The following is a 576716-nucleotide window of genomic DNA, read 5'->3' on the forward strand; positions in this document are numbered from 1 at the left end:
TGTTTGTATTATTTGGAGAATGCTGGTAGTATCTTTCAGATAGCTTTTTTGTATCGAAACAAGTGGTTGGAGGAAGAAATCACTACTGTGTGGTGTAATGTGACTGATGGACACAACTGTGTGGTGTAATGTGACTGACGGACACTACTGTGTGATGTAATGTGACTGACAGACACTGCTGTGCGGTGTAATGTGAATCAGTACTATTATGTGGCCATGCACCTTCCATATGAAGCCACACCCCTATTTTTGTACGTTCACTTTCGGCGCGCACTAACCTTATTTTGCCTATCAAGGGAGGGGGGCGCAAAGGAAACTTTAGCCCTGGGCACCGCAAGGTCTAGAACTGGCCCTGTCCTCTAGTCACTGCTCATGAGAATGCCCGTGCTGCCTTCCCTCACCACACTATCTCGGCTCCCTGCTCTTTACAGGAAGAAGCAAGAAAGCCAAGTACCATGGAGGTGTTGTGTGTACGGGGGGGGGGGTAATATTGGGAGGGGGGCTGTGCATACCGGAATGCAATATGGAATGCTGTGCGTATAGGGGAAGGGTGCTGTGCTTACTAATGTAGAATGTAATATGGGAGTGCTATGCGTAATGGGGGTAATATGGGTGGGTGTCAGTGCATATTGGTATGTAATATGGTGGTGCTATTTATGCTGAATGGTAATATGGGGGATTGGTCTGAATATACTGGAATGCAATATGGGTGATGTGTGTACTGAGTGGTAATATGGGAGAGGGGGGCTGTATATACTGGAGTGTAATATGTGGGCGCTGTATGTACTGGGGCAGAGCTGGCGGAACCCTCTCAGCAATGGTGTGCAATGCAGAGAGGCCCGCTCTGCTACCCTGCTGCTGGGTCCACCGTTGCTGCCAGCTGCTGCTGCGCTTGTCAGACTGACGGGCAGCGGCGCTGGTAATGCAGCTCCTCCTCTTTGCTGGCAGCAGGGATCGCTCTGTCACCGGCATCTGACCTGCTGGGGGTTCCAGTGCCAGTGCCTGACTTCCACTTCCTGGGTGATTCTGCTGACAGGGAGCGGACCCTCCCTTCATGGAAGGAGCCAGGGCGGGCATGTGTTCAGCGGAGCCACAGCAGGAAGACCAGGCAGTAATTTAATTAGTTATCAGACTGCTGCCAGTGCCACTGCAGAGTTACCTGTAGTCTACAGGAGGCGGAGCCCTGAGCAGCATCAAAGGAAGCAGGAAAGGGGAAGAAACCTACAGTTCTCCGGCCGCGGAGGCGTCATGGCGGGATGTTAGTCACAGCTCTGGCCTGGACTCTGCATGTGAGTGAGGAGGCAGTGTGCTCACCCTGCAGCTAAGCAGCTCACTGCTGGCCTGGGGAGAGTGAGCTGAAGTACCTGGACTTCAGACTGATGAAAGACTCCAGGACAGCAATTGCCAGAAGGTACTGTAGTGTAAACCTAATTCTAACCCTCCCCCCACAGACTAACCTCCCCGCAGCCTAACCCTAACCCCCCTGCAGCCTAACCCTAATTCACCCCCTCGCAGCCTAACCCTAACCCCCCACAGCCTAATCGACCCCTCCCGCCATCTAACCCTCCTCCCGCAGCCTAACCCTATCCTTCCCGCACCCTAACCCTCCCTCCCCACAGCCTAACCCTAACCCCCCCCTGCCTCCCCACAGTCTAACCATAACCCTCCCATCCCACAGCCTAACCCTTACCCTCCCCAGCATACTTATGTTCAGGATTTCAGTGCCGGCATTCTGACAGATGTCGGACTTCTGGCGTCGGTCTCCTGGCGGCCAGCGTCACATACGTTGAGATGTCAACTACATCCCGCTGATATGAGGGTAGGGGGATACTGCATAGCCCCTATAAGAAAAAAAAGTTTACATTTTTAGGTTTGACCTGTGGTATAGAGAAAAAAAAGTTGAAAAAAAGTAAAAAAGAAAAATGTAAAAGAAAAAAAAGTTTCAGACAAGCATGTGTCTCTCTCTCTGGGGGGCAAGGTGGTCCGAGCGGGAGAAGCTATGGTGACAGTCTGTATACCGAAATGGTTTGATTCCAGTGTGTTTACTGACACCCGCTACAGTGGGCATTATGTGCATAAGGTGCACTACTACTGTGAGCAATGTGTATAAGGGGCACTACTGTGTAGCCTATACTGCATAAGGAGCATTACTGTGTGTCATAATGTGAATAAGGAGCACTACTGTGTGTCATAATGTGAATAAGGGACACTACTATGTGGTGTAATATGAATAAGATTGTGCTACTGTGTGGCGTAATTTGAAATGTGTGCCATGCTAAATGTGTGCCACGCCACTTCCTTGTGAGACCATATACCTTTTTTGCGGCACATTATCCCTTTGCAAAGTATGGGAGGGAGGGCGCAAATTTATAGTTTGCAGGGGGGCGCCGAACACCCTAGCACCGGCCCTGCACTGGGGGTAATATAGGGGAGGGGACTGTGTATGCTGAAGTGTAATATGGGTGTGCTCCATGTTTTGAGGGTAATATGGGGGAAGGGGGGCTGTGTACAGTATACTGCAATGCAATATTGGGCTGATGTGTGTACTGAGAGGTTCTATGGGGTAGGGGGCCATGTATACAGGAGTGTACTATGGGGGTGTGGTGTGTACTGAGGGGTAGTATGGGGGAGTTGGGTTGTATATACTGGAATGTAATAGGGGGGTGCTGAATGGGTGAGAAGTGGGCTGTATATACTGAAAGGTATTATGGGGGGTGCTGTATGTACTGAGTTGTATTATGAGAGTTTTTTTGTGTACACTGAGTGGTATTATTGGGGGGTGTTATAGATAGTGATGAGCGGGTTCGGTTTCTCGGAAACCGAACCCCCCCGAACTTCACGCTTTTTACACGGGTCCGAGGCAGACTCGGATCTTCCCGCCTTGCTCGGTTAACCCGAGCGCGCCCGAACGTCATCATCCCGCTGTCGGATTCTCGCGAGGCTCGGATTCTATCGCGAGACTCGGATTCTATATAAGGAGCCGCGCGTCGCCGCCATTTTCACACGTGCATTGAGATTGATAGGGAGAGGACGTGGCTGGCGTCCTCTCCGTTTAGAGTAGACTAGAGAGTAGTAGAGACACTTGATTTACTAATTTTGGGGAGCATATTAGGAGTACTACTTGCTGATAGTGTGACCAGTGACCACCAGTTTAATTAATCCGTTCTCTGCCTGAAAAAAAACGATACACAGTGTGACACAGTCACATACCATATCTGTGCTCAGCCTCAGTGTGCTGCATCATCTATGTAATACTGTATATCTGACTGTGCTGAGAGCTCACTGCTCACACAGCTTAATTGTGGGGGAGACTGGGGAGCAGTTATAGCAGGAGTACATATTTTAACAGTGCACACTTTTGCTGCCAGAGTGCCACTGCCAGTGTGACTGACCAGTGACCACTGACCACCAGTATATTGTGATTGTCTGCCTGAAAAAGTTAAACACTCGTCGTGTGGTGTTTTTATTCTATAAACGCATTCTGCTGACAGTGTCCAGCAGGTCCGTCATTAAATAATATATACCTGTCCGGCTGCAGTAGTGATATATATATTTTTTTATATCATTATCATCCAGTCTATATTAGCACTGCAGCAGACGCAGTACGGTAGTCCACGGCTGTAGCTACCTCTGTGTCGGCAGTCACTTGTCCATCCATAATTGTATACCACCTACACGTGGTGTTTTTTTTTTTTCTATCTTCTTGATACTAGTAGCTTACTTTAGGAGTCTGCAGTGCTGAGCTGACAGTGTCCAGCAGGTCCGTCATTATATAATATATACCTGTCCGGCTGCAGTAGTGATATATATATATATTTTATATCATTATCATCCAGTCTATATTAGCAGCAGACGCAGTACGGTAGTCCATGGCTGTAGCTACCTCTGTGTCGGCAGTCGCTCGTCCATCCATAATTGTATACCACCTACCCGTGGTGTTTTTTTTTTTCTATCTTCTTGATACTAGTAGCTTACTTTAGGAGTCTGCAGTGCTGAGCTGACAGTGTCCAGCAGGTCCGTCATTATATAATATATACCTGTCCGGCTGCAGTAGTGATATATATATATTTTATATCTCATTATCATCCAGTCTATATTAGCAGCAGACGCAGTACGGTAGTCCACGGCTGTAGCTACCTCTGTGTCGGCAGTCGCTCGTCCATCCATAATTGTATACCACCTACCCGTGGTGTTTTTTTTTTTTCTATCTTCTTGATACTAGTAGCTTACTTTAGGAGTCTGCAGTGCTGAGCTGACAGTGTCCAGCAGGTCCGTCATTATATAATATATACCTGTCCGGCTGCAGTAGTGATATATATATATATTTTTTATATCATTATCATCCAGTCTATATTAGCAGCAGACGCAGTACGGTAGTCCACGGCTGTAGCTACCTCTGTGTCGGCAGTCGCTCGTCCATCCATAAGTATACTAGTATCCATCCATCTCCATTGTTTACCTGAGGTGCCTTTTAGTTGTGCCTATTAAAATATGGAGAACAAAAATGTTGAGGTCCCAAAAATAGGGAAAGATCAAGATCGACTTCCACCTCATGCTGAAGCTGCTGCCACTAGTCATGGCCGAGACGATGAAATGCCAGCAACGTCGTCTGCCAAGGCCGATGCCCAATGTCATAGTACAGAGCATGTAAAATCCAAAACACCAAATATCAGTAAAAAAAGGACTCAAAAATCTAAAATAAAATTGTCAGAGGAGAAGCGTAAACTTGCCAATATGCCATTTACCACACGGAGTGGCAAGGAACGGCTGAGGCCCTGGCCTATGTTCATGGCTAGTGGTTCAGCTTCACATGAGGATGGAAGCACTCAGCCTCTCGCTAGAAAAATGAAAAGACTCAAGCTGGCAAAAGCACAGCAAAGAACTGTGCGTTCTTCGAAATCACAAATCCACAAGGAGAGTCCAATTGTGTCGTTTGCGATGCCTGACCTTCCCAACACTGGACTTGAAGAGCATGCGCCTTCCACCATTTGCACGCCCCCTGCAAGTGCTGGAAGGAGCACCCGCAGTCCAGTTCCTGATAGTCAGATTGAAGATGTCAGTGTTGAAGTACACCAGGATGAGGAGGATATGGGTGTTGCTGGCGCTGGGGAGGAAATTGACCAGGAAGATTCTGATGGTGAGGTGGTTTGTTTAAGTCAGGCACCCGGGGAGACACCTGTTGTCCGTTGAAGGAATAGGGCCATTGACATGCTTGGTGAAAATACCAAAAAAATCAGCTCTTCGGTGTGGAAGTATTTCAACAGAAATGCGGACAACATTTGTCAAGCCGTGTGTTGCCTTTGTCAAGCTGTAATAAGTAGGGGTAAGGACGTTAACCACCTCGGAACATCCTCCCTTATACGTCACCTGCAGCGCATTCATCATAAGTCAGTGACAAGTTCAAAAACTTTGGGCGACAGCGGAAGCAGTCCACTGACCAGTAAATCCCTTCCTCTTGTAACCAAGCTCACGCAAACCACCCCACCAACTCCCTCAGTGTCAATTTCCTCCTTCCCCAGGAATGCCAATAGTCCTGCAGGCCATGTCACTGGCAATTCTGGCGAGTCCTCTCCTGCCTGGGATTCCTCCGATGCATCCTTGCGTGTAACGCCTACTGCTGCTGGCGCTGCTGTTGTTGCTGCTGGGAGTCGATGGTCATCCAAGAGGGGAAGACGTACTCGTAAGACCACTTTTACTACTTCCACCAAGCAATTGACTGTCCAACAGTCCTTTGCGAGGAAGATGAAATATCAGAGCAGTCATCCTGCTGCAAAGCGGATAACTGAGGCCTTGGCATCCTGGGCGTGAGAAACGTGGTTCCGGTATCCATCATTACTGCAGAGCCAACTAGAGACTTGTTGGAGGTACTGTGTCCCCGGTACCAAATACCATCTAGGTTCCATTTCTCTAGGCAGGCGATACCGAAAATGTACACAGACCTCAGAAAAAGACTCACCAGTGTCCTAAAAAATGCAGTTGTACCCAATGTCCACTTAACCACGGACATGTGGACAAGTGGAGCAGGGCAGGCTCAGGACTATATGACTGTGACAGCCCACTGGGCAGATGTATGGACTCCCGCCGCAAGAACAGCAGCGGCGGCACCAGTAGCAGCATCTCGCAAACGCCAACTCTTTCCTAGGCAGGCTACGCTTTGTCTCACCGCTTTCCAGAATACGCACACAGCTAAAAACCTCTTACGGCAACTGAGGAAGATCATCGCAGAATGGCTTACCCCAATTGGACTCTCCTGTGGATTTGTGGCATCGGACAACGCCAGCAATATTGTGTGTGCATTAAATCTGGGCAAATTCCAGCACGTCCCATGTTTTGCACATACCTTGAATTTGGTGGTGCAGAATTATTTAAAAAACGAGAGGGGCGTGCAAGAGATGCTGTCGGTGGCCAGAAGAATTGCGGGACACTTTCGGCGTACAGGCACCACGTACAGAAGACTGGAGCACCACCAAAAACGCCTGAACCTGCCCTGTCATCATCTGAAGCAAGAAGTGGTAACGAGGTGGAATTCAACCCTCTATATGCTTCAGAGGTTGGAGGAGCAGCAAAAGGCCATTCAAGCCTATACAACTGAGCACGATATAGGAGGTGGAATGCACCTGTCTCAAGCGCAGTGGAGAATGATTTCAACGTTGTGCAAGGTTCTGCAACCTTTTGAACTTGCCACACGTGAAGTCAGTTCAGACACTGCCAGCCTGAGTCAGGTCATTGCCCTCATCAGGCTTTTGCAGAAGAAGCTGGAGGCATTGAAGGAGGAGCTAAAAGGGAGCGATTCCGCTAGGCATGTGGGACTTGTGGATGGAGCCCTTAATTCGCTTAACAAGGATTCACGGGTGGTCAATCTGTTGAAATCAGAGCACTACATTTTGGCCACCGTGCTCGATCCTAGATTTAAAACCTACCTTGGATCTCTCTTTCCGGCAGACACAAGTCTGCTGGGGTTCAAAGAACTGCTGGTGACAAAATTGTCAAGTCAAGCGGAACGCGACCTGTCAACATCTCCTCCTTCACATTCTCCCGCAACTGGGGGTGCGAGGAAAAGGCTCAGAATTCCGAGCCCACCCGCTGGCGGTGATGCAGGGCAGTCTGGAGCGACCGCTGATGCTGACATTTGGTCCGGACTGAAGGACCTGACAACGATTACGGACATGTCGTCTACTGTCACTGCATATGATTCTCTCCCCATTGAAAGAATGGTGGAGGATTATATGAGTGACCGCATCCAAGTAGGCACGTCAGACAGTCCGTACTTATACTGGCAGGAAAAAGAGGCAATTTGGAGGCCCTTGCACAAACTGGCTTTATTCTACCTAAGTTGCCCTCCCACAAGTGTGTACTCCGAAAGAGTGTTTAGTGCCGCCGCTCACCTTGTCAGCAATCGGCGTACGAGGTTACATCCAGAAAATGTGGAGAAGATGATGTTCATTAAAATGAATTATAATCAATTCCTCCGTGGAGACATTGACCAGCAGCAATTGCCTCCACAAAGTACACAGGGAGCTGAGATGGTGGATTCCAGTGGGGACGAATTGATAATCTGTGAGGAGGGGGATGTACACGGTGATATATCGGAGGATGATGATGAGGTGGACATCTTGCCTCTGTAGAGCCAGTTTGTGCAAGGAGAGATTAATTGCTTCTTTTTTGGTGGGGGTCCAAACCAACCCGTCATTTCAGTCAAAGTCGTGTGGCAGACCCTGTCACTGAAATGATGGGTTGGTTAAAGTGTGCATGTCCTGTTTATACAACATAAGGGTGGGTGGGAGGGCCCAAGGACAATTCCATCTTGCACCTCTTTTTTCTTTCATTTTTCTTTGCGTCATGTGCTGTTTGGGGGGTGTTTTTTGGAAGGGCCATCCTGCGTGACACTGCAGTGCCACTCCTAGATGAGCCAGGTGTTTGTGTCGGCCACTAGGGTCGCTTAGCTTACTCACACAGCTACCTCATTGCGCCTCTTTTTTTCTTTGCGTCATGTGCTGTTTGGGGAGTGTTTTTTGGAAGGGCCATCCTGCGTGACACTGCAGTGCCACTCCTAGATGGGCCAGGTGTTTGTGTCGGCCACTAGGGTCGCTTAGCTTACTCACACAGCTACCTCATTGCGCCTCTTTTCTTTGCGTCATGTGCTGTTTGGGGAGTGTTTTTTGGAAGGGCCATCCTGCGTGACACTGCAGTGACACTCCTAGATGGGCCAGGTGTTTGTGTCGGCCACTAGGGTCGCTTAGCTTACTCACACAGCTACCTCATTGCGCCTCTTTTTTTCTTTGCGCCATGTGCTGTTTGGGGAGTGTTTTTTGGAAGGGCCATCCTGCGTGACACTGCAGTGCCACTCCTAGATGGGCCAGGTGTTTGTGTCGGCCACTAGGGTCGCTTAGCTTACTCACACAGCTACCTCATTGCGCCTCTTTTTTTCTTTGCGTCATGTGCTGTTTGGGGAGTGTTTTTTGGAAGGGCCATCCTGCGTGACACTGCAGTGCCACTCCTAGATGGGCCAGGTGTTTGTGTCGGCCACTAGGGTCGCTTAGCTTACTCACACAGCTACCTCATTGCGCCTCTTTTCTTTGCGTCATGTGCTGTTTGGGGAGTGTTTTTTGGAAGGGCCATCCTGCGTGACACTGCAGTGACACTCCTAGATGGGCCAGGTGTTTGTGTCGGCCACTAGGGTCGCTTAGCTTACTCACACAGCTACCTCATTGCGCCTCTTTTTTTCTTTGCGCCATGTGCTGTTTGGGGAGTGTTTTTTGGAAGGGCCATCCTGCATGACACTGCAGTGCCACTCCTAGATGGGCCAGGTGTTTGTGTCGGCCACTAGGGTCGCTTAGCTTACTCACACAGCTACCTCATTGCGCCTCTTTTTTTCTTTGCGTCATGTGCTGTTTGGGGAGTGTTTTTTGGAAGGGCCATCCTGCGTGACACTGCAGTGCCACTCCTAGATGGGCCAGGTGTTTGTGTCGGCCACTTGCGTCGCTTAGCTTAGCCATCCAGCGACCTCGGTGCAAATTTTAGGACTAAAAATAATATTGTGAGGTGTGAGGTGTTCAGAATAGACTGAAAATGAGTGGAAATTATGGTTATTGAGGTTAATAATACTTTGAGATCAAAATGATCCCCAAATTCTATGATTTAAGCTGTTTTTTAGGGTTTTTTGAAAAAAACACCCGAATCCAAAACACACCCGAATCCGACAAAAAAAATTCGTTGAGGTTTTGCCAAAACGCGTTCGAACCCAAAACACGGCCGCGGAACCGAACCCAAAACCAAAACACAAAACCCGAAAAATTTCCGGTGCTCATCACTAGTTATAGATACTGTAGGGTATTATGGAGGGTGCTGTGTATAGTAAGGGGTGCTATGGAGGCACTTTCTACACTGCAGCATAATATGGTGGCTATAGGAGGGAAAAATTAGATAGTTTTCATACAACATGTAGCTACTTCGATCAGGTATGTATTATTCACAGTTCAGAGTTGAGTGACATGATCAGGGACGTAATTATAATCAGGCCTGGAGCTTAAGGGACATAAATTAACAGCTGCTAGGAAAAGAAAGGCCTGAATCAGGGGCTAAGGTTTGCGCAGTTGAGCATTTATTTATTTATTTAGTTTTAATTTTATTTTTTATTTTTTTTTGGGGGGGGGAGTCTGCGCATGTCCCAAGCGGTGATTAACAGACGGGGAGCATTTAGGGCAGTAACCATAGTGTCTCAGACTGCAGATTCATACTCAGCTGTAATGGCCCAAGCATCTTTCGGAGAGCGAAATGACTGCATGGGAATGGAGAGTTAAACATCCTGGGAGGGGTGGACCTAGCTGTGAGGAAAGTACAGCCCATGGGAAAAGGGGGAGGGTTAATATATATAGGGAATGCTAGGCCAGCTCGGTCTCTCTTGCTGCTGAATTGCCTATTGTCTGGGTGAGTGCTGCATAGCACTCCCATTATTTGGCCTGTGTAAGAATTTTAGCCATTTATTACAAGCACGTTCCTACATTAAACTACATTGCTTTGTCATGGCTGCATCTCGCCTTTGCCGTTCCGCCGGGACCCCAGCCCGTTACCGCTCATCAGGTGGTGGGTCTGGGCCCGAGGACGGGCTGGCTGGCCCTGTGGACGGCTTCCCGTCCTCTGGGGCCTACGCGGGCGCTAGTGTGGATGGGGCGCGGCGGACCCGGTCATCCTGGCCGCTTGGGGCCGTGCCGGTTTTGCCGGCCGGGCGCGGGCGGCGGGGAGGGCTGGGGGTGCAGGCAGGACGCCCGGAGGTAGAGCGGTGGAAGCCTCAGTGCCGGGCGCCCACGCGCCGTGGTGGGCGGCCGTCGATGGAGCCGGAATCGTCCCCAGTCTCTTCCCCCTCGTCGCGGCCGCGAAGCGGTGCCAGGCGAGGGGGGCCGAGCGGACGGGAGGCGGCGGCAGGTCGGACGAGGCCCGTCGCGGGGTATCGTCCGTCAGCTTCTCAAGACGGCACGGCCGGGGGCTTGGTGGCGGGAAGAGGCGGGCCGCGCGCACGTGGGGCGCGCACGCCCGCGCTCTCCACAGGGGGCGCCGTGCGCGCACATGTGCGCGCAGCGGCGCCGCTGGTCTCCCTGTCTCCCCTGTTCACTCCCTTGCAGCCGAAGTCCGGCGGGGAGCGGGGGAGGGGGAGAGGCAGTGTGAGGGGCAGAATAAATGATGATGCACAGGGCAGCAGGGAGTCACGCCGCGGCGCCCTCCCAGCGGGCGGAGGGAGCTCCGGCCTGCGGGGGGAGGGGGCGCGTGGGGGGTTTGGAAGAGGGGGCAGCGCTGGCACCATGTGGCAGGCACAAGGGGAGAGCAGTGACTGGTGGGGGACCGGGCCGCTGGTGGTCAGGGGCACTGCCGGATCCCCACCGGGCCAGTCCGTTGGCACCTGTCGGGGTCGGGCAGGAACCCACGCGGGACGGCGATGAGTTTTGGGGTGGTCAGGACCCCTCCGGAGAGCTGGCGTCGGCCCTGTCAACGGTGGTGGCCGCATCACCGGGGGTGGCAAGGCGTTCCGGCACGCATGCAGTAGCAAGCGGGTCCGGTACGCGGGCGGTGTCGGCGGCGCAGCGAGTTGCTCGCGCTTGCCGCGAACTGGGGGCGGCCGCAGTGCGGCTGGGTCATCATTCCGTGCGGGATGAGCAGGGGCGCGAAGCGGGGACGCCTGCGCCCCGGGGTGCTAGGCATGCGCCGCGATTGTTTTCTGGGTCCTTTGCTCCGTCTTCTTCTTCAGGTGATCGCGGAGAAGTGGAGATGGTGGGGAGCGAGGATGAGGATGTTGCATTTGCCACACCGGAGGATTCCCTGTCCGAGCAGTCGACGGCATCAGGTGAGGTAGAGCAGTCGGGGTCGGACTCCAGCACGCGCTCTAGTTCTCGCAGCTCTTCCTCTTCTTCTTCTCTGTCATCGGCGGCGTCCGATGTCAGTAGCACGACTCGGGCGAAAAAGCGCGCAACGAAATACGCCAAGAGGGCGGCGGGTCAGTAGGAGAGACGGAAGAGACGTAAGCGGCTTAGCGAGGACGCTCGCAGGGCCAAGAAGCCCCGCGATTTGCCTGTGGTAGTCCACTGCGATTACACTGCCGTGATGCGGGGACTGAGGGATAGCTGCCGTAGGAAAATCGGCAGGGGGGATTACGTTGATATGTTCATCTTGACGAAGGACGCAAAAAAGGACTATAAGTCGGCGTCAGCAAAGAAGGGCATTAGGGCCGAGGCTTTCCGTACCTTCGACAACTGGCTGGCCGGTTTTTGTGTCTTCACGGCTTGTTACCTAGAAGATAGACCGGACGAACATATGAACGTCATCAGATACCTGCATTTAATACATGATATGCAGCGCACATCATCGGACATCGAATGGCGGATGTATGACGAGAAATTCCGGGAAAAGCAGGACTGCTTGCAGGTGATAGACTTTGGTTGCAAGGACGTGGAAGTCTGGCTCCAAGTCACCCGGGCTTCTCAACAGGCTAGGGAGCCCCGGAATCCGGGGGCGGTCGGGCACTGCGCAGGGTCGTCCGCCCAAGGGACCGGCGCGGACGGCGGATCGGCCAAGACAGGTAGGTCGACCCTCCGTGGAGGGGGGCAGGCCGCCGCAAAAAGGAAGTGCTTCGCGTTTAACAATGCGTCCTGTTCCTTCGGCAAGCAGTGTCGGTTTCGACATTTGTGCTTGCAATGTGGCGGCTCCCACCCAGCCTCTACCTGCTTTAAAGGCAGTCGCCAGGGCGCCCGGGGTAAGCAAAATTACCCAAGACCTGGCGCGAGCGGGGGTGCGCCGCAGAGCTCCAACGCCAATTAATTTGGATACAATGGCCAAGTGGTTGGATTGGTATCCAAATAGGGCGAATGCGCAGTTTTTGTTTTACGGTTTTCAGTTTGGGTTTCGCTTGCCTGTTGCGAGCAAGGTTTCGGTCCAGGCCCAACGGAATCTCCAGTCTGCTCGTGCCTTGACGTCGGTTCTGCGGGAGAAAGTGGATAAGGAGATTAGGCTGGGTAGGATGGAGGGACCGTTTATCTCACCCCCGGTGGATGGCTTGGTCATCTCCCCAGTGGGGGTAGTTCCCAAGAAGACTCCAGGTGCTTTTAGGCTCATTCAGCATCTTTCTTACCCGTCGGGGTCGTCGGTCAATGACGCGATACCGCCGGCTCATTTCTCGGTGGTGTACCAGTCGTTCGACGAGGCGCTAGAATTGGTCCGTAGTTACGGCCCTAGGGCCCTGATGGCTAAGATAGATGTGGAATCCGCGTTTCGGTTGCTGCCGTTGCATCCGGACTCATTCCGTTTTATGGGTTATCGGATTGGAGCGGAGTATTTCGTCGACAAGTGTTTGCCGATGGGATGTTCCGTTTCCTGCTCGTTTTTCGAACGGTTTAGCACATTCCTACATTGGTGCGTGGAGTCTTCATCAGGGGGTCACGGAGTCGCCCATTACCTCGATGACTTCCTGTGCGTGGGTCCGGCGAATTCACCACGCTACGGCGACTTGCTGTTCAGCATCCGAGCTCTGTTTTTTCACTTCGGCGTTCCTGTGGCCGAGGATAAAACGGAGGGGCCGGTCTCCAGTTTGTCATTTTTGGGGATAGAAATTGACACGGTGGCGGGATCATGTCGACTGCCTCCGGACAAGGTTGCGAAGCTCCGCGAGGCTATCTGCCGGTTCATAAGGTCGCGCAAAGTCACGCTGCGGCAGGCGCAGTCCTTGCTGGGCATGTTGAACTTTGCTTGTCGGGTAATACCGATGGGCAGGGTTTTCTGCCGGAAGCTGGAAAGGGCGACTGCGGGGTGTGCAAGACCGCTTCATTTCGTACGCTTGTCCTCCGAGATTAAGAGGGATTTGGCCGTATGGGCCTCGTTCCTGGAGGACTTCAACCGGGTGTGTATATGGCAGGCCCCAACAGTCGACAGCGCTGGGCTGCAGCTGTTTACAGACGCGGCGGGTTCCTCTGGGTTCGGTTGCTATCTGGAGGGATCTTGGTGCGCGGCCTCGTGGCCGGCGGAATGGCATCGCGAGGGTTTCACTAAGGACCTTTTGCTGCTGGAGCTTTTCCCCATTATGGTGGCGCTGGAGGTTTGGGGCGATCATCTGGTGCATCGCAGCATCTTGTTTAGATGTGACAATCTGGGCGTGGTGCATGCGATGAATAACCAGAGGGCAAAATCGCTGGTGGTCCTGCGGGTGCTGGGGCAGTTGCTGTTGACATGCTTGCATAGGAATGTGTGGTTCCGCGCGCAGCATGTGCCTGGGCTGGAGAACAGAATTGCCGACGCGTTGTCACGAGGTCAATGGGAGAGGTTTTGTTTGTTGGCACCCGATGCCGATGGGCAAGGTTTTCAATGTCCCGGTTATGTCTGGCAGGTGATCGGGCCGGACTGGAGGGTCTAGCGATGCGGTCAGTCGCTCCGAACACGCTCAAGGCTTACGGACAAGCTTGGAGCGAGTGGGAGGAGTTTGTCCAAGGACGAAGTCAACAAGGTAAGAGCGGGCATCGGCTGATACTTTCTTTTATTTGGCAGCTGTTTGTTACGGGTAGGTCCAGAGCGGTGGTATCCCGGTACTTGGCTCTTATTTCGTTCTTTAACAAAATCAAGGGTGTCCCTGACGTGACAAAGAGCGGGATTCTGCTTAAGGCGATGAAGGGGTGGGCGCGCGTGGCGCCGACGCCGCCTGATAGGAGGCGGCCCATTGATGCGGCCTTGCTTCCGGCTGTCATCATGGCGGTTGGCAATATCGCGTCGTCCATTTTTGAGTCGCTGCTGTTCCGTTTGGCGTTCTCAATGGCTTATCACGGTGCCTTTCGGGTGTCGGAGCTGGTGGCGCCTTCTAAGCGAGCAGATTTGCGCATGCTTCTCGAGGACGTGGTGGTGGGTAAGAGGTCCTTGCTGTGCAGATTGCGTCGCTCTAAGACGGACCAAGTAGGTAGAGGGCGATGGGTCACCTTGGTTTCGGCACTGGAGGAGAGCATTTGCCCAGTGAGGTTGGCAGTTCAGTATGCGGCAGTGCGGCCCGATGGTCGGGGGTCGTGGTTGCTGCATTATGACGGTCTGCCAGTGAAGAAATATCAGTTTCGTTGGATGCTGGGTCGCTGTCTGGCGAGCTTGGGCCTTCCACCCGCTGCTTTCGGGATGCATTCCTTCCGCATCGGGGCTGCGACGTTGGCTGCGTTGGCAGAGTTTTCCGTGGCTGAAATCCAGGCGGTGGGGCGATGGAAGTTGTCAAGTTACAGACGATATATTCGCCCCGTTGCATGAGATGTTTGCTTGAATATGGTTTTGTTTATTTGTAGTTGTATAAGTCCTGTCGTAAAGTTCAGTACGTCCTTGTGTGGTATATCGGTTTGTCTCCCCTGTTTATCCTACTCAGGGATTAGCTACTCGCCGCTGCTGGCAGCGGGGGTCTGGAGTTCTTTTGCGATTTTTTGCCTGACTTGACGGACTGAATTCTAATCTACAATTCGGCTGATCAGTTCTAATCCAAGTCCCTCAGCAGGTTTTTACGCTTTCACCTCCAGCTGAGTTCTTACATGTTTTTCCCATTTTATATCCCCCCCATCCCCCGTTTATTTTCTTAATTTAATTTTGATTTTCCCATTGTGTGTTTATGTTCTGCTTCAAATTGGCTGGAAGCTTGTGCAGATCGGCTAGGCCGTTACTTCTGCGAGACACGAAAATCCATTTTTTCTTTTGGCAGATCCTTCAGGTTAATGCATTTACTAAACTCTGTTTTAGAATTTTATTAACCGAATTTTTACCCCTTTTCCTTCTCTTCAGGTTGGGTAGACGATGATTTGGCAGTCTGGGTGGTTGGCCACTCTTATGTATACTGGGTAGCCAGGTTTTTGGCCTCGGAGGGGGCACAGATGTTTCCTAGGGCTCAAGGCGTTCGTTGGCTTGGTTGGCGGGGAATGATGTGGAAAGATCTGAAGAGTACATTAGTCAGTCAGGCCAGCGAGCATGGAGTCCCTAGGGTACTGGTTGTCCATTTAGGTGGCAACGACCTGGGGAAGAGGACAACTTTGGAGCTGCGGTGGGCCATGATGAAGGATCTGGCCTGTGTGGCCGCAGCATGGACCAATTGTGTATTGGTGTTCTCAATGATGGTGCCAAGGTTGAGTTGGCGAGGTGCGGCGGACGGTCGCCTGATTGATGAGGCCAGACAGAAGGTGAATGGGGCGGTGGCGAAGTGGGTGTTGTCCCACGGAGGCAAAGTGGTTCGCCACCCTAGGATTCGGTTTCGAGACAGTCACCTTTTCCGGCCTGATGGTGTGCATCTGTCCAATGAGGGGATGATGCTTTTCCTGGAGGATCTGTTTCTTGTGTTGCAGGAGTTAGGTTGAGGTTATGGTGGCGGTGCGAAGACTCTGGGGAGGAGTCTTTCGCTGTTGGCGGAAAAGAACGGCAGGTTGTAGTTTGTCTGGTTAGCTGTAGTGATTTACAGTTTGGTGTGGTTTAGGTGCACTCACCTCCATTGACTTTTAAGGCCGCTCGACCACCCGTCCGGGGGCAGCGACATCACCCATCAGGGTGGGTAGTCACCGTGGGGGTTGAGTTGGGCACCTATTACCGATTTTATAGTTTGTATTTAAATTAGGATAGTTTTGAATTTTAACGTTTTAAGGTTAGCGTCAGTTTAATAGAGCCGTTCTTTTTTCTGCCACCATATGCCGGCTGAATTGGCATGTTAAATAAATTTTCCAATTTACAGGTTTACTAATGGTTAGTGTACAATAAATAGCTAACAATTTTCTGCCAAATTCAAGTCTCCGTGTCATTATTTCTTGGTATTAAAGGTAATGAAGGTTTTACTTTTGAATAAGGGGTCCACAAATTATCACTAGGAGGTTTAGGAGAGCGAAATGGCTGCATGGGAATGGAGAGAGTTAAACATCCTGGGAGGGGTGGACCTAGCTGTGAGGAAAGTACAGCCCATGGGAAAAGGGGGAGGGTTAATATATATAGGGAATGCTAGGCCAGCTCGGTCTCTCTTGCTGCTGAATTGCCTTCCCGCCCTCCCACCCTGTTTGGTAGAGGTTCTGGCACGGAGTGCCTTGGCTTTGAATTGTTAGTCTGGTGTTATCGTTTGCTATTTGTTGGCGGAAAAGAACGGCAGGTGGTAGTTTGTCTGGTTAGCTGTAGTGATTTACAGTTTGGTGTGGTTTAGGTGCACTCACCTCCATTGACTTTTAAGGCCGCTCGACCACCCGTCCGGGGGCAGCGACATCACCCATCAGGGTGGGTAGTCACCGTGGGGGTTGAGTTGGGCACCTATTACCAATTTTATAGTTTGTATTTAAATTAGGATAGTTTTGAATTTTAACGTTTTAAGGTTAGCGTCAGTTTAATAGAGCCGTTCTTTTTTCTGCCACCATATGCCGGCTGAATTGGCATGTTAAATACATTTTCCAATTTACAGGTTTACTAATGGTTAGTGTACAATAAATAGCTAACAATTTTCTGCCAAATTCAAGTCTCCGTGTCATTATTTCTTGGTATTAAAGGTAATGAAGGTTTTACTTTTGAATAAGGGGTCCTCAATTTATCACTAGGAGGTTTAGGAGAGCGAAATGGCTGCATGGGAATGGAGAGAGTTAAACATCCTGGGAGGGGTGGACCTAGCTGTGAGGAAAGTACAGCCCATGGGAAAAGGGGGAGGGTTAATATATATAGGGAATGCTAGGCCAGCTCGGTCTCTCTTGCTGCTGAATTGCCTTCCCGCCCTCCCACCCTGTTTGGTAGAGGTTCTGGCACGGAGTGCCTTGGCTTTGAATTGTTAGTCTGGTGTTATCGTTTGCTATTTGTTGGCGGAAAAGAACGGCAGGTGGTAGTTTGTCTGGTTAGCTGTAGTGATTTACAGTTTGGTGTGGTTTAGGTGCACTCACCTCCATTGACTTTTAAGGCCGCTCGACCACCCGTCCGGGGGCAGCGACATCACCCATCAGGGTGGGTAGTCACCGTGGGGGTTGAGTTGGGCACCTATTACCAATTTTATAGTTTGTATTTAAATTAGGATAGTTTTGAATTTTAACGTTTTAAGGTTAGCGTCAGTTTAATAGAGCCGTTCTTTTTTCTGCCACCATATGCCGGCTGAATCGGCATGTTAAATAAATTTTCCAATTTACAGGTTTACTAATGGTTAGGGTACAATAAATAGCTAACAATTTTCTGCCAAATTCAAGTCTCCGTGTCATTATTTCTTGGTATTAAAGGTAATGAAGGTTTTACTTTTGAATAAGGGGTCCACAAATTATCACTAGGAGATTTATGCCAACAGCCTTTCTTTTGTTCAGAAGTTCAATGTGCACCTGTTGCTGCATTTTGTACCCAAGCTGCAGATTATTGATACTGTCAGTGGGCATCCCAATACAAATTTACAGAGTTACACAGGCTAATATATAACGTTTCACAGATCGATATATACAAATCCACGCACACACACATATGTATACAGTTTCACAGATGTATACACAGACACATACAATATATATACAGTTATACATATATGTTAATATACATGCACCTATAGATATAGTTGCACAGGCACCTATATATAGTATACAATTACACATACACATATAGTAAGTCAGGGCCACAATCAAGGGGGGACAGTTGGGACTGCAGTCCCGGGCCCTTACAAAGGGAGGCCCGTTGCTGGCTCCTACTGCAACATGCTGCTGCTGTAAAAAGGAAATTATATTTTCCTGTTACAGCATACATGCATTCGGCAGTCGGACTGAGGCCACACCCCCTCATGCTGGGCCATGCACCTCACCCGCGGCCATGCCCCCTCTTGGCCAAGCTAACTTCAGCCTTATGTGGACCAAGCACTGTGGGAGGCTTCCCTAGCCGGATCATCCCTGCTTGTCTCAGCCAACACACCCACACAATGCAATGCCTATCAGAGTGTCTGTGCTTGTAGAAGGTACAGCACTGTATGCAGCTTAATATATATATATATATATATATATACTGTATATACATATATATATATATATATATAGAGAGAGAAAAAGAATGACCCAGAGGGCGCTAAAATATCACAGCCCATTGTCCATAAAACAAGTCCATATAAGTTGGTGAGTCCAGTACTTTTCCGTATTTCAATTGACTCGATTGGGAATTCCAATCCGGAATTAATTTCCTGATCTCTTTAGAATCCAATGCTCTGATGTACTCAACCAGGTATTTCTACTAAAAGAGGCATGTAGACACCCAAAAATAAAACCTTAGATTAATAAAATTCTGATGTTTATTGACAACATCCAACATAAAATATAATATGTTTTTTCAACATTACATACAAGGTGTAATCAAATGAACAGCCAGGTTACATAGAATAGATGTCAACATAAGTGCCACCAACCACCCCAGGATGTGAGCTCAGTGGTGGGGACTTGCCAATGTATACCCGGTGTCCAAATCACCTTGTTAGTTTAAAACCCTACGCGTTTCATCCTTTCGGACTTCCTCAGGGGTATTGATAAATCTAAATATATATATATATATATATATATATTATATTACGGTGGATAATGGTAATTACCACCTGCTAACAAAATTTTCAAAACGGCGAGGAATAGTGTTACCAGTAGTGGTGCAAAAGATGTAACACCTTTACTGGTGTAGAATATGAAGCACCTTTACTATCCCAATTAGATTTATGATATTCCCAAATTTGTAGTGATTTTTTTATAGTAGGAATAAACGTAGTTCCTTTCTAAAGACACTGATCAAACGCTTCTCAAGGGATCAGGGGGCACAAAAAGCTCAATTATCCTATCACCTCAGTGTCTGCAGTGCCCAATAACAAGTAGGGCCAAATGTAATAGAGTGAGAGTTTCAAAAAGTGAGAGATTTGGTAAGGTTTTTCATTTTTTTCTTAAAGTGGCAATCATTTACACTGCAAAACCGGGTTGAACTTGCTGTGTAAATGAGTGACACTTTAAAGAAAATTGCAAAACCTTACCAAATCTCTCACTCTATTACATTTGGCCCCTACACTCTCTGGGAGACTATTTAAGTTTTTGATGGTGGGACTCAAACGTTACATGTCTTATAGGATTTAGTATGATATCCCAGCTGACGGGATGCCGGCTGTCAGGATCCCAACAGCGGTATCCCGCCTGCCAGAATACTGGCAGCGAGTCCGGTATTTTACCGGCTGTCAGGATTACGGCATCAGGATCCTGAACATCGGGATCCCGACACCTGGTATATTAACTACATCCCGTCTTACACAGTGACAGCATACTGCTTGTTTATCTTTATTTATGTTTCATATCCTTTCTGAAGGGAAAATAAAGCTTGGAAAGCTCACCCTTATTGGTACCTGCATTCCTCATGATACAGCTGGCACTCAGATCTTATAAGGCGTCTATTCATTTATTGTGCTTGACATTAACTACACACTTTAAGCTAGCTTATCAACTAAAAATAACGACACGGACACAACTGGGTTGGATTAAATGGTCATTGAATTTATTAATTGGAATGACCTCACTCGTAGTGGGTGGCAAGGAAGACGCTACCACTAACCAGCTCTAGTCACGATCTTACAAAATGGCGGCGACTAAACGCCCCAACTGTCATGGGTGCGACTGAAACGCCCCATCTATATATATCAGCATAACCTGTGTTGCGAAGGTCTCACCACCCCTTCCTATAGCAGAGTGAGGACGCTCCCCAAGGAAGCGCCCCTCGCCCCCCCACAAGGGCAGGACACACTCGCCGTCCTTCAAAAGGGGTAAGTGCCCCACAACACCACTTATGCTACAAGTGACCGCTGGCCAGTAGCGCCTTCCCGCCACTGCCAGTTTCAGAGAAACTCAGCCCGCCAACCCAATACGCAATGAAATCCAACTAAAGGAACAAAATACCTATCAAATCAAATCCTATCCCTACCTCCAAAGATAACAAACTAATCTAGACAAGAAAACAACGCCCGCAGAAAAACTCCAATCCCAAGATGGGAGAGATGCACACCATCCTTCCTAAAATAAAAGGGTCTCTGGAGCACCAATAGCGGATGTCTAACAGCCAAACCACCAGCAGCCAACACAAACTTCGACACAGCAAAGTTAATCTTCTTCCTAGCCCTGTCCAGCGCTGTGACGTTCCGTGATCCCCTCCAGACAAACCTAGGAATAATGTCAGACCAAACCAAGCGTACACCAGGCCAAAGCAAGCTAAGCTCCCCCAAATCCGCCTGAATCCGAAGGATAAGATCTATACCTTTTAGGTGACCTACATCGTTACCGCCCAGGTGCAGCAGCAACCATTGGGGACGCCCCCAACGCTGCTCGTGCTGAAACAACAGCTCCAAAAGTCCAGACCATCTGAGACCTCTCACACCTAACCATCGCACTCTGCGACCACCTAACTCAGACGACCTATCAGCAAGGGGTTGACGCTCGGCCCAAAACACATAAGAATGGCAAACTACCCAAATCTGTTTGGTGGAATCAGTGGACGCTGTAAAAGAAAAAGTAACCTAGCTGTCAGGCCGTGCCCATAAAACGGGTAATTAGAACCGTTAGACCAAACCGAACAGTTAGTAACATAAAACCCAAGTGAAGGAGAAAACTTAAAAAAAAACTCCCGTGGACCTGGAGTGTCAGCCAATTGTAATTAGGCCCCCTCGGAGGAAAAATGTAAAAAATTCCTTCACACCTCCAATTCTGGAACGCTAATCATTCCAAAATTGGCAGGTAAACAACGTTTTTGGGTTAGCGCAAGTAGCGCAACATTAAACCTTATCCAATCTAATATAAGACTTAAACGCTGCTGACTTCCAACGTCCCACTTCCTGAATGGCTGACGGTGGAAGTCTGCGTGCCGCAGCGCAAGTTGCCGCACCGATGCGAAAGGAATGCGTCCCATATTCCGTGCTATTAAGCCCCAGGGCGACCAAACAGCGCTTCAACACAGCGGCAAACTGAAACCGAGTGAGAGGCAATGCATCCCCGTGCAGTAGTACTTGAGCACCACATTTAGGCCGTAAATGGAAATACATTTTTGCAAGCAGCACAGGGCACAATTCGTCATCCTCCTGAAACTTCAAAGTCACCCAGCGTCCTCGACCCAGCTGGTCGGTCTTGGAACGGGGCAACCTAAACATGACGACACCTTCCTTGAGCACCAGGTCCCTGAAAAGCATGCCTGTATCAGTGGACTGTTTATTAGCGGCCACCAGCTCGCCAACCCGAAAGGCCCCAAAAAACACAAATGAAAAGGCTGCACGGAAAAGGGACGCCTCAAACGCAGAATCAGTCACCGCCGGCAGAATCGCCATGAGCTCGCGCAGCAACTGTGTGTCAATAGGTCTGCGCGTATCCGGCTGGGACAGACTTAACCTCGCCCAACCCCTGAGCGCCTTGGATAAAGTAAAAGACCTGGTGGGGTCCGTCCCCTGCTGCAACCGAGCATGGAACAAAATCCCCGCCAATGCCGCGCACATGGACGCCTTTGACCTACCACTCTGGTAACACTCCCAAACAAAGGCCAACAAAAGATCCTCCTCCGACTTACCCCCGGCCCCACACCTAACCTGATGCGCCTGCCATTCACGCCAAGCCACAGCGTATGCCCGACGGGTCGAAGGGGCCAATGAGTTCAGCGCCAAGCCAGCTACGCCAGTTCTATAATCTGCCAGACAGAAGTTGGACAAGTCAATCCTAGGGCCTCCGCACCGGGGGCCAACCTGCGAAACCTGGCAAAATCGAAACGCGACAGGCATCCACGATGTCGTTCTCGACCCCAGGCACGTGCTTCGCCGTGAAATTGATGTTAAAACTGAGACATTGTAACACCAAAAATCTCAACAACCGCAAAGCCTGCGGCGATGATGCACGTTGATTGTTCACCGCATGCACCCCCCCAAATTGTCGCACCAAAAGACAATCGTCCGGTTCGCCAACTTAGGGGCCCACAACTCCACTGCCACAGCTATCGGAAACAGTACCAATAAAAGTAGGTTAGCAGTAAAACCACGAGATACCCAAGACTGGGGCCAGGCCGAAACACACCACTCGCCCTGGAAAAAAGCACCAAAACCCGTAGAACCAGCAGCATCTGTAAACAGCTCAAGGGAAGAGTTGGCGACGGGCCGGAGAGGCCACAACAATTCTGAATTAAAAGTTACCAAAAAGGTCGACCAAGTTCTAAGGTCGTCCTTAATTTCCTGAGACAGACGAATGGTGTGGTGCGGCCCAGTCACTCCCGCCGTGGCCCTCTCAAGTTTGCGGCAAAACACCCTCCCCATAGGTATGACCCGGCAAGCAAAATTAAAGGAGCCTAAAAGGGACTGCACCTGACGAAGTCTAACTCTACGCTTACTCAAGCATTACTCAATCTGTCCCAAAAGCTTGCCACCTTGTCGGCCGGGATGCGACAACAACCTGTGCTAGCGTCAACCTCGATGCCCAGGTAAGAAAGGCAACACGTGGGTCCCTCTGTCTTATCGTGGGCAACAGGCACTCCCAGAACCCTGAATAAGGCGGACGCCGAAAAAAGGAGCTCCTGGCAAATGTTGCTGCCTCCTGGGCCCACAAAAAGAAAGTCATTGAGATAGTGGGCGATGCCAACGTGCCCAGTTCCAGCAGAAATGCACCAATGCAGGAACGAGCTAAATTTCTCGAAGTAGGCGCAAGAGACAGAACAACCCATCGGCAAACATTTGTCAACATAAAAGAAACCGCCTAACCGAAAACCCATAAACTTGAAAGAGTCGGGGTGAAGGGGAAGAAGGCGAAAAGCGGATTCAACATCTAACTTGGCCAACAGGGCTGCGGGCCCAAAACCCCGGATCAATTCCAGGGCCTCGTCAAACCACTAGTACCTGACTGTGCAAAACTCCTTAGCAATGGCGTCGTTAACGGAGCCCCCATGCGGGTAGGACAAATGCTGGATCAAGCGGAATTTACCCGGCGCCTTCTTGGGAACCACCCCCAAGGGAGATACGCATAACCCAGGCAAAGGCTCACATGCAAAAGGGCCGCACATGCGACCCAATTGCACCTCCGCCTCCACCTTCTGCCTGACCACATGGGGAAACTCCGTCGCCAACCTCAAATTCCTGCGAGACACCACATGTACTGATTCCAGAATGGGCAAACGAAAACCGCAACTAAACCCGGCTAACAAAAACTCAGCATCCTCCGTCCTGGGGTAACGGTGCAACCATTTAGCCAACTCAGGTACAACTATAGGTGAGGGTGCCTTACTTAGCACTGCCGCCTGCAGCGCCCTGGTCGGCCTGCTTAACCCCGCCTCCGGATTTACAATCCTTGGCGGGGTGATTGGCTCCACAGATGCGGCAGGAGTGACGAAAACTCGCACCCCTAGTGCATTTAGAGTCGTCAAACGCAAAACACTTGCCCTTTGCCGCCGTACCAGGAACATTCTTACCCCCCGAAAACGTCCTCTTGGTCTGACCCTCAACCACACTACATTGCTTGGTTGGAAACCTCCATCCAAACCTCGACATCCTTAAAGCCCAAAGGTAACGTCGGATTGCCATCCTGATTCTTACGGAATTTTTCATCGTAATCCCTCCAGACGGAAACTTTGTACTTTAAGAACATCTCATTAATTAAAAACATGTATTTCACCACATTAAGATGTTCGGCGGGGCGAGTTTTTAGGTAAACGGCAGAAAAGACTAAGAAACCTCTCAACCAATGATGAAAGCTCCGGAAAGCATTTTCACCAATGCCCCCCGCCTTCTTCGCCTTGTCGAAGTCCTTCCTCATGTCATCCGTGAGGGTGAAAAGATCGACAAATTTCCCCTTAACTATTTTTTCCTTCATCCTCTTCCGTAAACCCCGAGTAACAGCCGTGTTGGCGCAGCGCACAATCTCCGAAAACAACGGCGGCTCATCAGGAGCCGCTGCCTTTTTCGGCACCTTATCCTTCCCTACCACCTTGGCGACCTCGCGCGCAACTAATTTCGCAAGCTTGCGCGGGCGCTTGGGGGAATCAGACCCCTCGCTGCTTGTAGAGGATTCAGATGAAGATACAACAGATGAATCAGCTGCAACGTCATGCTCACCAGAACCGGAAGGGCCAGGGACGTCAGCCATCTCAGTTGCCTGCGAGAGACCTGGAACTGAAGAACCGGCATCTGTTGGAGATGGGTCCGCATCACCGCGCCTCCCGGATCCGTCCTGCACCGGAGCGGCCTGAGGGACTGCAGAGCAGTCCGTACTAACTTCGGGAACAGAAACAAGCGGAATTAAGTTACCCGGCCCCTCAGCCAAACCAACAGATGAAACGGGGAGGGGGCGCGGCGCTTCCCCGCCCGGGGCCACGGAATGCAACGGTGTACCTGACACAGGCGGTGCCACCTGAGCCGGCGGGGCCTGGGCTGGGGGAAGGTACGGAGGCACCGCAACTGCTTGGCTAACGCTGGGAAAGTGGATACCTGGGGACCCAAAACCGCCCTGCCAAGGATACCCGTAAGGCCCTGGCTGCGCCGTGGGATAAGGCGGTTGACAGTATGGGAACTGGTGGAAGGCTGGCGCCGGAAGTGACGTGGATTGAAACCCTCCCGAAAAAGAAGAAACATTATGTGGGTGTCCGAAAGCTTGCCCCATCCCGGAGGACCAGACTGACTGGACCACCTGCGGAGTGGAAACTAGCGGAAGGAAACTTTGCGAAACTACTGGGGGAAATGGGAATTGCAAGTAAGGTAGGCCCGTACCGCTGGGGGAAGAGAATGCTGGCAAGCCAAGGGTGCTCGTAGCAAAGCCCCCCCCGCCACGGACCGAAAATCCGTAACGGAATGCTGGCCTGGCAAAGACACAGAGGCTGCTGCGGAGCCCTGTACAGAAAAGGCCCGCAGCACCTCCAAGTGTCCAGCAGATGGCTGCACCTCCCCACCCAGCATGCTACCAGCAGCATGTTTAGGGCGATGAGATGAGCAGCCAGGCACTAAAATGGCCGCCAGGGGGGGAGCCTGACCTAGGAGGGTCTCACTGAAACCCTGCGAATCCTCACACTGCCCGCTGACCCCCCGGCCACTGGGGCTCTGTGATGCCCACCAGCAGCCAGGGGTGCATCAGGGGCCCCAAAAGCACCGGGCGCGGGACCCACGGGGGGCCCACTATGCCCCAGGGTAGCCGCGCCCGCAACCTCCCCAGTGTGTGAAGCCAGCGCGGCTGGGGGTGCCGAATCCCCGCCGCGCATGCCGTTCGCAGCAGCGCCGGCGCCAGCCGCTCCATACCCGCTGATCGCGGGAGAGAAGCGGCCGGCCGGCGCTGCAGCCCCAGTTACGCTCGTTGCCGGGGGTGACGAGTCCCCGGCCCGAGACAGCGAGCGTCCCGCGCTGACGGCCGCCGTGCCCGACCCGCTAGTAGCGGGACGCACGGAGCCGCCAGGCGATGCATCGCGGGCAGAGACGGGAGGCGCTGACGGAACGGGCACCGTCGCGCCTCCCGCCCCGGAGCTGGGAGCCTGACGAGCGGGGACAGCAGCAGGGCGGCGGAGGCGCACAGCACCCGATGCGGGAGCGACGTCCGCCAGCCTTTGAGGACGGGGGGCTGCGCGCTTAGGCCTGGGCATAATAGCAGGGTGGGGAGGCACACAGGGGCAGTGTAATACAGGAGCAATATAGGTACAGAACATAGGAATAAGGCTGGGGAATGATAGAATATAAGAAAAGGAGATAAGGGGGAAAATAGAGAATAAGGCAGAAAAGAAAGAGACAGGCAGACTATAATACAGCCTTCACTTATCCTTCCAGCCGACAAGAGGAAGTAACTCTGGAAGTTTCTATCCTTAATGCACTAAACACTAGAGATGTGCACTTGAAATTTTTCGGGTTTTGTGTTTTGGTTTTGGGTTCGGTTCCGCGGCCGTGTTTTGGGTTCGACCGCGTTTTGGCAAAACCTCACCGAATTTTTTTTGTCGGATTTGGGTGTGTTTTGGATTCGGGTGTTTTTTTCAAAAAACACTAAAAAACAGCTTAAATCATAGAATTTGGGGGTCATTTTGATCCCAAAGTATTATTAACCTCAAAAACCATAATTTCCACTCATTTTCAGTCTATTCTGAACACCTCACACCTCACAATATTATTTTTAGTCCTAAAATTTGCACCGAGGTCGCTGGATGACTAAGCTAAGCGACCCTAGTGGACGACACAAACACCTGGCCCATCTAGGAGTGGCACTGCAGTGTCACGCAGGATGGCCCTTCCAAAAAACACTCCCCAAACAGCACATGACGCAAAGAAAAAAAGAGGCGCAATGAGGTAGCTGTGTGAGTAAGATAAGCGACCCTAGTGGCCGACACAAACACCTGGCCCATCTAGGAGTGGCACTGCAGTGTCACGCAGGATGGCCCTTCCAAAAAACACTCCCCAAACAGCACATGACGCAAAGAAAAAAAGAGGCGCAATGAGGTAGCTGTGTGAGTAAGATAAGCGACCCTAGTGGCCGACACAAACACCTGGCCCATCTAGGAGTGGCACTGCAGTGTGGTAAATGGCATATTGGCAAGTTTACGCTTCTCCTCCGACAATTTTATTTTAGATTTTTGAGTCCTTTTTTTACTGATATTTGGTGTTTTGGATTTTACATGCTCTGTACTATGACATTGGGCATCGGCCTTGGCAGACGACGTTGCTGGCATTTCATCGTCTCGGCCATGACTAGTGGCAGCAGCTTCAGCACGAGGTGGAAGTCGATCTTGATCTTTACCTATTTTTGGAACCTCAACATTTTTGTTCTCCATATTTTAATAGGCACAACTAAAAGGCACCTCAGGTAAACAATGGAGATGGATGGATACTAGTATACTTATGGATGACGAGCGACTGCCGACACAGAGGTAGCTACAGCCGTGGACTACCGTACTGTGTCTGCTGCTAATATAGACTGGATGATAATGAGATAAAATTAAAATATATATATATATCACACTAGTACTGCAGCCGGACAGGTATATATTATGTAATGACGGACCTGCTGGACAATGTCTGTCAGCACTGCAGACTCCTAAAGTAAGCTACTAGTATCAAGAAGATAGAAAAAAAAAAAACCACGGGTAGGTGGTATACAATTATGGATGGACGAGCGACTGCCGACACAGAGGTAGCTACAGCCGTGGACTACCGTACTGTGTCTGCTGCTAATATAGACTGGATGATAATGAGATAAAATTAAAATATATATATATATCACACTAGTACTGCAGCCGGACAGGTATATATTATGTAATGACGGACCTGCTGGACACTGTCTGTCAGCACTGCAGACTCCTAAAGTAAGCTACTAGTATCAAGAAGATAGGAAAAAAAAAAACCACGGGTAGGTGGTATACAATTATGGATGGACGAGCGACTGCTGACACAGAGGTAGCTACAGCCGTGGACTACCGTACTGTGTCTGCTGCTAATATAGACTGGATGATAATGAGATAAAATTAAAATATATGTATATATCACACTAGTACTGCAGCCGGACAGGTATATATTATGTAATGACGGACCTGCTGGACACTGTCTGTCAGCACTGCAGACTCCTAAAGTAAGCTACTAGTATCAAGAAGATAGAAAAAAAAAACCACGGGTAGGTGGTATACAATTATGGATGGACGAGCGACTGCCGACACAGAGGTAGCTACAGCCGTGGACTACCGTACTGTGTCTGCTGCTAATATAGACTGGATGATAATGAGATAAAATTAAAATATATATATATATATATATATCACACTAGTACTGCAGTCGGACAGGTATATATTATGTAATGACGGACCTGCTGGACACTGTCTGTCAGCACTGCAGACTCCTAAAGTAAGCTACTAGTATCAAGAAGATAGAAAAAAAAAAAAAACACGGGTAGGTGGTATACAATTATGGATGGACGAGCGACTGCCGACACAGAGGTAGCTACAGCCGTGGACTACCGTACTGTGTCTGCTGCTAATATAGACTGGATGATAATGAGATAAAATTAAAATATATATATATATATCACACTAGTACTGCAGCCGGACAGGTATATATTATGTAATGACGGACCTGCTGGACACTGTCTGTCAGCACTGCAGACTCCTAAAGTAAGCTACTAGTATCAAGAAGATAGAAAAAAAAAAACCACGGGTAGGTGGTATACAATTATGGATGGACGAGCGACTGCCGACACAGAGGTAGCTACAGCCGTGGACTACCGTACTGTGTCTGCTGCTAATATAGACTGGATGATAATGAGATAAAATTAAAATATATATATATATCACACTAGTACTGCAGCCGGACAGGTATATATTATGTAATGACGGACCTGCTGGACACTGTCTGCAGAATGCGTTTATAAAAACACCACACGACGAGTGTTTAACTTTTTCAGGCAGACAATCACAATTATACTGGTGGTCAGCAGACAATCACAATACTGGTGGTCAGTGGTCACTGGTCAGTCACACTGGCAGTGGCACTCTGGCAGCAAAAGTGTGCACTGTACTTAAAATATGTACTCCTGCTATAACTGCTCCCCAGTCTCCCCCACAATTAAGCTGTGTGAGCAGTGAGCACTCAGCACAGTCAGATAATGATATACAGTATTACATATGATGCAGCACACTGGGCTGAGCACAGATATGGTATGTGACTGTGTCACACTGTGTATCGTTTTTTATCAGGCAGAGAACGGATTAATTAAACTGGTGGTCAGTCACTGGTCACACTATCAGCAGCAAGTAGTACTCCTCCTAATATGCTCCCCAAAATTTGTGTCTCTCTCTAGTACTCTAAACGGAGAGGACGCCAGCCACGTCCTCTCCCTATCAATCTCAATGCACGTGTGAAAATGGCGGCGACGCGCGGCTCCTTATATAGAATCCGAGTCTCGCGATAGAATCCGAGCCTCGCGAGAATCCGACAGCGGGATGATGACGTTCGGGCGCGCTCGGGTTAACCGAGCAAGGCGGGAAGATCCGAGCCGCTCGGCCCCGTGTAAAAAAACCTGAAGTTCGGGCGGGTTCGGATTCCGAGGAACCGAACCCGCTCATCTCTACTAAACACCTCCCCTACACTCACCGATAGGCTGGCCCTAACCAATTGCCACTCACTCAAAACTCTGATCTGCCTAGCAACAATTGACCTCTTCAACCAATCACAAAATTGCAAGACTCTTATATAGATATCGTGCCCAGCCAGGCACTCTCCTTATCTTCTGGGGCTAACCAGTCACCAGTGAGAGTATGTGCTGTAGATAGCTTATAGTTTTATAGAATTTAAATATTTTGTCTTGTTAAACTAAATGTGACCTTCCCATATTTTCTACGCCGTCCAGGTCATTAGTAATCTAATTTCACGCACAGTGAGAAACACTCCCCATGATCCACTCTTTTCCAGTCACCACTCCATGCAAAATTTGCTCTCCATGCATAGAAACGTAGACAGATGCTCAGCAAGGAATACATACGTTTTACCGGCGGCCGGCATCCCGACTGTCATGATCCTGCCAGCGGGTTTCTGGTCACCAGTATGCCGGCAGCAGGGCGAGCGCTAGAGAGCCCCTTGCAGGCATGCCATGCTCAGGGCTGCCATCAGAAATTGTGGGGCCCGGGACTGACAAAATAGGTATTGCCCTCCCCCCCTGAAGAAAAAGTGAAATAAAAATAAATATATTTTCCAGAAAAAATAAAAAATTCTATGCAGACACGAAGCCACCCCCTCAAGTCTCAAGTCTGTGTATTTAAGGTAGGAATGTTTATTTATTTGTTTATTTATTTATTTATTTAAGTTTCAATTTTTTAATTCGCCATCAGACACCCATTTTTCTTTATATATATATATTAGAGATGAGCGGGTTCGATTCGTTGAGATCCGAACCCATTGCATTGTGGGGACCACCAGTATATAAGTACAGTAGTACAGTACAGTAGGCCATTGCTGTATCCTGCAGCTCTGTGTCAAGTATACTATCTCTGTGCTGCATTATTGTGAGCGGTATATAGTAGGACAGTGCAGCATTTTGGTGACCAACAGTATACATATAGTACAGTACAGTAGGCCATTGCTGTATCTTGCTGCTCTGTGTCAAGTATATTATCTCTGTGCTGCATTATTGTGAGCAGTATATAGTAGGACACTGCAGCATTTTGGTGACCAGCAGTATACATATAGGGGGTCATTCTGAGTTGTTCGCTCATTGCCGATTTTCGCTATGCTGCGATTAGTCGCTTACTGCGCATGCGCAAGGTTCGCAGATCGCATGCGCTTAGTTATTTTACACAAAAGTTATGTATTTTACTCATGGCATAACAAAGCTTTTTCATCGCTGTGCTGATCGTAGTGTGATTGACAGGAAGTGGGTGTTTCTGGGTGGAAACTGGCCGTTTTATGGGAGTGTGCGGAAAAACGCAGGCGTTCGAGTTGCAAAACGCAGGAGTGGCTGGAGAAACGGGGGAGTGGTTGGGCAAACGCTGGGTGTGTTTGTGACGTCAAACCCGGAACGAAAAGGACCGAGCTGGTCGCAATGGCTGAGTAAGTCTGGGGCTACTCAGAAACTGCGGGGTAATTGTTACGAGAAAATTAGCGAAGCTTTCGTTAGCAATTCTGCTATGCTAAGAGACACTCCCAGTAGGCGGCGGCTTAACGTGTGCAATGCTGCTAAAAGCAGCTAGCGAGCGAACAACTCGGAATCACCCCCATAGTACAGTACAGTAGGCCATTGCTGTATCTTGCAGCTCTGTGTCAAGTATACTATCCATATCTGTGCTGCATTATTGTGAGCAGTATATAGTAGGACAGTTTAGCATTTTGGTGACCAGCAGTATACATATAGTACAGTACAGTAGGCCATTGCTGTATCTTGCAGCTCTGTGTCAAGTATACTATCCATATCTGTGCTGCATTATTGTGAGCAGTATATAGTAGGACACTGCAGCATTTTGGTGACCAGCAGTATACATATAGTACAGTACAGTAGGCCATTGCTGTATCTTGCAGCTCTGTGTCAAGTATACTATCTCTGTGCTGCATTATTGTGAGCAGTATAAAGTAGGACAGTGCAGCATTTTGGTGACCAGCAGTATACATATAGTACAGTACAGTAGGCCATTGCTGTATCCTGCAGCTCTGTGTCAAGTATACTATCTCTGTGCTGCATTATTGAGAGCAGTATATAGTAGGACACTGCAGCATTTTGGTGACCAGAAGTATACATATAGTACAGTATAGTAGGCCATTGCTATTGATATATTACTGGCATATAATTCCACACATTAAAAAATGGAGAACAAAAATGTGGAGGGTAAAATAGGGAAAGATCAAGATCTACTTCCACTTCGTGCTGAAGCTGCTGCCACTAGTCATGGCCGAGATGATGAAATGCCATCAACGTCGTCTGCCAAGGCCGATGCCCAATGTCATAGTAGAGAGCATGTAAAATCCAAAAAACAAAAGTTCAGTAAAATGACCCAAAAATCTAAATTAAAAGCGTCTGAGGAGAAGCGTAAACTTGCCAATATGCCATTTACGATACGGAGTGGCAAGGAACGGCTAAGGGCCTGGCCTATGTTCATGGCTAGTGGTTCAGCTTCACATGAGGATGGAAGCACTCATCCTCCCGCTAGAAAAATGAAAAGACTTAAGCTGGCAAAAGCACAGCAAAGAACTGTGCGTTCTTCTAAATCACAAATCCCCAAGGAGAGTCCAATTGTGTCAGTTGCGATGCCAGACTTTCCCAACACTGTACGGGAAGAGGTGGCACCTTCCACCATTTGCACGCCCCCTGCAAGTGCTGGAAGGAGCACCCACAGTTCAGTTCCTGATAGTCAAATTGAAGATGTCACTGTTGAAGTACACCAGGATGAGGATATGGGTGTTGCTGGGGCTGAGGAGAAAATTGACAAGGAGGATTCTGATGGTGAGGTGATTTGTTTAAGTCAGGCACTCGGGGAGACACCTGTTGTCCGTGGGATGAATATGGCCATTGACATGCCTGGTCAAATTACAAAAAAAATCACCTCTTCGGTGTGAAATTATTTTAACAGAAATGCGGACAACAGGTGTCAAGCCCTGTGTTGCCTTTGTCAAGCTGTAATAAGTAGGGGTAAGGACATTAACCACCTAGGAACATCCTCCCTTATACGTCACCTGGAGCGCATTCATCAGAAGTCATTGACAAGTTCAAAAACTTTGGGTGACAGCGGAAGCAGTCCACTGACAACTAAATTCCTTCCTCTTGTACCCAAGCTCCTGCAAACCACACCACAAACTCCCTCAGTGTCAATTTCCTCCTTAGACAGGAACGCCAATAGTCCTGCAGGCCATGTCACTGACAAGCCTGACGAGTCCTCTCCTAACTGGGATTCCTCCGATGGATCCTTGAGTGTAACGCCTACTGCTGCTGGAGCTGCTGTTGTTGCTGCGGGGAGTCGATTGTCATCCTAGAGGGGAAGTCGGAAGACCACTTGTACTACTTCCAGTAAGCAATTGACTGTCCAACAGAACTTTGCGAGGAAGATGAAATATCACAGCAGTCATCCTGCTGCAAAGCGGATAACTCAGGCCTTGGCAGCTCTGTTGGTGATAAACGTGTGTCCGGTATCCGCCGTTAATTCACAGGGAATTAGAGAATTTCTTGAGGTAGTGTGTCCCCGGTACCAAATACCATCTGTGTTCCACTTCTCTAGGCAGGCGATACCGAGAGTGTACACAGACGTCAGAAAAAGAGTCACCAGTGTCCAAAAAAATGCAGTTGTACCCAATGTCCACTTAACCACGGACATGTGGACAAGTGGAGCAGGGCAGACTCAGGGCTATATGACTGTGACAGCCCACTGGGTAGATGTATTGCCTCCCGCAGCAAGAACAGAAGCGGCGACACCAGTAGCAGCATCTTGCAAACGCCAACTCGTTCCTAGGCAGGCTATGCTTTGTATCACCGCTTTCCATAGGAGGCACACAGCTGACAACCTCTTACGGAAACTGAGGAACATCATCGCAGAATGGCTTACCCCAATTGGACTCTCCTGGGGATTTGTGACAACGGACAATGCCACCAATATTGTGCATGCATTACATGTGGGCAAATTCCAGCACGTCCCATGTTGTGCACCTACATTGAATTTGGTGGTGCAGAATTATTTAAAAAACGACAGGGGCGTGCAAGAGATGCTGTCGGTGGCCCGAAGAATTGCGGGCCACTTTCGGCATTCAGCCACCGCGTGCCGAAGACTGGAGCGCCAGCAAACACACCTGAACCTGCCCCGCCATCATCTGAAGCAAGAGGTGGTAACGAGGTGGAATTCAACCCTCTATATGCTTCAGAGGATGCAGGGCAGTCTGGAGCGAGTGCTGACATCTGGTCCGGACTGAAGGACCTGCCAATGATTACTGACATGTCGTCTACTGTCACTGCATATGATTCTTTCACCATTGAAAGAATGGTGGAGGATTATGAGTGACAGCATCCAAGTAGGCACGTCAGATAGTCCGTACGTATACTGGCAGGAAAAAGAGGCAATTTGGAGGCCCTTGCACAAACTGGCTTTATTTTACCTAAGTTGCCCCCCCCTCCAGTGTGTACTCCGAAAGAGTGTTTAGTGCAGCCGGTCACCTTGTCAGCGATCGGCATACGAGGTTACTTCCACAAAATGTGGAGAAGATGATGTTCATCAAAATGAATTATAATCAATTCCTCTGTGGAGACATTCACCAGCAATTGCCTCCAGAAAGTACACAGGGACCTGAGATGGTGGATTCCAGTGGGGACGAATTAATATTCTATGAGGAAGGGGATGTACACAGTGAAAGGGGTGATGAATCAGACGATGAGGAGGAGGTGGACATCTTGCCTCTGTAGAGCCAGTTTGTGCAAGGAGAGATTGATTGCTTCTTTATTGGTGGGGGCCCAAACCAACCAGTCATTTCAGCCACAGTCATGTGGCAGACCCTGTGGCTGAAATGATGGGTTTGTTAAAGTGTGCATGTCCTGTTTATACAACATAAGGGTGGGTGGGAGAGTTCAAGGACAATTCCTTCTTGCACCTCTTTTTTTATTTTATTTATCTCTGCATCATGTGATGTTTGGGACTAATTTTTTTAAGTGCCATCCTGTCTGACACTGCAGTGGCACTCCTAGATGGGCCAGGTGTTTGTGCCGCCCACTTGGGTCGCTTAGCTTAGTCATCCAGCGACCTTGGTGCAAATTTTAGGACTAAAAATAATATTGTGAGGTTTGAGGTGTTCAGAATAGACTGGAAATGAGTGGAAATTATGGTTATTGAGGTTAATAATACTATGGGATCAAAATTACCCCCAAATTCTATGATTTAAGCTGTTTTTGAGGGTTTTTTAAAAAAAACACCCGAATCCAAAACACCCGAATCCGACAAAAAATTGTCAGGGAGGTTTTGCCAAAACGCGTCCGAATCCAAAACACGGTCGCGGAACCAAATCCAAAACCAAAACACAAAACCCGAAAAAAATTTACGGTGCCCATCTCTCACAGCTCTGTATGGAAAATGTCCCTCTCAAAATGGCCGCCACCTCAAAGGTGACAGTTATTAAAGATACTAGAGGGTTCCTCTAGTATCTTGAATAACTGTCTCCTCTGTGGCGGCGGCCATTTTGAGAGTGATGTTTTTCAAAACAGCTGCTGGAGGATCGGTGGACAGCGGCAGAGCAGCTGGGATGATGATAGCGGTACGGCGGGGATGGCGGCGGGTGGACAGGCGGCTGCATGAGCATCCTGGGCCCTCCTCTCTCTTCAGAGAGGCCAGGCCCGGGACAGCTGTGCCCCCAGCACCCTCCTGAGGCTGTGCTTGCCACGCTGCAGGCACAGTGGCTTGCTGCGCTTGACATTTGTTATTTTCTCCCTTTATGGGTGTCATAGAAAATTCAATGGCGCCGGTATTCCGGTAGCGGCAGTTCACCGCTTGATAGGATCCTGGCATCGCAATTGTGACCGCTTGGATCCGCTGGGATCCCAACAGGGGGTCTCGTGATTGCCTCCCCTCAACAACATGCTGTTATGATGTACAGTAATAGCAGCACTTGTCCTTTAATGGTGAGTATGAAATGACCCCAACATAGAGTTCTTTTGTAAATGTGGCAAGCAAAAGCTATCAATGGTTTTTTTTAGGGTCGAAAATATGTTTTTTGTCTTATTTAGTTTTCTTCTCATTAGTAAGAACCTGTTCTATCACTGCAGTAATTCAGAACGAAATTGTGTGTTGGGTTTATTTCCAAATTCACAGATGACCTTTTCCAGTGGATTGTTTGGCTAATTAATCACAGCTGAGTTCCATCTATAACAAATGGTGAGTCATTCAAGAACAGGAGAAAAATACACTATGCAAAAAACAATTACTCCTGTTACTGTATGTAGAGACTCAGATAGTGTCCTCTGCAAGAAAAGGGTATATACAGTCCTTGTGGACAGTGGAGCTGGATGGGCATGGACTGAAGGTGCCTGATTCTGCACATGAGTGCAAAAGCTAGATTCATCTTGTGAACTGAGATATTCTCATTTTATTCAAGAGGGGACGGCTAAACAGCCTGTAACATGGCAGTTAGGTGCTGATTGGATGGTATTATTACAACATACAAGACAGGGCCAGAGTACATTTATTTTCACAGCACCCCTGTATTTTTATAGCATACAATACAGTGCTAGTGTACCTTTATTTTAATAACAGCACCCCTGTATTTTTACTGCATACATGACAGTGCCAGTGTTCATTTGCTTTCATAGCACCTCTGTATTTTTACAGCATACAAGACAGGGCCAGTGTACATTTATTTTCACAGCGCCACTGTTTTTTTTTTACAGAATACAGGACAGGGCCAGTGTACCTTTATTTTAACAACAGCACACCTGTATCTTTACAGCATACAGGACAGGGCCAGTGTACATTTCTTTTCACAGCACCCATGTATTTTTACAGCATACAAAACAGGGCCAGTGTACATTTTTTTTCACAGCACACCTGTATTTTTACAGCATACAAGACATGGCCAGTGTACCTTTATTTTCACAGCTCCCCTGTATCTCAGAGATCTGTACCCACCCATCTCTACTCCAGTGGCACCCTCCAGTGGCACCATGCACACACAACATGTATGTATGTATGTATGTATGTATGTATGTATGTATGTATGTGAGTGTGTATGTACCTTCCAGCACCCCAATCTGGTATGTCACCTAGGAGGGCATAGAAGATCTGGGGGTGAACTGCCCCCTGCCCACACTGCTTCTGTATCACATTTTCAGCTAAAAATCCAGAGCACCTGCTGTTACTGCCCATCTCACCTTGGCAGATGTGCCCCTGTGCAGAGCCCCCTGTCCACTGCCACTACAGAGTGCAGGTGTCAATGCTGCTGCTGTAGAGGGCAAAAGAAGAGGAGAGAGTGCCGGCCACATTCCCAAGTGTGGGCTTTCAGAACCACAGATTAGCTGCAGTTACCTCTGCTCCTCCCTGGTGCCAGAACAGCAGGATGACAGAGATCACCGGGCAGCTACCGTCAGGCTCCTAGATGAGTGAGGAGGAATGAGGAGCCAGCTACTTTTCCTCCGGTGACACATTGCGAGCATGGGAGGCAAATAAGTACTGGTGAAGGGGGTGCCAGGTCACCCTGGATGGCAGGAGAGAGCGGACCGCAGATGTTCAAAATTAAGTGGAAACTGCCAGCCAGTGTCTGCGTACTTATTGTTCAGTTGCGGGGAACATTTGCCCCTACACTAGAATGATTAGTTGGTAAAATCAAACTAGTTGGACAGACGATTTTATGCCGTTTTTCGGCGTGTGGGAGCAGAGGGCTGATTATTGTTTGCTCCTACGCACTGCCAGAATATCATTCCAACCAGCCAACTAGTTAACTGGATGCAGGGCCGGTGCAAGGTCTCTGTGCACCCTAGTCAAAGCTTTAGCCTAGCGCCCCCTAACCTGCAATAATTTAACTTTCCCCTTAGCCTAACCCTAAGCCTCTCCGGCATATTCATATTCAGGATGCCGACTGTTGGCAGTCTGGAGTCACCAGCATTCCGCCCGCCGGGATACCAACTACATCACTTTAATTGTATGGGTTTATATACATATATACGCACAGACATATATATATTTGTAAGCTCCTTATTGTGTTCCATCCTCCCATCTGTAAGTTCATTACTGACCCGCATAAAGGGGCTAATTCAGACCTGATCGCTGCTGTGGGGGGAGCAGGCACTGAGGGGGCATATGTGGCACTGTGGGGGAATATCTGGCACTGGGGGCATATACCTGGCACTGTGGGGGAATATCTGGCACTTGGGGCATATGTGGCACTGGGGGGGTATATTTGGCACTGGGGGCATGTACCTGGCACTGTGGGGGAATATCTGGCACTGGGGGCATATGTGGCACTGGGAGCACGGCCCTATTAACAAGCACTACCCCCTAGCAACGAGCATGACACCCAGTGCATGAAACCCCTGGCAACGAGCATGACACCCTGAGCATGAAAATCCCTGGCACCGTGCATGGAACCAAGAGCATGAAACCCCTGGCAACGAGCAGGTAATTTAAAAGTAATTATAAGCCTTACTGTAGAACTTAATGTGTAATGGGCATTACGGTGTGTGGCATAATGTATCTCGGACATTGCGGTGTGTGTCATAATGTGTCAGGCATTACGGTGTATTGTATACTATATCACGATCATTGTGGTATGTGGTATAATGTCTCAGGGTCATTGCGGTGTGTGTCATAATGTGTCACAGACATTGTATGTGTCATAATGTGTCACAGACATTGTATGTGCTATAATGTATCAGGGGCATTGCAGTGTGTAGCATAATGTATAACGGGCATTGCGATTCCTGTCATAATGTGTCACAGGCATTACGGTGTGTGGCATAATGTGTCGGGGGCATTACAGTGTGTGCATATTGTGTCATGTGCATTATTGTGTGTGGCATAATGTCTAAGGGCCATTGCAGTATGTGGCATAATGTATACTGGGCATTACTATAAGGAGGAAAAATGACAAATAATGTAAGGGGCATGAATCAGGATTATTTTTCTTTCCTGTGGTGGCTAACGTCTGGGCGTGCAGGTTGCAAAACTGGGGTAAAAGGTAGTATTTTCCTGCAATGCCACGCCCCTTTATGCAAAGCCACGCCCATTTCAATGAAGCCACACCCCTTTTTGGCGGCATATTTGCCCCTTTACTACTGCCAATTATGGGGGGGGGGGGCGCCGAAGAATTTTTTGGCTTGGGGGAGATAAATTTCTAGTTACGCCACTGACCATGCCGCTTTCTGGGTGCACACATTTTGCGCACGCAGGAGTCCCGCTTCTCAATTCTATAATGTTGGGAGGTATGAGGCTGTAATATCTCCCTGCATGATCACTTTCACTTTCATTAGGTCTATGTAGCAGCCTCTGGTGGCCTCCGGCGCACATACAGTAACAGTGATGAGGAGCAGCACTGCTTTTATTATATAGGATTAGTAACTTTTATTAATGTATATTTCTCTTACGTCCTAGAGGATGCTGGGGTCCTCATTAGTACCATGGGGTATAGACGGGTCCACCAGGAGCCATTGGCACTTTAAGAGTTTGAGAGTGTGGGCTGGCTTCTCCCTCTATGCCCCTCCCGCTAGACTCAGTTTAGAAAATGTGCCCGAAGGAGCCGGTCATAGCTAGGGGAGCTCTCCAGAGCTTCTTTAGTAAAAGTTTATTTTAGAGTTTGTTATTTTACAGGGAGGCTGCAGGCAACAGCCTCCCTGCTTCGTGGGACTAAGGGGGGGAGTAGTGTCCGCCCTGCGGGGTCTGAGCCACCATCTCCGCTGACAGGACACTGAGCTCCTGTGGGGATTGATCGTTCCCCGCCACAGGGGATCGCTCACCCCAGCAACAGGCCGTCACCCCCTTACAGAGCCAGAAGATTGGTTGCAAGTGAGTCACCGACCCCCCTAGCAAGTGGGGGACCGGAATGAAGATGGCGGCAACAGGGTATAGAGCGCAGTACTAAATTCGCTCCGGGGCTCAGCAGTACATAGTGCGGCGCTGTGAGGGGCTCCCTGAGCCAGCGCCTACACCCTACACTGGTCACACAGCCTGTCGGGGTCCCGGGATCTCTGCCAGCATAATTCCTCAGTCCAGTATAATCCAATGAAGAGCAGGAAGACAGCGCCATTCGGGGGCGGAGCTTCTCCTCAGAGCGGACCCAGCAGCGTTCAATGCCATTTTCCTGCCTGCACATCGCTGTCGGTGAAGAGCAAGTCCCTCCAGAACAACTCCAGCTATCTCTCACGGTACCAGGGGGTTGTAGAAGGGAAGGGGGGGGGGGGGAAGCTGTATACAGGCTGTGTAACCTATTAAGGTACACAGTCAGCACAGGTTTAGGGTCTCCCTTTACCTAAAAAGCGCTGTGTGTGGGTTGGCTCCAATCTCCGTGTCTCTCTTGCCATTATTGGGGGTGAAACTCTGTCTGCCTTCCCCTGTGTGTGTGTGGAGTGTCTGTGGTCTCCATTAAGCTATGTCCAGGGACTCTGTGTCATATGCTGCGGAGGATATGTCCTCTCAGGATGATCCCATTCCATGTAATAAGGATTGCACTGTTTTAGCACAGATACCAGCAAGGGAGCCTGAGTGGTTATCCTCTATCAAATCTATGATTTCTCAGATTTGTACTAGGGTTGCACAGAATGAGTCTGCAACTAAGGTTTTACAGAACTCTATGGCAGTCTGGCCCAGTTCTGTTACCTCAGGGCCCCCCGCTGTATATTCCCAAAAACGTGCTCTTGCACAGATTATACAAGATGACACGGATACTGATTCTGACACTGAGGACGGTGATGGGGATGTGTTGAGGGGGGCAGCATCTCTTGCAAAAGGCGTGCAGTTGATGATAGAGGCCATTAGAGATGTGTTGAATATTACTGATACCACACCTGTGCAGGTTGAGGAGGCTTACTTCACTGAAAATAAAAAAGCCTTGTTAACCTTCCCTGAGTCAAAAGAATTAAATGCTATTTTTGAAAAAGCATGGGAAAACCCTGAGAAAAAATTCCAGATCCCTAAAAGGGTCCTGGTGGCATTTCCTTTCCCTGTGGAGGATAGAAAAAAATGGGAAAACCAGCCCATTGTTGACACATCTGTATCCAGACTCTCAAAAAAGGTGGTTTTACCTGTTCCAGGATCCACCGCCTTGAAAGAGCCGGCTGATCGTAAAATTGATAATACGCTCAAATCCATGTACACGGCTTCAGGGGCTATATTACGTCCCACTATTGACAGTACTTGGATTGCCAAAGCTATAGTAAAGTGGTCAGGCACATTACTTGAAGATTTGGATACTATGGATAAAGCTGATGTTGAATTGTTTTTGCGTAACATTCAGGATTCGGCAGGATTTCTGGTAGAATCCATGAAAGACCTGGGTTCCATGGCTGCAGGAATTTCTTCCATGTCTGTCTCAGCTCATCGAGGACTGTGGCTGCGACAGTGGTCTGCCGACGCGGAATCCAGGAGAACTGTGGAGACCCTACCCTACACAGGTCAGGCTCTCTTTGGGAAAGCGTTAGATACGTGGATTTCCATGGCTATGGCGGGTAAGTCACCTTTTCTTCCCTCAGCTGCACCTTTTACAAAGAAACCCTTTTCTTCAACTGCATCACAGCCCTATCAGGCTGCCAAGTCCAACACCTTCTTTAGGGGAGGCCGGCCCAAATCCAAGAAACCGGCTGCGGCGGGTTCCCAGGAACAGAAACCTGCTTCAGGTATGCCGAAGTCCTCCGCATGACGGTGGACTGCACGCCCCGGAGGTGGAGCCGGTGGGAGTGAGACTCAGGCTTTTCTGTCACGTCTGGGTGTGGTCCGGCCTGGATCCCTGGGTGCAAGATATTGCGTACCAGGGGAACAGGCTGGAATTTTAAGATCTCCCACCTCACCGATTCTTCAAATCAGGCTTGCCAGCTTTGCTGGCAGACAGGGCTGTCCTGCAGGCAGCCGTCCAGAAGTTGGTGGAGGCACAGGTTATTGTACCGGTCCCTTCTCATCTGCAAAACAAAGGTTACTATTCTAACCTTTTCGTGGTACCGAAACCAGATGGTTCGGTCAGGCCCATTCTGAACCTAAAATCGTTAAATCCATTTCTGAAGGAGTTCAAGTTCAAAATGGAGTCTCTAAGGGCGGTGATATCAAGTCTGGAAGAGGGGGAATTCCTGGAATCCCTGGATATCAAGGATTCGTACCTCCACATTCCGATTTGGCCGGCGCATCAGGCTTATCTCTGATTCGTACTGTTGGACTGTCACTATCAGTTCCAGGATCTGCCATTTGGCCTCTCCACAGCACCGAGGGTTTTCAGCAAGGTGATGGTGGAAATGATGTTTCTCCTTCGCAGACTGTGGATGAACATAATTCCATATCTGGACGATCTGCTGATAAAGGCACCGTCCAAGGAGAAACTGTTACAGTCCATCCTTCTCACGACCCACCTGCTCAGGGAACACGGTTGGATCCTGAATCTTCCAAAATCAAATTTGGAACCAACCAGGAGGTTGTCCTTTCTGGGAATGATCCGCGACACGGAAGTGCAGAGGGTGTTTCTTCCAGAGGAAAAAGCATTGGTGATACAAACAATGATCTGAGATGTCCTGAAGCCAGCCCGGGTGTCGGTTCATCAGTGCATTCGCCTTCTGGAAAGATGTTGGCCTCTTACAAGGCTCTACAGTATGGGAGGTTTCATGCTTGGTCCTTCCAACTGGATCTCCTGGACAAGTGGATACATCTGTCACCAAATGCCAGGATTTCACTCCTCTGGTGGTTGCAACTTCCTCACCTTCTGGAGGGCCGCAGGTTCGGGATTCAGGACTGGATACTTCTAACCACGGATGCAAGTCTCCAAGGCTGGGGCACAGTCACTCAAGGGGAGACCTTCCAAGGAAGGTGGTCAAGTCTGGAAGCCAGCCTGCCGATAAACATTCTAGAACTAAGAGCCGTCTACAACGGTCTTCTCCAAACGGCCCATCTTCTGAGAAATCGGCCCATTCAAGTGCAGTCAGACAATGTAACAACTGTGGCTTACATCAACCAACAGGGCGGAATGAAGAGCAGAGCTGCAATGTCAGAGGTAACAAGAATCATCCTCTGGGCAGAAAAACACGCGTTGGCGCTGTCAGCAATCTTCATTCCGGCAGTAGACAACTGGGAAGTGGACTTCCTCAGCAGAAACGGTCTCTATCCAGGAGAGTGGCAACTCCATCCGGAGGTGTACCTCAAATCGACATGATGGCCTCTTGTCTCAACAAGAAGCTTCGGCGATATTGTTCCAGGTCGAGGGACCTGCAAGCAGTGGCGGTGGACGCCCTGGTGACTCCGTGGGTTTCTAGTCAGTTAACGTGTTTCCACCACTCCCATTCATTCCAAGGAGGGCTAAAGCTCATAAGGAGAACAAGGGTTCAAGCGATCCTCATTGCTCCAGACTGGCCAAGATGGTCTTGGTACGCGGATCTTCTGGATTTACTGCTAGAAGAGCCGAGGCCTCTTCCTCTTCGGGAGGACCTGCTGCAGCAGGGGCCGTTCGCCTATCAAGACTTACCGCGGCTGCGTTTGACAGCATGGAGGTTGAACGCCACATACTAGCTCGGAAGGGCATTCTGAACAAGGTTATTCCTACCCTGATACAGGCTAGGAAAGGAGTTACGTCTAAACATTACCATCGTATTTGGAAAAAATATGTATCTTGGTGTGAGTCCAAGAAGCTGCCTACGGTGAAGTTTCAACTGGGGCGTTTTCTCCTCTTCCTGCAAGCAGATGTGGATATGGGCCTGAGGTTGGGATCCATAAAGGTCCAAATTTTGGCCCTATCCATTTTCTTCCAGAACCAGTTGGCTGCCCTCCCTGAGGTTCAGACTTTTTTGAAGGGTGTTCTGCACATCCAACCTCCCTTTGTGCCACCTACGGCGCCCTGGGATCTTAACATGGTGTTGCAGTTCCTCCAGTCAGACTGGTTTGAGCCTCTACAGGAGGTTGAGGTCAAGTTTCTCACGTGGAATGCTGTCACTTTGTTGGCCTTAGCTTCTGCTAGATGTGTGTCGGAGTTGGGGGCTTTGTCTTGTAAGAGCCCCTACTTGATGAAGATAGAGGTGAGCTCCGGACACGTCAGCAGTTCCTTCCGAAGGTTGTGTCGGCATTTCATATCAACCAATCTATTGTGGTGCCAGTTGCTACTGACTCCTCAATATCATCAAAGTCCTTGAATGTTGTAAGGGCTCTGAAAATCTTTGTGAAGAGGACTGCTCGTCACAGAAAATCGGACTCTCTGTTTGTCCTGTACGATCCCAAGAAACTTGGGTGCCCTGCTTCTAAACAGATAAACTCTTACTGGATCAGGTTCACTATCCAGCATGCGTATTCTACGGCAGGATTGCCGTGTCCTACGTCTGTTAAGGCCCACTCTACTCGTAAAGTGGGTTCTTCCTGGGCGGCTGCTCAGGGTGCCTCGGCTTTACAGCTTTGCCGAGCGGCTACTAGGTCTGGGTCAAACACATTTGCAAAGTTCTACAAGTGCGATACTTTGGCCGCTGAAGACCTGAAGTTTGGTCAATCAGTTCTGCAGGAGCCTCCGCGCTCTCCCTCCCGTTCTGGGAGCTTTGGTACATCCCCATGGTACTAATGTGGACCTCAGCATCCTCTAGGACGTAAGAGAAAATAGGATTTTGGTTACCTACCGGTAAATCCTTTTCTCATAGTCTGTAGAGAATGCTGGGCACCCACTATCGTTATTTGGTTCAATACAACTTCGTTTTAGTTGAGTACTGTTGCCATATAGGTAATTGTCCGCACTCTGTATAATATTAGGGCAATGGATATTGTCTGAATTAAGATATAATTCATTATAAATAGTTGATGTAACCATAGTGAATAGTATAGTGGATATATATAGTAAGAGATAGCCGAATTAGGTTTGTATATGTATAAGTTAAATGTTTAAGTAATTTACAAAACTACATTGTGTGTATACTGTATATATATATTTGTGTTTTACAGTAAGATCAAGAGTCATTGTAGAGAAAAGGTTTTAGGCCATAAATGATAATAGATATGTGACTGAGAGCTCTTTTGGTCACTTGGACACTGGAATTCACAGATGTGCTTACAGTAGATTGGAATCAAAGCTCAAATTGCCTTCGGCAATTATAAACTAGCTGGCCTATTGTATTTGTAAGGATACTGAAGTGTATGAAGCCAGCGGCCGTGTAAGTGAATCACTGCTTACCTCCGTCCGGACACACGCTCCTCCCGCGCAGCGTTGATTTCAGAGGACGTGTCTTCAGGACCTCCGCCCAGAACTTGCCGGCTAAAGGGAACAAGAAATACTCTCACTGCGGGCCCACTTCCCTCTTGGCCTGGGGATCAGGGGCACACCGGGGGTGGCTGCGACGTTCACCGATTAGGTGAATGTCATCATCGGCCCGTGGGCCTCAGCTACCCAATCGTCACCTATTTGGCACTTGCGCACCGAGGTGGGAGCGAGCCCGCTAGGCCTAGCGGGATCCCGCGACCGGTGCTCAACACGGACAAGGACACACACTCACAAATAATACTCACGCTGGTACTCTTGTCAACTTGCTTGATACGCCACTCCGCTCCTGGGGAAAAGAATGACAGCAGCCTCCCTACAACTAAACAACGGCTAACAACAAACTGAGCCTAACTATTATGAACTGCAACAATTTACTGGGACGGCTACTTCACCTAATCACTAACAACAGGTCAAGCAAACACAAGAGTAATGCGAGTATAATATAAATGGAGGGTACCTTACCATCCGGTCCGGCGCAGGTTCTGCCACCTCGCCCTAGTGGTGACCAACTCTCCACGGCTCTTCCCCGCCCTGGGAGTGTACGCAAGGCGTGAGGGTCAGCCGACCCTCCGTGCCCAGCCTACAATGTACCCCACCCGAGCGGCCGCACAGCTCGCTCGCGGAGGTGCACAAAAAGGCAGGGCCCCGCCTGGCTTGAGAACACCCCGATGGCCTTTCCCTCCTTAGTGGGTACCGTGGGATGACCCGAACGTAATACCCTGGGTCACCTTTGATCCTCTACCCCTGTAGTTTACTGGGTGCTCCTGTGGCCCGCAGGCCTACGGCCCGTTATGCCCCGGGCCTAATGCCCGCCTGACTGGGTGGCTGATGAGAGTGCGAGCCTAACGCCCAGCACCCCAGTTTAGAATGGCCGGGTCTGGCCTTACAGGCCGCGGGCCGGGTGGAGCCCCGACTGCACGCGGCCTCACAGGCCCAGACGCGCCGACCTTATTGCCCACGGGCCGGAAGGGCCCGACTAACTGGCCACAGGCCGAGAGGGCCTGACTATGCCCACGGGCCTAGCGCCCGATCACCCGGTGGTCTAGGAGGAGGCTGGAGACTCGGCACGAGGCCGCTTACCGGGCCGTAGGGAGAGGCCGCGGTGGGGAGCTTCGTTAGCTCTTTTGCCTCCCACACACCGCGACACTCTCCTCCGGGACTTCCGGTGGGCTCCTCTTCCGCAGTCGTCCCGACGCCTTCTTCCCGGCCGTCGACAGGCTCTCCGCGCTGGGACCTCTTCTGTCTTCTGCCTCCTGGCCGTCGCTGCCGTCGCCGCTGCCGCCGCCTCTTCTCCTGGACCACCGCCGTCTTCTTTCTTCTGTTCCTTCTTCCTCTTCTGGAGCTCTTCTCTGCTCCGTCCCCGGCGCCGACTGGCCGCTCCCGCTCCGCCGCGTCTGTTATAAGACGCTGGGAGGGGGCGGCGCTATGACGCGGCGAGCCCTGATTGGCTCGTCGCGGCATGCTCTGATTGGCTGACCGGGCGCGAGCCCTGATTGGCTCCCGCCCGGCGCCATCCTCGCCCGCGATTGGAGGGGCTTGAATCCCACCGGATGCAAGCCCCTCCGCACTGAGGACCCGCCGCAACGCCGCGCTGACCGGGGGAATGGGGGCCAGCGACTTCCCCCGTCCCCGCGTCCCGCTGCCCTCTCACATTTCCCCCCCCTGTTTCCTTTGTAGACCCTACAAAGATGCGAGCTGCAGCCCACTCGAAGTTTGGGTCCGCAAAACGGGGGGACGGCACCCCAAGGGTAGTTCGAGTTGAACGCCTGGGTAGGGTTGCTGAGGTGGGGACGGGAACCTCTGGCACAGAAGTCACCAGTTCACCACTCGCGGCTGACTCCCCCGATGGCGGAGGGTCCGAGGCCCCTTCAGGCGGCGGAATCCACCAATCATCCTCCTCCGTTCCCGGAGTAGCCCCTGGGACTGTCTCCATGGGGAGCAGGTCCTCAAATAGGCAGGGACGCAGCATGTTCCTATGTAAAGTGCGGGCACGCCCACTCCCGTCTTCCGCCTTTACTTCGTAAACGGGGTTGTCAGGAGACACTCGCCGCTGCACGATGTATGGCATCACCTCCCATCGTTCGCTCAATTTGTTTCCAGGACGTTTCTCTCGGACTAACACTCTTTGTCCCTCCGCGAATGGTCCTCCTAACGACCTCCTGGGGCTAGGGTGCAGGTTGGACCCGATGTTCCCCGCTGCCATCTCCCGGGCGAACGTCAGTCGGCGTCTCTGCTCCTCAATCCAACCACTGTGCGTCCACTCTTCCTCCTCCGCCGGTAGGGACAGATCGAGGTCCTGTAGGTCCTTCTCTGGTCGGCCGAACAGCAGGAAATAAGGCGAGAACCCCGTGGTCCGGTGTACTCTGTTGTTGTATACCCACACCAACTCCGGAACAAAGTCGGGCCAGCGCCGCTTCTTGTCAGCCTCCAAGACCCGCAGCATTTGTAGCAACGTCCGGTTGAATCGCTCGCAGGCTCCATTCCCCTGGGGGTGGTACGGGGTGGTCCTTGATTTATTCATGCCATAGGTGCGACACAGCCGCTCCATCACCCGACCTTGGAAGCATGCACCTTGATCCGAATGGAGGCGCTCCGGGCAGCCGTACCTTCGGATAAAGTGCTCCACAATGGCCTTAGCCGCCGTGTCGGCAGTCTGGTCCATGGTAGGGACAACCACTGTAAATTTGGTGAAATGGTCGGTCATCACGATGGCATACTGGTACCCACGCACCGACTCCCCTACCAAGACATAGTCCACCATGAGGAGTTCCAGGGGTCTGGTGGTCCGAATGGTCTGCACTGGTGCCCTTTGTTCGCCACTTTTGGTAACAGCACACCTCCTACATGTCTGACACACGTTCTCCACCAGGGTCTGTAAACCCGGGACGAAGTACTGCCGGCGGACCCATTGCAGGGTCTTCTCGGTGCCAAAATGGGCGCCCTCTTCGTGGGCCTCTGTCACCAGACCACGGGCCAACTCTCTGGGGAGGACAACCTGCCACACCCTCCGGAGCTCATGCTCGAGATAAGCCTGGCGGCACAATACCCCTCCTCGTACGGCCAATTGTTCCCACTGACGTACCAGCCTCTTGCCCCACGGGCTAAGCTGCAGCCTCTCCGCGGCGGACGGCCAGTGGTCCCACTCCTTCCACCCTCGCACACACTGCACCTCCTGGTCTTGCCCTTGTGCCACAGCCCAATCCGGCAAGGCCTTCTGTAGTAGGATCCCGCGTGTTGCCCTGGGCCCGGTCGGGCTGGGGGTCATCCTGGTAAGGTCAGGGATCTCCTGACCCTCTCTCTCTTCGTCCGTGGGCCCCGTAGGTAGCCCTACCGGGTAGCGGGACAGGGCGTCTGCATTGGTATTCGCCTTACCCGGCCGGTACCGGATCTTAAAGGAGAATTTGGCCAAGCGTGCTACCCAACGCTGCTCCAGGGCGCCCAACTTAGCCGTATGCAGGTGCGACAGGGGGTTGTTATCTGTGACCACTTCGAAGTCGGTGGCGGTCAGGTACTCTGCAAACTTCTCGGTGACCGCCCAGACGACTGCCAACAACTCCAGCTTGAACGAGCTGTAGTTGTCAGGGTTCCGCTCCGACTCTCGGAGACTCCGACTCCCATATGCGATAACTCGCTCCTGGCCCTCCTGCAGCTGGGAGAGTACAGCCCCCAGGCCTTGGTGGCTCCCGTCGGTGTACAATATAAATGGCTTGTCAAAGTCAGCATAGGCCAGCACGGGGGCCTGGGTGAGGGCTTGTTTAAGCCCCGTGAAGGCAACCTCCTGTGCTTGGTCCCACGCCACTGCCCGATTCCGCACATCTGTGGCAACACCTCGCAACAGTTCATGCAGGGGGCCTGCAATCTTGGCAAAGTCTCGAATGAACCGCCGATAGTAGCCTACCAGTCCCAGAAATGCCCTCAACTCCGTCACATTGCCCGGGGTCCTCCATTCCTGGACTGCGGCAATCTTATCGGGGGTGGGCCGCACCCCTTCCTCTGAGACTACATGGCCCAGGTATTCCAAGCTGGACTTCAAGAGGTGGCACTTCCGTGGTTTCAATTTGAGGCCGTATTGTTCCAATCGCTGGAGTACTTGTTCCAACCTATGCAAGTGTTCCTCCAGGGTGGGGGCGAACACTATGATGTCGTCCAAATAGATGAGGATTGCCTCGAAGTTCAAGTCCCCGAGACAGCGCTCCATTAAGCGCTGGAACGTGGCCGGTGCATTGGAGAGCCCGAAGGGCATTCGACAGAAATCAAAAAGCCCCATGGGCGTAACGAATGCCGTCTTCGCCTGATCCTTCTCCGCGACGGGCACCTGCCAGTACCCACTGGCCAGATCTAACGTGGAGAAGAAGCGCGACTTCCCTAAAGCCGCCAGCGACTCTTCAATGCGGGGTAACGGGTAAGCGTCCCGGACGGTGCAGCTGTTCAACCTCCGGTAGTCCACGCAGAATCGGATGGTCCCGTCTTTCTTCTTTACCAACACGATGGGGGCAGCCCATGGGCTCTTACTTTCCCTGATGACGCCGTTGGCTAACATTTGTTGGATCATGGTCTTGACCTCCTGGTACAGCTTCGGGGGAATCTGCCGATAGCGCTCCCGAGCGGGCAGACTGTCACCGGTGTTGATCTCGTGCTCTATTTCGGTCGTGTGACCAAAATCCTCCTCGCTGCGGGAGAACGACTTCTGTCGTGCCCACAACATTTGCTTCACCCGGTCCACCTCTGCTGTACCAAGGCCCATCCATCTGGTTCAGGATCACGTCCCCGTTCCACTCCGCGGAGGGTTCCTGTTTTTCCTCAAGGGCGACGGCCAACGTCCAAGGCTCGCATGCGTCCGGCTTCAAGGTAACCCTAGGGCCGGGTTCAATGCCACCCTCGGGGATAGCCTCTAGATGGGCCAGCACCGACCTGCCCGGGATCTTGATTGGTGAGTTTCCCAGGTTGCACACCCGCAGGGGTACGGTGCCATTCCGTACAACCGCTACGGTTCTGGCCAGCAGCAACCCGGCCTCCACTTGTCTGAACCAACAAGGTTCTATCACAACTTCCCTTCCTTCCAGCCGCTGCTGCGCACGGACGGGTACTTCCAGGACCACCTCCTGTCTCGCTGGGATCCTCACCCTTTGGTTATGTCGTGTCTTTATCAGGCCGAGGGGGCGCAAGGCTTCCATGGAGGCGGTCTCCTCGTTCCGCTGGACGACCCTCTGGAAAGCTTGCTGCACCGGCTTCTGCACACCCAGATACTTCCAGTACTGGGGGCCCTTATCGTGTACAAGTACTCGATCGAGACTCCGTAGGATGTTCATCCCCAGAATCACCGGCCCATGATGAAACTCCTCGCCACTCACCACTACGAACCCCTTCTTTCCAAGGGACTGCCCATACACCTCCACCTCAATCCACACGACCCCTGTCATGGGAATGGGAAGGTTGTTTGCGGCCACTAGGGTTACCCAATTCCCGACACTGGTGGTCGTGAGATGGGCATAATCTTCCCTAAACCGCTTCTCGGACATGGTGGACACTTGTGATCCGGTATCCAAAAGGCAACGTTGATCCCTCCCTCCTAACCTCGCCACTACCGTGGGACACTCACCGAACAAGTCCGATGAGTTGACGACGTCTACTTGGGCGCCGCCTTCCCCCGCGGTTTGTCCCGTTACCGCGAGGGACCTTAGTTTAAAGGTCTCCTACGCCCCTCCCGTCCGGAGCGGCGCTCCGGGCAATCCCGAGCGAAATGTCCAGGCTCCTCACATTCCCAACACACCAACTCGCGGGGTCCCCTCGGGCGCACCTCCCCTCCCCGACGTCCAGCGGTCTCCGTCTCCTTTTTCCTCCGAGGGTTCTTTTCTTTGGCCCGATCCTCGTTGTCCCAACCCCTCCTTTCTGGGTCGGCGTCGCGGCTTTCGGCTCGTTCCACCCTCTGCCTTAACTGGGACACTTCGTCCTGGACGAGAAGGAGCGTGGTGGTCAGCTCCTTGATGCATCCCTCCAAGGGACTAACTTCTGGCGCCCGGACCCTATCTATCGGTTGAGTGGGTGGTGTAGACACGGCGCTGGAACTGAGCTCCGCGTTCTCTTCTTTCTTCAGCGCCATCTCTAACACTTCAAAGAAGGTGAGTTCGCCATCCCCATCGACTTTATCCTGGAGGTAGTTCCGCAGGGACCTGCTCCTCAGTCCACCAATCAAAATACCTCTCAAGGTGGAATCCGGGTCCCCTGTCATCAGCTCCTCATCTTCCCTCGTCTGGATCTCACCCATGTACTCCTGGATCGCGTTCGAGAACTGAGAAATCGTCTCATCTTCCCTCTGCACCCGCGCGAACACACGCTTCTTCAGCGTGGTGGTGGTGGCCTTCTCCCCATACACGCCCCTCAGGATGGTGAAGACGTCAGCCAGGCTCTTACGAAGCCGCTCGGGGCGTACTCTCACGGTCTTCCGGGCGTCGCCAGTCAGGACTTTCAACGCCAAATTCACCTGTACCCGCCTCGGAATCTGGTAGAGGTCGATCGTGGTTTCCAACTGCTCGATCCACTCCGTCAAGGGCATATTCTGCCCGTCGAACTTGTCAAGGTGGTTGAGGGCCGCCCCGATGGGTATCCTGTCCCGAGGCGGATTGCTGGTCCCGTCCTTCACCTCCTCGGGGGACTCGTTACCGTCGTCCTCCGGCTTGTCCACTTCTCGATCCATCTTCTCTAAGGATCCTGCCGACTACGCCAAATGTAAGGATACTGAAGTGTATGAAGCCAGCGGCCGTGTAAGTGAATCACTGCTTACCTCCGTCCGGACACACGCTCCTCCCGCGCAGCGTTGATTTCAGAGGACGTGTCTTCAGGACCTCCGCCCAGAACTTGCCGGCTAAAGGGAACAAGAAATACTCTCACTGCGGGCCCACTTCCCTCTTGGCCTGGGGATCAGGGGCACACCGGGGGTGGCTGCGACGTTCACCGATTAGGTGAATGTCATCATCGGCCCGTGGGCCTCAGCTACCCAATCGTCACCTATTTGGCACTTGCGCACCGAGGTGGGAGCGAGCCCGCTAGGCCTAGCGGGATCCCGCCACCGGTGCTCAACACGGACAAGGACACACACTCACAAATAATACTCACGCTGGTACTCTTGTCAACTTGCTTGATACGCCACTCCGCTCCTGGGGAAAAGAATGACAGCAGCCTCCCTACAACTAAACAACGGCTAACAACAAACTGAGCCTAACTATTATGAACTGCAACAATTTACTGGGACGGCTACTTCACCTAATCACTAACAACAGGTCAAGCAAACACAAGAGTAATGCGAGTATAATATAAATGGAGGGTACCTTACCATCCGGTCCGGCGCAGGTTCTGCCACCTCGCCCTAGTGGTGACCAACTCTCCACGGCTCTTCCCCGCCCTGGGAGTGTACGCAAGGCGTGAGGGTCAGCCGACCCTCCGTGCCCAGCCTACAATGTACCCCACCCGAGCGGCCGCACAGCTCGCTCGCGGAGGTGCACAAAAAGGCAGGGCCCCGCCTGGCTTGAGAACACCCCGATGGCCTTTCCCTCCTTAGTGGGTACCGTGGGATGACCCGAACGTAATACCCTGGGTCACCTTTGATCCTCTACCCCCGTAGTTTACTGGGTGCTCCTGTGGCCCGCAGGCCTACGGCCCGTTATGCCCCGGGCCTAATGCCCGCCTGACTGGGTGGCTGATGAGAGTGCGAGCCTAACGCCCAGCACCCCAGTTTAGAATGGCCGGGTCTGGCCTTACAGGCCGCGGGCCGGGTGGAGCCCCGACTGCACGCGGCCTCACAGGCCCAGACGCGCCGACCTTATTGCCCACGGGCCGGAAGGGCCCGACTAACTGGCCACAGGCCGAGAGGGCCTGACTATGCCCACGGGCCTAGCGCCCGATCACCCGGTGGTCTAGGAGGAGGCTGGAGACTCGGCACGAGGCCGCTTACCGGGCCGTAGGGAGAGGCCGCGGTGGGGAGCTTCGTTAGCTCTTTTGCCTCCCACACACCGCGACACTCTCCTCCGGGACTTCCGGTGGGCTCCTCTTCCGCAGTCGTCCCGACGCCTTCTTCCCGGCCGTCGACAGGCTCTCCGCGCTGGGACCTCTTCTGTCTTCTGCCTCCTGGCCGTCGCTGCCGTCGCCGCTGCCGCCGCCTCTTCTCCTGGACCACCGCCGTCTTCTTTCTTCTGTTCCTTCTTCCTCTTCTGGAGCTCTTCTCTGCTCCGTCCCCGGCGCCGACTGGCCGCTCCCGCTCCGCCGCGTCTGTTATAAGACGCTGGGAGGGGGCGGCGCTATGACGCGGCGAGCCCTGATTGGCTCGTCGCGGCATGCTCTGATTGGCTGACCGGGCGCGAGCCCTGATTGGCTCCCGCCCGGCGCCATCCTCGCCCGCGATTGGAGGGGCTTGAATCCCACCGGATGCAAGCCCCTCCGCACTGAGGACCCGCCGCAACGCCGCGCTGACCGGGGGAATGGGGGCCAGCGACTTCCCCCGTCCCCGCGTCCCGCTGCCCTCTCACATTTCCCCCCCCTGTTTCCTTTGTAGACCCTACAAAGATGCGAGCTGCAGCCCACTCGAAGTTTGGGTCCGCAAAACGGGGGGACGGCACCCCAAGGGTAGTTCGAGTTGAACGCCTGGGTAGGGTTGCTGAGGTGGGGACGGGAACCTCTGGCACAGAAGTCACCAGTTCACCACTCGCGGCTGACTCCCCCGATGGCGGAGGGTCCGAGGCCCCTTCAGGCGGCGGAATCCACCAATCATCCTCCTCCGTTCCCGGAGTAGCCCCTGGGACTGTCTCCATGGGGAGCAGGTCCTCAAATAGGCAGGGACGCAGCATGTTCCTATGTAAAGTGCGGGCACGCCCACTCCCGTCTTCCGCCTTTACTTCGTAAACGGGGTTGTCAGGAGACACTCGCCGCTGCACGATGTATGGCATCACCTCCCATCGTTCGCTCAATTTGTTTCCAGGACGTTTCTCTCGGACTAACACTCTTTGTCCCTCCGCGAATGGTCCTCCTAACGACCTCCCGGGGCTAGGGTGCAGGTTGGACCCGATGTTCCCCGCTGCCATCTCCCGGGCGAACGTCAGTCGGCGTCTCTGCTCCTCAATCCAACCACTGTGCGTCCACTCTTCCTCCTCCGCCGGTAGGGACAGATCGAGGTCCTGTAGGTCCTTCTCTGGTCTGCCGAACAGCAGGAAATAAGGCGAGAACCCCGTGGTCCGGTGTACTCTGTTGTTGTATACCCACACCAACTCCGGAACAAAGTCGGGCCAGCGCCGCTTCTTGTCAGCCTCCAAGACCCGCAGCATTTGTAGCAACGTCCGGTTGAATCGCTCGCAGGCTCCATTCCCCTGGGGGTGGTACGGGGTGGTCCTTGATTTATTCATGCCATAGGTGCGACACAGCCGCTCCATCACCCGACCTTGGAAGCATGCACCTTGATCCGAATGGAGGCGCTCCGGGCAGCCGTACCTTCGGATAAAGTGCTCCACAATGGCCTTAGCCGCCGTGTCGGCAGTCTGGTCCATGGTAGGGACAACCACTGTAAATTTGGTGAAATGGTCGGTCATCACGATGGCATACTGGTACCCACGCACCGACTCCCCTACCAAGACATAGTCCACCATGAGGAGTTCCAGGGGTCTGGTGGTCCGAATGGTCTGCACTGGTGCCCTTTGTTCGCCACTTTTGGTAACAGCACACCTCCTACATGTCTGACACACGTTCTCCACCAGGGTCTGTAAACCCGGGACGAAGTACTGCCGGCGGACCCATTGCAGGGTCTTCTCGGTGCCAAAATGGGCGCCCTCTTCGTGGGCCTCTGTCACCAGACCACGGGCCAACTCTCTGGGGAGGACAACCTGCCACACCCTCCGGAGCTCATGCTCGAGATAAGCCTGGCGGCACAATACCCCTCCTCGTACGGCCAATTGTTCCCACTGACGTACCAGCCTCTTGCCCCACGGGCTAAGCTGCAGCCTCTCCGCGGCGGACGGCCAGTGGTCCCGCTCCTTCCACCCTCGCACACACCGCACCTCCTGGTCTTGCCCTTGTGCCACAGCCCAATCCGGCAAGGCCTTCTGTAGTAGGATCCCGCGTGTTGCCCTGGGCCCGGTCGGGCTGGGGGTCATCCTGGTAAGGTCAGGGATCTCCTGACCCTCTCTCTCTTCGTCCGTGGGCCCCGTAGGTAGCCCTACCGGGTAGCGGGACAGGGCGTCTGCATTGGTATTCGCCTTACCCGGCCGGTACCGGATCTTAAAGGAGAATTTGGCCAAGCGTGCTACCCAACGCTGCTCCAGGGCGCCCAACTTAGCCGTATGCAGGTGCGACAGGGGGTTGTTATCTGTGACCACTTCGAAGTCGGTGGCGGTCAGGTACTCTGCAAACTTCTCGGTGACCGCCCAGACGACTGCCAACAACTCCAGCTTGAACGAGCTGTAGTTGTCAGGGTTCCGCTCCGACTCTCGGAGACTCCGACTCCCATATGCGATAACTCGCTCCTGGCCCTCCTGCAGCTGGGAGAGTACAGCCCCCAGGCCTTGGTGGCTCCCGTCGGTGTACAATATAAATGGCTTGTCAAAGTCAGCATAGGCCAGCACGGGGGCCTGGGTGAGGGCTTGTTTAAGCCCCGTGAAGGCAACCTCCTGTGCTTGGTCCCACGCCACTGCCCGATTCCGCACATCTGTGGCAACACCTCGCAACAGTTCATGCAGGGGGCCTGCAATCTTGGCAAAGTCTCGAATGAACCGCCGATAGTAGCCTACCAGTCCCAGAAATGCCCTCAACTCCGTCACATTGCCCGGGGTCCTCCATTCCTGGACTGCGGCAATCTTATCGGGGGTGGGCCGCACCCCTTCCTCTGAGACTACATGGCCCAGGTATTCCAAGCTGGACTTCAAGAGGTGGCACTTCCGTGGTTTCAATTTGAGGCCGTATTGTTCCAATCGCTGGAGTACTTGTTCCAACCTATGCAAGTGTTCCTCCAGGGTGGGGGCGAACACTATGATGTCGTCCAAATAGATGAGGATTGCCTCGAAGTTCAAGTCCCCGAGACAGCGCTCCATTAAGCGCTGGAACGTGGCCGGTGCATTGGAGAGCCCGAAGGGCATTCGACAGAAATCAAAAAGCCCCATGGGCGTAACGAATGCCGTCTTCGCCTGATCCTTCTCCGCGACGGGCACCTGCCAGTACCCACTGGCCAGATCTAACGTGGAGAAGAAGCGCGACTTCCCTAAAGCCGCCAGCGACTCTTCAATGCGGGGTAACGGGTAAGCGTCCCGGACGGTGCAGCTGTTCAACCTCCGGTAGTCCACGCAGAATCGGATGGTCCCGTCTTTCTTCTTTACCAACACGATGGGGGCAGCCCATGGGCTCTTACTTTCCCTGATGACGCCGTTGGCTAACATTTGTTGGATCATGGTCTTGACCTCCTGGTACAGCTTCGGGGGAATCTGCCGATAGCGCTCCCGAGCGGGCAGACTGTCACCGGTGTTGATCTCGTGCTCTATTTCGGTCGTGTGACCAAAATCCTCCTCGCTGCGGGAGAACGACTTCTGTCGTGCCCACAACATTTGCTTCACCCGGTCCACCTCTGCTGTACCAAGGCCCATCCATCTGGTTCAGGATCACGTCCCCGTTCCACTCCGCGGAGGGTTCCTGTTTTTCCTCAAGGGCGACGGCCAACGTCCAAGGCTCGCATGCGTCCGGCTTCAAGGTAACCCTAGGGCCGGGTTCAATGCCACCCTCGGGGATAGCCTCTAGATGGGCCAGCACCGACCTGCCCGGGATCTTGATTGGTGAGTTTCCCAGGTTGCACACCCGCAGGGGTACGGTGCCATTCCGTACAACCGCTACGGTTCTGGCCAGCAGCAACCCGGCCTCCACTTGTCTGAACCAACAAGGTTCTATCACAACTTCCCTTCCTTCCAGCCGCTGCTGCGCACGGACGGGTACTTCCAGGACCACCTCCTGTCTCGCTGGGATCCTCACCCTTTGGTTATGTCGTGTCTTTATCAGGCCGAGGGGGCGCAAGGCTTCCATGGAGGCGGTCTCCTCGTTCCGCTGGACGACCCTCTGGAAAGCTTGCTGCACCGGCTTCTGCACACCCAGATACTTCCAGTACTGGGGGCCCTTATCGTGTACAAGTACTCGATCGAGACTCCGTAGGATGTTCATCCCCAGAATCACCGGCCCATGATGAAACTCCTCGCCACTCACCACTACGAACCCCTTCTTTCCAAGGGACTGCCCATACACCTCCACCTCAATCCACACGACCCCTGTCACGGGAATGGGAAGGTTGTTTGCGGCCACTAGGGTTACCCAATTCCCGACACTGGTGGTCGTGAGATGGGCATAATCTTCCCTAAACCGCTTCTCGGACATGGTGGACACTTGTGATCCGGTATCCAAAAGGCAACGTTGATCCCTCCCTCCTAACCTCGCCACTACCGTGGGACACTCACCGAACAAGTCCGATGAGTTGACGACGTCTACTTGGGCGCCGCCTTCCCCCGCGGTTTGTCCCGTTACCGCGAGGGACCTTAGTTTAAAGGTCTCCTACGCCCCTCCCGTCCGGAGCGGCGCTCCGGGCAATCCCGAGCGAAATGTCCAGGCTCCTCACATTCCCAACACACCAACTCGCGGGGTCCCCTCGGGCGCACCTCCCCTCCCCGACGTCCAGCGGTCTCCGTCTCCTTTTTCCTCCGAGGGTTCTTTTCTTTGGCCCGATCCTCGTTGTCCCAACCCCTCCTTTCTGGGTCGGCGTCGCGGCTTTCGGCTCGTTCCACCCTCTGCCTTAACTGGGACACTTCGTCCTGGACGAGAAGGAGCGTGGTGGTCAGCTCCTTGATGCATCCCTCCAAGGGACTAACTTCTGGCGCCCGGACCCTATCTATCGGTTGAGTGGGTGGTGTAGACACGGCGCTGGAACTGAGCTCCGCGTTCTCTTCTTTCTTCAGCGCCATCTCTAACACTTCAAAGAAGGTGAGTTCGCCATCCCCATCGACTTTATCCTGGAGGTAGTTCCGCAGGGACCTGCTCCTCAGTCCACCAATCAAAATACCTCTCAAGGTGGAATCCGGGTCCCCTGTCATCAGCTCCTCATCTTCCCTCGTCTGGATCTCACCCATGTACTCCTGGATCGCGTTCGAGAACTGAGAAATCGTCTCATCTTCCCTCTGCACCCGCGCGAACACACGCTTCTTCAGCGTGGTGGTGGTGGCCTTCTCCCCATACACGCCCCTCAGGATGGTGAAGACGTCAGCCAGGCTCTTACGAAGCCGCTCGGGGCGTACTCTCACGGTCTTCCGGGCGTCGCCAGTCAGGACTTTCAACGCCAAATTCACCTGTACCCGCCTCGGAATCTGGTAGAGGTCGATCGTGGTTTCCAACTGCTCGATCCACTCCGTCAAGGGCATATTCTGCCCGTCGAACTTGTCAAGGTGGTTGAGGGCCGCCCCGATGGGTATCCTGTCCCGAGGCGGATTGCTGGTCCCGTCCTTCACCTCCTCGGGGGACTCGTTACCGTCGTCCTCCGGCTTGTCCACTTCTCGATCCATCTTCTCTAAGGATCCTGCCGACTACGCCAAATGTAAGGATACTGAAGTGTATGAAGCCAGCGGCCGTGTAAGTGAATCACTGCTTACCTCCGTCCGGACACACGCTCCTCCCGCGCAGCGTTGATTTCAGAGGACGTGTCTTCAGGACCTCCGCCCAGAACTTGCCGGCTAAAGGGAACAAGAAATACTCTCACTGCGGGCCCACTTCCCTCTTGGCCTGGGGATCAGGGGCACACCGGGGGTGGCTGCGACGTTCACCGATTAGGTGAATGTCATCATCGGCCCGTGGGCCTCAGCTACCCAATCGTCACCTATTTGGCACTTGCGCACCGAGGTGGGAGCGAGCCCGCTAGGCCTAGCGGGATCCCGCGACCGGTGCTCAACACGGACAAGGACACACACTCACAAATAATACTCACGCTGGTACTCTTGTCAACTTGCTTGATACGCCACTCCGCTCCTGGGGAAAAGAATGACAGCAGCCTCCCTACAACTAAACAACGGCTAACAACAAACTGAGCCTAACTATTATGAACTGCAACAATTTACTGGGACGGCTACTTCACCTAATCACTAACAACAGGTCAAGCAAACACAAGAGTAATGCGAGTATAATATAAATGGAGGGTACCTTACCATCCGGTCCGGCGCAGGTTCTGCCACCTCGCCCTAGTGGTGACCAACTCTCCACGGCTCTTCCCCGCCCTGGGAGTGTACGCAAGGCGTGAGGGTCAGCCGACCCTCCGTGCCCAGCCTACAATGTACCCCACCCGAGCGGCCGCACAGCTCGCTCGCGGAGGTGCACAAAAAGGCAGGGCCCCGCCTGGCTTGAGAACACCCCGATGGCCTTTCCCTCCTTAGTGGGTACCGTGGGATGACCCGAACGTAATACCCTGGGTCACCTTTGATCCTCTACCCCCGTAGTTTACTGGGTGCTCCTGTGGCCCGCAGGCCTACGGCCCGTTATGCCCCGGGCCTAATGCCCGCCTGACTGGGTGGCTGATGAGAGTGCGAGCCTAACGCCCAGCACCCCAGTTTAGAATGGCCGGGTCTGGCCTTACAGGCCGCGGGCCGGGTGGAGCCCCGACTGCACGCGGCCTCACAGGCCCAGACGCGCCGACCTTATTGCCCACGGGCCGGAAGGGCCCGACTAACTGGCCACAGGCCGAGAGGGCCTGACTATGCCCACGGGCCTAGCGCCCGATCACCCGGTGGTCTAGGAGGAGGCTGGAGACTCGGCACGAGGCCGCTTACCGGGCCGTAGGGAGAGGCCGCGGTGGGGAGCTTCGTTAGCTCTTTTTCCTCCCACACACCGCGACACTCTCCTCCGGGACTTCCGGTGGGCTCCTCTTCCGCAGTCGTCCCGACGCCTTCTTCCCGGCCGTCGACAGGCTCTCCGCGCTGGGACCTCTTCTGTCTTCTGCCTCCTGGCCGTCGCTGCCGTCGCCGCTGCCGCCGCCTCTTCTCCTGGACCACCGCCGTCTTCTTTCTTCTGTTCCTTCTTCCTCTTCTGGAGCTCTTCTCTGCTCCGTCCCCGGCGCCGACTGGCCGCTCCCGCTCCGCCGCGTCTGTTATAAGACGCTGGGAGGGGGCGGCGCTATGACGCGGCGAGCCCTGATTGGCTCGTCGCGGCATGCTCTGATTGGCTGACCGGGCGCGAGCCCTGATTGGCTCCCGCCCGGCGCCATCCTCGCCCGCGATTGGAGGGGCTTGAATCCCACCGGATGCAAGCCCCTCCGCACTGAGGACCCGCCGCAACGCCGCCGCTGACCGGGGGGAACGGGGGCCAGCGACTTCCCCCGTCCCCGCGTCCCGCTGCCCTCTCACATATTGTCTAGTTATATTGCAGGCCAGTGACAATGACAACAGAAGATCTATTGAAACTGTAACCACCAAACCAAGTGATAATATTTACAGGGAAATAGTACTGTAAGATCTTTGATGATGAAGGAAGTAACATTTTATGACACCATAGAACAGGACACGACAGCTCAGATCAATGTTTGTTTTACGATACCTTGGAATCTGGGAAACTTATAATCTTTTACAATGAGAACAATATGAGAATATACCAGCAGATGGTTAACAGTATAGGCATATATACTTGAGTCAGTCAGTGGTAGAGTAGTCAGAAGGAGAGAAGGATGTCAGTCAGGAGGAGAAGAAGTAATGAAGAAGATGCAGGAGGAAAGGATCTGTAACTTGCAAGTATACACTTTATGTTAGTAATTGAATATGTTTGTAAAACTTATGTCATGTTGTTTTATGTTATATAACGAAGGAAGCATAGCTAAATATTAATATATATATATCACTACTGTGTATATCTTATTCTGTATTATTTGATCTGCCTGTAAATAAACAATCATACAAAAAGAGCAGATCAAGCTTGAACTCTCTTTAAGGAATCTTAACTTCAGCATTTCATAAGTCATATATATAAGGACTGCATATATTTATCAGCCAATTAATTTGTAAGCCTGACATAATATATTTGCAGATATATATGATAAACGCATATTAATTAAAATATATCCATATATTAATAACCATATATGAAATATTAAATATTAATATTCATAAATATGATTCCATAAATCAATAGTACTGCATTGTTACTTGGTAAGTAATGTTTTAGCGGTTGCTGCGTTTCAAGCTAGTTAGCTTGATGTGCCTTGTATGTGTGAGCTGGTGTGAATCTCGCCACTATTGATGTAAAATCCTTCTCTCGAAGATGTCCGTCTCCTCGGGCACAGTTTCTAGACTGAGTCTGGTAGGAGGGACATAGAGGGAGGAGCCAGCCCACACTCTCAAACTCTTAAAGTGCCAATGGCTCCTGGTGGACCTGTCTATACCCCATGGTACTAATGTGGACCCCAGCATCCTCTACGGACTACGAGAAAAGGATTTACCGGTAGGTAACCAAAATCCTGTTTTTTTGGTTACATGGTGAAATTGTGACATATTTATGTACAGCAGTTTCTATTGTACATCCAATACCAGGTCAAATAAAGTCAACTTGCAGGGATAAAATGCATCCATAAAACGTAACAAGTCCGTTAGTACACTAATTGGACAGAAAAGCGGACTCCATTGTCAATGAGAGTAAAAGGTCACAGATTATTTTCTGTATTTAATGTGGTTTGGTTTCTATAGAGACGCTTTAATCAATGTGTCCAATTGATTACTTACTTCCTTAGAAAAAGCATTGTACAGTTATGCTGAAATAATATAGGGCACATGTTAGATATGGTATGCTTAGCCTATGGACATCCTTCCTGTACCATTAACAATATACACAAGATAATGATGTTCCGTGTGATTTAAGTTCCTCGATTGTAAATGCTACAATTATACTAGAAGATGTAATGTCACCACAATGTTGACATTAAAATATCAAAATTGTTCAAACTGTTGAAAGGCACTTGAAATACAAAAAATGGAACCGTCCAAAGGCGCAAAAAATAAACTTATGCATCTGAAAACACACCAAGGGACCACCAAATCCCTGAAATAGACACAATAATACAAAAAATGGAGTGTAATACGGGGCTCAGTCCCGTTTCAACATAAATGTCCAATTTGGACATTTATGTTGAAACGGGACTGAGCGCCGTATTACACTCCATTTTTTATGTTGAAAGGCACTTGTCATGAACCGATCACTCACCGCTGCAGGTTCTGGGGTCCGTCCGTTGCTGGCGCGGTTACTCGAGTTGCTGTCTGGCCGTGTGGGGATGCGGCGTGATCGCTGGCAGAGGTGATGCAGGTTCTGTGAGCCGGGAGTGCGGCGACCAAATGGCCAGAGGCGCCTCTGTGTGTCTGCAGTATAGGAGGTGGCCATATTGGAGACCAAATGCAGCACCTGTGGGTAAGTGTTAGCGAATCCTGTGCTTGTGCTGCCTATAAGTAGGCTGGAATTATTTCACTCTTGGCCAGTGCTTTGTTGTAGCTACTCTGTACCCTAGCTCTGTGCTCTCCCTGTGGGTCTCTGTGTGATTCCAGTGGTCCTGATATCACCTCCTCTCCCAGAGAGGACTGCCCACAGCCTTCACCGCAAGTGATTCACCAGCTTCCTGCTGTGCTGTCAGTCAATCGCTCTCCAAGTGGCAACAAGTGGATTCCCGGAGGCCCGTGAGAGGTTACCCTGTTTGTTCAGTGACTGCCTGCTATAATCACACAGCCTGTGGAACTTTCTACTTAATCCTGGTCCTCGTTCTCTCATCACTCAGCTTAACCCATTCTTCACTGTTGTCGTCTGCTGCAGCTCTTCACAGTGTTTCAAGAATAATCTTCACAAACCTGCAAGTACTCCTTTCAGCATTGTATCTACATTTTGCATTATTCAAAGACAATTCTTCACAGTTCTTCAGTTCATCCTTTTAAGCTTCAGTGACAAGTCTTCAGTTATTCATCTATGTCTACATCAGGGTCGGACTGGCCCACAGGGGTACAGGGGAAACCACTGGTGGGCCCCAGTGCCTGAGGGCCCACTCCTTCCTCTAGGGATCAGTTTCCAGACTTTGCACTTATATTATACATGGTAGATATGTTGCATTACACTGCACAAGACAATTGTGTATTTCAATCCCCTGTGGAGGCTGGCCACACCCATTTTGTAGGCTGGCCACACCCCTAAGTATGGTCCCCTATCACTGCATTCCACCGGTGGGCCCTTCATGCCCCAGTCCGACCCTGGTCTACAATATCCTGTCCGACCCTGGTCTACAATATTAACACTTCTTTACAGTTTGGCACCAATCATTGTTTTATATTGGACAATTCTTCATTAATCTTCAGGCACGTTTTATCGTATTCATATGACCATTTCTTCAATGCATCTTTAATACTGATCCTGATTTTCTTTATGCCATTCATTGCAATACGTCAGTTTATATATGGTGACTAATGATTGTCATTTAACTCCTTATTGGAATTGTTGCCTATTAAAAAATATATGAAATGGAACTATCTTCGTCCTCCCTGTTTTCACCATACTCCAGCACCTACACCTTCGGTTGGTCCAAGGTTAACGGATTCACAAAATCATTCGGTCCTAACAGCACTGCGTTGACATCCCCAGAATGTTGACAAGTTCACAATGTCAACATCTGAACTATTGTCCTGTGAAATGTTGACATTATGAGTATGGGGAGACATTGCTGCCGAAAATCATCCTCACCTGACCGTCGGGACCCCAAATAAGACATTGGAACCGTTGAAGCAGCCAGGAGAATGTAATTCACAGCTTGACCACCAGAGATGGTTAGTTGACAGTATTTTTTGTCAAGATACTATACAAGTAGGAGAGAGTCCTACAGTATTGTTAACTTCAATAACATTAATTTCCAGTCATTTCTAATCTATTTTGACAACCTCACAGCTCATAATATTGTTTTCATCCAGTTCAGGCCAAAAGGTTGCACCGAGCTAAGCTGGCTAAGCAACAGCAGTGGGTGGCACAAACACGGGGCTGTTTAACTCCAAATATAACAGTGGAGTGGCAAACAGGATGGTGCTTGGTTTGTTTGGGACCCCACAAAACAAGCTAATAATGGGTTTAAGGCAGCTAAACTAATGGCTCTACATTGGCATGATGTCATTATCATCATTATCATCCTCAACAGTGTGTACATTATCCCCACATAATATTCATTGATCACCGCTGGAATACACCATTACAGAAGTCTCTGTACTTTGATGTAATTGCCAGTAAGGGTCTTCCTTGTGGAATTTCCAGTTAATTTAGATGAATGTCATCTTTTCCACATTTTGAGGAGCATTTTGTATCTCTTAAGACCTGGGTCCATTGGAAAGAAAGACAAAGGGGTATATTTACTAAGCTCCCAATTTTGACCGAGATGGTGTTTTTTCTTCAAAGTGTCATCTCGGGAATTTACTAAACGCAAATCTCGGCAGTGATGAGGGCATTCGCATTTTTTTTTTAGTCAAATAAAAAAAATATGAATGAATACACCATTGGTCAAATACGCCTGTTTTTTCATACAACTCGGTAATTTACTAAAATTTGTATTTCACAAACACTGCCGGCAATAGCCGTACACTGCCGTGAAAAAATACAAATCGTAAAAAAAAGCAGTTTTAAAACAGATCTGTTTTTTTTTACCGTGTTCTGATAGTCATGCACGGATCCATGATATCCGTGCATGGTTATCAGTGGGAATGGAATGATGTAAAAAAAAATAAAAAAAATGCGTGGGGTCCCCCCTCCTAAGCAAAACCAGCCTCAAGCTCTTTGAGCCGGTCCTGGTTGAAAAAATATGTGGAAAAAAATGACTGGGGTTCCCCCATATTTAATCAACCAGCACCGGGCTCTGCGCCTGGTCCTGGTGCAAAAAATACGGGGGACAAAAAGCGTAGGGGTCCCCCGTATTTTTTACACCAGCACCGGGCTCCACTAGTCAGAGAGATAATGCCACAGCCGGGGGACACTTTTATATAGGTCCCTGCGGCCCTGGCATTAAATCACTAACTAGTCACCCCTGGCTGGGGTACCCTGGAGGAGTGGGGACCCCTTAAAGCAAGGGGTCCCCCCCTTCCAGCCACCCAAGGGCCAGGGGTGAAGCCCGAGGCTGTCCCTCCCATCCATGGGCTGCGGATGGGGGGCTGATAGCCAAGTGTAAAATAAAAGAATATTGTTTTTTGCACAAGAACTACAAGTCCCTGCAAGCCTCCCCCGCAAGCTGGTACTTGGAGAACCACAAGTACCAGCATGCGGGGGTTAAACGGGCCCGCTGGTACTTATAATTCTTCTGCAAAAAAAATACCCAAATAAAAACAGGACACACACACCTTGAAAGTACAACTTTATTACATACATTCCGACGCACACATACTTACCTATGTTCAGATGCCGACTCGGCCCACGTCTCGACGTCGATTCCAGGGTACTTGAAAATAAAATTATACTCACCTAAATCCAGTGTGTCGTGTCCTTTTTTTATAATCCACGTACTTGGCAAAAAAACAAACCGCATACCCGATCCACGCACTGAAAGGGGTCCCATGTTTACACATGGGACCCCTTTCCCCGTCTGCCGGGACCCCCCCTGACTCCTGTTGAAGAGGGTCCCTTCAGCCAATCAGGGAGCGCCACGTGTGGCACCCTCCTGATTGGCTGTGACCTCCTGTAGTGTCAGTGAGGCTGTGCAGTGAAGATACAATGTAGCGCATAGGCGCACCATTGTATCCAATGATGGGAACTTTGCGGTCAGCAGTTGACCGCGAGTAACCTCAACCGCTGACCGCAAAGTTCCCATCATTGGATATAATGGAGCGCCTATGCGCTACATTGTATCTTCACTGCACAGCCTCACTGACACTACAGGAGGTCACAGCCAATCAGGAGGGTGCCACGACGTGGCGCTCCCTGATTGGGTGAAGGGACCCTCTTTGACAGGAGTCAGGGGGGGTCCCGGCAGATGGGGAAAGGGGTCCCATGTGTAAACATGGGACCCCTTTCAGTGCGTGGATCGAGTATGCGGTTTGTTTTTTTGCCAAGTACGTGGATTATAAAAAAAGGACACGACACACTGGATTTAGGTGAGTATAATTTATTTTCAGGTACCCTGGAATCGACGTCGAGACGTGGGCCGAGTCGGCATCTGAACATAGGTAAGTATGTGTGTGTCGGAATGTATGTAATAAAGTTGTACTTTCAAGGTGTGTGTGTCCTGTTTTTATTTGGGTATTTTTTTTGCAGAAGAAATATAGGTACCAGCGGGCCCGTTTAACCCCCGCATGCTGGTACTTGTGGTTCTCCAAGTACCAGCTTGCAGGGGAGGCTTGCAGGGACTTGTAGTTCTTGTGCAAAAAACAATATTCTTTTATTTTACACTTGGCTATCAGCCCCCAATCCGCAGCCCATGGATGGGGGGGACAGCCTCGGGCTTCACCCCTGGCCCTTGGGTGGCTGGAGGGGGGGGGCCTTGCTTTAAGGGGTCCCCACTCCTCCAGGGTACCCCGGCCAGGGGTGACTAGTTAGTGATTTAATGCCAGGGCCGCAGGGACCTATATAAAAGTGTCCCCCGGCTGTTGCATTATCTATCTGACTAGTGGAGCCCGGTGCTGGTGTAAAAAATACGGGGGACCCCTACGCTTTTTGTCCCCTATATTTTTTGCACCAGGACCAGGCGCAGAGCCCGGTGCTGGTTGATTAAATATGGGGGAAACCCAGTCATTTTTTTCCACATATTTTTTCAACCAGGACTGGCTCAAAGAGCCCGAGGCTGGTTTTGCTTAGGAGGGGGGACCCCATGCATTTTTTTTTCAGACTTTAAACTATTTTTAATTTTTTTAAAGATGCACAATGAAACCATGCACGGATCTCACAGATCCGGCCGAGTTTCATTGTTTTAATGTCGCCAGTGGTTTACTATTCACTCCCATAAAACACTGCCAAAAAATACGAATGACATCGACATCGGAAAACTTGAAAATGTAAAATACGACAGCTTAGTAAATGAGTCGTAATAAATTCAAAAAGTTGCAAAATTACACATTCGATGTCATTCGTGTTTGAACTTTAATCTCATTCTGAAAAATACGAATTTTGGTAAATATACCCCAAAGTATGACTTTAACCTAGGATTAATCACAGTCACCAAAATGTACTAATCCGATTTCAAGGTATTGATGACCTGTGGATTCTGGCAAAGTGAATAAAGAACTTGATCTTCAAGTTCAATATACTTAGCGGAATCGCTTTATTTCGGGAGACAATCATGAGACCACAATGCCGCAGTAAGCCACCATTCCCGCAGCATGGCGAGCGCAGTGAGCCAGCAAGGAGCTCTCTAAGTATACTGGTGGCTGGAAACCCGCTGTCGGGATCATGACAGCTAAGATCCCAGCCGCCGGTCAAACATATGCATTCCCTTTATTTCATCTCCTATGTCTCAAGCTGTTTTTCCTAAAGTCTAATTAGAGGAATCACTTGACTCAAACTGGCAGTATCTGAATTCCCTTCATTCCCTTCACAGGTGACTGCTTCGAATGGTTTCAGCACCTTACACAATGCGGAAAGTATTCTCCACTGCTCTGCAGTAAGGTGCATTCCCCCTCCTCCCCCAATGTCATGGCTTGTTGTGTAGCTTTGGATGGCTTTCTGCTGTTCCTTCATTCACTAAAGCACGTAAAGGGTGGAAATCACCTTGTTACTACCTCTTGCTTCAGTTGGTGGCAGGGCAGATTGAACTGTTCATGCATGTGCTGCAGTCTTTTGCATGCAGCTGCTAAATGCTGAAATGTCTGGAAATTTTTTGAGCCACAGACTCCTGCACGCCCCTGTAAATTAAAAAAACAAACAAACTCTGTAGCACTAAGTTGATTGTTATTTTCCAAAATGTCTTAATTAGTGTGTTGAAGCTTTAAATACTGCTTCCAGTAGTAATACAGCCAACAATCATAATGATTATTGATAGTATTTAGAAAAATAAATGACCCTATTAATTAAGAGAGTTACAGTTTATATGGTTACCTTCACTGGTATAAGCTATGCACAAGTGGTAATAGAGAAATAATTACATTCCCTTCACTCACTAAAGTACTGAACTGTTCTCTAACTTTTTGAAAGTCCACCAAAAATTAAATATCTTTGATGGTGAGGATATTCCGTTGTTGCAATATAAGTAGAAATGAAAAAAAGTAACCCTCAAAACAGTATCTCATGATCGCAATCACCTAAATTCTGGGTTAAATATAAATAGATCAAGCCCTTAATAAGCATACATTCAAATATTGTGCAGTTTATAAATGCCCAAAGCAGCATGAAAAATGTAAGATCAAAGCAATCTCTCGTACAAACTACCAAAATCTCAAAACCCATGCTTATATACTAGCTATAATGAATCACTATACTAACAAGTATATACAAATCTCAATGTTGACTTAGTTAAAAATATAATCATTTAATGTGTATACATAATTTTTAATTATAATAAGCAATTAACAAAAAAAACATATATTCATTGTGTTAGCAAATTCATTCATTAGGAGCAACTATGTGCCCAGAATTTCAAAGCAATTTTGCACCATAAATAGAATTATCTAAAAAAAATAGTGTGTACATTTTAAATAAGCCCTTTAATGCAGTTAGTATTGCACTTTGAATGATTATTATGGTAACAGTCCAGGATTATTCTAAAGTCTTGTAAATTTACGGAACCCTATAGAACTATAATCTGGAATACAAATGATTAACAGTCGCTCCAAACATAGTTTCGAAAAGCAAAATTGACAGTTACATATCTAACACAAATCACTGGGAAAAACTGTCATGCCAGAGACTAATAAGAGGTCAGAGACTAATAAGGGGCCAACCACAAGATTGACCTCAATAAACCATGTGGTCTAACGCAGACTGCCTGCTCTTCTTGATTGACAGCTCAGCAGCCTTAAGTCAATCAGGAGAATGCTACCATGTGGCGCTCCCTGATTGGCTTGGAGGTCCCCAAGGGAGAGATATCATGTTGGAGCCTGCCATTAGGGAAAGGGAATCTGTGTATTTTTAACCCCTGGGATGCCTACATGGACAGAAGAGGACCGATCTACACTGGAAATACGTGAGTATTTTTTTTTACTGGTTACTTATGGATTACTACTGGACATGGGGCCTGATATTACTACAAGGGATGGTAGGTAAGTAAGTATGTGTGTATGTATGTGAGTGTGCAAAGGTGTTTGATTAAAGTTATACTATCTAAGCACTGGTGTATCTATAATGGGTGCAGTGTGTGTGGTGCACACGGGCCCCTGGGTCCAGAGGGGGCCCACACCGCACACACTGCACCCATTTCTTCTATACTTACCTTTCCAGCGTCCATCGGCGACTGTGTGTGGGCCCCCTCCTCTCCTGTATCCGTCGCTGCCGCTGATAGCGCACTGAGCGCTAGAGACTCTGGCACAGTGCCAGAGTCTACTGCGCATGCGCAGGACTCCAGAAAAATGGCGCGGCGGTCATTTTTTGGAGTCCTGCGCATGCGCTGTAGACTCTGGCACTGTGCCGGAGTCTCAGCGCTGAGAGCACTAACAGCATCAGTGACGGCTACAGGAGAGGAGGGGGCCCACACAAGGAGTCTGCACACAGGACCCCTCCTCTCTAGAAACGCTGTTGTATCTAAGATGTTTGTTTACTGTCTTTATTGCAATATTTGTTTTACTGGTGGGACTACAGGTACCAGTGAGCCCTTTAGTGCCCCACATGCTTGTACTTGTGGTTCTCAATGTACCAGCATGTGGGGTAGGCTTGCTGGGACTTGTAGTTCCACAATATTATTGCTTATTTTTTACAAACAATTGATGGACTATCAAACAGTCCAGGGATGACAGGGAATGCCCTGTGCTTCAGCTCTTGCCCTTGGGTGCTCTGGATGGGGGGAGGGGTAACGCTATGTGCCACAGGGACCAGTATAAATGTTTCCCCCGGATGCGGCATTACCTCCTTGGCTAGTGGAGCCCATTGCTGGTTTTAAAAATATGGGGGACCCCTACATCATTTTCGGCCCATATGTTTGGAACCAGAACCGGTCCAAGAGCCCAGTGCTGGTTCTTTAAATAAAGTGGGACCTCACACAATTTTGTCCCTGTAATTTAGAACCATGACCGGTTCAAAGATCCTGGGGCTAATTATGTTTAGGAGGAGGGACCCCACACAGTTTTTTTTTCAAAATTTTAACTCTTTATTCATCATTTACACATAGAAGCACTGCACGGATCTGACTGTTCCGTGCAGACTTCATGTTCGGCGGTGTTTGGCCGAACACAAATTCATACACCATCAGAAAACACGAATCCAGCAAACACGGGAGTTTCAAAAATATATATCTGCTGTATTTTTTTTTTAAATATACCCGAGTACATTTAAACTCGGCTGGTTCCGAATGTACTCAGGTGTACTTTTTGAAAAATAGAGTTAGTAATATTAGTAAATTTACCCCTCAGTTCAAACTCAAAGCTTTTGCAATTTGATAATGATTTGTAAATACGTAGAACACAAAAAAAATATTGGTATGTTGAGTTGCGGTGAGTCGTGTTTGAAAATATCTTATTTATATGGTACCACAAGGGTTCTACAACACCTAACAAAGGGGGTCATTCCGACCCAATCATTATCTGCTCTTCTTCGCAGCCGTGCGATCGGGTGGGAAATGCGCATGTGCAGTGGCCACATTGCACAGGCGCGTTGTCGTCCGGCGATAGCCGTCACTGCCGTGAATGAAGAAAGCGGTCGCAGTGGCGACCGCAAGAAGATTGACAGGAGGAAGGCGTTCCAGGGCGTCAACTGACCATTTTCTGGGAGTGGTGCGGCGAACGCAGGCATGTCCAGGCGTTTGGAGTGCGGATGTCTGATGTCAATTCTGGGACCTGCATCCCTGGATCGATCGCACAGGGTAAGTAACTCTTACCCTGGTCTACTTCTACACAAAACTTTTTTTGCATAGCAGGGCTGCACAAGCGTTTGCAGACTTGCTATACAAAAAAGCCCTCTCCCATAGGCGGCGTCTACTTGATTGCACTGGCAGCAAAAAGTTGCTACGTGCGATGAACTCGGAATGACCCCCAAAGTACAAGGAAATAACAACTTACAGTACAAGACAATGTAGGACAAGTGTAAAAAGACAGTTCTGATCCATCCAAACAGCGCTCCACTCCTCTGCAGCTTTTCTCCTAATTGTAAAGGTTCACCCCCTTCTTATTACAAGATACAAAAAACAATCAATCAGGAGACAGCGCTGAGTTTTGTTCGTTTTTCCGATAAACCAGGAATATTTCTCCCACTGGTCAGTACCCAAATATGTTAGACCTTAGGTTTCCACATTTCTATATATTATTCACAGATTATATTCCCGATTTCAGACCCCCCACGAGGTATTATACTCACAAAAGATGTTGGGAACAGAGAATATACGTTCAATATTCCAATAAGGCTTAGGGGTCTCTTGATTATCAGGCACTCTCCTCCAAAGCACTTTCTTTCTCCTCCACTCATCACCCGAAGGAACGTTAGGAGCAGGGAGTATGTGTTAAATGCTTCCAATATACGGACACTCTCTTCTGCCACAAAATATACCTCATACGAACAGTATGAAAAAGAGAGATATATGTCACAACTAGGGCATTACCAACAATTATTTTTAATATCTTACATCAGTCTCATAAAAACATGAATAAAACAGCACAACATAAAACTAATTTTGAAAAGAGGACTCTAGTGCAAGTTCGCCTACCAAAATAGAATGCTTTTAGCGAGATGAGCATATAGTGCATTAGATGTTCCAAAGCCCCGGCATGCAGCTACACCTCCTCCCGTTTGGCAGCTACCTTAGCGGCGGACTCTGCACCACGAGGTCCGTTCTCCTCTCACCTGCAGGCCAACGTGTTTCTACCCATAGGTTCTTTGTCAAGGCGCAGGTGTTACAAACTGATTACCTGGAACTCTGGGTAGTGGGTGGCAACAGAGGAGTTCCAGTACTCATGAGTGAAGCTGCGGCCAGTTATGAATGACCGCAGCAACACCTACTCTGACTCCATTACTCCCCCCAGTGGTCGGTTGGTGCCTGCAGAGCTAGTCTTCTCCCATAGCAGCCGTGTTTAAATGAGCGAATTAGGTCTGCCAAGACTGTGATGCCCCCCAGGTCTTACAAGGTAACAAGGCACCAACTGAGACTGCGAGTGAATAAGGGGGAAGCTAACTAAGACTAGCATGACTACCAATGGGAGAGAATACAGAAAAGATAATGAACAGATTATACAGATGGAGTCTTGCTCATCTAGCCTTCCCTGGTGTGCCATGGTGCACCAAGGCTTATTAGCATAAGCATTTCATCTATTGTTATCAGCTGCAATTCAATACAGAGAGAACAATACAGCAGGGGATGAAGTCATTATAGCAGGGGATTAAATTCGACAGCACTGGCTCAGTTAATCCTATTAAAAGGATAGATGAGCAGGGCTCCATCTGTAGGTGGCATGGCCGCCGAAATCCCAACAGGAACTAAGGCACAGAGTGTTGAAAGCTAAGACACTGAATATATGAGTGATTGTGAGTGCAACAATGCATGAAGATGTTATAAGTGACTTAATAAACTGTGAAAGTAACAATGCTCAAACATGTTATAATACAGAAATACAGACAAGCAGTGTCTGTGTGGAAACTCCACAAAAACCTGAGTTCAAGGCTGGCTGGATCTGGTCAGGTTATCAATCGAGCAAGGTCTCCAGGTCACGAGTACAAAACAGATTGACAGGATCTCTCTCAAGCTGACAGGTTCAAACTGAAGCAGGAATCCACGTGATGGGTAGTGAATTCAGGATTCTGTCAGGACAGGCTACACAGGATTCCAACTAGACATCACAAGTAGTACATTAGATTCAAATGCACAGGTTCAAGATTCCACCATAGGGCAGGCCCTGGACACAGGTACACACAGGAACATGTATCTACCACCGGCGTCAGGTGAAGGGCAGGCTGGGTAATAAAGGAAGCAGGATGGCTGGAAGCAAGATACAAGGTAATGGCCTAATTAACTGACAGGTGAGACAGCACAGGCCACACATACAGAAGACAGGCTGCAGTTACACAGACTCACCACATAATGGCTTAATTATCTGACAGGTGAGGCTGCACAGGCCACACATACAGGAGACCGGCTGCAGTTACACATACTCCCCAAAGGTGGCCTGCAACAGTACTCTAAACAAGTACATGAGAAAACCTGGCATGCCAAAAACAATACAACATAAAAACAAACAGAATGCAAACAGGAATGAGGCAAAGCAGTAACTCATGACAACAGGTGAGAGGAACAGAGCAGGCTAATTTATGTGTCTGAAAATAACTTCCAGTCTTACGTTCCTTTATTACAGTGTCCTCTCCTTTTACAAATTCATTAAATAACAGTGAACCTTTACAATAAATATAATTTTTATATAACAATGTAACATAGCTTTTGCTGTCCTGCGATCAGATACTCATTGGTTACAGGGGTAGGGTATTTGAGCTGTGTAAGTGTGCGAACACATGTGTAGCAGAGCTGCACAAACTGATTTTGTGCAGTCTCTGCGCAGCCCAGTACTTACTCAGCTGTTGCGATCACAACAGGCTGTTCAGGACCGGATTTGACGCTTAGACACGCCTGCGTTTTTCCAGACACTCCCTGAAAATGGTCAGTTGCCACCCGCAAACGCCCTCTTCCTGTCAATCACCTTGCGATAGCCCGCGCGATTGCTTTTTTCGTACTATCCTGTCACTATGCATCGATGCCCGGTGCAGTCGCTGGAGGCGCCTGCGCATTCCGATGAACGCGCATTCGCAGTTCGGACCTGATCGCAGGCTGTGAGAAAACACAGCCTAAGGATCAGGTCTGAATTACCCCCTATTAACATTCTATTTTGGTAGGCGAACTTGCACTAGAGAGTCCTCTTTTTAAAATCGTTTTTATGTTGTTGTTAGGGTCTCCTGCCCTGTGCTGCCACGTCGTCATGGCAACCGGGAGACAAGTGCTAGCGGAGTAACCTGAGCGCAGCTGATACTCCGGTTCGGGTCTTTTGCTGTGCAGTGGTTACAGGCTCTGTGCACGGCAGGGGATCCGGTGCTGGTTTTTGTGCTCACAGTCTGTGAGGTCTGAGTGGGGCGTGGACAGCACCTGCTTTATAAGGCCTCTTCTCAGGTTAAGCAGATGCTGCTGAATCTTTGTTGGTTAGTCAGTTCCTGAAAGTTAGCCAGTACTGTGTAGCTTTGTATTTGTTGTTGCTTACTGCAAATAGGCCTGGGGATTTGGTACTACACTCTGCCAATCCAGACCTAGCAGTAAGACTGGAGTCAGTCGTTTAACCTGCTGGGGTTCTTTTGCTACTATGTGAACTTAGCAGGTTTGCGGCTGTATTCTCAGACTGCCTGCCTAAATCCTGTCTCACTGTGCAAGGTGTTCAGGTATTCAGTTTAGTGGCAGTAAGCTGAACCTGTGCACTGCAAGTGAGGATTAGGATTGTGGAGACTCTCCTTGTGTCTATCATTCCATCTCTGACCAAGGAGTTTACTGCCACACCCGTTGGTAACCCTTTAGGGTTTTGCTGTTGCCCTTAGCAACAGCATTTCGGGTTCTCTACGTATTAAAACACAACATCTTGCTTTTTTCATCTGAGCATTCCTAATAATAGGGAGACACCCAGTTTCTTAGCCTCTGGGCTTCTCTGTTCACTTTGTGTTTATTTTGTTACCCTATCACCTTCTGTGTACGTAATGTCATATTCCCCAGTCTGTCTGTGAGTTCATTTGTTTTGCATCCCTATCCGTTCAGACACCAGTACATTCCTGCAGGCACTGGTGTGCATAACAGTTCAGACACCAGTACATTCCTGCAGGTACTGGTGTGCATAACAGTTCAGACACCAGTACATTCCTGCAGGCACTGGTGTGCATAACATATTCAGCAGCCAAATACTCCTGTTGAAATTTTGTGGGAATATGGAGCATACCCCTCAAAATACGTTGCAACAGGTGGTCGATCAGGTGCAGGTCCTGACTCGACAATTTAATGATTTGTCCATTAAAATGCACACCTCCCAGGCCGCTGGCGGAATTCCCGCAGCAGCAGCACCTTCAGGGGTTAAGGAGCCGAAAGTAAATCTCCCGGATCGTTTTTCTGGAGATCGCTCGCAGTTCTTTTGTTTCAAGGAGAGCTGCAAGCTGTACTTCCGGCTTAGGCCTCAGTATTCAGGGTCGGAGATTCAGCGGGTGGGCATAGTGATTTCCTTGCTACAAGGAGACCCACAGGTCTGGGCATATGGGTTGCAGCCTGACTGTCCGTCGCTTAAAAGTGTTGATGCTTTTTTTATGCAGCTTTGTATTTGTTGTTGCTTACTGCAAATAGGCCTGGGGATTTGGTACTACACTCTGCCAATCCAGACCTAGCAGTAAGACTGGAGTCAGTCGTTTAACCTGCTGGGGTTCTTAGTGGGGTTCTTATGTTGTATGATGACCTGCTGGGGTTCTTAGTGGGGTTCTTATGTTGTATGATGACCCTGACAAGACGGCCTCAGCCGAGGCTCAGATTTCGATCCTTAAGCAAGGGCGAAGGCCAGTTGAGGTTTACTGTACGGAGTTTCTGAGGTTGGCCCATGATACCCAGTGGAATGACCCAGCCCTGAGACACCAGTACCGAAGAGGTCTTTCTAACCAGATAAAAGACCAACTGGTACAATATCCCTTGCCTGATAGCTTGGATCAGCTCATGCAGTTATCCATCCGGGTGGATAGACTGCTGAGAGAGCGTAGGCTTGAAAGGGAGACCGAGGTTTCCTTCTTTCCCAAGGGAACCTCAGACTCTGAGGAATTTTCCGAGGAGCCTATGCAGATTGGGGCTACCCGCTACTCCTCGCGTGAGAAGACGCGGAGGAGACAGCAGGGGTTGTGTTTGTACTGTGGGAATAAAGGTCATGTGGTAGTATCATGCCCAGAAAAGCCGGAAAACTTCAGGGCCTGAGGGTGATGGAAAATATCCTGTCAGGCCAGAAGTCAGAATTTCCCAAGAAGACTTTTATCATTCCGGTGACCTTGAAGATCCTCGGTCAAACTGTCAAGACTGAGGCCTTTGTGGACAGTGGGGCCGACAGGGTTTTTATGGACCGCCAATTCGCCCTGAAACACTCTGTTCCCTTAGTACCCTTGGCATCAGAAATTGAGATTTGTGGGTTAAACGGGGAACCATTATCCCAAGGTAAAATTACCTCTTGCACTAGCCAGATTTCTTTGTTTATTGGAGCCACACACTCTGAAAAATTGTCCTTTTATGTGACTGTCTGTACTTTTGCCCCATTGGTGTTGGGGTTACCCTGGTTAAGGGCCCACAATCCTCAATTTGACTGGGTCTCTGGGGAGATTCTTAGTTGGGGTACTGATTGTTTCAGGAGTTGCTTGAGCCTTCCAGTCAGGCTCTCGCAGCTAAGTTTGCCAGGATTGCCAGGGTGTTATGCAGATTTTGCAGACGTGTTCTCCAAAAAAGTTGCAGAGGTACTACCTCCCCATCGCCCCTATGACTGTGCCATTGATTTGTTGCCAAATGCTAAGCTTCCCAAGAGCAGGTTGTACTCCCTGTCACGCCCTGAGACTCAGGCTATGGCAGAGTACATTCAGGAGAACTTGGCTAAGGGATTTATCAGACCTTCACAGTCTCCAGTTGGGTCGGGGTTCTTCTTCGTGGGTAAAAAGGATGGTTCGTTTTGACCCTGCATCGACTTCAGGGAATTGAACCGTATCACGATTAAAAACTCATACCCACTGCCTCTCATTTCGGTCTTGTTTGACCAGCTTCGTACTGCCACCATTTTTTCTAAGATTGACCTACGCGGGGCGTACAATCTAATCCGAATAAGAGAGGGGGATGAATGGAAGACTGCCTTTAATACCCACTCAGGGCATTATGAATATTTGGTGATGCCTTTTGGGCTCTGTAATGCCCCGGCAGTCTTCCAGGATTTCATGAACGATGTACTCAGGGAATATTTGGATAGATTCTTAGTTGTATACTTAGATGACATCCTAATCTTCTCCCATTCCCTGGAGGAACATCGGAAGCATGTACGCTTAGTCCTCCAGAAACTCAGAGACCACCGGCTTGGGGCGAAGCTGGAGAAGTGCGAATTTGAAGTTCAGCAAATCGCATTTCTAGGATATATTATCTCCCCAGAAGGTTTCCAAATGGAGGGTTCCAAGGTACAGGCAGTCCTGGATTGGGTGCAGCCCACTAGTTTGAAGGCGCTTCAGCGTTTCCTGGGCTTTGCGAATTTTTATAGACGATTTATCGCTGGATTTTCGTCTATAGTGGCGCCCTTGGTGGCACTCACTAAGAAAGGGGCGGATGTTGCTCACTGGTCTTGTGAGGCTAAAGCGGCTTTTGCCCGTCTCAAAAGGGCATTTGTCTCGGCCAAGGTGCTGCGACACCCAGATCCAGAGCGTCCTTTTGTGGTGGAGGTGGATGCCTCTGAGATGGGTATTGGGGCAGTGCTCTCTCAGGTGGGAGTGTCTGATAATCGCCTTCATCCCTGTGCTTACTTTTCCCGTAAATTTTCGCCTGCCGAGATGAATTATGACGTGGGTAACCGGGAATTGTTGGCTATTAAGGATGCACTCGAGGAGTGGAGACACTGGCTTGAGGGGGCTAAGTTTGTGGTCTCAATTCTCACCGACCATAAGAATCTGGCATATTTAGAGTCAGCGAAGCGTCTCAATGCCAGGCAGGCACGATGGGCTTTGTTTTTTGCTCGCTTTAATTTTTTGATAACATATCGCCCTGGGTCAAAAAACATCAAGGCTGATGCGCTCTCGCTGAGTTTTGCTCCAATCCAGGAGACCACCGAGGAGCCGTTGCCCATTGTGTCCCCATCATGTATTAAAGTGGGCATTACCCAGGACCTCTTGTCATTAGTCCTTAGAGCACAGGAGCAGGCTCCTCCAGACCTGCCGGTAGGTCTTTTGTTTGTGCCTCCTAGGTTAAGACAGCGAGTGTTCCTGGAATTCCATGCCAAGAAGTCGGCAGGTCACCCAGGTATTGCCAGAACTCGGGAGTTGCTATCTAGGGCAGTGTGGTGGCCCTCGGTGGCTAAGGATGTGGATCAGTGGGTTCGGGCATGTGACATCTGTGCCCGAAATAAGACTCCTAGAGGGGTTCCTGTTGGCCCATTACATCCACTCTCTATCCCATCTAAGCCATGGACCCACATTTCAATGGATTTTGTGGTGGACTTGCCCAAATCCTCGGGGATGACAGCCATCTGGGTTGTCGTTGACAGGTTTTCGAAGATGGCGCACTTCGTTCCACTGGTTGGGCTGCCATCAGCCAGACGCCTGTCTGAATTATTTATGCTGCATGTTGTGCGTCTCCACGGGTTGCCACTTGATGTGGTCTCTGACCGCGGATCCCAGTTTGTGGCCAAATTCTGGAGGGCATTTTGTTCCGATCTCCAGATTTCTGTCAGCTTGTCGTCAGGCTACCATCCGCAGTCTAATGGGCAGACTGAAAGGGTGAACCAGTCCTTGGAGCAGTTCCTCAGGTGTTATGTCTCCAAGTGTCGGACTGACTGGGTTGCTCATCTGTCCATGGCGGAGTTTGCCTATAACAACGCGGCTCACTCTGCTACAGGGATCTCTCCCTTCCTTTGTGTGTATGGGCATCATCCTAAGGCCAATTATTTTGACCCCCTGGACTCCACGCCTGGTGGTTCCTCTGTGGTTTCTGTCCTTAGAGGTATTTGGAGGAAAGTGAAGAAAGCCCTTGTGTCTGTGTCATTAGTGACCAAAACGGTTTTTGATAAGCGGAAAAGACCCTGCAGCTTCAAATTAGGAGACTTCGTCTGGTTGTCTACCAAGAATTTGAAGTTGAGACAGCCATCTTATAAGTTAGGCCCCCGGTTCATCGGCCCTTATAAGATCACCAGGGTAATCAATCCGGTGGCATTTCAGTTAGACCTGCCCCGTTCTTTGGGTATCAATAAAACATTTCATTGTTCCCTTTTAAAACGGGCGATTAGTAATCCTTCTTCCAGTGGAAGACCTTCTCCTCTTCTGATACGTGGCCAGAAGGAGTTTGTTGTTGAAAGGATTCTTGACTCCAAGATGGTTCGGGGTCGGCTGTCATTTTTGGTGCACTGGAAGGGGTATGGCCCGGAGGAGCGGTCGTGGGTGCGCAGTTGTGATCTTCATGCCCCCAGACTGATACGCTCTTTCTTCTCGCAGTTCCCCGATAAACCCGGTGGTAGGGGTTCTTTGACCCCTCGTCAGAGGGGGGGTACTGTTAGGGTCTCCTGCCCTGTGCTGCCACGTCGTCATGGCAACCGGGAGACAAGTGCTAGCGGAGTAACCTGAGCGCAGCTGATACTCCGGTTCGGGTCTTTTGCTGTGCAGTGGTTACAGGCTCTGTGCACGGCAGGGGATCCGGTGCTGGTTTTTGTGCTCACAGTCTGTGAGGTCTGAGTGGGGCGTGGACAGCACCTGCTTTATAAGGCCTCTTCTCAGGTTAAGCAGATGCTGCTGAATCTTTGTTGGTTAGTCAGTTCCTGAAAGTTAGCCAGTACTGTGTAGCTTTGTATTTGTTGTTGCTTACTGCAAATAGGCCTGGGGATTTGGTACTACACTCTGCCAATCCAGACCTAGCGGTAAGACTGGAGTCAGTCGTTTAACCTGCTGGGGTTCTTTTGCTACTATGTGAACTTAGCAGGTTTGCGGCTGTATTCTCAGACTGCCTGCCTAAATCCTGTCTCACTGTGCAAGGTGTTCAGGTATTCAGTTTAGTGGCAGTAAGCTGAACCTGTGCACTGCAAGTGAGGATTAGGATTGTGGAGACTCTCCTTGTGTCTATCATTCCATCTCTGACCAAGGAGTTTACTGCCACACCCGTTGGTAACCCTTTAGGGTTTTGCTGTTGCCCTTAGCAACAGCATTTCGGGTTCCCTACGTATTAAAACACAACATCTTGCTTTTTTCATCTGAGCATTCCTAATAATAGGGAGACACCCAGTTTCTTAGCCTCTGGGCTTCTCTGTTCACTTTGTGTTTATTTTGTTACCCTATCACCTTCTGCGTACGTAATGTCATATTCCCCAGTCTGTCTGTGAGTTCATTTGTTTTGCATCCCTATCCGTTCAGACACCAGTACATTCCTGCAGGCACTGGTGTGCATAACAGTTCAGACACCAGTACATTCCTGCAGGCATTGGTGTGCATAACAGTTCAGACACCAGTACATTCCTGCAGGCACTGGTGTGCATAACAGTTGTGTTGTTTTATTCATGTTTTTATGATGTGAGATATTAAAAAGTTTTTTTTGTAATGCACCAGTTGTGACATATATCTCTCTTTTTCATACTGTTCGAATGAGGGATATTTTGTGGAGGAAGAGGGTGTCCGTATATTGGAAGCATTTAACACATACTCCCTGCTCCTAACGTTCCCTCGGGTGATGAGTGGAGGAGAAAGAAAGTGTTTTGGAGGAGAATGCCTGATAATCAAGAGACCCCCTAAGCCTTATTGGAATATTGAACGTATGTTCTCTATTCCCAACATCTTTTGTGAGTATAATACCATGTGGGGGGTCTGAAATTGGAGTATAATCTGTGAATAATATATAGAACTGTAGAAACCTAAGGTCTAACGTATTTGGGTACTGACCAGTGGGAGAAAAATTCCTGGTTTATTGGAAAAACGAACAAAACTCAGTGCTGTCTCCTGATTGATTGTTTTCTTGTATAATGTAAGACAAGTGCATTGGATATAAACATTTCTGCCACAAGGGACATGACACTGAAATATTCATCAGGGTGGCAGAAACCAAGAATTAGGTGCCGTTGTAGGGGAGTATGGAGAAAATAGTCTAGGAGAGGGAAAAGCACATGAAGGGAGAGGGTCCTGCTCATTAGAGCTTACACTCTGAAGGGAAGGAACAGACAGGGGTTACATAAATGGGGTAGACAGTAAGCATGTAACGCAACAGAGGGTTAGGATGAGAGATGGCTGGGTTTGATGAAGAAGTGGGTCTTGTGAGCCCATTTCAAGTTTTGTAGAGAGGTGGAAAGTTTGATAGAGGGAGGTAGAAAATTCCAGAGGTAGGGAGCACAATGGCCAAAATCTTGGAGGCAGGAATGGGCAGAAGTAATCAGTTGGCAGAAGAGGTGGCAAGTATTTTTGAAGGTGGTGGGTGGTAGTGTAAAGGGAGATAAGGTCAGATATATAAATGGGAGAGGAATGGGTGATAGCTTTATAAGTGAGTGTGGGTAGCTTGAACTGGATACAGAAGTGAAAAATGAGCCAGTAAATGGCTAGTAAGAGAGGGGAGGTGGACTTAGTACATTTAGAGAGGAAGATGAACCAAGCAGCAGCATTGAGGATAGATTGGAGTGGTGAGAGGCATTTGTCAGAGAGGCCAGATAGGAGGAGATTACAGTAGTCCAATCTAGAGATGACCAGTGAGTGGATGAGCGTCTCAGTAGCATCCTGAGTGAGAAAGGGTCTGATACTGGAAATACTGTATTTTTGCGATGGAAATGGCAGGACTTCGTGAGTGTGTGGTTTGAAGGAGAATAAGGATTCAAGGATAACTCCAAGAGAGCGTACTTGAGGGCTGGAGGAGATAGTTGAGCCATCAATAGATAGTGAAATTGTGGGAAGTGAGGTTATGCAGGAGGGTGGTAAGATGATCAGATCAGTCTTAAACATGTTAAGATTAAGAAAGCCCTGGGACTTCCTTCCAGAAGAGATAGCAGAGAGCCAGCTGGAGATACAAGTGAGGAGAGTGGGGGAGAGAAATGGGAAAGCTAGATTTGAGTATCATTAGCATAGAGATGATAGTGGAAGTTGAAGGCGTGAATGAGCTCAATTAAAGAGGATATATATAGAGAGAGAGAACGGAGAGATCCAAGGACAGAACATTGGGGGACATTTACTGTTAGGGGAAGTGCAAGAAAGGTGGAGCCATGAGAGGAGACAGATAAGGTGCAGTCAGAGAGGTTGGAGGACAGCCAGGAGAGGGCAGCATCATGCAGTCCAATGGAGGGAAGGAATTGCAGAAGGAGGGGGTGGTCAACAGTGTCAAAAGCCGCAGAGAGGTAAAGTAGAAAAAGCACAGAGTAGTGGCCCTTGGATTTGGCAACATGGTGGTCATTGCAGATTTTCGTGAGGGCAGTTTCAGTAGAGAGGATTGAAATGGGTCAATCAGGGAGTGGGAGTTAAGAAAGCCAGCAAGGTGGTTATAGACAATACACTCAAGGAGTTTGGAGGCAAAAGGGAGGAGAGAGATTGGTCTGTAGTTGGAGAGAGAGAGTGTTAGAATCAAAGGTAGGTTTTTAAAGAATAGGGAAGAGAAGGGCATGTTTGAAGGCAGAGGATACAGTGCCTGGTGATAGGGCGAGATTGAGTAGTTGGGCAAGATGGAAACAGGCAGAATGATAGATGTAGCGGAATAAGGAGAATGGTATAGGGTCCAGTGGGGAGGTGTGTGTGTGTGAGAGAGCTGGTTGAGGGCCATTACTTCATCTCTTGGAACACGGAAAAAGTAAGTCAGAGTTGGTGAGATGGATGGGGAGGGGGAGGGATGATCAGGGAAAGGAGGGGGTGAGTTGTTGAGGGTCTGTTGAAATGTGATGTGCTGATGTATGGAGTCAATTTTGTATGTGAAGTAGATGGCAAAGTCAATGGCAGAGAGTGAAGAAGCGAGTCAAAGTGGGAGTGGACAGAAGAGGGAGTTGACAGTGGAAAAGACAGGCCTGGGTTCGAAGATTGGGAGGCGATTAGGTTCTTGAAGTATGATTGTTTAGCACTATAGGAAGAGAACAAATTTAAAATGGAAGAAGTCCACTTTAGAGCATGATTTCACCTACTTTCGCTCGATAGTACGGGAACATTTTTGCAGATATCTGGTGAATTTGTAATGCCAGGGTTTAGGTGTTGATCTGCAAGGGTGAATAATGGTTGCTGGAGCAGCAGAGTCAAAAGCAGAGGTAAGGGAGGCATTGTATAGGGAAGTGATTCTATGAGGAAGGATAAGAAAACTGTGTCAGTGGCCTCAATGTTATGCTTAGTGTTGGTAGCCTTAGGAAATAGAAGTTAATTGTCAGGGAGGAGGAATGGTGAGTTGGAGAAGTCAGAAATATCAAAACTGAATGAAGACCAGATCAAGTGAGTTCCCATTGACATGGGAACTGGGGGGTCCAATGGGAGAAACCACTTGATGATGTGAGGTTAGGGAGTTTAGAGTCAGAGGATTCTGTGGGGATATCGATTGGGATGTTGAAATCACCTAGGATGATGGAGGGAATGTCTGAAAAGATGACGTGAGTAAGCCAGGAAGTAAGGTGACAGCTACTCAAAGCTGAACAGGATGGAAGAGATGTATAGCATGGAACCTCAAATGTAGAGAATGTAAGAGACAGTTCTGGGGTATGAGTTGGTATGAAAAACCGGAGGATAGAAGGACCCCAACACCTCCACAACGTCGACCCCCGGGCTGTGTGTGTGTGTGTGTGTGTGTGTGTGTGTGTGTGTGTGTGTGTGTGTGTAAGTGATGCCCCCAGCAGAGAGAACATTGGGCGGAGTGGTGTCAGAGGAAGAAGTCCAGATTTCTGTAATGGGTAGGAGATTCAGGGAGTTGGGGATGAAAAGGTCCTGAGTGGGGACCAATTTGATACAGACAGATCTGGCATTCCAGAGGGCACAGGAGAGAGGGGCCAAGATGTAATGAAGTCTGAGTTTTGCGACTGAGTGGGATGGTGGCCAAACTCAGACTTTTTTTTAAAGAGGCAAACATAATTGCCCATTTAAACGAACGTCAAAGTTCAGCCAGCATCCCGCATGGCCGCCGAACTCGGACTTCATTGCACCCCACCCTGGGAGAGAGTTTGTGAGAGAGATGTGGATATGATTATCAGGGTTGCTGGAGCGTTAAGGTGAGATTAATTTGTAAGGCAGGGATGATGATAGAGTAGAAGCATGAGTGCCTGAGCTAGGAAGGGAAACTGCAGCAGGTGAGAAGCTAGGGAGTTTAGTGTGATGAGGATGTAAGTGAGGTGAGGTTATAGGGAGAGGAGGGAGAAAGCAGGACTGAGTGGTGGGGTAGTAAGACCATGATGGGGCAGAGGTGAATGCAAGTGGGGTAACAGCAGAGGAGGGGAAAGGAAGCAGAGGGGTGGATGAGAAACAGGAGATGAGAAGTTCTAGGAGACTAGAGGGAGGGAGGACAAAGGTGTGAACAGGGCGGAAGATACAGGATTACTGTAGGCAGTGATGGGGGGGAGTTGATGAAAACCTAGGCATAGTGTGGAAAAGGTAAATAGTGTGAGGAAAAATGGAAATAGCAGTGGAGGCTGTAAGAGAAACAGAGCAGTAGATTTACAGAAATGCAGGTAAGCGTACAGTATAGGTAACAGTATAATGTCAACAGCAGTAAATTTATTTTGAAGTGAAATAAAAGTGTGGCTAATATAAGTGCAGAAATTAATTTTAACTGTGAAAGAAATGAGAGGATGTGTGTGAGGGCAGAAAGGCAAGGGTAAGTCAGACAGGACTTTTAAGTGTAAAAAGCAAAATTGCATTGGTATATCTGTGCAATCTAAAAACTGAAAGTACAAATAAAAGCATTTGCTGGTGAAATGGAAAGTTTTTGCAATGTCTAAAACAGAGGGGTAAATTTACTAAGAATCGTATTTTCCCGTTTGAGGTCAAAGTTCAATCACGAATTACATCGAAAGTGTAAATATACAACTTTTTGAATTGATTACGACTAATTTACTAAGCTGCCGTATTCTGCATTTTCGGTTTTTCCGATGTCGATGTCATTTGTTTTTTTAGGCAGTGTTTTACGTGAGTGACTTGTAAAACACTGCCGACTTTTATACAATGAATCTCGGCCGGATCTGAGAGATCCGTGCAGGGCTTCATTGTGCACCTTGTAAAAAAAAAAAAAAATGTTTAAACTTAAAAAAAAAATTGCGTGGGGTCCCCCCTCCTAAGCCAAACCAGCCTCCGGGCTCTTTGAGCCGGCCCTGGTTGCAAAAATATGGGAAAAAAATTGACAGGGGTTCCCCCATATTTAAGCAACCAGCACCGGGCTCTGCGCCTGGTCCTGGTTCCAAAAATACGGGGGACAAAAAGCGTAGGGGTCCCCCGTATTTTTGAAACCAGCACCGGGCTCCACTAGCTGGACAGATAATGCCACAGCCGGGGGTCACTTTTATACAGTGCCTTGCGGACGTGGCATCAAACATCCAACTAGTTACCCCTGGCCGGGGTACCCTGGGGGAGTGGGGACCCCTTCAATCAAGGGGTCCCCCCCTCAGCCACCCAAGAGCCAGGGGTGAAGCCCGAGGCTGTTTCCCCCATTCAGGTCAGCGGTGAGGTCACTTTCGGTCAACCGCTGACCTGAAAGTTCCCACCATTGGTTACAATGGAGCGCAAAGGCGCTACATTGTAACACTGCCGTGTGCCGCCTGTCATACACTACAGGAGCACACAGCCGATCAGGAGGGTGCCACAACGTGGCGCTCCCTGATTGGCTGAAGAAACCCACTTAGACATCAGTCAAAGGGGGTTTCTGGCATTCGGGGAAAGGGGTCCCATGTGAAAACATGGGTCCCCTTTCAGTTCGTGGTCGGGTGTCCCGTTTTTTTATTTTTACAAGTATGTGGATTACAAATGGATTATCCACACTGGATTTGGTGAGTAGGATTTTTTCAACAGGTACACCATGGATTCTACTGGAGAAGGGGACCGACCCTCGTGTGAACATAAGGTAAGTATGTGTATATGGTGGTGTGTATGTATGCATTAAAGTTATACTTTCAAGGTGTGTGTGTAATGTCTTTATTGGGGTATTTTTTTAGTAGTAGTACTACAGGTACCAGCGGGCCCGGTTTTTCGCCGCATGCTGGTACTTGTGGTTCTCCAAGTACCAGCTTGCGGGGGAGGCTTGCTGGGACTTGTAGTACTGCTACTAAAACAATATTCATTTTTTTTCAACAAAGGCTATCAGCCCCCCATCCGCAGCCCATTGGATGGGGGGGACAGCCTCGAGCTGCACCCCTGGCCCTTGGGTGGCTGGGGGGGACCCCTTGATTGAAGGGGTCCCCACTCCCCCAGGGTACCCCGGCCAGGAGTGACTAGTTGGATATTTGATGCCACGGCCGCAAGGCACTGTATAAAAGTGACCCCCGGCTGTGGCATTATCTGTCCAGCTAGTGGAGCCCGGTGCTGGTTTCAAAAATACGGGAGACCCCTACGCTTTTTGTCCCCCGTATTTTTGGAACCAGGACCAGGCGCAGAGCCCGGTGCTGGTTGCTTAAATATGGGGGAACCCCTGTCAATTTTTTCCCCATATTTTTGCAACCAGGGCCGGCTCAAAGAGCCCGAGGCTGGTTTGGTTTAGGAGGGGGGACCCCACACAATTTTTTTTAGGAAAATTATAACATTACCCACCCCTTCCCACTGAAAATCATGTACGGATCTCATGGATCCGTGCATGCCTATACAAACACGGGATAAAAAAGCAGGTCTGTTTTTTTTTAGCACTTTTTCACGATTTGTATTTTAGCACGGCAGTGTTTGGCTATTGTCGGCAGTGTTTGTGTTTTGCACTTTTTAGTAAATGACCGATTTCTACCAAATTGCAGGCGTATTTGACCGATGGTGTATTAATTCGTGATTTTTTCCTAGGACTTCCAAAATATTACGAATGCCCTCATCACTGCCGTGATTTTTGCTTAGTAAATTACCGAGATGACACTTTGAAGAAAAAACGGCATCTCGGTCAAAATCGGGACCTTAGTAAATATACCCCATAGAGTGCAGTGCAGGGAAGTTAAACAACCAGGAGGTCAATGATATGAAGAGTAAGTGAACTCACATTTGTTTTTTAAAAGTAGTCCTTCAGCTTTATGATTGTTTATATAAAGTATTGTTCTCTTGTTTCACTTCGGTTTAACACCATTATAACGCTGAAGTTATGCTTCAATTTTATTACACTTTGATAAAATGCACATATCAGAATGACATATTATGCAGCAAAGTTTAAATTTTGGAATACCTATAAGTTTCAAAGCTGGCCTGTAAAAATAGAAGGCAACAGTAGATATTGGGAGCTGTGGTCAATTACCTGTACATGACAAGAAGAGAAGAGGCGTCAATTCACAGTCGTAAGCTGAAGCAGAGGCGGAACTACCGGCAGTGCAAGCAGTGCGTTGCACTGGGGCCCACCTCTGTCCAGGGGCCCAAGCATGTAATGAGTCAAACTGACTCATTACATGCCGCTGTGTGCTGCAGGCAACCGCTGCCCGCAGCGCACAGCCGCCCGGCGAGGAGAGGAGCAGCGGCACGGACGGGGGAAGGAGGAGGGAGGTGAAGGAGGGAGCCGCAGCAGCGCTGTGTTATTGGTGGAGGCGCTGCTGCTGCTGCTCCTCTGCTTCACTATAGGCTGTCTTCCGAGAACAGCCTATAGGGAAGCAGAGGGGCAGCAGCAGCAGCGCCTCCACCAGTAACAAAGCGCTGCTGCGGCTCCCTCCTTCACCTCCGTCCTCCACCTCCTAGTACTGCCCGGGAATCGTCTGACGCAGCTGCACCGAGGAGCCTGAGCCAGCGGAGAGGGTAAGTATAATTCTTCTTTCTTTCTTTCTTTCTTTCTTTTTCTCTTTTTCTTTCTTTATTTCTCTTTCTTTCTTTCTTGGGCCTGCCTGCCACTATGTGTAAAAAGGGGAATCTGCCTGCCGCTATGTGTAAAAAGAGGAATCAGCCTGCCGCAATGTGTAAAAAGGGGGGACTGCCTGCCGCTATGTGTAAAAAGGGGAATCAGCCTGCCGCAATGTGTGAAAAGGGGGGACTGCCTGCCGCTATGTGTAAAAAGGGGAATCAGCCTGCCGCAATGTGTAAAAAGGGGGGACTGCCTGCCGCTATGTGTAAAAAGGGGAATCAGCCTGCCGCAATGTGTAAAAAAAGGGGACTGCCTGACGTAATGTGTAAAAAGGGGTAATCTGCCTGCCGCAATGTGTAAAAAGGGGAATCAGCCTGCCGCAATGTGTAAAAAGGGGTAATCTGCCTGCCGCAATGTGTAAAAAGGGGAATCAGCCTGCCGCAATGTGTAAAAAGGGGGGACTGCCTGACGTAATGTGTAAAAAGGGGGAATCAGCCTGCCGCAATGTGTAAAAATGGGGGACTGCCTGCCGCTATGTGTAAAAAGGGGGGACTGCCTGACGTAATGTGTATAAAGAGTGGGAATCAGCCTGCTGCAATGTGTAAAAATGGGGGACTGCCTGCCGCTATGTGTAAAAAGGGGTAATCTGCCTGCCGCTATGTGTAAAAATGGGGAATCTGCCTGCCGCAATGTGTAAAAATGGGGAATCTGCCTGCCGTAATGTGTAAAAATGGGGACGCTGTCTGCCGTAATGTGTAACAAGGGCACGCCGTCTGCCGTAATGTGTAACAAGGGCACGCTGTCTGCCGTAATGTGTAACAAGGGCACACTGTCTGCCGTAATGTGTAAAAAGTGTACGCTGTCTGCCGCTATGTGTAACAAGGGCACGCGGTCTGCCGTTATGTGTAAAAAGTGTATGCTGTCTGCCGTAATGTGTAAAAAGGGGACGCTGTCTGCCGTTATGTGTAAAAAGGGGATGCTGTCTGCCGTAATGTGTAACAAGGGCACGCTGTCTGCCGTTATGTGTAAAAAGAGGAATCTGTCCGCTGTAAGGTGTAAAAGGGTCTCTACCTTGTGTAGTGATGCTACTGTGCGGCGTAATTTGAATAATGGAGACTACTGTGCACCGTTTTCTGAATTGGTATTATTTTGTGGCCACACCCCTTCCCCACGAAGCCACGCCACTATGTATTTTTGCGCGCGCCTACGGCGCGCACTGCCCCTGTTTTGTATGCAGGGGTGGGGCTCCCATGCCGTTTCTTGCACACAGTGCTAAAATGTCTAGTTACGGCACTGTTGCTAGGTATCCATTTCTCTGGCCCTGAGCAGGTCCCCCTCACCAGATCCTCTCCAGGGGTGAGGGGGTGGACTTGGATGGGATGTGTGTGTGTGTGTGGGGGGGGGCCCAAATAATTTTGTCGCACCTGGGCCCACAGCTCGCTAGTTCCGCCACTGAGCTGAAGATAACTTAATCCAATATAACGCTGAAGTTGTGCTTCAATTTTTATCACAGATATATACTGTATGTACACTTAGATAATATGCAGCCAGTTTGAGTGGCCTCAGCATATAATATTCAAAGTCTGTTATATTTCCATCCTGATCTACTATCATATGCTATCTTGGACATAATTAGTCCACTTGCCCACTTTGCCGTTATTTCTGGGAGACTCGTGAATTTGGAAGAATTTTTGCAACCTGCCACTACTCTGTTGAAGTGGGCAGAATAGGGGGGCATAATGATATTATTCACTTTGATTTGCAGCCCTGACCAATTGGCGTATCTTTAATGGGTGCAATATGTGTGCTGCATATGGGCCCCTGGGTCTAGGGGGGCCCCACACACTTCATCCATATTGTAATACCTTTCCAGCGCCAGGCACTGCTGTCACGGTGCAATTCACAATCAAAATAGCCGCCGTGTGCGCAGTAGCCAAATTGGTCTCCGGAACATGGTGGGTGCCATATTTCCGGAGGCTACTGCACCGTGCAGAGGAAGGGGCCCACCCGGAGGTACACACAGGCCGCCTCCTCTGTTAAAGCACCCTTACCCTGACCCCATGATGTAACACCACTAGGTGGGCTTGTGATGATGTGATTCTTAGTGTCACACTCATCCTTTCCCATCTGTACCTGCCCCTCCTCTGATTTTCTAGAAAACAGAGTAGGTAAGTACTGTAGGTAAGTACATTTATTTGTGTTTGTTTAAAAGCCTTTAGAGAAAACAAATACATTTTATTTTATTGTCTTTTGCTGTGGTGTCATTAACATACTAAATCTCTCTATTCTCTTCTCAAGGTCTTTCTAAGCAAATAAAAAGAATTGTGCCCAGCGCTGTACCCTGAACTAATCTACTTACAAATCTTGTCAATTTAAAATGCGTTCTATTTATAAAAACAGTCTGCACTCTACCCCACAACCAATCTTATATGCAAGAACAGCTGTTTCTCTTAGATTAACACATCCGTCCTAGTCACTCTACAAGACCTGTCTGTATAATCTAAATATATTTCTGCATTTTTCTGACTTAACATTACTACTTACTCTCTCCTAGAAAGCAAGTAGATATGCTTTTCTTGATCTCACTCTTTATTAAACCACGTACTGTATACTTGCACTAATCTTGCAGCCATTGTCTATACAGTTTTTAAGTGAAGCGCTTGAAAAAATGTCTGCTAAAATGAGGTAAACTTAAGGAATCCATCATTTTATTTTTGAGAAAAACAGCTCATTATGTCACACAACATGTGAAGATACGTCATTTTGTTTTGTCTGTCCACAGTAACTAGATTCTGCTGTTGAAAATTCACTTATTTAATTTAAAATATCTGTATCTATTTTCAATATAGTTGTCCAAAACTGTTTATTGAGCCAAGTTTCTATTTTGTCCAGCTGTAAATGGAGATCAAATATATCTTCCTTACAGTGGCAGATTAAGGTTTAATAGGGGCCCCAAGGCCACTAAATTGTGGGGCCCCTGCCAATTCCAAATGTCGACACAGTCTGAAATTCGACATTCAGAATGTTGGCAAAAATATGTTGCCATATGACATTCCAACATGTGCCGTGTCAACATGGTTATAATGTTAAGATGGCTGTGTCAATATTGTGCATGCAGACAGTTGGCATACAGTATATAACTTCTACTGTGATAGTCCTAACCCTACCCTAACTGCAGCCTAACCCTAAACCTAACCATAAATATGTGATGTTGACATTGTGACCATGTTGACATTATATCCATGTCAACATGTTCACTGTCAACATCGAGTCTGTGTCAATATTCGAAATGTAAACATTCATACCATACTGACATTCTGGTCTCGACATTCTGAGTATGGACATTCTGACTGTCTACATTATGACTACATCTCTAGAATATGTGCACCAGGAACAAGACTTGTCTCCCAGTGCTGTACCTCTTTCCCCACATTAATGGACTGTGGGCTACATCATATGTATCCTCTGGTGTTCCTCAGTTGCCCCATGTTCAAGGAGAGGTGAGTATATAATTTTATTTTCAGGTACCCCGGACATCGACAGACGGAGACGTGGGCAGAGTCGGCGTGTCAACATAGGTAAGTATGTATGTGTCGGCATGTATGTAATAAAGTTTTACTTTCAAGGTGTGTGTGTCCTGTTTTTATTTGGGTATTTTTTTTTGCAGTAGAACTACAGGTACCAGCGGGCCCGTTTCCCCCCCCGCATGCTGGTACTTGTGGTTCTCCAAGTACCAGCTTGCGGGGGAGGCTTGCTGGGACTTGTAGTTCTTCTGCAAAAAACAATATTCTTTCATTTTTACACAAGGCTATCAGCCCCCCATCCGCAGCCCTTGGATGGGGGGACAGCCTCGGGCTTCACCCCTGGCCCTTGGGTGGCTGGGGGGGGACCCCTTAATTGAAGGGGTCCCCACTCCTCCAGGGTACCCTGGCCAGGGGTGACTAGTTGGGTATTTAATGCCACGGCCGCAGGGAGCGGTATAAAAGTGTCCCCCGGCTGTGGCATTATCTGTCCAGCTAGTGGAGCCCGGTGCTGGTACAAAAAATATGGGGGACCCCTACTCTTTTTGTCCCCCGTATTTTTTGCACCAGGACCAGGCGCAGAGCCCGGTGCTGGTTGTTAAAATACGGGGGATGCCCTGTAATTTTTTTCCCCGTATTTTGTCAACCAGGACCGGCTCGAAGAGCCCGAGGCTGGTTATGCTTAGGAGGGGGGACCCCACGCATTTTGTTTTTGTTTTTAACTCATTCCATTAAAAAAAAAAAAATTTGTAAAAATATATAAATATTACTTGTGCCTCCTAAAGAGCCAAACCAAGTACCTAATCCCTTCTAATATAATTAGATATGCTATTAGCAATAAAAAAAACACACAAAAAAACATGTTTTTAAATTTTTTTATTACATTCCGCCAGCAAAGTGAGGCGGATTGAAAATGACGAATTTACTGTCAAAAACCACTGTTGTCGAATTTACATTCTTCAATTGAATATACTTTTGTCGAAAAGCCGCATTTGTACCATTGCAGAAATGTCGAATTTGTCAAATGTCGAATTCCAAATGTCGAATTTTAAAAGCCCGTTTTTTGACGAAAAGTACTGTATTGCATTGTCGAAATTTTTTTTTTTTTGCGAAAAAGTCCAGTTTTTTGACATTTTCAGGAATTTGACCGCAATTGCATATACCCCAAAATCGTTCAAATAATACAAATATAAAACATTTTAATGTATATTGTGTTGTATTTTAAAAATATATATATTTTAATAGAATGCACATATATATGGTAGAACTCAACACTCATATTCACAATATATTTTTTTTAAACTTTTTTTTATTAAGATTTTCAAAAAGAAGAAATAGGGATACAAAAAAGAAAAAGGAGGAAGAACTTTTGGGGAGCCAGGAAAACCGTGTCAACTAAACATAATACATAGTTACATCCAGCCAAAGTCACATAAGACCATCACAGAAAAATAAACTTACTACAAATCTGACTGTGAAGAGTTTAATATACTAACATACTGCTAGAGATCGTAGACTGGTCAAACCCTTCCTGATAAGTAGTCCACACCAGCCACTTTATATGTAAGGAAGTTGACAAGGAGTAGTACTCAACATCTGCAGTTACAAATAAGTAATGCTTTTGTATTTTATTTCTAATCGTCTCAATACTTGGAACCAAGGCTGATCTCCATACTTGAGCTACAGTATAGAGGCCTTAGTGGCAATTAAAATATGACCTAAAATGTATCTTTCACCTGGGGAAAGCTGTCCCTCATAGAGATGAAATAATGCAATTGCAGGATCAGCCCTAATAGTCACTCCAATCACCCTACTAATCATGTCTCACAATATATTTTAACATATAAAATACAATACATACTGCACTTTTGTCAGTGCCTTAAGACATAAAAATAGCTTTGTGTTGAATAAAAAAAATAACAATAATATATATATATATATATATATATATGTATGAAAAGGAAAAAGGTTCTAGTGGGAGCCAATACGCCTTTAGAATAACTATGTTTAAAAGTTTTTATTCATACACAAACAGACGACATTTACAACCTAAACATTCGGCTTTGGTACAAATTACTAAAAATTCAGTAAAATGATATAACAATCTTATATAAACACATATTTCAGTTGATGTGAGGATTTTACAATCAGGTGATCACAATCAGAATTTTGAAGAGATATATCTCCAACCAGAAATTTGTGGTGAAGGCTTTATGAATCCGAAATCGCGAAACCCAACGCGTTTCGTCCGTTAGGACTTCATCAGGGGTTAACAATCAGTTCTTACAATAGATTGGATTACCACTGGTTATGACCGGCTAGGGTTCTCAATGTTATATCCAATCACAAGTATGTTTTCAATTAATTTGGTATCTAAATAGATTTCATCATAACAGAGAATGACATTTTAGGTCGAAGTTAGGTGGTGTTATATTCCCTAATCTCATCAGGGATAATGAAAATCTACAGTCCACCTCGGCTTCAATAAGTATCACCAAAAGGGTTTTAATAAATTCCCAATCCTGAACAGTACTGTGCCTTCTTACTGGGACATGCACAACCTCACAGGATCACAACCAGGGGTGTGGAATTTATTAAAACCCTTTTGGTGATACTTATTGAAGCCGAGGTGGACTGTAGAGTTTCATTATCCCTGATGAGATTAGGGAATATAACATCACCTAACTTCGACCTAAAATGTCATTCTCTGTTATGATGAAATCTATTTAGATACCAAATTAATTGAAAACATACTTGTGATTGGATATAACATTGAGAACCCTAGCCGGTCATAACCAGTGGTAATCCAATCTATTGTAAGAACTGATTGTTAACCCCTGATGAAGTCCTAACGGACGAAACGCGTTGGGTTTCGCGATTTCGGATTCATAAAGCCTTCACCACAAATTTCTGGTTGGAGATATATCTCTTCAAAATTCTGATTGTGATCACCTGATTGTAAAATCCTCACATCAACTGAAATATGTGTTTATATAAGATTGTTATATCATTTTACTGAATTTTTAGTAATTTGTACCAAAGACGAATGTTTAGGTTGTAAATGTCGTCTGTTTGTGTATGAATAAAAACTTTTAAACATAGTTATTCTAAAGGCGTATTGGCTCCCACTAGAACCATTTTCCTTTTCATAACTATTCTTTATACCTCATCTGACAGAAGGTATTTCTCAGTGGTTAGAGACTAGTAGTATAGCGCAGAAAAAAAGGTTACCTTTTATTTTAAAATATATATATGTATATATATATATAGTCTGTCAGAATGTTCAACTGGATTTTGAAAACTCTTTTATTAAGCCAACCATGCTTGATTTATAGAAAAGTGATGTCCCCTGAATGCTCTATCTGTTTACAGAAATAAACTATGTAAAACAAATACAATAAAGTGAGTACTGATCCAGAATAGCTTAAATATCCCGGTGTGCTGCTATTCAGTCATCCCTTAAATGTTACTAAACCTCCGAGGGCAGAGGCAGCCACAATAAGGAACATAAGTATAAATCATTTGTTTCTTTCTTTATGATATTTACAGAGGAACTGTAGCAAAACTAACATTGGTGGATTTTATTAGTCCTAGATGTTATATAAACAGAACCTCATGTAGAAAGTTTGATTTATCACTATTGGGGAGATACTCCATGGCCCTCATTCCGAGTCGTTCGCTCGGTAATTTTCTTCGCATCGCAGCGTTTTTCTGCTTAGTACGCATGCGCAATGTTCGCACTGCGACTGCGCCAAGTAATTTTGCTATGAAGATAGTTTTTTTACTCACAGCTTTTTCTTCGCTCCAGCGATCGTAGTGTGATTGACAGGAAATGGGTGTTACTGGGCGGAAACACGGCGTTTTATGGGCGTGTGGATAAAAACGCTACCATTTCCGGAAAAAACACGGGAGTGGCTGGAGAAACGGAGGAGTGTCTGGGCGAACGCTGGGTGTGTTTATGACATCAAACCAGGAACGACAAGCAGTGAACTGATCGCAGATGCCGAGTAAGTCTGAAGCTACTCTGAAACTGCTAAGTAGTTTGTAATCGCAATATTGCGAATACATCGTTCGCAATTTTAAGAAGCTAAGATTCACTCCCAGTAGGCGGCGGCTTAGCGTGTGTAACTCTGCTAAAATCGCCTTGCGAGCGAACAACTCGGAATGAGGGCCTATGTCTTGGAGTTAGATAAAGTGCTTGTTTCATCTCAAAGACTGTGCCATACTTGCTTACTCTTCCAGTATGGCTGGGAGGCTCCCGAAAATCAGGTGGCCCTCCCGGCACCCTGGAAGAATAGGCAAGTCTCCCAATTATTGCAGCGCCCAGGTATCCGGCCACCTACTTTGTGAGAGAAGTGGGCGTCCGGGCACCTGATGATGCAATTCTCTCTGAATCGCGTCATCGTAGCCACACCGCCTGCTGTATAATGCTGGTAATCTCTGCATTATAGGGCAGGGGTCATGGCTACGATGACATGCAGCCCTATTTACATAGGACCACCCCGCCCATTTTGATATATCATACCTCTGCCCCACCCCCCAGGTGAACCAACCTAAAGTCGGCAACCAATGACTGTGCTCGATAAATGAAAGAAACTGATTGTTTTCTTTAGGTGACTTCTCCATTTTATAGCTCTCCAAGGATTGCTACATATATAAAGTGCGGCAAAGAGTAGGGGGGAGCGGGTACTCTTTACCTGGGCCCGGGCCTGACACAGGAGCCCGGTAGGGCCCGGTCCCACTATCCCCCTTTCATCCTTGATGTAGAAAGCGGGACTTGGGGCAGGAAAAGAGAGGAGGCTGACTGTTGCTGCAGCAGCCGCTCTCCCCAGCAGAGTACACTCTGGGGAGAGAGGTAGCTGTAGAATCAGTCAGTCCTCTCTACCTGCATGATGTGCAGGGTGGAGCGATCGCAACCCTGCCATCCATCGTGAACATTACCATTGCCCCCTGTATGGCATGCGCAGCTGCTTTGTGGACAAACCTATCTTACACTTTTTGTATTTTCTATGGAGGGGTGTGGCCACACCTCTCCACTGACATTTTGGTCAGTACAAAAATATTGCTCACTTTGCTGAATTACTGCACTGGGGTTATGGGTTTCCAGTCAGGGCCCAGTCTGTTTGGCATTTGCATGATCTCCTTGTGTTTGCATGGGTTTCCTCCAGGTACTCAGGAGTTTTCTCAATACAGGGCAATGAGAAGGCAATGAAGGTTTGGCTAAATGAATGGTTACAGCAGGTATCTGAAAATAGGACCAACCAAGGGATGAGGCATTGATAAGAGATGTAGGGGGTGGAAGAGAAACTATAATGAAAAGACGGAAGAGGAGTGATAAGCAAATACTGCAAGAGCTTGAAGGGAGGGTATTGAAACTGAAGGGCGGTCATTGAAACTTTGGCTAAAGTAGTGATTCAAGCAGGCAGACTCTAAAGGGAACTAAAAAGCTCAAGGACAGAGATAGGAAGACAATGAGCCTTTGGCAATCAGGAGTGGAAGACAATGGGAATAACTTACAAAGGATCATGAAGCAGTGAAAAGAGTGGAGAAGTGAGCCAGTGGAGAAGTTGCCCATGCAACCAATCAGCTGCTCTGTACAGTTGTATGGTATGAAAATTATAAATGTAACTTCAATGCTGATTGGTTGCCATGTGCAACTTCTCCACTGGCTCACTTCTCCACCTTTTTTTACTGCTTCATGAATAGACCCCTAAGGACCATGATCTATCTAGGTTTGGGCGAGGGATTAGAAGATGGACATTCTGTATGAAATAAGTAAGGAACAGATAAAAGGAATACTGAATGTGACATGAATGTAAAGCTTTGTTTGGTAGAATCTTTTTTTTAAGTGAATGTACAATCATCTTTGAAATTTTGTAAGATAGCTGATCAGAACAGTGCTGCTAATGGACTAAACATGCAGAACAACCCCACCTTTACTTAATAATATAGACTGCGGAGGGCCATGTAATATAACAGTGCTACATGGCAGGTGGCGCAGAGATTAAGCACAGCCAATACGTGCCTCTCATTTTCCTAATAAACTGTGTTTTATCTTGGATATGTGACAAAGCCCCTATTTGGCTGTATGGCTACTACTGTAACTAGCCAAATTGCCTAACTTTAACTTTTATCTGGTCTGGGCTCTTTGGAACAGGTTGGGATTTTTTTACAAGAAGTAAAGTCCAGGCAGCTGTATTAATGGGTTCTTACGTGTTTCTCCATCAACAGTAAATATGACGGTTTAATCAAAGGAAGGTTCCAATTCACATAATACCTGGAAGCTCTGTCCGAATAATTCCTACTAAGGACTATTACAGAAAATATTTGAAATTTCGGTGACGAGCAGTGGTAATATTATATGTGTGTTAGTGTACAATGATTTTATTTATGCTTGTGTTTTAATAAATTTGATATAATTGATATATTGTATGATGGTTGATATTTACATGCACTCCCTAAGGTGGAATATTCCACTATATCTTTTCTACTATTCTTGTTCAAGTTAATCCAGTATTATCAAAAGGGTGGCAGCAGAAATATATGTATATTTATCCCCAGATCCGAAAGCAAGTGTTTCTTTATATAATTTAATAGCGCCTGAGAAATAGTTTTTATTTGGAATTTCCCTCACCCATCTATCAACCCTTCAGTTCTACCAAAATGTTGCAGCAATACTTAACTAACGCTTTACTTACTCCACCGGCGGGATGTAGTAGCACACGAGTTTGCTAGAGGTGTAGGATGCTGGCCAAACGTGGACATTTTTAAAGCGGCAGGCATTTGTTTTGTCTTGTAAATGACTGCCACTTAAAAAAAAATGTCTGAGTTCGGCCAGCATCCCGCACCGCTGGCAAACTCATATGCCATTACATCCTGCCATACCAGGGCCATAACTAGCATGTGCACATGTGCACTGTGGGCTCAGGACCGTCGGCAACACCCCACCCTGTGTGTCCACGCAAGTGACACTGACAGTAGTTACGGCAGCCGGCTATATGTAAAGCGCTACATAGAAGAGTAGCCTTATAGTGCTGCAGGTTGTGTGCCCCCTTGTCATTTAATACACACACCATAATGCCCCTGAGACATTATACTACATACTGCAATGTCCATGATACAGTATGCCACATACCGTAATGCCTGTGACAAATTATGCCACACACCGCAATGCCCGTTATACATTATGCCACACACCGGAATGTCCGTGATACATTATGCCACAAACCGCAATGCCCATTACACATTATGCCCCCCAGTAAGGCTTCTACTTACTTTTAAATTACCTCTTGCCATGGGTTTCATGCTCTTGGTTCCATGCTCATTCCAGGGGTTTTCATGATCTGGGTGACATGCTCATTGCCAGGGGTTTTATGCTCTGGGTGTCATGCTCATTGACAGGGGTGTAATGCTTATTGCCAGGTGTTTTCATGCTGTCGGTGTTATGCTTATTGCCAGGGGTGTGTAATGCTTGTTGCCAGGGGTGTAATGCTCATTGCCAGGAGTTTCATGCACTGGGTGTCATGCTTGTTGCCAGGGGGTAATGCTCATTGCCATGGGTTTCATGCTTATTGCCAGAGGGCATACGCGCACGCAGGGGGGGTTTCCGAGTACCTAGAAACCCCCCCTGGCCGCCGATCCATCAGTGCTGCTGTCCGTTTTTTTTAGCATTTATTTTTAATTAGCAGCAGCAGCTCCCTCCTCCTTACACTGTCCGAGTGACAGTGAGAACCTGGCTGCTGCTGTCTGCCTGTAGGGGGAGCTGCAGCGGAAGCGCATGGGACAGCTCCTCTCTCTGCTGTCTTCGGCTCCCACTGTGTGTGACTCTGCAGAAGCAAGGTGCGTGTCTCACATTCTGTATGTGTGTGGGATCATGGATGGAGGGGTAGTTTATAATAAATTGTACTGCAGCAGTTTGTGAGTAGCCATGTATGTGTATAAGGGGCGGGGGTGAGGAGGGGGGTGTTGTGTTTACTGTTAATGGGTGTGTACATGGCTATGTACATGGATACTATGTGAGTAACTAAGTATGTATGCTGTGTGCGTGTGTGTGTGTGAATGCTGTGTGCATTTATTCTGTGTGTGTGTTTTTATGTATGCTGTATGCTTGCCTGTGTACTGTGTGTGCATGTGTACTGTGTGTGTGTGTGTGTGTGTGTGTGTGTGTGTGTGTATGCATGCATGCTGTGTGCATCTATTTTGTGTCTGTAAGTATGCCTGTGTGCATGTATACTATGTATGTATGCATGCTGTGAGTATGTGTGCATGCATGTGTATGTGTGTGCATGCTGTGTGCATGTATACTGTGTGTGTATGTATGCTGTGTGCATGTATAGTGTGTGTGTGTACGTATGTATTCTGTGTGCATGTACACTGTGTATGTATGCTGTGTGCATGTATGCTACTGTACAGTATGTGTGTGTGTATGTACAGTATGCCTATGTACAGATGTGCGGTATGTAATATATATATATATATATATATATAATGTACACAGGTCGAGCAGTGTGCTGGCTACTCAATTACACACACACGTACGGAAACCCCCCTGTGAAAATCCTGCATTTGCCACTGGAGGGTAATGCTTGTTGCCAGGGATTTCATGTGCTGGGTGTCATGCTCATTCCCAGGGGTTTGTACTTCTTGTTGCCAGGGTTTTCATGCAGTCAGTGTCATGCTCATTGCCAAGGGTGTAAGGTTGCTGCCAGCGCTACCCAGCGCAATGCACTCCCGGGTCCAGTGTCGGACTGGGGCATGTAGGGCCCACCGGGGAAATGCAGTGGTAGGGGCCCATGTTAGGGGTGTGGCCAGTCTGCAGAGAGGGTGTGGCCTGCCACCTCATTAGTTTGACTAACCATTAGAGAGTGCAACGTCTGGGCCCCTTCATAAATATATACAGTAAATTCAGCTGCTGCATGCATGATAATGTACCAGATTAATAACAGATTTATAACAGCAATGCACTGTAGAAAATACACCATAGTCCAGTATAAAGTAACATATGTATAATGTATATTTCAAATGTACAGTCTGGAACCTGATCCTTAGAGCAGGAGTTGGGCCCCCAGGCAGTGGGGCCCACCAGCGGATTCCCCTGTACCCCTGTGGGCCAGTCCAAGCTTGCCCGGGTCCCAGCACTTCCTCGCTCTGTCAGATGCTAGAGGTCAAGTATGACCTCTAGCATCTATCTCCTCCATGGCGGCTGCCAGTTTGGGAGGGACATTTAGCAGATTGACATGCAGATGGCTAGTCTGCATGGGAATCTGCACTAAATCAGCGGTGGTGCCCCTGCAGCCCTGCGCCTCCGCAGTGGCTGTGGGGGCTGTAGTTACACAACTGTCCATCATTGATTTGATAGTGTCCACCATGTCAGAGTAAGTGATGGGGGTGTCAGGGGAGCAACACATCTGGGGTTTATCCGAGTCCTCAGGGTCTGCTGCAGGCTTCTTGGGTAGCATGAGAAGCAGGTGGTGTAACTGTGCTGGGTGCAATGTTGGAATCTGCCCTGTGCTTCTCCTAACACTGCACCTGAGGTCTGGCGGGGGTGCCCAGTGCGATAAACATTTCTCTGTTTATACTAGAGATGTGTGCTAACCCCCATGTTTTGGTTTTGTTGTCGGATTTGTATCTCCTTCATGTTTTGGATCTGAATTTGGTTTTGCCGAAACCGCCCTTCTGTGTTTTGGTTTTGGATCTGTATTTTTTCAAAAAAATCATAAAAAATTCTCAAATCACAGAATTCACGTGGCAGTTTATAGCATATCTATGAAACTTTGCCACACAGCAGTGGCAGAAAAGAAAAGTGGTGCAAGATGAATTGTCTTTGGGACTCCCCCTATGATGGATATTAAACAGCACATGCCCAATTTAACAAACCAAGCACTTCAGTGACAGGGACTGACACTTTTGTGGCTGCAGTGCTTGCTTTGTTTGGGCCACCACAAAACAATTTTTTGGAATGACTAATTCCGATCACTAACAAGGAGATTGACGATGAGGATGGTAATTACATTAAGTAATCTTTTAAAATAAATTTCATGAACTTGCTGCAAATTACTGTATATAAGATGGAGGAGGAGCCTAGATGGCTGACATCCCTACCTCTAAAAATTTTGGCCTCACAAATGGGGCAGATACCTTCACAAACATCAGGATTTGGGTAAAAACAATCCCACACCCAAGAGGTGTCATTTTTGGTCTTAGCCCAGGCATCACAATGTCTTTCTTTTTATCACGAGCAAGAACTGCAACAACTGGTGGCTGACTTACACAAACAACATCATCAACATCCTCATATTCAGTGTCAGATAGTAGCAGTACACACATATCCCCCTCATCCTGTTCCACTTCCACACAAACATCTCAATTTCTATTATGTCTTCATCACCATCTTTACTTGTACTGCTCCCCACAATTTGCAGATGGTGCAGAAATGGTGGAAGGATGCGAAAGAGGCTTCTCTATGAGGACAGTGTAAGAAATGTCAGACTCACACATATCTAATGTGGACACCCCTTAACATTCCTCAGGAATGTGTGATGGTTCTGAACGCACAGTTTATTCTACTGCTTAAGTGGTTTCATTTTTTTGACACCTGTTCTAGACCCCCAGTAAAATGTTCTTGCATCATCATGAGACACAAAAGAAGATACCTTACTAACAGTTGCAGAATCCCCACTTATAAATAAAGGCCAAGACCAGAGTCTTTCCTTGCCACTTTGTGTGTGCCACTTTGCAGGGAGATACACCATGCCCTGGGCCAGCACCAGAGTCAGGTAAAAAATGCCCCCTGACATTAACTACAGTATAGGGGGTGGCCATGGCCACCTGTACCACCACACACAGCTCCAGCCAGAAGCAGCAGGGAAGGTAACACAGGCTATGCGGAGGGGACGTCCAATACCGCCAGGATGCCCGTCGCACCTCTCCCGGCTACACAACTTCCTGGCCCCCTTACACCACACCCCATGCTCAGGACACCTCAATTATGCACCCCCCAACTCACCCCCTTCCGCATCCAGCCAGTGGGGGTTCACGCAGCACGGCAGCCGGGACGAGCAGGTACAGCGGGACGGTACACGGAGCACCACACTCACCAATCCCCAGCACAGCACATATACAGCTCCCTCCTACTGCCATCTTGCCTCGCACCACGCTCCGCTCCGGCCACACCACTATGCCGCCCCCGCCTGACAGTCATCTGCTCCAGGAACATGCGCGCCACCACCCCCATTCACATCCCCGGCACCAGGCACACACTGTGGAGTCATCCCACCCTACACAAGGGCCAGCCCAAGTGCACCCGCCCGGAGCCAGGACGGGACACTGCTCCAGCCACACTGCTCCCTCCCGCAGCAGCCAAACCACTAGGTCAATGCAGCAGGCGGGGAGTCCCCACTACCCGCATCTGCTACAGGCACACCTCCAATTTTACACACACCACCGCACCCTCTTCTACTTCACACACATGAACACTCAGTGTCGGGCTGGAGCATGAAGGGCCCTCCGGGAAAATGCAGTGGTAGGGACCCATTCTTAGAGGCTTGGTAAACAATTAGGGCATGGTCTGGGCCCCTTGATAAATAATATATATAGTAAATACTGCTAGTGCATGCATGATAATGTTCCATAATAATAACAACAGGAATGCACTGTAGAAAATACACCATAGTCCTGTGCAGTACAATGTAACATATTCATAATGTATAATTGAGAGGGTGGGCCCCCAGGCAGTGGGGCCCACCAGTGGTTTCCCCTGTATCCCTATGGGCAAGTCCGAGCCTGCGAACACTCCACCCCCTCCTACTCCACATACACACAGAATCCCTTCCCCATCCCTGCACATCCTACACTCAACCCCAGTGGTGCAAGCAGGGGTTTTTTCCGAGTACCTGGAAACCCCCCCTGCCAGGATGATCCATCACAGTGCACTGAGTAGCCGCGAGCATGGGCTGTGATCTGCGCTGCCGCGACAGCAGCTCCTCACAGCACTTAACATTTCCGAGCAGTGCAGGGGACCAGGCAGGAAGCTCCCATGAACCTTTGCTTGTGACTCACTGCACTGCACTGCACTATTCCTCGGCAGGCACTCCATCCTCCTCGGCATCAGTCTACAGCTGCGTGTGCTTCCCATTAATACACAGGTCGTCAGGTCAGATGTGTGTGAACTGCAGTCCCTGGGGAAGGAGGGAGAGGGAGGAGTGTTCGTGTAATGTATTATGCAGTCTAAGTGTTTTTGTGTGGAGTTCGGGGACAGTTTGCAATCCCAGTGTGTGTGTGTGTGTGTGTGTGTGTGTGTGTGTGTGTGTGTATGTGTGTGTGTACAGTCTGCAGTCCCAGTGTAAGTGTGGGGGAGTTGGTGTTTTCTACAGTCCCAGTGTGTATGTGTGTGGTGTGTCTGTATGTGTGTTGGGCAGTCTACAGTCCCAGTGTGCGTGTGTTTGTAACCTGCAGTCATAGTGTGGTGGGATAGTCTGCAGTCCCAGTGTGTGTGCTTAATTTGTAGTCCCAGTGTGTTTGTAATTTTCAGTCCCAGTGTGTGTTTGTATATGTGAATGTATATATATTCATAAATGACAGAGGTGGCACTCCTGGACTCGTTGCTTAGTGAATAAACTGTGCTTTGAATTCAACATTTTGGGGCACTTCCCATCGTCATCAGGTTTTTGTGTGTCCTGATGGGGGAAAGTGCCCCGAAACGTTTACGTAAAAGCACATTTTCTTCACTAAGCAATGAGTCCAGGAGTGTCACCTCTGTCATTTATGCCTATGGATGGGGTCTGCTAGCCCCTAGAAGTGCACACTGGCAAGTTAAGGTTGGTGTTAACAAGGGAGTGCCAGATAATAGGAGTACATATATAAAATATTACACACACACAGAAACCCCCCCTCCCAAATCCTGCGTTTGCCCCTGAACCCCAACACCTCATGAACCTAACCCTCACACCACTACAACAAACACAACCCACGCACACCCACAACTCCTCCAAGCAACAAACCCCTCGCCCCATGTGCAACACCCACCGCACCCCACAAGCTCATCCCACAACTGAACTAGGCCCATACCTCTCACCCAGCGGGCGGCGATCCTATTACCGAGGAGAACACATGCAATAAGCCAGATACCGCAGCGGCAGAGGTTAGTACATTCCGCCCCCTGAGTCCCCCCGCCCCCCGCATCTGCACCTCCCCCACCCGCGATGCCACCGGACATGCCAATCCCTCACCTGCATCAACTCCACTCCTCCCCCACCCGGCGCCACCCGACCCCCTACCCCACTCTCAGCACCCCCGCATCCGCCCCTTCCCCACCCGCAGCACCCATGCGATACGCCCCTCCCCCACCTACAGCCCCCCCAGCACCCGCCCCTCTCCCACACCCGCCCCTCCTCCACCATGGCGCCCCACCACCTGCATCACCACTGGACCCCACTAGTTTTCGTAGTGCATACACAGTTTTTGCTATGTCTCAGAAGTTGTATTTTTTGTCTCAGAAATGTTATTTTTTTGTCTCAGATTTTATGTATTTTCGCAATTTTTGCAGTTTTGTGTTCCTTGTTGAATTATCCCCTTAATTCACAGTTGTAGACTTTGCGAAGATAGTATAAAAAGATGTAAATCGCATTTACATCTGACTCTGAAAGCCCACCATAATCACTGTCAGCAAATAGATCAACAAGATTTTAGTCACATCAGAACTTTGTAGATCCACCACGTGCAGTGATTACTGCAGATGACCTTCTTGGCAAACTGTCCCCAAGTTCCTGGACAACAACAGGCAGTAAATTTTGCCATTACACCTTAAGTACAGTGACCAACTGTGACACTGAGGAAGGTGTGTCAGCCTAGAACGCGCCCATTGGTCCAATTCATCCCAGAGGTTCTCTGTGGGGTTAAGATCTGGACTATGAGCTGGCCAGTCCATCTGGGCAGAGGTGTAGCTAGGCGCCATGGTGCCCAGAGCAATGGTATGTTTTTGGTGCCCTCCTTCTCTGTACTGAATTGGGGGCCTCGCTAACATATAATGGCATGTTACATTTGAAAAGAAACAATATTTCTAGACCTTGTGGAGCTCAGGGTGAAAGTTTCCTTTGGGTGCCCCCATGTTTAAAATAGGGTCAGTGACCCTATAGAGGCATGGCAGTACAAATGGTGTAAAAGTTAGCATTCGATTCCCACCATGGCCCTAACTTTGTGGAATTTGCATATTCTCCCTGTGCTTGCGTGGGTTTCCTCCGGTACTCCGGTTTCCTCCCACAATACAATAATATACTGGTAGGTTAACTGGCTTCCCACAAAAACAGGCATTTTGACACATCTGAATGTTGAGTTTTTTGTCAGCAATCCAACACTAGCAGGTGTAACACACAGAAAAACCAAGTGTCTCCTAAATTGACAAAATACTGTATTATATAAAATATACTGGATGTCACTGAAACCATCCAATACACCACAGTATTAATATCTCTATGTAAGATGCCGTGCAAGAAAAAATAATAATTTTTATAGTAAAACTTTAATTCAACACAGATGTTAGATGCATTTTATCTCAACAGGAAATTGTGTATTACTTGTTATGTGGCACAGGAAACCATTTTGGTACATGCACAGTGTTCTTAAATGATGTTGATAAGAGGTATATTTACAGTGTCACAAATTCCTACTTATACATCCAGGGCTGATAGTAATGCAGTTAAATAAACATGAGGTTGACATTTTATCAAGCAGATGACGGATGTACTATATACACTATTGGAACACTGTCTTGCAGAAGAGATATTTTATTATTCTCCAATTGATTTACCCTGTTAGAATATACTACTTCTAAACAATATTATAATTGTATTAGCTTGTTATAGTCAGAGTAAAGTGGTTTCTTTAATATCTTAAAATAACCAAAATGAATATTAAAACTATACTTTCAATACTGTCTGCTTATTATTTTTTCTTTTATTTATATTTATTCATTCTGTTCTAAATTTGATTAAGAAAATACCCATAAAAAAAGACATAAACATTTTGTGGAATGAGAAAGATGAGGCCTATTGATAATGCAATGTTTGAACACGTACCTTATTCTTCTGAAAAAACAGTAGGAGTAAAAAGACAGCCAGGAGAGAAGCTTTATTGTAATTGAAAACTACTTTCAGAAATGCTAAGACTACTGCATGATTACTTTCATTTTTGTTATACAGATGGAGCCTCGCTCACCTATGCTGTCTGTGGCGTTAGTCGCTCTCCGTCTGACCATTGGTCTGTGTGTACAGTATACAGTAACATTAGTCGTCACTGAACATTTGCCAGAGCTTATAGATCAATCCGCCGCTATTCGCTCTACAGTACTGGATTAGTGGGCCATTAGCCACCCAGTGGTGGAGATGTGTATTGCATGCTGAGTATGTAGTCGTGCCTCAATCCGCCTGTCCGTGCATAAACTCAACAATCTAAGCTATCGCCTAGGTGCGACTAATCCTACGTTTAGTCGGAGAAACTGCAACGAATAGGGAGGCTCCATCTGTATGTAAATCAAGGGCAGACCAAGAGAGGAGGGGGCCCGTGTGCAGGCCCCTTGTGGGCCACTCCTCCTGCTCAGCAGCAGCATGCTGCCTTGTGCCAGAGTCTACAGCGCATGCACAGGTCTCTGGGAAAATGCCACCGCATCATTTTCCCAGTGATTTATGTCTCCAGTGTCGGCCATGGGACTCCGGAGGGGTAAATATAATATATGGCTGCAGGGTGTGCAGTGTAGACCTCCCTGGACCCAAGGGGACCGTGTGCACTGCACATTCTGCACCCATTATAGATAAGCCAATGATGTAAATGCTTTTTAACCTACCTTCCTAAAGAGGGTGTGCAGTGTTGTAGGAAAGCGGTATTGTGCCCTGTGGAAGCCACATCCCCTACAATTGTGATTTCTTTACATCACTTCTAGTGGGTGGAGGCACTGTCACCTCGGGCTCCGCTAAGCAAAGCTGATGACAGCTCTGTGCCATCTCCAGTAAGTAGAGCACTGCCCACAGCATCCTTAGGAGGCTCTACAGAAGCACTAGTGTCTTTACAGCTTAGTATATTTAAGGCTTTGGCTACATTATGTGGTGCTTTTGCCGTTGGCTATTTGCTGCAGGAAAATTTGGCAGATCACCAGTCCGGTAAGTAACTTAAGTTGTGGATGCACTAACTTCAATGTCTTATTTCTTGGCTGTACCACCCTAACAGGGGGGGCATTATCACTCTACCAGGTGGGTAGTCAAGTTAGAAGGTCAAGTGGATACTTCGGTTTGTACTTTTATCCATGTTTGTGCACCTTAAAGCAGTACCATCAACTTTGGTCTACTATTGTAAGTAGACAAACGTGTATTTGTTGGAGCGGGATTAAACACCGTTCATATTCTTCTCCCTTCATTAAGATTTTCCTCCTTAATGTCACCTCAAACCATGTAATGAACCATGTGGGAGATAACAAAGAAAACTTTCTGGTGTAATACCAATTTTATTCAAGAGCATAAAAACATATGGAGTTAAGATTGGTCTCTCACCATGACATACTGTATTGTCTACAAGCTAGGCAGACAAAAAGAGCAAAGGTCACAAATCGCACATCAGGCTTCCCCATCTGGTGGATCCCAAGCGTGCCACAAAGAAGGTCCTTTCTGCCAAACATTTTTGACACCTCAATGGTGTCTTTTTCAAGACCTTAAAGAAGTTTTCTTCTTTGTCTTCCACATGGTTCATTACATGGTTTGAGGTGACATCGAGGAGGAAAATCTTCCTGAAAGGAGACGAATCTGAACGGTGCTTGAAGCCAATCCAACAAATATGTGTTTGTCTCCATATAATAGTTGATCAAAGTTGATGGTATGGGTCCGCCCTATTTTATGTGCATACAGTATAAACTAGAATTATAAGAAAAAAAATAAGTTGTAGTACTACACTACAGTATGAGTGGTTTTGTGTTCTCTGTTTGAGTATTCACAGATGCTTCAGGTAATACATCAATACCTAATAGCGCTTGTGGATCCACTGGTGAATTCTTTTTTACATTTCATGTTGAGTGTTAGGTGACACTTTGAATAAGTGTGAACTCTCAGCAGCTTTGCATGCATGTGATTTTCGTCTTATCTTTCTTTTTTCTTCCTTTAAGTGGTATCACAGATAAAGAGTGGCGGCCGCCGTGCTAACCCCTTTGCTGCGCTGGGTCTCCGGTGTTGTCCCCCTGGTGGGCTCCGGCTCCCAGCGTGCTGCTGGCGTCTCTCCGGACCATGGGGGCCGCCACTGTGCCCGGCACCCACGTGGGCAGTATGGGCCAATGGCGATCCGGAGCTCCTTCCACCAATCAGAGGAAGGGCGGGCAGTTCAAAAGGAGGTGCTGGGCAAAGCTCCGGCGCCTGAGTATTGTCGCTGCACAAGTTACCCCCAGGCTCACGCTGCAGTTCATGGAGGAGTGTTTCCCAGCTCTCTGTGTTCCAGTGCTTCCAGCATTACAGTGTGTTTTCAAATCTCTGTGTTCCTGTGCTTCCAGCATTACAGTGTTTCTCTGCCCTCACAATTCATCACTCATTTCTTCATTCAGTGTTCTTCAGCATCATTCACAAGTCATCACTCATTTCTTCATTCAGTGTTCTTCAGCATTGTTGACAAGTCATCACTCATTTCTTCATTCAGTGTTCTTCAGCATCGTTCACAAATAATCACTATTTCTTCATTCAGTGTACTTCAGCATCGTTCACGAGTCATCACTCATTTCTTCATTCTGTGTTCTTCAGCATCGTTCACAAGTCATCACTCATTTCTTCACTCAGTGTTCTTCGGCATTGATCACAAGTCATCACTCATTTCTTCATTCAGTATTCTCCAGGATCGTTCATAAGTCATCATTTATTTCTTCATTCAGTGTTCTTTGGCATCATTCTCAAGGATTAGTTACTTATAAAGCTGCATGAGGAAGACCTACATCCGGCTGTCTCTATTTCGACCCAGCTACAGTTCCTTTTCCCGACCATCAGAAGAATCCCTGAGTACCCAACTCTCTCGTCCCAAGTCTGTGACAGAATACTCAGGCCAAATGGACTCGGAGGATTGGAATGTGGAAGCAAGCACCATACAAAGTTTGGCTTCCCGTGTACAGAGTCAGGAGGTGGCACATGGTCAGGAGATGCAGTATCTCCAGGTGTTGTCTGGTCGATTGGATCAAATACAAGCAACTTTGGCCTTGGCGGCTCCGGGCTCCGCTCCAGTTCTCGCTCAGGTAGTAGTTTCCAGTAGTGCTCAGCCTTCGTCAGCGGTTAGGTCTCGTCTCCAACTTCCTACCCCATCCCGATATAATGGAGATTAAAAACCTTGCCGCGGGTTCTTGAACCAGTGCGAGGTGCACTTTGAACTGCTCTCACATAACTTCCCTACGGATCGATCCAAGGTAGCATACATAATTTCCCTGCTCAAGGATTCAGCGTTGGATTGGGTGTCTCCATTGTGGGAATGTTCAGACCCATTAGTCTCCAATTACACCGACTTCATAGCTTCTTTCCGAATAATTTTTGAAGAGCCTGGTAGGTCCACCACAGCTTCTACCGAATTGCTCTGTGTTCGTCAAGGCTCCCGTTCCGTAGGGCAGTACATAGTCCAATTCCAGACCATCGCTTCGGAGTTGAACTGGAATAACAAAGGTCTCAGGGCTGCCTTCTGGAGTGGGCTCTCGGATCGTCTTAAGGATGAGCTGGTCACCAGGGATCTGCCTAATCAACTTGAAGAGTTAATCTCGCTCTGCGTCAAAGTGGATCTCCGCATGCGGTAGCGTGGTAGTGAGCATAGCTGGTCGGATCGGCCTCTTCTTCCCAGATAAGCTGCATGACCAAGTCTGGATGAACCCATGCAGATCAATCGGTCCCGTTTGTCTCCTGAAGAACGCCAGGGTCGTTGTGAGGGGAAACTTTGCCTCTACTGTGGAGCTGTTGATCACTTTATTAATTTATTTTTTTATTAATTTTTGCAAGTCTTATCTGGTAAACCGGCAAGCCCAGCTTGTTCTGGTGGAGTCAATTGGGTCCAAATCTTCTCCAGCAGAGGACTGTTTACTCTCTGTATCGTTGTTTTCTGAATCAGCCACTAAGTCCGTCTATGCCTTGCTGGATTCCGGGGCCGCTGGAAATGTTATCTCTGCCTGTTGCGCCCAGGAAATGGGTCTGAAGCTGAATTCCATCGACCGACTCATTATGCTGACTGCTGTTAATGGTACCCAAATTTCCAATGGACTCATTTCCAGTCACACAGAGAAAATCAAGCTGCAGGTCTGAGCTCTACATCTTGAACTTCTGGAGTTTCTAGTGATTCCGGAGATGACTCATGACCTTGTCCTCGGCTTACCCTGGCTCAAGAACCGCAAGCCCCACGTTGATTGGGAGTCCTCGCAAATCTTACCCTGGAGCTCCTACTGTCATTCAAGTTGCCTAACACCCAGGGACTAACGCCCATTTACCCGCTTCAAGTGTCCTCCAAATCAGACAAAGAACTTCTTCCGGAAGCCTATCAGGAATACGCAGATGTGTTTTCCAAGCAACCGAGCAAGCAGCCAATCAATTACCACCCCATAGACCTTGGGGCTGCCCAATAGATCTGATCCCTGGGAAGATGCCGCCCCGAGGTTGCACGTATCCCCTGTCTTTGTCAGAGACCCAAGCTATGACAGATTATATCAAGTCAAATCTCGAAAAAAGGTTTCATTCGTTCCTCTACCTCTCCAGCTGGAGCTGGTTTCTTTATCGTAAAGAAGAAGGATGGGGGTTAAGACCGTGGGGTATATTTACAAAGATTCGTGTTTTAGCCGTTTTGAAGGGTGTTTGAACTCGAATGGTATCGGGTGCATTTTACTGCAACTTTTTGAATCCTGATACGGTCATTCACTAAGCTGCCGACTTTTCACAATTCGTATTTTCCGATGTCGATGTGATTCGTAATATCAGGCAGTGTTTTATGGGAGTGATGAGTAAAACACTGCCTGACAAAACACAAGGAATCCCGGCTGGATCTGTGAGACCGAAAGTAACCTCACCGCTGACCGCAAAGTTCCCACCATTGGCTAGAATGGAGCGCATAGGCGCTACATTGTATCTCTGCCGTGTGCTGCCTCACAGACACTACAGGAGCACACAGCCAATCAGGAGAGTGCCACGACGTGGCGCTCCCTGATTGGCTGAAGGGACCCTCTTTGACAGGAGTCAGGGGGGGTCCTGGCAGTCGGGGGAAGGGGTCCCATGTGTAAACATGCGACCCCTTTCAGTGCGTGGTCGGATTTCCATTTTTTTGTTTTGCCAAGTACGTGGATTATTAAAAAAGGACACGACACACTGGATTTAGGTGAGTATAATTTTATATTCAGGTACCCTGGAATCGACGTCGAGACGTGGGCCGAGTCGGCATCTGAACATAGGTAAGTATGTGTGTGTCGGAATGTATGTAATGAAGTTGTACTTTCAAGGTGTGTGTGTCCTGTTTTTATTTGGGTATTTTTTTTGCAGAAGAACTATAGGTACCAGTGGGCCCGTTTAATCCCCGCATGCTGGTACTTGTGGTTCTCCAAGTACCAGTTTGCGGGGGAGGCTTGCAGGGACTTGTAGTTCTTGTGCAAAAAACAATATTCTTTTATTTTACACTTGGCTATCAGCCCCCCATCCGCAGCCCATGGATGGGGGGGACAGCCTCGGGCTTCACCCCTGGCCCTTGGGTGGCTGGAGGGGGGACACCCCTTGATTTAAGGGGTCCCCACTCCTCCAGGGTACCCCGGCCAGGGCTGACTAGTAAGTGATTTAATGCCAGGGCCGCAGGGACCTATATAAAAGTGTCCCCCGGCTGTGGCAATATCTCTCTGACTAGTGGAGCCCGGTGCTGATTCAAAAAATACGGGGGACCCCTACGCTTTTTTCCCCCCGTATTTTTTGCACCAGGACCAGGCGCAGAGCCCGGTGCTGGTTGATCAAATATGGGGGAACCCCAGTCAATGTTTTTCCCATATTTTTTCAACCAGGACCGGCTCAAAGAGCCCGAGGCTGGTTGTGCTTAGGAGGGGAGACCCCACGCAATTTTTTTTTCTGTTTTTACACTAAACAGACCCTTTCCCATAGATAACCATGCACAGATCTCACTGATCCGTGCATGGTTATCCAAACTCGACTGGAAAAAGCATGTCTATTTTTTTGCTGCTTTTTTTAACGAATCGAAAAAAAATAGACCCGCACTTGAGCACTCAGAGACTAACACCCAAATACGAATGAATAGTGAATGCCCGTATTGTATGAAATAACAGCCGCGTTTGACCGATGGTCTATTCATTCGTATTTCAGAACTTTGCCAATCAAACCATTACGAATAGACCAGACACTGCCGAGTTTTCTGCTTAGTGAATTCCCGGATTGGGACTTAGAAAAAAAAACACAAATCGGCCAAACTCGGATTTTTAGTAAATACTGGCCCGTGTATTGACTATAGTGGCTTGAATGATATCACCATCAAGAATAGATACTCGTTGCCATTGATCACGGAGCTGTTCGATAAGGTTCGCGGAGCCCAAGTTTTCATAAAGCTTGATTTAAGGGGAGCTTATAACCTCATACGCATCAGACAGGGGAACAAGTGGAAGAACGCTTTTAATACCAGGCATTATGAGTATTTGGTAATGCTGTTTGGTCTCAGTAATGCTCCTGCCGTCTTCCAGGGATTTGTAAATTAAATATTTTGTGACATGCTTTACCAGAGTGTAGTGGTCTATTTGGACGACATTTTAATTTTTTCTAGAAACCTCACGGAACATAGGATACAGGTCAAGGAAGTTCTTCACCGTCTCCATAAGAACCATTTGTATGGCAAAATCTCAAAGTGCAACTTCGAAGTACCGTCAATTCCTTTCCTCGGATATATCATCTCGGGCACAGAACTTCGTATGAATCTGGAAAAAGTTAAAGCCATCCGGGATTGGACTCAACCACTCTCCCTGAAAGCGGTGCAAAGATTCCTGGGCTTTGCTAATTACTACCGGAAATTCATTAAAGGTTTGTCCACCATAGTAGCACCCATTACCACCCTGACCAAGAAAGGCTCTAATCTTAGTCTGTGGCCTCCTGAAGCCATGGATGCATTTTCTCAGTTAAAATGGGCCTTCATGTCTGCTCCGGTGCTCCAGCAGCCTAATGTTGAGAAGTCTTTTTTCCTGGAAGTAGACGCATCCTCAGCTGGTCTCGGAGCTGTCCTTTTGCAGTACTCTTCAGATGCAAAATTACATCCGTGTGGCTACTACTCCTGGAAATTTTCGCCTGCAGAAAATTCACAAGTCATCACTCATTTCTTCATTCAGTGTTTTTCAGCATCATTCACAAGTCATCACTCATTTCTTCATTCAGTGTTCTTTGGCATCGTTCACAAGTCATCACTCATTTCTTCATTTAGTGTACTTCAGAATCGCTCACAAGTCATCACTCATTTCTTCATTCAGTGTTCTTCAGCATCGTTCACAAGTCATCACTCATTTCTTCATTCAGTGTTCTTCAGCATCGTTCACGAGTCATCACTCATTTCTTCATTCAGTATTCTTCAGCATCATTCATAAGTCATCATTTATTTCTTCATTCAGTGTTCTTTGGCATCGTTCTCAAGCATTAGTTACTTATAAAGCTGCATGAGGAAGACCTACATCCGGCCGTCTCTATTTCGACCCAGCTACAGTTCCCCATCCCGACCATCGGAAGAATCCCAGCGTACCCAACTCTCTCGCCCCAGGTCTGGGACAGGTGGTATCTGCCTATAGTGCATGTAGGTGTTAGTTTGTAGCGCATTGCTGGACAACTCTGATTCTCGCTGTCCTTTCTTTGCCATTACAACATTTGTGGGTAAATTTAATAAAGCTTCTAAAACAGAATTAGTGATGCTGCCCATAGCAGTCAATCACATGCTGTCTATCATTTCTCTATTGCCTTTTAGAAAATGATAGACATCATCTGATTGGTTGCTATGGGCAACATCGCCAAGTCTCTGTTTTAGAAACTTTAGTAAATTTACCCCTTAGTTTTAATATTATACATTTTAAATAAATAGCTAACAATTTTTTCCAAAGTCAAGTCTCTGTGTCATTTATAACTATTGCTTGTATATGGTATAAGTGGTACACAAAACGCCTCTGCTGATACAAAGTTTATAAACACAATTGTTGGTCAGAATCCACCAAGATGAGCCTCATTCAAACACCAAGATTCTGAACCTGTGGTACTGTATGTGTACACCAAGATCTATGTCAGATAGATTCAAGAGGTACAGAAGGGTGGCAAATATAAATGAAACTAATATTAAATGTATTCATTGAAAATATATACAGTGTATAAAGAATGGGTATCTTGAAGGCATCTAAATATAATTTGTGGGCAACCTTTAATACTTGAACACACCTTTGAATTACTTGGTATAAACATATACACTTAGGGGGACATGTACTAAGCAGTGATAAAAGTGGAGAAGTGAGCCAGTGGAGAAGTTGCCCATGGCAACCAATCAGCTGCCCTGTATACCTTTATAGTATGGAAATTATAAATGCTACGTCAATGCTGGTTGGTTGCCATGGGCAATTTCTCCAATGGCTCACTTCTCCACTTTTATCACTACTTAGTACTTTTTAAAGATTTACCAAAACTTGCTTAAGGACACCAAAGACAACAGCATTCTTGGATTACAAGTAATATATACAGTATTTACTGGGGGTGGTTTCAAAATTGGTGGCAGACAAGCTACAGTACTTGCTCAGAAGGTAAAGAAGAAAGTGAAGATTATCAGTGAAAGTGACTATTTCTATTTTCTTTGGTACACTTACATTTTTGCATATGTCTATAAATATTTCCTATCACTAGCAACAGAATCAGAGGAAGCAATACAGTAAGTAATAAAGTAACTGCCATTATGGCACTATTGTTGATGATGACAATGTTCTACATTTTTGTATTTTACTGTATCAGCAATATGACTTTGAAAATTTCTGCAAAAAGTACACAAAACTGGAGTCAATCGCAGACATGAGACAATTTGGGGAATCAGGATAATTTTTTTAATTTATTTTTTTACATTGTGAGCAAGAAATCAACACCATCAGCTAGAACACAACATATAGTACATGCACCTGCTTGTGCATGAAATGGATGAAAATCCAAAAACATATTAGGTTAAATACAGACAGTAGTATTGTGTCTTTGTTTGTAAAGAGATATTTTAACAGTTTGAAAAAAAAAAAGACAAAAATAAATAGATTTCCTATTTCATAAAAGAGGCACTTCAGGAACAGAAGAGAAAAAAACTATCAATCAAGCAAAATCTGGCTACCCATGTCCAGCCCTTGTTTGGTCTGCCACAACCACATTAACACTGAGACAGACCACCACCACACTGACTGTCAGTGATGAAGACGGTGTATTGGACATACTGGAAACAGCATTCACAGCTTCTCCACAATTTTAGATATTTCAAAATGGCATTTTGTACCATATTAAGTATAAGAATATTCAGATAAGTGAGTATCTCTGTGTAGAATAATTACTTCTTTTCTGGACAGACAATGCTTTTTGATGTTTCCCATTTAAATTGGGTTCTTTTGGTTAAATATAATACAAGTATAAAATACAATTAAACCTATGTTTTACTAATTTTTTTTTCAAACCAGTTTAAATAACAATAAAAACCATAATAAGAAGAGGAGCTGCCATTTATAAGAAAGGATTAGTAGTATGACTTTGTGGTGGAAAGAGTAAAAATGGGTCTGGAGGATTCGGAACATTGAGGTCTTGAGCGACCATGAAACTAACTCTTCTGGTCAGGCTGCTTTGTATAGGATTGGTAACTTCAGTGGAAATGAAAGAGCTAGGATTGGTAACTTGGGTGGAAATGAAAGAGGTAGATGGACGGAGTCCTGAGTAGGAAGTTGATGGCTCAGGAAGATGGACATTGTCTTGATGAGAAGCTGTAGGCAGAACGGCTGTAAATGGTGCTGCAAATGTGGATGATGTCGGCATCACTAAAAAAAAAATTTGAAAGACATTATTTTGGCGGTATTTATCTTAACTATATTTTTACTATAAACTCAAGGGTGAATTTAACAAAACAACAACTTCTAATTTTTTTTAACAACAAATTCTCGTTTTTAATTACAAATTCTAATTTTTCTAATAAAGGAAAATAAACTCTTTACTTTGTCCTTTGGTGCATCTGGGAGACCAAAAGACCATTTTTAAATTGCCACAAATGTCAGCCAACATACTTTCTGTATAAGGGGTCACTAGAGATTAATATACAGATGTGCCCTCATACACAGTGGCCGCAGTCACGCCTCTCTCAGCGCACCAGGTCCTATTCCCTGTCACGCTCGGCTTGAGTTGAGGATCTGACGACTGACAATTGACTAAAGGAGCAGCTTTTGGCAAAGGAAGGAAATGAGGTGGCTGAATATAGTTCTTACTCATGGATTGAAGAGTTGGCCCGAAGATGAAGAGGGGTAAGCAATGGGGGCAACGACTGAGAATGATACACTGAAGAAAGATTAATTCAGTTTTAATAAGATTTCAATAATACAGCACAACTAGGAGATAAGTCCGAGTGAGTTCTGAAGAACAAAATGTTTGTGACTTGTAGACAGTGCTGAAGAATACCGAATGGAGAAGTGACTTGTGATTTGTAAACAATACTGAAATACACTGAATGAAGAGATGACTAGTGATTTGTGAACGATGCTGAAGAACACTGAATGAGGAGATGAGTTGTGATTTGGAAATTATGCTGAAGAACACTGAATGAGGAGATGATGTGATTTGTAAATGATACTGAAGAACACCAAATGAGGAGATGACTTGTGATTTGTAAACAATGCTGAAAAACACCAAATGAGGAGATGACTTGTGATTTGTAAACAACGCTGAAATACACTGGATGAAGAGAAGACTTGTGATTGGTAAACGATGCTGAAGAACACTGAATGACGAGATGACTTGAAAAACGATGTTGAAGAGAGGATCACTGTGAGCACTGACAGCAAACGGAGACCCTCTATAAGATAGAGGACCCAGCAGTTAAACCACAAGGGCAGGTGGACTGGACGAAACGGACTGCAATAACAGAACTGACCACTGGGTGGCCTCCCCAGAACCAGGATACCAGGGGTTAACCTGGGAGCACAGAGTTTGAGCACCTTACAGAAGCAAGTAACTTGAAGCACTGGCACCATAGCTAAGCATCAACCCCTTTTTCTAAGGGAAAACAGCACTGGATTGGCTAGATGCGAACTGGGATACCTATTGGCTTGGCTTGGTCTCCAACATGGCGGCTCTCTGCACAGAGGACACATGTGGAACCAGCACACAGCCACTACCTCTGGCCTCAGCCTCCCAGATGCCACACTACAGTAACAGGACACTTGGAAACAGACACCTCCAGCTCCCATGCTCTGCTCTCCAGGACCTGGACCCCGGCCTCCAGACACCTGGCAGCTGCATCGGAGGACCTCGCTGCCGCAGCTCCTATCCGCCACAGCCACACCAGCCAGCTAACAGGAAGACCACAGGGAACATAACCGGAGGTAAGACTCTGAATGCTGACACTCGCCTTATTCTCTCAATTTGTGTGTCTGATTCACACAAATAAAACAACTGGAAGCAAAAAAAAATACTTTGCTAGATTACACTGATCAATTTGATGTGCGACATGTGTACACCTGTGTGCCAATGAGTCTGAATCTGTGTACAAAGTGCAGTGATGAAGCGGCGCAGCTTTTTCTCATGCCAAGTTCCATTGTGCAAGTTGCATCCCAGTGTCTCTGATACACTCTGAGATGTGTTTCACTGCATCTGCATTTTAAATAAGATGCAAAATGTAAAGAAACAGATGCTATGCTATACTGCTCCGTGCGGCTCAGTCGTGCTAGACATTTCACCCTGTGTGGCATATTGAGGCTTGGTGTACGAGGACACATCTAAACATTATATGTAGATAGCTTCGTAAAGGTACCTGTAAGGACAGAAACATAGCTATTTCTAGGAGTTAATGCTCCAGTCTTAGTAAGGAGACATCTAGATAAGCTTCAATTAATTTTTACCATTATAAGAGTTTAATTGTGTGTAATAAAGGTATGTGTTTAAACATACTGTATTACCCTATGAGTTACCTTTCTGGCTTTCTATATTACCCCCAGGAGTACACTTTGGGATACATTAGCATAAAGAAATCCTGCCTTGAGAATGCATTTACATCCAGAGATGCGCTATCATTCATTTCTAATGCATGCAAACCAGATCATTATGTACTTTAAAGCTGAAAATTTCTGGAAATTGCCATTTATATGCAGTCTTCTACGGACTGTGGGGGAAAGCACAGACTCTCTGTGTAGTTAGTGGTTGGTACTGGTTTACCTGAAGTGTAAGAATTTAAGTATTCAGTCTTTACCAGCGACCCCCACAAGGAAGTGATGGATATCATGGAAGAACATACATGTGCGAGTAAGATGCTAACGCATGAAAGTCTGGAATTTACAAACCGGGAAATAATGTAGTGGGAAGGTTAAGGTGTCCAGGACAGGAAACACAGTGGAGGTCAACGTCACACACAGGTAGTGATGATTGGCAGAAAAACTTGTCCAGATATACTGTAATGTAGCAGAACAAAGCTACAGTATACCTAAGAGAACAGACAACCAAATGTAATTTGTTGCTTAGGCGAAGTCCTGAACACTGAGCACACTTTATAGAGAGAATAGAAGCATGTGCGTCAAAGTCTTTAGCCTGAGGACTTTATGCTGGACTATGGTCCTTTGAGTGTGCCAAATTAAACTTTCTCAGGAAATTTTTGTGAAGCATGAGTGAAGTTGGGAATGCGCTATGGTCCAATGACTCCGAGAGCAACGTTGAGAAGAGTTAGCTGGTGGTGGTGGTAACACCTCTTACCTGCCAGTAATTATAAGGCAGTCTACAGCATTCACCAGCAAATGTGTTGTGAAATACAGAAGATGGTTATCAGGTGTCTCCTTTAAGAAGTCATGGAGATCAGAGATCACACTAGGCCTAATTCAGAACCGATCGCTGCAATGGCACAGCAACTCACTGCTGCGATCGCCTCTGCCTGATTGACAGGCAGAGGTGGTCTCGGGGCAGGAGGGGGCATGCCAATGGCGTTAGAACCAACGCAGGTATGTTCGCACCTTCGCTGAGGTTGGCCCGCGGTGGCTGCGTGATGTCACACAGCCGCTGTGGCCCAGAACATGGCAGGTATCAAGCAAATGTGTTGTGAAATACAGAAGATGGTTATCAGGTGTCTCCTTTAAGAAGTCATGGAGATCAGAGATCACAATCTCTGGCCACTGGCATGAACGCTTAGGGTGACTACCAGAGATAATAAAAAAGTAAGATAAAGATTCAGATTCATGAACAAGATTATTATGTGCAAACTCTACCCATGGAAGTAAATGGCCTAGTCGTCATAATGTGGCAGAGACTTGCATGAAGGCCGTCTTCAGTACACTGGGGATGTACCAAAAATTGGCATTTAGGGTCTAAATCAGAGATGGAGGCATTAGTACAGCTGCTTCATCTGTGTACCCAGTAGCTGTGCTAAAATATGTAAATGACACAAGAGACACCCCCCTCTTGGCTTCTGTGATCCAATGCTGCATACCTCGCTGCTTGCATACTATGTGCAAAGATAGACTGAGACATAGAGAGCTCCTTGATAACGGTTCTGTAAGGTAAGATGCAGACAGTAGATATCTGGGAATAAATGATTTTGCCTTTTAGAAAAATGATCAACAATGACCATGAAATGTTTTAGTAGGAGTGTACAGAGATGTCTTTTCTCAGCGTACTCACGGTGCCTACACATGTGTGCATGTATGCAACAAGTGGCTATTTGCGGGCATGCGTGTTTAGCCATTTGGGCATGCGCATCATGCATTCCCTACTGGAAGCGGGTGTGTACACTAGGCCTAATTCAGAACCGATCGCTGCAACGGCACAGCAACTCACTGCTGCGATCGCCTCTGCCTGATTGACAGGCAGAGGTGGTCTCGGGGCAGGAGGGGGCATGCCAATGGCGTTAGAACCAATGCAGATATGTTCGCACCTTTGCTGAGGTGGGCCACGGTGGCTGCGTGAAGTCACACAGCCGCTGCTGCCCAGAACATGGCAGGTATCCGCCTGAAGCGCAGCTATGGTGCGCAGGCAGTGAGCTACTTGGCAGATGTGAGAGCATCGCTGCCATGCGATACTTTTGCACCTGTGCGAGGGAGGTGGTAGGGCCCGACATGCGTGGCGGACTAGTCCTGTGCTGGGCGTTCCCCCACATGTCAGAGACTGTGATCGTAGATGTACCAAATATAGCACATCTACGATCAGGTCTGAATCACCCACACAATGCATGCGCTTATTCGGACGGGGGCACAGTTTAGTCACAGCCAAGATGACAAAGGACATATCTGTATTTGCACTATAGATGGAGGCAGTAACCACAATATGATATGGAATAAATTGGTTCTTGTGGTTCTTTCAGCAGATCAAAGGAATCAGAGACAGAGAAAGTATCAGATACAATGTATTTTGGGTCCAGGGTAAAAAGTAAGGATGATGTAAAACTATTAAAAGATATGTGCCCCTGCACGCCGAAGCTACACCTGTCCGAAAAGGGGGTATGGTCTCTATTGAATGAGGGTGTGGCCTCGGGTGGAAGAATGTGGTGTCGAGGCAACGTCCCTTTCATCACTTTGGGGCATACCCAGTGCTACCCAAGCAGGTAGGCTGCCCTCTGGCTCACCACCCTGCGCTGTTTAGAGTCGATACGGCATCTATCTAGAAGTCACCTGCTGATTTATTTTGCAGAGCAGCAGTGATGTAATGCTCACCCTACCTTTCTGGTGGGACAGTATCTGAAAAGCAGGGCTGTCCTGCTAAAATCGGGACAGGTGGGAGGTATGACATTTCCATCTACTTCTTCTGGATGCTGTAGGTAGAACCATGACTAATGGCTGTCAAAAACAAGTGACATATACCAACAGAAGCACAACTATGTTCAACGCTACATAGTTGACCCATAGGATGGCAGGCAAGCCCCATCACTGATTGTAGCTGTGAGTGCAAGGAAGGCAAAATACATTTTTTTGTTGTTGGATAGCTATTATCATTACCCAGGATGTCCTATCCAGAATGACCTATGCTCTGTGTTTCCAAGCTAAGCTTCAGGGGACATTGGCTGACAAATTGACCATTGGCGTTGGAGTGCATACACAGATGTAAGGATCATCTGTGAGTACTGGCTTGGTGTAAACATTTGTTAGGACACAGGCTGGTGTGGAGCACAGCCAGGCTATAATGTGTTGTGCAAAGGCTGGTGTAGTACGTTGTATAATTTGCTGAGAACAGGCTGAACAGGATATGCAGGCTGTGTGAACTGTACACTAGCAATCATTTTCTGGTTGTTAGATACAGTACCACGCAGTTACTTGCCAATGGGCTATAACTTTTTAATTACAAAATCTCTTAGTTGCACATTTAGAAACATAAACTAAGCCATAAATCCCTGTTATAAAAAGATTGCTTTCTAAATTAGACCAATTTTCTTAATAAACTCCTACAAGACCTTCAAAGGCTTTTTACGTGCAATCGTGTGAGAACGCTGCTATGAAAATCATTTAAAAAAAAATGCTCACAAACAAGTATAACAAACAATCTTTAAAAATCATTAAAATGTTCACTCTGTTCTTATAACTAAATTGTGAACTCTTAAGACTGCCCTCTGGCAACTATTTCATAATCTAGCATTTCAAGTTTATTCTCTTGATTTATGTGAAAGCGTAGCCTTAATTATTTTCCATTTGTGCCCTGTGGAGTAACAATCTAAATCCACTATAAAGTGTGTCCTAAAACTCTGCCAGGCCTTTACATACTAAATATTTATAATGTATCCACTTATCTACTTTTACTCTACAGAGAATATGCATCTCCATTTAAATCGTACAGAACATTGAATGTAATCCTTGCAGACTCATCCTAGGGAGAGATGCATGATTACAGCTGCCTCTGATTCTCTAGAATGTCCTTTGTAGTGTACAAATCTGAGGATCTTGCAGACAAGATATTACAAATAATGCACCTGAGCTGGCTCTGATGATGCTAAATTGTAGGTTATTTGATGTAAAGAAGAGAAATAAACCAAGACAAACTGTACATAAGCAATCCCCCTAACACCCGTAACTCATAAATAAAAGTTCTGTAGATGCACATATTTAGAGATCAGCGAAATGATGCACACAATAATTGCCTCATTACAAATTTGGACGTGAAATATTGCACATTTCTTCTCTGGAAGATTGCCTTAAATGTTTATTACCCAGGCTACACAACAAAGGAGAATGAATTGACTATTGTCATCCCAGTTTTAGGCATAGACTATAAAATCTGTGAAATGTGACAAATGCAAGGTCTGATTCATGGTCGCAGGCAGCATCGACGATCAAGCAGTTTCCCAATGTTCAGGAAACGACGCACGCACAGGACTTGTGCTTTGCATATACAGGTCGGGTCCTGTGACCTTGCATGCAGTGTGGCAACCTGCAGGGGGCGATGATAGAGGAATCGTTTCACAGAATGGAGGCATGTCACCTCTGTTTTGTGGGAGTGGCTATGCCAGGGCCCAGTCAGAAGAGTTGTGGCGGTTATTCTGAGTAACCTGAATGTTACTCAGACGACCGATGGTCACAGAGTGATCTGATGCTGCGTTCTTGTACATAGCAGTTGATCATACAGGATTAGCATAATTTAGCACAGTAGCTGGGTATAAAGACGCTGCCACTGTGCTACTGCATCTATCCATGAATGGGATTTTGCGGTACAAAAGTGGAACATTTACTGTAGGTGGTATCATCAGCCCCTGTGAACATGATTTACACTGATCTCTAATAATATACAGTAATTGTTCCCAAATAAATTGATATGAATTGATATTGATATATCAAGAGCTTGTGTAAATATTATTTCAATTTAATGATTGACATCACTTTTCAATGGTTATAAATAATCCCTTTACTGCTTGCAAGGTAAAGCTAGATGTTATAGGTTCTCCTAGGGCACAAATACTGTTCAAAGGAAAGTTTAAAAAATAAACAACTTCCCAGCCTACCCTGCACCCTATTCCATCAACTCTCCTACAATTTATCCCTACATCTGCCTGTAAAACATGACTCCGAGCTATCACTCTCCTGCATCTGGAATCTACCCACCTGCATCCACCCATCTGCTATCCTGCAATCAATCCTGCTTTCTACTCTCATAGAAAATGCTGCAGCCTCTGTTATATCATTTCCACTCTACCCTCTTGCAACCACATTTCCATCATCTGGCCCTGTTGCCAAGAATTCGGTCACATTGTTGACAGTTACCATGTCAACATTCATGTCAACACCATAATGTGAAATGCTGACATTCTCAGAATGTTGATGGTTATGGCTAGGGAGGGTTCGGGTTAGGCATTGGGAGATGGATGTTATGGTTTGGCATTAGTGGGTAGGTTAGGGATAAAATACTCACCCAAATCACAAACAGAATCTCCACCGAAAGATCACAGATTCAAGATCACAGAGCAGTTGGGACCCGAAAGATGCCGCTGGAGACACCGCTTCTGTCTGGACTGGTGAGAGACCACTTTGCCACCATTGACGTTAGGTTAACATTCTATCATGCCTACATGTAATCAATGTAGACATGATGAAAGTTGACATGGTTGCTGTCAACATGCTCAGTGTTGCATATCTAACATTTTGACCATGTCGACATTCTCATGTCAACATGATGCATGTCAATTGTCAATATGAGAACTGTCATCCTAACATACCACACCCCTGTTGCCATGGGACCCCATGACCAGTAACTGCATTATTTTCACGAGCTCTGCCGTGGTTATCCTCTCCATTGTCTACTCCAGCTATGTGTCATCCTACCATCTCTCGGCCAGGACTACATCAGATCCACCTGCCAACATACCATCACAGGCTTTACACTTCTTGCCTTAACAAGCTCTTTCACTAAAACATACCATCATTTTCTTATTGCTCTCCATGGGGTCTATTCATGTAGAAAACGAAAACATAATTGCTACTTATCACTATACATTGCATCTCTTCGATGCGATGTATAGCTGTGATAAGTAGCAATTCATGTATACTCACCCTTCCGACGATGCGCTGCGGTGTCTGGGGCTCCTGCGGTGAGGTCTTCTCCAGAGATCCCTCCCGGCGATGCGCGGAGTCCAGCAGTGGGTCCCTTTGCGCATGCGCAGGGTGTTGACCTCCCGGCCGGCCGCAGTGGTTGCTGGGAGGTCGGGGGGCGGAGCCAGCGCGAGGTGCAGAGCAGCGATCATGGAAGCATTGAGCTTCCCTGACGTCTCCGCACCACAGTTCAGGTTACGCCGTCCTCAGATGGCGAACCTGAACTCCATGGAGAAGCGGAAAGCAGAGCTTTCCGCACCTTCATGAATTGCACTCACCATACAAAGGTATGGTGATGCGATTCAGGCACAGAGCGGGGGTACCGCTGGAGAAGTCAGAGACTTCTCCACGGTAACCGGCTCTGTGAATTGCGGTAAGCAGAGAAAAGCCCTGTTTAACGCAAAACAGGGCTTTTCACTGCTGCATGAATAGACCCCCATGTCTCTTCACACTGCCTATTAGCTGGTCCACACCTCAAACTAACCTATATGTGTTTTGCTATGTGGGATGCTAAATTTCTTCTGTATGCCATGCAATTTGTTCAGTTGATTGCATCCATACATTTATTAATCTGCTTAATTGTATGTCCCTTGACATGTGTGAAGCTGAATTTTTGATGTACACTTTACATTTTGTTCTGCTAATAGTATCCATGCATTTATTATGCTGCTGTATTGTACATTATGTCTATGTATTTAGATTCTACCCAACTTTAACTATGGGCCTAATTCAGACCTGATTGCAAGCAGGCGATTTTTGCACTGCTGCGAACAGATAGTCGCCGTCTACACCGGGGAATGTATTTTAGCTGTGCAAGTGTGCGAACGCATGTGTAGCAGAGCTGTACAAACAGATTTTGTGCAATCTCTGCACAGCCCAGAGCTTACTCAGCTAATGCGATCACATCAGCCTGTCCGGGACCGGAATTGACGCCAGGAACCCTCCCTGCAAACACATGGACAGCCTGCGTTTTTCCAAACACTCCCAGAAAACGGTCAGTTGACGCCCACATACGCCTTCTTCCTGTTAGTCTCCTTACGAATGTCCTTGCAAATGGATCCTTCATACAAAACCATCGCTGAGTGGCGATCCGCTTTGTACCCGTGCGACGCGCCTGCACATTGTGGGGCATGCGCAGATTAGACCTGATCGCCCGCTGTACGGAAATGCAGCCTAGCGATCAGGTCTGAAATAGATCCAATATACCTGCATTAGGCTTACTGTCTGCATATATGTAATACCCCTTTCAGACTACCATCTTGTAACCCGGGTTACTGCACATGAGCGTGCATAACCCGAGTTGCTGTGCGGTCTGAAAGGGCCCAGCTGGAATAATCCGGGTCGAGCGTGGTATTCCATCCCTGGTAGCAACCGGGGTTGAACTTGTGTTCAACCTGAATCGTTATGCGGTGTGAACGGGTAAGCCGGGTCGATGTGACCCGTTACCCATTCTCTGTATCATCTGACCTCTAAGCGCCGCCTCTGAGACGCGTCGCCAGTGACATCACCAACCCGGCATATGCTGGGTTGGAGGTGCAGTCTGAAGGGATCTTTTGCAGGGTTGCACCCGGGAAGCACCCATGTACAGCTACCGGGTGTGACCCTGCAATGCGGTCTGCAAAGGGTATAAGTTATGTATGTTATGTCAGAGGCGGATTGGGTACGAAATCCGAGCAGTCGGAGACCAACAGTCGAATCCCTACGTGCAGAATCCTGACACAACCCGGTAAATATTTTCACTCTACCCAAATCCTACCCCCTAATCCTAACCCGCCCCACCTGCAGCCAGTAGCACCCCTACTTCCCTGTACTTTGATGTAGGGAAACCAGTGACTGCTGCAGTGGCAGCCTCTCTCCCTGGTGAGCACACACGCTGCTATGTGCTGTGCTTGGGAGAGAGGCAGCTGCAAAATCAGTCACTGCTCTCTCTCGATGCATGAAATGTGCGGGGGTGGGGGGTGAGCGATCACACCCGATCGCCACCCGCCGGTGTCAATCAGTCCTCTTGCCCCCCACCACTATACACTTTGCATCCGCAATAACTGTATTACTTTCAACATTTTCTATGTAGGGGTCCGGCCACACCTTCCTGCATTGGCTACACCCCCTTCCATTACCTAGGCCCGGCACAGCTGACGGCGACCCTGCCTACAGCCTAACCGTAACCCACCCCTCCTGCAGCTTATCCTCCCCCTCCCACAGCCTAAGCCTAACCTCCCCCATCCCCACAGCCTAACCCTAACCCTCTCCATAGTGCCTAACCTTAACCCCAACATGTTCCAGAGCTGAGTGTATGCATCAACCATCATTGCAGAGTAGAACGCATCACCACATTGGCTGAAGGGGCATTATTGGGTAGTAAGGGGAACTAGTTGAATATAAGTGAAAGCTCAATTGTACCAGGTATTGGGCTGGTACAACTGCACACTATTGATGATGATTATGGGTACTAAACCATGCATAGAATAGGGGCGATCTGACTGCAGAGATACATACAACTGTGCATACTGGTGAATATACACTTATTTCACCTTGTACACAAATGCAGAAACAATTACAGCCAACTTACAGTCAACACTGCATCAGGCCCATAGTAATAAACACATACAGTAATCATTAAATGTGGACCTTCTTTACACTGGTGGTACACTACACTAGCCTTGGTAGCTTAACCTACTTTGGTATCACTCCCTTCGCTATGCAGTATATGAACTTTACTATTGTCTCCTCAAATAATGATTCATTTGGCCTCATTTATTACTTTAAATAATGGAGAGAATGATCAGACATACTGTAGAGACTTCCTTTTGTACATGTGCCATTTTTGTGTGTTTAAAACTTAAAGTTGCACTATACACACACAGATATGTTTTACAAAGTACACCTGGAAGATGCAAAATGCAATCAAAAGTGTAGGACAGGATCTGATCACTACCGTCTTGAGGTGGAACAAAATCCTAATACTATGCAGAGTGAATATGGCTGTTTGTTCTTGAGCAGATCAGTGCTGCCCCTAAAAATGCAATTTACTGTATCTTATTTCAGTAATCCTAACCCGAACCATTTTTGCACAGCTTTGCAAAACTACAGTATGGCCCCCAGTGTACCTGCTTAATACGCTGCAAGGAGAGCACACTCCAATATTTTTCTCCTATCAACTGGTGCAAGCTTCTGCTAATGGAAACACATCACCATATTATTACGCTGACCCATGTTCATTTATGGAAATCTAATGCTGCAAGCAGGGTTTTTGCTCTTCTTGAATAATGTTGTGCTTTGTAAAAGAGGCCTAATGCATTCTGATTCCAACATATAAGACACTGATGTCTCATTTTGTGACATCCTCGAACTGAGCTCACCCATTTACTAAAGTACAGTGACCAATGATGTTCTGACTCTGCAGATTAATCTCCTTTAAGGTGTGTACACACGGTGAAATTTCTCCTTTCGATTTTGACTATATAGTCAAAATCGCAAGGAAAGTCAATGCAAATCGCAAGCTGTTAGCCACCTTGCGATCCCGATTTGATACCGATGCGCACTCCCGCAGGGTTGGTATCGCAAGGCTAGATAGACTGTGCAGGCAAGTCAATCTTGACTATATCGTGTACTATCTAGTACAAAGTATAGTCAAAACTGGCACTTAGGGGGTAATTCCAAGTTGATCGCAGCAGGAAATTCTTTAGCAGTTGGGCAAAACCATGTGCACTGCAGGGTAGTCAGATTTAACATGTGCAGAGAGAGTTAGATTTGGGTGGGGGATGTTCAATCTGCAATTTAATTTGCAGTGTAACAATAAAGCAGCCAGTATTTACCCTGCACAGAAACAAAATAACCCACCCAAATCTAACTCTCTCTGCACATGTTATATCTGCCTCCCCTGCAGTGCACATGGTTTTGCCCAACTGCTACAAAATTTCCTGCTGCGATCAACTTGGAATTACCCCCTTAGTCAAAATCATACATAGTCAAAATCGAAAGTACAGATACAGTAGTCAATATTGGTGCTTCTGTGCTCTGAGGGAAATCAAGGGAAATCGCATAGGGAAATCCTACTTGTTTCACTATACCCACTGCAACATCTCTCCATTTGTACACCAAAGCTACCATACCACACAATGACTCACAAATTACCTGGGTTTAAGAATGGGTCGGTACTACTGTATGGTCCGTATTGCAAACTTGAGAAAGGATCTGAATGCCTCCTTGTTAGTGCAGTCTCTTCAGATAATATTGTTGACAGCTCTGGAGTCAGAGAAGTTGGATCATTTCTGTGTAACTTGCCATCTTTTTGAGAGGACTGAAATGGAAAATCTGTGCTGATGGGTTTTTGGGAAATGAGAGACTTTTGTGACTCTGGCACTGATTCACTAGTAACAGAAGCAATATCTATTTGTTCAGTTTCCCGAGGATCCATTGTTGAAGTTGCTATAGTCTGTGATGGTAAAAGTGTACCAGACTGATATGTATATGGGCTACGTGCAGAAGAACTATTTTCCAGTCTTTGAAATGGGATTGACCAAGGACTGTTGAAAGCAGCGGATACTGAGTTACTCAAGGCTTGGTAAGGGAGTTTCTTTAGTTCTTCAGCCCAACTGGTCAGTTTTGTCTGACTGCTCTTGTTGCTACTCAGTTTTTTGTCATCTGCAGTAACTATGTTTTCTTGTGCTGGTTTTGGAGGCGGTAGCAAAGTATAGTGATTTTTGGATGGTCTTTTAATCTCTCTGTGTATTTCATACTCTGGCATAAAGTATTTACTTTCTGCACCTGTGAGATCAAAAGAAGACAAAATAAATACAGTATGTGACATTACTATATATCTGCACCAAATATAGGGGGTTATTCAGAACTGATCGTTGCTGTGCGTCGCACACAGCGGGCGATCAGGTCTGAACTGCGCATGTGTATGCACCGCAATGCACAGGCGTGACAGCCCGCAACAACGGGGATCACTGGTCAGTGACGGGATGGTGCGGGAATTTCGACCGCATCGGCGAACGCAAGGTGATTGACAGGAAGAGGCCATTTGTGGGTGGCAACTGACCGTTTCCAGGGATTGTCTGGAAAAACGCAGGCCGGACCCGGCGTTTTGAAGGAGGTTTTCTGACGTCAGCTCCGGCCCTGATCATCGCAGCGGCTGAGTAAGTCCTGGGCTGTGCAGAGACTGCACAAACTTATGTTTGTGCAGCTCTGCCAACAATTGCGATAACACAACTGCAAAAAGGTAATACCCTCCCCCTGTAGGCGGCGACTACCTGATCACAGGGATGCAAGAAACGCACCCTAGCGATCAGGTCTTAATTAGCCCCATAATTAGAGTGCCTTTTTACAGATAAAAAATAACATGGATCTGTTACAATGAATATGTTATGATTAAATAGAGCATTACAAATGAACATATTATATCTGCTGTTAGTTCCAAGACCAGCGGCAGGCCTGCCGGTTTACTCCATCGGACTGGGACCCAGGTACCATTGCATTTGCACATGCCAACTGCTAACACACACTTACTTAATGATTTTAAGCTATGTACATTAGTTTACGTGAATATGTATTGCCAGTTTGTAGAAGTACAGTATTTAAATAATACGCATATGCAACTGCAAGCTAAAAACATTGGACTATGGGGGTCATTCCGAGTTGATCGCTAGATAAAAATGTTCAGTGCGCAGCGATGATGCAAAAAAATGGCACTTTTGTGCATGCGTATGTGGCGCAGTGTGCACGCGCGACGTACTTTCACAACAGCCGATGTAGTTTTACACAAGGTCTAGCAAAGCTTTTCAGTTGCACTGGTGACCGCAGAGTGATTGACAGGAAGAGGGCGTTTCTGGGTGTCAACTGACCGTTTTCAGGGAGTGTTCGAAAAAACGCAGGCGTGCCAGGAAAAACGCAGGCGTGGCTGGCCGAACGCAGGGCGTGTTTGTGACGTCAAATCCGGAACTGAACAGTCTGAAATTATCTCAAGCGCTGAGTAGGTCTGGAGCTACTCTGAAACTGCACAATTTTTTTTTTAGTCGCTCTGTGATCCTTTCGTTCGCACTTCTGCCAAGCTAAAATACACTAAATTGTAGTGTAAAAATAAAGCAGCCACTATTTACCCTGCACAGAAACAATATAACCCACCCAAATCTAACTCTCTCCGAACAGGATGCGGTCAATTTACCTACAATCAAAATCCCGACTATCAAAATATCGTCAACCATTGACCGACGGTCAAAATACTGACAAGGTCAAAATACAGACATGGTCAAAATACCGACATTTAAAATACAGACAAGGTCAAAATACCGACATTTAAAATGTCAACAGGTCAAAAAGTCGACATGAGTTTTTGATGATTTTTTTCATTGACACAGACTTGTTCATACTTTACCATCCCAGTGTCCCTGGATGGGGAATATAATAGTGTGCCGAGCACAGCGAGGCACCATGCTCGGAGCATGGCGAGTGCAGAGAGCCATGCGAGGGGACACGGTACACTTATACGGTGCCCATTTCGACCTATGTCAACATACACACCAAAAAAAGTAAAAAACTTTTGTCCTGTCGACATTTTAAATGTTGCTATTTTGAGCTTGTCGGGATTTTGATCTTGTCGGGATTTTGACCGTCGGGATTTTGATTGCAGGTATTTCATACTGATCCCCTCTGAACATGTTATATCTGCCCCACCTGCAGTGCACATGGGCCCTCATTCCGAGTTGATCGGTCGCAAGGCGAATTTAGCAGAGTTACACACGCTAAGCCGCCGCCTACTGGGAGTGAATCTTAGCTTCTTAAAATTGCGACCGATGTATTCGCAATATTGCGATTACTAACTACTTAGCAGTTTCAGAGTAGCTCCAGACTTACTCTGCCTGTGCGATCATTTCAGTGCTTGTCGTTCCTGGTTGACGTCACAAACACACCCAGCGTTCGCCCAGGCACTCCCACCGTTTCTCCGGCCACTCCTGCGTTTTTTCCGGAAACGGTAGCGTTTTCAGCCACACGCCCCTGAAACGCCGTGTTTCCGCCCAGTAACACCCATTTCCTGTCAATCACATTACGATCGCCGGAGCGAAGAAAAAGCCGTGAGTAAAAATACTTTCTTCATAGTAAAGTTACTTGGCGCAGTCGCAGTGCGAACATTGCGCATGCGTACTAAGCGGATTTTCACTGCGATGCGATGAAAAATACCGAGCGAACAACTCGGAATGAGGGCCATGGTTTTGCCCATTAGAAGAAAATGTTGTTTTGCAATCCACCTTGAATTTGGTCTTATATCAGCATTATGGTATTTTGGTTGGTTTGCAGTGCTGCAAGTATGGCAGTACAGGGCAGGAAAGATTATGCTTTTGCGATCCATGCTGAATTAGGTCCAATGACAAAATAATACTGGGTAATAACTAGTGATGTGCACCGGACATTTTTCGGGTTTTGTGTTTTGGTTTTGGATTCGGTTCCGCAGCCGTGTTTTGGATTCGGACGCGTTTTGGCAAAACCTCCCTGAAATTTTTTTGTCGGATTCGGGTGTGTTTTGGATTTGGGTTTTTTTTTACAAAAACCCCTCAAAAACAGCTTAAATCATAGAATTTGGGGGTCATTTTGATCCCATAGTATTATTAACCTCAATAACCATAATTTCCACTTATTTCCAGTCTATTCTGAACACCTCACATCTCACAATATTATTTTTAGTCCTAAACTTTGCACCGAGGTCATTGGATGACTAAGCTAAGCGACCCAAGTGGCCGACACAAACACCTGGCCCATCTAGGAGTGGCACTGCAGTGTCAGACAGGATGGCACTTCAAAAAATAGTCCCCAAACAGCACACAATGCAAAGAAAAAAAGAGGTGCACCAAGGTCGCTGGATGGCTAAGCTAAGTGACCCAAGTGGCCGACACAAACACCTGGCCCATCTAGGAGTGGCACTGCAGTGTCAGACAGGATGGTACTTCAAAAAATAGTCCCCAAACAGCACATGATGCAAAGAAAAAAAGAGGTGCACCAAGATCGCTGGATGGCTAAGCTAAGCGACCCAAGTGGCTGACACAAACACCTGGCCCATCTAGGAGTGGCACTGCAGTGTCAGACAGGATGGCAGATTTAAAAAATAGTCCCCAAACAGCACATGATGCAAAGAAAAATGAAAGAAATTATATGCCAGTAATATATCAATAGCAATGGCCTACTGTACCGTACTGCTATATATTATATACTGGTGGTCAGCAAAATTATGCACTGTCCTCCTACTATATATACTGCGTACAACTTAAATGCACCACAGGTATGGATGGATAGTATACTTGACAACACAGAGGTAGGTAGAGCAGTGGACTACTGTACCGTACTGCTATATATTATATACTGGTGGTCAGCAAAATTATGCACTGTCCTCCTACTATATATGCTGCGCACAACTTAAATGCACTACAGGTATGGATGGATAGTATACTTAACGACACAGAGGTAGGCAGAGCAGTGGACTACTGTACCGTACTGCTATATATTATATACTGGTGGTCAGCACAAATATGCACTGTCCTCCTACTATATATACTGCGCACAACTTAAATTCACCACAGGTATGGATGGATAGTATACTTGACGACACAGAGGTAGGTAGAGCAGTGGCCTACTGTACCGTACTGCTATATAATATATACTGGTAGTCAGCAAAATTATGCACTGTCTTCCTACTATATATACTACGCACAACTTAAATTCACCACAGGTATGGATGGATAGTATACTTGACGACACAGAGGTAGGTAGAGCAGTGGACTACTGTACCGTACTGCTATATATTATATACTGGTGGTCAGCAAAATTATGCACTGTCCTCCTACTATATATACTGCGCACAACTTAAATGCACCACAGGTATGGATGGATAGTATACTTGACGACACAGAGGTAGGTAGAGCAGTGGACTACTGTACCGTACTGCTATATATTATATACTGGTGGTCAGCACAATTATGCACTGTCCTCCTACTATATATACTGCGCACAACTAAAATGCACCACAGGTATGGATGAGGTAGAGCAATGGACTACTGTACCGTACTGCTATATATATACTGGTGGTCACAGCAAAATTCTGCACTGTCCTCCTACTATATACTACAATGCAGCACAGATAAGGAGCGTTTTTCAGGCAGAGAACATATAATACTGGTGGTCACTGGTCAGCAAAACTCTGCACTGTCCTCCTACTATATAATACTGGTGGTCCCCAGTCCCCACAATAAAGCACACTGAGCACACATATTTGCGGCACACTGAGCACAGATATGGAGCTTTTTTCAGGCAGAGAACGTAGATATTTTCAGCACACTGAGCACAGATATTTGCAAGCACACTGAGCACAGATATTTGCAGCACACTGAGCACAGATATTTGCAGCACACTGAACACAACTGAGAGAACGCTGCACGTCCTCCCCCTATCACCTCCAATGCACGAGTGAAAATGGCGGCGACGTGCGGCTCCTTATATAGAATACGAATCTCGCAAGAATCCGACAGCGGGATGATGACGTTCGGGCGCACTCAGGTTAACCAAGCAAGGCGGGAGTCTGCCTCGGAACCGTGTAAAATGGGTGAAGTTCGGATTCCGAGGAACCGAACCCGCTCATCACTAGTAATAACAAACAGTCATAGAGGTAAGATGACAGTTCAGCCCGTCTAGCCCCACCTGTGGACGTCGGGCCCTCATACCTCCCTCATGGAGTCTGTTTCTGATCATTTGAGTAGACACATGCACATTTGTGGCTTGCTGGAGGTCATTTTGCAGGGCTCTGGCAGTGCTCCTCCTGTTCCTCCTTGCACAAAGGCGGAGGTAGCGGTCCTGCTGCTGGGTTGTTGCCCTCCTACAGCCTCCTCCATGTCTCCTGATGTACTGGCCTGTCTCCTGGTAGTGCCTCCATGCTCTGGACACTACACTGACAGACACAGCAAACCTTCTTGCCACAGCTCGCATTGATGTGCCATCCTGGATGAGCTGCACTACCTGAGCCACTTGTGTGGGTTGTAGGGAGGTCATACAGGCACGTGGAGGACACACACACTACTGAGCCTCATTTTGACTTGTTTTAAAGACATTACATCAAAGTTGGATCAGCCTGTAGTGTGTTTTTCCACTTTAATTTTGAGTGTGACTCCAAATCCAGACCTCCATGGGTTAATAAATTTGATTTCCATTGATCATTTTTGTGTGATTTTGTTGTCAGCACATTCAACTATGTAAAGAACAAAGTATTTAATAAGAATATTTCATTCATTCAGATCTAGGATGTGTTATTTTAGTGTTCCCTTTATTTTTTTTGAACAGTGTAGTAAAGATGCCATTCGGGGGTATGCAATTAGCACAGTTTTTTCGTCTAGGTGAAAAAACTGAGCTTTTTCGCTATTTTTAGTGCGAATAGAAATTCGCCCTATACAATAGCAGGGCCGTATTTTTGCCTAGGTGAAAAATGTGGCAGGGGCGGAAAACACGTGGATCGGCGAATCCACTTGTTTTCCGTCGATAATGCAGGCCAATTTTCGTCTATTTTGAGGCATTTTTCGCCAATGCCTTTCCACTTATTAAAAAAGGTGAAAAAGCATTAGCGAAAAATGCCTTCAAAACGGCAGTAAACGGCCCTAATTGAATACTCATGTGAGGCAAATTCATTAGCTCCGAAATGATTTGAACTAATTGCATACCCCCATAGCGTTTTGTACAAGTTGATCACCTTTTATTACGTTAAAAGCATAGCAAAATTTAGGGAGAGCAGCATTTATGGAAAAGGAGGCCTTCTCTCTACCCTTCTAAACATAGGATGCAGTCAAAATGACGGCTGTTGGGATCCCGACGGTCAGGATACCGACACATTAATCCCAACAGCTGGCATTTAACCGGCGCCCGGAATACCGACACCTGCCCATAACTTCCACTAGAACCTGTGGCAAGCTAACCAATGTGTGTCGAACGCAGCAAGTACGGAAGGGGACTCGCTGCCTTGCTGACGGTATTTAGGCAGATGGGAATGCCGCCGCTGGGATACTGACAGCCGGCATCCCGTTAGCCAGTATTACATACCGGATCCCATGTTAACATGTACTGGGGAAGGAGCACGAACAGTCACATCCATGTTTGGAAAATGGACCAAGCATGGCTTCCTGGCACTGATAGCCTAGGATGCTAAGAAAAACATGCAAGTCTCTAAATATCTGTCCCCATACACCAGGGGCACCGCAACCTGTTTGGATGGGGGGGAGTAAAAGACATCATTTCATTTTGGCACCCCTAAATTGCTGAATGTTGCCCCCTCATGGCAACTCAGAGAAAGTTTAGACTTGATAAATCGAATTTCTTATTGCCGCTATTCGGACAATAAGAAATTAATTTCTGCTCAGATATATTAAAAATCACATCCAGGGTCAGGCGCTTCAATAGGAGCCCATCCCAGCAATGTGCAAACTAAGGTGATCTCATCAGGGATCACTTTATGCTGGGGGCCTTCTGCTCACATTTGGTCATTAGACAGCGGATGCGCCAGTGGCTGTTACCGTAGAGAGATCCAGACAATCCCTCTCCTGGTAAATTGTGCTATATGTAGCCCATGGGCTACAATGGCTAACGCTATTGTGATGGGAAACAGGGAAAGAGAAGCAGAAATCAATGATATCTGCTGCGGAACCCGTTATATTTTCGTAGATAATTGCATTTTAAAGGTATCCCGAGCTTTCAGGTGATTTCCCACACAATGTGTATAATAAATATGCTCCAAAATATAACTGTAAGAGTCGTGGCCAGTTGCAGCAGACTGATACAAAGTCCCTGCAGCAATATTCAACAGCGACCAAGTGCGGTGAGACAGTATAGGGTTCCAGCAGCAATACTTAATCGCAGGCAGGTGCAGCAAACTTGGTCTGTGGTCTCTGTATTCAGGGTACAGTGGGTCATAAAGCAGAGAGCAGCAACATGTTTCGGCGTACCAGTTTAAAGGGATAGTATGGTAAGCCTACTTAATTATTTACTTTAAAGATAGGCCCATGCTCTTGTAAGCTAAACATAAAATATGTCCCTATAATATAATGTGTGTTTCCACTAATCACAGTGAACATGATTTATTTATTTGCTTATTCATTCATTTATTTATTTGTTTATTCATTCATTCATTCATTCATTGATATATTTATTTATTAAACCACCAAGGGAATTTAGCTGGTTTACACCAAATATGGAACGAAGTAAAAGGAGAGGATAGGTCAAAATGTGCTAGCAAACCACAGTAGGCATAGCAAATAACAAGAGACATATAGAAAAAGGAGATCACTAGAACAGGATGCAGGGGGGAGAGACAGTGTCCCCTCCATTGACCGGACAGTATATATAAGAGGGGAGAAGGTCTCCCCCACCCGCACATAATTTTCCAGATAGATCAATCTAGGAATTCCATGGCCTCATTAAGGCCTTCTGGAGACAGCATTTGTAAACTAAAAATCCATTCAGATTCAGCTTTAAATAAGCATTGAAAGCGATCCCCGCCTCTAGATGTCCGATCGATAGACTCAACCCCTAGAACAGACAGACAGGAGGGATCACTTTGATGGACCTCAGAGAAGTGTTGTGGAATGCTATGATTTCTGAGACGCTTATAAATATTATGATGTTCTCTGAATCTCTCTTTTAAAGTTCTCATGGTATGGACTACTCTTTTCATAAGCACCAGCCTACACAGACAGTGTTATGAGTGGGAACATCCAGGGGGCATTTTTTCTAAATGCTTTGTAAAACCATATGACCACCTAATAGCCTACATAGCAACTGTGGCTCTCTGGCCACCTTATGCCAAGGTCGCCAAGCATGGTCACTGTCCCCCTGGGCTTCAGTGACGTTGGGGCTAGCAGCCATGTACATAGATAAACGAGTCAATTGGAAGTTGCCACCCATCCAGCAAATCTCACGTGACTGAAGAACCAAACATGACTCACCACATCAGTGGGACCGTAACCTTGTGGTGGCCATATTACATGGTCACTACGAGTGGAGCTGCAGTGCGAGTATAACAGCAAAGAGAGATGCATTAGACAAGAAGAATTCTTGAGGCCCTGGAAGAAGCAAGTAAGAATAAGTCGCATCCCGCAAGAGCAGACAGCCCTGAATGCCTGGGCCAGCTTGGCCAGACCACTCACAGTGTTCATTTTGTCTATGAAAATTTTGAATAAAAATTATTGTTGACAACAGTTTTAATTCAGGATTAATATTAGACTAATACGAAAACTGAGATCCATTGACTAAATCTTGAATAAAACAAAGCAAAAAATATAGATTAAGGCTAAAACTAAATTTAAAATCTTTGCCAAAATTAATGTTTTACGGCCCTCATTCCGAGTTGATCGGTCGCAATGCGAATGTAGCAGAGTTACACACGCTAAGCCGCCGCCTACTGGGAGTGTATCTTAGCTTCTTAAAAGTGCGACCGAAGTAATCGCAATATTGCGATCACAAACCTCGTAGCAGTTTTGGAGTAGCTTCAGACTTACTCTGCCTGTGCGATCAGTTCAGTGCTTGTCGTTCCTGGTTGACGTCACAAACACACCCAGCGTTCGCCCAGGCACTCCCACCGTTTCTCCGGCCACTCCTGCGTTTTTTCCGGAAACGGTAGCGTTTTCAGCCACACGCCCCTGAAACGCCGTGTTTCCGTCCAGTAACACCCATTTCCTGTCAATCACATTACGATCGCCGGAGCGATGAAAAAGCCGTGAGTAAAATTACTTTCTACATAGCAAAGTTACTTGGCGCAGTCGCAGTGCGAACATTGCGCATGCGTACTAAGCGGATTTTCATTGCGATGCGATGAAAAATACCGAGCGAACAACTCGGAATGAGGGCCTACATTTTTAAAGAACAATTATGTGTTCTAGATATTTGCAGAAAATAAATATAACCTACCGTGAAGAAAATATGATTGTGTATTGCACTTTTTTGTTCTAACAATCTCAAGGCATTAATTTGTATATGATACAGTATATGAGAGCACTACAGTAAGTCAGACTCAGTATGTAACACAATTTCAGCCTACTGAGCCTAGATTACTAAACACATAGTTAAAGGTCTGCAAACTTCTCAAGGGAATTTTGAAGAAATGAACTTCAGCCAAATCCATTACAGTATCATTAAATTGTTTGCAAAAGTTATGACTAAAACATTGACAAACATTAGAATAAAATGAAAACAGATCCTCTGACTAAAATTTGACTAAAACAAAACAAAAAAAGAGACTAAAATGTGACTTTAAACAAACTACAATGTTAAGTAAGTGACTAAGACTAAAACTAAATTTAAAATCTAGTCAAAATTAACATTGGCCACTAACTAACCTTCTTCACTAACGTATCCAATCATTTACCCACAAATCATTAATTGGACAATTTCCCTACTCTATGGTCGGGCATTAGTGTAGGCATTTGTAGGATTAACATAGAGACAACTCTATGTTTTCTGTTTGATGCATCTTGAGATATTTGTGACTCAACATATACATAACGGTTCATGATTTCTGCAATTTTTGCAACATAATTTTTCATGGACGTTCGGGGCACAATATATATTATAACCTCTAAATGAACACCAACAGTGGAGGTTGGGGGTGGCAGGTATGCCCTGCTTGAGGGATGGGTTCAAGATCAGGTAGTGTAGTTTAGGAGGTATTTTGGGCCAATGACTTTTACTAAAAAAACTATTTGATGCAGCAAAAATTTTTATATTGTAAAGAATTATGCTAAAAATACATTAATATATTTGGCTAACTTTTTTAATTTATTCCTTTGATCAAGGGCAAAACAGTGAACTTTTGATTTAGGCAAAATTGTACCAAAATGTGTAAAGACATATATGATTAATGTCAGTTGCTATTTGCTCAAATATTGTTCTTTTGAATAGCATTTGCATAATTATTTCCTTTGTGCTATATGTTTATTTGCAATGGATTACTTAATGCTACTAGCAACATGCATATTTTGCTAGTGGATGTACTGTGACATGTAGTAAATAAACTACATAAATATATGTCATATTTATCAGTGAATTTTGTTGTAATCTCAATTAGCTGCATACATACAGATGTCACAGAATAAAGCAATAAACCATAAAAAAACATACATTTTTGCTTATTCTCCAAACATATTCTAAAATGACCTGGACAGATTTGATGGTGCCTCTAAAGGGGGGTACACACATAGCGATGTGTGCTTAAATTCTAAGCAATCTGACTAGATTGCTTGGAAATTAAGCACACATTGCTCCGTGTGTATAGCCCATAGCGATGGCGATATGAGGGTACAATGGTGCGTGGATTAAACAAAATAACCTAAAACAAACTGAGAATAGATAAAAATGAACGTGCTGTAAGGGCGTACGTTCTCTTCTGCCCTCTGGTGCTGTTACTTCCTGATCCTTTCCACGAGGGGAACATAGACACAACCGTAATGGATTTCATGAATGATCCATGGTTGGTGTAGAATGGTTTTCGTTTTGTACTTGTGCCATAGAGGTAAGACAAAGCTTCTGATTGGCTTTTTTAGAGATTGGCTATCTCTAAATAAACTAGCTTAACATCCTTTTTTTAAATTCACTGCCTTGCCGGGGCTCTTAGGCGCAAGTCACAATCGAGCATATCTGTCTCTTTTTATTTAGATATATTTCACAATAAAGGGGGTACATTTAATCAATAGGGGGCACTTTCTTTCTTTTTTTTGGAACAAATTTTTTTATTGCTTTATTGGCGGGGACACTTACATTTTTATTAAAACATTACTATAGTAGGGTCAAATAATCAAATTACCCTAGTACCCACAGGGAAACATGTTATTTAGTACTGTGCTGGTTATCATCCCTATGGGGCTGAACCTGATTCTGCACAGCCTGGGCCAATAGGTCCCTCAACGTACATTTTAGCCATCTTGCCAGCCAGAGAGACCTCTATTTTTCAGCGGTTTTTTTGCGTGTCTGCGGGGGCACCAAATTACTGTCCGGGTAGCTAAAATCCTAGTTAGGCTCTGCTAGAATTAATGTTAAATTACAAAAGAGCCTTCTCGCTTAGATTGCAAAATCTTAACCTTGTGTAGGAGGGTCCTGAATCCAACAAAGAAAAAATAGGATTTTAATACCTACCGGTAAATCCTTTTCTCTTAGTCCGTAGAGGATGCTGGGGACTCCAAAAGGACCATGGGGTATAGACGGGATCCGCAGGAGACATGGGCACACTATAAGACTTTGAATGGGTGTGAACTGGCTCCTCCCTCTATGCCCCTCCTCCAGACTCCAGTTATAGAACTGTGCCCAGGGAGACGGACATTTCGAGGAAAGAATTTATTGTTTGAACACGGTGAGTGTCATACCAGCTCACACCTCGAAAATGCCGCAGAACGTGGCCTTCAATAGAACACCAGCCGATGGCATGAAAAATATACAGCAATATGCTGACCGAAAATGTAACACAACCTGTGTGTAAACACGACCAATAATAGCATACCGCATACCATGGTATGAATAACTTCAGCAACAGGCTTGACTGAAAAGAAACACCACCTGAGTGTAACCACCAATAGCTGCAGATACAGTACGCACTGGGACGGGCGCCCAGCATCCTCTACGGACTAAGAGAAAAGGATTTACCGGTAGGTATTAAAATCCTATTTTCTCATATGTCCTAGAGGATGCTGGGGACTCCAAAAGGACCATGGGGTCTATACCAAAGCTCCCGACCGGGCGGGAGAGTGCTGACGACTCTGCAGCACCGATTGAGCAAACCTGAGGTCCTCATCGGCCAGGGTATCAAACTTGTAGAGTTTAGCAAAAGTGTTTGAACTTGACCAAGTAGCTGCTCGGCAAAGTTGAACCGCCGAGACTCCTCGTGCATCCGCACAAGAAGAGCCCACCTTCCTGGTAGAATGGGCCTTCACCGACTTCGGTAACGGCAATCCAGCCATAGAATGAGCATGCCGAACAGTATCACAGATCCAGCGTGTAACAGTCTGCTTAGAAACAGGAACCCCAATTTGGTTGGGAGCATACAGGATAAACAGAGCCTCTGTTCCCCCAATCTGAGTCGTTCTGGAAACACAAATATTCAGCACTCTGACTACATCGAGAAACTTCGAATCAGCCAAAGCTTCAGTAGCCACAGGCACCACAACAGGTTGGTTCATGTGAAACGTAGAAACCTCTTCCGGCAGAAAATGTTGCAGAGTTCTCAATTCCGCTCTATCCACATGGAAGATCAAATAGGGCTCTTGTGAGACAAAGCCGCTAATTCCGACACCCGCCTTGCGGACGCCAAAGCCAACAGCATGACCACTTCCCAAGTGAGAAATTTTAACTCAACCTGTCGTAAAGGTTCCAACCAGTGTGACATAAGAAACTGCAACACCATGTTAAGGTCCCATGGTGCCACTGGGGCACAAATAGAGGTTGGATGCGCAGCACCCCTTTCACGAAAAAGGGTGGCCAATTCTTTTTTAAAGAAAATTGATAAGGCCGAAATCTGCACTTTAATAGAGCCTAACTTTAGGCCTGCAGCCACACTTGCTTGCAAAAAATGGAGAAAACGTCCCAGCTGAAATTCTTCCGTAGGAGCCGTCTTGGATTCACACCCAGACACATACTCCCTCCAAATACGGTGGTAAAGCTTCGCCGTTACTCCTTTCCTAGCCTGAAGCAATGTGGGAATGACTTCCCCGGAAATACCTTTCGGGCTAGGATATGGCGTTTAACCGCCATGCCGTCAAACGCAGCAGCGGGGAGTCTTGATACACACCCGGTCCTAGCAGTAACAGGTCCTCTCGTAAAGGAAGAGGCCAGGGATCTTCTATGAGTAAGTCTTGAAGATCTGGATACCAAGCCCTCCTTGGCTAGACTGGAACAATGAAGATCGCCTGAACCTTTGTTCTTCTTATGTTTATCACCTTCGGAAAGAGTGAAAATGGAGGGAACACATAGACCGACTGAAACACCCACGGTGTCAAGCGGGCGTCCACTGCTATTGCTTGAGTGTCCCTTGACCTGGAACAATATCCCTGAAGTTTCTTGTTGAGGCGAGACGTCATCATGTCTAATTGAGGAATTCCCCAAAGACTTGTCATTTCTGTGAAAACTTCTTGATGAAGACCCCACTCTCCCGGATGGAGATCGTGTCCGCTGAGGAAGTTTATTTCTCTGTTGTCTACACCCAGAACGAAGACCGCTAATAGAGCATTTACATGCCTTTTCGCCAGCGGAAAGCTTTTGCGGCTTCTGCCATTGCCGCTTTGCTCCTCGTTCCGCCCTAGCGGCTTACTTACGCCACTGTTGTTAAGTCGTCCGACAGAATTAAGAAGGGCAGATCGCGAAGAAGATGTTCCGTTGCAAATAGCTCTTAATTCAAGAATGCTTATTACAGACAAGCTACCCGGCTTGACTTTTTCCCCTGGACAGACTGCTACCCAGCTTCGGAGACTTGTATCCATAGACACCAGGACCCAATCCTGGATCCCGAACCTTCGTCCCTCTAGGATTTGAGAACTGTGAAGCCACCACAGGAGAGAAATCCTGGTTCTGGAAAATAGGATTATATTCCGGTGCATGTGCAGGTGAGACCCGGACTACATGTCCAACTGGTCCAGCAAAAGCACTCTGGCATTCGACCTGCTCACCGACTGGCCTCGTAGGGCGCAACCATATTCTTCATCAACGGAACGTATTGATGGGTTTACACTGTTGCAAAACTGATCCAACTCTGGATCCTCAGATCTCTTTCCACAGGAAAAAACAAACTCTCAACAGTTCAGTATCTAATCTTATTCCCAACTCCGACATCTGCGTCGTCGGGATCAACAGCGATTCTCTGTGTTGAAGACCGTCAGAGAGAACTAACGATTTGTACCACTTGTTTCTAGACCTTGCTGTAGTCAGGAGAGCGTCCCGGTACAGAATAAAAATGGCTCTTACTATTGAAGGAAAACCATCATACTGCCATCACTCTGGTGAAATGGCAATGACAATCCTGAATAGCAAACCCAGGTAAGTTTAATGCGGATGAAACTGCATTTAAACCCTCTTTCTTCTTTTACAGGTTGGAGATCTCTACCCTGAGAGATTCCATCTTGTAGTTCAACTTCTTAAGTAGAATTCTTTTTGGGATTGTTCTGACCGAGCTGTCCGGGCTCAGAAGCACGAAAAAGCTTGAATAACAGCTTCTTTTTTTCTTTGTGACAGGGACAGCAGGACAATGTTCTGATCCTGACCCAACTATTGTATGGTGTCGCATACTACCTCCCCGTCCAGAGGAGAAACGGTAAAACCTATTTGAAAAATCAGTGAGGGGAATCATCTGGAAACTCCAGTATGTCCCCCTTTGGACTCTATTCTTAACTCACTGGTTCAAGTCCATTCTAGGACTGACTGAAGAGTATTAGACGAGTTCCCACCGGTGTGGGCTCCAGCAAGATAGACCCAGCGACATGCGGTGGATGTGGTAGAAACAGAGGACGATATCTGCTTCTGCGAACTTGAAAAAGCTGCAGACCTCTTACCTTTTCACCTTCCTCTACGTGCAAAGAAGGGAAAACAACGGTATCCAACCGGTCAAAATGATTGCATCCCACAAAAAATGCATCACCAACCGTCGTGAGGGAACATAGCTCAAGAGGGTAGACTTACCAGTGGTATCTGCCGAGATCAACTTAACAAAGTGACAATGTCTATAATATTTGTCCTATTAAAAACACGTTAAAGGTTAAAGAACACAGTACGCAATTGGCGTAAAAAGTACCGCAAGGGTACTCCCTTAACTATACCTTAAGGAATGTACTTATACTGTAAACCTCTGTGTAGTGGGAGAGTGTAGATGCAACACAGTATAACCTTATTACCTTTAAAGCTGTTCGAGCGTCACTGACGCTCTGAGATTACTTAATACTATAAGAAATACACAGATACCGTGCTCAGGGTCCAACGCCTAAATATATATTATGAATGATATACTTGCAAAAGAATTTAACACAATACAAGTCATACACTACAATATAACATAGACTACCTAACCAGATAACTACACGGGAAATACAATACAATACAATTACGTTTAAGGGAAAATAAGAGGGGAAGAGGAGAAGAGAGAGAGAGAAAGAAATGGCTCACAATAACAAGAAGACAAATATGATTGCAGAGAAAGCTTACACATGTGAGGAACAATCGCTGCGCAGTCAGTCAATGCTGAGAATCTTTGTTTAGAAAGTACTTGAGCTTACCCATGCTGCCTGTCCCTATATACACAACACCCAGCAACACAATTGTCCCTACAATGCCGCATGGGGCAGAAGCTAGACTCCATTTTGGGAAAACTCCACTTGATTCCAAAGACTACACCACATGGCTGAAAGGGGGAGGGGAAAATACCCGGCAGCAGCCATTTTAGATTTGCAGGTCCAAACACATGGCACTCTCTACTACACCACAATCACATAGCAGAAAACACAAGACTCCATTTTATTCCAAAATGTCCAAGCCTCAAAACAATGCATATGTTCTGATTTTACAATTCCAAACCATCTAAATCACCTTTCACAATTTCAATCCAACTTCCTAGAACCATCTTATTCACTTTCACATTCCAAACAACTTCAGTATCTCAATAACCAGAGCATATTCATCACAAGACCAGATCACAATGTAACCACACATCTCAGCCTGCCATTGCTACCAGCACATGTTCAAACGTAACTGCATGGTGGTATTTATGATTAACAAGATATATTATAACTAACCAGTACAATCTATTTTAAATCACCACAGGCAAACAAATACCACAAATGCTATGCTACAGATTGTCTACTGTTCCAATTCATCACAGACTTCACAGAGTATCAACAGAAACACCCAACAATCACACAACTGTCCAAACCTCGTTAACCTTAAGCCATTTGTATCTCCAAACTAACTAATCTATGCCAATCAGCCATGAGATATTGAAATTATGATACTTAGCCTTTCGTAAGGAGCCTGGTGATGATCCAGCCATGCTTGCTGTGTGTCAGGTAGCTGTGTGAGTGAGTGAGTGAGCCCTGTGATCTCCAGTGGGTATATCATACCCTCATTCCAGCTGTGGGGGTGTGTCAACAACAAGATGTGTGTGTGTGTCCCTCACAGCATGTGAGCCAGCTGCATCAGTGGCCTTGGTTATGCAAAACAATGGGTGATGACCGACACATTCCTGTCTTGTGGGAAGCTATTGTTTGGCGAATACTGTCCCACTGTCCACTCTCAGTTGAGACAATGACATCTCAGCAATCATTCTTCTGTATACAAATCCAGCCCCATTTCGTAAACACAGGTGTTGGCCCTCCTCATTGAGTCTCAAAGCTCAGTGTAATTAAAGGCTATTGTACTCTGTCTGCGGGAAAGATACTGATTCGGAATACAATTAATCTTCAATTACTATTCCTGTGCTTTAGCTATGCATATGAAGATGTGAAGCCCTCACAACATGCAAACTATTGTTTGGGGGATCTCTAAGGTCAAAGAGCCATTTGAGACCCACTGATACCTGTTGGACTCAGGGGAATATTAACTTATAAAATACATTATATGGTTGAATTATGTAACGATTGAGTCGCACGCTGGGCACACAGAAACTCTACCGTAAATGCGCATACAGTGCGTCTGCGGGTGCACGTAACAGCGGATATGCGCACGCACGGGAGAGCGCCCGCATGCGCAGCGCGGATATGTATGAGGTGCAAATATGGCAGTGTGCATAGTGATATTTTTCTGACTTTGACAGTCCACTCTTTGGCAGTCAACAATAACTGCCACTTCCTAAAACATTTCAAAAGGAGAAAAATATATGTCAAGTGTAAATACATTTCCATGGTTGGGTTGGGGAGGAGAAAGAGAAGGTGTGAAAAGGGTATGACCTAGTGAGATAGCAAAAGCATGTGTGTATGAATCCATGTTTGGGGGGGTCATGTATCATCGTGCCGTACGTGTTTTAAATCAAGCTTCGAGGTATTGCGAAGTATACATTTGAATTCCTTCTTATCCCGTATTAAGGGTCTGTGGATGGGCTGTCATACTCTACCGAGCTCTTTTCGGCTGTGGTTGCAACAAAATGGGGGAGCACATTTTAGTTGATGACACATGAATGGGGGAGATATGTGATTGCTGATATCTGTGCCTGTATTCCCTATCGACTATGTGTGTCATTACCTGAGGGTTGTAGAAATGAAGATAAAGAACACTTATGGTAAATGCAGTGGTATTCTATGTCAGGTTAATGTACATTTGTCGATTGAGGTCTTGTTCGGTGTCTGTTGAATGCAGTCTTCTTTGTGCTTTTGCCCATTAGGTGCGAGCAAAAGCTGTCAATGTCCATAGATTTACAAAAGTGTTGGGCTAGCGTAATTTTAAAATTTCTAGGGAAACTGGGGATCCATGGCATAGTTCATCAAAAATCTGTGTATAAGGTTGTCAGAACTTCTTCTTTAATCCATCTGTTGTCTGTATATCGGCTCATCAAATTCCTCGTCCAAGTGGGTCTTTTTACCTTGGAGGAAAACGGAAAAACAGGTGAAAGAAACAGACCGTATAATCGCATTTTCATTACATCATTGTTTCTACCGTTGGGTCATAAATCAAGTCCATTGGGATTACAGTTTCCTCACTCCTTAGACTCATTACCTCAGGTAGTACTTTTCCAATATAACACAATCCTTCAGAGTTTGGGGCAAGCCACTTATACGCCTTCCTCCCGCATATGAAATATGCATCATCGGGGAGAACATATGGGACGGAGTAGGACATAACCATGTTACACATCTTCCATGTGAAATCTCCTAATCCTAATTCTCCCATCTGCTTAGTACACGTATCAGTTTGTACGATATGTGCACAGTATCCTAGTGATACCTCTCCAACTCTCGTAATCCTATTTCCTAAGGTATACCTATATCGGAAAGATTTTCCTCTACTGGCTATGTGGCGTATAAGCTCTGTATCTGTAGGCTTTCTATCTGCTCTATGCGAAAAGGTCATGGTTTGGTTACTCCATGACACTTCCCAATTTCCCGGCTTTCGGGGATTGGAGATGTTAAAACCTAATAGGGACCTATCCACATGGTATTGGTGGAGCTTCAAACTAGGAGGGCTGGAGATATTAAACCTCCTGTCCACCGGCCTCCCACCCTTTAGCTCAAGTACCTCCCCTACCGTTAAAGGAAATGGTACTAGCCCTGATTTGCTATGACCTTGAGGTGCTTGAGAGCATACCCAACAATCTGTTTTATTTAACACATTACCCACTAAGGAGTGATAGTCACTCCATGGATGCCGGTCCGTATGGATATTAAAACTGGATTGGCATTTCTTAATGCACCCATCCTCAACTACGTTGTTACAGAGCCTACAGATACAGTTTTCTTCAGCTAATAATCCTTAAAAGAAAAATGTTTACAAATAACATGGCTGCTAGATCGTTTCCGGTACTCGCCTTTGCTTGGTGATTGGGTTGCTATTGGAAATTTACACCTCCATCTTTATCATCAGGACCTTTCTGGATCCTTTCACGACCTCACTGATACTCTCACCGAAACAGACTGCTCTGGTCAACATCATGGTCAACAGGAAAATCCATATCACAGTCTCTTGGGGCAAGTCCGTCTTACAGGAGGAGAAAAGAAGAAATTTGTAATGGGGTACAGAAAATCAGTTTGAGGGGGAAGAGAGACTTGTTACGATAATAAGTTCTCTAGTCTTGTTGTTCTTCTTGTTCTGCTGTCTTCTCAAAGGTGCTGTCTCTCAGTCTTCCAAACGAACATTCTGGTGATGCAATATTCCCTCCAAACCAGCGATCTTTCTGTAAGGAGCAAAAATCTTGCATTACCATTTGTCTAACTGATGGGTGACATACCATCTTTAAAACATGAAAACATGAGTGAGAAGAGAGAGAAAACAACAACAGCAAAAAAAACAAAAGAGAGAGAACAATTTATATGCATGTGTATATTACTTAAATCAACAATAGCCATCAATAGGAAAAGAGAAAAAAAAACATTTTTCAAACATTTTAAAACATTGTCAGATCGTCAGGCTGTCATCTCTACATGTCCAATGGTTTCTTTGCGCCGTCCCTCCCCCCAGCACCATACTCCACTTTCTGTATCTGGCCAGGATACATTGATGCGGATAGGTCATGCTGGGGTTTGGTAGACTTCTGCAAAGACCAAGCGGATATGCAATGTTTGAGTCCTTACTAATAATCGTCAGAGATGGGGAGATATAGAGAGAGAGAAAAAAAACATTTCACAGATACATTTACAATGTTTCACCTGGTCATTCCTGTGTCTTCAGGGAATGACCTCCCAATTTATTAACCGTTACCTCAGGCTTACCATCAGTTCTAATGATCACCTTTCCTGACTATATATTATGGGTGTGGCCCAAAATTCTTCCTATATGATCCCTGATTATAATTTGGTGTGTCCTGACTTTTGCTCATTTTCATGTCTAGGGGGTCTGATTTTATGTGGGCTGTTGCAGTTACTGGCATAATGCCCTTCTCTTTTGCACAGATCACAAATCCTTAAGTTCCTCCATGTGCCAATGGCCTGGGGTTTTGGTTGATTTGATGCCTCCTCAAACGCTTGGATGCTCATCACCATCAACCGCTTTCCCTGTACTTCTCTGACTCCTTGGATACCATGATTATGTCGTTGTCTAGGGGGTTCATATACCTTTTGTGAATCTTTGATCATACACTTAGATCTTTCCTAGGATCTGGGTAATCAGACATGATTGATCTCAATTCTGTCCGGGACCAGGGATGGCGCATTGCACTGTCCTTGACGGGAATGGTTCCCTGATCGTCAGTCTTCCCATTGGGGACTGTGATCACCCTGACAGGACTAAACTCAATTACATCACCTTGTTTTGGTCTTACAATATGGGGTACATTTGTTTGTGCGTGATATAAAACATTGTACGTACCTGTGGACACGACCTCACCTGACCCTCCGTTAGGGGGTTTGATTATTGCCTTTACCAATTTGGTCGCGTCCACCTGGATGTCTTGTAGGATGGCTTCTGGAAGAGGTGCCGACATCGTTCTGGGCTCACTTTCTTGTTGGTAATCCTGAGGGAAGTTTAACATGGGGTGCGACTTGCACAGGTTAACATTTGTAATTTTTACACTTTCATTTTCATAAACATTATTACATTTAACACTTTCATTCTTAATACAGTTACTAAGTGCATTTTTATTGTACAACATTGTGCCATTTCTCTGCAACCATAATCCTCTCCATTGCCATGTCTCTCCTCTCAAGATGAAAGTTAGGTAAGTCAATTAAATCTCTTTGTAATTCACCTTCCTGTTGCCATAACTGCAAATGATCATAATGCTTGATTCGTCTCTTTGCTGATTTAATGAGACCTATCCTTCTCCTTAAATTCGTTAACACTTCTAGGCTGAAGCTACCTACTCTTGGGAATTTCTCCCCGTCATGTCTAGTCATTCTCTCCCATTCATCACATAAACTTTCTGTGTGACTTCCGTATTTCTCACACATTACATACCTTGCCGACCCAATTGGTCGGTTCACTGAATCAACCCGAACCGAGGTTGATCGCCCCCTACCTGAACAAGTGGCCCCCATAGTTCGAAAGTGTTGCTTTATTCAGCCAACCCTTACGCAAACCAAAATGTTCAAAATAGGCTGACGGTGGCGGTTTACCGAGTACCCCACTCACTCGCCCACGCCGACCAATACGACCTGATCACACCGATATGGTGCTGGCGTACTCGACCTAGGGCCCCTGCGACCTGAACCTCTATTTACTGGAACCTGTGAGGGTGATCCGAAGAACACTTACTCTTTCCAGTAACTATTGGTTGCTGGATAGTTCCTGAGTGAGCAGCGAACTTCCCTTAAAATAAAATAAAATTTACACAAATCACGTTAGAATGTACAAATAGCGTTTGTGACCCCTTTACTCTAATGGTACTAGGTCAGATTACTAACTAATGTACACAATTACGTGCGGTACAATCGTTTAGTGCACAAGCAACTAATCTTATGTACTGAGCGACCAACGGAATCGAAAATTTCGGCTGCGAATTCCTTCAGCCAGAGCTTATATGGCCTATATGGGTGTTGCACCAACCCTTTCTTGGTGTTGTGCCTGTGGACTGTATAGCGGACTTCCTTGTCTGCTGTACCTGAACCTGCTGGTCTGTTATGACCTCCTGGTCTGTTACAGTATGACCTCCTGGTCTGCTACACTCTAATGCTCAAATTGTATATTTAACCAGGGATGCCTCCCTAGCCACCATGTACGTCACTTACACGCATGTACCTCACGAGTACTCGACTTTTCTTGTGGTTCAACCTTAAAAATTGTAAAAACAAACACTCACTCACCGCATATACACTTTTGTTTCTATTTCTATTTCTGCGCAGAAATTTTTCTTTAGACCAGATGTGTTACCAATTAGGAGAAGGATCTGTTAATTTAAATTTGGAATGTTAAACTAGATTTGTGCGATTTATCGCCTGGCGTTATTTACCGCGTGGCGCTACTTATCGCGTTGAGAGGAGAGGAGAAAAACTTGTGTTTTGAGTTACGTGGGCGTACCCGGACGCTCCGTTGCGTAATTTACGCTGCGTGCGTCGGCCTTTAGTTTGCGTGCACAAATCTCAGTTTTTGTTAGAGACACGTGTACGCAAAATAAAGATCCACCGTAACACAATTTATATGTTTATCAATGTAGATGATCCTTGATCATCTACCGCACACCACACTGACTTCGCCTTATCTCCCAGGCAAAAACTGTGTGTTTGTCTATACTTTAACTATGTTACCTTTACTCTTAAACTATAAAATAGCGGCAAATCTCTTTTAGCACGTTTATCAATGCAAATGGCAAACAGGAAGGTGAGATATGTGAAAGTACACAGATGAAAATGCAATTCTATATTTAATCTAATAACATACATTGATGTAAGCACAGACATATAGACATTTAGACCTTATTCAGTGCTTCTAATTTGCATATGAATTGCTTTTTAACTACAGTAACTCTGTAAAAGGCGATTTATTTCAACACTGCTAGGGAACCTAACCAGTCACACAGGTTCATCTGCATTTCAATGGCCATCCTGCACCAAGCAGAGTAGGGTGGTAAGGAAACAAAAAAAAAAAACAAAAAAAAAAAAACAACAACTTTGTTTTATCTGTGTATCGTTCTTAAATCAAATATTTAATTTATTATTAACTGTTATTAAACTGTATCTGAACTACTTATGATTGACTATGATATGGACTAAACAAATGCATTGAAAAAAAACTCATTAAATGATGATTTCTTTTTGACAGTGGATGGCTGATTATTTCTTGAAAATCAGCCATTTTAGGGGAAAATTTTTTTTGACCTTCCCAAAATGGCCGCTGCTTCTCCCCCTTCCACCTCCATGAGGGTCACACAAAATGGGGGACAGACCATGCGGCCTCTAGTCACAAAGAAAGTCATCATTCAAACTCCTAAAGTTATTCTAGGCCTGAGGTTTGTTTTGTTTTTTTTTAACTATATCAAGGCTATGCAGCAACTTTTAAATGTACTTTTAAACCTACTTAAACAGATAAACCATCCAATCTGCGTGTGTTGTTCTTACCTCCGGTTCCCGGATTCCCTCAGCACCCTTTACTAAGCGAAGCAGACGCTTAACTGGTCAGCACTGCAGTATCCCCGACCTCCAAACGGTTTAACGAGGGATGCTACTTTCTACCTTCTCCGCCCTTTGCTGACCTGATAATGTCTGCTGAAGTTACCTAGTGCAGATATGTGAATCCCGGAGGACGAGTCCCCCAATTGACAATGTCTATAATATTTGTCCTATTAAAAACACGTTAAAGGTTTAAGAACACAGTACGCAATTGGCGTAAAAAGTACCGCAAGGGTACTCCCTTAACTATACCTTAAGGAATGTACTTATACTGTAAACCTCTGTGTAGTGGGAGAGTGTAGATGCAACACAGTATAACCTTATTACCTTTAAAGCTGTTCGAGCGTCACTGACGCTCTGAGATTACTTAATACTATAAGAAATACACAGATACCGTGCTCAGGGTCCAACGCCTAAATATATATTATGAATGATATACTTGCAAAAGAATTTAACACAATACAAGTCATACACTACAATATAACATAGACTACCTAACCAGATAACTACACGGGAAATACAATACAATACAATTACGTTTAAGGGAAAATAAGAGGGGAAGAGGAGAAGAGAGAGAGAGAAAGAAATGGCTCACAATAACAAGAAGACAAATATGATTGCAGAGAAAGCTTACACATGTGAGGAACAATCGCTGCGCAGTGAGTCAATGCTGAGAATCTTTGTTTAGAAAGTACTTGAGCTTACCCATGCTGCCTGTCCCTATATACACAACACCCAGCAACACAATTGTCCCTACAATGCCGCATGGGGCAGAAGCTAGACTCCATTTTGGGAAAACTCCACTTGATTCCAAAGACTACACCACATGGCTGAAAGGGGGAGGGGAAAATACCCGGCAGCAGCCATTTTAGATTTGCAGGTCCAAACACATGGCACTCTCTACTACACCACAATCACATAGCAGAAAACACAAGACTCCATTTTATTCCAAAATGTCCAAGCCTCAAAACAATGCATATGTTCTGATTTTACAATTCCAAACCATCTAAATCACCTTTCACAATTTCAATCCAACTTCCTAGAACCATCTTATTCACTTTCACATTCCAAACAACTTCAGTATCTCAATAACCAGAGCATATTCATCACAAGACCAGATCACAATGTAACCACACATCTCAGCCTGCCATTGCTACCAGCACATGTTCAAACGTAACTGCATGGTGGTATTTATGATTAACAAGATATATTATAACTACTCAGTACAATCTATTTTAAATCACCACAGGCAAACAAATACCACAAATGCTATGCTACAGATTGTCTACTGTTCCAATTCATCACAGACTTCACAGAGTATCAACAGAAACACCCAACAATCACACAACTGTCCAAACCTCGTTAACCTTAAGCCATTTGTATCTCCAAACTAACTAATCTATGCCAATCAGCCATGAGATATTGAAATTATGATACTTAGCCTTTCGTAAGGAGCCTGGTGATGATCCAGCCATGCTTGCTGTGTGTCAGGTAGCTGTGTGAGTGAGTGAGTGAGTGAGTGAGTGAGTGAGCCCTGTGATCTCCAGTGGGTATATCATACCCTCATTCCAGCTGTGGGGGTGTGTCAACAACAAGATGTGTGTGTGTGTCCCTCACAGCATGTGAGCCAGCTGCATCAGTGGCCTTGGTTATGCAAAACAATGGGTGATGACCGACACATTCCTGTCTTGTGGGAAGCTATTGTTTGGCGAATACTGTCCCACTGTCCACTCTCAGTTGAGACAATGACATCTCAGCAATCATTCTTCTGTATACAAATCCAGCCCCATTTCGTAAACACAGGTGTTGGCCCTCCTCATTGAGTCTCAAAGCTCAGTGTAATTAAAGGCTATTGTACTCTGTCTGCGGGAAAGATACTGATTCGGAATACAATTAATCTTCAATTACTATTCCTGTGCTTTAGCTATGCATATGAGGATGTGAAGCCCTCACAACATGCAAACTATTGTTTGGGGGATCTCTAAGGTCAAAGAGCCATTTGAGACCCACTGATACCTGTTGGACTCAGGGGAATATTAACTTATAAAATACATTATATGGTTGAATTATGTAACGATTGAGTCGCACGCTGGGCACACAGAAACTCTACCGTAAATGCGCATACAGTGCGTCTGCGGGTGCACGTAACAGCGGATATGCGCACGCACGGGAGAGCACCCGCATACGCAGCGCGGACATGTATGAGGTGCAAATATGGCAGTGTGCATAGTGATATTTTTCTGACTTTGACAAAAGTCATCCCCAAACCAGGTTACACCTCCATAGGGAAGATACTCCAGTATTCCTCGGAGTCAGTCCATACCTCTTGTAGTCGCACGGCAGCATGCTGCAATGTTCTAGATAGGACCCAACTTAAGGAATATCCCATCTCTCCCCAGGGTAACTATCTCGGATAACCAGGTAACCTACCATTTCTGAATACAAGCACTCCCCCATGCTTATGTAATGCAAATATCATCAAAGCATATAATTAAAAAATCACTTAGCTTCCTGTATACGATCCTTTGTGACAGGGCCCCGTGCAGACTAGGGGTTGACTTTCACTTTATTCTATCCACGGCAGGAAAAGAATAAACACTGGTACTCCTCGTGAGGATTTAAGACCATCTCGTCATGGCTGACCTAGAGCTTTATCAACAGAGCGATCAGCACATGAAAAGGAATAACTTTATTTCAGCATTCATTAGAAATCGTAATATGAATATACATATTTAAATACACATATACACACATATTGTATATATATATATATATATATATATATATCATACGTATATGTATTTTGTCAGGAACAGCAGGGTCCCTAGTGACATTAATGTGTTCTGAATGTGTATGAACATGTACTGAATGCCAATGTTGTGGATCTAACCAGGAAACATTATGGTCGACATAAGACATAGTATTCGTCGACAACAGGGAGTAGTAACCGGGCAAAATAACATTCTTGCGACCCCGAGGGGTCTGAGGGAAATATATACATAATTATAATCACTCCCCCACAAATACCACCACGTCTGTGCTCAAGCTACAGCTCAATGGATCCGTACCATACACATATATACATATGCAGGTATAGGTATTTTACATTATCATGTTAATTTGCACCCAGTCATACCGTTTATGCCGACAGGGTCACCCACCTACGACTGTGTCTCCCATACAGTGTTTACTTTGGAAAAGCTCACAACTACCGACATGCTGACACTTCATCTACTGAATCAAGTACCATCAGGAGTCGGCAATGCCGACCGAGGTATTCCCATAGCTGTTTGCGGCAGAGCACTCACACATGTCGACAATCGCTATAATGGGTAGATTCCAGTATCGGACATGGAAAACACAGAACTTTAAACAACTCATTAACAACACGCTCATTTATATATATATATATATATATATATATATATAGAGAGAGAGAAATAGAGACCTAGGCGCTACAGTACAAACGTGCGGTAGAAGACGTAAGAAGGAAAACACTCGTTTAACTCTTTTAGGAGTAGCAGCTCGTAATACAAGATTAGTGTATGGTATACACATAGAGTAAAATTGGGTAGTGAAGAGTACAAGCGCTAATGAGTGTAGTGACAATTATACTGGAAATAATCAGGTGGATTAAAAGATTATTAAAATGGCCTTAGGCACTTATCTGATAAAAACAAAACTTCAATCCGGTATTCATCATTTTAGGAATCATGTAAAAGAAGAAACAACAAACATAGTGTGTATCGTTCACAGGTAAAAATAGAGCATTTCGCTATATAAGGTGCAAATTTAGGGAATTTTGGCTATTCCCAATAAAATTATAATCTGTAGCTTCACAACATAAAATACAGATTTTAATGAACAATACAAAACACGGCTAGACAACACACGTACAAGATTTTAAAATCTTAAAAGCTTATCTGTCCGTTCTAAGCACAAGGGAATCAGTAACCAATTGTTCCAGGGACACATGATAGCCAAAGTTTATGCGTACAGGATAAAAGTAGTTCAAATGCTTATCTGTCCATCAATAGGAGTTTCAGCAGCAAACGGTTCCAACGCGTTTCGTCCTTCAGAGTGTGGACTTCTTCAAGGGGATCAGCAGAATGAGCTCAGACTGCTCCATTTATACCATAAAGCAGGAAGTTGCAATTAACTTTTCTTAATGACATCACATCCTGTGGTGTCACTAGTGTATATTGTTTAGAATACAGGTAAATATGCTGAAAAGCATGATCAGTTAATAAAAAGGGGGGTAGAACTAGAGTGGAGTGAGTGGCCTATAAGTATTATACAATAAAAATGATTAAAAGTGGTGTTGAATGAGAAAAGACGGCGGTGGAACGCACCGCCGTCTGGTGGAACGCACCGCCATCTTATGTACGTCATATCCGCCTATTAGATAGGACAATGGAAGGAAATGGGAGGTAGCGGAGCGCCGGGTGGAACGCAAGGCCGCCCGTGTGGTGGAACGCATCGCCATCTTGTGGGATGCGAAGTGAATATACGGAAGTAATATGAAGTGGACGGCGGTGGAGCGCATAATCACAATACGGAAGTGGTGCAGGGAGGGAGGCGGTGGAACGCTTGGTCGCCATAGAGACTGTGAAACAAACTGCTTAAGTGAAAAAGCATCTTAAAGTGATCTTGCTTTGTGCCAGTAGATTGGGTGCAATTAATCAATTAATCATACAGTGATAACACTGCCGTTTGAGTGCAATTAATCAATTAATAATACAGTGATAACACTGCCGTTTTGAAAGAATTTAGAAGTGAAATGAAGTGTGCTGATAGTTTAGAACAATGCAACTATTATGCAAGGAAATTAGTAAATTAGTAAATTAGTGTACATGGACGCTCATTTTTATATGGGAACATAGATAAAAAAGTAGAGACAGCCAAAACGATATTTTCAATGTATCCATAATATCCCATTTTGGGGGGAGGTGGTTCCAGATTACATTTTTTGGGGGGTACAGGGAAGCTAAAATGAGAAAGACAAAGGTAAAAGGTATGTAAAAATATATATAAAAAATGTATAAAAATATATATTTAAATATAGAGAGTAGGCAGTTTGAGAATTTCGTGTTAATAGTAGTAAACCATCATGCAGTGCTGCACGTAAGGGATAGGTGTATAGTACAGATCATTATTGGAGAAAGGGGGCAATTTCAAAAGCTTCATTTAGTCCTTGTGGTGATAGTGTTTGGAGCTCGTATATCCAAAACATTTCACGCTTGGAAAGTTTATTTAGTATATCTCCACCTCTATCTCCGGGTTTGACCCATTCAATCGCTTTGTAGGTGATCTCTTCTGGGTTGGATCTGTGTTTATCTATGAAGTGTTTCGATACTGTGTGATTGTCAACTTTGTTTTTAATATTTCGGATATGTTCCTGTATCCGAAGTTTTAGAATTCTCTTAGTTTTGCCCACATATTTTAGTCCGCAAGTGCATTCCAGTAAGTATATGATCATTGTGGAGTTGCAATTGAGGAAATCTTTGATTGAATATTCCTTTGTATTGTTGTGGTTGAAGAATTTTTTTCTGTTGGGATGAAGATATTTACAGATATTACAGTTACCACATTTGTAACTGCCTTTGCAGGTTCCAATGGTGTTTCTTGTATTTGTGATTTTAGTTGGCAAGTGGCTGGGAGCCAGAATGTCCTTTAAATTGCTTGTTTTACAAAAGACTATATCTGGTTTGGAAGGGAGTATTTCCTTCAGGATGGGATCCAGAAGGAGGAGATCCCAGTGTCTTTTAATGGATTGCCTGATTAATTTTTCTTGATTGCAAAAAGTAGTAATGAAGGGAGTGAAATTATTGTCTTTTTCTTTGATGTTTTTGCTGAATAAATCTTGTCTGGATGTGCTGGCTGTTTTCTCTAGTGCTTTGGTGATTACTGTATCAGGATAATTTCTCTCCTTGAATCTGTTGGCGTATGTGTTTAGTTGATTCTCACAGTCTTGTTGGTCGCTGCAGTTGCGCTTGATGCGGAAAAATTGGGAGTAGGGGATGTTTGTTTTCCAGTTCTTCGCGTGACAGCTTTTGAAGTGGAGATAGCTATTGGTGTCGACACTTTTGATGTGATTGCTGGTGACGATCTGAGTTCCATTGTTTGACAAGGTTAGGTCCAGGAAGTTGATTTGTTTTTCATTAGTTTCATGTGTGAACTTTAGATTGTAATTGTTGGATTCTAGTGTACCTAGAAAGGTTTTACAGATATCAAGGTCTCCTTTCCAAACTATCAAGATGTCGTCAATGTATCTCTTGTAGACGATCAAATTAGAAAGGTATGGATTATTATTGTAAATATGTTCTTCTTCCCATGCTCCCATCAGCAGATTAGCGAAACTGGGCGCAAAGGTAGTGCCCATTGCGGTCCCGCAAATTTGTAGAAAAAAAGTTTTTTGGAAAATGAAGTAATTGTAGCTAAGAGTAAATCTCATAAAGTCACAAATTGCATTTTTATGGATAGTTGTAATCTCCACATCTCTATCCATGAATTTTCTGCAGGATTCTATACCTTTTTGCAGGATTCTATACCTTTTTCATGTTTGATGCAAGTATATAGACTTTGTACATCAACTGTAATCCAGATGTAGTCTTCTTTCCATTCGATTTCAGATAAAAATTTAATCACATTGCCTGTGTCTTTCAGATAAGATGGTAGGGACATGACATATTTTTGTAAAAATATATCAATGTATTGTGATAAATGGCTTGTAAGGGAGTCGATGCCAGAGATTATGGGTCTTCCGGGTGGATTTGTCAAAGACTTGTGAATCTTGGGTAGATAGTAAAAGGTGGGTATCACCGGTGTTGTTATCATTAAGAACTGGAATTCATTTTTGTCTAATATGTTGTTATGAAAATAATGAAGTAATATTGGTCGCAATTCCTCAATGAAGAGGTTCGTAGGATCTTGTCCGAGTTTCTTGTATGATGTGGTGTCGTTAAGTAAACGATCTGCTTCCTGTTCATATGTTGCTCTGTCCAGAAGGACTATGCCTCCTCCCTTATCTGCCTGCTTTATCACGATATTTTTGTTATCCTTTAGCTTTTTTAATGCTTCTTTTTCTTTGTTTCTCAAATTTGAGTACGGATAAGATGTCAAATCCATATCACATAAATCCTTTTTTACTAGTTCCTGAAAGGTATTGATATAATTACCTTTAGACTCCAGAGGGTAAAATTTCGATTTGCGTTTGAGGCCTGATTTCGATGGTTCTATAAGTGTCGAATCTTGTTCTTTCTTTGCGAAATGTCTCTTGAGGGTAAGTGATCTTGCGAATTTATTGATATCGATATAGGTGTCAAATTTGTTCATCTGTTTGGATGGAGCGAATTTTAGTCCCTTACTTAAAATGGCAATTTCATCATTTTTTAATACATGACTGGATAGGTTGAAGATACCCTGCTGGACGGGATCTTTTATTACAGATGGCGTCTTTTGTTCAGTCTTTCTGCGTCCGCCCCGAGTACCTCTTCTTCTTCTTGTAGGCTTCTTTTTCCCTTGAACCTCTCTCTGAAGAAGGTTTTCCTCGTGGAGAATTGATTTTCTGCTGTAGGGTCTGGAGATAAAAAATCAGAGTCGCTATTGGAATCAAATCTTTGAAGTGCCGAGAATCTGTTATTGGTGTTGACATAAATGGGATATGGAGAGTTGAATTTTTCTCTGGTTTGTTGTCTCTGTTGTTGCAATTGGTTATGGCCAGTATTCTTCTTTTGATAGTATGGGGTAGTTTTCCATTTTCGCACTCTTGGATCTTGAAAGACCGGGATTTTCTGGTATTTTTTGTCATTGAATCTGCTCCAATTTTGGATGCGATTGTTGAGGTAGTCCTGCTTATCTCTAATGAATTTCTTTTGTTTGCTTTTGATAACTTCCTCCTCTATACGTTCAATTTTCTCCTATTGATGGACAGATAAGCATTTGAACTACTTTTATCCTGTACGCATAAACTTTGGCTATCCTGTGTCCCTGGAACAATTGGTTACTGATTCCCTTGTGCTTAGAACGGACAGATAAGCTTTTAAGATTTTAAAATCTTGTACGTGTGTTGTCTAGCCGTGTTTTGTATTGTTCATTAAAATCTGTATTTTATGTTGTGAAGCTACAGATTATAATTTTATTGGGAATAGCCAAAATTCCCTAAATTTGCACCTTATATAGCGAAATGCTCTATTTTTACCTGTGAACGATACACACTATGTTTGTTGTTTCTTCTTTTACATGATTCCTAAAATGATGAATACCGGATTGAAGTTTTGTTTTTATCAGATAAGTGCCTAAGGTCATTTTAATAATCTTTTAATCCACCTGATTATTTCCAGTATAATTGTCACTACACTCATTAGCGCTTGTACTCTTCACTACCCAATATATATATATATATATATATATATATATCAAAAAATTAAAGTACCCCTTTTTTTGCGCTAATATAAATTGAAGCTCGTACCACTGAGAAATGCCTCCTGTCAGACAAGGCACAGAATTAGGGATAGAAAAAAGAGATTCTCATGGGAGCTAAACCACCTCAGATATCGCAAACAAATGTATTTATTTTTTTTAAAATTTAAACAGTAAAAACTGTAGCATTATATAAAACATCAATAAAACATGTACCATAAATGAACAATACAGACTGATAGTTATCTGACGAATTCTATATTGGTAATATCCACAATTGGATCGAATATCAATTCTTCCAATAAAGCGTTCTGATGTATGTTCAAATTCATAAATGCGTGAATACCCAACGCGTTTCGTCCATACAGGACTTCATTAGGGGTCGCAATCTGAGTGGTTATTAGAAAGAGGAAAATAAACTATATGATAATTACATTTTATCATTATCTTAATTTGAATTGTCTACTTACATACCAATATGGTCAAAGTTTGCAAGATTCAAAATCCCATCCAGCTTTTGCAGTGGGTGTGTACAATATTCTCAAAGATAGAGGATCTAAAAATGTCACCATCAGAATTGATATTAGATTAGAGTGACCATATACATGTACAACAGGAATTAGAAACAAAATCGATGAAGGAGGAACATAACAAAGTCGGGTGATGGAGGGGTGGATGTAATAGACTCTCTGCCAATGACCATAATATTCACTTAATTGATCACCGTTAGGTGCAATAATATATTGCTTATTATCCAAAACAGAGATAATAGTGACCAATGACCATAATAATCACTTAATTAATCACCGTTAGGTGCAACAATATATTGCTTATTATCCAAAACAGAGATAATAGTGAGTAAGCATATTCCATTATATCATAGGTAATCAAACAGAACTACTCACATTCCAATATTCGTGTCTATCATATAAAATTCATCAATGCATATAAAAAGAAAAATTGCTGTGACAGTGACCTATAAATAGGAGATAATAGAAAACATATATACACTGAAAATGACTACTCTTTAACAGCATTAATTATAAACAGCAAATTTTCACTTACATTACATATATTAAAGTTAAACCATATGCAATATTTATTTTAAAATTAGAATAAACCCAAATAGTACTTATATATACAGTACAGTTGCACTATTTATAAGGGACCATGTTGAACTCAATAGCTGATCAGAAATTACAACTCAATAGCTGATCAAAAATTATATTTTTGTGTAAATTCTAACACATGGTTAATATTAATCCCAATTATTATCATACCCCATTAACCAATATTTATGTTAATCCTACTTCTAATGTTGGGTAATGACCAATCAAACAGCCTTTATAGGTCAGCTTAATACCTGACATGCCTTATTGTAAAATTAAGCTCTAATTAAGATCTATTACTTATTTTTCAATGTACTGCAGGGTATAAAATATTCTAAATCCAGGATAGTTAAATTACATTCATAATTGTTTGAATTTGATCTGATTTATAGAGAACGCTGTTACATCAAATTAATAATCGGAAATCCAGCACTACAGCTGTATTAATTCAATTTATAAATAATGAGGGAACATCTCAAGCTCACCTTTTGGGTGTATATTGGCAAATCCAATTCTGAATAGGTATACTATAGTAGACTCAAACTGAGTCACTATCCTGGAAAAGAGATTAATTCATGAATATGGGTTCTTTTTCCAATGTTATCAAGGTGTCTATTAGAGGTGGTACTTACCCTAGTACTCTCTCAGGATTCTCATTCACAGCTACAACTCTGGGTGGGGACAGGGGCTATTATTTATACCTCCAATCATATGACCTCATTTCCTGTTGGGTAATTAACTATTTATACTTATTTTCAAGCTCCCATCTAGTGTTTGGTTAGTCAGCAGCAAACAGATGTTAACTGGTGGAACTCCCACCTTAAGACTTTCAAAAAAAGTAAAAATGTATTGATATATTCTGACATTATTAGTACTGAACGCTTTTGCGTTCCATCGTCGCTGGCGGCGTGCGTTCCACGCCCGCTACTTCCGGTTCCGGCGTGCGTTCCATAGACGCTACTTCCGGTTCCGGTGTGCGTTCCACATACGCACACCGGAACCGGAAGTAGCGTCTATGGAACGCACGCCGGAACCGGAAGTAGCGGTCGTGGAACACACGCCGCCAGCGACGATGGAACGCAAAAGCGTTCAGTACTAATAATGTCAGAATATATCAATACATTTTTACTTTTTTTGAAAGTCTTAAGGTGGGAGTTCCACCAGTTAACATCTGTTTGCTGCTGACTAACCAAACACTAGATGGGAGCTTGAAAATAAGTATAAATAGTTAATTACCCAACAGGAAATGAGGTCATATGATTGGAGGTATAAATAATAGCCCCTGTCCCCACCCAGAGTTGTAGCTGTGAATGAGAATCCTGAGAGAGTACTAGGGTAAGTACCACCTCTAATAGACACCTTGATAACATTGGAAAAAGAACCCATATTCATGAATTAATCTCTTTTCCAGGATAGTGACTCAGTTTGAGTCTACTATAGTATACCTATTCAGAATTGGATTTGCCAATATACACCCAAAAGGTGAGCTTGAGATGTTCCCTCATTATTTATAAATTGAATTAATACAGCTGTAGTGCTGGATTTCCGATTATTAATTTGATGTAACAGCGTTCTCTATAAATCAGATCAAATTCAAACAATTATGAATGTAATTTAACTATCCTGGATTTAGAATATTTTATACCCTGCAGTACATTGAAAAATAAGTAATAGATCTTAATTAGAGCTTAATTTTACAATAAGGCATGTCAGGTATTAAGCTGACCTATAAAGGCTGTTTGATTGGTCATTACCCAACATTAGAAGTAGGATTAACATAAATATTGGTTAATGGGGTATGATAATAATTGGGATTAATATTAACCATGTGTTAGAATTTACACAAAAATATAATTTTTGATCAGCTATTGAGTTGTAATTTCTGATCAGCTATTGAGTTCAACATGGTCCCTTATAAATAGTGCAACTGTACTGTATATATAAGTACTATTTGGGTTTATTCTAATTTTAAAATAAATATTGCATATGGTTTACCTTTAATATATGTAATGTAAGTGAAAATTTGCTGTTTATAATTAATGCTGTTAAAGAGTAGTCATTTTCAGTGTATATATGTTTTCTATTATCTCCTATTTATAGGTCACTGTCACAGCAATTTTTCTTTTTATATGCATTGATGAATTTTATATGATAGACACGAATATTGGAATGTGAGTAGTTCTGTTTGATTACCTATGATATAATGGAATATGCTTACTCACTATTATCTCTGTTTTGGATAATAAGCAATATATTGCTGCACCTAACGGTGATTAATTAAGTGATTATTATGGTCATTGGTCACTATTATCTCTGTTTTGGATAATAAGCAATATATTATTGCACCTAACGGTGATCAATTAAGTGAATATTATGGTCATTGGCAGAGAGTCTATTACATCCACCCCTCCATCACCCGACTTTGTTATGTTCCTCCTTCATCGATTTTGTTTCTAATTCCTGTTGTACATGTATATGGTCACTCTAATCTAATATCAATTCTGATGGTGACATTTTTAGATCCTCTATCTTTGAGAATATTGTACACACCCACGGCAAAAGCTGGATGGGATTTTGAATCTTGCAAACTTTGACCATATTGGTATGTAAGTAGACAATTCAAATTAAGATAATGATAAAATGTAATTATCATATAGTTTATTTTCCTCTTTCTAATAACCACTCAGATTGCGACCCCTGATGAAGTCCTGTATGGACGAAACGCGTTGGGTATTCACGCATTTATGAATTTGAACATACATCAGAACGCTTTATTGGAAGAATTGATATTCGATCCAATTGTGGATATTACCAATATAGAATTCGTCAGATAACTATCAGTCTGTATTGTTCATTTATGGTACAAAGCCATTTGTATGTTTTATTGATGTTTTATATAATGCTACAGTTTTTACTGTTTAAATTTAAAAAAAAATTAAATACATTTGTTTGCGATATCTGAGGTGGTTTAGCTCCCATGAGAATCTCTTTTTTCTATATATATATATATATATATATAGTGCTATATGAACCCATAGTGCACTAAACAACTGTGCCCCCCTCCGTTTTACACTGTTAGTTGTTTTGGTGGGCCAGCGTCTCTGTGAGGAGAAAATGGCGCTGTATAGAGTTGTGAGGGCTAAGCCACGCCCCCTTCTAGGCGCGCTTCAGTCCCGCTGATTTTTCACCTTTTTATACTGGCGGGGGTCTGTATACAGTGCCTATGCACTGTATACTTCTTTGCCAGGTATATATGAGGTATAATTGCTGCCCAGGGTGCCCCCCCTGCGCCCTGCACCTGTGTAGTGCCTCCTGTGTGTGGGAGCAGTGGCGCGCAGCGCGACCGCTGCGCGGTACCTCAGAGACTCTGAAGTCTTCTGCCATCACTGAAGTCTTCTGTTCTTCTAATACTCACCCGGTTTCTTTCTTCTGGCTCTGTGAGGGGGGTGACGGCGCGGCTCTGGGAACGAGCAGCTAGGCGAACCAAGTGATCAGACCCTCTGGAGCTAATGGTGTCCAGTAGCCTAAGAAGCAGAGCCTTGAAACTCAAAGAAGTAGGTCTGCTTCTCTCCCCTCACTCCCACGATGCAGGGAGCCTGTAGCCAGCAGGTCTCCCTGAAAATAATAAACCTAACATAATGTCTTTTCAGAGAAACTCAGGAGAGCTCCCCTAGTGTGTATCCAGTCTCTCTGGGCACAGAGTCTAACTGGAGTCTGGAGGAGGGGCATAGAGGGAGGAGCCAGTTCACACCCATTCAAAGTCTTATAGTGTGCCCATGTCTCCTGCGGATCCCGTCTATACCCCATGGTCCTTTTGGTGTCCCCAGCATCCTCTAGGACGTATGAGAAACTCTATTGACAATTAACCACCATGTTCTTGGAGACTCCTAATGCCCTGGCATATAAGTGACTGACCTGTGTACTTGAATCACGTTGTTTGCAATTATGTAATTTATGACCCCATTCCTGTGTATATATTATATTACTATTACCGATTGGATGGCAGAGCATCTCAGAGACGCTACTGTGCTTGACTAGCCGTACATGCTGGTACTTGGTGATATTTTGTTCTGTTCACTTCTTCCCTTTGTTTTACCTGCATCTGATTATCCTTTTAAAATTTCTGTGCTTTGAGTGAGTGACCCCCTTGCATGTAAATAAATAGTTGTGCTTTGGAACCACGGTGATCGTGTCGGCAAACACATTTGCCTTTAATACCATTATTTCCGGGAGTGCTAGGCACACCTCCAGAGTGATGAAGCTGGGAGTCCATGCCCTCCCCAGGAGGCCAGTCCACACTACATTTCTGGGTTCCTATTCCATGAGCTCATACATTGGGAGTATACATGCCGGCCTTGTTGTTTATATATTGCCAACCGTTACTTTCCTGCAGCAACTATGTAATAGAAACACTTTTGTGTAAGACTACACAATATAAACATAGTTGCTTTATGCTGAGAACAAGCAGCAAGATTCATTTTGTCCCAAGGAGATACTGTTACTTTCACAGGAAGAGTAAGGCGGATTTTATGCCTTCCTAATTCTTGTACTTGTCCGATTGTTGTCTTTTCATCTGGCTGCTGTTTTATTCCTGCAGAGATTAGAAACAAGGCACTTATTGCCCTGCATGTTCAAAAGCCTCAGGGGGGAGATGCCAGAATAAGTCTAAAGGATTTGGAATTAAACCTGTATCCTATTGGTTCTGTGAGCTTGAAATCCAAAGCTACAGAAGCAGCACAAAAGAGTATATTTTTTCAAAGGTAAGAAATTAATTTGCTTTTATTATATATATATATATATATATATATATACACATATAGTGATAGAAGCACTGGAATGGTGTTTGAGGGCAGATATATATGTCCTAGGTTCCTGACCTACAGTATGTGCATACCCAGAAAAGTGGACAAGTTCCCCAGAGTCTCCCACTACTGCCTCACAACTACCCACTTACTGAGTGAAGTGGGCGGACCAGGTGGCCGATGATGCGATTTGTGTTGAATTGTATCATTGTAGCCACGCCCCCTGCTATACAATGCTGGTAATAATGGCATGACGATCACGCAGCCACATGCCCACAAAGTCTCCTTTCCAACGGCATGCCCCTGCACCACTCCCTTTGCCAAGCCACACTCCCTGCATCACCCTCCACTATGCCGACCTGGCTGTTGGCTATGATAGGGTGCAGCCAAAAAGCCTGCATCTATGCCTATGTGTTTAAAACCCCAGGAAATATGTGTTTGTAAATGGTTTGCCAAGAACTGTTGAGCTTCGGTAAACCCAGTTAATGGTTCCTGGGGTTATGGATGGAGAGTGAGAGAGGGCTCCATCCATTAAGCCCAGTCTGGGTCTTTAGGGCCTTTAGCATCAGAGAAGGCTAATCAGGGCTTACACCAGTATGGGTGTGTTAAAAGGTTGACGGTCTGGGCGTACTATAGAGTGTCTAATTACCTGGGGAGCAAGCTGCTGGCTTGTAGAGAGACACCATTACTGTTTGATGAGAGTGTTGTACTAAATTGCTGTTTTGGTGTGTTGGACAGTAGGTCCTTGTCACACATAGATAGGAAACCTTCTGTAGAGTTGGACAGGCTAGGATTTATGTTTATGTTTTATTTTTATTTTACTACGAATAAAAACAATTGGAGACTATTTGTACCAAATGCCCTGGACTGGCATATCACTATTTGGGTTAGAAAGTGCACCGATCTACCCCAGGAGACACCACCCAGACTTCTATTTATCATTTGTTTTTTCATCCTCATCCAAAATGTGCAGTGATGTGCAGTGAAATGACACCAGAATGTCAACATGGACTCTATGTCAACATTATCATAATGTCAACAGGCAGAACATTGACAGTCCAATTTAGAGTTAAGTTTAGGTTTATGTTGCAGTTAGGTTTAGACTATAATCACATCAAAATGCTATGCTGAAATGCCAACTGTCAACACTGACAATGTCAACATTCTAACAATGATGGTACTATGAATGTCGACATGTCACAAGCCGCATAACATCCATGTCAAAATTGTGAATGTTGACATTCAGAATATGTGGACATTCTGGTGTGGACATTCTACATGTCAATATTTTGTACCACTGTTTTTCCACAATTCATGTTCTGAGGCAGAAAAAAAAAACAATGTAAGATACTGCTAAATGAAATATAAATTCCCAGATGCTACTTAGGACAACCAAACACTTCCTTGTATGAACGTAATGCCCTGTAGACAAAGAATCAAAAACTTTGTATCTGCTGGATAATACAAAAACAGAGGAGAGCAGACGCACAACATAGTATACCTGAAATCATTAGTCAGAAGTTTGATAAGATATATTATAATAGTTGTGTGTTAACATTTTTTGATCATATGTAATATATTTTTATCCCTAAAACCAGCAGAAAAGATCACAACTGAGATCATTAACAAAGGATCAGAACCGTCATTTAGAAAATATTTACATAAAGCAAATTCCTTTTTTCTTTTATCGATAAAGAGAAACTTTGGTGTCAAGTATTGCATTTGATATTAGTTATCTTAAAAATGCACATAGCTTCATTATGAAACGAATGACACTGCCTATGAACTTAAAAAAGAAAAAGATTATGTAACGAATGAGAATACAAAGAATTGAATGTTAATAAATATTTAAAGTCTAATCTTAACCCCACATATCCTGTCTCCTGGTCTGGGAGTAAATGGGTGTACAAATCCTGGAAGTCAGTTTTGGGGCTGAGCATCAGATACAGTAACTTCAAGCTTTATTGTGGCTTGTTATCAAGTACAGAAGACAACTGCACACACAGACCAATAGAGGTCATCTTCCGACAACATTCCTGCCTTGAACAATAATGATTGCCTTCAATCAGATTATTATCTGGCATCCTCCACAATTTGGGGCCATGTGCTGCAATACTAGGCCAATTGCCAATTTAAATGTCATTTTTTGGATTTTGACATTTGTTTCTGTAAGTCAATTGAAGGATTGTAATAGACTGTGGAAAGCCTAAAGTGAAAGCCAAGAACATTTGCCAGTGCACTCATCTAGATAACAAGTGTAGACAAATTATGTACACTGAATGCCTTGCTGGAGAGACCCCAATTCCGATCCAATTTCAGCTACTTGTGAGTAGATTGGAAGAATACATATAAACGTTATTTGTGAACTACACAATGGCCCTCATTCCGAGTCGTTCGCTCTGTAATTTTCATCGCATCGCAGTGAAATTCCGCTTAGTACGCATGCGCAATATTCGCACTGCGACTGCGCCAAGTAATTTAACAATGAAGATAGTATTTTTACTCACGGCTTTTTCTTCGCTCCGGCGATCGTAGTGTGATTGACAGGAAATGGGTGTTACTGGGCGGAAACACGGCGTTTTATGGGCGTGTGGATAAAAACGCTACCGTTTCCGGAAAAAACGCAGGAGTGGCCGGAGAAACGGGGGAGTGTCTAGGCGAACGCTGGGTGTGATTGTGACGTCAAACCAGGAATGACAAGCACTGAACTGATCGCAGATGCCGAGTAAGTCTGAAGCTACTCTGAAACTGCTAAGTAGTTTGTAATCGCAATATTGCGATTACATCGTTCGCAATTTTAAGAAGCTAAGATTCACTCCCAGTAGGCGGCGGCTTAGCGTGTGTAACTCTGCTAAAATCGCCTTGCGAGCGATCAACTCGGAATGAGGGCCAATATGCAAACATGGAATGCACAAAGGCTAAGCTAGACTGTTCATGCTGTGCACACCCAGAGGACACTGGGCCTAATTCAGAGTTGATCGCAGCAGCAAATTTGTTAGCAGATGGACAAAACCATGGGGGTCATTCCGACCCGATCCCTTGCTGCAGTTTGTCGCAGTGCAGCAATTGGGTCGGAACTGTGCATGCGCTGGCGCCGCAGTGCGCCGGCGCATTGCTGCCGACGCTGCCTAGCGATCACCTCTGAGACTGGGGCGGTCGCTGGGCAGGCTAGGGCTGGACAGCGGAGCTAAGCCGCCGTTTAGGGGGAGCGGTCCGGCCAACGCAGGCGTGGCAGGACCGTTGGGGGGGGGGGGGGGGGGGCGGCTGCGTGACGTCACACGCAGCTGCTGCAGGCCAGGGAGTGACGAGTAACTCCCGGCCAGCATGCTAAAGCTGCGCGCTGGTCGGGAGCTACTCTTGAAGTACAAAGGCATCGCTACTGTGCGATGCCTTTCCACTTCTGCGGGGGGGTGGCACTGATACGCGGGGCGGACTAGCCCTGTGCTGGGTGTCGCCCCGCATGTCAGTGTGAATGATCGTAGCTGTGCTAAATTTAGCACAGCTACGATCAACTCGGAATGACCCACCGTATACACTGCAGGTGGGGCAGATATAACATGTGCAGAGAGAGTTAGATTTGGGTGGGGTGTGTTCAATCTGAAATCTAAATTACAGTGTTAAAATAAAGCAGCCGGTATTTACTCTGCACAGAAATAAAATAACCCACCCAAATCTAACTCTCTCTGCAAATGTTATATCCGCCCCACCTGCAGTGCACATGGTTTGCCCAACTGCTAACAAATTTGCTGCTACGATCAGGTCTGAATTAGGGCCACTGGCCCTCATTCCGAGTTGTTCGCTCGCTAGCTGCTTTTAGCAGCATTGCACACGCTAGGCCACCGCCCTCTGGGAGTGTATCTTAGTTTAGCAGAATAGCGAACGAAAGATTAGCAGAACTGCTACTAAATAATTCTTTGCAGTTTCTGAGTAGCTCCAGACCTACTCACAGATTGCGATCAGCTCAGTCCTTTTAGTTCCTGGTTTGATGTCACATACACGCCCTGCATTCGGCCAGCCACTCCCCCGTTTCTCCAGACACTCCTGCGTTTTGAATGGGAGCAGCATTTGGAAGGCATGCTGTTCCTTGTAGTGCCAATGGGAGATCCTGGGGGTGGCTCCTGGGTAAGTTAGCTCTCTGTCTGGAACTGTTTTAGTAATAGCCTTTATCATGAGGCCTACTGTGACAAATTACATTTCCCTATGTGGGCACTGCTATTATGTAGGTTAGGACTGCTGTATCGGAGAAGCCGTGACGTGGCCAGCAGCTAAACATGTGTGCGGAAGGGAATTTAAGGGTGGGGATTTGCACCCCCCTCCTCTCTGTCTGTTGTACTCCTGCGTTTTTCCCTGACACGCCTGCGTTTTTTAGCACACTCCTGGAAAAAGCTCAGTTATTACCCAGAAACGCCCCTTTCCTGTCAATCATTCACCGATCAGCAGTGCGACTGAAAAGCGCCACAGGATCCACAGCAAAACTGCAAAGTTTTTAGTTAAATAACTAAGCGCATGCACCCTGAGTGCCTTGCGGATGCGCATTTTGCAACAAATCGCAGCATAGCGAAAATCGTCAACGAGCGAACAACTCGGAATGACCCCCACTGATTCCAGTATTCCCATATTAATGTTTTACACAAATTTATGCAGGTTTGTGGATCGAGTTTGAAATTCCTGGGAAGAGTAAAAAAGATCACTTCAAGGACAAACCTAGTAACAGTTCACACCCAACCGAATCATTAATGTCATAGTTTCTGCTTTACTCCTAAAATAATGTTCAGATTAGCATTATTATTTTTTCAAAAAAGTTTTAATGTGTAAAGCACCACAAAACAAGTATCAATGACATACAATCCAGTAGGCAATAAAGATGTCACATGTCCATTACAGCAGACGTCACTGGCGTATTTTTAATGGGTGCAGTGTGTCCGGTGCACATTGGCCCTTGAGTCCTGATGGGGCCCTCACCGTACATGCTGCACCTATTTTTGGAATACTTACCCCTCCGAAGTACTGCGCCAATGTCAGCATCGCTGTTAAAACTCAGTGAAAATGGCGCAGCGGGCATTTCCACAGAGTTCTGCGTATGCGCAGTAGAGAAATCCCACCACGCCATTTTCACTGAGATTTGTGCATGCGCAGTAGAGTCTGAGCCCTCTAGTGCTCAGACTCTCCAAGCGCAGCCAGCAGAGATGCGGGTGCAGAAACGGAGGAGGCTGCACACGGGACTCCTCCTCTCTTAAAGCGCCCCTGGTAGATGTACACATAAATAGCTAAGTATTACATAAAAATATGACAGGAATTAAAAGTACTACAATTGCATATAGAGACAACTCTTAGCGCTCCTAAGAACAGAAATATGGTGACGGCCTTCAAATGACAAGGAAAGAATACCACCGTTCTTTCAGACACAGACTTCAAAGGACACAATATGACAAATGAGAGTGGCGCTCCTTTCTGTTCGTAATGTTCCTCAAAAAGAAAGAATTAAACAGATCATTGCGTAGTATGTTCTATATTTGTAATTACACCTTTAGTGATAGGGGGTTTCTTAAAAACGTGATGTGTAATATATCCCTCCACAAGACAATTTCTTAGATAAAAAACAACAAAACAGCTTCCATCCTAATTTAAAGATTACTGTAAATAGAATCTCAAAGATATCTCTTAAGGATCCTTATTTTCGGGTGGAGGGCGCCTTTTAGTAGTGTAATTACCTCCAATAAATCCCCCAAAAAAGGGGTTCGTACACACAAATACCCAGAATGGAGTAATAGATAATGGGATACTTCTTCACACCTGTGGAAATCACCTTATGGCAAATTCAGTGGTGCTCACCGATGGTCGGTCCGTTCGGTTCTCCAGAAATCCCCGCCGTCAGCTACGCGTTTCGGTTTCCCTTCCTCAGGCTTCCGGTATCTGTCTAGTCCCAAAAAGTCCATTCTTATAGGGCTAAATAATTGACAAACTGATGACGGATCCGGCTCAGGTGTCCGTGGAGCGCACGTCGCTCCCCACGAGTTTCCGGAAGCACTTTACTTCCGGTATTGTCATATCCCTTTTTGTACGTGGAACGCAGATACCGGAAGCCTGAGGAAGGGAAACCGAAACGCGTAGCTGACGGCGGGGATTTCTGGAGAACCGAACGGACCTACCATCGTTGAGCACCACTGATTTTGCCGCAAGGAGTAACCGGGACTCTGAGAGGATCTATCAGTCTATACCTTTGTGCACTGAACTTTTGTCATCTGGTAGGCAGATTTTGGCTCACTAGAATCCCCCCTTTTAAATTTTAACTGTCTGTCTAATTTATGTGGATACCTTCATTAAAACATTATTATGCTATGTCGAGTATTCTCCATTTTTTACATGCCACTTTCTGGAGGAGTTTAATAAAGAAACCTTCTTTTTAAGAAGTCTCATGTGATCTGCCTCTGCTTGGTGAAATATCTACACGCATAGACCTCATTTGTTTGAGGGGTGTATATAGGTAATTATATTACCATAAGGTGATTTCCACAGGTGTGAAGAAGTATCCCATTATCTATCACTCCATTCTGGGTATTTGTGTGTACGAACCCCTTTTTTGGGGATTTATTGGAGGTAATTACACTACCAAAAGGCGCCCTCCACACCACAGGCACTCCGAGATTTATAGGGGACAGACACACAGTAAAATCTGTCAGTGGGACACAGATGGGATTTGCCAGTTCACAACCCAGCGCCAATAACACAATGTCTGTGAACACAAAATGCCCACTGACATTCAGCGCTTTTATAATGTTAATCACACAATTATATAGCACCAAATTCACTGTGGCCCCCCTGTTTTGCACCCTGATACTTGTTCAGTAGTGGAGGAGGACCAGCGTTGTCTCTGCAGCCTGAGGAGAGAGAGAAAATGGCGCTGAGCAGTGTGCTGGCTGACTGAGGAGGAAGCTCCACTCTTCAATGGTGTGTTTCTCCTCAGCTTTTATGAGGTAATTTTTTATACTGGTGGGGGTAGGACTGTGTCTCAGCAACTTATGCCCCTTATTTATGCCAGTTTCCATAGGTTTCATGCTGCCCAGGGTGCCCCCCCCCCCGCGCCCTGCACCCTGCAGTGCCTGTGTATGTGTGGGCAACATGGCGCGCTGCGCTGCGCTCCCGCCAGCCGCGCGGTACCTTTAGCCGTTACTTTCTTGATTGAAGATCTGTCTTCTAACACTCACCTGTCTTCTGACTTCTGTGGTGCTGTGGGAGTGAGCATCTAGGCACGGCTAGCGTTCAGTTCCCTTCAGGAGCTAATGGTGTCCTATCAGCCAGAAGCAGAGCCATGAAACTCTTTAGGAAGTTGTTTCCTACTTCTGCCCCCTCAGTCCCACGAAGCAGGGAGTCTGATGCCAGCAGATCTCCCTGAAAATAAAAAACCTAGCATAAGTCTTTTCAGAGAAACTCAGTAGAGCTCCTCAGAGTGCATCCAGTCGACCTGGGCACATTTCTAAAACTGAGGTCTGGTGGAGGGGCATAGAGGGAGGAGCCAGTTCACACCCAATGAAAAGTCTTTAGAGTGCCCATGTCTCCTGCGGATCCCGTCTATACCCCATGGTCTTTATGTCGTCCCCAGCATCCTCTAGAACAGTGTTTTTCAACCACTGTGCCGTGGCACACTAGTGTGCCCTGAGCAGTCTCCAGGTGTGCCGCCATAGAAGCACAGCCAGGCCCATCAGTGTTTTGCCCTGGAACGATCAATACTGGTGGGTTTAGTGGTTGCAGAGCCAGTTCTAATTTTGGGCCCGGGCAGTGTTGGGCTCTTCTGGCTTTCTCAGATGTGGCTCAGGCGTTACCTATGGAGAAGCTGCGACATGACATCCCAGGACACGCAGCTGCACCATGCATCACCATTATATTTGAATGTGCCTTGGCAATATTTGCATTTTGTTTAGTGTGCCGCGAGTTGTAAAAGGTTGAAAATCTCTGCTCTAGAACGTATGAGAAAAATAATTAAATGAAGTAGATTGTACCTATATGTCATCCTTAGGTTGAGGTATGTAGTGGTGGACAGGTGGACAGGATTGCGTTTCTGTTTGTCCATGTATTTGATGACTGTCAGCCACCAGTTCTGATTTTGCCTATCACATGGACCATAGATAATTTGATTTGGTCCTGTACCACCAACCCGTGACAACTCTGCAAGTGCCCCTGCAAGTACCCCCAGGGTGCCACAGCACCCAGTTTGGGATCCACTGGATTATTATATGAATTCTTGTTTTGCAATCGAAAGCAATACGAGTGACCTTGTACAGTAATTCCCTTCTATCACCCTCTCAAAATTATGTAGTGAAGTAATGGCCTTTTTTTCCTATTTCTCAGCATAGCGCTTAAAAAAGGTTAATTTCTGGTCTAGATTCCATTGGATGTAAAGTTATAGCCTACTAGACTTTTTCCTTAAAAATAATTAGTGCAGAGAATGAGGCAGAGGATTTCAGCCATTCTTTATTTAGTCCCTAATTGCCACGTCTGCTGATACCTGAAGCAGTGAAATGTGATTTATATCAGCACTTAGCGTGTACCATTTCATTTCTTCATAGCTAATAAAACAACCAGTTTCCTTTAGCTAGAGACTCTCCCGGCATATATCCTTTAGAAGGGAACAAAACCATAACAGTAACTTTTCCTCAAACATCCTCCTACTTTTACTACTTTAGGTAAATTGTCACCCCTAGAAAATATGACTGCCAGTGAGGTCATTGGCCCTCATTCCGAGTTGTTCGCTCGGTAATTTTCTTCGCATCGCAGCGATTTTCCGCTAATTGCGCATGCGCAATGTTTGCACTGCGACTGCGCCAAGTAAATTTGCTAAGAAGTTTGGTATTTTACTCACGGCATTACGAGGTTTTTTCTTCGTTCTGGTGATCGTAATGTGATTGACAGGAAGTGGGTGTTTCTAGGGGGAAACTGGCCGTTTTATGGGAGTGTGTGAAAAAACGCTGCCGTTTCTGGGAAAAACGCGGGAGTGGCTGGAGAAACGGGGGAGTGCCTGGGCGAACGCTGAGTGTGTTTGTGACGTCAAACCAGGAACGAAACTGACTGAACTGATCGCAGTGGCAGAGTAAGTGTCGAGCTACTCAGAAACTGCTTAGAAATTTCTAATCGCAATTTTGAGAATCTTTTGTTCGCAATTTTGCTAAGATAAGATTCACTCCCAGACCAGTAGGCGGCGGCTTAGCGTGTGCAATGCTGCTAAAAGCAGCTTGCGAGCGAACAACTCGGAATGAGGGCCATTGTGTGCAAATAAGGGAAGGGTAAGCTGATGTTTCCTCTATCAATTTGGTGTATTTTGGCCTGTCCTCACACAGCTGGTTGTCTATATATCAGAAAGGACTGGCACTGTGCTCAGGGTTTCAGCAAAATAAGTATGTTACCTCTGTTTATAGCCCCAGATCTACAGATGCCGTTATATTTATGGTACCAGTTTAAAGTCACAAAAAGTTAATAGCAGAGAAGGATAATATGCTTCAGGAACTAATAAATATCCAAATGTTTTTATAATCTATGTTTTGGAGGATCTCTATAACAATCTATAATCAGGGGCGCCGACAGTTCTGCCGGGCCCTGGTACAAGGAGGGGGCATGGCCAATGGAGGAGGCATGGCCAGACCCTCTCGCACCGCACAGGGGAGCGCTGGTGTGCAGGGGAGCGGGGTGCGGATGTGATTCTTCCCCTAAACCAGGGAGAGAGAGGTCTTTCTGCCCCTGTAGCTGCCACTCTCCCCAGCTCAGCACGCAGCACTGAGCAGCGTGTGCCGTGCTGGGGAGAGAGGATGCTGCAGTCTTTTCTCTCTCTCCCTGTCCAGCTCTCTGCAATGGGGAAGCGGGAGGAGGCAGCGGGACCTTCCAACAGGCCCGACCCTAGGTAAAGAGTACCCACTCTCTCCCCCCCTCTCTGCACCACTGTCTATAATCAGTGAATCCGCAACAGAGTTTCATGACAAAAAAAAACACAGGTATTGTAGGACATGTCGGTTGTTATGTCCTATTTGTGTAAAACCTAGGAGGTTAACAATAGGCACTGGAATTGTGAAACTGAGTGTAGTAGACCAGACAGTGTTCCATAACCAGGTTTACAGGATTATTGTGAAACAGAAGTAAAAGTAGTATCAGTGGTAATAGCGGTAACAGATTCAGAGATGATACTGTACATCCATGTAATTGTGGTAACATCGGTAACTCATACCTAGGTAGGTGCCACACATCCATTCAGCACTGCAACACTCAACTTGGTCACAAGTTTGGGATCATACATGTGCCTACTTGAAGGAGATAGGAGACAGCGCAGGAACACGCTTCAATCCAATAATGTTGACTGAGAAAGCCATTCATAGTTAAGGCCCCCATACACAGGTCCGATTTTACCTGTTTTCATCCGATTCTGACGGATCGGGCCGATATAGCGGATGAAAAAAGGGCAAATAGGATGTGTTTGACGATCCGATCCGATGCGCGTTCCCGTGCACATCGGATCGGAGCCTGGAGATCATATGTGCAGCACATATGATCTATCAGAATTGGATGCATCAGTGACACATCGCGGGTGCTTTTTAGTACCCGCGATGTATCGCATCCGATCAGGGCTGTAGGTGTGTGCCAGCGGGCCTCGCTGCTCGCACACACCTATAGTCTGCAGAGCGGAGAAGCGCCTGGCAGGAGAGGCGCTCTCCCTGCTCTGCGCCTTCATGTGTCGGGTAGCTCACCGCTGCAACCTGGGTAGCTCGACCCCCGGCAACCTGCTGCCCGACCTCAGGAGGAGTTCTCATTTGACTCCCCTGAGCCTGTCCATCCGCCCGCGGTTCTCCTCCACCTCAAAGGAGAAAATGCTAGAGGTCGGATCACAGCGCTACATCGCTACCCGGAAGTGCCGGGAGCGCTTAGCGCGGGGAGAAGATGCAGCTTCTGCCCTGACAACCCCCTCTGACAAACAGCAAATCACCCACTGCCTGAAACCCCTATCAATGGGCATTACACCTAGAGACTGAAACCCCTATAAATGGCAATTACACTAAGAGCCTGAAACCCTTGACAATGAGCATTGCACCCAGAGCCTGAAACCCCTATCAATGGGCATTACACCCAGAGCCTTAAACCCGTGGCAATGAGCTTTGCACCCACAGCCTGAAACCCCTATCAATGGGCATTACACCCAGAGGATTAAACCCGTGGCAATGAGTATTACACCCACAGCCTGACACCCCAGTCAGCGAGCATTACACCCAGATCCTGACACCAGTGGCAACGAGCATTACATCCAGAGCCTGACACCCCAGTCAGTGAGCATTACACCCAGATCCTGACACCAGTGGCAACAAGCATTACATCCAGAGCCTGACACCCCAGTCAGTGAGCATTACACCCATATCCTGACACCAGTGGCAACAAGCATTACATCCAGAGCCTGACACCCCAGTCAGTGAGCATTACACCTAGATCCTGACACCAGTGGCAACAAGCATTACATCCAGAGCCTGACACCCCAGTCAGTGAGCATTACACCCAGATCCTGACACTAGTGGCAACAAGCATTACATCCACAGCCTGACACCCCAGTCAGTGAGCATTACACCCAGATCCTGACACCGATGGCAACGAGCATTACACCCAGAGCCTGACACCCGTAGCAACGAGTATGACACCCAGAGCATGAAACCCCTGGCAGTGAGCGCATGACACCCAGAGCATGAAACCCCTGGCAACAAGCATAGAACCCAGAGCATGAAACCCCTGACAACGAGCATGAGACCCCTGACAATGAGCAGATAATTTAAAAGCAATTAGAAGCCTTACAGCGGGGCATGATGTGTCAGGGGCATTGTGGCGTGTGGTATAATGTGTCTGGGGCATTGTGGTGTGTGGCATAATGTATCACGGGCATTACAGTGTGTAGCATAATGTACTGTATCACAAGCATAGCAAACAATATCACTGTATTAATTAAATACATAGTTGTTTTTCTGTGAAACATTTATATCACTTTTATTAAATGACCTTGAATTTTTTGGTTATTAGCCTGATTTTTTTTTGCCAAAAAGTTTAGTGCTCTTTAGGAGGTTTAATTTTTCTGGAGTAGCTCACACCCCACTTAAGGTTGGTCGACCACTGGTCTAGGTCGACCACTATTGGTTGACAGTAACTATGTAGACCACTGGTCTAGGTTGACCACTATTGATCGACAGTAACTATGTAGACACCCAAAATAAGTCGACAAAAGCACCATGCTTCGGGCAGGTTACCATTCCCAGTTATAGTGCACGTGAATCTGAAAGTATGAAAAAGTAAAAGAAATGAAAAAAATCGTTAAAAACTAATGTCGACCTTTTGTCATGTCGACCAAGAACATGTCGACCTAGTGAACATGTCAACCTAATGCATGTTGACCAACAGTGGTCGACCTAGTAATATTGTACCATTAAAGTAAAGAGCCTAATTCAGACCTGATTGCAGCAGCAAAATTGTTATCTAATGGGCAAAACCATGTGCACTGCAGGTGTGGCAGATATAACATGGGCAGAGAGAGTTAGATTTGGGTGGGGTGTGTTCAAACTGAAATCTAAATTGCAGTGCAAAAATTAAAGCAGCCAGTATTTACCCTGCACAGACACAAAATAACCCACCCAAATCGAACTCTCTCTGCACATTATATCTGCCCCCCCTCTGCAGTGCACATGGTTTTGTCCATTAGAGAACAATTTTGCTGCTGTGATCAGGTCTGAATTAGGCCCAAAGTTACTTACAGATCTAGGGGGATCATTCCGAGTTGATCGCTCGCTAGCAACTTTTTGCAGCGCTGTGATCAGATAGTCGCCGCCTATGGGGGAGTGTACTTTTGCTTTGCAAGTGTGCGAACGCTGTTGCAGCCGACGGCACAAAAAAGTTTTTTGCAGTTTCTGAGTAGCTCTGGACTTACTCAGCCGCTGCTATAACCTCAGACTTTTTGGTCCCGGAATTGATGTCAGACACCCGCCCTGCAAACGCTTGGACACGCCTGCGTTTTCCCAAACACTCCCAGAAAGCGGTCAGTTGACACCCACAAACGCCCTCTTTCTGTCAATCACCTTGTGATCGGCTGCACCAATCCTCTTTGTACCCATACGACGGGCCTGCACATCCCGTGCATACGCCCAGGCCCGGCGACAGGGGGGGTCAAAGGGGACACCCGTCCCGGGCCCCGTCATTGTGAGGGGCCCCAAGGTCCAGCGGTGGCAGCATATCATAATAAATGTACATAATTCTATAACACGCGGCACCGCACCAGCCGCGTGCGGCCCGCTGTGTGGTTGAGTTGTTGTTTTTTGCGGCAGCATCCCCCCAAGCCGTGTGGTCACCCCCTCAGTGCACAGCCCCAGCCAGGTCAGCTGTCAGCCTGAGCCAGCCAGTCCCCGGCCGTGCTGTATGCTGTGCAGTGCACTGACGTTGCACCAGTCACACACGATGACGCCCGTCCGGACCGCCCCTCCTCTTCGAGTCCTCACCGCACGCCTCCCTGTCTCTGCTGTGTGAGCTGTAAGGAGCCGGAGCGCCAAGCAGGAGTGGCCCAGGACAGTACTGCGGGATTCTGAGCCTGGTCAATTAGCGGCGCCGGCGGCTGTGTGTTGCTGCTGGTAAGGCTCTCCAACTCCAGAATGTTTAGGGATTTGGGTTTGGTTTGGGGCTTTGGGATTGGTTTGGGTTGGGCTGCGGGCAGGCAGGCACATTATGCATGCAGCATTCTGCACATATAGATGCATCTGCATGCATGCATGTCAGATGAGATCAGAGCAGAATGTCTGTGTGGTGGTGACTGGTCTTTCAGGCTCATCTGCTGCTCATCACAGACAGTACAAAATGCCTGGCCATTGTGTGTCTGGGAATCTTAATTTTGGAAAGAGATGATCCCAATATATCAGTATTGTATTAGGCAGGCGGGGTTGGGATCGGGTGACCGGCGGCCGGGATCCCGGTGGTCAGCATACTGACGCCGGGATACCCACAAGTGGGAATATGGCTGGGCCCCCTGCCGGCATTCTGGCGTCCGGGATCCCGGCGTCGGTATGCTGACCACCAGGATCCCGGCTGCCGGGATCATAACTACATCCCAGGGAGGAGCATGTGACGGTCGTGGGGAAGAACATAGTGCAGACAATGTTTTTAGGGCCGGGTGGGGGGGTCCGCAGAGATATTACTGTACCGGGCCCCAAGATTTCTGTTGCCGGCCCGGCATACGCCTGCGCAGTTTTGCCGACATTTAACCTGATCGCAGCACTGCAAAAAGTTGCTAGCGAGTGATCAACTCGGAATGACCCCCAATATACTGTAATCATTATGTATGCCTACTAACAAGCAGGTACCCTACATATCAGAAAATGGGAAACTAGAAAACGTTACCAAAACTAGGAAGCAGTATGGTGGTATATGACATAAATAAGTGTATGGAACATATCAATCACAGTTGAAAATTTGCAGGGGAATACTAATTAATGCTCATATAACTTATGCTTGAGACAGTGGCATACGTTCATCCCAGTTGCCCGGAGGCAAGATGAATATTGGTTCCCCCCCCCAATTTATTTTAAATCACACATTTATAAGCAGTTAGACCCAGGATTAGAACCCATGACCTGTTACACTGAAGGCAGACACCTTACTTTTAGAGCTATTTGCTCCTGCATAGCATGCCTGCAAATTCTAACTATATGAAGCTACTACTGTATGTAGAATTGTCAGTTCAAAACCGTTGCAACTAGGCTGATCTATGTAGTGTCCTTTCTAACTATATGAAGTTACTTGTAATTCTCAGAGAAATAACTTCATATAGTTAGAATTCTCATGCTTCCTATATAGGAGCAAATAGCTCTATCAGTAAGGTGTAGGCATCCAGTATAATAGGTTGTGGGTTATCCTGGTTATCACACTTGTAAAATGTGTATCTATAATAAAGAGGGTTTGATTTGTATGGTGCTATAACTAGTGGGGGAGTCGGCTACAGAAGGGATTGCGGCACCTGTCAATTAACTTCATTGAATAGTGTCCCTGAATACACGGAACAGGAGGAGAGGTGCCCCCCTTCAGAGCAGGAGCCTGGCGGCAGCTGACTCCATTGCCTCCCAGTTACGCCTCTGGCTTGAGACGAAACAATGTAAGCAAAATGTTTCATTAAGACCTCAGGTTGCCAGGGCATCCGTTATGTAATCTATTTGGATTTTAGCTGGAGCAGTTTATAAACCCTGTCAGAAAGGGTACATGATCTGCTAAGGAGACAGGAAAGACCTAGCCTAGAGGTAGGACCCAGCCTGTGAAGGCAACAAGTAAGCATGGAAGCGACAGGTTGGGTGGGGGGCATTAGTAGTAGGAAGAATTATCCAATGAATGAACGGTTAAGGGAAATATCTTTAAGGTGATGGTGTATGTATAAATCACAACATAAAAACAACTTTGAAACATGCGCCATCATTATTAGCATGTATACTTTTAAAATACATTTTTGGTTTAAAGATTGAAGTAATGGAATTTGAAAGGCAAAAAAAAGGACAGTTGTAAAAATTACCAGTGGATGAACACACAAGTCCAGTCAATGGATAATATGACTTACATAAATAAAACATAGTGCCTGATTCAGCACAGGACACTATTTCAAATGCCTATGCAGATTCCAGATTATTGGGAATGTATGCAGGTGCATTACCCATTCTGCATATGTGCAGAAAGGTCCTGAGTGGTCGCACGCAGTCCCCCTTCTGCCTCTGCCTGACTCATAGGCAGAGGCATTTGGGGGGCAATGCGGGTGCGTAGACAGCCGGCGTTCTGGAAACATGGGCGTCACCCCCATTTTCTGGGAGTGCAAAGGCCAGGGTCTGCGTCTCTGGAAGTATACTTCCTGGCCTCGCAAGGCGCCCTTTGATAAGGCTTACTTAGCTGGCCATCTGTGGGAAACATCGAGACCATCAGTCGCGATGTTGATCCCAGGCTGCGACCGAGCGATGGGATCGCAAGTGCAGCAAGGAGGTATCTGACACCTCCTTCCGCATTTTCAGTGGACGGATTTGAAAAGCTGTTGTATGATGCTTTGCAAATCCGTCTACTTCTGAATCAGGCCCATAGTCAACAGATTAAGTCGAAGATTTAATTAATTAATCTGAAAATGTTCATTCATTTCATGTGTTCATTCACTGGCTGATTCACTCTATATACTGTATCTTAAAAAAACAACCAATGACACAGCGACAAAGTTTTTGACATATCAGGGTCTCTTTATCTGTGCTGACACTACAAGTCCCAGCACATCCAGCTGAAATGGTATGCTGGTACTCCCATCACAGCTGGATAGGCACAGTTAATATTGTAGCTATACCTGAGACTCCAGATTTTTGGATCCTCAGCTGTCTCACCTCTGGATGGTAGCCTTTGTGGAGACCTACAGGTGATGTTATGGGTCCATAGTATCTGTCTGTGGCATGGGATTCTACTGCAGTGGCGGATTCAGTGTGATCTCCCCCGTAACACTTCTCCCCTGCCCACTGTCACTGACCTCTGTAGAGCAGCACAGTGGCACATCATGCAGGGAGAGAGATGAGACTGCTGCTGCTCAGTGGCAGTAGCCTCTAATTCCCTCTTTAGCCCAGTACACAGTAGCAGCAGTCTCCTCTCTCTCTCTGCATGATGTGCCACTGAACTGCAAAACAGCAACTAATGGTAGTGGACAGGGAATAAGTATTAAAGGAAGGCAAGATTGTTCACCAACATTCCTTGCACAGCTCCCTCCCTGCCATCTGGTTCAGGGTTAGGTGCAAACTGCACCAGGCCATTGAGGAGGAAGGAGGATGAGTGCGGATATAGCAGTAAGGTGGCTGGTTTGTGGGGAGGGGTCTACAGTCAGGATATCTCCTCTCTTGGGGAAGGCTTTAATTAGCCAGAGCTAGCCCCGATGTGCCCAAGTAGCCTCATGGTGTCAGATGAAGCATAGATAATGAGAAAAAACACAGTTCCCTGAGCTCCTAGTGAAGCCTATGGCCAATCTGCCCCTGTGTGCAGATCTATTGTGTGGAGAAATCTGAAGAATGGGAAAAAAATACTCTATATACAGATTAGTATATGGGGCCTAATTCAAAGTTGGTCACAGCAGCAAATTTGTTGGCAGTTGGGCAGAACCATGGGCCTAATTCAGACCTGGTCGCAAGCAGGCGTTTTTTACACTGCTGCGACCAGGTAGTCACCGCCTACCGGGAGAGGGGGTAATCGCTGTGCAGGGGTGTGAACAGATGTGCAGCTACATAAACCAAAGTTTGTGCAGTCTCTGCACAGCTCAGGACTTACGCAGCTGCTGCGACGATTCCGGCCTGGAGCTGACGTCAAGAACCCTACCTTAAAACGACTGGACATGCCTACGTTTCTTCGGACACTCCCTGGAAACGGTCGGTTGACACCCACAAACGACCTCTTCCTGTCAATCTTCTTACGATTGCCAGTGCGATCGCTTTCTTCGTAAAATCCGTCGCTGTCCGACGAACACTCACAACACCGATCAGGTCTGAATTAGCCCCATGGTTTTGCCCATCTGCTAACAAATTTGCTGCTACGATCAGGTCTGAATTAGGCCCATAGTCATTTTCCATATAACTTATTCACGATAATAATGCACAGTATATGAATAATAATGCACAGTATATGAATAATACTGCACAGTATATGAATATTTAGGTAAAACTATCCCATCAATGTTGCATATAAATATGTATTCAGCGGATCAAGAGATTTATTTGAACTACAGTAAATAAAAAGAGACCATACCTGGATCTTGATATGTGAAGCTTGTATGCAATAATTGCGATTTATCTTCATTAAGCAGTAACAAATCCTACAAAGCAAAAAAGTAAGTGTGGATGTAAAATAATGCAACTATATTCAGAAAAAAACTGTACAAACAACAAATTTGTTTTTTTATGAACAAAGAATTTGATGGCAGAGAATCTAAATCTTTTTGACTAGTTACAATATATATTTTTTTCTGATCCTTATAATGACCTTTTGTTTGTTTCATGCATCAATAAATTATTTTAATGTTCTCAATTGGTAGTTTGAGCTTTCACACGATCTGAAAAAAGATGGATATACAGTATATTTCTTTACTTCACTGCATCTTGAAGTATGTTAATGTATTTGATGATTTTAAATTTTTCTATCATATTAGCTCTGTTTCCCTTATTCTCATCCTATCTAAAACGCTAGTCTTGCCTCAAATGCTGCTGTCTCGGCCTTGCCTGAATGCTGACGTCTTTCTCTACAATACTGTAAATTACTCACATATGATCTTGATGAAATAGCCCCAGCTATCTCACTTCATCTCTAGTTTTCCAAACTCCAACTCTGGCAATCCTCCCTGACTCTATGTCTTCAAAAATGATCCGTCTCTGCAGAGCACCATTGGAGAAAATGCCACTCTACATACACTCTAAGTCTCTAACGTCACATAAGTGACTACATTCAGTTCAAATTCATTTTCACTTCCTATTATAGTAACTTTCCCTCAACAAACAAATCAAATTAAAATATTTCATCTTCACCTTACACAATCACCAGCGCCTTTTCACCGATGTCAAATCACATCTCTCCATCCCCCATGAAATATCCTATCACCTGATCCACTTCACCCTACCTACCACCTTCTCTGTCACCACCCAGTGAACTTCACTCAACAACAAACGATTCTTCCTTTTTCAAGAAGTGAGCAAAACCATTGTTTAGGTCTCATTATTTGCTGCCTGCACTTCTGCAACCTCTTTATCACTGGCATAGCCTCCTCCTGCCTATCCTCTCTACAATCCATCCTGACTGCTGTGGTTAAACTACTCTTCTTCTCCTGCCACTTATCATTTGTTTTACTTATTTGCATATGCATTCAGTGGTCCTCCATAGCCTTCAGAATTCAGTTCTAGCTATACACCCTACTTACATATAAAGCCCTCAACAACACTTCCACTCCATGCATCTTACACATCATCATCATGATGATGTTTACCCTAGCTCCACTACTCTCTATTCCTCTCACTCAAGTCTCAAATAATTTTTTTACCTCCCAAACCAGACTCTCCCCAAACCTAAAATACTTCAACCACTCTTTCTAACCCCTCCTCTCTCATGCTTGCTGCTAAAGCCATGTCCACAACCTCTATTTTTTCCATGATCACTTGTGTCCCCTTTGCTTCAAATGTCTCTTATTACCGCCTCCCTCTCTAATGCTAAGTATCCTTCACTGTCCATGTGTGTTAGGAGATAGGCCTCCAAAATGTACACAATACAGTGATCTTTACAGTGATCAATAGTGATCTTTACATTGTAAATATAACTTACTTCTTTCAGATATAAATACTTAATACTATACAAATAATAGATGAATTCCCACAAAAAAACCCACAAGTAACATCCAAAAAGCTACAGGCCCGCACTTCTACTCTTTTGTGAATGACCATTACAGTGTGGGTGTAGATAAGAATAATGGGGCAGATGTATTAACCTGGAGAAGGCATAAGGAAGTGATAAACCAGTGATATGTGCAAGGTGATAAAGAGACCAGCCAATCAGCTCCAATATGTAAATTAACAGTTAGGATCTGATTGGCTGCTGCCTTTATCACCTTACACATGTCACTGGTTTATCACTTCCTTATGCCTTCTCCAGGTTAATACATCTGCCCCAATATATCTACCATATACTGTACAAACCCATATCCTTAATTTATTCAAAACCCACTACATATGATCCTAATGAACATAGGCCCTCATTCCGAGTTGATCGCTCGCAAGGCGAATTTAGCAGAGTTGCTCAGGCTAAGCCTACGCCTACTGGGAGTGTATCTTAGCTTCTTAAAATTGCGACCGATGTATTCGCAATATTGCGATTACAAACTACTTAGCAGTTTCAGAGTAGCTTCAGACTTACTCGGCATCTGCGATCAGTTCAGTGCTTGTCGTTCCTGGTTTGACGTCATAAACACACCCAGCGTTCGCCCAGACACTCCCCCGTTTCTCCGGCCACTCCTGCGTTTTTTCCGGAAACGGTAGCGTTTTTATCCACACGCCCCGAAAACGCCGTGTTTCCGCCCAGTAACACCCATTTCCTGTCAATCACACTACGATCGCCGGAGCGAAGAAAAAGCCGTGAGTAAAAATACTATCTTCATTGTAAAATTACTTGGCGCAGTCGCAGTGCGATTATTGCGCATGCGTACTAAGCGGAATTTCACTGCGATGCGATGAAAATTACCGAGCGAACGACTCGGAATGAGGGCCATAGCTTAGCTGCAATACAAATAGAAAACTTTTTAAATCCTCATTAACATATTTAAAAAGTAATACAAGTTCATTAAACTATTTTCATAATTTTGTCAATTCATATGCTGATTGCTGAACTCATATAATGTAGCATATTCACATGCACATTCTTCACTCTAGGGGGTACATTTACTAAAGCTTCTAAAACAGAGAATTGGTGATTCTGCCCATTGCAACCAATCAGATCCTGTCTATCATTTTCTAAAAGGCAATATATAGACAGCATCTGATTGGTTGCTATGGGTAACATTACCAATTCTCTGTTTTAGAAGCTTTAGCAAATTTACCCCTACATGACAATAAGTATATAAGAGATACTGGGGCAGATGTATTAAGCCTGGAGAAGTGGAAGGTGATAATGCACCAGCCAGTCAGCCCCAAACTGTCATTTTAATAACCCATAATGATTGGCTGGTGCGTTATCACATTACACTTACCACTGCTTTATCACTTCTCCAGGCTTAATACATCTGCCCCCACTGTACCATCAGTGATTGAAAACTGATACGTAAGAAAGGCATATAAACGTAAAACATGCTGACTGCTCCGCCAATCCAGCGGTGGCGGGGAATTCAAAGTTTGACGCCGGACGGAGCCTCAGTGCCTGAGTATCGTCTTTCCCTGACATAGATGCCAGCGCTCTTGTTCCCGGCAAGGATCTCTGCAGTTGTACTCCAGTGTCTCCGGCATTTCCAGTCTGCCAGTTCGCTGCACCGGTTCCAGTGTACTCAGCGGCCGGTATATCTCTCTGCGGTCCAGTCACCAGTGCTCCTAGGAATCAGCGTGGCTGCGGGCCTAAATCACCGTTCTCAAGTTCTACAAATTAACAGCGTCTAAAACCCCTGCACTTCAGTTCCTCATATCATCAGCGTCTCAGTCACCGTTCTCAAGTTCTACAAAATAACAGCGTCTAAAACCCCTGCACTTCAGTTCCTCATATCATCAGCGTCTCAGTCACCGTTCTCAAGTTCTACAAAATAACAGCGTCTAAAACCCCTGCACTTTAGTTCCTCACATCATCAGCATCTCAGTCACCGTTCTCAAGTTCTACAAAATAACAGCGTCTAAAACCCCTGCACCTCAGTTCCTCATATCATCAGCGTCTCAGTCACCGTTCTCAAGTTCTACAAAATAACAGCGTCTAAAACCCCTGCACTTCAGTTCTTCACATCATCAGCGTCTCTGTCACCGCTCACAAGTTCTTTATCCATCTGTGCCTTTATCATTATTTATAAGTTATCAGTGACTTTTAAACATCACCCACGGTTTCCTCAGTTACCAGCATCTCTAATCCTGCTCATAAAACCCCTCAGTGGGTCTGGACATTTCCCACATTTATTCCTTTTGTCATTTGACTTTAAGTTGTTTTCCCTGCAATAAACTCTTCAATATTTCATCAAACTCCACTGTCAGCGTCCTGTATGAGGAAATCCTATATTAGGCCTCCCCTTTTCCGGCTCAGTTGTGGTTCCTCTTCCCAACCATCGGAAGAATCCCCGAGTTCACAACACCCTCAGTCTAGGCCAGTGAGAGTATACTCAGGCCACATGGACCCGGGGAATCGGAACCCAGAGGCAAGCGCCATGCAGGACCTGGTTTCCCGAGTACAGAGTCAGGAAGCAGCACAGAATCAGGTGATGCATTATCTCCAGGAGTTATCTGGCCGGCTGGATCAAATCCAGACTTAGCTGGCTTCAGTGGTTCCAGCTCCAGTTCCAGTATCCGCTCCAGTGGTTGTATCTGGCAATGTTCCCTCCTTGTCTGGAACCAGGTCACGCCTTCAGCTTCCCACTCCTCCTCGTTATAACGGGAATCCGAAATCCGAAAAATTGCCGTGGATTCCTCAATTAGTGTGAGGTACACTTCGAACTCCTCTCACATAACTTCCCTACTGATCGGTCTAAAGTGGCATACATTATCTCTTTGCTTGAGGGTTCAGCGTTGGAGTGTGTGTCACCGTTGTGGGAGCGATCTGATCCGTTAGTCTCTAGTTATACCAACTTCATTACGTCGTTCCGAAGGATCTTTGACGAGCCTGGCCGGACGACTGCTGCCTCAGCTGACTTGCACCGAGTTCGACAAGGCTCTCATACAGTGGGACAGTATGTAATTCACTTTCAAACTATAGCTTCTGAACTGAGCTGGAATAATGATGCCCTTCGGGCTGCTTTTTGGAACGGGCTCTCGGATCGTTTAAAAGACGAATTGATTACTAGAGATCTGCCAGATTCCTTGGAACAGTTGGTCTCACTCTGTGTAAGGGTGGATCTTCGTATGCAGGAACGAGGTGGTGAACGTAGTCGGTCAGACCGGTTGAGACTCCGATCTCTTCCTTCTAAGCAAACAGTTAATTCCAGTCCAGACGAACCCATGCAGATTAATCGGTCTCGGCTGTCCCCAGAAGAGCGTCAGCGTCGGCGTGAGGGTAGACTTTGCCTCTACTGTGGAGCCGCGGATCATTTCCTCAAGTCTTGCAAGTCTCGCCCGGGAAAACGGGCAGTCCTAGCTTGTTCTGGAGAAGTTAAGCTAGGGGTTGTTTCTCAATCTTCTACGGCAGTGGACTGTCTGCTTTCTGTATCTCTGTTTTCTGAGTCTGAATTCAAAACCGTTGAGGCACTGTTGGATTCAGGAGCTGCGGGGAATTTTATTTCCCTTTCCTGTGCCCAGAATCTGGGTTTGAAGTTACAGTCGGTCGAACGACCTATTACGATAACTGCTATTAATGGTACCCAAATTCCTAATGCTCTGATTACAAGTCATACAACGCCAATCAAGCTGCAAGTGGGAGCTTTGCACCAAGAACATCTGGAGTTCCTTGTGATTCAGGAGATGTCTCACGATCTCGTCCTTGGTCTTCCCTGGCTCAAGTTACACAACCCTCACGTCGACTGGAGGTCGACACAGATAATTTCTTGGAGTCCATTCTGTCATTTGAATTGTCTTACTCCTGTCTACCCGCTTCGTGCATCATCCAAGTCGGATGTAGAGCTTATTCCAGAGGCTTATCGGGAGTTTACAGATGTTTTCTCGGAACAGGCGGCCGATAAGTTACCACCGCATAGACCTTGGGACTGTCCTATTGAGCTCATTCCGGGGAAAATGCCACCTCGAGGTCGTACCTATCCTTTGTCAGTACCTGAGACTCAAGCCATGTCAGAATATATCAAGTCTAATCTGCAGAAGGGATTCATCCGCCCCTCTACTTCCCCAGCGGGAGCAGGCTTCTTCTTTGTGAAGAAAAAAGACGGAGGCCTGAGGCCATGTATCGATTATCGTGGTCTAAATGATGTCACCATTAAGAATAAGTATCCTCTGCCGCTCATCACGGAGCTTTTCGATAGAGTTCGCGGAGCTCGAGTCTTCACTAAGCTCGACTTAAGGGGAGCTTATAACTTGATACGTATCCGACAAGGGGACGAATGGAAGACGGCCTTCAATACTAGGGACGGGCATTATGAGTACCTGGTAATGCTGTTTGGCCTCAGCAACGCCCCCGCTGTTTTTCAGGGATTCATTAATGAAGTCTTTCGGGACATGTTATACCTAAATGTGGTGGTATATTTGGATGATATCCTGATATTTTCGAAGAATCTCACTGAGCACAGAATACAAGTTAAGGAGGTACTCCTTCGGTTGCGAGAGAACCATCTTTACGGCAAGATTTCCAAATGCACCTTTGAGGTCCCCTCTATTCAATTTCTGGGCTACATTATTTCAGGTACGGAGTTGCGTATGGATCCGGAGAAACTTTCTGCTATTCGGGACTGGACTCAGCCTCTTTCCTTGAAAGCAGTACAACGGTTTCTAGGGTTCGCAAATTACTACCGGAAATTCATAAGGGGTTTCTCTACTATTGTGGCGCCTATTACTGCCCTAACCAAGAAAGGGGCTGACCCAAGCCATTGGTCCTCTGAAGCTGTAGCAGCGCTCGCCCAGTTGAAGGCAGCCTTTATGACCGCTCCGGTGCTTCAGCAACCAGACTTTCTAAAACCATTCTTTCTGGAGGTTGATGCTTCTACGGTAGGCATAGGTGCCGTACTTTCGCAGTATGCTTCAGATGGGAAGTTACATCCATGTGGCTTCCATTCTCGCAAGTTCTCCCCTGCTGAATTAAATTACACCATTGGAGACAAAGAGCTGTTGGCAATAAAATCTGCCTTAGAAGAATGGAGATATCTTTTGGAAGGGGCTAAACACCTAATTACGATTTTCACGGATCACAAGAATTTACTGTATCTTAAGACGGCCCAGTGCTTGAATCCCCGTCAAGCAAGATGGGCGCTCTTCTTTGCTCAATTTTCGTTTGTCATTAAGTACCGGGCTGGAACTCTTAACACTAAGGCGGATGCCCTATCCCGTTCCTTAATGGCTTCGGATGAGGAGAATTCCGTTGAAAAGGCGTTGATCCTCAGCCCTGTCTCTATTTCTGCGGCTCCCACTGCGTTGGGTCCTCCTCCTGGAAGAATGTCCGTGCCAGCTAAATTTCGACCAAGATTGTTGCAGTGGGCTCACATTTCCAAGTCTTCTGGCCATCCGGGAGTTCAAAAGATGTGGGAATTTCTACGAAGATCTTACTGGTGGGACACTATGAAGAAGGACGTTCAAGAATATGTGTTATGCACACCAGTGCCTGCAGGAATGTACTGGTGTTTGAACTGTTATACACACCAGTGCCTGCAGGAATGTACTGGTGTCTGAACAGAGAGGGATGCAAAACAAATGAACTCACAGACAGACTGGGAAATATGACATAACGTACACAGAAGGTGATAGGGTAACAAAACCAACACAGAGTGAACAGAGAAGCCCAGAGGCTAAGAAACTGGGTGTCTCCCTAGTATTAGAAATGCTCAGATGGAAAAAGCAAGATGTTGTGTTTTAATACGTAGAGAACCCGAAATGCTGTTGCTAAGGGCAACAGCAAAACCCTAAAGGGTTACCAACGGGTGTGGCAGTAAACTCCTTGGTCAGAGATGGAATAATAGACACAAGGAGAGTCTCCACAATCCTAATTCTCACTTGCAGGGCCCAGGTTCAGCTTACTGCCACTAAACTGACACATGGACGCCCTGCACAGTGAGAGAGGATTATGCAGGCAGGTCTGAAAGTACAGCCACAAACCTGCTGGGTTCACAGAATAGCAAAAGAACCTCAGCAGGCTAAACGACTGACTCCAGTCTTACTGCTAGGTCTGGATTGGCAGAGTGTAGTACCAAATGCCCAGGCCTATTTGCAGTAAGCAACAACAAAATACAAAGCTACACAGTACTGGCTAACTTTCAGGAACTGACTAACCAACAAAGATTCAGCAGCATCTGCTTAACCTGAGAAGAGGCCTTATAAAGCAGGTGCTGTCCACGCCCCCCTCAGATCTCACAGACTGTGAGCACAAAAACCAGCACCAGATCCCATGCCTGTAACCACTGCACAGCAAAAGACCCGAACCGGAGTATCAGCTGCGCTCAGGTTACTCCGCTAGCACTTGTCTCCCGGTTGCCATGACGACGTGGCAGCACAGGGCAGGAGACCCTAACAGTACCCCCCCCCCTCTGACGAGGGGTCAAAGAACCCCTACCACCGGGTTTATCGGGGAACTGCGAGAAGAAAGAGCGTATCAGTCTGGGGGCATGAAGATCACAACTGCGCACCCACGACCGCTCCTCCGGGCCATACCCCTTCCAGTGCACCAAAAATGACAGCCGACCCCGAACCATCTTGGAGTCAAGAATCCTTTCAACAACAAACTCCCTCTGGCCACGTATCAGAAGAGGGGAAGGTCTTCCTCTGGAAGAAGGATTACTAATCGCCCGTTTTAAAAGGGAACAATGAAATGTTTTATTGATACCCAAAGAACGGGGCAGATCTAACTGAAATGCCACCGGATTGATAACCCTGGTGATCTTATAAGGGCCGATGAACCGGGGGCCTAACTTATGAGATGGCTGTTTCAACTTCAAATTCTTGGTAGACAACCAGACGAAGTCTCCTAATTTGAAGCTGCAGGGTCTTTTCCGCTTATCAAAAACCCTTTTGGTCACTAATGACACAGACACAAGGGCTTTCTTCACTTTCCTCCAAATACCTCTAAGGACCGAAACGACAGAGGAACCACCAGGCGTGGAGTCCAGGGGGTCAAAAGAATTGGCCTTAGGATGATGCCCATACACACAAAGGAAGGGAGAGATCCCTGTAGCAGAGTGAGCCGCGTTGTTATAGGCAAACTCCGCCATTGACAGATGAGCAACCCAGTCAGTCTGACACTTGGAGACATAACACCTGAGGAACTGCTCCAAGGTCTGGTTCACCCTTTCAGTCTGCCCATTAGACTGCGGATGGTAGCCTGACGACAAGCTGACAGAAATCTGGAGATCGGAACAAAATGCCCTCCAGAATTTGGCCACAAACTGGGATCCGCGGTCAGAGACCACATCAAGTGGCAACCCGTGGAGGCGCACAACATGCAGCATAAATAATTCAGACAGGCGTCTGGCCGATGGTAGCCCAACCAGTGGAACGAAGTGCGCCATCTTCGAAAACCTGTCAACGACAACCCAGATGGCTGTTATCCCAGAGGATTTGGGCAAGTCCACAACAAAATCCATTGAAATGTGGGTCCATGGCTTAGATGGAATAGAGAGTGGATGTAATGGGCCAACAGGAACCCCTCTAGGAGTCTTATTTCGGGCACAGATGTCACATGCCCGAACCCACTGATCCACATCCTTAGCCACCGAGGGCCACCACACCGCCCTAGATAGCAACTCCCGAGTTCTGGCAATACCCGGGTGACCTGCCGACTTCTTGGCATGGAATTCCAGGAACACTCGCTGTCTTAACCTAGGAGGCACAAACAAAAGACCTACCGGAAGGTCTGGAGGAGCCTGCTCCTGTGCTCTAAGGACTAATGACAAGAGGTCCTGGGTAATGCCCACTTTAATACATGATGGGGACACAATGGGCAACGGCTCCTCGGTGGTCTCCTGGATTGGAGCAAAACTCCGCGAGAGCGCATCAGCCTTGATGTTTTTTGACCCAGGGCGATATGTTATCAAAAAATTAAAGCGAGCAAAAAACAAAGCCCATCGTGCCTGCCTGGCATTGAGACGCTTCGCTGACTCTAAATATGCCAAATTCTTATGGTCGGTGAGAATTGAGACCACAAACTTAGCCCCCTCAAGCCAGTGTCTCCACTCCTCGAGTGCATCCTTAATAGCCAACAATTCCCGGTTACCCACGTCATAATTCATCTCGGCAGGCGAAAATTTACGGGAAAAGTAAGCACAGGGATGAAGGCGATTATCAGACACTCCCATCTGAGAGAGCACTGCCCCAATACCCATCTCAGAGGCATCCACCTCCACCACAAAAGGACGCTCTGGATCTGGGTGTCGCAGCACCTTGGCCGAGACAAATGCCCTTTTGAGACGGGCAAAAGCCGCTTTGGCCTCACGAGACCAGTGAGCAACATCCGCCCCTTTCTTAGTGAGTGCCACCAAGGGCGCCACTATAGACGAAAATCCAGCGATAAATCGTCTATAAAAATTTGCAAAGCCCAGGAAACGCTGAAGCACCTTCAAACTAGTGGGCTGCACCCAATCCAGGACTGCCTGTACCTTGGAACCCTCCATTTGGAAACCTTCTGGGGAGATAATATATCCTAGAAATGCGATTTGCTGAACTTCAAATTCGCACTTCTCCAGCTTCGCCCCAAGCCGGTGGTCTCTGAGTTTCTGGAGGACTAAGCGTACATGCTTCCGATGTTCCTCCAGGGAATGGGAGAAGATTAGGATGTCATCTAAGTATACAACTAAGAATCTATCCAAATATTCCCTGAGCACATCGTTCATGAAATCCTGGAAGACTGCCGGGGCATTACAGAGCCCAAAAGGCATCACCAAATATTCATAATGCCCTGAGTGGGTATTAAAGGCAGTCTTCCATTCATCCCCCTCTCTTATTCGGATTAGATTGTACGCACCGCGTAGGTCAATCTTAGAAAAAATGGTGGCAGTACGAAGCTGGTCAAACAAGACCGAAATGAGAGGCAGTGGGTATGAGTTTTTAATCGTGATACGGTTCAATTCCCTGAAGTCGATGCAGGGTCGCAATGAACCGTCCTTTTTACCCACGAAGAAGAACCCCGACCCAACTGGAGACTGTGAAGGTCTGATAAATCCTTTAGCCAAGTTCTCCTGAATGTACTCTGCCATAGCCTGAGTCTCAGGACGTGACAGGGAGTACAACCTGCTCTTGGGAAGCTTAGCATTCGGCAACAAATCAATGGCACAGTCATAGGGGCGATGGGGAGGTAGTACCTCTGCAACTTTTTTGGAGAACACGTCCGCAAAATCTGCATAACACCCTGGCAATCCTGGCAAATTTAGCTGCGAGAGCCTGACTGGAAGGCTCAAGCAACTCCTGAAACAATCAGTACCCCAACTAAGAATCTCCCCAGAGACCCAGTCAAATTGAGGATTGTGGGCCCTTAACCAGGGTAACCCCAACACCAATGGGGCAAAAGTACAGACAGTCACATAAAAGGACAATTTTTCAGAGTGTGTGGCTCCAATAAACAAAGAAATCTGGCTAGTGCAAGAGGTAATTTTACCCTGGGATAATGGTTCCCCGTTTAACCCACAAATCTCAATTTCCGACGCCAAGGGTACTAAGGAAACAGAGTGTTTCAGGGCGAATTGGCGGTCCATAAAAACCCCGTCGGCCTTACTGTCCACAAAGGCCTCAGTCTTGACAGTTTGACCGAGGATCTTCAAGGTCACCGGAATGATAAAAGTCTTCTTGGGAAATTCTGACTTCTGGCCTGACAGGATATTTCCCATCACCCTCAGGCCCTGAAGATTTCCGGCTTTTCTGGGCATGATACTACCACATGACCCTTATTCCCACAGTACAAACACAACCCCTGCTGTCTCCTCCGCGTCTTCTCACGCGAGGAGAGGCGGGTAGCCCCAATCTGCATAGGCTCCTCGGAAAATTCCTCAGAGTCTGAGGTTCCCTTGGGAATGAAGGAAACCTCGGTCTCCCTTTCAAGCCTACGCTCTCTCAGCCGTCTATCCACCCGGATGGATAACTGCATGAGCTGATCCAAGCTATCAGGCAAGGGATATTGTACCAGTTGGTCTTTTATCTGGTTAGAAAGACCTCTTCGGTACTGGTGTCTCAGGGCTGGGTCATTCCACTGGGTATCATGGGCCAACCTCCGAAACTCCGTACAATAAACCACAACTGGCCTTCGCCCTTGCTTAAGGATCGAAATCTGAGCCTCGGCTGAGGCCGTCTTGTCAGGGTCATCATACAACATGCCCAGTGCCGTAAAAAAAGCATCAACACTTTTAAGCGACGGACAGTCAGGCTGCAACCCATATGCCCAGACCTGTGGGTCTCCTTGTAGCAAGGAAATCACTATGCCCACCCGCTGAATCTCTGACCCAGAAGACTGAGGCCTAAGCTGGAAATATAACTTGCAGCTCTCCTTGAAACAAAAGAACTGCGAGCGATCTCCAGAAAAACGATCCGGAAGATTTACTTTCGGCTCCTTAACCCCTGAAGGTGCTGCTGCTGCGGGAGCTCCGCCAGCGGCCTGGGAGGTGTGCATTTTAATGGACAAATCATTAAATTGACGAGTCAGGACCTGCACCTGATCGACCACCTGTTGCAACGTATTTTGAGGGGTATGCTCCATATTCCCACAAAATATCAACAGGAGTATTGGGCTGCTGAATATGTTATGCACACCAGTGCCTGCAGGAATGTACTGGTGTTTGAACTGTTATACACACCAGTGCCTGTAGGAATGTACTGGTGTCTGAACAGAGAGGGATGCAAAACAAATGAACTCACAGACAGACTGGGAAATATGACATAACGTACACAGAAGGTGATAGGGTAACAAAACCAACACAGAGTGAACAGAGAAGCCCAGAGGCTAAGAAACTGGGTGTCTCCCTAGTATTAGAAATGCTCAGATGGAAAAAGCAAGATGTTGTGTTTTAATACGTAGAGAACCCGAAATGCTGTTGCTAAGGGCAACAGCAAAACCCTAAAGGGTTACCAACGGGTGTGGCAGTAAACTCCTTGGTCAGAGATGGAATAATAGACACAAGGAGAGTCTCCACAATCCTAATTCTCACTTGCAGGGCCCAGGTTCAGCTTACTGCCACTAAACTGACACATGGACGCCCTGCACAGTGAGAGAGGATTATGCAGGCAGGTCTGAAAGTACAGCCACAAACCTGCTGGGTTCACAGAATAGCAAAAGAACCTCAGCAGGCTAAACGACTGACTCCAGTCTTACTGCTAGGTCTGGATTGGCAGAGTGTAGTACCAAATGCCCAGGCCTATTTGCAGTAAGCAACAACAAAATACAAAGCCACACAGTACTGGCTAACTTTCAGGAACTGACTAACCAACAAAGATTCAGCAGCATCTGCTTAACCTGAGAAGAGGCCTTATAAAGCAGGTGCTGTCCACGCCTCCCTCAGACCTCACAGACTGTGAGCACAAAAACCAGCACCGGATCCCATGCCTGTAACCACTGCACAGCAAAAGACCCGAACCGGAGTATCAGCTGCGCTCAGGTTACTCCGCTAGCACTTGTCTCCCGGTTGCCATGACGACGTGGCAGCACAGGGCAGGAGACCCTAACAATATGTCAACTCGTGTCCTCAATGTGCTCAGCACAAAATTCTTCGTCTGCCTCCTGCGGGGTTGTTGCACCCATTGTCCATTCCTAAGAGGCCTTGGACTCATATCTCTATGGATTTTGTTACTGAACTGCCTCTCTCTAAGGGTCATAACACCGTCTGGGTGATTATCGACCGATTCTCTAAGATGGCACATTTTGTTCCGTTGACCGGATTACCATCAGCTTCTAAGTTGGCTTTGTTATTCATTCGGGAACACTTCCGCCTGCACGGGTTACCTCTGGAAATAGTCTCGGATCGAGGGGTACAGTTTACGGCAAGATTCTGGAGAGCCCTCTGCACGGCCCTACAAATAAAACTCAAGTTTTCATCTGCTTACCATCCACAGACCAATGGGCAAACTGAACGCGTCAATCAAGATCTAGAGTCTTTTCTCCGTGTTTACCTCTCACCCTCACAAGATAATTGGGTGGAGTTGTTGCCTTGGGCCGAGTTTGCCCATAATCATTTATATCACTCCTCGACTGGTGAGTCTCCATTTTTCATTAATTACGGATTTCATCCCCAAGTTCCAGAATTACCCATTTGTCCTCCAGAAGAAGTTCCTGCTGCAGCCTCTACTCTCCGGCATTTTAGTCAAATCTGGACTCGAGTCCATGACAATCTCAAGAGAGTTTCCAGTCGCTACAAGTTCTTTGCGGATAGGAAGCGACGGGCAGCTCCTCAATACAAGGTTGGTGACAGGGTATGGCTCTCTACCCGCAATCTTCGTTTAAAGGTGCCCACTATGAAGTTCGCTCCAAGGTTCATTGGTCCTTATCCCGTGTTACAAGTTTTGAATCCGGTTGCCTGCAAATTGGGATTGCCTTCCCATCTCCGGATACCAAATTCCTTCTATGTCTCTCTTCTTCGCCCTCTTGTTTTCAACCGGTTTCATTCCAAGTCCCCAAGGCCAATCTCTGCAGAGGCTGAAGAGGGTACGGACTTTGAGATCAAAGCTATTCTTGATTCTCGCTATCTTCACAAGAATCTACAGTATTTGGTGGAATGGAAAGGTTTTGGCCCCGAGGAAAGGAGCTGGGTCAAAGCTACTGAAGTTACGGCTCCCCGACTGGTGCGGATGTTCCATTCCAGACATCCAACAAAACCTGGAAAGTGTCCAGGGGCCACTCCTGGAGGAGGGGGTACTGTCACACACCAGAGGCGGCGTTCGCCGCGCTTACCCCTGCGTGTCTGCTGGTCGGTGTTGCGGCCTCTGCCTTCGGTGGGCCACGGGCTCCGGCGTCTGGCTGGCGCGGCTCCCGGCGGTTCTCCGGGGCATGGGCGCCGCCATGACACCCGGCTTCACGTGGACGGGGGGGCGGGTGACGTCATCTGACTGCTCCGCCAATCCAGCGGTGGCGGGGAATTCAAAGTCTGATGCCGGACGGAGCCTCAGTGCCTGAGTATCGTCTTTCCCTGACGTAGATGCCAGCGCTCTTGTTCCCGGCAAGGATCTCTGCAGTTGTACTCCAGTGTCTCCGGCATTTCCAGTCTGCCAGTTCGCTGCACCGGTTCCAGTGTACTCAGCGGCCAGTATATCTCTCTGCGGTCCAGTCACCAGTGCTCCTAGGAATCAGTGTGGCTGCCGGCCTAAATCACCGTTCTCAAGTTCTACAAATTAACAGCGTCTAAAACCCCTGCTCTTCAGTTCCTCATATCATCAGCGTCTCAGTCACCGTTCTCAAGTTCTACAAAATAACAGCGTCTAAAACCCCTGCACTTCAGTTCCTCATATCATCAGCGTCTCATTCACCGTTCTCAAGTTCTACAAAATGACAGCGTCTAAAACCCCTGCACTTTAGTTCCTCACATCATCAGCGTCTCAGTCACCGTTCTCAAGTTCTACAAAATAACAGCGTCTAAAACCCCTGCACCTCAGTTCCTCATATCATCAGCGTCTCAGTCACCGTTCTCAAGTTCTACAAAATAACAGCGTCTAAAACCCCTGCACTTCAGTTCTTCACATCATCAGCGTCTCTGTCACCGCTCACAAGTTCTTTATCCATCTGTGCCTTTATCATTATTTATAAGTTATCAGTGACTTTAAACATCACCCACGGTTTCCTCAGTTACCAGCATCTCTAATCCTGCTCATAAAACCCCTCAGTGGGTCTGGACATTTCCCACATTTATTCCTTTTGTCATTTGACTTTAAGTTGTTTTCCCTGCAATAAAACTCTTCAATATTTCATCAAACTCCACTGTCAGCGTCCTGTATGAGGAAATCCTATATTAGGCCTCCCCTTTTCCAGCTCAGTTGTGGTTCCTCTTCCCAACCATCTGAAGAATCCCCGAGTTCACAACACCCTCAGTCTAGGCCAGTGACACTTTCAACTTGTGCCTGTATTGTTTCTACATTACATATTTGTTATGGTTATGTAAAAGGTACTTTTCTCAGATGGCTTCAATAAAAACATTTATGGAAAAAAACATGCTGCAGAGGAATTGCTGCTGTAAATTGCTAAACACCTGTGCAACACACATTTCATACATATCTAGTTTAATTAAAGATACAACATACAGAATTTTACAATCGGACACATATTTAAACTTGGATTTACAAGTGTATGCAAGTAGATAGATCGAGAATAGATCATTTGCAATGAACCATCATTGTTGCTATAGAAACCTGCAATTTGCTCTATAAAGGTATCTTTAAAAAAATGAAGAGAGAAGACACTGCTTTGCTTTTTCAAGGTGTTATTGACACAATATTTCATGGGCTAATAGTTATAGAAAATACAGTATATTGGGTAAGATTCTGTGGTATACCTAAAAAATATATGTATATCTACCCCGTATGATAAGGAAGTTCAAAGCTGCAATTTCTGGAAAGGCGCTTTCTCTTAAGAAATGATTATAACCAGTGATGAGAGACATCATATAAACACAATACATACCCTAGTTTGTCATTAAAACACTTGATAGACTTGGCTATGATGTGGGCAATACCACAGTTTGGTGGTCTGTGTCGCCCAAATCAGGCATTGTGTACTAGCAGTGAATATTTTGGGCACTTAATTGTGAACAGGAACATAACATGTTAGCCAACGAACAATGAACTCAAAGGCACATTGCAGTTACTTCTTAACTCTAACACAATGGTTTAGGACGTGCCTGTGCACTCCACCTCCTGAACTACCCATACATCCTCCTCTTCTGTGCATCTTCCTACAGAGTTCCAGATCCTGGTAAAAGGCAGACTTTAATGTAAGTAAAATGACCTCTTGTCCCTTGCCCACTCCTGACTCCACCAACTCCCCATGTTTGTCCCATCCTCTGTGTCTCTGCTCCCCCTCTGTGTATCTTTCACCATTTTACTATTAATCTCTCTGTCTACAACCTGTATGTGTCCCTTTGCCTCTTTGTCCCCATCCCATCTGGTCGCCATCCTTTTTCTCCAATTTGCTCCCACAACGCTTGGTTCTCCTCGGCTTCTACTACACCATGCTTTTATTTTATTTTCTCCTCTTCTGCTACATGACAGGCAAAACCAGGGCTGATGGATGCTAATCAAAAGCAACGTGGACTAAAGCACAGCCATGACCACACCACAAAACTGAACCTAGGGATGGCAGGAAAGCACAATTTTCTTAGTGTAATACATTTTCATAAGTATCTAAATATTGAAATGCTTGACCTACAGTAGGACTCTTGTGATCAGTTCACAGAGACAGTTTAGGAACCACTGTTCTGACAGACAAACTACCTTAATAATAACAAGATCACTAATCCTGTTTTCATACCACAACCCCAGGGTCCAGCCCGGAGCACTGAACACAACAAATTTCAAGCTGGCATCACAGAGACTTGAAACACATTTAAATTGCAGGCTGGACCCAGGTTATTGCCAGACCTTCTCTTCTGCCTGAGCTTTGAAATGACATCATCTCCAAGCGCCACCTCTCCATAGGGTCTTAACTAGAGATGAGCGGGTTCGGTTTCTTTGAATCCGAACCCGCACGAACTTCACTTTTTTTTTCACGGGTCCGAGCGACTCGGATCTTCCCGCCTTGCTCGGTTAACCCGAGCGCGCCCGAACGTCATCATGACGCTGTCGGATTCTCGCGAGACTCGGATTCTATATAAGGAGCCGCGCGTCGCCGCCATTTTCACACGTGCATTGAGATTGATAGGGAGAGGACGTGGCTGGCGTCCTCTCCATTAGAATAGATTAGAAGAGAGAGAGAGAGAGAGAGATTGTGCAGACAGAGTTTACCACAGTGACCAGTGCAGTTGTTGTTAAGTTAACTTTTATTTAATATATCCGTTCTCTGCTATATCCGTTCTCTGCCTGAAAAAAACGATACACAGCAGTCACACAGTGTGACTCAGTCTGTGTGCACTCAGCTCAGCCCAGTGTGCTGCACATCAATGTATAAAAGCTTATAATAATTGTGGGGGAGACTGGGGAGCACTGCAGGTTGTTATAGCAGGAGCCAGGAGTACATAATATTATATTAATTTAAAATTAAACAGTGCACACTTTTGCTGCAGGAGTGCCACTGCCAGTGTGACTAGTGGTGACCAGTGCCTGACCACCAGTATAGTAGTATATTGTTGTATACTATCTCTTTATCAACCAGTCTATATTAGCAGCAGACACAGTACAGTGCGGTAGTTCACGGCTGTGGCTACCTCTGTGTCGGCAGTCGGCACTCGGCAGGCAGTCCGTCCATCCATAATTGTATAATTATATACCACCTAACCGTGGTATTTTTTTTTCTTTCTTTATACCGTCGTCATAGTCATACTAGTTGTTACGAGTATACTACTATCTCTTTATCAACCAGTGTACAGTGCGGTAGTTCACGGCTGTGGCTACCTCTGTGTCGGCAGTCGGCAGGCAGTCCGTCCATCCATAATTGTATTATTATAATATATACCACCTAACCGTGGTTTTTTTTTCATTCTTTATACCGTCATAGTGTCATACTAGTTGTTACGAGTATACTACTATCTCTTTATCAACCAGTGTACAGTGCGGTAGTTCACGGCTGTGGCTACCTCTGTGTCGGCAGTCGGCAGGCAGTCCGTCCATCCATAATTGTATTATAATATATACCACCTAACCGTGGTTTTTTTTTCATTCTTTATACCGTCATAGTGTCATACTCGTTGTTACGAGTATACTACTATCTCTTTATCAACCAGTGTACAGTGCGGTAGTTCACGGCTGTGGCTACCTCTGTGTCGGCAGTCGGCAGGCAGTCCGTCCATCCATAATTGTATTATAATATATACCACCTAACCGTGGTTTTTTTTTCATTCTTTATACCGTCATAGTCAGTCATACTAGTTGTTACGAGTATACTACTATCTCTTTATCAACCAGTGTACAGTGCGGTAGTTCACGGCTGTGGCTACCTCTGTGTCGGCACTCGGCAGGCAGTCCGTCCATCCATAATTGTATTATAATATATACCACCTAACCGTGGTTTTTTTTTCATTCTTTATACCGTCATAGTGTCATACTAGTTGTTACGAGTATACTACTATCTCTTTATCAACCAGTGTACAGTGCGGTAGTTCACGGCTGTGGCTACCTCTGTGTCGGCAGTCGGCAGGCAGTCCGTCCATCCATAATTGTATTATAATATATACCACCTAACCGTGGTTTTTTTTTCATTCTTTATACCGTCATAGTGTCATACTAGTTGTTACGAGTATACTACTATCTCTTTATCAACCAGTGTACAGTGCGGTAGTTCACGGCTGTGGCTACCTCTGTGTCGGCAGTCGGCAGGCAGTCCGTCCATCCATAATTGTATTATAATATATACCACCTAACCGTGGTTTTTTTTTCATTCTTTATACCGTCATAGTCAGTCATACTAGTTGTTACGAGTATACTACTATCTCTTTATCAACCAGTGTACAGTGCGGTAGTTCACGGCTGTGGCTACCTCTGTGTCGGAACTCGGCAGGCAGTCCGTCCATCCATAATTGTATTACAATATATACCACCTAACCGTGGTTTTTTTTTCATTCTTTATACCGTCATAGTCAGTCATACTAGTTGTTACGAGTATACTACTATCTCTTTATCAACCAGTGTACAGTGCGGTAGTTCACGGCTGTGGCTACCTCTGTGTCGGAACTCGGCAGGCAGTCCGTCCATCCATAATTGTATTACAATATATACCACCTAACCGTGGTTTTTTTTTCATTCTTTATACCGTCATAGTCAGTCATACTAGTTGTTACGAGTATACTACTATCTCTTTATCAACCAGTGTACAGTGCGGTAGTTCACGGCTGTGGCTACCTCTGTGTCGGAACTCGGCAGGCAGTCCGTCCATCCATAATTGTATTATTATAATATATACCACCTAACCGTGGTTTTTTTTTCATTCTTTATACCGTCATAGTGTCATACTAGTTGTTACGAGTATACTACTATCTCTTTATCAACCAGTGTACAGTGCGGTAGTTCACGGCTGTGGCTACCTCTGTGTCGGCAGTCGGCAGGCAGTCCGTCCATCCATAATTGTATTATAATATATACCACCTAACCGTGGTTTTTTTTTCATTCTTTATACGTCATAGTCAGTCATACTAGTTGTTACGAGTATACTACTATCTCTTTATCAACCAGTGTACAGTGCGGTAGTTCACGGCTGTGGCTACCTCTGTGTCGGCAGTCGGCAGGCAGTCCGTCCATCCATAATTGTATTATAATATATACCACCTAACCGTGGTTTTTTTTTCATTCTTTATACCGTCATAGTCAGTCATACTAGTTGTTACGAGTATACTACTATCTCTTTATCAACCAGTGTACAGTGCGGTAGTTCACGGCTGTGGCTACCTCTGTGTCGGAACTCGGCAGGCAGTCCGTCCATCCATAATTGTATTACAATATATACCACCTAACCGTGGTTTTTTTTTCATTCTTTATACCGTCATAGTCAGTCATACTAGTTGTTACGAGTATACTACTATCTCTTTATCAACCAGTGTACAGTGCGGTAGTTCACGGCTGTGGCTACCTCTGTGTCGGCAGTCGGCAGGCAGTCCGTCCATCCATAATTGTATTATAATATATACCACCTAACCGTGGTTTTTTTTTCATTCTTTATACCGTCATAGTCAGTCATACTAGTTGTTACGAGTATACTACTATCTCTTTATCAACCAGTGTACAGTGCGGTAGTTCACGGCTGTGGCTACCTCTGTGTCGGAACTCGGCAGGCAGTCCGTCCATCCATAATTGTATTACAATATATACCACCTAACCGTGGTTTTTTTTTCATTCTTTATACCGTCATAGTCAGTCATACTAGTTGTTACGAGTATACTACTATCTCTTTATCAACCAGTGTACAGTGCGGTAGTTCACGGCTGTGGCTACCTCTGTGTCGGCACTCGGCAGGCAGTCCGTCCATCCATAATTGTATTACAATATATACCACCTAACCGTGGTTTTTTTATACCACCTAACCGTGGCAGTCCGTCCATAATTGTATACTAGTATCCAATCCATCCATCTCCATTGTTTACCTGAGGTGCCTTTTAGTTCTGCCTATAAAATATGGAGAACAAAAAAGTTGAGGTTCCAAAATTAGGGAAAGATCAAGATCCACTTCCACCTCGTGCTGAAGCTGCTGCCACTAGTCATGGCCGAGACGATGAAATGCCAGCAACGTCGTCTGCCAAGGCCGATGCCCAATGTCATAGTACAGAGCATGTCAAATCCAAAACACCAAATATCAGAAAAAAAAGGACTCCAAAACCTAAAATAAAATTGTCGGAGGAGAAGCGTAAACTTGCCAATATGCCATTTACCACACGGAGTGGCAAGGAACGGCTGAGGCCCTGGCCTATGTTCATGGCTAGTGGTTCAGCTTCACATGAGGATGGAAGCACTCAGCCTCTCGCTAGAAAACTGAAAAGACTCAAGCTGGCAAAAGCACCGCAAAGAACTGTGCGTTCTTTGAAATCCCAAATCCACAAGGAGAGTCCAATTGTGTCGGTTGCGATGCCTGACCTTCCCAACACTGGACGTGAAGAGCATGCGCCTTCCACTATTTGCATGCCCCCTGCAAGTGCTGGAAGGAGCACCCGCAGTCCAGTTCCTGATAGTCAGATTGAAGATGTCAGTGTTGAAGTACACCAGGATGAGGAGGATATGGGTGTTGCTGGCGCTGGGGAGGAAATTGACCAGAAGGATTCTGATGGTGAGGTGGTTTGTTTAAGTCAGGCACCCGGGGAGACACCTGTTGTCCGTGGGAGGAATATGGCCGTTGACATGCCAGGTGAAAATACCAAAAAAATCAGCTCTTCGGTGTGGAGGTATTTCACCAGAAATGCGGACAACAGGTGTCAAGCCGTGTGTTCCCTTTGTCAAGCTGTAATAAGTAGGGGTAAGGACGTTAACCACCTCGGAACATCCTCCCTTATACGTCACCTGCAGCGCATTCATAATAAGTCAGTGACAAGTTCAAAAACTTTGGGTGACAGCGGAAGCAGTCCACTGACCAGTAAATCCCTTCCTCTTGTAACCAAGCTCACGCAAACCACCCCACCAACTCCCTCAGTGTCAATTTCCTCCTTCCCCAGGAATGCCAATAGTCCTGCAGGCCATGTCACTGGCAAGTCTGACGAGTCCTCTCCTGCCTGGGATTCCTCCGATGCATCCTTGCGTGTAACGCCTACTGCTGCTGGCGCTGCTGTTGTTGCCGCTGGGAGTCGATGGTCATCCCAGAGGGGAAGTCGTAAGCCCACTTGTACTACTTCCAGTAAGCAATTGACTGTTCAACAGTCCTTTGCCAAGGAAGATGAAATATCACAGCAGTCATCCTACTGCAAAGCGGATAACTGAGTCCTTGACAACTATGTTGGTGTTAGACGTGCGTCCGGTATCCGCCGTTAGTTCACAGGGAACTAGACAATTTATTGAGGCAGTGTGCCCCCGTTACCAAATACCATCTAGGTTCCACTTCTCTAGGCAGGCGATACCGAGAATGTACACGGACGTCAGAAAAAGACTCACCAGTGTCCTAAAAAATGCAGTTGTACCCAATGTCCACTTAACCACGGACATGTGGACAAGTGGAGCAGGGCAGGGTCAGGACTATATGACTGTGACAGCCCACTGGGTAGATGTATGGACTCCCGCCGCAAGAACAGCAGCGGCGGCACCAGTAGCAGCATCTCGCAAACGCCAACTCTTTCCTAGGCAGGCTACGCTTTGTATCACCGCTTTCCAGAATACGCACACAGCTGAAAACCTCTTACGGCAACTGAGGAAGATCATCGCGGAATGGCTTACCCCAATTGGACTCTCCTGTGGATTTGTGGCATCGGACAACGCCAGCAATATTGTGTGTGCATTAAATATGGGCAAATTCCAGCACGTCCCATGTTTTGCACATACCTTGAATTTGGTGGTGCAGAATTTTTTAAAAAACGACAGGGGCGTGCAAGAGATGCTGTCGGTGGCCAGAAAAATTGCGGGACACTTTCGGCGTACAGGCACCACGTACAGAAGACTGGAGCACCACCAAAAACTACTGAACCTGCCCTGCCATCATCTGAAGCAAGAAGTGGTAACGAGGTGGAATTCAACCCTCTATATGCTTCAGAGGTTGGAGGAGCAGCAAAAGGCCATTCAAGCCTATACAATTGAGCACGATATAGGAGATGGAATGCACCTGTCTCAAGTGCAGTGGAGAATGATTTCAACGTTGTGCAAGGTTCTGATGCCCTTTGAACTTGCCACACGTGAAGTCAGTTCAGACACTGCCAGCCTGAGTCAGGTCATTCCCCTCATCAGGCTTTTGCAGAAGAAGCTGGAGGCATTGAAGAAGGAGCTAACACGGAGCGATTCCGCTAGGCATGTGGGACTTGTGGATGCAGCCCTTAATTCGCTTAACAAGGATTCACGGGTGGTCAATCTGTTGAAATCAGAGCACTACATTTTGGCCACCGTGCTCGATCCTAGATTTAAAGCCTACCTTGGATCTCTCTTTCCGGCAGACACAGGTCTGCTGGGGTTGAAAGACCTGCTGGTGACAAAATTGTCAAGTCAAGCGGAACGCGACCTGTCAACATCTCCTCCTTCACATTCTCCCGCAACTGGGGGTGCGAGGAAAAGGCTCAGAATTCCGAGCCCACCCGCTGGCGGTGATGCAGGGCAGTCTGGAGCGACTGCTGATGCTGACATCTGGTCCGGACTGAAGGACCTGACAACGATTACGGACATGTCGTCTACTGTCACTGCATATGATTCTCTCAACATTGATAGAATGGTGGAGGATTATATGAGTGACCGCATCCAAGTAGGCACGTCACACAGTCCGTACTTATACTGGCAGGAAAAAGAGGCAATTTGGAGGCCCTTGCACAAACTGGCTTTATTCTACCTAAGTTGCCCTCCCACAAGTGTGTACTCCGAAAGAGTGTTTAGTGCCGCCGCTCACCTTGTCAGCAATCGGCGTACGAGGTTACATCCAGAAAATGTGGAGAAGATGATGTTCATTAAAATGAATTATAATCAATTCCTCCGCGGAGACATTGACCAGCAGCAATTGCCTCCACAAAGTACACAGGGAGCTGAGATGGTGGATTCCAGTGGGGACGAATTGATAATCTGTGAGGAGGGGGATGTACACGGTGATATATCGGAGGGTGAAGATGAGGTGGACATCTTGCCTCTGTAGAGCCAGTTTGTGCAAGGAGAGATTAATTGCTTCTTTTTTGGGGGGGGTCCAAACCAACCCGTCATATCAGTCACAGTCGTGTGGCAGACCCTGTCACTGAAATGATGGGTTGGTTAAAGTGTGCATGTCCTGTTTTGTTTATACAACATAAGGGTGGGTGGGAGGGCCCAAGGATAATTCCATCTTGCACCTCTTTTTTCTTTTCTTTTTCTTTGCATCATGTGCTGATTGGGGAGGGTTTTTTGGAAGGGACATCCTGCGTGACACTGCAGTGCCACTCCTAGATGGGCCCGGTGTTTGTGTCGGCCACTAGGGTCGCTAATCTTACTCACACAGCTACCTCATTGCGCCTCTTTTTTTCTTTGCGTCATGTGCTGTTTGGGGAGGGTTTTTTGGAAGGGACATCCTGCGTGACACTGCAGTGCCACTCCTAGATGTGCCCGGTGTTTGTGTCGGCCACTAGGGTCGCTAATCTTACTCACACAGTCAGCTACCTCATTGCGCCTCTTTTTTTCTTTGCGTCATGTGCTGTTTGGGGAGGGTTTTTTGGAAGGACCATCCTGCGTGACACTGCAGTGCCACTCCTAGATGGGCCCGGTGTTTGTGTCGGCCACTAGGGTCGCTAATCTTACTCACACAGCTACCTCATTGCGCCTCTTTTTTTCTTTGCGTCATGTGCTGTTTGGGGAGGTTTTTTTGGAAGGGACATCCTGCGTGACACTGCAGTGCCACTCCTAGATGGGCCCGGTGTTTGTGTCGGCCACTAGGGTCGCTTATCTTACTCACACAGCGACCTCGGTGCAAATTTTAGGACTAAAAATAATATTGTGAGGTGTGAGGTATTCAGAATAGACTGAAAATGAGTGTAAATTATGGTTTTTGAGGTTAATAATACTTTGGGATCAAAATGACCCCCAAATTCTATGATTTAAGCTGTTTTTTAGTGTTTTTGGAAAAAAACACCCGAATCCAAAACACACCCGAATCCGACAAAAATAATTCGGTGAGGTTTTGCCAAAACGCGTTCGAACCCAAAACACGGCCGCGGAACCGAACCCAAAACCAAAACACAAAACCCGAAAAATTTCAGGCGCTCATCTCTAGTCTTAACAATGCCCCTTAACCCGGGTCATTCCTGGGACTAACCCTTCCCAATAGCTGGTTAATCAGGGATCCTTTCACACCGAGCCACGACCCAGGTTAACCTGGCAATATCCCGGGTTGAAACAGCGGTGTGAAAGGGGTATAATGATGCACACATTGTCTTGTGCTCCATTTTCTTGCCCGTCTCCAAACAAAGTATTTGTCTTACCTACCGTACCTTATCTCCTCTGAAATACTTTACAAGTAGCACAGAGATTCTCTGTTTCATCATCTCAGTTACCTAACCTCATGTTTATATTACTAGACAATCTGCCAGACATGTAGAGACACAAGATGTCATTCAGTAATGCAAACACTGGTGTTGTCAGCATTGATACCAAAGTTGATACACTCCTTTCACTATTAAGTATGGGAGGATAATCCATGTGGTGCATCCACAACAACCTTGAGCTCAACCCCCTCAAAACTGTCGAGATGATAGTGGACTTCAGGAAGAAGTCATCTAGTGCACCTCCGCTAACGATTGCTGACAGTGTAGTATCGCTAGTGGACTCCTTCAAGTTTCTAGGGACCACAATCTCCTGAGACCTTAAATGGGGGTCCCACGCTGACGCCACTGTTGGGAAAGCGCAGCAGAGGCTGTTCTTCCTCAGGCAACTAAGGAATTTCAACATCCCACAGAAGCTTCTGCTCCTCTTCTACTCCGCGATTGTGGAGTCGGTACTGTGCTCCTAGATACTGGTATGGTACAGCTCTGCCAGCGCGAGGGACAGATGCAGGCTCCAAAAGGTGGTCAGAACTGCAGAGAAGATCATCGGGGCCGACCTTCCCTCAGTCCAGGACCTGTACCTGTCCAGAGCTAAAAAGCGGGCAATGAAGATAGTAAAAAATAAGAATTTACTTACCGATAATTCTATTTCTCGGAGTCCGTAGTGGATGCTGGGGTTCCTGAAAGGACCATGGGGAATAGCGGCTCCTCAGGAGACTGGGCACAAAAGTAAAGCTTTAGGACTACCTGGTGTGCACTGGCTCCTCCCCCTATGACCCTCCTCCAAGCCTCAGTTAGGATACTGTGCCCGGACGAGCGTACACAATAAGGAAGGATTTATGAATCCTGGGTAAGACTCATACCAGCCACACCAATCACACCGTACAACTTGTGATCTGAACCCAGTTAACAGCATGATAACAGAGGAGCCTCTGGATAGATGGCTCACAACAATAACCCGATTTAGTTAACAATAACTATGTACAAGTATTGCAGACAATCCGCACTTGGGATGGGCGCCCAGCATCCACTACGGACTACGAGAAATAGAATTATCGGTAAGTAAAATCTTATTTTCTCTGACGTCCTAGTGGATGCTGGGAACTCCGTAAGGACCATGGGGATTATACCAAAGCTCCCAAACGGGCGGGAGAGTGCGGATGACTCTGCAGCACCGAATGAGAGAATTCCAGGTCCTCCTCAGTCAGGGTATCAAATTTGTAGAATTTAGCAAACGTGTTTTCCCCTGACCAAGTAGCTGCTCGGCAAAGTTGTAAAGCCGAGACCCCTCGGGCAGCCGCCCAAGATGAGCCCACCTTCCTTGTGGAATGGGCTTTTACAGATTTTGGCTGTGGCAGGCCTGCCACAGAATGTGCAAGCTGAATTGTATTACAAATCCAACGAGCAATAGTCTGCTTAGAAGCAGGAGCACCCAGCTTGTTGGGTGCATACAGGATAAACAGCGAGTCAGATTTTCTGACTCCAGCCGTCCTGGAAACATATATTTTCAAGGCCCTGACTACGTCCAACAACTTGGAGTCCTCCAAGTCACTAGTAGCCGCAGGTACCACAATAGGTTGGTTCAGATGAAACACTGAAACCACCTTAGGGAGAAAATGAGGACGAGTCCTCAATTCCGCCCTGTCTGAATGGAAGATCAGATAAGGGCTTTTACAGGATAAAGCCCGCCAATTCTGACACGCGCCTGGCCGAGGCCAGGGCCAACAACATGACCACTTTCCATGTGAGATATTTTAACTCCACAGATTCAAGTGGTTCAAACCAATGTGACTTTAGGAACCCCAAAACTACATTGAGATCCCAAGGTGCCACTGGAGGCACAAAAGGAGGCTGTATATGCAGTACCCCTTTTACAAACGTCTGAACTTCAGGAACTGAAGCTAGTTCTTTCTGGAAGAAAATTGACAGGGCCGAAATTTGAACCTTAATGGACCCCAATTTTAGGCCCATAGACACTCCTGTTTACAGGAAATGCAGGAATCGACCTAGTTGAAATTCCTCCATCGGGGCCTTACTGGCCTTGCACCACGCAACATATTTTCGCCAAATGCAGTGATAATGCTTTGCGGTTACATCCTTCCTGGCTTGATCAGGGTAGGGATGACTTCATCCGGAATGCCTTTTTCCTTCAGGATCCGGCGTTCAACCGCCCTGCCGTCAAACGCAGCCGCGGTAAGTCTTGGAATAGACAGGGTCCTTGCTGGAGCAGGTCCCTTCTTAGAGGTAGAGGCCACGGGTCCTCCGTGAGCATCTCTTGAAGTTCCGGGTACCAAGTCCTTCTTGGCCAATCCGGAGCCACGAGTATAGTTCTTACTCCCCTCCGTCTTATAATTCTCAGTACTTTTGGTATGAGAGGAAGAGGAGGGAACACATACACTGACTGGTACACCCACGGTGTTACCAGAGCGTCCACAGCTATTGCCTGAGGGTCCCTTGACCTGGCGCAATACCTGTCCAATTTTTTGTTTAGGCGGGACGCCATCATGTCCACCTTTGGTTTTTCCCAACGGTTTACAATCATGTGGAAGACTTCTGGGTGAAGTCCCCACTCTCCCGGGTGGAGGTCGTGCCTGCTGAGGAAGTCTGCTTCCCAGTTGTCCACTCCCGGAATGAACACTACTGACAATGCTATCACATGATTTTCCGCCCAGCGAAAAATCCTTGCAGCTTCTGCCATTGCCCTCCTGCTTCTTGTGCCGCCCTGTCTGTTTACGTGGGCGACTGCCGTGATGTTGTCCGACTGGATCAGCACCGGCTGACCTTGAAGCAGAGGTCTTGCTTGGCTTAGGGCATTGTAAATGGCCCTTAGCTCCAAAATATTTATGTGAAGTGATGTCTCCAGGCTTGACCACAAGCCCTGGAAATTTCTTCCCTGTGTGACTGCTCCCCATCCTCGCAGGCTGGCATCCGTGGTCACCAGGACCCAGTCCTGAATGCCGAATCTGCGGCCCTCTAGAAGATGAGCACTCTGCAACCACCACAGGAAAGACACCCTTGTCTTTGGTGACAGGGTTATCCGCTGATGCATCTGAAGATGCGATCCGGACCATTTGTCCAGCAGGTCCCACTGGAAAGTTCTTGCGTGGAATCTGCCGAATGGAATTGCTTCGTAGGAAGCCACCATTTTTCCCAGGACCCTTGTGCACTGATGCACTGACACTTGGCCTGGTTTTAGGAGGTTTCTGACTAGTTCGGATAACTCCCTGGCTTTCTCCTCCGGGAGAAACACCTTTTTCTGGACTGTGTCCAGGATCATCCCTAGGAATCGAAGACGTGTCGTCGGGATCAGCTGCGATTTTGGAATATTGAGAATCCAACCCTGCTGCCGCAACACTACTTGAGATAGTGCTACCCCGACTACCAACTGTTCCCTGGATCTTGCCCTTATCAGGAGATCGTCCAAGTAAGGGATAACTAAAACTCCCTTCCTTCGAAGGAGTATCATCATTTCGGCCATTACTTTGGTAAAGACCCGGGGTGCCGTGGACAAACCAAACGGCAGCGTCTGAAACTGATAGTGACAGTTCTGTACCACAAACCTGAGGTACCCTTGGTGAGAAGGGTAAATTGGGACATGGAGATAAGCATCCTTGATGTCCAGAGACACCATATAATCCCCTTCTTCCAGGTTCGTAATCACCGCTCTGAGTGACTCCATCTTGAATTTGAACCTTTGTATGTAAGTGTTCAAGGATTTCAGATTTAAAATAAGTCTCACCGAGCCATCCGGCTTCGGTACCACAAACAGCGTGGAATAATACCCCTTTCCCTGTTGTAGGAGGGGTACCTTGATTATCACCTGCTGGGAATACAGCTTGTGAATGGCTTCTGCTGCAGCCTTTTTCCTCTCCCTCTGCCACGGGGCAGAAATGAGGAGTCTTTTGCCCGCTTGCCCTTATGGGGCCTAAAGGACTGCGCCTGATAATACGGCGTCTTCTTATGTTGAGAGGCTACCTGGGGTAAAAATGTGGATTTCCCAGCCGTTGCCGTGGCCACCAGGTCTGTTAGACCTACCCCAAATAACTCCTCCCTTTTATAAGGCGATACTTCCATATGCCTTTTGGAATCAGCATCACCTGACCACTGTCTTGTCCATAACCCTCTTCTGGCAGAAATGGACAGCGCACTTACTCTTGATGCCAGTCGGCAAATATCCCTCTGTGCATCACGCATATATAGAAATACATCTTTTAAATGCTCTATAGTCAGTAATATACTGTCCCTATCTAGGGTATCAATATTGTCAGTCAGGGAATCCGACCAAGCCACCCCAGCACTGCACATCCAGGCTGAGGCGATTGCTGGTCGCAGTATCACACCCGTGTGAGTGTATATACATTTTTAGGATATTTTCCTGCTTTCTGTCAGCAGGTTCCTTAAGGGCGGCCGTATCCGGGGACGGTAGTGCCACCTGTTTAGACAAGCGTGTGAGCGCTTTATCCACCCTAGGGGTTTTTTCCCAACGTGCCCTATCCTCTGGCGGGAAGGGGTATGATGCTAATAACTTTTTAGGAATTAACAGTTTTTATCGGGGGAAACCCACGCATCATCACACACTTCATTTAATTCCTCAGATGCAGAAAAACTACAGGCAGTTTTTTTTCACCCAACATAATACCCTTTTTAGTGGTACTGGTATTATCAGAAATATGTAAAACATTTTCCATAGCCTCAATCATGTAACGTGTGGCCCTACTGGAAGTCACATTCGTCTCTTAATCGTCGACACTGGAGTTAGTATCCGTGTCGGCGTCTGTATCTGCCATCTGAGGTAACGGGCGTTTTAGAGCCCCTGATGGCTTTTGAGACACCTGGACAGGCACAGGCTGAGTAGCCGGCTGTCTTATGTCATCAATCTTTTGTAAAGAGCTGACACTGTCACGTAATTCCTTCCATAAGCTCAGCCACTCAGGTGTCGACTCCCTAGGGGGTGACATCTCCATTACAGGCAATTGCTCCGCCTCCACACCATTTTCCTCCTCATACATGTCGACACAATCGTACCGACACACAGCACACACACAGGGAATGCTCTGATAGAGGACAGGACCCCACTAGCCCTTTGGGGAGACAGAGGGAGAGTATGCCAGCACATACCAGAGCGCTATATATATACAGGGATAACCTTATAGAAGTGTTTTTCCCCTTATAGCTGCTGTTTTATTAATACTGCGCCTAATTAGTGCCCCCCTCTCTTTTTTAACCCCTTTCTGTAGTGTAGTAATTGCAGGGGAGAGCCAGGGAGCTTCCCTCCAACGGAGCTGTGAGAGAAAATGGCGCCAGTGTGCTGAGGAGATAGGCTCCGCCGCTTTTTCGCGGACTTTTCTCCCGCATTTTTATGGATTCTGGCAGGGGTTAAAATACATTCATATAGCCCTGGGGGTTATATGTGATGCATGTTTGCCAGCCAAGGTGTTTTTATTGCTGCTCAGGGCGCCCCCCCCCCCCAGCGCCCTGCACCCTCAGTGACTGCAATGTGAGGTGTGTATGAGGAGCAATGGCGCACAGCTGCAGTGCTGTGCGCTACCTTGGTGAAGACTGATGTCTTCTGCCGCCGATTTTCCGGACCTCTTCTTGCTTCTGGCTCTGTAAGGGGGCCGGCGGCGCGGCTCTGGGACCGGACTCCGAGGCTGGGCCTGTGTTCGGTCCCTCTGGAGCTAATGGTGTCCAGTAGCCAAGAAGCCCAAGCTGGCTGCAAGCAGGCCGGTTCGCTTCTTCTCCCCTTAGTCCCTCGATGCAGTGAGCCTGTTGCCAGCAGGTCTCACTGAAAATAAAAAACCTAAAACTAAACTTTCACTAAGAAGCTCAGGAGAGCCCCTAGTGTGCACCCTTCTCGGCCGGGCACAAAAATCTAACTGAGGCTTGGAGGAGGGTCATAGGGGGAGGAGCCAGTGCACACCAGGTAGTCCTAAAGCTTTACTTTTGTGCCCAGTCTCCTGCGGAGCCGCTATTCCCCATGGTCCTTACGGAGTTCCCAGCATCCACTAGGACATCAGAGAAAGACCAGCTACACCCCGGCCACAGCATGTTTAACTTGCTTCCTTCAGGCAGGCGTTACAGGGCTGCCCCCGCCAGGTCCACCAGAAGCCTCAAATGTTTCTTTCCCCAAGCGGTCCGCCTGCTGAACTCCTGAACATTGACTGACTAGACGTACATGTAACTAACTTGGGTCCCTACAGTATACCTATCTGTGTGACTTTACTTGCCCCCCACCTACTTATCTGTTACCTACTTGGCTGTTGTATAGCAAACCGAAGACAAATTCCTAGTATACACAAGTATACCTAGACAATAAAGCTGATTCTGATTCTGAAGAGGGAGAGAGAGTATTTTCCATTGCTGGGAGTCCTGAGAGCTTCTGGTGAGTGTCCTTTCCAGCTGTAGTGTGCTAATAGGTCTCAATTTGTGTAACGTTTTCAAGTGGTTTTTCCTGTTCTGTTTTGGTTACAAATTACAATGGGTCAATAAAGAAGATTTATAGTGGTGCCAGGTAGGCTGGGAGGAAGTGTGGGTCCCCATTGTTTGTGGGTGCTTAAGGAGGAGTGTAGCGGTAGTAGGGTGGGGTGTGGGTTGAAAGACAGTGCCTAGTTAGACAGTCAATAGATAGACACCATATGTTAAACAGACTTTAGGTCGACAGGGTCAAAATGTCGACATGAAAAAGGTAGGCAGTCCAAAAGGTCGACAGGGTCAAAGGGTCGACATGAAAATGGTCGACACAAAAAAAGGTAGACACCGTGTTTTTTGCATTTTTGTGGTTTGTGCAGATAGTCTTGTCATCTGGGACCCCCAATTGTAGAAAGGCATCCCCTTGCGGGGCTCGCTTCGCTCGCCACAAGGTTTATAACAAACTCTATACCAACATGGATAGAGAAGGTATGAAATAGTCCAAAAACATGTTAAAAATAAATAAATAAATAAATTGTCTATATTTTTATGTCGACCATTTTCATGTCGACCTTTTGACGCGGTCGACATTTAGTACTGTCTACATTTTTCTAGTGATGTGCACCAGAAATTTTTCGGGTTTTGTGTTTTGGTTTTGGATTCGGTTCCGCGGCCGTGTTTTGGATTCGGACGCGTTTTGGCAAAACCTCCCTGAAATTTTTTTGTCGGATTCGGGTGTGTTTTGGATTCGGGTGTTTTTTTTACAAAAAACCCTCAAAAACAGCTTAAATCATAGAATTTGGGGGTCATTTTGATCCCATAGTATTATTAACCTCAATAACCATAATTTCCACTCATTTTCAGTCTATTCTGAACACCTCACACCTCACAATATTATTTTACTCCTAAAATTTGCACCGAGGTCGCTGGATAACTAAGCTAAGCGACCCAAGTGGCCCACACAAACACCTGGCCCATCTAGGAGTGGCACTGCAGTGTCAGACAGGATGGCACTTCAAAAAAAATAGTTCCCAAACAGCACATGATGCAAAGAAAAAAAGAGGCACAATGAGGTAGCTGTGTGACTAAGCTAAGTGACCCAAGTGGCCGACACAAACGGGTGGTCTTCAGTATGCCGGCTGTCGGGATCCCGGCGCCCAGTATACCGGCACCGGAATCCCGACAGCCGGCATACCGACACTTATTTTCCCTCGTAGGGGTCCACGACCCCCCTGGAGGGAGACTAAAATAGCGTGGCGTGCGTAGCGCGCCACCGTGCCCGCAGCGTGGCGAGCGCAGCGAGTCCGCAAGGGGCTCATTTGCACTAGCCACACTGTCGGTATGCCGGCAGACGGGCTCCAGGCGCCGGAATGCTGGTCGCCGGAAGCCCGACCGCCGGCATACCATACTACACCCACACAAACACCTGGCCCATCTAGGAGTGGCACTGCAGTGTCAGACAGGATGGCACTTCAAAAAAATAGTCCCCAAACAGCACATGATGCAAAGAAAAAAAGAGGCGCAATGAGGTAGCTATGTGACTTAGCTAAGCGACCCAAGTGGCCGACACAAACACCTGGCCCATCTAGGAGTGGCACTGCAGTGTCAGACAGGATGGCAGATTTAAAAAATAGTCCCCAAACAGCACATAATGCAAAGAAAAAAGAGGTGCACCAAGGTCGCTGGATGCTAAGCTAAGCGACCCACGTGGCCAACACAAACACCTGGCCCATCTAGGAGTGGCACTGCAGTGTCAGACAGGATGGCAGATTAAAAAAATAGTCCCCAAACAGCACATGATGCAAAGAAAAAAAGAGGTGCAAGATGGAAGCTGTGTGACTAAGCTAAGCGACCCAAGTGGCCGACACAAACACCTGGCCCATCTAGGAGTGGCACTGCAGTGTCAGACAGGATGGCACTTCAAAAAAATAGTCCCCAAACAGCACATGATGCAAAGAAAAAAAGAGGCGCAATGAGATAGCTGTGTGACTAAGCTAAGCGACCCAAGTGGCCGACACAAACACCTGGCCCATCTAGGAGTGGCACTGCAGTGTCAGACAGGATGGCAGATTTAAAAAATAGTCCCCAAACAGCACATAATGCAAAGAAAAAAGAGGTGCACCAAGGTCGCTGGATGGCTAAGCTAAGCGAACCAAGTTGCCGACACAAACACCTGGCCCATCTAGGAGTGGCACTGCAGTGTCAGACAGGATTGCAGATTTAAAAAATAGTCCCCAAACAGCACATGATGCAAAGAAAAAAAGAGGCGCAATGAGGTAGCTGTGTGACTAAGCTAAGCGACCCAAGTGGCCGACACAAACACCTGGCCCATATAGGTGTGGCACTGCAGTGTCAGACAGGATGGCAGATTTAAAAAATAGTCCCCAAACAGCACATGATGCAAATAAAAGAAGAGGTGCACCAAGGTCGCTGGATGGCTAAGCTAAGCGACCCAAGTGGCCGATACAAACACCTGGCCCATCTAGGAGTGGCACTGCAGTGTCAGACAGGATGGCAGATTTAAAAAATAGTCCCCAAACAGCACATGATGCAAAGAAAAAAAGAGGTGCACCAAGGTCGCTGGATGGCTAAGCTAAGCGACCCACGTGGCCGACACAAACACCTGGACCATCTAGGAGTGACACTGCAGTGTCAGACAGGATGGCACTTCAAAAAATAGTCCCCAAACAGCACATGATGCAAAGAAAAAAAGAGGCGCAATGAGGTAGCTGTGTGACTAAGCTAAGCGACCCAAGTGGCCGACACAAACACCTGGCCCATCTAGGAGTGGCACTGCAGTGTCAGACAGGATGGCACTTCAAAAAAATAGTCCCCAAACAGCACATGATGCAAAGAAAAAAAGAGGCGCAATGAGGTAGCTGTGTGACTAAGCTAAGCGACCCAAGTGGCCGACACAAACACCTGGCCCATCTAGGAGTGGCACTGCAGTGTCAGACAGGATGGCAGATTTAAAAAATAGTCCCCAAACAGCACATGATGCAAAGAAAAAAAGAGGCGCAATGAGGTAGCTGTGTGACTAAGCTAAGCGACCCAAGTGGCCGACACAAACACCTGGCCCATCTAGGAGTGGCACTGCAGTGTCAGACAGGATGGCAGATTTAAAAAATAGTCCCCAAACAGCACATGATGCAAAGAAAAAAAGAGGTGCACCAAGGTCACTGGATGGCTAAGCTAAGCGACCCAAGTGGCCGACACAAACACCTTGCCCATCTAGGAGTGGCACTGCATTGTCAGACAGGATGGCAGATTTAAAAAATAGTCCCCAAACAGCACATGATGCAAAGAATAAAAGAGGCGCAATGAGGTAGCTGTGTGACTAATCTAAGCGACCCAAGTGGCCGACACAAACACCTGGCCCATCTAGGAGTGGCACTGCAGTGTCAGACAGGATGGCACTTCAAAAAAATAGTCCCCAAACAGCACATGATGCAAAGAAAAAAAGAGGCGCAATGAGGTAGCTGTGTGACTAAGCTAAGCGACACAAGTGGCTGACACAAACACCTGGCCCATCTAGGAGTGGCACTGCAGTGTCAGACAGGATAGCACTTCAAAAAAATAGTCCCCAAACAGCACATGATGCAAAGAAAAAAAGAGGCGCAATGAGGTAGCTGTGTGACTAAGCTAAGCGACCCAAGTGGCCGACACAAACACCTGGCCCATCTAGGAGTGGCACTGCAGTGTCAGACAGGATGGCAGATTTAAAAAATAGTCCCCAAACAGCACATGATGCAAAGAAAAAAAAGAGGCGCAATGAGGTAGCTGTGTGACTAAGCTAAGCGACCCAAGTGGCCGACACAAACACCTTGCCCATCTAGGAGTGGCACTGCAGTGTCAGACAGGATGGCACTTCAAAAAAATAGTCCCCAAACAGCACATGATGCAAAGAAAAAAAGAGGCGCAATGAGGTAGCTGTGTGACTAAGCTAAGCGACACAAGTGGCTGACACAAACACCTGGCCCATCTAGGAGTGGCACTGCAGTGTCAGACAGGATAGCACTTCAAAAAAATAGTCCCCAAACAGCACATGATGCAAAGAAAAAAAGAGGCGCAATGAGGTAGCTGTGTGACTAAGCTAAGCGACCCATGTGGCCGACACAAACACCTGGCCCATCTAGGAGTGGCACTGCAGTGTCAGACAGGATGGCACTTCCAAAAATAGTCCCCAAACAGCACATGATGCAAAGAAAAATGAAAGAAAAAAGAGGTGCAGGCATCGCAACCGACACAATTGGACTCTCCTTAGGGATTTGTGATTTAGAAAAACGCATAGTTCTTTGCTGTGCTTTTGCCATCTTAACTCTTTTAAGTTTTCTAGCAGGAGGATGAGTGCTTCCATCCTCATGTGAAGCTGAACCACTAGCATTGAACATAGGCCAGGCCCTCAGCCGTTCCTTGCCACTCCGTGTCGTAAATGGCACATTGGCAAGTTTACGCTTCTCCTGAGACGATTTTGATTTAGATTTTTGGGTCATTTTACTGAGCTTTATTTTTTTGGATTTTACATGCTCTCTACTATGACATTGGGCATCGGCCTTGGCAGACGACGTTGATGGCATTTCATCGTCTCGGCCATGACTAGTGGCAGCAGCTTCAGCACGAGGTGGAAGTGGATCTTGATCTTTCCCTATTTTACCCTCCACATTTTTGTTCTCCATTTTTTAATGTGTGGAATTATATGCCAGTAATATATCAATAGCAATGGCCTACTACTATATATACTGTGCACAACTGAAATGCACCACAGGTATGGATGGATAGTATACTTGACGACACAAAGGTAGGTAGAGCAGTGGCCTACTATACCGTACTGCTATACATTATATACTGGTGGTCAGCAAACTGTGCAAAACTGAAATGCACCACAGGTATGGATGGATAGTATACTTGACGACACAGAGGTAGGTAGAGCAGTGGCCTACTGTACCGTACTGCTATATAGTATATACTGGTGGTCAGCAAAGTGTGCAAAACTGAAATGCACCACAAATTTGGATGGATAGTATACTTGACGACACAGAGGTAGGTAGAGCAGTGGCCTACTGTACCGTACTGCTATATAGTATATACTAGAGATGAGCGGGTTCGGTTTCTCTGAATCCGAACCCGCCAGAACTTCATGTTTTTTTTCACGGGTCCGAGCGACTCGGATCTTCCCGCCTTGCTCGGTTAACCCGAGCGCGCCCGAACGTCATCATGACGCTGTCGGATTCTCGCGAGGCTCGGATTCTATCGCGAGACTCGGATTCTATATAAGGAGCCGCGCGTCGCCGCCATTTTCACACGTGCATTGAGATTGATAGGGAGAGGACGTGGCTGGCGTCCTCTCCATTTAGATTATAAGAGACTGAGAGAGATTTACTGGAGCTGACTAGGAGGAGTACTGTTACTGTAGAAGTGTAGAGACTGAGTGGAGAGAGTTTACTAGTGAGGACAGTGCAGTTTACTTTATAATCCGTTCTCTGCCTGAAAAAAGCGATACACAGCACACAGTGACTCAGTCACATACCATATCTGTGTGCACTGCTCAGGCTCAGGCCAGTGTGCTGCATCATCTATTATCTATATATAATATTATATATATATCTGTCTGACTGCTCAGCTCACACAGCTTATAATTGTGGGGGAGACTGGGGAGCACTACTGCAGTGCCAATTATAGGTTATAGCAGGAGCCAGGAGTACATAATATATTATATAGTGAGTGACCACCAGACACACAGTGCAGTTTATTTAATATATCCGTTCTCTGCCTGAAAAAAGCGATACACACAGTGACTCAGTCAGTCACATACCATATCTGTGTGCACTGCTCAGGCTCAGGCCAGTGTGCTGCATCATCTATATATATTATATATCTGTCTGACTGCTCAGCTCACACAGCTTATAATTGTGGGGGAGACTGGGGAGCACTACTGCAGTGCCAGTTATAGGTTATAGCAGGAGCCAGGAGTACATAATATTATATTAAAATTAAACAGTGCACACTTTTGCTGCAGGAGTGCCACTGCCAGTGTGACTAGTGACCAGTGACCTGACCACCAGTATATATAATATTAGTAGTATACTATCTCTTTATCAACCAGTCTATATTAGCAGCAGACACAGTACAGTGCGGTAGTTCACGGCTGTGGCTACCTCTGTGTCGGCACTCGGCAGCCCGTCCATAATTGTATATACCACCTAACCGTGGTTTTTTTTTCTTTCTTTATACATACATACTAGTTACGAGTATACTATCTCTTTATCAACCAGTCTATATATTAGCAGCAGACACAGTACAGTGCGGTAGTTCACGGCTGTGGCTACCTCTGTGTCGGCACTCGGCAGCCCGTCCATAATTGTATATACCACCTAACCGTGTTTTTTTTTTCTTTCTTTATAGTCATACTAGTTACGAGTATACTATCTCTTTATCAACCAGTCTATATTAGCAGCAGACACAGTACAGTGCGGTAGTTCACGGCTGTGGCTACCTCTGTGTCGGCACTCGGCAGCCCGTCCATAATTGTATATACCACCTAACCGTGGTTTTTTTTTCTTTCTTTATACATACATACTAGTTACGAGTATACTATCTCTTTATCAACCAGTCTATATTAGCAGCAGACACAGTACAGTGCGGTAGTTCACGGCTGTGGCTACCTCTGTGTCGGCACTCGGCAGCCCGTCCATAATTGTATATACCACCTAACCGTGGTTTTTTTTTCTTTCTTTATACATACATACTAGTTACGAGTATACTATCTCTTTATCAACCAGTCTATATTAGCAGCAGACACAGTACAGTGCGGTAGTTCACGGCTGTGGCTACCTCTGTGTCGGCACTCGGCAGCCCGTCCATAATTGTATATACCACCTAACCGTGGTTTTTTTTTCTTTCTTTATACATACATACTAGTTACGAGTATACTATCTCTTTATCAACCAGTCTATATATTAGCAGCAGACACAGTACAGTGCGGTAGTTCACGGCTGTGGCTACCTCTGTGTCGGCACTCGGCAGCCCGTCCATAATTGTATATACCACCTAACCGTGGTTTTTTTTTCTTTCTTTATAGTCATACTAGTTACGAGTATACTATCTCTTTATCAACCAGTCTATATTAGCAGCAGACACAGTACAGTGCGGTAGTTCACGGCTGTGGCTACCTCTGTGTCGGCACTCGGCAGCCCGTCCATAATTGTATATACCACCTAACCGTGGTTTTTTTTTCTTTCTTTATACATACATACTAGTTACGAGTATACTATCTCTTTATCAACCAGTCTATATATTAGCAGCAGACACAGTACAGTGCGGTAGTTCACGGCTGTGGCTACCTCTGTGTCGGCACTCGGCAGCCCGTCCATAATTGTATATACCACCTAACCGTGGTTTTTTTTTCTTTCTTTATACATACATACTAGTTACGAGTATACTATCTCTTTATCAACCAGTCTATATATTAGCAGCAGACACAGTACAGTGCGGTAGTTCACGGCTGTGGCTACCTCTGTGTCGGCACTCGGCAGCCCGTCCATAATTGTATATACCACCTAACCGTGGTTTTTTTTTTCTTTCTTTATACATACATACTAGTTACGAGTATACTATCTCTTTATCAACCAGTCTATATATTAGCAGCAGACACAGTACAGTGCGGTAGTTCACGGCTGTGGCTACCTCTGTGTCGGCACTCGGCAGCCCGTCCATAATTGTATACTAGTATCCAATCCATCCATCTCCATTGTTTACCTGAGGTGCCTTTTAGTTGTGCCTATTAAAATATGGAGAACAAAAATGTTGAGGTTCCAAAATTAGGGAAAGATCAAGATCCACTTCCACCTCGTGCTGAAGCTGCTGCCACTAGTCATGGCCGAGACGATGAAATGCCAGCAACGTCGTCTGCCAAGGCCGATGCCCAATGTCATAGTACAGAGCATGTCAAATCCAAAACACCAAATATCAGTAAAAAAAGGACTCCAAAACCTAAAATAAAATTGTCGGAGGAGAAGCGTAAACTTGCCAATATGCCATTTACCACACGGAGTGGCAAGGAACGGCTGAGGCCCTGGCCTATGTTCATGGCTAGTGGTTCAGCTTCACATGAGGATGGAAGCACTCAGCCTCTCGCTAGAAAAATGAAAAGACTCAAGCTGGCAAAAGCAGCACAGCAAAGAACTGTGCATTCTTCGAAATCCCAAATCCACAAGGAGAGTCCAATTGTGTCGGTTGCGATGCCTGACCTTCCCAACACTGGACGTGAAGAGCATGCGCCTTCCACCATTTGCACGCCCCCTGCAAGTGCTGGAAGGAGCACCCGCAGTCCAGTTCCTGATAGTCAGATTGAAGATGTCAGTGTTGAAGTACACCAGGATGAGGAGGATATGGGTGTTGCTGGCGCTGGGGAGGAAATTGACCAGGAGGATTCTGATGGTGAGGTGGTTTGTTTAAGTCAGGCACCCGGGGAGACACCTGTTGTCCGTGGGAGGAATATGGCCGTTGACATGCCAGGTGAAAATACCAAAAAAATCAGCTCTTCGGTGTGGAGGTATTTCACCAGAAATGCGGACAACAGGTGTCAAGCCGTGTGTTCCCTTTGTCAAGCTGTAATAAGTAGGGGTAAGGACGTTAACCACCTCGGAACATCCTCCCTTATACGTCATCTGCAGCGCATTCATAATAAGTCAGTGACAAGTTCAAAAACTTTGGGTGACAGCGGAAGCAGTCCACTGACCAGTAAATCCCTTCCTCTTGTAACCAAGCTCACGCAAACCACCCCACCAACTCCCTCAGTGTCAATTTCCTCCTTCCCCAGGAATGCCAATAGTCCTGCAGGCCATGTCACTGGCAATTCTGACGAGTCCTCTCCTGCCTGGGATTCCTCCGATGCATCCTTGCATGTAACGCCTACTGCTGCTGGCGCTGCTGTTGTTGCCGCTGGGAGTCGATGGTCATCCCAGAGGGGAAGTCGTAAGCCCACTTGTACTACTTCCAGTAAGCAATTGACTGTTCAACAGTCCTTTGCGAGGAAGATGAAATATCACAGCAGTCATCCTACTGCAAAGCGGATAACTGAGGCCTTGACAACTATGTTGGTGTTAGACGTGCGTCCGGTATCCGCCGTTAGTTCACAGGGAACTAGACAATTTATTGAGGCAGTGTGCCCCCGTTACCAAATACCATCTAGGTTCCACTTCTCTAGGCAGGCGATACCGAGAATGTACACGGACGTCAGAAAAAGACTCACGAGTGTCCTAAAAAATGCAGTTGTACCCAATGTCCACTTAACCACGGACATGTGGACAAGTGGAGCAGGGCAGGGTCAGGACTATATGACTGTGACAGCCCACTGGGTAGATGTATGGACTCCCGCCGCAAGAACAGCAGCGGCGGCACCAGTAGCAGCATCTCGCAAATGCCAACTCTTTCCTAGGCAGGCTACGCTTTGTATCACCGCTTTCCAGAATACGCACACAGCTGAAAACCTCTTACGGCAACTGAGGAAGATCATCGCGGAATGGCTTACCCCAATTGGACTCTCCTGTGGATTTGTGGCATCGGACAACGCCATCAATATTGTGTGTGCATTAAATATGGGCAAATTCCAGCACGTCCCATGTTTTGCACATACCTTGAATTTGGTGGTGCAGAATTTTTTAAAAAACGACAGGGGCGTGCAAGAGATGCTGTCGGTGGCCAGAAAAATTGCGGGACACTTTCGGCGTACAGGCACCACGTACAGAAGACTGGAGCACCACCAAAAACTACTGAACCTGCCCTGCCATCATCTGAAGCAAGAAGTGGTAACGAGGTGGAATTCAACCCTCTATATGCTTCAGAGGTTGGAGGAGCAGCAAAAGGCCATTCAAGCCTATACAATTGAGCACGATATAGGAGGTGGAATGCACCTGTCTCAAGTGCAGTGGAGAATGATTTCAATGTTGTGCAAGGTTCTGATGCCCTTTGAACTTGCCACACGTGAAGTCAGTTCAGACACTGCCAGCCTGAGTCAGGTCATTCCCCTCATCAGGCTTTTGCAGAAGAAGCTGGAGGCATTGAAGAAGGAGCTAAAAGGGAGCGATTCCGCTAGGCATGTGGGACTTGTGGATGCAGCCCTTAATTCGCTTAACAAGGATTCACGGGTGGTCAATCTGTTGAAATCAGAGCACTACATTTTGGCCACCGTGCTCGATCCTAGATTTAAAGCCTACCTTGGATCTCTCTTTCCGGCAGACACAAGTCTGCTGGGGTTGAAAGACCTGCTGGTGACAAAATTGTCAAGTCAAGCGGAACGCGACCTGTCAACATCTCCTCCTTCACATTCTCCCGCAACTGGGGGTGCGAGGAAAAGGCTCAGAATTCCGAGCCCACCCGCTGGCGGTGATGCAGGGCAGTCTGGAGCGACTGCTGATGCTGACATCTGGTCCGGACTGAAGGACCTGACAACGATTACGGACATGTCGTCTACTGTCACTGCATATGATTCTCTCAACATTGATAGAATGGTGGAGGATTATATGAGTGACCGCATCCAAGTAGGCACGTCACACAGTCCGTACTTATACTGGCAGGAAAAAGAGGCAATTTGGAGGCCCTTGCACAAACTGGCTTTATTCTACCTAAGTTGCCCTCCCACAAGTGTGTACTCCGAAAGAGTGTTTAGTGCCGCCGCTCACCTTGTCAGCAATCGGCGTACGAGGTTACATCCAGAAAATGTGGAGAAGATGATGTTCATTAAAATGAATTATAATCAATTCCTCCGCGGAGACATTGACCAGCAGCAATTGCCTCCACAAAGTACACAGGGAGCTGAGATGGTGGATTCCAGTGGGGACGAATTGATAATCTGTGAGGAGGGGGATGTACACGGTGATATATCGGAGGGTGAAGATGAGGTGGACATCTTGCCTCTGTAGAGCCAGTTTGTGCAAGGAGAGATTAATTGCTTCTTTTTTGGGGGGGGGTCCAAACCAACCCGTCATATCAGTCACAGTCGTGTGGCAGACCCTGTCACTGAAATGATGGGTTGGTTAAAGTGTGCATGTCCTGTTTTGTTTATACAACATAAGGGTGGGTGGGAGGGCCCAAGGACAATTCCATCTTGCACCTCTTTTTTCTTTTCTTTTTCTTTGCATCATGTGCTGATTGGGGAGGGTTTTTTGGAAGGGACATCCTGCGTGACACTGCAGTGCCACTCCTAGATGGGCCCGGTGTTTGTGTCGGCCACTAGGGTCGCTAATCTTACTCACACAGTCAGCTACCTCATTGCGCCTCTTTTTTTCTTTGCGTCATGTGCTGTTTGGGGAGGGTTTTTTGGAAGGGACATCCTGCGTGACACTGCAGTGCCACTCCTAGATGGGCCCGGTGTTTGTGTCGGCCACTAGGGTCGCTAATCTTACTCACACAGCTACCTCATTGCGCCTCTTTTTTTCTTTGCGTCATGTGCTGTTTGGGGAGGGTTTTTTGGAAGGGACATCCTGCGTGACACTGCAGTGCCACTCCTAGATGGGCCCGGTGTTTGTGTCGGCCACTAGGGTCGCTAATCTTACTCACACAGCTACCTCATTGCGCCTCTTTTTTTCTTTGCGTCATGTGCTGTTTGGGGAGGGTTTTTTGGAAGGGCCATCCTGCGTGACACTGCAGTGCCACTCCTAGATGGGCCCGGTGTTTGTGTCGGCCACTAGGGTCGCTAATCTTACTCACACAGCTACCTCATTGCGCCTCTTTTTTTCTTTGCGTCATGTGCTGTTTGGGGAGGGTTTTTTGGAAGGGACATCCTGCGTGACACTGCAGTGCCACTCCTAGATGGGCCCGGTGTTTGTGTCGGCCACTAGGGTCGCTTATCTTACTCACACAGCGACCTCGGTGCAAATTTTAGGACTAAAAATAATATTGTGAGGTGTGAGGTATTCAGAATAGACTGAAAATGAGTGTAAATTATGGTTTTTGAGGTTAATAATACTTTGGGATCAAAATGACCCCCAAATTCTATGATTTAAGCTGTTTTTTAGTGTTTTTTGAAAAAAACACCCGAATCCAAAACACACCCGAATCCGACAAAAAAAATTCGGTGAGGTTTTGCCAAAACGCGTTCGAACCCAAAACACGGCCGCGGAACCGAACCCAAAACCAAAACACAAAACCCGAAAAATTTCAGGCGCTCATCTCTAGTATATACTGGTGGTCAGCAAACTGTGCAAAACTGAAATGCACCACAGGTATGGATGGATAGTATACTTGACGACACAGAGGTAGGTAGAGCAGTGGACTACTGTACCGTACTGCTATATATATAGTTATACTGGTGGTCAGCAAAATTCTGCACTGTCCTCCTACTATATACTACAATGCAGCACAGATATGGAGCGTTTTTCAAGCAGAGAACGTATAATACTGGTGGTCACTGGTCAGCAAAACTCTGCACTGTCCTCCTACTATATAATACTGCTGGTCCCCTGTCCCCACAATAAAGCAATTAGCACACTGAGCACAGATATTTGCAGCACACTGAGCACAGATATGGAGCGTTTTTCAGGCAGAGAACGTAGATATTTGCACTTGCAGCACACTGAGCACAGATATTTGCAGCACACTGAGCACAGATATTTGCAGCCCACTGAACATAGAAACTGAGAGGACGCCAGCCACGTCCTCTCACGATCATCTCCAATGCACGAGTGAAAAATGGCGGCGACGCGCAGCTCCTTATATAGAATACGAATCTCGCGAGAATCCGACCGCGGGATGATGACGTTCGGGCGCGCTCGGGTTAACCGAGCAAGGCGGGAGGATCCGAGTCTGCCTCTGACCCGTGTAAAATGGGTGAAGTTCGGGGGGTTTCGGATCCCGAGGATCCGAACCCGCTCATCACTACATTTTTCATGTTGACCTTTTAACCCTGTCGACCTAATGTCTGTCTAACATATGGTGTCTTTCTATTGACTGTCTAACTAGACACTGTCTATCTATCAACCGGATACCGTAGGGTGGAAGTGTGAGTGAGTGCTTATGGATGAGTGTAGCGATAGTAGGGTGGGAGGTGCGAGCGGGTGCCAGTGGAAATTCCTGATGGCAGCAGCATTGGTGTTGGTAGCAGGGCCGGCAACAAAAATCTTTGGGCCCGGTACACTGACATCTCTGCGGCCCCCCCCTTCCCCCCTGGCCCAACCCCCCTTGCCCCCAGCATACTGACACCGATATGCCTGGGCCGCCTGCCGGCATTCTGGCGGCCGGGATCCCGGCGTCGGTATGCTGACCGCCAGGATTCCGGCCGCTGGGATCATATCTACGTCCACCAGTCACCACCACAGCACAGACAGTCTGCTCTCATCTGACATGCAGATGCATCCATATGTGCAGAATGCAGATGCATGCATAATGTGCAGAATGCTAAAGCCCTATACATGATGCATGAAGTGATAAATGCCTTACCAGCAGGCTGCAGCAGCAACACACTGACAGTGACACAGCCGCCGGCTCCGCGGCACTCATTGACCAGGCTCGCCTCCCCAAGTCCCGCTGCAGTACTGTGTTCCGGGCCACTCCTGCTTGGCGCTCCGTCCGGCTCCTCACTCACACAGCAGAGACAGGGAGGCCGCGTGCGGTGAGACACTGGAGGGACGGTCCGAATGAGCTTCCTGCTGTGTGACTGGTGTGCGGTGCAATGTCAGCACACTGCACAGCACACGGCACGGCCGGGGACTGGCTGAACGGATGACAGGTGACCTGGGGGGAGGGGCTGGGGGGAGGGGCTGGGGGCACTGAGGGGTGAGCACAGGACTCGGGAGGGGGTGGGAGGGCGCGCATGCTGAATAATAAAAAAAAACTCAACTACACAGCGGGCGGCCAACAGCTGCCGCGATGCCGGAAGCAATATATAATTATTTACACTTATGATGAAATGCAGCCGCCGCTGCCCGCTGCCTGGACCTTAGGGCCCCTCACAATGACGGTGTCCCCTTTGACCCCCCCTGTCGCCGGGCCTGGTTGTTAGTTGGGTACAGCTCCATACCGTTCCTCTCCTGAATCCCAGGAGAAGAAAAAATAAGATTTTACTTACCGATAAATCTATTTCTCATAGTCCGTAGTGGATGCTGGGGACTCCGTCAGGACCATGGGGAATAGCGGCTCCGCAGGAGACAGGGCACAAAAGCAAGCTTTTAGGATCACATGGTGTGTACTGGCTCCTCCCCCCATGACCCTCCTCCAAGCCTCAGTTAGGTACTGTGCCCGGACGAGCGTACACAATAAGGAAGGATCTTGAATCCCGGGTAAGACTCATACCAGCCACACCAATCACACCGTACAACTTGTGATCTGAACCCAGTTAACAGTATGATAACAAAGAAGTAGCCTCTAAAAAAAGATGGCTCACAACAATAATAACCCGATTTTTGTAACAATAACTATGTACAAGTAATGCAGACAATCCGCACTTGGGATGGGCGCCCAGCATCCACTACGGACTATGAGAAATAGATTTATCGGTAAGTAAAATCTTATTTTCTCTAACGTCCTAGTGGATGCTGGGGACTCCGTCAGGACCATGGGGATTATACCAAAGCTCCCAAACGGGCGGGAGAGTGCGGATGACTCTGCAGCACCGAATGAGAGAACTCCAGGTCCTCCTCAGCCAGGGTATCAAATTTGTAGAATTTTACAAACGTGTTCCCCCCTGACCACGTAGCTGCTCGGCAAAGTTGTAAAGCCGAGACCCCTCGGGCAGCCGCCCAAGATGAGCCCACCTTCCTTGTGGAATGGGCATTTTCAGATTTTGGCTGTGGCAGGCCTGCCACAGAATGTGCAAGCTGAATTGTACTACAAATCCAACGAGCAATAGTCTGCTTAGAAGCAGGAGCACCCAGCTTTTTGGGTGCATACAATATAAACAGCAAGTCAGACTTTCTGACTCCAGCCGTCCTGGAATTATATATATATATATATATATATATATTTTCAGGGCCCTGACAACGTCTAGCAACTTGGAGTCCTCCAAGTCCCTAGTAGCCGCAGGCACCACAATAGGTTGTTTCAGGTGAAACGCTGACACCACCTTAGGAAGAAACTGGGGACGAGTCCGCAGTTCTGCCCTGTCCGAATGGAAAATCAAATATGGGCTTTTGTAAGACAAAGCCGCCAATTCTAACACTCGCCTGGCCGAGGCCAGGGCCAACAGCATGGTCACTTTCCATGTGAGATATTTCAAATCCACAGATTTGAGCGGTTAAAACCAATATGATTTGAGGAATCCCAACACTACGTTGAGATCCCACGGTGCCACTGGAGGCACAAAAGGGGCTGTATATGCAATACTCCCTTGACAAATGTCTGGACTTCAGGAACTGAAGCCAATTCTTTCTGGAAGAAAATCTACAAGGCCGAAACTTGAACCTTAATGGACCCCAATTTGAGGCTCATAGACACTCCTGTTTGCAGGAAGTGCAGAAATCGACCTAGTTGAAATTTCTTCGTGGGGCCTTCCTGGCCTCACCCACGCAACATATTTTCACCACATGTGGTGATAACGTTGTGCGGTCACCTCCTTCCTGGCTTTGACCAGGGTAGGTATGACCTCTTCCGGAATGCCTTTTCCCTTAGGATCCGGCGTTCAACCGCCATGCCGTCAAACGCAGCCGCGGTAAGTCTTGGAACAGACATGGTACTTGCTGAAGCAAGTCCCTTCTTAGCTCCCGAGGCCATTAGTCCTCTGTGAGCATCTCTTGAAATTCCGGGTACCAAGTCCCTCTTGGCCAATCCGGAGCCACGAGTATAGTTCTTACTCCTCTACGTCTTATAATTCTCAATACCTTGGTTATGAGAAGCAGAGGAGGGAACACATACACCGACTGTTACACCCGCGGTGTTACCAGGACATCCACAGCTATCGCCTGAAGGTCTCGTGACCTGGCGCAATACCTGTCCCGTTTTTTGTTCGAGCGGGATGCCATCATGTCCACCTTTGGTCTTTCCCAACGGTTCACAATCATGCGGAAAACTTTCCGATGAAGTTCCCACTCTCCCGGGTGGAGGTCGTGCCTGCTGAGGAAGTCTGCTTCCCAGTCGTCCACTCCCGGAATGAACACTGCTGACAGTGCTATCACATGATTTTCCTCCTAGCGAAAAATCCTTGCAGTTTTGCCACTGCCCTCCTGCTTCTTGTGCCGCCCTTTCTGTTTACGTGGGCGACTGCCGTGATGTTATCCCACTGGATCAATACCGGCTGACCTTGAAGCAGAGGTCTTGCTAAGTTTAGAGCATTATAAATTTGCTCTTAGCTCCAGTATATTTATGTGGAGAGAATTCTCCAGACTTGATCACACTCCCTGGAAATTTTTTCCCTGTGTGACTGCTCTCCAGCCTCTCAGGCTGGCCTCCGTGGTCACCAGCACCCAATCCTGAATGCCGAATCTGCGGCCCTCTAGAAGATGAGCACTCTGTAATCACCACAGGAGAGACACCCTTGTCCTTGGATATAGGGTTATCCGCTGATGCATCTGAAGATGCGATCCGGACCATTTGTCCAGCAGATCCCACTGAAGAGTTCTTGCGTGAAATCTGCCTAATGGAATCGCTTCGTAATAAGCCACCATTTTTACCAGGACTCTTGTGCAATGATGCACTGACACTTTTCCTGGTTTTAGGAGGATCCTGATTAGCTCGGATAACTCCCTGGCTTTCTCCTCTGGGAGAAACACCTTTTTCTGGACTGTGTCCAGAATCATCCCTAGGACCAGCAGACGTGTCGTCGGAACAACTGCGGTTTTGGAATATTTAGAATCCACCCGTGTTGTCGTAGAACTACTTGAGATAGTGCTACTCCGACCTCCAACTGTTCTCTGGACCTTGTTCTTATCAGGAAGTCGTCCATTTTCTTTGAAGACGAATCCTCATTTCGGTCATTACCTTGGTAAAGACCCGGGGTGCCTTGGACAATCCAACGGCATCGTCTGAAACTGATAGCGACAGTTCTGTACCACGAACCTGAGGTACCCTCGGTGAGAAAGGCAAATTTTTGGGACATGGAGGTAAGCATCCCTGATGTCCCGGCACACCATATAGTCCCCTTCTTCCCGGTTCGCTATCACTGCTCTGAGTGACTCCATCTGGATTTGAACTTTTGTAAGTGTTCAAATATTTCAGATTTAGAATAGGTCTCACCTAGCCTTCTGGCTTCAGTACCACCATATAGTGTGGAATAATACCCCTTTCCTTGTTGTAGGAGGGGTACTTTGATTATCACCTGCTGGGAATACAGCTTGTGAATTGTTTTCAATACTGCCTCCCTGTCGGAGGGAGACATTGGTACAGCAGACTACAGGAACCTGCGAGGGGGAAACGTCTCGACATTCCAATCTGTACCCCTTGGATACTACTTGTAGGATCCAGGGGTCCTGTACGGTCCCAGCGTCATGCTGAGAACTTGGTAGAAGCGTTGGAGGGCTTCTGTTCCTGGGAATGGGCTGCCTGCTGCAGTCTTCTTCCCTTTCCTCTATCCCTGGGCAGATATGACTCTTATAGGGACGAAAGGACTGAGGCTGAAAAGACGGTGTCTTTTTCTGCAGAGATGTGACTTAGGGTAAAAAACTGTGGATTTTCCAGCAGTTGCCGACCCCAAATAACTCCTCCCCTTTATACGGCAATACATCTTTGTGCCGTTTGGAATCTGCATCACCTGACCACTGTCGTGTCCATAAACATCTTCTTGCAGATATGGACATCGCATTTACTCTTGATGCCAGAGTGCAAATATCCCTCTGCGCATCTCGCATATATAGAAATGCATCCTTTAAATGCTCTATAGTCAATAAAATAATGTCCCTGTCAAGGGTATCAATATTTTTAGTCAGGGAATCCGACCAAGCCACCTCAGCTCTGCACATCCAGGCTGAGGCGATCGCTGGTCGCAGTATAACACCAGCATGTGTGTGTATACTTTTTAGGATATTTTCCAGCCTCCTATCAGCTGGCTCCTTAAGTACGGCCCTATCTGTAGATGGTACCGCCACTTGTTCTGATAAGCATGTGAGCGCCTTATCCACCCTAAGGGGTGTTTCCCAACGCGCCCTAACTTCTGGCGGGAAAGGGTATACCGCCAATAATTTTCTATCGGGGGAAACCCACGCATCATCACACACTTCATTTAATTTATCTGATTCAGGAAAAACTACAGGTAGTTTTTTCACATCCCACATAATACCCTTTTTTGTGGTACTTGTAGTATCAGAAATATGTAACACCTCCTTCATTGCCCTTAACGTGTGGCCCTAAAGGAAAATACGTTTGTTTCTTCACCGTCGACACTGAAATCAGTGTCCGTGTCTGTGTCTGTGTCGACCGACTGAGGTAAATGGGCGCTTTACAGCCCCTGACAGTGTTTGAGACGCCTGGGCAGGTACTAATTTGTTCGCCGGCCGTCTCATGTCGTCAACCGGCTTGCAGCGTGTTGACATTATCACGTAATTCCATAAATAAGCCATCCATTCCGGTGTCGACTCCCTAGAGAGTGACATCACCATTACAGGCAATTTGCTCCGCCTCCTCACCAACATTTTCCTCATACATGTCGACACACACGTACCGACATACAGCACACACATAGGGAATGCTCTGATAGAGGACAGGACCCACTAGCCCTTTGGGGAGACAGAGGGAGAGTTTGCCAGCACACACCAAAACGCTATAATTATATAGGGACAACCTTTATATAAGTGTTCCTCCCTTATAGCATTTAATATATATATTCATATCGCCAAATCAGTGTCCCCCCTCTCTGTTTTAACCCTGTTTCTGTAGTGCAGTGCAGGGGAGAGCATGGGAGCCTTCCCACCAGCATTTCTGTGAGGGAAAATGGCGCTGTGTGCTGAGGAGAATAGGCCCCGCCCCCTTTTCGGCGGGCTTCTTCTCCGGAGTTTGTGATATCTGGCAGGGGTTAAATACATCCATATAGCCTCAAGGGCTATATGTGATGTATTTTTCGCCATACAGGTATTATACATTGCTGCCCAGGGCGCCCCCCCCCGCGCCCTGCACCCTCCGTGACCGCTGTGTGAAGTGTGCTGACAACAATGGCGCACAGCTGCAGTGCTGTGCGCTACCTGATGAAGACTGAAAGTCTTCTGCCGCCTGGTTCCGGACCTCTTCAATCTTCAGCATCTGCAAGGGGGGTCGGCGGCGCGGCTCCGGGACGAACCCCAGGGCGAGACCTGTGTTCCGACTCCCTCTGGAGCTAATGGTGTCCAGTAGCCTAAGAAGCCAATCCATCCTGCACGCAGGTGAGTTCACTTCTCTCCCCTAAGTCCCTCGATGCAGTGAGCCTGTTGCCAGCAGGACTCACTGAAAATAAAGAACCTAAAAACTTTTTCTAAGCAACTCTTTAAGAGAGCCACCTAGATTGCACCCTGCTCGGACGGGCACAAAAACCTAACTGAGGCTTGGAGGAGGGTCATGGGGGGAGGAGCCAGTACACACCATGTGATCCTAAAAGCTTGCTTTTGTGCCCTGTCTCCTGCGGAGCCGCTATTCCCCATGGTCCTGACGGAGTCCCCAGCATCCACTAGGACGTTAGAGAAATCGTGATTGGCTGTTCTGCCTATTTAAAAAATGGGCAGCACAGCCAAAGCCGTCATTGGTTCACAAACAACGCCAATTTTAAAATTCAAGATGATCGCTGTGAGCCAACTGCGGCTCACTGCGTATCGCAAAGCCTCCCTGGGCTGGCTATATTAACCAGCGCGAGGCAGATGGTAGACAGTCCAATGTCAGATGAGGAGGTGAGAAGAGCTCCTGAACACTCCGGAGTCATGGGGGGAGGGGCGGCGGCCATTGCAAAAGAGCTCACATAGTCTTCGCCCCCAGCTGGAGATCATAGAAGAAGACACCAGAGAAAACCCTGGGGAGGCAGCGGCCATGCAAAAGAGCTGTAAAGGACGCCACACCCAGGTGAAGGCAAAGATAAATAAATTATTTATACTGTCGGTGTTGCATGTTTATTATAATATTTCCTTTACAGGGTGACTATAGGTACCAGCGGGGCCTGCGTGATGGTACTTGTAGTTTTCCAAGTACAGACATGCAGGGCAGGCTTCTTGGAACCTGTAGTCTCCCTGGAAAGGATAATATTTTTTACAGTATCCCAAGCTATCGACCCTGTACCCACAGCCCAGGAGTGCATGGGATAGCCCCAAGCTTTAGCCCAGGCTTTGGGAGCCCTGGAGAGTTGGGACCCCTTTATTGGGGGAGTCCCCACATCCACAGGAATCCCTGCCCTGGGCTGACTAGTTTGGGGGGTGAATGCTTTGGCCGGGGTGACCCCATGAAGTGTGTCCCCTGCTTGTGGCATTACCCCCTGCTGGTGGAGCCTGGTGCTGGTTTAAAAAGTATAGGGGACCCCCTACTCCTTTTGTTTCCTATATTTTTATAACCAGGGCCAGCTCCAAGAGTTTTTTAAGTTTTTTCCCAAAATGTTTTTACAGGCTAACCAATTAGATCCAAACACAGCAAACAGGCTAATGGGGCCTATTTAGACATGATCGCAGCAGAAAAATTGTTCTCTAATGGGCAAAACCATGGGGGTCATTCCGAGTTGATCGCACGTAGCAACTTTTTGCTGCCCGTGTGATCAACTAGACGCCGCCTATGGGGGAGTGTATATCTGCATAGCACGGCTGCGAATGCTTGTGCAGCCCTGCTATGCAAAAAAAGTTTCCAGTAAAACAAGACCAGTGTAAAAATTACTTGCCCTGTGTGATCATTCCAGCGATGCAGGTCCCGGAATTGACGTCAGACATCTGACCTCCAAACGCCTGGACACGCCTGCGTTCGCTGAACCACGCCCCGGAATGCCTTCCTCCTGTCAATCTTCTTGCGGTCGCCGCAGCTACCACTTTTGTCGTTAGCGGCATTGCTGCCATGCGCCTGCGCAATGCAGCCGCCGCGCATGCGCAGAACCGACCTGTTCGCACTGCTGCGACAAACAGCAGCATGCGAACGGGTCGGAATGACACCCCATGTGCAGCGCAGGTGGAGCAAATATAACATGTGCAGAGTGAGTTAGATTTGGGTGGGTTATACTGTTTCTGTGCAGTGTAAATACTGGCGGCTTTATTTTTACACTGCAATTTAGATTTCAGTTTGAACACACCCCAAACAAATCTTACTCTCTCTGCATGGGTTTTGCCCATTAGGCAACAGTTTTGCATCTGCGATCAGGTCTGAAGTAGGCCCATAGACGCTTGTGTAAATGGGAGATCACGAAAATAAAAACACCAGCAGCCACCTGGGAAAGAGGTACGGTATGCCAGACATCTATGTAATTAAGAAGCATTAAAAAAACTGTGGCATTGTATTACCTGTCCTCACTGGGCTCACTTCCAGCAGAGATATAATTATGTAAATGATTATAACCTGTTAGGCAGGTATATATTTACTGGGCTCACACAAAATGGCCTCTTGACAAAGCTTCCCTGCTGTGCAGAGAAACGCGTTGAGGATACAAAGGCTTTGGATATTGGCCATTTGAGTGACCTTTCCATTGTCTATATGTGTGTACTCACTGGCTTATTCAGCTTTTTTACCGGCTATTATTGTGGAGCAAATACCAACATCACCCCCATGTGCACCTGCCAACAACCAAGTGACCCACATCGCTTCCTAACACCTGCGCTTAATGGGGTGCGGCTCCGGGGACGTACAGACCGCATTACAGCTGCCGCATCCAGAGAGACCCACATCGGTCACTTGGGTCTGTTAGCGGCTATGCAGAAACCCATTGCCCCAAACAACACCGCTGATCCCGGTGGGCCACTGGAGGGACACAGTACGTCAGGCTGCTCACTTAAGGATAACAATATCCAACAGCAGTATATCCGGCTCTGCTTCAATGTTTTTACTAAGTGCGGTGAGACTGACTGTCATGAACTGACAGTCTCATCAGTTACAACTTGCCTAGTAATTATACTTGCCTTTATGCAATGTTACACACATTTGAGCCAGTAATATGAGTTTAGTCACCAACTGCCTCTTTGATACAAGTTAATCATTTAATTGGCCGGATGTAACAGAGTGCGAGACGGCCAGAGCTCCGAGACTCTGGCCGTACTCGTACGTTTTTTTAAAGCAGCAAACATTAATAAGGCAAAACCAACCTGGTTTTGACTTGTAAATGTTTGCTGCTTTAAAAAAAAGTACGAGTTTGACCAAGTCTCGGATATCCGGCCGTCTCGCACTCTATTACATCCGGCCCCATATATGTGACAACTTTTTATTAATTTGTTATTAATATCAAAGTTGTGTTTTTTATGTCATTTTAAGTGTACATATTCTTAAAACAGCTCCCGGGAGGTGTATGAACACTGATATTCTTAAACACAATAAATATATTTTTGTTTATGAAATGGTTATATGCATTACTAAGTGCCATTTGGGTAATTGTTTATTCATTTAGATCACCTGTAAAGAAAAATGCCTTTTCTCCCGAAAACACACAGGTTCAGTGAAACTTGAGTGTTTTCGGGAGAAACAGCACTCTTTTAGTTTGAAAACGGGGCTAATTCCGGGCATCTGGTCTTGCAGGTGAAACAAAATCCTAGATATGTTGCGCCTCACGCCGGCTTATCAGGGCTAATAGGATAGCCACTGGTGAGACCTTTACACGTGGTAATTTACTGTGGCTAAAAGGATACCGCCTAATGGGTATATTCAATTAGTGCCGAATTTTCCGACAGTTGGAAAATTGGCACTAATTCGACAGTGTATTTAACAGCTGGCATTTTCGCCTGTTTTTTAATCCATTTTAGCCCATGCCTTTTCGTTTTTTTTTTTTTTTTTGTTGAATTGGCAATTTGGCATGGGCGAAAACTGACCCAAAAACTGTCGAAAACGCCTGCAAATTCGACAAAACACATGGATCGGTGGCAAATTTGCTGATCCACATGGTTTGTAAAAATGGCACGGCACTGAACAGGTTCAGTGTAATTTCGACCTAAAAATGGGCAAAAGTGCAGTTTTTTCGAAAGGTCGACAAACGACACTAATTGAATATCACCCCAAAGTGTCCCATGCTGTATTTAATCCTGTTGTCAAAATAAACCTCATTTCAAGTTTTTCATATTCTACTGTCTCTGAGTGATCTGCAGACCCTATATCCTCACAATAAGGATAAGCAGAGATTTAGGAGAAAAACTGAAATGTTTATTTAATTAACATGATAATGCCAATAAATGTATTAGCTAAACTGAGCTTTTAAGGATCTCTTAAATATGTTCCATTCAACTGCAGCCTATTCTCTAATTATTTCAAAGAACTGTGACATCGCTAATAAGAAGGTCTGTGAATATTTATGAGGATCACATGTTTTTGAGAAACACAACTCATATGAATACTGATGTTAGATTATAATAAGTTATTGTGACATGCAGGGCCGGCTCCACGGTTTTCAGCGCCCCGGGCGGGCAATAGGGGCGTAGCTGAAATTATGTGCGGTGCGCGATGATGTCATCGCGCACCACACAGCAAAGGTCCTCTCCACGAAGGGAAACTAGACGCCACGCGTCTAGTTCCCTTCATGGAGAGGATCTTTGCTGTGCGGTGCGCGATGACGTCATCGCGCACCTCACAGTAAAGGTCCTCTCCACGAAGGGAAACTAGACGCAACGCATCTAGTTCCCTTCACGGCAGGGGGCAGCGGCAGTGGTAGCGGGCAGCGGGGGCCACAGCACTGACAGCAGCAGCAGATCTTGCCATGGTGCGGCGACCTCCGGATGGCGCCGGCGCCCTCCGGAAGGCGACGCCCCGGGCAAAAGTCCTGCTTGCCCGTGGCAAGATCCGCTACTGGTGACATGTAAAACTTAGTCAAGTTCATGGTTCATTGCAGAATATTACGCTGAGTTTTTGTAATAATCTGTATGTGTTGGGTAAGGGTTACCTGTACAGGTTCTTTCATATTCATTTGCACAGGAATATGTTGTGAAGAGGATTTAGTAGCTGCAGCATTCACCTCAACTTTCGGTACTTGTTTTGCCTCTATAAGTGATACAACCGCATTAACTGCTGAAAAAAAAGCACATAAGTGTCTGCTTATTGTCAGTTTAGATAATTGCTTGGCCTACTTTATCTTAACTATGCTTAGGTTTGAAACATAACATTATGGGACAAAGAATTTTTTTTTTTTATTTCATGCATTTTCATTCTGTTTCAATCAAAAATATCTCTGTGGAAAAATATATATTTTTTCTTTTACTGACACATTGAGGGCGTTTTAATTGTTTTCCCCCATGACCACCACTATTCGGGGCACCCGACAGAGCAATTCAATTGTTGCTTCGTACGGGAGCGAGTGCCGCAGGGGAAGACATTACTGCTTCAGCTTCCTGAGGTGAAATGTGCAAAAAGTACGTGTTTAATGTGCTTAAGCGCCCATTTGGGCATACTATCAGGACTTTGGACAGACTTAGCTGCTACATGCGGCATTACGTGTATGATTATTACACTGCTGTCTGACTAGATATAGATATATATATATTAGAGATGTGCAGCGGGCACTTTTCTTGTTTTGTGTTTTGGATCAGGATCCTCGCACGTGTTTTGGATCTGGATTCGTTTTGCCAAAACCACTCTTTCGGGTTTTGTTTTTGTTTTTGGATCTGGATGATTATTTTTAAAAACACAAAAAGAGCTAAAATCACAGAATTTGGGGGTAATTTTGATCTTACGGTATTATTAACCTCAATAACATTCATTTTCACTCATTTCTAGTCTATTCTGAACACCTCACACCTCACAATATTGTTTTTAGGCCAAAAGGTTGCACCAAGGTAGCTGGATGACTTTGCTAAGCAACACAAGTGTGCAGCACAAACACCTGGCCCATCTAGGAGTGGCACTGCAGTGGCAGACAGGATGGCATTTTTAAAAATTAGGCCCCAAACAGCTCATCCTGCAAAGAAGAAAAAGAGGTGCAATGAGGTAGCTGGATGACTTTGCTAAGCGACACAAGTGTGCAGCACAAACACCTAGCCCATCTAGGAGTGCCCCTGTCATTTAAAAAAAAAATTATGTACCACCAAATTAATTGTATGTGCAAAACATGGGATGTGCTGGAATATGCCCAGATGTAATGCATGCACAATAAGGGTGGACTTATATGGCAGTACCCCTGAACTTATGCGGCAGTACCCCTAGACTTACTGTATATGGCTGCATCACTGGACTTATATGGCAGAACCACTGGACTTATATGGTAGTTCCACTGGACTTATACGGCAGTACCACTGCACTTATACGGCAGTACCCCATGACTTATACGGCAGTACCACTGGACTTATACGGCATTTCCACTGGACTTATAATAAGAATTTACTTACCGATAATTCTATTTCTCATAGTCCGTAGTGGATGCTGGGGACTCCGAAAGGACCATGGGGAATAGCGGCTCCGCAGGAGACTGGGCACAAAGTAAAAGCTTTAGGACTAGCTGGTGTGCACTGGCTCCTCCCCCTATGACCCTCCTCCAAGCCTCAGTTAGGATACTGTGCCCGGACGAGCGTACACAATAAGGAAGGATTTTGAATCCCGGGTAAGACTCATACCAGCCACACCAATCACACCGTAGAACTTGTGATCTGAACCCAGTTAACAGCATGATAACAGAAGGAGCCTCTGAAAAGATGGCTCACAACAACAATAACCCGATTTTTGTAACAATAACCATGTACAAGTAATGCAGACAATCCGCACTTGGGATGGGCGCCCAGCATCCACTACGGACTATGAGAAATAGAATTATCGGTAAGTAAATTCTTATTTTCTCTAACGTCCTAGTGGATGCTGGGGACTCCGAAAGGACCATGGGGATTATACCAAAGCTCCCAAACGGGCGGGAGAGTGCGGATGACTCTGCAGCACCGAATGAGAGAACTCCAGGTCCTCCTCAGCCAGGGTATCAAATTTGTAGAATTTAGCAAACATGTTTGCCCCTGACCAAGTAGCTGCTCGGCAAAGTTGTAAAGCCGAGACCCCTCGGGCAGCCGCCCAAGATGAGCCCACTTTCCGTGTGGAATGGGCTTTTACAGATTTTGGCTGTGGCAGGCCTGCCACAGAATGTGCAAGCTGAATTGTACTACAAATCCAACGAGCAATCGTCTGCTTAGAAGCAGGAGCACCCAGCTTGCTGGGTGCATACAGGATAAACAGCGAATCAGATTTTCTGACTCCAGCCGTCCTGGAAACATATATTTTCAGGGCCCTGACTACGTCCAGCAACTTGGAATCCTCCAAGTCCCTAGTAGCCGCAGGCACCACATATGAAAAATTAGGTAAGGGCTTTTATAGGATAAAGCCGCCAATTCTGAGACACGCCTGGCTGAAGCCAGGGCTAACAGCATTACCACTTTCCATGTGAGATATTTTAAGTCCACAGTGGTGAGTGGTTCAAACCAATGTGATTTTAGGAATCCCAAAACTACATTGAGATCCCAAGGTGCCACTGGAGACACAAAAGGAGGCTGTATATGCAGTACTCCCTTGACAAACGTCTGAACTTCAGGAACAGAAGCCAGTTCTTTTTGGAAGAATATTGACAGGGCCGAAATTTTAACCTTAATGGACCCTAATTTGAGGCCCATAGACAGTCCTGTTTGCAGGAAATGCAGGAAACGACCCAGTTGAAATTCATCTGTAGGGGCCTTCCTGGCCTCGCACCACGCAACATATTTACGCCAAATACGGTGATAATGTTGTATGGTTACATCTTTCCTGGCTTTGATCAGGGTAGGGATGACTTCATCCGGAATGCCTTTTTCCTTCAGGATCCGGCGTTCAACCGCCATGCCGTCAAACGCAGCCGCGGTAAGTCTTGGAACAGACATGGTCCCTGCTGGAGCAGGTCCTTTCTTAGAGGTAGAGGCCACGGGTCTTCCGTGAGCATCTCTTGAATTTCCGGGTACCAAGTCCTTCTTGGCCAATCCGGAGCCACGAGTATAGTCTTTACTCCTCTCCTTCTTATGATTCTCAGTACTTTTGGTATGAGAGGAAGAGGAGGGAACACATACACTGACTGGTACACCCACGGTGTTACCAGAGCGTCCACAGCTATTGCCTGAGGGTCCCTTGACCTGGCGCAATATCTGTCCAGTTTTTTGTTGAGGCGGGACGCCATCATGTCCACCTTTGGTTTTTCCCAACGGTTCACAATCATGTGGAAGACTTCTGGGTGAAGTCCCCACTCCCCCGGGTGAAGATCGTGTCTGCTGAGGAAGTCTGCTTCCCAGTTGTCCACTCCCGGAATGAACACTGCTGACAGTGCTATCACATGATTCTCCGCCCAGCGAAGAATCCTTGCCACTTCCATCATTGCCCTCCTGCTTCTTGTGCCGCCCTGTCTGTTTACGTGGGCGACTGCCGTGATGTTGTCCGACTGGATCAACACCGGCTGACCCTGAAGCAGAGGTCTTGCCTGACTTAGGGCATTGTAAATGGCCCTTAGTTCCAGGATATTTATGTGAAGTGACGTTTCCATGCTTGACCACAAGCCCTGGAAATTTCTTCCCTGTGTGACTGCTCCCCAGCCTCTCAGGCTGGCATCCGTGGTCACCAGGACCCAATCCTGAATGCCGAATCTGCGGCCCTCTAGGAGATGAGCACTCTGTAACCACCACAGGAGAGACACCCTTGTCCTTGGAGACAGGGTTATCCGCTGATGCATTTGAAGATGCGATCCGGACCATTTGTCCAGCAGATCCCACTGAAAAGTTCTTGCGTGGAATCTGCCGAATGGAATCGCTTCGTAAGAAGCCACCATCTTTCCCAGGACCCTTGTGCATTGATGTACTGACACTTGGCCTGGTCTTAGGAGGTTCCTGACTAGGTCGGATAACTCCTTGGCTTTCTCCTCCGGGAGAAACACCTTTTTCTGTACTGTGTCCAGAATCATCCCTAGGAACAGCAGACGTGTCGTCGGAATCAGCTGCGATTTTGGAATATTTAGAATCCATCCGTGCTGTCGTAGTACTACTTGAGATAGTGCTACTCCGACCTCTAACTGTTCTCTGGACCTTGCCCTTATCAGGAGATCGTCCAAGTAAGGGATAATTAAGACGCCTTTTCTTCGAAGAAGAATCATCATTTCGGCCATTACCTTGGTAAAGACCCGGGGTGCCGTGGACAATCCAAACGGCAGCGTCTGAAACTGATAGTGACAGTTCTGTACCACAAACCTGAGGTACCCTTGGTGAGAAGGGCAAATTGGGACATGGAGGTAAGCATCCTTGATGTCCAGAGACACCATATAGTCCCCTTCTTCCAGGTTCGCTATCACTGCTCTGAGTGACTCCATCTTGAACTTGAACCTTTTTATGTAAGTGTTCAAGGATTTCAGATTTAAAATGGGTCTCACCGAGCCGTCCGGCTTCGGTACCACAAACAGCGTGGAATAATACCCCTTTCCCTGTTGTAGGAGGGGTACCTTGATTATCACCTGCTGGGAATACAGCTTGTGAATGGCTTCCAATACCGCCTCCCTGTCTGGGGGAGACGTTGGTAAAGCAGACTTCAGGAACCGACGAGGGGGAGACATCTCGAATTCCAATTTGTACCCCTGAGATACTACCTGCAGGATCCAGGGGTCCACTTGCGAGTGTGCCCACTGCGAGCTGAAATTCTTGAGACGGGCCCCCACCGTGCCTGAGTCCGCTTGTAAGGCCCCAGCGTCATGCTGAGGACTTGGCAGAAGCGGGGGAGGGCTTCTGTTCGTGGGAAGAGGCTGTTTGCTGCAGTCTTTTTCCCCTTCCTCTGCCCCGGGGCAGATATGAGTGGCCTTTTGCCCGCTTGCCCTTATGGGGACGAAAGGACTGAGCCTGAAAAGACGGTATCTTTTTCTGCTGCGAGGTGACTTAGGGTAAAAAGGTGGATTTTCCAGCCGTTGCCGTGGCCACCAGGTCCGATAGACTGACCCCAAATAACTCCTCCCCTTTATACGGCAATACTTCTATATGCCGTTTAGAATCCGCATCCCCTGACCACTGTCGCGTCCATAATCCTCTTCTGGCAGAAATGGACATCGCACTTACTCTTGATGCCAGAGTGCAAATATCCCTCTGTGCATCTCGCATAGAAATGCATCCTTTAAATGCTCTATAGTCAATAATATATTGTCCCTGTCCAGGGTATCAATATTTTCAGTCAGGGAATCCGACCAAGCCACCCCAGCACTGCACATCCAGGCTGAGGCGATTGCTGGTCGCAGTATAATACCAGTATGTGTGTATATACTTTTAAGGATATTTTCCAGCTTCCTATCAGCTGGTTCCTTGAGGGCGGCCGTATCAGGGGACGGTAACGCCACTTGTTTTGATAAGCGTGTGAGCTATCTACGCTAGGGGGTGTTTCCCAACGCGCCCTAACCTTTGGCGGGAAAGGGTATAATGGCAATAATTTTTTTAGAAATTAGCAGTTTTTTATCGGGGGAAACCCACGCTTCATCACACACCTCATTTAATTCATCTGATTCAGGAAAAACTACGGGTAGTTTTTTCACACCCCACATAATACCCTTTTTTGTGGTACTTGTAGTATCAGAAATGTTCAAAACCTCCTTCATTGCCGTGATCATGTAACGTGTGGCCCTACTGGAAAATACGTTTGTTTCCTCACCGTCGACACTGGAGTCAGTGTCCGTGTCAGTGTCTGTATCGACCTGAGGTAACGGGCGTTTTATAGCCCCTGACGGTGTTTGAGACGCCTGTACAGGTATTAACTGATTTGCCGGCTGTCTCATGTCGTCAACAGTCTTTTGTAAAGTGCCGACACTATCACGTAATTCTTTCCATAAGACCATCCAGTCAGGTGTCGACTCCCTAGGGGGTGACATCACTAACACAGGCAATTGCTCCGCCTCCACACCATTTTCCTCCTCATACATGTCGACACAGCGTACCGACACACAGCACACACACAGGGAATGCTCTGATAGAGGACAGGACCCCACTAGCCCTTTGGGGAGACAGAGGGAGAGTTTGCCAGCACACACCAGAGCGCTATATATATACAGGGATAACCTTATATAAGTGTTTTTCCCTAATATAGCTGCTGTATATATTAATATGCCAATTTAGTGCCCCCCCTCTCTTGTTTTACCCTGTTTCTGTTGTGCAGGACTGCAGGGGAGAGTCAGGGAGCCTTCCTCCAACGGAGCTGTGAGGAAAAAATGGCGCTTGTGTGCTGAGGAGATAGGCTCCGCCCCTTTTTCGGCGGCCTTTCTCCCGCTTTTTTGTGGAAAACTGGCAGGGGTTAAATACATCCATATAGCCCAGGAGCTATATGTGATGTATTTTTAGCCATTTAAGGTATTTTCATTGCGTCCCAGGGCGCCCCCCCCCCAGCGCCCTGCACCCTCAGTGACCGGAGTGTGAAGTGTGCTGAGAGCAATGGCGCACAGCTGCGGTGCTGTGCGCTACCTTATTGAAGACAGGACGTCTTCTGCCGCCGATTTTCCGGACCTCTTCACTCTTCTGGCTCTGTAAGGGGGCCGGCGGCGCGGCACCGGGACCCATCCATGGCTGGGCCTGTGATCGTCCCTCTGGAGCTAATGTCCAGTAGCCTAAGAAGCCCAATCCACTCTGCACGCAGGTGAGTTCGCTTCTTCTCCCCTTAGTCCCTCGATGCAGTGAGCCTGTTGCCAGCAGGTCTCACTGAAAATAAAAAAACCTATTTAAACTTTTACTCTAAGCAGCTCAGGAGAGCCACCTAGATTGCACCCTTCTCGTTCGGGCACAAAATCTTAACTGAGGCTTGGAGGAGGGTCATAGGGGGAGGAGCCAGTGCACACCAGCTAGTCCTAAAGCTTTTACTTTGTGCCCAGTCTCCTGCGGAGCTGCTATTCCCCATGGTCCTTTCGGAGTCCCCAGCATCCACTAGGACGTTAGAGAAAAGGCAGTACCACTGGACTTATACGGCAGTACCCCATGACTTATACAGCAGTACCCCTGGACTTATACGGCTGCACCACTGGACTTATACGGCTGCACCACTGGACGCATACGGCAGTACCACTGGACGCATACGGCAGTACCACTGGACGCATACGGCAGTTCCAGTGTACTTATACTGCAGTTCCAGTGGACTTGCACGGCAGTATCATTGGACTTATACGGCAGTACCCCTGAACTTATATGGCTGCACCACTGAACTGGACTTATACAGCAGTACCTCTGGACTTATGCAGCAGTACCCCTGATCTTATACGGCTGCACCAGTGGACTGGACTTATACGGCAGTACCCACGGACTTATACGGCAGTACCCCTGGACTGGACTTATACGGTAGTACCCCTGGACTTATATGGCAGTACCACTGGACTTATACAGCAGTACCCATGGACTTATACGGCAGTACCCCTGAACTTATATGGCTGCATAACTGGACTGGATTTATATGGCAGTATCCCTGGACTTATACGGCAGTACCCCTGGACTTATACGGCAGCACCACTGGACTTATGGCAGCACAGGACACCACCACTGGACTTATGGCACCACAGGACACCACCACTGGACTTATGGCAGCACAGGACACCACCACTGGACCGATGCAGCTCAACACAGCACCACTGCACTGGACTTATACCGCAGCAGCACTGGACTTATGGCAGCACAGGACACCACCACTGGACTTATGGCAGCACAGGACACCACCACTGGACTGATGCAGCACAACACAGCACCACTGCACTGGACTTATACTGCAGCAGCAGTGCCAGATAAAGGTCCACATGGGCCTGGAGCTGAAATTTATGAAGGGCCTATTGTGTGCCACCTTCAGGGAGTGTGATTAGCATCATGCGGATGTGATTAGTGATGTTGGAGGTGTGACCATTGTTGTGGGGGTGTGGTCTGCACAAAGGGTATATTAATAGTGTAATGTGAGAGTCTTTGAACAAAGGGAAACACCTATTGTTAACATGACCATAATATGCAGTGCAGCGCTGTCATTGCTATAGCAACCCCAAATGCCCGCAACTGCCTCTCATATTTGAAAAATAGAAAAACAATGACGTGCCAAGCTGCGAAGTAAGAATGGTTAAGAATAAATAACAAATTATAACTAAAGATACTGTAAAAACATATAAACATGAATCCAAACCCCAGAAAGGGAATCAAAAAACACACGCTACCTGTGAAAGAGTATCCGTATATTTAGGCTGACAGCTTTCATGCCTAACTTTTTGACCACACTGACATCTGTGGCTGATGAGTATCTGATGATCTATGGTTATACAGTATATCTGCTGTCATCCTTGTGATCATTGTTGAGCACTGAAGTTTTGTAGTACTCAATGCCTTTTGTCTTTAAAACACAACACAATGTGCTGACACTTTGCTGCATAGATAGATAGAGCAGCAGCACCCTGCAGCACAACACATGAACGGCAGCAGTCAGCAAGACAGACACTTAAAGATCAGACACCTGGCAGGGCCACCTTCATAAAGTTAAGCTCAGGCTCGGCTTCTTTGAGTGCGGTGGTGTGGCAGCACTGGTGTGACGTCACGCAGCACGGAGGAGGCAGGGATCTAGCCTGGAGACACGGCACCCCGACCAAGCAAGCACATGATGTGGTGCCTCTCCCCTCCCTTTAAACAATTTCACAAATAGAAGTACGGCCAACACGTGAGGGTAAGTTAAAGTGAACCTCATGAGTGGACTAATGTTATCTTAACAAGGTGTTACACAGTGAAATTAAATGGCAGCCTTATCAGTCCTGGCATACATTACCCACCCCCACCCCCAAAAAAATACACACACAAAAAAAACCCTGTAATAAACATACCCAAATAACAGCTATAGGGAGATATGTGTCAACCATTGCAAATAAAACTCCAATACATCGCCCCCTATTTGCACGTATGCTAGCAATTTTGATCCCTGTATACACGAATACTTATCCACTGGGACAGCTCTTCCAATATAGAGCTGTTCTGGCGATGCAGTTACTTCTGGGTTTATAACCCAAAAGTGCAAAGGCTCTGCAATCTGATGTTTCTCTGGGATTTTTGCAATAAGCCGCCTATAGACTTCTATAGGCAATGCCATCTATTGATGGTGTTACCTAGCAAATACAAGCCCAGGAAAGTCACGCTTTCTGGAGTTGGTAGATGGGAGGAATAGGGGAGAGAATAAAAGGGAGAAAGGAGGAATACGGGGAAGATTAAGAGGAGACAGGAGGAATAAAGGAGATTGGGGAAATATGGGGTAGAACAAGAGAAGACAGGAAGAATAGGGGAAGAATAATAGGAGGCGGGGGGAATAGGGGAAATAGGAGGAATACGAGGAAACGGGAGAAATAGGGGAGATGGGAGGAATACGGGGAAGAGTAGGTGGTGATGGGAGGAATGGGGGGGAGATGAGAGGAATACAGGGAAGAATAGGAGGAGACAGGAGAAATAGGGGAAGAATAATAGGAGGCGGGGGGAATAGGGGAAATGGGAGGAATACGAGGAAACGGGAGGAATAGGGGAGATGGGAGGAATACGTGGAAGAGTAGGTGGTGATGGGAGGAATGGGGGGGAGATGAGAGGAATACGGGGAAGAATAGGAGGAGACAGGAGGAATAGGGGAAGAATAATAGGAGGTGGGGGGAATAGGGGAAATGGGAGGAATACGAGGAAACGGGAGGAATAGGGGAGATGGGAGGTATACGGGGTAGAGTAGGTGGTGATGGGAGGAATGGGGGGGGGGATGAGAGGAATACGGGGAAGAATAGGAGGAGACAGGAGGAATAGGGGAAGAACAGGTGGTGATAGGAGGAATAGGGGGAGATGAGAGGAATACGGGGAAGAATAGGAGGAGACGGGAGGAATAGGGGAAGAACAGGTGGTGATGGGAGGAATAGGGGGAGATGAGAGGAATACGGGGAAGAATAGGAGGAGACGGGAGGAATAGGGGAATAACAGGTGGTGATGGGAGGAATAGGGGGAGATGAGAGGAATACGGGGAAGAATAGGAGGAGACGGGAGGAATAGGGGAAGAAAAGGTGGTGATGGGAGGAATAGGGGGAGATGAGAGGAATACGGGGAAGAATAGGAGGAGACAGGAGGAATAGGGGAAGAAAAGGTGGTGATGGGAGGAATGGGGGGGAGATGCGAGGAATACGGGGAAGAATAGGAGGAGACAGGAGGAATAGGGGAAGAACAGGTGGTGATGGGAGGAATGGGGGGGAGATGAGAGGAATACGGGGAAGAATAGGAGAAGACAGGAGGAATAGGAGAAGAACAGGTGGTGATGGGAGGAATGGGGGGGAGATGAGAGGAATACGGGGAAGAATAGGAGGAGACAGGAGGAATAGGGGAAGAACAGGTGGTGATGGGAGGAATAGGGGGAGATAAGAGGAATACGGGGAAGAATAGGAGGAGACGGGAGGAATAGGGGAAGAACAGGTGGTGATGGGAGGAATAGGGGGAGATGAGAGGAATACGGGGTAGAATAGGAGGAGACGGGAGGAATAGGGGAAGAACAGGTGGTGATGGGAGGAATAGAGGGAGATGAGAGGAATACGGGGAAGAATAGGAGGAGACGGGAGGAATAGGGGAAGAACAGGTGCTGATGGGAGGAATAGGAGGAGATGAGAGGAATATGGGGAAGAATAGGAGGAGAAGGGAGGAATAGGGGAAGAACAGGTGGTGATGGGAGGAATAGGGGAAGAACAGGTGGTGATGGGAGGAATAGGGGGAGATGAGAGGAATACAGGGAAGAATAGGAGACGGGAGGAATAGGGGAAAAACAGGTGGTTATGGGAGGAATAGGGGGAGATGGGAGGAATATGGGGAAGAATAGGAGGAGACGGGAGGAATAGGGGGAGATGGGAGGAATAGGGGAAGAACAGGTGGTGATGGGAGGAATAGGGGGAGATGAGAGGAATACGAGGAAGAATAGGAGACGGGAGGAATAGGGGAAGAACAGGTGGTGATGGGAGGAATAGGGGGAGATGAGAGGAATACGGGGAAGAATAGGAGACGGGAGGAATAGGGGAAGAACAGGTGGTAATGGGAGGAATAGGGGGAGATGGGAGGAATATGGGGAAGAATAGGAGGAGACGGGAGGAATAGGGGGAGATGGGAGGAATACGGGGAAGAATAGGAGTAGACGGGAGGAATAGGGGAAGAACAGGTGGTGATGGGAGGAATAGGGGGAGATGGGAGGAATACGGGGAAGAATAGGAGGAGACGGGAGGAATAGGGGGAGATGAGAGGAATACGGGGAAGAATAGGAGTAGACAGGAGGAATAGGGGAAGAACAGGTGGTGATGGGAGGAATAGGGGAAGATGAGAGGAATACGGGGAAGAATAGGAGACGGGAGGAATAGGGGAAGAACAGGTGGTGATGGGAGGAATAGGGGGAGATGGGAGGAATATGGGGAAGAATAGGAGGAGACGGGAGGAATAGGGGGAGATGGGAGGAATAGGGGAAGAACAGGTGGTGATGGGAGGAATAGGGGGAGATGAGAGGAATACGGGGAAGAATAGGAGACGGGAGGAATAGGGGAAGAACAGGTGGTGATGGGAGGAATAGGGGGAGATGGGAGGAATATGGGGAAGAATAGGAGGAGACGGGAGGAATAGGGGGAGATGGGAGGAATACGGGGAAGAATAGGAGTAGACAGGAGGAATAGGGGAAGAACAGGTGGTGATGGGAGGAATAGGGGGAGATCGGAGGAATACGGGGAAGAATAGGAGTAGACAGGAGGAATAGAGGTAATATAGGGGGAGATGGGAGGAATAGGGGGAGATGAGAGGAATACGGGGAAGAATAGGAGGAGACGGGAGGAATAGGGGAAGAACAGGTGGTGATAGGAGGAATAGGGGGAGATGAGAGGAATACGGGGAAGAATAGGAGGAGACGGGAGGAATAGGGGAAGAACAGGTGGTGATAGGAGGAATGGGGGAGATGAGAGGAATACGGGGAAGAATAGGAGGAGACGGGAGGAATAGGGGAAGAACAGGCGGTGATGGGAGGAATAGGGGGAGATGAGAGGAATACGGGGAAGAATAGGAGGAGACAGGAGGAATAGGGGAAGAACAGGTGGTGATGGGAGGAATAGGGGGAGATGAGAGGAATATGGGGAAGAATAGGAGGAGACAGGAGGAATAGGGGAAGAACAGGTGGTGATGGGAGGAATAGGGGGAGATGAGAGGAATACGGGGAAGAATAGGAGGAGACAGGAGGAATAGGGGAAGAACAGGTGGTGATGGGAGGAATGGGGGGGAGATGAGAGGAATACGGGGAAGAATAGGAGGAGACGGGAGGAATAGGGGTAGAACAGGTGGTGATGGGAGGAATAGGGGGAGATGAGAGGAATACGGGGAAGAATAGGAGGAGACAGGAGGAATAGGGGAAGAACAGGTGGTGATGGGAGGAATAGGGGGAGATGAGAGGAATATGGGGAAGAATAGGAGACGGGAGGAATAGGGAAAGAACAGGTGGTGATGGGAGGATTAGGGGGAGATGGGAGGAATATGGGGAAGAATAGGAGGAGATGGGAGGAATAGGGGAAGAATAGGAGGAGACGGGAGGAATAGGGGGAGATGGGAGGAATACGGGGAAGAATAGGAGGAGACAGGAGGAATAGGGGAAGAACAGGTGGTGATGGGAGGAATAGGGGGAGATGAGAGGAATACGGGGAAGAATAGGTGGAGACGGGAGGAATAGGGGAAGAACAGGTGGTGATGGGAGGAATAGGGGGAGATGAGAGGAATACGGGGAAGAATAGGTGGAGACGGGAGGAATAGGGGAAGAACAGGTTATGATGGGAGGAATGGGGAGGAGATTAGAGGAATACGGGGAAGAATAGGAGGAGACAGGAGGAATAGGGGAAGAACAGGTGGTGATGGGAGGAATAGGGGAAGAACAGGTGGTGATGGGAGGAATATGGGGAGATGAGAGGAATACGGGGAAGAATAGGAGGAGACAGGAGGAATAGGGGAAGAACAGGTGGTGATGGGAGGAATGGGGGGAGATGAGAGGAATACGGGGAAGAATAGGAGGAGATGGGAGGAATAGGGGAAGAACAGGTGGTGATGGGAGGAATAGGGGGAGATGAGAGGAATACGGAGAAGAATAGGAGGAGACAGGAGGAATAGGGGAAGAACAGGTGGTGATGGGAGGAATAGGGGGAGATGAGAGGAATATGGGGAAGAATAGGAGACGGGAGGAATAGGGGAAGAACAGGTGGTGATGGGAGGAATAGGGGGAGATGGGAGGAATATGGGGAAGAATAGGAGGAGATGGGAGGAATAGGGGAAGAATAGGAGGAGACGGGAGGAATAGGGGGAGATGGGAGGAATACGGGGAAGAATAGGAGGAGACAGGAGGAATAGGGGAAGAACAGGTGGTTATGGGAGGAATAGGGGGAGATGAGAGGAATACGGGGAAGAATAGGTGGAGACGGGAGGAATAGGGGAAGAACAGGTGGTGATGGGAGGAATAGGGGGAGATGAGAGGAATACGGGGAAGAATAGGAGGAGACAGGAGGAATAGGGGAAGAACAGGTTATGATGGGAGGAATGGGGGGAAATGAGAGGAATATGGGGAAGAATAGGAGGAGACAGGAGGAATAGGGGAAGAACAGGTGGTGATGGGAGGAATGGGGGGGGGGGGGGAGATGAGAGGAATACGGGGAAGAATAGGAGGAGACGGGAGGAATAGGGGAAGAACAGGTGGTGATGGGAGGAATAGGGGGAGATGAGAGGAATACGGGGAAGAATAGGACGAGACAGGAGGAATAGGGGAAGAACAGGTGGTGATGGGAGGAATATGGGGAGATGAGAGGAATATGGGGAAGAATAGGAGACGGGAGGAATAGGGGAAGAACAGGTGGTGATGGGAGGAATAGGGGGAGATGGGAGGAATATGGGGAAGAATAGGAGGAGATGGGAGGAATAGGGGAAGACTAGGAGGAGACGGGAGGAATAGGGGGAGATGGGAGGAATACGGGGAAGAATAGGAGGAGACAGGAGGAATAGGGGAAGAACAGGTGGTGATGGGAGGAATAGGGGGAGATGGGAGGAATACGGAGAAGAATAGGAGGAGACGGGAGGAATAGGGGAAGAACAGGTGGTGATGGGAGGAATAGGGGGAGATGAGAGGAATACAGGGAAGAATAGGAGGAGACAGGAGGAATAGGGGAAGAACAGGTGGTGATGGGAGGAATAGGGGGAGATGGGAGGAATACGGGGAAGAATAGGAGGAGACGGGAGGAATAGGGGGAGATGGGAGGAATACGGGGAAGAATAGGAGGAGACAGGAGGAATAGAGGTAAAATAGGGGGAGATGGGAGGAAGAATAAGAGCAGAAACAGATGGGAGGGTAGGTCTAGAAAGTAAAAATATCTGCACAATAACTAGTTATATTATAAATCACAGAACAAACCTCACCATTTGGTAGATATATACAGATATATAAAGAAGTCTTTATGTTTTCTGTCATTAATGTAAAATATCCCCACTGATGATCTTTTTCCTGCCTCATTAATGGTGAAATTCAGGCAGCTACTGTACATTAGAATCATCCCTTCTGCACTCCCCAGTGCCTAATTATTCTACTTCCGCCTCCTGATATAGATCTGGCATGAGGATAGCACACCCCATGCGCAGCTGCAGGAAGGTGAGCAGTTGTCACTCACATCACACATGGAAGATGCAGGGAGGTGCTTCAGCCTGTAATACCCCTGCTTTCACGAGCCGTTCTTCCCCTGCCACTCACATCAGGCTCTTCTCCTGATATCAGCAGTGTCCCTCTGTGTGCAGCAATAACAGCTGCCACCCACCCAGAGCCGGCCTTAGGCATAGGCAAACTAGGCAAATGCCTAGGGCATTTGGTATGCTTAGGGGCACCAGCAGCTTCTGCTGATTAAAATTATATGCGGCATGCCTATATTCTGTGTGTGACTGCGGCTGTATCTGCATACTAAATGCTACGTTGCGTGTATTCCTGGAAATCACTGTAATGTAGCATTTTGTATATGCAGATACAGACGCAGTCGCACACAGAATATAGGCATGCTGCATATCATTTTAATCAGCAGAAGCTGCTTGTGCATCCTAGCCACATAGTAATGCAAATAAGATGCATTTTCATAAACAAAATGCGCCCGACGTTAGCAGAGCTGCCAGCTGACTCATGCCAGGCATGTCCTGCAGAACTAGCGGCGGTGCTAGGGGGCACCAGCCAAAATCATGCCTAGGGCATCATATTGGTTAGGGCCGGCTCTGCACCCACCGTGCAGTGCTGAGCAGCGATGCCTGCATTGGTCACACTCCAACTTTCTGACTGTGCCTGGTGCCTGGATCTCTTGCTTCGGTAGCTCCGCCCCCTGGGAGGAGGGGCCAGCCTGAAACACTGCGCCGACATGCAGAGCTAGTGAAGCCTCCCACTGTACCACGGCCATGTGTGAGTCCATGTGTGAGAGTGCCTGGTGCTTTATTTGCTGGCGGGCAGCCAGGGGAGGTGGTTTACCAGGGTTTCAGCAGCCTGTAATAGGAGAAACATTTTTCATAGAGATGCTGTGGGCCTATTTTGATGGGGAGGCCTGGAGCTGCAGCTCCATCCGCCCCATTGTTAATCCGGCCTTGTGCAGCAGCACTAGACTTCTGGCAGCATAGGACACCACCACTGGATTTATGGCAGCACAGGGCACCGCCACTGGACTGATGCAGCACAACACAGCACCACTGCACTGGACTGGACTTATACAGAAGCACTGGACATATGGCAGCACAGGTCACCAAAACTGTGACTGGACTGATGCAGCACAAGACACCACCACTGGATTGATGCAGCACAAGACATCACTGGAATAACTCAAAAGAGCAGGTTGCCACCCCACATGCCACACCACTTTCCCGCACAGACACTGAGGAGTCACGTCCTCTCGCTACACTCTCCAGGAGTGAAAATGGCGGCGATGCGCGGATCCTTATATGGAATCCAAAACCTGTGAGAATCCGACAGCGGGATGATGGCGTTTTGCCTCATTCTGGTTTCCGAGTCTGGTGGGAAAACCTGCGCCGGACTCGGATCCGGGCTCGGGACGCGATGTTCGGTAGGGTTTGGAAACCGAACCCACTCATCCCTAATTTACAGGGTTTGTACAGTATATATATATATATATATATATATATATATACACAGTATACAGTATATATATATATATATATAGTAAATACTGCTAGTGCATGCATAATAATGTACCAGATTGATAACAGCAATGCACTGTGTTTTGGTTTTGGGATCTCCGTTCGTGTTTTGGATCTGCATTGGTTTTGCCAAAACCACCCTTTCGGGTTTTGGATCTGGATGTTTTTTTAAAAAACGAAACAAAAATAAAAACAGCTAAAATCACAGAATTTGTGTGTAATTTTGATCCTACTGTATTGTTAAAACCTCAAAAAATAAGAATTTACTTACCGGTAATTCTATTTCTCGTAGTCCGTAGTGGATGCTGGGGACTCCGTAAGGACCATGGGGAATAGCGGCTCCGCAGGAGACTGGGCACAAAAGTAAAGCTTTAGAACTACCTGGTGTGCACTGGCTCCTCCCCCCATGACCCTCCTCCAAGCCTCAGTTAGGACACTGTGCCCGGACGAGCGTACACAATAAGGAAGGATTTTGAATCCCGGGTAAGACTCATACCAGCCACACCAATCACACCGTATAACTCGTGATCTAAACCCAGTTAACAGCATGATAACAGAGGAGCCTCTAGAAAAGATGGCTCACTACAGCAATAACCCGATTTTTTGGTAACAATAACTATGTACCAGTATTGCAGACAATCCGCACTTGGGATGGGCGCCCAGCATCCACTACGGACTACGAGAAATAGAATTATCGGTAAGTAAATTCTTATTTTCTCTAACGTCCTAAGTGGATGCTGGGGACTCCGTAAGGACCATGGGGATTATACCAAAGCTCCCAAACGGGCGGGAGAGTGCGGATGACTCTGCAGCACCAAATGAGAGAACTCCAGGTCCTCCTCAGCCAGGGTATCAATTTTGTAGAATTTTACAAACGTATTTGCTCCTGACCAAGTAGCTGCTCGGCAAAGTTGTAAAGCCGAGACCCCTCGGGCAGCCGCCCAAGATGAGCCCACCTTCCTTGTGGAGTGGGCATTTACAGATTTTTGGCTGTGGCAGGCCTGCCACAGAATGTGCAAGCTGAATTGTACTACAAATCCAACGAGCAATAGTCTGCTTAGAAGCAGGAGCACCCAGCTTGTTGGGTGCATACAGGATAAACAGCGAGTCAGATTTTCTGACTCCAGCCGTCCTGGAAACATATATTTTCAGGGCCCTGACAACGTCTAGCAACTTGGAGTCCTCCAAGTCCCTAGTAGCCGCAGGCACCACAATAGGTTGGTTCAGGTGAAACGCTGAAACCACCTTAGGGAGAAACTGAGGATGAGTCCTCAATTCCGCCCTGTCCGAATGGAAAATCAGATAAGGGCTTTTACAGGATAAAGCCGCCAATTCTGACACGCGCCTGGCCCAGGCCAGGGCCAACAGCATGACCACTTTCCATGTGAGATATTTTAACTCCACAGATTTAAGTGGTTCAAACCAATGTGACTTTTGGAACCCAAAAACTACATTGAGATCCCAAAGTGCCACTGGAGGCACAAAAGGAGGCTGTATATTAGAGATGAGCGGGTTCGGTTTCTCTGAATCCGAACCCGCCAGAACTTCATGTTTTTTTTCACGGGTCCGAGCGACTCGGATCTTCCCGCCTTGCTCGGTTAACCCGAGCGCGCCCGAACGTCATCATGACGCTGTCGGATTCTCGCGAGGCTCGGATTCTATCGCGAGACTCGGATTCTATATAAGGAGCCGCGCGTCGCCGCCATTTTCACACGTGCATTGAGATTGATAGGGAGAGGACGTGGCTGGCGTCCTCTCCATTTAGATTATAAGAGACTGAGAGAGATTTACTGGAGCTGACTAGGAGGAGTACTGTTACTGTAGAAGTGTAGAGACTGAGTGGAGAGAGTTTACTAGTGAGGACAGTGCAGTTTACTTTATAATCCGTTCTCTGCCTGAAAAAAGCGATACACAGCACACAGTGACTCAGTCACATACCATATCTGTGTGCACTGCTCAGGCTCAGGCCAGTGTGCTGCATCATCTATTATCTATATATAATATTATATATCTGTCTGACTGCTCAGCTCACACAGCTTATAATTGTGGGGGAGACTGGGGAGCACTACTGCAGTGCCAGTTATAGGTTATAGCAGGAGCCAGGAGTACATAATATATTATATAGTGAGTGACCACCAGACACACAGTGCAGTTTATTTAATATATCCGTTCTCTGCCTGAAAAAAGCGATACACACAGTGACTCAGTCAGTCACATACCATATCTGTGTGCAGTGCACTGCTCAGGCTCAGGCCAGTGTGCTGCATCATCTATTATCTATATATAATATTATATATATCTGTCTGACTGCTCAGCTCACACAGCTTATAATTGTGGGGGAGACTGGGGAGCACTACTGCAGTGCCAGTTATAGGTTATAGCAGGAGCCAGGAGTACATAATATATTATATAGTGAGTGACCACCAGACACACAGTGCAGTTTATTTAATATATCCGTTCTCTGCCTGAAAAAAGCGATACACACAGTGACTCAGTCAGTCACATACCATATCTGTGTGCACTGCTCAGGCTCAGGCCAGTGTGCTGCATCATCTATTATCTATATATAATATTATATATATCTGTCTGACTGCTCAGCTCACACAGCTTATAATTGTGGGGGAGACTGGGGAGCACTACTGCAGTGCCAGTTATAGGTTATAGCAGGAGCCAGGAGTACATAATATATTATATAGTGAGTGACCACCAGACACACAGTGCAGTTTATTTAATATATCCGTTCTCTGCCTGAAAAAAGCGATACACACAGTGACTCAGTCAGTCACATACCATATCTGTGTGCACTGCTCAGGCTCAGGCCAGTGTGCTGCATCATCTATTATCTATATATAATATTATATATATCTGTCTGACTGCTCAGCTCACACAGCTTATAATTGTGGGGGAGACTGGGGAGCACTACTGCAGTGCCAGTTATAGGTTATAGCAGGAGCCAGGAGTACATAATATATTATATAGTGAGTGACCACCAGACACACAGTGCAGTTTATTTAATATATCCGTTCTCTGCCTGAAAAAAGCGATACACACAGTGACTCAGTCAGTCACATACCATATCTGTGTGCACTGCTCAGGCTCAGGCCAGTGTGCTGCATCATCTATTATCTATATATAATATTATATATATCTGTCTGACTGCTCAGCTCACACAGCTTATAATTGTGGGGGAGACTGGGGAGCACTACTGCAGTGCCAGTTATAGGTTATAGCAGGAGCCAGGAGTACATAATATATTATATAGTGAGTGACCACCAGACACACAGTGCAGTTTATTTAATATATCCGTTCTCTGCCTGAAAAAAGCGATACACACAGTGACTCAGTCAGTCACATACCATATCTGTGTGCACTGCTCAGGCTCAGGCCAGTGTGCTGCATCATCTATTATCTATATATAATATTATATATATCTGTCTGACTGCTCAGCTCACACAGCTTATAATTGTGGGGGAGACTGGGGAGCACTACTGCAGTGCCAGTTATAGGTTATAGCAGGAGCCAGGAGTACATAATATATTATATAGTGAGTGACCACCAGACACACAGTGCAGTTTATTTAATATATCCGTTCTCTGCCTGAAAAAAGCGATACACACAGTGACTCAGTCAGTCACATACCATATCTGTGTGCACTGCTCAGGCTCAGGCCAGTGTGCTGCATCATCTATTATCTATATATAATATTATATATATCTGTCTGACTGCTCAGCTCACACAGCTTATAATTGTGGGGGAGACTGGGGAGCACTACTGCAGTGCCAGTTATAGGTTATAGCAGGAGCCAGGAGTACATATTATATTAAAATTAAACAGTGCACACTTTTGCTGCAGGAGTGCCACTGCCAGTGTGACTGACCAGTGACCTGACCACACTGACCACCAGTATAGTTAGTAGTATACTTATATTGTGATTGCCTGAAAAAGTTAAACACTCGTCGTGTGACTTCACTTGTGTGTTTTTTTTTTTTTATTCTATAAAAATAAAACTCATTCTGCTGACAGACAGTGTCCAGCAGGTCCGTCATTATATAATATATAATATATACCTGTCCGGCTGCAGTAGTGATATATATATATTTTTTATATCATTTATCATCCAGTCGCAGCAGACACAGTACGGTAGTTCACGGCTGTGGCTACCTCTGTGTCTCTGCACTCGGCAGGCAGTCCGTCCATAATTGTAATACCACCTAACCGTGGATTTTTTTCATTCTTCTTTATACATACATAGTTACATAGACATCTTCTCTTTATCAACCAGTCTATATTAGCTGCAGACACAGTACAGTACGGTAGTTCACGGCTGTGGCTACCTCTGTGTCTGCACTCGGCAGGCAGTCCGTCCATAATTGTATACCACCTAACCGTGTTTTTTTTTCATTCTTCTTTATACATACATAGTTACATAGACATCTTCTCTTTATCAACCAGTCTATATTAGCTGCAGACACAGTACAGTACGGTAGTTCACGGCTGTGGCTACCTCTGTGTCTGCACTCGGCAGGCAGTCCGTCCATAATTGTATACCACCTAACCGTGGATTTTTTTCAGTCTTCTTTATACATACATAGTTACATAGACATCTTCTCTTTATCAACCAGTCTATATTAGCTGCAGACACAGTACAGTACGGTAGTTCACGGCTGTGGCTACCTCTGTGTCTGCAGTCGGCAGGCAGTCCATAATTGTATACTAGTATCCATCTCCATTGTTTACCTGAGGTGCCTTTTAGTTGTGCCTATTAAAATATGGAGAACAAAAATGTTGAGGTTCCAAAATTAGGGAAAGATCAAGATCCACTTCCACCTCGTGCTGAAGCTGCTGCCACTAGTCATGGCCGAGACGATGAAATGCCAGCAACGTCGTCTGCCAAGGCCGATGCCCAATGTCATAGTACAGAGCATGTCAAATCCAAAACACCAAATATCAGAAAAAAAAGGACTCCAAAACCTAAAATAAAATTGTCGGAGGAGAAGCGTAAACTTGCCAATATGCCATTTACCACACGGAGTGGCAAGGAACGGCTGAGGCCCTGGCCTATGTTCATGGCTAGTGGTTCAGCTTCACATGAGGATGGAAGCACTCAGCCTCTCGCTAGAAAAATGAAAAGACTCAAGCTGGCAAAAGCAGCACAGCAAAGAACTGTGCATTCTTCGAAATACCAAATCCACAAGGAGAGTCCAATTGTGTCGGTTGCGATGCCTGACCTTCCCAACACTGGACGTGAAGAGCATGCGCCTTCCACCATTTGCACGCCCCCTGCAAGTGCTGGAAGGAGCACCCGCAGTCCAGTTCCTGATAGTCAGATTGAAGATGTCAGTGTTGAAGTACACCAGGATGAGGAGGATATGGGTGTTGCTGGCGCTGGGGAGGAAATTGACCAGGAGGATTCTGATGGTGAGGTGGTTTGTTTAAGTCAGGCACCCGGGGAGACACCTGTTGTCCGTGGGAGGAATATGGCCGTTGACATGCCAGGTGAAAATACCAAAAAAATCAGCTCTTCGGTGTGGAGGTATTTCACCAGAAATGCGGACAACAGGTGTCAAGCCGTGTGTTCCCTTTGTCAAGCTGTAATAAGTAGGGGTAAGGACGTTAACCACCTCGGAACATCCTCCCTTATACGTCACCTGCAGCGCATTCATAATAAGTCAGTGACAAGTTCAAAAACTTTGGGTGACAGCGGAAGCAGTCCACTGACCAGTAAATCCCTTCCTCTTGTAACCAAGCTCACGCAAACCACCCCACCAACTCCCTCAGTGTCAATTTCCTCCTTCCCCAGGAATGCCAATAGTCCTGCAGGCCATGTCACTGGCAATTCTGACGAGTCCTCTCCTGCCTGGGATTCCTCCGATGCATCCTTGCGTGTAACGCCTACTGCTGCTGGCGCTGCTGTTGTTGCCGCTGGGAGTCGATGGTCATCCCAGAGGGGAAGTCGTAAGCCCACTTGTACTACTTCCAGTAAGCAATTGACTGTTCAACAGTCCTTTGCGAGGAAGATGAAATATCACAGCAGTCATCCTACTGCAAAGCGGATAACTGAGGCCTTGACAACTATGTTGGTGTTAGACGTGCGTCCGGTATCCGCCGTTAGTTCACAGGGAACTAGACAATTTATTGAGGCAGTGTGCCCCCGTTACCAAATACCATCTAGGTTCCACTTCTCTAGGCAGGCGATACCGAGAATGTACACGGACGTCAGAAAAAGACTCACCAGTGTCCTAAAAAATGCAGTTGTACCCAATGTCCACTTAACCACGGACATGTGGACAAGTGGAGCAGGGCAGGGTCAGGACTATATGACTGTGACAGCCCACTGGGTAGATGTATGGACTCCCGCCGCAAGAACAGCAGCGGCGGCACCAGTAGCAGCATCTCGCAAACGCCAACTCTTTCCTAGGCAGGCTACGCTTTGTATCACCGCTTTCCAGAATACGCACACAGCTGAAAACCTCTTACGGCAACTGAGGAAGATCATCGCGGAATGGCTTACCCCAATTGGACTCTCCTGTGGATTTGTGGCATCGGACAACGCCAGCAATATTGTGTGTGCATTAAATATGGGCAAATTCCAGCACGTCCCATGTTTTGCACATACCTTGAATTTGGTGGTGCAGAATTTTTTAAAAAACGACAGGGGCGTGCAAGAGATGCTGTCGGTGGCCAGAAAAATTGCGGGACACTTTCGGCGTACAGGCACCACGTACAGAAGACTGGAGCACCACCAAAAACTACTGAACCTGCCCTGCCATCATCTGAAGCAAGAAGTGGTAACGAGGTGGAATTCAACCCTCTATATGCTTCAGAGGTTGGAGGAGCAGCAAAAGGCCATTCAAGCCTATACAATTGAGCACGATATAGGAGGTGGAATGCACCTGTCTCAAGTGCAGTGGAGAATGATTTCAACGTTGTGCAAGGTTCTGATGCCCTTTGAACTTGCCACACGTGAAGTCAGTTCAGACACTGCCAGCCTGAGTCAGGTCATTCCCCTCATCAGGCTTTTGCAGAAGAAGCTGGAGGCATTGAAGAAGGAGCTAAAAGGGAGCGATTCCGCTAGGCATGTGGGACTTGTGGATGCAGCCCTTAATTCGCTTAACAAGGATTCACGGGTGGTCAATCTGTTGAAATCAGAGCACTACATTTTGGCCACCGTGCTCGATCCTAGATTTAAAGCCTACCTTGGATCTCTCTTTCCGGCAGACACAAGTCTGCTGGGGTGCAAAGACCTGCTGGTGACAAAATTGTCAAGTCAAGCGGAACGCGACCTGTCAACATCTCCTCCTTCACATTCTCCCGCAACTGGGGGTGCGAGGAAAAGGCTCAGAATTCCGAGCCCACCCGCTGGCGGTGATGCAGGGCAGTCTGGAGCGACTGCTGATGCTGACATCTGGTCCGGACTGAAGGACCTGACAACGATTACGGACATGTCGTCTACTGTCACTGCATATGATTCTCTCAACATTGATAGAATGGTGGAGGATTATATGAGTGACCGCATCCAAGTAGGCACGTCACACAGTCCGTACTTATACTGGCAGGAAAAAGAGGCAATTTGGAGGCCCTTGCACAAACTGGCTTTATTCTACCTAAGTTGCCCTCCCACAAGTGTGTACTCCGAAAGAGTGTTTAGTGCCGCCGCTCACCTTGTCAGCAATCGGCGTACGAGGTTACATCCAGAAAATGTGGAGAAGATGATGTTCATTAAAATGAATTATAATCAATTCCTCCGCGGAGACATTGACCAGCAGCAATTGCCTCCACAAAGTACACAGGGAGCTGAGATGGTGGATTCCAGTGGGGACGAATTGATAATCTGTGAGGAGGGGGATGTACACGGTGATATATCGGAGGGTGAAGATGAGGTGGACATCTTGCCTCTGTAGAGCCAGTTTGTGCAAGGAGAGATTAATTGCTTCTTTTTTGGGGGGGGTCCAAACCAACCCGTCATATCAGTCACAGTCGTGTGGCAGACCCTGTCACTGAAATGATGGGTTGGTTAAAGTGTGCATGTCCTGTTTTGTTTATACAACATAAGGGTGGGTGGGAGGGCCCAAGGACAATTCCATCTTGCACCTCTTTTTTCTTTTCTTTTTCTTTGCATCATGTGCTGATTGGGGAGGGTTTTTTGGAAGGGACATCCTGCGTGACACTGCAGTGCCACTCCTAGATGGGCCCGGTGTTTGTGTCGGCCACTAGGGTCGCTAATCTTACTCACACAGTCAGCTACCTCATTGCGCCTCTTTTTTTCTTTGCGTCATGTGCTGTTTGGGGAGGGTTTTTTGGAAGGGACATCCTGCGTGACACTGCAGTGCCACTCCTAGATGGGCCCGGTGTTTGTGTCGGCCACTAGGGTCGCTAATCTTACTCACACAGCTACCTCATTGCGCCTCTTTTTTTCTTTGCGTCATGTGCTGTTTGGGGAGGGTTTTTTGGAAGGGCCATCCTGCGTGACACTGCAGTGCCACTCCTAGATGGGCCCGGTGTTTGTGTCGGCCACTAGGGTCGCTAATCTTACTCACACAGCTACCTCATTGCGCCTCTTTTTTTCTTTGCGTCATGTGCTGTTTGGGGAGGGTTTTTTGGAAGGGACATCCTGCGTGACACTGCAGTGCCACTCCTAGATGGGCCCGGTGTTTGTGTCGGCCACTAGGGTCGCTTATCTTACTCACACAGCGACCTCGGTGCAAATTTTAGGACTAAAAATAATATTGTGAGGTGTGAGGTATTCAGAATAGACTGAAAATGAGTGTAAATTATGGTTTTTGAGGTTAATAATACTTTGGGATCAAAATGACCCCCAAATTCTATGATTTAAGCTGTTTTTTAGTGTTTTTTGAAAAAAACACCCGAATCCAAAACACACCCGAATCCGACAAAAAAAATTCGGTGAGGTTTTGCCAAAACGCGTTCGAACCCAAAACACGGCCGCGGAACCGAACCCAAAACCAAAACACAAAACCCGAAAAATTTCAGGCGCTCATCTCTACTGTATATGCAGTACCCCTTTTACAAACGTCTGAACTTCAGGGACTGAAGCTAGTTCTTTTTGGAAGAAAATTGACAGGGCCGAAATTTGAACCTTAATGGACCCCAATTTCAGGCCCATAGACACTCCTGTTTGCAGGAAATGTAGGAATCGACCCAGTTGAATTTCCTCCGTCGGGCCTTACTGGCCTCGCACCACGCAACATATTTTCGCCAAATGCGGTGATAATGTTTTGCGGTTACATCCTTCCTGGCTTTGATCAGGATAGGGATGACTTCATCCGGAATGCCTTTTTTCCTTCAGGATCCGGCGTTCAACCGCCATGCCGTCAAACGCAGCCGCGGTAAGTCTTGGAACAGACAGGGTCCTTGCTGGAGCAGGTCCCTTCTTAGAGGTAGAGGCCACGGATCCTCCGTGAGCATCTCTTGAAGTTCCGGTTACCAAGTCCTTCTTGACCAATCCGGAGCCACGAATATAGTGCTTACTCCTCTCCATCTTATCAATCTCAGTACCTTGGGTATGAGAGGCAGAGGAGGGAACACATACACTGACTGGTACACCCATGGTGTTACCAGAGCGTCTACAGCTATTGCCTGAGGGTCCCTTGACCTGGCGCAATACCTGTCGAGTTTTTCCCAACGGTTTATAATCATGTGGAAGACTTCTGGGTGAAGTCTCCACTCTCCCGGGTGGAGGTCGTGTCTGCTGAGGAAGTCTGCTTCCCAGTTGTCCACTCCCGGAATGAATACTGCTGACAGTGCTATCACATGATTTTCCGCCCAGCGAAGAATCCTTGCAGCTTCTGCCATTGCCCTCCTGCTTCTTGTGCCACCCTGTCTGTTTACGTGGGTGACTGCCGTGATGTTGTCCGACTGGATCATCACCGGCTGACCTTGAAGCAGAGGTCTTGCTAAGCTTAGAGCATTGTAAATGGCCCTTAGCTTCAGGATATTTATGTGAAGTGATGTCTCCAGGCTTGACCATAAGCCCTGGAAATTCCTTCCCTGTGTGACTGCTCCCCAGCCTCGCAGGCTGGCATCCGTGGTCACCAGGACCCAGTCCTGAATGCAGAATCTGCGGCCCTCTAGAAGATGAGCACTCTGCAACCACCACAGGAGGGACACCCTTGTCCTTGGTGACAGGGTTATCCGCTGATGCATCTGAAGATGCGACCCGGACCATTTGTCCAGCAGGTCCCACTGGAAAGTTCTTGCGTGGAATCTGCCGAATGGGATTGCTTCGTAGGAAGCCACCATTTTACCCAGAACCCTTGTGAATTGATGCACTGAGAGTTGGCTCGGTTTTAGGAGGTTCGTGACTAGCTTGGATAACTCCCTGGATTTCTCCTCCGGGAGAAACACCTTTTTCTGGACTGTGTCCAGGATCATCCCTAGGAACAGAAGACAAGTCGTCGGAACCAGCTGCGATTTTGGAATATAGAGAATCCAATCGTGCTGCCGCAACACTACCTGAGATAGTGCTACACCGACCTCCAACTGTTCCCTGGATCTTACCCTTATCAGGGAATCGTCCAAGTAAGGGATAACTAAAATTCCCTTCCTTCGAAGGAATATCATCATTTCGGCCATTACCTTGGTAAAGACCCGGGGTGCCGTGGACCATCCATACGGCAGCGTCTGAACTGATAGTGACAGTTATGTACCATAAACCTGAGGTACCCTTGGTGAGAAGGGTAAATTGGGACATGAAGGTAAGCATCCTTGATGTCCCGAGACATCATGTAGTCCCCTTCTTCCAGGTTTGCAATCACTGCTCTGAGTGACTAAATCTTGAATTTGAACCTCTGTATGTAAGTGTTCAAAGATTTTAGATTTAGAATCGGTCTCACCGAGCCGTCCGGCTTCGGTACCACAACAGTGTGGAATAATACCCCGTTCCCTGTTGCAGGAGGGGTACCTTGATTATCACCTGCTGGGAATACAGCTTGTGAATGGCTTCCAAAACTGTCTCCCTGTCAGAAGGAGACATCGGCAAAGCCGACTTTAGGAAACGGCGAGGGGGAGACGTCTCGAATTCCAATTTGTACCCCTGAGATATCACCTGAAGGATCCAGGGGTCTACTTGCGAGTGAGCCCACTGCGCGCTGAAATTCATTGAGACGGGCCCCCCACTGTGCCTGATTCTGCTTGTAAAGCCCCAGCGTCATACTGAGGGCTTGGCAGAGGCGGGAGAGGGTTTCTGTTCCTGGGAACTGGCTGATTTCTGCAGCCTTTTTCCTCTCCCTCTGTCACGGGGCAGAAATGAGGAACCTTTTGCCCGCTTGTCCACGAAAAGACTGGGCCTGATAATACGGCGTCTTCTCATGTTGAGAGGCGACCTGGGGTACACACGTGGATTTCCCAGCTGTTGCCGTGGCCACCAGGTCTGAAAGACCGACCCCAAATAACTCCTCCCCTTAATAAGGCAATACTTCCAAATGCCGTTTGGAATCCGCATCACCTGACCACTGTCGTGTCCATAACCCTCTACTGGTAGAAATGGACAATGCACTTAGACTTGATGCCAGTCGGCAAATATTCCGCTGTGCATCACGCATATATAGAAATGCATCTTTCAAATGCTCTATAGGCAATAATATACTGTCCCTATCTAGGGTATCAATATTTTCAGTCAGGGAATCCGACCACGCCAACCCAGCACTGCACATCCAGGCTGAGGCGATTGCTGGTCGCAGTATAACACCAGTATGTGTGTAAATACATTTTAGGATACCCTCCTGCTTTCTATCAGCAGGATCCTTAAGGGCGGCCATCTCAGGAGAGGGTAGAGCCCTTGTTCTTACAAGCGTGTGAGCGCTTTATCCAGGGGTTAAAGTGGGCCGGAACGGGGCGGAACTGCGTTCCGTCACTTGTGTATGGAGGCGGAACGCGTTCCGCCTCCGCCAGCCCACCTTGCCCGATCTCCGCAGCTAACTGTACAGGCAGCTCTGCGGCTGCCTGGTGTAGTTTGCAATCCCAGTGTGTGCAGCCCGGCCCGCCCCATAGCAATAGATGTTGCTTGGGTAGGCAGGCGCACTACAGGAACATGGCCCACCTCCCCCTTTCAGTGGCATGATGGGAATAAGACGCGATAACGTCACGGAGCGACATCTCGTCTTATTCCCGTGGCGCGCAGCTGTGCAGAGGAGCGGGGCAGACAGACATGAGGACCGCGCTGTGCTGCATGCAGTTTAAGAGCGGGCATGCAGACAGCAGTGCCTGCACAGCCTCTACCTCTTCATTCGGTTCCTCCTCCGTGACGGGACCCTCTCCCTCTGCTCTGGCTGTGGAGCATACATCAGCAAGCAAGTGAGTGGGCAAGTTTATGAGTTTATGAGTGATATTCTGAGGTTGGGGAGTTGTTAGTGAATGAAGGGTGGGGAATGGGTGTAGCTGGGATCCTATTAGTTAATGTGGGGTGTCTGTGCTACTAGGGGTGTTATTAATAAATAAGGAGTGTGGGTGTTAGTGCTGCTGGGGATGTTATTAGTGAATGAGGGGTGCGGGTGTTAATGCTGCTGGGGTGTTATTAGTGAAAATAGGGTGTGGGCAGAGGTTAAATCGGGCCAGAGCGAGGTAGAACTGTGTTCCGGCACTTCTAATTGGAGGCAGAACACTATTCACTTAAACTAGTCACACTGGCAGCACGGAGAGGACTATAGGAAAATAGAAGGCTCAGGCTGAGGCGGCTTCAAGTCCCGGGTTAGGGACAGCCGGAAAGAATCAATAGGAAGCTGAGGCTGGCTTCAAGTACCGGGCCTCCCCATGCGCTGCCCAGCAGCACCGTGGCCACCGAGATCAATGATGTGGTGGTGGGTGGCGCTAAAGAAGGAATGATTGATTTAGCGTGACCTGCCTCCTCCAGACCCTCTGCCGGTGGCGGAAATAATGACATTGCACGTCTGCAGCTAAAGGGAGCAGAGGAGCTGCCCTGACTCTAAGTACCCAGCCACGCTGACGTTAAGGGGATGGGACAGTCGGAGACGGATTCAATTACACTGCTGCTGCACATCACATGTAATAAAAAAAAACAACCCAAGAAATTGCATATTATATATTTATTTGTAAGTTTATAACTCATCTCAACTGCCTATGTTAATATTCTGTATATTTCATATATTTGGACACAACACGACTGAGAAACTCTGTTGGTGATTCTGCTACATTGCTCTCTTCCACCCATTATTTTTCTCTTTAGCCAGCCCAGCAGACACATTTAATGGCAGATGCTCACAGTGTGAGATTATATAAATACACACACATATATACGAAGGATTAAACCTTCGAAACGTTGAAGCTTACACCTGTACATGAATGTCTTTATTTCCTGAGCGCCGCCGACACAGTGTTATATATAAAGTCATATATAGCTGGCACTCAATGTAAATATGAACATCCACTGGGGTGCCATCCAGGATGTATAGTAGAGAAAGATGGGTTCCCTGGGTCAGGTCTGCTTACCCCCCTATATATGTGACACATGCACACACAGGAACGAGGCGGCACTCTCCGGATTTCAAATAGAAAGTAGTGTATTCAAAATGTAATCTCAAAGTGCAAAGTGCATAACAGGTACAGACATTTCAAGTTTTCAACACCGCGCAGGGAGTTTTTTTCAAGGTACAAATGCTGCAAATAACAAAATTTGCAGCATTTGTATCTTGAAAAAAATATTGGGTGGAAGAGAGCAATGTAGCAGCATCACTCGCTCTGCAATTATATCATAAACTGTGATTATTATACAATGGCAGGGTGAGTGATGCTGTTACATTGCTCTCTTGAGGGGAGGGGCTAGGGGTGTGACAACAGGTGGGAGGGGCATCTTCAAGGTGGGAGGGGCTAGGGTGTGGCCCTGGCACCTAAGAGGGTGGGGGGGGGGGAGTTCCCCCACCTCTCTCGGACCACTTTAAGCACTGGCTTTATCCACCCTAGGGGGTGTTTCCCAACGCACCCTAACCTCTGGCGGGAAAGGATATAATGCCAATAACATTTTAGAAATTATCAGTTGTTATCGGGGGAAACCCACGCATCATCACACACCTCATTTAATTTCTCAGATTCAGGAAAACTACAGGTAGTTTTTCCTCACCGAACATAATACCCCTTTTTGGTGGTACTCGTATTATCAGAAATGTGTAAAACATTTTTCATTGCCTCAATCATGTAACGTGTGGCCCTACTGGAAGTCACATTTGTCTCTTCACCGTCGACACTGGAGTCAGTATCCGTGTCGGCGTCTATATCTGCCATCTGAGGTAACGGGCGCTTTAGAGCCCCTGACGGCCTATGAGACGTCTGGACAGGCACAAGCTGAGTAGCCGGCTGTCTCATGTCAACCACTGTCTTTTATACAGAGCTGACACTGTCACGTAATTCCTTCCAACAGTTCATCCACTCAGGTGTCGACCCCCTAGGGGGTGACATCACTATTACAGGCAATCTGCTCCGTCTCCACATAATTTTTCTCCTCATACATGTCGACACAAATGTACCGACACACAGCACACACACAGGGAATGCTCTGATAGAGGACAGGACCCCACTAGCCCTTTGGGGAGACAGAGGGAGAGTTTGCCAGCACACACCAGAGCGCTATATATATACAGGGATAACCTTATATAAGTGTTTTTCCCCTTATAGCTGCTGTATTGTTAATACTGCGCCTAATTAGTGCCCCCCTCTCTTTTTTAACCCTTTCTGTAGTGTAGTGACTGCAGGGGAGAGCCAGGGGAGCTTCCCTCCAACTGAGCTGTGAGGGAAAATGGCGCCAGTGTGCTGAGGAGATAGGCTCCGCCCCTTTTTCGCGGACTTTTCTCCTGCTTTTTTATGGATTCTGGCAGGGGTTAAAATTCATCCATATAGCCCTGGGGGCTATATGTGATGTATTTTCGCCAGCCAAGGTGTTTTTATTGCTGCTCAGGGCGCCCCCCCCTAGCGCCCTGCACCCTCAGTGACCGAAGTGTGAAGTGTGCTGAGGAGCAATGGCGCACAGCTGCAGTGCTGTGCGCTACCTTGGTGAAGACAGGACGTCTTCTGCCGCCGATTTTCCGGACCTCTTCTGTCTTCTGGCTCTGTAAGGGGGCCGGCGGCGCGGCTTTGGGACCCATCCATGGCTGGGCCTGTGATCGTCCCTCTGGAGCTAATGTCCAGTAGCCTAAGAAGCCCAATCCACTCTGCACGCAGGTGAGTTCGCTTCTTCTCCCCTTAGTCCCTCGATGCAGTGAGCCTGTTGCCAGCAGGTCTCACTGAAAATAAAAAACCTAAAACTAAACTTTTCACTAAGCAGCTCAGGAGAGCCACCTAGTGTGCACCCTTCTCGTTCGGGCACAAAAATCTAACTGAGGCTTGGAGGAGGGTCATGGGGGGAGGAGCCAGTGCACACCAGGTAGTTCTAAAGCTTTACTTTTGTGCCCAGTCTCCTGCGGAGCCGCTATTCCCCATGGTCCTTACGGAGTCCCCAGCATCCACTTAGGACGTTAGAGAAACATTAATTTCCACTCATTTCCAGTCTATCCTGAACACCTCACTCACACCTCACAATATTGATTTTAGGCCAAAAGGTTGCACCGAGGTCACTGGATGACTAAGCTAAACGACACAAGTGGATGGCACAAACACCTGGCCCATCTAGGAATGGCACTGCAGTGGCAGACAGAATGGCAGAATGTCCCCAAACAGCACATAATGCAAAGGAAAAAAAGAGGTGCAAGATGGAATTGTCTTGAGCCCCCCCACACACACACCCTTAGATAAGGAGAGTGCCTGGCTAGGCACGATATCTATATAAGAGTCTTGCAATTTTGTGATTGGTTGAAGAGGTCAATTGTTGCTAGGCAGATCAGAGTTTTGAGTGAGTGGTAATTGGTTAGGGCCAGCCTATCGGTGAGTGTAGGGGAGGTGTTTAGTGCATTAAGGGTAGAAACTTCCAGAGTTGCTTCCTCTTATCGGCTGGAAGCCCACCCACCCAACCTATTGGCTCTCTAATTTGGCCCTCTTCAATTTGGCTTACTATTATCTTTCTTTCAGACTTAGTGGGCGGGAAGGCACTACTGGCCAGCGGTCACTTGTAGCATAAGTGGTGTTGTGGGGCACTTACCCCTTTTGAAGGACGGCGAGTGTGTCCTGCCCTTGTGGGGGGGGGGGCGAGGGGCGCTTCCTTGGGGAGCGTCCTCACTCTGCTATAGGAAGGGGTGGTGAGACCTTCGCAACACAGGTTATGCTGATATATATAGATGGGGCGTTTCAGTCGCACCCATGACAGTTGGGGCGTTTAGTCGCCGCCATTTTGTAAGATCGTGACTAGAGCTGGTTAGTGGTAGCGTCTTCCTGGCCACCCATTACGAGTGAGGTCATTCCAATTAATAAATTCAATGACCTTTTAATCCAACGCAGTTTTGTCCGTGTCGTTATTTTTAGTTGATAAAGCTAGCTTAAAGTGTATAGTTAATGTCAAGCACAATAAATGAATAGACGCCTTATGTTGTTTAAACAGGACATGCACAGTTTAATAAATCTATCATTTCAGCAACAGGTGGTCCCCCTGGAAAAGCTTGCCAAGTTCTCCGAATAATAGCTAGCTGCAAACATACCACCTCCTTCTTTGATGACTTTTCACATTATGAGAAGAGGCAAAAGGAAGAGGACAGTGTCAAGAAGGTGATTAAAAATTAGAGAGGCACACACATTCAGGAACAACACACAGGCATTCACCTCCACTCCTATATTGGTGTAGAACGGAAAGACCTTCAACCAAGCAAATATACTGTATAATTACCAAATTACTGGACAAACTGAAAAAATATGCACTGTGTTTTGGTTTTGGTACTGGAACTCCGTGTACCCCCTTCTCCATTTTCATGGATTAAGATAACCTTGGATTTAATGCTGGGGTGAATATACACTGTAAACTGCTGTATACCACAGGATCAAGATTGGATATTTTCCCCTCAGCAGAGTCCGGAGACTTATTTTGTTAAAATCTTGTGAGTTTCTTTTTTTTTTCACTTTTTTATTGCATTTTTATTTACATATTTTGTGGCAGATTGCTTATTTTGGTTTTTCACATCACCCAGTTACACGCATGTGAGCATACAGTCCTGTGTGTCCCAGTTACACGCATGTGAGAATACTTGTGTCTTTTTTATTTTATTCATATTTAATTTTTAAATAAAGCAGCCCTTTAGATATTTTAGCAGCTCCTCCTGAGCCCCCACAGCAGCCCCAGATGGGGCAAGTTGAATTTGTGTGGGTTCGGTACAGTACTAAGCAGGACTGTGCAGTGATTTTTTTTGTTATTAAGCCCCTGCTCTAGTGCAGCTTACCACTCTACAGTCAAAAATACAGTAATTTCATAGTATAAATAGGATTGTGGGAGGAAGCAATGCTAACCTCTGTGCCCACAGCATGTCTCAGCCTGGTAAGCCAGACATCTTCCTGGCTGTAAGCCACCATAAGACTCCATACTGGGCCTTATTCAGTAACTTTTTGTGCCTCACAGGGGCTCCTGGCCCATCTAGTGCTGCACTGCAATGGAAAGCTGATGCAATGCAAGATCACTGAAACTCTGTTCTTCTAACACTGTGAGGAAAAGAACCCTGTACAACAAATGTGCATCTTGTAAATAAATAATCCCAAAATGTGGAACATTAATAATAAATCAAAATTAAGGTTGACTAATTGGAGCAATTCATTTGAGTGAGTCCCTAACATGAAATAATTGAGAAGAACATCTCTCTAATGCTCCGGCAGAAAATCTCTCTTTTACCTCTGGCAGTTGCGATGGATTATGATTCTGTCTCTTCTGAGTCAGACTGACTTTAGCCACAAATGTGATCTCATTGGAAAACAGTTCGTCAAAATTGCAATTTCCATTTCCACCTTCACGGCTATGTTTTCACAAATCTGTTTGTGATGTTGAAGCTTGTTTTATATTCTGCTCTAGGCTTTAATTTAAACCTAAGATCAAGTACAGCAGCACCCCTGGAATTATACGGCCGCATCCCTGGATTTATACAGCATAGGTAGCACCCCTGGAGTATTACACAGCACAGCAGACAGGCAACAGCACCCCTGAATTTAAACGGCAGTGGGGCAGCACCCCTGGACTGATAGGGCAGAGGGGTAGCACCCCTGGAATGATGTAGCAAAGAAAAGACATGCAAGTTGAAATTGTCCTTGGGCCCTCCCATCCACCTTTATGTTGTATAAACAGGACATGCACACGTTAACAAACCAATAATTTCAGCGACAGGGTCTGCCACATGACTGTGGCTGAAATGATTGCTTTGTTTGGGCCCCCACCAAAAAAAAAAATAATAATCTCTCCTTGCACAAACTGGCTCTACAGAAGCAAGATGCCGTCCTCATCCTCAGATTCCACCCATCCCTTCACTCCTTCAGTGTTTACATTTTCATCCTCACAGAGAAAACGAGTTTTATGGTAAGAACTTACCTTTGTTAAAACTCTTTCTGCGAGGTACACTGGGCTCCACAAGGAAAGACATAGGGGTGTAGAGTAGGATCTTGATCCGAGGCACCAACAGGCTGAAAAGCTTTGACTGTTCCCAGAATGCATAGCGCCGCCTCCTCTATAACCCCGCCTCCCTGCACAGGAGCTCAGTTTTTAGTTAACCAGCCCAATGCAGTAGCAGGAAAAGAGACGACAACGGTTAGTAGCCACATACACCACACTCTCACGACAGGAGAAGTGTCAGCGGCTAATGCCATACCAACCCAAAGAAGCTAAGTGCGTCAGGGTGGGTGCCTTGTGGAGCCCAGTGTACCTCGTAGAAAGAGTTTTAACAAAGGTAAGGTCTTACCATAAAACTCGTTTTCTGCTGCGGGGTACACTGGGCTCCACAAGGAAAGACATGGGGGATGTCCTAAAGCAGTTCCTTATGGGAGGGGACGCACTGTAGCAGGCACAAGAACCCGGCGTCCAAAGGAAGCATCCTGGGAAGCGGCAGTATCGAACGCATAGAACCTTATGAACGTGTTGACTGAGGACCATGTAGCCACCTTGCACAATTGTTCAAGGGTCGAACCACGGCGGGCCGCCCAAGAAGGTCCAACAGACCAAGTAGAATGGGCCGTAATGTGAGCCGGAGCTGATAGACCAGCCCTCACATAAGCATGTGCAATCACCATTCTAATCCATCTGGCCAAAGTTTGCTTGTGAGCAGGCCAGCCCCGTTTGTGAAATCCAAACAGTACAAAGAGAGAATCAGATTTCCTAATAGAAGCAGTTCTCTTCACATAGATACGGAGAGTCCGTAGCACATCCAAAGACCGCTCTTTGGGAGACAGATCAGGAGAAACAAGTGCCGAAACCACAATCTCCTGGTTAAGGTGGAACGAAGAAACCACCTTAGGCAAATAACCGGGACGAGTCCTAAGAACCGCCCGGTCATGGTGAAATATCAGATATGGGGAACTACAAGACAAGGCACCCAAATCCGACACTCTTCTAGCTGAAGCAATAGCCAGCAGAAACACCACCTTAAGGGAAAGCCACTTAAGATCAGCTGAACCAAGAATATCAAACAGAGACTCTTGTAGCGCCTCCAAAACCACCGACAAGTCCCAAGGAGCCACAGGCGGGACATAGGGAGGTTGGATACGCAACACACCCTTAGTAAAGGTATGCACATCAGGTAAGGTCGCAATTTTTCTCTGAAACCACACCGACAAGGCAGATATTTGAACCTTGAGGGAGGCCAGATGCAGGCCTAAGTCCAGGCCCTGCTGAAGAAAAGCCAACAACTTGGCTATACTAAACTTGGAAGCGTCATAATCGTTAGATGCGCACCAAACAAAGTAAGAATGCCAGACCCTATAGTAAATCCTAGCCGAAGCCGGTTTCCGGGCCCGCAACATAGTTTGAATGACCGTCTCAGAAAACCCTTTAGCCCTTAAGACGGAAGCTTCAAGAGCCACGCCGTCAAAGACAGCCGGGCTAGGTCCTGGTAGACACAGGGGCCCTGAACGAGGAGGTCTGGGCATTGTGAAAGTAGAATTGGACGCTCTGATGATAGGCCCTGCAGGTCTGAGAACCAGTGCCGTCTGGGCCATGCTGGAGCTATGAGAAGCAGATTTCCTTTTTCTTGCTTGAACTTCCAAATGACCCTGGGCAGGAGTGACACCGGAGGGAACACCAGTGGCGTAACTACTGCCCCCGCAGTCCTCGCGGTGGCTTGGGGGCGAGGGGCTGCGGGGGCGCCACTGATTTACAGCAGACTGACATGCGGACGAGCGTCCGCATGTCAGTCTGCAGACTCCTTCCCTCCGCCGCTTTTTGGAGGGACACAGAGGGCACAGCGCGCCTCCCTGTGTCCCTCCTGCTGCATCATCTCCGGCGGCCGCGGGTCTAATAGGGGAAAGTGCCGTCCGTGAGCTCTAATTGGCTCACGAACCGTCACTTCCCCCTATTAGACCCGCGGCCGCCGGAGATGATGCAGCAGGAGGGACACAGGAGAGGTGAGCTGTGCCCTCCGTGTCCCTCCAAAAAGCGGGGGGGGGGATATCTGGCACTGGGGGGAATATCTGGCACTGGGGCATATATGGCACTGGGGGGAATATCTGGCACTGGGGCATATATGGTACTGGGGGGGAATATCTGGCACTGGGGGCATATATGGCACTGGGGGGGGGGGATATCTGGCACTGGGGGGAATATCTGGCACTGGGGCATATATGGCACTGGGGGGAATATCTGGCACTGGGGCATATATGGCACTGGGGGGGAATATCTGGCACTGGGGGCATATATGGCACTGGGGGCATATATGGCACTTGGGGGGAATATCTGGCACTGGGGGCATATATGGCACGGGGGGAATATCTGGCACTGGGGGCATATATGGCACTGGGGGGGAATATCTGGCACTGGGGGCATATGTGGCACTGGGGGCATATTTGGCACTGGGGGGAATATATGGCACTGTGGGCATATGTGGCACTGGGGGGCATATGTGGCACTGGGGGGGAATATCTGGCACTGGGGGCATATATGGCACTGGGGGGGAATATCTGGCACTGGGGGCATATATGGCACGGGGGGAATATCTGGCACTGGGGGCATATATGGCACTGGGGGCATATATGGCACTGGGGGCATATCTGGCACTGGGGGCATATGTGGCACTGGGGGGGAATATCTGGCACTGGGGGCATATGTGGCACTGGGGGGGAATATGTGTACCTGGCACATGGGGGGGGCTATATTTGGCACTGGGGCATGTGAGTACCTGGCACCGTGGGGGAATATCTGGCACTGGGGACATATGTGGCACTGGGAGCACAGCCCTAGCAACAAGGACTACCTCCTAGCAACGAGCATGACACCCAGTGCATGAAACACCTGGCAACGAGCATGACACCCAGTGCATGAAACACCTGGCAACGAGCATGACACCCAGTGCATGAAACCCCTGGCAACGAGCATGACACCCTGAGCATGAAAACCCCTGGCACCGTGCATGGAACCAAGAGCATGAAACCCCTGGCAACGAGCATGACACCCAGTGCATGAAACCCCTGACAACGTGCAGGTAATTGAAAAGTAATTAGAAGCCTTACTGTAGGACTTAATGTGTAATGGGCATTACGGTGTGTGGCATAACGTATCACGGACATTGCGGTGTGTGTCATAATGTGTCACAGGCATTACGGTGTATGGTATACTATATCGCGGGCATTGTGATATGTGGTATAATGTCTCAGGGTCATTGCAGTGTGTGGCATAATGTATCACGGACATTGCGGTGTGTGTCATAATGTGTCACAGACATTGTATGTGCTATAATGTATCAGGGGCATTGCAGTGTGTAGCATAATGTATAACGGGCATTGCGATTCCTGTCATAATGTGTCACAGGCATTACGGTGTGTGGCATAATGTGTCACAGGCATTACGTTGTGTGGCATAATGTGTCGGGGGCATTACAGTGTGTGCATATTGTGTCATGTGCATTATTGTGTGCGGCATAATGTCTAAGAGCCATTGCAGTATGTGGCATAATGTATACTGGGCATTACTATAAGGAGGAAAAATGACAAATAATGTAAGGGGCATGAATCAGGATTATTTTTCTTTCCTGTGGTGGCCAACGTATGGGCGTGCAGGTTGCAAAACTGGGGTATAAGGTAGTCTTTTCCTGCAATGCCACGCCCCTTTATGCAAAACCACGCCCATTCCAACGAAACCACGCCCCTTTTTTGGCGCGCGCATATTTATCCCTTTTTTGCTCCCAATTATGGAGCATGAAGAGGGGGGGGGCGCCGAAGAATTTTTTGGCTTGGGGGAGAAAAATTTCTAGTTACGCCACTGGGGAACACTTATGGCATCCGAAACCTCCACGGCACCGCCAGCGCATCCACAAATGCTGCTTGAGGATCCCTTGTCCTTGCTCCGAAGACCGGAACCTTGTGATTGTGTCGAGACGCCATCAGATCCACGTCTGGAAGGCCCCACTTTTCCACTAGTAGTTGAAACACTTCTGGATGGAGGCCCCACTCACCGGCATGTACGTCCTGACGACTGAGAAAGTCCGCTTCCCAATTCAGGACTCTCGGAATGAATATTGCCAATATTGCCGGTAGATGGCGTTCCGCCCAATGTAGAATCCGTGAGACTTCCTTCATTGCCAAGCGGCTTCGAGTGCCGCCTTGATGATTTATGTAAGCCACTGTGGTGGTGTTGTCCGACTGTACTTGAATATAGTGATGTGCACTGGAAATTTTTCGGGTTTTGTGTTTTGGTTTTGGATTCGGTTCCGCGGCCGTGTTTTGGATTCGGATGCGTTTTGGCAAAACCTGCCTGAAAATTTTTTGTCGGATTCTGGTGTGTTTTGGATTCGTTTTTTTTTTACAGAAAAACTCAAAAACAGCTTAAATCATAGAATTTGGGGGTCATTTGGATCCCATAGTATTATTAACCTCAATAACCATAATTTCCACTCATTTCCAGTCTATTCTGAACACCTCACACCTCACAATATTATTTTTAGTCCTAAAATTTGCACCGAGGTCGCTGGATGACTAAGCTAATCGCCCCAAGTGGCCGACACAAACACTTGGCCCATCTAGGAGTGGCACTGCAGTGTCAGACAGGATGGCCGATTTAAAAAATAGTCCCCAAACAGCACATGATGCAAAGAAAAAAAGAGGTGCACCAAGGTCGCTGGATGGCTAAGCTAAGCGACCCAAGTGGCCGACACAAACACCTGGCCTATCTAGGAGTGGCAATGCAGTGTCAGACAGGATGGCACTTCAAAAAATTGTCCCCAAACAGCACATGATGCAAAGAAAAAAAGAGGTGCACCAAGGTCGCTGGATGGCTACACAGAGGTAGGTAGAGCAGTGGACTACTGTACCGTACTGCTATATATATACTGGTGGTCAGCAAAATTCAGCACTGTCCTCCTATATATACTGCGCACAACTAAAATGCAGCACAGGTATGGATGGATAGAATACTTGACGACACAGAGGTAGGTAGAGCAGTGGACTACTGTACCGTACTGCTATATATATATACTGGTGGTCAGCAAATTCTGCACTGTCCTCCTACTATATATACTGCGCACAACTAAAATGCACCACAGGTATGGATGGATAATATACTTGATGACACAGAGGTAGGTAGAGCAGTGGCCTACTGTACCGTACTGCTATATATTATATACTGGTGGTCAGCAAAATTCTGCACTGTCCTCCTACTATATATACTGTGCACAACTAAAATGCACCACAGGTATGGATGGATAGTAAACTTGACGACACAGAGGTAGGTAGAGCAGTGGACTACTGTACCGTACTGCTATATATTATATACTGGTGGTCAGCAAAATTCTGCACTGTCCTCCTACTATATATACTGCGCACAACTAAAATGCAGCACAGGTATGGATGGATAGTATACTTGACGACACAGAGGTAGGTAGAGCAGTGGCCTACTGTACCGTACTGCTATATATTATATACTGGTGGTCAGCAAAATTCTGCACTGTCCTCCTACTATATATACTGCGCACAACTAAAATGCAGCACAGGTATGGATGGATAGTATACTTGACGACACAGAGGTAGGTAGAGCAGTGGCCTACTGTACCGTACTGCTATATATTATATACTGGTGGTCAGCAAAATTCTGCACTGTCCTCCTACTATATATACTGCGCACATGCGCACAACTAAAATGCACCACAGGTATGGATGGATAGTATACTTGACGACACAGAGGTAGGTAGAGCAGTGGACTACTGTACCGTACTGCTATATAATACTGGTGGTCAGCAAAATTCTGCACTGTCCTCCTAATATATACTACAATGCAGCACAGATATGGAGCATTTTTCAGGCAGAGAACGTAGATATTTTCAGCACACTGAGCACAGATATTTGCAAGCACACTGAGCACAGATATTTGCAGCACACTGAGCACAGATATTTGCAGCACACTGAACACAGAAACTGAGAGAACGCTGCACGTCCTCTCCCTATCATCTCCAATGCACGAGTTAAAATGGCGGCGACGCGCGGCTCCTTATATAGAATACGAATCTCGCGAGAATCCGACAGCGGGATGATGACGTTCTGGCGCGCTCGGGTTAACCGAGCAAGGCGGGAGGATCCGAGTCTGCCTCGGAACCGTGTAAAATGGGTGAAGTTCGGGGGGGTTCGGATTTCGAGGAACCGAACCTGCTCATCACTACTTGAATAGGACGGTTCTGAATTAAATGCTGGGCCAGTTTCAACGCATTGAAGACCGCCCGCAATTCCAGAATGTTGATCGAAAGGAGAGATTCCTCCTTGGTCCACCGACCCTGAAGGGAGTGTTGCTCCAGCACTGCGCCCCAACCTCTTAGACTGGCATCTGTCGTCAACAGGACCCAGTTGGATATCCAGAATGGATGGCCCCTGCACAATTGTCGGTCCTGGAGCCACCATAGCAGCGACAGACGGACCTCCTGTGTCAATGAGATCATGTGAGACCTGATCCGGTGAGGCAGGCCGTCCCACTTGGCTAGAATCAGCTTCTGGAGGGGGCGAGAATGGAATTGAGCATACTTCACCATGTCGAATGCTGACACCATGAGGCCCAGCACCTGCATCGCCGAATGTATCGACACTTGCGGACAAGTAAGGAAGCAACGAATCCTGTCCTGAAGCTTCAGGACTTTCTCCTGAGACAAGAACAACCTCTGGTTGTGAGTGTCCAATAGCGCTCCCAGGTGCACCATGCTCTGAGCAGGGACCAGGGAGGATTTCTTCCAGTTGATGAGCCACCCGTGGGCTTGTAGAAACTGGACAGCCATATCCAGATGACGTAGGAGAAGTTCTGGGGAATTTGCCAGGATTAACAAGTCGTCCAGTTACGGCAGTATCCTGACCCTTTGACGGCGGAGTACCACCGTCATTACCGCAATAACTTTTGGTGAAGACTCGCGGAGCCGTAGTTAAACCAAAAGATAACGCCCGAAACTGGTAATGGAGGTTGCCAATCGCACACCTCAGTTATTGCTGATGTGACGCTGCTATAGGAATATGCAGGTAAGCATCCTGTATGTCCAGGGAGACCATATAGTCCCCAGGTTCCAAGGCCAGAACTATAGAGCGAAGGGTTTCCATACGGAACTTGGAAACCTTCACAAACCTGTTCAATGCCTTGAGGTTGAGAATGGGCTGGGAGGACCCATTCGGTTTTGGGACTAGAAACAGCGGAGAATAGTACCCCCGGCCCCTCTGCGCAAGAGGCACCTGTACTAGGACTCCTGTATCCAGGAGGGTCTGTACCACCGAATGTAGAGTGTTTGCCTTTGTCTGGTCCAACGGGACGTCTGTCCGGCAAAATCCATGAGGGGGTCGGTTTTTGAAGGCTATGGCGTAACCTTGAGTGACAACTTCCCATACCCAGGCATCTGAAGTGGTCTTCAACCATTCCTGGGTATACCCTAGAAGCCTGCCCCCCACCCTGGGATCCCGCCTGTCATGCGGCAGGCTTATCGGTCTTGGAAGCTGGCTGACGGGCCGCTCAGGCTCTTTTGGACTTTGGCTTACCAGGTTTGGAAGTGCAGGCCTGCTTGTTGTACGCCTGACCTTTTGCTTTACCTGAAGGACGAAAGGGGCAAAAGGAAGTACCTTTAGCCTTCGAGACAGAAGGAACGGTACTTGGCAGACAGGCGGTTTTGGCCGTAGCCAAATCAGCCACAATCTTATTTAAGTCCTCCCCAAACAGAATCTCTCCAGTACCTCCAGGGTTTTTCTAGAGTCCAGATCCACAGACCAGGATCTCAGCCACAAAATCCGGCGAGCCAGGACTGATGTAGTAGAGGCCTTGGCTGCTAGGATACCGGCATCAGAAGCCACCTCTTTAACATAGCGAGAAGCTGTGACAATATATGACAAGCATTGTCTAGCATGGTCAGAAGAGATTTCAGCTTCTAACTCCAAGGCCCATGCTTCAATAGCCTCTGCAGCCCATGTTGCTGCAATACTGGGCCTTTGTGCAGCACCCATGAGGGAGTAAATCGATTTTAGACAACCCTCCACACGTTTATCCATAGGCTCTTTTAGAGACGTGACGGTAGTGACAGGTAGAGCTGAGGAAACCACCATCCTAGCCACATGTGAGTCTACTGGAGGAGTTTCCCAATTTTTAGACAGCTCTGGCGTGAGGGGATAGCGAGCCAGCTTCTTCTTTTGAGGCACAAACTTCTTACCCGGGTTTTCCCAGGGTTCCTGACGTATATCCACTAGCTGGTCAGAGTGAGGTAAAACTTGTTTAACCACCTTCTGACGCTTGAACCTATCTGGTTTCTCAGGAGGGACGGATGGCTCGGGATCATCCGTAATCTGTAAAATCAACTTAATAGCCTCCAAAAGATCAGGAACATCCACATGTGAACCACCCTCCCCATCAGCAGTATCTGAGTCAGAATCAGTGTAAGTGCCATCTTCATCAGACGAGGTGTCAGTGACAGCAGTGGATTGTGAGGAGATAAGAGCTCGCTTAGAGGACCCCTTAGATTTAGGCGAGCGAGGGTCAGACTTTTTAGTAGTCAGGGACTGGTTCAACTTCTTCAACTGAGCAGATAAATTGTCCGCTCATGGCGGATTAGCTGCAGGGACCACATACGGTTGTACCGGCATAGGGGGTCCCATAGGGGATGTTAATTTATTAACTAGCGTATGCAGAAGCGTGGAAAAAGCAGCCCACGGTGGGTCATTATGGACCTCCGTTACCACAGTTCCACTGGGGGGCAAGAAGCCCCCAGAACCAGAACCCACAGCTGCTATATTCTCCTCATATGGACCTGAGGCTTCAGCAACACCAGCAGTGTGTTCCGCCCCAGAACCGTTACCGTCAGAAGCAGACATGATATAACTTGCAGTATCAGGTAACAGTACAATTGGCAACAGCAGAATACCTCTTACCCAAACCCCTGCGCAGTGTAGTCAGCACAAGCAGGGACACAGGAGAGATACGGTGACTAAAATCACAGAGAAAAATACGTATTAGAGTATATCTTGTGAATATCCTATATTATTATAAGACCTGACGCACCAAGCCCCGTCAGGTTATAGAATATAGGGATAGCAAGTTGAGTGAGAGACACGAAATGGAAACCACTCAGCAAGCTAATGCACACACATATAGTCACAGTTATACAATGCAGAGGTTATTACCAACAATAATTCTGCACTGGACCAGCCGATATAGCTATGTAGTCAATAGATATAACACTGCACAGTAAGAACTGGATGTATATCACAGGGTAATTGTACTAGAAAACCCTGACTAAATGCACTCTTTCTTAACTAACACTGTCTAATAGGCAGGTAGAATACTTAAGTGTCATGTAAAGTCACAGCGCTGACAACCAGGCGGCTTTACACAGGAGGATTTGCCCAAGCAGTCCCAGGAACAGTGTAGCTGAGAGAAATGGCGCCCAGACACTGACAGGGAGTGAGGAAAAGACAAATATGCAGCTCCAGGGCGGGAACATTTGCGGGAAATGGCGCCCTGGGGCTGGGGTAGGGGATCCAGGTCTAAGCCTTATCCCCCTGCTGGCAAAACCACCAGGTACTGTGGGCTACTATTAAAATGGCTTTAAGAGAAAACCAGACCTGCACCCATGCCCTGGTGATCTAGTGGGATCGCCTGTACTGCCACAGTGTCCACCGCCAGCGCACGCGGCCCGCCTCCCACTGACCGCGCCGGATTGCGATAAAGTACGGGTCTTACTCACCACCTCCCGAAGCGCGGCCCCTCTGTTATGTGCCTGCTATCTGCGGCACCAACTACAAAACTCCTGTGCAGGGAGGCGGGGTTATAGAGGAGGCGGCGCTATGCATTCTGGGAACAGTCAAAGCTTTTCAGCCTGTTGTTGCCTCGGATCAAGATCCTACTCTAAACCCCTATGTCTTTCTTTGTGGAGCCCAGTGTACCCCGCAGCAGAAATAATATTCAAACAAACCACATCATTTAGGTGTCAGCGGACTGCTTATGCTATTACCCAAAGTTTCTGAACTTGATAATGACTTATGATGAATGCGCTGGAGGTGACATATAAGGGAGGATGTTCCTAGGTGGTTAACGTCCTTACCCTTACTTATTATGGATTGACAAAGGCAATACATGGCTTGACACCTGTTGCCGGATTTGCGGAGAAATAATTCCACACCGAAGAGGTGGCTTTTTTGGTATTTTGCCCAGGCATGACAATGGGCTTTTTAATCCCATGGATAACAACTGTCTCCATTGGTGCCTTATTCAAACAAACCACATCACCATCAGAATCCTCATCGTCAACTTCCTCCTCAGCGCCAGCTACACCAATATCCTCCTCATCCTGGTGTACTTCTACAGTGACATCCTCAATCTCAATATCAGCAACTGGACTGGTGGGGCTCCTCCCTGCACTTGTAGAGGGTGTGCAAATGGTGGTAGGAGCCTCCTCTTCCCATACAGTGTTGTGAAGATCAGGACACACTTGGACTCTACTTGGGTATTTGTGATATTTTTACAGCGTACAGGACAGTGCCAGCACTGCTGTATTTTCACAACACCCCTGTAATTTTACAGCATACAAGACAGGGCCAGCACCCCTTTATATTCACAGCACCCCTGTATTTTTACAGCATACGGGACAGGGCCAGTGTACATTTATTTTCACTGCACCCCTGTATTTTTAGAGCATACAGGACCAGCATACTTTTATTTTAACAACAGCACCCCTGTATTTGTACAACATACAGGGCAAGTGTACTTTATTTTAACAACAGCACCCCAGTATTTTTACAGCATACAGGACCAGTGTACTTTTATTTTAACAACAGCCCCCTGTATTTTTACAGTATATAAGACAGGGCCAATGTGCATTTATTTTCACTGCACCCCTGAATTTTTATAGCATACAAGACAGGGCCAGTGTACATTTATTTTCACTGTGCCCCTGAATTTTTACAGCATACAAGACAGGGCCAGTGTACATTACTTTTCACTGCACCCCGGAATTTTTACAGCATACAAGACAGGGCCAGTGTACATTTATTTTCACTGCACACGCCTGAATTTTTACAGCATACAAGACAGGGCCAGCACCCCTGTATTTTCACTGCATACAGGAGGACAGTGCCCCTGCCCAGTGCCAGATTAAGGTTCACATGGGCCTGGAGCTGAAATTTGTGAAGGGCCTATTGTGTGGCATCGCAGATGTGACCAGCGCTGTATGTGTATGACTTGACTAGTGATGTGAAGGCATGACGAGTGCTGTGGGGGTGTCACCTACACATGGGTTGTGGGCATAGCCTGTGCCGTGAGGTGTGGCTACAGGGCCGGTGCTAGGGTGTTCGGCGCCCCCCTGCAAACTATAAATTTGCGCCCTCCCATATTCCTTTGGCGCGCGCTGGGAAAAGGGGTGTGGTCTCACAAGTAAGGGGCATGGCCACACAGTAGTACCCCCATTTAAAATTACGCCACAATGTAGCACAATCTTATTAATCTTATACGTAATGCCCCACCCGTAGTAGTAGCGTCCTTATACGTAATGCCCCACCCGTAGTAGTAGCGTCCTTATACGTAATGCACCCCAGTAGTAGTAGCATCCTTATACATAATGACCCCCCAGTAGTAGTAGCATCCTTATACATAATGCCCCCCGAGTAGTAGTAGCATTCTTATACATAATGCACCCACAGTAGTAGTAGCGTCCTTATACGTAGTGCACCCCCAGTAGTAGACGCGTCCTTATACGTAATACCCCCCAGTAGTAGTAGCGTCCTTATACGTAATGCCCTTCCGGTAATAGTAGCGTCCTTGTACATAATGCCCCCTCAGTAGTAGTAGTGTTCTTATACGTAGTGCACCCCAGTAGTAGTATCGTCCTTATACGTAATGCCCCCAGCCCCAGTAGTAGTAGCGACCTTACACGTAATGGCCCCCCCAGTAGTAGCATTGTTACACGTAATGCCCCCCTGTAGTAGTAGCGTCCTTATACGTAATGCCCCCCCAGTAGTGGCGTTTGGGGATTCCCAGGAAGCTGAAGCAGCCTCGCTGGGTCTCCATCCAACTTTTGCTGTGAAGCAGACACTTAGAAATTCCACACAAACACACACACACACACACACACACACACACACACACACACACACTTCACACATATATACACACACATACACACCCACCATACACACAATTCACACATATATACACACATACACACCCACCACACACACTTCTCTCTCACCCTCCACTTACCTAATCCAGTCTCCCTCTGTACAGCAGCCAGGTCCGTGTAGCTCCGCCCCCTTAGGGACGTTTAGCCACGCCCCCTACCGTTTCGTGTAGCTCCGCCCCCTTCTGTCCCGTACGCGGCGGCGCACACAGATGAGATGAGGGGAGGGGAGGGGAGGGGGCGTATCATGCTGCAGGTGCCCGCTGCCAGTGACTGTCATACAGTGACAGACACAGCAGTGGCAGCAGCAGCAGCAGGGGGGACAGGACGGCGCAGCAGGGAAGGGATGCAGAGTAGGGGAAGTGCCTATCCGTCCCAGCGCCTCCCTGCACTGCATCCCTTCGCTGAGCGGGTAGCGCCGGGCCTGTGTGGCTAGCACCATGGAGGGCATAGCTAACACCTACCTTAAAAACTAACTCAATCTCCCTCTCCTCTACGCTTTATATGAAGCAAGCACTCCCTGTCATTTAATTGACCACTAAATAAAAAAAGAATAAAAAAAGCACAAGCTATGGTTGCTCCCCCCATCTATATATTAATGTGTGATCACCCTCCCATATATATATTCATTCATGTGCTCTCCTCATGTCAATTCATGCACCAGCCCACTTCCTGCTGCCCCCAATGTGTTAATCCTCTCCCAGATGGAGAGGATGCACTGACATTGAGAGGGGCATTGACCATGATACCATACGATGGAGGAGGCAGTAGATCAGATGTGTGCTGTGTTAGTTGCACTTTCCACCAATCACCTGCTTTGTGACTTTGCTTGCCTTGAGCAGCTCACAGTACAGAAAGAAATGCCCCCACTTCCTGTCCCTCCATCCCAGCATCCTCTGCAAGACCAGCCTAAGCTGCACCGCAGAATGGTTGCCTGTCCTTGACTGACCGGTGTGATTCTGTGAGCGGCAGCTTAGTGTGTAACGCAAGAGTGCAGACAATGGACACCGGCGCATGATGTTTAGTAGTGTGTGAGCCGTAACAATACATTTTAGGGCCCTGGACCAAAAAGAGCACCAGAGACACAGACACTGTCATTGCACGCTCAGGTGTATTTATTGCCGCTGTACAACACTACCTCATCCATCGCACATACCCCTCACCAAATACACCACCCACCCACTCACTGCTATACATCTCGCCTATCTATCAGTGCTATATACAGCAATCCCTTCCCACTACAACCTTCAAATAACATTCTTCAAACACTGAAAAACCTCTCACTATTAACCCCCAACCCCACACATCCTCCAATAAACTAATCCTCACTAACAACCCTTCCTCAAACCAGGGGTTCTCAATTCCAGTTCTCAGTACCACCAACATGGCATGTTTGTGGATATTTTTCAATCTATTTTGCTAGATCAGTAATTATCTCACCTGTTCTACAGACAGAAATTCTCAAAACATGACCTGTTTGGAAAACCTGAGGTTTGAGGTTGAGAACCATTGCTCTAAAACTTTGAAATACTTTACAGCTCTACTCCCTGACCACATAATGCAACTGACCCAATATCATACTCCTCACTCACCAGGATGTCCTGATCCATAACTAACACACAAATACTAGAGATGAGCGCCTGAAATTTTTCGGGTTTTGTGTTTTGGTTTTGGGTTCGGTTCCGCGGCCGTGTTTTGGGTTCGAACGCGTTTTGGCAAAACCTCACCGAATTTTTTTTGTCGGATTCGGGTGTTTTTTTCAAAAAACACTAAAAAACAGCTTAAATCATAGAATTTGGGGGTCATTTTGATCCCAAAGTATTATTAACCTCAAAAACCATAATTTACACTCATTTTCAGTCTATTCTGAATACCTCACACCTCACAATATTATTTTTAGTCCTAAAATTTGCACCGAGGTCGCTGTGTGAGTAAGATAAGCGACCCTAGTGGCCGACACAAACACCGGGCCCATCTAGGAGTGGCACTGCAGTGTCACGCAGGATGTCCCTTCCAAAAAACCCTCCCCAAACAGCACATGACGCAAAGAAAAAAAGAGGCGCAATGAGGTAGCTGTGTGAGTAAGATTAGCGACCCTAGTGGCCGACACAAACACCGGGCCCATCTAGGAGTGGCACTGCAGTGTCACGCAGGATGTCCCTTCCAAAAAACCCTCCCCAAACAGCACATGACGCAAAGAAAAAAAGAGGCGCAATGAGGTAGCTGTGTGAGTAAGATTAGCGACCCTAGTGGCCGACACAAACACCGGGCCCATCTAGGAGTGGCACTGCAGTGTCACGCAGGATGTCCCTTCCAAAAAACCCTCCCCAAACAGCACATGACGCAAAGAAAAAAAGAGGCGCAATGAGGTAGCTGACTGTGTGAGTAAGATTAGCGACCCTAGTGGCCGACACAAACACCGGGCCCATTTAGGAGTGGCACTGCAGTGTCACGCAGGATGTCCCTTCCAAAAAACCCTCCCCAATCAGCACATGATGCAAAGAAAAAGAAAAGAAAAAAGAGGTGCAAGATGGAATTGTCCTTGGGCCCTCCCACCCACCCTTATGTTGTATAAACAAAACAGGACATGCACACTTTAACCAACCCATCATTTCAGTGACAGGGTCTGCCACACGACTGTGACTGATATGACGGGTTGGTTTGGACCCCCCCAAAAAAAGAAGCAATTAATCTCTCCTTGCACAAACTGGCTCTACAGAGGCAAGATGTCCACCTCATCATCACCCTCCGATATATCACCGTGTACATCCCCCTCCTCACAGATTATCAATTCGTCCCCACTGGAATCCACCATCTCAGCTCCCTGTGTACTTTGTGGAGGCAATTGCTGCTGGTCAATGTCTCCGCGGAGGAATTGATTATAATTCATTTTAATGAACATCATCTTCTCCACATTTTCTGGATGTAACCTCGTACGCCGATTACTGACAAGGTGAGCGGCGGCACTAAACACTCTTTCGGAGTACACACTTGTGGGAGGGCAACTTAGGTAGAATAAAGCCAGTTTGTGCAAGGGCCTCCAAATTGCCTCTTTTTCCTGCCAGTATAAGTACGGACTGTGTGACGTGCCTACTTGGATGCGGTCACTCATATAATCCTCCACCATTCTATCAATGTTGAGAGAATCATATGCAGTGACAGTAGACGACATGTCCGTAATCGTTGTCAGGTCCTTCAGTCCGGACCAGATGTCAGCATCAGCAGTCGCTCCAGACTGCCCTGCATCACCGCCAGCGGGTGGGCTCGGAATTCTGAGCCTTTTCCTCGCACCCCCAGTTGCGGGAGAATGTGAAGGAGGAGATGTTGACAGGTCGCGTTCCGCTTGACTTGACAATTTTGTCACCAGCAGGTCTTTCAACCCCAGCAGACTTGTGTCTGCCGGAAAGAGAGATCCAAGGTAGGCTTTAAATCTAGGATCGAGCACGGTGGCCAAAATGTAGTGCTCTGATTTCAACAGATTGACCACCCGTGAATCCTTGTTAAGCGAATTAAGGGCTCCATCCACAAGTCCCACATGCCTAGCGGAATCGCTCCGTGTTAGCTCCTCCTTCAATGTCTCCAGCTTCTTCTGCAAAAGCCTGATGAGGGGAATGACCTGACTCAGGCTGGCAGTGTCTGAACTGACTTCACGTGTGGCAAGTTCAAAGGGCATCAGAACCTTGCACAACGTTGAAATCATTCTCCACTGCGCTTGAGACAGGTGCATTCCACCTACTATATCGTGCTCAATTGTATAGGCTTGAATGGCCTTTTGCTGCTCCTCCAACCTCTGAAGCATATAGAGGGTTGAATTCCACCTCGTTACCACTTCTTGCTTCAGATGATGGCAGGGCAGGTTCAGTAGTTTTTGGTGGTGCTCCAGTCTTCTGTACGTGGTGCCTGTACGCCGAAAGTGTCCCGCAATTCTTCTGGCCACGACAGCATCTCTTGCACGCCCCTGTCGTTTTTTAAAAAATTCTGCACCACCAAATTCAAGGTATGTGCAAAACATGGGACGTGCTGGAATTTGCCCATATTTAATGCACACACAATATTGCTGGCGTTGTCCGATGCCACAAATCCACAGGAGAGTCCAATTGGGGTAAGCCACTCCGCGATGATCTTCCTCAGTTGCCGTAAGAGGTTTTCAGCTGTGTGCGTATTCTGGAAAGCGGTGATACAAAGCGTAGCCTGCCTAGGAAAGAGTTGGCATTTGCGAGATGCTGCTACTGGTGCCGCCGCTGCTGTTCTTGCGGCGGGAGTCCATACATCTACCCAGTGGGCTGTCACAGTCATATAGTCCTGACCCTGCCCTGCTCCACTTGTCCACATGTCCGTGGTTAAGTGGACATTGGGTACAACTGCATTTTTTAGAACACTGGTGAGTCTTTTTCTGACGTCCGTGTACATTCTCGGTATCGCCTGCCTAGAGAAGTGGAACCTAGATGGTATTTGGTAACGGGGGCACACTGCCTCAATAAATTGTCTAGTTCCCTGTGAACTAACGGCGGATACCGGACGCACGTCTAACACCAACATAGTTGTCAAGGCCTCAGTTATCCGCTTTGCAGCAGGATGACTGCTGTGATATTTCATCTTCCTCGCAAAGGACTGTTGGACAGTCAATTGCTTACTGGAAGTAGTACAAGTGGGCTTACGACTTCCCCTCTGGGATGACCATCGACTCCCAGCAGCAACAACAGCAGCGCCAGCAGCAGTAGGCGTTACACGCAAGGATGCATCGGAGGAATCCCAGGCAGGAGAGGACTCGTCAGAATTGCCAGTGGAAATTGACACTGAGGGAGTTGGTGGGGTGGTTTGCGTGAGCTTGGTTACAAGAGGAAGGGATTTACTGGTCAGTGGACTGCTTCCGCTGTCGCCCAAAGTTTTTGAACTTGTCACTGACTTATTATGAATGCGCTGCAGGTGACGTATAAGGGAGGATGTTCCGAGGTGGTTAACGTCCTTACCCCTACTTATTACAGCTTGACAAAGGCAACACACGGCTTGACACCTGTTGTCCGCTTTTCTGTTGAAATACCTCCACACTGAAGAGCTGATTTTTTTGGTATTTTCACCAGGCATGTCAACGGCCATATTCCTCCCACGGACAACAGGTGTCTCCCCGAGTGCCTGACTTAAACAAACCACCTCACCATCAGAATCCTCCTGGTCAATTTCCTCCCCAGCGCCAGCAACACCCATATCCTCCTCATCCTGGTGTACTTCAACATCTTCATCTTCAATCTGACTATCAGGAACTGGACTGCGGGTGCTCCTTCCAGCACTTGCAGGGGGCGTGCAAATGGTGGAAGGCGCATGCTCTTCACGTCCAGTGTTGGGAAGGTCAGGCATCGCAACCGACACAATTGGACTCTCCTTGTGGATTTGGGATTTCGAAGAACGCACAGTTCTTTGCGGTGCTTTTGCCAGCTTGAGTCTTTTCAGTTTTCTAGCGAGAGGCTGAGTGCTTCCATCCTCATGTGAAGCTGAACCACTAGCCATGAACATAGGCCAGGGCCTCAGCCGTTCCTTGCCACTCCGTGTGGTAAATGGCATATTGGCAAGTTTACGCTTCTCCTCCGACAATTTTATTTTAGGTTTTGGAGTCCTTTTTTTACTGATATTTGGTGTTTTGGATTTGACATGCTCTGTACTATGACATTGGGCATCGGCCTTGGCAGACGACGTTGCTGGCATTTCATCGTCTCGGCCATGACTAGTGGCAGCAGCTTCAGCACGAGGTGGAAGTGGATCTTGATCTTTCCCTAATTTTGGAACCTCAACATTTTTGTTCTCCATATTTTAATAGGCACAACTAAAAGGCACCTCAGGTAAACAATGGAGATGGATACTAGTATACAATTATGGACTGCCTGCCGAGTGCAGACACAGAGGTAGCCACAGCCGTGAACTACCGTACTGTACTGTGTCTGCTGCTAATATAGACTGGTTGATAAAGAGATGTCTATGTAACTATGTATGTATAAAGAAGAAAGAAAAAAAAACCACGGTTAGGTGGTATACAATTATGGACGGACTGCCTGCCGAGTGCAGACACAGAGGTAGCCACAGCCGTGAACTACCGTACTGTACTGTGTCTGCTGCTAATAATATAGACTGGTTGATAAAGAGATGTCGTAGTAGTATGTATGTATAAAGAAGAAAGAAAAAAAAACCACGGTTAGGTGGTATACAATTATGGACGGACTGCCTGCCGAGTGCAGACACAGAGGTAGCCACAGCCGTGAACTACCGTACTGTACTGTGTCTGCTGCTAATATAGACTGGTTGATAAAGAGATGTCTATGTAACTATGTATGTATAAAGAAGAAAGAAAAAAAAACCACGGTTAGGTGGTATACAATTATGGACGGACTGCCTGCCGAGTGCAGACACAGAGGTAGCCACAGCCGTGAACTACCGTACTGTACTGTGTCTGCTGCTAATATAGACTGGTTGATAAAGAGATGTCTATGTAACTATGTATGTATAAAGAAGAAAGAAAAAAAAACCACGGTTAGGTGGTATACAATTATGGACGGACTGCCTGCCGAGTGCAGACACAGAGGTAGCCACAGCCGTGAACTACCGTACTGTACTGTGTCTGCTGCTAATATAGACTGGTTGATAAAGAGATGTCTATGTAACTATGTATGTATAAAGAAGAAAGAAAAAAAAACCACGGTTAGGTGGTATACAATTATGGACGGACTGCCTGCCGAGTGCAGACACAGAGGTAGCCACAGCCGTGAACTACCGTACTGTACTGTGTCTGCTGCTAATATAGACTGGTTGATAAAGAGATGTCTATGTAACTATGTATGTATAAAGAAGAAAGAAAAAAAAACCACGGTTAGGTGGTATACAATTATGGACGGACTGCCTGCCGAGTGCAGACACAGAGGTAGCCACAGCCGTGAACTACCGTACTGTACTGTGTCTGCTGCTAATATAGACTGGTTGATAAAGAGATGTCTATGTAACTATGTATGTATAAAGAAGAAAGAAAAAAAAACCACGGTTAGGTGGTATACAATTATGGACGGACTGCCTGCCGAGTGCAGACACAGAGGTAGCCACAGCCGTGAACTACCGTACTGTACTGTGTCTGCTGCTAATATAGACTGGTTGATAAAGAGATGTCGTAGTAGTATGTATGTATAAAGAAGAAAAAAAAACCACGGTTAGGTGGTATACAATTATGGACGGACTGCCTGCCGAGTGCAGACACAGAGGTAGCCACAGCCGTGAACTACCGTACTGTGTCTGCTGCGACTGGATGATAAATGATATAAAAAATATATATATATCACTACTGCAGCCGGACAGGTATATATTATATATTATATAATGACGGACCTGCTGGACACTGTCTGTCAGCAGAATGAGTTTTATTTTTATAGAATAAAAAAAACAACAACACACAAGTGAAGTCACACGACGAGTGTTTAACTTTTTCAGGCAATCACAATATAAGTATACTACTAACTATACTGGTGGTCAGTGTGGTCAGGTCACTGGTCAGTCACACTGGCAGTGGCACTCCTGCAGCAAAAGTGTGCACTGTTTAATTTTAATATAATATTATGTACTCCTGGCTCCTGCTATAACCTATAACTGGCACTGCAGTGCTCCCCAGTCTCCCCCACAATTATAAGCTGTGTGAGCTGAGCAGTCAGACAGATATATAATATATATAGATGATGCAGCACACTGGGCTGAGCCTGAGCAGTGCACACAGATATGGTATGTGACTGAGTCACTGTGTGTATCGCTTTTTTCAGGCAGAGAACGGATATATTAAATAAACTGCACTGTCTGGTGGTCACTCACTATATAATATTATGTACTCCTGGCTCCTGCTATAACCTATAACTGGCACTGCAGTGCTCCCCAGTCTCCCCCACAATTATAAGCTGTGTGAGCTGAGCAGTCAGACAGATATATAATATATATAGATGATGCAGCACACTGGGCTGAGCCTGAGCAGTGCACACAGATATGGTATGTGACTGAGTCACTGTGTGTATCGCTTTTTTCAGGCAGAGAACGGATATATTAAATAAACTGCACTGTCTGGTGGTCACTCACTAGTAAACTCTCTGCACTCTCTACACTTCTACAGTACTCCTCCTAGTCCTAACCTCCAGTAAATCTCTCTCTCTTATAATCTAAATGGAGAGGACGCCAGCCACGTCCTCTCCCTATCAATCTCAATGCACGTGTGAAAATGGCGGCGACGCGCGGCTCCTTATATAGAATCCGAGTCTCGCGATAGAATCCGAGCCTCGCGAGAATCCGACAGCGTCATGATGACGTTCGGGGCGCGCTCGGGTTAACCGAGCAAGGCGGGAAGATCCGAGTCGCTCGGACCCGTGAAAAAAAACATGAAGTTCGGGCGGGTTCGGATTCAGAGAAACCGAACCCGCTCATCTCTAACAAATACCCTTTCCAAAATCTGAAGAAAAAAAAACACCAGAAAACACCAGAAGAGAATAGTAAAACATTTTGGCCCAGATTTATCAAGCCTTGGAGAGTGATAAATTGCACGGGATAAAGTACCAACCAATCAGCTCCTGTCATTTTTCAAACACAGCCTGTAAAATGGCAGTTAGGAGCAGGTTGGTTGGTATTTTATCACCATGCAATTTATCACTCTCCAAGGCTTGATGAATCTGGGCCTTTATTTCTTAAATTAAGCTTTCCTATCTCTCAATGGGGTCAATTCAATTCAGTACCTATTGAACAGCGCCGGGGATAGAGCTCCCGGAGTTATTCAATTCAGAGCGATGTGATGCCCGCCAAGAGGATTTCTTCTCGTGTGAGCATAAATCTGACAAAAGTACTGTCGCGATGCTGTTTTCTGCCCTTAGCATGGTGGAAACAGCATTGCGCCGGGCACTTAGGTTGGAGAATGCCGGTTCTCTCGACTAAACATCCTGTTTAGTCCGCAAGAACTGGCCTTCTCCGACATAACAGTGTGCCGAATTTAATAGCACCGGGAGCTCCTTCCCGGAGCTATTCAATCGGCGCTAAATTGAATTAACCCCAATGAAGCTGTTGCTATGCATTCTTCCATGTGCTATCTGCATTATGCAGAAGCTTCTCATCCTGAGGCAGCTCTCCTATATTCCAACACTGGCTGGGGACACCATGGCAGATCGTACTACAAAAGGTGTTCATAAAAAAAAAAAAAAAACGGGGCAAACTAGTGATGAGCGGATTCGATTTTACTCGGTTTTACTCGGTTCTCAAAACGATAGGCACATAAATATTATATATTAGCAGTAATAATGTTAGTATTAGGGATATTTCCCTAGTCTGTATACAGTATTCATCAGTTTGCCTCCCCTCCCTATTCTGTATATGTATGTGTGCTCCCGCTTACTAGTCAGTATATGCATTAAAATGCCCCCCCAGTCAGTATATGTTGTAGTGTGCCCCCCCCCTCCCTAGTCTGTATATACATTAGTGTGCCCCCACCCTTCCTAGTCTGTATATACATTAGTGTGCCCCCACCCTTCCTAGTCTGTATATACATTAGTGTGCCTCTCTCCTCCTAACCAGTATATATATATATATATATATATATTAGTGTGCCTCCTCTCTTCCTAGTCAGTATATATATATTAGTGTGCCCCCTCCTCCCTAGTCTGTATGTACATTAGTGTGCCCCCTCTCCTCCTAGCCAGTATATATATACATATATTAGTGATGAGCGGGTTCGGTTCCTCGAAATCCGAACCCCCCGAACTTCACCCATTTTACACGGGTCCGAGGCAGACTCGGATCTTCCCGCCTTGCTCGGTTAACCCGAACGCGCCCGAACGTCATCATCCCGCTGTCGGATTCTCGCGAGATTAGTATACTATATAAGGAGCCGCGTGTCGCCGCCATTTTCACTCGTGCATTGGAAATGATAGGGAGAGGACGTGCAGCGTTCTCTCAGTTTCTGTGTTCAGTGTGCTGCAAATATCTGTGCTCAGTGTGCTGCAAATATCTGTGCTCAGTGTGCTTGCAAATATCTGTGCTCAGTGTGCTGAAAATATCTACGTTCTCTGCCTTAAAAACGCTCCATATCTGTGCTGCATTGTAGTATATAGTAGGAGGACAGTGCAGAATTTTGCTGACCACCAGTATTATATAGCAGTACAGTACAGTAGTCCACTGCTCTACCTACCTCTGTGTCGTCAAGTATACTATCCATCCATACCTGTGCTGCATTTTAGTTGTGCGCAGTATTATATAGTAGGAGGACAGTGCAGAATTTTGCTGACCACCAGTATTATATAGCAGTACGGTACAGTAGTCCACTGCTCTACCTACCTCTGTGTCGTCAAGTATACTATCCATCCATACCTGTGCTGCATGTTAGTTGTGCGCAGTAAATATAGTAGGAGGACAGTGCAGAATTTTGCTGACCACCAGTATATATATAGCAGTACGGTACAGTAGTCCACTGCTCTACCTACCTCTGTGTCGTCAAGTATACTATCCATCCATACCTGTGCTGCATTTTAGTTGTGCGCAGTATATATAGTAGGAGGACAGTGCAGAATTTTGCTGACCACCAGTATATATATAGCAGTACGGTACAGTAGGCCATTGCTATTGATATATTACTGGCATATAATTCCACACATTAAAAAATGGAGAACAAAAATGTATAGGGTAAAATAGGGAAAGATCAAGATCCACTTCCACCTCGTGCTGAAGCTGCTGCCACTAGTCATGGCCGAGACAATGAAATGCCATCAACGTCGTCTGCCAAAGCCGATGCCCAATGTCATAGTAGAGAGCATGTAAAATCCAAAAAACAAAAGTTCAGTAAAATGACCCAAAAATCTAAATTTAAAGCATCTGATGAGAAGCGTAAACTTGCCAATATGCCATTTACGACACGGAGTGGCAAGGAACGGCTGAGGCCCTGTCCTATGTTCATGGCTAGTGGTTCAGATTCACATGCATAGGTGTGCGCAGGGGGGGGTGCCTGGTGCACACAGGCACCCCCTAATGTCTGGCACCCCGATCTCACATGCCTGATGCAGCGATCGCCGAGCAGGCTGATTACTGTCCACTCTGCGCTGCACCCTGTCAGGACTGCATTACTGACCAGATGCATGGGTTAATCAAGGGTGCCACTGCAACCGGCTTTCAAACTCCCGGCTCCACCTCCATGTACAAAAACAGCGTGATGTGATGTGATTACGTCATGCTGCTCGCACGCCCACCCGCCACACCCGCCACATGCCCGCCTCTCTCCATCTATGCTATGCCAAAGCCAGCCACTGATGAGGATTAGCATGCAGCCAGTGTTCCTCTCAGGAAGACAAATTCAATACTGGCAGCAGCAGTACTAGTCTGCGACTGTCAGTTTCAGTGAGTGACTGACTTGTAAGTAAGCTGCTGCAGCTTGCAGGGGAAAGAGAGGGGGAGCCAGACCAGGCTGAGGAGGAGCAGTGTAATTGCAGTGATTGCCATCAGGGGTGTTTGTTTGGTGCACACCACAACATCTGACAATGTATCTGCTTTATTAGGATTAGTACAAGGGTGGATATTTTATATTGCGTTGACCGTCAATAGATGGTGCTAGACACGCCCAAAAGGCGGTGCTAGACACACCCCTCCGATGGTGCACCCCCTAATAAAATGTGCTGTGCATGCCTATATTCACATGAGGATGGAAGCACTCATCCTATCGCTAGAAAACTGCAGTGCCACTCCTAGGTGGGCCAGGTGTTTGTGTCGGCCACTTGGGTCGCTTAGCTTAGCCATCCAGCGACCTTGGTGCAACTCTTTTTTTCTTTGCATCATGTGCTGTTTGGGGACTATTTTTTAAATCGGCCATCCTGTCTGACACTACAGTGCCTCTCCTAGAAGGGCCAGGTGTTTGTGTCGGCCACTTGGGTCGCTTAGCTTAGTCATCCAGCGACCTGGGTGCACCTCTTTTTTTCTTTGCATCATGTGCTGTTTGGGGACCACCAGTATATAATATATAGCATTACGGTACAGTAGGCCACTGCTCTACCTACCCCTGTGTCGTCAAGTATACTATCCATCCATACCTGTGGTGCATTTCAGTTTTGCACAGTTTGCTGACCACCAGTATATAATATATAGCAGTACGGTACAGTAGGCCACTGCTCTACCTACCTCTGTGTCGTCAAGTATACTATCCATCCATACCTGTGGTGCATTTCAGTTGTACGCAGTATATATAGTAGTAGGCCATTGCTATTGATACTGGCATATAATTCCACACATTAAAAAATGGAGAACAAAAATGTGGAGGGTAAAATAGGGAAAGATCAAGATCCACTTCCACCTCGTGCTGAAGCTGCTGCCACTAGTCATGGCCGAGACGATGAAATGCCATCAACGTCGTCTGGCAAGGCCGATGCCCAATGTCATAGTAGAGAGCATGTAAAATCCAAAACACAAAAGTTCAGTAAAATGACCCAAAAATCAAAATTAAAAGCGTCTGAGGAGAAGCGTAAACTTGCCAATATGCCAGTAACGACACGGAGTGGCAAGGAACAGCTGAGGCCCTGGCCTATGTTCATGGCTAGTGGTTCAGCTTCACATGAGGATGGAAGTACTCATCCTCTCGCTAGAAAACTGCAGTGCCACTCCTAGATGGGCCAGGTGTTTCTGTCGGCCACTTGGGTCGCTTAGCTTAGTCACACAGCTACCTCATTGCGCCTCTTTTTTTCTTTGCATCATGTGCTGTTTGGGGACTATTTTTTTTAAGTGCCATCCTGTCTGACACTGCAGTGCCACTCCTAGATGGGCCAGGTGTTTGTGTCGGCCACTTGTGTCGCTTAGCTTAGCCATCCAGCGACCTTGGTGCAACTCTTTTTTTCTTTGCATCATGTGCTGTTTGGGGATTATTTTTTAAATCGGCCATCCTGTCTGACACTGCAGTGCCACTCCTAGATGGGCCAGGTGTTTCTGTCGGCCACTTGGGTCGCTTAGCTTAGTCATCCAGCGACCTTGGTGCAAATTTTAGGACTAAAAATAATATTGTGAGGTGTGAGGTGTTCAGAATAGACTGGAAATGAGTGGAAATTATGGTTATTGAGGTTAATAATACTATGGGATCAAAATGACCCCCAAATTCTATGATTTAAGCTGTTTTTGAGGGGTTTTTGTAAAAATAAAACGAATCCAAAACACACCCGAATCCGACAAAAATTTTTCAAGGAGGTTTTGCCAAAACGCATCCGAATCCAAAACACGGCCGCAGAACCGAATCCAAAACCAAAACACAAAACCTGAAAAATTTCCGGTGCACATCACTAATATATATATATATATATATATATATTAGTGATGAGCGGGTTCGGTTCCTCGGAATCCCAACCCCCGCGAACTTCACCCATTTTACACGGGTCCGAGGCAGACTCGGATCTTCCCGCCTTGCTCGGTTAACCCGAACGCGCCCGAACGTCATCATCCCGCTGTCGGATTCTCGCGAGATTCGTATACTATATAAGGAGCCGCGCGTCGCCGCCATTTTCACACGTGCATTGGAGATGATAGGGAGAGGACGTGCAGCGTTCTCTCAGTTTCTGTGTTCAGTGTGCTGCAAATATCTGTGCTCAGTGTGCTGCAAATATCTGTGCTCAGTGTGCTTGCAAATATCTGTGCTCAGTGTGCTGAAAATATCTACGTTCTCTGCCTGAAAAATGCTCCATATCTGTGCTGCATTGTAGTATATAGTTGGAGGACAGTGCTGAATTTTGCTGACCACCAGTATTATATAGCAGTACGGTACAGTAGTCCACTGCTCTACCTACCTCTGTGTCATCAAGTATACTATCCATCCATACCTGTGCTGCATTTTAGTTGTGCGCAGTATTATATAGTAGGAGGACAGTGCAGAATTTTGCTGACCACCAGTATTATATAGCAGTACGGTACAGTAGTCCACTGCTCTACCTACCTCTGTGTCGTCAAGTATACTATCCATCCATACCTGTGCTGCATTTTAGTTGTGCGCAGTATTATATAGTAGGAGGACAGTGCAGAATTTTGCTGACCACCAGTATTATATAGCAGTACGGTACAGTAGTCCACTGCTCTACCTACCTCTGTGTCGTCAAGTATACTATCCATCCATACCTGTGCTGCATTTTAGTTGTGCGCAGTATATATAGTAGGAGGACAGTGCAGAATTTTGCTGACCACCAGTATATATATAGCAGTACGGTACAGTAGGCCATTGCTATTGATATATTACTGGCATATAATTCCACACATTAAAAATGGAGAACAAAAATGTATAGGGTAAAATAGGGAAAGATCAAGATCCACTTCCACCTCGTGCTGAAGCTGCTGCCACTAGTCATGGCCGAGACAATGAAATGCCATCAACGTCGTCTGCCAAGGCCGATGCCCAATGTCATAGTAGAGAGCATGTAAAATCCAAAAAACAACAGTTCAGTAAAATGACCCAAAAATCTAAATTTAAAGCATCTGATGAGAAGCGTAAACTTGCCAATATGCCATTTACGACACGGAGTGGCAAGGAACGGCTGAGGCCCTGTCCTATGTTCATGGCTAGTGGTTCAGATTCACATGCATAGGTGTGCGCAGGGGGGGTGCCTGGTGCGCACAGGCACCCCCTAATGTCTGGCACCCCGATCTCACATGCCTGATGCAGCGATCGCCGAGCAGGCTGATTACTGTCCACTCTGCGCTGCACCCTGTCAGGACTGCATTACTGACCAGATGCATGGGTTAATCAAGGGTGCCACTGCCACCGGCTTTCAAACTCCCGGCTCCACCTCCATGTACAAAAACAGCGTGATGTGATGTGATTACGTCATGCTGCTCGCACGTCCACCCGCCACACCCGCCACATGCCCGCCTCTCTCCATCTATGCTATGCCAACGCCAGCCACTGATGAGGATTAGCATGCAGCCAGTGTTCCTCTCAGGAAGACAAATTCAATACTGGCAGCAGCAGTACTAGTCTGCGACTGTCAGTTTCAGTGAGTGACTGACTTGTAAGTAAGCTGCTGCAGCTTGCAGGGGAAAGAGGGGGGGAGCCAGACCAGGCTGAGGAGGAGCAGTGTAATTGCAGTGATTGCCATCAGGGGTGTTTGTTTGGTGCACACCACAACATCTGACAATGTATCTGCTTTATTAGGATTAGTACAAGGGTGGATATTTTATATTGCGTTGACCGTCAATAGATGGTGCTAGACACGCCCAAAAGGCGGTGCTAGACACACCCCTCCGATGGTGCACCCCCTAATAAAATGTGCTGTGCATGCCTATATTCACATGAGGATGGAAGCACTCATCCTCTCGCTAGAAAACTGCAGTGCCACTCCTAGATGGGCCAGGTGTTTGTGTCGGCCACTTGGGTCGCTTAGCTTAGCCATCCAGCGACCTTGGTGCAACTCTTTTTTTCTTTGCATCATGTGCTGTTTGGGGATTATTTTTTAAATCGGCCATCCTGTCTGACACTGCAGTGCCACTCCTAGATGGGCCAGGTGTTTCTGTCGGCCACTTGGGTCGCTTAGCTTAGTCATCCAGCGACCTTGGTGCAAATTTTAGAACTAAAAATAATATTGTGAGGTGTGAGGTGTTCAGAATAGACTGGAAATGAGTGGAAATTATGGTTATTGAGGTTAATAATACTATGGGATCAAAATGACCCCCAAATTCTATGATTTAAGCTGTTTTTGAGGGGTTTTTGTAAAAAAAAAACGAATCCAAAACACACCCGAATCCGCCAAAAAATTTTCAAGGAGGTTTTGCCAAAACGCATCCGAATCCAAAACACGGCCGCAGAACCGAATCCAAAACCAAAACACAAAACCTGAAAAATTTCCGGTGCACATCACTAATATATATATATTAGTGATGAGCGGGCTCGGTTCGTCGGAATCCGAAACCCCCCCCCCCCCACACCCCCGAACTTCACCCTTTTTACACGGTTCCGGGGCAGATTAGAATCTTCCCGCCTTGCTCGGTTAACCCGAGCGCGCCCGAACGTCATCATCCCGCTGTCGGATTCTCACGAGATTCGGATTCTATAAAAAGCCGCGCGTCGCCGCCATTTTTCACTCGTGCATTGGAAATGATAGTGAGAGGATGTGGCTGGCGTCCTCTCACTTTGTTTCAGGGGGCTGCAGTGCAAATATCTTTATTCTGGAGACCAGCAGTATTATAGGAGGAGTACAGTGCAGAGTTTTGCTGACCAGTGACCACCAGTATACGTTGTCTGCCTGAAAAACGCTCCATATCTGTGCTCAGTGTGCTGCATATATCTGTGCTCACACTGCTTTATTGTGGGGACTGGGGACCAGCAGTATTATATAGGAGTACTGTGCAGGGTTTTGCTGACCAGTGACCACCAGTATACGTTGTCTGCCTGAAAACGCTCCATATCTGTGCTCAGTGTGCTGCATATATCTGTGCTCACACTGCTTTATTGTGGGGACTGGGGACCAGCAGTATTATATAGGAGTAGTACAGTGCAGAGTTTTGCTGACCAGTGACCACCAGTATTATACTATGTCTGCCTGAAAAATGCTCCATATCTGTGCTCAGTGTGCTGCATATATCTGTGCTCACACTGCTTTATTGTGGGGACTGGGGACCAGCAGTATTATATAGGAGGAGTACAGTGCAGAGTTTTGCTGACCAGTGACCACCAGTATTATACGTTGTCTGCCTGAAAAACGCTCCATATCTGTGCTAAGTGTGCTGCATATATCTGTGCTCACACTGCTTTATTGTGGGGACTGGGGACCAGCAGTATTATATAGGAGGAGTACAGTGCAGAGTTTTGCTGACCAGTGACCACCAGTATACGTTGTCTGCCTGAAAAACGCTCCATATCTGTGCTCAGTGTGCTGCATATATCTGTGCTCACACTGCTTTATTGTGGGGACTGGGGACCAGCAGTATTATATAGGAGGAGTACAGTGCAGAATTTTGCTTACCAGTGACCACCAGTATTATACGTTCTCTGCCTGAAAAACGCTCCATATCTGTGCTCAGTGTGCTGCATATATCTGTGCTCACACTGCTTTATTGTGGGGACTGGGGACCAGCAGTATTATATAGGAGGAGTACAGTGCAGAGTTTTGCTGACCAGTGACCACCAGTATTATACGTTGTCTGCCTGAAAAACGCTCCATATCTGTGCTCAGTGTGCTGCATATATCTGTGCTCACACTGCTTTATTGTGGGGACTGGGGACCAGCAGTATTATATAGGAGGAGTACAGTGCAGAGTTTTGCTGACCAGTGACCACCAGTATTATACATTGTCTGCCTGAAAAACGCTCCATATCTGTGCTCAGTGTGCTGCATATATCTGTGCTCACACTGCTTTATTGTGGGGACTGGGGACCAGCAGTATTATATAGGAGGAGTACAGTGCAGAGTTTTGCTGACCAGAGACCACCAGTATTATACGTTGTCTGCCTGAAAAACGCTCCATATCTGTGCTCAGTGTGCTGCATATTAGAGATGAGCGGGTTCGGTTTCTCTGAATCCGAACCCGCCAGAACTTCATGTTTTTTTTCACGGGTCCGAGCGACTCGGATCTTCCCGCCTTGCTCGGTTAACCCGAGCGCGCCCGAACGTCATCATGACGCTGTCGGATTCTCGCGAGGCTCGGATTCTATCGCGAGACTCGGATTCTATATAAGGAGCCGCGCGTCGCCGCCATTTTCACACGTGCATTGAGATTGATAGGGAGAGGACGTGGCTGGCGTCCTCTCCGTTTAGAATAGATTAGAGAGACACTTGATTTACTAATTTTGGGGAGCATTAGGAGTACTCAGTACAGTGCAGAGTTTTGCTGATAGTGACCAGTGACCACCAGTTTTATTTATAATCCGTTCTCTGCCTGAAAAAAGCGATACACAGCACACAGTGACTCAGTCACATACCATATCTGTGTGCACTGCTCAGGCTCAGGCCAGTGTGCTGCATCATCTATTATCTATATATAAATAATATTATATATATCTGTCTGACTGCTCAGCTCACACAGCTTATAATTGTGGGGGAGACTGGGGAGCACTACTGCAGTGCCAGTTATAGGTTATAGCAGGAGCCAGGAGTACATAATATATTATATAGTGAGTGACCACCAGACACACAGTGCAGTTTATTTAATATATCCGTTCTCTGCCTGAAAAAAGCGATACACACAGTGACTCAGTCAGTCACATACCATATCTGTGTGCACTGCTCAGGCTCAGGCCAGTGTGCTGCATCATCTATATATATTATATATCTGTCTGACTGCTCAGCTCACACAGCTTATAATTGTGGGGGAGACTGGGGAGCACTACTGCAGTGCCAGTTATAGGTTATAGCAGGAGCCAGGAGTACATAATATTATATTAAAATTAAACAGTGCACACTTTTGCTGCAGGAGTGCCACTGCCAGTGTGACTAGTGACCAGTGACCTGACCACCAGTATATATAATATTAGTAGTATACTATCTCTTTATCAACCAGTCTATATTAGCAGCAGACACAGTACAGTGCGGTAGTTCACGGCTGTGGCTACCTCTGTGTCGGCACTCGGCAGCCCGTCCATAATTGTATATACCACCTAACCGTGGTTTTTTTTTCTTTCTTTATACATACATACTAGTTACGAGTATACTATCTCTTTATCAACCAGTCTATATATTAGCAGCAGACACAGTACAGTGCGGTAGTTCACGGCTGTGGCTACCTCTGTGTCGGCACTCGGCAGCCCGTCCATAATTGTATATACCACCTAACCGTGGTTTTTTTTTCTTTCTTTATACATACATACTAGTTACGAGTATACTATCTCTTTATCAACCAGTCTATATATTAGCAGCAGACACAGTACAGTGCGGTAGTTCACGGCTGTGGCTACCTCTGTGTCGGCACTCGGCAGCCCGTCCATAATTGTATATACCACCTAACCGTGGTTTTTTTTTCTTTCTTTATACATACATACTAGTTACGAGTATACTATCTCTTTATCAACCAGTCTATATATTAGCAGCAGACACAGTACAGTGCGGTAGTTCACGGCTGTGGCTACCTCTGTGTCGGCACTCGGCAGCCCGTCCATAATTGTATATACCACCTAACCGTGGTTTTTTTTTCTTTCTTTATACATACATACTAGTTACGAGTATACTATCTCTTTATCAACCAGTCTATATATTAGCAGCAGACACAGTACAGTGCGGTAGTTCACGGCTGTGGCTACCTCTGTGTCGGCACTCGGCAGCCCGTCCATAATTGTATATACCACCTAACCGTGGTTTTTTTTTCTTTCTTTATACATACATACTAGTTACGAGTATACTATCTCTTTATCAACCAGTCTATATATTAGCAGCAGACACAGTACAGTGCGGTAGTTCACGGCTGTGGCTACCTCTGTGTCGGCACTCGGCAGCCCGTCCATAATTGTATATACCACCTAACCGTGGTTTTTTTTCTTTCTTTATACATACATACTAGTTACGAGTATACTATCTCTTTATCAACCAGTCTATATATTAGCAGCAGACACAGTACAGTGCGGTAGTTCACGGCTGTGGCTACCTCTGTGTCGGCACTCGGCAGCCCGTCCATAATTGTATATACCACCTAACCGTGGTTTTTTTTTCTTTCTTTATACATACATACTAGTTACGAGTATACTATCTCTTTATCAACCAGTCTATATTAGCAGCAGACACAGTACAGTGCGGTAGTTCACGGCTGTGGCTACCTCTGTGTCGGCACTCGGCAGCCCGTCCATAATTGTATATACCACCTAACCGTGGTTTTTTTTTTTTTCTTTATACATACATACTAGTTACGAGTATACTATCTCTTTATCAACCAGTCTATATATTAGCAGCAGACACAGTACAGTGCGGTAGTTCACGGCTGTGGCTACCTCTGTGTCGGCACTCGGCAGCCCGTCCATAATTGTATATACCACCTAACCGTGGTTTTTTTTTCTTTCTTTATACATACATACTAGTTACGAGTATACTATCTCTTTATCAACCAGTCTATATATTAGCAGCAGACACAGTACAGTGCGGTAGTTCACGGCTGTGGCTACCTCTGTGTCGGCACTCGGCAGCCCGTCCATAATTGTATATACTACCTAACCGTGGTTTTTTTTTCTTTCTTTATACATACATACTAGTTACGAGTATACTATCTCTTTATCAACCAGTCTATATATTAGCAGCAGACACAGTACAGTGCGGTAGTTCACGGCTGTGGCTACCTCTGTGTCGGCACTCGGCAGCCCGTCCATAATTGTATATACCACCTAACCGTGTTTTTTTTTTCTTTCTTTATACATACATACTAGTTACGAGTATACTATCTCTTTATCAACCAGTCTATATTAGCAGCAGACACAGTACAGTGCGGTAGTTCACGGCTGTGGCTACCTCTGTGTCGGCACTCGGCAGCCCGTCCATAATTGTATATACCACCTAACCGTGGTTTTTTTTTCTTTCTTTATACATACATACTAGTTACGAGTATACTATCTCTTTATCAACCAGTCTATATATTAGCAGCAGACACAGTACAGTGCGGTAGTTCACGGCTGTGGCTACCTCTGTGTCGGCACTCGGCAGCCCGTCCATAATTGTATATACCACCTAACCGTGTTTTTTTTTTCTTTCTTTATACATACATACTAGTTACGAGTATACTATCTCTTTATCAAGCAGTCTATATTAGCAGCAGACACAGTACAGTGCGGTAGTTCACGGCTGTGGCTAGTGGCTACCTCTGTGTCGGCACTCGGCAGCCCGTCCATAATTGTATATACCACCTAACCGTGGTTTTTTTTTCTTTCTTTATACATACATACTAGTTACGAGTATACTATCTCTTTATCAACCAGTCTATATATTAGCAGCAGACACAGTACAGTGCGGTAGTTCACGGCTGTGGCTACCTCTGTGTCGGCACTCGGCAGCCCGTCCATAATTGTATATACCACCTAACCGTGGTTTTTTTTTCTTTCTTTATACATACATACTAGTTACGAGTATACTATCTCTTTATCAACCAGTCTATATATTAGCAGCAGACACAGTACAGTGCGGTAGTTCACGGCTGTGGCTACCTCTGTGTCGGCACTCGGCAGCCCGTCCATAATTGTATACTAGTATCCAATCCATCCATCTCCATTGTTTACCTGAGGTGCCTTTTAGTTGTGCCTATTAAAATATGGAGAACAAAAATGTTGAGGTTCCAAAATTAGGGAAAGATCAAGATCCACTTCCACCTCGTGCTGAAGCTGCTGCCACTAGTCATGGCCGAGACGATGAAATGCCAGCAACGTCGTCTGCCAAGGCCGATGCCCAATGTCATAGTACAGAGCATGTCAAATCCAAAACACCAAATATCAGTAAAAAAAGGACTCCAAAACCTAAAATAAAATTGTCGGAGGAGAAGCGTAAACTTGCCAATATGCCATTTACCACACGGAGTGGCAAGGAACGGCTGAGGCCCTGGCCTATGTTCATGGCTAGTGGTTCAGCTTCACATGAGGATGGAAGCACTCAGCCTCTCGCTAGAAAAATGAAAAGACTCAAGCTGGCAAAAGCAGCACAGCAAAGAACTGTGCATTCTTCGAAATCCCAAATCCACAAGGAGAGTCCAATTGTGTCGGTTGCGATGCCTGACCTTCCCAACACTGGACGTGAAGAGCATGCGCCTTCCACCATTTGCACGCCCCCTGCAAGTGCTGGAAGGAGCACCCGCAGTCCAGTTCCTGATAGTCAGATTGAAGATGTCAGTGTTGAAGTACACCAGGATGAGGAGGATATGGGTGTTGCTGGCGCTGGGGAGGAAATTGACCAGGAGGATTCTGATGGTGAGGTGGTTTGTTTAAGTCAGGCACCCGGGGAGACACCTGTTGTCCGTGGGAGGAATATGGCCGTTGACATGCCAGGTGAAAATACCAAAAAAATCAGCTCTTCGGTGTGGAGGTATTTCACCAGAAATGCGGACAACAGGTGTCAAGCCGTGTGTTCCCTTTGTCAAGCTGTAATAAGTAGGGGTAAGGACGTTAACCACCTCGGAACATCCTCCCTTATACGTCACCTGCAGCGCATTCATAATAAGTCAGTGACAAGTTCAAAAACTTTGGGTGACAGCGGAAGCAGTCCACTGACCAGTAAATCCCTTCCTCTTGTAACCAAGCTCACGCAAACCACCCCACCAACTCCCTCAGTGTCAATTTCCTCCTTCCCCAGGAATGCCAATAGTCCTGCAGGCCATGTCACTGGCAATTCTGACGAGTCCTCTCCTGCCTGGGATTCCTCCGATGCATCCTTGCGTGTAACGCCTACTGCTGCTGGCGCTGCTGTTGTTGCCGCTGGGAGTCGATGGTCATCCCAGAGGGGAAGTCGTAAGCCCACTTGTACTACTTCCAGTAAGCAATTGACTGTTCAACAGTCCTTTGCGAGGAAGATGAAATATCACAGCAGTCATCCTACTGCAAAGCGGATAACTGAGGCCTTGGCATCCTGGGTGGTGAGAAACGTGGTTCCGGTATCCATCATTACTGCAGAGCCAACTAGAGACTTGTTGGAGGTACTGTGTCCCCGGTACCAAATACCATCTAGGTTCCATTTCTCTAGGCAGGCGATACCGAAAATGTACACAGACCTCAGAAAAAGAGTCACCAGTGTCCTAAAAAATGCAGCTGTACCCAATGTCCACTTAACCACGGACATGTGGACAAGTGGAGCAGGGCAGGGTCAGGACTATATGACTGTGACAGCCCACTGGGTAGATGTATGGACTCCCGCCGCAAGAACAGCAGCGGCGGCACCAGTAGCAGCATCTCGCAAACGCCAACTCTTTCCTAGGCAGGCTACGCTTTGTATCACCGCTTTCCAGAATACGCACACAGCTGAAAACCTCTTACGGCAACTGAGGAAGATCATCGCGGAATGGCTTACCCCAATTGGACTCTCCTGTGGATTTGTGGCATCGGACAACGCCAGCAATATTGTGTGTGCATTAAATATGGGCAAATTCCAGCACGTCCCATGTTTTGCACATACCTTGAATTTGGTGGTGCAGAATTTTTTAAAAAACGACGGGGGCGTGCAAGAGATGCTGTCGGTGGCCAGAAAAATTGCGGGACACTTTCGGCGTACAGGCACCACGTACAGAAGACTGGAGCACCACCAAAAACTACTGAACCTGCCCTGCCATCATCTGAAGCAAGAAGTGGTAACGAGGTGGAATTCAACCCTCTATATGCTTCAGAGGTTGGAGGAGCAGCAAAAGGCCATTCAAGCCTATACAATTGAGCACAATATAGTAGGTGGAATGCACCTGTCTCAAGTGCAGAGGAGAATGATTTCAACGTTGTGCAAGGTTCTGATGCCCTTTGAACTTGCCACACGTGAAGTCAGTTCAGACACTGCCAGCCTGAGTCAGGTCATTCCCCTCATCAGGCTTTTGCAGAAGAAGCTGGAGGCATTGAAGAAGGAGCTAAAAGGGAGCGATTCCGCTAGGCATGTGGGACTTGTGGATGCAGCCCTTAATTCGCTTAACAAGGATTCACGGGTGGTCAATCTGTTGAAATCAGAGCACTACATTTTGGCCACCGTGCTCGATCCTAGATTTAAAGCCTACCTTGGATCTCTCTTTCCGGCAGACACAGGTCTGCTGGGGTTGAAAGACCTGCTGGTGACAAAATTGTCAAGTCAAGCGGAACGCGACCTGTCAACATCTCCTCCTTCACATTCTCCCGCAACTGGGGGTGCGAGGAAAAGGCTCAGAATTCCGAGCCCACCCGCTGGCGGTGATGCAGGGCAGTCTGGAGCGACTGCTGATGCTGACATCTGGTCCGGACTGAAGGACCTGACAACGATTACGGACATGTCGTCTACTGTCACTGCATATGATTCTCTCAACATTGATAGAATGGTGGAGGATTATATGAGTGACCGCATCCAAGTAGGCACGTCACACAGTCCGTACTTATACTGGCAGGAAAAAGAGGCAATTTGGAGGCCCTTGCACAAACTGGCTTTATTCTACCTAAGTTGCCCTCCCACAAGTGTGTACTCCGAAAGAGTGTTTAGTGCCGCCGCTCACCTTGTCAGCAATCGGCGTACGAGGTTACATCCAGAAAATGTGGAGAAGATGATGTTCATTAAAATGAATTATAATCAATTCCTCCGCGGAGACATTGACCAGCAGCAATTGCCTCCACAAAGTACACAGGGAGCTGAGATGGTGGATTCCAGTGGGGACGAATTGATAATCTGTGAGGAGGGGGATGTACACGGTGATATATCGGAGGGTGAAGATGAGGTGGACATCTTGCCTCTGTAGAGCCAGTTTGTGCAAGGAGAGATTAATTGCTTCTTTTTTGGGGGGGGTCCAAACCAACCCGTCATATCAGTCACAGTCGTGTGGCAGACCCTGTCACTGAAATGATGGGTTGGTTAAAGTGTGCATGTCCTGTTTTGTTTATACAACATAAGGGTGGGTGGGAGGGCCCAAGGACAATTCCATCTTGCACCTCTTTTTTCTTTTCTTTTTCTTTGCATCATGTGCTGATTGGGGAGGGTTTTTTGGAAGGGACATCCTGCGTGACACTGCAGTGCCACTCCTAGATGGGCCCGGTGTTTGTGTCGGCCACTAGGGTCGCTAATCTTACTCACACAGTCAGCTACCTCATTGCGCCTCTTTTTTTCTTTGCGTCATGTGCTGTTTGGGGAGGGTTTTTTGGAAGGGACATCCTGCGTGACACTGCAGTGCCACTCCTAGATGGGCCCGGTGTTTGTGTCGGCCACTAGGGTCGCTAATCTTACTCACACAGCTACCTCATTGCGCCTCTTTTTTTCTTTGCGTCATGTGCTGTTTGGGGAGGGTTTTTTGGAAGGGACATCCTGCGTGACACTGCAGTGCCACTCCTAGATGGGCCCGGTGTTTGTGTCGGCCACTAGGGTCGCTAATCTTACTCACACAGCTACCTCATTGCGCCTCTTTTTTTCTTTGCGTCATGTGCTGTTTGGGGAGGGTTTTTTGGAAGGGCCATCCTGCGTGACACTGCAGTGCCACTCCTAGATGGGCCCGGTGTTTGTGTCGGCCACTAGGGTCGCTAATCTTACTCACACAGCTACCTCATTGCGCCTCTTTTTTTCTTTGCGTCATGTGCTGTTTGGGGAGGGTTTTTTGGAAGGGACATCCTGCGTGACACTGCAGTGCCACTCCTAGATGGGCCCGGTGTTTGTGTCGGCCACTAGGGTCGCTTATCTTACTCACACAGCGACCTCGGTGCAAATTTTAGGACTAAAAATAATATTGTGAGGTGTGAGGTATTCAGAATAGACTGAAAATGAGTGTAAATTATGGTTTTTGAGGTTAATAATACTTTGGGATCAAAATGACCCCCAAATTCTATGATTTAAGCTGTTTTTTAGTGTTTTTTGAAAAAAACACCCGAATCCAAAACACACCCGAATCCGACAAAAAAAATTCGGTGAGGTTTTGCCAAAACGCGTTCGAACCCAAAACACGGCCGCGGAACCGAACCCAAAACCAAAACACAAAACCCGAAAAATTTCAGGCGCTCATCTCTACTGCATATATCTGTGCTCACACTGCTTTATTGTGGGGACTGGGGACCAGCAGTATTATATAGGAGGAGTACAGTGCAGAGTTTTGCTGACCAGTGACCACCAGTATTATACGTTGTCTGCCTGAAAAACGCTCCCTATCTGTGCTCAGTGTGCTGCATATATCTGTGCTCACACTGCTTTATTGTGGGGACTGGGGACCAGCAGTATTATATAGGAGGAGTACAGTGCAGAGTTTTGCTGACCAGTGACCACCAGTATTATACGTTGTCTGCCTGAAAAACGCTCCATATCTGTGCTCAGTGTGCTGCATATATCTGTGCTCACACTGCTTTATTGTGGGGACTGGGGACCAGCAGTATTATATAGGAGGAGTACTGTGCAGAGTTTTGCTGACCAGTGACCACCAGTATTATATGTTGATCTATTACTGGCATATAATTCTACACATTAAAAAAATGGAGAACAAAAATGTGGAGGTTAAAACAGGGAAAGATCAAGATCCACTTCCACCTCGTGCTGAAGCTGCTGCCACTAGTCATGGCCGAGACGATGAAATGCCATCAACGTCGTCTGCCAAAGCCGATGCACAATGTCATAGTAGAGAGTATGTAAAATCAAAAAAAATAAAGCTCAGTAAAATGACCCAAAAATCTAAATCAAAATCGTCTGAGGAGAAGCGTAAACTTGCCAATGTGCCATTTACGACACGGATTGGCAAGGAACGGTTGAGGCCCTGGCCTATGTTCAAGGCTAGTGGTTCAGCTTCACCTGAGGATGGAAGCACTCATCCTCCTGCTAGAAAACTTAAAAGAGTTAAGATGGCAAAAGCACAGCAAAGAACTTTGCGTTCTTCTAAATCACAAATCCCCAAGGAGAGTCCAATTGTGTCGGTTGCGATGCCTGACCTTCCCAACACTGGACGGGAAGAGGTTGCGCCTTCCACCATTTGCACGCCCCCTGCAAGTGCTGGAAGGAGCACCCGCAGTCCAGTTCCTGATAGTCAAATTGAAGATGTCACTGTTGAAGTACACCAGGATGAGGATATGGGTATTGCTGGCGCTGGGGAGGAAATTGACAAGGAGGATTCTGATGGTGAGGTGGTTTGTTTAAGTCAGGCACCCGGGGAGACACCTGTTGTCCGTGGGACGAATATGGCCATTGACATGCCTGGTCAAAATACAAAAAAAAATCACCTCTTCGGTGTGGAATTATTTCAACAGAAATGCGGACAACTGGTGTCAAGCCGTGTGTTGCCTTTGTCAATCTGTAATAAGTAGGGGTAAGGACGTTAACCACCTAGGAACATCCTCCCTTATACGTCACCTGAACCGCATTCATCAGAAGTCAGTGACAAGTTCAAAAACTTTGGATAACAGCGGAAGCAGTCCACTGACCACTAAATCCCTTCCTCTTCACACCACCAACTCCCTCAGTGTCAATTTCCTCCTTAGACAGGAAAGCCAATAGTCCTGCAGGCCATGTCACTGTCAAGTCTGACGAGTCCTCTCCTGCCTGGGATTCCTCCGATGCATCCTTGAGTGTAACGCCTACTGCTGCTGGCGCTGCTGTTGTTGCTGCTGGGAGTCAATCGTCATCCCAGAGGGGAAGTCGGAAGACCACTTGTACTACTTCGAGTAAGCAATTGACTGTCCAACAGTCCTTTGCGAGGAAGATGAAATATCACAGCAGTCATCCTGCTGCAAAGCGGATAACTCAAGCCTTGGCAGCCTGGGTGGTGAGAAACGTGTTTCCGGTATCCACCGTTAATTCACAGGCAACTAGAGACTTGATTGAGGTACTGTGTCCCCAGTACCAAATACCATCTAGGTTCCATTTCTCTAGGCAGGCGATACCGAAAATGTACACAGTCGTCAGAAAAAGAGTCACCAGTGTCCTAAAAAATGCAGTTGTACCCAATGTCCACTTAACCACGGACATGTGGACAAGTGGAGCAGGGCAGACTCAGGATTATATGACTGTGACAGCCCACTGGGTAGATGTATTGCCTCCCACAGCAAGAACAGCAGCGGCGGCACCAGTAGCAGCATCTCGCAAACGCCAACTCGTTCCTAGGCAGGCTACGCTTTGTATCACCGCTTTCCATAAGAGGCACACAGCTGACAACCTCTTACGGAAACTGAGGAACATCATCGCAGAATGGCTTACACCAATTGGACTCTCCTGGGGATTTGTGACATCGGACAACGCCAGCAATATTGTGCGTGCATTACATCTGGGCAAATTCCAGCACGTCCCATGTTTTGCACATACATTGAATTTGGTGGTGCAGAATTATTTAAAAAATGACAGGGGCGTGCAAGAGATGCTGTCGGTGGCCCGAAGAATTGCGGGCCACTTTCGGTATTCAGCCACCGCGTGGCGAAGACTGGAGCACCAGCAAACAGTCCTGAACCTGCCCTGCCATCAGCTGAAGCAAGAGGTGGTAACGAGGTGGAATTCAACCCTCTATATGCTTCAGAGGATGGAGAAGCAGCAAAAGGCCATTCAAGCCTATACATCTGCCTACGATATAGGCAAAGGAGGGGGAATGCACCTGACTCAAGCACAGTGGAGAATCATTTCAACGTTGTGCAAGGTTCTGCAACCCTTTGAACTTGCCACACGTGAAGTCAGTTCAGACACTGCCAGCCTGAGTCAGGTCATTCCCCTCATCAGGCTTTTGCAGAAGAAGCTGGAGACATTGAAGGAGGAGCTAAAACAGAGCAATTCCGCTAGGCATGTGGGACTTGTGGATGGAGCCCTTAATTCGCTTAACCAGGATTCACGGGTGGTCAATCTGTTGAAATCAGAGCACTACATTTTGGCCACCGTGCTCGATCCTAGATTTAAAACCTACGTTGTATCTCTCTTTCCGGCAGACACAAGTCTGCAGAGGTTCAAAGACCTGCTGGTGAGAAAATTGTCAAGTCAAGCGGAACGTGACCCATCAACAGCTCCTCCTTCACATTCTCCCGCAACTGGGGTTGCGAGGAAAAGGCTAAGAATTCCGAGCCCACCCGCTGGCGGTGATGCAGGGCAGTCTGGAGCGAGTGCTGACATCTGGTCCGGACTGAAGGACCTGCCAACGATTACTGACATGTCGTCTACTGTCACTGCATATGATTCTGTCACCATTGAAAGAATGGTGGAGGATTATATGAGTGACCGCATCCAAGTAGGCACGTGAGAAAGTCCGTACGTATACTGGCAGAAAAAAGAGGCAATTTGGAGGCCCTTGCAGAAACTGGCTTTATTTTACCTAAGGTTGCCCCCCCTCCAGTGTGTACTCCGAAAGAGTGTTTAGTGCAGCCGCTCACCTTGTCAGCAATCGGCGTACGAGGTTACTTCCAGAAAATGTGGAGAAGATGATATTCATCAAAATGAATTATAATCAATTCCTCCGTGGAGACATTCACCAGCAGCAATTGCCTCCAAAAAGTACACAGGGACCTGAGATGGTGGATTCCAGTGGGGACGAATTAATAATCTATGAGGAGGGGGATGTACACAGTGAAAGGGGTGAGGAATCGGGCGATGAGGAGGAGGTGGACATCTTGCCTCTGTAGAGCCAGTTTGTGCAAGGAGAGATTGATTGCTTCTTTTTTGGTGGGGGCCCAAACCAACCAGTCATTTCAGTCACAGTCGTGTGGCAGACCCTGTCGCTGAAATGATGGGTTTGTTAAAGTGTGCATGTCCTGTTTATACAACATAAGGGTGGGTGGGAGGGCCGAAGGACAATTCCATCTTGCACCTCTTTTTTCTTTCATTTTTCTTTGCATCATGTGCTGTTTGGGGCAGTGGCGTAAGTTCGCCCCAGTCGCCCGGAGGCATGATAAAATGTTGGTGCCCCCCTTTCTTCCCCCACACACATATATGCCCTATGTAGATATCTGGTACTCATGGTGAACAGTTGCGGCGTACTCAGATGCCTTTCACAATAGTAGTATAGACATACACACACACACACACACACACACACACACACACACACACACACACACACACATCTTTCACTTACACACATGCCTCTTTTCCTTGCACACACATGCCTTTTTCACTAACTCACAAGCCTCTTTCACTTGCACACACACTTCTTCTACTTACACACACACATGCCTTTTTCACTTACACACATGCCTTTTTCAGTTACACACACATGCCTTTTTCACTGCTTTTTCACTTACACACACCTTTTTCACTTACACACACGTGCCTGTTTCACTTACACACGCACACACACACCTTTTTTCACTTACACACACAACGCTTTCACTTACACACACACGCCTTTTTCACTTACACACAATTACACACACACACACATCACTTTCACTTACACACACAATTACACACACACACGCCACTTTCAGTTACACACACATGCCACTTTCACTTACACACAATTACACACACGTCACTTTCACTTGCACACAAACACACATGCCACTTTCACTTACACACAATTACACACAGTCACTTTCACTTACACATGCACAATTACACACACACACATCACTTTCACACACACAAATACACACACATGCCTATTTCATTTATACACACACAATTACACACACACACACGACACTTTCACTTACACACACACACGACACTTTCACTTACACACACACAATTACACACACACACACACACGCCACTTTCATATACACACAATTACACACACACGCCTCTATTACATAAACACCCAACTTTCCTTGAAAAAACACAGACTTACACACCTCACTTAAAACCATTCACACACATAAACACAGTGCTGCCAACATTTATTAAAGATACCCACGGTAATCGCCCCTCCTCCCCACACACACAGACATACCACACACACACACACACACTCACACACACACAATGCAGCAGCTGGAGGCAGGTGGTGCCAGTGCCTACCTGTTGCTATCACCAGGACGGAGGAAGAGAGAGCTTCAGACGGCCCAGCTCAATTGGAAGTCTCTGTGTGCTGGAGCTCCCCCTAGCTGCAACCAGCTGCCAGCTCGTCTCTCAGCATACATCGAGGAGGCAGCTGCTGCTGCCGTGTCATGACACTGACACGCTCCTCCATCCAGTCTGATGCGGGGATGGATTGTCGGGCAGTGGGAGGCAATGGAGAAGTGCCCCCTGCAGGTCAGGAGCCCGGTGGCAGCTGACTCCATTGCCTCCCACAGTTCCGCCTCTGCCGTCAGTATATATATTAGTGTGTCCCCTCCCCGTCAGTATATATATTAGTGTGCCCCCCCTCCCTAGTCTGTATGTACATTAGTGTGCCCCCTCTCCTCCTAGCCAGTATCTATATATATATATATATATATATATATATATATTAGTGTGTCCCCTCTCCTCCTAGCCAGTGTGTGTGTGTATATATATATATATATATATATATATGTATTAGTGTGGTCCCTTTCCTCCTAGCCAGTATATATATTAGTGTGCCCACTCCCCGTCAGTATATATATATTAGTGTGCCCCCTCCCAGTCAGTGTATATATAGTGTGCCTCCTAACCGTCAGTATATATATTAGTGTGCCCCCTCCCCGTCAGTATATATATTAGTGTGCCCCCTCCCTAGTCTGTATGTACATTAGTGTGCCCCCTCTCCTCCTAGCCAGTATATATATATATATATATATATATATATATATTAGTGTGTCCCCTCTCCTCCTAGCCAGTGTGTGTATGTATATATATATATATATATATATGTATTAGTGTGGTCCCTTTCCTCCTAGCCAGTATATATATTAGTGTGCCTACTCCCCGTCAGTATATATATATTAGTGTGCCCCCTCCCAGTCAGTGTATATATAGTGTGCCTCCTCCCCGTCAGTATATATATTAGTGTGCCCCCTCCCCGTCAGTATATATATTAGTGTGCCCCCTTCCCTAGTCTGTATATACATTAGTGTGCCCCCTCTACTCCTAGCCAGTATATATATACATATATATATATATATATATACATACACACATATATATATATATATATATATATTAGTGTGTCCCCTCTCCTCCTAGCCAGTGTATATATATATATATATATATATATTAGTGTGGTCCCTTTCCTCCTAGCCAGTATATATATTAGTGTGCCCCCTCCCCATCAGTATATATATTAGTGTGCCCCCTCCCAGTCAGTGTATATATAGTGTGCCCCCTCCCCATCAGTATATATATTAGTGTGCCCCATACTTGCCTACCTGACCCTCTCCATGAGGGAGAAAATGCTCTGTTCCTGGACTTTCCTGGTAATGTATGATTGCCATCACCTGTGGTGAAACACCTTTCTTATCAAAGTAACTAGGTCACCACAGGTGATGGCAATCATACATTACCAGGAAAGTCCAGGAACAGAGCATTTTATCCCTTATGGAGAGGGTCAGGTAGGCAAGTATGGTGTGCCCCCTCTCCGTCAGTATATATATTAGTGTGCCCTTACCCTTCTAACCAGTATATTTATTAGTTTGCCCCCTCCCTATAATGTGCAGCAGTGGCAGCCCCCTCCCCTAGTAGTTACCCGCACGTGCTGCTCCGCCAATCTCACCCTCCAGCAGCGTCACAGGTTCCTGTCCACTGAGTGACCGGTCACTTCAGCCACTGCCTCCATGGCTCTTCCCTGCCTGGCAGCCGACATACTGCATCGGCAGAGTCATGGCAGCAGCTCCGTGATGCTGCCGCTAGTGTGAGCCACGTCCAGGAATACAGGTGCGCGCGTGCGCCGCTGCCCCAGCCGAGAACACAGGAGCCGGTGGTGCACTCTTCAGGCAGGAATAGATGCTGGCTGCTCCCGGGCTATAGTGTGCTACCTGTGCGATGCCCTGAGCCCCAGGAGTCAGTCCTGTGTGTGAATTGGACGGCAGAAGGCTGCGGTGCTGGACGCTGGAGATGACAGGAGGAAAAAGTGTTCCTGTCATTGTCCCACAACTTCAAGCTGCTGTGGGCCTATTTTGAGGAGGGGCCTGGAGCTGCAGCTCCACCCGCCCCATTATTAATCCTGCTCTGCCCCTGCCCCCTGTACAACACAGTGACAGCCAGGACAGTGACAGAAACAGCACCACTACAGAGTACACACTGACCCCACCCGACACACCACCATCAACAGAGAGAGACAGAGGTCTGTCTCCCTCACTCTCCAAGTCCAGAGTGAAAATGGCGGCAACATGCAGCTGTTTATATGCAATCCAAAACCAGCGAGATTCCGACAGCGGGATGATGACGTTTTGCCTCGTTCTGGTTTCTGAGTCTGGCGGGAAGTCCCGAGCCGGACTCTGACTCTGGCTTGGAACATGAAGTTCGGGGGGGTTCAGTTCCCTGAGAACCAAACCCACTCATCTCTAGCAGAAAATACGTAATAGTCCTGTGCAGTATAATGTAACATATGTATAATGTAAAATTAAAGTGCACTAGGATAGAGTGCACTTTGGAACCTAATCCCAAGAGGAGGAGGTGGTCCCACAGGCAGAGGAGGTGGGCCCAGAGGCAGTGGGGCCTATTGGGGTTTTTCCCTGTTCCCCTGTGGGCCAGTCCGAGTATGCCTACAAGATATATTGGCATCGACTGTGCTGCACATCCAACACAATAAATCTGTGAATGACGTAGTTCACAGACATATTTCATGTACACACCTGCCGATGCTCTATGCGATATGTCAATTGTTGGCTGAACGAACGACATATCGCATAGTGTTTACAGTACCAAGCTTAACTCACTCTGGGATTCCGGCAACATTTATTTTTTTAGTTTTTTATTCAACAACCTGCAACTTTCAGTAGCCATTGTTTCAATTTGATTACATCAATCAGTGCAAATCAGTCACTACCTCAGAGATGAAATGGAAGCCTGGGTTGGAAATATAGGGGGTCATTCCGAGTTGTTCGCTCGTAATTTTTTTGTCGCAACGGAGCGATTAGTCGCTAATGCGCATGCGCAATGTCCGCAGTGCGACTGCGCAAAGTAAATTTGCTATGCAGTTAGGAATTTTACTCACGGCATTACAAGGTTTTTTCTTCGTTCTGGTGATCATAATGTGATTGACAGGAAGTGGGTGTTTCTGGGCGGAAACTGGCCGTTTTATGGGTGTGTGTGAAAAAACGCTGCCGTTTCTGGGAAAAACGCGGGAGTGGCTGGAGAAACGGAGGAGTGTCTGGGCGAACGCTGGGTGTGTTTGTGACGTCAAACCAGGAACGAAACTGACTGAACTGATCGCAGATGCCGAGTAAGTCTGGAGCTACTCAGAAACTGCTAAGAAGTGTCTATTCGCAAATCTGCTAATCTTTCGTTCGCAATTTTGATAAGCTAAGATTCACTCCCAGTAGGCGGCGGCTTAGCGTGTGCAAAGCTGCTAAAAGCAGCTTGCGAGCGAACAACTCGGAATGACCCCCATAATGCACTGAGCAGTGCAGTGACTGTCATAAAACATGGTAGAACTTAAAAACAGAAACAAAGAAGAAAAATAAGAATTTACTCACCGGTAATTCTGTTTCTCGTAGTCCGTAGTGGATGCTGGGAACTCCGTAAGGACCATGGGGAATAGCGGGCTCCGAAGGAGGCTGGGCACTCTAGAAAGATCTTAGACTACCTGGTGTGCACTGGCTCCTCCCACTATGACCCTCCTCCAAGCCTCAGTTAGGTACTGTGCCCGGACGAGCGTACACAATAAGGAAGGATTTTGAATCCCGGGTAAGACTCATACCAGCCACACCAATCACACCGTACAACTCGTGATATGAAACACAGTTAACAGTATGAAACAATAGAGCCTCTCAACAGATGGCTCAACAATAACCCGATTTAGTTAACAATAACTATGTACAAGTAATGCAGATAAACCGCACTTGGGATGGGCGCCCAGCATCCACTACGGACTACGAGAAACAGAATTACCGGTGAGTAAATTCTTATTTTCTCTAACGTCCTAGTGGATGCTGGGAACTCCGTAAGGACCATGGGGATTATACCAAAGCTCCCAAACGGGCGGGAGAGTGCGGATGACTCTGCAGCACCGAATGAGAGAACTCCAGGTCCTCCTCAGCCAGGGTATCAAATTTGTAGAATTTTGCAAACGTGTTTGCCCCTGACCAAGTAGCTGCTCGGCAAAGTTGTAAAGCCGAGACCCCTCGGGCAGCCGCCCAAGATGAGCCCACCTTCCTTGTGGAATGGGCATTGACAGATTTTGGCTGTGGCAGGCCTGCCACAGTATGTGCAAGCTGAATTGTACTACAAATCCAACGAGCAATAGTCTGCTTAGAAGCAGGAGCACCCAGCTTGTTGGGTGCATATAGGATAAACAGCGAGTCAGATTTTCTGACTCCAGCCGTCCTGGAAACATATATTTTCAGGGCCCTGACAACGTCTAGCAACTTGGAGTCCTCCAAATCCTTAGTAGCCGCAGGCACCACAATAGGCTGGTTCAGGTGAAACGCTGACACCACCTTAGGGAGAAACTGGGGACGAGTCCTCAATTCTGCCCTATCCATATGGAAAATCAAATAAGGGCTTTTACAAGACAAAGCCGCCAATTCTGATACTCGCCTGGCAGAAGCCAAGGCCAATAACATAACCACCTTCCATGTGAGATATTTCAGATCCACGGTTTTTAGTGGTTCAAACCAAAGTGATTTTAAGAAAACTCAACACCACGTTGAGATCCCAAGGTGCCACAGGAGGCACAAACGGGGGCTGACTATGCAGCACTCCTTTTATAAATGTCTGAACTTCAGGTACTGAAGCTAGTTCTTTTTTGAAAGAAAATCGACAGAGCCGAGATCTGTATCTTAATGGAACCCAATTTAAGGCCCATAGTCACTCCTGCTTGCAGGAAATGCAGAAATCGACCTAGTTGAAATTCCTCTGTTGGGGCCCTTTCGGCCTCACACCATGCAACATATTTTCGCCATATGCGGTGATAATGAGTTGCTGTAACCTCTTTCCTGGCTTTAGTAAGCGTAGGAATTACTTCCTCCGGAATACCCTTTTCCTTCAGGATCCGGCGTTCAACCGCCATGCCGTCAAACGCAGCCGCGGTAAGTCTTGGAACAGACAGGGCCCCTGCTGCCGCAGGTCCTGACTGAGTGGCAGAGGCCATTGGTCCTCTGATATAAATTCTTGAAGTTCTGGGTACCAAGCTCTTCTTGGCCATCCACGAGTATCGTTCTTACTCCTCGCCTTCTTATTATTCTCAGTACCTTTGGTATGAGAGGCAGAGGGGAGAACACCTAAACCGACTGGTACACCCACGGTGTTACCAGAGCGTCCATAGCTATCGCCTGAGGGTCCCTTGACCTGGAGCAATATCTTTTATAGCTTTTTGTTAAGGCGGGACGCCATCATGTCCACCTGTGGCCTTTTCCAATGGTGTACAATCCTATTGGAAGACTTCTGGAGGAAGTCCCCATTCTCCCGGGTGGAGGTCGTGTCTGTTGAGAAGATCTGCTTCCCAGTTGTCCACTCCGGGAATGAACACTGCTGACAGTGCTAACACATGATTTTCCGCCTATCGGAGAATCCTTGTGGCTTCTGCCATCGCCATCCTGCTTTTTGTGCCGCCCTGTTGATTACATGGGCGACTGCCGTGATGTTGTCTGATTGGATCAGTACCGGCTAGTTTTGAAGCAGAGGCCTTGCTGGCCTCAGGGCATTGTAAATGGCCCTCAGATCCAGAATATTTATGTGTAGGGAAATAACCTGACTTGACCAAAGTCCCTGGAAGTTTCTTCCCTATGCGACTGCCCCCCAGCCTCAAAGGCTGGAATCCATGGTCACTAGGACCTAGTCCTGTATGCCGAACCTGCGGCCCTCTTGAAGATGGGCACTCTGCAGCCACCACAGTAGAGATACCCTGGTCCTTGGAGACAGGGTTATCAGCCTATGCATCGGAAGATGCGATCCGGACCACTTGTCCAACAGGTCCCTCTGAAAAGTTCTTGTATGGAACCTGCCTAATGGGATTGCTTCGTAAGAAGCTACCATTTTTCCCAGGACTCGCGTGCAATGATGCACCGCTACCTATTTTGGTTTCAGGAGGTCTCTGACTAGAGATGACAACTCCTTGGCTTTCTCCTCCGGGAGAAACACTATTTCTGGTTTATGTCCAGAACCATCCCCAGGAACAGTAGACGTGTCATAGGAACCAGCTGTGACTTTGGACTGTTTAGAATCCACCTATGCTGTTGTAGCACTTTCCAAAATAGTGCTACCCCGACTACCAACTGCTCCTTGGACCTCGCCCTTATAACGAGATTGTCCAATTACGGGATAATTACAACTCCCTTTTTTTTTTTGAAGGAGTATCATCATTTCGGCCATTACCTTGATAAAACACCCTCGGTGCCATGTACAGTCCAAACGGCAGTGTCTGGACTTGGTAATGGTAATCCTGTACCACAAATCTGAGGTACTCCTGGCGAGGATGGTAAATGGGGACATGCAGGTAAGCATCCTTGATGTCCCGGGATACCATGTAATCCCCCTCGTCCAGGCTTGCAATAACCGCCCTGAGCGATTCCATCTTGAACTTGAATTTTTTTATGTTCAAGGATTTTAAATATAAAATGGGTCACACCGAACCATGCGGTTTCGGTACCCCAACCCGTGTGGAATAGTAACCCCGTCCTTGTTGAAGTAGGGGCACCTTGAGTATTACCTGCTGGGAATACCGCTTATTAATTGCCTCTAGCACAGCCTCCCTGCCTGAGGGAGTTGTCAGCAAGGCATATTTTAGGAAATGGCTGGGGGGAGACATCTCTAATTCCAGCTTGTACCCCTGAAATACTACTTGGAAGAAACAGGGATCCACCTGTGAGCGAGCCCACTAATTGCTGAAATTTTTTAAGGCGGCCCCCCACCGTACCTGGCTACACCTGTGGAGCACCCGCGTCATGGTGTGTACTCACAGGAGGCGGGGGAAGAATCTTGATTCTGGGAACAGGCTGACTGGTGCAGCTTTTTCCCTCTACCCTTGTCTCTGTACAGAAAGGAAGCGCCATTTGACCCGTTTGCTTTTCTGAAGCCGAAAGGACTGTACCTTTTTCTGTGAGGAAACCTGAGGTAAAATTATTTCTTCCCAGCAGTTGCTGTGGATACGAGGTCCCAGAGACCATCCCCAAATAATTTCTCACCCTTATAAGGCTCTCTATGCGCTTTTTAAGTCAGCATCACCTGTCCAGTGACAGGTCTCTAATACCCTCCTGACAGAATGGACATTACATTTATTTTGGATGCCAGCCGGCAAAATATCCCTCTGTGCATCCCCCATATATAAGACAACGTCTTTAATATGTTTTTATGTTTGCCAACTATTATCCCTGTTTGACAGGGTCACCAACCACGCTGCAGCAGCACTATCTGCAGGTCTCAGTCTAGTACCTGAGTGTGTAAATACAGACTTCAGGATAGCCTCCTGTTTTTTATCAACAGGTACCTATTAAAGTGGCCGTATCCTAAGACGGCAGTGCCACCTTTTTTGACAAACGTGTGAGCGCCTTATCCACCCTAGGGGATATCTCCCAGCGTAACTTATCCTCCTGGCGGGAAAGGGTACGCCATCAGTAACTTTTTTATAAATTACCAGTTTCTTAACGGGGGAACCCACGCTTTTCACACACTTAATTTATTCATCTGATGGGGGAACAAAACACTGCCTGTTTTTTCTCCCCAAACCTAAAACCCATTTATAGAGGTTAAAGTCAGAAATGTATAACACATTTTTTATTGCCGGGATCAAGTCCCGGATTGGATTGTGTATATGTCTCCACCTTGTCGACACTGGAGTCAGACTCCGTGTCGACATCTGTGTCTGCCATCTGAGAGAGCGGGCGTTTTTGAGCCCCTGATGGCCTTTGAGACGCCTGGGCAGGCGCGGGCTGCGAAGCCGGCTGTCCCACAACTGTTACGTCATCCACCCTTTTATGTAAGGAGTTGACACTGTCGGTTAATACCTTTTACCTCTCTATCCACTCTGGTGTCGGCCCCACAGGGGGCGACATCACATATATCGGCCTCTGTTCCGTCACCATATAAGCCTCCTCATTCAACATGTCGACACAGCCGTACCGACACACCGCAGACACACAGGGAATGCTCTAAACGAGGACAGGACCCACAAAAGCCCTTTGGGGGGACAGAGTGAGAGTATGCCAGCACACACCAGAGCGCTATATACTGCAGGGACTAACTGAGTTATGTCCCCTATAGCTTTATATCTATATATATAATGTATACTGCGCCTAAATTTAGTGCCCCCTCTCTCTTTTTTTAACCCTTGTAGACTGCAGGGGAGAGCCAGGGAGCTTCCCTCCAACGGAGCTGTGAGGGAAAATGGCGCCAGTGTGCTGAGGAGATAGGCTCCGCCCCTTTTTCGCGGCCTATTCTCCCGTTTTTTATGGACTTCTGGCAGGGGTATTTACCTCATATATAGCCCCTGGGGCTATATATTGAGGTATTTTTGCCAGCCAAGGTGTTTTTATTGCTGCCTCAGGGCGCCCCCCCCCAGCGCCCTGCACCCTCAGTGACCGGAGTATGAAGTGTGTGAGAGGAGCAATGGCGCACAGCTGCAGTGCTGTGCGCTACCTTGGTGAAGACTGAGTCTTCATGCCGCCGATTTTCCGGACCATCTTCTTGCTTCTGGCTCTGTAAGGGGGACGGCGGCGCGGCTCCGGGACCGAACATCAAGGCTGGGCCTGCGGTCGATCCCTCTGGAGCTAATGGTGTCCAGTAGCCTAAGAAGCCCAATCCGGCTGCAAGCAGGCGAGTTCGCTTCTTCTCCCCTTAGTCCCTCGCTGCAGTGAGCCTGTTGCCAGCAGGTCTCACTGAAAAGAACAAATTCTAAGACTATAACTTTCTAAGAGCTCAGGAGAGCCCCTAGTGTGCATCCAACCTCGGCCGGGCACGAAATCTAACTGAGGCTTGGAGGAGGGTCATAGTGGGAGGAGCCAGTGCACACCAGGTAGTCTAAGATCTTTCTAGAGTGCCCAGCCTCCTTCGGAGCCCGCTATTCCCCATGGTCCTTACGGAGTTCCCAGCATCCACTAGGACGTTAGAGAAAATGTTTTGTTTGAGAGTAAAAAATTTTTGTTTTGGACATGAGAAACATTTTTTGGGGTATATTTACAGACTAAGGGGTCTATTTACTAAGCCTTAGCTGGAGATAAAGTGCATGGAGATAAAGTACCAGCAAATCAGCATCTAACTACCATGCAGTAGCGGATCTTGCCACGGGCAAGCAGGACTTTTGCCCGGGGCACCGCCTTCCGGAGGGCGCCGCACCAGAGCAAGATCCGCTGCTGCTGTGTGCCCCCCGCTGCCGCTGGCCGCTCCCCCCCCCCCCCCCACTGCCGCTGTGAACGGAAACTAAACTAGACGCGTACGCGTCTAGTTTCCCTTCGTGGAGAGGTCCTTTACTGTGCAGTGCGCGATGACGTCATCATTTCAGTCTGTACAGGGGGCGTAAATGACCACGCCCCCTATTGCCGCCCGGGGTGCACAGAGCGCCAGAACCGGCCCTGCTACCATGTACAGACTGGGTTTGAAAAATGACAGTTAGGAGCTGGTTGGCTGGTACTTTACCTCCGTGCAATTTATCTCCATCTAAGGCTTAGTAAATAGACCCCAAGACCCGTGAAAACCATTCAGTCTCTACCAAATAGTATCTTCCCATATGAGGAGTATGCATTCCTCATCTCAATATCAGCATCAGCCTTGCTCACAGAGGGGTTTATTTACTAAGCCTAGGAAGGAGATAAAGTGTATTTATGAAGAACCAGCCAATCAGCTCCTTACTGCCATGTTTAAGGCTGTTTGAAGAATGACATTTAGGAGCTGGTTTGTTGGTACTTTTCTTTGTCTACTTTATTTCCATTCCAGGCTTAGTAAATAAATAGACCCCTAAATTATGTTTGCATATGTGAAGCCAAAAGCATATAATGGCCCTCATTCCGAGTTGTTCGCTCGTTCTTTTTCATCGCATCGCAGTGAAAATCCGCTTAGTACGCATGCGCAAAGTTCGCACTGCGACTGCGCCAAGTAACTTAACTATGAAGAAAGTATTTTTACTCACGGCTTTTTCTTCGCTCCGGCGAACGTAATGTGATTGACAGGAAATGGGTGTTACTGGGCGGAAACACGGCGTTTTAGGGGCGTGTGGCTGAAAACGCTACCGTTTCCGGAAAAAACGCAGGAGTGGCCGGAGAAACGGTGGGAGTGCCTGGGCGAACGCTGGGTGTGTTTGTGACGTCAAACAGGAACGACAAGCACTGAACTGATCGCACAGGCAGAGTAAGTCTGAAGCTACTCTGAAACTGCTAAGTAGTTAGTAATCGCAATATTGCGAATACATCGGTCGCAATTTTAAGAAGCTAAGATTCACTCCCAGTAGGCGGCGGCTTAGCGTGTGTAACTCTGCTAAATTCGCCTTGCGACCGATCAACTCGGAATGAGGGCCAATGTCACAAAAGTATAAGTAATGGAGTTTGCAAAGCACCTATTTATTATAATATGTAAAAATCGGAGCAAACTGAAAGGAACCCCAACTTAATGTTAATGTCTGGAGTATTCTTTTTGTGTTTGAACTGCATATACAGTATATATACTGGTTTCAGTATGAAATACCGGCAGCCAAGATGCCGGCTATCAGTATACCGAAAGCAGCATCCCAGCCACCAGTATGCTGGCATCGGGGCGAGCGATAGAAAGCCCCTTGCGGGCTCGCTACGCTCGCCACACTGTGGACACAGTGGCACGCTGCGCTCGCCACAGGTTATATTCTCACTCTATGGTATACTTACCTATCCTCCCGGAAAGGCCGGAAGGCTCCCGAAAATCGGGTGGCCCTCTCGGCCCCCGGAAAGGTGGGCAAGTGTTCCGCTTTTGCTGGCAGCCCCAGCACTCCCCCTCGGCCGCCCACAGCAGAGAACAAGTAGGTGGTCTGAGGGTGATATGATGACACAATTCGCGTCATCGTAGCTCCGCCTCCCGCTGTACAGTGCCTGTTTTCTCGAGGGCTACCATGACGCGACTATGGTGCCACGCCCCCGGACCGCTCACTTTCCCCATCGGACGCGCCCCCGGACCGCCCATATTGCCATCAGACATGCCCCCATTAGCTTACCACACTGCAGCCTCCCGGATGATGGTGCAGCAAAGTAGGCAACTATGCTCTATGGACGTTGTGGACACCATCAGAGGGAGAATAGGCTGTGGCGCCGGTATTCTGGCGGCGGTATTTCACCGCTAGTCAGGACTCCGGCATCGGCATTGTGACTGCCAGGATCCCAACCAGCAGTATTGTATCCACTTCATTATATATATATATATATATATATATATAAACACACTGCTCAAAAAAATAAAGGGAACACTTAAACAACACAATGTAACTCCAAGTCAATCACACTTCTGTGAAATCAAACTGTCCACTTAGGAAGCAACACTGATTGTTAATCAATTTCACATGCAGTTGTGCAAATGGAGTAGACAACAGGTGGAAATTATAGGCAATTAGCAAGACACCCCCAATAAAGGGGTTGTTCTGCAGGTCGTGACCACAGACAACTTTTCAGCTCCTATGCTTTCTGGCTGATGTTTTGGTCACTTTTGAAAGCTGGCGGTGCTTTCACTCTAGTGCTAACATGAGACGGAGTCTACAACCCACACAAGTGGCTCAGGTAGTGCAGCTCATCCAGGATGGCACATCAATGCGAGCTGTGGCAAGAAGGTTTGCTGTGTCTGTCAGTGTAGTGTCCATAACATGGAGGCGCTACCAGGAGACAGGAGGAGGCCGTAGGAGGGCAACAATCCAGCAGCAGGACCGCTACCTCTGCCTTTGTGCAAGGAGGAACAGGAGGAGCACTGCCAGAACCCTGCAAAATGACCTCCAGCAAGCCACAAATGTGCCTGTGTCTACTCAAACGATCAGAAACAGACTCCATGAGGGTGGTATGAGGGCCCGACGTCCACAGGTGGGGGTTGTGCTTACAGTCCAACACCGTGCAGGACGTTTGGCATTTGCTAGAGAACACCAAGATTGGCAAATTCGCCACTGGCGCCCTGTGCTCCTCACAGATGAAAGCAGGTTCTCACTGAGCACATGTGACAGACGTGACAGAGTCTGGAGACGCCAAGGAGAACGTTCTGCTGCCTGCAACATCCTCCAGCATGACCGGTTTGGCAGTGGGTAGGTAATGGTGTGGGGTGGCATTTCTTTGGGGGGCCGCACAGCCCTCCATGTGCTCGCCAGAGGTAGCCTGACTGCCATTAGGTACTGAGATGAGATCCTCAGACGCCTTGTGAGACCATATGCTGGTGCGGTTGGCCCTGGGTTCCTCCTAATGCAAGACAATGCTAGACCTCATGTGGCTGGAGTGTGTCAGCAGTTCCTGCAAGACGAAGGCATTGATGCTATGGACTGGCCCGCCCATTCCCCAGACCTGAATCCAATTGGACATCATGTCTCGCTCCATCCACCAACGCCACGTTGCACCACAGACTGTCCAGGAGTTGGCGGATGCTTTAGTCCAGGTCTGGGAGGAGATCCCTCAGGAGACCATCCGCCACCTCATCAGGAGCATGCCCAGGTGTTGTAGGGAGGTCATACAGGCACGTGGAGGCCACACACACTACTGAGCCTCATTTGGGCTTGTTTTAAGGACATTACATCAAAGTTGGATCAGCCTGTAATGTGTTTTTCCACTTTAATTTTGAGTGTGACTCCAAATCCAGACCTCCATGGGTTAATAAATTTTATTTCCATTGATAATTTTAGTGTGATTTTGTAGTCAGCACATTCAACTATGTAAAGAACAAAGTATTTAATAAGAATATAAGAATATTTCATTCATTCAGATCTAGGATGTGTTATTTTAGTGTTCCCTTTATTGTTTTGAGCAGTGTATATTAGAGATGAGCGCCTGAAATTTTTCGGGTTTTGTGTTTTGGTTTTGGGTTCAGTTCCGCGGCCGTGTTTTGGGTTCGAACGCGTTTTGGCAAAACCTCACCGAATTATTTTTGTCGGATTCGGGTGTGTTTTGGATTCGGGTGTTTTTTTCCAAAAACACTAAAAAACAGCTTAAATCATAGAATTTGGGGGTCATTTTGATCCCAAAGTATTATTAACCTCAAAAACCATAATTTACACTCATTTTCAGTCTATTCTGAATACCTCACACCTCACAATATTATTTTTAGTCCTAAAATTTGCACCGAGGTCGCTGTGTGAGTAAGATAAGCGACCCTAGTGGCCGACACAAACACCGGGCCCATCTAGGAGTGGCACTGCAGTGTCACGCAGGATGTCCCTTCCAAAAAACCCTCCCCAAACAGCACATGACGCAAAGAAAAAAAGAGGCGCAATGAGGTAGCTGTGTGAGTAAGATTAGCGACCCTAGTGGCCGACACAAACACCGGGCCCATCTAGGAGTGGCACTGCAGTGTCACGCAGGATGGCCCTTCCAAAAAACCCTCCCCAAACAGCACATGACGCAAAGAAAAAAAGAGGCGCAATGAGGTAGCTGACTGTGTGAGTAAGATTAGCGACCCTAGTGGCCGACACAAACACCGGGCCCATCTAGGAGTGGCACTGCAGTGTCACGCAGGATGTCCCTTCCAAAAAACCCTCCCCAAACAGCACATGACGCAAAGAAAAAAAGAGGCGCAATGAGGTAGCTGTGTGAGTAAGATTAGCGACCCTAGTGGCCGACACAAACACCGGGCCCATCTAGGAGTGGCACTGCAGTGTCACGCAGGATGTCCCTTCCAAAAAACCCTCCCCAAACAGCACATGACGCAAAGAAAAAAAGAGGCGCAATGAGGTAGCTGTGTGAGTAAGATTAGCGACCCTAGTGGCCGACACAAACACCGGGCCCATCTAGGAGTGGCACTGCAGTGTCACGCAGGATGTCCCTTCCAAAAAACCCTCCCCAAACAGCACATGACGCAAAGAAAAAAAGAGGCGCAATGAGGTAGCTGACTGTGTGAGTAAGATTAGCGACCCTAGTGGCCGACACAAACACCGGGCCCATTTAGGAGTGGCACTGCAGTGTCACGCAGGATGTCCCTTCCAAAAAACCCTCCCCAATCAGCACATGATGCAAAGAAAAAGAAAAGAAAAAAGAGGTGCAAGATGGAATTATCCTTGGGCCCTCCCACCCACCCTTATGTTGTATAAACAAAACAGGACATGCACACTTTAACCAACCCATCATTTCAGTGACAGGGTCTGCCACACGACTGTGACTGATATGACGGGTTGGTTTGGACCCCCCCCAAAAAAGAAGCAATTAATCTCTCCTTGCACAAACTGGCTCTACAGAGGCAAGATGTCCACCTCATCTTCACCCTCCGATATATCACCGTGTACATCCCCCTCCTCACAGATTATCAATTCGTCCCCACTGGAATCCACCATCTCAGCTCCCTGTGTACTTTGTGGAGGCAATTGCTGCTGGTCAATGTCTCCGCGGAGGAATTGATTATAATTCATTTTAATGAACATCATCTTCTCCACATTTTCTGGATGTAACCTCGTACGCCGATTGCTGACAAGGTGAGCGGCGGCACTAAACACTCTTTCGGAGTACACACTTGTGGGAGGGCAACTTAGGTAGAATAAAGCCAGTTTGTGCAAGGGCCTCCAAATTGCCTCTTTTTCCTGCCAGTATAAGTACGGACTGTGTGACGTGCCTACTTGGATGCGGTCACTCATATAATCCTCCACCATTCTATCAATGTTGAGAGAATCATATGCAGTGACAGTAGACGACATGTCCGTAATCGTTGTCAGGTCCTTCAGTCCGGACCAGATGTCAGCATCAGCAGTCGCTCCAGACTGCCCTGCATCACCGCCAGCGGGTGGGCTCGGAATTCTGAGCCTTTTCCTCGCACCCCCAGTTGCGGGAGAATGTGAAGGAGGAGATGTTGACAGGTCGCGTTCCGCTTGACTTGACAATTTTGTCACCAGCAGGTCTTTCAACCCCAGCAGACCTGTGTCTGCCGGAAAGAGAGATCCAAGGTAGGCTTTAAATCTAGGATCGAGCACGGTGGCCAAAATGTAGTGCTCTGATTTCAACAGATTGACCACCCGTGAATCCTTGTTAAGCGAATTAAGGGCTGCATCCACAAGTCCCACATGCCTAGCGGAATCGCTCCCTTTTAGCTCCTTCTTCAATGCCTCCAGCTTCTTCTGCAAAAGCCTGATGAAGGGAATGACCTGACTCAGGCTGGCAGTGTCTGAACTGACTTCACGTGTGGCAAGTTCAAAGGGCATCAGAACCTTGCACAACGTTGAAATCATTCTCCACTGCACTTGAGACAGGTGCATTCCATCTCCTATATCGTGCTCAATTGTATAGGCTTGAATGGCCTTTTGCTGCTCCTCCAACCTCTGAAGCATATAGAGGGTTGAATTCCACCTCGTTACCACTTCTTGCTTCAGATGATGGCAGGGCAGGTTCAGTAGTTTTTGGTGGTGCTCCAGTCTTCTGTACGTGGTGCCTGTACGCCGAAAGTGTCCCGCAATTTTTCTGGCCACCGACAGCATCTCTTGCACGCCCCTGTCGTTTTTTAAAAAATTCTGCACCACCAAATTCAAGGTATGTGCAAAACATGGGACGTGCTGGAATTTGCCCATATTTAATGCACACACAATATTGCTGGCGTTGTCCGATGCCACAAATCCACAGGAGAGTCCAATTGGGGTAAGCCATTCCGCGATGATCTTCCTCAGTTGCCGTAAGAGGTTTTCAGCTGTGTGCGTATTCTGGAAAGCGGTGATACAAAGCGTAGCCTGCCTAGGAAAGAGTTGGCGTTTGCGAGATGCTGCTACTGGTGCCGCCGCTGCTGTTCTTGCGGCGGGAGTCCATACATCTACCCAGTGGGCTGTCACAGTCATATAGTCCTGACCCTGCCCTGCTCCACTTGTCCACATGTCCGTGGTTAAGTGGACATTGGGTACAACTGCATTTTTTAGGAGACTGGTGAGTCTTTTTCTGACGTCCGTGTACATTCTCGGTATCGCCTGCCTAGAGAAGTGGAACCTAGATGGTATTTGGTAACGGGGGCACACTGCCTCAATAAATTGTCTAGTTCCCTGTGAACTAACGGCGGATACCGGACGCACGTCTAACACCAACATAGTTGTCAAGGACTCAGTTATCCGCTTTGCAGTAGGATGACTGCTGTGATATTTCATCTTCCTCGCAAAGGACTGTTGAACAGTCAATTGCTTACTGGAAGTAGTACAAGTGGGCTTACGACTTCCCCTCTGGGATGACCATCGACTCCCAGCGGCAACAACAGCAGCGCCAGCAGCAGTAGGCGTTACACGCAAGGATGCATCGGAGGAATCCCAGGCAGGAGAGGACTCGTCAGACTTGCCAGTGACATGGCCTGCAGGACTATTGGCATTCCTGGGGAAGGAGGAAATTGACACTGAGGGAGTTGGTGGGGTGGTTTGCGTGAGCTTGGTTACAAGAGGAAGGGATTTACTGGTCAGTGGACTGCTTCCGCTGTCACCCAAAGTTTTTGAACTTGTCACTGACTTATTATGAATGCGCTGCAGGTGACGTATAAGGGAGGATGTTCCGAGGTGGTTAACGTCCTTACCCCTACTTATTACAGCTTGACAAAGGGAACACACGGCTTGACACCTGTTGTCCGCATTTCTGGTGAAATACCTCCACACCGAAGAGCTGATTTTTTTGGTATTTTCACCTGGCATGTCAACGGCCATATTCCTCCCACGGACAACAGGTGTCTCCCCGGGTGCCTGACTTAAACAAACCACCTCACCATCAGAATCCTCCTGGTCAATTTCCTCCCCAGCGCCAGCAACACCCATATCCTCCTCATCCTGGTGTACTTCAACACTGACATCTTCAATCTGACTATCAGGAACTGGACTGCGGGTGCTCCTTCCAGCACTTGCAGGGGGCGTGCAAATGGTGGAAGGCGCATGCTCTTCACGTCCAGTGTTGGGAAGGTCAGGCATCGCAACCGACACAATTGGACTCTCCTTGTGGATTTGGGATTTCAAAGAACGCACAGTTCTTTGCGGTGCTTTTGCCAGCTTGAGTCTTTTCAGTTTTCTAGCGAGAGGCTGAGTGCTTCCATCCTCATGTGAAGCTGAACCACTAGCCATGAACATAGGCCAGGGCCTCAGCCGTTCCTTGCCACTCCGTGTGGTAAATGGCATATTGGCAAGTTTACGCTTCTCCTCCGACAATTTTATTTTAGGTTTTGGAGTCCTTTTTTTACTGATATTTGGTGTTTTGGTTTTGACATGCTCTGTACTATGCCATTGGGCATCGGCCTTGGCAGACGACGTTGCTGGCATTTCATCGTCTCGGCCATGACTAGTGGCAGCAGCTTCAGCACGAGGTGGAAGTGGATCTTGATCTTTCCCTAATTTTGGAACCTCAACATTTTTGTTCTCCATATTTTAATAGGCACAACTAAAAGGCACCTCAGGTAAACAATGCAGATGGATGGATTGGATACTAGTATACAATTATGGACGGGCTGCCGAGTGCCGACACAGAGGTAGCCACAGCCGTGAACTACCGCACTGTACTGTGTCTGCTGCTAATATATAGACTGGTTGATAAAGAGATAGTATACTCGTAACTAGTATGTATGTATAAAGAAAGAAAAAAAAACCACGGTTAGGTCACTGGTATATACAATTATGGACGGGCTGCCGAGTGCCGACACAGAGGTAGCCACAGCCGTGAACTACCGCACTGTACTGTGTCTGCTGCTAATATATAGACTGGTTGATAAAGAGATAGTATACTCGTAACTAGTATGTATGTATAAAGAAAGAAAAAAAAACCACGGTTAGGTCACTGGTATATACAATTATGGACGGGCTGCGGAGTGCCGACACAGAGGTAGCCACAGCCGTGAACTACCGCACTGTACTGTGTCTGCTGCTAATATAGACTGGTTGATAAAGAGATAGTATACTCGTAACTAGTATGTATGTATAAAGAAAGAAAAAAAAACCACGGTTAGGTCACTGGTATATACAATTATGGACGGGCTGCCGAGTGCCGACACAGAGGTAGCCACAGCCGTGAACTACCGCACTGTACTGTGTCTGCTGCTAATATATAGACTGGTTGATAAAGAGATAGTATACTCGTAACTAGAGATGAGCGGGTTCGGTTTCTTTGAATCCGAACCCGCACGAACTTCACTTTTTTTTTCACGGGTCCGAGCGACTCGGATCTTCCCGCCTTGCTCGGTTAACCCGAGCGCGCCCGAACGTCATCATGACGCTGTCGGATTCTCGCGAGACTCGGATTCTATATAAGGAGCCGCGCGTCGCCGCCATTTTCACACGTGCATTGAGATTGATAGGGAGAGGACGTGGCTGGCGTCCTCTCCATTAGAATAGATTAGAAGAGAGAGAGAGAGAGAGAGATTGTGCAGACAGAGTTTACCACAGTGACCAGTGCAGTTGTTGTTAAGTTAACTTTTATTTAATATATCCGTTCTCTGCTATATCCGTTCTCTGCCTGAAAAAAACGATACACAGCAGTCACACAGTGTGACTCAGTCTGTGTGCACTCAGCTCAGCCCAGTGTGCTGCACATCAATGTATAAAAGCTTATAATAATTGTGGGGGAGACTGGGGAGCACTGCAGGTTGTTATAGCAGGAGCCAGGAGTACATAATATTATATTAATTTAAAATTAAACAGTGCACACTTTTGCTGCAGGAGTGCCACTGCCAGTGTGACTAGTGGTGACCAGTGCCTGACCACCAGTATAGTAGTATATTGTTGTATACTATCTCTTTATCAACCAGTCTATATTAGCAGCAGACACAGTACAGTGCGGTAGTTCACGGCTGTGGCTACCTCTGTGTCGGCAGTCGGCACTCGGCAGGCAGTCCGTCCATCCATAATTGTATAATTATATACCACCTAACCGTGGTATTTTTTTTTCTTTCTTTATACCGTCGTCATAGTCATACTAGTTGTTACGAGTATACTACTATCTCTTTATCAACCAGTGTACAGTGCGGTAGTTCACGGCTGTGGCTACCTCTGTGTCGGCAGTCGGCAGGCAGTCCGTCCATCCATAATTGTATTATTATAATATATACCACCTAACCGTGGTTTTTTTTTCATTCTTTATACCGTCATAGTGTCATACTAGTTGTTACGAGTATACTACTATCTCTTTATCAACCAGTGTACAGTGCGGTAGTTCACGGCTGTGGCTACCTCTGTGTCGGCAGTCGGCAGGCAGTCCGTCCATCCATAATTGTATTATAATATATACCACCTAACCGTGGTTTTTTTTTCATTCTTTATACCGTCATAGTGTCATACTAGTTGTTACGAGTATACTACTATCTCTTTATCAACCAGTGTACAGTGCGGTAGTTCACGGCTGTGGCTACCTCTGTGTCGGCAGTCGGCAGGCAGTCCGTCCATCCATAATTGTATTATAATATATACCACCTAACCGTGGTTTTTTTTTCATTCTTTATACCGTCATAGTCAGTCATACTAGTTGTTACGAGTATACTACTATCTCTTTATCAACCAGTGTACAGTGCGGTAGTTCACGGCTGTGGCTACCTCTGTGTCGGCACTCGGCAGGCAGTCCGTCCATCCATAATTGTATTATAATATATACCACCTAACCGTGGTTTTTTTTTCATTCTTTATACCGTCATAGTGTCATACTAGTTGTTACGAGTATACTACTATCTCTTTATCAACCAGTGTACAGTGCGGTAGTTCACGGCTGTGGCTACCTCTGTGTCGGCAGTCGGCAGGCAGTCCGTCCATCCATAATTGTATTATAATATATACCACCTAACCGTGGTTTTTTTTTCATTCTTTATACCGTCATAGTGTCATACTAGTTGTTACGAGTATACTACTATCTCTTTATCAACCAGTGTACAGTGCGGTAGTTCACGGCTGTGGCTACCTCTGTGTCGGCAGTCGGCAGGCAGTCCGTCCATCCATAATTGTATTATAATATATACCACCTAACCGTGGTTTTTTTTTCATTCTTTATACCGTCATAGTCAGTCATACTAGTTGTTACGAGTATACTACTATCTCTTTATCAACCAGTGTACAGTGCGGTAGTTCACGGCTGTGGCTACCTCTGTGTCGGAACTCGGCAGGCAGTCCGTCCATCCATAATTGTATTACAATATATACCACCTAACCGTGGTTTTTTTTTCATTCTTTATACCGTCATAGTCAGTCATACTAGTTGTTACGAGTATACTACTATCTCTTTATCAACCAGTGTACAGTGCGGTAGTTCACGGCTGTGGCTACCTCTGTGTCGGCACTCGGCAGGCAGTCCGTCCATCCATAATTGTATTACAATATATACCACCTAACCGTGGTTTTTTTATACCACCTAACCGTGGCAGTCCGTCCATAATTGTATACTAGTATCCAATCCATCCATCTCCATTGTTTACCTGAGGTGCCTTTTAGTTCTGCCTATAAAATATGGAGAACAAAAAAGTTGAGGTTCCAAAATTAGGGAAAGATCAAGATCCACTTCCACCTCGTGCTGAAGCTGCTGCCACTAGTCATGGCCGAGACGATGAAATGCCAGCAACGTCGTCTGCCAAGGCCGATGCCCAATGTCATAGTACAGAGCATGTCAAATCCAAAACACCAAATATCAGAAAAAAAAGGACTCCAAAACCTAAAATAAAATTGTCGGAGGAGAAGCGTAAACTTGCCAATATGCCATTTACCACACGGAGTGGCAAGGAACGGCTGAGGCCCTGGCCTATGTTCATGGCTAGTGGTTCAGCTTCACATGAGGATGGAAGCACTCAGCCTCTCGCTAGAAAACTGAAAAGACTCAAGCTGGCAAAAGCACCGCAAAGAACTGTGCGTTCTTTGAAATCCCAAATCCACAAGGAGAGTCCAATTGTGTCGGTTGCGATGCCTGACCTTCCCAACACTGGACGTGAAGAGCATGCGCCTTCCACTATTTGCATGCCCCCTGCAAGTGCTGGAAGGAGCACCCGCAGTCCAGTTCCTGATAGTCAGATTGAAGATGTCAGTGTTGAAGTACACCAGGATGAGGAGGATATGGGTGTTGCTGGCGCTGGGGAGGAAATTGACCAGAAGGATTCTGATGGTGAGGTGGTTTGTTTAAGTCAGGCACCCGGGGAGACACCTGTTGTCCGTGGGAGGAATATGGCCGTTGACATGCCAGGTGAAAATACCAAAAAAATCAGCTCTTCGGTGTGGAGGTATTTCACCAGAAATGCGGACAACAGGTGTCAAGCCGTGTGTTCCCTTTGTCAAGCTGTAATAAGTAGGGGTAAGGACGTTAACCACCTCGGAACATCCTCCCTTATACGTCACCTGCAGCGCATTCATAATAAGTCAGTGACAAGTTCAAAAACTTTGGGTGACAGCGGAAGCAGTCCACTGACCAGTAAATCCCTTCCTCTTGTAACCAAGCTCACGCAAACCACCCCACCAACTCCCTCAGTGTCAATTTCCTCCTTCCCCAGGAATGCCAATAGTCCTGCAGGCCATGTCACTGGCAAGTCTGACGAGTCCTCTCCTGCCTGGGATTCCTCCGATGCATCCTTGCGTGTAACGCCTACTGCTGCTGGCGCTGCTGTTGTTGCCGCTGGGAGTCGATGGTCATCCCAGAGGGGAAGTCGTAAGCCCACTTGTACTACTTCCAGTAAGCAATTGACTGTTCAACAGTCCTTTGCGAGGAAGATGAAATATCACAGCAGTCATCCTACTGCAAAGCGGATAACTGAGTCCTTGACAACTATGTTGGTGTTAGACGTGCGTCCGGTATCCGCCGTTAGTTCACAGGGAACTAGACAATTTATTGAGGCAGTGTGCCCCCGTTACCAAATACCATCTAGGTTCCACTTCTCTAGGCAGGCGATACCGAAAATGTACACGGACGTCAGAAAAAGACTCACCAGTCTCCTAAAAAATGCAGTTGTACCCAATGTCCACTTAACCACGGACATGTGGACAAGTGGAGCAGGGCAGGGTCAGGACTATATGACTGTGACAGCCCACTGGGTAGATGTATGGACTCCCGCCGCAAGAACAGCAGCGGCGGCACCAGTAGCAGCATCTCGCAAACGCCAACTCTTTCCTAGGCAGGCTACGCTTTGTATCACCGCTTTCCAGAATACGCACACAGCTGAAAACCTCTTACGGCAACTGAGGAAGATCATCGCGGAATGGCTTACCCCAATTGGACTCTCCTGTGGATTTGTGGCATCGGACAACGCCAGCAATATTGTGTGTGCATTAAATATGGGCAAATTCCAGCACGTCCCATGTTTTGCACATACCTTGAATTTGGTGGTGCAGAATTTTTTAAAAAACGACAGGGGCGTGCAAGAGATGCTGTCGGTGGCCAGAAAAATTGCGGGACACTTTCGGCGTACAGGCACCACGTACAGAAGACTGGAGCACCACCAAAAACTACTGAACCTGCCCTGCCATCATCTGAAGCAAGAAGTGGTAACGAGGTGGAATTCAACCCTCTATATGCTTCAGAGGTTGGAGGAGCAGCAAAAGGCCATTCAAGCCTATACAATTGAGCACGATATAGGAGATGGAATGCACCTGTCTCAAGTGCAGTGGAGAATGATTTCAACGTTGTGCAAGGTTCTGATGCCCTTTGAACTTGCCACACGTGAAGTCAGTTCAGACACTGCCAGCCTGAGTCAGGTCATTCCCCTCATCAGGCTTTTGCAGAAGAAGCTGGAGGCATTGAAGAAGGAGCTAACACGGAGCGATTCCGCTAGGCATGTGGGACTTGTGGATGCAGCCCTTAATTCGCTTAACAAGGATTCACGGGTGGTCAATCTGTTGAAATCAGAGCACTACATTTTGGCCACCGTGCTCGATCCTAGATTTAAAGCCTACCTTGGATCTCTCTTTCCGGCAGACACAGGTCTGCTGGGGTTGAAAGACCTGCTGGTGACAAAATTGTCAAGTCAAGCGGAACGCGACCTGTCAACATCTCCTCCTTCACATTCTCCCGCAACTGGGGGTGCGAGGAAAAGGCTCAGAATTCCGAGCCCACCCGCTGGCGGTGATGCAGGGCAGTCTGGAGCGACTGCTGATGCTGACATCTGGTCCGGACTGAAGGACCTGACAACGATTACGGACATGTCGTCTACTGTCACTGCATATGATTCTCTCAACATTGATAGAATGGTGGAGGATTATATGAGTGACCGCATCCAAGTAGGCACGTCACACAGTCCGTACTTATACTGGCAGGAAAAAGAGGCAATTTGGAGGCCCTTGCACAAACTGGCTTTATTCTACCTAAGTTGCCCTCCCACAAGTGTGTACTCCGAAAGAGTGTTTAGTGCCGCCGCTCACCTTGTCAGCAATCGGCGTACGAGGTTACATCCAGAAAATGTGGAGAAGATGATGTTCATTAAAATGAATTATAATCAATTCCTCCGCGGAGACATTGACCAGCAGCAATTGCCTCCACAAAGTACACAGGGAGCTGAGATGGTGGATTCCAGTGGGGACGAATTGATAATCTGTGAGGAGGGGGATGTACACGGTGATATATCGGAGGGTGAAGATGAGGTGGACATCTTGCCTCTGTAGAGCCAGTTTGTGCAAGGAGAGATTAATTGCTTCTTTTTTGGGGGGGGTCCAAACCAACCCGTCATATCAGTCACAGTCGTGTGGCAGACCCTGTCACTGAAATGATGGGTTGGTTAAAGTGTGCATGTCCTGTTTTGTTTATACAACATAAGGGTGGGTGGGAGGGCCCAAGGATAATTCCATCTTGCACCTCTTTTTTCTTTTCTTTTTCTTTGCATCATGTGCTGATTGGGGAGGGTTTTTTGGAAGGGACATCCTGCGTGACACTGCAGTGCCACTCCTAGATGGGCCCGGTGTTTGTGTCGGCCACTAGGGTCGCTAATCTTACTCACACAGCTACCTCATTGCGCCTCTTTTTTTCTTTGCGTCATGTGCTGTTTGGGGAGGGTTTTTTGGAAGGGACATCCTGCGTGACACTGCAGTGCCACTCCTAGATGTGCCCGGTGTTTGTGTCGGCCACTAGGGTCGCTAATCTTACTCACACAGTCAGCTACCTCATTGCGCCTCTTTTTTTCTTTGCGTCATGTGCTGTTTGGGGAGGGTTTTTTGGAAGGGCCATCCTGCGTGACACTGCAGTGCCACTCCTAGATGGGCCCGGTGTTTGTGTCGGCCACTAGGGTCGCTAATCTTACTCACACAGCTACCTCATTGCGCCTCTTTTTTTCTTTGCGTCATGTGCTGTTTGGGGAGGGTTTTTTGGAAGGGACATCCTGCGTGACACTGCAGTGCCACTCCTAGATGGGCCCGGTGTTTGTGTCGGCCACTAGGGTCGCTTATCTTACTCACACAGCGACCTCGGTGCAAATTTTAGGACTAAAAATAATATTGTGAGGTGTGAGGTATTCAGAATAGACTGAAAATGAGTGTAAATTATGGTTTTTGAGGTTAATAATACTTTGGGATCAAAATGACCCCCAAATTCTATGATTTAAGCTGTTTTTTAGTGTTTTTGGAAAAAAACACCCGAATCCAAAACACACCCGAATCCGACAAAAATAATTCGGTGAGGTTTTGCCAAAACGCGTTCGAACCCAAAACACGGCCGCGGAACCGAACCCAAAACCAAAACACAAAACCCGAAAAATTTCAGGCGCTCATCTCTACTCGTAACTAGTATGTATGTATAAAGAAAGAAAAAAAAACCACGGTTAGGTCACTGGTATATACAATTATGGACGGGCTGCCGAGTGCCGACACAGAGGTAGCCACAGCCGTGAACTACCGCACTGTACTGTGTCTGCTGCTAATATATAGACTGGTTGATAAAGAGATAGTATACTCGTAACTAGTATGTATGTATAAAGAAAGAAAAAAAAACCACGGTTAGGTCACTGGTATATACAATTATGGACGGGCTGCCGAGTGCCGACACAGAGGTAGCCACAGCCGTGAACTACCGCACTGTACTGTGTCTGCTGCTAATATATAGACTGGTTGATAAAGAGATAGTATACTCGTAACTAGTATGTATGTATAAAGAAAGAAAAAAAAACCACGGTTAGGTCACTGGTATATACAATTATGGACGGGCTGCGGAGTGCCGACACAGAGGTAGCCACAGCCGTGAACTACCGCACTGTACTGTGTCTGCTGCTAATATATAGACTGGTTGATAAAGAGATAGTATACTCGTAACTAGTATGTATGTATAAAGAAAGAAAAAAAAACCACGGTTAGGTGGTATATACAATTATGGACGGGCTGCCGAGTGCCGACACAGAGGTAGCCACAGCCGTGAACTACCGCACTGTACTGTGTCTGCTGCTAATATATAGACTGGTTGATAAAGAGATAGTATACTCGTAACTAGTATGTATGTATAAAGAAAGAAAAAAAAACCACGGTTAGGTCACTGGTATATACAATTATGGACGGGCTGCCGAGTGCCGACACAGAGGTAGCCACAGCCGTGAACTACCGCACTGTACACTGGTTGATAAAGAGATAGTAGTATACTCGTAACAACTAGTATGACGACGGTATAAAGAATGAAAAAAAAACCACGGTTAGGTGGTATATAATACAATTATGGTTGGACGGACTGCCTGCCGAGTGCCGACACAGAGGTAGCCACAGCCGTGAACTACCGCACTGTACACTGGTTGATAAAGAGATAGTAGTATACTCGTAACAACTAGTATGACGACGGTATAAAGAATGAAAAAAAAACCACGGTTAGGTGGTATATAATACAATTATGGTTGGACGGACTGCCTGCCGAGTGCCGACACAGAGGTAGCCACAGCCGTGAACTACCGCACTGTACACTGGTTGATAAAGAGATAGTAGTATACTCGTAACAACTAGTATGACGACGGTATAAAGAACGAAAAAAAAACCACGGTTAGGTGGTATATATTATAATACAATTATGGATGGACGGACTGCCTGCCGAGTTCCGACACAGAGGTAGCCACAGCCGTGAACTACCGCACTGTACACTGGTTGATAAAGAGATAGTAGTATACTCGTAACAACTAGTATGACGACGGTATAAAGAACGAAAAAAAAACCACGGTTAGGTGGTATATATTATAGTACAATTATGGATGGACGGACTGCCTGCCGAGTTCCGACACAGAGGTAGCCACAGCCGTGAACTACCGCACTGTACTGTGTCTGCTGCTAATATAGACTGGTTGATAAAGAGATAGTATACAATACTACTAATATACTGGTGGTCAGGCACTGGTCACCACTAGTCACACTGGCAGTGGCACTCCTGCAGCAAAAGTGTGCACTGTTTAATTTTAATATAATATTATTTATCATGTACTCCTGGCTCCTGCTATAACAACCTGCAGTGCTCCCCAGTCTCCCCCACAATTATAAGCTTTATATACAATACATTGATGTGCAGCACACTGGGCTGAGCAGTGCACACAGACTGAGTCACTGTGTGACTGTGTATCGTTTTTTTCAGGCAGAGAACGGATATATTAAATAAAACAAACAACTGCACTGTCTCTGGTGGTCACTGGTCACTGTGGTCGTCAGTCACTAAACTCTGTCTGCACTCTGCACTCTCTTCTAATCTACAGTATCACAGCAATCTCTCTCTCTCTCTCTCTTCTAAATCTAATCTAAATGGAGAGGACGCCAGCCACGTCCTCTCCCTATCAATCTCAATGCACGTGTGAAAATGGCGGCGACGCGCGGCTCCTTATATAGAATCCGAGTCTCGCGATAGAATCCGAGCCTCGCGAGAATCCGACAGCGTCATGATGACGTTCGGGCGCGCTCGGGTTAACCGAGCAAGGCGGGAAGATCCGAGTCGCTCGGACCCGTGAAAAAAAAAGTGAAGTTCGTGCGGGTTCGGATTCAAAGAAACCGAACCCGCTCATCTCTAGTGTATATATATATATATATATATATATATATATATACACAAACAGAAAGTTCAGCACTCACCAAAGCAAGCTCACTTATTTTTACAACATCAATGAATGGGGGTTTAGTTAGTGAATTGGCCAATGCACGGAAGCCTGCAAACCGCTCGCCAAGGTACCCCATCTTCATGCAGGTCCTACACTATCACAGAGTCACAAAATTATAACTCTGTGATAGTGTAGGACCTGCATGAAGATGGGGTACCTTGGCGAGCGGTTTGCAGGCTTTCGTGCATTGGCCAATTCACTAACTAAACCCCCATCATTTATTCATTGATGAAAATATGTGAGCTTGCTTTGGTGAGTGCTGAACTTTCTGTTTGTATATTTTTAAGTAGGTGGCCATGGGCTACATGCACCCCACCCTATGAGTGGTGAGTGCAGACACTGCACCCCGCTTCTGGGGTGGTGAGTGCTGTGGTTTTACATTTGTTGGTATATTGTAGGGTTAATCTTTGGTTAACTCCTATTAACTGTGGCCACAAGCTTTGTTCATGCACCCCTATGCAAGCCCAATTATCTTAAACCTAAATCAGCTGTTCTTTGGTAATTTATAGTGATGTGCACCGGACATTTTTCGGGTTTTGTGTAGAGATGAGCGGGTTCGGTTTCTCTGAATCCGAACCCGCCAGAACTTCATGTTTTTTTTCACGGGTCCGAGCGACTCGGATCTTCCCGCCTTGCTCGGTTAACCCGAGCGCGCCCGAACGTCATCATGACGCTGTCGGATTCTCGCGAGGCTCGGATTCTATCGCGAGACTCGGATTCTATATAAGGAGCCGCGCGTCGCCGCCATTTTCACACGTGCATTGAGATTGATAGGGAGAGGACGTGGCTGGCGTCCTCTCCGTTTAGAATTAGAATAGATTAGAGAGACACTTGATTTACTAATTTTGGGGAGCATTAGGAGTACTCAGTAGTGTACAGTGCAGAGTTTTGCTGATAGTGACCAGTGACCACCACTTTTATTTATAATCCGTTCTCTGCCTGAAAAAAGCGATACACAGCACACAGTGACTCAGTCACATACCATATCTGTGTGCACTGCTCAGGCTCAGGCCAGTGTGCTGCATCATCTATATATATTATATATCTGTCTGACTGCTCAGCTCACACAGCTTATAATTGTGGGGGAGACTGGGGAGCACTACTGCAGTGCCAGTTATAGGTTATAGCAGGAGCCAGGAGTACATAATATTATATTAAAATTAAACAGTGCACACTTTTGCTGCAGGAGTGCCACTGCCAGTGTGACTAGTGACCAGTGACCTGACCACCAGTATATAATATTAGTAGTATACTATCTCTTTATCAACCAGTCTATATTAGCAGCAGACACAGTACAGTGCGGTAGTTCACGGCTGTGGCTACCTCTGTGTCGGCACTCGGCAGCCCGTCCATAATTGTATATACCAGTGACCTAACCGTGGTTTTTTTTTCTTTCTTTATACATACATACTAGTTACGAGTATACTATCTCTTTATCAACCAGTCTATATATTAGCAGCAGACACAGTACAGTGCGGTAGTTCACGGCTGTGGCTACCTCTGTGTCGGCACTCCGCAGCCCGTCCATAATTGTATATACCACCTAACCGTGGTTTTTTTTTCTTTCTTTATACATACATACTAGTTACGAGTATACTATCTCTTTATCAACCAGTCTATATATTAGCAGCAGACACAGTACAGTGCGGTAGTTCACGGCTGTGGCTACCTCTGTGTCGGCACTCGGCAGCCCGTCCATAATTGTATATACCACCTAACCGTGGTTTTTTTTTCTTTCTTTATACATACATACTAGTTACGAGTATACTATCTCTTTATCAACCAGTCTATATATTAGCAGCAGACACAGTACAGTGCGGTAGTTCACGGCTGTGGCTACCTCTGTGTCGGCACTCGGCAGCCCGTCCATAATTGTATATACCACCTAACCGTGGTTTTTTTTTCTTTCTTTATACATACATACTAGTTACGAGTATACTATCTCTTTATCAACCAGTCTATATATTAGCAGCAGACACAGTACAGTGCGGTAGTTCACGGCTGTGGCTACCTCTGTGTCGGCACTCGGCAGCCCGTCCATAATTGTATATACCACCTAACCGTGGTTTTTTTTTTCTTTCTTTATACATACATACTAGTTACGAGTATACTATCTCTTTATCAACCAGTCTATATATTAGCAGCAGACACAGTACAGTGCGGTAGTTCACGGCTGTGGCTACCTCTGTGTCGGCACTCGGCAGCCCGTCCATAATTGTATATACCACCTAACCGTGGTTTTTTTTTCTTTCTTTATACATACATACTAGTTACGAGTATACTATCTCTTTATCAACCAGTCTATATATTAGCAGCAGACACAGTACAGTGCGGTAGTTCACGGCTGTGGCTACCTCTGTGTCGGCACTCGGCAGCCCGTCCATAATTGTATATACCACCTAACCGTGGTTTTTTTTTCTTTCTTTATACATACATACTAGTTACGAGTATACTATCTCTTTATCAACCAGTCTATATATTAGCAGCAGACACAGTACAGTGCGGTAGTTCACGGCTGTGGCTACCTCTGTGTCGGCACTCGGCAGCCCGTCCATAATTGTATATACCACCTAACCGTGGTTTTTTTTTCTTTCTTTATACATACATACTAGTTACGAGTATACTATCTCTTTATCAACCAGTCTATATATTAGCAGCAGACACAGTACAGTGCGGTAGTTCACGGCTGTGGCTACCTCTGTGTCGGCACTCGGCAGCCCGTCCATAATTGTATATACCACCTAACCGTGGTTTTTTTTCTTTCTTTATACATACATACTAGTTACGAGTATACTATCTCTTTATCAACCAGTCTATATATTAGCAGCAGACACAGTACAGTGCGGTAGTTCACGGCTGTGGCTACCTCTGTGTCGGCACTCGGCAGCCCGTCCATAATTGTATACTAGTATCCAATCCATCCATCTCCATTGTTTACCTGAGGTGCCTTTTAGTTGTGCCTATTAAAATATGGAGAACAAAAATGTTGAGGTTCCAAAATTAGGGAAAGATCAAGATCCACTTCCACCTCGTGCTGAAGCTGCTGCCACTAGTCATGGCCGAGACGATGAAATGCCAGCAACGTCGTCTGCCAAGGCCGATGCCCAATGGCATAGTACAGAGCATGTCAAAACCAAAACACCAAATATCAGTAAAAAAAGGACTCCAAAACCTAAAATAAAATTGTCGGAGGAGAAGCGTAAACTTGCCAATATGCCATTTACCACACGGAGTGGCAAGGAACGGCTGAGGCCCTGGCCTATGTTCATGGCTAGTGGTTCAGCTTCACATGAGGATGGAAGCACTCAGCCTCTCGCTAGAAAACTGAAAAGACTCAAGCTGGCAAAAGCACCGCAAAGAACTGTGCGTTCTTTGAAATCCCAAATCCACAAGGAGAGTCCAATTGTGTCGGTTGCGATGCCTGACCTTCCCAACACTGGACGTGAAGAGCATGCGCCTTCCACCATTTGCACGCCCCCTGCAAGTGCTGGAAGGAGCACCCGCAGTCCAGTTCCTGATAGTCAGATTGAAGATGTCAGTGTTGAAGTACACCAGGATGAGGAGGATATGGGTGTTGCTGGCGCTGGGGAGGAAATTGACCAGGAGGATTCTGATGGTGAGGTGGTTTGTTTAAGTCAGGCACCCGGGGAGACACCTGTTGTCCGTGGGAGGAATATGGCCGTTGACATGCCAGGTGAAAATACCAAAAAAATCAGCTCTTCGGTGTGGAGGTATTTCACCAGAAATGCGGACAACAGGTGTCAAGCCGTGTGTTCCCTTTGTCAAGCTGTAATAAGTAGGGGTAAGGACGTTAACCACCTCGGAACATCCTCCCTTATACGTCACCTGCAGCGCATTCATAATAAGTCAGTGACAAGTTCAAAAACTTTGGGTGACAGCGGAAGCAGTCCACTGACCAGTAAATCCCTTCCTCTTGTAACCAAGCTCACGCAAACCACCCCACCAACTCCCTCAGTGTCAATTTCCTCCTTCCCCAGGAATGCCAATAGTCCTGCAGGCCATGTCACTGGCAATTCTGACGAGTCCTCTCCTGCCTGGGATTCCTCCGATGCATCCTTGCGTGTAAAGCCTACTGCTGCTGGCGCTGCTGTTGTTGCCGCTGGGAGTCGATGGTCATCCCAGAGGGGAAGTCGTAAGCCCACTTGTACTACTTCCAGTAAGCAATTGACTGTTCAACAGTCCTTTGCGAGGAAGATGAAATATCACAGCAGTCATCCTACTGCAAAGCGGATAACTGAGGCCTTGGCATCCTGGGTGGTGAGAAACGTGGTTCCGGTATCCATCATTACTGCAGAGCCAACTAGAGACTTGTTGGAGGTACTGTGTCCCCGGTACCAAATACCATCTAGGTTCCATTTCTCTAGGCAGGCGATACCGAAAATGTACACAGACCTCAGAAAAAGAGTCACCAGTGTCCTAAAAAATGCAGCTGTACCCAATGTCCACTTAACCACGGACATGTGGACAAGTGGAGCAGGGCAGGGTCAGGACTATATGACTGTGACAGCCCACTGGGTAGATGTATGGACTCCCGCCGCAAGAACAGCAGCGGCGGCACCAGTAGCAGCATCTCGCAAACGCCAACTCTTTCCTAGGCAGGCTACGCTTTGTATCACCGCTTTCCAGAATACGCACACAGCTGAAAACCTCTTACGGCAACTGAGGAAGATCATCGCGGAATGGCTTACCCCAATTGGACTCTCCTGTGGATTTGTGGCATCGGACAACGCCAGCAATATTGTGTGTGCATTAAATCTGGGCCAATTCCAGCACGTCCCATGTTTTGCACATACCTTGAATTTGGTGGTGCAGAATTTTTTAAAAAACGACAGGGGCGTGCAAGAGATGCTGTCGGTGGCCAGAAGAATTGCGGGACACTTTCGGCGTACAGGCACCACGTACAGAAAACTGGAGCACCACCAAAAACTACTGAACCTGCCCTGCCATCATCTGAAGCAAGAAGTGGTAACGAGGTGGAATTCAACCCTCTATATGCTTCAGAGGTTGGAGGAGCAGCAAAAGGCCATTCAAGCCTATACAATTGAGCACGATATAGTAGGTGGAATGCACCTGTCTCAAGTGCAGTGGAGAATGATTTCAACGTTGTGCAAGGTTCTGATGCCCTTTGAACTTGCCACACGTGAAGTCAGTTCAGACACTGCCAGCCTGAGTCAGGTCATTCCCCTCATCAGGCTTTTGCAGAAGAAGCTGGAGGCATTGAAGGAGGAGCTAACACGGAGCGATTCCGCTAGGCATGTGGGACTTGTGGATGCAGCCCTTAATTCGCTTAACAAGGATTCACGGGTGGTCAATCTGTTGAAATCAGAGCACTACATTTTGGCCACCGTGCTCGATCCTAGATTTAAAGCCTACCTTGGATCTCTCTTTCCGGCAGACACAGGTCTGCTGGGGTTGAAAGACCTGCTGGTGACAAAATTGTCAAGTCAAGCGGAACGCGACCTGTCAACATCTCCTCCTTCACATTCTCCCGCAACTGGGGGTGCGAGGAAAAGGCTCAGAATTCCGAGCCCACCCGCTGGCGGTGATGCAGGGCAGTCTGGAGCGACTGCTGATGCTGACATCTGGTCCGGACTGAAGGACCTGACAACGATTACGGACATGTCGTCTACTGTCACTGCATATGATTCTCTCAACATTGATAGAATGGTGGAGGATTATATGAGTGACCGCATCCAAGTAGGCACGTCACACAGTCCGTACTTATACTGGCAGGAAAAAGAGGCAATTTGGAGGCCCTTGCACAAACTGGCTTTATTCTACCTAAGTTGCCCTCCCACAAGTGTGTACTCCGAAAGAGTGTTTAGTGCCGCCGCTCACCTTGTCAGCAATCGGCGTACGAGGTTACATCCAGAAAATGTGGAGAAGATGATGTTCATTAAAATGAATTATAATCAATTCCTCCGCGGAGACATTGACCAGCAGCAATTGCCTCCACAAAGTACACAGGGAGCTGAGATGGTGGATTCCAGTGGGGACGAATTGATAATCTGTGAGGAGGGGGATGTACACGGTGATATATCGGAGGGTGAAGATGAGGTGGACATCTTGCCTCTGTAGAGCCAGTTTGTGCAAGGAGAGATTAATTGCTTCTTTTTTGGGGGGGGTCCAAACCAACCCGTCATATCAGTCACAGTCGTGTGGCAGACCCTGTCACTGAAATGATGGGTTGGTTAAAGTGTGCATGTCCTGTTTTGTTTATACAACATAAGGGTGGGTGGGAGGGCCCAAGGACAATTCCATCTTGCACCTCTTTTTTCTTTTCTTTTTCTTTGCACCATGTGCTGATTGGGGAGGGTTTTTTGGAAGGGACATCCTGCGTGACACTGCAGTGCCACTCCTAGATGGGCCCGGTGTTTGTGTCGGCCACTAGGGTCGCTAATCTTACTCACACAGTCAGCTACCTCATTGCGCCTCTTTTTTTCTTTGCGTCATGTGCTGTTTGGGGAGGGTTTTTTGGAAGGGACATCCTGCGTGACACTGCAGTGCCACTCCTAGATGGGCCCGGTGTTTGTGTCGGCCACTAGGGTCGCTAATCTTACTCACACAGTCAGCTACCTCATTGCGCCTCTTTTTTTCTTTGCGTCATGTGCTGTTTGGGGAGGGTTTTTTGGAAGGGACATCCTGCGTGACACTGCAGTGCCACTCCTAGATGGGCCCGGTGTTTGTGTCGGCCACTAGGGTCGCTAATCTTACTCACACAGTCAGCTACCTCATTGCGCCTCTTTTTTTCTTTGCGTCATGTGCTGTTTGGGGAGGGTTTTTTGGAAGGGACATCCTGCGTGACACTGCAGTGCCACTCCTAGATGTGCCCGGTGTTTGTGTCGGCCACTAGGGTCGCTAATCTTACTCACACAGCTACCTCATTGCGCCTCTTTTTTTCTTTGCGTCATGTGCTGTTTGGGGAGGGTTTTTTGGAAGGGCCATCCTGCGTGACACTGCAGTGCCACTCCTAGATGGGCCCGGTGTTTGTGTCGGCAACTAGGGTCGCTAATCTTACTCACACAGCTACCTCATTGCGCCTCTTTTTTTCTTTGCGTCATGTGCTGTTTGGGGAGGGTTTTTTGGAAGGGACATCCTGCGTGACACTGCAGTGCCACTCCTAGATGGGCCCGGTGTTTGTGTCGGCCACTAGGGTCGCCAATCTTACTCACACAGTCAGCTACCTCATTGCGCCTCTTTTTTTCTTTGCGTCATGTGCTGTTTGGGGAGGGTTTTTTGGAAGGGCCATCCTGCGTGACACTGCAGTGCCACTCCTAGATGGGCCCGGTGTTTGTGTCGGCCACTAGGGTCGCTAATCTTACTCACACAGCTACCTCATTGCGCCTCTTTTTTTCTTTGCGTCATGTGCTGTTTGGGGAGGGTTTTTTGGAAGGGCCATCCTGCGTGACACTGCAGTGCCACTCCTAGATGGGCCCGGTGTTTGTGTCGGCCACTAGGGTCGCTAATCTTACTCACACAGCTACCTCATTGCGCCTCTTTTTTTCTTTGCGTCATGTGCTGTTTGGGGAGGGTTTTTTGGAAGGGCCATCCTGCGTGACACTGCAGTGCCACTCCTAGATGGGCCCGGTGTTTGTGTCGGCCACTAGGGTCGCTAATCTTACTCACACAGCTACCTCATTGCGCCTCTTTTTTTCTTTGCGTCATGTGCTGTTTGGGGAGGGTTTTTTGGAAGGGACATCCTGCGTGACACTGCAGTGCCACTCCTAGATGGGCCCGGTGTTTGTGTCGGCCACTAGGGTCGCTTATCTTACTCACACAGCGACCTCGGTGCAAATTTTAGGACTAAAAATAATATTGTGAGGTGTGAGGTATTCAGAATAGACTGAAAATGAGTGTAAATTATGGTTTTTGAGGTTAATAATACTTTGGGATCAAAATGACCCCCAAATTCTATGATTTAAGCTGTTTTTTAGTGTTTTTGGAAAAAAACACCCGAATCCAAAACACACCCGAATCCGACAAAAAAAATTCGGTGAGGTTTTGCCAAAACGCGTTCGAACCCAAAACACGGCCGCGGAACCGAACCCAAAACCAAAACACAAAACCCGAAAAATTTCAGGCGCTCATCTCTAGTTTTGTGTTTTGGTTTTGGATTCGGTTCCGCAGCCGTGTTTTGGATTCGGACGCGTTTTGGCAAAACCTCCCTGAAAATGTTTTGTCGGATTCGGGTGTGTTTTGGATTCGGGTGTTTTTTACAAAAACCCCTCAAAAACAGCTTAAACCATAGAATTTGGGGGTCATTTTGATCCCATAGTATTATTAACCACAATAACCATAATTTCCTCTCATTTTCAGTCTATTCTGAACACCTCACACCTCACAATATTATTTTTAGTCCTAAAATTTGCACCGAGGTCGCTGGATGACTAAGCTAAGCGACCCAAGTGGCCGACACAAACACCTGGCCCATCTAGGAGTGGCACTGCAGTGTCAGACAGGATGGCACTTCAAAAAAATAGTCCCCAAACAGCACATGATGCAAAGAAAAAAAGAGGTGCACCAAGGTCGCTGGATGGCTAAGCTAAGCGACACAAGTGGCCGACACAAACACCTGGCCCATCTAGGAGTGGCACTGCAGTGTCAGACAGGATGGCACTTCAAAAAAATAGTCCCCAAACAGCACATGATGCAAAGAAAAAAAGAGGCGCAATGAGGTAGCTGTGTGACTAAGCTAAGCGACCCAAGTGGCCGACACAAACACCTGGCCCATCTAGGAGTGGCACTGCAGTGTCAGACAGGATGGCACTTCAAAAAATTAGTCCCCAAACAGCACATGATGCAAAGAAAAAAAGAGGTGCACCAAGGTCGCTGGATGGCTAAGCTAAGCGACACAAGTGGCCGACACAAACACCTGGCCCATCTAGGAGTAGCACTGCAGTGTCAGACAGGATGGCACTTCAAAAAAATAGTCCCCAAACAGCACATGATGCAAAGAAAAAAAGAGGCGCAATGAGGTAGCTGTGTGACTAAGCTAAGCGACCCAAGTGGCCGACACAAACACCTGGCCCATCTAGGAGTGGCACTGCAGTGTCAGACAGGATGGCAATTAAAAAAAATAGTCCCCAAACAGCACATGATGCAAAGAAAAAAAGAGGCGCATTGAGGTAGCTGTGTGACTAAGCTAAGCGACCCAAGTGGCCGACAGAAACACCTGGCCCATCTAGGAGTGGCACTGCAGTTTTCTAGCGAGAGGATGAGTGCTTCCATCCTCATGTGAAGCTGAACCACTAGCCATGAACATAGGCCAGGGCCTCAGCTGTTCCTTGCCACTCCGTGTCGTAACTGGCATATTGGCTAGTTTACGCTTCTCCTCAGATGCTTTTAATTTTGATTTTTGGGTCATTTTACTGAACTTTTGTGTTTTGGATTTTACATGCTCTCTACTATGACATTGGGCATCGGCCTTGCCAGACGACGTTGATGGCATTTTATCGTCTCGGCCATGTCTAGTGGCAGCAGCTTCAGCACGAGGTGGAAGTGGATCTTGATCTTTCCCTATTTTACCCTCCACACTTTTGTTCTCCATTTTTTAATGTGTGGAATTATATGCCAGTATCAATAGCAATGGCCTACTACTATATATACTGCGCACAACTGAAATGCACCACAGGTATGGATGGATAGTATACTTGACGACACAGAGGTAGGTAGAGCAGTGGCCTACTGTACCGTACTGCTATATATTATATACTGGTGGTCAGCAAACTGTGCAAAACTTAAATGCACCACAGGTATGGATGGATAGTATACTTGACGACACAGAGGTAGGTAGAGCAGTGGCCTACTGTACCGTACTGCTATATATTATATACTGGTGGTCAGCAAACTGTGCAAAAATTAAATGCACCACAGGTATGGATGGATAGTATACTTGACGACACAGAGGTAGGTAGAGCAGTGGCCTACTGTACCGTACTGCTATATATTATATACTGGTGGTCAGCAAACTGTGCAAAACTGAAATGCACCACAGGTATGGATGGATAGTATACTTGACGACACAGAGGTAGGTAGAGCAGTGGCCTTCTGTACCGTACTCCTATATATTATTATCACTGACCTGATTTGGGAATGTTGTGGACTCGGGGCTTCTTCCGATGACCGGGAAGAGGAACCGCTACTGGGTCGCAGTAGAGATGGCCGGATGTAGGTCTTCCTCATGCAGGATTAAAACGGCAGGCAGGAAGCACGGAAGAATACTTGAAGGTTTCCTGGAAGACAAGACTTGTAAAGATACTGAATGCTGAGGAACAGAGGTACTGGAGATACTGAGGTGCTGGAGACACCGGTATTGAGGCACGGAGGTGTCGGTGGCACAGAGATGCTGAGTGCTGAGGCACTGAGGTGCTGGAGGCACAGGTATTGAGGCACGGAGGTGCCGGAGGCACAGTGATGCTGAGTGCTGAGGCACTGTGGTGCTGGAGGCACTGAGGTACTGGAGGCACTGAGGTGCCGAAGGCACAGTGATGCTGAGGCCCTGTGGTGCTGAAGACACTGAGGTACTGGAGGCACTGAGGTGCTGGAGGCACTGAGGTGCCGGAGGCACAGAGATGCTTGGAGGCACGGAAGTGCTTGGAGGCACTGAGATGCTTGGAGGCACGGAAGTGCTTGGAGGCACGGAGATGCTTGGAGGCATGAAGATGCTTGGAGGCACGGAAGTGCTTGGAGGCATGGAGATGCTTGGAGGCACGGAGATGCTTGGAGGCACGGAAGTGCTTGGAGGCACGGAGATGCTTGGAGGCACGGAGATGCAGACACGGAGACCGCAGGAACGTGGGAGCTCTGGAAATCACAGCTTCTGAGGCAGAATCGATGATACTCAGGCACCGGATCTCTGCCTGGCGTCTGGCTTTGAATTCCCCGCCCTTGCCTGATTGGCGGAGCAGGCAGGTGACGTCAGTCCTGCTCCGCATCCCTGACCACACTCACGATGGCGGCGCCCTCGCTCCGGGAAGCCGCCGGAGGAACGCACCGACCCGCCGCCGGGACCCGGAGACCGCCGGGGGGAGAGAGGCGCCGGGCAGTCCGAGTCACCCGCAGGGACAAGCGCGGCCGCTGCTGCCTGCGATGTGTGACAGTACCCCCTCCTCCAGGAGTGTCCCCTGGACACTTTCCGGGCTTAGTTGGATGTCTGGAGTGGAAGATCCGAACCAGTCGGGGAGCCGTTACTTCAGTAGCATTAATCCAACTTCTCTCCTCAGGACCATAACCTTTCCAGTCTACCAAGTACTGTAGTTTTTTATGAAGATAACGAGAGTCAAGAATAGCTTTGATTTCAAACTCCGTTCCAGCTTCAGTCACTACAGACGTTGGCCTAGGGGATGCTGAGTGGAACCGATTCAGAATGAGGGGACGGAGGAGAGAAACATGAAAGGCATTAGGTATTCGAAGGTGGGAAGGCAAACCCAGCTTACAGACCACAGGATTTAAGACTTGTAGCACAGGGTAAGGACCGATGAACCTTGGAGCAAACTTCATGGTGGGCACCTTCAACCGGAGATTACGTGTGGACAGCCATACCCTGTCACCAACTTTGTATTGAGGAGCGGCTCGCCATTTCTTATCTGCGAAGAACTTGTACCGGACTGAAACCTTCTTAAGATTAGCATGAACCTTACTCCAAATTTGTCCGAAGTGTCGTAGAGTGGACGTTACAGCTGGGACCTCTTCTATCGGAAGGCATGGAAATTCTGGAACACGTGGATGGAACCCGTAGTTGACGAAGAATGGAGATTCCCCAGTGGAAGAATGAAATGAATGGTTATGGGCAAACTCTGCCCAAGGCAACAACTCCACCCAGTTGTCCTGTGAAGGGGAGAGATACAAACGAAGTAAAGTCTCTAGATCTTGATTGACTCGTTCCGTTTGACCATTCGTTTGGGGATGATAAGCGGACGAAAACTTAAGTTTAATCTGTAGAGTCGAACAGAGGGCTTTCCAAAACCTGGCGGTGAACTGTACCCCACGGTCAGAGACTATTTCTTGTGGCAACCCATGCAACCGAAAATGTTCTTGGATGAACAGTAGTGCTAGTTTCGGAGCTGTCGGTAGACCAGTCAAAGGCACGAAGTGTGCCATCTTTGAAAAACGGTCAACGATTACCCAGACGGTGTTGCAACCCTTGGAACAGGGCAAGTCAGTGATGAAGTCCATGGAAATGTGAGTCCAGGGTCTCACAGGAATAGGCAAAGGATAAAGTAACCCTGCAGGAGGCAGACGAGGAGATTTATGTTGTGTACACTGTGGACAGAATTAACGTAATCTTGTACATCCTTCCTCATGGTGTTCCACCAGTAAGACCTTTGCAGAAACTTGTACATCTTCTGGGCACCGGGATGACTGGAAAACTTGGAGTTATGGACCCACTGTAGTATTCCTGGCCAGAATCCAGCTGGTACGGACATTCTTCCAGGAGGAGGAGCTGGAGTAGTTAAAGCAGCAGAGACAGAAACTGGATTTAGAATTAAACTCCGCTCAAGAGATTCATCCTCGTCTGTGGAAACTTGTGAACGGGACAGCGCATCTGCTTTAATATTGAGAGTCCCGGCCCGGTACTTGATAACAAAAGAAAATCGAGTAAAGAAAAGTGCCCATCTCGCTTGGCGAGGATTCAAGCATTGTGCGGATTTGACGTACAGCAAATTTTTGTGATCCGTGTAAATGGTAAACACATGTTTAGCCCCTTCCAAAAGGTATCTCCACTCTTCCAAGGCGGATTTAATTGTCAAAAGTTCCTGATCTCCAATAGTGTAATTTCGTTCGGCCGGAGAGAATTTACGAAAGTGGAAGCCACACGGATGTAGGCCCTCATTCCGAGTTGATCGGTCGCAATGCGAATGTAGCAGAGTTACACACGCTAAGCCGCCGCCTACTGGGAGTGTATCTTAGCTTCTTAAAAGTGCGACCGAAGTAATCGCAATATTGCGATCACAAACCTCGTAGCAGTTTTGGAGTAGCTTCAGACTTACTCTGCCTGTGCGATCAGTTCAGTGCTTGTCGTTCCTGGTTGACGTCACAAACACACCCAGCGTTCGCCCAGGCACTCCCACCGTTTCTCCGGCCACTCCTGCGTTTTTTCCGGAAACGGTAGCGTTTTCAGCCACACGCCCCTAAAACGCCGTGCTTCCGCCCAGTAACACCCATTTTCTGTCAATCACATTACGATCGCCGGAGCGATGAAAAAGCCGTGAGTAAAATTACTTTTTTCATAGCAAAGTTACTTGGCGCAGTCGCAGTGCGAACATTGCGCATGCGTACTAAGCGGATTTTCATTGCGATGCGATGAAAAATACCGAGCGAACAACTCGGAATGAGGGCCGTAATTTCTTATCAGAGGAGTACTGAGAGAGAACGGCCCCAACCCAGACTGAAGATGCATCAACCTCTAGGAAGAAAGGTTCATCGAAATTTGGTTGTTGGAGAACTGGAGCGGCCATGAAAGCTAACTTTAAGTGGGAAAATGCCTCAATGGCTTCGGGAGGCCACAAACTTGGATTAGAACCCTTTCTTGTCAGGGCAGTAATGGGCGCAACAATGGTGGAGAAACCTCTAATGAATTTCCTGTAGTAATTCGCAAAGCCCAGGAACCTTTGTATTGCCTTCAAAGAAAGAGGCTGAGTCCAGTCACGAATGGCAGAAAGCTTTTCCGGATCAAATGCAAAGCTCCGTCCCCGAGATGATGTAACCGAGGAACGGAATTGATGTTACTTCAAAGGTACATTTGGAAAGCTTAGCATAGAGATGATTCTCTCGTAAACGGTGGAGCACTTCTTTGACTTGAGTCCTGTGTTCAACAAGATTCTTGGAAAAGATCAGTATGTCGTCCAAATATACCACAACACTCTGATATAACATGTCACGAAAGATTTCGTTGACGAATCCCTGGAAAACAGCAGGAGCATTACTGAGACCGAACGGCATTACCAAGTATTCGTAGTGCCCATCTCGGGTATTGAAGGCAGTCTTCCATTCATCCCCTTCTTGGATGCGTATAAGATTATAAGCTCCCCTCAAGTCGAGTTTGGAGAAAACGCGGGCACCACGAACCCTATCAAATAACTCTGTGATTAGTGGCAAGGGGTATTTATTCTTGATAGTAATATCGTTTAAGCCGCGGTAGTCGATGCATGGTCTCAACCCCCCGTCCTTCTTCTTCACGAAAAAGAAGCCCGCTCCAGCAGGGGAGGAAAAGGGGCGAATAAATCCCTTAAGCAGATTGGACTTAATATATTCCGACATAGCTTGAGTCTCGGGAAGTGACAGGGGATATGTGCGACCACGAGGTGGCGTCTTCCCTAGGACAAGGTCAATAGGGCAGTCCCAAGGCCTATGAGGTGGTAACAGATCAGCTGCTTGTTCCGAAAATACATCCTTGTACCCTTGATACGCCTCCGGAATATGCTCTTCATCCGTCTTGGAGGAGACACGGAGCGGACAAACAGGAGTGAGACAATTAGCGTGACAAAAGGAACTCCAGGACCGAATTTGTGAAGACTTCCAGTCAATGTGGGGATTATGAATTTTTAGCCAAGGCATTCCAAGGACCAGATCATGGTGCATTTCTGGGATCACCAAGAGTTCCAGACCTTCCTGATGTAGAGCCCCGACCTGCAGCTTAACTGGCCCCGTGCGCCACATTATGAGACCCTTGGAAATTCTAGTCCCGTTGATAGCCGTCAACGAAATTGGCCGCTCGATAGGCCGTAACTTTAAACCCATGCTTTGGGCACAGGAGGAAGAAACGAAGTTCCCCGCAGCCCCGGAATCCAACAGGGCTTCACAAGACTTGGAGGCTGAATCGGTGACCAGAGTTACGGGAAGCAAACAGTCCGAAGTTGGAGAAGCTTTAGTCGTAACCCCCAGCTTGACTCCTCCGGAACAAGCTAGGCCTGCCCGTTTCCCGGACGGGATTTACAAAACTTAAGAAAATGATCTGCGGCTCCACAGTATAGGCAAAGTTTACCCTCACGACGACGCTGTCGTTCTTCCGGAGACAGTCGGGATCGGTTAATTTGCATGGGCTCGTCCGAGCTAGGCAAAGCCACCGGTCTAGGAGTAGGATTCCGGAACCTGGAACGATCTGAACGGCTACGTTCTCTTCCACGCTCCTGCATCCGAAGATCTACCTTGACGCAAAGGGAAATCAACTCTTCTAATGGATCCGGCAGATTCCTTGTAACCAGCTCATCTTTCAGCCGGTCGGAGAGACCGTTCCAGAAGGCAGCTCTCAGGGCATCATTATTCCAGCGTAATTCAGAGGCAATGGTCTGGAAATGAACCACGTACTGACCCACGGAACGGGAGCCCTGACGAACACGGAGCAAGTTGGAAGAAGCAGTGGTCATCCTGCAAGGTTCGTCGAAGATTCTTCGAAAGGACGTGATGAAGTTGGTATAGTTGGAAACCACGGGATCAGATCGTTCCCATAATGGAGACACCCAATCCAAGGCAGACCCTTCCAGCAGAGAAATAATATATGCTACCTTGGACCGGTCTGTAGGAAAGTTGTGTGCAAGTAGCTCGAAATGTACCTCGCATTGGTTTAAGAAACCCCGACAATTTTTAGGATTCCCATTATAGCGGGACGGAGTAGGCAGCTGAAAGCGCGGGGTAGTACCGGCCGATGGTTGGACATTGCTGGCAACGGCAACTGGTGCAACTACTGGAACCGGTGCCGGAATTACAGAGGCTAGAGACGCCTGAATCTGATCCAGACGCCCGGACAACTGCTGGAGGTACTGCATTACCTGACCTTGTGCCGCTTCCTGACTTTGTACTCGGGAAGCCAGGTTCTGGATGGCACTTGAGTCCGTGTTCCGATTCCCCGGGTCCATGTGGCCTGAGTATACTATCACTGACCTGATTTGGGAATGTTGTGGACTCGGGGCTTCTTCCGATGACCGGGAAGAGGAACCGTTACTGGGTCGCAGTAGAGATGGCCGGATGTAGGTCTTCCTCATGCAGGATTAAAACGGCAGGCAGGAAGCACGGAAGAATACTTGAAGGTTTCCTGAAAGACAAGACTTGTAAAGATACTGAATGCTGAGGCACAGAGGTACTGGAGATACTGAGGTGCTGGAGACACCGGTATTGAGGCACGGAGGTGTCGGTGGCACAGAGATGCTGAGTGCTGAGGCACTGAGGTGCTGGAGGCACAGGTATTGAGGCACGGAGGTGCCGGAGGCACAGTGATGCTGAGTGCTGAGGCACTGTGGTGCTGGAGGCACTGAGGTACTGGAGGCACTGAGGTGCGGGAGGCACTGAGGTGCGGGAGGCACAGTGATGCTGAGTGCTGAGGCCCTGTGGTGCTGGAGACACTGAGGTACTGGAGGCACTGAGGTGCGGGAGGCACTGAGGTGCTGGAGGCACAGAGATGCTTGGAGGCACGGAAGTGCTTGGAGGCACTGAGATGCTTGGAGGCACTGAGATGCTTGGAGGCACGGAAGTGCTTGGAGGCACGGAGATGCTTGGAGGCACGGAAGTGCTTGGAGGCACGGAGATGCTTGGAGGCACGGAGATGCTTGGAGGCACGGAAGTGCTTGGAGGCACGGAGATGCTTGGAGGCACGGAAGTGCTTGGAGGCACGGAGATGCTTGGAGGAACGGAGATGCTTGGAGGCACGGAGATGCAGACACGGAGACCGCAGGAACGTGGGAGCTCTGGAAATCACAGCTTCTGAGGCAGAATCGATGATACTCAGGCACCGGATCTCTGCCCGGCGTCTGGCTTTGAATTCCCTGCCCTTGCCTGATTGGCGGAGCAGGCAGGTGACGTCAGTCCTGCTCCGCCTCCCTGACCACACTCACGATGGCGGCGCCCTCGCTCCGGGAAGCCGCCGGAGGAACGCACCGACCCGCCGCCGAGACCTGGAGACCGCCGGGGGGAGAGAGGCGCCGGGCAGTCCAAGTCACCCGCAGGGACAAGCACGGCCGCTGCTGCCTGCGATGTGTGACAATTATATACTGGTGGTCAGCAAAATTATGCACTGTACTCCTACTATATACTACAATGCAGCACAGATATGGAGCGTTTTTCAGGCAGACAACGTATAATACTGGTGGTCACTGGTCAGCAAAACTCTGCACTGTACTCCTCCTATAATACTGCTGGTCCCCACAATAAAGATATGCAGCCCCCTGAAACAAAGCGAGAGGACGCCAGGCACGTCCTCTCCCTATCATTTCCAATGCACGAGTGAAAAATGTCGGCGACTCGCGAGAATCCGACAGCGGGATGATGACGTTCGGGCGCGCTCGGGTTAACCGAGCCATACGGGAGAATCCGAGTATGCCTCGGACCCGTGTAAAATGGGTGAAGTTCGGGGAGGTTCGGTTTCCGAGGAACCAAACCGCTCATCTCTAGTAATTTATCAGCCAGTGTCAGGTGACTAGTGTACCTTTAAAAGCCATGGAGTATTTGGCAGATACACAGTAAACCAAGTGGGCATATTTGCAGTTATATTATGTGTGAAACAGTTGCTAGGTTTTAATTTTGAGACTCTGTGATAGTGTAGGACCTACATGAAGATGGGGTACCTTGGCGAGCGGTTTGCAGGCTTCCGTGCATTGGCCAATTCACTAACTAAACCCCCATCATTTATTCATTGATGTTGTGAAAATAAGTGAGCTTGCTTTGGTGAGTGCTGAACTTTCTGTTTGTATATTTTTAAGTAGGTGGCCATGGGCTACATGCACCCCACCCTATGAGTGGTGAGTGCAGACACTGCACCCCGCTTCTGGGGTGGTGAGTGCTGTGGTTTTACATTTGTTGGTATATATATATATATATATATATATATATATAGTAAATAAATGAAATGTCTTCTCTTCAAAATGAAAAACTACTGTAGCACCAGTGCTTTTGCCGGGCTGATTACCATTAAAGCAGGAGGATAACAAGTAAGTACCCAACTTCAAGTGAATCGACCTTGGCACAGTCAGCACATGGGCCGAAGCACAAGGGTAGAGGTTTTCAACATGAGGCCCTCCAGCTGAGCTGCACATTCCAGCATGCCCAGCCACAATTTTAGCATGCCTTAATAGCAAAACTGTGGCATGGAATACACTGCACTAGGGGGAATTGGAAAAAAAAATGTGGACTATTAAGTTTATTTTCTTTACTATAACAATAATTACATACAGTATAAGGGCAATTTATTTGTTTTCCCCTGCGTCTATTCAATTGTTGATATGTTCAGGTGTCCATTGGCTGGGGGAAAGACAAAGGGCGTAATTAAGACCTGATCGCTAGGGTTCCTTTTTTGCATCTCTGCGATCAGGTAGTCAGAGCAGTTTGTGCAGTCTCTGCACAGCCCAGGACTTACTCAGCCGCTGCGATGATCAGGGCCGAAGCTGACGTCACGAATCCTCCCACAAAACGCCGGGTCCCTCCTGTGTTTTTCCGACCACTCCCTTGAAACGGTCAGTTGCCACCCAAAAATGCTCTCTTCCTGTCAATCTGGATTGACATTGTCGAAAACGGGGCCAAAACCTGTCAGATTTGGCCGCGGAATCCAACAAAACACGTGGATCCACGGCTAATCCGCCGATCCATGTGTATTCCGACAAGTCGGAATTGCCAACTTGTCTGGATAAAAGCAGCCCTTTTGAATAGGTTGGAACCCCTTCCGACTTAAAAAAGTCGGAAACTGTCGCCTTTCCGACAAGACGGCAGTTTCCGACTTCAATTGAGTACCCCCCATAATGACCACGGTAGCAGTGCTGTTATACACATAATGGCCATGGTATCAGTGCCGTTTATACATAAAATGGCCACGGTAGCATTGCCACGTGTACACATAATAATGCCCATTGTAGCAGTGCCGCTTATATACATAGGGGGTAATTCTGAGTTGATCGCAGCAGGAACTTTGTTAGCAGATGGGCAAACCCATGTGCACTGCAGGTGGAGCAGATATAACATGTGCAGAGAGAGTTAGATTTGGGTGGATTATTTTGTTTCTGTGCAGGGTAAATACTGGCTGCTTTGTTTTTACACTGCAAGTTAGATTGCAGATTGAACACACCCCACCCAAATGTAACTCTCTCTGCACATGTTATATCTGCCTCCCCTGCAGTGCACATGGTTTTGCCCAACTGCTAACAAAGTTCCTGCTGCGATCAACTCAGAATTACCCCCATAATAATGCCCACGGTAGCAGTGTCCCTTATACGCATGTCCACGAAAGCAGTGCCGCTTATACATACACTATAAGAAATGTCACCCACACCCAACTTGCCTTATCTGTCACTGGTGTCTGCTCTCAGTGTCCCACCAGTTCCTTATTCCCTCTGCACCATCGGAGGTGAGCTAAGGGCATCAGTTACAGTCTAGCGCTGCCTGCCCACCCGTCCCTTCTATTTGTGCGGGAGGTGGCGCTACACTACAGTGCTACATCACAGAATTCTCATGGCTGGGCAAGGAGGGCTGGAGAAAATAGAAGTGACAGTATTCCGCTTTTGCATACTGTTATAAACCCCCACCACCACCACCACCATCCAGATCTCCATGTAACACTGGCACTGCAGCTCTCAGTCTTTTAAAAATATGTCCTGCAAGCTGCAGTGCCTGATAGTGAGTGGTACATGGAGATCTGCCTGACTGCAGCAATCAGGGCAGGCTTCATGTCACCATTTCTCCGGGCTCCTTCCTCCCTCCCTGCAGAAGGCTGGTATTACAGTCTTGAGGTGGCTAGGGAGTGCAGTGCAAGCAGAGGTCAGAGTACACTTATGCTCATCTCTCCTGCACAATGCGCACCGGCAGCGGTCGCACCATCTCTCCATCCGAGGTCCGTGCCGGTGACATTAGAGGGTAGGGCCTGTGCTCCCTATACCGGCAGGGGGCCGCGGCGCACACCGCGCTATTCCTGTTAATCAGCCGGCGTGTGACGGGTGGTGGGGGGCGGAGCAACATACGAGCGACAATCCGAGCGGCCCACTGAGTAACTTCCAAAAGGGGCAATGGCCCATCCGGCACTGAGTGCAGTACAGTGAGAGGACAAAGTGCTTGCATGCACCCAGTACCCCGAGTAAAGTGCTACTGTGCTAGACATGGGGAGGAGGAGCAGCTGACTAAGATAACCAGATGAATGTCTCGGCACCCCCTGAAATCTGACACCAGGGGTATGTGCCCCCTTAGGGACCTCCCCAGTTGCGGCCCTGCACATGCGCAGAATTGTCATCCCACACATGCGCACATTTACAAACCTCCCAGACACACAAATAAGGAGCCGTCTGATCTGCACACAAGGATCCCACTCACCAAATTTGTGTTAAATTGACAAATGACGAGTATTGACCTTTTGCAGAACAACAATAAGTAGTACTCTACCTGTAGGTCGGGCCTTGTAGACAGTACGTAAAGTGGAAAGGAACATTTGCTTTTTCAGTATACAAGCTTTTTCACGTTCTGATTTCAGTTTTTCTGCATCCACCAAAAGTTCAATAATTTTTGTAGACTTTTGCCGTACATATATTCCTGTAGAGAAAAACATACTGTATACTGTATATACATGTTGCCTGCTCGGACAGCTCTTTATTACAGGTTTTGTTGATGTTTACCTACTTTAAATATTGAATTTTAGCAGAAGGAAAGGAGATTAATATTTGGGAAACTTGCCATTTGGTAGATGCCAATCTGCAGGCACCCCTGCATCACTAATGCTTGTTTCCTAGAGAAAAATCATTTTAAAGTTGCATATAAGAGAAACATTAGATATGATTGACAACAATTAAAGGGGTTCAGTATGAATGACAGGCAGAGGGGATGTCAGCGGTCACAATAGTGACGCCGGCGTCCCAATCTGTAAAAACCCGACAGGGTCGAGGTAAGGATGCGGCCATAGTGTGATTGACATCGGCAGGCATTTGCGGGGTGTCAAAACTGACACTTAGCCAAAATCGTACAAAGCCAGTATTGCAAGCACAATCATCTTTGCTTGCAATACCGACCTAGTCCCTATCGCATAGTGAGAATTGGGGTTTAGCCCGAATCTCACCGTGTGTAGTGTGTACACACCTTTAGGCTTCCAGGAGCAGATATAATGAAAATAAAAATATATATATTTGTAAACAGTGCAAAATACATTTTACAATGTTGGGTCTCACTATTGCCATCCGGTCCCTGTTAAAATGTAATCTATCTTTCCCATATAAAGCTAGGGCCACACATAGCGGCCAAGCGGTTCCCGCAGAACAGGACCGCTTGGCCAGGCAGGGGGGTTTTGTGTGCACACGGATCCTGTTCTGCTGAACAGTTTCCAGCCAGTGACACACGGGATTTCAATAGAACACAGTGCAGTTCACATTCAAATCCCGCCGCTCTGTCATCCGGCCCAACCACAGTTAAATTCATCGTCGGCGGGACTGACACATATGTGTGGGCGCCTGCATAGGTGCAGTCACCATCCAGCCAAGCGGGTCCTGCTGAACGGGACCCGCTTGGCCGCTATGTGTGGCCCTAACCTAACGTGCATTCTATGCATGCATGAAATAGCAGTACAGGGGCCTCCGAGCTCCCCTTAATGCTGAGTTCCGGAATCTGGTCTCTAGATCTACACTAAAAAGGTCTATAGTCAATAGGTCGACCACTAATGGTCGACATGCATTAGGTCAAGAGGGACAAAAGGTCAACAGGGTCAAAATGATGGCATGTAAAGGTAGAAAGTTCAAAAGGTTGACAAGGTCAAAAGGTCGGCATGACAATGGTCGACACAAGTTTTTTGTGGGGGGGTTTCAACTTTTTAATACTTTACCATCCACATGAACTACAATTGGGAATCATTTGGAACCTTGCCCAAAGCCTGGCAAGCGAAGAAAGCCATGTGAAGGGACATGGTACACTAATGGGGCCTGTTTGTGGCAGAAAAGTGACAGAACACCCCAAAAAAAAAACAATGAAAATTTGTGTCTACTTTTTTTGCATAAACTATTTCCATGTCAGCCTTTTGACCCTGTCGACCTTTTGACCCTGTCGACCTTTTCTACTATCTACCTATTCCATGTTGACCTTTTGACCCTGTCGACCTTTTCTACTATCTGCCTATTCCATGTCGACCTTTTGACCTTGTAAACCTTTTGACCTTGTCAACATAAAGCATGTCGACCACTAGTGGTCGACCCATTGACTGTAGACCTTTTTGGAAAAGATTTAATAGTCCACACCCCTGAGTTCCATGGCAGTTGCATGATAATTACACCCTTCCCTCTATAGCTGCTCTCTTCAATGAATGTGTTTCCACCAAGTCTTTCCATCATCATCATCATCATCATCATCATCATCATCATCATCAGCATCATCATCATTATTTAAATGTTCTGAAGAAATTGTTAATAATTCCCCACCAACCATGACGATCAGGAGCTTTGAGATAACAAAAAGCCAAATGTAATATCTTTTCATAAACTTTATTTGGCGGGTGGGGGGGAAGAAACATTTTATATGAAAAAGGGGGCACTAGTTTATTATTATGATATTTATTAAGATATGAGAATATATTATTCATTTTATATGGGGCACACATTTAGAGACAATTACAATGGTACCCACAGTCGAGGGCTGCTAGGAAGGGTCCAATACTATTCAGCAATGGTCCGGTAAACACTAAGTTGGGGTAGTGGTTAATTTGTTTCACCCCACCCAACCACTACCACCACCTAGGGGATGGGACTGGATGCTGTATAACATGGGTCTATTGTACAAACACAAGATGCACACTTGTTCTTTCCCTCAAACATACCATGCTAGCAGAGAACTCTGGCAATTTGTGGGTTTTAAACCAATGGATAATTGGTTTAAATAGCAGAGGTGGTTACAAAATCACTGGAACAATTCAACATCGCTCAGGTACGGTGATCAGCTGTCCCCATGATCCCTATAGCAGTCAAACTTAGCGCTACCAAATCTGACTCAGCAGTGGCTAGTGCGCATGCTTTGGTTCACGCATGCGCAATTTCGGGCACTGGAAGTTGAACAGGGAAGGAGGGATCTGAAAGGATCCCTCTGGACAACCCAGGACTACTTCCCATAGGGAAGGGGTGGGGTCCGAGAATCAGCACCATTCTTAAGATGGTAAAGTTTCATGCTCTTAAGCTCTGAAAATGTTTTTTCGGAGCTTGTTATGTCCCCAAACTAGTGTATAGGTACAGCGGGCTGGATTGGGACTGAAACGTAAGCAGGATATCTGTGACATCTCTTGCATTAACAAAACATAATTATTACCTTGGTCTTTTCCATCGTTGTCTATGTGCTTAAAGTCTTTCAGCAGCTGAATATTATAAGCTCTTTCAATACAGTGTACAATGACTTGTCTTGATCCATTCTTAATTAAGTAATCCAGCAGTGTTAAAGATTTGTAAACATGACGCCAGTTTTTACCGCTGTCATTCATCCTATGCCATATAATTCGCATAATCTCTGACAGTGAGTCAGCGTAATACGTCATTCCCGCAATTTCCATCATTAGGCTTCCAGATGGTCCCCAAGGATCGTTCGATGTGGCCTCCCTCACTTTCACCTCCACATCCGAATACTGTTTCACAAAGTTCTTCAGTTTCCTTCGAAAAGCCATTTTTCTCAGATAATTTTTTGTTGAATTAGTTGCTCACTGCTGCTTTACAGTGTGATTGGAAGCTGAATATACTATAAGGAAAACATAATGTGACAATGTAATTGCTTTAAATATTTATATAGGACAATTTACAAATACAAAAATACTAGTTTGTAAATCCACAAGAAATTAAACAGTTAATCTGGAACACTTATATTATACAGGTTGAGTATCCCATATTCAAATATTCCGAAATACGGAATATTCCGAAATACGGACTTTTTTGAGTGAGATTGAGAAAGTGAAACCTTTGTTTTCTGATGGCTCAATGTACACAAACTTTGTTTAATGCACAAAATTATTAATAATATTGTATTATAAGACCTTCAGGCTGTGTGTATAAGGTGTATATGAAACATAAATGAATTGTGTGAATGTACACACACTTTGTTTAATGTACAAAGTTATAAAAAAATATTGGCTAAAATTGCCTTCAGGCTGTGTGTATAAGGTGTATATGAAACATAAATGCATTCTGTGCTTAGACTTAGGTCCCATCACCATGATCTCTCATTATGGTATGCGATTATTCCAAAATACGGAAAAATAAGAATTTACTTACCGATAATTCTATTTCTCGTAGTCCGTAGTGGATGCTGGGGACTCCGTCAGGACCATGGGGAATAGCGGCTCCGCAGGAGACAGGGCACAAAAATAAAGCTTTAGGATTAGGTGGTGTGTACTGGCTCCTCCCCCTATGACCCTCCTCCAAGCCTCAGTTAGGATACTGTGCCCGGACGAGCGTACACAATAAGGAAGGATATTGAATCCCGGGTAAGACTCATACCAGCCACACCAATCACACCGTATAACTTGTGATCTGAAAACAGTTAACAGTATGACAAACGTAGGAGCCTCTGAACAGACGGCTCACAACAATAACAACCCGAATTTGTTTGTAACAATAACTATGTACAAGTATTGTGTTATGATTCCTGTACTCCAGACCGGAGGAGATCTTATGGCAGGGATCTGAGTACAGGAAAATAAGCTGGTTGTGGGAGCTGGATAGCCTAGTAACCCCTGGCGCCCTAACTCCGTTGTCTCGCCCGTGTTATCAGAAATCCCCTGCGAGACTATGGTTGCTTGAGCCCATGGCAGCCGCGTTCGAAGGGCGGATTATGTCTGCCCAACCCCGATGCCCCCGCAGGTCTTTAATGGGAGACAAGGGGAAGTCCGAGACAGGGTGATAACAAGGGGCCCTCTGACTAAGCAACCAGGCCAGGGGTTACAAGCTAACTAACTAAATCAAAAGGTATGTGCGGACTAGCCGCCAGGAAAAAGGACAACCAAGGATCCACTGATCCGACACTCCTATCCGGCACCGCCGGACACCAGAGTGGATCTGTGGAAGCGGAATCCTCCGCAAAGCTCCAGAACACAATTAAACAAAATAATAAACAGAAGCGGACAAGCCGCAACACACGGCTGCGCCGCGACTCACGAACACCACCAGATGTTAAAGGTGCTCGGTCAGACTCCAGGAACAGATGGTAACTTCCGAGTACAGGATCTCTGAGGACAGGAACAACCGAAAAGACCGGGACTGGGAACTCTCTGCAGCAGACACAGGCAAACAGGAAGCTATCACCGGCGTCTGTAAGAAGTCCTGAGGGTGCCTTTATTCAGGCACCCTCCAATCAGGATCCAGACAGGACAATCAAATAGAAATGCCGTGCAGCTTGCATGCTGCACGGCCAGCACATAATCAGGGTAATGAGAATAGACCCAGCAACGGGGAACGCGGCTGAACATGGCATCCCCGTTGCTAAGGTCAGGGCGGCTCCGTGCGCCCGGCGTCTTAGCATTGCCAGGGAGCCGGCGGCTGGACGCGCACGGCGTCCCTGGTTGCTAGGCGCCGGGCCGCACGGCCGAGCGGACCCCGGCGCCTAACAGTACCCCCCCCTTGAGGAGGGGTCAAGGAACCCCTAAAGCAAGGTTTCCGAGGAAATTCACGAAAAAATGCCCTTTTGAGCTTTGGGGCATGAAGGTCTTCATCCAGGACCCACGACCTTTCCTCTGGCCCATAACCTCTCCAATGCACCAAAAAATAAAGCCGACCCCGGGACAACTTGGAATCGAGAACCTTCTCAACCAAGAACTCTTGCTGACCCTGTACATTAACTGGTGATCTCCCCTGAGATTTTTTACGAGGAAATCTGCTGGACGAAACATATGGTTTAAGCAATGAGCAATGGAAGGTATTTCCGATCCGTAAAGTTTTTGGTAAACGTAACCGGAAAGCAACTGGATTGACTTTTTTGATAATGAGAAATGGTCCAATATATCTAGGACCCAATCTGGCTGAGGTTTGTCGAAGTTTGATGTTGCGAGTCGACAACCACACCCTGTCTCCTACTTTAAAAGTGCACGGCCGCCGGAGCCTGTCAGAAATTTTTTTTTCCCGGAAAGCTGCTTTTCTGAGAGCCAGGTGCACTTTTTTCCAAATAAGTTTAAGATGAGAGGTCAGGGCCAGAGAGGAGACAGAGGAATGTTGAAAAAATGAATTAGCTCTGGGGTGGAAACCAAAAACTGCAAAAAATGGAGACACATTGGTGGAGGAATGACAGGCATTATTATAAGCAAACTCCGCCAATGGAAGAAACTCAGACCAGTCATTTTGGAGTTTGGCCGAGTACAAATGCAAATATTGTTTTAGAGATTGGTTAACTCGCTCAGTCTGTCCATTGGATTGTGGATGATAGCCGGAGGTTAATGATAATTTCATCTTTAATGAAGCACAAAAAGACTTCCAAAATTGCGCAATGAATTGTGGACCCCTGTCAGAAACAATATCAGTGGGTAACCCATGGAGTCTGAAAACATGACGGAGGAACAAGACTGCCAATCCCTTGGCAGATGGCAATCGGGGAAGAGCAATAAAATGGGCCATCTTGCTAAAACGGTCCACTACCACCCATATGACTCGGCATCCGGCTGACAGAGGGAGATCCACCACAAAATCCATGGAGATATGCGACCATGGCCTAAGAGGAACTTTCAAGGGCATAAGTTGACCAATAGGCAAAGAACGGGGAACTTTATGCTGTGCACAGACCTGACACGAAAAAACAAACTCTTTAATGTCTTTGGAAAGACCAGGCCACCATACTGAGCGGGATACTAATTCCAAAGTCTTAGCGATTCCCGGATGCCCTGCAACTTTGCTATCATGAAATTCCGCCAAAACAGTTGCTCTCAAAAACTCAGGAACAAAAAGACGACTAGCAGGAGTATTTCCCGGAGCTTGATGTTGAAGCAGCTTTAATTGGGAAAATACATCCTGTGTGAGACCTGCCTGAATGACTGAAGGCGGAAGTATGGGAGTAACAGGACTGTTGTCTTGAACCGGAAGGAAACTGCGTGACAGGGCATCTGCCTTGGTATTCTTGGAACCTGGTCTGAAGGTGATAATGAATTTGAAACGAGTAAAAAATAAAGCCCAACGAGCCTGTCGGGCATTCAGTCGTTTAGCCGATTCAATGTATTGAAGATTTTTGTGATCAGTCAAAACTGAAATGGTGTGGGTAGCTCCTTCAAGCCAATGTCTCCACTCCTCGAAAGCCCATTTAATAGCCAGCAATTCCCGGTTACCAACATCGTAGTTGGATTCTGCAGATGAGAATTTCCTGGACATAAAGGCACAAGGATGTAACTCAAGGGAATCTGGATCCTTCTGAGAAAGGATAGCCCCTACTCCAACCTCCGAGGCATCCACCTCAATAATGAAAGGTAATTCTGGGTTGGGATGTCTAAGGACAGGGGCTGAGACAAAGGCTTGTTTTAAGGCCTGAAAAGATAACTCCGCTTTACATGAGCTCCCTTCTTAGTAAGTGCCACAATGGGAGCAACTAGGTCAGAGAAAGAGTGAATAAATCTTCTATAGTAGTTTGCAAACCCTAAAAAGCGCTGAATTGCTTTTAAATTGGTGGGTTGCGCCCAACTAAGGATGGCTTGGAGCTTTTTTGGTTCCATTCGGAATCCCCGAGGGGAAATAATGTACCCTAAAAAGGATACTTCCGTGACATGAAATTCACACTTCTCCAGCTTGGCATATAAGTGATTTTCACGTAATCTCTTTAGCACCTGACGCACCTGGGTAACATGTTGTTCCACGGAGTCAGAATATATCAAAATATCGTCTAAATAGACCACGACGAATCTTCCCAGAAACTCACGGAGCACATCATTAATGAGATCCTGGAAAACTGCCGGAGCGTTAGATAGGCCGAATGGCATGACCAGATACTCATAGTGGCCCGACTGAGTACTAAATGCCGTTTTCCACTCATCCCCTGACCTGATTCTGATGAGGTTATATGCTCCTCTAAGATCAATCTTAGAAAAAATAACAGCCGAACGTAGCTGATCAAAGAGGACAGAGATCAGCGGCAGAGGGTAAGTATTCTTTACTGAGATTTTATTCAAAGCTCTAAAGTCAATGCAGGGTCTGAGTGAACCATCCTTCTTCTCTACGAAGAAGAAACCTGCACTTAAAGGGGATTTAGATGGCCTGATAAACCCTTTCCCAAGGCTTTCTTTCACATACTCATTCATGGCCACAGTTTCAGGACCAGACAATGCATATAACCTTCCTTTAGGCAACGTGGCACCAGGAATTAACTCAATGGCACAATCATAAGGCCTATGGGGAGGCAAAATATCCGCATTGCCCTTGGAAAACACATCAACAAAATCCTGGTATTCCCCAGGAATATGTGCGGAACTGGCGGCAGCTACTCGGATAGGAAGCGTAATACATTCTTTATCACAGATGGTACCCCATTGTAGGATCTCCCCAGACTGCCAATCAATGACGGGATTATGAAAGGCCAGCCAAGGATGACCCAGAACCACAGGAACTGCTGGACAATGGGTAAGGAAAAACTCAATTTTTTCAGAATGCAGAGCTCCCACCGAGAGCAAAACAGGAGGTGTACATAGAGAAATAACCCCATTGGATAAAGGACTCCCATCTAAACCATGCATGGTGATACACCTACCTAAGGTTAGCTGAGGAATACCTAAGGCCTTGGCCCATGTTAAATCCATAAAGTTTCCTGCAGCTCCACTGTCCACAAAAGCAGAGACCGAGGAACAGAGGCTGCCATAGGAAACTTTAGCAGGAACCAACAGTGAATTATTTGAGGAGATGAGCTGCAGACCAAAGTGAACCCCCTCACAATTCACTTGGTCAGGAAGTTTCCCAACTTGTTTGGACAACTACGGGCAAAATGTCCCTTACCTCCGCAGTATAAACACAGACCATAATTTTGCCTCCTGGTTCTTTCTTCCGGAGACAATTTGGAGAGACCAATCTGCATAGGCTCCTCTATGTCTACAGGAATGGAAGGAACCCAGGGAGAGGACCCGACAGATGCCCCTTTTTCAGCCCTCCGCTCTCTGAGCCGACGATCTATTTTAATAGATAGCTCCATGAGGTTATCGAGGGTCTCAGGAGTGGGATACTGGAGGAGACTGTCTTTTATAGATTCCGATAAGCCGAGGCGAAACTGACTGCGCAGGGCTGGGTCATTCCAGCCACAGTCGTTCGACCAACGGCGAAACTCCGTACAATAATTCTCTGCGGGATTCCTACCCTGTCTAAGAGCACGCAACTGACTTTCTGCGGACGCCTCTCTATCAGGGTCGTCATACAATAGCCCTAAAGATTTTAAAAAGGCGTCTACAGACGATAAGGCCGGATCGTCTGTCTTTAAACCAAAAGCCCAGGTCTGAGGATCCCCCTGAAGTAGAGAAATAATAATCCCAACCCGCTGAGCCTCTGTACCTGAGGTAACTGGTCTTAAACGAAAATACAGTTTGCAAGATTCTTTAAAATTAAAAAACTGTTTTCTATCCCCAGAAAAACGGTCAGGCAGATGCATTTTTGGTTCAGGGATGACCCTCGGGGAAGTCCGTAACAGATCTTCCTGTGACCTCACCCGGAGGGACAGATCCTGAACCATCTGAGTAAGTTCCTGAATCTGACTAACAAGAAGCTGGCCAGGGTTTGGCCCAACACCGGTGGGATTCATAAGGCCGACAAAAATCTCCCAACTAAAAAGTGAAAAAATTTACTGTAAGTTAAATCTTTTCTTTTGTAGGCCGGTGATAATGTTATGATTCCTGTACTCCAGACCGGAGGAGATCTTATGGCAGGGATCTGAGTACAGGAAAATAAGCTGGTTGTGGGAGCTGGATAGCCTAGTAACCCCTGGCGCCCTAACTCCGTTGTCTCGCCCGTGTTATCAGAAATCCCCTGCGAGACTATGGTTGCTTGAGCCCATGGCAGCCGCGTTCGAAGGGCGGATTATGTCTGCCCAACCCCGATGCCCCCGCAGGTCTTTAATGGGAGACAAGGGGAAGTCCGAGACAGGGTGATAACAAGGGGCCCTCTGACTAAGCAACCAGGCCAGGGGTTACAAGCTAACTAACTAAATCAAAAGGTATGTGCGGACTAGCCGCCAGGAAAAAGGACAACCAAGGATCCACTGATCCGACACTCCTATCCGGCACCGCCGGACACCAGAGTGGATCTGTGGAAGCGGAATCCTCCGCAAAGCTCCAGAACACAATTAAACAAAATAATAAACAGAAGCGGACAAGCCGCAACACACGGCTGCGCCGCGACTCACGAACACCACCAGATGTTAAAGGTGCTCGGTCAGACTCCAGGAACAGATGGTAACTTCCGAGTACAGGATCTCTGAGGACAGGAACAACCGAAAAGACCGGGACTGGGAACTCTCTGCAGCAGACACAGGCAAACAGGAAGCTATCACCGGCGTCTGTAAGAAGTCCTGAGGGTGCCTTTATTCAGGCACCCTCCAATCAGGATCCAGACAGGACAATCAAATAGAAATGCCGTGCAGCTTGCATGCTGCACGGCCAGCACATAATCAGGGTAATGAGAATAGACCCAGCAACGGGGAACGCGGCTGAACGTGGCGTCCCCGTTGCTAAGGTCAGAGCGGCTCCGTGCGCCCGGCGTCTTAGCGTTGCCAGGGAGCCGGCGGCTGGACGCGCACGGCGTCCCTGGTTGCTAGGCGCCGGGCCGCACGGCCGAGCGGACCCCGGCGCCTAACATATTGCAGACAATCCGCACTTGGGATGGGCGCCCAGCATCCACTACGGACTACGAGAAATAGAATTATCGGTAAGTAAATTCTTATTTTCTCTAACGTCCTAAGTGGATGCTGGGGACTCCGTCAGGACCATGGGGATTATACCAAAGCTCCCAAACGGGCGGGAGAGTGCGGATGACTCTGCAGCACCGAATGAGAGAACTCAAGGTCCTCCCCAGCCAGGGTATCAAATTTGTAGAATTTTGCAAATGTGTTTGCCCCTGACCAAGTAGCAGCTCGGCAGAGTTGTAATGCCGAGACCCCCCGGGCAGCCGCCCAGGATGAGCCCACTTTCCTTGTGGAATGGGCCTTGACAGATTTAGGTTGTGGCAAGCCTGCCACAGAATGTGCAAGTTGAATTGTGCTACAAATCCAACGAGCAATCGTCTGCTTAGAAGCAGGAGCACCCATCTTGTTGGGTGCATACAATATAAACAGTGAGTCAGACTTTCTGACTCCCGCCGTTCTTGAAATATATATTTTCAATGCCCGGACCACGTCCAACAACTTGGAATCCTCCAAATCGTTAGTAGCCGCAGGCACCACAATAGGCTGGTTCAGGTGAAACGCTGACACCACCTTAGGCAGAAAATGAGGACGTGTCCGCAGTTCTGCCCTGTCCGTATGGAAAATCAGATATGGGCTCTTATATGATAAAGCCGCCAATTCTGATACTCTCCTGGCTGAAGCCAGGGCCAGTAGCATGGTTACTTTCCATGTAAGATACTTCAACTCCACCGATTTGAGCGGCTCAAACCAATGGGATTTGAGAAAATCCAAGACTACATTAAGATCCCACGGTGCCACTGGGGGCACAACCGGGGGCTGTATATGTAGTACTCCTTTTACAAAAGTCTGGACTTCAGGAACTGAAGCCAATTCTTTCTGGAAGAAAATCGACAGGGCCGAAATTTGAACCTTAATGGACCCCAATTTGAGGCCCATAGACAATCCTGTTTGCAGGAAATGTAGGAATCGACCCAGTTGAAATTCCTCCGTGGGGGCCTTCCTGGCCTCACACCACGCAACATATTTTCTCCAAATGCGGTGATAATGTTGTGCAGTCACCTCCTTCCTGGCTTTTACCAGTGTAGGAATGACCTCTTCCGGAATGCCTTTTTCCCTTAGAATTCGGCGTTCAACCGCCATGCCGTCAAACGCAGCCGCGGTAAGTCTTGGAATAGACACGGTCCCTGCTGAAGCAGGTCCGGTCTTAGAGGTAGAGGCCACGGATCCTCCGTGAGCATCTCTTGAAGTTCCGGGTACCAAGTTCTTCTTGGCCAATCCGGAGCCACTAGTATCGTTCTTACTCCCTTTTGCCGTATAATTCTCAGTACCTTTGGTATGAGAGGCAGAGGAGGGAACACATACACTGACTGGAACACCCACGGTGTTACCAGAGCGTCCACAGCTATTGCCTGAGGGTCTCTTGACCTGGCGCAATACCTGTCCAGTTTTTTGTTGAGGCGGGACGCCATCATATCCACCATTGGTTTTTCCCAACGGTTCACAATCATGTGGAAAACTTCTGGATGAAGTCCCCACTCTCCCGGGTGTAGATCGTGTCTGCTGAGGAAGTCTGCTTCCCAGTTGTCCACTCCCGGAATGAATACTGCTGACAGTGCTATCACATGATCTTCCGCCCAGCGAAGAATCCTTGCAGCTTCTGCCATTGCTGTCCTGCTTCTTGTGCCGCCCTGTCTGTTTACGTGGGCGACTGCCGTGATGTTGTCCGACTGGATCAACACCGGCTGACCCTGAAGCAGGGGTTTTGCCAGACTTAGAGCATTGTAAATCGCTCTTAGCTCCAGTATATTTATGTGAAGAGACATCTCCAGGCTTGACCATACTCCCTGGAAGTTTCTTCCCTGTGTGACCGCTCCCCAGCCTCTCAGACTGGCATCCGTGGTCACCAGGACCCAGTCCTGTATGCCGAATCTGCGGCCCTCTAACAGATGAGCACTCTGCAACCACCACAGAAGAGACACCCTTGTCCGTGGCGATAAGGTTATCCGCTGATGCATCCGAACCATTTGTCCAGCAGATCCCACTGAAAAGTTCGTGCGTGGAATCTGCCGAATGGAATCGCTTCGTAAGAAGCCACCATCTTTCCCAGGACTCTTGTGCATTGATGCACAGACACTTTCCCTGGTTTTAGGAGGTTCCTGACAAGTTCGGATAACTCCCTGGCTTTCTCCTCCGGAAGAAACACCTTTTTCTGAACCGTGTCCAGAATCATTCCCAGGAACAGCAGACGTGTCGTCGGGGTCAACTGAGATTTTGAAAAATTCAGAATCCACCCGTGTTGTTGCAGCACTAATTGGGTTAGTGCTACTCCGTCCTCCAGCTGTTCTCTGGACCTTGCCCTTATCAGGAGATCGTCCAAGTAAGGGATAATTAATACGCCTCTTCTTCGCAGAAGAATCATCATTTCGGCCATTACCTTGGTAAAGACCCGAGGTGCCGTGGACAATCCAAACGGCAGCGTCTGAAACTGATAATGACAGTTTTGCACCACGAACCTGAGGTACCCTTGATGTGAAGGGCAAATTGGGACATGTAGGTAAGCATCCTTTATGTCCAGGGACACCATAAAGTCCCCTTCTTCCAGATTCGCTATCACTGCTCTGAGTGACTCCATCTTGAACTTGAATTTTTGTATGTACAGGTTCAAAGATTTCAGATTTAGAATAGGTCTTACCGAGCCGTCCGGTTTCGGTACCACAAATAGCGTGGAGTAATACCCCTTTCCCTGTTGTAGGAGGGGTACCTTGACTATCACCTGCTGAGAAAACAGCTTGTGAATGGCTTCCAATACCATCGCCCTGTCTGAGGGAGACGTTGGCAAAGCAGACTTTAGGAACCGGCGAGGGGGAGACTTCTCGAATTCCAACCTGTAACCCTGAGATACTACCTGCAGAATCCAGGGGTCCACCTGTGAGCAAGCCCACTGTGCGCTGAAATTCTTGAGTCGACCCCCCACCGCTCCTGAGTCCGCTTGTAAGGCCCCAGCGTCATGCTGAGGGCTTTGCAGAACCCTGGGAGGGCTTCTGTTCCTGGGCAGGGGCTGCTTGCTGCCCTCTCTTACCCCTTCCTCTGCCCGAGGCAGATATGACTGTCCTTTTGTCCGCTTGTTCTTATAGGACCGAAAGGACTGCGGCTGAAAAGACGGTGTCTTTTTCTGTTGGGAGGGGGTCTGAGGTAAAAAGGTGGATTTTCCGGCAGTTGCCGTGGCCACCAGATCCGATAGACCGACGCCAAATAATTCCTCCCCTTTATACGGCAATACTTCCATATGTCGTTTGGAATCCGCATCACCTGACCACTGTCGCGTCCATAAACTCCTTCTGGCAGATATGGACATCGCATTTACTCTCGATGCCAGAGTGCAAATATCTCTCTGAGCATCTCGCATATAAAGGAAAGCATCCTTTAATTGCTCTATAGTCAATAAAATACTGTCCCTATCCAGGGTATCAATATTTTCAGTCAGGGAATCCAACCAGACGACCCCAGCACTGCACATCCAGGCTGAGGCGATGGCTGGTCGCAGTATAACACCAGTATGTGTGTATATACTTTTTAGGGTAGTTTCCAGAGATGAGCGGGTTCGGTTTCTTTGAATCCGAACCCGCACGAACTTCACCTTTTTTTCCACGGGTCCGAGCGACTCGGATCTTCCCGCCTTGCTCGGTTAACCCGAGCGCGCCCGAACGTCATCATGACGCTGTCGGATTCTCGCGAGGCTCGGATTCTATCGCGAGACTCGGATTCTATATAAGGAGCCGCGCGTCGCCGCCATTTTCACTCGTGCATTGAGATTGATAGGGAGAGGACGTGTCTGGCGTCCTCTCCATTAGAATAGAGATAGATAGATTAGATAGAGAGAGATTGTGCAGAGTCGCAGACAGAGTTAGTTTACCACAGTCAGTGACCAGTGCAGTTGCTAGTTAACTTTTATTTAATATAATATATCCGTTCACTTCTCTCTGCTATATCCGTTCTCTGCCTGAAAAAAAAAACGATACACAGCACAGTCAGTCACACAGTGTGACTCAGTCTGTGTGCACTCAGCTCAGCCCAGTGTGCTGCACAGTCATCAATGTATAAATTAAAAGCTTATAATTAATTGTGGGGGAGACTGGGGAGCACTGCAGGTTGTTAGCAGGAGCCAGGAGTACAATTATATTAATTAACAGTGCACACTTTTGCTGCAGGAGTGGTGACCAGTGCCTGACCACCAGTATAGTATTGTTGTATACTACTAATATCTCTTTAAATATCAACCAGTCTATATTAGCAGCAGACACAGTACAGTGCGGTAGTTCACGGCTGTGGCTACCTCTGTGTCGGCACACGGCAGGCAGTCCGTCCGACCAGAATTGTATTATTTATTATTATATACCTACCACCTAACCGTGGTTTTTTTTTCATTCTTTATACCGTCATAGTGTCATCCTAATTGTTACGAGTATACTACTATCTCTTTATCAACCAGTGTACAGTGCGGTAGTTCACGGCTGTGGCTACCTCTGTGTCGGCACACGGCAGGCAGTCCGTCCGACCAGAATTGTATTATTTATTATTATATACCTACCACCTAACCGTGGTTTTTTTTTCATTCTTTATACCGTCATAGTGTCATCCTAATTGTTACGAGTATACTACTATCTCTTTATCAACCAGTGTACAGTGCGGTAGTTCACGGCTGTGGCTACCTCTGTGTCGGCACACGGCAGGCAGTCCGTCCGACCAGAATTGTATTATTTATTATTATATACCTACCACCTAACCGTGGTTTTTTTTTCATTCTTTATACCGTCATAGTGTCATCCTAATTGTTACGAGTATACTACTATCTCTTTATCAACCAGTGTACAGTGCGGTAGTTCACGGCTGTGGCTACCTCTGTGTCGGCACACGGCAGGCAGTCCGTCCGACCAGAATTGTATTATTTATTATTATATACCTACCACCTAACCGTGGTTTTTTTTTCATTCTTTATACCGTCATAGTGTCATCCTAATTGTTACGAGTATACTACTATCTCTTTATCAACCAGTGTACAGTGCGGTAGTTCACGGCTGTGGCTACCTCTGTGTCGGCACACGGCAGGCAGTCCGTCCGACCAGAATTGTATTATTTATTATTATATACCTACCACCTAACCGTGGTTTTTTTTTCATTCTTTATACCGTCATAGTGTCATCCTAATTGTTACGAGTATACTACTATCTCTTTATCAACCAGTGTACAGTGCGGTAGTTCACGGCTGTGGCTACCTCTGTGTCGGCAGTCGGCAGGCAGTCCGTCCATCCATAATTGTATTATTATTATAATATATACCACCTAACCGTGGTTTTTTTTTCATTCTTTATACCGTCATAGTGTCATACTAGTTGTTACGAGTATACTACTATCTCTTTATCAACCAGTGTACAGTGCGGTAGTTCACGGCTGTGGCTACCTCTGTGTCGGCACTCGGCAGCCCGTCCATAATTGTATATACCACCTAACCGTGGTTTTTTTTTCTTTCTTTATACATACATACTAGTTACGAGTATACTATCTCTTTATCAACCAGTCTATATATTAGCAGCAGACACAGTACAGTGCGGTAGTTCACGGCTGTGGCTACCTCTGTGTCGGCACTCGGCAGCCCGTCCATAATTGTATATACCACCTAACCGTGGTTTTTTTTTCTTTCTTTATACATACATACTAGTTACGAGTATACTATCTCTTTATCAACCAGTCTATATATTAGCAGCAGACACAGTACAGTGCGGTAGTTCACGGCTGTGGCTACCTCTGTGTCGGCACTCGGCAGCCCGTCCATAATTGTATATACCACCTAACCGTGGTTTTTTTTTCTTTCTTTATACATACATACTAGTTACGAGTATACTATCTCTTTATCAACCAGTCTATATATTAGCAGCAGACACAGTACAGTGCGGTAGTTCACGGCTGTGGCTACCTCTGTGTCGGCACTCGGCAGCCCGTCCATAATTGTATACTAGTATCCAATCCATCCATCTCCATTGTTTACCTGAGGTGCCTTTTAGTTGTGCCTATTAAAATATGGAGAACAAAAATGTTGAGGTTCCAAAATTAGGGAAAGATCAAGATCCACTTCCACCTCGTGCTGAAGCTGCTGCCACTAGTCATGGCCGAGACGATGAAATGCCAGCAACGTCGTCTGCCAAGGCCGATGCCCAATGTCATAGTACAGAGCATGTCAAATCCAAAACACCAAATATCAGTAAAAAGCCTCTTTTTTTCTTTGCGTCATGTGCTGTTTGGGGAGGGTTTTTTGGAAGGGACATCCTGCGTGACACTGCAGTGCCACTCCTAGATGGGCCCGGTGTTTGTGTCGGCCACTAGGGTCGCTAATCTTACTCACACAGCTACCTCATTGCGCCTCTTTTTTTCTTTGCGTCATGTGCTGTTTGGGGAGGGTTTTTTGGAAGGGACATCCTGCGTGACACTGCAGTGCCACTCCTAGATGGGCCCGGTGTTTGTGTCGGCCACTAGGGTCGCTTATCTTACTCACACAGCGACCTCGGTGCAAATTTTAGGACTAAAAATAATATTGTGAGGTGTGAGGTATTCAGAATAGACTGAAAATGAGTGTAAATTATGGTTTTTGAGGTTAATAATACTTTGGGATCAAAATGACCCCCAAATTCTATGATTTAAGCTGTTTTTTAGTGTTTTTTGAAAAAAACACCCGAATCCAAAACACACCCGAATCCGACAAAAAAAATTCGGTGAGGTTTTGCCAAAACGCGGTCGAACCCAAAACACGGCCGCGGAACCGAACCCAAAACCAAAACACAAAACCCGAAAAATTTCAGGCGCTCATCTCTAGTTTCCAGTCTCCTATCAGCTGGATCCCTGAGGGCGGCCGTATCAGGAGACGGTAACGCCACTTGTTTTGATAAGCGTGTGAGCGCCTTATCCACCCTAGGGGGTGTTTCCCAGCGCGCCCTAACCTCTGGCGGGAAAGGGTATAATGCTAATAACTTTTTAGAAATTAGCATTTTTCTATCTGGGTTAACCCACGCTTCATCACATACATCATTTAATTCCTCTGATTCAGGAAAAACTACAGGTAGTTTTTTCACCCCCCACATAATACCCCTTTTTGTGGTACTAGCAGTATCAGAGATATGCAAAGCCTCCTTCATTGCCGTGATCATATAACGTGTGGCCCTACTTGAAAATACGTTTGTTTCATCACCGTCGACACTAGATTCAGTGTCTGTGTCTAGGTCTGTGTCGACCGACTGAGGTAAAGGGCGCTTTACAGCCCCTGACGGTGTCTGAGACGCCTGGGCAGGTACTAACTGGTTTGCCGGCCGTCTCATGTCGTCAACTGATTTTTGTAATGTGCTGACATTATCACGTAATTCCATAAACAAAGCCATCCATTCCGGTGTCGACTCCCTGGGGGGTGACATCACCATTATCGGCAATTGCTCTGCCTCCACACCAACATCGTCCTCATACATGTCGACACACACGTACCGACACACAGCAGACACACAGGGAATGCTCTTATCGAAGACAGGACCCCACTAGCCCTTTGGGGAGACAGAGGGAGAGTTTGCCAGCACACACCCAAGCGCTATAATATATATGGGAACAACCTTATATAAGTGTTGTTCTTTATAGCAGCTTAAATATATCAAAATATCGCCCAAAAAATGCCCCCCCTCTCTGTTTTACCCTGTTTCTGTAGTGCAGTGCAGGGGAGAGTCCTGGGAGCCTTCCTCACAGCGGAGCTGAGCAGGAAAATGGCGCTGTGTGCTGAGGAGAATAAGCCCCGCCCCCTATTTCGGCGGGCTTTTCTCCCGTAGTTTTAGATAACTGGCATGGGTTAAATACATACATATAGCCTCAATGGCTATATGTGATGTATTCTTTTGCCATAAAGGTATTAAATATTGCTGCCCAGGGCGCCCCCAGCAGCGCCCTGCACCCTCCGTGACCGCTTGGTGTGAAGTGTGTGACAACAATGGCGCACAGCTGCAGTGCTGTGCGCTACCTTCATGAAGACTGAAGAGCCTTCTGCCGCCTGTTTCCGGACCTTCAATCTTCAGCATCTGTAAGGGGGGTCGGCGGCGCGGCTCCGGGACGAACCCCAGGGTGAGACCTGTGTTCCGACTCCCTCTGGAGCTAATGGTGTCCAGTAGCCTAAGAATCCAATCCATCCTGCACGCAGGTGAGTTGAAATTCTCTCCCCTAAGTCCCTCGATGCAGTGAGCCTGTTGCCAGCAGGACTCACTGAAAATAAAAAACCTAAAAACTTTTTCTAAGCAGCTCTTTAGGAGAGCCACCTAGATTGCACCCTGCTCGGACGGGCACAAAAACCTAACTAAGGCTTGGAGGAGGGTCATAGGGGGAGGAGCCAGTACACACCACCTAATCCTAAAGCTTTATTTTTGTGCCCTGTCTCCTGCGGAGCCGCTATTCCCCATGGTCCTGACGGAGTCCCCAGCATCCACTTAGGACGTTAGAGAAAATCCCATATCCAAAATACCTCTGGTCCCAAGCATTTTGGATAAGGGAGACTCAACCTGTATTATATTTCCTTTGTAGATAAGAAAACGTGTGCAGGAGCAATGGCGCCAAGAAGTCAGATGGGGCCTGGTACGGAGATGGGTCATTAGGTCGACCACACTAAGGTCAACAGTCATTATGTCGACCACTATTGGTCGACATGCATTATGTTGACATGGTCACTAGGTCGACATGAACAGGGTCGACATGGAAAAGGTCGACGTGGCTTTTTCTTCTTCTTTTTTTGGGTGTCGTTTTCTTCGTAAAGTGACAGGGAACTCCAATTAGTGCACCATATCCCCTTGCATGGCTCACGTCGCTCGCCATGCTGTGGGCAGGGTGTCTCACTCTGCTACAGCTGCGCTAGGCACAGGTTACTATTCGACCTAGTGACCATGTCGACCTAGTGACCATGTCAACCTAATGCATGTCGACCAATAGTGGCCGACCTAATGACTGTAGACCTAAGTGTGGTCAACCTAATGACCGTATCCCCCTGTTACTGGGAGCATAGCTAAGTGTTTGGAGGCATAGACATACCTTATTGCAAATACTGGGTGTCTCTTTACATGCTTCAGGAGTCGTGGTCACATCATCTTAGGGCAGGGATGGGGAACCTTCGGCCCTCCAGCTGTTGTTGAACTACACATCCCAGCATGCCCTGCAACAGTTTTAGCATTGCCAAATAACAAAACTGTAGCAATGCATGCTGGTATGTGTAGTTCAACAACAGCTGGAGGGCCAAAGGTTCCCCACCCCTATTTAGGGAATTGCTATGTACCCCTGAGAGGCCTGGTCCCATACACACGTATTCACCATGCTCCCTGATGGCGGCCCAATAAAAGTGCAATACTACGCTTTACTATGAAAATGTGTGTGTGTGTGTGTGTGTGTGTGTGTGTGTGTGTGTGTGTGTGTGTGTGTGTGTGTGTGTGTGTGTGTGTGTGTGTGTGTGTGTGTGTGTCAGGGCTAAATAAAGGCCACATGGGCCCAGGGCTAAACATTTTCTAAGGCCTATTGTTAGAAGTGGAGGAGGTGTCACTACTGCTGTGTGGCTGTGACCAGGACCAAGCAAACGTCAGTGACATGTGGTGAGGTGAGGCAGGTGAGGCAGAGCCTTTCCTGTCATACTAACATATATGCCAGAGTTTTGACTGTATAAAGTATATGAAAAATACAAGGAATATATTAGAAATATCTTCTTTGTATTATTCTAATCATTTTTACAGTCAAAACTCTGGAGTAAAAAGTATATGACAGGAGAGACAGTGCCTCCCCTGCCTACCTTTTCCACACATCTCTAATCAAATGTCACCACATTTCTAAAGGCCCATATAGACGGGCCGATGCAGGAGAGATGGGTGCTGAGCGAACCGCTCAGAACACATCTTTCCCGCCGCTCAGCAGAGCGCGATCTGTGCTGAGCGTGCGGGGGGAGACGGGGGGGCGCTCACTTCAACCAGCAGGTAAAGTGAGCGACCCGCTAGATTGGCCTGAATGCAGGCCAATCTAGCAGCAGCGATAACGATGCGCGGGGCTGCGCATCGCTATCGCTGTTAGGGCTACACACGGAGCGATCTTGATGAAAATCTAAGCAATCTAGTCAGATTGCTTAGATTATCGCTCCGTGTGTACCCCCCTTAACAGTGTATACTGTTGCACCTTTGTATAATGCCCACATGAACCATTGGGCTCACATATTGTGTGTAAATCTGGCTCTGGCACTAGCCGGTGCCTCCTGAGCCATTTACCTCACCACACATCCCTGGTAGACATGTACACTCCTACACTAACCATCCCAAAGTCTCGTCATCATCATGCATCATGATACAATGAGCCTAATTTTATTTGGAGGCCGGGGCTGTAGCTCTGTCTCATTGTTATTCTGGAATTTGCATGTGTGCTCTAAGCCCTAGGCTTTTGGAAGAGTACTAGGCACCCTAGGTTATCCAGTACTTCAGACTCTCCTCTAGAGTATGTGCCCCTGGAGAGAGGAGCCAGACAGTGAAAGGGGATATCATCTCAGTGAGCTGTAACAGGATCCGGTCTGAAGATCGTCGGTATCTAGGTCGACAATGTTTAGGTCGACCACTATAGGTCGACAGTCACTAGGTCGACATGGATGGAAGGTCGACAGGGTTTCTAGGTCGACATGTGCTAGGTCGACAGGTCTAAAGGTCGACATGAGTTTTTCTTTTCTTTTTTTCTTTTTTTTAATTTTTTCATGCTTAACGATCCACGTGGACTACGATTGGAACGGTAAAGTGTGCCGAGCGAAGCGGTAGCGGAGCGAAGGCACCATGCCCGAAGCATGGCGAGCGAAGCGAGCCATGCGAGGGGACGCGGTGCTCTAATTTGGGATCCTGGTCACTCTACGAAGAAAACGACACCCAAAAAAAAAATTCCTCATGTCGACCTTTAGACCTGTCGACCTAGAACATGTCGACCTAGAAACCCTGTCGACCTTCCATCCATGTCGACCTAGTGACTGTCGACCTATAGTGGTCGACCTAAACATTGTCGACCTAGATACTGTCGATTTGATGAACCACACCCAGCTGTAACATCACTACAGAACATAAGAAGAGGTCCGGAAGGGGCAATAAACAACATATGTAGACATTTTCTCACCCTGATTGTACATAGCCTATGAGGTGATTTTTGTTTTTTATAGACTCTCGCAAATGATAATTTAAACAACAATTATAAAACTGAGTGCACAGGTAATAGGTGCTGTAGCCCATAGTAACTAGTAGGATTTTGCACACAATTTAGAAGATATAATGGAACTCTGTGTGGTTGCTACAATATGTATTACAACATCTTTTCCCTGTGTATATATCCTTTAGTGGTGCATTTCAACAGAATAATGATATTGTGAAAATTGTGTTTTTAACCAGTGGTAAAATGGGCCTGTGCAAAGCCCTGGTAATATAGTACGTTGAAGAGACAGTAACATTATGTTGATCTAGCACTTCTTTGTGCAAATACTTCTCTTGTGAATGACTATGATAATTTTCAACATATTCATTATCATATTAGCCTCGAAATTAACTACATCATGCTGTTTAAATGTAGAATAACTAAGTCGTGATTTTATACCCCACGCACTGGCAGGAGCCAATGGACTTCTTAATGTAGAAGGCTGCCAACAAGTGGAGCCCTTACATACCAAAACTGAGACAAGCCAGCAACACAACAGTGTGCCTGTGGTTGCAAATACACAACTGTGACCGGGAAATGCCAAGTAGCGGAGTGAAGAAGAGCAGGGTGAGCTGACGCAGATGAGGTGCATAGGCAAGTGCAGGGGGGGTTCTAGTTGCCCAGAAACCCCCTTCCTCTTGGCAAACAGTTCAAATTATGACCACAATAGCAATAGTATGTAAATTGATTACTAGAGCTCAGTTTAAGGGACAGAGTGGAGCTACTGCACATTCCCAGTGGTAGTAGCTTCTTCTACCAAGTTTGCTGTGTGTGTGGATCTGAGCCCTCAATCAGTGCACTGGACAGAAAGTAGCTGCCAAGAATAATAGACAGGTACCTTACCATGAGGTGGGAGAATGTGTGCTTAGAAAGTGCAGTTCTATCTCTACTAGTTCTATTATGTTTTTGTATTTATTTACTATGGGATGTTTAACATTTTCCCGACCAATTATGTTATTTATATTAGTTATATACTAGTTTGATACATCCTATACTATAGACCATCTATAGTGTTAATTATTAATATTGTATTCCATGCTCTATGTTCAGAGTCTGTACTAGGTTCTTCTACTGCTCCTCCAGACTCCTGCACTTGCTCCATTGTTCCGCAAAGTGGGAGACTGTGGACTGCAGGAAATCCCCCTCTGCAGTGACTGCTGCAGAAGCACAAGTTGAGGCTGGGAGCCGCTGAGGCTGGGAGTAAAAAAGCTGTAAAAGGGAGACATCCCGATTCCCTACTGAGCTGCAGAGTATATGAGAACAGTTTAGGAGCTATTAAGGACTGTTTGAAAGATACTGAAAACTGTCACAGAGCCATTGAGAAACTATAAAATAAATGGTGAAAATTACTGACAGATACTGAGAATTGCAGAGAGATACTAAGATCTCCTTTATTTCAAGTACAGGTACACCACCGATAATTCGGCATCCTTGGCCGCACTGTGTCGGATAATCCATTTTGCCAGATTATCGGTGGTATATACAGCTGCATCCCGACGGTTTACCCTCCCACCCCCTAATTCTAGACCTCCTGCAGCCTGACCTCCTCCCACAGCCTAATTTTAGCCCTCCTGCTGCCTAACTCCCCACCACAGCATCAAAACCTCCAGCAGCCTGACACCCTCCCTCGCAGGCTAACTTTACCCTGAAGTCTTTGTTGAGCCCTCCCACAGCCTGAGCCCTTCCATAAGCCTGACTGAACCCTCTCGCGGCCAAACTGCCCCAAAAGCCTAATTCCCCCCTGACGCTTGATGTGTCCAGATTAAAAGAAGTGCCAGACCATCAGGTGTTGTACCTGTACTGTGTAATTCTGACTTGTGCAAGACACATTTTGTGTAAACGGCATCATATTAACCTTGTTTGAGCTACTAGAGAAACAGTGCCTTAGTTGACCAGTGTAAAGAGCGGCAACCATTTTACGTTAATAGAAAGCTGAGTTAAATAGCACCTTGGGACTGAGTTATTGCTACTATGAAGTGCTTCAGATAATTGTGATATATATATATATATATATAATAAGAATTTACTTACCGATAATTCTATTTCTCGTAGTCCGTAGTGGATGCTGGGGACTCCGTAAGGACCATGGGGAATAGCGGCTCCGCAGGAGACTGGGCACAAAAGTAAAGCTTTAGAACTACCTGGTGTGCACTGGCTCCTCCCCCCATGACCCTCCTCCAAGCCTCAGTTAGGATACTGTGCCCAGACGAGCGTACACAATAAGGAAGGATTTTGAATCCCGGGTAAGACTCATACCAGCCACACCAATCACACCGTATAACTTGTGATCTAAACCCAGTTAACAGCATGATAACAGAGGAGCCTCTAGAAAAGATGGCTCACTACAGCAATAACCCGATTTTTTGGTAACAATAACTATGTACCAGTATTGCAGACAATCCGCACTTGGGATGGGCGCCCAGCATCCACTACGGACTACGAGAAATAGAATTATCGGTAAGTAAATTCTTATTTTCTCTAACGTCCTAAGTGGATGCTGGGGACTCCGTAAGGACCATGGGGATTATACCAAAGCTCCCAAACGGGCGGGAGAGTGCGGATGACTCTGCAGCACCAAATGAGAGAACTCCAGGTCCTCCTCAGCCAGGGTATCAAATTTGTAGAATTTTACAAACGTATTTGCTCCTGACCAAGTAGCTGCTCGGCAAAGTTGTAAAGCCGAGACCCCTCGGGCAGCCGCCCAAGATGAGCCCACCTTCCTTGTGGAATGGGCTTTTACAGATTTTGGCTGTGGCAGGCCTGCCACAGAATGTGCAAGCTGAATTGTACTACAAATCCAACGAGCAATAGTCTGCTTAGAAGCAGGAGCACCCAGCTTGTTGGGTGCATACAGAATAAACAACGAGTCAGATTTTCTGACTCCAGCCGTCCTGGAAACCTATATTTCCAGGGCTCTGACAACGTCCAGCAACTTGGAGTCCTCCAAGTCCCTAGTAGCCGCAGGCACCACAATAGGTTGATTCAGGTGAAACGCTGAAAACCACCTTAGGGAGAAACTGAGGACAAGTCCTCAATTCCGCCCTGTCCGAATGGAAAATCAGATGAGGGCTTTTACAGGATAAAGCCGCCAATTCTGACACGCACCTGGCCCAGGCCAGGGCCAACAGCATGACCACTTTCCATGTGAGATATTTTAACTCCACATATTTAAGTGGTTCAAACCAATGTGACTTTTGGAACCCAAAAACTACATTTAGATCCCAAGGTGCCACTGGAGGCACAAAAGGAGGCTGTATATACAGTACCCCTTTCACAAACGTCTGAACTTCAGGGACTGAAGCTAGTTCTTTTTGGAAGAAAATTGACAGGGCCGAAATTTGAACCTTAATGGACCCCCATTTCAGGCCCATAGACACTCCTGTTTGCAGGAAATGTAGGAATCGACCTAGTTGAAAATTCCTCCGTCGGGGCCTTACTGGCCTCGCACCACGCAACATATTTTCGCCAAATGCGGTGATAATGTTTTGCGGTTATATCTTTCCTGGCTTTGATCAGGATAGGGATGACTTCATCCGGAATGCCTTTTTCCTTCAGGATCCGGCGTTCAACCGCCCTGCCGTTAAACGCAGCCGCGGTAAGTCTTGGAACAGACAGGGTCCTTGCTGGAGCAGGTCCCTTCTTAGAGGTAGAGGCCACGGATCCTCCGTGAGCATCTCTTGAAGTTCCGGTTACCAAGTCCTTCTTGGCCAATCCGGAGCCACGAATATAGTGCTTACTCCTCTCCATCTTATAATTCTCAGTACCTTGGTTATGAGAGGCAGAGGAGGGAACACATACACTGACTGGTACACCCACTGTGTTACCAGAGCGTCTACAGCTATTGCCTGAGGGTCCCTTGACCTGGCGCAATACTTGTCGAGTTTTATAAACATGTGGAAGACTTCTGGGTGAAGTCCCCACTCTCCCGGGTGGAGGTCGTGTCTGCTGAGGAAGTCTGCTTCCCAGTTGTCCACTCCCGGAATGAATACTGCTGACAGTGCTATCACATGATTTTCCGCCCAGCGAAGAATCCTTGCAGCTTCTGCCATTGCCCTTCTGCTTCTTGTGTCACCCAGTCTGTTTACGTGGGTGACTGCCGTGATGTTGTCCGAATGGATCAACTCCGGGTGACCTTGAAGCAGAGGTCTTGCTGTGCTTAGAGCATTGTAAATGGCCCTTAGCTTCAGGATATTTATGTGAAGTGATGTCTCCAGGCTTGACCATAAGCTCTGGAAATTCCTTCCCTGTGTGACTGCTCCCCAGCCTCGCAGGCTGGCATCCGTGGTCACCAGGACCCAGTCCTGAATGTGCGGCCCTCTAGAAGATGAGCACTCTGCAACCACCACAGGAGAGACACCCTTGTCCTTGGTGACAGGGTTATCCGCTGATGCATCTGAAGATGCGACCCAGAACATTTGTCCAGCAGGTCCCACTGGAAAGTTCTTGCGTGGAATCTGCCGCATGGGATTGCTTCATAGGAAGCCACCATTTTTCCCAGAACCATCTCATTGATGTACTGAGACTTGGCTCGGTTATAGGAGGTTCCCGACTAGCTCGGATAACTCCCTGACTTTCTCCTCCGGGAGAAACACCTTTTTCTGAACTGTGTCCAGGATCATCCCTAAGAACAGAAGACGAGTCGTCGGAATCAGCTGCGATTTTGGAATATTGAGAATCCAATCGTGCTGCCGCAACACTACCTAAGATAGTGCTACACCGACCTCCAACTGTTCCCTGGATCTTACCCTTATTAGGGAATCGTCCAAGTAAGGGATAACTAAAATTCCCTTCCTTCGAAGGAGTATCATCATTTCGGCCATTACCTTGGTAAAGACCCGGGGTGCCGTGGACCATCCATACGGCAGCGTCTGAAACTGATAGTGACAGTTCTGTACCATAAACCTGAGGTACCCTTGGTGAGAAGGGTAAATTTGGACATGAAGGTAAGCATCCTTGATGTCCCGAGACATCATGTAGTCCTCTTCTTCCAGGTTCGCAATCACTGCTCTGAGTGACTCAATCTTGAATTTGAACCTCTGTATGTAAGTTTTCAAAGATTTTAGATTTAGAATCGGTCTCACCGAGCCGTCCGGCTTCGGTACCACAACAGTGTGGAATAATACCCCGTTCCCTGTTGCAGGAGGGGTACCTTGATTATCACCTGCTGGGAATACAGCTTGTGAATGGCTTCCAAAACTGTCTCCCTGTCAGAAGGAGACATCGGTAAAGCCGACTTTAGGAAACGGCGAGGGGGAGACGTCTCGAATTCCAATTTGTACCCCTGAGATATCACCTGAAGGATCCAGGGGTCTACTTGCGAGTGAGCCCACTGCGCGCTGAAATTCATTGAGACGGGCCCCCACCGTGCCTGATTCTGCTTGTAAAGCCCCAGCGTCATACTGAGGGCTTGGCAGAGGCGGGAGAGGGTTTCTGTTCCTGGGAACTGGCTGATTTCTGCAGCCTTTTGCCTCTCCCTCTGTCACGGGGCAGAAATGAGGAACCTTTTGCCCGCTTGCCCACGAAAAGACTGCGCCTGATAATACAGCGTCTTCTCATGTTGAGAGGCGACCTGGGGTACAAACGTGGATTTCCCAGCTGTTGCCGTGGCCACCAGGTCTGAAAGACCGACCCCAAATAACTCCTCCCCTTAATAAGGCAATACTTCCAAATGCCGTTTGGAATCCGCATCACCTGACCACTGTCGTGTCCATAACCCTCTACTGGTAGAAATGGACAACGCACTTAGACTTGATGCCAGTCGGCAAATATTCCGCTGTGCATCACGCATATATAGAAATGCATCTTTTAAATGCTCTATAGGCAATAATATACTGTCCCTATCTAGGGTATCAATATTTTCAGTCAGGGAATCCGACCACGCCAACCCAGCACTGCACATCCAGGCTGAGGCGATTGCTGGTCGCAGTATAACACCAGTATGTGTGTAAATACCTTTTAGGATGCCCTCCTGCTTTCTATCAGCAGGATCCTTAAGGGCGGCCATCTCAGGAGAGGGTAGAGCCCTTACAAGCGTGTGAGCGCTTTATCCACCCTAGGGGGTGTTTCCCAACGCACCCTAACCTCTGGCGGGAAAGGATATAATGCCAATAACATTTTAGAAATTATCAGTTGTTATCGGGGGAAAACCACGCATCATCACACACCTCATTTAATTTCTCAGATTCAGGAAAACTACAGGTAGTTTTTCCTCACCGAACATAATACCCCTTTTTGGTGGTACTCGTATTATCAGAAATGTGTAAAACATTTTTCATTGCCTCAATCATGTAACGTGTGGCCCTACTGGAAGTCACATTTGTCTCTTCACTGTCGACACTGGAGTCAGTATCCGTGTCGGCATCTATATCTGCCATCTGAGGTAACGGGCGCTTTAGAGCCCCTGACGGCCTATGAGACGTCTGGACAGGCACAAGCTGAGTAGCCGGCTGTCTCATGTCAACCACTGTCTTTTATACAGAGCTGACACTGTTACGTAATTCCTTCCAACAGTTCATCCACTCAGGTGTCGACCCCCTAGGGGGTGACATCACTATTACAGGCAATCTGCTCCGTCTCCACATCATTTTTCTCCTCATACATGTCGACACAAACGTACCGACATACAGCACACACACAGGGAATGCTCTGATAGAGGACAGGACCCCACTAGCCCTTTGGGGAGACAGAGGGAGAGTTTGCCAGCACACACCAGAGCGCTATATATATACAGGGATAACCTTATATAAGTGTTTTTCCCCTTATAGCTGCTGTATCTTTAATACTGCGCGTAATTAGTGCCCCCCCTCTTTTTTTTAACCCTTTCTGTAGTGTAGTGACTGCAGGGGAGAGCCAGGGAGCTTCCCTCCAACGGAGCTGTGAGGGAAAATGGCGCCAGTGTGCTGAGGAGATAGGCTCCGCCCCCTTATCGGCAGCCTTATCTCCCGTTTTTCTATGTATTCTGGCAGGGGTTAAATTCATCCATATTGCCCAGGAGATATATGTGATGCATTTTTTGCCATCCAAGGTGTTTTATTGCGTCTCAGGGCGCCCCCCCCCAGCGCCCTGCACCCTCAGTGACCGGAGTGTGAAGTGTGCTGAGAGCAATGGCGCACAGCTGCAGTGCTGTGCGCTACCTTGTTGAAGACAGGACGTCTTCTGCCGCCGATTTTCCGGACCTCTTCTGTCTTCTGGCTCTGTAAGGGGGCCGGCGGCGCGGCTCTGGGACCCATCCATGGCTGGGCCTGTGATCGTCCCTCTGGAGCTAATGTCCAGTAGCCTAAGAAGCCCAATCCACTCTGCACGCAGGTGAGTTCGCTTCTTCTCCCCTTAGTCCCTCGATGCAGTGAGCCTGTTGCCAGCAGGTCTCACTGAAAATAAAAAACCTAAAACTAAACTTTTCACTAAGCAGCTCAGGAGAGCCACCTAGTGTGCACCCTTCTCGTTCGGGCACAAAAATCTAACTGAGGCTTGGAGGAGGGTCATGGGGGGAGGAGCCAGTGCACACCAGGTAGTTCTAAAGCTTTACTTTTGTGCCCAGTCTCCTGCGGAGCCGCTATTCCCCATGGTCCTTACGGAGTCCCCAGCATCCACTTAGGACGTTAGAGAAATATATATATATATATACACACATACACACACAGTATATATGTAGTAAAACTGTAGTGATTATGCCTTATTATTGGAAATCCAAAGCTATTGCTCCCTGGAATCAGGAAAGAGCAGATGCTAAGCTTATTGCTATTACCTATTGTGGATTACAAATACATGAATGTTATAGGCCATTGATCATATAGCAACAGACTACTCCAATGATAGAACTTTGGGGGTCATTCCGACCCGTTCGCACGCTGCAGTTTGTTGCAGTGGTGAGAACGGGTCGAAGCTGTGCATGCGCGGCGGATGCATTGCACACTTGTGTCGTTGCCCGGCAACAGCCGTCGCCTGGCAGCGACTCCGCCAGCGGAAAAAGTGATCGCAGCGGCGATTGCAAGAAGACTAACAGGCATGGTGAGGCGAACACAGGCGTGTTCAGGTATTTGGAGGGTGGATGTCTGACGTCAATTCCGGGACCTTCATCGCTGGATCTGTCGCACAGGGTAAGTAAGTCTGACCCTTATCTTGTTTTGCAGGAAACTCATTTAGCATAGCAGGGCAGCACAAATGATCGCAGCCCTGCTATGCTAAATTACACTCCCCCATAGGCAGCGTCAAGTTGATCGCACAAGCAGCAAAAAGTTGCTACGTGCGATCAACTCGGAATGAGGGCCTTTGTGTGCACTTTAGAGTAACGTTTTTTGAGATGTTTGCTCTGTGTTTGTATTACTGTATACAGTATCTGTGTGTTTAGATTATAGTGCATCGAGACAATTGAGAAACTGCATTTCCTTATTTATACCAACATAGGTGGAAAAAAGTTATTGCCCATTGCTTGTCAATACTGAAAACTGCTTGCAAACTGCTGTGTTGAAATTGCTAATTTCCTTTTTGTGCTGCAATCTATGATTATATGTTCAGTGATCATTATGAGTGGAAGGGTCTGAAGAGATCGCACACTAGGGGTCATTCCGAGTTGTTCGCTCGTTATTTTTTTGTCGCAACGGAGCGATTAGTCGCTAATGCGCATGCGCAATGTCCGCAGTGCGACTGCGCCAAGTAAATTTGCTATGCAGTTAGGAATTTTACTCACGGCATTATGTGGTTTTTTCTTCGTTCTGGTGATCGTAATGTGATTGACAGAAAGTGGGTGTTTCTGGGCGGAAACTGGCCGTTTTATGGGAGTGTGTGAAAAAACGCTACCGTTTCTGGGAAAAAAACGGGAGTGGCTGGAGAAACGGAGGAGTGTCTGGGCGAACGCTGGGTGTGTTTGTGACGTCAAACCACTAACGGCAAGCACTGAACTGATCGCACTGGCAGAGTAAGTCTCGAGCTACTCAGAAACTGCACAGAGAAGTATTTTCGCAATATTGCGAATCTTTCGTTCGCAATTTTTATAAGCTAAGATTCACTCCCAGTAGGCGGCGGCTTAGCGTGTGCAAAGCTGCTAAAAGCAGCTTGCGAGCGAACAACTCGGAATGACCACCACTGGTAGCTCTTTCCATTAGAAAGAAAATGACAATAGCTACTGGAGAAATGCCTGGAGAAGTTTGGTTTTTAGATCTTGATAACTATCACAATCAAATGTGTGCTGAGGTTCTGACATAAATTCAGGAGATATCTGTGATTTATCCTGTCTTATAGGCTTGATAAATAGGAACTTTATTTAGCAAAAAATCATGAGGAAACTGCTGTTTCCTCATGATAAATAGGGACAAACAGCTTGATAAGATGGCCCTACATACCCTCTGTATATTTTGCTTTGCATTATACAGCTGTTCTATGGAAATAACGGTTAATAAATAGATACTATGCTTACCCATGCATGTTTCATGATTACATTATTGCATATAAAACATAATTAAACTGTAACACATGAATGTTATGTATTCTCCACATAGACAACACGAGCTAAGTTATAGTTCTCCATCTGCCGACACTCTGGACGCAGCAATTACTGTATATGGGTTGAATCACAATCACTTAGGACCTACTGAGGCGTAAAGCCCCTCCAATGATTGGGCAACGGGTGTACTTTAAAGGAAAACCATTCTCAAAGTAAAATTCTTGTAAATATGTAAATGTCAAAGTACTTTAATTACTCTCCCTGGAGGATTGCATCTTAACAGACTGCAAATGTAAATCTGTGACATTTTAGAGATGCAGAGCTTTGTTTTGAAAAAAAAGTCATTATTTAATGTTGTACTTCTTTTACAAACTGTTTAGCTACGTTGGTCATTATAATAACTAGGGTTGGGTTTGACCTCAAAACTTAGGGGCTAATTCAGAGATGTACGCAAAGGAATGGTTAACATATACCTACGGTGTTTACTGAACTGTGCATACGCAGGACCTGTACTGTGCATGTGTAGAGCGAGTCCTGTGTCGTCAAACGCAGTGCCCCCTAAGCCGCAGCCTGCAGTTTGGGTACAGGACGGGGGCAGCAATAGAGAGTGTTCTTGAGAACGGGAGGGTGTTCGCCTCGTTTTTGAGTCATGCCTGGGCCAGCATCTGCGCAGCTTAACTAGGACTAGTTAAACTGCGCAGATGCTGTATAAGAACATTGGTCATCCTATGAAATTTGAGGGTCACTCAGATCATCAGAGTTTATGCAGAGTGATCCGATGCTGCATTTTCAGACATAGCAGTGGATTAGAAGAGAAGCCAGCAGGAGGGTTCTATTTACACAGGACACCTCCTGAGGCTTTAGCATATACATTCAAAGAGGCAGCTGTTGAGCCATCTGCGTCCATTTTGAATCAGGCCCTTAAAGCAGCAGAGCTAAACCCTTTGCAGTTCATGTCAGTGCCGCTTTAAATTTGATGTCAAACCAAACGAGATGCAAGCCACCACTTTGTTAATTTATCCCATGGTGTTTCATATTATAGTGATCAGTTCACTAATATCCCTTCCCAACAAATGCCCCGGCAAATACACTGCTCTGACCAGGGTTTTCAACACAGGTGTAACCCTGGTCCAGAGGCATTATGGGCAGGGAGGTAGGGTGCCATCTGCCTCCACGGGCCAGCAGAATATTGCTTTTTGGGGCCGCAGGCACTGTGCGAATGCACATAGATTGCGGTCAGGGGGCCATGCAGACAGTGCTCCCAGGCCGCTGTGATGATAAGACACACACAGCCTCAGTGTGGTCACAGGGGGCATAGCCATCAGGTCAAAGGCACTGCAAGTCACTGTATAGGAAGTACTGTCCTCAGAGGTTATTATGACCATTAACAGCCCCTTTTAATAAGTACTGTACAGTACTGATTAAAGTACTCCCCTGGGACTAGCCACGCATGGTCTGAGCTCCTCTCCAGGCTGGACCCTCCTCTCTTCCATCCTCCTCTATCCCAGACCCACACTTGTCTACTACGTGTCCATTGGATTGTTCCTGCATCTGGCTCCTGACTTCTCTTCTCCAGTCCTCGGGGTAAATTTACTAAGATGGGAGTTCTATTTAAGATGGGATGTTGCCAATAGCAACCAATCAGATTTCAGGTATTATCTTCTAGAAGGTGCTAGATAAATGAGTAGTAGAATCTGATTGGTTGCCATGGGCAACATCCCATCTTAACTCATGGCATGCTTATAGTAGCATCAGAAGGTGAAGGGAGGGCAGAGAGGAGGGACGGTATAGCAGGGGAAGTAACATTAAAAAAGTCTAAAGTCTGTTTATGTATATATATATATATATATATATATATATAAAAATAATGGATACTCAGTCTCTGTGCAATTAGTCCGAATGCTCCAGAGTTATTTTCTCTCCTCTTTTAACTCCTCCACGTGCAGCTACATCCAGCTCCAGGCCAATGGTGTAATGGGTATTGTTGCTAAGAAGAGTTAGGAGAGCGCACTCATGAGTTAAAAGATAATTATTTTATGTATAAAAATGCAATATTCACGTACATTTCAGTTTACAACGCCCACGGTGTGTAGCCACGCCCAACGCGTTTCAACCAATAGCAGTCCACATCCCCTGACGAAGACCGCTATTGGTTGAAATGCGTTGTGTGGCTACGCACCGTGGGCGTTGTAACATCAGCTGCTGGGTCCAGAGCCAGTGTAGGAGATTCGGCTAGACGGAGCACAGCCGTGACGGTTTTTAAACATTGCCGTGTTTGTCATTTTAAACTGAAATGTACATGGATATTGCATTTTTATACATAAAAGAATTATCTTTTAATTCTTCTTAGTATATATATATATATATATATATATATACGGGGGGTGGGAGGGCGGCAAAGCGGCAGTTGCACACCGGATTGCTCTGTGTGTATTTGTTGCTGATTTTTACATTTTGGCACGTTTAATTTCTGAACTCAGAGGGTCATAAGGACCTGGCCGCTAATGTGGCCCACAGTGCGGAAAACTGCGCATGCGCAGCGGGCCCAAGGACACACACACTGTGATCGCATCGCCGTTGGATGCGAGTAAAATATGATTGAGAGCGGCGGACATTTTTGAGGTCGGGGACGTGGTGTTGGGGTGAACAGGGGTGGGCAGGAACTGGATTCGGGGCGGCTGCGTGACATCACATGCAGCCACTCTGATCAAAAAAATGGCCGCTGACCTCCTGTTCATCTCTGAATAGCCCCCATTGTAAGCTGTATTGTAAAGACTCGCAGAGGCAACACCATCGTAATATTGATGACTCCACATAGGCATTTTTAACATTTGACAATTTTACCTCAGTAACACTTTATGAGAGGAAATGTACCCTTTAAGTAAGTGGTCCGGGGTGAGACGTCGCAGTCCTCCAGCACAGGTGAGACGGCAGTTACTCGCCCCCTCCCCTCAGATACAAGGGGATCGCGCTGGATGACTGCTCAACTGCCAACTGTATCATGCCTGGTACATAAACCGCATACGTGTCCAAATCCATGTAATATGATAGAGATGTGCACACATCTGAATTAAATCATAAGTACTAACTATTTAAGACTTGGGTGTGCACCCCACTTCCAAATGATTGAGAGATACTATTAATAGATATATAGTAGTTAGTCCCTATGGCAACACAAATATTTGGGATGCTTAGACACCCATAGCGCCCACAGACTCGGCTCCTATAAATACATCATAGGCATGTCATATAATAGGTCCACTACATGTGAGTTACCGATTAGTATGACCAGACTGCTTTACAGGCTATTTGGTTTAGAAAGAATACACACATATTACAATCAAATTAAGTCAGAGCAACACAGCCCAGTTGTTCATATAAATACACAAATACACACCTGCAAACATACCTGTATCAGATATATCTATATCCAACAGCTGTTCAGTATAATCTCTGTCTCCTTACTGTCACCTAGCTGACAGCTGCTTCTCCGCCTGTGAGTAACAGATACTCAGGGCACATTTAAACCAATAGAGAGTCTTCTAACATTAGTAAGCAATGCTATTGGGTAGAGAGAGATGACTTTCTATTGGTACTCAGGACGCTGGACTCAGCAGGGGGTGAGGTTGAGCCATTCCGGCCTACTTTTCAGCCTTCCCCTCCATGAGACTGCTGAGGGGACATACAAGGGATGAGTGTGCATGGAGCATAGTGATTCATTCCCATGCCTCACTGCAAAACACAGGATGTGAAGCATGCGCAGTAGCTAAACGATCCACTAGCTCTTAATCAGGCCCACTGTGCACAGACTGACACCAGAAGTATAAATAAGCTTATCTGCGAGCCTTTACATGTCATCTGCATGTTCTTAGGCAAAGTGTACATCTCAACAAGTTCCTAGCTATGAAATAAGGTGATGAGCAGCGTTAGCCTTTTATTATATAGGATTAGTGAACATATTACACTACATTCTGAACTGATTGAGATTTACCTAAAACCAATATTTACATAAATCTCTGATGTCTATTGATCTGCGTAGACCTGGTCCTTTTGAGATCGCTTTCAGTATCCCTAAAGACACAGCATGATTGACATGTCGCTGGCATTTGTGGGCGGTGACCAGGTGGCGATGGTGAGCGTTCCAGAAAACGCAGCTTCACTGGCCCTGGCAGCATGATTTTGTAGTTTACTCAGATGGTCACATGGATGGTTCAATGCTGAGTCTTTGTATGCAGTGGTGGATAACAGAAGCCAGCAGTAGGTGTCTTTTTACCTGAAACGTCTCCTGCAGTTTTGCATAATTTTGCGCAGACGCTGAGTACAAAGACGCAGCAGCTGTGCATGAGCCTCAAGTACTGAATCAGACCCTCTGTCTTCCATGCCATATTATTGCATCCATAGGCGTGCGCAGCTAATTTTATTAGGTGGTGCACTACAGGAGGGGTGTGTCTAGCACTGCCTTTTGGGTGTGTCTAGCACCGCCTTTTGGGCGTGTCCAACACCGCCCAGGGACTAGTCTAGCACAATTTTACATTCTTTCAGTAAAATCACATGGCTTAATCTAATTTCTCCCTAGTTCCTAATAATAAAGTAGATATAATACACCCCAGATAAATAAAATGAAACATAATGGTGCGACCACCAGCTAGTACTGACTGTCCGCTACGGCATAAGGAAAAAGCAGAATCAGCTGCGCAAAATATCAGGGAAAGGATTACAATGAATTAAAAGAGAGCCGATGTATATATGTAAACAACCATATAATTTATTACTGAAAATAAAAAATTAATAAATAAATTAGCAATAGCTAATGTGACAATAATTAAAAAAGCACACCTTAAACCGTTATATCCATATAGGCAGACACTGATGGTGTCAATATTCTAGGTGTAGTCCAAAAAGGACAAGGTCCACGTGTTTTGGAAGCAGTTTAGTTGTTATAGCCGTGGGGTTTAATACTCAGAATGCGGTAAATGAACAGTGAAATATTGTCCCATATCATGGATATGTGCCAGTGTTGATTGCTGATTAAATTACCTCTCCTTGGGTGGGCTGGTCCAGAGCCGAGCGTCCTCGGCAGTGTAACCTGCAGTGCCCACAATGCGAGTGCCGCAGCGGAGGGAATGCCGTGAATTCACTGTGAAGTGATTGCCGTGTGCTGCTGTAGACTGCTGGCAGAGAGCCGTAGGTATGGTAATGGCTCTAAGAATCAAGTCCGCGGCTATTCTGAGAGCTCCATGGAGATGTAGGACGGCTGGCGGGGAAGGTGAACCGCTGATGCTTCCAGGTCGGATACCTCGGCAGGTGTGCAAGAACAGGAGGCGTGGCCTAACGCGTTTCGTCACGTGACCCGTGACTTTCTCAAAGGAATATACCAGCCTCAGTACAGATCCGTTTTTAAAGGCAAACAATTATACACAGATGTGAACAATATTAAATCATTCCTAATTGGTTACATACATCGGCTCTCGAATGGTGAAGCTAAAACAAACTATCCCACAGTGTTAAATTGTAGCTACATTGATTGTTTAATACAATACAGTGTAAAAACCGCTCAGAGAATATAATAATATCACAATAATAATGAAATACACTATACATAATAGAATAAATAAATAAAATATAAATAACAGATAAAAATAAAATAAAATAAAATAAAACGGGAATGAAGCTAAGAGGCGCAAATGGAATTAGATATTTAGTTATAGAGTCCAGAAATTATATTAATGAAACTGTATGGTAATTATACAATTTATAAAATATACAGATATATATGAAAACATTTTATCTGGTAATAACGATAGTAATAAAAAAATCAATCAACAATTAATCGTGGTTCAGAGATGGAATCGAACCTGGATGGTTTAAATTCATCACAGCGGAGGATAATACCGCTAAGCCACAGAACCTGGGGCAGAATTGTTTTCAACTTTGGCGGAATAGAAGTCATATAATATATTAGACCTATTAAGACATAGGAAAAAGGGGGGGGGGGGAGGGAGCAGTTGTTTGAACAAATCTTATGTGATACTAAGAATCAAATTCAATGGTTTCATTGAGCCCTTCCGGGACAAGGGTTCTAAGCTTATGGATCCAATAATTTTCTCTAAGGCAGAGTTTTTTATATCTATCCCCCCCTCGCACAGTGGGTAGGACTGTTTCAATGCCTATTAGATGAAGATCATCAGGATTCTTCTCATGGAACTCAGAAAAGTGTCGAGACACACTATGAAAAAGAAAGCCCTTTTGTATATTCCGTCGGTGTTCTAAAAATCTAATCTTCAACTTGCGAGTGGTTCTTCCCACATAGTAAAGTTTACACTTACAGATCAGAATATAAATTACATATGAGCTATTGCAATTTATAAAGGACCTAATTTCAAACTGTATATGGTCCAAGGAAATAAAATGTTTGCAGTTGTTCTGAATAAAGGAACAGGTGATGCATTTGCTTGCACCACATTTAAAACACCCTTTTGTTCTTGTGAGCCACTGTGAGGTTTCTGTTGAGGTGGCAAATGCAACCTGATCCCTTTTATCAGTGAAAAGACTAGGGGCTAGGTAATGTTGTAAATTGGTTGATTTCTTAAAGATAACCAATGGTGTCTCTTTCAATTCAGTTCTAAGTGTTTGATCTGTGAGTAATATAGGATAATTAGTTCGTATAATGTTTCTAATTTTAGATGAAGCGACATTATACTGTGAAATAAAAACTGGTTGATTATCATCAAATTTATTATTTTTTGTGGTTGTTTTATAAGCAAGAAGGTCGTTCCTATCTAGTAGATCAGCCTTCTGTCTAGCCATTTGAATAAGGGCCATAGGATAGCCTCTATGTATAAATGAAAGGGAAAGTTCATCTGCTTGTTGATGATAATCAAGAGGATTACTACAATTGCGTTTAATGCGCCTAAATTGACCAAAAGGAATGTTATCCAACCAGGGTTTATGATGTGAACTGCTATAGTGTAGATAATTTAGGGTATCGACCTCTTTACGGAAGGTCTTAGTGGAAATTTTGCCATCAACTATGGACAGGGTTATATCCAGAAACGTGATAAGGGATCTGTGTGAAGTGCTCGTGAAAGTCAAATTAAATTCATTAGTGTTAAGCATAGAAACAATATTAGAAGAAAGTGCGATATCACCATCAAAGATAAAAAACATATCATCTATGTACCGGCCATAGAAGACGAGGTCCGCGCCAAAGGCGCGCCCCCACACATGGGAGTCTTCAAAGGCCCCCATGTAGAGGTTAGCGAAACTCGGCACGAACCTCGTCCCCATGGCCGTACCAAGTATCTGTAAATAATAATTTTTATTAAATATGAAAAAATTATGAGATAATATGAAAGAAATGGAATCCAGTATAAATTGCTGTAAATCAGATTGAATAGAGTTGGACTTCATGAGGGAGTCGGCTACAGACGATATGCCCCTCTGATGCGGGATATTAGAGTATAATGCCTGTACATCACAGGTCATAAAGAAAAAGGAACTTTTCCAATCAATTTTAGAGATTGCATTAAGAAAAAAAGTAGTGTCTTTTATATGTGATGGAAGAGAAGAAGCAAGTGGCTGTAAAAAATAGTCAACAAAATGTGATAAATTAGAGGTGAGGGACCCTACACCAGAAATAATAGGTCTACCAGGAGGTGCTGTGAGTGATTTGTGAATCTTAGGGAGGTGATAATATGTAGGGGTGATAGGGTGAGTGGGTATCAGATATCTAGACTCATCCCTCGTTATAGTGCCTTTAGCAGTTGCTGCTTGTACCAATAAGGTCAAAGATTTATGAAATTCTAATGAAGGGTTTGAAGTCAGTTTAGTATATACCCTGGTGTCATCCAGCTGTCTAAAAGCCTCAGTTAAATAATCATGGGTATCCTGAATGACAATGGCCCCTCCCTTGTCCGCCGGCTTAATGACAAGGGAGGGGTCATTCGTCAGCGCATGAAGGGCCATTCTCTCCTGGGCAGATAAATTCAGTCTAAATCTAAATTTCCTATGAGCTTTTAAGCACAACTTGTTCATGTCATCATGCGTCTTTTTATAAAAGATCTCAATAGGAGGACTCCTATGATGATGTGGAAAAAATTGCGACTTATTCTTAAACATTGACCCACGATCACTAGAACGTTCATGACTATAAACCTGTACAGTTTGACTTGATGAATCACTTTCCAAAAGTAAGGATTCCAACATATCCAGACCTGTTCTATCATAATCATCCAGGAGGATTGGTGTACCCTCAATTTTCCGTTGAGCCAATTTTTTCGTGGCAAAATATCTTTTGCGCGCCAAAGTGCGCACATACGTGTTTAATTCTACAAATAATTTAATTTAATTCTACGGCATAACCCTGAGTCCTAGCTACCGCTGCATCCTATCACTGCTTACACTTTCGCAACCTATCCCTGACCCAGTGGCGGAACTAGAGAGTGGTGGGCTGAGGTGCATCTGTACCACCCACACCCCACCCCTTGCACGCCCAAGCACCTACACCCTAATTTTGAGTGGGACATTCTGAAAAGTATGGGAGATTTAGAGGGCTGAACATTTGAGTTTTAATATAACAAAAGTACAGTTTAAAATATACACATGTTCCAGCACAGCTACATCTGCCTCTTTCTATGCCATCACAATCCTCCTCTGTATGACACCAGCATTTGTCACACATGTCCCCATGCTCACCAGCTATTGACAGTAGTGCCCTTTATTCACATTATGCCACACAGTATGAGCCGAAATCCACATTATGCCACACAGTATGAGGCGAAATCCACATTACCCCACACAGTATGAGCCGAAATCCCCATTATGCCACACAGTATGAGCCAAAATCCACATTATGCCACACAGTAAGAGCCGAAATTCACATTACACCACACAGTATGAGCCAAATTCACATTACGTTACAATGTATGAGCCCAAATTCACATTATGTCACACAGTATGAGCCAAATTCACATTATGTCACACAGTATGAGCCAAATTCACATTATGCCACACGGTACATGTTATTCCCCCTGGCTGGCCTGGACAAATACAGTAAATTAGAAATAATAAAAGCCAAGCATTCAGTATATATTGCATGTACACTCCGGTAACTACTGAATGCTTGGCTCAGATATATATATATATATATATATATATATATATATATGCCTGGGCCCCTCTCTTTCCCCTGCAACACTCAGTGAGTGGTGACTTAGTATCTCAGTGGCTGCAGTGTTACAAGATGATTGAGAGTGCGGTACGAGAGGAGAGCATGAGCGGCAAAAGAGAGAGAGTGCGGCAGGTGCATGGTGTGAGCCGGGAGGATGAATCTACGTAGGGCCGGACTGAGCTTAATTCTTTTGGTAAGCGAATGTAGATTTTTGCGCCCCTTGATGAGACAAACTTTGTAATGGGACAGTGCGCGCAAAAGATCTCACAAGGAAGAGACGTTGCCAAACAATAGAACACCCAATTCAGTATATATTTATATACTGTGTGTGTATGTATATGTATGTATGTATATATATATATATATATATCCCCCCAATACATTTGCTCCTATGGGGGAATAAAAAGCCCACAGACATTGGCCCTCATTCCGAGTTGATCGCACAAAGCTGCTTTTTGCAGCCCGTGCGATCAATTAGTCACCGCCTATGAGGGAGGAATTTTTTGCATAGCAAGGCTGCGAACGCTTGTGCAGCGCTGCTATGCAAAAAGATTTTTTGCAGTTTCTAAGCAGGTCCGTCCTGACATACTCACCGGCTGCGATGTCTTCAGTGTGACTGGTCCCGGAGTTTACGTCAGACACCCGCCCTGCAAACGCCTGGATACGCCTGCGTTGGACTCACCACTCCCAGAAAACGGTGAGTATCCACCCTGGAATGCCTTTCCGCCTGTCAATATTCTTGCGATCACCGCTGTGATTGCTTTCGTCGATGTCCCTGTCTTTGCCGTGTGTCCCTGTCATGCAATGCGGCTGCCGCACATGCGCAGAGGGCCGGCTGCGACAGGCAGGGAGGGTTCTGAGGATAGGCTGCGACAGGTAAGTAGGGGTCAGAGTGCAGGCTGACAGGTAAGGAGGGGTCAGAGGGTAGGCTGACAGGTAAGGAGGGGGTCAGAGGGCAGGCTGACAGGTAAGGAGGGGTCAGAGGGCAGGCTGCAACAGGTAAGGAGGGGTCAGAGGGTAGGCTGCGACATAGGGGGTCAGAGGGCAGGCTGTAACTGGTAGGATATCAGAGGACAGGCTGCAATAGGTAAGGAGGGGTCAGAGGGCAGGCTAATACGTAAGGAGGGGTCAGAGGGCCGGCTACAACAGGCAGGGAGGGGTCTGAGGACAGGCTGTGACAGGTAAGTAGGGGTCAGAGGGCAGGCTGCGACAGGCAAGTAGGAGTCAGAGGGCAGGCTGCGACAGGTAAGTAGGGGTCAGAGGGCAGGCTGCGACAGGTAAGGAGGGGGCAGAGGGCAGGCTGCGACAGGTAGGGAGGGTTCAGAGCGCAGGCTGCGACATAGGGGGTCAGAGGGCAGGCTGTAATAAATAAAGTGCAGCTGCTCTGAATCTCCAAGTGCCTGGCTGACAGTACAGTAGGCTCTATGGCAGGGGGGTGCGTATCAGTGGGCACGAGGATGGTCCACAACGTTGTTAATTTGGGTACTTTGAGAGGGGACAGAGGGTTTAGGGCAGGAGAGCCGAGGGGGAAGAAGAGGGGAGGAACGTGTGAGGCAGGAGGAGGGAAAGGCGGAAGGCTGTTCCCAGAGGAGGCACTAGCCCACGTCCAGCCAGCCACACACTGCAGGGGTAGGTGAACTGGGGGACCCGGAGGCAGGCAGACAAGGGCTTGGGGAGGGAAGAAGCTGTGGGGAACACTATCCGGACTCTGCCCCGCAACTGGCCAGTACTGACAGCGCCGCAATTTCCATCACTCCGGCGCTTTTGCGGCAGCTGAGGGTACCAATTAGGTGACGGAGAAAGCTGGCGGGACAATTATGGAGAGGTGCGGCTGCAGCAGCATCCCTGTCATCTGCACTTCCTCTCCTGCTTGCGCTACCTGCGGTAGTTGCAGTCTCCAGCAGGGGGCAGAGGTCGATGCGTGCTGCCTGTAATGGAGGTTTGGGGGAAGTCAGGAGACCGAAGCCCCCTACTATCAGCGGCACCCCTGTATGGACAGATAGCAGGCGGAGGGGAAGGTAGTGAATGTGATTGCACTCCTGACAGCAGCGGCAGGTCAGGAGTCATCTTATTCTGTCTGACACAGCAGCGCACCCCCTGTGCGCACGCCTATGATTGCATCTGTAAATGAGAAATCTTATGGAAAGTGGTATTTCCTATGCAGAAGAAAAATTTTTAAGGACCTGTTTACAGTATGCCAGATAAGCCTGATTTGTAATTGCTTATTGATGTAAGGCTAATTCATGTCTAATTGTTTTCCGCACTACTTTGGTTTGTTGAATTAGAATTCATTGCACTAGAAAGTGCCTTTAGACTTTGCTATTACTCACATATACATACAGTATATATATATATATATATAAATATATATATATATATATATATATATGTTAAAGATTAGCGGGTTCGGTTCCCTAAGAACCGATTCCTACAGAACATGCCGTCCCGAGCCCAGATCCAAGTCCAGCTAGGGACTTCCCACCAGACTCGGAAACCAGAACAAGGCAAAATGTCATCATCCCGCTGTCGGAATCTCGCGGGTTTTGGATCCCATATAAACAGCCGCGCGTCACCGCCATTTTCATTCCGGACTTGGAGATTGAGGGAGACAGACCTCTGTCTCTCTCTGTGGGTGGTGGCATTGGGTGGGATTAGTGTGTGCTCTGTAGGGGTGCTGCTGCAGTCACTGCTGAATGCTATAAAATATAGGGGTGTTGCTGTTCAAATAACATTACACTGGCTCTGTATGCTATAAAAAAATCAGTTTGCAGTGAAAATCAATGTACACTGGCCCTGTCTTGTATGCTGTAATAATTCTAGGGTGCGGTGAAAATCAATATACACTGGCCCTGTCTTGTATGCTGTAATAATTCTAGGGTGCAGTGAAAATCAATGTACACTGGCCCTGTCTTGTATGCTGTAAAATTACAGGGGTGTTGTGAAAATATAGGGGTGCTGGCACTGTCTGCAGTTGCGATGTCTAGGCCTGACATTCACAACACTGTATGGGAATAAGAGGCTCCTACCACCATTTGCACGCCCCCTGCAAGTGCTGGGAGGAGCGCCGTCAGTCCAGTTGCTGATATTGAGATTGAGGATGTCACTGTAGAAGTACACTAGGACGAGGAGGATATGAGTGTAGCTGGTGCTGCGGAGGAAGTTGACGATGAGGATTCTGATGGTGATGTGGTTTGTTTGAGTAAGGCACCAGTGGAGACAGTTGCTGGCCATGGGATGAAAAAGCCCATTGTCATGTCTGAGCAAAATACTAAAAAAGCCACCTCTTCAGTGTGGAATTATTTCTCCACAAATCCGGACAACAGGTGTCAAGCCATCTGTTGCTTTTGTCAATCCATAATAAGTAGGGTTAACCACCTAGGAACATCCTCCCTTATACGTCACCTGCAGCGCATTCATCATAAGTCATTGTCAAGTTCAGAAACTTTGGGTAATAGCAGTCCACTGACACCAAAATGATGTGGTTTGTTTGTTTGAATATTATTTCTCTGTGAGGATGAGGATGTAAAGACTGAAGGGGAGGGGGCGGGGAATCTGAGGATGAGGACAACATCTTGCCACTGTAAAGCCAGTTTGTGCAAGGAGAGATTAATTGCTTCTTTTTTGGTGGGGGCCCAAACAAAGCAATCATTTCAGTCATAGTTGTGTGGCAGACCCTGTCGCTGAAATGATTGGTTTGTTAAAGTGTGCATGTCCTGTTTATACAACATAAGGGTGGGTGGGAGGGCCCAAGGACAATTCCATCTTGCACGTCTTTTCTTTGCCACATCATTGCAAGGATTGCTGCCCTATATAGGGTGCTGCCCCTCTGCCCGAACAGTCCAGGGGAGCTGCCCCACTGGCTTTTAGGTCCAGGGGTGCTGTTGCCTGTCTGCTGTGCTGTGTAATTCTCCAGGGTTGCTGCCTATGCTGTACAACTCCAGGGGGGTGTAGTATAAGTGGCCGGCGGCCGGGATCACGGGGGCTAGCATACTGGCGCCGGGATCCCGACCGCCGGCATACCGACAGCTGAGCGAGTGCTAATGAGCCCCTTGCGGGCTCACTGCGCTCACCACGCTGCGGGCACGGAGGCGGCCACGCTATTTATTCTTTCTCCAGGGGAGTCATGGACCCCCAAGAGGGAGAATATGTGTCGGCATGCTGGCGGTCTGAATCTCGGCACCGGTATGCTGGTCGCCGGGATCACGGCCGGCGGCATACTGAAGACCACCCGTCCAGGGGTGCTGCTCTACTTGATCCTAGGTTTAAATGAAAGCCTAGAGCAGATATAAAACAAGCTTCAACATCACAAACAGATTTGTGAAAACTAGCCACAAAGGTGGAAATGGAAATTGCCAAAGTATTTTTAAATAAAGTGGGGAGAGACCACATTTGTGGCCTAAGTCAGTGTGACTCAGAAGAGATGGAATCATAACTCAGCGCAACTGCCGGAGAGGTAAACGTGATGTTTTCTGCCGGAGCATTAGAGAGAGATTCTTCTCAATTATTTCATGTTAGGGACTCACTCAAATGAATGGCTCCAATTAGTCAACCTTAATTTTGATTTATTATTGATGTTCCACATTTTGGGACTATTTATTTAGAAAATGTGCATTTGTTGTACCGGGATCTTCTTTTCCTAAGGACTGCGTAGGATTATCGCAAGACCTCGTGGTGTTAGAAGAACAGAGTTTCCGTGATCTTGCATTGCATCAGCTTTCCATTGCACTGCAGCACTAGATGGGCCAGGAGCTCCTGTGAGGCACAAACAGTTACTGAACAAGGCCCAGTATGGAGTCTCATGGTGACTTACAACCAGGAAGATGTCTGGCTTGCCAGGCTGAGGCATGCTGTGGGCACGGAGGTTAACATTGCTTGCTACTTATAGTATGAAATGAGTTTGACTGTAGAGTGGTAAGCACCACTAGGGCAGGGGCTCAATAACAAAAAAATGTACTGCACAGTCGTGCTTAGTACTTTATTGAACCCACCCGAACTCAACTTGCCCCATCTGGGGCTGTTGTGGGGGCACAGGAGGGGCTGCTAAAACATCTAAGGGGCTGCTTTTAAAAAACAACAACACACAAATAGGCATGCTCACATGCGTGTAACTGGGACACACAGGTATGCTCACATGTGTGTAACTGGGAGCTGTGAAAAACAAAAAAAAGGCATCTGCCACAAAATATGTAAATAAAAATGCAATAAAAAAATGGTAAAAAAAGAAACCCACAAGATTTCACAAAATAAGTCTCCAGACACCGTGGAGGGGAAAATATCCAATCTTGATCCTGTGGTATACACCAGTTTATTTGCATCCCAGCATTAAATCCGAGATTATCTTAATCCCTAAGAATGGGGAAGAGGGTACAATTTTGGAGGCTTTGGCCCCTAGTTTTTCAGTTTGTCCAGTAATGGGGTAATTAATAATTTAAATATTTGCTTGGTTGAATATAGGATATAGGAGTGGAGGTGAAAGCCTGTGTGTTGTTCCTGATTGCATGTACCTCTCACATTTTTAATCACCTTCTTGACACTGTCTTGCCTCTTCTCATAATGTGAAAAGTCATCAAATATGGAGGTGGTATGTTTGAAGCTAGCTATGTTTCGAAGAACTTGGCAAGCTTTTTCCAGGGGGACCACCTGTCGCTGAAATTATTGGTTTATTAAACTGTGCATGTCCTGTTTAAACAACATAAGGGTGGGTGGGAGGGCCCAAGACAATTCCATGTTGTACCTCTTTTTTTTCTTTGTAATATGTGCTCTGTGGGGCCTAGTTTTTAAAACTGCCATCCTGTCTGCCACTGCAGTGCCACTCCTAGATGGGCCAGGTGTTTGTGCCGCCCACTTGTGTCGCTTAGCTTAGTCATCCAGCGACCTTGGTGCAACCTTTTGGCCTAAAAATAATATTGTGAGGTGTGAGGTATTCAGAACAGACTGGAAATGAGTGGAAATGAATGTTATTGAGGATCAAAATTACCCCCAAATTCTGTGATTTTAGCTGTTTTTATGTTTTTTTTTAAAAATCATCCAGATCCAAAACTAATCCAGATCCAAAGCATTAGAGGGGATCCAGATCCAAACACAAAACACGAAAAGTGTCCGCCGCACATCTTATATATATTACGGGCGCTCTTCACACCGTCGTAAGGGGCTACGCGCCCTTAACCCTTGCATGCCCTTGTGCAATATTTAAATTATATTACCTATAATCATAATTGTGTGAGTGGTTAAATATTGCACGGACAAAGGGCGTGCGATGGTTAAGAGATCGTAGCCCCTTGCAACGGTGTGAACAGAATGCTTCAGCGCTAAGGGCTGCTGGGAGCTGTAATTTATTTAGTGCATGTACTTCCCTGTAATGCGGCGCGTTGGGACACCGGCGCTAACAATAGTGACTGGCTGGCAGAACTGACTAACTCGCTGTATCAATGTAAAAGGTGAGAGTTCTGTGCAGTGTCAGTGACACTGCACTCACTGCACTGCACAGCACTGTCACCTTTTACATTGATTCAGCGTCCAGACATTACCCTCCACGATATCACCCACTCTATCCGTTACATTAGCCATCTCGGGTCTTCCAGGCCGGCAGCCCATGTGCTGTGTTGTGGAGTCAGGGCCTCTGGGGATCTGTGCGCGGCTGTGGCGGGGAGGCACTTCTGTGACATCACGGGCAGAGGAGGCTTCGGGGCTCAGAGTATGCGGTGCAGGGAGGGCTATAAAAGCCTTCTGCTGTGCCGCTTTCATACACATCTATGCCGGTGGCCACAGCAGCTTTTGTTCCACCTGCGGCGCGGTTAGGGAGTGGGGATTGTTGATGCCGGAGGGGGCAGGCGGACTGGCAGCAGGACATAGGACGCTGCAGTAAAAGGATTTTTTTCCCTATCTACAGCGCAGAGACTTGCTGCAGATGCAGTGGCATACCCTCCAACTTTACCTTTTTGACAGGTACAGTACCTTTTGTTTACGGTCTGTACCGATTTGTGGCTCTCTAAAGTTTTATTAAAAGTATAGGAAAAGGGGCGTGGTCATGCCACTTTACCCGTGGCCATGCCCCTTTTCTAATTTGTACCGATTTTTATGTGTAAATTGTTGGAGGGTATGTTGCTGCAGATGCAGTGGGCCTATTTTGGGGTATGGACCTGGAGCTTCAGCGCCATCAGCCCCATTGTTAATCCTGTTCTGGGAACACACAGCAGCCGAAGGGCAGAGCCTCCCATTGGATGTAACCTGTGTTGGAGGGCATTTCTCGCCTAATCAGCTGTGGACTGAGTGTGATAGACCTGCTGCTGACCCATAGGTCTGCAAACTCAGTCCTCATCACCCCCACACAGTGCATGTTTTGCAGATCTCCTCACAGAATCACAAGTGAAATAATTAACTCCACCCGCGGACCTTTTAAAATGTGTCTGTGAGTAATTAATACACCTGTGCACCTCCTGGGTTACCTGCAAAACATGCACTGTGTTGTTGAGGACCAAGTTTGCAGACCTATGGGCTAACCCAATGAGAGCTCCTAGTCACTCCTAGTGTTATACACTCAGTCACTCTGGGCCATTATATAGGATATATATATAGAGAGAGAGAGAGAGAGAGAAAGATGGCTCTATACTATGGAAAGTGGCAGTGAGGTGATGCAGTGGTCTTGAACGGTCATTAACTTACTGAGGTCGACGGACTGATAGTTACCATCTAACCTTTTTAGATTATTAACATTCAATTGATTACTGAGGCACTATGGGGTATATTTACTAAACTCCCGATTTTGACCGATTTGTTGTTTTTTCTTCAAAGTGTCATCTCTGGAATTTACGAAACTCAAATCTCGGGCGTGATACGGGCATTCGTATTTTTTGGACGATCCAAGTTCAGAAATACGAATGAATACACCATCGGTCAAACACGGCTGTTTAGGTATAGAACTCGGTCATTTACTATTCATTCGTATTTGAAATTTCCACCGTGAAAGAGCATTTGCGGTCGTAAAAAAATACAATTCGTAAAAAAACACGTGAAAAAAGTAGACCTGCTTTTGAGAAGCGTGTTTACATGTGTTCCGACTTCATCATTAATCACACCTGCATTTTTGGCCCTTTAAAAGGTGGGCCAGCACATTTGGCAAATCAATCACTCTGAAATGGCTGCTGCCGTGTGTAGCAGTGAATTTGGTTTTGCTGTGGGATTCCTGAGACTGCTCCATGAGGCTACAAGAAACCAGGGCCAGGAAAGTGAACATTGTCAGCAGGATGTACAGGTGCCACGGAGGCTGCGCAGGCCTCGGTTTTTTAGGGGGCATTTGAACTTAAACGCATTGGCCGATGACCAGGTCATACAGATGTTCAGGCTAAATAGGACCAACATTTTCCGTCTGTATGACCTAGTCAAACTGGACCTAGACCCTGAGACAGCACGCTCTCGCTCTGTCTCAGGCCTGCACAAACTCCTGGCTGTGTTGCACTTTATGGCTACTGGCAGCTTTCAGGCTGTGACAGGCAAAGTAATAGGAATCTCACAGCCCACCTTTTCAAAATATTTAAATCAGGTGAGGCAAACCATACATACTCCTCTATGCCCCATTTCTGTATTGTGTAATGTGAATTTATAACAGTATATTTGAACAAAGTGCTTAAGACACTCACCTTATATTTTTGACTGTACACTCAGGTTTTGGATGCATTTGAACCCCACATAGATTCCTCTATCTGCTTCCCTACCCAGGAGTCTCAGTGGCATGCAGTCAAGGTAGCTTTCTATGAGCTTGCTGGCATGCCAAATGTGCTGGGTGCCATAGATTGCACACACGTTGAGCTGAGATCACCTAGGGGCAGGCAATATATTTATATAAATAGACATTTTGGGCAATCAACTAATGTCCAGGTGGTTTGTGATGCAAATCTCAAAATTATGAGTGTTGTTGCGGGTTACCCTGGCGGCTGCCATGACTCCTTCATCCTCAGTCAGTCATCCCTCTTTGATAAATTTGAGGCTGGAGAAATGCCGGATGGCTGGCTGCTGGGTATGTACCAAGTATTTGTGTTTAATTTTGTGCTTACCTCAACCTGCACATTATGTTAGAACTGTGTTTGTGCATCAATATTTTACAATGCTGCTAATCTCTGTTTTTCAGGTGATGGGGGTTATGGCTGCTACTCTTGGCTTCTGACTCCATTGTCCGCCCCCGATTCCCCTGCTGAACACAATTACAATCATGTACATAAGTCTACGCGGAATGTGATAGAACGATGTTTTGGTGTACTGAAATCAAGGTTTCGGTGTCTGGATAAGTCTGCCGGGCTTTTGTTGTATAGTCCCTTAAAGGTGACTAGGATTGTGTTCTGCTGCTGTTTTCTTCATAACATGTGTTTGCAGCAACATCTGCCACATGATGATGATGATGCTGATGATGATGCTGATGATGATGAAGAAAACAGTCAGCAAGCAGAGGAGTTAGAAACATCTGCCGACACTGTGAGTACAGATATAGGGAGGCAGGTAAGGCAAGACCTGATTTTGGCACAGTTTAGCGGTAAGTAAATTTGCCTGTGTGCTTTGTATATGAACAATTAAGGCACACCAATGTATTTTCTGTAGTAATGTGGCTCTTGCTCCCTCTTGAGCTAGTCAGCTGAGTGTTGTTTATTTGCTTGATATGTGTTTATGTCTAACTGTTGGGTATCAGTTACTTAGCTATCTGTATAGCGTTTTTGGTTAGTAATTATGTGTTTATAATGTTAAAAGTTTCTTTTTCACATTCAAAGGTAATGTTTGCCACAATACTACATAAAAATTTAGTATGCACTAACAACCATTATTGTTTAGCCTATTGTTTGTGTTTGTTGTGTGTCGACTTTCTTCTAAAGCTGTGTTTGAAATATGTTACCTCATTATCACAACATAATGGACATTGAGTAATGTGTGCCAATTAGCCAAACATACATTGACTAACACCAACCTTACAAAATTGTTTACACATAATTATGGCTGTGATGTGGTACTATATATACTACTATATCCTCAAGATAAGCTACTTTTATCCTAATTGCTACTAGTGCAACTATCTATAGTTGTCTTCCCCCCATCCTTCCTTCTTCCCCCTTGTTTTTGCTTTATTTCCTGTCTTATACATTTCGTATTGAATTTTCATATGTCTTTTTATACCTTTTACACATATGAATTTTGTATCCCCTTTTTTAAACCCACCCCCCTTGCCGTATTTTATGTAAGGTAAATTGCGTTTTTCTAGGTGTTCTGGCTAGAACACATTGACTTTTATGTATTGGTTTTAATACTTCTCTAATGTTTTATTAAATAGGGATTTTTATCGCTTACTAATTTTAGCCCTTGATATTATTGTTAAATCGTGACTCTCTATTTTTTGCATTTTATGACTTCTTGTTCTGTAATAAACCCCAAAATCTTTTTAAGATATTTTCGCAGTCCATAGAATTTATTACCACCAGTGGTCGCTTAGATCTTACCTATTTCTTCCAACCTCTTCTCTGCACCCTGCACTCGTACTAGTGCAGGATTTATGTAAGAGTTAGCAGACTCCCTTATACCTCAGGGAGTGGCACACAGGGACTGTCAGTCCGAGGGTCATCAGCTGACATATTGTGAAAACTTATCTACTGTAAACATTGGCGCTGTTAGTCTACCCCATATACACATATATATATATATATATGTCCCTCTGCAGTGAGCACTGTCTCTGACTACAGATCTCCTCTGCAAATGTGAGAGGCCAGAGAGGGACAACACTTAAAGGAGGTCATTCCAAGTTGATTGCTAGTTGCGTAGTGATCAGTGAAAAAAAAGGCTAATCTGCACATGCGTATGCATCGCAATGCGCACGCGCGTCGAACGGGTACAAAGTCCTTTGTGGTTTTGCACTGGTTCTAGCGACGTTTCCAAACGCACAGCCGATCGCATGGAGATTGACATGAAGTGGGCGTTTCTGGGTGGCAGCCGACCGTTTTCAGGGAGTGTTTGGCAAAATGCAGGCGTGGCTGAAAAAACGCAGGCGTGGCTGGGCGTTCGCTGGGGGGAATTTGTGACGTCAAAAGCCGTCCCTCTGTCATTAGAATCAACGCACACGAAGAGTAACTACAGGGCTGGTCTTGTTTTGCACAAAAAGATTTTGCAGGCGCTCTGCAGCACAAGCGTTCGCACTTCTGCAAAGCGAAAATACACTCCCCAGTGGGCGGTGACAATGCGTTTGCACGGCTGCTAAAAACTGCTAGCGAGCGATCAACTCGGAATGAGGGCCAATGTACTGTAGAAGTGTATGTGACAAATTCTGTTTTATTTCAACTAAATAAAGTTTTTAAAAACAATTATTTTGTCATATTACTTAGCACACATTCTCTGCGGGAAGACTTGCTTAGCACATATTCTCTGCGGGAAGACTTGCTTAGCACACAGTCACTGTGGAGGCAGTTTTTTAACTCCCTCTATAGGGACTATGGGCCAAATGTAATAGAGTGTGAGTTTCAGAAAGTGAGAGATTTGGTAAGGTTTTTCAGGGTTTTTTTTAAAGTGGCAATCATTTACATTGCAAAACCAGGTTGATCTTGCTGTGTAAATGATTGCCACTTTTAAAAAAAACTGCAAAACCTTACCAAATCTCTCACTTTTTGAAACTCTCACTCTATTACATTTGGCCCTATGACTTTGATCCTGACTTTCATGTGATATGTATTGTGACATTTCAACGAATGTCTGTCAGACAAACAATTAGCAAATGTATAGCGATTTCATGTAATGAATTTATTTATGTCTGTGTGAAAGCCTTTGTGGTATTTTGTTCTGGTTTGTAAAGTAATAATAATGTTTACCAAGTGGCTCTATGCCACTTGTCAGAAATTCCTTAGAAACAACATTCATTAGTAAAAGCACTTTTATCTCAAGCAATTACTTGATTAGCAGAATGCAATAAAGTGTATTATGGTGTCCAAAATTAAAATACGACAAAGATGCACTTTAGAAACTGACATTTAGAAAGAATTCTAAACACTAAAGTGGCAATAGAAGAATACAAAGACATCAACAAAGTCTAAATACTATACAAAGTGTTGCGTATCATTTTAGAAACAGGGCCTCTTAGGAATACTGAAAAAAAACGAAAACAAAAGCAAAAAACAACCCTGTTTGGAACATAAATTTTCATAGTATCTACAGCTTTCCCCTCTGGTTTCCACTTCATAGGGAAATGTTTTGAGGTCAGGATCAAAGGGGTATCCCAGAAATTAGAAGCTGACCATTATGTTGATTAAAATTAGAAATCTCCTATATAATAGCCCAGAGTGACTGTGTGTATAATGCTGGGCATTGGTAGGAGCTCTCATTGGGTCAGCAGCAGGTCTATCACACCCAGTCCCAGAGTCGGCCCTAGCCAATTTGATGCCCTAGGCAAAATTTTGTCTTGGGCCCCCTAGCACCACCGCTAGTTCAGCAACACTCAGGCAGTGGGGCCCTGTGGGACAGTTCAACTCTGCATAATGCCACACAGTAAATGCCTATAATACACATAAGGCCTAATTCAGACCTGATCGCTCACTAGCAGATTTTTGCAGCGCTGCGATCAGATAGTCGCCGCCTACAGGAGAGTATATTTTAGCTGTGCAAATGTGCGAACGCATGTGCAGCCAAGCGGTACAAAAAGATCTTTTGCAGTTTCTGAGTAGCCCAGGACTTACTCAGCCGCTGCGATCACTTCAGCTTGTCTGGGACCGGAATTGACGTCAGACACCCACCCTGCAAACGCTTGGACATGCCTGCGTTTTTCCAACCACTCCCAGAAAAAGGTCAGTTGCCACCCACTACCGCCCTCTACCTCTCAGTCTCCTTGCGAATGGATTCTTCGAAAAACTGTTCGCACAGCAATGATCCACTTTGTACCCGAGCAACGCGCCTACGCATTGCGGTGAATACGCATGCGCAGTTCTGACCTGATCGCAGCACAGTGAAAAAAGCTAGCGTGCGAACAGGTCTGAATTACCCCCTTAATTCCGCACAGTAATGCACCTTACACATATGCCCCACATTAGTAATGCCCATAATACACATAATTCCACACAGTAATGCACCTTACACATATGCCCCACATTAGTAATGCCCATAATACACATAATGCCACACAGTAATGCACCTTACACATATGCCCCACATTAGTAATGGCCATAATACACATAATTCCACACAACAATGCACCTTACACATATGCCCCACATTAGTAATGCCCATAATACACATAATGCCACACAGTAATGCACCTTACACATATGCCCCACATTAGTAATGCCCGTAATACACATAATTCCAAACAATAATGCACCTTACACATATGCCCCACATTAGTAATGTCCATAATACACATAATTCCACAATGTAATGCACCTTACACATATGCCCCACTTTAGTAATGCCCATAATACACATAATGCCACACAGTAATGCACCTGACACATATGCCCCACATTTGCAATGCTAGTAGCTTTTTCTTATAAAACTTATGACTGCATTTTGTGAGATGGGGGTGGCAGGATGGGTGAGTGCATGCTTGCGCTCGCACCCATTAAAGAGGAACCCATACAAGGGATTTGATCTCACAGGGTATGCCATCCTTTGAAAGCCTCACCCTTTATTTTCGCTTGCTCGTTGGAAATAGATAGCAGCAATGTCCAGATACTGCCACACTTGCTGGTTATACAAAAAGACCAGTATCAAACATGTAGCAACTGTCCATTCTCTTCACTGTTCAGAGTGTTTGCTGGTGTCTGTTACTCCCGGCAACTGCATGCCCTTTATTTTATACTGTGGGAGCGATTTGCTCTGCCCTCCAGTCTGACGTGTCCAAAAGTCACGCTGCACTGATGTTTCATATAGAAATAGCGCAACACAATTTACTGACCACTTTACAGTACTGGATGGCAGGGGAATTTTATGGCATGGACTGACTAGGAAATAAAGTGTGGGGAGAACAGTGCCCATGTTATGTCCCTGCAGACACCTGGGGTTTTCACAGGGATAAGGGACACACACAGGATGGCAGCCCCCCCCCCCCCATGTGCACAAGCAGTATAGGTGATGTCAGATTTATATGAAGCAGTCTTCAAAAATACACATGTGGTATCATAAGGAGCCATCCAGTAATAACCTTATATAGTCAGTGAAAATGTCACATGTCCAGGAATTGCAGTTACCAGGCTTCTGCTGTCGTCTCACAAGTCAGGGGCATTCAAGCATGTCGGAGGGAGTTTAGCGATCTTTAAGAGACAGTGTGCATTCTATTTGACAAATGTAAACAGCAGTGTATACAAGTACTGACTGAATACATTTGGAAAGTAACAGTTCGATTGCAGACTGTCCCTCCCAGCATGAGATACTGCAGGGACATGCTTGGATGCCCCTAGACATGCTTGGATGCCCTAGGCAAATGCCTAGCCTGCCTATAGCTAAGGCTGGATCTGCCCAGTCACAGCTGATTGGGCGAGAAACGCCCTCCCACACAGGTTACATCCAATGGGAGGCTCTGCCGTTTGGCTGCTGTGTGTTCCCAGAGCAGGATTAACAATGGGGCTGATGGAGCTGAAGCTTCAGGTCCACACCCCAAAATAGGCGCACTGCATCTGCAGCAACATACCCTCCAACAATTTACACATAAAAATCGCTACAAATTCGAAAAGGGGCGTGTCCACGACCCTTTTCTTATACTTTCATTGGAAGTTTGGAGAGCCAAAAATCGGTACAGACCATAAAAAATAAGGTACTGTACCTGCCAAAAAGGTACAAGTGGAGGGTATGCCACTGCATCTGCAGCAAGTCTCTGCGCTGTAGATAGGGGGAAAAAATCCTTTTACTGCAGCGTCCTATGTCCTGCTGCCAGTCCGCCTGGCCCCTCCGGCATCAACAATCTCCTCTCCCTAGCCACAGCGCAGGTGGAACAAAAGCTGCTGCGGCCACCGGCATAGATGTGTATGAAAGCGGCACAGCGGAAGGCTTTCATAGATCTTCCTGCGCCGCATACTCTCTGAGCCCCAGAGCCTCCTCTGCACGTGATGTCACAGAAGTGACTTCCTGCAACAGCCGCGCACAGATCCCCAGAGGCCCTTACTTCATAACACAGCACCTGGGCTGCCAGCCTGGAAGCCCTGAGATGGCTATTGTAACGGATAGAGTGAGTGATATCACGGAGGCAGGGCCGGATTAACAATGGGGCTGATGGCGCTGCAGCTCCAGGCCCAGCATCAAAATAGGCCCACGGCATCTTTATTAGAGATGAGCGCCGGAAATTTTTCGGGTTTTGTGTTTTGGTTTTGGGTTCGGTTCCGCGGCCGTGTTTTGGGTTCGACCGCGTTTTGGCAAAACCTAACCGAATTTTTTTTGTCGGATTCGGGTGTGTTTTGGATTCGGGTGTTTTTTTCCAAAAAACCTAAAAAACAGCTTCAATCATAGAATTTGGGGGTCATTTTGATCCCAAAGTATTATTAACCTCAAAAACCATCATTTCCACTCATTTTCAGTCTATTCTGAATACCTCACACCTCACAATATTATTTTTAGTCCTAAAATTTGCACCGAGGTCGCTGGATGACTAAGCTAAGCGACCCTAGTGGCCGACACAAACACCGGGCCCATCTAGGAGTGGCACTGCAGTGTCACGCAGGATGGCCCTTCCAAAAAACCCTCCCCAAACAGCACATGACGCAAAGAAAAAAAGAGGCGCAATGAGGTAGCTGTGTGAGTAAGATAAGCGACCCTAGTGGCCGACACAAACACCGGGCCCATCTAGGAGTGGCACTGCAGTGTCACGCAGGATGTCCCTTCCAAAAAACCCTCCACAAACAGCACATGACGCAAAGAAAAAAAGAGGCGCAATGAGGTAGCTGTGTGAGTAAGATAAGCGACCCTAGTGGCCGACACAAACACCGGGCCCATCTAGGAGTGGCACTGCAGTGTCACGCAGGATGGCCCTTCCAAAAAAACCTCCCCAAACAGCACATGACGCAAAGAAAAAAAGAGGCGCAATGAGGTAGCTGTGTGAGTAAGATAAGCGACCCTAGTGGCCGACACAAACACCGGGCCCATCTAGGAGTGGCACTGCAGTGTCACGCAGGATGTCCCTTCCAAAAAACCCTCCCCAAACAGCACATGACGCAAAGAAAAAAAGAGGCGCAATGAGGTAGCTGTGTGAGTAAGATAAGCGACCCTAGTGGCCGACACAAACACCGGGCCCATCTAGGAGTGGCACTGCAGTGTCACGCAGGATGTCCCTTCCAAAAAACCCTCCCCAAACAGCACATGACGCAAAGAAAAAAAGAGGCGCAATGAGGTAGCTGTGTGAGTAAGATAAGCGACCCTTGTGGCCGACATAAACACCGGGCCCATCTAGGAGTGGCACTGCAGTGTCACGCAGGATGTCCCTTCCAAAAAAACCTCCCCAAACAGCACATGACGCAAAGAAAAAAAGAGGCGCAATGAGGTAGCTGTGTGAGTAAGATAAGCGACCCTAGTGGCTGACACAAACACCGGGCCCATCTAGGAGTGGCACTGCAGTGTCACGCAGGATGTCCCTTCCAAAAAACCCTCCCCAAACAGCACATGACGCAAAGAAAAAAAGAGGCGCAATGAGGTAGCTGTGTGAGTAAGATAAGCGACCCTAGTGGCCGACACAAACACCGGGCCCATCTAGGAGTGGCACTGCAGTGTCACGCAGGATGGCCCTTCCAAAATACACTCCCCAAACAGCACATGACGCAAAGAAAAATTAAAGAAAAAAGAGGTGCAAGATGGAATTGTCCTTGGGCCCTCCCACCCACCCTTATGTTGTATAAACAGGACAATCACACTTTAACCAACCCATCATTTCAGTGACAGGGTCTGCCACACGACTGTGACTGATATGACGGGTTGGTTTGGACCCCCACCAAAAAAGAAGCAATTAATCTCTCCTTGCACAAACTGGCTCTACAGAGGCAAGATGTCCACCTCATCATCATCCTCCGATATATCACCGTGTACATCCCCCTCCTCACAGATTATCAATTCGTCCCCACTGGAATCCACCATCTCAGCTCCCTGTGTACTTTGTGGAGGCAATTGCTGCTGGTCAATGTCTCCGCGGAGGAATTGATTATAATTCATTTTAATGAACATCATCTTCTCCACATTTTCTGGATGTAACCTCGTACGCCGATTGCTGACAAGGTGAGCGGCGGCACTAAACACTCTTTCGGAGTACACACTTGTGGGAGGGCAACTTAGGTAGAATAAAGCCAGTTTGTGCAAGGGCCTCCAAATTGCCTCTTTTTCCTGCCATTATAAGTACGGACTGTGTGACGTGCCTACTTGGATGCGGTCACTCATATAATCCTCCACCATTCTTTCAATGTTGAGAGAATCATATGCAGTGACAGTAGACGACATGTCCGTAATCGTTGTCAGGTCCTTCAGTCCGGACCAGATGTCAGCATCAGCAGTCGCTCCAGACTGCCCTGCATCACCGCCAGCGGGTGGGCTCGGAATTCTGAGCCTTTTCCTCGCACCCCCAGTTGCGGGAGAATGTGAAGGAGGAGATGTTGACAGGTCGCGTTCCGCTTGACTTGACAATTTTCTCACCAGCAGGTCTTTCAACCCCAGCAGACTTGTGTCTGCCGGAAAGAGAGATCCAAGGTAGGCTTTAAATCTAGGATCGAGCACGGTGGCCAAAATGTAGTGCTCTGATTTCAACAGATTGACCACCCGTGAATCCTTGTTAAGCGAATTAAGGGCTCCATCCACAAGTCCCACATGCCTAGCGGAATCGCTCCATGTTAGCTCCTCCTTCAATGTCTCCAGCTTCTTCTGCAAAAGCCTGATGAGGGGAATGACCTGACTCAGGCTGGCAGTGTCTGAACTGACTTCACGTGTGGCAAGTTCAAAGGGCATCAGAACCTTGCACAACGTTGAAATCATTCTCCACTGCGCTTGAGACAGGTGCATTCCACCTCCTATATCGTGCTCAATTGTATAGGCTTGAATGGCCTTTTGCTGCTCCTCCAACCTCTGAAGCATATAGAGGGTTGAATTCCACCTCGTTACCACTTCTTGCTTCAGATGATGGCAGGGCAGGTTCAGTAGTTTTTGGTGGTGCTCCAGTCTTCTGTACGTGGTGCCTGTACGCCGAAAGTGTCCCGCAATTCTTCTGGCCACCGACAGCATCTCTTGCACGCCCCTGTCGTTTTTTAAAAAATTCTGCACCACCAAATTCAAGGTATGTGCAAAACATGGGACGTGCTGGAATTTGCCCATATTTAATGCACACACAATATTGCTGGCGTTGTCCGATGCCACAAATCCACAGGAGAGTCCAATTGGGGTAAGCCATTCCGCGATGATCTTCCTCAGTTGCCGTAAGAGGTTTTCAGCTGTGTGCGTATTCTGGAAACCGGTGATACAAAGCGTAGCCTGCCTAGGAAAGAGTTGGCGTTTGCGAGATGCTGCTACTGGTGCCGCCGCTGCTGTTCTTGCGGCGGGAGTCCATACATCTACCCAGTGGGCTGTCACAGTCATATAGTCCTGACCCTGCCCTGCTCCACTTGTCCACATGTCCGTGGTTAAGTGGACATTGGGTACAACTGCATTTTTTAGGACACTGGTGAGTCTTTTTCTGACGTCCGTGTACATTCTCGGTATCGCCTGCCTAGAGAAGTGGAACCTAGATGGTATTTGGTAACGGGGGCACACTGCCTCAATAAATTGTCTAGTTCCCTGTGAACTAACGGCGGATACCGGACGCACGTCTAACACCAACATAGTTGTCAAGGCCTCAGTTATCCGCTTTGCAGCAGGATGACTGCTGTGATATTTCATCTTCCTCGCAAAGGACTGTTGAACAGTCAATTGCTTACTGGAAGTAGTACAAGTGGGCTTACGACTTCCCCTCTGGGATGACCATCGACTCCCAGCAGCAACAACAGCAGCGCCAGCAGCAGTAGGCGTTACACGCAAGGATGCATCGGAGGAATCCCAGGCAGGAGAGGACTCGTCAGAATTGCCAGTGACATGGCCTGCAGGACTATTGGCATTCCTGGGGAAGGAGGAAATTGACACTGAGGGAGTTGGTGGGGTGGTTTGCGTGAGCTTGGTTACAAGAGGAAGGGATTTACTGGTCAGTGGACTGCTTCCGCTGTCGCCCAAAGTTTTTGAACTTGTCACTGACTTATTATGAATGCGCTGCAGGTGACGTATAAGGGAGGATGTTCCGAGGTGGTTAACGTCCTTACCCCTACTTATTACAGCTTGACAAAGGCAACACACGGCTTGACACCTGTTGTCCGCATTTCTGTTGAAATACTTCCACACCGAAGAGCTGATTTTTTTGGTATTTTCACCAGGCATGTCAGTGGCCATATTCCTCCCACGGACAACAGGTGTCTCCCCGGGTGCCTGACTTAAACAAACCACCTCACCATCAGAATCCTCCTGGTCAATTTCCTCCCCAGCGCCAGCAACACCCATATCCTCCTCATCCTGGTGTACTTCAACACTGACATCTTCAATCTGACTATTAGGAACTGGACTGCGGGTGCTCCTTCCAGCACTTGCAGGGGGCGTGCAAATGGTGGAAGGCGCATGCTCTTCACGTCCAGTGTTGGGAAGGTCAGGCATCGCAACCGACACAATTGGACTCTCCTTGTGGATTTGGGATTTCGAAGAACGCACAGTTCTTTGCGGTGCTTTTGCCAGCTTGAGTCTTTTCATTTTTCTAGCGAGAGGCTGAGTGCTTCCATCCTCATGTGAAGCTGAACCACTAGCCATGAACATAGGCCAGGGCCTCAGCCGTTCCTTGCCACTCCGTGTGGTAAATGGCATATTGGCAAGTTTACGCTTCTCCTCCGACAATTTTATTTTAGGTTTTGGAGTCCTTTTTTTACTGATATTTGGTGTTTTGGATTTGACATGCTCTGTACTATGACATTGGGCATCGGCCTTGGCAGACGACGTTGCTGGCATTTCATCGTCTCGGCCATGACTAGTGGCAGCAGCTTCAGCAAGAGGTGGAAGTGGATCTTGATCTTTCCCTAATTTTGGACCTCAACATTTTTGTTCTCCATATTTTAATAGGCACAACTAAAAGGCACCTCAGGTAAACAATGGAGATGGATGGATACTAGTATACAATTATGGATGGACTGCCGAGTGCCGACACAGAGGTAGCTACAGCCGTGGACTACCGTACTGTGTCTGCTGCTAATATAGACTGGTTGATAATGAGATGTAGTATGTATAAAGAAGAAAGAAAAAAAAAACCACGGGTAGGTGGTATACAATTATGGATGGACTGCCGAGTGCCGACACAGAGGTAGCTACAGCCGTGGACTACCGTACTGTACTGTGTCTGCTGCTAATATAGACTGGTTGATAATGAGATGTAGTATGTATAAAGAAGAAAGAAAAAAAAAACCACGGGTAGGTGGTATACAATTATGGATGGACTGCCGAGTGCCGACACAGAGGTAGCTACAGCCGTGGACTACCGTACTGTGTCTGCTGCTAATATAGACTGGTTGATAATGAGATGTAGTATGTATAAAGAAGAAAGAAAAAAAAAACCACGGGTAGGTGGTATACAATTATGGATGGACTGCCGAGTGCCGACACAGAGATAGCTACAGCCGTGGACTACCGTACTGTACTGTGTCTGCTGCTAATATAGACTGGATGATAATGAGATGTAGTATGTATAAAGAAGAAAGAAAAAAAAAACCACGGGTAGGTGGTATACAATTATGGATGGACTGCCGAGTGCCGACACAGAGGTAGCTACAGCCGTGGACTACCGTACTGTACTGTGTCTGCTGCTAATATAGACTGGTTGATAATGAGATGTAGTATGTATAAAGAAGAAAGAAAAAAAAAACCACGGGTAGGTGGTATACAATTATGGATGGACTGCCGAGTGCCGACACAGAGGTAGCTACAGCCGTGGACTACCGTACTGTACTGTGTCTGCTGCTAATATAGACTGGTTGATAATGAGATGTAGTATGTATAAAGAAGAAAGAAAAAAAAAACCACGGGTAGGTGGTATACAATTATGGATGGACTGCCGAGTGCCGACACAGAGGTAGCTACAGCCGTGAACTACCGTACTGTGTCTGCTGCTAATATAGACTGGTTGATAATGAGATGTAGTATGTATAAAGAAGAAAGAAAAAAAAAACCACGGGTAGGTGGTATACAATTATGGATGGACTGCCGAGTGCCGACACAGAGGCAGCTACAGCCGTGGACTACCGTACTGTACTGTGTCTGCTGCTAATATAGACTGGTTGATAATGAGATGTAGTATGTATAAAGAAGAAAGAAAAAAAAAACCACGGGTAGGTGGTATACAATTATGGATGGACTGCCGAGTGCCGACACAGAGGTAGCTACAGCCGTGGACTACCGTACTGTACTGTGTCTGCTGCTAATATAGACTGGTTGATAATGAGATGTAGTATGTATAAAGAAGAAAGAAAAAAAAAACCACGGGTAGGTGGTATACAATTATGGATGGACTGCCGAGTGCCGACACAGAGGTAGCTACAGCCGTGAACTACCGTACTGTGTCTGCTGCTAGTATAGACTGGATGATAAATAATGATATAAAAAATATATATATATCACTACTGCAGCCGGACAGGTATATATTATATAATGACGGACCTGCTGGACACTGTCTGTCAGCAGAATGAGTTTTTTTAGAATAAAAAAACACCACACAAGTCACACGACGAGTGTTTAACTTTTTCAGGCAGACAATCACAATATACTGGTGGTCAGTGTGGTCAGGTCACTGGTCAGTCACACTGGCAGTGGCACTCTGGCAGCAAAAGTGTGCACTGTTTAATATGTACTCCTGGCTCCTGCTATAACCTATAACTGCTCCCCAGTCTCCCCCACAATTAAGCTGTGTGAGCACAGTCAGATATTATACATAGATGATGCAGCACACTGGGCTGAGCACAGATATGGTATGTGACTGAGTCACTGTGTATCGTTTTTTTCAGGCAGAGAACGGATTATATTAAATAATAATAAAACTGCACTGGTGGTCTCACTGGTCAGTCACTAGTATAACTAACTAACTACTATCAGCAAAATTCTGCACTCTCTGAGTACTCCTCCTAAGCTCCAGTAAATGAAGTGTCTCACTCTCACTCTCCTATCTATTTCTAAACGGAGAGGACGCCAGCCACGTCCTCTCCCTATCAATCTCAATGCACGTGTGAAAATGGCGGCGACGCGCGGCTCCTTATATAGAATCCGAGTCTCGCGATAGAATCCGAGCCTCGCGAGAATCCGACAGCGTGATGATGACGTTCGGGCGCGCTCGGGTTAACCGAGCAAGGCGGGAAGATCCGAGTCGCTCGGACCCGTGTAAAAAAACATGAAGTTCGGGCGGGTTCGGATTCAGAGGAACCGAACCCGCTCATCTCTAATCTTTATATTGCTATGCTGCTGTAGACAGGAAAAACAAATTCCTGCTACAGCAGCCTGCCAGTGTGTATTTGTGGCCCCGCCTCCCGGCTGCATAAACACCCTGTCCATCCCTCGAACGCCGGCCATGGAGTGCGCAGGAACCCCCTTTCCCAATGTGACCGGAGCTCAAGAGGGAGAAGCTGAAGTAAAATGGCCCGGCGGCCGCTGGTCACGGGCAGTGAAGGTCCACGCTGGACGGCCAGTTGGTGTTGAGGCTGAGAGCTGTGGTCAGCGAGTCGGGAGCAACAGGCGCTAAGAAGTGATCGCTGCCAGGAGCCGCGGGAGCCTCTGCTAGCATCACACCGGGGAGGCAGGAAGCACCAGATCGCCGGAGGTCACCAGCTCAGCATGTCACTCTAAACTGGAGACAGGAGGTAAGAGGGGAGCCTCCGGCGGTTGTCCCTTACGGCTGGATGTGAAACAAACGGGTATACACCAAACTCCCCAGTCGGCGTGGGAGGGCAGAGACTGTAAATCGGCCAGACAGGTTAATTTCTAAAATCAGTCAAAAACATATTGTAAAAACATGTTTTATACGTTCTTTATTATCCGCACAAAATACATGTGTGTTTTAATTGTCCACCGAAAATGGGAAACCGATATCTCTGTGATTATAGTATAATGCTGGGTACACATAGGCGGATATGTCGGCTGATCTATTGAACAGCTGATATGTAGGTGAGCCCGTCGACCAGTGTGTAACAACGATATGTCTGTGAACGCTATCGTTCACAGACATATCGCATCGGCCCTGCATCACACACATCTTCACATATATTGGCGCATCCCTGTGTGCATACAGTCGGTCAGCCGACTGCCCATGTACATGCTGCAGCAGCTGGCGGTGACTGATGGCTGAAATGCGTGCCCAGTTCGTGACATCAGTCACAACGAATTGGGCAGTGTGTACAGATGGAGCCATCCTCATCTATCCCTTTAATAGGATTAATTGAGCCAGGGCAGTCTTTCTTAATCCCCTGCTGTATTGTTCTCTCTGTATTGTATTGCAGCTGAGAACAATAGATGAGTTTATGCTGATAAACCTTGGTGCACCTAGGCGCAGAGAAGGCTAGATGAGCGAGGCCCCATCTGTATGTACAACACACTGCGTGGTCTGTCTGTAGATATATCTGCAGATATGTATATCGAGCAGTGTGTACCCACCATAATTCAACAACAGTACCAGGGATCTGCCTTCTATGGGGTATATTCAATTAGTCGGTAAACCGGCACTAATTCGACTGTTTGCTATTCAGTAGCGGGCATTTTTGACAGTTTTTTGCTTCATTTTCATCATGCCTTTTCGTTTTTGTTTTTTAGTTGAATCGGCATGGATGAAAACAAACAAAACTGTTGTAAACGCCCACAAATTCTACAAAACACGTGGATCAGCGGTGAATTCACGATCCACGTGGTTTTCGGCCAGGCAGATTTTTCACAAACTGAAAAATCAGAACAGGCTTTAAATAGGTTGAATGCGGCATCTGGCAGCAGCGCATCCCATATAGAATTGTGTGTGAGATGCGGTGGGGAGTTTTGGAGGGATCGCAGCAGGTATCGGAGATAACCACTGTGATCCCTCCTTTTTACATTGCAGTGAATCCCATCCCTCGAAATCATGTGTTTTTTTTTCCAGATAAATGGGCTCCTAAAACCCCCCAAAATGAGCTATGACAGTCGGAGCTCCACTAAAGCGCAACCACCCATGATGCAGAAAGAGTGAGATTTGGGTGGGGGGTGTTAAAACTGAAATCTAAATTGCAGTGTAAAAATAAAGCAGCCAGTATTTACCCTGCACAGAAACAAAATAACGCACCCAAATCTATCTCTCTCTGGACATGTTATATCTGCCCCCCCTGCAGTGCACATGGTTTTGCCCATCTGCTAACAAAGTTGCTGCTACGATCAGGTCTGAATTAGGCCCATAGGGGGTCATTCTGAGTGGTTGATCGCTTGCTAGCAACTTTTTGCTGTGCTGCGATCAGATAGTCGCCGCCTATGGGGGAGTGTATTTTCGCTTTGCAAGTGTGCGAACGCTTTTGCAGCCGATGGCACAATAAAGTTTTTTTGCAGTTTCTGAGTAGCTCTGGACTTACTCAGACGCTGCGATCACTTCAGACTGTCCTGTTCCGGAATTGACGTCAGACACCCGCCCTGCAAACACTTGGACACGCCTGCAGCGGTGATCATGACCCTGCGGCGACACAGACTAGGCCTTTCTTAAATTTCAGCTCTAGGCCCATATGGACCTTAATCTGGCACTGCACGGAGGGTAATGTCTATATGCTGAATCGATGTAAAAGGTGACAATGTTGTGCAGTGCAGTGGGTGTGCAGTGTCACTGACACTGCACAACACTCTCACCTTTTACATTGATTCAGCGAGTCAGTCAGTACTGCCAGCCAGTCACTATTGTTAGCGCTGGTGTCCCAACGTGCCGCATTACAGGGAAGTACATGCACTAAATAAACTACAGCTCCCAGCAGCCCTTAGCGCTGAAGAATTCCAGTGCTAAGGGCTGCTGGGAGCTGTAGTTTATTGAGTGCATCTTCATCACTGTAATCCGGCGCGTTGGGACACCGGCGCTAATAATAGTGACTGGCTGCTTGACTGGTGTGCGAGTCTCCGGGAGAGACACTGCCAAAAGGAGGACAGCAGCTTAGCTGCTTCCAGGAGGAAAAGCAGGAAAAGCATTACCCGCCCCTCCCCTCCCCCACTTGCAGTACCTCCAGGCCCCATCCATGGCACCCCCACCCCCCCTCTACCACCCAGGGTGGCGCTGGACCCCCTCCCCAACCCGCAGCACCACCGCATCCGCCCCTCCACCACCCGTGGCACCCCCGCAACCACCCCTCCCCCACCCGTGGCACCCCATGACCCCCTCCCCATCCATGTCTCCCACGCACCAGCCACTCCCCCAACCACAGCACCTACTAGTTGATTCACCAGGCCCTGTGTGCGCTGTTCACGCTGTTGCAAGTGGCTACGACCCCTTAACCATTGCACATCCTTTGTCCATGCAATATTTAACCACTCACACAATTATGATTGGAGGTAATACTCCATATTATTCAAATATTGAACGTCACAAGGGCGTGCATGGGTTAAGGGGGCGTAGCCCCCTACAATGGTGTAAAGAGCGCCCATAGGGCGCGATTAATCACCTAGTATAAAATAATACCCGCTTCACACCGCACAAATAACCCAGTTTCGACACGGTATATTGCCAGGTCGACGCTGGTCTCTGTGCGGTGTGAAAGGGGCCACGGATGAATTCCTGGGTTGCCTGACCCGGTAATTCAACCCCTGTTATAAGAAGGGTTATTCCCGGGTAATTACCAGGTCAGGCGCAGTGTGAACGGGTTACCCGGGTTGATGCGACCCAATACTCCGTTCATTGCATAGGGAAGAGGTGGCGTGGAGATGATCTCATCTCCAGCACCGTCCTGCACCCCTCTCCGTTACCGGCTCCGCCCCCGGATGGCAACCCGACCCAGCATATTGCCGGGTCGGGATTGCAGTGTGTAGGGTCCAATGCCAGGTCCCACCCGGGAAGGACCTGTTTCCAATTCCCAGGTGGGACCCGGCATTGCGATCTGAAAGCGGTATAACTAATAGGAGAGTTATCAAACCTTATAAAGAGTTCAAGTCTAGGCATTGCCAAAAGCAACCAGTCAGAATCTAGACAACATTTTACAGCATGTACTAGATCAGTCCTGGCCACCTTGTGGCTCTCTAGCTGTTGTGAAACTACAAGTCGCAGCGTTTTGCTAAAACTGTACTAGATGAATGGTAACTATAACCTTTTTGGTTGCTATGGGCAACTCATCAGTAGAAGGTTTGATAAATCTCCCCCTAAGACTTTAAACATTTTTATTAAAGGGGCTTTTTTTCGGCCTAAACATAATGGTGGTCATTCCGAGTTGTTCACTCGCTAGCTGCTTTTAGCAGCCATGCAAACGCTAGGCCGCCGCCCTCTGGGAGTGTATCTTAGCTTAGCAGAATAGCGAACGAAAGATTAGCAGAATTGCTACTAAATAATTCCTTGCAGTTTCTGAGTAGCTCCAGACCTACTTCTAGATTGTGATCACCTCAGTCCGTTTAGTTCCTGGTTTGACGTCACAAACATGCCCTGCGTTTGGCCAGCCACTCCCCCATTTCTCCAGCCACTCCTGCGTTTTAATCTGACACGCCTGCGTTTTTTAGCACACTCCCGGAAAAATGGCCAGTTTCTGCCCAGAAACACCCACTTCCTGTCAATCACACTACGATCACTCGAGCGATGAAAAAGCGTTGCTCGAGCTTGTGCAAATCTCCAAAGTTTTGTGTTAAATTACTGAACACATGCGCGCTGCGTATCATGCGCATGCGCATTTTCTACCTAATCGCTCCGTTGCGAAAAACGGCAATGAGCGAACAACTCGGCATGACCACCATTGTTTTAGAATGTCATGTGGGTGATATCAGGGACCAATGCAGAACCTTGCGCACAAAATGTAATAGCCTGCAGGTTGCAGAAAGTGCTGTAGAGATTTAAAGCAGCAATTGTTTTAAAGGCAAAACCAACCTTAAATCTTGCATCTACAGTAAGTCACCAACATATTTTTACTTTCTGCCACTCACTGGCTATTACATTTTGCCCTGACTGCCTTTCCTCGGTCATGAAGCAGCTATAATATTTGTGCGGATCCAATGGCTGGATGTAGTATATGAACAGCAGTAACTTTCTCTGATAAAAAACTATGGCCCTCATTCCGAGTTGTTCGCTCGGTATTTTTCATCGCATCGCAATGAAAATCCGCTTAGTACGCATGCGCAATGTTCGCACTGCGACTGCGCCAAGTAACTTTGCTATGTAGAAAGTAATTTTACTCACGGCTTTTTCATCGCTCCGGCGATCGTAATGTGATTGACAGGAAATGGGTGTTACTGGGCGGAAACACGGCGTTTCAGGGGCGTGTGGCTGAAAACGCTACCGTTTCCGGAAAAAATGCAGGAGTGGCCGGAGAAACGGTGGGAGTGCCTGGGCGAACGCTGGGTGTGTTTGTGACGTCAACCAGGAACGACAAGCACTGAACTGATCGCACAGGCAGAGTAAGTCTGAAGCTACTCCAAAACTGCTACGAGGTTTGTGATCGCAATATTGCGATTACTTCGGTCGCACTTTTAAGAAGCTAAGATACACTCCCAGTAGGCGGCGGCTTAGCGTGTGTAACTCTGCTACATTCGCATTGCGACCGATCAACTCGGAATGAGGGCCTATATCAGAAGGTGGAGGCTGTATTGAGATGGTGTTAAGATCATATAATTGCAAGTGCAATGGCGGAGAGCTGGAAACACAACAGAGGTCAGGAGGTTACACAGGCTGAAGTACTGTCTTGACTCAAGAACAAGTAAAGCTGGGTACACACACCAGTGGCGTGCAGTGAGGTCAGTTGCTGGTGAGGCACTGGCCGGGGGCGGGGCGATGATACGGCGAGCCGTGATTGACTCACAGCGGCCATCTTTGATTTAAAAAATGGCTCTGCACTACAGCGCCATTTTTGAAAGTGGCAAAGCCCTCAACTATGGTGCCTTAATGGCTGCAGGGACTGGATCCATGATCCAGACCTGCAGCCAAAATGCCCGTTGAGTCCCGCCACCCGCCGCAGGAGTCCTGCCGCCCGCCGCAGAAGTCCCGCTGCCCGCCTACGCCGCACAAGCCCCGCTGCCGCATAACTCCCGCCGCTACATGAGTCCCGCTGCCCGCCTCCGCCGCACAAATCAAGCCACGCCGCCCGCCGCCACTGCATAACTCCCACCGCCGCTGCCCGCTACCGCCCAATGCCGGGTTCCGCGCCGCAAAGTGCCTGCGCATCAAACGTGATGAACAGGCAAATGTAGTATTTGTGTATGTGTTGTGTAGGGAATTTTAATGAATTAAAAAAAAAAAGTTGGAATTGGAGTGGGGAAGGCGGGGGGAATTAGTCCTGCGATCGCTGTCTTACTCCTGCGATCGCCTCTGCCTGATTGACCCCCATGAGCCTGATGTGCCTGTGAACAACTGGATATGCGGACTGGGGACCGGAGCTGGCCACCAAACACTCCGTTGAAATCACGTAAAAAGGCATCCCAAACTCGCAGATCCCTGCAAATCTCGGATGTCAACCTGATGAAGTGATATGGTCGATGCACGCCAGCAGTCGCCCGCTCCAATTTTTGGCAAAAAAACCCAACCCATGGGAATCACCTTGCAAGCAAAATTGAAAAGACAGAGAAGGGATTGGCACTGGCGCAAGGTAACCTTGCCACCTGCCAATGCCATTTCAATCCGCTCATGCAGTTTGGCAACTTTGTCTACTGGAAAATGACTGCACCCTGCCGCAGTATCTATTTCTATGCCTAGATACGAGAGGCAAATGCAGGGACCCTCACATTTTTCCGTCGCGATCGGAACCCCGAACTCGGAAAAAAGTGCTTTCAAGGAGAAAAGCAGCCGCGTGCACCTGTCAGAATCAGAATATCCAACACACAGGAAATCACATGGCATAGTGGGCCCCCTGTTCGCCTGTCCCAGTGCAAACGCACCAATGGAGAAATTAACTAAAAGCCACAAAAAAAGCACAGGAGACCCAGCAACTCATGGGTATGCATTTGTCGATGTAGAATCCATCGTCCAGCCTAAAGCCCATGAAACTAAATTAATCTGGGTGCAATGGCAAGAGATGAAATGCAGATTCAACGTCAACTTTACCCAAAAACACATGGGGGCCTGCTGCTCTGACTAATTTCAAAGCATCGTCAAATGACTGATATGGAACCGAGGAAAGCGCCCTAGGGATAGCTTAATTAACAGACGCGCCATGCGGGTGTGACAGATGCTGAATTAGTCTAAATATACAGGGAGTTTTATTAGGGGCCACTCCAACAGGGATATTGCCACATTCGGCAAAGGGGGAGCAGCAAAGGGGTCAGCCATGCGACCCAGCTACACCTCCTTAGCCACTTTCTCTTTTAAGACGTGGGAAAGATCCCTGGCCAAGCGCAAATTCCGGAGAGCAGATAAAGGGACCTCACCGCTAATGGGAATGCGAAAACCCATGCTAAAATCCTCCTGAGAGCGAAGCGGGTACCAATTCAGCCATTTGCGCATGGCATCAACCTGGACAGGGGAAGGGGACTTACTTAAAGCTGTTAACGCCAGTGGATCTGTCACCTGATCCCGCACCAGCAGGCTTGGGGCATTCCTTTGCTGGATGTAACATTCCACAATGCAGGCAGCGGTGGCGAAAGCGATATTTGGAACCCGGATCCGCAGTTACCATTGTTAAAAGAGTAGCAATGACCTTTGCACCTGTTGCTAGTGTTGACACGAAAGGAGCCCCTACCCTATCCTTCACTCTAAAGGCCATGACGTGCAGCCTGTGCTGCTTACGCCTGAACTCATCGTCATACCAGATCCATGCGAGATGTCGGTTGGACCAGAACAGACCATGAAACATGTGCAGTGTTGACACAAAAGGAGCCCCTACCCTATCCTTCACTCTAAAGGCCATGACGTGCAGCCTGTGCTGCTTACGCCTGAACTCATCGTCATACCAGATCCATGCGAGATGTCGGTTGGACCAGAACAGACCATGAAACATGTGCAGATAGCGCACCATGTTCATGGCCTCTTCCGGGCACGTCTTCAGATAACAGGCTGAGAATGTGTAGAAACTTCTGAGCTAGTTAACATAGGACAGATAGGATTCTTCACCTATCCCACTCTTTTTCTTAGCCACCAACAATGCCTTGCAGTTTTTAGATGTCGAGGCAAAAACATCTACGTATTTCCCACTATTGATACGATCCTGTATCCGTGGGCGGAGGCCATGTGAAACCTTGGTGTAGGGGCAATGCACGACATTGCTGGGGCTGCCTTCTTCCGGACTACTGCTACCATGCCTATGGCGATGTGAACACTGATGCGAACACTGACTGCGCTTGCAAGAACGCCCATGCCCACCTCATTTTGCCTTAGCACAATCTGCATGCACACTGCCACTCGCACCCTCAGCTGCGCCAACCAACTGACCCTATTCCCAATCGGCATCAGTCTCACCTGACGAAGAGGCATGCGACTCCTGACTCGGCCCCGCCGAGGAAGAGGACTGCTCGCTGTCATTAGATTCACTTTCCACAATGTCCATCGGATCTGAAACACAAGAGGCAACAGAAGGAGCCTGCGAAGAGCCAGGCAATTGGTTACGTTCGAAATGCCAGCGCGCCTGACCCACTGGCAACCGATGGTTGCTGACCGGCGGAAGACCCTGCAGTCGAGCAAAGTGCAGTCAGTTGTGAAAGAAGCCGGGCCAAGGAAGACCGCAAATCACTACCCTGCCCAACTGTGAGGCCGCCGCATCCCCAAAGTATCAGGCGGGGGGGATGGAGCGCCTGTCTACGAGGGCGAGCAGCCATTCCACACCACAATGCAGGAAGCTCCTATTACTTAATAGAAAATGAGTGACAGAAAGAAATAAAAGAAGGAAAGAGAGTACTGAAAGAAGGAGAGAAGCATAGAATGGAGACATGTAGAAAGTATAGAACACTAGAGACAGCAAACTGGCAAACTAAGTACCAAAAGGTTACTCACAGCACCAGCATCATTGTGTGAAACTCATACAATCCTACTACCGCAAAGTTTACGTTTGCTTGCGCTAATTTAAGCTCTCGCTCTTCATATAAGGAGCTGATTGATTGGTACTTTATCTCTCTGCCCATTTTCACTCTTCAAGCATTGATGCGTATGCCCCCATATGTTTTATATTAGGGTGTCATACAAATAAACAATACTATTGGTGATGGAGCTGCAATATCACTGCAATTTGTCTTTCCCCATCATTTTAAATCTAGACATGTTACTGTTAATTGATAGAAACTCATAAAAATAATATATCTGGATTGATAATAATGAAAAAGAACACAGATACATTTCCCGGGTAACTTTTAGCTCTATGACAGATATTCATATTAAACACTTTGGACAGAAGTGCATTTAAAAAATAATAATTTATTAGACGTGCAATTGTAATGACATTTTGTTCAAAGTACGTTTTTTATGATGTCTTGTGGTTTCACAGAGTACCACAGCTTCATCTCACAGGATAGTCACAGTAAGTATGAAATTGGCAATGTACCCTTTACTCTCAAATTGTCTATAAGGGAGGGACAACACTGGTATATATGTAACAGTAAAATTATACTATCAAAATAGTAAATACATAAACATGCACACAATTTGCAAATAAACTTATGCTGGGTACACACTGGCCGATATATCACCCGTTCAATTGAACGGCAGATATATTGCTAGTACGTCAGCCAGTGTGTACCAGCGATATGTCTGTGAACAACTTCGTTCATAGACATATCGTGTCGGCTGTGCAGCACAGATGATGAACAATATATCTACAGTGCTGTGTGTACAGGCGGTCAGCCAACCACCCATACACTCACTGCACAAGTGGCGGCGACTGGGATGGTGCATGCAAATGCCCGTCCAGTTCATGACCTCAGTAACGATGGATTGGGTAGTGTGATACGCACAACACACTACCCGATCCATCTGTAGATATAGCTGCAGATCAATTGCTCTACAGATATATCTATAAGTGTGTACCCAACCTTTGATTGAATACAATACCTGATCCATCTGTAGATATAGCTGCAGATCAATTGATCAACGGATATATCTATAAGTGTGTACCCAGCCTTTGATTGAATACAATGCAAAATATTTGTGCAATATTTTATGAGGTTCAAAAATCTTTGTTTCCTTCTTGATCCTTCAAGGTTAAAATACGCAAAATTTCACAGTAGAGGTTTGAAAAGTTTGTTCTTCACTACTTATGACCCCTTGTGGCCATAAGCAGCTTTTCATCTGCAATGTTTCTTTATCCTCCTGTAATGATGGGATGTTAGAGGCTGTTATGCTTGATAAGGAACAAGGCAAAATCAGTGCACAGTAAATAAAGCCATCTCTTATAATAATTACACATGCAAAATTCCCCAAACTCCTCCTATTTACACAAATGCTGCTGCAACACTGCCCACAAATAGCCTGGACTCCCAACAAATCTGATAAACTTGGGAGGAATGCATACTCTCCAACAAGACCCCTTACATCAGGTACAAAATGCTCTGCTCCTGGACCTCACTCTTAAGGGCCAACTCTATTGTTGTGTGCGCCATCTGCTGGCTATTCAATTGTAGCTCCAATAAACGCCCATTTAGCCGTGGCAGACACATTTTTTTCTCACACACCCCAAAGGTTCAAGAAAAAAGTGTAAAAAGTCCGTAGTTTGGGCTCCCAAAGCACCAAAATCCGGTCTTTGGTCGCCCATTCAGGCTTTTTAGATGAGTTTAGTCGCTTTGTGTAGCTAAACCCAGAGCTCACAGACACCTTAACTAGCAATGGGCATCTGATTGGAGCAACAATTGAATAGCTCCAATAGACGCCCATTGCTAAAGATGCTCAGTAGGCCCCTGTATGTTTGATTTCTGTCACCTGTGTTAAACTAGTTAATGGATGAGAAAAGCCCCCACGTGACAGCAATCACAATTAATGATTTTCTAGAAGATTCTGAGATTTTTTTTCACCCAGATTTAAAGATTCCCCAATCCCACAATCTGCACCTACACATTAAAGATATTTTTCAGTGATTTGCAGATAATTTTCAGCAAATATAGACCTGACAGTCTTGAAAGGCTCATCAGTTTAGTAAAAATTGTCTGCAAATTTGCTGATTGTTACGATACACTAGCAATCTCCAGCTCCAATTGATCTGTGAATTCAACATGATGGACAACCTGATTTACCAATCTCAATTGATTTTTGGTCTGAATCTGCAATCTGTGACCCAATACATTGCAGATTTATTTACTGCATACACTCATTTGCAAAACTCAGGTTTTACAGATGAGTGTAAACAGGTGACTGCAATCATAGTGGGAAGAGCAGGTGCGGAGTATTTTGTCACTGATGGAAGGGTTATGTTGGAGGGTCTGCTGTCATACAACACAAATGCAAAAATCTTTATTGTGTGCATTACTATAAGTCATTACAGATATTTGGTCACAGATTTCAGTCATCTGTATAATACATTCAACCTATTGCCATGGTCACTTAAAGTTCTAACATCATCTCATATGTACATACTGTATTAGCATTTTGGATCCATCATTTACCAGGTCTCTAGCTGTTGTGCTCAGCGATACCAGAGATTTATTTTTTGTCTGTTTCCTCCATCTTTCCATCTCTATCCACTATTTCTCTACCTCTTTCTGACCCCATCACGATCTTCCCTTCCCACATCTTCTTCCACTGTATAACTCTATCTCTCACTTTCTCTGTCTATGGGGGTGATTCAGACCTGATCGTAGATGTGCTAAATTTAGCACATCTACTACCAGCTTCCCTGACATGCGGGGGAACGCCCAGCGCAGGGCTAGTCCACCCCACATGTCAAGCCCTACCCCGTCGTACAAGTACAAAAGCATCGCACAGCAGTGATGCTTTTGTACTAAAGGAGTAGCATCCAGCCAGCGCAGCTCCTACGCGCTGGCAGGGAGCTACTTGACGCTGCCCGGGTTGCAGCGGCTGCGTGTGATGTCACGCAGCCGCCACGGCCCACCCAGCCAATGGTCTGGGCACGCCTGTGTTGCCCGGAATGCGCCTCCTAAATGACGCCCAATTACCACCGCCCCGCCCCCTCCCACTCAGTGACCACCTCTGCCTGTCAATCAGGCAGAGGCGATCGCAGGGCTAAGACAGCTGTCGGTCGAACATGCACAGCAGCGATCAGGTCTGAATTTGCCCCTGTATGTCTATCTCTCTTTCCCCATCTCTCTGCCCCATATTTCACTCTCTGAACACCTTGTTCTTTCCCATGTCTCTCTATACCCCTCATTTTACTTGTCTCTTTCTGTCTACCCCTCTAGACCCCTATTTTTTTTTCTTTTGTTTCCTCTGCCTGGCCCCCCCCCCCTTATTCTCTTTCTCTCGTCCCCTTTTTTCTCTTTATTTTACATATTTCATTATATATTATATATACATAATTTATGTATTTTTTACCTCTCTAATAAATTTTGCTACATTGAGCAAAGAGGGCGGTTGTGCAGGGTGAGGACACATGTTGTGGGCGGCTGTGCAGGGTGGAGACAGGATGTGGGCAGGGAGAATCGGGGCTGACAATGATTCTTTCCAGGGCTCAGTGGTCCTCATGGTGTAATGGTATCTCAGTTCAGGCTGGTTGTGTTCCTGGTAGAGATGAGCGGGTTCGGTTTCTCTGAATCCGAACCCGCCCGAACTTCATGGTTTTTTTCACGGGTCCGAGCAGACTCGGATCCTCCCGCCTTGCTCGGTTAACCCGAGCGCGCCCGAACGTCATCATGACGCTGTCGGATTCTCGCGAGACTCGGATTCTATATAAGGAGCCGCGCGTCGCCGCCATTTTCACACGTGCATTGAGATTGATAGGGAGAGGACGTGGCTGGCGTCCTCTCCATTTAGATTAGAAGAGAGAGAGAGAGAGAGAGATTGACCTGATTTACTGGAGCTTAGGAGTACTGTAGAAGTGTAGAGAGTGCAGAGTTTACTAGTGACTGACCACAGTGACCACCAGACAGTGCAGTTTTATTTAATATATCCGTTCTCTGCCTGAAAAAAACGATACACACAGTGACTCAGTCACATACCATATCTGTGTGCACTGCTCAGCCCAGTGTGCTGCATCATCTATGTATATATATCTGACTGTGCTCAGCTCACACAGCTTATAATTGTGGGGGAGACTGGGGAGCACTGCAGTGCCAGTTATAGGTTATAGCAGGAGCCAGGAGTACATATTATATTAAAATTAAACAGTGCACACTTTTGCTGCAGGAGTGCCACTGCCAGTGTGACTGACCAGTGACCTGACCACACTGACCACCAGTATAGTTAGTAGTATACTATATTGTGATTGCCTGAAAAAGTTAAACACTCGTCGTGTGACTTCACTTGTGTGGTGTTTTTTTTTTTATTCTATAAAAAACTCATTCTGCTGACAGACAGTGTCCAGCAGGTCCGTCATTATATAATATATACCTGTCCGGCTGCAGTAGTGATATATATATATTTTTTATATCATTATTTATCATCCAGTCGCAGCAGACACAGTACGGTAGTTCACGGCTGTAGCTACCTCTGTGTCGGCACTCGGCAGTCCATCCATAATTGTATACCACCTACCCGTGGTTTTTTATTCTTTCTTCTTTATACATACATACTACTACATCTCTTTATCAACCAGTCTATATTAGCAGCAGACACAGTACAGTACGGTAGTCCACGGCTGTAGCTACCTCTGTGTCGGCACTCGGCAGTCCGTCCATAATTGTATACCACCTACCCGTGGTTTTTTTTTCTTTCTTCTTTATACATACATACTACTACATCTCTTTATCAACCAGTCTATATTAGCAGCAGACACAGTACAGTACGGTAGTTCACGGCTGTAGCTACCTCTGTGTCGGCACTCGGCAGTCCGTCCATAATTGTATACCACCTACCCGAGGTTTTTTTTTCTTTCTTCTTTATACATACATACTACTACATCTCTTTATCAACCAGTCTATATTAGCAGCAGACACAGTACAGTACGGTAGTCCACGGCTGTAGCTACCTCTGTGTCGGCACTCGGCAGTCCGTCCATAATTGTATACTAGTATCCATCCATCTCCATTGTTTACCTGAGGTGCCTTTTAGTTGTGCCTATTAAAATATGGAGAACAAAAATGTTGAGGTTCCAAAATTAGGGAAAGATCAAGATCCACTTCCACCTCGTGCTGAAGCTGCTGCCACTAGTCATGGCCGAGACGATGAAATGCCAGCAACGTCGTCTGCCAAGGCCGATGCCCAATGTCATAGTACAGAGCATGTCAAATCCAAAACACCAAATATCAGTAAAAAAAGGACTCCAAAACCTAAAATAAAATTGTCGGAGGAGAAGCGTAAACTTGCCAATATGCCATTTACCACACGGAGTGGCAAGGAACGGCTGAGGCCCTGGCCTATGTTCATGGCTAGTGGTTCAGCTTCACATGAGGATGGAGGCACTCAGCCTCTCGCTAGAAAAATGAAAAGACTCAAGCTGGCAAAAGCAGTAGCACCGCAAAGAACTGTGCGTTCTTCGAAATCCCAAATCCACAAGGAGAGTCCAATTGTGTCGGTTGCGATGCCTGACCTTCCCAACACTGGACGTGAAGAGCATGCGCCTTCCACCATTTGCACGCCCCCTGCAAGTGCTGGAAGGAGCACCCGCAGTCCAGTTCCTGATAGTCAGATTGAAGATGTCAGTGTTGAAGTACACCAGGATGAGGAGGATATGGGTGTTGCTGGCGCTGGGGAGGAAATTGACCAGGAGGATTCTGATGGTGAGGTGGTTTGTTTAAGTCAGGCACCCGGGGAGACACCTGTTGTCCGTGGGAGGAATATGGCCGTTGACATGCCTGGTGAAAATACCAAAAAAATCAGCTCTTCGGTGTGGAGGTATTTCAACAGAAATGCGGACAACAGGTGTCAAGCCGTGTGTTCCCTTTGTCAAGCTGTAATAAGTAGGGGTAAGGACGTTAACCACCTCGGAACATCCTCCCTTATACGTCACCTGCAGCGCATTCATAATAAGTCAGTGACAAGTTCAAAAACTTTGGGTGACAGCGGAAGCAGTCCACTGACCAGTAAATCCCTTCCTCTTGTAACCAAGCTCACGCAAACCACCCCACCAACTCCCTCAGTGTCAATTTCCTCCTTCCCCAGGAATGCCAATAGTCCTGCAGGCCATGTCACTGGCAATTCTGATGATTCCTCTCCTGCCTGGGATTCCTCCGATGCATCCTTGCGTGTAACGCCTACTGCTGCTGGCGCTGCTGTTGTTGCTGCTGGGAGTCGATGGTCATCCCAGAGGGGAAGTCGTAAGACCACTTTTACTACTTCCACCAAGCAATTGACTGTCCAACAGTCCTTTGCGAGGAAGATGAAATATCACAGCAGTCATCCGACTGCAAAGCGGATAACTGAGGCCTTGGCATCCTGGGTGGTGAGAAACGTGGTTCCGGTATCCATCATTACTGCAGAGCCAACTAGAGACTTGTTGGAGGTACTGTGTCCCCGGTACCAAATACCATCTAGGTTCCATTTCTCTAGGCAGGCGATACCGAAAATGTACACAGACCTCAGAAAAAGAGTCACCAGTGTCCTAAAAAATGCAGCTGTACCCAATGTCCACTTAACCACGGACATGTGGACAAGTGGAGCAGGGCAGGGTCAGGACTATATGACTGTGACAGCCCACTGGGTAGATGTATGGACTCCCGCCGCAAGAACAGCAGCGGCGGCACCAGTAGCAGCATCTCGCAAACGCCAACTCTTTCCTAGGCAGGCTACGCTTTGTATCACCGCTTTCCAGAATACGCACACAGCTGAAAACCTCTTACGGCAACTGAGGAAGATCATCGCGGAATGGCTTACCCCAATTGGACTCTCCTGTGGATTTGTGGCATCGGACAACGCCAGCAATATTGTGTGTGCATTAAATATGGGCAAATTCCAGCACGTCCCATGTTTTGCACATACCTTGAATTTGGTGGTGCAGAATTATTTAAAAAACGACAGGGGCGTGCAAGAGATGCTGTCGGTGGCCAGAAGAATTGCGGGACACTTTCGGCGTACAGGCACCACGTACAGAAGACTGGAGCACCACCAAAAACTACTGAACCTGCCCTGCCATCATCTGAACCAAGAAGTGGTAACGAGGTGGAATTCAACCCTCTATATGCTTCAGAGGTTGGAGGAGCAGCAAAAGGCCATTCAAGCCTATACAATTGAGCACGATATAGGAGGTGGAATGCACCTGTCTCAAGCGCAGTGGAGAATGATTTCAACGTTGTGCAAGGTTCTGCTGCCCTTTGAACTTGCCACACGTGAAGTCAGTTCAGACACTGCCAGCCTGAGTCAGGTCATTCCCCTCATCAGGCTTTTGCAGAAGAAGCTGGAGACATTGAAGGAGGAGCTAACACGGAGCGATTCCGCTAGGCATGTGGGACTTGTGGATGGAGCCCTTAATTCGCTTAACAAGGATTCATGGGTGGTCAATCTGTTGAAATCAGAGCACTACATTTTGGCCACCATGCTCGATCCTAGATTTAAAGCCTACCATGGATCTCTCTTTCCGGCAGACACAAGTCTGCTGGGGTTGAAAGACCTGCTGGTGAGAAAATTGTCAAGTCAAGCGGAACGCGACCTGTCAACATCTCCTCCTTCACATTCTCCCGCAACTGGGGGTGCGAGGAAAAGGCTCAGAATTCCGAGCCCACCCGCTGGCGGTGATGCAGGGCAGTCTGGAGCGACTGCTGATGCTGACATCTGGTCCGGACTGAAGGACCTGACAACGATTACGGACATGTCGTCTACTGTCACTGCATATGATTCTCTCACCATTGAAAGAATGGTGGAGGATTATATGAGTGACCGCATCCAAGTAGGCACGTCACACAGTCCATACTTATACTGGCAGGAAAAAGAGGCAATTTGGAGGCCCTTGCACAAACTAGCTTTAATCTACCTAAGTTGCCCTCCCACAAGTGTGTACTCCGAAAGAGTGTTTAGTGCCGCCGCTCACCTTGTCAGCAATCGGCGTACGAGGTTACATCCAGAAAATGTGGAGAAGATGATGTTCATTAAAATGAATTATAATCAATTCCTCCGCGGAGACATTGACCAGCAGCAATTGCCTCCACAAAGTACACAGGGAGCTGAGATGGTGGATTCCAGTGGGGACGAATTGATAATCTGTGAGGAGGGGGATGTACACGGTGATATATCGGAGGATGATGATGAGGTGGACATCTTGCCTCTGTAGAGCCAGTTTGTGCAAGGAGAGATTAATTGCTTCTTTTTTGGGGGGGGTCCAAACCAACCCGTCATATCAGTCACAGTCGTGTGGCAGACCCTGTCACTGAAATGATGGGTTGGTTAAAGTGTGCATGTCCTGTTTTGTTTATACAACATAAGGGTGGGTGGGAGGGCCCAAGGACAATTCCATCTTGCACCTCTTTTTTCTTTTATTTTTCTTTGCGTCATGTGCTGTTTGGGGAGGGTTTTTTGGAAAGGACATCCTGCGTGACACTGCAGTGCCACTCCTAAATGGGCCCGGTGTTTGTGTCGGCCACTACGGTCGCTAATCTTACTCACACAGCTACCTCATTGCGCCTCTTTTTTTCTTTGCGTCATGTGCTGTTTGGGGAGGGTTTTTTGGAAGGGACATCCTGCGTGACACTGCAGTGCCACTCCTAGATGGGCCCGGTGTTTGTGTCGGCCACTAGGGTCGCTAATCTTACTCACACAGCTACCTCATTGCGCCTCTTTTTTTCTTTGCGTCATGTGCTGTTTGGGGAGGGTTTTTTGGAAGGGACATCCTGCGTGACACTGCAGTGCCACTCCTAAATGGGCCCGGTGTTTGTGTCGGCCACTACGGTCGCTAATCTTACTCACACAGCTACCTCATTGCGCCTCTTTTTTTCTTTGCGTCATGTGCTGTTTGGGGAGGGTTTTTTGGAAGGGACATCCTACGTGACACTGCAGTGCCACTCCTAGATGGGCCCGGTGTTTGTGTCGGCCACTAGGGTCGCTAATCTTACTCACACAGCTACCTCATTGCGCCTCTTTTTTTCTTTGCGTCATGTGCTGTTTGGGGAGGGTTTTTTGGAAGGGACATCCTGCGTGACACTGCAGTGCCACTCCTAAATGGGCCCGGTGTTTGTGTCGGCCACTAGGGTCGCTTATCTTACTCACACAGTCAGCTACCTCATTGCGCCTCTTTTTTTCTTTGCGTCATGTGCTGTTTGGGGAGTGTTTTTTGGAAGGGCCATCCTGCGTGACACTGCAGTGCCACTCCTAGATGGGCCCGGTGTTTGTGTCGGCCACTAGGGTCGCTAATCTTACTCACACAGCTACCTCATTGCGCCTCTTTTTTTCTTTGCGTCATGTGCTGTTTGGGGAGGGTTTTTTGGAAGGGACATCCTGCGTGACACTGCAGTGCCACTCCTAAATGGGCCCGGTGTTTGTGTCGGCCACTAGGGTCGCTAATCTTACTCACACAGCTGCCTCATTGCGCCTCTTTTTTTCTTTGCGTCATGTGCTGTTTGGGGAGGGTTTTTTGGAAGGGACATCCTGCGTGACACTGCAGTGCCACTCCTAGATGGGCCAGGTGTTTGTGTCGGCCACTAGGGTCGCTTAGCTTAGTCATCCAGCGACCTCGGTGCAAATTTTAGGACTAAAAATAATATTGTGAGGTGTGAGGTATTCAGAATAGACTGAAAATGAGTGGAAATTATGGTTTTTGAGGTTAATAATAATATGGGATCAAAATGACCCCCAAATTCTATGATTTAAGCTGTTTTTTAGGGTTTTTTGAAAAAAACACCCGAATCCAAAACACACCCGAATCCGACAAAAAAAATTCGGTGAGGTTTTGCCAAAACGCGGTCGAACCCAAAACACGGCCGCGGAACCGAACCCAAAACCAAAACACAAAACCCGAAAAATTTCAGGCGCTCATCACTAGTTCCTGGTGCCACAAGTGATGTCAGAGAATGTGATGTCACTCCATTTCCTCCTGTACACTACCATTGTTCTGTGTATATATAAATAGAAAAAAATACTTCAGACATTTTAGTACTACAACATGCACTTTCTTCTGAAGGACAATTAATCATCATCACGCTGTTATAACTTTAGAGCACTGCTGCAGAGATGGTAGCAAAATGGGTACATTATACCCACCAAAAAGAATTGATCCTATATACCTATTATGTGACAAATTGTCCTAATCATCATCATCATCATCATCATCATCAGTGTGTACTTGCTCCTGCCCTATAGCAGGTAGATACACCTCCTAACAGGAGTCTATGGGGGTCATTCCGACCTGATCGCTCGCTGCAGTTTATCGCAGTGCAGCGATCGGGTCAGATCTGCGCATGCTGGGCAGCCGAAGGCCGCTGTATTGTAGCGATCGCCTCTGCCTGATTGACAGGCAGAGGCGGTCGCTGGACGGGAGGGGGCTGGACGGCGGTGTTAAGCCACCGTTAAGGGGGTGCGGTCCGGCCAACGCAGGCGTGGCCGGACCGTTGGGGAGGGGGGGGGGGGGCGCGGCAGCTGCGTGATGTCACACACAGCCGCTGCGACCCGGGCAGTGAGGAGGCTGCGCTGGCCGGGAGTTACTACTGACATGCAAAAGCATCGCCGCTGTGCGATGCTTTTGCATTTCTGTGGAGGGGGCCGGCACTGACATGCGGGGCAGACTAGCCCTGTGCTGGGCGTCCCCCCGCATGTCTGCGTGTCTGATCGTAGCTGTGCTAAATTTAGCACAGCTATGATCAACTCGGAATGACCCCCTATATGCATAATCGCTGGTGTGAATAAGACACATTTGCTTGAACATGTCCTTACTGAACTTTGCCTATATGAGAAACTTAAGGCTATCCATGGTCGAACAGATGGTTAAATCAAATTGACTGAGGTACTTATTAAGTCACCTGTGCCCAAGCATGGTTGTCCTTAAATCCTGGACGGTTAAAGTGCCTTGAAGGCCGAGTTTAGGAACCTCTGATATAGTGAATGAGTTGAGATGATGATGAATGGGAAGTTTTATCAATCCTTGGAGAGAGATAAAGTGGAAAAAGATATAGTAACAACAAATCGGCTTCTGTCATTTTTCTAGCACCTCCTGTAAAATGACAGTTAGGAGCTGATTGGTTGGTACTTTATCTCTCTCCACAGCTTGATACATCTAATATGTTTATATTAGATAGGATAAAAGAATGTGGTATACAAATTACTATATATCCTATAATGATACCTAGCTCTTTGCATTTTTTGGCAGTGTAACTTCTCTTAAACTGCTGAGTGCTGTGCTGCCAGACACGTCATGCTACATCATGGCTATAGCGTGTATCAGATTTATTACTAAATCCTACCGTACACAGATTTAGCAGAGATGAAATGAAATAAACCCTCGATGGACGTTGAACATGACATTTCAAATAATTTTAACCATGCATTGTAATTTTCATAGTCACAGTCTGGTTTTCAAGTAGAAAAGTGCAAACAGACAAACATAAATGATTCATATTAAAGCATGAGGATTAAATGGATTTTTGAAGATGAAACCCAAATCTCTGCCAGGGACAGCTTTTCCTGAATACATGCCAATGTCTATCTGCATAGTAAATGAAGAGAAAGTTCTGAAGGCGAAAATCTAGCATACAAAGCTTAACTAATTTGCAAGACTGTAGAAATATATTTTAATTACTGACTGCTTAGTGATTAGCTGAGATCAGCTGGACTTGGATAGGAGTCTCCGCAGGAGTGAGCATTACGTGAAGTGATGATGGCACCACAAGGAGGAGAGCTTTTGAGACGATCACTTAGAAGAGTTGTACTTGCTTAATGCCAGATAACAGCTTACTTTAAAACCCTATTGCTCTCTGCTGTTATGGGTATACTTATCTAGGTCATTCATTGCTTTTTCCAGCTAAATTGTGGGGACCAGATCACATAAAAACTGATTTCTAGTAAGGGCAAAAGTGTGCCAACGGGTGATACCCTGTATTGAGATTTTTCATGCATATGAAGTTTATGAACCATTTAACCACTTAACTGGCAGGGTCAGTTCACAAGCGAATGTGCCACCCCACTGTGTCCCCCAGTTTGTGATGAGGGGATCCATTCTGCAGATGAGCATAATATATATAATATTGAAATATTTAAAAAATGGCTTTTCAGACTATATAAAAGAAAACAACTATATGAACGGTTTAAAAAGGAAAAATCATCAGTTAAGTGATTAAAAATAGTCAACATTGCTATGCAACAGTTCTCTTAGTAAAGTAAGGGGGACATTTACTAAGAAGCAGTGATAAGAGCGGAGAAGTGAGCCAGTGGAGAAGTTTCCCCATCAACCAATCAGCAGCTCTGTATGATTTTATAGTATGCAAATTATAGATGTTACTTCAGTGCTGATTGGTTGCCATGGGCAACTTCTCCACTGGCTCACTTCTTCGCTCTTATCACTACTTAGTAAATGTCCCCCTAAGTCTCTTAATTTTGATCCAAAAACATGTGAAAGTATTGACATGATTGCATAAATGCTATAACATGCCAAATTCCAGATGGGTTCTCATGACAGTCATTAAATGTTGATAGCCTTGTAACTTTTTATATATGCAAATGTACATCGGATCATTCAGAGTGTGGCAAAAAAAAAGAACCAACATGGTACAATGGGCCTAATTCAGATCTGATCGCAGCAGCAAATTTGTTAGCTAATGGTCAAAACCATGGGGTCATTCCGACCCTTTCGCACGCAACGGTTCTTCGCTGCGGTGTGAACGGGTCTGAAATGCACATGCGGGCATCGCCAGGCAACAACGCTGGTTACGAAGAAAGCGGACGCAGCGGTGACCGCAAGAAGATTGACAGATGGAAGGCGTTCCGGGGTGTCACCTGTCCATTGGCGGCCGTTTTCGGGGAGTGGTAAGGAAAATGCAGGCGTGTCCAGGAGAACGGAGGGCAGATTTCTGACGTCAAAGCCGGCCCCATCATCGCTGGATCCATCGCACAGGGTATGTATGTCCAGGATTGGTCTTGTTTTGAGTGAAACTTTTTTAGCATAGCAGGGCTGCACAAGCGATCGCAGCCCTATTATGCTAAAATACACTCCCCCATAGGCGGAGATTAGTTGATCGCACCAGCAGCTAAAGGTTGCTTGGTGCGATCAACTCAGAATGACCCCCGATGTGCACTGCAGATGGAGCAGATATAACATGTGCAGAGAGAGTTAGATTTGGGTGGGGTGTGTTCAAACTGGACTCTAAATTGCAGGGTAAAAATAGAGCAGCCAGTATTTACCCTGCACAGAAACAAGATAACCCACCTAAATCTAACTCTCTCTGCACATGTTATATCTGCCCCCCCTGCAGTGCACATGGTTTTGTCCATTAGCTACTGTAACAAATTTGATGCTGCGATCTGTCGAAGTAAAAAATATTACATAGAGAGAACATACAGACTCCACACATTATGAGTTGCTATGCTTGCAAATACGCGCAGCGAGCTCAGCAATTTCTGGTAACATACGCATTTACACAGACATGCCACAGAGATAGATTCAACACATATTTCATACAGCACATAATTATAACATATCAAGCGCCAGACATCATAATGTTTTAAAATTATATAATGGAGTAACTTCATGTATGTGAATTATTGGAACGAAGCAAGATTGACATGTCGTGTTTGGTATTAAAGCAACCAGATTAATGTGTATATCAATTTGATGCCTGTTATTCAGTTGTAGCTCATTGCAACAAGTATATATGATTAAATGTATGAAAGCTAAAGTCACTGTTATTAGAACAATGGATTTCCTGGAAGACAGCATGCCTGACCAGTGGCTATCTCCTGTAATTTGTCCATAAAGGCTGAACCTTGTTTGCATATGAACTGACCAGTGAATCATTATGAATGAGAAAGTTCCCTCACCTAGACTAGATGTGTGCACTCCCCAAAAATACATAGTATATTGGTGATCTCACACACAGAGCCGGCTGCTTCTTTCCTGTTTGTCCCAGATGATGGTAAAGATGCTGACTGTCCAGTGCCTGCATGATTTTACAGAGAGAGAGAGAGAGTGATGTGGAGACTTTATATGAGAAAAATATGGTGATGTATTTGCTGGCTGTGGCTGTATTTTGAATTACATTGTAATAACTGCTTACTGTATAAATTGTAACCATGTAACTATATATATATATATATATATATACTGTACATTGTGATATATTGAATACATATCCTTTTAATAACAAATATATACATCAATGAGCTTTGGAACTCAGATAATGTGTGGGTGTATTGTTTTCTCTTATGGGATACAGTGCTTTGCGATGTATAGCACAGATTGATAGCACATGGTAATAAAATGTGCAGGCGTCCACAATATATATTAGAGCGGGCATTTTGAATATTTGTTAGAAAGCAATTTGACTCTTACAGATGGGCGCTCGTCCGGGATATCACACTCTTAATGATGCACTGTACATTACAAACGCGACGCTGTGGTCGACCAGCTAATGGTGGACGCATCGTGACGCTGACAAATCACATCCGTGTGTTCTGTTGTGTTACTAGTAAGCCGCTGATATGAAATTCAAGGGACAGTGTGTTTCTCATAATATTTAAGATGCTAAAGCGTATTTTTATTGTTGCAAAACAAAGTTCAAATAAGTCATATTGTGTTTGATTCAGATTGGATTGTTTATCTGTTAAGTAGATTTAAAGTACATTTAAAAGTTGCTGCATAGCCATGATGTGGCTGTGTTAGCATGCTGAGAAATTTTGTATACTTTTTAAACTTAGGCCTAAAGTAACTTTGGTGCCAGTATGGAGTGTGATTTCTTTGTGACAAAGGAGCCACATGGCGTGTCCACCATCTTGTGTAAACCTCATGGATGTGAAAGGGGGAGGAGCAGTGGCCATTTTAGGAAGGTCACTTTCTAAACAGCTGATTTTCAGTCTGCTCAGAACAATCAGTTTCCTTTGTCACAAAGTTTCCACATATCTACAAATCCAGCACCATGTATGAGTTACCAATGAATTTATTTAATCCATGCCATAATCAATTACAAATAGTTTCAATTGGGCCTAGTGAGAGTAAATGGTGAGGTAAGTGAATGTTTTTGTTTTCTCTTCTTGTCTGTGTGTAATAACCTTACATCAAGTGGGGAGTTGCACACAGATAGGGAAAAAAAAGTTTTGTTTTTTTCTTCTTTCTTTTCTTCCAAGACTTGTGGAGTATAGGCATTGAAATGCAAATGAACCTGTGTAACTACTTTTTTTTTTTTTTAGTAGTAGTGAAAAGCAAATATCTTTGATATGCAAATTAGAGGCCCTGAGAGAAACAAGTCATTCAGTGTGCCCACAAATACATATGAAGGTGTTTCATAGAAGTGCAGTATATAGTGTGTGTGTGTGTGTGTGTGTGTGTGTGTGTGTGTGTGTGTGTGTGTGTGTGTATATATATATATATATAATATTATTGTAATTATGTGTATATTTATATCAGTGTATGTTCTGCAAGATGGCTATCCAATCTGAATCATAGCATTTAAATTATAGGTTATTAATCATTATAGATCTGTGTGAAATCAGATACATTTGTTTGCTATATAGATAAATTTGAAATAAATGTATTTAAGGGTGAAATTATAAAACACAAAATGCAGTTCCGGCCTAGTTGTTAAGGTTTACACAGAATAAGTGTGGGTTGTGTTAAGTGAGTGATTATAGTTAGTATTGCTCACATTTATAGAGACTGTGTGGTTTGTTTTATTGCGGACGCACTTTTGTACACGTGGTACGGACAAAGTACAGAGTCGCACACGCGGCGTAAAAGGCACGCACGGTCACGTGTTTACGCAAGGTTGCATAGGATTGCGGGCGCAAAGTACAAATCCCACGATAGTTGTTCAAGTAAAAGCGGGATAGTATATGTTTAATACAATAGCACATAACTATCCGATTTCAAAAGCAGATTAGTGTAAGACTTTGTTTAAACGGTACTGCCTCTGGGTTAAAACCACTAACCTAAGGGAAGTGGAATTTTCTGTACAGAAAAGAAAAACAAGGTGTATCTGAGTGAGTGAAAGCGGAGTGAGTGGAGCTGAACCCCGGAAATTCGGGTTCCGTGGAAACACTGGTTAGTAGAGGCCCGGTGGCATAGGGTTCGCTACCTTGCGTGATCAGAACTAGGTGGTCTAGGTGATCTAGGTGGTCTAGGTGTCCCAAATCTAGGTGGTCTAGAGTGGTCTAGGTGTTCTAGGTGGTCTACAGCAATCGTAGGGCATATAGATAACTAGTATCTATAGGCTGTGCGATTGAATCGCAAGTCCGTGTGTTCTACAAAGCACAACGTGATACCATTGTGTCATATGCGCTGTGGAAAAGCATACGCAGACGTGATTGTATAGACAAATTAGAGATGAGCGCCTGAAATTTTTCGGGTTTTGTGTTTTGGTTTTGGGTTCGGTTCCGCGGCCGTGTTTTGGGTTCGACCGCGTTTTGGCAAAACCTCACCGAATTTTTTTTGTCGGATTCGGGTGTGTTTTGGATTCGGGTGTTTTTTTTAAAAAACACTAAAAAACAGCTTAAATCATAGAATTTGGGGGTCATTTTGATCCCATATTATTATTAACCTCAAAAACCATAATTTCCACTCATTTTCAGTCTATTCTGAATACCTCACACCTCACAATATTATTTTTAGTCCTAAAATTTGCACCAAGGTCGCTGGATGACTAAGCTAAGCGACACTAGTGGCCGACACAAACACCTGGCCCATCTAGGAGTGGCACTGCAGTGTCACGCAGGATGTCCCTTCCAAAAAACCCTCCCCAATCAGCACATGACGCAAAGAAAAAAAGAGGTGCAATGAGGTAGCTGACTGTGTGAGTAAGATAAGCGACCCTAGTGGCCGACACAAACACCGGGCCCATTTAGGAGTGGCACTGCAGTGTCACGCAGGATGTCCCTTCCAAAAAACCCTCCCCAATCAGCACATGACGCAAAGAAAAAAAGAGGCGCAATGAGGTAGCTGACTGTGTGAGTAAGATTAGCGACCCTAGTGGCCGACACAAACACCGGGCCCATTTAGGAGTGGCACTGCAGTGTCACGCAGGATGTCCCTTCCAAAAAACCCTCCCCAATCAGCACATGACGCAAAGAAAAAAAGAGGCGCAATGAGGTAGCTGACTGTGTGAGTAAGATTAGCGACCCTAGTGGCCGACACAAACACCGGGCCCATTTAGGAGTGGCACTGCAGTGTCACACAGGATGTCCCTTCAAAAAAATCCTCCCCAATCAGCACATGACGCAAAGAAAAAAAGAGGCGCAATGAGGTAGCTGACTGTGTGAGTAAGATTAGCGACCCTAGTGGCCGACACAAACACCGGGCCCATTTAGGAGTGGCACTGCAGTGTCACGCAGGATGTCCCTTCCAAAAAACCCTCCCCAATCAGCACATGACGCAAAGAAAAAAAGAGGCGCAATGAGGTAGCTGACTGTGTGAGTAAGATTAGCGACCCTAGTGGCCGACACAAACACCGGGCCCATTTAGGAGTGGCACTGCAGTGTCACGCAGGATGTCCCTTCCAAAAAACCCTCCCCAATCAGCACATGACGCAAAGAAAAAAAGAGGCGCAATGAGGTAGCTGACTGTGTGAGTAAGATTAGCGACCCTAGTGGCCGACACAAACACCGGGCCCATTTAGGAGTGGCACTGCAGTGTCACGCAGGATGTCCCTTCCAAAAAACCCTCCCCAAACAGCACATGACGCAAAGAAAAATAAAAGAAAAAAGAGGTGCAAGATGGAATTGTCCTTGGGCCCTCCCACCCACCCTTATGTTGTATAAACAAAACAGGACATGCACACTTTAACCAACCCATCATTTCAGTGACAGGGTCTGCCACACGACTGTGACTGATATGACGGGTTGGTTTGGACCCCCCCCAAAAAAGAAGCAATTAATCTCTCCTTGCACAAACTGGCTCTACAGAGGCAAGATGTCCACCTCATCATCACCCTCCGATATATCACCGTGTACATCCCCCTCCTCACAGATTATCAATTCGTCCCCACTGGAATCCACCATCTCAGCTCCCTGTGTACTTTGTGGAGGCAATTGCTGCTGGTCAATGTCTCCGCGGAGGAATTGATTATAATTAATTTTAATGAACATCATCTTCTCCACATTTTCTGGATGTAACCTCGTACGCCGATTGCTGACAAGGTGAGCGGCGGCACTAAACACTCTTTCGGAGTACACACTTGTGGGAGGGCAACTTAGGTAGAATAAAGCCAGTTTGTGCAATGGCCTCCAAATTGCCTCTTTTTCCTGCCAGTATAAGTATGGACTGTGTGACGTGCCTACTTGGATGCGGTCACTCATATAATCCTCCACCATTCTTTCAATGGTGAGAGAATCATATGCAGTGACAGTAGACGACATGTCCGTAATCGTTGTCAGGTCCTTCAGTCCGGACCAGATGTCAGCATCAGCAGTCGCTCCAGACTGCCCTGCATCACCGCCAGCGGGTGGGCTCGGAATTCTGAGCCTTTTCCTCGCACCCCCAGTTGCGGGAGAATGTGAAGGAGGAGATGTTGACAGGTCGCGTTCCGCTTGACTTGACAATTTTCTCACCAGCAGGTCTTTCAACCCCAGCAGACTTGTGTCTGCCGGAAAGAGAGATCCAAGGTAGGCTTTAAATCTTGGATCGAGCACGGTGGCCAAAATGTAGTGCTCTGATTTCAACAGATTGACCACCCGTGAATCCTTGTTAAGCGAATTAAGGGCTCCATCCACAAGTCCCACATGCCTAGCGGAATCGCTCCGTGTTAGCTCCTCCTTCAATGTCTCCAGCTTCTTCTGCAAAAGCCTGATGAGGGGAATGACCTGACTCAGGCTGGCAGTGTCTGAACTGACTTCACGTGTGGCAAGTTCAAAGGGCATCAGAACTTTGCACAACGTTGAAATCATTCTCCACTGCGCTTGAGACAGGTGCATTCCACCTCCTATATCGTGCTCAATTGTATAGGCTTGAATGGCCTTTTGCTGCTCCTCCAACCTCTGAAGCATATAGAGGGTTGAATTCCACCTCGTTACCACTTCTTGCTTCAGATGATGGCAGGGCAGGTTCAGTAGTTTTTGGTGGTGCTCCAGTCTTCTGTACGTGGTGCCTGTACGCCGAAAGTGTCCCGCAATTTTTCTGGCCACCGACAGCATCTCTTGCACGCCCCTGTCGTTTTTTAAATAATTCTGCACCACCAAATTCAAGGTATGTGCAAAACATGGGACGTGCTGGAATTTGCCCATATTTAATGCACACACAATATTGCTGGCGTTGTCCGATGCCACAAATCCACAGGAGAGTCCAATTGGGGTAAGCCATTCCGCGATGATCTTCCTCAGTTGCCGTAAGAGGTTTTCAGCTGTGTGCGTATTCTGGAAAGCGGTGATACAAAGCGTAGCCTGCCTAGGAAAGAGTTGGCGTTTGCGAGATGCTGCTACTGGTGCCGCCGCTGCTGTTCTTGCGGCGGGAGTCCATACGTCTACCCAGTGGGCTGTCACAGTCATATAGTCCTGACCCTGCCCTGCTCCACTTGTCCACATGTCCGTGGTTAAGTGGACATTGGGTACAACTGCATTTTTTAGGACACTGGTGAGTCTTTTTCTGAGGTCCATGTACATTCTCGGTATCGCCTGCCTAGAGAAGTGGAACCTAGATGGTATTTGGTAACGGGGGCACACTGCCTCAATAAATTGTCTAGTTCCCTGTGAACTAACGGCGGATACCGGACGCACGTCTAACACCAACATAGTTGTCAAGGCCTCAGTTATCCGCTTTGCAGCAGGATGACTGCTGTGATATTTCATCTTCCTCGCAAAGGACTGTTGAACAGTCAATTGCTTACTGGAAGTAGTACAAGTGGGCTTACGACTTCCCCTCTGGGATGACCATCGACTCCCAGCAGCAACAACAGCAGCGCCAGCAGCAGTAGGCGTTACACGCAAGGATGCATCGGAGGAATCCCAGGCAGGAGAGGACTCGTCAGAATTGCCAGTGACATTGCCTGCAGGACTATTGGCATTCCTGGGGAAGGAGGAAATTGACACTGAGGGAGTTGGTGGGGTGGTTTGCGTGAGCTTGGTTACAAGAGGAAGGGATTTACTGGTCAGTGGACTGCTTCCGCTGTCACCCAAAGTTTTTGAACTTGTCACTGACTTATTATGAATGCGCTGCAGGTGACGTATAAGGGAGGATGTTCCGAGGTGGTTAACGTCCTTACCCCTACTTATTACAGCTTGACAAAGGGAACACACGGCTTGACACCTGTTGTCCGCATTTCTGTTGAAATAGTTCCACACCGAAGAGCTGATTTTATTGGTATTTTCACCAGGCATGTCAACGGCCATATTCCTCCCACGGACAACAGGTGTCTCCCCGGGTGCCTGACTTAAACAAACCACCTCACCATCAGAATCCTCCTGGTCAATTTCCTCCCCAGCGCCAGCAACACCCATATCCTCCTCATCCTGGTGTACTTCAACACTGACATCTTCAATCTGACTATCAGGAACTGGACTGCGGGTGCTCCTTCCAGCACTTGCAGGGGGCGTGCAAATGGTGGAAGGCGCATGCTCTTCACGTCCAGTGTTGGGAAGGTCAGGCATCGCAACCGACACAATTGGACTCTCCTTGTGGATTTGGGATTTCGAAGAACGCACAGTTCTTTGCGGTGCTACTGCTTTTGCCAGCTTGAGTCTTTTCATTTTTCTAGCGAGAGGCTGAGTGCCTCCATCCTCATGTGAAGCTGAACCACTAGCCATGAACATAGGCCAGGGCCTCAGCCGTTCCTTGCCACTCCGTGTGGTAAATGGCATATTGGCAAGTTTACGCTTCTCCTCCGACAATTTTATTTTAGGTTTTGGAGTCCTTTTTTTACTGATATTTGGTGTTTTGGATTTGACATGCTCTGTACTATGACATTGGGCATCGGCCTTGGCAGACGACGTTGCTGGCATTTCATCGTCTCGGCCATGACTAGTGGCAGCAGCTTCAGCACGAGGTGGAAGTGGATCTTGATCTTTCCCTAATTTTGGAACCTCAACATTTTTGTTCTCCATATTTTAATAGGCACAACTAAAAGGCACCTCAGGTAAACAATGGAGATGGATGGATACTAGTATACAATTATGGACGGACTGCCGAGTGCCGACACAGAGGTAGCTACAGCCGTGAACTACCGTACTGTGTCTGCTGCTAATATAGACTGGTTGATAAAGAGATGTCGTAGTATGTATGTATGAAGAAGAAAGAAAAAAAAACCACGGGTAGGTGGTATACAATTATGGACGGACTGCCGAGTGCCGACACAGAGGTAGCCACAGCCGTGAACTACCGTACTGTACTGTGTCTGCTGCTAATATAGACTGGTTGATAAAGAGATGTAGTAGTATGTATGTATGAAGAAGAAAGAAAAAAAAAACCACGGGTAGGTGGTATACAATTATGGACGGACTGCCGAGTGCCGACACAGAGGTAGCCACAGCCGTGAACTACCGTACTGTACTGTGTCTGCTGCTAATATAGACTGGTTGATAAAGAGATGTCGTAGTATGTATGTATGAAGAAGAAAGAAAAAAAAACCACGGTTAGGTGGTATACAATTATGGACGGACTGCCGAGTGCCGACACAGAGGTAGCCACAGCCGTGAACTACCGTACTGTACTGTGTCTGCTGCTAATATAGACTGGTTGATAAAGAGATGTCGTAGTATGTATGTATAAAGAAGAAAGAAAAAAAAACCACGGTTAGGTGGTATACAATTATGGACGGACTGCCGAGTGCCGACACAGAGGTAGCCACAGCCGTGAACTACCGTACTGTACTGTGTCTGCTGCTAATATAGACTGGTTGATAAAGAGATGTCGTAGTATGTATGTATGAAGAAGAAAGAAAAAAAAACCACGGTTAGGTGGTATACAATTATGGACGGACTGCCGAGTGCCGACACAGAGGTAGCCACAGCCGTGAACTACCGTACTGTACTGTGTCTGCTGCTAATATAGACTGGTTGATAAAGAGATGTCGTAGTATGTATGTATAAAGAAGAAAGAAGAAAAAAAACACGGTTAGGTGGTATACAATTATGGACGGACTGCCGAGTGCCGACACAGAGGTAGCCACAGCCGTGAACTACCGTACTGTACTGTGTCTGCTGCTAATATAGACTGGTTGATAAAGAGATGTAGTAGTATGTATGTATAAAGAAGAAAGAAAAAAAAACCACGGGTAGGTGGTATACAATTATGGATGGACTGCAGAGTGCCGACACAGAGGTAGCTACAGCCGTGAACTACCGTACTGTGTCTGCTGCGACTGGATGATAAATAATGATATAAAAAATATATATATATCACTACTGCAGCAGGACAGGTATATATATTATATAATGACGGACCTGCTGGACACTGTCTGTCAGCAGAATGAGTTTTTTATAGAATAAAAAAAAAACACCACACAAGTGAAGTCACACGACGAGTGTTTAACTTTTTCAGGCAATCACAATATAGTATACTACTAACTATACTGGTGGTCAGTGTGGTCAGGTCACTGGTCAGTCACACTGGCAGTGGCACTCCTGCAGCAAAAGTGTGCACTGTTTAATTTTAATATAATATGTACTCCTGGCTCCTGCTATAACCTATAACTGGCACTGCAGTGCTCCCCAGTCTCCCCCACAATTATAAGCTGTGTGAGCTGAGCACAGTCAGATATATAATATATACATAGATGATGCAGCACACTGGGCTGAGCAGTGCACACAGATATGGTATGTGACTGTCTTGTACTCCTGGCTCCTGCTATAACCTATAACTGGCACTGCAGTGCTCCCCAGTCTCCCCCACAATTATAAGCTGTGTGAGCTGAGCACAGTCAGATATATAATATATACATAGATGATGCAGGCATGCAGCACACTGGGCTGAGCAGTGCACACAGATATGGTATGTGACTGAGTCACTGTGTGTACCGTTTTTTTCAGGCAGAGAACGGATATATTAAATAAAACAACTGCACTGCTGGTGGTCACTGTGGTCAGTCACTAAACTCTGCACTCTCTTCTACAGTATCAGCCTCAGGTCAATCTCTCTCTCTCTCTCTCCTAATCTAAATGGAGAGGACGCCAGCCACGTCCTCTCCCTATCAATCTCAATGCACGTGTGAAAATGGCGGCGACGCGCGGCTCCTTATATAGAATCCGAGTCTCGCGAGAATCCGACAGCGTCATGATGACGTTCGGGCGCGCTCGGGTTAACCGAGCAAGGCGGGAAGATCCGAGTCGCTCGGACCCGTGAAAAAAAACATGAAGTTCGTGCGGGTTCGGATTCAGAGAAACCGAACCCGCTCATCTCTAAGACAAATGGGTTTTTCTTTGATAACGTTGGGAAATCTCCCTGGTGGACTTCCATTGGAAAGGGTGAACAACAGTTATCTAATTTCTCTGTTTTTCACCCTACAAAAATTCCAGTGGAAAGATACCGAAAAGGAATTTTTCGCTGCCTCTCTCAAGAAAATATTCCAACAGCACCTCCATCGAAAGAAGTTATGGTGCTGTAAGGTCTTATAGGAGCCCTAAGTTGGGTACATTGCGATCCACTATCGACAGTGTATCGTTGTATTGGCCAGCATGGGCGAGAGCGAGTGAAAGGCGCTCGAGTAACTTTCACCGTCTGCTTGCATTGAGTATTTTGGTGTTTGTGGGAATGGGCGAAAAGGCAAGACTCACAAATATGGGAGCCAGTTGCTCAAGTGAGAGACGTTTATTCAGGGTTCAGGCTGGAGAATTGAGGCCAAAAGGGCCAGCAAGGTTTATTATGTGTGAGAAATATGGTTCATACACGGAGGCTTTTTGCAATGAATGGGTACGTATGACTGCTGAAGATAGGGCATGATTCCCTGGGGTTGGTGAGTTTGATCCTAAGGTATTGCAGGTGGTATGTCTAACCAAAGTCATATAAGACAAGAACGGAAATATAAGAACTGTTTGAACTTGTAGCAGCAATAAACAAGTAGGAAGAAAAAGAGAAAGCAGTACACCGCCATATGTAGATGTGGAAGCAGTTACGGCCAGCATACAAACTATAGAAAATAATAAAAATATGAAAAATATGACTGTAACCTATATATGTACTAATGAATGTTGAAATTTTATTTAGGAAGAGAAGGCGACCTGATTGGTTTCAGCCATCTCTCATGCACTCAGAGGAGTATCCAACTGGTAAAAGAAGAGCAGTAGCCTGCGGGGGAAGTGGCTGAGACCAGTGGAACTGGTAAGTATGGTATCATTCATGTACATATATAGCAAAACCCAAAAATAAAATAAAAATCAAGAAAGGAACATCAGAAATGGAGAAAAACCTGTCCGCACATTAGTATTTGCCAGTAGGAAAGCGGACAGAGACAGGGTAACCTCCGGGTATTTCTTTTAGTTACCATATAAGAAGTATTCATTCCTAGTAATGCCCCTAGTCAAGATGAGCTTGGAAATGTTTGTTGGACCATGTACATACTAGAGATGAGCGGGTTCGGTTTCTCTGAATCCGAACCCGCACGAACTTCATGTTTTTTTTCACGGGTCCGAGCTACTCGGATCTTCCCGCCTTGCTCGGTTAACCCGAGCGCGCCCGAACGTCATCATGACGCTGTCGGATTCTCGCGAGACTCGGATTCTATATAAGGAGCCGCGCGTCGCCGCCATTTTCACACGTGCATTGAGATTGATAGGGAGAGGACGTGGCTGGCGTCCTCTCCATTTAGATTAGAAGAGAGAGAGAGAGAGATTGACCTGATTTACTGGAGCTTAGGAGTACTGTAGAACTGTAGAGAGTGCAGAGTTTACTAGTGACTGACCACAGTGACCACCAGACAGTGCAGTTTTATTTAATATATCCGTTCTCTGCCTGAAAAAAACGATACACAGTGACTCAGTCACATACCATATCTGTGTGCACTGCTCAGCCCAGTGTGCTGCATCATCTATGTATATATCTGACTGTGCTCAGCTCACACATCTTAAAATTGTGGGGGAGACTGGGGAGCACTGCAGTGCCAGTTATAGGTTATAGCAGGAGCAAGGAGTACATATTATTATTAAAATTAAACAGTGCACACTTTTGCTGCAGGAGTGCCACTGCCAGTGTGACTGACCAGTGACCTGACCACACTGACCACCAGTATAGTTAGTAGTATAGTATACTATATTGTGATTGCCTGAAAAAGTTAAACACTCGTATCTGACTGTGCTCAGCTCACACAGCTTATAATTGTGGGGGAGACTGGGGAGCACTGCAGTGCCAGTTATAGGTTATAGCAGGAGCCAGGAGTACATATTATTATTAAAATTAAACAGTGCACACTTTTGCTGCAGGAGTGCCACTGCCAGTGTGACTGACCAGTGACCTGACCACACTGACCACCAGTATAGTTAGTAGTATAGTATACTATATTGTGATTGCCTGAAAAAGTTAAACACTCGTCGTGTGACTTCACTTGTGTGGTGTTTTTTTTTTTATTGTATAAAAAACTCATTCTGCTGACAGACAGTGTCCAGCAGGTCCGTCATTATATAATATATACCTGTCCGGCTGCAGTAGTGATATATATATATTTTTTATATCATTATTTATCATCCAGTCGCAGCAGACACAGTACGGTAGTTCACGGCTGTAGCTACCTCTGTGTCGGCACTCGGCAGTCCGTCCATAATTGTATACCACCTACCCATGTTTTTTTTTTCTTTCTTCTTTATACATACATACTACTACTACATCTCTTTATCAACCAGTCTATATTAGCAGCAGACACAGTACAGTACGGTAGTCCACGGCTGTAGCTACCTCTGTGTCGGCACTCGGCAGTCCGTCCATAATTGTATACCACCTACCCGTGGTTTTTTTTTCTTTCTTCTTTATACATACATACTACTACTACTACATCTCTTTATCAACCAGTCTATATTAGCAGCAGACACAGTACAGTACGGTAGTCCACGGCTGTAGCTACCTCTGTGTCGGCACTGGGCAGTCCGTCCATAATTGTATACCACCTACCCGTGGTTTTTTTTTCTTTCTTCTTTATACATACATACTACTACTACATCTCTTTATCAACCAGTCTATATTAGCAGCAGACACAGTACAGTACGGTAGTCCACGGCTGTAGCTACCTCTGTGTCGGCACTGGGCAGTCCGTCCATAATTGTATACCACCTACCCGTGGTTTTTTTTTTCTTTCTTCTTTATACATACATACTACTACTACTACATCTCTTTATCAACCAGTCTATATTAGCAGCAGACACAGTACAGTACGGTAGTCCACGGCTGTAGCTACCTCTGTGTCGGCACTGGGCAGTCCGTCCATAATTGTATACCACCTACCCGTGGTTTTTTTTTCTTTCTTCTTTATACATACATACTACATTTACATCTCTTTATCAACCAGTCTATATTAGCAGCAGACACAGTACAGTACGGTAGTCCACGGCTGTAGCTACCTCTGTGTCGGCACTCGGCAGTCCGTCCATAATTGTATACCACCTACCCGTGGTTTTTTTTTCTTTCTTCTTTATACATACATACTACTACTACATCTCTTTATCAACCAGTCTATATTAGCAGCAGACACAGTACAGTACGGTAGTCCACGGCTGTAGCTACCTCTGTGTCGGCACTGGGCAGTCCGTCCATAATTGTATACCACCTACCCGTGGTTTTTTTTTCTTTCTTCTTTATACATACATACTACTACTACATCTCTTTATCAACCAGTCTATATTAGCAGCAGACACAGTACAGTACGGTAGTCCACGGCTGTAGCTACCTCTGTGTCGGCACTCGGCAGTCCGTCCATAATTGTATACCACCTACCCGTGGTTTTTTTTTCTTTCTTCTTTATACATACATACTACTACTACATCTCTTTATCAACCAGTCTATATTAGCAGCAGACACAGTACAGTACGGTAGTCCACGGCTGTAGCTACCTCTGTGTCGGCACTGGGCAGTCCGTCCATAATTGTATACCACCTACCCGTGGTTTTTTTTTCTTTCTTCTTTATACATACATACATACTACTACTACATCTCTTTATCAACCAGTCTATATTAGCAGCAGACACAGTACAGTACGGTAGTCCACGGCTGTAGCTACCTCTGTGTCGGCACTGGGCAGTCCGTCCATAATTGTATACCACCTACCCGTGGTTTTTTTTTCTTTCTTCTTTATACATACATACTACTACTACATCTCTTTATCAACCAGTCTATATTAGCAGCAGACACAGTACAGTACGGTAGTCCACGGCTGTAGCTACCTCTGTGTCGGCACTCGGCAGTCCATCCATAATTGTATACTAGTATCCATCCATCTCCATTGTTTACCTGAGGTGCCTTTTAGTTGTGCCTATTAAAATATGGAGAACAAAAATGTTGAGGTTCCAAAATTAGGGAAAGATCAAGATCCACTTCCACCTCGTGCTGAAGCTGCTACCACTAGTCATGGCCGAGACGATGAAATGCCAGCAACGTCGTCTGCCAAGGCCGATGCCCAATGTCATAGTACAGAGCATGTCAAATCCAAAACACCAAATATCAGTAAAAAAAGGACTCCAAAACCTAAAATAAAATTGTCGGAGAAGCGTAAACTTGCCAATATGCCATTTACCACACGGAGTGGCAAGGAACGGCTGAGGCCCTGGCCTATGTTCATGGCTAGTGGTTCAGCTTCACATGAGGATGGAGGCACTCAGCCTCTCGCTAGAAAAATGAAAAGACTCAAGCTGGCAAAAGCAGTAGCACCGCAAAGAACTGTGCGTTCTTCGAAATCCCAAATCCACAAGGAGAGTCCAATTGTGTCGGTTGCGATGCCTGATCTTCCCAACACTGGACGTGAAGAGCATGCGCCTTCCACCATTTGCACGCCCCCTGCAAGTGCTGGAAGGAGCACCCGCAGTCCAGTTCCTGATAGTCAGATTGAAGATGTCAGTGTTGAAGTACACCAGGATGAGGAGGATATGGGTGTTGCTGGCGCTGGGGAGGAAATTGACCAGGAGGATTCTGATGGTGAGGTGGTTTGTTTAAGTCAGGCACCCGGGGAGACACCTGTTGTCCGTGGGAGGAATAGGGCCGTTGACATGCCTGGTGAAAATACCAAAAAAATCAGCTCTTCGGTGTGGAAGTATTTCACCAGAAATGCGGACAACAGGTGTCAAGCCGTGTGTTCCCTTTGTCAAGCTGTAATAAGTAGGGGTAAGGACGTTAACCACCTCGGAACATCCTCCCTTATACGTCACCTGCAGCGCATTCATAATAAGCCAGTGACAAGTTCAAAAACTTGGGCCGACAGCGGAAGCAGTCCACTGACCAGTAAATCCCTTCCTCTTGTAACCAAGCTCACGCAAACCACCCCACCAACTCCCTCAGTGTCAATTTCCTCCTTCCCCAGGAATGCCAATAGTCCTGCAGGCCATGTCACTGGCAATTCTGACGAGTCCTCTCCTGCCTGGGATTCCTCCGATGCATCCTTGCGTGTAACGCCTACTGCTGCTGGCGCTGCTGTTGTTGCTGCTGGGAGTCGATGGTCATCCCAGAGGGGAAGTCGTAAGCCCACTTGTACTACTTCCAGTAAGCAATTGACTGTCCAACAGTCCTTTGCGAGGAAGATGAAATATCACAGCAGTCATCCTGTTGCAAAGCGGATAACTGAGTCCTTGACAACTATGTTGGTGTTAGACGTGCGTCCGGTATCCGCCGTTAGTTCACAGGGAACTAGACAATTTATTGAGGCAGTGTGCCCCCGTTACCAAATACCATCTAGGTTCCACTTCTGTAGGCAGGCGATACCGAGAATGTACACGGACGTCAGAAAAAGACTCACCAGTGTCCTAAAAAATGCAGTTGTACCCAATGTCCACTTAACCACGGACATGTGGACAAGTGGAGCAGGGCAGGGTCAGGACTATATGACTGTGACAGCCCACTGGGTAGATGTATGGACTCCCGCCGCAAGAACAGCAGCGGCGGCACCAGTAGCAGCATCTCACAAACGCCAACTCTTTCCTAGGCAGGCTACGCTTTGTATCACCGCTTTCCAGAATACGCACACAGCTAAAAACCTCTTACGGCAACTGAGGAAGATCATCGCAGAATGGCTTACCCCAATTGGACTCTCCTGTGGATTTGTGGCATCGGACAACGCCAGCAATATTGTGTGTGCATTAAATATGGGCAAATTCCAGCACGTCCCATGTTTTGCACATACCTTGAATTTGGTGGTGCAGAATTTTTTAAAAAACGACAGGGGCGTGCAAGAGATGCTGTCGGTGGCCAGAAGAATTGCGGGACACTTTCGGCGTACAGGCACCACGTACAGAAGACTGGAGCACCACCAAAAACTACTGAACCTGCCCTGCCATCATCTGAAGCAAGAAGTGGTAACGAGGTGGAATTCAACCCTCTATATGCTTCAGAGGTTGGAGGAGCAGCAAAAGGCCATTCAAGCCTATACAATTGAGCATGATATAGGAGGTGGAATGCACCTGTCTCAAGTGCAGTGGAGAATGATTTCAACGTTGTGCAAGGTTCTGATGCCCTTTGAACTTGCCACACGTGAAGTCAGTTCAGACACTGCCAGCCTGAGTCAGGTCATTCCCCTCATCAGGCTTTTGCAGAAGAAGCTGGAGGCATTGAAGAAGGAGCTAAAAGGGAGCGATTCCGCTAGGCATGTGGGACTTGTGGATGCAGCCCTTAATTCGCTTAACAAGGATTCACGGGTGGTCAATCTGTTGAAATCAGAGCACTACATTTTGGCCACCGTGCTCGATCCTAGATTTAAAACCTACCTTGGATCTCTCTTTCCGGCAGACACAAGTCTGCTGGGGTGCAAAGACCTGCTGGTGACAAAATTGTCAAGTCAAGCGGAACGCGACCTGTCAACATCTCCTCCTTCACATTCTCCCGCAACTGGGGGTGCGAGGAAAAGGCTCAGAATTCCGAGCCCACCCGCTGGCGGTGATGCAGGGCAGTCTGGAGCGACTGCTGATGCTGACATCTGGTCCGGACTGAAGGACCTGACAACGATTACGGACATGTCGTCTACTGTCACTGCATATGATTCTCTCAACATTGAAAGAATGGTGGAGGATTATATGAGTGACCGCATCCAAGTAGGCACGTCAGACAGTCCGTACTTATACTGGCAGGAAAAAGAGGCAATTTGGAGGCCCTTGCACAAACTGGCTTTATTCTACCTAAGTTGCCCTCCCACAAGTGTGTACTCCGAAAGAGTGTTTAGTGCCGCCGCTCACCTTGTCAGCAATCGGCGTACGAGGTTACATCCAGAAAATGTGGAGAAGATGATGTTCATTAAAATGAATTATAATCAATTCCTCCGCGGAGACATTGACCAGCAGCAATTGCCTCCACAAAGTACACAGGGAGCTGAGATGGTGGATTCCAGTGGGGACGAATTGATAATCTGTGAGGAGGGGGATGTACACGGTGATATATCGGAGGATGATGATGAGGTGGACATCTTGCCTCTGTAGAGCCAGTTTGTGCAAGGAGAGATTAATTGCTTCTTTTTTGGTGGGGGTCCAAACCAACCCGTCATATCAGTCACAGTCGTGTGGCAGACCCTGTCACTGAAATGATGGGTTGGTTAAAGTGTGCATGTCCTGTTTATACAACATAAGGGTGGGTGGGAGGGCCCAAGGACAATTCCATCTTGCACCTCTTTTTTCTTTTATTTTTCTTTGCGTCATGTGCTGTTTGGGGAGGGTTTTTTGGAAGGGACATCCTGCGTGACACTGCAGTGCCACTCCTAGATGGGCCCGGTGTTTGTGTCGGCCACTAGGGTCGCTAATCTTACTCACACAGCTACCTCATTGCGCCTCTTTTTTTCTTTGCGTCATGTGCTGTTTGGGGAGGGTTTTTTGGAAGGGACATCCTGCGTGACACTGCAGTGCCACTCCTAGATGGGCCAGGTGTTTGTGTCGGGCACTTGGGTCGCTGAGCTTAGTCACACAGCTACCTCATTGCACCTCTTTTTTTCTTTGCGTCATGTGCTGTTTGGGGAGTGTTTTTTGGAAGGGCCATCCTGCGTGACACTGCAGTGCCACTCCTAGATGGGCCAGGTGTTTGTGTCGGCCACTAGGGTCGCTTAGCTTAGTCATCCAGCGACCTCGGTGCAAATTTTAGGACTAAAAATAATATTGTGAGGTGTGAGGTATTCAGAATAGACTGAAAATGAGTGGAAATTATGGTTTTTGAGGTTAATAATAATATGGGATCAAAATGACCCCCAAATTCTATGATTTAAGCTGTTTTTTAGGGTTTTTTGAAAAAAACACCCGAATCCAAAACACACCCGAATCCGACAAAAAAAATTCGGTGAGGTTTTGCCAAAACGCGGTCGAACCCAAAACACGGCCGCGGAACCGAACCCAAAACCAAAACCCAAAACCCGAAAAATTTCAGGCGCTCATCTCTAGTACATACCCTTAATATGGGATGAGAAGGATTGAATGAATACTTCGCATGACCTAGAAGCTTGTTAAAAAAATGTTTGTCTTTTGCAGTAATAGAAAACTCTCCATCTGGATAAGATCACTGGTAAGCACTAATTCAGCAAATGGGAGGTGGCTGTCTCTGTGCTAATGGACGGGCTCAATAAGGCATTGAGGGTCAGGGTGCAGACTTCTTTGCCAAATTGGAAAGGGGTCACAGTAGCTAATCTTAGAGAGTGCCCTATTGAACATCACAAGAATATTGCTAGGCGCAGAGAACAGGAGGAGAGGTTGAGGATGGTAAGTATACAGGCACATACAGGAAAGACCCATCAGTTCAAACCCCAGATCCCTAATGGTAAGTCAAGGTCAATAATATGTTACACTTGTAGGAAGGAAGGGCATTTTGACAGAGATTGTAGGAGTAGTAGGACACATAGTCAATATAGACCCCCTAGACAGAAAACACAAGCCACATTATTAAACACATAGACAAGACCAAGGGACATATAGTAAGGAATCACAAGCCATATAGAAAACACAGAATCGGCTAATGGGAAGAACAAAATAAATGCAACATTACCCTTTGACACAACTTGCTGGGGTTAAGATGGGGCCTCTAAACTTTTGCTTCTTTTTCCTAGCAGAAATGGCCCCTGATTAACTTAACAGGAGCTTTGTTAGATATGATATACATATTATGTGCTCCCGCTCAGGAAGTACAAAGTATGTTAGACACCCACGAAGACTAATGTTACATTTCACTGTTCTAGATTCATGTCCAACACAGGTAGAGGAAACTATCTCACAGATACCGGGTTCCCTATGAACTTAGGATGGACAGGACACTGGATTGATGGGTGGGATAGTCCCAATAGCGATACAACAAACACAGATTTTTTTTAAGGGGAGTAGACCAAGTAGAGAATCACTTCCCCGTAGTGCCCAATCCAGTTGTCAAATTTTTATAAAATCTTCTTTACCCTACAAACTCATCTGTCACCAACCTCTATTCTGTTTCTCCACAGGTTCCTCTTCATCTTTTGCGTTCACATAGGGTGGTACAATACATGGACCCGATTACAGTTCAAACACTACATGCCTAATTGGTCCTTCAGAGTTCTGCCTGAACCCAGTATATCTCACCAGCACGATAACACCAGTATTACTGCAGTGTGCCTTGCCATGCACAAAGGGTGGAGGAAGGATGAGAATACTGGTGAAGGGAGGGAAATTTTGTATAGACACTGATATGCCTGTTGGTGAAAGGCAAACCTGACATTTTCTTTTACATTTTCTTCTTCTTTCTCTCCTCTAGAGATGTTTTTTTTTTTTGAGTTATGCTCATGGTACAAATTTGTGTTCCCTACAGGAAAAGGAGGTCTGGAAGTCGAAGGGGTATGGTTAGGAGTCCCCAGGACTCTGGAGAGATGGACAAGGTAAGCCAGTGGCCCCCAGGACGTATCTCCCAAGCCTAGCTGAGGCGGCATATGATCTGACTCACCTAGGGTAAGGAAGGTATGTGCAAATTGGTAAGAGCTTACTGGCGTGTACCAGGGATTTCTTCTCAGTCAAGTAGGAAAGCAATGACCTGTCTTACTTGCATGAGGAAGAACATTTGGTAAGGTAGTACTAATAGAGGAAAAGATACCTTAATAGGAGCAGCATTTCACTACAGAGTGTGAGTCGGGGTACGAGATATATGTGGAGACTACACATGTTACAGATACCATTATATGCTTGATTCTTTCACTGTTCCTGTGAGCGTTGTGGTAGGCATTCCCCTATGACCAGCTTTTCTTCTGGGCACTTATTTCCGGTTTGAATGCATTTTTTTCAACATAAGAACACCTAAAGATACCTTGATGTGTATATATCACTTCCGATTAGTGTGAGTGGGGTACGCTTCAGTTTGAGCAACATCATTAAGTTCACCTTTTGATTTTAGAACCTACTACACATTTTCCTTTCCTGTTTCATTTTCTTTCTTTTCCAGAGCGACTATATTAATGGTTGAAGATCCATTGGATGAGAATAACTGGGCCTCTAAAGATACCTTTATGAGAATCATCACATAGTTTACAGTGTGAGTCCGGGTACGCCATATGAATTGATTTAAAGATACCCAGATGTATTTATAATCAATTTCCTGTGTGAGTTTTGGGGTACGCATCCCAGTTGACTCCCTCTATTTTTGACAAATTTGTCTGTTTCTTCTTCACACCTCGCGGTGAATCCTTTATACAAAGGAAAGTGGTGAAGGACATACTTTTCGAGCACTTATCATTTTCTTCAAATCAACTTACCAAAATATACTGCACAAAAATTGCATTTTTTCTTTTTTTTTATATTTACACTGAGCACATAAGATTTCCGAGTGGAGAAAGGAACACCGAATCACTGTCTTCGAAAGATACCTTTATAAGAGTCATCCCACGTCATACATTGTGAGTTCGGGTACGCAGTGCATTATACCCCAAAGATACCTAGATGTGTTTACGGTCTGCACTTATTGTGTGAGTTTTGGGGTACGTTCCCAACTGGACTATCCTTTACTCAAACATGTTTTTCAAGTTGTTACACTATGTGGTGAAGTTAACACGAGTTTAAAGGAAAAAGAGGATAAAAGATACCTTTAAGCCATATATTGATATTTGTTTATAAGAGTCTTGGTACGCAGAAGCTTTGATCTTACTATAGAGACATTTTACACAGAGACTATTTGCAAATAAGAAGGAACTACACATTGGTGGTTGTTTTTGTTTTTCATATTTTTTCAGAGCTTACGGATCAGAGACTTTTCACTAGAAGAAGTGCGAGGAGGAAGACTGACATCCAAAGAAAGAAATTAAGGGACGTATTTCTGTGTGCTGCGCCGAGTGTGTAGAGAAGGGCTTGAACTTTGTATATGGTATTTCTTGTTTTAAATGTGGTGACATTTATCTAAGCCTTTTAACACCTTGGCTGCATTGCGCCTATTTTAGTCCGCTCTCCAAACCCAATCGAGTTAGTACTACTACTAATAGAGCCATCCCATATCCCTCCTGCAGACGGACCTTTTCAGGTAATACAAATCGACTTAGTACAGTTAACACCCTTTAGGAATTATTGTTATGTATTGGTGTGCACTGATGTTTTCTCAAACTGGGTAGAGGCATTTCCTGTCGCCACGGATGCTGCTGTGTTTACCGCAAAGAAAAATTGCGCAGAAATGTGTGTGTAGATATGGTACCCCTAGAAGTAGGAGCAAAGTGATACTGGACTATTGTGGTCATAGACACTGCCACTAGTATTATGCAACATCGGAACCACTCCCAGATCTTCACTTAACGAATCACCCTCTTTGAAATTTGTTTTTTGTTTTGGTTTTTGTTTTTGTTTTTGGAAGACAACCTCATGTCATGATTGCATCAATCATGACATGAGGTTGTCTCAATAAGGTACTCAATAAGGTACTGTACTGTCACCTCATTGGTGTATTTCTGATCATTGTGCGCATCGCACAATGATCAGAAATACACCAATGAGGTGACAGTACAGTACCTTATTGAGATGAGCCAGCATTTGAGAACTTGACAAAACAACTTGAAACTGTTGATTCCTGGTATGCCAAATACTAACTGTCTTGATTGAGAACCAAGAGACTGTGTGATTGTTCTTACGCTAAGGTTGCCTAATAGACAGGTGGGAAGGACCGTACCAAGTTTTGTTGACAGCACTATCCCAGTGAAAGTAGCCGAGAGAGAGACTTGGGTCCATGATTCCCATTGCAGGAAAGTCGGTAGTCCGGAAGGAACTCGTAAATGGAGTGAGATCACAGAAGTATCACCCGAGAGTCTGTTCCGTGAAGACTGAGAGGCGGCACTGTTGAACACTACCTGAGCGTACTAAAGTATTACAGAAAGACCAGTCGTAATTGATTTGCTATGAACAAGAGTTGTTTTGTTCGATTTCTCTTTTCTCTCTTTCCCACTGACAAACATTTTTTTCAGGACACTCTATTTTTGCGAGCTTTTTCATGAGGAGTCGAGTGTGGGACTGGAACTGGTTCTGGAGGAAGGAGTGATTTCCTTATAGGATCCCAGGATTAGCCGATCAGTTTGTTAAAACCAGAGAAAAATCAAAGGTCTAGTAGTTACGGAGTTCGGAGGTAACGTGATAGGCTATTGTCTGAGGAATACTGTATTTTGTAGCTATTGTGACCCCATATTTGAAGATGAGAGCATCCAGAGATGTCAGTCTAGCAATAAGGTGACAGACATCCCTTGAGTGATTACCACTCACAGTGGGTAAGGTCTTAAACCAAACGGAATGTTGGATGTGCTCACAGGTACCTCTAAGATGAAAAGATGCAGGATTAGTGCCATTTTTTTTCTAGAGTTAGCTGAGGTACTTGAATTACACGGAAGGGGGAGGGGACCGGTGGACAAAAAATATAATATAACTAGACCCCCTAGCCTTAAGATCCACCAGTACCATAGATAAATCCTTGGTATGTTTAAATCTCACCAATTTCAGGAAATTGGTAGGTAATCAGGAACAATCAGACAATAGCTATTCACACATAGCAGATAAAAAGCTCATTAATATGTGTGGAAGAAAGGTTTATGAGTGTCTCTCCCTGAACTCCGAAGGTTTATGTTATCTAGGAAGGACACTACTTATTACCCTTGTTCAATGATTAAGCAGACCTAGCATACGTTCCAGAAATGGAAACAATGTTCAGAAAATGATAGGAATATGTAAATCATGAAAATTTTATATGTCACTTTCACGATTTGTTTGTGTTTTCTTCATCTACCCAGCAGAACCTCAATCAAATCCGAACATCAGTGTACGTAGGTACATGTATGTGTGAAATGTTCATTCAAATAAGACAGTATAGGCCAAAGCACTGTCCCAGCATACTCTATAGGTTGAATGTTGTCCCACACCCAACCAGTGGTCCCGAGACTGCCGAGTGCATATAGAGGATGCCTCGTCCTCCTCCCTGTCTTCCCCAAATATAGTCAAATGTCTGATTTGCGAAATGAATACATACGTGTGTCTAGGTCGCCGATTATTGTCTGAAATATTTTTCTTATGTTAATAATTTATGGCAGTTATTGTTTACTGCCATAGGGTGGACTGTCGAAGTCAAAAATATTACATAGAGAGAACATACAGACTCCACACATTAGGAGTCGCTATGCTTGCAAATACGCGCAGTGAGTACAGCAATATATGGTAACATACGCATTTACACAGACATGCCACAGAGATAGATTCAACACATATTTCATACAGCACATAATTATAACATATCAAGTGCCAGACATCATAATGTTTTAAAATTATATAATGGAGTAACGTCATGTATGTGTATTATTGGAATGAAGCAAGATGGACATGTCGTGTTTGGTATTAAAGCAACCAGATTAATGTGTATATCAATTTGATGCCTGTTATTAAGTTGTAGCTCATTGCAACAAGTAGATATGATTAAATGTATGAAAGCTAAAGTCACTCTTATTAGAACAATAGATTTCCTGGAAGACAGCATGCCTGACCAGTGGCTATCTCCTGTAATTTGTCCATCAAGGCTGAACCTTGTTTGCATATGAACTGACCAGTGACTCATCATGAATGAGAAAGTTCCGTCCCCTAGACTAGATACTAGATGTGTGCACTCCCCCAAAATACATAGTATATAGGTGATCACACACACACAGAGCCGGCTGCTTCTTTCCTATTTGTCCCAGATGATGGTGAAGATGCTGACTGTCCAGTTGCTGCATGATTTTACAGAGAGAGAGAGTGATGTGGAGACTATATATGAGAAAAATCTGGTGATGTATTTGCTGGCTCTGGCTGTATTTGGAATTACATTGTAATAACTGCTTACTGTATAAATTGTAACCATGTATATATATATATATATATATATATATATATATATATATAAATACTGTACATTGTGATATATTGAATACATATCCTTTTAATAACAAATATTGTTACGATTCCTGTACTCCAGACTGGAGAAGATCTTATGGCAGAGATCTGAGTACAGGAATGAAATACAGGTTGTGGGAGCTGGAAAGCCTAGTAACCCCTGGCACCCTAACTCCGTTGTCTCGCCCGTGTTATCAGAAATCCCCTGCGAGACTATGGTTGCTTGAGCCCATGGCAGCCGCGTTCGAAGGGCGGATTATGTCTGCCCAACCCCGATGCCCCCGCAGGTCTTAATGGGAGACAAGGGGAAGTCCGAGACAGGGTGATAACAAGGGGCCCTCTGACTAAGCAACCAAGCCAGGGGTTACAAGCTAACTTAACTAAATCAAAAGGTATGTGCGGACTAGCCGCCAGGGAAAAGGACAACCAAAGATCCACTGATCCGACACTCCTATCCGGCACCGCTGGACACCAGAGTGGATCTTGTGGAAGCGGAATCCTCCGCAAAGCTCCAGAACACAATATAAACAAAATAATAAATAATAGCGGACAAGCCGCAACACACGGCTGCGCCGCGACTCACGAACACCACCAGATGTTAAAGGTGCTCGATCAGACTCCAGGAACAGATGGTAACTTCCGAGTACAGGATCACTGAGAACAGGAACAAACGAACAGACCGGGACTGGGAACTCTCTCTGCAGCAGAATCAGGCAAACAGGAAGCTATCACCGGCGTCTGTGAGGAGTCCTGGGAGTGCTTTTAACAGAGTCCTAATTAAACAATCCAGAGCAGCTGGCCCACTGCATGATTCCAACTGACAAAATGCAATCAGCAGCCAGGTGAGGCTGAACACATGGAACAAGCTGCAATTACACAGACTAACCAGCGGCAGCAGACAAGAGCATACTAAAACAAAGCAACAGGAAATCCTGGCATGCAAGACAACTTAATAAACATGAAATACCTAACAAAAATGCAAAACAGGAATGAGCCACAGCCGTGGCTCATAACATTACCCCCCCCTTGAGGAGGGGTCAAAAGACCCCAAAATTCAGACTATCCAGAACAAGGGATACAAAAAAAAACCTGACACATTGGTCTAACAGACCAGAAAACAAAAAACAAGCTGTAGCAACAACTTGTAACAGTGCCCTCCCCTTGATGGTGGCCACTGGACACAAGACAAGGAAAAAAAAAAATCTCTTTTTTTTTTTTATCAAGGCAAGAGTCAAAAATTATTTCTTTTTCTTCTTCTTCTTTTTACAAAGCTCTTTAGGTCTGACCAAGGTAATTCCCCAAACATTGTCTGAACTGATGGTACCACCCAGCAAGGCTGCGTTCAAATCAGAGACAGGTCTCTTACCCTTGGGAGCTGAACTTTCTGGTAAAGTACTATTATTAGAAGAAGAAGTCAGAAAAGCACATCCTGCAGTCAAAGCAACGGGCTGGGACTCTTGTGCCGAGTTTACAGTATTTGGTGGACTCTCAGCAGACAAGACGGGTGACTTAGAGGAACCTGAACCAATTTCTTTGAAACCGTATCTTTTAACAATTGCATCACAGAATGCTTGGGGATCCTGAAGAATGGGATCTTCAGCTTTCATTAGGCTGGTTGCCCACTCAGAAGGCTCTCCTCTAAAAGAATAAATCAGATAGAGCCCAAGGTTTTCTGAAGTGATGCCCAGAAATGGTCTAGACAACATAATAGTGTAATAGTGTTTGAAAAGCGCCATAAATTGGGCGAAGTCCCCATCAAAGGTTATGGATGTTGAAATATCAGAGTCAGGATCTGTTTCCTTTTCATCTGACTGACTGGAGTGCTTTGCTAGGACCTGGTCACTATTGACCTTACTCGAGGCTGAGACTCTCTGAACCCCACCCGGGGCTGAGACTTTCTGAACCCCACCCGGGGCAGTGACTTTCTGAACCCCACACGGGGCAGTGACTTTCTGAACCCCACCCGGGGCAGTGACTTTCTGAACCCCACCCGGGGCAGTGACTTTCTGAACCCCACCCGGGGCAGTGACTTTCTGAACCCCACCCGGGGCAGTGACTTTCTGAACCCCACCCGGGGCAGTGACTTTCTGAACCCCACCCGGGGCAGTGACTTTCTGAACCCCACCCGGGGCAGTGACTTCCTGAACCCCACCCGGGGCAGTGACTTCCTGAACCCCACCCGGGGCAGTGGCCTCCGGGAACCCCGCTGGGGCAGTGGCCTCCGGGAACCCCGCTGGGGCAGTGGCCTCCGGGAACCCCGCTGGGGCAGTGGCCTCCGGGAACCCCGCTGGGGCAGTGGCCTCCGGGAACCCCGCTGGGGTCAGCACCTCGGATTCTTTTACTGGGACCGGGCCGTTGGCCTCCCTGACTGGGATCGGGCCACCGGCCTCCCTCTCTGAGTCGATAATTATCGAAAGTTCTTCCGTGACTATGACTTCCGGGACTTTTGCTGAAGCAATAACGTTCAGATCCTCCACTAATGCTATGCTTCTTAAGTTCTTTCCTGGGGAAGCGACTTCTAGACCCTTCTTTGGGGCTGCGTCTCTCGAGACCCCACTTGGGGATATTACTTCAAAGATCCCTTCTGGGGTTTTGCTTCTCGAGTTCCCTTCAAGAACTATGGTTTTAGATACCCTTTCTGGGGTTGCGCTCCTCAAGTCCCTACCTGGGGTAACAGCTTCTGAGACCCCTTCTGGTATGGAAACCTGAGCTACAATATTTGATTTCCCTCTATAAGCTTGGGTATCGGGTACCGCTCCAGCACTCTGGGCATCGGGTACCGCTCCAGCACTCTGGGCATCGGGTACCGCTCCAGCACTCTGGGCATCGGGTACCGCTCCAGCACTCTGGGCATCGGGTACCGCTCCAGCACTCTGGGCATCGGGTACCGCTCCAGCACTCTGGGCATCGGGTACCGCTCCAGCACTCTGGGCATCGGGTACCGCTCCAGCACTCTGGGCATCGGGTACCGCTCCAGCACTCTGGGCATCGGGCACCACTCCAGGACCCTGGGCTACGGGCACCACTCCAGGACCCTGGGCTACGGGCACCACTCCAGGACCCTGGGCTACGGGCACCACTCCAGGACCCTGGGCTACGGGCACCACTCCAGGACCCTGGGCTACGGGCACCACTCCAGGACCCTGGGCTACGGGCACCACTCCAGGACCCTGGGCTACGGGCACCACTCCAGGACCCTGGGCTACGGGCACCACTCCAGGACCCTGGGCTACGGGCACCACTCCAGGAACTTGCAACTCCGCTTCCACAGGAACCTCAAGAGAGGAGAGAAACATTCTCTTTTGATTCCTGAATCTATAATGGGGCTCCCTTGCCCAAGGACCCCAATTATAGGACAGAGAGCTTTTTTGTGTGGGTTGTGTGACAAGTACCTCTGCCACAGTAGAGACAGGAGTAGGTCTTGTATCATGACTCAACTTGGACAGAGGGCAAGACTCGTCACCACACTTTGGCTTGCGCAACTCACAGGTCTGCAGATAATGGCCTAAACCCCCACAATATAGGCATAAGTTTAAGTTTCTGCGACGCAGACGCTCCTCTTCTGAGAGCCTGGGCCGCAGAAAACTTTTAAACTTTTTCTCTTCAATTAAACCAGAGGATTCTCTTGTCACCATACTGTGAACAAGAGTCTCTTTAGAGATAGATGTACTCTCAACGACTTCTGGCAAAATAAGCAAAATTTTAGTCAGAAGGTTTTGCAGTTGCTTTAGGGATTGCTGAAAAGCTTCTAGTCGCTCTGGTCTCAAAGCACTGAATACAGAGTTCAGGGCTGCGAGAGATGCCTGCAGGGCTTGCATAGTAGACATAGGAGGATTTAAAACTAGACAAGACAAGACAAGGCAAGACAAGGCTAGGCAAGGCAAGGCAAGGCAAGACTAAATTTTGCTAAACAAATCAAAACTTTTTTTTTTTTTTTTTTTTTTTTTTTAAAACACTGGACTGGATTCTAAACACCGGACTGGATTCTAAACACCGGACTGGATTCTAAACACCGGACTGGAGTCTGCACACTGAATTCTATACAGGACTGGATTCTAAACACTGGATTGGATTCTGCACACTGAATTCTAGACAGGACTGGATTCTAGACTAGACACTGGACTGGGCCAAAAAAGAAAAAAAGTTTTATTTCTTTTTTGTGGTTGGCCGGTGATAATGTTACGATTCCTGTACTCCAGACTGGAGAAGATCTTATGGCAGAGATCTGAGTACAGGAATGAAATACAGGTTGTGGGAGCTGGAAAGCCTAGTAACCCCTGGCACCCTAACTCCGTTGTCTCGCCCGTGTTATCAGAAATCCCCTGCGAGACTATGGTTGCTTGAGCCCATGGCAGCCGCGTTCGAAGGGCGGATTATGTCTGCCCAACCCCGATGCCCCCGCAGGTCTTAATGGGAGACAAGGGGAAGTCCGAGACAGGGTGATAACAAGGGGCCCTCTGACTAAGCAACCAAGCCAGGGGTTACAAGCTAACTTAACTAAATCAAAAGGTATGTGCGGACTAGCCGCCAGGGAAAAGGACAACCAAAGATCCACTGATCCGACACTCCTATCCGGCACCGCTGGACACCAGAGTGGATCTTGTGGAAGCGGAATCCTCCGCAAAGCTCCAGAACACAATATAAACAAAATAATAAATAATAGCGGACAAGCCGCAACACACGGCTGCGCCGCGACTCACGAACACCACCAGATGTTAAAGGTGCTCGATCAGACTCCAGGAACAGATGGTAACTTCCGAGTACAGGATCACTGAGAACAGGAACAAACGAACAGACCGGGACTGGGAACTCTCTCTGCAGCAGAATCAGGCAAACAGGAAGCTATCACCGGCGTCTGTGAGGAGTCCTGGGAGTGCTTTTAACAGAGTCCTAATTAAACAATCCAGAGCAGCTGGCCCACTGCATGATTCCAACTGACAAAATGCAATCAGCAGCCAGGTGAGGCTGAACACATGGAACAAGCTGCAATTACACAGACTAACCAGCGGCAGCAGACAAGAGCATACTAAAACAAAGCAACAGGAAATCCTGGCATGCAAGACAACTTAATAAACATGAAATACCTAACAAAAATGCAAAACAGGAATGAGCCACAGCCGTGGCTCATAACAAATATATACATCAATGAGCTTTGGAACTCAGATAATGTGTGGGTGTATTGTTTTCTCTTATGGGATGCAGTGTTTTGCGATGTATAGCGCACATTCATAGCACATGGTAATAAGATGTGCAGGCATCCACAATATATATTAGAGCGGGCATTTTGAATATTTGTTAGAAAGCAATTTGGCATTTACAGATCAGATCTGAATTAGGCCCAATATACTGTAGATAAAACGTTACAAAAAAGTTTGCACCAATAGGATCTATACTTGGTGTGGGGTCAACAGGGTGCTTGTACACTTAAGTGGTGGAGGTACAGTATGTTACGTTCACTGTACTTGGTACTCCTGAAACTGGGCGGATGAGCTCCAAGTACAGGAACGTAATGCTGGAGTGGGAACGGAGTTCAGCAGCAACCCCTAAGGAGCCCTGACTCCGTTGTCTCACTCTCGTGATCAGCTTACGCCTGCGAGACTATTGTTTCTTGGGCCCATGGTAGCCTCGTTTGAAGGGCGGACTATGTCTGCCCAACTCCGATGCCCCCCGGTTTTAGTTGGAGACAAGGCGTACACTGAGATGGGGGGATGACAAGGGGAACCTCTAACTAAAGACAGATATACAAAGTTAGGGGCGCTACAGAATTAAATGAAAGTATGTGCGGCTCTGCCGCCAAGATAAACAATAACAAAGGCAGTGCTGTCCACACGCCTATACGACACTGTCGTATACCAGAGAGGACAGCCAACGCAGAATCCTCTGCAGAAACTCTGAAACAAATATAACGGAAAAATACGGCCAAAGCCGTAAGGTGCGGCCAAGCCGCTACTCACGACACCGGTGTGAATACAGGCAGATGGACGGGAACCCCAAAGCCGCAGATACAGGCCCACAGGACCGGAAGGCTGGCAGGATTCCGCCAATAGACCACTGGACACCAAGACACAGGATTACTGGATCAAGGATAGGCAAACTACAGGATTCCAGGGACAGGAACGCTCGAGGGCAGGAAGCAGCTCACCAGAAGCTGACAGGTTCTCACTGAGGGTAGAAATGCAGGTGGATTGTAGTAAACTCCAGATTCTGCCAGAACTGAATATGCAGGATTCCACTATAAAACAGGGTCTGGACACCGGTACAATATAGGACATGAAACAAGCCATGAACATTCAGGTATCTTTTACAAACGTCTATCACTAGCTCAGAACTGCAGAGTTAGCTACGTGGCTCATAACACAGTACAGCGAAGATTGACAGCCCATGTGGCTGTACCAGGGTCCAGTGCACTGTGCTGCATTTGTGGCTCCCCAGAACTCTGTGTGTGCCCCTTCAAGAACTTTTGTAGACCTCCGCAGCAGCAGGAGAAGTGCTGGGGCAGGAGGAGTTAACTGCAGCCCTGAGTCTGGTCACGTGGCCTAAGGAGAGAAAGCGGATTGTCGAGAGGCTGCTGGGAGAAGCAGAGCCTGCTGGGAAGAAGAAGGTGGAGAGCTTGACATGTGCTGACAGAACGCAGAGCTGAGCGGAAGCTATAATCTGGAGAGAGAGAGAGAGACGCAGGATGCTGGGTGGTGAGAGCAGCGCTGTTAGAGAGAGCCGCGGAGTGTTGCCAGAGAGCGGGTGTTGACACCGTAGCCGGAGGACTGGACACAACCAGGCCTGGTGATACGCGCAGATGCCACAGCCATCTTGAGGGGGATAGTGAGGAGACATTACAGCGGGAACAGCCAGCTTCTAATTCTGTTCCCTGAGTGAGTACTGTTTGAAACTGACAGCCAGCAAGCGCTGTTGGCAAGGGACATTGCTATTTCTTCGCTAGGTACATCCTCTTTGAAATAAATAACTTTATTATATTGACATTTTCTATCCAAGGATCCCCCTTCAGTTACTGTGTGCCCATATCCCCCATTAAAGCACTGTGGCACAGCAAACTTTAACAAGAGCTCCAACGATAATTGCATTTTTTCAGGGGGGCTTGCCTATTTTGTCAGTCCCGGCCCCACAATTTCTAATGGTAGCCATGAGAGTGGGTGTAGGAAGCAGTGAGTGACAGTCAGTGCAGAGAGCAGTAAGGGAGGGTAAGAGTAGAGAGCAGTGAGGGTGAGTGGGGAGCATAGAGGATGTGTGTTGGGAGCAGTGAGTGAAAGTCGTTGTAGAGAGCACTGAGTAAGGGTGAGTTTAGGGAACAGTGAGGAAGAGGGGTTACGGTTATTAGGTTGACAGCCATTAAGGTCGACCTCTATTGGTCGACATGCATTAGGTCAACATGGTCAATAGGTCAGCATGTACTAGGTCGACTTTGAAAAAGGTCGACATGAGTTTTTCAATTTTTTTTCTTTTTTTGAACTTTTTCATACTTTACAATCCATGTGGACTACAATTGGGAACAGTAACCTGTGCCAAGCACAGTGAGGCACCATGCCTGAAGCATGGCGAGCGAAGCGAGCGAGAGGACACGGTGCACTATTTGGGGTTCGCCATCACTTTACGAAGAAAATGACACCAAAAACAGTCAAAAAATTATGTTGACCTTTTTCCATGTTGACCTATTGACCATGTTGACCTAGTGCATGTTGACCAATAGTGGTCGACCTAATGACCCATACTCGAGGAAGGGTGTTGGGAGAAGTGAGTGAGGGTGGGTGTAGGGAGCAGTGAAATAGGGTGAGTGTAGGGAACAGTGAGGAATGGTGTAGGGAGCAGTGAGTGAGGGTGAGTGTAGAGAGCAATGAGAGTGAGTGTAGGAAGCAGTGAGCGAGTGTCGTTGGAGGAGGGTGAGTGTAAAGGACAGTAAGGGACGATCATTGTAGAGGGCAGTAAGGGAGGATGGGTGGGGGACACAGATGATAGATGCAGGCAGCAGCTGAGCCAGTGTGTGATGATGAATAGAATATTGTATGTGTCAGTGCTGCTGCCTCCCTATGACTGCAGCTGCGGGCTGGGCTGAACTGTCTGACCTGCCTGGCTGCTGGACCTGTCAGTCATAGAAACATAGAATTTGACGGCAGATAAGAACCACTTGGCCCATCTAGTCTGCCCCTTTTTTTTTTTTTTACCATATTTTTTTTTATCTTAAATCTTATTTGATCCTTATTTCTTTGTAAGGATATCCTTATGTCTATCCCATGCATGTTTAAATTGCTCTACTGTCGTAGCCTCTACCACCTCTGATGGGAGGCTATTCCACTTGTCCACTACCCTTTCTGTGAAATCATTTTTCCTCAAATTTCCCCTGAACCTCCCCCCTCCAGTCTCGGTGCATGTCCTCGTACTGTACTGGTACTGTACCTCATAGATGCTTAAATATACAAATTTGGTAAGGCTGAGTATTTATTGAAAAGTTAGAATAAAACCGTATCAACAATGTATGTAATAAGAATTCTCACATATTCTATCAAAAGTGCATCAATAAGAGGATCGACAGCCACAACAAGGTTAATGGGCCTGGCAAAAAAAGAAGAAGAATAACTCCCACAAAATGTATTACAGGTGAATCAACAATCACAACCAGATTTATGGGCCTAGATTGAATCTGTTAGGCGATGATTATGCTCATATCTATGGCAACACTGAACATATAATGAAAAAATAGAGATAGGAGTAAAAGGCATATTGTATGTCCAACAATATGGTATTTGACCGTGCATCAAAGGGTAGTGAACGGCCAATGAGAGCTCCTAAACCATATTTAACATGTGCATAAAGAATAGTCCTGCTTCTGTTATCAGTCCCTTGAGAACCTGATGAGAGTGCAGAGAAAAATGTAAACACTGAATTAATCAGAGAGGCTCAGGCTAATCATAACACCGGTATATAAACTAAATAGTAGTGATGTGCACCGGACATTTTTCGGGTTTTGTGTTTTGGTTTTGGATTCGGTTCCGCGGCCGTGTTTTGGATTCGGACGCGTTTTGGCAAAACCTCCCCGAAAATTTTTTGTCGGATTCCGGTGTGTTTTGGATGCGGGTGTTTTTTTACAAAAAACCCTCAAAAACAGCTTAAATCATAGAATTTGGGGGTCATTTTGATCCCATAGTATTATTAACCTCAATAACCATAATTTCCACTCATTTCCAGTCTATTCTGAACACTTCACACCTCACAATATTATTTTTAGACCTAAAATTTGCACCGAGGTCGCTGAATGACTAAGCTAAGCGACCCAAGTGGCTGACACAAACACCTGGCCCATCTAGGAGTGGCACTGCAGTGTCAGGCAGGATGGCAGATTAAAAAAATAGTCCCCAAACAGCACATGATGCAAAGAAAAAAAGAGGTGCACCAAGGTCGCTGTGTGACTAAGCTAAGCGACCCAAGTGGCCGACACAAACACCTTGCCCATCTAGGAGTGGCACTGCAGTGTCAGACAGGATGGCACTTCAAAAAATAGTCCCCAAACAGCACATGATGCAAAGAAACAAAGAGGTGCACCAAGGTCGCTGTGTGACTAAGCTAAGCGACCCAAGTGGCCGACACAAACACCTGGCCCATCTAGGAGTGGCACTGCAGTTTTCTAACGAGAGGATGAGTGCTTCCATCCTCATGTGAATCTGAACCACTAGCCATGAACATAGGCCAGGGCCTCAGCCGTTCCTTGCCACTCCGTGTCGTAAATGGCATATTGGCAAGTTTACGCTTCTCATCAGACGCTTTTAATTTTGATTTTTGGGTCATTTTACTGAACTTTTGTTTTTTGGATTTTACATGCTCTCTACTATGACATTGGGCATCTTCCTTGGCAGACGACATTGATGGCATTTCAACGTCTCGGCCATGACTAGTGGCAGCAGCTTCAGCACGAGGTGGAAGTGGATCTCGATCTTTCCCTATTTTACCCTCCATATTTTTGTTCTCCATTTATTAATGTGTGGAAATATATGCCAGTAATATATCAAAAGCAATGGCCTACTGTACCAAACTGCTATATATTATATACTGGTGGTCAGCAAAATTATGCACTGTCCTCCTACTACTGTGCACAACAACTAAAATGCACCACAGGTATGGATGGATAGTATACTTGATGACACAGAGGTAGGTAGAGCAGTGGACTACTGTACCGTACTGCTATATATTATATACTGGTGGTCAGCAAAATTATGCACTGTCTTCCTACTACTGCGCAAAACTTAAATGCACCACAGGTATGGATGGATAGTATACTTGACGACACAGAGGTAGGTAGAGCAGTGGACTACTGTACCGTACTGCTATATATTATATACTGGTGGTCAGCAAAATTATGCACTGTGCTCCGAATACTGCGCACAACAACTTAAATGTACCACAGGTATGGATGGATAGTATACTTGTTGACACAGAGGTAGGTAGAGCAGTGGACTACTGTACCGTACTGCTATATATTATATACTGGTGGTCAGCAAAATTATGCACTGTCCTCCTACTACTGCGCAAAACTTAAATGCACCACAGGTATGGATGGATAGTATACTAGACGACACAGAGGTAGGTAGAGCAGTGGACTACTGTACCATACTGCTATATATTATATACTGGTGGTCAGCAAAATTATGTACTGTCCTCCTACTACTGCGCACAACAACTTAAATGCATCACAGGTATGGATGGATAGTAGTGATGAGCGGGTTCGGTTTCTCGGAAACCGAACCCCCCCGAAATTCAGCCTTTTTACACGGGTCCGAGCCGTGCTCGGATTCTCCCGTGTGGCTCGGGGAAACCGAGCGCACCCGAACGTCATCATCCCGCTGTCGGATTCTCGCGAGACTCAGATTCTATATAAGCAGCCGCGCGTCGCCGCCATTTTCACACGTGCATTGAGATTGACAGGGAGAGGACGTGGCTGGCGTCCTCTCCGTTATAGTAGAAAAGAGTGACTTAGTTATAATTGTGGGGAGGATTGGGGACGGGGAGCAGCTGTTAGGGAGTACAGTGCAGGGTTTTGATTATAATACCACCAGTGAGTTTAATCCGTTGTTTCTCTGCCTGAAAAAAACGCTCCACCATATCTGTGCTCAGTGTGCTGCACTGCTGCATGATATATCTGTACTGAGTGCACTGCTCACACTGCCTAATTGTGGGGACTGGGGAGCAGTTATAGCAGGAGTACAGTGCACAGTTTTGCTGACAGTGACCACCAGTCCAGTATACGTTTGTCTGCCTGAAAAACACTCCTGTGGTGGCTTTTTTTTTCTTCATACTAGTTTAGCAGTCTGCTGACAGTGTCCACCAGGTCCGTTATTATTATAAAGTATATTATATATATATATATAGCAGTACGGTAGGCCACGGCTGTACCTACCTCTGTGTCGTCAGTCGTCGTCCATAAGTAATATAATACTATACTATCCATCCATCTACATTGTATACCTGTGGTGGCTTTTTTCTTCTTCATACTAGTTTAGCAGTCTGCTGACAGTGTCCACCAGGTCCGTTATTATTATACAGTATATTATATATATATATATATATATATATATATAGCAGTACGGTAGGCCACGGCTGTACCTACCTCTGTGTCGTCAGTCGTCGTCCATAAGTAATATAATACTATACTTTCCATCCATCTACATTGTATACCTGTGGTGGCTTTTTTTTTCTTCATACTAGTTTAGCAGTCTGCTGACAGTGTCCACCAGGTCCGTTATTATATTATACAGTATATAATATATATATATATATATATAGCAGTACGGTAGGCCACGGCTGTACCTACCTCTGTGTCGTCAGTCGTCGTCCATAAGTAATATAATAATACTATACTATCCATCCATCTACATTGTATACCTGTGGTGGCTATTAGTTGTGCGCATTAAAATATGGAGAACAAAAATGTGGAGGTTAAAAAAATAGGGAAAGATCAAGATCCACTTCCACCTCGTGCTGAAGCTGCTGCCACTAGTCATGGCCGAGACGATGAAATGCCATCAACGTCGTCTGCCAAGGCCGATGCTCAGTGTCATAGTACAGAGCATGTAAAATCCAAAACACAAAAGATCAGTAAAAAAATGACCCAAAAATCAAAATTAAAAGCGTCTGGGGAGAAGCGTAAACTTGCCAATATGCCATTTACGACACGGAGTGGCAAGGAACGGCTGAGGCCCTGGCCTATGTTCATGGCTAGTGGTTCAGCTTCACATGAGGATGGAAGCACTCATCCTCTCGCTAGAAAAAAGAAAAGACTTAAGCTGGCAAAAGCACAGCAAAGAACTGTGCGTTCTTCGAAATCACAAATCCCCAAGGAGAGTCCAATTGTGTCGGTTGCGATGCCTGACCTTCCCAACACTGGACGGGAAGAGCTTGCGCCTTCCACCATTTGCACGACCCCTACAAGTGCTGGAAGGAGCACCCGCAGTCCAGTTCCTGATAGTCAAATTGAAGATGTCAGTGTTGAAGTACACCAGGATGAGGATATGGGTGTTGCTGGCGCTGGGGAGGAAATTGACAAGGAGGATTCTGATGGTGAGGTGGTTTGTTTAAGTCAGGCACCCGGGGAGACACCTATTGTCCGTGGGACGAATATGGCCATTGACATGCCTGGTCAAAATACAAAAAAAATCAGCTCTTCGGTGTGGAATTATTTCAACACAAATGCGGACAACAGGTGTCAAGCCGTGTGTTGCCTTTGTCAAGCTGTAATAAGTAGGGGTAAGGACGTTAACCATCTCGGAACATCCTCCCTTATACGTCACCTGTAGCGCATTCATCATAAGTCAGTGACAAGTTCAAAAACTTTGGGCGACAGCGGAAGCAGTCCACTGACCAGTAAATCCCTTCCTCTTGTAACCAAGCTCCCGCAAACCACACCACCAACTCCCTCAGTGTCAATTTCCTCCTTACCCAGGAAAGCCAATAGTCCTGCAGGCCATGTCACTGGCAAGTCTGACGACTCCTCTACTGCCTGGGATTCCTCCGATGCATCCTTGAGTGTAACGCCTACTGCTGCTGGCGCTGCTGTTGTTGCTACTGGGAGTCGATCGGCATCCCAGAGGGGAAGTCGGAAGACCACTTGTACTACTTCCTGTAAGCAACTGACTGTCCAACAGTCCTTTGCGAGGAAGATGAAATATCACAGCAGTCATCCTGCTGCAAAGCGGATAACTGAGGCCTTGGCAGCCTGGGCGGTGAGAAACGTGGTTCCGGTATCCATCGTTACTTCAGAGCCAACTATAGACTTGATTGAGGTACTGTGTCCCCGGTACCAAATACCATCTAGGTTCCATTTCTCTAGGCAGGCGATACCGAGAATGTACACAGACCTCAGAAAAAGAGTCACCAGTGTCCTAAAAAATGCAGTTGTACCCAATGTCCACTTAACCACGGACATGTGGACAAGTGGAGCAGGGCAGACTCAGGACTACATGACTGTGACAGCCCACTGGGTAGATGTATTGCCTCCCGCTGCAAGAACAGCAGCGGCGGCACCAGTAGCAGCATCTCGCAAACGCCAACTCGTTCCTAGGCAGGCTACGCTTTGTATCACCGCTTTCCAGAATACGCACACAGCTGAAAACCTCTTACGGCAACTGAGGAAGATCATCGCAGAATGGCTTACCCCAATTGGACTCTCCGGGGGATTTGTGGCATCGGACAACACCAGCAATATTGTGCGTGCATTACATCTGGGCAAATTCCAGCATGTCCCATGTTTTGCACATACCTTGAATTTGGTGGTGCAGAATTATTTAAAAAACGACAGGGGCGTGCAAGAGATGCTGTCGGTGGCCTGAAGAATTGCGGGCCACTTTCGGCGTACAGGCACCGCGTACAGAAGACTGGAGCACCACCAAAAACGCCTGAACCTGCCCTGCCATCATCTGAAGCAAGAGGTGGTAACGAGGTGGAATTCAACCCTCTATATGCTTCAGAGGATGGAGGAGCAGCAAAAGGCCATTCAAGCCTATACATCTGCCCACGATATAGGCAAAGGAGGTGGAATGCACCTGTCTCAAGCACAGTGGAGAATGATTTTAACGTTGTGCAAGGTTCTGCAACCTTTTAAACTTGCCACACGTGCAGTCAGTTCAGACACTGCCAGCCTGAGTCAGGTCATTCCCCTCATCAGGCTTTTGCAGAAGAAGCTGGAGACATTGAAGGAGGAGCTAAAACAGAGCGATTCCGCTAGGCATGTGGGACTTGTGGATGGAGCCCTTCATTCGCTTAACCAGGATTCACGGGTGGTCAATCTGTTGAAATCAGAGCACTACATTTTGGCCACCGTGCTCGATCCTAGATTTAAAACCTACCTTGTATCTCTCTTTCCGGCAGACACAAGTCTGCAGGGGTTCAAAGACCTGCTGGTGAGAAAATTGTCAAGTCAAGCGGAACGTGACCCATCAACAGCTCCTCCTTCACATTCTCCCGCAACTGGGGGTGCGAGGAAAAGGCTACGAATTCCGAGCCCACCCGCTGGCGGTGATGCAGGGCAGTCTGGAGCGAGTGCTGACATCTGGTCCGGACTGAAGGACCTGCCAACGATTACTGACATGTCGTCTACTGTCACTGCATATGATTCTCTCACCATTGAAAGAATGGTGGAGGATTATATGAGTGACCGCATCCAAGTAGGCACGTCAGACAGTCCGTACGTATACTGGCAGGAAAAAGAGGCAATTTGCACAAACTGGCTTTATTCTACCTAAGTTGCCCTCCCTCCAGTGTGTACTCCGAAAGAGTGTTTAGTGCCGCCGCTCACCTTGTCAGCAATCGGCGTACGAGGTTACTTCCAGAAAATGTGGAGAAGATGATGTTCATTAAAATTAATTATAATCAATTCCTCCGTGGAGACATTCACCAGCAGCAATTGCCTCCAGAAAGTACACGGGGACCTGAGATGGTGGATTCCAGTGGGGACGAATTAATAATCTGTGAGGAGGGGGCTGTACACAGTGAAAGAGGTGATGAATCGGACGATGATGATGAGGTGGACATCTTGCCTCTGTAGAGCCAGTTTGTGCAAGGAGAGATTGATTGCTTCTTTTTTGGTGGGGGCCCAAACCAACCAGTCATTTCAGTCACAGTCGTGTGGCAGACCCTGTCGCTGAAATGATGGGTTCGTTAAAGTGTGCATGTCCTGTTTATACAACATAAGGGTGGGTGGGAGGGCCCAAGGACAATTCCATCTTGCACCTCTTTTTTTCTTTTTTCTTTCATTTTTCTTTGCGTCATCTGCTGTTTGGGGAGTATTTTTTTGAAGGGTCATGTGCTGTTTGTGGAGTATTTTTTTGAAGGGCCATCCTGCGTGACACTGCAGTGCCACTCCTAGATGGGCCAGGTGTTTGTGTCGGCCACTAGGGTCGCTTAGCTTAGTCGCACAGCTACCTCATTGCGCCTCTTTTTTTCTTTGCGTCATGTGCTGTTTGGGGAGTATTTTTTTGAAGGGCCATCCTGCGTGACACTGCAGTGCCACTCCTAGATGGGCCAGGTGTTTGTGTCGGCCACTAGGGTCGCTTAGCTTAGTCACACAGCTACCTCATTGCGCCTCTTTTTTTCTTTGCGTCATGTGCTGTTTGGGGAGTATTTTTTTGAAGGGCCATCCTGCGTGACACTGCAGTGACACTCCTAGATGGGCCAGGTGTTTGTGTCGGCCACTAGGGTCGCTTAGCTTAGTCACACAGCTACCTCATTGCGCCTCTTTTTTTCTTTGCGTCATGTGCTGTTTGGGGAGTATTTTTTTGAAGTGCCATCCTGCGTGACACTGCAGTGCCACTCCTAGATGGGCCAGGTGTTTGTGTCGGCCACTAGGGTCGCTTAGCTTAGTCACACAGCTACCTCATTGCGCCTCTTTTTTTCTTTGCGTCATGTACTGTTTGGGGAGTATTTTTTTGAAGGGCCATCCTGTCTGACACTGCAGTGCCACTCCTAGATGGGCCAGGTGTTTGTGTCGGCCACTTGTGTCGCTTAGCTTAGCCATCCAGCGACCTCGGTGCAAATTTTAGGACTAAAAATAATATTGTGAGGTGTGAGGTGTTCAGAATAGACTGAAAATGAGTGGAAATTATGGTTATTGAGGTTAATAATACTATGGGATCAAAATGACCCCCAAATGCTATGATTTAAGCTGTTTTTTAGGGGTTTTTTTTAAAAAAACACCCGAATCCAAAACACACCCGAATCCGACAAAAAAAATTCGGTGAGGTTTTGCCAAAACGCGTTCGAACCCAAAACACGGCCGCGGAACCGAACCCAAAACCAAAACACAAAACCCGAAAAATTGCCGGTGCACATCACTAAGATAGTATACTTGACGACACAGAGGTAGGTAGAGCAGTGGACTACTGTACCGTACTGCTATATATTATATACTGGTGGTCAGCAAAATTATGCACTGTCCTCCTACTACTGCGCACAACAACTAAAATGCACCACAGGTATGGATGGATAGTATACTTGACGACACAGAGGTAGGTAGAGCAGTGGACTACTGTACCGTACTGATATAATACTGGTGGTCACTGGTCAGCAAAATTCTGCACTGTCCTCCTACTATATACTGCAATGCAGCACAGATATGGAGCGTTTTTCAGGCAGAGAACGTAGATATTTTCAGCACACTGAGCACAGATATTTGCAAGCACACTGAGCACAGATATTTGCAGCACACTGAGCACAGATATTTGCAGCACACTGAACACAACTGAGAGAACGCTGCACACGTCCTCTCCCTATCATCTCCAATGCACGACTGAAAATGGCGGCGACGCGCGGCTCCTTATATAGAATACGAATCTCGCGATAATCTAACAGCGGGATGATGACGTTCGGGCGCGCTCGGGTTAACCGAGCAAGGTGGGAGGATCCGAGTCTGCCTCGGACCCATGTAAAATGGGTGAAGTTCGGGGGGGTTCGGATTCCGAGGAACCGAACCCGCTCATTCTCTACTAAATAGATAAACTAATAAAGGCTATTTAACCGTGCTTATATACAAAAAAAACATTCATTTGATTGTGTGCCCTGAGGCAGTGAATAATTTATGACAGATCCCAGGTGCACATACAGGAGTTAAAGATGCATCTGCTTTTGGCTAGGGGATAAGATGCACCTGGTGAGGATTACCATCACAAGTCAATGAGAGTGCAGTGAAACAGACAGGGAGCCGGATGTACTAAGTAGAGATGAGCGGGTTCGGTTTCTCTGAATCCGAACCCGCCCGAACTTCATGGTTTTTTTTCACGGGTCCGAGCAGACTCGGATCCTCCCGCCTTGCTCGGTTAAACCCGAGCGCGCCCCGAACGTCATCATGACGCTGTCGGATTCTCGCGAGACTCGGATTCTATATAAGGAGCCGCGCGTCGCCGCCATTTTCACACGTGCATTGAGATTGATAGTGAGAGGACGTGGCTGGCGTCCTCTCCATTTAGATTATAAGAGAGAGAGATTTACTGGAGCTTAGGACTAGGAGGAGTACTGTAGAAGTGTAGAGAGTGCAGAGAGTTTACTAGTGAGTGACCACCAGACAGTGCAGTTTATTTAATATATCCGTTCTCTGCCTGAAAAAAGCGATACACACAGTGACTCAGTCACATACCAAGGCCCTCATTCCGAGTTGATCGGTCGCAAGGCGAATTTAGCAGAGTTACACACGCTAAGCCGCCGCCTACTGGGAGTGAATCTTAGCTTCTTAAAATTGCGACCGATGTATGCGCAATATTGCGATTACTAACTACTTAGCAGTTTCAGAGTAGCTTCAGACTTACTCTGCCTGTGCGATCAGTTCAGTGCTTGTCGTTCCTGGTTGACGTCACAAACACACCCAGCGTTCGCCCAGGCACTCCCACCGTTTCTCCAGCCACTCCTGCGTTTTTTCCGGAAACGGTAGCGTTTTCAGCCACACGCCCCTGAAACGCCGTGTTTCCGCCCAGTAACACCCATTTCCTGTCAATCACATTACGATCGCCGGAGCGAAGAAAAAGCCGTGAGTAAAAATACTTTCTTCATAGTAAAGTTACTTGGCGCAGTCGCAGTGCGAACTTTGCGCATGCGTACTAAGCGGATTTTCACTGCGATGCGATGAAAAATACCGAGCGAACAACTCGGAATGAGGGCCCATATCTGTGTGCACTGCTCAGGCTCAGCCCAGTGTGCTGCATCATCTATATATATTATATATCTGTCTGACTGCTCAGCTCACACAGCTTATAATTGTGGGGGAGACTGGGGAGCACTGCAGTGCCAGTTATAGGTTATAGCAGGAGCCAGGAGTACATAATATTATATAGTGAGTGACCACCAGACAGTGCAGTTTATTTAATATATCCGTTCTCTGCCTGAAAAAAGCGATACACACAGTGACTCAGTCACATACCATATCTGTGTGCACTGCTCAGGCTCAGCCCAGTGTGCTGCATCATCTATATATATTATATATCTGTCTGACTGCTCAGCTCACACAGCTTATAATTGTGGGGGAGACTGGGGAGCACTGCAGTGCCAGTTATAGGTTATAGCAGGAGCCAGGAGTACATAATATTATATTAAAATTAAACAGTGCACACTTTTGCTGCAGGAGTGCCACTGCCAGTGTGACTGACCAGTGACCTGACCACACTGACCACCAGTATAGTTAGTAGTATACTTATATTGTGATTGCCTGAAAAAGTTAAACACTCGTCGTGTGACTTCACTTGTGTGTTGTTGTTTTTTTTATTCTATAAAAATAAAACTCATTCTGCTGACAGACAGTGTCCAGCAGGTCCGTCATTATATAATATATAATATATACCTGTCCGGCTGCAGTAGTGATATATATATATTTTTTATATCATTTATCATCCAGTCGCAGCAGACACAGTACGGTAGTTCACGGCTGTGGCTACCTCTGTGTCTGCACTCGGCAGGCAGTCCGTCCATAATTGTATACCACCTAACCGTGGTTTTTTTTTCTTCTTTATACATACATACTACTACGACATCTCTTTATCAACCAGTCTATATTAGCAGCAGACACAGTACAGTACGGTAGTTCACGGCTGTGGCTACCTCTGTGTCTGCACTCGGCAGGCAGTCCGTCCATAATTGTATACCACCTAACCTTTTTCTTTGCATCATGTGCTGATTGGGGAGGGTTTTTTGGAAGGGACATCCTGCGTGACACTGCAGTGCCACTCCTAAATGGGCCCGGTGTTTGTGTCGGCCACTAGGGTCGCTAATCTTACTCACACAGTCAGCTACCTCATTGCGCCTCTTTTTTTCTTTGCGTCATGTGCTGTTTGGGGAGGGTTTTTTGGAAGGGACATCCTGCGTGACACTGCAGTGCCACTCCTAGATGGGCCCGGTGTTTGTGTCGGCCACTAGGGTCGCTAATCTTACTCACACAGCTACCTCATTGCGCCTCTTTTTTTCTTTGCGTCATGTGCTGTTTGGGGAGGGTTTTTTGGAAGGGACATCCTGCGTGACACTGCAGTGCCACTCCTAGATGGGCCCGGTGTTTGTGTCGGCCACTAGGGTCGCTAATCTTACTCACACAGCTACCTCATTGCGCCTCTTTTTTTCTTTGCGTCATGTGCTGTTTGGGGAGGGTTTTTTGGAAGGGCCATCCTGCGTGACACTGCAGTGCCACTCCTAGATGGGCCCGGTGTTTGTGTCGGCCACTAGGGTCGCTAATCTTACTCACACAGCTACCTCATTGCGCCTCTTTTTTTCTTTGCGTCATGTGCTGTTTGGGGAGGGTTTTTTGGAAGGGACATCCTGCGTGACACTGCAGTGCCACTCCTAGATGGGCCCGGTGTTTGTGTCGGCCACTAGGGTCGCTTATCTTACTCACACAGCGACCTCGGTGCAAATTTTAGGACTAAAAATAATATTGTGAGGTGTGAGGTATTCAGAATAGACTGAAAATGAGTGTAAATTATGGTTTTTGAGGTTAATAATACTTTGGGATCAAAATGACCCCCAAATTCTATGATTTAAGCTGTTTTTTAGTGTTTTTTGAAAAAAACACCCGAATCCAAAACACACCCGAATCCGACAAAAAAAATTCGGTGAGGTTTTGCCAAAACGCGTTCGAACCCAAAACACGGCCGCGGAACCGAACCCAAAACCAAAACACAAAACCCGAAAAATTTCAGGCGCTCATCTCTAGTACTAAGTGGAAAATGCGGTAAACTCCCTGTTTACCGCATTTTCCTGATGTACTAACCCCCGGCCGGCAGGACAGCGCCGCGGTGGGGTACGCCAGCTTTAGCTGGCGATAGTCCATAGAAGCCTATGGGCTTCTCTCCGCGGCGCTGTGTGAGGGATCCGATTGGATCCCTCCCAGCATGCCCTGCGGCCGCCCCCGTCACCTCGCGCATGCGCAGACTGACTCCCGGGCCGAATCCTGGAAGTCAGGCTGCCGCTGCACATCGCGGAGGTCAGCTCTTATCGGAAGAGCTGTCCGCCGCAATGCTGATCGCATATGTTAGTACATATGCGATCAGCATCGCGGCGATGGGCGGCGATGTACATTAGTACATCCCGCCCAGAGTATAAATTGTACTTGTGAGCAAAATGATCTTGGATATAAAATAGCAAGGGGTCCCCGATGTGCACATCACTGGAGTACCAGATGACCCACTTGATGCATATTTCACTGGCTGACTTGTTCCCAAAAGTCATGATGGAAGGTGTCAGAACACACAGTGCATCACAGCTTGCTGCTTATGGGACTGTGTAGATGCAGACCAGTTAGAGAGGCCCTGCTTACCTCTGTCCACCACTGAAAGTGCCTACAGTGTGCACGTGAGCATCAGAACTGAACCATAGAGCAATGGGAGAAGATGGCCTGGTCTGATGAATCACATTTATTTTTTACATCATATGGATGGCTGGGTGTGTGTGTGTAAGTAATTTACCTGGGGAAGAAATGGCACCGGGATACACCATAGAAAGAAATCAGGAGGGTTGATCTGAGCCATGGTATTACAGTCTGCTGCCAGGATGTATGAGTCCTTGGCTGTTGCTATGCAGCAGTGAAGCTTTCAGTATTGTGGAGGCTTCCAGCTGCAGTCAGCCTGTTGTCAAGCTCTCAGGGTGTGTGCAGCTCAGATGCAATTGAGTCTGCAATCAAGGAAGCTGGTTTGCATTTGTTTCTCTCTCTGTTAAATTGCAGTAGGCTCCAGTACTCCCTGTCGGTTACAGTTCTCAGTCGCAGCTGGAGCCCTTGTCCCTCTGTCTTGTAATCTGAGTACCTTCTGGCTCCCTTCCAATCACAGGAAATGTGCTCACCTGGCCTGGTAGTAAGTGATCCTGACACACCTGTGACTCTGCAAGACATTCCCAGTCTGCAAACCTGGTCAAGCAGTGAGATCAATCATCTGTATTGCAGTAATACCAGCTACAGGATATCTGCTCACTTGGCCTGTCATCAAGTTTTTCTGACACACTTATGAATCTGCAATTATTCCCAGTTTGCAAACCTGGCCAAACAGCAAATAAACATCCTAGTGATATTTGGTGGACCCCTTTCATTCAAAGTAACCCTTTGTTAACTCTAACACCAGGAAATAAAGACACGGAGACTTGATTTTGGCAGAAAAATTGCTAGCTATTTATTTGACCCTAACCATAGCAAACCTGTAATTGAAAACTTTGTTAAGATGCCGAATCAGCCGGCATAATGGTGGCAGAAAAAAGAACGGCTCTATTAAACTACCGCTAACCTTAAAATGGTAAAATCACCAAACATCCTACACACTATCATGATCGGTAATAGGTGTCAACTCAACCCCCACAGTGACTTCCCACCGCTCCTGGGTGCCCTGCCGCTGCCTCCCGGATGGGTGGTCGAGCGGCCAATAAGTCGATGGAGGTGAGTGCACCTAAACCATATAACTCTGAAAATTACTACCTCTAAACAATACAACTACAAACTGCCGTTCTTTTCCGCCGATAAATAGCCAACGATGAATCCAGCCAAACAATTAAACGCCAAAGCACTCCGTGCCAAAACCTCTACCCATAGGGCGGGAAGGCAATTCACCAGCAAAGAGACCACAAAATGGCCTAGCCTGTCCTATATATATTAACCCTCCCCTTTTCCTAAGGGCTGTACTTCCTCACAGCTAGGTCCACCCCTCACAAGATGTTTAACTCATTCCTTTCCTATGTAGTCAATTCTCTCTCCTAAACATCCTAGTGATATTTGGTGGACCACTTTCATTCAAAGTAACCCTTTGTTAACTCTAACACCAGGAAATAAAGACACGGAGACTTGATTTTGGCAGAAAAATTGCTAGCTATTTATTTGACCCTAACCATAGCAAACCTGTAATTGAAAACTTTGTTCAGATGCCGAATCAGCCGGCATAATGGTGGCAGAAAAAAGAACTGCTCTATTAAACTACCGCTAACCTTAAAATGGTAAAATCACCAAACATCCTACACACTATCATGATCGGTAATAGGTGTCAACTCAACCCCCACAGTGACTTCCCACCGCTGACGGGTGCCCTGCCGCTGCCTCCCGGATGGGTGGTCGAGCGGCCAATAAGTCATTGGAGGTGAGTGCACCTAAACCATATAACTCTGAAAATTACTACCTCTAAACAATACAACTACAAACTGCCGTTCTTTTCCGCCAAAAGCAAAAGACTCCACCCCAGAGTCCTCGCACCGCCACCATAACCTACCCTAACTCCTGCAACACTAGGAACAGATCCTCCAGGAAAAACATCATCCCCTCATTGGATAGATGTACACCATCAGGCCGAAAAAGTAGAGATGAGCGCCGGAAATTTTTCGGGTTTTGTGTTTTGGTTTTGGGTTCGGTTCCGCGGCCGTGTTTTGGGTTCGACCGCGTTTTGGCAAAACCTCACCGAATTTTTTTTGTCGGATTCGGGTGTGTTTTGGATTCGGGTGTTTTTTTCCAAAAAACCTAAAAAACAGCTTAAATCATAGAATTTGGCGGTCATTTTGATCCCAAAGTATTATTAACCTCAAAAACCATAATTTCCACTCATTTTCAGTCAATTCTGAATACCTCACACCTCACAATATTATTTTTAGTCCTAAAATTTGCACCGAGGTCGCTGTGTGAGTAAGATAAGCGACCCTAGTGGCCGACACAAACACCGGGCCCATCTAGGAGTGGCACTGCAGTGTCACGCAGGATGGCCCTTCCAAAAAACCCTCCCCAAACAGCACATGACGCAAAGAAAAAAAGAGGCGCAATGAGGTAGCTGTGTGAGTAAGATTAGCGACCCTAGTGGCCGACACAAACACCGGGCCCATCTAGGAGTGGCACTGCAGTGTCACGCAGGATGTCCCTTCCAAAAAACCCTCCCCAAACAGCACATGACGCAAAGAAAAAAAGAGGCGCAATGAGGTAGCTGTGTGAGTAAGATAAGCGACCCTAGTGGCCGACACAAACACCGGGCCCATCTAGGAGTGTCACTGCAGTGTCACGCAGGATGTCCCTTCCAAAAAACCCTCCCCAAACAGCACATGACGCAAAGAAAAAAAGAGGCGCAATGAGGTAGCTGTGTGAGTAAGATAAGCGACCCTAGTGGCCGACACAAACACCGGGCCCATCTAGGAGTGGCACTGCAGTGTCACGCAGGATGTCCCTTCCAAAAAAACCTCCCCAAACAGCACATGACGCAAAGAAAAAAAGAGGCGCAATGAGGTAGCTGTGTGAGTAAGATAAGCGACCCTAGTGGCCGACACAAACACCGGGCCCATCTAGGAGTGGCACTGCAGTGTCATGCAGGATGTCCCTTCCAAAAAACCCTCCCCAAACAGCACATGACGCAAAGAAAAAGAAAAGAAAAAAGAGGTGCAAGATGGAATTGTCCTTGGGCCCTCCCACCCACCCTTATGTTGTATAAACAGGACATGCACACTTTAACCAACCCATCATTTCAGTGACAGGGTCTGCCACACGACTGTGACTGATATGACGGGTTGGTTTGGACCCCCACCAAAAAAGAAGCAATTAATCTCTCCTTGCACAAACTGGCTCTACAGAGGCAAGATGTCCACCTCATCATCATCCTCCGATATATCACCGTGTACATCCCCCTCCTCACAGATTATCAATTCGTCCCCACTGGAATCCACCATCTCAGCTCCCTGTGTACTTTGTGGAGGCAATTGCTGCTGGTCAATGTCTCCACGGAGGAATTGATTATAATTCATTTTAATGAACATCATCTTCTCCACATTTTCTGGATGTAACCTCGTACGCCGATTGCTGACAAGGTGAGCGGCGGCACTAAACACTCTTTCGGAGTACACACTTGTGGGAGGGCAACTTAGGTAGAATAAAGCCAGTTTGTGCAAGGGCCTCCAAATTGCCTCTTTTTCCTGCCAGTATAAGTACGGACTGTGTGACGTGCCTACTTGGATGCGGTCACTCATATAATCCTCCACCATTCTTTCAATGGGGAGAGAATCATATGCAGTGACAGTAGACGACATGTCCGTAATCGTTGTCAGGTCCTTCAGTCCGGACCAGATGTCAGCATCAGCAGTCGCTCCAGACTGCCCTGCATCACCGCCAGCGGGTGGGCTCGGAATTCTGAGCCTTTTCCTCGCACCCCCAGTTGCGGGAGAATGTGAAGGAGGAGATGTTGTTGACAGGTCGCGTTCCGCTTGACTTGACAATTTACTCACCAGCAGGTGTTTGAACCCCAGCAGACTTGTGTCTGCCGGAAAGAGAGATCCAAGGTAGGCTTTAAATCTAGGATCGAGCACGGTGGCCAAAATGTAGTGCTCTGATTTCAACAGATTGACCACCCGTGAATCCTTGCTAAGCGAATTAAGGGCTCCATCCACAAGTCCCACATGCCTAGCGGAATCGCTCCGTGTTAGCTCCTCCTTCAATGTCTCCAGCTTCTTCTGCAAAAGCCTGATGAGGGGAATGACCTGACTCAGGCTGGCAGTGTCTGAACTGACTTCACGTGTGGCAAGTTCAAAGGGCATCAGAACCTTGCACAACGTTGAAATCATTCTCCACTGCGCTTGAGACAGGTGCATCCCACCTCCTATATCGTGCTCAATTGTATAGGCTTGAATGGCCTTTTGCTGCTCCTCCAACCTCTGAAGCATATACAGGGTTGAATTCCACCTCGTTACCACTTCTTGCTTCAGATGATGGCAGGGCAGGTTCAGTAGTTTTTGGTGGTGCTCCAGTTTTCTGTACGTGGTGCCTGTACGCCGAAAGTGTCCCGCAATTCTTCTGGCCACCGACAGCATCTCTTGCACGCCCCTGTCGTTTTTTAAAAAATTCTGCACCACCAAATTCAAGATATGTGCAAAACATGGGACGTGCTGGAATTGGCCCAGATTTAATGCACACACAATATTGCTGGCGTTGTCCGATGCCACAAATCCACAGGAGAGTCCAATTGGGGTAAGCCATTCCGCGATGATCTTCCTCAGTTGCCGTAAGAGGTTTTCAGCTGTGTGCGTATTCTGGAAACCGGTGATACAAAGCGTAGCCTGCCTAGGAAAGAGTTGGCGTTTGCGAGATGCTGCTACTGGTGCCGCCGCTGCTGTTCTTGCGGCGGGAGTCCATACATCTACCCAGTGGGCTGTCACAGTCATATAGTCCTGACCCTGCCCTGCTCCACTTGTCCACATGTCCGTGGTTAAGTGGACATTGGGTACAGCTGCATTTTTTAGGACACTGGTGACTCTTTTTCTGAGGTCTGTGTACATTTTCGGTATCGCCTGCCTAGAGAAATGGAACCTAGATGGTATTTGGTACCGGGGACACAGTACCTCCAACAAGTCTCTAGTTGGCTCTGCAGTAATGATGGATACCGGAACCACGTTTCTCACCACCCAGGATGTCAAGGCCTCAGTTATCCGCTTTGCAGTAGGATGACTGCTGTGATATTTCATCTTCCTCGCAAAGGACTGTTGGACAGTCAATTGCTTGGTGGAAGTAGTAAAAGTGGTCTTACGACTTCCCCTCTGGGATGACCATCGACTCCCAGCAGCAACAACAGCAGCGCCAGCAGCAGTAGGCGTTACACGCAAGGATGCATCGGAGGAATCCCAGGCAGGAGAGGACTCGTCAGAATTGCCAGTGACATGGCCTGCAGGACTATTGGCATTCCTGGGGAAGGAGGAAATTGACACTGAGGGAGTTGGTGGGGTGGTTTGCGTGAGCTTGGTTACAAGAGGAAGGGATTTACTGGTCAGTGGACTGCTTCCGCTGTCGGCCCAAGTTTTTGAACTTGTCACTGACTTATTATGAATGCGCTGCAGGTGACGTATAAGGGAGGATGTTCCGAGGTGGTTAACGTCCTTACCCCTACTTATTACAGCTTGACAAAGGGAACACACGGCTTGACACCTGTTGTCCGCATTTCTGGTGAAATACTTCCACACCGAAGAGCTGATTTTTTTGGTATTTTCACCAGGCATGTCAACGGCCATATTCCTACCACGGACAACAGGTGTCTCCCCGGGTGCCTGACTTAAACAAACCACCTCACCATCAGAATCCTCCTGGTCAATTTCCTCCCCAGCGCCAGCAACACCCATATCCTCCTCATCCTGGTGTACTTCAACACTGACATCTTCAATCTGACTATCAGGAACTGGACTGCGGGTGCTCCTTCCATCACTTGCAGGGGGCGTGCAAATGGTGGAAGGCGCATGCTCTTCACGTCCAGTGTTGGGAAGGTCAGGCATCGCAACCGACACAATTGGAGTCGGACTCTCCTTGTGGATTTGGGATTTCGAAGAACGCACAGTTCTTTGCGGTGCTACTGCTTTTGCCAGCTTTAGTCTTTTCATTTTTCTAGCGAGAGGCTGAGTGCTTCCATCCTCATGTGAAGCTGAACCACTAGCCATGAACATAGGCCAGGGCCTCAGCCGTTCCTTGCCACTCCGTGTGGTAAATGGCATATTGGCAAGTTTACGCTTCTCCTCCGACAATTTTATTTTAGGTTTTGGAGTCCTTTTTTTACTGATATTTGGTGTTTTGGATTTGACATGCTCTGTACTATGACATTGGGCATCGGACTTGGCAGACGACGTTGCTGGCATTTCATCGTCTCGGCCATGACTAGTGGCAGCAGCTTCAGCACGAGGTGGAAGTGGATCTTGATCTTTCCCTAATTTTGGAACCTCAACATTTTTGTTCTCCATATTTTAATAGGCACAACTAAAAGGCACCTCAGGTAAACAATGGAGATGGATGGATTGGATACTAGTATACAATTATGGACGGGCTGCCGAGTGCCGACACAGAGGTAGCCACAGCCGTGAACTACCGCACTGTACTGTGTCTGCTGCTAATATATAGACTGGTTGATAAAGAGATAGTATACTCGTAACTAGTATGTATGTATAAAGAAAGAAAAAAAAACCACGGTTAGGTGGTATATACAATTATGGACGGGCTGCCGAGTGCCGACACAGAGGTAGCCACAGCCGTGAACTACCGCACTGTACTGTGTCTGCTGCTAATATAGACTGGTTGATAAAGAGATAGTATACTCGTAACTAGTATGACTATAAAGAAAGAAAAAAAAACCACGGTTAGGTGGTATATACAATTATGGACGGGCTGCCGAGTGCCGACACAGAGGTAGCCACAGCCGTGAACTACCGCACTGTACTGTGTCTGCTGCTAATATAGACTGGTTGATAAAGAGATAGTATACTCGTAACTAGTATGTATGTATAAAGAAAGAAAAAAAAAAAACCACGGTTAGGTGGTATATACAATTATTGACGGGCTGCCGAGTGTCAACACAGAGGTAGCCACAGCCGTGAACTACCGCACTGTACTGTGTCTGCTGCTAATATAGACTGGTTGATAAAGAGATAGTATACTCGTAACTAGTATGACTATAAAGAAAGAAAAAAAAACCACGGTTAGGTGGTATATACAATTATGGACGGGCTGCCGAGTGCCGACACAGAGGTAGCCACAGCCGTGAACTACCGCACTGTACTGTGTCTGCTGCTAATATATAGACTGGTTGATAAAGAGATAGTATACTCGTAACTAGTATGTATGTATAAAGAAAGAAAAAAAAACCACGGTTAGGTGGTATATACAATTATGGACGGGCTGCCGAGTGCCGACACAGAGGTAGCCACAGCCGTGAACTACCGCACTGTACTGTGTCTGCTGCTAATATATAGACTGGTTGATAAAGAGATAGTATACTCGTAACTAGTATGTATGTATAAAGAAAGAAAAAAAAACCACGGTTAGGTGGTATATACAATTATGGACGGGCTGCCGAGTGCCGACACAGAGGTAGCCACAGCCGTGAACTACCGCACTGTACTGTGTCTGCTGCTAATATAGACTGGTTGATAAAGAGATAGTATACTCGTAACTAGTATGTATGTATAAAGAAAGAAAAAAAAACCACGGTTAGGTGGTATATACAATTATGGACGGGCTGCCGAGTGCCGACACAGAGGTAGCCACAGCCGTGAACTACCGCACTGTACTGTGTCTGCTGCTAATATAGACTGGTTGATAAAGAGATAGTATACTCGTAACTAGTATGACTATAAAAAAAGAAAAAAAAAACCACGGTTAGGTGGTATTTACAATTATGGACGGGCTGCCGAGTGCCGACACAGAGGTAGCCACAGCCGTGAACTACCGCACTGTACTGTGTCTGCTGCTAATATAGACTGGTTGATAAAGAGATAGTATACTACTAATATTATATATACTGGTGGTCAGGTCACTGGTCACTAGTCACACTGGCAGTGGCACTCCTGCAGCAAAAGTGTGCACTGTTTAATTTTAATATAATATTATGTACTCCTGGCTCCTGCTATAACCTATAACTGGCACTGCAGTGCTCCCCAGTCTCCCCCACAATTATAAGCTGTGTGAGCTGAGCACAGTCAGATATATATATACATTGATGCAGCACACTGGGCTGAGCAGTGCACACAGATATGGTATGTGACTGAGTCACTGTGTGTATCGTTTTTTTCAGGCAGAGAACGGATATATTAAATAAAACAAACAACTGCACTGTCTGGTGGTCACTGTGGTCGTCAGTCACTAAACTCTGCACTCTCTTCTACAGTATCACAGCCTCAGGTCAATCTCTCTCTCTCTCTCTCAACCCTAATCTAAATGGAGAGGACGCCAGCCACGTCCTCTCCCTATCAATCTCAATGCACGTGTGAAAATGGCGGCGACGCGCGGCTCCTTATATAGAATCCGAGTCTCGCGAGAATCCGACAGCGTTATGATGACGTTCGGGCGCGCTCGGGTTAACCGAGCAAGGCGGGAGGATCCGAGTCTGCTCGGACCCGTGAAAAAAACATGAAGTTCGTGCGGGTTCGGATTCAGAGAAACCGAACCCGCTCATCTCTACGAAAAAGGTGACTGTCTCGGAACCGAATCCTAGGGTGGCGAACTACTTTGCCTCCATGGGACATCACCCACTTCGCCACCGCCCCATTCACCTTCTTCCTGGCCTCATCCATTACCCGACCGTCCTCCACACCTCGCCAACTCAACCTTGGCACCATCAAGGAAAATACCAATACACAATCGGTCCAAGCTGCGGCCACCCTTGCCAGATCCAGTATCATGGCCCACCGTAGCCCCAAAGAAGTCCTCTTACCTAGGTCGTTGCCACCTAAATGGACAACCAGAACCTTGGGAACTCCATGCTTGCTGGCCTGACTGACTAGTCTACCCTTCAGATCTTCCCACATCATTCCTCGCCAACCAAGCCATCTGATTCCCTGACCCCCAGGAAACCTCTGAGCCCTATCAGAGGACAAGAACTTTGCAGCCCAAAAAACATACGAGTTGCCCACCACCCAAACGGGCGAGTCATCAGCAAACCAACCTGAAGAGGAGGAAAAAAGGGGTAAAATTGGTTACTAAAATCTACGCCATTGTTTGTAAATGTGTTAACCTGAAGGATCTGCCAAAAAGAAAAAAATTTTGCTTCCAAATATTGCAGCAGTCACGGCCTAGCCGATCTCACGAGCTTCTAGCCAATTTGAAGCAGAACATGAACACACGAAGGGAAAGGTAAAATGAACAAAAGAAAATAAACTGGGGGGGGGATATAAACAGGGATAAAACATGTAAGAACTCAGCTGGAGGTGAAAACGTAAAACCTGCTGAGGGACTTTGATTAGAACAGATTAGCCGAATTAAAGATCAGAATTCAGTCCGTCAAGTCAGGCAAAAATCGCAAAATAACTCCAGACCCCCGCTGCCGGCTCACGCCAACAGCGGCGAGTGGCTAATCCCTGAGTAGGATCACAAACGGGTAAACGGACCAACGTACAGCACTATAACACGCTAAAACAGCATAACAAGATCTTAACACTTTAAATTAAAACAATACGTCGCGCGAGCAAAAATCTCAAACGACGGGGCGAATATATCGCTTGTAACAAGACGACTTCCATCGCCCCACCACCTGGATTTCCGCCCTTAAAAAACCCGCCGCCGCAGCCGCCGTCGCAGCCCCTATGTGGAAGGAGTGTGTTCCGAAATCGGAGGGTGAAAGGCCCAAGCTCGTCAGACAGCGACCCAGCATCCAACGAAATTGATACTTTGTCACTGGCAGCCCGTCGTAGTGCAGCAACCACGACCCCCGACAGTCGGGCCTTACTGCCGCATATTGCACTGCCAACCTTACTGGGCATATGCTCTCCTCAAGTGACGGAACGAGTGTGACCCATCGACCTCTCCCCACCTGGTCCGACTTAGAGCGTCGCAATCTGCAAAGCAAGGACCCTCCACTCACCACTACATCCCCAACGAGCATGCGCGAATCCGCTCGCTTAGAAGGCGCTACCAATTCCGAAATCCTAAAGGCTCCGTGGTAAGCCATGGAGAACGCCACTCTAAAAAGCAGCGATTCAAACATGGACGACGCGATAGCTCCGACCGCCCCAATGACGCCCGGCATTAAGGCCGCATCAATGGGCCGCCTCCCGTCAGGTGGCGTCGGCGCCACGCGCGCCCATCCTTTCATCGCCTTCAGCAGAAGCCCACTTTTCGTCACGTCGGGAACGCCCTTAATTTTGCTGAAGAACGAAATGCCTGCCAAGTACCGGGATACCACAGCTCTGGACCTACCCGAAACATAAAGCTGCCAAATAAAAGAAAGCATCATCCGATGCCCGCTCTTACCTCGTTGATTCCGTCCTCGAGCAAATTCCTCCCACTCGCTCCAAGCTTGGTCGTAAGCCTTAAGCGTGGATGGCGCGACCAATCGCAGTGCTAGACCCTCCAGTCCGGCCCGATGACCTGCCAGACAAAACCGGGACAATGAAAACCCTGTTCGTCGGCCTCGGGAGCCAACAAGCAAAACCTGTCCCACTGCCCTCGTGACAACGCGTCAGCGATACCATTCTCCAGGCCCGGCACGTGTTGCGCGCGAAACCACACGTTCTTGCGTAGGCATGTCAACAGCAACTGCCCTAGCACCCTTAGAACCACCAGCGACTTTGCCCTTTGGTTGTTAATCGCGTGCACCACGCCCAGATTGTCGCATCTAAACAGGATGCTGCGATGTGCCAGCCTCTCGCCCCAGATCTCCAGCGCAACCATGATGGGAAAAAGCTCAAGGAGCAAAAGGTCCTTTGTCAAACCCGCACGATGCCAATCCGCTGGCCATGAGGCCGCGCACCAAGATCCCTCCAGATAGCAACCGAATCCGGAGGCACCCGCTGCGTCGGTGAACAGCTGCAGTCTAGCGCTGTCGAACGTTGGGGCCTGCCATATACACACCCCGTTGAAATCCTCCGGGAACGAGGCCCATACGGCCAGATCCCGTTTTATCTCAGCGGACAAGCGTACGAAATGGTGTGGTCTGGCGCACCCCGCAGTCGCCCTCTCTAGCTTCCGACAGAAAACCATGCCCATCGGGATAACCCGACAAGCAAAGTTCAACATGCCCAGCAAGGATTGCGCCTGCCGCAGCTTAACCTTACGCGACCCCACGAACCGGCAAATGGCGTCGCGGAGCTTTGCCACTTTGTCTCTAGGCAGATGGCACGAACCCGCCACCGTGTCAATCTCGATCCCCAGAAATGACAGGCAAGAAACCGGCCCCTCAGTTTTATCTTCGGCCACTGGGACTCTGAAGTGGCAAAACAAAGCTCGTATGCTGAAAAGCAAGTCGCCACATCGCGGTGAATTCGCTGGTCCCGTACAGAGGAAGTCATCGAGGTAATGGGCGACCCCGTGACCTCCCGACGAAGACTGCAATGCAGGAAGGTGCTAAATCGTTCGAAATACGAGCATGACACGGAACATCCCATCGGCAAACATTTGTCGATGAAATATTCCGATCCAATCCGGAAACCCATAAAGCGGAATGAGTCCGGATGCAGCGGCAGCAACCGAAAAGCGGATTCTACATCAATCTTTGCCATGAGGGCCCCAGCGCCGTAGCTGCGGACCGGCTCCAGCGCCTCGTCGAACGACTGATACACCACCGAGCAATGAGCCGGAGGTATTGCGTCGTTGACCGACGCCCCCGCCGGGTAAGAAAGATGTTGGATAAGTCGAAAAGAGCCTGGAGTCTTCTTGGGAACCACCCCCACCGGGGAGATGACTAGGCCTTCCACCGGGGGTGATGAAAACGGCCCCTCCATCCTGCCCAGCCTGACCTCTTTGTCAACCTTATCTCATAGCACCAAAGGCAAGGCTCGAGCAGACTGGAGGTTCCTCTGGGCCCGTACCGTAACATCGCTCGCAACGGGCAAGCGAAAACAAAACGAAAACCTGAATACAAAAACGAGGCATCAGCCCTATTCGGATACCAATCCAACCATCTGCCCATCGTATCCAAATTAATTGGCGTTGGCGCTCTGTGGAGCGCTCCCGCCAGGGGCCGATCTTGGGTAAGTTTGCTTACCCCGGGGAACTTGCCGACTACCCCTGAAGCAGGAGGAGGCCGAGTGGGAACCGCCACAATGCAGGCACGCGTGCCGAAACCGACACTGCTTGCCGTAGGAACATGTCGCGTTGTTAAACGCGAAACATTTTCCCTTCGCTGCGGGCTGCCCCCCTGCCCGGACGGCCGACCTACCTGGCTTGGCCGATCCGCCGTCCGCGCCGGGCACATGGGCGGACGACCCTGCGCGGTGCCCGTCCGCCCCCGCGCTCCGGGGCTCCTTACCCTGCTGTGAGGCCCGAGTGACCTTGAGCCAGACTTCTACGTCCTTAAACCCGAAGTCCATAACGTGCAACCCGTCCTGCTTCTCCCGGAACTCCTCATCGTATCTACGCCATTCGGTGCCCGACGACGTGCGTTGCATATCATGCACGAGATGCAGGTACCGAATGACAATCATGTGTTCCTCTGGCCTATCCTCAAGGTAACAAGCCGCGAAGACCCAAAAGCCGGCCAGCCAGTTATCGAAGGTACGGAATGCCTCGGCCCCTATGCCCTTCTTAGCAGCTGCCTCCTTGAAGTCTTTCTTAGCGTCTTTTGTCAAGACGAACACATCTACGTAGTCCCCCCTGCGAATCTTTCTGTGGCAGCTGTCCCATAGCCCCCGCATGACTGCAGTATACTCGCAGCGGACCACGCCAGGCAGGTCGCGTCGCTTCTTGGCCCTGCGAGAGTCCCCGCTAAGCTGCCTTCGCCTCTTCCGCCTCTCCTGCTGCCCCGACGCCTTCTTGGCGTATTTAGTCGCCCGTTTCTTCGCCCTAGTCGTGCTACTGACTTCGGACGCTGGCGATGACAGGGAAGAAGAGGAGGAAGAAGAGGAGGAAGAGCTGCGCGAACTCGAACGCGTGCCCGACCCCGACTGCTCCACCTCACCTGAAGCCGTAGACTGTTCGGACCCGGATTCCTCTGGCGTGACATACGCGACATTCTCATCCTCCGATGCCGACACCTCCGCATCGTCCTGAGCATCTGCGGGAAAAAGAGGGGGAGAGGACCCGGACAACAGCAGTGGCGTGCGCCTAGCCCCTCTGGGGGCAGGCGTCCCTGATAACCGTCCTCGCTCGCCCTGTCCGGGCTGCTGATGGAGCTGCGCCGCGGCCACTCCCAGCTCACGACAGGCGCGTGCCACCCGCTGGGCGGCTGATATGTTATGTGTCCCAGATCCGCCCGCCACCTCCCCAAAACCAACATCGAGCTCCGGGGCTGCGGCCAGCGGCCCCAGGGCCGCCATGACCGTGGCCAGGGCAGACGCCAGCGTACCGGGAGGGTTAGTGCCACCCCGAGACACTGCGCCGTCCCCTGAGGGATGCCGGGCCAGCGGCGGCCCGCGCCGAGCCGCCCGGCTCCCAGGAATTGCCGCCGCAGACCCCGCTGCCCTGCGGCCAGGTCGGCCCGGTGGGGAAACGCGCGAGCCGCTGGGATACTGCGACGGATTCCCGTCCGGAACCACACCGCACCCGGCCCCCGGGGATTGTGCCTGCATCCCGCCCGTCCCCCCCGCGGGAGCCCACTCCCTGCTGAGCGGAGCCAGCTCCGCCAGCAGGGTTGGCCCCGCGCCGGGAGAAACTATCTGCCCGTCGCCCTGTGCCCGCTGCACTAATAACCCTTGTCCCCCCAAAACCTGGTTGATCCCTGCCAGGCGTCCTCCCCCCCCGGGCACCCGGAGTCAAAGCATCCCCGGCCAAGCCCGGAGACGAGGGCTGCTGCCCGTCCCTCTCCAGGCGGCCAGACCGCATAACCGCCCCTGAACGCCGGCCTCGCCCGCCTGCTAAGGCCGGCCCGACCACCGGCGACACCGTGGTCCGCGCCCTACGTCCCGCACCCCTGGAACTCGGTAAGGCCCCAGGGGACGGGACCCTGTCCACAGGGCAAGACACCCCGTCCCCGGGACTAGCCCCACCGCCCGATGAGCGGTAACGGGCTGGGGTCCCAGCAGACCGACGTGGGCGATTGGAAGCCATAGTAGGGAGGCTTTAAGACGATAAGACAAATGCACAAATTGAAAGGGGAAAAATTCTGCACAGCAGCACTCACCCCAAGGCAATTCACCAGCAAAGAGACCACAAAATGGCCTAGCCTGTCCTATATATATTAACCCTCCCCTTTTCCTAAGGGCTGTACTTCCTCACAGCTAGGTCCACCCCTCACAAGATGTTTAACTCATTCCTTTCCTATGTAGTCAATTCTCTCTCCGTCTGTAATCTGCACAGCAGTGTATTCATCTCCTGGACCTCTGCACTCCTGTCCTGTCGGCCAGTGTTCTAATACACCTTTTATCTGCAAATCACTATCAGTCTGTGAACCAGGCCAAACACTGGAGATAAGCAATCAGCACGGCACCAGAATCATCCGCAGGACTTCTGCATACCTGGCCAGCTACTTCTTATTTCTTGCTCACTTGAGTTCCTTCCATCGGTAGTTGGTCCTGGTCATTAGAGGTTAAGCCTGTACTACGGCTAGTAGCATAAGTCCTGAGGGCATCCGAGTACCGGTAAGCATGACTAGCTTTAAAGGAAAGGCGGCTGTCATAAGGCAAGAAGACCTCCAAGTCAGTTCTACAGGTCTTATCTTTTGACGCACACGGGCCAGTGCCAAGAAGATCCACAGCTATTATAACACAGGGTTTTTCAATACTATTGGGCTGTGAGCGGTCCACAGAAATGATGCCAAGTGAATCAAAATGGGTTCCTTACATAGGGGATGCGGCCAAGATCCCGCCGAAATACCGACACCGGGATCCCGACCGGCACAATCCCAACATATTCTCCCCCTGTTGGTGTCCAGGACACCCATAGAGTGAGAATAAATTAGTGTGCCGAGCTTAACGAGGCACTGTGCCCGCAAGGGGCTGCGTTGCGCTCGCCCCCCTATCTGGATTGTGCCAGTCAGGATCCCGGTGTCGGTATTCCGACCGCCGGGATCCCGTCCGGCGGGATTTCGTACTGATCCCTTACATAGCAGTGCCGCGGCCATGCGGAGCTCCCAGTCTGCACATCAGTGTGGTGGGCTGGGCAGTCTCACGAGATCTGGATAATCTCCAAAGCATTTCCCTTTCCACACCAATATACAGAGACTGTAGTGCTCCATTCAGCCGCTGCACTGTAATGACAGGCAGTCAGTCTGATTTGCTGCTAGGCTGCCTGTCACACATGTCACTGTTGCCAGGCCCTGGTGAGAATGGACAGCTGCCCAACACACTCCCCATAATCCATCGCTCATTGGGGGTAAGTCCAAGTTGATCGCAGCAGGAATTTTGTTAGCAGTTGGGCAAAACCATGTGCACTGCATGGGAGGCAGATATAGCATGTGCAGAAAGAGTTAGATTTGGGTGGGTTATTTTGTTTCTGTGCAGGGTAAATACTGGCTGCTTTATTTTTACACTGCAAATTAGATTGCAGATTGAACACACCACACCCAAATCTAACTCTCTATGCACATGTTAAATCTGCCTCCCCTGCAGTGCACATGGGGGGTCATTCCGAGTTGTTCGCTCGTTATTTTTTTCTCGCAACGGAGCGATTAGTCGCTAATGCGCATGCGCAATGTCCGCAGTGCGACTGCGCCAAGTAAATTTGCTATGCAGGTAGGTATTTTACTCACGGCATTACGAGGTTTTTTCTTCGTTCTGGTGATCGTAATGTGATTGACAGGAAGTGGGTGTTTCTGGGCGGAAACTGGCCGTTTTATGGGAGTGTGTGAAAAAACGCTACCGTTTCTGGGAAAAACGCGGGAGTGGCTGGAGAAACGGAGGAGTGTCTGGGCGAACGCTGGGTGTGTTTGTGACGTCAAACCAGGAACGACAAGCACTGAACTGATCGCACTGGCAGAGTAAGTCTCGAGCTACTCAGAAACTGCACAGAGAAGTCTTTTCGCAATATTGCGAATCTTTCGTTCGCAATTTTGATAAGCTAAGATTCACTCCCAGTAGGCGGCGGCTTAGCGTGTGCAAAGCTGCTAAAAGCAGCTTGCGAGCGAACAACTCGGAATGACCCCCATGGTTTTTCCCAACTACTAACAAAAATCCTGCTGCGATCAACTCAGAATTACCCCATTGTGTATAAAATCTGTGCCTACAGCTCTTCAAACTCCTCCTCCCTCACAACCAGGTATGGCTGTCATTGGCTACAGTTTTGTATATATTTGTATATATTTATATATTTCTCTCTCTCTACTCCCCTCCACATTGTAATTATTTATATTTGTAAAGTCTGTCTGTTCCTGTCATGTATGATCCCCCATGTACTATGATATTTTGCTATATGACTCTTCCACTATTTTCCGCGCTTTTGAACCTTTGTGGCACCATATAAATAATACTACTACTATTTACAAGTACTACTACTAATAAAATAAAAACTATTATTATTATTATTATTATTATTATTATTATTATAATAATAAAAATTAGACACAAAAGTAACAAAAGATAAAGACATTAGTATTACAATATGTTATATACCATGTACAGTTACAGTGTTATAGGAAAATAATGTTATTTTGCATGTATAATGAAAATGCTGAATATCTTAAACTATACCTGTGTGTGTTCTTCATTATAATTAAATGATTTGAATTATCTGGCTCCTGTGAAGTTAGAGAAGGAAAAAAGTAAAAAAATTTTAGTTATACTCTGGTTAATAATTATTTTATTTTATTTACTCTTTATCTGTCTGGATGTAGTAAAGGCATCATGTCAAAGTCCAATAAATGACCAATTTAGGACCACTATTTTCGTTGCTTTAAATTTTTATGTTTTTCTTTCTAAATCAGCTTTTTACAGTGACTGGAATCTCCTATATAATAGCCCATACTTGCCTACTCTCCCGGAATGGCCGGGAGGCTCCCAAAATTCGGGTGACCCTCCCGGCCCCCCGGAAGAGCAGGCAAGTCTCCCGATTTGAGTGGTGCCCCCCTGCCTGTCCACCCACTTAGTGTGTAAAGTGGGCGGTCCGGGCAGTCGATGATGCGATTCTTGCTGAATTGCGTCGTCATACCCACGCCCCCTGCAGTGTAATGCCAGTGACCGCGGCATTACAGAGCGGGGGCGTGGCTTAAATGAGGTGTCACTGTAACCCCGCCCCCATCCCACCCTTGCTCCGCCCCATCCCGCCTCCGGTCCACCCCTCCTTACGTCACAGCACTCCCCTGCCCGCCTGCTGAGCCGACCTGGCTGCTCTCTCCCGCAGAGAGCAGCCAGAATGTCGGTAAGTATGTAATAGCCCAGAGTGACTGTGTGTATAACGCTTGCCTTTGCTAGGAGCTCTCATTGGGTTAGCGGCAGGTCTATCACACCCAGTCCACAGCTGATTGGGCAAGAAACGCCCTCCCACACAGGAAACATCCAATGGGAGGCTCTGCCTTTTAGCTGCTGTGTGTTCCCAGAGCAGGATTAACAATGGGGCTGATGGAGCTGCAGCTCCAGGTACACATGCCAAAATAGGCCCACTGCATCTGCAGCAACATACCCTCCAACAATTTACACATAAAAATCGCTACAAATTAAAAAAGAGGGGGGAACCACGGGTAAAGTGGTGTGGCCACGCCCCTTTTCCTATACTTTCAGTGGAAGTTTGGAGAGCCAAAAATCAGTACAGACCATAAAAAAAGGTACTGTACCCGCCAAAAAGGTACAGTTGGAGGGTATGCCACTGCATCTGCAGCAAGTCTCTGAGCTGTAGATAGGGGAAAAAATCCTTTTACTGCAGCGTCCTATGTCATGCTGCCAGTCTGCCTGTCCCCTCCGGCATCAACAATCCCTACTTCCCTAGCCGCGGTGCAGGTGGAACAAAAGCTGCTGCGCCCACCGGCATAGATGTGCATGACCTGTGCTAGCTGTCTGTCCTAGGCTGGCTCTCTCTCTCACTCGGAGTCTCAAGTCCTGCTCAGTCAGTGCCCTGACATCTGTCAAAGTCAGAAAAATATCACGCTGCACATTGCCATATATGCACCTCATGCGTGTGCCCGCTGCACGTGAACAGACCCTCCTGTGCGTGCGCACACTCGCCGTCACGGGCGCACGGTGTGCGCATTTACGGTAGAGTTTGTGCGCATCTAGCATGCGACACGATCGCTACATATCTAATCAAAATAATGTATTTTATAACTTAATATTCCCCTGAGTTCAGCAAAGTATGGTATATTTAAAATGGCTCTTTGACCTTAGAGATTCCCCAAACAATAGCTTTCATGTTTGGAGGGCTTCACATGTTCTTATGCATAGTTAAGCACAGGAATAGTAATTGAAGATTAATTGTATTCCGAATAAATTACACCTAAGACCAGTCAGTTTCTTTCCCGCAGACGGAATACAATAGCCTTTAATTACACTAAGCTTTGAGACTCAATGAAGAGGGCTGGCACTTTGTTTACGAATGGGGCTGGTTTTGTCTCCAGAAGAATGATTGCTGAGATGTCATTGTCTCAACTGAAAGTGGACAGTGAGACAGTATTCGCCAAACAATAGCTTCCCACAAGACAGGAATTTGTTAGTCATCACCCAACATTTTGCATAACCAAGATCACATATCTAGCTCAGCTCACTGATACAGCTAGCCCACATGCTGTGAAAGACACACCCACAGGTTGCATGCATACCTGAGAACTTGATATCAGAGCTCACTCTCCCAAAACCACATATGGCAGATGTACTGTAACTGCACACAGCTACCTAGCACCCAGAAGCATGGCTGGCTCATCACCAGGACTGATCTTACGAAGGCTAAGTATTGTATACACATGGCTAAATGGCATAGAATAGTTTAAATATGTGTTTGTGGTAAAGTAGTTGTGAAATGATTGGCATAGAATAGTTAGTTTGGAGATACAAATGGCTTAAGGTTAATGATGCTTGTGCAGTTATGTGATTGTTGTATGGTTGTGATGATACTCTATGAAATCTGTAATGAATTGGAACAGTAGACAATCTGTAGCATAGCATCTCTGGTATACATTTATGGATGGTGATTTATAACAGATTATAGTAGTTTTACATGATGCATCTTGCTGAAGGTTAGAAGTCAAAACATACTTCCTTTTGTTACTGTAGTCATGTGCTTGTAGCAATAGCAGGCTGATACTTGTGGGTACCTGGTAATCTGGCCTTGTGATGGCTCATATGGACAGCATGAGATATGTGGTGCTGATTCTGGAAGGATAGCATAGTCAGCATACCATATGCTCTGGTTATGGAGATACTCGGTTGGCTTGAAATTGTGAAAGGTGATTTAGATGGTTTGGAATTGTAAAATCAGCACATATGCATTATATTGAAGCTTAGACATTTTGGAATATAGTGGAGTCTTATGTCTTCTGCTATGTGATTATGGTGTAGCAAAGAATGCCATGTGTTTGGACTTGCAAATCTAAAATGGCTGCTGGCATTCCCTTTTGAACCATATGTTACAGACTTTGGAATCATGGGAGTTTTTCCCAAAATGGAGTCTAGCTTCTGTCCCATGCGGTATTGTAGGGACCATTGTGTTGTTGCTGTGTGTTGTGTATATAGGGACAGCCAGCCTGGGTGAGCTCAAGTTTCTCAACACAAAGGTTCTCAGCATTGACTAACTGCGCAGCGATCATTCCCACATGTGTAAATTCTCTGCAACCATATTTATCTCCTATTTTGTTGTAAGCCATTCTCTCTCTCCTTCCCCCTTAAATGTAATTGTGTCTTTGTTGTATTTTAACGTGTAGTAACTCGGTTAGGTATTTTATGTTATTTTGGTAGTGTATAACTTGTATTGTGTATTCTTTTGCAATTGAACGTTCATTCTCTCCCTTAAAGGTGTTAGAACCTTAGACCGGTATTTGAGTGTTTATTATATTGCTAAAGGGTTCTCAGAGCGTCACAGACGCTCATACAGCTTTTAAGCTAACAAGGTTACACTGCATTACATCTACACATTATCACTGCACAAAGGTTTACAGTATAAGTACATTCCTTAAGGTATAGTTATTAAAGTTTAATTCTGTAAGTATCTGCGAGGCCTGTGTTCACACCCTGTGCACAGCGTCTGCTACGCTAAGGGCGTACCCTTGCGGTACTTTTTGCGCCAATTGCGTACTGTGTCTCCTAACCTTTTAGAGTATTTTAAATAGGATAAATATATAGGCTTTATCAATTGCGGGCTCTCACGGGATATCACGTTCTTAATGATGCACTGTACATTACAAACGCGGCTGTAATTGACCGGCTAATGATGGACGCATCGCAAAATGCTGACGGAAAAAAAAAAAAAACATCCACGTTAATGTATTGTTGTGGTATCAGTAAGACGCTGATAGGAAATTTTAAGGGACAAGGCGTTTCTCATAATATTTAAGATGCTAAAATGTATTTTTATTGTTGCAAAACAAGGTTCAAATGGATCATATCGTGTTTGATTAAGATTAGATGGTTTGTCTGTTTAAATAGGTTTAAAATTATTTTTAATCGCTCTGCATAGCGTGATAACTAAAAGGAGCTGGCATGATGATTTTCTTTGTGACAAAAGGTCTGTCCCCCATTTTGTGTAAACCTCATGGAGGTGGAAGGGGGAGGAGCAGCGGCCATTTTGGGAAGAAATTTTTTTTTTTCCCCTAAGCGGCTGATTTTCAGTTGACTCAGGAAATAATCAGCCATCCATTGTCAAAAAGAAATCATCATTTAATGAGTTTTTTTTTTAATGCATTTATTTAATCTATATCATAGTCAATCATAAGTGGTTCAGATACAGTTTAATAAAAGTTAATAATAAATTAAATATTTGATTTAGGAAATACACAAATAAAATGTAGTGTTTTTTTTTTTTTTTTGTCACTGTCTCTCTTCAAGAGCTTTAACTCTGCTTGGTGTAGGATAACCATTGAAGTGCAAATTAACCTTTGGATTTTTTTTTTTTCTCTCCCCCAGCAGTGAAAGAAATCGCCTTTACAGAGTTAGTTAAAAAAAAGCACTGAATAAGGTCTCACATAAGGAATAGTGATTGGTACATATATGTAATATCTAGGGCCCTCATTCCGAGTTGTTCGCTCGGTATTTTTCATCGCATCGCAGTGAAAATCCGCTTAGTACGCATGCGCAATGTTCGCACTGCGACTGCGCCAAGTAACTTTACTATGAAGAAAGTATTTTTACTCACGGCTTTTTCTTCGCTCCGGCGATCGTAATGTGATTGACAGGAAATGGGTGTTACTGGGCGGATACACGGCGTTTCAGGGGCGTGTGGCTGAAAACGCTACCGTTTCCGGAAAAAACGCAGGAGTGGCCGGGGAAACGGTGGGAGTGCCTGGGCGAACGCTGGGTGTGTTTGTGACGTCAACCAGGAACGACAAGCACTGAAATGATCGCACAGGCAGAGTAAGTCTGGAGCTACTCTGAAACTGCTAACTCGTTTGTAATCGCAATATTGCACGTACGTCGGTCGCAATTTTAAGAAGCTAAGATTCACTCCCAGTAGGCGGCGGCTTAGCGTGTGTAACTCTGCTACATTCGCCTTGCGAGCGAACAACTCGGAATGAGGGCCTATATGCGTATGCTTACATCAATGTATGTTATTAGATTAAATTTAGAATTGCATTTTCATCTGTGTATTTTCACATATCATTCTCCTGATTGCCACATACTAGTGATAACGTGCTGAGACATTTGTTGTTATTAATAGTTAAAAGACAAAGTAATATTTAAGGGAATAATTGTAAAAGGCACACACACAGTCTCGCCTAGAAAACAAGGGAGATTTGGGTGGTGTTCAGTGAATGATTACTGTTAAAAAATAATTCACATTGATAAACGTGTAGTGTGTTACTGTGGACGTACTTGGTCTGTGTACACGTGTCCTTACAAGGGCAGGGCGTACGCAACAAGGGTCGATGCACGGAGCATATATTACGCAACGGAGCGTACGGATACACCCACATAATACAAACCGCACGATAGTATTGTTTAGTAGGCGATAATGAAATAACGCGATAATAACACAGATCTATCGCAAATCCAAAAGTTTAAAGTTAAAAGAAAAAAACCTTCTCTATTGCAATTCTTCTGGGTTAGGCTAATACCGAATGAAAGGAATTCTGTACAGAAATAAGAGTGTTCGAATGTAAGAGTGTGTATATATAAGATTTCTCTTTTATTACGGAAGTGGGAACCATAGGCCAGTAGAAAGAGGTACACCAGCGAGAGTGATATCGTGGGGTGGCTTGGGAGGCGTCCCTTGTTAGTCTCGACATATTAATGAGCAGTAGAGTCTGCTGTACATAACAGACCAGGAGGTCACAGACCAGGAGGTCACAGAACAGGAGGTTCAGGTACAGCAGACTAGAAGTAGAGAGCACAACCGAAGAGGGTTGGTGCGAGACCCATATAGGCCAAAGAAGCTCATTGCTGAAGGAATTCGCAGCCGAAATTTTCGATTCCACTGATCGTTCCGCACATAAGATTAGTTGCTTGTGTGCAGATACGATTGTACCGCATGTGATTGTGTGCATTAGCGTGTCTTGAATTCAGAAGAACGCTACTTGCACATTGTTAACGTGATTTGTGTAATTTTTTTATTTTAAGGGAAGTAGCCTGATCACTCAGGGACATTCCAGCGACTGACACTTGCTGGGGAGGGTAAGACACTCCCACACGCCCGAGCAAGTAGACGTACTTAGGTGCCCTAGGTTGGGTACGGAACCTCTGGGAACTTTGGTCGCCGTATTGGCCAGCGTGGGCGGAGTTAAGTGGGCGGACCTCGTTGCAAAAACCCCCACCGCAGCCTTACCCCGGACATCTTGGTTTTCTGTAAGGGTTGCCGCAGACCCTGATTTGAAGTCAGAGGTAGTGAAAGCAGCACCTGCAGAGATGGGGGCCATTTGTTCAGGTAAGGGGCGATCAACCGAGGTTCAGGTTGATTTGAAACCGATCAATCAGGTCGGCAAGGTCATGTGTGAGAAATCAGACCAGGATGGTCATCACACAGAAATGTTATGCAATGAATGGGAAGGGATGACTGTGCATGACGGGGAGAAGTTTTCCCGGGTAGGTACTTTTAACCCAGAAGTGTTACAAAATTTAAAGAGAAGAGTTTGCCTGATTAAATCTTCAAAAAGGTGTATTAGACATTATGATTATTTAACATTGTGGCAACAGGAAAGTGAAATGCAAAGAAATTTAACTTGCATATCTGACTCTCATCTTGGGAAGAGAGACATGGCAATGGAGAGGATTATGGCTGCAGAGAATGGCGCGATGGTGTACAATAAAAATGCACTTAGTAACTGTATTAAGAATGAAAGTAACAAATGTAATAATGTTTATAAAAATGAAAGTGTCAAAATTACAAATGTTAACCTGTGCAAGTCGCACCCCATGTTAAACTCCCCTCAGGATTACCAGCGAGAAGGTGAAACCAACACGATGTCAACACTCTACCCAGCAGTCATCATACGAGACACCCAGAGGGACACGGCCAAGTTGGTAAAGGCAATAGCAGAACCCCCTAACGGAGGGTCAGGTGAGGTTGTGTCAACAGGTAAGTACGGTATTGTATGGTACTCACAGACAAATGCATCTTACACCAAAGAGTTAACACAAAATAGCATAATGGAACAAAATCCTGTCAGGGTGAACACAATATATTAAAACAAATGTATACTACAGGAAAGTAGCAGTTTATGTGTTAATAAATGGTTTAAAGGAAGTATTAAGAATGAGTATACAAGCCTCTCTACCTAACTGGAGAAATAACTCAGTAACTGCATTAAGGAACTCCGCTGTTGGGCTTGAGCAAAACATCATCAAGCACAGGGAAACAAAGAAGCCCCAGATCCCTGTGGGTAAGTCAAAGGTGAAAAGGTGTTATAATTGCCAGAAGGAAGGTCATTTTGCAAGAGATTGTAGATCAAGAAGTAGACCAAATTCATATAAACCCCCTAGACAAAGATATGAGCAAAGTTATGACACACCAAATTGTAATCAGAGATCACATAGGAAGGAGTTTGGGCCGCACCTGTAACATGCAATCAGGAAAGGTGATCATTAGGACTGATAGTAAGCCTGAGGTTACAGTTAATGAAATGGGAGGTCAGTTTCTTGCAGGCACAAGGACGGCCGGGTAGACGTAATTTATCTGTAAATGTTCTTTTCCCCATCTCTGACGTTCATCGGCAGGACCCAAATATCACATAGCTATTTGGTCCTTGCAGAAGTCTACCAAACCCCAGTATGACCTACCAGCATCGATGTATCTTGGCCAGATACAAAGGGTAGGTATGGAAATACTGGTGGGAGAGACTATGCAAGGATACCATTGGACATGTAGATGTGACAGCCTGATGGTGAACGGAAGATCTGACAATGTTTTTTTCTCTCCTGAAAAATGTTTGAAAAATGTTTTTTTTTCTGTTGTTTATTGTTGATTTATGTGATGCATATATATATGAACGGTTCTCTCTCTCTCGTTGTTTTTTTTTTCTCTCTCTATTCTTTCTCATGTTCTCATAACGTTACAGATGGTATGTCACACATTAGTTGGACAAATGGTAATGCAAGATTTATTCTCCTTACAGAAAGGGCGCTGAGCTAAAAGAAATATTGTATCACCAGAATGTTTAGAAGACTGAGAGACAGCACCTTTGAGATGACAGCAGAACAAGAAGAACAACAAGACTAGAGAACTAATTATCATAACAAGTTTCTCTCCCCCTCAAACTGTTTTTCTGTACCCCCATTACAAATTTCTCCTTTCTCCTCCTGTAAGATGGACTCGCCTCAAGAGACTGTGATCCGTGTTTTCATGTCGACCCTGATGTTGACCAGAGCAGTCTGTTTCGGTGAGAGTACCAGTGAGGTCGAGAAAGGATCCAGAAAGGTTCTGATGACAGAGATGGAGGCGTAGATTTCCAAGAACAACATAATCACCAAGCAAAGGCGAGTATCAGAAAACGATCTGGTAGCATTGACCATAGAAGGAATTGTGAAGGATTGTTAGCTGAAGAAAATTGCATCTGTAGGCATTGTGATAACTTAGTTGAGGATGGGTGCATCAAGAAATGTCAGTCCAGTTTTAACATTAACATGGACCGGCATCCATTGGGTGACTATCACTCATTAGTGGGTAAGGTGTTAAACCAAACAGACTGTTGGGTATGCTCTCAAGTACCTCAAGGTCACAGCAAGCCAGGACTAGTACCATTTCCTTTAACGATAGGGGAGGTACTTGAGTTAAGTGGTGGGAGACCGGTGGACAAGAGGTTTAATATCTCTAGTCCTCCTAGTTTGAAGCTCCACCAATACCATGTGGATAGGTCCTTAGTGTGTTTTAACATTTCCAATCCCCGAAAGCCGGGAAATTGGGAAGTGTCATGGAATAACAAAACCATGACATTTTCATATAGAGCCGATAGAATGCCTACAGATACAGAGCTCATACGCCACATAGCCGATAGTGGAAAATATTTCCGATATAGGTATACCCTAGGAAGTAGGACCATGAGAGTTGTAGAAGTATCACCAGGATACTGTGCACATATCATACAACCGGATACGTGTACTAGACAGATGGGAGACTTAGGGTTAGGAGAGTTCACATGGAAAAAGTGTAACATGGTAATGACATATTCAGTCCCATATGTTCTCCCCGATGATGCATATTTCATATGCGGGAGAAAGGCGTATGAGCGGCTTGCCCCAAACTCAGAGGGATTATGTTATATTGAAAAAGTACCGCCTGAAGTAATGACTGTATCGCATAACAAAATTGATTTGATTTACGACCCAACCATTGAAACCACGCTGTGATAAAAGGTGATTCCACGACCTGTTTCTTTCACCCGTTTCTCCTTTGTTTTCCTCCAAGGTACAAAGACATCCGCTTGGAAGAAGAATTTGACAACCTTTTACACAGACAACTGATGGACTATGCCATAGACCCCCCATATCCCTAGTAACTTTAATTTTACGCTAGCCCAACATTTTTTGTAAGTCTATGGACATTGAAAAAGCTTTTTGCACACCGTTTATAGCAAAAGCATCGGGAGACTACAGTCAACATGTACATAGAGACAAGACAAGACAAGACAAAAGACAAGACCTCAATCGGCAAATGTATATTAAACTCACATAGTTTATGACTGCATTTACCATAATTGCTCCTTATCTTCATTTCTACAACCTTCAGGTAATGACACACATAGTCGATAGGGAATATAGGCACAGATATCAGCACTCACATATCCCCCCATTCATGTATCATCAACTAAAATGTGCTCCCCCATTTTGTTGCAACCAAAAGCCGAAAAGAGCTCGGTAAAGTTTGACAGCCCATCCACAGGCCCGTAATACGGGATAAGAAGGAATTCAAATGTATACTTCGCAATACCTCGAAGCTTGATTTAAAACACGTATGGCACGATGATACATGACCCCCCAAACATGGATTCATACACCCATGCTTCTGCTATCTCACTAGGTCATACCCTTTTCCTACCTTCTTCTCTCCTCCCTTACCCAATCATAGAAATGTATTTACATATGACATATATTTTTCTCTTTTTGAACTGTTTTAGGAAGTGGCAGTTATTGGTGACTGCCAAAGGGTGGACTGTCAAAGTCAGAAAAATATCACGCTGCACATTGCCATATATGCACCTCATGCGTGTGCCCGCTGCACGTGCACAGACCCTCCTGTGCGTGCGCACACTCGCCGTCACGGGCGCACGGTGTGCGCATTTACGGTAGAGTTTGTGCGCATCTAGCATGCGACACGATCGCTACATATCTAATCAAAATAAGGTATTTTATAACTTAATATTCCCCTGAGTTCAGCAAAGTATGGTATATTTAAAATGGCTCTTTGACCTTAGAGATTCCCCAAACAATAGCTTTCATGTTGGGAGGGCTTCACATGTTCTTATGCATAGTTAAGCACAGGAATAGTAATTGAAGATTAATTGTATTCCGAATAAATTACACCTAAGACCAGTCAGTTTCTTTCCCGCAGACGGAATACAATAGCCTTTAATTACACTAAGCTTTGAGACTCAATGAAGAGGGCTGGCACTTTGTTTACGAATGGGGCTGGTTTTGTCTCCAGAAGAATGATTGCTGAGATGTCATTGTCTCAACTGAAAGTGGACAGTGAGACAGTATTCGCCAAACAATAGCTTCCCACAAGACAGGAATTTGTTAGTCATCACCCAACATTTTGCATAACCAAGATCACATATCTAGCTCAGCTCACTGATACAGCTAGCCCACATGCTGTGAAAGACACACCCACATGTTGCATGCATACCTGAGAACTTGATATCAGAGCTCACTCTCCCAAAACCACATATGGCAGATGTACTGTAGCTGCACACAGCTACCTAGCACCCAGAAGCATGGCTGGCTCATCACCAGGACTGATCTTACGAAGGCTAAGTATTGTATACACATGGCTAAATGGCATAGAATAGTTTAAATATGTGTTTGTGGTAAAGTAGTTGTGAAATGATTGGCATAGAATAGTTAGTTTGGAGATACAAATGGCTTAAGGTTAATGATGCTTGTGCAGTTATGTGATTGTTGTATGGTTGTGATGATACTCTATGGATGGTGATTTATAACAGATTATAGTAGTTTTACATGATGCATCTTGCTGAAGGTTAGAAGTCAAAACATACTTCCTTTTGTTACTGTAGTTATGTGCTTGTAGCAATAGCAGGCTGATACTTGTGGGCACCTGGTAATCTGGCCTTGTGATGGCTCATATGGACAGCATGAGATATGTGGTGCTGATTCTGGAAGGATAGCATAGTCAGCATACCATATGCTCTGGTTATGGAGATACTGTGTTGGCTTGAAATTGTGAAAGGTGATTTAGATGGTTTGGAATTGTAAAATCAGCACATATGCATTATATTGAAGCTTAGACATTTTGGAATATAGTGGAGTCTTATGTCTTCTGCTATGTGATTATGGTGTAGCAAAGAATGCCATGTGTTTGGACTTGCAAATCTAAAATGGCTGCTGGCATTCCCTTTTGAACCATATGTTACAGACTTTGGAATCATGGGAGTTTTTCCCAAAATGGAGTCTAGCTTCTGTCCCATGCGGTATTGTAGGGACCATTGTGTTGTTGCTGTGTGTTGTGTATATAGGGACAGCCAGCCTGGGTGAGCTCAAGTTTCTCAACACAAAGGTTCTCAGCATTGACTAACTGCGCAGCGATCATTCCCACATGTGTAAATTCTCTGCAACCATATTTATCACCTATTTTGTTGTAAGCCATTCTCTCTCTCCTTCCCCCTTAAATGTAATTGTGTCTTTGTTGTATTTTAACGTGTAGTAACTCGGTTAGGTATTTTATGTTATTTTGGTAGTGTATAACTTGTATTGTGTATTCTTTTGCAATTGAACGTTCATTCTCTCCCTTAAAGGTGTTAGAACCTTAGACCGGTATTTGAGTGTTTATTATATTGCTAAAGGGTTCTCAGAGCGTCACAGACGCTCATACAGCTTTTAAGCTAACAAGGTTACACTGCATTACATCTACACATTATCACTGCACAAAGGTTTACAGTATAAGTACATTCCTTAAGGTATAGTTATTAAAGTTTAATTCTATAAGTATCTGCGACGCCTGTGTTCACACCCTGTGCACAGCGCCTGCTACGCTAAGGGCGTACCCTTGCGGTACTTTTTGCGCCAATTGCGTACTGTGTCTCCTAACCTTTTAGAGTGTTTTAAATAGGATAAATATATAGGCTTTATCACATCCCCCCACCCCAAATGCGGATGCTCGTCATGTTGCAGGGCACTGTGGGAATGGCCTGCATTTGGAGAGGGGGAGACAGGAGGGGGCAGAGAATGGGGCGGGCAGCTGCCCTGCTATCTGTAGTCAATGTTTTTAACAGTGCGAAAAAGAAGTGGGCACACCCCACTGCGTGCTGCGCTGCGGTAAATGTTGGTGGCGACCAATAGTGCAGCGCGGCCCTGTGGGTGCTGCTGTCGATTTTCTGCCCACAGAGCATATGCACTGCGTGCAAGGCACTGCTGGCATCAACCTAGTTACCACCCTGCCTAGAGCTCCAAGTGAGCAAAGATTACATTGCAGAGTAGAGGACAGGAAGACCCACCAAAGAGGTTAAGTTATAATTTTGTGCAGGGATAAATTAGCAGAAGGTGTTGTGTATATGTGTGTGTGGGGGGGGAGCAGCCCTAATTATGCATTTAGAAACTAGTATCACAAATATAGGTGGGAATTCATGGGAGCACAAGGTTAAGAGAGGTAAAAAAAACTTTGCTTACATCGCACCTAATTTTCTGTTACCACGGGTATGTGTGCTCCCGATACCCATGGTATCCAATTGGAAAAAAAACAACAGGGGCAGCAGGGTTTTCAGAGCTGGGGTGCCAACCAGATCAAGTCCCGCACAGGACCATCACAAAGGTCACTGTAAAATGGGCTAAAAGATAGATTAGCAACAATTGTCTTTTCTTCAATCACAGTTCTTAAATTGTCTATTGTGTGGCAATACAATATAGTGAATACATTGACCACGAGATGCGTTTTTGCCGCCACTCCCTGTAACAGCCCCAAATGGTCCCTGACTATCAATCAATTTGTGAATAAATCCTCCCTATGACCCCCCCATTACAAGATCATTGCGGCTTATGAGCAGTGCAATTTAGGGATATGTGCAGTTGGCCGATAATCACTCAACTATGTAAAAATCGGGTTTGTGTCCCAATCAGAATTAAGCACACAAGGGGGCTAATTCAGATCTCACAGTAGCTGCATCCTGATGCGCAAAGTACCAATATTTGGTACATTTGGTGCATGCACAGGACCCATTCTGTGTGTGTGTGCTAACCAGTCTTGTGACACTGGAAACAGTGTGGCATCAGACTATCAGTGATTGACAGTCAGATGCTATTTGGAGGTGGGGAGAAGGCAGTGATGGCCTCCGTTTAAGGTGAGGGAAGAGGACAGGATCTACGATGTTGGACAGAGAATTCCTGGTCTCTTACCAGAATCTGCGATGGGTGGCTTGCGCTACCCACGGGTGTCACAAACCAGCCGATCGTGATGCAGTGATCCGATGCCGCATCCGAAGATGCAGCTTGGATCGCTAATGCAGCAGGAGGCGTCTACTTGTAATAGACTCCTCCTGCTGCATTTACATACAGAGCTATTGATGCTACTTCCAGAATTAGTCCCAGTATGGTGTATTTGCGTTCGGTATTCTTAGGTTTGAGCTATGAATATTTCTGCTCATATTTTGGATACTACAGGCACAAATTTCACTATTAATTGGTTTCTGTTGTTTCCTCATCTGTAAGACAATAATCAGTTGCTAGACTTTAATATTAAAGATTCACTTTTGCAAAACTCAAACTCTTTGGACCATGAAGTCACGAGCTGTGTTCGTCTGACTGTGAATCTTGAAGTCAGCACTCTATGCAGCCTATTAAAACATTTTCATAGCTAATTCCCGGAGATTATAACTAATTGTAAAACCAATTATTCAGTTCAGTAATATATTTCAAAGTCAGGTAAAAAAAAAAAAGTCAAATTTATCACCAAGAAAGAAAAATGCCCCTTATACTAGCCATAAACATGGTTAGTTTAAATTGAAATGGTTAATGTAATTGGAATCTGTCTGTCTGCTGCACACTAGTATATAACAGTTGATTCACTGTGCTGGAACCATCCAAAGAAATCTAGTTGAAAAGGTAAATTTTTTGGCAGCATGGTGAGATGATGTGTAAAAATGTCATGGGTAGTATTGCATTAGAACTCTTTTCTTGGAGTAGAAAATGATATAACAGACTACAGAAAGCAGAAAAACAGACTGACAGAAAGCAGAATAAAAGACTGACAGAAAGAAGAATAACAGACTGACAGAAAGCAGAGCAACAGACTGACAGAAAGCAGAGCAACAGACTGACAGAAAGCAGAATAACAAACTGACAGGAAGCAGAGCAACAGACTGACAGAAAGCAGAATAACAGAAAGCAGAACAACAGACTGACAGAAAGCAGAGCAACAGACTGACAGAAAGCAGAATAACAAACTGACAGAAAGCAGAGCAACAGACTGACAGAAAGCAGAATAACAGATTAACAAAAAGCAGAATAACGGACTAACAGAAAGCAAAATACAGAACTAATTTTCCTTCACAGTACATTATACGCATATTGATAATTGCTCCAACAAATAACAAGCAAACTCTTTCCACAATGTAAAACAATAGTGTGTTTTTTACAGGCAATGCATGTACGGTAGCAAAACTCAACTGTTGTATTATAATTATATTAATCTTATTAATCAGAATAAGCATGTATCCTGCTGATTACAGCAATACTCACGTATAAAGTGTACCAAACTAACATCTGCCAAAACCAAGCAAAAGAGAATAAACCATAAATCTAGCCAAAATGCAATGATTACATAAATGGGGTTAACAAAAAGCAGAAGCATAAAAGCACATTTTGAAAAAATGGTTGGTTATAAATAAGTGGATAATTTGCAGTGGATAGCGATTTAATTATAGTTTTTCTGGTAAACAAGAGTCATCTACAGAAGAAACATTTTGTTCAGTGAGAATGTAAAATAGCTGCACTAGTTTATCAGAATATGTGGTATAGTCATTACCCAGGACTAAGGCCAGTTGCTTATTGGCATTAAAATGATTTATCTGACTTGTATTCTTAACAGAGATGCAATGCATAGCATTCCAAACACACATAGAAAGAAAACCCATATTATCCTAGGTCTTATATGCTCATTTGCATTCATATTGTGTGTGTTTGCATTGTGAAGAAATATTTTGTATGCTGCGTGTTCCATTCCAACGTTAACAAAGCATATAATTCATTCAACTCTATTGGGGCGCATTGGGCCTGATTCTGCATCAGGTGCAGCCGCAATGTCAGACCAGTGGAGTGATGTTTTTCGCTATGCGTGCCGTCTAAGTTGTGGCATACATTCATCCTGATTTTGTTCATACAGAGTCACAGTGCAAAGTTGTACACACACGGTAGAAGAAATATATGGGGTGTTCCTGGCTGGTGACTGGGAGCTAACGGGGTGGCTAAATAGACAAACGGAGATATTGGGGGTAATTCCAAGTTGATCGCAGCAGGAATTTAGTTAGCAATTGGGCAAAACCATGTGCACTGCAGGGGAGGCAGATTTAACATGTGCAGAGAGAGTTAGATTTGGGTGGGGTGTGTTCAATCTGCAATCTAATTTGCAGTGTAAAAATAAAGCAGCCAGTATTTACCCTGCACAGAAATAAAATAACCCACCCAAATCTAACTCTCTCTGCACATGTTAAATCTGCCTCCCCTGCAGTGCACATGGTTTTGCCCAATTGCTAACTAAATTCCTGCTGCGATCAACTTGGAATTACCCCCATTGTGTATTATGGGAGTATAGCGGGCATCTCACTGATAGTGGTTACGTTTATAAATGCAGAATTGTTCACATAGGAAATATGGTGGATACCAGCGCTGGCTGTTTAAAAAATTCAATAAATATATACCGGCTTATTTGCGTTCACACATTTATTAAAAATTCACAATAATACATTTAAAAAAATAAGATTTCATATAGATATTAAAAAATCTATAGTGTATAATATCAATGAGAAAGAACAGTTAGGACAATATTGAGTCAATTCCTTATCTGACTCGGACTCTCCCTTGATGTGAAGATTTATATATCACTGCATGGACACCAAAAAAAAATTACCAGATAGTTTCAATGGTGGTCCGAAACTAGAGCACCAGTTGTTTAGAAAGGATAGTCCCCATAAAAGGTCACTTTGCAGTAGTCCTTTAAATGCAGACAGGGTGTACCTTTAAATAGAGGTGCAGCAATGGTCCCCTCTGAAGTTTAAACACTCTTCCAATGGTCAGTGAGTAATCAGTCCTTTGGATACTGTTGGGGTGTGCTCACAATCCTCATTAAAATCATAACATTTGGTGACTTACCTCTGCCATTTGTCTTATATCCTGCATGTTTTCTGCTCACTGGGAATACAGCTCTCCAGTACCATGAATGACCTGAGTGAGTTCTTTGCCTGGGAACAAGTCTTGCTAACGAGGTTCATCTGTGCTGATTAACCTTCTGTCTGATTACTGAATTCAAGGTAGCGCACCATAGTATCTGGAAAACCTGCCTCTACTGTCTACGACATTGCAGTATCCATTGTGCAGAACCATCACATTACAGTTATTGGGAAATCAGCAGTGCCGCCACTGTACTGCACAGCACACAGAATCCTCATTGCACTACCTCAGCTGCCCAGCATCTGAAAACCTGTGTTGCTGACATCCTCAGTTTCGTCTACAAGCATTACCGATGTCCTCGGCTTTGGTTACAAGTATTGCTGACGTCCTCAGCTTCTGCTACAAGCATTGCCAACATCCTCAGCTTCGTGTACAAGTATTGCTGACATCCTTGGCTTTGTCTACAAATACTGCTGACATCCTCAGCTTTGTCTACAAGCATTGCTGACGTTCTCGGCTTTGGTTACAAGTATTGCTAACATCCTCAGCTTCGTCTACAAGCATTGCCATCGTCCTCGGCTTCGTGTACAAGTATTGCTGACATCCTCAGCTTTTTCAAGTATTGCTGATGTCCTCAGCTTCATCCACAGTCATTGCTGACATCCTCAGCTTTGTCTACGAGTACTACTGACATTCTCAGCTTCGTCTACAAGTATTGCTGACATCCTCAGCTTCATCTACGAGTACTGCCGACATTCTCAGATTCATCTACAGTCATTGCTGATGTCCTCAGCTACGTCTACAGTTACTGCTGATGCTTTGGTGTGTCTCAGCCTGGAGTGAGCAGAGGAATCTCCTGCTGGTAATATAGTCAGTGCAAGTTACCATTCCCCACACTGCCTGACTCCCTGGATGATTTAAAGGGCCATCGCTGCCACTACATCCTGGCATCTCCAGACTCACTGGAAGTCCTCCAGTGAAGCAGAGGGACTGTCCTATATCCCTAGTGGCCTTAAAGACTTTGCTGGTTCTTGCCAGCTTCCAGTTCTTTGCTGCACAAGGTAGCGCACCATAGTATCAAGAAAACCTGCCACTGCTGTCTACAACATTGCAGTATCCATTGTGCAGAACCATCACATCACAGCTATTGGGAGACCAGCAGTACCGACACCGCACTGCACAGCATACGGAATCCCCATTGCGCTACCTCAGCTGCCCAGCATCTGAAAACCTGTGTTGCTGACATCCTCAGTTTCGTCTACAAGCATTACCGACGTCCTCGACTTCGATTACAAGTATTCCTGATGTCCTCAGCTTCTGCTACAAGCATTGCATACATCCTCAGCTTCATGTACAAGTATTGCCAACATCCTCAGCTTTGTCTACAAATACTGCTGACATTCTCAGCTTCGTCTACAAGCATTGCCGACCTCCTTGGCTTTGGTTACAAGTATTGCTGACGTCCTCAGCTTCTGTTACAAGCATTGCCAACATCCTCGGCTTCGGTTACAAGTATTGCTGATGTCCTCAGCTTCTGCTACAAGCATTGCTGACAGCCTCGGCTTCGGTTACAAGTATTGCTGACGTCCTCAGCTTCTGCTACAAGCATTGCCGACATCCTCGGCTTCGTGTACAAGTATTGCTGACATCCTCAGCTTCGTTTACAAATACTGCTGACATCCTCAGTTTCATCTACAAGCATTGCCGACGTCCACGGCTTCGTGAACAATTATTGCTGACATCCTCAGCTTCGTCTTCAAGTATTACTGATGTCCTCAGCTTCATCCACAGTCATTGCTGGCATCCTCAGCTTCGTCTACGAGTACTGCCGACATTCTCAGCTTCGTCTACAAGTATTGCTGACATTCTCAGCTTCATGTTCGAGTACTGCCGACATTCTCAGCTTCGTCTACAGTCATTGCTGATGTCCTTAGCTACGTCTACAGTTACTGCTGATGCTCTCAGCTTCGTCTACAGTCATTGCTGTTGTCCTCAGCCTCATCGATAGCTGTCACATTGGTTCCAGCCAGTGATCTGTGACTTTCCTGCATTGCTGATCTTCCCAGCATTCCGTCAACTCACCAGTCCTCACGTGACTCTCCATTAGGTGACAACCCAGCTACCTATTGCACTGGTGGCTTTCCCCACCAGTGTTCCAGTACCCATAGCTGGTCACCTTTCCTCATAGAGTATACTGCCTGACTGCCACGTCTGGATGAGTGGATCATTCATTAAGCCAGCCTGATTCTGTCCACTGCACTCAAGACTGAACCCAGTGTCCAGTACTAGTCCAGGTTCACAAACAATCTCAGCCGTGGCAGGTGTTTGGCTACTAGAAGTGCAATGTTCTCCAAAATAGGGTAAAGAGTCCAATCGTTGCCAAAGGATGATAGACAGGAGTACTGGTGATCATATAGCTCAACGCGTTTTGCTGGTGCATCCAGTTTCCTCAGAAGCATGTATGGGTGTCTCAGGGTGTGTCCTTATATACCTTATAGATTGGCTACATTGAAAGCACCTGTGTTTACACCTGAACAAATAAGCCATTTTTTATATAAAAAAAAATATTAAAACACATATTGCCAGAGTCATACTTGGTCCCCAATATATGTAAATAGGTTTAAAATCTAAAACAATTTAGTAAATGTCTATGTTTTAATTATTTCATATACAGTGGGGCAAAAAAGTATTTGGACAGCCACCGACTGTGCAAGTTGACCCACTTAAAAAGATGAGAGAGGTCTGTAATTTCTGTCATAGGTACACTTCAACTGTGAGAGATAGAATCTGGAAAAAAAAACAGGAAATCACATTGTATGATTTTTAAACAATTTATTTGTATATTCTTGCAGAAAATAAATATTTGGACAATCAAAAAGTTTAACTCAATACTTTGTAATATAACCTCGGTTGGCAATTACAGAGGTCAAACGTTTCCTGTAGTTCTTGACCAGGTTTGCACATACTGTAGCAGGTATTTTGGCCTACTCTTCCATGCAGATCTTGTCTAGATCTGTCATGTTTTGGGGCTGTTGCCGGGTAACATGGACTTTCAACTCCCTCTACAGATTTTCTATTGGGTTGAGGTCTGGAGACTGGCTAGGTCACTCCAGGACCTTGAAATGTTTCTTACGGAGCCACTCCTTAGTTTCCTGGGTGGTGTGTTTGGGGTCATTGTCATGCTGGAAGACCCAGCCACGTTCCATCTTCAATGCTTTTACTGAGGGAAGGAGGTTTTTGCCCAAAATCTCACGATACATGGCCCCATTCATCCTCTCCTTAATACGGATCAGTTGTCCTGTCCCCTTTGCAGAAAAGCAGCCCCAAAGCATGATGTTTCCACCTCCATGCTTCACAGTGGGTATGGTGTTCTTGGGATGCCATTTATCATTCTTCTCCCTCCAAACACAGCGAGTGGAGTTTATACCAAAAAGTTTGATTTTGCTCTCATCTGACCACATTACATTGTCCCAATCCTCCTCTGGATCATCCAGATGGTCACTGGCAAACTTTAGAAGGGCCTGGTCATGTGTTGGCTTAAGCAGGGGGACCTTTCGGGCACTGCAAGATTTCAATCCATGACGATGTAGTGTGTTACTAATGGTAACCTTTGTGATTGTGGTCCCAGCTCTCTTGAGGTCATTGACCAGGTCCCCCGTGTAGTTCTGGGCTGATTCCTCACCGTTCTCAAGATCATTGATAGCCCTCGAGGTGAGATCTTGCATGGAGCCCAAGGTCGAGGGAGATTGTCAGTGATCTTGTATTTCTTCCATTTTTTTATAATTGCGCCAACAGTTGATTTCTTCTCACCAAGCTGCTTGCCTACTGTCAAGTAGCTCATCCCAGCCTTGTGCAGCTCTACAATTTTGTCCCTGGTGTCCTTAGACAGCTCTCTGGTCTTGGCAGGGGCGGATTGGCCCACCAGGATACCATGACAGATTCCGATGGGCTGGTGCCATATCCCCCTCAGCCAGGCTGTTTCACACACAGGCTGGGCTGGCTCACACTGCTTCTAGTACTTGCGGTTCATTGGAACGCAATCCGGAAGTTAGGCTAGTGGGCACGTCCAGGTGCCGCTAGCCGTGAAAAGTGGTGAAGCTGTTCTACCAACGGTGGACCTGGAGAAAGTTAACCAGCCCAGCAGTATCCTCTCTCTGGCCCCGGCCAAAGGTCTCTTCAATGAGCCCGGCCTGGGAGCAGCAGCATAGCGATGGTCAGAGCCGGGTTTTCTATACCCACCGCCACCTTAGCTCCCGCACTCTCACAGGACTGGTCATATCGGCATCCGAGCACTGAAGGTGACCCGGCAGAGAGGTTATTTTTAATTACATTATTTGCATTATCATGATGGTGTAAGAGTTAGGGCATTCCCGGTGACAGTGTATGGTTTGGGGACTGGACAGGAGCAGGATGTATCTGGTTCTCAGGATGTCAGTTGATCAGGCTGCACTCACAGCCAGCCCTGGGACAATCTATAATGCAAAGTCCTTCAGCCCTATAGCTGCCCAATGTCTGTCCATGATGATGGGCCTATTTATGTAATGCAGTGGCTACATATGTAATATGGTGCTATTTGTATAATGCGGTGCTATACATGTAATGTGGTGCTATTCGTGTTATGTGGTGTTATTTGTATAATTTGGTGCTATACGTGTAATGTGGTGTTATACGTGTAATGTGGTGCTATTTGTGTTATGTGGTGTTATTTATATAATGCGGTGCTATATATGTAGTGTGGTGCTATACATGTAATGATGTGCTATACATGTAATGAAGTGCTATATGTGTAATGTGGTACTATTCGTGTTATGTGGTGTTATTTGTATAATGCGGTGCTATACGTGTAGTGCGGTGCTATACATGTAATGTGGTGCTATATGTGTAATGTGGTGCTATTTGCATAATGCGGAGCTATTCGTGTGATGTGGTGTTATTTGTGTAATGCAGTGCTATACGTGTAGTGCTGTGCTATACATGTAATGCAGTGCTATTCGTGTAATAATGTGGTGGCTGTGTATGTAATCAGGGGCGGATTGGCCACTGGGACAGATTCCACTGCACTGGTCCCCTGTGTCTGTGTTTCACTACTTGTGTGTGCTCCCTTCCTGTACTGTGCTCTATGTAGTGTGTGCTCCTCCTCTCTGTACTGTGTTATATGTAGTGTGTGCTCCTCCTCCCTGTACTGTGCTGTATGTAATGTGTGCTCCTCCTCCCTGTACTGTGCTGTATGTAATGTGTGCTACTCCTCTCTGTACTGTGCTGTATGTAGTGTGTGCTCCTCCTCCCTGTACTGTGCTGTATGTAGTGTGTGCTCCTCCTCCCTGTACTGTGCTGTATGTAGTGTGTGCTCCCCCTCCCTGTACTGTGCTGCATGTAGTGTGTGCTCCTCCTCCTCCCTGTACTGTATGTAGTGTGTGCTCCTCCTCCCTGTACTGTGCTGTATGTAGTGTGTGCTCCCTCCCTGTACTGTGCTGTATGTAGTGTGTGCTCCTCCTCCCTGTACTGTGCTGTATGTAGTGTGTGCTCCCTCCCTGTACTGTGCTGTATGTAGTGTGTGCTCCCTCCCTGTACTGTGCTGTATGTAGTGTGTGCTCACCCTCCTCTTACTTTGAAACATATAAGGTTAAAAAAAAGGGGTTTGTAGAATAAAAAATCAATAAAATCAGAAGTAGATTAAAGGCATGACTGCAGTGTCAGTAGACACTGAAAGTGGGCATATCAGTCCTTGTATATTCAGACGTACAGATGTACATCAGGGAAGGCGCAGGTAAACATTGGCATAGCATAAAGCAAAGAAAGCCCCAACTATGTCTATCTCAGAATCAGGACTTCTGAGGAGGGACCCCGTCCTCTTGACAGACCCCTCCGATTTAACAGACTCTGCCCCCATTAGGGCTGCTTCCATAAATTTCCCGGGCTGGTGTTCGATCCCAATCTGCCCCTGGGTCTTGGCCATGTTGAAGAGGTAACAGTCTGACTGTTTGAGGGTGTGGACAGGTGTCTTTTATACTGATAACCAGTTCAAACAGGTGCCATTAATACAGGTAACGTGTGGAGGATAGAAGAGCTTCTTAAAGAAGAAGTAACAGGTCTGTGAGAGCCAGAAATCTTGCTGCTTGGTAGGTGTCCAAATATTTATTTTCCAGAAGAATATACAAGTAAATTGTTTAAAAATCATACAATGTGATTTCCTGTTTTTTTTCTTCAGATTCTGTCTCTCATAGTTGAAGTGTACCTATGATAGAAATAACAGATCTCTCTCATCTTTTTAAGTGGGTCAACTTGCACAATCGGTGGCTGTCCAAATACTTTTTTGCCCCACTGTATAATATAGACAGATCTGATCACGTGACACATATTGGTCACATGATCATGTATAACCAATGTCTTCGTGGGTCTATTACAATTTTGGTAGGTTAGCTGAAATCAGCTGACAAACATTTAGGGAAGTGAATATATAGTGGGAACATGTCACGTGATCGCGGCCGGGTCCGGCCATATGAACCATGTGATCTTGGATCCCTCCTAGCTTTACTATATTATAAGCACACATCTTTGGTCACATGGTTGTAGGGGTCAGCGGTCGTACATCCCCAGCCATGTTCCGTACACCCAGAAGTGTGCCTGTGTAGAACGATGACGTGCTCTGCATCCTAACGTGATCGTATGCAATGCGCATCACGTGTTTGACATGGGATATGTCTCTGCTTGTTTTCAGTCACATGATGTCATGGTAACCCGGGATTACATTGGTTATATCCACAAAAAAGAGAAATAGTCACAATGATTTTACATTCAGATAATCATAATCAAAGGTTATATAAATCATACACATATGTTGTAAATAAATAAAATAAATTATGTGAAATTCCATTATTTTAAATAAACATTTTAAATACCAGCATTATTATATACTGCGGACGCAAGTTGCCTCTTATTTCCATATACGATAATAGTGCGCTAAATGTCGCAGCACTATGTCCCTTAAGAGAAAGCAAGTAGTCACACACATGGTATACTGAGGTCTAACGCTCAGAGATATATATATATATATATATATATATATATAGTACAGTGTTTCTCCACATAACAGTGGAGAAAGATAGCACTCTCCAGACTTGTTATAGTATACGTAATAAAGTCATTTATTCAAAACATTTGGTTCCATGTAATCTTCATGTCACAAACAAGGTATATACATAAAGGGCTCACCAACGTTTCGGTCCTGTATTCGGACCTTTCTCAAGGTATTTGCCAGTCAATCAATGCAAAGTCAAGAAAACAGCAGCATCAGTGTCAGCATCAAAGCAGGAACCAGGATCTGCATATTGCCTCCCAGGCCCCCTATATATATACCCAGGAGTTAACTAGTGAATGAGTCACATGCCCGTCTGGCCGCGGCATCACTTCCGGTAATACCGGAAGTACCGTTCCGCCGGCCGTAATGTAAGTGTATAACCCAAGGGGCAATAGATGGGGATAAATCATGTTAATCCCATTAGGCAGACTACTCTGTTGCCTCTATTACCTTCAGCGGTCAGCCGTTAGTTACCCTGGCTGAACCGCCGGTCTCCATGGTGACGCGCGATGCCGCCGCGTCACTTCCGGTCTAGACCGGAAGTCATGCGTTCCACCGAGTGGAACTTGCGTTTCAGGCCGCAATTGATGCAATAGAGGATAATGTGTTCCACAGTGTGGAACTAACAGTGCAACACAAATACTACATATAGGAGGCGGGTTAGTTACACTATTAGCTGGGCAATATGTAGACATTAGTAGACAATCGGGAATTAGTACAATATTTAGATGCAATTAAAAATGGGTATACTGGGGACCTGGAGAGTCACACATATTACATCATAAAGACTAGTTTGTACAGACATATAAGTGTGCGCTACACGCGTCACACCCGTGCAGAAAATACTAGTGAGGTATCAGATTATGGTTTTAGGTTACCATATAAATTTTATGTTAGTATAATTAGAGGGATGCTATCCCTAAGAATAATTAACAATTATTCACACAGACTCATGGCGGAGGGCATTCATAACTTGGCTGTAGTTCATCTCAGGATGTCTCCAGCGAGACTGGGTTGAGTCTAGATAGGAAGAGTCTTACGGCTGCAGTCTTTGATCGCTGCTCACTTACCCCAGGAAAATTGAGAGGGGGTTTATTTTCATTCATCCCTCTAGGGGAGATAGTGTCTAGTCTGTGAATCCAGAAGCTTTCTCTTCGTTTCAAAGTCATGGTGCGGTCTCCGCCGCGGGCGGGTGGTGGTACCCAGTCAATAAGTTTGCACCTGAGATTGGATACCTGGTGTTGATGTGTCAAAAAGTGCCTCGGTACGGGTTGTTCTGCCTTCTTAGATTCAATAGCCTGATGGATGGTAGTCCTATGGTTTGCCATCCTATCCCGGAACCTTCTTGATGTCATCCCGACATAATATAGCCCGCAAGGGCATATAAGGATGTAAATGACATGGTCCATCAGACAGTGTAATTTGTACTTAATCTTTATTGGACGTCCAGAATGTGGGTGCGGGAAGGTGGGTCCGGTGAGCATGCTTCGGCATGTGGTGCAACCTGTGCATTTATAACATCCTGGTTTCTGCTCTTGCAGCCATGTTGTCCTGCTAGGAGCGGTTGGGTTCGCGGTTGGTCTCAATAGGAATTGTTTGAGGTTCGGTGATTTCCGGTATGCCATCATCGGAGGTCGTAAATTCTTTGCCTTTAATGATGCATCCGATGTGATGATAGGCCACCTCCTGCGGAGGGCTTTATTAATATTGCCTGACTGGCTGTCGAAAGTCGTGGTGAAGACCATCCTGTCGGTGTTGGAGGTGGGGCTTGCGGGCACGGTGTTGGTACTAGTTTCAGTGATGTTTGATGTTGTAAATTTTACATGGGCTTTATGCAGACATCGCTGTATGCAGCCGTCCGTGTATCCACGTTCTCGGAATCTTCGCGACATGTCGTCCAACTGTTGCTCCATGTTCAATGGGTTGGAGTTATTCTGCATGACTCTCAAAAATTGGGAAATAGGTAAGTTCTCTTTGAGTGCTGGTGGATGCTGGCTAGTAGATAGAAGGAGGGTGTTCCTGTCTGTGGGTTTCCTGAAGAGCGTCGTGCTGATCACATGGTTTGATATGGAGACCGTGATATCAAGAAAGTGAATTTGGTGGTCATCAATCTGGTGTGTGAATCTCACCGGATTTTCCAGTTCATTTAGTGCCTGAACCATCCGGTGGAACATCTTATGTCGTCGATGAAGCGTTTATACATCAAAATGTGAGCCCCATAAGTTGGTAGGATATGCTTCTTCTCGTAGGCCGCCATAAATATCTTAGCGTATGCCGGCGCCAGATTCGAACCCATGGTGGTCCCGGATTGTTGTACATACTGTAGTACTTGTCCAAGTAGGAGAAATGATTCAACTTCAGAACTGCTTCCGCCAGTTGGATGATGAAATCAATCGGTGGATCAGCCGGAGGATGGGTCCCAAGGGCCTCTCTTAGTGCCTGCAGTCCATCTTCGAGGGGAATAATAGTGTATAGCGAGCATACATCCAATGTGGCCAATCTGACATCTCCACTCAGCTGCGGTAATTCGGAAAGTTTGGCGAGGAAGTCCATGGTATCCCTGATGTAGCTATCTGACTGCTGTACTATTGGTTGCAGAAATGAGTCCACGTATATTGCCAGTGGTTGCAACAACGAGTGTTTAGCCGAAATGATTGGCCTACCTGGTGGATGAGAGAGTGTTTTGTGGACTTTGGGTAGAGTGTATATAATGGGACACACTGGGTGTGAGACAGTGAGGAAATCGAAGGTGTGTTTATCAATCCACTTGGACTGGAAGCTATGTTGTAATAGCCGGTCCACTTGTTTTTTGAAGTTTGGGATGGGGTTGGTGGCACAACCTAGGTAGGTCGATGTGTCAGCTAATTGTCTACAAATCTCTTTATTGTAGTCTCTCCATTCCTGCACAACGATCGCTCCTCCCTTATCTGCTGGTCTGATGACAATAGAGGTATCATCCCGTAGTGTTCTAAGTGCTTGTCTTTCTTGTTTGGATAAGTTGTCATACGTCTTCCTAGAAACACCTGCGTTGATATCCTGTACGACCAATCGAGTATACGTCTTTATACTGGGATTGGATGAGGGTGGGTCGTATGTGGATGGTGGACGAAACGGGGACCTGTTTTCAATACTGGTATCCCCGTAGTGTTCACGGAGTCTAAGTTTGCGTCCAAACTTATACATATCTATAGTCATCTCAAAGGATTTATGTGGGCACATTGGCACAAATGTGCCCACATAAATCCTTTGAGATGACTATAGATATGTATAAGTTTGGACGCAAACTTAGACTCCGTGAACACTACGGGGATACCAGTATTGAAAACAGGTCCCCGTTTCGTCCACCATCCACATACGACCCACCCTCATCCAATCCCAGTATAAAGACGTATACTCGATTGGTCGAACAGGATATCAACGCAGGTGTTTCTAGGAAGACGTATGACAACTTATCCAAACAAGAAAGACAAGCACTTAGAACACTACGGGATGATACCTCTATTGTCATCAGACCAGCAGATAAGGGAGGAGCGATCGTTGTGCAGGAATGGAGAGACTACAATTAAGAGATTTGTAGACAATTAGCTGACACATCGACCTACCTAGGTTGTGCCACCAACCCCATGCCAAACTTCAAAAAACAAGTGGACCGGCTATTACAACATAGCTTCCAGTCCAAGTGGATTGATAAACACACCTTCGATTTCCTCACTGTCTCACACCCAGTGTGTCCCATTATATACACTCTACCCAAAGTCCACAAAACACTCTCTCATCCACCAGGTAGGCCAATCATTTCGGCTAAACACTCGTTGTTGTTGCAACCACTGGCAATATACGTGGACTCATTTCTGCAACCAATAGTACAGCAGTCAGATAGCTACATCAGGGATACCATGGACTTCCTCGCCAAACTTTCCGAATTACCGCAGCTGAGTGGAGATGTCAGATTGGCCACATTGGACGTATGCTCGCTATACACTATTATTCCCCACGAAGATGGACTGCAGGCACTAAGAGAGGCCCTTGGGACCAATCCTCCGGCTGATCCACCGATTGATTTCATCATCCAACTGGCGGAAGCAGTTCTGAAGTTGAATCATTTCTCCTACTTGGACAAGTACTATGTACAACAATCCGGGACTGCCATGGGTTCGAATCTGGCGTCGGCATACGCTAATATATTTATGGCGGCCTACGAGAAGAAGCATATCCTACCAACTTATGGGGCTCACATTTTGATGTATAAACGCTTCATCGACGACATATTTATCCTGTGGACTGGGACGACAGAGATGTTCCACCGGATGGTTCAGGCACTAAATGAACTGGAAAATCCGGTGAGATTCACACACCAGATTGATGACCACCAAATTCACTTTCTTGATATCACGGTCTCCATATCAAACCATGTGATCAGCACGACGCTCTTCAGGAAACCCACAGACAGGAACACCCTCCTTCTATCTACTAGCCAGCATCCACCAGCACTCAAAGAGAACTTACCTATTTCCCAATTTTTGAGAGTCATGCGGAATAACTCCAACCCATTGAACATGGAGCAACAGTTGGACGACATGTCGCGAAGATTCCGAGAACGTGGATACACGGACGGCTGCATACAGCGATGTCTGCATAAAGCCCGTGTAAAATTTACAACATCAAACATCACTGAAACTAGTACCAACACCGTGCCCGCAAGCCCCACCTCCAACACCGACAGGATGGAGTTCACCACGACTTTCGACAGCCAGTCAGGCAATATTAATAAAGCCTTCCGCAGGAGGTGGCCTATCATCACATCGGATGCATCATTAAAGGCAAAGAATATATGACCTCCGATGATGGCATACCGGAAATCACCGAACCTCAAACAACTCCTATTGAGACCAACCGCGAACCCAACCACTCCTAGCAGGACAACATGGCTGCAAGAGCAGAAACCAGGATGTTATAAATGCACAGGTTGCACCACATGCCGAAGCATGCTCACCGGACCCACCTTCCCGCACCCACATTCTGGACGTCCAATAAAGATTAAGTACAAATTACACTGTCTGATGGACCATGTCATTTACATCCTTATATGCCCTTGCGGGCTATATTATGTCGGGATGACATCAAGAAGTTTCCGGGATAGGATGGCAAACCATAGGACTACCATCCATCAGGCTATTGAATCTAAGAAGGCAGAACAACCCGTACCAAGGCACTTTTTGACACATCAACACCAGGTATCCAATCTCAGGTGCAAACTTATTGACTGGGTACCACCACCCGCCCGCGGCGGAGACCGCACCATGACTTTGAAACGAAGAGAAAGCCTCTGGATTCACAGACTAGACACTATCTCCCCTAGAGGGATGAATGAAAATAACCCCCTCTCAATATTCCTGGGGTAAGTGAGCAGCGATCAAGGACTGCAGCCGTAAGACTCTTCCTATCTAGACTCAACCCAGTTTCGCTGGAGACATCCTGAGATGAACTACAGCCAAGTTATGAATGCCCTCCGCCATGAGTCTGTGTGAATAATTGTTAATTATTCTTAGGGATAGCATCCCTCTAATTATACTAACATAAAATTTATATGGTAACCTAAAACCATAATCTGATACCTCACTAGTATTTTCTGCATGGGTGTGATTGTGCGTAGCACACACTTATATGTCTGTACAAACTAGTCTTTATGATGTAATATGTGTGACTCTCCAGGTCCCCAGTATACCCATTTTTAATTGCATCTAAATATTGTACTAATTCACGATTGTCTACTAATGTCTACATATTGCCCAGCTAATAGTGTAACTAACCCGCCTCCAATATGTAGTATTTGTGTTGCACTGTTAGTTCCACACTGTGAAACACATTATCCTCTATTGCATCAATTGCGGCCTGAAACGCAAGTTCCACTCGGTGGAACGCATGACTTCCGGTCTAGACCGGAAGTGACGCGGCGGCATCGCGCGTCACCATGGAGACCGGCGGTTCAGCAAGGGTAACTAACGGCTGACCGCTGAAGGTAATAGAGGCAACAGAGTAGTCTGCCTAATGGGATTAACATGATTTATCCCCATCTATTGCCCCTTGGGTTATACACTTACATTACGGCCGGCGGAACGGTACTTCCGGTTTTACCGGAAGTGACGCCGCGGCCAGACGGGCATGTGACTCATTCACTAGTTAACTCCTGGGTATATATATAGGGGGCCTGGGAGGCAATATGCAGATCCTGGTTCCTGCTTTGATGCTGACACTGATGCTGCTGTTTTCTTGACTTTGCATTGATTGACTGGCAAATACCTTGAGAAAGGTCCGAATACAGGACCGAAACGTTGGTGAGCCCTTTATGTATATACCTTGTTTGTGACATGAAGATTACATGGAACCAAGTGTTTTGAATAAATGACTTTATTACGTATACTATAACAAGTCTGGAGAGTGCTATCTTTCTCCACTGTTATGTGGAGAAACATTGTACTGTACTATGAGTTTGATCCATTGATTGTATCAGACTTTGATTTGGCACTCCAGCCGTTACCTGTGTTGGGTGAGAGTGTGGGACTTCCCGTATATATATATATATATATATATATATATATGTATTTGATATTAAAAGGTATGCATTCAAAATAACATAAGTACAGTATATCATTCAGTATAACATATATAAGCCTAAGTAAGTGGTACAGAGTTACAGTTACATGGGTAATAGTTACAGTTACATGGGGAACAGCTACAGTTACATGAGAAAAGGTTACAGCCAGTATACATCACCCTTAGCTCAGTGGACAGTCATCTCCATTTAGAATCAGCAACTACTGAGCTTCCTGGGTAAGGGAAAATACTTATATACTGTGTATTGGAGAAGGTACATGTCTGGGGCTGGGTCTTCTGCTATTGGTCCAGGGGTGGGACATATGCAGTACACTGGGGATCATTGGTCGGCTCAAATGGTGGGTGATGACTAAGTCCTGAGATGTGATTACCCTTGTTTACAGCTGAGTTCCCACCCCAAGACCAGTCAAACCCACTATCATTTTCATAGTAATATGCATGAATCTGCTATTGCTAATGACTGGTTGCCGCAATATGTGACAATATCCTCGCAACCACCAAATTATTACTTATTTGTACCTGAACTATTTGATCCCACACATGGTATCCTTATGCAGTGTCCTTGATATTTAATGGAACAATACCTATATATATATATATATATATATATATATATATATATGTACACACACACAGTTAATCAGTTGTGTAACTCATTGTGTAGGGGACAAGTCTGTGCTGTGTGAATCATAAAACCGGAATACATAATACATATGACATATCACTCTTAATTCAAGTATCAATATCTTCCATGGACACAATCCCTGCTTAAACAAGACGATCTGATACTGTATGTTTTAGGACACTATTTGATTTGTATTCCTGGAGATACCACATTTGAGTCTGTGTAAGAATTATTTGCTATTTTTTGTCACAGTAAGACATTTATTAACAATTGCATCTTCTACCGTAATGCGCATAGTAACTTGCCGTTATGGTCATTCGCGCCCTGCCGTATCGATGCATGCATTGTAGATGCATCCATTAATAAATGCCATAGCGTATTCCAAATATCGAGATATGCAATTTGACTTCGACAGACCACCCTTTGATAGTAGCCAAAAACTATCACATAACTGTCACACTAAACATAATAAAAATATTTCAAACAATAATTGGTGACCTACACACACGTATGTATTCATTTAGCAAATCAGACATTGACTATAGTTGGGGAAGACAGGGAAGAGGATGGGACATCCTCTATATACGCTCGGCGGTCGTGAGACCACTGGTTGGATGTGGGATGACATTCAACCTATAGAGTATTCTGGGACAGTGCTACAGCCTATGATGTCTGATCTGAACGATCATTGCATACATGTAGCTATGTTTTTGTGCACTGATGTTCGGATTCGATAGAGGTTTTGCTGGGTAGAGGGAGAAAACACAAGTCATGAAAGAGACATATAACATTTTCATGGTATATATTCCTATCACTCTCTGAACATTGTTTTAATTTCTGTATTGTATACCAAATCTGTTTTTTTTTTAACAAGGGTTATTATTTCAGGTAGTGTCCTTCCTAGATAACATATTTTACTCTGGCTTTAAACAAAGTGATAGGCTGATTCTGGGATCCTATAAAGACATCAATATTTTCTCCAGAACCAGTTTCAGTCCCACGCTCGACACCTCAGGAACCCTCACAAAAATAGAATGTCCTGGAAAAAAATGTTTGTCAACAGAAAAGCAAATCCATCTTATAGCAAATCCATCTTACGACTGGTCTTTTTGTAATCCTTTAGTACACTCAGGTATTGTTCAATAGTGTCGTCTCTCAGTCTTATGTGAAAAATTGATGTTACAATAGTGCGCTGTTGACAGACAGTATTTTGCAGCAGAAAAACACACAAAGAGTAATCACCCAATACTCCAAGGAAACAGACAAAAAAGAAAGGAGTGTGTTCAATATCCGCGCACAACTGTTTGAAACATGTATACCCTTCACCTTAATACAAACAGAGTCACAAATAAATGCAGTATACTGAGCTTTAAATGTCCGACTCCTTTTGCCAAGTTGTTCACAAAGGTGAATTTTGGAAATTCATTCAATTCCAAGTAATAGCGATTCTGCAAAAATGTGTTCCAAACCAGTGCTTGATAACAGCGGAATGGGAGACGCAAGAAATAAAAACAATAATAGTGCAGTAGTAAAAACAAAGCTGATATTTTAATAACAAGTTGCACTTACAGAAAAATAGAATTAAAATCACATGTAAAGGACCCAGTGGCACACAGGAACACAGCACAGCAGCTCACGGACATCCACAAATGGTCTCCAAAGGGTAACGACGGCCTCAAGACCGGAATTTGAAGTCGTCAGTCCTCGAGATATCATGCAGCGTCCTCGGGTGTCCACAAGAGTAGATAGTCCACAGCCACACTTAACGCGTTTCGGATCACATAGGATCCTTCATCAGAAGTGTGGTGAAAGTCCAGAAACAGTCCTTTTAAAGACCTCCTAATCGCATAATCTAAAACACATGTGCAAATCAATCACAACTACTTCCTTCCGGCGGATATTACATCGACCGGAAGTTATACGTGCGTTCCAGCGTGGATTTGCATGATAAAATTACCATAAATGAGGAAAAACTCCTTCATCCTTATATTTACAGCTTACATTAATAAAGGACAGCCAATCGACGCTGGTGCGCAATAAACAACCAATCCAAATTGATTAAAAAAAAAAAAACGGAGAGATGCAAAAAAAAAAGAATTTCTAAAGGTCCGAGCGGATGTGACGTGTAACCCGGAAATCCTGTGTGCGTTCCAGCGCCGGTCTGCGTGTCATCGACCTTTTCTTTAACAATCTTTGTAGCTCTCCTTAATTTTAAGGAAATAGCTTGCTTGGGCGATCATGCGCATTCCGGCGCTGGCTCACGCTTCACAATCACATTGAATCAATTGCAAAATGATCTAAAAGGCAATGAAAAAAAGATGTATAAATATTTCATCACCTTTGATTCATAGCATAAATAGATCTAAAAAAAAAGGGGGAAAGGGGAATATGATCCAAACACCAAGACAAAGGGAAAGAAAATATAACCCCGTGATATCAGACAAGAAAACAACCCAGATCAAAGTCACTATTCAGACCTTTAGGGATTAGGGATTTTAATTGATAAATCCACCGGGTTTCCGCCATAGCTAATCTTTTATCTATGTCCCTAGTTCTAGATTTTGGAAGAATCAATTCTATTCCATAGAAAGTTTTTATGTGACATTCATTTTTACCATGATATTTCTTAAAATGTGCTGGAACAGTGTGTGTCTCAAGTCCTTTTCTAATGTTGTATATGTGTTCTGCCAACCTCGTTTTCAACGCCCTAGAGGTCCGTCCCACATATCGGAGTCCACATGTACACTCGAACACATATACAACATTCCTAGAGTTACAGGTGATAAACTGATTGATAGGATATGTTTGTCCATCAACTATAAATTCCTTAAATTTATTGGAATTACTTTTAACTGTTCTGCACATTAAACAGCTTCCACAACGGTGGAAGCCCTTCGTACGTATGGTTTGACGAATGTCAGTTTCCAGACTACTCTTAACCAATTTGTCCTTTAATGCCGGGGCTCGTCTATAGATGAAGGACGGATATCTGGGTATATGATCAGAGAGGACAGGATCTTGTAACAAGAGCTTCCAATTAGCTCTAAATATTTTTTCTACATTTTTATAGCTATTGCTGTATTGACTGACAAATGCCCATTGATATCTGTCATTTTTCTCCCCCTCAATATTGTTAGTTTTCAGTAAATCCTCTCGCTCCACCTTGGAGATTCTATCTCTAGCTTTTTCAATAGTGGATGCAGCATAACCCTTTTTAGAAAAACGTCCTGATACTTCATTAAGTTGGTTTTCACATACAGTAATATCACTACAATTACGCTTCACCCTTGTAAATTGGCCAAAGGGAATACCCTCTAGCCAATTTTTGTGATGTATACTTGATCTTTCTATGAAATTGTTAGAGTCCGTAGGCTTACGATAGGTTTTAGTTTTCAACATACCACTTTCACTATAGATACATAGATCCAAGAAGTGTATTTGTAATTTACTATATTCAAAGGTGAGTTTGATTGACAAATCATTTATATTCAACTCATCTTGAAAAGAGAGAAGAGATTCTTCATCACCTGTCCATATAAGGAGAACATCATCAATGAAACGTTGCCAGGATACCAGGCCCGCCCTCAGAGTGCCACCCATCCATATCTGTTGTTCTTCCCAATGGGCCATAAATAAATTGGCATAACTGGGGGCGAACCTGGTACCCATAGCTGTCCCAATGATCTGCAAATAAAAAACCCCATCAAACACAAAATAGTTATTCATAAGAATGAATTCTATCCCTTCTAATATGAATTCCTTCAAAGGTTCACTTAAATCACTTCTATCTAAAAAGAAAGAGACGGCTCTTAAACCCTCTTCTTTTTGTATTATTGTATATAGTGTGCCTACATCGGCACTACATAAGAAGGAGTTGTTATCCCATGGAAGATCTCTCAATTTACATAGGACATCCCCTGTATCTTTAAGATAAGCCCTTGTAGTTCGCACCAATGGTTGGAGATAATGGTCTATTAAGGCCGATAGGTTAGAAGTGATACTGTCACATCCAGAAATGATCGGACGTCCTGGGGGATTCTGACTGTCTTTGTGCACCTTAGGGAGGGTGTAAATAGTTGGAATGGTGGGGTTCTTAATATTTATAAAATCCGATTCTTTCTGTGTAATGACCTCTTTAGCCAATGCCTTTTTTGTAAGTTCTTGAAGATCCTTCTCTATCCTATTCGTCGGGTCACCTTTTAATTTCTTATAAGTTATCCCATCGTTGAGCTGTCTAAATACTTCTTCCATATATTTACTTTTGTCCATTAGGACAACTCCCCCACCCTTATCGGCCGGTTTTATTATTAATTCCAAATCATCTCTCAATGATCTAATAGCTTGAAATTCTTTTTTGGTCAAATTAAGCTTTCTATTATCTTTTCCATTGGTTTTGTTTAATGTTTGATCAATTTCACTACAGACTATTTTATTGAAACTTTCTATTTGACTACCTTTAAAAAAGGTGGGATAGAAAGTTGAAGGAGGTTTGAATTGTGATGTGTCATCCTGTGATGAGTGACACATCACAATTCAAACCTCCTTCAACTTTCTATCCCACCTTTTTCAAAGGTTGTCAAATAGAAAGTTTAAATAAAATAGTCTGTAGTGAAATTGATCAAACATTAAACAAAACCAATGGAAAAGATAATAGAAAGCTTAATTTGACCAAAAAAGAATTTCAAGCTATTAGATCATTGAGAGATGATTTGGAATTAATAATAAAAACCGGCCGATAAGGGTGGGGGAGTTGTCCTAATGGACAAAAGTAAATATATGGAAGAAGTATTTAGACAGCTCAACGATGGGATAACTTATAAGAAATTAAAAGGTGACCCGACGAATAGGATAGAGAAGGATCTTCAAGAACTTACAAAAAAGGCATTGGCTAAAGAGGTCATTACACAGAAAGAATCGGATTTTATAAATATTAAGAACCCCACCATTCCAACTATTTACACCCTCCCTAAGGTGCACAAAGGCAGTCAGAATCCCCCAGGACGTCCGATCATTTCTGGATGTGACAGTATCACTTCTAACCTATCGGCCTTAATAGACCATTATCTCCAACCATTGGTGCGAACTACAAGGGCTTATCTTAAAGATACAGGGGATGTCCTATGTAAATTGAGAGATCTTCCATGGGATAACAACTCCTCTTATGTAGTGCCGATGTAGGCACACTATATACAATAATACAAAAAGAAGAGGGTTTAAGAGCCGTCTCTTTCTTTTTAGATAGAAGTGATTTAAGTGAACCTTTGAAGGAATTCATATTAGAAGGGATAGAATTCATTCTTATGAATAACTATTTTGTGTTTGATGGAGTTTTTTATTTGCAGATCATTGGGACAGCTATGGGTACCAGGTTCGCCCCCAGTTATGCCAATTTATTTATGGCCCATTGGGAAGAACAACAGATATGGATGGGTGGCACTCTGAGGGCGGGCCTGGTATCCTGGCAACGTTTCATTGATGATGTTCTCCTTATATGGACAGGTGATGAAGAATCTCTTCTCTCTTTTCAAGATGAGTTGAATATAAATGATTTGTCAATCAAACTCACCTTTGAATATAGTAAATTACAAATACACTTCTTGGATCTATGTATCTATAGTGAAAGTGGTATGTTGAAAACTAAAACCTATCGTAAGCCTACGGACTCTAACAATTTCATAGAAAGATCAAGTTTACATCACACAAATTGGCTAGAGGGTATTCCCTTTGGCCAATTTACAAGGGTGAAGCGTAATTGTAGTGATATTACTGTATGTGAAAACCAACTTAATGAAGTATCAGGACGTTTTTCTAAAAAGGGTTATGCTGCATCCACTATTGAAAAAGCTAGAGATAGAATCTCCAAGGTGGAGCGAGAGGATTTATTGAAAACTAACAATATTGAGGGGGAGAAAAATGACAGATATCAATGGGCATTTGTCAGTCAATACAGCAATAGCTATAAAAATGTAGAAAAAATATTTAGAGCTAATTGGAAGCTCTTGTTACAAGATCCTGTCCTCTCTGATCATATACCCAGATATCCGTCCTTCATCTATAGACGAGCCCCGGCATTAAAGGACAAATTGGTTAAGAGTAGTCTGGAAACCGACATTCGTCAAAGCATATGTACGAAGGGCTTCCACCGTTGTGGAAGCTATTTAATGTGCAGAACAGTTAAAAGTAATTCCAATAAATTTAAGGAATTTATAGTTAATGGACAAACATATCCTATCAATCAGTTTATCACCTGTAACTCTAGGAATGTTGTATATGTGTTCGAGTGTACATGTGGACTCCGATATGTGGGACGGACCTCTAGGGCGTTGAAAACGAGATTGGCAGAACACATATACAACATTAGAAAAGGACTTGAGACACACACTGTTCCAGCACATTTTAAGAAATATCATGGTAAAAATGAATGTCACATAAAAACTTTCTATGGAATAGAATTGATTCTTCCAAAATCTAGAACTAGGGACATAGATAAAAGATTAGCTATGGCGGAAACCCGGTGGATTTATCAATTAAAATCCCTAATCCCTAAAGGTCTGAATAGTGACTTTGATCTAGGTTGTTTTCTTGTCTGATATCACGGGGTTATATTTTCTTTCCCTTTGTCTTGGTGTTTGGATCATATTCCCCTTTCCCCCTTTTTTTTTAGATCTATTTATGTTATGAATCAAAGGTGATGAAATATTTATACATCTTTTTTTCATTGCCTTTTAGATCAGTTTGCAATTGATTGAATGTGATTGTGAAGCGTGAGCCAGCGCCGGAATGCGCATGATCGCCCAAGCAAGCTATTTCCTTAAAATCAAGGAGAGCTACAAAGATTGTTAAAGAAAAGGTCGATGACACGCAGACCGGCGCTGGAACGCACACAGGATTTCCGGGTTACGTCACATCCGCTCGGACCTTTAGAAATTCTTTTTTTTTTTACTTTTTTTTTTTTGCATCTCTCCGTTTTGTTTTTGTTTTTTATCAATTTGGATTGGTTGTTTATTGCGCACCAGCGTCGATTGGCTGTCCTTTATTAATGTAAGCTGTAAATATAAGGATGAAGGAGTTTTTCCTCATTTATGGTAATTTTATCATGCAAATCCATGCTGGAACGCACGTATAACTTCCGGTCGATGTAATATCCGCCGGAAGGAAGTAGTTGTGATTGATTTGCACATGTGTTTTAGATTATGCGATTAGGAGGTCTTTAAAAGGACTGTTTCTGGACTTTCACCACACTTCTGATGAAGGATCCTATGTGATCTGAAACGCGTTAAGTGTGGCTGTGGACTATCTACTCTTGTGGACACCCGAGGACGCTGCATGATATCTCGAGGACTGACGACTTCAAATTCCGGTCTTGAGGCCGTCGTTACCCTTTGGAGACCATTTGTGGATGTCCGTGAGCTGCTGTGCTGTGTTCCTGTGTGCCACTGGGTCCTTTACATGTGATTTTAATTCTATTTTTCTGTAAGTGCAACTTGTTATTAAAACATCAGCTTTGTTTTTACTACTGCACTATTATTGTTTTTATTTCTTGTGTCTCCCATTCCGCTGTTATCAAGCACTGGTTTGGAACACATTTTTGCAGAACCGCTATTACTTGGAATTGAATGAATTTCCAAAATTCACCTTTGTGAACAACTTGGCAAAAGGAGTCGGACATTTAAAGCTCAGTATACTGCATTTATTTGTGACTCTGTTTGTATTAAGGTGAAGGGTATACATTAGAGATGAGCGGGTTCGGTTCCTCGGAATCCGAACCCACCCGAACTTCAGGTTTTTTTACACGGGGCCGAGCGACTAGGATCTTCCCGCCTTGCTCGGTTAACCCGAGCGTGCCCGAACGTCATCATCCTGCTGTCGGATTCTCGTGAGGCTCGTATTCTATCGCGAGACTCGGATTCTATATAAGGAGCCGCGCGTCGCCGCCATTTTCACACGTGCATTGAGATTGATAGGGAGAGGACGTGGCTGGCGTACTCTCCGTTTAGACTAGAGTACTAGAGAGAGACACAAATTTTGGGGAGCATATTATTAGGAGGAGTACTACTTGCTGCTGATAGTGTGACCAGTGACCACCAGTTTAATTAATCCGTTCTCTGCCTGAAAAAAAACGATACACAGTGTGACACAGTCACATACCATATCTGTGCTCAGCCCAGTGTGCTGCATCATATGTAATACTGTATATCATTATCTGACTGTGCTGAGTGCTCACTGCTCACACAGCTTAATTGTGGGGGAGACTGGGGAGCAATTATAGCAGGAGTACATATTTTAAGTACAGTGCACACTTTTGCTGCCAGAGTGCCACTGCCAGTGTGACTGACAATTGACCACTGTCCACCAGTATTGTGATTGTCTGCTGACCACCAGTATATTGTGATTGTCTGCCTGGAAAAGTTAAACACTCGTCGTGTGGTGTTTTTTTTTATAAACGCATTCTGCAGACAGTGTCCAGCAGGTCCGTCATTACATAATATATACCTGTCCGGCTGCAGTACTAGTGTGATATATATATATATTTTAATTTTATCTCATTATCATCCAGTCTATATTAGCAGCAGACACAGTACGGTAGTCCATGGCTGTAGCTACCTCTGTGTCGGCAGTCGCTGGTCCATCCATAATTGTATACCACCTACCCGTGGTTTTTTTTTCTATCTTCTTGATACTAGTAGCTTACTTTAGGAGTCTGCAGTGCTGACAGACAGTGTCCAGCAGGTCCGTCATTACATAATATATATATATACCTGTCCGGCTGCAGTACTAGTGTGATATATATATATATTTTATTTTTATCTCATTATCATCCAGTCTATATTAGCAGCAGACACAGTACGGTAGTCCACGGCTGTAGCTACCTCTGTGTCGGCAGTCGCTGGTCCATCCATAATTGTATACCACCTACCCGTGGTTTTTTTTTCTATCTTCTTGATACTAGTAGCTTACTTTAGGAGTCTGCAGTGCTGACAGACAGTGTCCAGCAGGTCCGTCATTACATAATATATATATACCTGTCCGGCTGCAGTACTAGTGTGATATATATATATATATTTTAATTTTATCTCATTATCATCCAGTCTATATTAGCAGCAGACACAGTACGGTAGTCCACGGCTGTAGCTACCTCTGTGTCGGCAGTCGCTGGTCCATCCATAATTGTATACCACCTACCCGTGGTTTTTTTTTCTATCTTCTTGATACTAATAGCTTACTTTAGGAGTCTGCAGTGCTGACAGACAGTGTCCAGCAGGTCCGTCATTACATAATATATATATACCTGTCCGGCTGCAGTACTAGTGTGATATATATATATATATATATATTTTAATTTTATCTCATTATCATCCAGTCTATATTAGCAGCAGACACAGTACGGTAGTCCACGGCTGTAGCTACCTCTGTGTCGGCAGTCGCTGGTCCATCCATAATTGTATACCACCTACCCGTGGTTTTTTTTTCTATCTTCTTGATACTAGTAGCTTACTTTAGGAGTCTGCAGTGCTGACAGACAGTGTCCAACAGGTCCGTCATTACATAATATATATATACCTGTCCGGCTGCAGTACTAGTGTGATATATATATATATTTTATTTTTATCTCATTATCATCCAGTCTATATTAGCAGCAGACACAGTACGGTAGTCCACGGCTGTAGCTACCTCTGTGTCGGCAGTCGCTGGTCCATCCATAATTGTATACCACCTACCCGTGTTTTTTTTTCTATCTTCTTGATACTAGTAGCTTACTTTAGGAGTGCAGTGCCACTCCTAGATGGGCCAGGTGTTTGTGTCGGCTACTAGGGTCGCTTAGCTTACTCACACAGCTACCTCATTGCGCCTCTTTTTTTCTTTGCGTCATGTGCTGTTTGGGGAGTGTTTTTTGGAAGGGCCATCCTGCGTGACACTGCAGTGCCACTCCTAGATGGGCCAGGTGTTTGTGTCGGCCACTAGGGTCGCTTATCTTACTCACACAGCTACCTCATTGCGCCTCTTTTTTTCTTTGCGTCATGTGCTGTTTGGGGAGTGTTTTTTGGAAGGGCCATCCTGCGTGACACTGCAGTGCCACTCCTAGATGGGCCAGGTGTTTGTGTCGGCCACTAGGGTCGCTTATCTTACTCACACAGCTACCTCATTGTGCCTCTTTTTTTCTTTGCGTCATGTGCTGTTTGGGGAGTGTTTTTTGGAAGGGCCATCCTGCGTGACACTGCAGTGCCACTCCTAGATGGGCCAGGTGTTTGTGTCGGCCACTAGGGTCGCTAAGCTTACTCACACAGCTACCTCATTGCGCCTCTTTTTTTCTTTGCGTCATGTGCTGTTTGGGGAGTGTTTTTTGGAAGGGCCATCCTGCGTGACACTGCAGTGCCACTCCTAGATGGGCCAGGTGTTTGTGTCGGCCACTAGGGTCGCTTAGCTTACTCACACAGCTACCTCATTGCGCCTCTTTTTTTCTTTGCGTCATGTGCTGTTTGGGGAGTGTTTTTTGGAAGGGCCATCCTGCGTGACACTGCAGTGCCACTCCTAGATGGGCCAGGTGTTTGTGTCGGCCACTAGGGTCGCTTAGCTTACTCACACAGCTACCTCATTGCGCCTCTTTTTTTCTTTGCGTCATGTGCTGTTTGGGGAGTGTTTCTTGGAAGGGCCATCCTGCGTGACACTGCAGTGCCACTCCTAGATGGGCCAGGTGTTTGTGTCGGCCACTAGGGTCGCTTATCTTACTCACACAGCTACCTCATTGCGCCTCTTTTTTTCTTTGCGTCATGTGCTGTTTGGGGAGTGTTTTTTGGAAGGGCCATCCTGCGTGACACTGCAGTGCCACTCCTAGATGGGCCAGGTGTTTGTGTCGGCCACTAGGGTCGCTTAGCTTAGTCATCCAGCGACCTCGGTGCAAATTTTAGGACTAAAAATAATATTGTGAGGTGTGAGGTGTTCAGAATAGACTGAAAATGAGTGGAAATTATGGTTTTTGAGGTTAATAATACTTTGGGATCAAAATGACCCCCAAATTCTATGATTTAAGCTGTTTTTTAGTGTTTTTTGAAAAAAACACCCGAATCCAAAACACAACCGAATCCGACAAAAAAAATTCGGTGAGGTTTTGCCAAAACGCGTTCGAACCCAAAACACGGCCGCGGAACCGAACCCAAAACCAAAACACAAAACCCGAAAAATTTCAAGTGCACATCTCTAGTATACATGTTTCAAACAGTTGTGCGCGGATATTGAACACACTCCTTTCTTTTTTGTCTGTTTCCTTGGAGTATTGGGTGATTACTCTTTGTGTGTTTTTCTGCTGCAAAATACTGTCTGTCAACAGCGCACTATTGTAACATCAATTTTTCACATTTGCCTATTTATTCATCCTTGTTTGTTATTCAGTGCTGCAGGCATGTTTACATTTAGAGAAAGCCGTAAAGATTTAATTTTTTCCACCTTTTCAAAAACTAATGATATTATTGACGTCTGTGACGATGATTTGGATAGTGTTTTTAAAAAATTTGAGATTTTAATGCTCAAAGAGAATAGATTGTGGTGGGAATTAGTAACTTTAGAGAAATACCATGCTGACCAGATAGTACCAAAAGGATTGAAAATTATCAAAACACCTTCTTTTAGTACTAGTGATGATTCTTTTAAAAAAGAATGGGATTCCATTTTAAATAAATGTTCCCTTGCATTGATAGATCTCATTATTAGAGAAAGAAAGAGTACAATATCAACATTGAATGATGAAATCAATGTATTACAGTCATTAGTTACTCCCTATAAAGAATTGGAAGACTTTAGAAATGCTGAAAAATAACTTTTGAAAAAAATCAATAAAAATACTAAGGAACTTAGGGAAAAAAAACATAAGAAATATTTGAGGGATACAGGTGCAATTCAACTTCAGGAAGCACCTGAAAATAATGTCCCTTTGGATAAAACCCCAAAATGGAGGAAAAATGCTCCCATCCAAAAAAAACCCTTACGGAATAGGAGATGGGGTCATGACCGAGATTATATCCATGATTCTACTGAACCTATGGATTCTCGGCCAATGTGGAATAAATACCCGATTAATGAAAATAGATATCATTCCAATAGGGAGCGAGATCAACATCCTAGGTGGAACAAACGGAAAACCTTTTCCGATGTACCACCAAGAGATCTTTATACCTCAAATAGATTTTCAGGACTCCCTCTAGTGGGTGATGAAGATCTCCCCACTTCCAATTCCAATTCTAAATTCTACTCGGCCCATTTAAACTGGGATCCGAGAACCCCAAGAAAACCAAGATATCCATAAAAAATACAACAAAAAAGAAATTCAGAGGGAAAAGATCAGGGAATAAAAATAGAGAAAGAAATTTTGGCAGGAAAAAGGTAACTGTCACTCCTATAGAACCCCCAGAATTAATTAATGAGGAGGATGTAAAGATTTTTAATTTGAGTTCTAGGGCATTAGATACTAATGAGGAAAAAGTCCTAAAAAAGGGGCTTAAATTTGCCCCATCATACCAACCTAATCCTTTTGACGTCTTTATTGACGTACAAAAGTTTATCAGAAAAATAACTGTTAAAAGATTTTTTATTAATAAAGAGAAAGAAACACCTGCAGATAATGTTCCTGTGATGAGTGACACATCACAATTCAAACCTCCTTCAACTTTCTATCCCACCTTTTTTAAAGGTAGTCAAATAGAAAGTTTCAATAAAATAGTCTGTAGTGAAATTGATCAAACATTAAACAAAACCAATGGAAAAGATAATAGAAAGCTTAATTTGACCAAAAAAGAATTTCAAGCTATTAGATCATTGAGAGATGATTTGGAATTAATAATAAAACCGGCCGATAAGGGTGGGGGAGTTGTCCTAATGGACAAAAGTAAATATATGGAAGAAGTATTTAGACAGCTCAACGATGGGATAACTTATAAGAAATTAAAAGGTGACCCGACGAATAGGATAGAGAAGGATCTTCAAGAACTTACAAAAAAGGCATTGGCTAAAGAGGTCATTACACAGAAAGAATCGGATTTTATAAATATTAAGAACCCCACCATTCCAACTATTTACACCCTCCCTAAGGTGCACAAAGACAGTCAGAATCCCCCAGGACGTCCGATAATTTCTGGATGTGACAGTATCACTTCTAACCTATTGGCCTTAATAGACCATTATCTCCAACCATTGGTGCGAACTACAAGGGCTTATCTTAAAGATACAGGGGATGTCCTATGTAAATTGAGAGATCTTCCATGGGATAACAACTCCTTCTTATGTAGTGCCGATGTAGGCACACTATATACAATAATACAAAAAGAAGAGGGTTTAAGAGCCGTCTCTTTCTTTTTAGATAGAAGTGATTTAAGTGAACCTTTGAAGGAATTCATATTAGAAGGGATAGAATTCATTCTTATGAATAACTATTTTGTGTTTGATGGAGTTTTTTATTTGCAGATCATTGGGACAGCTATGGGTACCAGGTTCGCCCCCAGTTATGCCAATTTATTTATGGCCCATTGGGAAGAACAACAGATATGGATGGGTGGCACTCTGAGGGCGGGCCTGGTATCCTGGCAACGTTTCATTGATTATGTTCTCCTTATATGGACAGGTGATGAAGAATCTCTTCTCTCTTTTCAAGATGAGTTGAATATAAATGATTTGTCAATCAAACTCACCTTTGAATATAGTAAATTACAAATACACTTCTTGGATCTATGTATCTATAGTGAAAGTGGTATGTTGAAAACTAAAACCTATCGTAAGCCTACGGACTCTAACAATTTCATAGAAATATCAAGTTTACATCACACAAATTGGCTAGAGGGTATTCCCTTTGGCCAATTTACAAGGGTGAAGCGTAATTGTAGTGATATTACTGTATGTGAAAACCAACTTAATGAAGTATCAGGACGTTTTTCTAAAAAGGGTTATGCTGCATCCACTATTGAAAAAGCTAGAGATAGAATCTCCAAGGTGGAGCGAGAGGATTTATTGAAAACTAACAATATTGATGGGGAGAAAAATGACAGATATCAATGGGCATTTGTCAGTCAATACAGCAATAGCTATAAAAATGTAGAAAAAATATTTAGAGCTAATTGGAAGCTCTTGTTACAAGATCCTGTCCTCTCTGATCATATACCCAGATATCCGTCCTTCATCTATAGACGAGCCCCGGCATTAAAGGACAAATTGGTTAAGAGTAGTCTGGAAACCGACATTCGTCAAAGCATACGTACGAAGGGCTTCCACCGTTGTGGAAGCTGTTTAATGTGCAGAACAGTTAAAAGTAATTCCAATAAATTTAAGGAATTTATAGTTGATGGACAAACATATCCTATCAATCAGTTTATCACCTGTAACTCTAGGAATGTTGTATATGTGTTCGAGTGTACATGTGGACTCCGATATGTGGGACGGACCTCTAGGGCGTTGAAAACGAGGTTGGCAGAACACATATACAACATTAGAAAAGGACTTGAGACACACACTGTTCCAGCACATTTTAAGAAATATCATGGTAAAAATGAATGTCACATAAAAACTTTCTATGGAATAGAATTGATTCTTCCAAAATCTAGAACTAGGGACATAGATAAAAGATTAGCTATGGCGGAAACCTGGTGGATTTATCAATTAAAAACCCTAATCCCTAAAGGTCTGAATAGTGACTTTGATCTGGGTTGTTTTCTTGTCTGATATCACGGGGTTATATTTTCTTTCCCTTTGTCTTGGTGTTTGGATCATATTCCCCCTTCCCCCTTTTTTTTTTAGATCTATTTATGTTATGAATCAAAGGTGATGAAATATTTATACATCTTTTTTTCATTGCCTTTTAGATCATTTTGCAATTGATTGAATGTGATTGTGAAGCGTGAGCCAGCGCCGGAATGCGCATGATCGCCCAAGCAAGCTATTTCCTTAAAATCAAGGAGAGCTACAAAGATTGTTAAAGAAAAGGTCGATGACATGCAGACCGGCGCTGGAACGCACACAGGATTTCCGGGTTACGTCACATCCGCTCGGACCTTTAGAAATTCTTTTTTTTTTTTTTTTTTTTTGCATCTCTCCGGTTTTTTTTTTTTTAATCAATTTGGATTGGTTGTTTATTGCACACCAGCGTCGATTGGCTGTCCTTTATTAATGTAAGCTGTAAATATAAGGATGAAGGAGTTTTTCCTCATTTATGGTAATTTTATCATGCAAATCCACGCTGGAACGCACGTATAACTTCCGGTCGATGTAATATCCGCCGGAAGGAAGTAGTTGTGATTGATTTGCACATGTGTTTTAGATTATGCGATTAGGAGGTCTTTAAAAGGACTGTTTCTGGACTTTCACCACACTTCTGATGAAGGATCCTATGTGATCCGAAACGCGTTAAGTGTGGCTGTGGACTATCTACTCTTGTGGACACCCGAGGACGCTGCATGATATCTAAAGGACTGACGACTTCAAATTCCGGTCTTGAGGCCGTCGTTACCCTTTGGAGACCATTTGTGGATGTCCGTGAGCTGCTGTGCTGTGTTCCTGTGTGCCACTGGGTCCTTTACATGTGATTTTAATTCTATTTTTCTGTAAGTGCAACTTGTTATTAAAACATCAGCTTTGTTTTTACTACTGCACTATTATTGTTTTTATTTCTTGTGTCTCCCATTCCGCTGTTATCAAGCACTGGTTTGGAACACATTTTTGCAGAACCGCTATTACTTGGAATTGAATGAATTTCCAAAATTCACCTTTGTGAACAACTTGGCAAAAGGAGTCGGACATTTAAAGCTCAGTATACTGCATTTATTTGTGACTCTGTTTGTATTAAGGTGAAGGGTATACATGTTTCAAACAGTTGTGCGCGGATATTGAACACACTCCTTTCTTTTTTGCCTCTCAGTCTTCACGGAACAGATTCTCGAGTGATATTTCCGAAATTTCACTCCATTTACGAGTTCCTTCTGCACTAACGACTTTCTTGCAATGGGAATCATGGACCCAAGTCTCTCTCTCGGCTACTTTCACTGAAATCGTGCTGTCAACAAAACTTGCTATGGTCCTTCCCACCTGTCTATTAGGCAACCTGAGTGTAAGAATAATCACACAGTCTCTTGGTTCACAATCAAGACAGTTAGTAGTTGGCATATCAGGAATCAACAGTTTCGAGTTCTTTTGCTATGTTCTCAAATGCTGGCTCATCTTGATAAGGTACTGTACTGTCACCTCATTGGTGTATTTCATATCATGGTGCAGCTTGATCATGACATGAGGTTGTCTTCCAAAGAAAAAAAAAACATTTTCAAAGAGGGTGATTAGTAAAGTGGGGATCTGGGAGTGGTTCCAATGCTACATAACACTAGTGGCAGTGTCTATGACCACAATAGTCCAGTTTCAGCTACCACTTTGCTCCTAATCCTAGGGATACCATATCTACAACCAAATTCTTGCATGGTTTTCTTTACAGTTAAGGCAGTGTTGCCAGTGGCATCTGGAAATGTTTCTACCAAACTTGAAAATACATTCAGTTCATATACCAATACATTTTTAAATTCCTACAGGGTGTTAACTATACAAAGTCGATTTGTATTACCTGAAAAGGTCCATCTGCAGGAGGAATATGGGATGGCTCTGTTGGTACTACCTTACCAAATGTTCTTCCTCATGCAAGTAAGACAGGACATTGCTTTCCTACTCGCCTGAGAAGAGAACCCTGGTGCATGCCAGTAAGCTCTTACCAATTTGCACATACCTTCCTTACCCTAGGTGAGTCAGAACATGTGCCGCCTCAGCTAAGCTTAGAAGGAATGCTCCAGGGGCTACTGGTTTACCTTGTCCATCTCTCCAGAGTCCGGAGGACTCTTGGCCATATCCCTTCACCTTCCAGACCTCCTTTTCCTGTAGGGAACACAAATTTTGCATCTCAATTTAATTGTATGTTTGCACTGTAGAGTACCATGAGCATCACTCCAAAAACATCTCTAGAGTCGGTATATATATTGGCTGACGTAGCTTCTGCCAACTCCCATGCACTGGTCAGTGAGACCAGCTCAGCGACCAGTGCTGCATGCGGTCTGCCCAAGGGTTTCAGCTTCTATAATACCTCGGTCATCTACAACAGCATATCCTGTGCATAAGTCTCCTGAGTCTGTCTGTGGTAAATACCGTCAGTCTAGAAAACAAAATTAGGTCTAGGTTCACTAACGGGCTGTCACTTATGTCTGGTCTCGTAGTAAAAGTCTGATTCAGATATTCCATACAATCATGCATATCAGTGTCCATACAAAATTTTCCTTCACCAGTATTCTCATCCTCCACCCTTTGTGCATTACAAGCCACATGCAGTAATATACTGGTGTCATCAGTGACAGCTAAATTGTGCTGATGAGACATACTGGGTTCGGGCAGAATTTTGAAGGACCGATACGGCATGTGGTGCATGAACTGTCAAATCATGTACCAGTACTATGTCCTAAGTATTTGACCCTTGTCCTACACAACTGCAGTTTATCCTTTGAGACCCTGTGTCCTGTCTGGAAGAGATGAAACAAAAGTTTTTAGTATCCGCCAGTGAAGACACAAATGTATCGGAACACAGTAATAAATTCATATAAATACCAATCTCTTATCAGGCTGAAAGGATAGTAAGCAGCTATGCAAGGCCTGGGAGAAAATACTCAGGCTGTCAATGAAACCTTGGGAGAGTCAGGTCCATGTATTTTACCTCCTTTGTGAAAGCAAAGATGAAGAGGAAACAGTGAAGCAAACAGAATAGAGATTGGTGACAGTTGGTAGAGGTGGAGAGGATTTTATTAAAATGACAGCTGGATTGGGCACTACGGGGAATTGATTCTTAACTACTTGGGTTTATCCTCCTAAAATCTTGTACTTACTGTGTCACTACTGGGACTACCTCAGCCATCAATCCAGTGTCCTGTCCATCCTAAATTCATAGGGAACCCGGTATCTGCAAGATAATTTCCTCTACCTGTGATGGACATGAATCTAGAACAGTGGAAAGCAACATTAGTCTTTGAGGAGTATCTGACATACCTTGTACTTCCTGAGCGGTAGTACCATATATGTATTACACATTTCAATTTACACAACAAAATCTCTTTCGAGTAAGTTAGTCAGGAGCCACTGCTGCCAGGAGAAAAGAAAAGGGTTTAGCATCATAGAGGCCCAATCGTAACTTCTGCGGGTTTTGTCAAAGGGTAATGTTGCACTTCTCTCGTTACTCACATTTGCTGAATTAGTGTTTACCTGTGATCTTTTCCTAACAGAGAATTTTCTAGTTCTACAAAAAAAAGCTTCTAAGTCATGCGAAGTATTCATTTAATCCTTCTCATCCCGTATTAAGGGTCTGTAAATTTTCCAACAAACATTACCAAGCTTATGTAGACTAGGGCATTCCTAGCTGCCCTCATCTCGATTACCTATTTCCTAGAAATGAATACTTCTTAAGTGATAGTTACAAAAAAAAGCACCCTGGGGGTTACCCCTTCTCTGTCCACTTTACTACTGGGAACTACTAATGTGAGAACAGGATAGTCTCCATTTGTGTCATTACTTTCCTGATTTTTATTTTAAATTTTTTACTATCTATGTACTTGAATGGCACCATACTTACCAGTTCCACTGGTCTCAGCCACTTCCCCTGCAGGCTATAGCGCCTCTTTTACCTGTTGGATATTACTCCTCTGAGTGCATGAGAAATGGCCGAAACCAGAGTCAGGTCACCATCTCCTCCTGAATAAAACTTATGACATGCGTTAGTACAAAGTATAGGTTACATTTCTTTTTCATATTTTTTTTTCCATTTTCTATAGTTTGTTTACTGGCTGTAACTGTTTCCACATCCACATATGGCGGTGGTGTACTTGCTTTCCCTTTTTACTTCTCATTATTGTTGCTACGAGTACAAACAGTTATTATGTTTTCATTCTTATCTTATATGACTTTGGTCAAACATATTTGTTTTTATACTACCTGCAATACCTCAGGATCAAAACCACCAATCACTGGAAAATGACATTCACTCATTCATCGTCATTTTTACCCAATCATTGCCATACGCCATACTTACCCATCTTCCGCATTATATATCCAACAGACCGTCTAGGCCTTTCTCCAATCTGAACCATGGTTGGGTCACCCATCCCACGAGTACATTTAGCGCTAACTTTGGCTGCTTTTACCAAAACACTAAATAACTTCTTTGTGATTTCAGTAGGGAATATTACGAGCTGTCCTCCAGACACTCCTACACACTAATGATGCCACGTCCTGTCAATGCTCTGGGTGAGAAACAACTTATCGATCACCCCATTAGCCAGTCGCCTTTTTAGTATGGCCCCTACGTACTTGGGTTTTGTTCCACTAGAATTCCGGGTGAGAAACAACTTATCAATCACCCCATCTAGCAGACTTCCACTGGAACTACAACTGAGAAGAGAGCGTCAGTGTTCCACTTTTACACACATCACGTATGCATATGATAAGTAATTAGTATCATATGCAACCATGCGGTACAATCGCACGACACACAGGTACTTGTTATCTGTGTGCCCTATGATTAGGGAGACAATTTAACTAGGCTATGCCCCCGGCACCTGGATAATCGGTTTTAAATGGGCTACGATTCAAACACCCTCATATAACATGAGGTAGCGATCCTTCACGCCACTGAACCTCTCTTTGGATCAGTGTAATCACTGTGGTACCTCTCGGGTTCACACTCATACAATTCACTTTCAATCTTCACACAAACAATATTTTTTCTGTACAGAAAAGAATCATTTACCAGTGATTGGTAACATCCCCCTAGAGGTATTACGCTTCAATATTTTTTCTCATACGTCCTAGAGGATGCTGGGGATGACATCAAGACCATGGGGTATAGATGGGATCCGCAAGAGACATGGGCACTCCAAAGACTTTTCATTGGATGTGAACTGGCTCCTCCCTCTATGCCCCTCCTCCAGACCTCAGTTTTATAAATGTGCCCAGGTCGACTGGATGTACTCTGAGGAGCTCAACTGAGTTTCTCTGAAAAGACTTATGTTAGGTTTTTTATTTTCAGGGAGATCTGCTGGCATCAGACTCCCTGCTTCGTGGGACTGAGGGGGCAGAAGCAGAACCAACTTCCTCAGGCAGCCAGCACACTACTCAGCATAATTTTCTCTCTCTCCTCCGGCTGCAGAGAACACGCTGGTCCTCTCCTCCACTTCTATCAAGTACAGGGTGCTATAAAGGGGGGGGCACAAAGCGATTGTGGTGCATTTGATAATGTATATTACTATTTAAAAGCGCTTTTGGGCTGTGGACATACTGTCAGTGGCGTAACTAGAAATTTTTCTCCCCCAAGCCAAAAAATTCACCACCACCCCCCATAATTGGCACTAGTAAAGGGACAAATATGCGCGCGCCGAAAAAGGGGTGTGGCTTCGCATAAAGGGGTGTGGCATTGCAGGAAAAGACCACCTTATACCCCAGTTTTGCAACCTGCACGCCCAGACGTTAGCCACCACAGGAAAGAAAAATAATCCTGATTCATGCCCCTTACATTATTTGTCATTTTTCCTCCTTATAGTAATGCCCAGTATACATTATGCCACATACTGCAATGGCCCTTAGACATTATGCCACACACAATAATGCACATGACACAATATGCACACACTGTAATGCCCCCGACACATTATGCCCCACACACCGTAATGCCTGTGACACATTATGACAGGAATCGCAATGCCCGTTATACATTATGCTACACACTGCAATGCCCCTGATACATTATAGCACATACAATGTCTGTGACACATTATGACACACACCGCAATGACCCTGAGACATTATACCACATACCACAATGCTCGTGATATAGTATACAACACACCGTAATGCATGACACATTATGACACACATCGCAATGTCCGTGATACATTATGCCACACACCGTAATGCCCATTACACATTAAGTTCTACAGTAAGGCTTCTAATTACTTTTAAATTACCTGCTCGTTGCCAGGGGTTTCATGCTCTTGGTTCCATGCACGGTGCCAGGGATTTTCATGCTCAGGGTGTCATGCTCGTTGCCAGGGGTTTCATGCACTGGGTGTCATGCTCGTTGCTAGGGGGTAGTGCTTGTTGGTAGGGCCGTGCTCCCAGTGCCACATATGCCCCCAGTGCCAGATATTCCCCCACAGTGCCAGGTACATGCCCCCAGTGCCAAATATACCCCCCCAGTGCCACATATGCCCCCGGTGCCAGATATTCCCCCCACAGTGCCAGGTATATGCCCCCAGTGCCAGATATTCCCGTCAGTGCCAGATATGCCCCCTCAGTGCCTGCTACCCCCAGTGCCAGATATTCCCCCACAGTGCCAGGTATTTGCCCCCAGTGCCAGATATTCCCCACAGTGCCACATATGCCCCCTCAGTGCCTGCTCCCCCCAGTGCCAGATATTCCCCCACAGTGCCAGGTATTTGCCCCCAGTGCCAGATATTCCCCCACAGTGCCACATATGCTCCCTCAGTGCCTGCTCCCCCCAGTGCCAGATATTCCCCCATAGTGCCAGGTATATGCCCCCAGTGCCAGATATTCCCCCACAGTGTCACATAAGCCCCCTCAGTGCCTGCTCCCCCCAGTGCCACATATTGCCCCACAGTGCCAGGTATATGCCCCCAGTGCCAGATATTCCCCCACAGTGCCACCAGGTACATGCCCCCAGTGCCAGATATTCCCCCACAGTGGCTGCTCCCCTATCCCCCCCCCCGCTCCCCGCTCCTTTGTGTTGGAGGGACACGGAGGGCACAGCGCGCGCCTCTCCCGTGTCCTTCCTGGCTCTCCTGCGGGTCTAATAAAGGAAGTGCCGGTTCGTGAGCCAATCAGAGCTCACGAACGGCACTTCCTTTATTAGACCGGCCGGAGAGCCAGGAGGGACACTGGAGAGGCGCGCGCAGTGCCCTCCGTGTCCCTCCAACACAGCAGCGGAGGGAAGGAGACCGCAGATTGACATGCGGACGCTCATCCGCATGTCAATCTGTTCTAAGTCAGTGGCTCCCCCGCAGCCCCTCGCCCCCAAGCCACCGCGAGGACTGCGGGGGCAGTAGTTACGCCACTGCATACTATGTTCACAGGCAATACTGGCGCTGGGTTTGTGAACTGGCTGCTCCTATCCTGTGTCCCTCTGACAGATTTTACTGTGGGTCTGTCCCCAAAATAAGTCCCAGTGTGTCTGTGAGTGTGGTGTACACGTGTGAGGCATGTCTGAGGCAGGGAGTTCCTCCCCGGAGGAAGCCATTTTAGGGACACAGAGTTGTAATGTGGTGGCGCTACCGGCACACCAAGAGCCTGCATGGGTGACAGAGCTACGTGACAGTATGCATCTGATTAACCATAGATTAGATAAGTCTGAATCTAAGGCTGCATGCTGGAGAAAATCTGTGGAAGATGAGATTTTTCAGGATGCTGTTATTCCTTATGCGGGCGGCCCCTCTGGGTCACATAAGAGACCATTTGCAAATGTTGTAAACACTGATACCGACACGGATTCTGATTCTTGTGTCGACAATAGTGAATCCAGAGAGATAGATCATAAATTGGCAAAAAGTATACAATATATGATTGTGGCTATGAGGGACGTGTTGGAGGTTACAGAAAGCACTCCTGTACCTCAGGAGAAAGCTTATTTATGTAAGGAAAAGAAATCCAAAGTCACGTTCCCTCCTTCACACAAACTAAATGCTCTGTTTGAAGGGATGTGGGTGAATCCTGATAAAAAAAATTGTATTCCCAAAAGGATTCACATGGCTTATCCTTTCCCGGTTGAAGACAGGAAAAAATGGGAGTCACCCCCTGTGTTAGACAGTGCACTTTCCAGGTTGACAAAGAAGGTAATTCTCCCTGCTCCTGGCACGGCTTCTCTTAAAGAGCCGGCAGACCGCAAAATGGAAACGACATTGAAATCCATTTATGTTACCAATGGTACACTGCTCAGGCCCACTATTGCCTGTGCATGGGTGAGTCGCGCTATTGAAAAATGGTCAGAAAGTGTGTCATCAGAAATTGACACGATTGATAAAGATGAGATACTCCTTAAGTTAGGGAATATCAAGGACGCTGCCGCCTACATGCTGGAAGCAATGAAGGATACTGGACTCTTGAGTTCACAAGCCGCTACCATGGCAGTATCGGCTAGGCGGGCGTTATGGATTCGCCAGTGGAACGCGGATGCAGATTCCAAAAGAAACATGGAGGCTCTCTCATATAAAGGTGAGGCCTTATTTGGCGATGGCCTGGATGCGTTAGACTTGGCGGCTACCGCAGGTAAGTCAACATTTTTGCCCTCTGTGCCTGCACCGGCAAAAAAGACCTATCACCCACAAATGCAGTCCTTTTGGCCCAATAAATACAAAAAGGCGAGAGGTTCCCCCTTCTTTGCAGGTAGGGGAAGGGGAAAGAAGCCCACACCGGCTCCAGGTTCCCAAGATCAGAAGTCTACCCCTAATTCTGCCAAATCCCCAGCATGACACTGGAACTCCCTTGCGGGAGGCCACTCGGGTGGGGGCACGTCTCAAACTCTTCAGCCAGGATTGGATTCTGTCTGGCCTGGATCCCTGGGTGTTGCAAATAGTATCCCAGGGATACAAACTAGAGTTTCAAGATGTTCCCCCATGCCGATTTTTTAAATCGACCTTGCCAGCTTCTCCGCCAGAGAGAGAAGCAGTAACAGCGGCAATCCAAAAATTATGTCAAGACCAGGTTATAGTCCTGGTACCGTTGTCACAACAAGGGCGGGGTTTTTATTCAAGCCTCTTTGTTGTTCCGAAGCCGGACGGCTCGGTCAGACCGATACTAATTCTAAGAGATCTGAATTTCTTCCTGAAAAGGTTCAAGTTAAGATGGAATCACTTCGGGCGGTGATTGCCAGTCTGGAGGAGGGGGACTACTTAGTGTCGGTGGACATAAAGGATGCATACCTGCATGTTCCCATTTATCCTCCTCACCAGGCTTATCTGAGATTCGCGATTCAGGATTGCCATTACCAATTCCAGACGTTACCTTTCGGTCTCTCCACTGCGCCAAGGGTATTCATCAAGGTGATGGCGGAGATGATGGTCCTCCTTCGTCAGAAAGGAGTCAATATAATCCCTTAACTGGACGACCTCCTGATAAAGGCGAGATCCAGGGAGCAGTTATTACAAAACATATTCCTCTCCCTGTCAATACTCCAACAACACGGGTGGATCATAAATTACCCAAAGTCACAGTTGGAACCGACGACAAGGTTGTCTTTCCTCTGAATGATTCTGGACACAGAAGTTGAGAGAAACTAGAAAATATAGGGGTATGTGATTCCACTAAAATGGGCGCCACCCATATAGAGTGTAAACACCACCAAGGTGAAAAGGAAATAGAGTGTACGTTCCTTACGACAACTTCAAAATCCTCCAATCCACCTTCAATTCTGTATGGTGTCCACTCCACATGTGGGAAAAGACATATCACATCATGTGTAGTACAACAAATTTATTAAAGTAAATACAGATATGTCAAACAATAAATTGTCCCGCAGCGATGCCCCTAGAGGCCTGGACAATTACCAGAATGGGTGGAGAACTGATGGAAAGCAGTTCTCAATCACGCTCTTATTACTCATCCACAACGAGCAAACTTTATTAAAGTAAATACAGATATGTCAAACAATAAGATGTCCCGCAGCAGTGCCCCTAGAGGCCTGGACAATTACCAGAATGGGTGGAGAACTGATGGAAAGCAGTTCTCAATCACGCTCTTATTACTCATCCACAACGAGCAAACTACCCGGGCAGGCAAACTCAGGATAAGGCCAAACTGGTTTTCGTTCAGGATACTCAGGAGCGGCTCCGGGAACAGAGGTCCATTAGCACAAACAACCAACGCGTTTCAACCCTCTTAATGGGGTCTTTTTCAAGGCAGTGTGCTAACATGTAATCCCATAATCCTTTTAAAGTCTCTATTGACCAATCATTCGATCCCGTTCAACACGTGATTTCCCGCCTTTTTGCCGTTCTCCGATTACGTCATCTCCAATGGACCCGACTGGCCGTCACAGCTAGTCGTCTCTTGCGGCCGCTAATCACCAAGGGAGTCACGTACACCTTCGTCATGCACTTCCGCTTTACTAATGTCCGGGCGGAAGTGCGTTCCATAGCGGCTTCGGCGAATGGGCGGAAGTCACGGATGTAAACAATAAATATACACTTCAATAGATAAATTGAATCCTTTCTAGAAAACCTAATAAAAACATCAAAACGGATGCCATTAAGATTTAACAAGTCAGTGCAAAGCCAAACATAGCAGTATTACAAAAAGAGGACACAATATTAAAATGGAGGAACACAATATTAAAAATGCTAACATGAATGAAAGTGCAATGGTGCAAAAATTGGCAGCATAACAAGAAGAAGCTAAAGGAACCATTTCAGTTCAAAGTCACTATTTAAAGCATATGGTATTCGAGTATTACATTCATATATTAACTGCATCTCACTTTTTGCCAAACGTGAGGCAATGTCTCATTGGCGAGGATTGTTAGCATTTTTAATATTGTGTTCCTCCATTTTAATATTGTGTCCTCTTTTTGTAATACTGCTATGTTTGGCTTTGCACTGACTTGTTAAATCTTAATGGCATCCGTTTTGATGTTTTTATTAGGTTTTCTAGAAAGGATTCAATTTATCTATTGAAGTGTATATTTGTTTACATCCGTGACTTCCGCCCATTCGCCGATGCCGCTATGGAACGCACTTCCGCCCGGACATTAGTAAAGCGGAAGTGCATGACGAAGGTGTACGTGACTCCCTTGGTGATTAGCGGCCGCAAGAGACAACTAGCTGTGACGGCCAGTCGGGTCCATTGGAGATGACGTAATCGGAGAACGGCAAAAAGGCGGGAAATCACGTGTTGAACGGGATCGAATGATTGGTCAATAGAGACTTTAAAAGGATTATGGGATTACATGTTAGCACACTGCCTTGAAAAAGACCCCATTAAGAGGGTTGAAACGCGTTGGTTGTTTGTGCTAATGGACCTCTGTTCCTGGAGCCGCTCCTGAGTATCCTGAACGAAAACCAGTTTGGCCTTATCCTGAGTTTGCCTGCCCGGGTGGTTTGCTCTCTGTGGATGAGTAATAAGAGCGTGATTGAGAACTGCTTTCCATCAGTTCTCCACCCATTCTGGTAATTGTCCAGGCCTCTAGGGGCACTGCTGCGGGACATCTTATTGTTTGAGATATCTGTATTTACTTTAATAAAGTTTGCTCGTTGTGGATGAGTAATAAGAGCGTGATTGAGAACTGCTTTCCATCAGTTCTCCACCCATTCTGGTAATTGTCCAGGCCTCTAGGGGCATCGCTGCGGGACAATTTATTGTTTGACATATCTGTATTTACTTTAATAAATTTGTTGTACTACACATGATGTGATATGTCTTTTCACACATGTGGAGTGGACACCATACAGAATTGAAGGTGGATCGGAGGATTTTGAAGTTGTCGTAAGGAACGTAACTCTATTTCCTTTTCACCTTGGTGGTGTTTACACTCTATATGGGTGGCGCCCATTTTAGTGGAATCACATACCACTATATTTTCTAGTATTGCTCAAAGTGGTTTGAAGAGACACTTTTTTTGATTTCCACTATACCGGGCTGCCTCAATTTATTTGCGCAGGGATTTATCACCTTAAGTAATTTTTTTGTATATCTGTGTACCCATCTCTTCTTTCTTTTGGTGGTTGGTTCATTGTTGCATTAAATATGTTTAAATATAGAGATCAGAGAAAAACAATATTGGAAAATCTATTTAAGGATGAAGGGGAACATATAGAATTGCTTGACGTCAGCTTAGAAAATATAATGAAAAAAATTAGAAAATACCCTATTGAAAGAGAATAAAATTTGGTGGGAAATGGTCACTTTAGAAAAGTATATAACACACGAGATCATCCCACGTGGCCTCAAAATAAACAAAAAACCCTCATTCGATTCAGCCTCTGACTCTTTCAAAGATGAATGGGAACGTATCGTCAGTGAATGTTCATTTTCACTGATGAACCTCATTGTCAATGAAAGAAGGAGAGAGCTTACACATTTGGATGATGAGATAAAGAAGTGCAAAGATCTCATCGTCCCATTTGCGGATATACCTGATTATAAAATGTTGGAGGAAAGGATAGAAAACAATATTAAAAAGAATGAAAAAGTGTTAGTAGAAAGAAAAATGAGGAAGTTTATTAGGGATAAAAAAGAGTCAGGAGAAATATGTGATGAGAATAGGGAAACCCCTAAAATAGTAACAGATAGAGATGGTGGAAAAGAAAGAAAACAGATTTTGCATCCAGATAGATTTGAAAATCATAGGGAGGAACAAAATAGGAGTCAAGTACCCCCCCCCCCCCCCCGTAAAACAGTCCAAAGTGGGCTGTACAATAATAGAACCAGATATAGAGAGCAGGATAATTTTTATCCAAGAGGATCCAGACAATGGGGTTGGAGGAATGATGACAGGAAGGAGGATAGAGAATACAGATAAAGGGGTTGGAGAGATCAAGATCATAAGGAAGATAGGGAAAATAGAAATGGCAGAAGAGAAGAAGGATGGAATGATTGGGAACGAGAAAAAGCATATAGAAATAGGGATCGTACCCCTGTGGAGACAAGGAATAGGTTTGAGGTTTTTAACAGTAGAGAGGATTCTGCCCGTTTTTTAGGAGGGGGCAGACAGAACACGAGACGGAGATAAAACACCGTACAAGAAGGGGAAAAAGAGGTGGATTGTCTAAAAAGGTTAAGAAAAGAAAGAAAAAAACAGGAGTTAAGAAAAATAGAAAGAAAAAGAAAAATATTAGTGAGGTTAATGAAGGTATACATGAGGAAGGGGTGAAAATCTTTAACATCAGTTCCCATATATTGACCAACGATGAGAAGAAAGTATTAGAAAAGGGACTAAAATATGCCCCGTCTGTTGCCATCAACAAATTCCAGACGTTCATAGATATTTCAAAGTTTGTACGTAAACTTTGTCTAAAAAAATTCTTTTTGAGTAGAGATGAAGTTAGACAAGATGACCCCCCAATCCTTGAAAGAACACCTTTTAAACCCAAGTCGATTTTTTTCCCCGCCCATGTTAAAGGTAGCTTTATCGATACCTTTTGTGAAATGGTTAAGGAAGATCTCAGAGATATCAAGCCCACAGGTATCAATTTTAATTTAACTTTTAAAGAACGATCAGCATTGAAAGACTTGAAAAATAACTCAGAACTTGTCATCAAACCTGCCGATAAGGGCGGGGGGGTTGTTATAATGGATAAGATGTGGTATACTAAACAGATAGAGGAACATGTGAATGATAAAGATACATATTCTAGACTGAAATCAGATCCAACTGATAAAATAATCATGGAACTACAGTCATTGATTAAAAGGTATCAGGATCTAGGAGTCTTAGAAGAAAAGGAATCTAAATTTCTGCTTATCTCTCAACCAGTGACACCAGCACTTTATCTTCTCCCAAAGATCCATAAAAATGCTACACATCCCCCAGGGAGACCTATTGTGTCTGGGGTTGAATCAGTCACCGCCAATTTGTCGGAATACATCGACTTTTTTCTGCAACCCCTAGTGTTACAAAATCCCTCACATCTAAAGGATACTAAGGATTTTTTAAATTTCCTCTCCACAGTACAGTGGGAGGAAAATATGTTTTTAGTTACAGCGGATGTTAAATCCTTATATTCCATTATACAGCATGAGAAGGGCTTACAAGCAGTTATAACTTATTTAAGAAAAAGTACTTTGGAGGAACAGGTCCAGGATTTTATTAAAGAAGGCATTTTATTCATTTTATCTAATAACTATTTTATCTGTAATGGGAATTTTTATTTACAAAAAGTCGGTACGGCCATGGGCACCAGGTTCGCTCCGAGCTATGCCAATATTTTCATGGGCCAATGGGAGGAGTCGGTCATTTGGCATAATAATCCGTTTGGAGCGAGCCTGGTGTCCTGGAGACGTTATATCGACGATGTGTTTTTTATATGGAAGGGAAGTCGTAAAAATTTGGATCAGTTCTGTCTGTATCTTAATGATAATATTTTAAATATTGAATTCACATTTGATATTGATACACAAAAGGTTAATTTTTTGGACATAACTATAACGATAGAGAATAATCAGATCCACACTAAAACTTTTACTAAGCAAACAGACTCCAGGACTTATATTGAGTACAGTAGTTGCCACCACAAAAACTGGCTCAATTCTATTCCCCTTGGTCAGTTCAAACGCACTAAAAGGAACTGTACCAATGAGCATGTGTACATACAACAAGCTAGTGATCTTCAAGATAGATTTAAAAAATGTGGTTATAAGAAGGAGATTATAGAATCAGCTATACAGAGAGCCAATGAAGTAAACAGAGTCGATCTTTTAGATAACAAATCTTCAGGACAAATTAAGAATGAAAGGTTTGAGTGGGCTTTTATTACCAGTTTTAATTCCCAACATAAAATGTTGGAAAAATCTTTTAGGAAAAACTGGAATATTTTAAAAAAAGATCCTATAGTGGGGGATAAGATTCCAGAACGCCCCATTTTTATTTATAAAAAAGCCCCCAACCTGAGAAATGTCTTAGTAAATAGCTATTAACCACCTGTACGGCGGGAACCAAGGATCATTACGAAAGGATTTCATCGATGTGGCATGTGCATAGGGTGCCGAGAGATAAAAAGTGATGGCACCAAAAAATTGGACAAAATCTGTATCAATGACAAAAATGTCTTGATCAAAGATTTTATCACATGCAACACAAGCAATATAGTTTATTGCATTGAATGTACATGCCACCTATTTTATATTGGTCGTACCTCACGAGCACTGAAAGTGAGGATAGGGGAGCATTGCCGTAATATTAAGAGGGGACTTGACACCCATGCTTTGTCGTCCCATTTTAAGAAATTCCACAATTGCTCTCCCAAACATATAATCAGATTTGCAGGAATTAAATTATTAAAGTCCAATCCTCGCCAAAGAGACATTGCCTCACGTTTGGCAAAAAGTGAGATGCAGTTAATATATGAATGTAATACTCTAATACCATATGGTTTAAATAGTGACTTTGAACTGAAATGGTTCCTTTAGCTTCTTCTTGTTATGCTGCCAATTTCTGCACCATTGCACTTTCATTCATGTTAGCATTTTTAATATTGTGTTCCTCCATTTTAATATTGTGTCCTCTTTTTGTAATACTGCTATGTTTGGCTTTGCACTGACTTGTTAAATCTTAATGGCATCCGTTTTGATGTTTTTATTAGGTTTTCTAGAAAGGATTCAATTTATCTATTGAAGTGTATATTTATTGTTTACATCCGTGACTTCTGCCCTTTCGCCGATGCCGCTATGGAACGCACTTCCGCCCGGACATTAGTAAAGCGGAAGTGCATGACGAAGGTGTACGTGACTCCCTTGGTGATTAGCGGCCGCAAGAGACGACTAGCTGTGACAGCCAGTCGGGTCCATTGGAGATGACGTAATCGGAGAACGGCAAAAAGGCGGGAAATCACGTGTTGAACGGGATCGAATGATTGGTCAATAGAGACTTTAAAAGGATTATGGGATTACATGTTAGCACACTGCCTTGAAAAAGACCCCATTAAGAGGGTTGAAACGCGTTGGTTGTTTGTGCTAATGGACCTCTGTTCCCGGAGCCACTCCTGAGTATCCTGAACGAAAACCAGTTTGGCCTTATCCTGAGTTTGCCTGCCCGGGTGGTTTGCTCGTTGTGGATGAGTAATAAGAGCGTGATTGAGAACTGCTTTCCATCAGTTCTCCACCCATTCTGGTAATTGTCCAGGCCTCTAGGGGCACTGCTGCGGAACATCTTATTGTTTGACATATCTGTATTTACTTTAATAAAGTTTGCTCGTTGTGGATGAGTAATAAGAGCGTGATTGAGAACTGCTTTCCATCAGTTCTCCACCCATTCTGGTAATTGTCCAGGCCTCTAGGGGCATCGCTGCGGGACAATTTATTGTTTGACATATCTGTATTTACTTTAATAAATTTGTTGTACTACACATGATGTGATATGTCTTATCCCACATGTGGAGTGGACACCATACAGAATTGAAGGTGGATCGGAGGATTTTGAAGTTGTCGTAAGGAACGTACACTCTATTTCCTTTTCACCTTGGTGGTGTTTACACTCTATATGGGTGGCGCCCATTTTAGTGGAATCACATACCCCTATATTTTCTAGTATTGCTCAAAGTGGTTTGGAGAGACACTTTTTTTGATTTCCACTATACCGGGCTGCCTCAATTTATTTGTGCAGGGATTTATCACCTTAAGTCATTTTTTTGTACAGAAGTTGAGAGAGTATTTCTTCCACTGGAAAAGGCTCTGGAAATCCAGAAAACGGTAAAACAGATATTGAAACCATGAAGTGTGTCGATCCATCAGTGCATTCGGTTGTTGGGGAAGATGGTGGCGTCCTACGAGGCCATACAGTTTGGCAGGTTACATGCCAGAGTATTCCAGTGGGACCTGTTAGACAAGTGGTCGGGGTCACACCTACACATGCACAGAAAGATAATCCTGTCGTCAAAAAACAGGAATTCTCTCCTGTGGTGGTTGCACAGCTCTCACCTGCTAGAGGGATGCAGGTTCGGGATTCAGGGCTGGGTCCTAGTAACCACGGATGCAAGTCTCCAAGGCTGTATACTGGCTGTATACAGCCAGTATACATCACCCTTAGCTCAGTGGACAGTCATCTCCATTTAGAATCAGCAACTACTGAGCTTCCTGGGTAAGGAAAAATACTTATATACTGTGTATTGGAGAAGGTACATGTCTGGGGCTGGGTCTTCTGCTATTGGTCCAGGGATGGGACATATGCAGTACACTGGGGATCATAGGTCGGCTCAAATGGTGGGTGATGACTTAGTCCTGAGATGTGATTACCCTTGTTTACAGCTGAGTTCCCACCCCAAGACCAGTCAAACCCACCATCATTATTATTATCATAGTAATATGCATGAATCTGGTATTGCTAATGACTGGTTGCCGCAATATGTGACAATATCCTCACAACCACCGAATTATTACTTATTTGTCCCTGAACAATTTGATCCCACACATGGTATCCTTATGCAGTGTCCTTGATATTTAATGGAACAATACCTATATATATATATATATATATATATATATATGTACACACACACACACAGTTAATCAGTTGTGTAACTCATTGTGTAGGGGACAGGTCTGTGCTGTGTGAATCATAAAACCGGAATACATAATACATATGACATATCACTCTTAATTCAAGTATCAATATATTCCATGGACACATGCCTGCTTAAACAAGACGATCTGATACTGTATGTTTTAGGACACTATTTGATTTGTATTCCTGGAGATACCACATTTGAGTCTGTGTAAGAATTGTTTGCTATTTTTTGTTACAGTAAGACATTTATTAACACTTGCATCTTCTACCGTAATGCGCATAGTAACTTGCCGTTATGGTCATTCGCGCCCTACCGTATCGATGCATGCATTGTAGATGCATCCATTAATAAATGCCATAGCGTATTCCAAATATCGAGATATGCAATTTGACTTCGACAGACCACCCTTTGATAGTAGCCAAAAACTATCACATAACTTTCACACTAAACATAATAAAAATATTTCAAACAATAATTGGTGACCTAGACACACGTATGTATTCATTTAGCAAATCAGACATTGACTATAGTTGGGGAAGACAGGGAAGAGGATGGGACATCCTCTATATATGCTCGGCGGTCGTGAGACCACTGGTTGGATGTGGGATGACATTCAACCTATAGAGTATTCTGGGACAGTGCTACAGCCTATGATGTCTGATCTGAACGATCATTGCATACATACATGTACCTACGTTTTTGTGCACTGATGTTCGGATTCGATAGAGGTTTTGCTGGGTAGAGGGAGAAAACACAAGTCATGAAAGAGACATATAAAATTTTCATGGTATATATTCCTATCACTCTCTGAACATTGTTTTAATTTCTGTATTGTATACCAAATCTGTTTTTTTTAACAAGGGTTATTATTTCAGGTAGTGTCCTTCCTAGATAACATATTTTACTCTGGCTTTAAACAAAGTGATAGGCTGATCCTGGCCTGGATCCTATAAAGACATCAATATTTTCTCAAGAACCAGTTTCAGTCCCACACTCGACACCTCAGGAACCCTCACAAAAATAAAATGTCCTGGAAAAAAATGTTTGTCAACAGAAAAGCAAATCCATCTTATAGCAAATCCATCTTACGACTGGTCTTTTTGTAATCCTTTAGTACACTCAGGAATTGTTCAATAGTGCCGTCTCTCAGTCTTCACGGAACAGATTCTTGAGTGATATTTCCGCAATTTCACTCCCTTTACGAGTTCCTTCCGCACTAACGACTTTTTTGCAATGGGAATCATGGACCCAAGTCTCTCTCTCGGCTACTTTCACTGAAATCGTGCTGTCAACAAAACTTGCTACGGTCCTTCCCACCTGTCTATTAGGCAACCTGAGTGTAAGAATAATCACACAGTCTCTTGGTTCACAATCAAGACAGTTAGTAGTTGGCATATCAGGAATCAACAGTTTCGAGTTCTTTTGCTATGTTCTCAAATGCTGGCTCATCTTGATAAGGTACTGTACTGTCACCTCATTGGTGTATTGCAGATCATGGTGCAGCTTGATCATGACATGAGGTTGTCTTCCAAAGGAAAAAAAAAAACATTTTCAAAGAGGGTGATTAGTAAAGTGGGGATCTGAGAGTGGTTCCAATGCTACATAACACTAGTGGCAGTGTCTATGACCACAATAGTCCAGTTTCAGCTATCACTTTGCTCCTAATCCTAGGGATACCATATCTACATCCAAATTCTTGCATGATTTTCTTTACAGTTAAGGCAGTGTTGCCAGTGGCATCTGGAAATGTTTCTACCAAACTTGAAAATACATTCAGTGGGGGGGCGTGGCCTAGCTGGAGAAGAGAGCAGACCTGTTTCTGCTGCACTCCTCTATCCAGCCGTGTAATATATCTTTATCTTCCCCCCTGGTCCGCTACAACCCTTATCTGAGGGTTCCCCTCTCCATCTGCAACCCCCCTGTGCCCAGCAGTGCCCGCCGCGGAGCCGGGGAGCTGTTTTCACGGCTCCCGCAGGTTGCGGCCTAGTAACATCCGGAAGCCGTGGACTCGCGTACTCCCGGCACCCGCGTTTTGAGCTCCACGGCGGAGTCGCGGTGCCGGAAAGAGACGCGGACCCCGCCGGAGCCTCTGCTGCCATCCTGTTAGTTCCTCTGACCCCCAGGGAGGTTACCTTGTGGAGCAAATCGCCGTGGGGGACCCCTGGCCAGTGGAGAAGGTCGGGACACAGACTCCCAGGAAGGTGCGGCGGCCATCTTGTTTTTTCCTTCAGCTGCAGAATTCATTGTAATTAGCCTGCCCAGACGTCCTGCTCAGAAGTCTTGCTCCCTTGGACGGCAGATACTGTGATTTCACCCCTCTCCTACCGGCTGCCTGCTGGATCCCACTATTGAGAGGTACCTGGTGGGAAGCATGCTACAGCTCTGTTTCACAGCATTTAAAGCACAGAGCTGCTGGACCTGAGGTGTGTACCTGTTCGCTTACCCCTCTCTCCCAGCTGGGAACCTCTCATCTGGACCCCGCAGAATG

The 576716-nt window shown here is 46.5% G+C and overlaps 1 protein-coding gene and 1 long non-coding RNA gene across 11 annotated transcripts; both read right to left on the reverse strand.

The window, feature by feature from the left end:
• Positions 1-115128: 115128 nt before the first annotated feature.
• ENTHD1 (ENTH domain containing 1) lies at positions 115129-399602 on the reverse strand. 10 transcript variants are annotated; one of them, XM_063938821.1, is made up of 7 exons: positions 399282-399602; positions 367648-368067; positions 364759-364905; positions 239864-239913; positions 184182-184248; positions 128463-129095; positions 115129-116111 (listed from the first exon to the last, which is right to left on the reverse strand). In XM_063938821.1, the coding sequence occupies exons 2-7, from the start codon at positions 367994-367996 to the stop codon at positions 115804-115806; spliced, it is 1554 nt and encodes a 517-aa protein (XP_063794891.1). In that variant the 5' UTR covers positions 367997-368067; positions 399282-399602; the 3' UTR covers positions 115129-115803. The 10 variants fall into 10 exon arrangements, with proteins under 10 accessions (XP_063794891.1, XP_063794889.1, XP_063794890.1 ...); XM_063938819.1 differs by having other exon boundaries at positions 239792-239913; XM_063938820.1 differs by having other exon boundaries at positions 239864-239916.
• Positions 399603-436555: 36953 nt separating this feature from the next.
• LOC134957039 (uncharacterized) lies at positions 436556-439820 on the reverse strand. Its single transcript, XR_010186403.1, has 2 exons — positions 439639-439820; positions 436556-437466 (listed from the first exon to the last, which is right to left on the reverse strand). It is a non-coding gene; the product is annotated as an uncharacterized LOC134957039 (long non-coding RNA).
• Between the last annotated feature and the right edge of the window lie 136896 nt (positions 439821-576716).

Source organism: Pseudophryne corroboree, chromosome 9 (genome assembly GCF_028390025.1).
Source record: "Pseudophryne corroboree isolate aPseCor3 chromosome 9, aPseCor3.hap2, whole genome shotgun sequence".
NCBI lineage: Eukaryota > Metazoa > Chordata > Amphibia > Anura > Myobatrachidae > Pseudophryne > Pseudophryne corroboree.

What these genes read in the sequence shown, in the direction of transcription:
- ENTHD1 (XM_063938815.1), bottom strand. Translation starts at nt 367,996, where the DNA reads ATGGCTTTTCGAAGGAAACTGAAGAACTTTGTGAAACAGTATTCGGAT. An exon ending in CTACAAGGCCCGACCTACAG is followed by an intron (nt 239,917 to 364,758) that starts GTAGAGTACTAC and finishes CTTTTTTTTCAG; the next exon opens with CAGTTAATGCGGTTGTATCA. An exon ending in CGACCCATTCTTAAACCCAG is followed by an intron (nt 116,112 to 128,462) that starts GTAATTTGTGAG and finishes TTTTTTTTTTAG; the next exon opens with TGATGCCGACATCATCCACA.